The sequence below is a fragment of the Nomia melanderi genome, chromosome 8, assembly GCF_051020985.1.
Source record: "Nomia melanderi isolate GNS246 chromosome 8, iyNomMela1, whole genome shotgun sequence".
NCBI classification, from domain to species: domain Eukaryota; kingdom Metazoa; phylum Arthropoda; class Insecta; order Hymenoptera; family Halictidae; genus Nomia; species Nomia melanderi.
In genome coordinates, this window is record NC_135006.1 from 13351883 (window position 1) to 13928598 (window position 576716).

General features: G+C 51.2%; 1 protein-coding gene across 5 annotated transcripts; it reads left to right on the plus strand.

The window, feature by feature from the left end:
• The first annotated feature begins 3325 nt into the window (after window positions 1-3325).
• On the plus strand, window positions 3326-486290 carry hth (Meis homeobox homothorax). 5 transcript variants are annotated; one of them, XM_076370371.1, is made up of 14 exons: window positions 3326-5833; window positions 16514-16773; window positions 27359-27500; window positions 39512-39562; window positions 60613-60663; window positions 69321-69512; window positions 141514-141643; window positions 207753-207761; window positions 262121-262228; window positions 298732-298880; window positions 373382-373458; window positions 455980-456038; window positions 478096-478264; window positions 478984-486290. In XM_076370371.1, exons 1-13 carry the CDS (start codon window positions 5819-5821, stop codon window positions 478260-478262), a joined length of 1410 nt encoding a protein of 469 aa, XP_076226486.1. In that variant the 5' UTR covers window positions 3326-5818; the 3' UTR covers window positions 478263-478264; window positions 478984-486290. The 5 variants fall into 5 exon arrangements, with proteins under 5 accessions (XP_076226486.1, XP_076226487.1, XP_076226489.1 ...); XM_076370372.1 differs by having other exon boundaries at window positions 478987-486290; XM_076370374.1 differs by having other exon boundaries at window positions 478117-478264.
• Window positions 486291-576716: the final 90426 nt, after the last annotated feature.

Consider the following 576716-nt stretch of genomic DNA (forward strand, 5'->3'; position numbering starts at 1 on the left):
TTAGCTGGTCTTCGGGCGTGTTTCATTAAAAAAAAAAGGAAAAAAAAAGTGTGAGGCATTGCTTATTTATGCCCGTGGCAGGCATTAACATTGTTTAACGGTGTCTCTTTAAGGCGGTCTTATGAATCGCAAAACGCGGTGCGCGCCACCCCGCTCGCCAGACCGAATTAATATCTCACCTCCCCCCGCCGCGGGGATGTATAATCATTCTATTTTCATCGTCGTATCGGACACACTTGTTTAGATAATGAGTTATGCACCCATCGATGCAACGGTATCAATCCAACCGTGTATTTATGACCGTTATTCGAGCTTCTTGCACCTTCGGCCGCGGCGGAATTGCGCCGACGTGCGCACGGTTACATAATTAATATCGCCCAGTTATGGTAAATAAGTATTCCATCGGTCTGGCGCCTTGAAATTGTCTCGACAATGTTAATTGCCGCTACGACGACCACGTGACGCTGTCCCTCATCGCGTTGACTGTTAGATTAACGACCGTGTAAATTTCCTCGAACGGAGGATTATTATAATTCGACACTATAGAATTTCATTGATCCAGGGATTTATTTTATCGGAATTTTAATCTCGCAAGAATTTGCTTTTTACATCGTGACGCAAATGCAAGGCGGCGCGTTCGTTTAAGAGATTAAAACACCCAGACTACGACATGATAACGTTCGCACCGTTTCTAAAATAATTAATAACCGAAAAATCAAGGGTACTGCAGTACAGTATGTCGGAGATGTAAGGAAACTAGTCGTCTTCCGGTTCACCCTCAATGAAATTCCACTAGGATTTCTTTAAGATATTAACTAAAAATACGACAAGCTTAAAATAATTCAATTCAAGAATAGAGCACATTACGAAGACTGCGAAGGACTGCGAACCACAGCGATACAGCTATGTTCCGAAACATATAGCTTTCTTGTCCGATCCGTTAAGTCCTTCGGAATTATGTCTCTAAACTGTTGAACCGTCAAAGAATGTGAGGAAAATGTTTCATTTGTTTTATCCGACATAGTGGGAAGATGCTTAATCCTTGTGGACATTAGCCAGCATCATCCTTTTATGTCCCTCCAAGCTAGCGTGTCCTTCGATCTCCCGTGAACGGGGGAAACGAAAGAAACCAACGGGGATGAAGAACGAAGAGAAAGGGCCTACGCGGCGATTCGCGACATCGCATCGCGCGGAATCGAAAGGGAGACGACGCGTGTGCGGGCCGTGCAGCGGCTGCGTCGGCGGCGTCGGCGTCGGCGTCGGCGTCGGCGGCCATACGGGGGGTGAAAGTGCGCGGGGGCGAGGGATGAGAGAGTCATAAAATCGAGCGAAGTGAACGCCAGGAGGGAGACACTGAGTGATGTCGGTGACAGCCGCCTCCCTGCCCTCCTCCGCCTCCGCCGCCTCCTGTCGCTATTACTCACCCAACGCCGAATACCATTCAAAGTTCGAAACCGCACGTTCGCGACCCAATTCCTGCGTGGAGTCAGCTGTTCGTTCGGTTCATTCAAAGCTCGATCGACCACCGCCGCTGGCTGGCCGTCCCGCGGCCAGACGCGTTCAATTAATAACGGAAGGAAGGGTCAGTGAAGGGAAAAAAAGACAAAGAAGTCGGGAAGACGAGGAACGGAGGACGAAGAGATGGGAGAAGGGGAAAAGAAACTGGAAGAAAGGGGACGATATTTAGCGCGACGAGCTTTCCGTCAACCCCCCGCGGCGAGCAACGAAACACAGGGGTCGGAAACGATCGACGGCCCGCGATCCACTTTTTCCCGTTCCCGGCTTCTTTCCGCGCGCTCCCGGATGACGTACGGCGGATCGAAGGCGGCCAACGAGCCGTCCGACGGCCAGCATTTAGCGGAACGCCGTTATTTGTCAGGATCATCGGATGCATTATTTAAGAGTGGCCAGCGAGCGGCCAGCTCTTTGCCAAGATGTGTCCCTGCCTATTCTACTATTTCTGGGGTTTCTAGCTTGGCAAAGGCACGCGGAAAATTTCAGGGAGCAGACCGCGTCCGGCTACGCGGGGCGGAACGCACGCGGAAACTGACGTCCAACGGACAGTTAACACTGGAGGCGTCGAAGTTTGTGTCGTCAATGTTTGAACTGAACGCGATGCATTTTTATGTATATTTTTTCATTAGGATTGATAATTAAGAGATTCAAAGATTGTGATTATTGAAGGAGGGCAGATGGGAATTTTGATTATTTAGAGTAGAGGAGACGCGTGTTTCATTGTGGATTTGAGATTATAGATTTTGTGTTGATGTGTACAAAATTCATGTATATCGACATTTTTGGTATATTGAAATGCGATTTCTATAGTATCAAGGTTTGAAATGTCGAGTTCAGTTTTTGAAAATCGTGCGTATTTTTTAATTTGAATTTTAGTCTTCTATTGAGGAAAACGTGTAATGCGTAAACAATAGAATAATTTCGGGGCGGAATTGAAACAAACCCAATTATGGTACAATGCATCGGCGCCCAATTAATTTACCTAAATTTCGGTCTTTTATTGCTTTAGGCATACATAATTCGAAACTGCAGTGACCAATTAACAACAACAGGAAGAGCAACCAGAGTTTCCAATTTAAAAACTACTCATCTAGACAAATCAATATACAACTAAGAAAAGTAGAAAAACGTTGAAGTTGGATAAGATCCAACGACAATAAAATTCTCCCAAAATTGCACGTCTTTGTCAGGTGACACCAACAGCATCGCTCCGATTCAACAATAATTATGCAAGAAAAATCCACTGATAATAATATCAGTAAATCAACAACGAAACGCCGGTGTTACAGTAAATAACCACGATATCATATCTACATTTTTCCACCTTGATTTCGATCACAATTATTTCGATGCAATAAAAAGCGAAAGAAAACAGACACCGATACGACACCGGCACCCGTTATTACGATACAGGTTCCCAATCCCGTCGAGGATCGCCCGTGTCAGCCGCTACACGCGGCCAACATAGAAACTCCGATTCCGCCGTTTCCGTTTTCCTCTCGCGCAGAAACGGAAGGCGGTGTTCTCGAGCCCGCTACCGTCCGAAGGGTTCGTCGGTCTCTCGTCGCCGTCGTCGTCGTCGTCGTCGTCGTCGTCGTCGTCGTAGTCCGTCGACGGTCTCGTTGGTAGTGGTGTAGCGATGGCGGAGAATCCCGTGGTTCGCGGTCTCGCCGTAGGAGCGCTGCGTTCGCAGTTGTGTGGTGGGGATGTGGGCGGGGCCACGGGACGTATTGGCCGCGTTCGGTGGGCGTGACCGCGCGCCTCCCACTCCTTGGCGTAGCGCGGCGCTGATTGACAGTTGGCGAACGACTGCGGACGGCGCAGGATCTAAAACCGCGCTAGGCGCTGCTCTCCACGCTCGCTTCGGTCCGCTCTTCTCTTACCCGTGGAATATCTCTTGCCCGGTGCTTTTTCGTGGGGGAAGAACTTCGAAACACGCATATTCCCGTGGCTGCCTTTGCCCGCCGGCCCGCGCGCACACAGCACACACAACATATACACCGACCTTCCACCTTCTGTCCGCCGGAGTTACGAGTGGCACACGCAGTAGTAGTTACGGTCAGGGAGGAGGGTCGCCCGCCGTGTCTCGCGGACAGCTCTCTCGCGCGTCACCTCTTCTCTCTCCTCAGCGTGCGTGACCGGTCGGCTGGTTGGTTCGCTCGTTCGTTCGTCCGTTCCGTTCGTTCAGTAATCGCCGCGAGGAGGAACGCGCTTCTTCTTGTATACGGCCGTGACGCGACTGCTTTTCGGTGTCGTCGAACGACGCGCGCGGTGTGTGCCCGCCCGTTTTTTTTTTTCGCTTCGAGACCGATCGTGTTTTCCGCCGCGTCTATTACACCTCCGACGTTTTTATCGAAAGTGATTACATACATATAAATATATATAAATAATTATTTATATATATATATACACATATACATACATATATATACGTACACTTGTATATATATATGTACACACACATATATATACACACACATACAAACATACACATACATATATACGACGGGACCACCCACCCCGACACCCCCGCCTGCATCTCTCCCAATCGTGTGTGATCAATCGTGGCCACTAGTGGAAACTAGAACGGCAACCTCGGGGATCTATCGGAGCGCGGGACCCATCTGAGTGCTCGCTAGTGGCAACGCCGCATCACCGTCGCTCCGGCATACTCGCTACAGGCCGCGGTGCACGGACCAGCTCTCAGGGAGCGCATCCCCCATCGACAACGGATTTAACGGAGGCACAGTGTGGACAGAGCTTTGTTGTTTAACCGTGCCAGTGGAGCTCGACGGTGCGCCACGCCGCAAATCGGGACCACGCAGTCTGCGCGCAACAAGAAATCAATTGGCCGTCGTCGTCTTCGTCGTTTATCCCGGTGCACAGTGTTTACACGAGAGGATTCATACCTCCCTCGATCATCGTTGCAATTCCGGGCGCCGCGAATCGCACGCCGTGTGTCACCTCCGTTACAACCCCGCCGCGAGTGGAAACGGTAGGCAACACTGTTGACTTCGCGCCAATCACGAGAAGGATGTAAACCCCGTGCTACGTCAGTGACCGTCGCGCAGGCCGTCTGGTGTATTTCTTTTCTTCCTTCGGTTCACCGTTCCTTTCGTTCCCGTCGGGACACCCGGGGAGATCGAGCAACCGGCCCACCCCCGTGTCACCTTGCTCCGTGTGAAACAGTGCGATCGAGCGCGCTCAATTCGGTTAGTGGACAAACGAAACAGAAAGATCGAAGGGTAAAGAGAACAAGAAACAGACAGAGACAAAGAGAGTGAGAGAGAGAGAGAGAGAGAGAGAGAGGGAGAGAGAGCGAAGCCTAGATCCGTGATACACGAGGTACGTGGTTACGCAGTGATCGTCGTATCCGAGTACTGGGGTGAAGTCCGCGAGTCTCAGTCCGTCGGCTGGGTTTATCCGCGTCAACGTTTTCGAATTACGCGCGCAATCGTGCACCCCGCGGACCACCGGGTGCCGCGCGCTCCGATCACAATTTCTTCCTCGCCGAATCGGAACGCTTCGAGTGAAATAAGGAGCAACAGGGGCCAGATCCAGCCGCCTTTATGAGAGCCAGCCACGTGCTTCACTGAGAACCGAAAGGAAAGAGTGGACGCGTTTGATATAATGTCGCGGCGGTACTGACACCGAACCGCTCGTACAGTTGCTGGTCAGCAGGCTAACTTCCGGCGTGGTGCGACAACCGGTGTACGGTACGATGAGGAAGCACGTGTGTCCGGCCGTAGCCGTGGTCCTCCTGCAGCGCTCCAGCACGCGTCCCGAGCTCTGCTGACGCTCGCCTCCGATCTCATCGTCGTGTGTGACCAACGTCTTCGTCGCCACTCGACTCCGGATCCGGGGATCGTCGAGGGCCGACGGAACTACCACGCTCCACCCTCGCTCGAGCAGCAGGCAGTGGCCGGTCGTCGTCGTCGTCGTTCTCCAAGCCGTCGGCCGGTGAACCGTGTGCACCACTGGGCCCCGACAACATCGTCGTCGCAACGCGGCTCTCTGTCGTCCAGCCAAGGACAGTCTGACCGCCCGACGGCCCCGGGTTGCGTGTGCCGTTCCCCAACGCGCGCACTTCTTCGGTTCTCTATCCTCTTCCGGTCCCCCTGTGCCGTGTGTCTGTGGTTGCGGCGCGCAAGGGTGAATACCAACCACCGATCATCGTCGCGATCGGGCGAGACCAGTGAGGGAAACGGTGTGTGAGTGAAGTGTTACTTGCTTTATATTGTGGGAAAATACAGCCGCTACGGTGGCTCAGCACGCAGAGTTCCCCGGCGCGGCCAGGGCGTTCATGGCGCAGCCAAGGGTACGTTGGTTTCCTTATTTTTTTACCTTGTTCCGTCTTTCCGCCCGTTTCTCGCCGATTCTTTCGCCGCGAGCGATCGACGGACGCTGATAGTCTTCGGTGGATCGTGAGTATCTTCGCCGGATGTGTCGTCGCGAGACAGGGTTAGGGGATTTCTGATAGTGCATAGGAAGGCTCTTTTGTCTCGGCGCAGACGAGGGATTTTATTTGATTCTCTAATGTGACGGAGTGTCTTGTTGGGAGTACACGCTGGAGCTTACTTTGTGGTCGGTGGTTTAGTGAGTTCGAAACGATGCCGGGACGATAGGGGAAAATTGGTACCTGTTCTCTTGTAGCGTTTCGATTATGGAGGCACCTTCGGATAAATGGGAACATGATTTAGTGGAAACGATTGTATTAGTGTTGAAAAAGTGGATACATGATTCGGTCGGAGAACACTCGAGGAACGCATAATGGCAGGATTAATGTACACGGTGAACGTAGCCAAAAGAAAATTCTTCTCTGCTCTTGTAACGGAACCATTCGGACGTTCTGTGCTGCAACGTATTCTCGCGTCTTCAATTTTCAAATGATTGCTTCCTCCGAGAAGAGTGTGAATAATTCCCAGTGCTTCGTTGCAGTTTCATAGAAAATATTCAACTCGCAGAAATGGAATACGACGGTACAAGTGTTTCGTCTTGTTAACTCCGAAATTCGAGTCCGTCGGTCGACGCTGCTAGCTGTTCTGTATTGAGCAAAGGTTAAACAAATGATTACAATTATCCTACGAACGTTTACTCGCCTTACGGAAGTATTCTAAAAAGTTCCACGTTCATCCTCGAATTATACGAAAAGTTCTTCGCGCGAAATCAGTTTTTGTGCTTTGAATCCACGTGACGTCTAGCCGAGGCTGATTGGTTCACTCGACCGATTTGTACACAGCACCGTACGCAATGTCATGTCCAACCTGAAAAGGACTTTGTTATTTACGTGGAATTTCACCTTAATTGATGACCTGGTAGTAGCAATCCGTCGCACGCATCGATGTCCGATCGTTGTATCGGAGTACGATTCATAAGCACTGTATTCCATTCTGAACGCGGGTCGCACTCGATTTTCATCGAAGTCCGTGCGTCGACTACCAAACTCTTTCCTAGTGTCATGTAGTACTCCAAATCATTACGAGGAAGTTCACGAGCAGCGTGTCGAGGTGAACAACCCGAAACGATCGTCTGATCGGCGTTTCATTTACACGACGGTAGCTCGAAGTGTGAAACAAAATTGAAGCCCGAGGATTTTTCTTGAAACGATTCTTCGATTCCGAGCCACTGCTTAACGTTGTTTCGCTGGTTATCGTAGTTTTAATCCTCCCATGGAAAAACTTGGTGCACGGAACGAGTTTAACACTGGATCTCGACTGTCCGTCGGACGCCATCCAGAGGATCCGATACTTGTCCGTATCTCGTATTTGATCTGGTATCCACGATCAACGTTTCCCATTGGGAGCATACAAATTAAAAGCGATTACTTACTCGGTGATTAACGAAGAATAATTGTAATTAATTTTTCCACAGTTTAAATTCTATTCGACTTCGACGTTAAACAACCGAGATAAGCTAATCTATTCTTTCCGCATCGCTGGATGGTAATCCAACGAGATCTACAGCGGTTTAAACTGCATTTTACTCCGACTTTTAGTTTCCTTCGTGTGTCGCAAAGTTGAAGTGTCGTGTTCCTCGGGTTCCTCCGATCAATCCCGGCAAAGTGTTCGCGCGAGAATTCGTCTGGAGGAACCAGTGCTCCGACGAATTGAATATTCGAACGGACACGGTATGTATTTCGTTGAGCGCGCGCGACGCCCGTGAACAGTGGGGAAAGTCATTGTCACCGGTAAAAACTGGCTGATAGCTTATCAAAGTGAAATTCCGCGGCGCGCGTACAGTGAATATTCTGTCGATGATCGCGTTACAATTTCCGATCGGATACAATATTATCGGGTTTAATGCCGGCCCGGGTTTTCCGCTCGGTTTTTCGAATTCCAACGGTTCACGGTTTTATTGAGCCCCGGCCAAGTGAAAACGGTATCGCCGCCGATAAAGAGCTTTACGAGATCGCCGATAACCGGTGATCGCTCGCGTGCCCCGTCGATTTTCGACTGACGACGCGTCGAGACGCGTACCGACGGCCTTCTCTTCACCGGCGACGTCCATATCTCGACCGAATTGTTTACGTTTTCTTCGGTGAGCCGCTATTTGCCCCAAAAACTTCACTCTTGTCGCCGACGATTTCGCAGTTCTCCTTTTCCGAGGGTTTTCCTGGAAAATTTCGGTTCTTTACGATTCGTTAGAATGTTCTACGCATGGAATTAAAACAGATGCGATGAGATAAAAATGTCATAAATGCCCCATTGAAGAGTTATAAAATAAATTTGAAATGCGATACGGCAATACTCCGTTTGGTTCGGTCGAATAAGGATCGTGCTCCAAACGAACCAACTGGGAGAATCAGTGCAGCTAGAGAATAAACGAGGAAAATCGGGATATTTGATCTACAACAAATTGAACGTCACGTGGATATCAGACTCGCGTCGATAAAAGGCGGCGACGCATTGTAATGCGAAGATAAGTGCAACGTTCCCGTTGCGTTTCATATTTTCGTTGTAACTTGGTAATCGAACATTCGTACGTTGTTTGTTGCACGATACGTTAGCGTTAATTTTAGCCGTAGGACATTTGTGGACAACCGTCTGTGTATAATTCCCGATATACGTGTATCACGAGGAATTCGTCAGTGTTAAACAGTGCTCCGAAAATGACGTGCCATTTGAAAGACTAACGATTTCACCGACGATTCAAGCGTATCGTTGTAATGAGATATAAGTATCGTTTGAACACCGAATTCTATAATGTCGATTATTCTCTGTGCCATGCTCGTGAAAGTGAAAGTTCTTTTTCCCGGGTTTGATCCGCGTCGAATGTCAAGCGGCATTAGTGTGCGGTTCGGGAAGTGATCGTCTCGTTTTTTTTCGTCGAAAAAGTGATTGTGAAACGCCGTAGTCGCTGTTTTCTACTAGACAAGAGGTCTCGTTGTAGCGTCGTTAACGGAACACGTTTCGTGTGCGGAATCTCTCGAAACTACCGGACACCGCGAAAGTGTGATCCGCGCGACGCGTCCGGCACCGGCGAACATACTCTCGGCCATATTCGCCGTCTCGCCGGTAATTTAATGGTACACGCATCCTGATGACCCGCGCGCGGGACTCGGTCGGAACGAATGTTCCTCTCGAAGCCGAAAAAATTTGTTGGGCCCCTTTTTCGGCGGCCCCGCGAGCGTTCTTCGGAAACCGAGCTCGTTTTGTTCGATCCTCTCGAAGTGAATCGTTCGGAGCACGATCTTCTTCTCGACGATGACAAGTGGCGGCGAATAGTTTTTAGCTACTTCGCCTCTCCGTCGATTCCCATCAATGACAGTAATCCACTGTTCAGTTTCGAGCCGACTGAAAGTTCCGTGCTCTTGAGTTATTTCGATCATCGGCGGTCGCTTCGAATTAATCGCGTTAAAAAGAATCGCGGGCGATAACGGGAAGGTGCTTGAAACGACGATAGAATTGATCGTCGGTCATCCGGTTGTGCGATAAACTGACAAAATATTGCGCGATTGTTGCGGTTATTATACATTTCCGTGCTCCAGATCGTCGATGCGTCGCGCGTTCGAATAAGAAGGCTTGAACGTATCGATGGGAAACTGGAACGCGCGTCGTAATGAAAGGGGCCGTGAATCGTGAAGCAACGACAGGATAATTACACGAATTTTCGGAATGTTTCCCTCGTTCGTGTACTTTTTCGTGCCTCGAAGAAAAATGGTGAATAGGAGCGAGACGCGGTAGAAAAAAAATGAAAGTGTACGCGAGCCCGTTACCAGGATTAAAAATTCTTGGGCCGGTGAATAGCGTCGATTTTTGTCCACCGCTGTACCACGAACGAGCCGTGATTATGTATTTATGGGTATCCATCAATCACTTTCGCTCTCCCGATTGCCGCGGATATCGGCCTTTAGCCTGCCAGGATTAAAGTCGTATCGATTTCTCGTCGTTCTATTCGCCGTGTGCTCGATGAGACGGATTTTTACTCCCTTTTTTTTCTCTTATCCTCCTTTTCTTCTCCTTCCTTTCTCGCTCCTCTTTTTTCTTGTATTTCGGTCACCTTTCAGCGGGTCGGGGGATCTTCGGTAACGGTACATTAACGGGCCGAGGAAAACGGAATGTGGCTCATGTGTGATTCGTCGGGATCGAAAGTTGCGGGTCCGGAATTTCTGTTTGTCACTTTCCTCGCCGGGATTCTCGATCCGGCCGCAGAAAGTATCGGAATATTTCGCTATTTTAGTGTACCCGTGAATTATTGGCGAGGTGGTATTCGCGGCTTCGGGGTATATTTCGAGAGTCCTTGGAATTTTCTGTCGAAACGTGCACCGAGTTCTCGGAACGTCGCGTATCTTCGTTCGATCGAACGCTAGGACTCTGTCTTGCCCTCTTTGAAGCGCAATTACTCGTGGAACCGTTCCCAAAACTGAATTCGTAACGAACGAACCAGATGATTAAGTGCTATGGACGTTCAGATGGTATCGGGTATTAGTCTTCTAGAAATCTGCACGGAACACGTTTTCATATTTCTTTCTTCTGCCTCTATTAGCACGCATCGCACCCTGTTTACAAAATATTTGTATAATATAACAAAGATGCGAAGCGTTGACACGTTGACTGTTGGACACAGACGATTGACAAGATTTTCTGCGATCACATTTCCTCGACATCTGTCACTCGCAGAAACTCTCAAAGAATAATTACCACAACGAATCTATACATTCATTTTCCGCTTTAACTCCCGTACTACTTCAATTTCATAGAATTTTCGTGGCTTCTACTTTAACCATACAATATTCACTCTCTCCAAGTGATAATAGATTTCCACAGTAAAATCAATTTTCTATAAAAGCTGACAATGTACCTTACCAGCGTAAACTTACATAACCTAACATACCATGGTACATGTCGTCAACCGTGATTAACACGGAAACTCCATTATTTACCCGAATATTACAATTAAAACGTTACTTTCGTCATCGGAAGGCACTCCGAAAGCTTTCCTACAGTTACTACAATATCTTCGTCGATCCAAATGCATCGCTTATTAAAACGAACGAGAACAATGAAGCAAATTCCACAGGGACCATTCGCAGCGAAAATATAGCCGAACAGTTTAATTAATTGGAGCGAACCGCGCAAGTAGCCCGGAAGGCGGAACGTCCGGCTAGGTGGGTCCCCGGTATCGTCGAATCTTGGCGCGATTCGAGCCCTAAAATCGACGAGCCGTTCGAAAAAGAGCGTACGATAAAGCGGGGCCGGTGCACGATGCGTCCTCGAGATAGGCGAGGCACATGGCGCGGCCCCGGTGCATGCGTGTACGTCGCAATGTTTTCCAAATGTCGACATCAATCAGAAAGTAACGAACAGTCACCGGTGCTCTATCTTTCTCCCTCCACATCTCTCTGTCCATCCACTCTTTCTCCCCGTCTCTGTCGTTCTTTCCAGCTTCTTTCTCCCAGAATCCCAGCCATGTTTCTCCGCGATGCTAGCAGGGCTCGAAGAGAGGCCGACCGACCTTAGGCTCCATTCACAACTGGTTCTCCCCGTATAAATTCTCATGCCGTCGCGCGGAACGATTAATAATCAATTATCCGAGGAGCGCGTATTTACCCGATATTAATTCGAACAAATTGATCGGCCGCTTTCCCACCGAACCGAAATCCGCGCCGTTTCGCCGTAATGGGACCGTTTCGTGTCGTTCCGTTTCTTCGATTATCGTTCCTCCCGCTTCAGCGTCCTTTCGGCCGGCGAGCCACGTTTTTAGGACAAGATCGACGGACACGGTGGGAACCTTACGGATTTAATGAAGTAAACGGCATCGTTTCCTGTTCGGTTTCACCGAACCGAAACTAGTTTAGAGGACTGTGCGACCGCTTATACGTCCGCGATCTACTAATGATCTGATTTTCCGGAACCTTGGGGCCTATACAATACGTTATCCCGGCCGATGAATAAATTACGCGTTACTAAGTACATGAAATTGTAATGAAACCGCGATCGATTTTTTGCCCTTGAAAGAAACCGCGATTACAGTTCCTCGCGTAATCGATGCTTTTTAGGCATATAGAATTTATCTTGAAACGACGAATACGTTTGAATAATATAGAACGAATCGGGCCGTAAATATGGTAATTCACGAGGTACTCGCGCACAGTCCTCTCGACAGGTTATTCCTTCCTGAAAATGTTACTTGTTAATTGACGTACCGAGTCCCGAGGAATTTTAATAAGTTCAACATTGTGGACTACTTGGAGGTATTCATTTTCTCTATATATCATGCGCTGATCTACAATTGCTCATACAAAAACTCTGACACTATAATCAGTACATTTTCTCCGAAGGAATCGAACCCGCAGAAAAGTCTCGTAAAGCCTCTTCGCAACTACCACCTGTACTCCAAATTTCTTTTACCGATAATTCTCCCATACCAAAGCTGTCATTAGTGAAGTTTCACTCCGCAAGATTATTATTTTAATACCACACGTAATGTTGTTTTAATAATATATCATTTACGATTACGTTATTATGAAACATCTCAATTCTCGTACGCCAACCTTCTCTCTAATAACAACTTTCGAGGGTTAAACGCGACAAAAATGTCAGGATACATTTATTAAGCGAACAAACGCCGGTATCGCACGATGCTCATCAGGAATCCAATTCCCGCCGACGGCATCGCGTCGATCTTCGATTTATTTCTCCGCCATTTTGAGGTGCACGGTCGACGAATATTTGTCGATTTATACTTCCGCGTGATGGACGGCGGTATTGATCGGGAAAGGGAATCCACGTCTTCCAGAGCCCCCCTTTTCCGGCTTTCTTCGGCCAGTGATTTATATCGAGGGCGTTTAAGCGCACTCGCCTTGACCTATCCGCTTGTAAACGAGCAGCCCGCGTTCCTCGTTCCCGAGGATCCTCCGGATCGATGATTCGCGCGCCGCGACTTTCGCTCCGGCGGGAGAGCCGGCGAGGATCGCCCGTTCCGTCGTCGTCCGCCTTTAATTGCGTTATGAATATTTCATCGTGGCCGTGCAGCTGCACTTTGTTGAATTTATTCCGGCCGATTCGTCATCGGGGCAATTCTGGCAAATTTTTAACAAATTTTTCGCGTGATTTTTCTCTTCCCGCCGCCGGAATAGTCCTCTCCCTTCGCCGCGATCCGAGCACGTCGGACGCCATCGCTCCGCTGGGATCCGGCCTCAACGTCGCCGCGCGTCCTCCAGGCTTTTCCTGTTTCAGATATTCCGCTCGATCGGTGTGATATCTTAATAGATCCGCCGCGTAGAGTTATTGGTCGGGCGTTCGACGTTTCCTTGCCAATGGAATTCATTGTCTAACGAGTTCTCTTTTTTGCTCGCGCTGTTTCTTTCAAGAATTCTCGGTGTTTTCTTGGTTTCACCTGACAGACTAGTCCGGCGAGTTTCAGGAGCGTCGTTTTCCAACGGCCAAGCGAATCTTTCAGTCGTTCGGACGGGGTTTCGGGGTATTCGTCGGAAGATTGATAATTGAGAATACAAATGGACGCCGGGGTTCGTCGAGTACGTTCGCCTTCTGAGGATTAATCAACGAATACCATCGGTCCGGGCATTCGCGGTAACGATTGGAGTAGCCGGGTAGCTCGATACGAGTTACCCGGGGTAATGAGAATTATTAATCCCTCTCGGTTGTTTCTTTTCCCTTACTTTTTCTTTCCCCTCCCTTTTTCGTTTTTCGTTTCGTCGGGCATGTCCTATTTCGGTACATCTCGCAGACCGATCCCCCTTAAATTGAAGTTCCATTTAATCCGACTAATAGTGTACACACAATTATCGGTAATTGAATTTTAATTTAATCAAAACGGCGATTATTTCCTTTTCGCATTTAAAAGAAGGGATCAATCCACGTTATATGATCGATTAATATAATTCCACATACAAATGATGACATCCTTCCTTTCATTTATGTCACGAACCTCGTCGGATGCCCGAGGAATCGGTTCATTTGCGAAGTCGAACGGCGGACATCGTTTTTACGATGAAATCAGAGTTCCCTGGAAATGCTTATGCAAGTACGGTCATTGAAGCGCGTACAACGATTGAAATTGGAAGAGTCGGAGAAGGGGAGGCAGGGGCGAACGGTGCAGCTCTCTCGAAGCGTTTTCGCGATGTCACCTCGGCTAACGGTCGTAATTAAGGATTCTCGATTACCGTGCGCGTCGTGTCCCCCCCCTACTCGCTGTTTGCTTCGCGAAAGCCGCACGCGTGTCGCCTCGATAACCACGAATTTGTTTTTTCTTCTTGTTCCTTCTGCCTTTTTTTTCTCTCGCTCTGCCCCCTCTTTGCTCCATCTCGCTCCGTTTCGATCGTTTTCATTCGTCTCTCTACGCGCGCGTTGTTCCTCTTCTGTTTCGACGATAAAATTGCCGGCTATCCGAGTCTCCCGACGGCCGAGCCGCGTAATTAGCAGTAATAATCGGCGTGCTTTCGTTTCCGGGGTATTACCGCCGTGACAAGGTACAAGATGCGACAAGTCAGGAAAATCATTGGCTCCCCGATCGATCCGCGGCCGTCGCGATCTACCCGACACGGCCGGAGAGCCAGCCCTCAGTCTCGCCTGTCGATATACCGCAGGAATTTGTCCATTCGCATTCCGCGTCCACCTCGAATTTGCATTTCCTTTGTGCGCTCGCTTCGATGCCGAAGTTTCGACTAACGTTTCACCGCGACACCGTAATTAGCCTCAATCATCCGGTGCGATTTTACTTCCTCGATCCAGGGCCCCGAGCTCCTCTCGATAACGCGTTTAAAAGTCCCGCGAATTTGCATACGTACCCGCGCGACGCACGGAACCGCAATTATTTTCGGCATCGACGAAGGTGGTATTCCGTGTTCAAGCACTCCAATTTGTCTCGAATGCGTACTGATAGTTTTCGTTCCGGTATTTGGCACGAGAGATATAACTGCTGCGTGCCTTCGCCGCTAAAGCCCCTCGAAACTTGGATCGTACGTTCGATCGAATTCCCCAGATCGCGAGCGAAGATTCTCGGTGTTAATGTGGTCCAAAGGTGGATCGTTCAGTTTAGCGGCGTGTACCAATTTCTCTTTCTTCGCGAGGCGTCACTTGCTTCTTACGACCGGCCACGAAGGAAACAATTTCTAACGTCGAATCGACCCGGAGCCGAAGGGAATTAAACACCCCCGCAGTGTTCTTTATTTAAAATTCGTGTTCCGAACTGCGTCTCGTTTCGTTAGCCGAGAACATTTCAGAGGAATACGTTGGAAACGCTGGACCAGACAGGAGAATAAAAAAGAATCGAACCGTCGAAGGTGTTCACCGACGTTTCTGCCCATTGAATTACGTGGATTTCTCCGCGTTGACATCTACTGTCTCGTTCAGTGGAAATAAAGCACGCCTATTTTCGCGCGAACCGCACTATGCTCGAAGCAAGGACGGTGGTATCTATTTTTACTACCTAAATAACCGCGGAATCGATGGAGGCTAGGATAAACGGTGAGAACCGTACATCGGTCCTGCGGTGTATTTACGGAACCGGTGACATTCTCCCAGCGAAAGCGACGCGGGACAAAGGTGCACGTTTGCGGCCTTTGATATCGGACATTGTTCGTCCGGTGGGTGCCTTAATCAACAGTGCTGGGAGGGAGGGGGAGGGTAACTTACCGCGATTATCGCGCCGTACGAGCAGACTGAGCGATCCCCCGAACGAACACGAAATATTCAGGAGAATCGCGGCAACGGAACACCAACGAAATATTTCGTTGGGTTATCCGCGAACTGTCTATGACCATTTCCATAAATTGCACAGCTTCAAGCGTTAATTCATGAAAACGTAATCAGACGGAATCTTTATCGCACGATAGGCTTTTTGTCGCGTTCGTTCTGGTATTCAAGGAAAACGATCGCGGCATTTTCCTTACGCTTTTTCGTATAAACAGGCTAATAAATATGTAACAATGTGTAAAAGACCAACCATATTTTTTAATGTACTACGTCATGAATTTACGGTTGTCTTTATTTATTCTCCACTTTGAAATTCGAAAATTATCGGTTTCCAGGAACACTATCAAACGCGACATGCATCTTGTTATAGCATCGCGAGTACTTTCTCGTTGAATTTGTGCAGGATTTGGTTAGAAACGGATTTAGATACGCTCAGGATATATACGATTTTCTCGGCGGTTAAGCGTTGACAGAAATTTTCTTTATTTATCGGTCGGTTTCAAACGTATTCGTATAGTTTGTTGAGTTCGCGGTGCAGTTGATACGGAAACCGCGTTCGCGACGATCGGCGCAAGAACACGGAACTATCGTTATAAAGTCGCAAGCTGGCGTTCGTTTAATAACACGTTGCAGCTTCGAAACCGCTCGCCGTTCTAACGATCCAAGGACCAATTAGTCGATTTAGCTGGCACGATCATAAATTACCACCGTTCCGATGGCTACTCGCTGTTTCCTCGAGCAAACGGAACATCTGCCGGCCGAGGTCCCGCGTTAATAACCGCGCATTGATCGAGAATTCACACTAATTCCTATCCTTCTTTTTTGCTTTGTTTCCCTTGCAGTATGACGATGGCGGGCTGCACGGTGGTTACCTCGAGGGCGGAGGTGGCGGCGGCGGCGCAGGGCTGTACGATCCGCACGGGAGCGCCCGAGGGGTGCCAGGCCTCCATCACAGTCCACACCTCGGGGGTATGGGACCAGCACACCCCCAGTATCCACCACCCCCGCCGCAGCCACCCCAGCACGTTCTCGCGGCTGCGGCCGCGGCAGCTGCGTCCGCGGTGCCCGACGTACACAAACGCGACAAGGACGCGATCTACGGGTAAGTCTCGACTTCTTAATCAAATTACCGCCTCCATTGTCTTTAATTACGCAACATTCGCAGACGTACGTATAAACAAGGATATATAGATCGCGTTGAATTGTTATTGCGTAAGGACGAGATCGCCAAAGGCTGTTTCAACGTCAGCGAAGCAGAAAACATCTAGCCGTCATTGAAAATATCCGTACGGCTACGCGTTGGGAGCACCTTTGATTCGATATTTTCCTAGCCGCGGGTAAAGTGCTCAGTCGGCTCGAAATGTTAAAGTCTTTGCTTATTAGGCTCCGTTCTCTTCGCCTCTGTATAAAAAGAGATAATCGGTGTATTCAGCTAAAGGCACAAGAGTATTTCCTGCGATACTGTTACGATAGCCTGCGTTTTAGACATTAGCGCCTCCTTGCACGTGTTTTCGACGCGATAGCGGTCGATAATGAATCAGCTGGTAATCAACCGGCGAACGAAGAGGAGCGGAGGGGGGGTAGGAGCGATAATCGTGCGCCGGTGTAAGAAGGGAATCGCGAAGTTAGAATAATTCCATAAAAAGACGGCTTTACACGCGAAGGAACTCGGTCGGGCCGCCGTGTAGCCATCCCCATCGCAATAAAAGCCGGTCTCTAAAATCAAAACAAGATAAAACCGCGTTATCGCGGGCTACTCGGGCGGTCGGCGGCCGGGGGAGGGGGTCAATTACACACCGAACAATCCTTCAATGTTGCCGTTAATACGGCTGTTCTTCTATCTTCCTGTTAATCTGCCCGTAACTCCGGGCCGCGGAATGCGGCGTAACAATGGGGGTTTGATAAATCCTAATGGCCGCGTGATTTACATGAAAATTCATGACGCGTTACGCGCTCGTTTCTTCATTGCGATTCGTCGCGCTTCACTCGGCACCGCGGGATTAGCGAGTTTTTAAATATTCGTCGGGCCCCCGACCGGCTCTTTCGTGCGCCCGGAGTTTTCCCGTCGCCGGCGTCTCGAAGTTTTCCCTCGGCGCCGAACGAATCCCGCGGCTCGCCGCGATTCGTCGCGGCCGAATTCGGCTGATTTACCACCCGCGAACGTTCATTTCTCTCCGGTGAACGGCGGCGAACGACGCGACGCGACGCGACGCGTCGTCGTCCCAGCTTTCGATCTTTCGCCGCGCGCGCGGCGACCAGTTTTCTTTAGCGTCACGAAGCCGCTTTTTACTACGCGTCCAGCAGAATAACATTAACGCGAGGTTAACGTGGTCGATAATCGACACGTTTTCCAACGGCCGCGGTTTTGCATTCCATATGAATAAACGCGGCCTATACTTTACGACGCGAAATTCACTTTTAGAAAGACGCGCACCGCTGTGTTTCACTTCCTTGTCCTTTTTCTGCCAGCTTTTTCTCTCGTTCGGGGTTTTTCCCGCCATTCTTTTCTCGCCTCTTTTTCGTCTTCGCCCCGGGCGTTCCGATCGACGGTCGATTATGCGCAGCGACTTTTAATTAAAAAGAGTTTATTAAAAATTCCCGTATATCATGCCGCGGATATATTGCGTTACGCAATTCTCGTTTTCGATACCCGGACACGCCACTGTCGATCTCCATTACGGACCGGTGTACCTGACGCGATTGCAAAATTACGAGTAACGGTAATGCGCGCGATATTCCGCGATTAATAAACGCGCCGCGGGCAACTCGAAATTCGATAAGGACAGTCCTACGGTGCGCCCTTCGCGGTCGCGGGAGATTTCCTTATTTCACACGCGACAACGTACACAACGCGCGGCGATTAGAAAATTTTATGTCTCCCGGAATTCTAGCGTCGAGTCCGTTTTAATCATGCCATCCGGGTCGTAAACGTGTTAAGTTGTTTTTCAAGTTTCCGAACACTGGTGTACACTCGGTCACAAAAGTACACCTATTATCTATTTACCCGGCACTATTAAGTGATAATTGCATCACCCGAATGGCTCATAAAAATCTCGGATCAATTCCGTTTCGTTATTCCATTTCGTTTATTTCATTCGACTCCGTCGAACGAATACCCCAGGCGGCGACCGGGTTCTACAGGTTCCTCCATAACACGGTCCCCCTTCTAAGTCGACCAGCGAAACACTCGAAACGACCTCGATGGCCCCGGATAAATCTGCGCGTACCAGTCGCACTATCAAAACACTCTTCACCGGATTCTACTGTTTCGAGAAAGCAAGTTCTCCGCGCTGCACGGATAACGTCGCCGCCAGCGTACAAGCGCCTCCAATTATCGTGGCAGCGTTTCAAGTTCAACTCGTCCCGATAAGCCGGACATCGATTACGTTATCGCGGATCGATCTCCGTGACGTCGATCGGCGCGGACGCGGAAAAAGCGGGTCGGTTGCGTCGCAGAAACGACTCGAGGCAGAGCGAACGGGACGAGAAGGATCGTGGCACGCTTCCTCGTCGAGCGGGGCAGTGCGCTCGTCAATTGGCCGTTTTACGAAACGGCCGGGCCGTGTTCCGTGTGATTTATAACCGCGAGATGGCCCGATTTCTGGTACACATCCTAGAACGGGAGCCTCATTATTTCGCGCACCCTGTAATTTGTCCACTCGTCGTGTGCCCCGGTCCCGAACCCGGAGCGGATTCCAGCGCTTTCTCAGAATGGTCCCGGGAGGAGTCAGAGGAAGAAGAGGAAGACGAAGAGGACGAGGATGGAAGAAGGACGAAGACAGAGAGAGAGAGAGAGAGCGGAGAGACCGTTCCGTGGTGCAGCGTTTAGCCCCGTTCATTTCCTCCGCCGTTGATAAACTCGTGTTTACAGACCGATCGTGTACGCGCCGCGTTCTCGGCCGGGATTGAGTCGTCCAGGTGAAATCGAGACCCGTCGCCGTTTTCCTCGCGAGTCCGCCGTGTCGAACTGGGTCCCTCGCTCTCGCGGACCTCTCGCGTTGATTTATCCTGTTAGCCCGAGACGATTGATGGCCCGAGACCACGAATGGTAATGGGCTCGGTTTTATAGCTTTCGAGTTTGAAAACGGCTGGAATACTCTATCTAAAGTATCCGTGGCTCTCCGCGATCCGCTCGAGGATTAAGAGCGATCGTAACAGCGACGCGGAACGGGCTGCGTTACGTACGGGCTCTTTTTTATCCCCGGTAATTATCGTGTCCCGCGTCGGATAATTGAATGTAATTTTTAAGGGAAATTCGCTGTTCGAGAGATTCGTCGCGTGATCGCCGGCGAACGTGACTCCTTCCGATCGACCACGCACCGGCGTTACGTCGAGGATGTGACGTCGGCCGAGATCGACGGGACTCGGGGAGAACAGCTATTTCGAATATCTTCCGCATGTATTTCGTTAATCGGCCGTGTTAATCTTATCGGGCGAACGGGAACAGGCTTATCGGGGCGAGAAAGATATTTTCAGCTGTTGTTTAATATTCCCGAGGCTCCGTAATTAATTCATAGATCCGGAGGATAAACCGTATACTCGCGAGACGAAACATCGTGGATAATTGAAACGTTATTGGCAGTTTTAATTTAACCTCATCAATCTAAACGATGCCTCGGAGATCACCGTACATTCTATTTGTTCGCAACGTACGGTACAGTTTTCCGTTTTCTCGTGTCGGCGACTGCTCCACATTCTTCCCCGCGACGCGTCGAGCCGACTTCGAGACGGACGTAGCTCGTCGGGCGTGAACCACCGTCTCCTTGTTATCGATGCCGCTCGGCTAAAGTAAATCCAGACGTACCGTGACCGCGGAATTCGTTTTTTGTCTAGGAAATAATTAACGCCGAAGTGGATTTGTCCAGCGTGCTCGCGGTAAAAAGAGAATCACAGGGCGAGGGGTTAACGAAATCCATTAAAACCGTTGCGCGTTATCGTCGTAAGATCGATTCCACTCGGCTAGAACGCGAAGACGACGACGACGACGACGACGACGACAACGAAGACGAGAAAGAACACGAACAAGAAGACGACGAAGTGAAAAAGAGAGAGAAAAAAACGACATTGCTCGCAGCGATTCTTGCCGGTTCCACGATCATACCGCGCGGAAGGGTTTTACGTAAGTTCGCGGAGACGTAACGGGGCAGGCGAATCTGCCAATCACGGGGACCTCGGATCCTTATGCAAGGTATATGATTGGCCGAGTCACTTATGGATTAGACGTCTTACGCAAATCTGTCCGCGTGCGTCGGCCGTTCGCAGCGCGCGCGCCGAGCCCGAGCGCGTAGTGAACTTGCGCCGCGTCCGGATCCGCGTTTGATATTCTATTTTTCCGATCGACGATAATTAGTGCATTAGAGCGACGTTTCAGCAGATGAGCGGGTAATGAATATTAATGCGCTGTTTAATGGAATCGATTGGTGAGTGCCGGTTTGATTACATCACGCCAGTCGCTCGCTGCCGGACAGCCACCCGGAAAAACAGGATCCTGCGGCGCGTTTTATTTGGCCGACACGCTCGCGTTTTCCCTTCGCGGGTAATTGAGACGGTCCGAGAAAGCGGAGGAATTCTTTCCTTTTTTTCCTCCTTCTTCTTCTTCTTCCACCGCCGCCTCCTCCTCTTCCTCCCTCTCGCGGTCCGCCGAGGAAAGCCGCGATTGCGGAATAGCCGGCGGGTTCGTGGAAACGCACGCAGAATTTATTAGACTTCCCGATAACGCTTAACCCTTTCAGGCTCGCGGTGAAATGTGATCTCCGCGAACGGAGCGCGTCAGTTACCGATCGGTACAGATGTATGAACCGCGTCGTTGACAAATGTTGACGAAATTATTACCATTACGACGGTGCAACCTGCGTTGCCGAAAACACAACTTTTCATCGATTAGAATCTTTATTTTCACGGAGGCTAAAATTATTCGAGTATATACATATACGTTTTTTAAAGCGTTCAACGAGCCACTGATTATGGAACGAATGTGTTAAGATTCGTTGCATGAACGTCGATGATACGGAGGGATAGGTCTGATTCGGTTCTCGATAATTTCGATATCGCCGGTTGATACCCGGTCTGTCATCTTTATCGGCGATTATCTCCGCGACGCGTTCCGCTTGTTTTTACTTTCATCGCGACGAAATTACCATGCGAGACGGTCGCTTTCACCCGGAGACCGTGGTCCACGCGCATTCCGATGTTTTAATTCGACGATGTCAATCGATATCCGCCAATAAGAATTTTCTTCCGGCCATCGCGGGAATAGTCGAGAAACTATAGCGGAACGTGCGAATCGAACGCTTTCTCGTTTTTCGTTTATAGGTGTGCGATATTGGTAACCGGTATCGAACGGCGCGATTGTGCTTCCTTCGGAGGAGCCGATCGGCGATGCCTCCGCCGCGGACGCGCTCGCGTAATTTTTGTTTCGGTGGAAACGATTTCGATGATCCTCTCGTAACCGATTTGAACTCTTCGCTCGTTTAATATTCGTAAACTAATTACGCCGGAACTTTCGCTGGTCGGGAATGGTTCAATCGAGTTAACGACCCCGATCTTCGGATAACTATTCTAAGATACTCGCTATCGCGCATCGATCCGCCATTTGCACGTCAATTAATACAATTAGTCCGCGTGTTCACACATATGCGCGCATACGTTCACATTCGAAATTTATGACACCGTACGATCAATGCATTATACATTTGTACCGACGAGGTATCGGTTCGAGTGTTCTGATGAATGGCCGCGCGAATTATGTGCAATAATGAATTTTATTTTAAACTAAGTCTAAAGCCGCGCATCGTATTTGCATAGTCATTATTTCTGCGTAATAATGGGCCTGTTAATGAATATATAATTATTACCCGGATTCAGGGAAAACTTGCAAATTTCTCCTTGTTTTTAATATCGCTGCACGGTATCTCGGGGACTAATCTTGTTACACGAAGCATGAATACTATCGAACTCGATGAACGATTACCATCATTGACACGCATGAGAAAATATATCTTGCGGGTTAGAGTGATAAATATTTACGAGGATTAATTATTGATGATCCGAGGAACGTCGGAAATTGCATCGATCGCGGCGTTAAATCGTCGATGGCCACGAATAAAAAGGGTCGGCAAGGACAAAGGGGTTGGCGGGGCGGCGAGTCGAGGGCGGAAACCGCAAAACCGCAAACGTCCTCCGCGCCGCGTCCATCGAACAATCATATCATTACGCTCTGCGGTCTCGTCATTCTGACACCTCGTTTCGACCCGTCATTTGTCATCGACGTTGCACTTTGCTGCACCGCGACCGCTTAAGGAACGTGCACTTAAAGCGCGCACCATTCATTCCGGCCCCGTAATCTAGCGGTTTTCCTGATTGTGCGGGAAACCGGCCGCAACGGCTGCTCACGGGCCATTTTTGCCCTGAAATTCTTTCGAACAGCGACTCGGACACGTACACGGGAATTCTTTAGCCCGGGGTCTCGCGGAATTCCTTAGACGCGATATTAGAAAATGAATATTCCACGGGCTCTCTCGCAGTCCCCGACGTTTATCTCTTAATAAGTTTCCCGCGGGGACAAGTGACGAGACATTACCGTGGGGATAGCCGATGAACTTTTACAGAAAACTAGAAAACTGTCCATTAAATTCCTTCCGATTCCGCTCGAATAAAAATGTAACGTTTCGTGTTTCTAATTAGTAACTCGTACCATTGCGCACGGTTACTTCTCTCTTTTTTTTTCCGGCCGCCGCTTTGCATGCATGCGATCACACGGGAATTTAATACACCTTAAGACGCGCTGTGCTCGCCTCACCGCTCGCAATATTATCGCGGCCGATATCATCTGTCCACGAAGAAACCTGTCCAACATTGTTGATACTCCCGTCACGTTGAACGTACATTTCGCGCGGAATCAATAACGTCAGATAATCCGGTGCAACAAATTAACAGTCTCGCGTTATACGACTCCGGCGAGACGTCCGGGTGACGGGTTCACGCCGATTCCGCGGCGGCCAATTAATCGATCCAATTAAAAATTTTTCTAAATTTCACCAATTAACACGTCCCCCGGTCTTTTCTTTTTTTCTCTTTTTCGTATTCCGCTTTCTCCGGCGTTCCGCAATTACGACCGCAATTGCACGGCCCCGTTCTATAATTATCCTCGAGCGGGAAAGGGGGAGGAATCGGTGTAACGGGTCGAACGAAAAATCTCGGTGTCCCTCGGCCAAGATGGCGGCGGACGTGTGAACACATAAAATGTTCCGCAGAGAAAACCGAGTTCGAGAAAGGCCGCGGCATGGGCTGACGGAGCGAACGCTCCTCCGAGGGCGAGGGGAAGGGTTTTTTGTCGAGCCCGCTAGCTCGGCTCGGTTCGCAGGCCGCGTTGCTCGTGGCGGCCACGTCAATTTGTCGAAATTCGTTCCGAATCGTTTTATGTCTGCCACGCCGCGAGACGCGACCCGCTACCATGCGTACACAACGCCTCCTGCCCCCATAGCGCTACCACACATCCTCCCGAGTCCCGGTTCCCGAACCGTTTCTTCGATGATTCGTCTCGAGACCTCTAAGGACACATAAACATTTCTTTCGCGCCGCGGAGAACGATTTTCGAAGGCGGGGCCCCGGCCTCACCCTTCCCCCTCGCATCCCATCCCGGTGCACGGCCACCGAGAAATCGTCCGTTCCTCTTCGGGGAATTATTTTCGTTAATTTGACGATTATACGGGGCACCGGCGGTCGATTAATTAACGTTAGCCCCGGCGAACGGCCGGCGAACGGAAAAGGAAAGATTGTTGAAATATTCGGCCGTCTTTTTAATTCGATTCAATTTAATCCTATAGAAACGGCGCCCATTCTTTTTCGCATTTTTCGCCGACCGGTGCCCATTCATTTTCAATCTCTCGTATCGGCGCGATCGGCCCGTACGATTTACAAGGAAATTCGTGGATATTGAATTTCGCGTGTTATTGATTTCGTCCCGGTGCAAAAAACGAGAAAAAACGGAGGATAAAAAGGCAGACAGAAAAACACACGAAAAATGGTGAAAAAAGAAGTTCGGGCAGCGCGTATGCTTCATCATTCGGCTCGATGAACGCGGCATGAATGAGTCACGAGGAGACGCGATATTTTCGGCCTCGTATCTTTCGGAGATTTGTACCTCGTTCTTTTTGCTTTAATTAGGCGAGGCGGGTGTTCGGTCTCCGCCGATTAATTATCGGGCTCGTTCGATTAGCCGTACTGCGTAGCGTCCGCTGATTTCTTTCGGCTGCAATTACCGGGAAACGGTGCAACCGAAATTATACTTTTTCCCTAATGAGTCCGCCGATACCCATCGGACTGATCGAATGTTGAGTTATTACGTGTTTCGCTTTCGAGTGGCTCGGTCGAGGTACACTTTAAATCACAAGTGAGATCCCCCAGTTGCAACGTGGTTGCACCAGCACCGGCTAATCTTATCTTATCCGCTGATCCTCCTAATGCCGCGGCAGCCGCGGTCCGTGGGTAACAAGCGTTCGTTCGCCCGCGACGAAACCGTGAAAAATATTCCCCGTTTGTATTAAGAAAATTATTTGATACCCGTTAAATAACGTCGAATTAATTATCTAAACGCTCGAAGCGAAATCCGCTGTATCGTATCGTTGAATGGAATTCCGGAAAAATGTTTTCAAATCCATCGTTTTCTATAACAATTGCAGTATTACTAAATAATACGATCTATCGAGATGATAACAAGATTAACGAACGATTAACAAGATGTAGAATTTATTTACAAAAAGTTGTGCTTTAGAGAGATGATTAGTGACACGTTTGATTAATATGGAATATCAAATTAGTCCAAAAGGGAGAAGTTATTTCGTGCGGTTCAGGTGTTATAATTTTTGCAAGTTTCGTTGTTAGGAAAAATTGAACAAGGTACGACGAACGTAATATTGGATAGATAAATGGGCGGGCGCGAGACAGATTGGTTGCCGTCGGACAGTGAAAGGTCCGTTCTAAGGTACAGATGGCCAGAAATGAAATATTAATCGAACTGATTCATTCATTTTTCAGGTTCTTTCCTTTTTTCTTGATAATTCCCACTCCGATGTTTTTGCGGTAATTAAAAATTAATTACGCAGCTGATTCGATGAATCCCGTTCTTGTGGCAACAATAATTATGTCTCATTAGCCTGTCCCGATAATCAAGTTCGTCATACTTGCCCTGGAAGAAAGTTTCATCAACTTTACGATGTTTTACGTATAAATTGAAATAATTTGATGGCATAATAAATGAGCTCCGATGGAAGGACAAATATCGTACGCAGTAATCCCGCGAGCACTGTCATTCGGCGAAAGTATAACGCAAAAGAGGTCTTATAATGCGTTTTCGTTTTGTCCGCGATCATTTTGTTCTCGAGTTCGACGGATTCGTGGCGATCGTAGAAACGAGGTTAGCTCAGGCTGCACAGAACAGCGACAACCCAAAGGACTGCATCGCGCTCAGCTGTTCCAAATGACCTAGTAACCTATACCCGCCTAGAACTGCACATGGTTTCACGGCAAGGCCCCAATTGAGCCCTGACCCACTCATAAACCTGTCATAAAAAAAAAATGGCGCAGGTTTATCTGCCTTTGCACCGCGGGAGGAATCATTCGTCGTCAGCTGATGTTCTGGTATCGTCGGATAAAAAAAAAAAACCCGACTGGGTGATGATCTTATTCATTGATTAGTTAGAAACCAGTTGTCAGGGTCAGATCTAATAACAGCGTTGTTAAAACGCGATGAATCTCGTTCATTCAAACTATCATTATCCATGGTATCCTTATACCACAGTTCATTAGCATAAACAGTGCTCCTTGTATCCTTATTATTTCATAATTATTACGATCGCAAGAAAAAGCAGTTCCCATCCTTAGGAAAGGTTCGTAACTCGTAAGGTTACGAATTCACGTTAGTCCCATATCGTTTCTCGCCAGTCGCAAGGGTCGAGTAACTTCGCTGATCGTCGAACGAACAATTTTTCCGACAGTGCAGTATCTAACCTTGGCCAATATTCGAGTAAACCACTCTCCATTCCGATATCCATCGTTCTCCAATTAGAAGACACCGCTGCGAAACGTCGGAGCATCGGACACAGCGGAGCCCTTAAAATATTTCGAAGAACACGCGGTGGTACACCCTGTACACACGAATCGCGCAGATGTATCTCTTTATTTTCTCACGCGAGGTATCCCGAGGATCTCGCGTATCTTCTAATCGGCGTGCAATTAAAGCCTCAGAATCCACAGAATGCTGCTCGAAGGGGATAACGCCGAGCAATTTATTTCCCTCCCCGCGGGAGGACACGTTTCTTCCTCGAACACGCGTGTCCCGTCCGCGATGTCTCCCGCCGTTTCCCGGCGGTCGGTTCCCCGCGTGTTCCGTCTCTGATTGCGTTTTAATCAGTGATATCGTCGCTCGATAGCCGGACTAATTTATTACGCAAGACGCGCCGCGAGGATGGATCGCTCGAAAATGAAGCCTCCGCCTCCGAAGGACTTTACGCCGGAGCTAATTAACGCGCTCGCGGAAGCGCTGCGCTTGTTTATACGTACTTTGTAAGTGGCTGTTCCATTAAATTATCCGGGACCCCTATGTATTACTGTCATTACCGCTTTTAGGATCTACAGGATATACGGAAAGGATACGATCTCTTTATATCCGGCTTTTCTTTCTGTTCCAGACATCCCCTGTTCCCGCTTCTCGCGCTAATCTTCGAGAAGTGCGAGCTCGCGACGTGTACGCCGCGCGAACCCGGCGTCGCGGGCGGCGACGTCTGCTCGTCCGAGAGCTTCAACGAGGACATCGCTGTCTTCTCCAAACAGGTAAGCATCGCGACACAGTTCCGCTTCATTCCGCAGCGTCGATGATCCCGGATCAAGTTTGGAACACAATGGTTGTTCGATCTGCTAACTTGGTCAAGATAATTACGATCTCACTCGCGTTCCTGCGGATATTACGATTTCACACAGGAATCTCTAGACGAACGATTAAGAGAGCTAGAAATCAGTTAAGAATAAAGTAGAATACAAAGGTCGAAATCGCACCTATTCACAACGGAGTAAAAACGATGTTATCAAAACGTCTGCACCTTATTTTCTACGTTGGAACACTTAAACCGTGCATTACGCTTTGTATCCCATTTTTCTGATGTCAGCGTGTAATTTACGACTCTAGTTCCGTAGACTGTTAAAGTAACACTGCGTACAGACACCTCAGAGACTCGATAACAAAGTTGCTATTAAACATAAATCAGAGCACAAAGCAAGTAACATAATTGATCGCAAGGAACAATAGTAACGATCGGTATGAAGCGATTTCGAGTAATTCCAAAGGTGTCCAGCCGCTCCAATAATTCCTCCTCGGAACCAGTCGCCGCGAGTTCCTCTCGCGTCCACCTGTATCCAACGACGAACACCGTGATATTCGCTCGCGTAGAATCCCGATCGGTACACAGCGATCGTTTCGGAGCGCAGAGCCGGAAGAAGAGTCCACGGTTGCGTCGGGAGTAGTCCCCTTTCTTCTCTCGGCCGTCCTTTTCTTTTTCTTCTCACTTCTCACTCCGGCGACTCACCTGAGGCGAGTCCTCTCCCAAGGACACGCGTAGGTAACCGGAGAACCTATACGCGGGCCATGCGCCGCGAAACGATTCGGGGCCCTTTTAAAAACGCACCGTTTCGCCGTTCTGCCCTCCCCTAGCAGGAACCCTAGATCGTTTCGGGAGCACGTTCAGGTATATATACCCTCTTCTCTCGGTGCGACCGTGTTTCCCCGTACCTTCCAGGAACCGGATCGACTCGTCGCTCGAAAGAAATGATCGATTCCCAACGCGCGAGGCGCGACGTGGCGCAGCGCGGCGTATCGTTGCCACGGGCTGGTTTCCACGTGATCGCGGAACAACGCCGCCCGAGGAATATCCGGCGTGCACCAACGGCGTCAGAAACGAAGCCGGAGCCGACAGAACGGACGATAAAAATGTTGCCTTGGTGGCTCTTTGCGCGACTTAGTCGAATGCTAATGAATGCAGCACATTTAGATTGAGGGATATCTGCGTACGCGGGTATCGCGAGGGTAGATAGTCGGCCAGCCCGGTTCCCCCGGTTATCTTCGCATAAAATTGTACCGCGGCATCGTGGCCTCCCCTTTTCGGACGTCTAGTTGCTCGATTCTTATTGCCGAGTCTATTCGCTTCTGGGGAGCACGATTCGCTCTCCGGCGCTCGTGAAAAATCGGAGCTGCCCTCGAGAAGTTGTTCTTCTTGAACTTCTCGTCGCGGCGACACTGAACGTCGATGTATCGCCTCGAGTGGAATAGCCGGACGTCGAGCAGGGTCCAATGAAGCTTGCCGATAAAGGTAAAGATAATTAGAGGTCGAAGTGATCGAATTTTCGAAGTTAGACCGGCTGTGCTCCGACAGGTGAACTCGTTGTTTCGAAACTGCGAAAACTGGTTCGTTGATTCTTCGGCACGCATTCGACGCTACTCAGCTGTTCAAAAGAAGAGGCACGAGACTCGTAACTCAGAACAGTTGTCCACTCCACTCGAGTCTTGTCAGTTTGAAACGAACGCGTCGGGCAGTCTCTAAAATCCAACGATGCGCGTCGAACGGACATCACGGTCGCGAGGCGGCTCGAAAAAGCGTGAACCGAAATTTCCAAAAGTTCGCCGAAGTATCTCGCGAGCAGAAGTCCGGGAAGCATGACGAGCGTCGAGCGATAACCTGTTCTGGGCCTCCTGTCATCCTGCCAGCCGTTTCTTTCCTCGAAACCAGGTTGGAAAACCGAGAGCGTCCGGATCGTAACGTCTAAATATAGAGCATCGGTAACACAGTAGCAACTGCTCCCAGTACCGGTATGCCAAGATAACGATAAGAGTTAAGCCTCGGCGCGAGGTATCTACGATAACGTGCGTGAGGTTGGTGGACCGCGGTTTAATTCGAGCGCTCGTCGCGCGTTTGATGGATTCCAGCGGGAACGCCGCGAATGAAAGAAAGAAAGAAAGACAGACAGACAGACAGACAGACAGACGGATTCCTCCAGCTGGAAATTGGCCCCCGTGACTTTCGATACAGCGCGCCGCCGCGCCGCGGCGATCATTCTCGTTACGCCGCCTGCACGTTCTATTATTTATCTGCGCGGCATGTCGACATTATGCCGCGAGACAACTCCGCGAGCCGTTCACGGAGAGTCCGTTAGAATTGCGAAATTGACATGACATTTGCATCTTAATAAGGCGCATAGGATTACCAGGTACACACTGTGAACGGCGTGACGACGGTCGAGAGGAGGGGAGGGTGAGAGGATAAAGAAGGATAACCGAAGGCTCGTAGCCCCGACGATTTCTCTAGGCTGCGTATCGCTACGTAACCGCGCGTAGTAAATCGCGATGGCAGACAGAGCGTTGTCGTTCCCTTTGCCAGCTGCCTTTTTCCTTCGCGCGGACCCCGTATATCACCCGCATTATCGACGCGATTAATTTCCGTGGCCGCTAACGAGTCGCGCACCCGACGAACGAGGCGAATATCGTTCCCGCGGATCGTCCGCGGCGCGGGGATCCTCATCCGAGTCGCAGCCGTGAGGCGCGCGCGAGCGTTAATTCTCCGATTAAGTCGCGACCCTCCGGCCGGCTAAACAAATTGTCGAGGGGCACTCTACCCCCGTGGCGCGGCGAATCTTGATGTAGGGGACGCCGCGGAATTAACGGCGTTTTATCGTCCTTTGTGTCCGATTCGCGGGTTGTCGTCGCGGGCTCGCGCGCGCCGGGATTACATCGGAGATTATTGAAATCCTCTCCTCGCCTTATTCCGCGCGCGCTCAATTGAATGGAACGAACTTGCGTTTGTACGCCGGTTCCTTAATGGTTGTCGGAATACATTACGAGCGAGTCAAGAAAATTCCAATGTTTCAGATCGTTTTATCCATTCACTCGAGCAATCCGTCTTCCATAATCCAAGAAACCATGCAAATCTTTAACGAGCGTCTGCTCGATACAAATCCTCCGTGTAACCTACTATCAAAATCAGAATTTTATCCAATCTCGTGCTACGGCCTAGTGTGAAAACAAAGCAGCTAGATCATTCGGTGCTAACGCGATTCGAAAAGTAGAACAGGTGTGGATCTCGCGGTGATTCCCCATGCGTGTCTCCTGATCGGAACCCTTTCGCACCCCGTGGATACCGGGCGCTCCGTAGGGCCGTGATCGCGACAAAAGGGCCGCGGCGTGCGCGATCCGGTCGCTTTACTCCGCGTTTCATTTTCGGCGGCACGCATGCGCTACCTTGGCCACGACGCATGCGTGGCCCTATTCGCGGCACGACCACCGCCGCCGTCGAATCGTGAGAAGCGGCGAACCGTGTCCGGTAGAGGGGCGAGAAGGGGTGGCACTGCCGGAGCCGGTGGAGCGGTGCTCATTTTCTGCCATTGTAAATTGATCTATTCAATGGGGCCCGGCATTATCCCGTGCGGTCCACGCATCGTGTGCCCTATGGGGCCCCGATACATTCCACGCGAGCCCCGTCTCCGCTCCCTTTTTGCGCGCTGCCTCGACTCTTTCTCTCTCTATCTCTCTCTCTCCCTCTAGCTCTTTCTCTTTCTTTCTCTTCTCCTTCCCGTTTGCGCGTCTCTCTTTCTTCTCTCTCTCTGTTTCTCTCTCTCTCTCTCTCTCTCTCTCTCTCTCTCTCTCTTCTCTCTCTCTCTCTTCCACTTTCGACTGCTTGCGACGAAGCAGCGCGCACGCTGCGCCCCGCTGCGCCACGTTACGCGCGCATTGTTGTGCCCTTTTTTACCAGATGGATCGGCCGTCCCAGTTTTCGTGCCCATCGGCAGGCGCTCCGCTGCGAAAATTTCCCTTTCGTCGGCGTCCCGGCGAGCCGCGTTGCGCTCCGTCGAGCCTAAATTAATCGGCCTCCACGAAAAGAGCATCCACCGCTCTTTTGTCCCGATCCGGTGGTTTTCAAGGGCTCTCCGCCGGTTTACTCCGTCGACACGCGAGTCGTTGGAATCCTATCGTCGGATATTGCACGCTTCATGCAAATTGCTTCGGTCAAGGAGATCCTAGGGGTGCAATCCCTTTGGAGTATTTCTTGTGTGCCGAAGGGAACCAACCAAGGTGTAACTGTCAATGAGTCGATTATGTGTCGTGTTTATTACCCGAGGTAATCACCTGTAGAGGAACTGTCTATACCTATCAATATTGTGCCCTATTCTCGGAGTAATTAAAGCTTCACTAATGTCGGAGCGAGTTCTATAGATAGAGCAGGTAAAATTTCATGATTCGCTTCCTAATCCGACAAAAGAGAATTTCAGGCCGCATCATTTCCAAAGAAAATTATACGACGCTCATATCCGAGCGCACAAAGGCTCCGGTTCAACCGCGAATTTTGGTGCGTCCTGTATCCGACTCGAATGCTAGTTCCCAAGCGCATTCCGGTTACTAGAAAACCGTCCTCGTTACGAGTCCCCGAACGACCTGGCAGGGGTATCGTATAACGACGTAACTCTCTTTTCTTGGGCCGTTCGTATCCCCGTGCTCTTTGATTCGAAGTGGCCAATAGAATCCACGTGGACGGTTTACGGACGCTCGAAAGCCGGGAAACGTGGGCGTGCGGCGTGTAGCCCATTCGACGGAATTCCGCGTGTCCGTCCGTCCGTCCGTCCGTCCGCAGGTCGTGGTCGCGTCGAGGCCAGGCTGAAAGGAGACGAGCGTCGAAGGACCCGTTGGGATTTATTGGCGCAATTAGAATGCACCTCCGGGGGCATTAAACCCTTGTAAAACGTTGGCCCCCGCACTGACAGGCTGACTAATAGGACCGCGAGAGACGGCCGTGTCCTCCGCCGCACGCTACCTGCTTTTCCACCGCGCGGAGGTGCGGACACACTGTTGCCTATGAATTCATGCGCACGCCTTTTTGCGACCAAGAGGCTAAAAGCTCGCGCGCGGAAGAGAGAAGAGCGGTCCGCTCGTTCCGGTCGGTGGATAACACGTCGAAGAAGAGGAGGAGGAAGAAGAAGAAGAAGAAGAAGAAGAAGAAGGAGAGGAGGACGAAGAAGAAGAACAAGAAGAAGGAGAAGAAGAAGAAGAAGAAGAAGAAGGAGGAGGAGGAGGAGGAGGAGGAGAAGATCGCTTTCGTTAGCCGTAAAAGAAGCGTTTAGACGAACGATTTTTACCCGATAACGAGGAGAGACTAATCGCGCCTGATATTACTGTTAAAATTCGAACGCAATTGCCCAGATTATCGTAATCGCGATGCGATGCGCGTATTTCTCGTCGAATCGGCGCGCGGCGAGAAATATGATCGCCGGTTAGAGACGTCGACGCGTTTCGCAACGGTTTCGCAACGAGAAAGTCGATTCCGATTGTCCGACGACCGACGCGATTTCACGAATCTCGAACTGAGACCGGGAAAAATTTAATAGACCGTCGGTTTATTGGCCGCTTTATTGGTCGCTCGCGAATCGATGCAATTAAACGCGATTACAGGGAATTCCGCGGCAGGTTGAACGATCCAGAACCACGATACCGGGCTATCGATGCCTCGCGAGCCCCGCTCCGCTCGATTCGGAGCTAATTAACGAAACGGAACGAAACGAAGCGAAGCTCGCGCGAGCGATCCGTGTTTTACCCGGCGAGCCCCGTTCTGCTCGGGCTTATCCGCCGGCTGACCGAGGGACCACGGGATGGACCGGTTTTCTTCGTCGCGTTGCTCCTCGTTGTCGTCGACGAATTGTCTGTCCGCTGACCTGTCCGGCTGCCGACCGTTTTCTGCCGGCCTCATCTCTCTCTCTCTCTCTCTCTCTTTCTCTTTCTCTTTCTCTCTCTGTCACTCACCTGGTGTTACCTTCAGGCACAACTATTCGCTCTAATCGCGCGATCTTCTAGACGCTATCAGCTCCAACTACCGTCATTCTTGGCCGTTCAGCTAAATTTTTCTCGCCGGAGATTACTTCTGGTTTATAAGGCTTTGGATAGAAAAATTATACGAACAGAAAATAATGAATTTCTGATGATACAGCTTCGAGCAGTGTTGTGATTCGATATATTTGGAGGTGATAGGATCGATAATGGTCATGTGTCGTACTTCGAATGTTCGGTAAATCCATCGAATCTTAGTTCCTTCTTATCCTGGTCGATCCCCTGAATACACTCTTCGCTTAATTGTCGTGGCATTAGCCGTGTTACGGCCGCGTTACGCGTGTCTTTCGATGTGAATTCTATTTTAATATTGCAATATTGCGTTATTGCCAGTAGCGTTAACCGTAATCTTGATATACAATTTGAACATGGCTTTGTAAATGACCGTAATATTCCGTGCTGACACGATTCGAGCGTCTTCGAGCAAGGGAAGACCCATGGCTTCGGGTTTCACATAATCGAATCAAATAAACTTGATTAACATAAGAAAGTAAATGACGTAACAAGTTGCACTCACCGTAGCCACCGACCACGGTAATTCCAGGTTCATGGTCGCCCTTATACGTTCGCTCATTGAAATATTTGAAAAATGTCTGTTCACCTGGTCGATGGTACTAGTTAGATCGCAGTCCGTTATCAGGGTAACCGCACCGTAATTTATAGCAATATCAATCAGATCTATAAGGCGAGCCATCGCCGTGCCGAACCCGCATCCGTTTTATAAAAATCCGTATGCCCCGTTCCCAGCACCGGTGCACCGACACTCGTACCGCACCGTTCGTTCACGGAAAACCATCTGCAACAGGCATAATTTCTCCGCGCGGCAATTAAGCCACCCTTCACCGCCATAAAACGAATTTCCCTTTACAACCCTCAGGAATCGCGGGCCTCGTATTAACTCCGTCGATTTTCACGCCGTCCGGTTGGCAGGTTTCCGTTGGACTTTTACGACCGACCGACGGCGGGCCAGGTCACCTGGAGGAAAGGTACGCGGGAAGTCAAGGTTCGCTGGGGAAAGTCAACGTGCCCCGAGTCTCGGCTTTCGGAGACGCTATGGGCGATAGCCGCCGCGGCCACCGGCTCGACAGGCAGTCGCATTGTTTTACAGCGTGCTTTTCCACCCCGAAGAAAGCACCGTTTCCGCGCGCGAGCGGGACCGTCCTCCGCCTCCGGGTGGCAGCCGTAAAGTTTACGCGGGATGCAATTCGTTTTACTGCGCGCAGACGCTGGCAGGAGACAATCGTTCGGAGAGCGTTTTAAGCCCTGTACACATCGGTCGGCTCGAAATTCGTTCTTTGTCTTCTGCTTTCCATGAAACAGATAAAGCGAGATCGAACTGAAATTAGAGTAACCGAGAAATATAGTTCCTCTGTCTTACGAGGAAAGCTATCGAACCCGGAAACGGAATGATCAAACTTCGCGTTAAGTGGAGTAACTCAAGTCTAGCACTGGAATTTTCGTGCAGAACTTCATTCTAAAGGGGTGAAACAGTCCCTTGAAATGCAAATTTTCCTTTCCTCTGGATTACCTTGGTAACAAGAGAAAACAGTTAAAACGGAAGACACATTGTTCCGTCTTGTCTATAAAATCCCAGGATAAAATTGCTCGGAATGTTCAAATTTTTCAAAACACCCCGTCGCCGACCCTCTGTTCGTGTTGGAGTTTCAAAGTATAGTAGAACAAAAGATTGTGGCAGTCGACGCGGACAGCCACGAGCCTAATACAGCAGCGCGGACCGTGGAGAGAGTCGGTTGTCTGTTCGATCGTCAATTGTCTCCAGCGTGGATCCCAAAAAGTGTATAAAAGGACGGATCCTCGCTGGACGACACTAGAGTTGTGTAAACCTATAAGCACAGCATTACGGCCCCATTCCGTGTAAAATTGGGTGGTCCTTCGGCAATAAATTTAGACGGCACGAAGTGCAATAATTAGGGTCTAGTTCGTACCCCGACAGTTCGAAAATCGCGCAGTCGTCGCGCAGTGTCGTGTACAGCTGAAGCGACCGAAGAATGTTTGACCGAATCGTCGTCACCTTATTTTTCATTCGGCCGATCCTCGTCCTGACGAATTATATAATTTCCGCGAGCGAGCGCTCGAAGTCTGCGGATCGAGAGGTCAGTGGAGAGAGGGGTGGAGTGTGCGTTGGCTGAAGCAACACCGCCGGAAGCCAGCTGCTTCGTATATCTCTCGGCAGGATCGTCGCGCACCACGCGGTGGCCGGCACGACGCCTCGCGCCGGGGCGCCGCGGCCGCCTCACGACGGACGCTCCGTCCTAAACAGACGCTAGCAACCGCGTGCCGGAACCGAGAGGATTCTCTAAATATTATCGCACAATATTTTTATCTCGCGCCGGATAACTTACACGCGCCGTCCACTCGCTCTTCCAACCCCCTGGAATTTCGTAATTCCGCCGGTCGATATTTATTTTCCTCCGGAGCCCTCGCCGCCGCCCGCCCCTCGTCGATTTCCCTTTCTTTCGCGGACGGATCGCGCGCGGGGAACTTTTTTCCGGCGGATTTATTTTTACGCGGTTCGAGCGGAATTCGCGGTGCCCGGAAGAGAGAGCAGAGTCGACGCCGCGAAGCACCCTCGCGCGGGGATGTGCTCCCGGTCCATTCACGCCGAAGCCGCGCGATAAATATGGACGATCTGGAATATTTAATCGGGAATAGCGGAGCGTTAGTGGCGCCTCTATTGCTTTATACATATGCATGGGGCTCCATTAGCTGTCACTCGAGGTGAACCCCGGCCTGTTCAACATCTAATCGGCGTGATACAGCGTTCCGGACGCGAGTGGGGACTTTCACGCGTGCCCGTGTACCGTCGTTCCAGGAAAAGTCGGTGATTCGGCGTTGGGTTACTTCTTAATTATTTGGTCACCGTTTAATCAGTTAACCGTCCTTGACTCGTCCAGGGTCGACCTAAATATACTCATCTAGGAACAGCTGATTAGTCAGGGGAATATTCATTTTCGAAACGACCAATTTTATAGGTACGTTACTCGAATGAAGATTTCTTAAAAATTATTTGTAGATATGAACACGTACGCATACTAGAATAAGGTACACACTTTTCAAACAGATCAGCTAATTGAAGGTTAGATTCGATTTACCATTCTATCGAGATTTTGATAGTATTACCTTTTCTCCGATTTCTCTATACGAAAATCATTCTTATCGTTAGTTCCATTTCCTACTCTCGTAGACTCCGATCCTTTTCTACAACGTGACCTCAGAATCACTGCGACCGGTAGGAAGATCGCGTACAAGTGGAAAAGACACAACAGTTTGGCAGGGAGCGAAACGCAGAGACCAGGCCCGCTTACAATTTGTAATCGACGTGGCTACCTGCGCGCCGCTAGGCGGCCGCTCGGGGATCGTCGAAAAAGCACGGTGACAGGACACCGCAAGAACTAGTTCCCCCCTACGAAGAGTTGACAGTATTTTTGTGCGGCGTACGAGACGCCTTCATTACCTATACACCCGATGCGAGAGGAACTCCCATTCAGAATTCGGAGCTCATGAATACGCCGGCCGGGTACCGTTCCCAGAAATCTCGGCTCTGTTTCGTGCCGGAGTCGGAGCTGCAGCGGCAGCATCCTTTCCCCCGCCCGGCTCGGATCCGTAATTCGATTTTTGCTTTTGACTCGTTCTTTGGGGCTGGGATCCCTTTTTGCCGGCGCGGCCACCTTGAATATTCTAGCCGTCAACGGAGGAATTGAGACCAGAATGTTCTTCTATTCGTTAAAACTGGATTTCCAACGGATTCCTTTTTTCAGCCTTCGGGAAATGTATTCAGACGCTGATTGTCCTTTTGCTGGTGACAGAAAAAGTCGGGAACTGGTTATTTCTACCTATTCCGCGAGATCTCGAGCGGCGACGCGCTACAGTTCTGTCGTTTGCTCCTTTGTTTTGTCTCGCATCTGCTGCTGAGGCGTTAGTGGTCGTAACTCGTGTGTGTGTAAGGTATTTAGAGGTATTTATGTATTTAAAATATACTTCCTATGTGTAGGATTATATTTTATACGGACTGGTAGTCTTGACATAGATCTACTTTGAAAGTTCGAAGTGTTTTCGTAAATGTTATTTTGCTATGAGACAGTGATTGATCATTGGTAGACATTTCTGATTTCTTCTTTGCGTTTATATATTTGGAGCAGATATCAAGTTTGTGTTCTGTAATAATGCAGATAATATCACAGAGTTGTGGTTTCCCGGTTTTTCTTATACTAGCGTGCATTATGTTTCTGCGTCGAATCTCCAGTGGAATGTTCTGGTTGTAAATAAGATTTAATATTTATAATGTTCTTGTCTCGGGGTGGTCATTATCAGGATTATCCCTCAATTAGAACGGCGTGGTGGATAGACAAGAACTAAGTGAAACACGCACAGGCACGAACACGCGTACAGTTTGCGGCGATTCTTAATGCATTGCCACCTCCATTAATGATAATTCATGTAAATCGTCCCGTTATAGATGTATGATCTATGGAATCGATGCAAAAAGTCCCGTGCAAATAATGAGTTGACCATTCCGTGCTTCACCCGAAGTTCAAGAACGGACTGAAGATAAACTCCATAAAGCATTCTCAATTCCGCGCTGGGAGAATTACAATAATATTTATGACCGTTGAAAAAACCTTCGCCATGAATCTTTGAACACCGATCGAGCAGGTATTCATAAACCCGGGATCTCTAGCTCTCTAATCTCGGATGATTCCTGTTTGTCATTCGTGTTCGGTCCGCCTGAATTCCGGAAAACGATTGAACGTCCAACCGCGTCCGGCAATGAAGCACGACAGCCCGAGAACGCTAAGACTATCAATTAGCGAAAGCCAGGCAAAGTAATCTTAGTCGAGCATTGTGAACGGACCTTTACACACAATCCTCAAGAGAGGCCTTCTGGTCAACACGTGCGCATTTTTCGAGTAATATTTGACATTTCTTTCCAAACATTTCGACGAACCCGCACACTTGAGGTTCTTACACACTTCTACCTCTAAACCAGAAGACCCCAAGCTCCGAGCAGTATTTAACGTCGAAGCCGCCTCGTCTCTGGCTTCCCATAAAATCCACGAGACCGCGTCCGCCGAGATTCGACGCGATTTCATTACAGCATCCGCGGAAACGAACGAATCCACTTTTCCCCGTTTAAAACGAATCACGCCGATTCGCCTGGCGGCTCGAGCGTTAATCGTAGTCCCCGATTGGAACGGAACGAGAGTCCCGGTCACTCGCATCCGGCGGTTTCATCGACATTTGTCGTGCGTCTCGTTCTTCCCGGCGTTCGCGAGCGGCGCGCGCGTCCTTTCCAGTAAGAACTCGCGGGTCCAATTAAGAGCGAGGCAACCAGTCAGGCGGTGAGGCATCGTCTCCCTTTTGTTTCCATTCTGATCGGCACTACGCGGCGCCATGAAAATGCTTGGGAATCCCGTGGTTCGCCGCTCCTCGGCTCTCTCTCCCGCCGTCGGCCCTCTCGTTCTCTCGTTCGTTCTCCCTCGCATCATCTCCCCGTTGTTCCTGAGTTGGGTCCGCTCGCGGCCAACAGAGAATTCCATCGCGTTCGCCGACGCGTTTCCGTTTCTATACCGACGAATTGAACAGTGGGGGTCCAATTAAGAGGAAGCACGCGAAGGAAATCGCTTAGAGAAAGACTGTCTGGAACGGCGAATCGTGGGCAGCCGCTCGGCTACGGGGTAGAAATGAAAAGACGGAAAGCGAGAGAGGGACCACGAGCCGAGCGGAACAGAGACCGAGGAATATAGAGTACCGCGGGTAACACACACGCGCGGAACCCGAGCGCGCGCGCGTCTGTGTGCGCGCGTACGCAGGCATCCGAGATACGATCGTTCCCTATAGTTTTAATACCGCAATTACCACCGAGTCTAATTATCAAAGCTTTTAACCGTGTGCTCGTGTGTTACAGATCAGACAAGAGAAACCATACTACATCGCGGATCCGGAGGTGGACTCGCTGGTGAGTGTTTCCTTATTTGCACCGGCGCGGCTGTCGCGTCGGCGACGATCGGCCGATCCTCGAATAAACGACGAACCGCCCCCGGTTTTCGTACCGGCGGTCGTTCCCTCGATTTCTGCTTTCCCACCTCTTTTTCTTGTTACCCTCCGAAGCTTTTGCCCCCTCGTCCCTCTGCGCCCTCCGCCGCAGCGCCACGGCGAAATGCACGCTCGTCTCGTTTGCGCCTAATCATTCAATTTTATCTGACGATCGCGCGCCGGGATACGTACGGCCACCCGGCGTGAGCGAGCGAGCGCGCGCGTGTTCGTTTTCAAGAATGACGATGGAAAAGCCGACTCGGATCGCCGCGCCGAGACGGGAAGCCGTTTAATTGTCTGCAGAAATTGCGGGAATACGCGCTGGAAAATCGGGCCGCTGCCTTCGGCGAGTGCGCGAAACATTGTTTCCTCGGTACACGATATCCGTTGATTAAGGAGGGTTAATGGGGCTTGTGTTCATTCGGATGCGCGATATTTATATTATGCGCTGTGTTCGTTTGCGCGCTTCTCTGTGACTCGAGACGGAATGTTCTCTGCTGTTCTCTCTTTTTTTTTTTTTTTTTTTATAAGAAACTAGGATATTTCATGGTTGGGTTAGGATAGTCGTGGAAGAACGAATTAAAATAATTTTGAAAAATATTCTATTACGCATGAATATTTAAAGTTTCGCCGCGGCTCCACGGGGGAAATTGTATTGAGTTTCATAACGATGTTAATCGGGTAAATTTAATGCACAGTCTAACGTTTTAATGAACACGTATGAATTAGTATAACAGACCGCAATCGAGGTGTGGGTTCTTGGCTCTGTTCCCTTAATTAAATATCAATTTTCATCTAAATTAATTAAAAGAATACTGTTACATGTTTACGCATTGTCGTATATCTTCTCTTCCAGCCTGCATTTCCTGTCATTCCTTAAGTCAATATATCCTTTCGATTTAGCATACGCCGCGCAATACATAATTAATTCGGAATTTACAATTACCCTTATCTGCCTTCCGTGTAATCCAATACGGAGGGAATCGTTGATCGATCGGCGGTGATGATTCCCTTTCTAAGTTATAGTCAGTTATAGTCAGTAAGTTATAGTCTGCGGGACTGTAACCCGGTGATTTCAACGCTCGCGTGGAGGAGACATAGAAAACGATACGTCCCGGTAATTAGACGAAAGAAAACGTTCGGCACCAACGCGACTTTTGTTTCCTCCCGGCGGCCGTTCGAGCAGCAGACCTTCGAAACACCGCAGGAAGAAATATTTCAGGCGACTCTCCGCGCTCCCCGATCGAGATAACGAACGGTGGGCTTTTTAAATAACTCCCGGTGTATTGCTTGTCGGACGAGGACGCGCCCATCGATCCTGCTCCTCGTTTCGATGTCGATCTGCCATTACGGAGTCCTTCCTTAGAAGCTTTTGTCCTTGCCGGACCTTTGCCCTATCGCCGTCTCGCGTCCGCTGGAAGCAATTAGCGTGCTTGCACTAACCGCTGAATAACGTGGAAACGTTAAGCCTAATACGCAGTTTCAATGGTTTCAAGTTTTCTCAACGATGAGATCGACTCAGATTGCAAACGTACCTGAAAACCTCTCGGATCTTGATAACGAAATCAGTTACCTTTTGCCGTTTAGCTTCGCTGAGTGCACGGTACCATAACTCGCTTCAAATTCTATGGAATAAACCGGAAACGCCGATCGATTCCGCAATACGTTTCAAATTGGTCTCTACGAACATTGAAAACCGTTGAGTTTCGTATGCGTGTTAAATTTCCGAAATTTCCGATCTAATCGACTAATTCCTAAAAGAATTCGGCAGAATAACGCGTTTCCTATGCGTGTCGTTTAGCCGTCGTCGCCGAGTCCGGCGGAATTTCGCGCCCAGCCATAATTCAAAATTGGATACATCGAGGCGCGTTAATGGTGAACCGGTGTACAGTTACGCGACGGGCGTGTTGCCTTTTATTTTTGTTTTTCGTTCGGTTCGTGGGCCGCGGGCGGGACCGGCAGCGCGAAGGGAGAAGGAAAACGGACGACGGGGATGCATTTCGTTGACGTTGTTCGCATCGTTGCCCTCAATTTTTCAAAATGTCACGCCCGTTATCTGAGCTGTCATGACGGCATCGGTCCGCGCGCAAACATCCCGGCAAGGTGTATAACGGAGGCTCGCATCTCGCTGGCGCTGTTGTCACTATTGTCGACCGGTCTCGATCTGTCCGAACAGGAAACGAAAAAAATGTACACGTACATACAGGTGTGTAGAGAAAAATATATATAACAGAACTAAAAAGTACCTTTAAAATGTCAAAAAATTGCAACAAAAAAAAGAAAGAAACAGAGAAGGTGCACCGAGAGACGGAAATGCGAAAAACGCTGCGGACGGAAGACTGAAAGCGTCGCGTCGCGCCGTGTATACACGAGGACTATTACGCAATCACGATATCTCGGCCCGCAGAGACAATTATGCATCCGCGACATCGAATAAAAGCGTCGAGTTTCCACGCGACTCATCTGAATTTTAAAAGGAATCGACGCGTTCCGAGGGATTCCGTGCAGACGTCCGAGGTGAAAAATCGAACATTTTCGAGCGGTCTAATATCTCGCGAGGCATTCGAAGGTGCGCCGGTCGGTCGCGATGCAATCCGCCTCGATACGTAAACAGACGCGTCCACGAGGAAGATTCCAGAGAATATTGAACCCAACGGGTTCGCGATTACCAAGCTGCAACGGGAAAATCATCTTTTTATGTAACACCGTTTTAATTCCTCGCTGCATTAAGCGTGAATTCTAAAAGGCGCGCTCGTACACGCGGTTCGTAACGATCGTCGGGAAAAGAATATAGATTGCGTTTTTCACGGGCGAAATCCATTATCGCGGACATTTCTCGAATTCCTTGACGAGAGGATGAGCACGAATTTGTTAATCGTAAATTATCCGCTAATTGATGTTTTATTATTTTATAGTTTCAATTTCACGCGTTTGATGGTTACTTATTAACACCTCGATGATCGGCGTGACGCCGTTGTTCCCAGGTCTATCGCTTCGGATTCACTCGTTTATGTTTATTATTGTGTTCCTAATCGAATGAATTTCTGAATATTAAAACGAATCGGATAGTATATATATATATATATATATACTCGACAATGAACGTAAATGAATATTGTACGAAACAACGACACGGTAAATAGTTCACGAGCAACGAACGAACTCGAGAGTTTTCCGAGATTCGACGATTATTTTTGGACCGGTCGATGAGTAGCTTTCCTCGGCGAGGCGAGCAAATTTGCCGGTTTCGTGTCTCAGGTTCAATGATACGCGAGACAATTTCCTACCCGTCCGGTCCGAAACCACTTTGCACGACTCCAGAAACAAAACGACCGGTCTGTAAATGAGTTATTACGGGCGGCCATCATTGATCCAGTTACGCTCACTATCATTACACCTGTTGCTACGAGAGCGCGATAATTCAAAGCGTTTCGTGCTGGCGGTCGCTTTTAATAAACGTTTCCTCGCAATTCAAATTACGTCTGCATAAATATAGACTCCCGACAATATTCGAGCAATTACCGATAACGGACGGCCAGCTTCCCTTAGAAACTTTCCAAACCGACCATCTCGCATTTCTCGTCCTTCCCGTCGTTCGATTCTCCCGGCATTTTTCTCGGTCCGACTGACAATTGCTCCCTTCTCGCGGTACCGAGACAATCTCATCGTTCCCTTTTCAGCGTATCATCCGACAATTACAACTCCGCACCTCCCGGAATCCGAGAACTCGCGTTCCCTTCCTTCGAAGATAAAACACGACACCTTGGAAAGAATATTCCCGATCCGCGAGACACTTTCGGCACACCTCGCCGTTCGAAGGCTCGGAATCACCGGCGATAATCGCGGAGTTCCACGGGTTCGAAGCGAAGGCAAGAATAAATATCGTTCGCCGCCTCTTGTTTTTATTGGGTGCACGCGAAGGATTGTTCCTATCGCGTTATTGCCTCCCCGTCCGTTCCCCGTCTGTTTTTCTTCTCTAATTCATTCACCCCGAGCGGATTTACAGATCATCCGATTTTCCTGTTTGAAATTGTTTGATTGCATCCCGGGGGCTTTGAAGCGTTCGCCCGCTCCTTCGGTAATTACGCTTCCAATAATAAAATTCCCGTTAAGAAGGAGGAAAGGTATCGCGGCGAATGAGACGTGAAATAGTCTCGAACGATAACCCTAACACCCGGGGCATTGATTAATCATTTCAATTTTATCGTTTTTCTATACGCCCGTAGCGTGGCGTGGCGTCCATTTGAAATATTACATAAAACTTCGCGCCCGTTCGTTCGTTCGTTCGTTCGTTCGTTCGTTCACGCGCGCGCGCGCGAGAGCGCTCGATCGCGGACCGTTCTCTGCCCGCGAGAGACAGCGTATTTATAACTTCTCGCTGGCGAGGACGATATAATAGTAATAACGATATCGAGTGCAAACGTCGGCGTCTCTCGGTCGCTCCCGGGGATCGGTTAAAAGGGGCGACGGCGTGGAATCTAATCCGCCGGGAAATTTACGGACTTCCGTGAAAGCTATATACGGCGGGGGGTGCGCTCGCGCGGGGCATGCCGGCCCGGGGGGAGGCTTCTCGAATCAAAAATCGCAATCACGGGACCGCAGGAACCCCGGTGGTGCTCGCCTCGCCGCCAGAAGCTGGCGTGGCTTCATTACGTCCGTGGCAAATCGCAATCTACGAGCAATGAGCTTCTATCGTAAAGAACAGGCACGTAACGCTCGCGGTTTTTGCTCGGCCCGCCCTTCCCCCCGATTCTTTCTCCCTTCGCCGTCCTTTTTCTTCGCATCTCCTCCTCTCCTCTCTCTCTCTCTCTCACTCTTACACTCTCTTTCTCTGTCTCTCTCATCGCTGCTCTCCTCTCTCCCCCTGCCGCCGCGCGCTCACCCCGTTCGACGGAGAGCTCTTTCACTCACCGTTCGCCACCGCCGCGGCGGTTTCTTCTCCCGGCCGGCTCTATCTCTCGCATGGCCGTCGATCGAACCGAGCTTTTTGCCGATAATATCGCGGAATGGAAAAGTTGGAGATTGCCGGGCGTTCCGGAAGTCTTGGAAGGATACGATCGGACCGCCAGGTTCTCGGGTATTGCATAGGCGGAGTGCTTTCCGGGGGTTACACGAGAGAGAAGGAACTCTCGCGGCGCTCGAGAATTCGGAGCAGCTGGTCCCGGGGTTAGAGGGGCGGGAAAATTTTCGCGAAACAGGGGAGGCTTTTCGAAGGGACACACTGTTGCGTGTCGCGTTTCTAAACGGAATTTCTGACTCCTTACACTGGTCCGCATTGTGCGCGCGATTTTTCGCTCGGTTCGCTCGAGGATCGTGCGATTCCGGGGTTAACCGGTGGTCCCGATTGGCTTCGTTATTTCGAACGAATTTCCTGGTTCTTTGTGCGGTCTTCCGGGTTTTCCTGTTTGCGAGGTGAAAATGTCGAATGTGGTAATCGGTGCTGAAATGTTTTATTCGAAGAGACCGGTGGTAAAGTTTGAATTCCAGGGTCACGGTTTAAATCTGGCACTCCCATTTTTGGACGATTGTATTATTATAATAATATTTTAGACACTGTGTCGTGATGTTGAAAGGAACCTCTTTGATTACTATAATTATCGCTTTCAAATGGATGTATCTTCTTTCGAGATGTTCCCTTCCTGTATTTTCTTTCCAATAGAAAACCATAAGTATCCATCGTGTAGACTTCCACTATGATTTGAATTAAAATATTATGTTAAGCGTGGTTTACGGTATTCCGCGGCAGAACCATGGAAATAATAGTTGTGTTCTACCTGTATCTGTTAAGAACAGTCTTCTGCCGGTACCTTTAACCTCCGGTAACTACAAGCGGAACGGGGTCGGCGTTGTTCCACGCCGAAACAGGCACGTACAATGGCGGACGAGGTAAAACCGTGTAGCGAGAGCCTCCTTCTCTCAATTCACCGAAGGTCAAGGGTTTCCGTGGGGTTAAAAGCGAGGAGAATCCTCGTTCGCCGAGGGCGAAGTCTTTTCAGCGCGGTGAAAGCGCTCCATTCTTCGGTGGAATCCGTGTTTTCCGTTGGCGCGCGGATCTTATCTGGATCGTTCCGATGGAACGATAATATCCTGTTTTCTCGAGGACCGTTTTCGGTTCTTTCTTTCGGGCTGAACTTTATCGAACCACTCCGAGCACTCGTTCCCGAACGAACGCGCGCCGTTCCGTTCGCGAGCTTCGGTTCATTCGAAACAAATTTTCAACGGATACTCGAGTCTGTACAATCAGATTTGTTATCAATACTTCTAAAGTGCTTCAGCGACACGCTTTCCCTCTCCGCTACAATGCTCCACGAAGGAACAAAGCACGAGGAGAAAGGCATTAACCGATACTTTGGAATTCTCTGAAACCTGTTTCCATTTCTCGGCTTCGTACGGCATTGTGTCGGGCTTCGAACGTTCTACCAAATGAAAACGAAGTCACAGATAATTAGACATGAATACTCTCGCATTCAACGACGGTAAAAGTATCGCGGAGCTCGAGGGAATGTTTGGTGAGCGTCGCCGGGCGTTTCGATTTCAAATTTGACGCACAGCTTCAATTATTCGCGTCGCGAGTACCGGTGGAAGCGTCGGTGGCAGCTCGTAGGCGGACAAAACGGTGTCCCCGGTTTCTTCGGAGACGTCGTAAACGAAACGAGGGAAGGAAAGATGGCGCGCACGGCCGCTTTTGCCGCGGAAGACAGCGGAGGCAAGCACGCGATGCTTTACGGAGCCCGTTCAAGGGTCTCTCCGCAGCACACGCGGGGATTAGCCCTCGCACCACGCGCTTTCATAATATTCGCATTAGCATAACCGAGAAATGAGCCAATGAGATGCTAATTGCCGCTCTTGCGTTTCGAGAATAATTATTACCAGGGGGGGGCACTCGGCTGGCGGACGTTGGCCACGGCTCGGCGACGTTCATGTCATGCGGATCCTCTCCAAACCGAGAAGAAACCTTTCCTGCCGTGATTCGTCTCGACACGGACATTAGCATCCCCCAAATAAAATAATACTAAATAACGGAGGAAGAAGGGGCACTTCTTCAACCGAAAAGTACTAAGTTCTTCGTCTTCCTGTCTAGCTCGGTTTCCGCTTTGCATAAGTGTCTACAAAACATTTTAGGCTCAACGTTTCGTATTTCATATCCTTAACTCTTACCAACGATCGACGATTGTTCAGATTCAACTGACAAGTATTATATCGAGAAACATATACACACAGATCAATATATTAACGATTAAAATCTCTTCATACCGTACACCTCGATCCCGAGAATTAATATTCCACATTGTCCACCGAGACTGCCACGCAGACGGACCTAACAAGATTCGCATCACCCTACCTTTTCCATTTGCTCCACCATATTACACGAAAATAATGGTTCAAACTCGGATTACAGAAATCAACGGATCAGGGTTCAACGGAAATAACAATTACACCGCTAACGACCGTCCTCTCCCGCATTCCCGGCGCACACATTATAAGCGCATCGTCCGCGTTCTCCGAGCGAACTCCGCGCGCTCGTTACAAGCCGCCTCCCACCGTCTTCAATTTTCCACACGTGAACGGCCGAGGTTTATTTCCCTAGAATCGGTGGCCGCGCGAGTTACCCTTAAACCGGTCGTTCTGTCACGAAGCTCGTTACGCGTTAAACTCCTCCGCGTCCTCGTTAGGCCGCGCAATCGGAGAGGATTGACTTTCTTTCTCGGTACGCCGGGGACCGCGGCGGGGGAGGGGACACGTTCACGGAAACGGTTCGACGGACGGGAGAAAAAAAGGGGTGCTCCCGTGGCGTTCGACGAATCCCGGGGTCTCGGGGCCCGGGGAATTTGCAACAAAATTGCAATAATCGGCCGGATAATTCGCCGTGAAGGAGAGAGGTCGGGCCTGGGAACCGCGCGCGAACACGGTCGCGCTAATCGCGTGCCGAACGTGTACGAGAGGCGACACGCGTGCACCGAGTAGAACACGCGATGCAAAAAAGGGTACGTCGAAGGGGAGCGGGGGAGGTCAGAGGGACGGTTTCGTTCGGCGTGATCCTCGCGGCGCGCGGAGAGCAGCCTCTCTTCGGGTATCCTTGGCTTCCAGGGTACCGTTACCGGGTCTCCTCTCTTCGTGTACCGGCTCCGAGAGCGGGATGCGTTTTGTGGCTTTTATTGGGCTCTCGGTGTTCGGTCGGCGCAAGGTTGCAACGAGCTCTCCTCCACGCGGCCGTGGCTCGCCGGGACAACACGGAGTTTATTCATGGAAATGGAGCAGATACGAGACGAGAGGGTATAGCTTTACCCGCCGGCGAGAAAGAAGCTTCTAGTGTTTCCTGCCCTGCCGAGACCTTCTATCTTTCCTACGGATTAATTGAATCCTGCGATCGTTCTCGAAATCGGTTCGCACTGCAGCAATCGGAGTAGCAAGATGAAACTAGAGGATTCAGATGTCCGGGCACGGCCGATCGTTGAATAGCGTTTTGGACGCGAATGATTTGTTCTCTCGTTTATTCGTAATTCAACGCGCGAAGGTTGCAGAGCGCAATTGAAGAACGTGGAGCAAAACTCGTAGGAGCCGATCGTGGTTTCGTTTTCGTGACGCGAGGAATAATTGAGAGGGTCGTTGCAGACAACAAACTGCGCCCTTAATTGGCGAATGTTTGGATGTACGAACCTGTGGAAATGTTTCTTCGGTCCAAGATTGGTCCACCGCCTGGGCGACGCTTCCGGCACCGAATCCAGCGGAAGTTCCGCATGCAACTTTGATCCCCGACCGCGAGCGGGGGCCTGGATTAATAAATATGGCGTCGGAACAGCGCGCGACTAATTGATAAATGTGTCGGTGACGCGCGTATGAATGAAAGATGCGGGGCCGGAAATGATCGGCTCGTGTCCGACCGGTCGGCGAATAATTGAAGGAACGTCGAACGCGATCCGATCGAAAACCGCTCGATTTATTCCCGTGGGATTTACGCGACGTTCCTTCGGGCTCGCCGACGCGTCCGCGCGAACTTCCATTAACCGTCTTATTAACCGTATATCCCCGATCATTACCAGCGATCGGTAATCGACTTTCGTTTCCTCAATCTCCGCGATTTCACGCGATCATCCCCGCGATCCTCTGACCCGTGGCACCGCGCCGGTTACGATTAGACTGTGATCGTTCGCTCGGCAGCGGTGTCTATCTCGCGGAAGAAAAAAGATATTAAGGGAAGGATTTCAATGTATCGGATCGGTGGGAAAGCGACGGCACTAAGTTATCGGTAGTTAATTACGAAGCAAGAAGCTCGCCGGAGGATGTTACGCCTGCGTATGAAACAGTGCGCATTGTGCGGCCGATTAAACGAAACAATAACACCGTTGCAAATTCGTTCGCGCGGCCAGAAATCCGATATTATTTTCCCACCGGCGTAACAGCGCTCACCGTTTCACGTTCGAGTGATCGCGATGTAAGACCCTTGGCACAGGAAATCAAATTCTGCTCAGATTTTATATACGGATCAACGTCTGCGGCGATGATTCAGAGTGAATTCCTCGTATCCTGTTTCTCACGGACAAACAACAAAGTCGCGCTTCAGGGCTGTGTTCCCGATATTCGCCGGTTTCGAATTACTCATTCGAGATGCAACGTGTCCATTTCTCGTTCGATCGCGCGTCGCGTATATTTTATTGTTCGACGTTGCCCCGGCGCCGTCGCCAAAAATCCTCGCGCCCACGCGAGCGAGCGAGCGCGCGCGCGTCGCGACCGGCTACATTTTATCCGGTACTCTTTCGGGACACCTTTTCCCCGGTGAATTAGAAATAAAAAGCCGGCCGCTGGTTCGTAGGAGGCGGCCGGTTCCCGGGGCGCTCTTCGACAAGTCGGTAGAAAAAGAAGCGTATTCGGCGTCGAGGCGGGAGAAGCATGTGTAAAGTATAACGTAACCGGGGGACTGGCGAACGCTTCCACGCTGGTGGTCCATTATACCGGTCTTCTTGGCGACGAGGAACAGGGTTTCTCGCAACTTTGTGACGCAACATGCCTCCGTCCCCGTGCTCTGCCAAGATACTTGGACCGGAATCTTTAGATTCTCTGCTTCCCGCTTCCTTCGGGAACCCGCCCCGGGCTAATGTTGGCTCGCCGCGCGGTTTCATATTTTCCAAGGGAAACGAACAGCGGCGACGTCCACACCCACGCCCAGGATCTCTACCCGACGCGGCGTCGAGTAGCTACCCGTAAACTTCCGAACGTATTTTCGCGCGTAATCTATTGTGGCGAACGCTCCACGGTCCGCGAGCATCCCGTTGAATATTCCTCGGAGTATTGTGTATATTGTTTGTTTAATGGGGATGCGTCGAGACAGAGTTCTTTACATACATTTCACGCTAGGAGCCGAGCGAGCGAGCGGATCGTTAAAATTCTTGGAGATCAACCCGGCCGGAAAATATTATTTTCTGTTCATTAAAGGAGCTTCTGTATTTTAAATGCTTTTAATGGGAACAAATGTGGTATGCGCCTGCCAGATGATAATAATGAAATCATCGACGCTGGCCCGTTTAATTATTCCGTGGCCCAGCGTTTTCATCCTCGATCTCATTGACAGCGACGAGCCTTCTTCGCCGCGTTCAGCCTGGGTCCTCGTGTAATTCCGACGAGAACTTGGCTGCTACTGCTGCTGCTGTTGCTGCTGCTGCTGCTGCTGCTGCTGTTGCCGGCGTTGATTAAATTCCGGTCGATCGTGCACGCGCGCAGCCGCTTGATAACGGCAGATAAGCGATCGCGGGGCCGATTTGCTCGCCGACATATTTTTCTGTTCGTTGTTTACCTTCGTCCCGGCTGACGGTGAAAAATGGATCCCGCGCGGCGTGAAAAATGCGCTTCTTCGGCCTTAGACGCATGCAAATGACCCGGCTCGCTTCGCCGTTTTTCCGTAACGCGGACGCAACCGGGCGAAACAAAAAAAGGGACACGAGGTGAACGCTGATTCGAGCGAAACCGCTCGAATGTTTACGACGCGATGTGATTTCCTGGCGGCGAGCTATCGAACGTTTTGTTGTCTTTAAAATACTCAATGTTTTCCGACTGTTATCTTTTTTGCTTTCGTATTTACGTAATCAGGATTTTACTAACTCCCAGGTTGAATAGGAATTGATTAATTATATTATCGGTTTCTTCATTACGACAGCGACACGAGAATCAATTAAGTTTCCAGATAATCGTCTCCTTTTCGCAAATGCACCAGAGTTCTATCGGAGAAACCGAAATTCAACTCGAAACTTTCCTAAAATTCGGTGAATGTTATAAACGAGCCACGAATCTTCCCGCACATTGAAATCCTCCGGCAATCGGCGACTCGCGGCGATACGTTCTTCCCGTTGAGAATTAAATCCAGTCGCAAAAAAGGCAGAAAAAAGTGTACGAATCCTCGGCCACGTGCACGCTGTAAATGCACGTAATCTGCGATCAAGGTATAAATATATAAACACCGCGGTCGAACGATCAGTCATGAAGCGCACGACGAATACCGTAAGCCCCGGTGTCTCATATAAAATCAAAGAAAAAGAGAGATCGAATAAAAGGGGAGCGATTCCGGGGTCGAAAAAGGGCCCCATCGGCGTCCAGCGTTTCGTTTCGAGGCTTAAAAGAGCAATGCAATGGGACCGGAGAATAAAGAGCGCGAAGGCTCGACCCGTGGTACCTTTCCGATCGTGTTTCGTCGTTTTGGGCTTGTCGCGGGCCCTCGTTAAGCCCGTTAATGCGACGAAAAATATTTCGAAAAACGCGCAGGTGCCGGGCTCGAACCGAACATCGACCGCGCGTGGCTCGTTACACGTATTCCGGCGCGGTTATCGTAAATCAACCGCCGATTAACGTAATTGCCCGGCCGGACGAACATTCGCCGAGAGTCGCCGCCGCGTATCTCGGCGTCCTAATCTGTCCGAATGGGAAATTGAAAATTTGCGAAATCGATGAAAAAACGGCGCACAAACCGGACCGCGATTACCGGCGCACGGGGCAGAACGATTTGCCGCCTTCGGCGCGCGGCATTTCGATTTCTCTCCTCGACCTGTTACCCGGCCTACACGTGTCGCACCGCCATTTTTTTATGCGCCGCCAAATGTATTCACGGATCGACCCTCATCTTTCTATTCATTTATACACGACTATTGTCTCCGATTCATCGTCGCTCTACCCAATCCCTGTTAATTCGTAACCGATTCTGTCGCCAATAATTATTTCCTCTCGTACACCAACCGTCGGATAATATCTTTCATTCGCCGTCGATCTGCTCTAAATATAGATTCTTCAGAGTTAATCGATTGAAACGCGCGTTCTACCGTTTTGAATTCAAAATCGAAAGAAAGACGCGTTACGAGGCTCGTTGGACTATTTACCTGCTCCGTCCGATACAGGGTGCTCGACGAATGGTACCACTAAGGAGCTTGTTTTCAGTCAATGTTTGCACTAGCGAGTAGAATTCTGGTGGATTAAAGCAAACACCAGTGCCGAAGCGACGTTTCGAGTACGCCAAATTAAAATTCTTCCTCCGGTCAGGCTTTCGCCCGGACCACCCAAGGGTAGCAGCGATAACTTCGTTCCTCCCCCTTTCCTCGGTTTTTCTCCTTTTTCCTCGTCTCCGTTTTCTTCGGGCCGTTTCTGTTTGGGACCGTTGCGGTGGCGCAAGACCTTTCCCCGTCCTCGCCGGACCTCCTCGTGTTTCTTCCCCGCGTTTCGTCCCTATATATACACGCGCGTATATACCTACACCTCGCAGACGTTCTTTCTACGCGGACTCTCTCGGTTGGGTTAGGTTACGGCGAGGTTAGGGCTCTCTCGCTCCTTCTCTCTCTCTCTCTCTCTCTCTTTGTCTCGTTCTTTCTTTCGCTCGTTTTCTCTTTTCGTCTTCACCGGTGGTGACGTTGCGTCGACTCGTCGGGACTATAAATCTCCGGCTATTAAGCCGGCGGTCCGCCGTTTCGATGGCCCGTGCCAGGCCGCACTATCATCTTAATACTTCGTTACGCGCACGAATGCGGCAGCGAGCCCCCTGGAGCACTTAAAACCCGCGGGAACGTACGCCAAATTTCGTTCTACGGATTCCTTCCCGCTATTTGCTCCACTGAAGAATGGCTCTCCACTTTATTAATCTCGCCCGCGTCTTTGAAAATCACTGTCGCCGTAAATCCAGATGCAACGTGGAACTGAAACGTCGCCCGGCTTGTTCCAGAATTTTTGGTAATCCTTTTGATTCTTTCTTACATTTTGTTGTATACGTATCTATCCTTTCGACTGAATTCATTTTTCGGATACACCATTGCTGCTCTGAGTTTTGGGAAACGATTCGTACAAACGAGAATATGATACATGGGAGCAATGGTATGGTAAAGATTGAAGTTTGGAAACTGCACGCTTCGCTAGAGTTTCTCTCGTCCATGAGATCGGTGGTAAGAATAAAAAGGATAATTCACGATCCGAGTTTCCTTCCGATGTTCCATTCGTTTGCCTCTATTTGCCGAAGTTTGTTCGGTTTGTTTTGGGACACGTCGAGACGTCGTTCCACGTTCCGAAACCGCGTTCAAGTGCGGAACACGTCCTCGGTTGAGCGGAAACCACGCGTTCCGTGGCATCGATATTCGACACCGAGCCGCGCAGCGCCGTGAAATCGGCGAGGAGCAGCGCGTGTTTGCCGAGGCGCGGGTATCGCGCGGCTTAACAATATTTAAATATTGTCGCCTCGAGTGTCTTGGCGCGGCGAACGTGCCGGAGGGTCGTAGATAAACCGTCCCTTGCTTGCACAACGCTCTCAGCTACCGTGTACCGCAGGTTCTTCAACCTTTTTCTTCTGTGTACACAGAGGAAATCGTTTGTCTCTCCGTTCCATCGTGGCTCCGCACTCGAAACGGCCATTTGTTCCTCCGTCTGTTCCGCCCGCTTCCGTTGGAGCAATTGTTCACCTCGGTCTGAATTCCATTCGTCAGCTGTCTATGAAAATCAGTCGCGTCCTCGGAACTTCTTCAGAATCTCGTTTAAATTAATTCAATCCTCCGTGGAACAGAAATCGTTTCGTCTAACTCTGCGTTCACGTCAAACATCATACACTAAGTAACTTTGTTATCCATTCCAAGTGACTCTAAATACTCCACCGTCTCGTCATCAGATTACTCTCTCAGCAAATACCCCATCCCTTAAAAATCCCGTCCCAACAAAAACACCTGAGGACCTCTTTCTTCCTGAAACGCGAGACAGGACACCCTCCCGCCAATCAAGGGGACCGGAATACCGGCGAATCTCCCGAAGAATCTCGGATTAATGTAAAACGTTGAGGTGCGACGTGTCGTACGAGGAAGGGGCGCAGCAAATGGCCAATGAATAAGTCACACGCGATCGTGACAGTGGTCCCGGGGATCGGCGGTCGGAAATTAATTACCGCTGAGGCGAGGACGACGCCGGTGGCGAGGCGTCGCGCGGTATTTTCGACACGAGGCAGCGCCGATAATGAAGCGGTCGGTCGCGTCGTACGGGCCGCGCGATTCGGCGAGAGGAGTCTCGGGAAAAGGAGGACGAACCTGCCGGTTCGGCGGAGGGGGGGGAGCGGACGGTGCTCGGCTCGTAAATCACTGGACATCGATAAGAGTCGTCGCGGCGTCCGCGCGATGTCCCTCGTTAATAATTGATACAATTAACGACCATTCATTAGAGTCGCCGCTCGTGCACACGTCGCTGAAGGGCCAGGGGATAGGACGCGCTGCGATCCTCGTTGTCACGCGATTCGCCCCGGGAACCGAGTTTCGGGACTTCCAGCGGGGCCCCGATAACGCGGTATCTCGCGGCCTTACGACACCCGACCGTCCGTTCTCGTTGCCCCGGCGATGCGGAACGATGATTTCGGGCCCCGGCGATAATTAACCCCCGCGCGGACCGCTCGTATAATAGTCCCGTTCATGCGTCGTTGGCGTGTTAAAATTTAAATCGAATCAACGGGCCGCGATCGTTTGCAATCATATTCGGAATACTCGAGGATCGCGTCTCCTTGTTCGGTGTAATTATACGAGAGCGGCGTAGATTATTTTTACATTTAATCAGCGAAGATTCTAGTGATACTGTAGAGCGCGAATTCGTCTTAATGAATCGTGTGTGTAAGTATCGGTTCGCGGAGCGTTAATTGAGTTTATCGATTCGGCGCTGTTTTCGAAAGTTTAATGATTCCGACGTTACCGTAGGATCCCGGCGCGAGGTAAATCGGGACCGACCATTCTCGCTTTTGGATATGCACGTTTTCACGCGACGAGCATACGGAGGCAAGCTAATTCAATGCCAACTAATTTGTCCGAATTAAAGGGAGCGAGACGGCTCGCGGCCCGTCAGAATTGGACAAGTCGTTCGAGGTAATTAGCGGACCGCGTCGAACCGTCTTCCCCGATCGAGACTTCCCAATCAACGCGACGCGTCGCTCCGTCGTAAACACCGCGTTCAGTTGTTTTAATTGGTGGAGCAGTAAATTAGATTAATACCTAATCAGCGCTGAAAACGGCGTCGTTTAATTGCGAACGAGACCGTTCCCGCCGAAAATCTCGCGTCGAGTCCCGCGCAACCTCGCCGCTCTCGGTATCGCGCTACAAATTACCCGCGCGACGCGTCAATCTAATTAAAACAAGTCCCGCGAGACGGCCGTAAATTACATATAGCGACAACGACGCTCGTTAATCTGCGGCAACGAGGTTCGTCATCTTCGAGCTTGGCGGACGGAACACGCGAAACCGGCCGACGCGCGATTCGTTTCGTTTCGTTTCGTTTCGTTTTCGTCTGGTTTCATTCGTGTAGAAGAAGGCGGGCTCGAATCGGCGCGAATCGCCGCGGGAAAACGAGGCCGGGGAACGTGAATCGAGACGCCGCAGGAAGAGGAAAAGGATACCTATTATTCGGAGCGTGGCGATAATTAAGTTAATTAATTGATATATAAAACGTATCACACCTCAGACAATAAACGCGGTTCCCGCGGTAGCCGAGCTTCGGGGAGCACACGCGATCGCGAGCGAACGTCGAACGGAGAAAAGAAATCGACGACTCGTGCCGATATTCAGTTGAATTTCCGAGCCGGCCGAGGATCTACGACGTCGTAAATCTCCGGATGACGCGGCGCGGACCGATGTGATACTAAATAGAAATATGGATAACTGGCGCGCGAGGCGAAAGAAGCGAAATAAATTACGGCAACTGCCTCCTGTCGCGGCGGGCAACGGCGAAAGGAGCGCCGATGATTTAATAATTGTAACCGATAAACGAGTCATCGGGACGCCGCTAATTGAATCGCGTTCGCGCAGAAACGCGGCTCCGGGTGCCTCCCCGTTATCGTCCCCGTTCCGCGGGAAAATCGAAACCGTCGACGCACGGGGGGAACCGTGTATCGCCGGGGACAATCGGGACCCGGGACAGACACAACAACACAGAGTTTATTAACCTTGTATTATTGTTCAAGGATCTTTTTATCGTCGAGCGTGTTTCGTGCTCGAAGATTGATCGGTAGCGTGTCTTCTTACGAAACTACCGGCTGGGCGGAGGCCAAGTTTGTGTCTCGCGGGAACTTAGCGATAGTCATAAGCGATTCATCGCCTGATGCTGACGTTCCGCCGTTGAAATTTATGCGAGACAATGCTTTTCTTAAAGGGGACTATTATTCGTTGCTTTCCGCGTTTTCTTATACGTTCCGTATTTTACTATATCGTTTACCGAACAAGTTCCCTTCTCTCTCCTCCCAAAGAGTCTCACGTGCCCAGTCGCGACGATTACCCTGAAAATTCGATACAACCCTTTCGGATTCATCCTCCAAACCGCACGCTCCTTCGAAACAGTAGCGGTATCACTGTCAGAGGCTAGCGTAAACACAGAACACGCACCGCGTGCATGGTATCAAGATTTCCTACGGTGCATCTGCGAATATTCCCATACCGATCCCTACACCCTTGACAGACCATGCATAAAGTTGCACGAAACCGCATACACAAAGTGTTAAAGGGAATTCAATTACTCCAGTCGCCGATCCTAACGCGTACGATCTTGATCTCTCTAATTATCTCATCTCCCCCGATCAAAATTCAAAATTCCTTAAGGCGAACGCGCGAACGGCGATGCGAACGGTCGGTGGTGGACGGCGACGCGCGTGGAGGGGGCAGGGGTCGACGATGGCAGCGTCGGGAGACAGGGACGAGACAGGAAGGCGGGCAAAAACGCGAAATCAGTGCCCGTGAATCGCGGGGCCCCTCGACACGCCGCTCATTTACGCGCGTACGCGCGCATCCCCGTATCTAGAGCATGCATCGAATACGCGGGCGCAGCCGTGGATCGGGATCACGGCGCGATGGCGGTCGCGGGTCGGCGGGGCGAAGGAGCAGCGCGCTGCTGGATGGTTTCGCGGCCGGTGGGATGGCCGCGCGTCGCCGGGCGTCGCTTCCGAGCGCGTCGTCCCTGCCGCGCGTCGGCTTATAAATAACACCATCTCCCCGTTTCTTCGCGCGTTTCGCAGTTTTTCTCTCCGTCCGGCCGGCCGGCCGGCCGGCGAGGGTGAACCCGGCTGCCTCGCAAGCCTAATTAATATCACGTGATGAGCGATCGCGGCAAAACCTCCGAGCGCGAGCGCGAACGCGGCCGGCCGATAGAGAGGGCCGAGTGTGTGTTTTGCGCGCGCGGGAGATGCGTTCCGCGAGCAGCCTCGAGAGTTTCGTGAGAGCATAGAGGAGATATTGTTCCGTTCTCTTCGGCCGGGGAATGTTCACCAGGAGACTGCCGTCTACCGCTGTCCCTTGGTGGTCGTTGACGGGCCACCGAGGATCTTTGTTGTCCGTGGAACGACCTCCGTTCGGGGGTTGACGAAAAAATTGGATTCCCTAAACGTTCCCCGCCGGGGAACGGGATGGAGGATTTCGCAGGATATTACAGTGATAGTAATTTAATGTTGATGATTGATGGAGGTTTCTTTAGTTGATTTTACTTTAATGGTTGTCAGCTGCTCTCTTCTTCGCAGTCAATTAATATTCATTTCCGAGCGCCATTCGCCGGAATGATTTTATCGTCGGCAATTTATTAAAAGAGAAAGGAATTTTAATAGAATACCCGCCGAAATATTCATGGTTGTTAAATCGAGCTTGGAATCAGCGTTACGAGGGGTTAATTATGCGATCGTCTCGGTGCCGTCGGGAGTTTCGAGTCCATAGAGATAGAAACTGTAGAATTAATTTCACCGGGCCCCTAATTAACAAACGTTCAATTGAGAGAAAGGATCCGGGAATTTCGTCTTATAAAGTGTTAATGCCGAAGGCGGCGTCGAGGGGGCGGAAAGCGTCCGGGCGCAGGAGATTGCGAGCGTGTCGCGGCCGCATCCGCGATTGCATTCGATTAGCGATCCGCGGCAATAAAACTGAGAGGGAAATGCGGGAATCGAGTAGGCCGTAGTAGATAACGGAACGGGTCGGGGCAGAAGGGGCGAGAGAGGGGAACGGAGCAGCAGGCTGTGTGGAGCAACAAAACCGGCGGGATATAGAGGACACATTGTACGCGGAGGCCGGCGAACGAGAGCAGAGAAACACGTCGTGGCGAATCGACTCTCGCACCATCTCGTCAACGAGCACTCGGGGGCTGCGTGTTGTGTGTTCGTTACTGGCCCGATAGCATCTCCTCTTTTTCTCTTTCTTCTCGCTTCGCAGCGGCGTGCCTGTCTCCTTTTTTTCCCCTTGTTGCATCGGCATCGCCGGCCTTCTTTCGCCCGTCGACGACGTCGTCGGGCCCGTGAAGTGTCGAAAACTCGATACCAACGCATAGCTCGCTCCAATGATACTCGCAGAAACGACGAACTTGCCCCTATAATCGCTGGAAGAAAAATATCGCGTAAAGTACACATCGAAACGAACCGATGGAACGGTTATAATTGTCGATGAAAGGGAACCAAGCGGGTAGAATCATTGGGGCGGACGATCCCTGGGAAAATTAGCGTTACCAGTCATCGGAGACTATTCGTGGAAACGACCGAATCGAAGATTAATCGAGCAACGCCGACTGCTTGGCAGCCGAACCATAGATCGCGAGTTTAATTCCATCGATCTCGTTCGCAGATCACCGGGCGACAAACAGTTTAACCGGGCAGTTCAGCCGGGGCCAAATTGGCTCCCGATTTTATAACCCCATCGCGGCAGTTGAACCCGATATTTACGGGACGCGTAGCCGGGTAGCGCGAGCCGGGCACTTTTCACTTCGTTATCCGGCCCCTCCCCAGCCGGCGGCCCTCACCACACCCCCGCGACGGCCGGCCGCCGCGATCTCTTTATTGTCCAGTGGATCGCTTTTATCTCGCGCCTCGGACGATACACACGTCGAGCTTCCAGCCGCTTCTAATTATACCGTTCTCCTTTGTTTGCCTCGAAAAGCGTGCTGAAACCGTTTGATGTCGACCAACGTTGACATCCTCTTTGTAGCCGTCCGGTTATTCCGATAATAGGATCTTATAGCCTCCGCGTAGCCGGTTCTTCGCGGCGGCGACCAGAAATCCTTGCTTCGCGCGACGTAAATCTATTCTGAACACCGAAGCCGACTTTACAGAGAAACCAATGGTATTTCGCAAACCGTAGGGATGACCGTTCGCGCACCAACCGCGCCCCTAAAAATAAAGCGAACCGCAAGGATGATGGAACACGCCCTCGCGAGACGAGAACGCGCGTATCGAGAACGCACAACAGTCTGAGACGAACCGAAGATCCGTTCGCACGATCTCAAACGCGTCTCGGGTAGAATCGGCGTCGCCCGACGGTGCCAAGATGGCGCCGCCGCGGCCGTCCCATTAGACGCTGATTGCGAATTGTCCGTATCGCTGCGCGTCGTATCGAAAACGCGTTCGATTCCGTTGTCAGTCGTCCGCCGGCGACCTCCACAGTCCAGGCCCATGCGTGTTCACCTGGCCGTTGAAGGCAGCGGAAGGGGGAGGCAGGAGTGAAGACGGGAGGAGGCGGCGGCAGCGGCGGCAGAGAGAGGCGGGCTTTCGGGTTAGTCGCTATCTGAGGGAGCACTCATCGCGGTCGCTTCGTTATCGGCCGCGCGGAATCATAATGGACCATAATTGCATAAATATAATGTTAATTAACAATTAAGATTGCCGCTTTGCCTAATTGAATCGCCGCTTCTGCTACCATCGGGGGCCGGGCTGGGGGGCAGGTTTCCTCCGACTCGATCGCGGAGGGTTGGCCGAAGAACGAAAGGCGGGGGAAAGGGAAGGCGAGAGATTGCGGGGGCTTCCGAGGTGGGTTTAAGCGTTACGGCGTATCGGAAAATTATGCCGATGGCCCTGGCTCGAGTATGCACGTCCGATACCTGGCCTCGTCGAGAGCGAACGTGACTCTCGTTTAGAAAAACGCCGTATAATATAGCATTCGGAGAAATGAAGGGGGGTGGCGGCGGGTCCCGACCGCGTGGTCCCGAGACTCTTTCCATTTCGGATGCCGGGCCGAGATAGCGAGAAGGGGGGTCCGCGAAAAATACGTCCCGAGAAAATTACGAAGAGGTCGGCTCTCCGATCGACGCGACAGTTTTCTGGGATTCCTCGCCGGCTCCCGGTTGTAGATCCCGCGACCGACGACAGGGGAACGCCTTCGAGTCGTTGATCGGCGCGGTCATTGAACCGGTTCATCGATGCCGCGCGTCGATCGCGTTCCAGCCAGACCGCGGAAACCGTGGACGCAATTAGCGGCATGCAGATGCAATTACAATTAATTCCCGTTAATCCGCGCGGAGCGAATCGAGCCGCGCGGCGCGCGATGCCGGGCGAACGGGAAGAGAAGCGATGCACGGCGAGCGGTCGTGCTCCTTCGCCGAATCCTCGTCGTCCTTCGACGAGACGGCGCGACGCGCTCGCCCCAGACCAAATCCGCCTCGCGTTCCCTCCGCCGGTTCCCTCGCCCCCCTTTTGTATCCGTGTCCCCCCTGTCCCATGGCGAACGAATTTCATTCGATTTCTTTTTCTCGTTTCAGATGGTCCAGGCGATCCAGGTCCTCCGGTTTCACCTCCTCGAGCTCGAAAAGGTGAGTACGTTTCACGATTTCGAGGCTGCGGATACTCTGCGAGCGCGACGCCGCGAACGCCCGTGTCGGCCGACTCGCGCGTTCGCGGCGTCCGGCCGTGAATGTTTCGTTTATTGTCGAGTGACCGTTTTATTTCGGGATGCCCGGCAACGGTCGCGTCACTTACGAATTATGCAACGACGGAATTTATGCGCGAACGGAGGAAGGTTTGGACGCAACCTTTGATCGATGCGCGATCCATCGGCTCGTTTCAATTCCAGCAACGATGGACGGATAAGTGCCGTGGAAATCTTACGCGATCGAAGAGTTCGTTCGATGAATGGGAACACTTGAAGTTGGGATTCGTTGCGGTGATTATCTTTTCATCGCGAAAACTTTCAAATGTGTATTACTCACGGCTTAACAGAACGGCTGGAGTTCTTATCGTTGATGGCTCGTTCAGGCTTCCCAGTTATCGTCGGTATGTTTAAATTGAATGGCTGTTTCTGTGCCCCATTATCACGAACAAATTGGAGCAATTATCAGCGCGCAATTAAGAAGAGTAACGTCGAGCTTTTGAAATTCTTGGAAGTTCGCCGCGGCGGGGGGAAATTGATGAGGCCGATGAGCCGCGAACGTCGACTTCCGGCGTTCCGTCGTCGAGGCACCGAACGTCAACGGCTGGCATATTCCCGCGTCCGCTCCAATTGTTCGGGATTACCGGGCGTCGCGGTAGATAAGCCGTCCGTAACGCTTGAAAAACAAGTGTTACGAGCGGGGCCGCAATTTTCCGTAATTGTAGTGAAAGCTCGGCACCACCCGTCGCCGTTGTCGTCTACGGTTATACCTTGCCGGCCGACTCGAGTCGCGTTCTAGCGTAAGTGGCGTCATTTGGCTGTCCAATGGCCGGCCCCGGACAGACGCGTTGCCTCGCAGTTGTTTGCATCGGGTCGGCCATCTTTCTCGCCCGGTGTACTACACGGTTTTCTGCGTTGTTCCGCGCCGTCCGTGAGAAATTGATTCACCCACTTGTATCCTTTGGTTTTTATCGGTCACGGATGAATCTCTTAAACTCTGTGAACACTTAAGCTAGCTTAAACCCTTCTCGAATGCGATAATAACGGTTGTTTCCTTCAACGCGCACCGGATATCAACGACCATCCCTCCCTTCGAAGGAATTATCGAAACTGTGAAACTCGAATGCATCGGACACCATGACATTTGGTAAAAGCGGAGCGCACGAATTGGCACAGAAGAGAATTCACTCGAAGTTCGCCGGAGATAATGATCATTGAAGGATCGCCAGGTGGAAAGCACGTCGAGACGAACGCGTACCATAAGGCTTCGTCGGTTCGGGGTGCGGCAGCCAAGCTTTAATCGGCGACACGGCGAACAGTAGTCGCGATTAATTGAAGCCGGCGGCCGGTTAATATTCCGCACGCGTTCTCGCGGGTATTTCAGGAGCACGGGCGGATTAATATTGCATTAGAAGCCGGCCCGCTTCGGCTCGTTTTTCTCTCGGAGCTAACGATTGATAACCGTTCGACGAGTAAAGTGGAGGCATCGGAAGTTTTCGAGCGGGAGGCTCTTCTCTCTTTGCGCGGCCGCTGAATACCGGGGCGGGCCCGGCCGGCCAGGCAGTTTTTGCGGCGATATTTTATCATACAAAATAGCGGACATCCATCGCATTTCCATCGAAATGGCAGCTGACGTGGCGGCAGCCATTGGCTCCGACCGTGGAAGAGGCCGCTCTCACCCCCTCGCTCTGCTCCCTCTCCGACAGGCCCGCCTGGATCGCATCCTCGATCCTGCAATTTTATAGCAATTTTCCTCATTTGCCCCCCGATTACATTATTATAAAGGCCTACCGGCGAATTCGGGGGACCGGCCGCATGCGCGCCTTCCCTCCGAGGCTATCCGTCCACGTATCGGTCCTCTTCTTCGTCGATCCTCGAACGCGCCTCTGCGCACGGCTTCAAGGATCAGGACACGAGTTTAAATTAATTTTTAAACTCGGTGGAACTTGATTGTTGGGTTATATTCACATTTATTTGATATCCTGTTTGATGTCCCGTTTGTTTGGGAGATGGAATGCAGTCTGGTTAGAGAGAAATTGATTTTAATTCATTTACGGGGTAAGAAATATTCGGTTACTCGTTTTCGTGTATTGTAAATATAGCGAATTTTTGTTGTGTTCTCTTTAAGAAGTTTCCATAGGATAGTAGTGTGAAAAGGTTTTGGATAGTGACGCTTTGCGTGGAGAGAATATTTTTATTTCTTGCACAGGGGTGGAATAATTACGAACGAGAAGCGTGATTTTGTATCGATTAGAAATTACGCGCAGTAGGATTTAATTAGGTAATTATTAATTGGTTTCAATTAAAATGCACGTCTCTTTTACTGGCCATACGAGAGGATAATTTCGTCCGGCGTTAAATTCACCGGCGTCGTTGATGCGTTCAGTTTCTTGATTCAAACGGACTTGAAGTGTCTATACCAATTTACAATAAAAATCACGTCCAACCCTCGGCCTCGCGTTCGATCGACGTGTGATTTTATGGTAACATAAATTTCCGTTATAAAATAAACGATCTCGGAGATATTTACCTCCTCGAGTTAATCTCATTAGAATCAGTCCGGCCGTATGACAGGCCGAGTAATCTAAAATATTCATACTAATTGCACCTGTCACTGAATATAACGATCAACCCATAATAAGTGGTCCCGCAACAGAAATATGATAACCTGAATTGCTTGCCCGTATCCCGCAATAAGAAACGGAGCAAGCGGCCGATCGGCGAACGGGAACGTAGCCTCGAATAGCGACGTTCCGCCGACGAGGAATATTCAAAAAACAGTTACCAAACTGAACGTCGACGGCAAAAAAATGGCCTCGGTGCGCCGGCGAGCCTCCGTTCGCTAATTAACAAATACTTCTCCGCCGAATCGGAGCGGATATCGAACAGCCCCGGATTTCTTCTACCATCTTCCAGGGGCTCTCGCCTCCCGGGGGAGTCGGGTCAGCTCCGAATCGGAGCTCGCGCGTCCGCGTCGCCGTACAGCGTCGGGACGAAGATATTCCAGGCCGGCCGTGGGATTTCCAATTCGAGCGTGGATTTATTCCGGCGGGATCGCCGCGGCGATACGATCGGTGGGGCCGGCCCGAGCGAAAAGCCGCGACAAAACCTGGCCGCAATTTGGCACGGTGCGAGTCGCACTGGCATCGACGGTAATGAAGATTGAAACGTTCCCGGTCCCCGGGGCCCCCGGAGACGAGCCGTGCCGCGCCGTGCCGAGCCGGGACGGGATGGGACGAAACGAGACGAAACGAGACGAAACGAGACGAAACGCGTCGGGCACGGGACGAGACGGGAACGGGAACGGGACAAGACGCGAAGCGAGCAAAGCGGAATGCAGCGAACGCGCGATGAAGAAGATTCCATAAATATCTGCGCTCCGAGCGGGGCGAGACCGGCTGCGGGAAAGAGAGGGTTGCCGTCGAACGGCAAGGGCAGGAGGGGGATGGCGACGAGCAAAAGCAGCGAGAAACGACGGAAGAGAAGGAGGGACTGCTCGCGATGAACAGAGAGGGATGACCAATGGAGGGAGAGGCATGGTAGCCCGCGGTGCTGCGCTTCGTGCATTTAACATTTTCGAGCCAATCGCGTATTAGCATAATTACGTTTTGCCGGGGCCCGGTGCGCGGAAGGAAGGGCCACTTCTCTCTTTCCCTCTCTCGCTCTTTTCCTCTCTACCTCTTTACCACTACCTCTCACTTTCGCGAAGCCTCTTCTTCTCTCTTCTCTCTCTCTCTCTCTCTCGCGCTTGCTCCCTCTCTTTCTCCGTCTTTCTCCCTTTTTCGTTTACCTTCTGCCAACCTCTGCCTCACCCCGCCCCGTTCCCCTGTCCGTTTCTCTTTCCACGTCGGTCTTTTCTGAGTTGCAGCGCGCCTCCCGGCATCCTTGTCCCTCGCCGCGGCCCTTCCTCTCTCTCTCCCTGTCGCTCCTTCTCCCTTCGACCTGCGCTCTCGTGGCAGTATGTACACGCCATCACCGGTTAGAGAGCGGTAAATTTCTTATGGGGTATTATGGCGCACAGTGCATACCAACGGGATTCATACTGGCGCAACGCGCGGACAACCCTGCCTCCCCTCTCTACGCCGTTCACCGCTGTGCCTCCCTCCCCTGCCTCTTGCCCGCCCGACGTCCTACCCTCGCCGAGGAACTGGTTCTAACTTATATACCTAGGCATCCTTCTCAGCTAGGGACATCCGCGTGCTTCATCCTCGCCCTGTCGTGCCCGACGTTTGCGCGACGTTTTTGCGCGTGTCCCGAGGGACATCCGGGTTGCGACCGTTTCGAGCGCCGGGAGGAAGATCCGAGATCGACGAAAACGACGGTGATCGGTCGCGTTCTTGTCGCGGTCGAAAACAGTTCATTCTAGTTGCGGTTTTAGAGCTCGCGATCGCGACTCGATCTTACCTAGACTCGCGCGCCAGCTTTTGGTGTCGATCGTTCAGTTCTGGTACCCGTGGAAGCCATAAATAGAGCTTTCTTTGTTAAGAAGGAAGCGACAGCTTCAGTTTAATAATAAGGCTGTCGTGCTAGATTCTCTCTAGTACGAATAGATACGGTACAAACGCTTAGCGGAACTTCCACCCTTGACCTAACGGTCGTCCATCCGAAGTCAAAGCAACGAGACGAAGAGGGGATGGAAGCGTTTGGTCACACCCGGTATATTGGTATCCTGTCCGTGCGGTAAGGGATGGTCAGGTTGTGAATCGGGAGCACGTTAGAGGGACCGAGACGGACACCCCGAAACCTTCATTACCTTCGGCTTCAAAGGAGCCCATTGTGCCGTAAATGGGGTTCGCTCCGCGCTCCTTTTTTTCGTCGCTCGGCTCGTACGTACCCTGGATCCGTTCCATTCTTCGCCGTTTGCCTTTCCGAGAGCCCGTCAACAGAGGGAGGATGTCGGAAGGAGCGATTTAGTACGGGCGAGTGGCGGCAACGCGGTACGCCGAGGGGGCGGCCGACCAGCAGAGGAGGGAAGACACTTGTTCGCTGGTTCCTTCGTTTACGTAAATTCTCGAGTAATTTCGCGGCCGGGAGAATGAAAGGGAACCACGCGGCGGTATAATGTCGCCTCGTGCGGAACCTCCCTTGGCCCGATCGACGGGGAGGAGAGAAGAATAAAGAAGACGGGGGATGGAGCGGCGGGCGCGGTAGGGGAGGAAACAAGAGAGGAGCGAACCTTGGGCCGTTTAAGAAGTCTTTGAATCGAGAACTCGTTTCGAGGCCTTCGCTCCTCGGCGACAAGTTTCTTCGTCACCGTTTAATCGCGTCAACTCGAGATTTTGTTCCCTTCCTTTTGCTTCTTTCTTTCGGTTTTTTTCTCTCCCCGCCGCAACCCCCCCTCGTCTTTTCTTCTCTTACCACCGACGGCACGAAACACGAGGAATTTATCTTCGCACACGTGGGACGACGACCGGGCGCGGTACCCGGAGCTCGCGGGAGAGGAGCAGAAACGCGAAAGGAGGAGCGAGAAAGAGGGACTCAGAAACGAAGACAGAGGGAGAGAGAGAGAGAAAGAGATAACCGGAGAACGCGTATTCGAGGAAGAAACAAGTCCGCGGGCACCGGGTGAAATCCGGCCGACAATTTCTCTTCTGGCGCGCGTACAAACCGACACCCCTTGTCCGCGGAGCTTGTTAAATCGGCCATAAAATTGGAATAATCTCGAGTTACAGCGTCGCCGGTATCGCCCGGCCATTGAGTTTCTTCTGGCGCTTGTACACACATCGGGCGAGGCTACCTTCCGGTAATGGCGTTGCCTCTGGTGTCGCATGTACCCGCGGAGAACACGAGAAGCGTTCGCGGGGACGTAATGAAAGCGATACCCACCGTCGTGCACCGTCCCCTCGCCAGCTCGCACTTTTATTTCGGCTGTACGCTCGAGGAAATTTACGCCCGCCTCGCTCTTTCCACCCCGTGGAAATTAAATACCCGCCTCTCGGGATAATTCCGCCGATAGCCGCCGCGCGCCCAGAGGGGCTTTCACCGGGGCACCGGAGAAAGACCGATCGGAGAGGCTGGAAACGGCGATCCTTTGAGACACTCGATATTTTCCGTGGCAATCCTTCCCTCCTTCCACCTTGCCGTTCTATATCTCTTGTTCTTTCTACCGGCCGCGCGCTCGTATCAGAAAATCCGAGAAGCGCACCGGCCCCCGCTCCTCGGATGAATTAGATACCAAAGAAGTGCACCGCTTCGCTGCTCCGCCTAGCGTATCCTTGACTCTAGGACCCGGGGTATACAGTGTCAACCGTGCGGCCGTGCGAACGGTGAATGGATATGATATATCTGAAACACAGCGGTGCGCCGCGGGCCCTCGCCGCCGTTCGAATTCGTGCACGGGTCTACGCGCTTATTCTTCCTTCGCCCACCGCCTCTGGCTCCTTTTGGAGAACAGTTTCGCGCGGTGTCCGATTACCCGCCGATCGTAATCCCCCGGTCCTCTTCGTTTTCCTTTCTTTTGCATACTCTCGCGGGCCTGCGTATCGCGTGTCCTAGACCCAGGAAGGACTCGACGGTGCCGGATGATCGCGTGGGTCCTTTGCACCTCGCGGGAACGTCTCTGGCATCATTGAACCTCTCGATATAGCTGTACCTGTCATTCGTTCTATTCGGTTTAAACGTAACTTAGTATCGTTTTCGATTCATTGAGAACCTCTGACTTTCGCTTACTTAACAGGGAAATAAGAGAGCACTGTTAGAAGTTCTCAAGAATTATCGATAACCACCGGTGAACTTGCTCGCCAGCGCAGGGGACAGTTCGGTAAATAATGTTCTTTGACGTAGACTTTCTTTTTTCTCGGGCAAGGAAGGGTGTACAAGGTAGAAATGTATTCGCGCGCTAAAAAATGGCTCGATATCCGTGTTCCCGCGCGCAAGGGGTACACGGTGGTCCCGCGTCGGTGTAGGTGAACATTCTGCTAGCGGGTTCCTTTCGGCTCGAACGGGGGAGATAGAGAAGGAGAAAGAGAGAGAAAGAGGGAGCGAGACGGAGGAAGAGGGAGAGACAGAGAGGGCAACGATGGGCCCCGTTTCTTTTCTTCGGTGAGCATTGTCGGCCGGTTCGACTCGACTCCCGGCGGATCAAATTCTAACCAGTCCGGCATTATAGCCGCTGTCCTTCGGGGTCCTCCGCCTCCTCTCCCTGCGCCGTTTCGTCCCCGCGTTAAAGAGAGTCTAGTCATCTCGTGGCGGGCATTGTGTTACCTGGTGGCACGGAGAAAATTCTGGTGGAGTTTCGCATAGGCATGAGAACCTGCCCGACCGTCGATCGTCCGCGCCGCGTCGCCTCCGTTCCCGATTATCGGCTGTTCCCGGCGATTTTCCCATGGAACCAGCCGAGGGTGGAGAAAGGCACGCGAGATGGACTATGGGGTGGGGGGGGGGGGGCAGGCAGGTTCAGGTGGGAGTCGGATAACGTGAAATATCGTATGCGCCGGTCGAACGTCGCGCGCGGCGGCGATCTCTCGAAAGAGGATCGGGGTCCGTGCATCGGTTACCTCGCGCTCGATCAACGAGGAGCCTTCCTCCTCGCATACGCTTAACGCATGATAAACGCGTGCATTGTCTACAACGCGGTGTTAGCCGCGGCCTTCCACCATTGGACGGTGCCGCCTACGGCAAAGATGGCCGTCTTCTCTATTACATATAAATGCCTAATAAGAAGAACGCCGTAAGTATCTGGCTAGGTGGATAGGTTGCCAAGAGGCAGAGAAGAAGCCCCGGTAACAGGGATAGACGGAGAGAAAGCCGGAGAAAAAGAGACGCGGGGAGAGAGAGAGAGAGAGAGAGAGAGAGAGAGAAAGAAGCACGCTAGGAAGACAGCGCGTACGCGCTTGCAACGAGAGAAGACACGCCGCTTCGTAATGCGCCGGCCATCCCCGTCCCACCCTCTTTCCCTTCCTTCTCCACTGTCCGTCGATTTACATATAACAAGATAACCGTTTTTATTTGCTTTTGCTTATATAATACATTTTTTCTAAACCGAATCAAGCGGTAGACTCGGTCCGAGACTCTGTCGTGGGATGGAGTCGGAAAGAGGGAGAGAGAAAGAGAGAGAGAGAGTGGGAGAGGCCCTGCAAGCGGGGGGAGAAGGATGAACCGTGAGGAGGACGCTGGAGGACCGGGTATCCTATAGGCCTGTCAGACCTCATTTGCATACATAACATTCTGGTCGACTGGACACCGGTCAGACCTCCTCGCTCTGTCTCGCTTCGATCCGTGGTACGTGGACGCGGCCGGTCTCGTCTCTCTCGCTGCCGGACCCGCTTCCACGGCCTCGAGATGCAACGAACTCCTCAACGGCCCTCTCCTCCATCTTTGTGTATCGATACCAACGGCTCGTATCGGGCGGATCTTTTGGTACCTCGGTCCGCGATGGAAATACCGGGTGAACGGTTTATAGGGACGAGCGTGGTACCGCGGACTCGGTTTAGGGGATGCGAATCGTAACCTAAAGTTTTAACAGTGTCGCTCGAGAATTGCCGCGTGTATCTCTCTATGACAGTTAAAGTATTCGTTAATTAAGAAAGATGTTGCAAGGTATATATTCGTGTATTCCAATGGCGACGTAAATTAATGTAGGTGTTCCCGTTTGATTTCCAGGTGCACGAACTATGCGACAACTTCTGCCACCGGTATATCAGCTGCTTGAAAGGAAAGATGCCGATCGACCTGGTGATCGACGACAGGGAGAGCTCGAAACCACCGGAGATCGGTAACGGTCTAGACGGCGGCGGTCCCAGGAGCACCGCGGACAGCACCAGCCACACGGACGGAGCCAGCACGCCGGACGTCGTGAGTACCTCACCATCGTCAACGTCTTATTATCCGCACGACGCGATCACCCCCCATCACCACCATCACCACCACCACCACCACCACCATCACCACCAGAATAATAATAACAACAGTAATAATAATCACGCCGGTATCGGCAGTACCGCCACTACCACCCCCCTGCAACTGAGCCAAAACCAAAGCCAAAACCACCACCCCGCGCCGCAGTCGAACACCACCACTACTACTGCTATTACCCCAAGTAGCGCCGCCACAACTCCCAACTCCCTAAAGCGTACGCACCAACAGATGATGATGGCAGCCGCGGCGGCATCCGCGATGGCCACCTCGCCGCACGCAGCCGCATCCGCGCCCCCAGCGCACGCGCACGCCGCCCTCGCCGCCTACCACAGCATCAGCTCGGCCGTGTATCCGTGCTCGTAATAGACGCGACAATCCGTGCCGATACCGCGAGACCTTCTTTTCCGCTCTTTTCTCGTCGCCGTGACATGACAACACCCAACCGCTGCTATTCTCTTGTCCACCCAGAACCACCCCTGCATCTCGTCTCCGCGTTTCCTTCGTCGTCCGAACGAACCGACCGACCCTTCGGTACACGCGGTCCGTCTCGCGCCTCTTCGCTCGTCTGGTTCCGTTGAATATTCATCGGGAGGTGTATACTCTTCTCTTCTGCTTCCCGTCATTCTTCCCGCGACCACGAGACTCCGGTTTGTACGCGCGCCTGTTCGTTCTCCGTGGTTCGCCGCTCGATCTTCGTCGTATTCGTCTTTGACCGATGGTTTCCGTGTCCGCGAGAGGGGTCAGGTTGAGGAGATGGACATTCTGGAAGGACCGTGTGTATGCATGTGTGTGTGACCCGCTCGTCGCGACGGTTCGATCGCGACTGGCCAGCGGGGAGCACCGCTCGCGGACGCGCCAGGCGCCCTCTCGCACGCGTTCGTTCCCGCGGCCTCGCTCAGAGGTCACGCGTACACGAGGTGTTCTGTTCCGGGGAGAGAAGTGTCATCGTCGGACGCAGCGTGCCACTCGAGGACGCGTGTGCGTCTATGTACATTCGTGTGGCTCGCGCCCACCGGAACGGTGTCGGGGGTTGTTCGTTGTTGAGCGTCTCTTCAGGAGCTAGCACGGTTCCTTTTCCAACGGCGTGTCGAAGAGTCTGGAGGGTCGTTCGAGGGAGGGTGTCTCGATTGGGTCGTTGGTGACAGGCCGCGATATATTGTTGGACTGGCGCTACTTGTCGGCATTTCCAGTACGTTGCTAACGAGAGTGTCCTCGCGCCGCCTCGCGGGGTACGAGCGTTCGCTACTTTGTTCGGCACTTGGCTGGCTTTTGAGTTTCATTCACGATTCTCTTTCTCTGTTTATGTTACTCTGTTTTGTCTCTCTTCACTTCTCTATGTTACATATTATATATATATACATATCTGTCTGTCCATCTTATTATTCTCTCTTCGATGTTGCTCGTAGTTGTACGACAACAGATTCACGAGTCGTATTGTACATAACCGCACATCGTTCGAATCGTCGCTCGCGTTCCTTCGTTTGAACGCTACACAGGGGTGCGTGCACCCGTCTCGTTGGTAGCGGAGCGAACGTTTCGCGGGACCAGTCAGCCGGGCATAGTCGATTCGCTCGGTGATCACCTCTCGATTACATAAGAGTCGTGGCGCGCCCAGCGGAGAAGAATGCTTCTAAATTCGTCACGGTGCTAGACAAGGCTAGACTTTCGGCAAGCTTTCGAAACGCGTTCGATCCCCGGCCAGGGGGCTCAGAGGGACGGGCAGGGAGGTCGACTTCGCGCGGCACATGTCCGCCATGTTCTTTGGCCAACGGACGACGTTGCGCAATCGATTCTCATCGATGTCGTTCGGTAACGCACCCCCTTCCAACCCGTGGCTACCGGGCGTCGTGGTGAAACGGAGACGGTACACGTGGTCCTCGCGCCACGTGGTCGCGCGGCGACAACGCGCGCGACCCCTGCTGAAACCACCCCCCAATCCCCTTTTTTCTTCTCCACTCGCAAGGTCTCTCGCGGCGCGGCACAGAGCACAGCGCACGGATACGTGGGCGACCACCGGGCATTAGGGAAAAAGGCACGACGGCGGGCGGGCCCTTCCTCGCTGGGGCGAGACGGCGAGCTGAGGAATAGCGTTAGGCGAGACGCGTCGGCGTCGACGTCGACGGTGGAACGTTGTTCCGAGGGAACGGGCGCGGATCGCGCGTTAGGTTTTTCTTCTTCTCGCAGATTCGCGGCGGGGACGACGATCGTTCCCTGATCTTCTCATCGCTCGATCGAACGATTCCGTTTCACCGGTTCGTTCTCGGAGAATTCTCGCTTCGATTCGGGCAATCGAGGACGGACGGTCCTCGGTTCCTATTTCTTCTCGTAGAGCGTCGAACAGCTGGTCGGAACCACCGAGAACCGTCGGCGGGCATAGGGCAGGTAGATAGTCTTCTTCTTTCCCTCGTTTCCCAGGTCACGATATCATTGACGACGGATGTCGGGCGCATCGCGCGTTCCCGGATTTCGGCGCGAACGCGACTTCGAGGGGACACGGGTGACGTCGCATCCGTGTGCCGCCGGGCGATATACGATTCAATGCTGAACGAACTCTATTTACCGTGATCAGGATATACGTAATAGGATTAAGGCTTCTTCTAAGCGTGACAAGATGAATTTTGTGTCTATTTTTAAACGGAAACCACGGCTCGGATTATTAACTTAAGAATCGCGCGTGTGCGGATGCGAATGAGCGTATACGCGAGAGAACGCGTGAGAGAACGAGCGCGCGCGAGAGAGAGAGTGAGAGAGAGAGTGTGGGAGAGAGGTGTGCGAATGCAGCGTCGTTCGGATTCGTGAAATCGTAGCGGACGTAGACGTATAGTTTCTAATTTATTGAATAGTAGCTTCGACTAGTGGTTAACGAAACAGAGAATCGAAAGGACACGAAGGGAAAGGCGTGAAACGCGACACGGATCCTCGGCGAACGATCCCCTAGCATCTCAACAGAAGACTGTACTACTCTTATATCGAAACAACGAAACTTTCGTTTTTAATTCTCCTCTGACCGACAAAGATCGGTCGATGATCCGTCGAGCGTTTCGGGCAGGGCGTCAATTGACCGATCCCCGTTAAGTCGATCGCGCCATCGAGCGGTTTCATCGCGAGAGGTAAAACGCGTAGAGGACGAAGGGAGGAAACACGAGAAAAAAAGCACGGAAAGAGCCGAGCGAGATGCCCGCAGAAGTCGTACGCGATCGAACGATTACACGTCACCGCAACTAGGTCTCGGTACTCGTAACTAGGGAGTTGTGTGAGGTACAAGTCCTGGCCGGCAGGGCGCGCGAGGTCCACCCCCAATCCCCGTACTTAATAACCCTTGTACTCAACGATAAAACCTGTGCAGAAACGTGTATCTAGGAAGAGAGAGGGAGAAGGCAAAGTGAGATAGATAGAAAGAGAAAGAGAGAGAGAGAGAGAGAGTATGGCGAACGAGCCCCCCAGCTGGTGCCCTGACCGGAGAGAGCTCCTTGACCCTGGAATTAGCATTTCTTACACGCGAAACCAGCACACGCAACACTAACACACCCACACAAATGCAAACAAACACACGCACACATCCGTCATGAATCACGGTGCGCAAGAGTTCTTACACGCGCGAGCGTTCGAGCCTAATCGCGCGTACCGTGTACGCATATAATACGTGCACGCAGCCGTGTGTATACAGTATACGAACACTGGCTCGAACGATTCTTGCCGCTGCTCGCGGCTCCTCGGTACGACCGTTGCGGCAAGAATCATTCGAGCGAGTCGCGCAACACATCGACGGACCCGTGAAAATGTAGAGGGACACCGGTAACAGTATATATCACACAGGGAACAAATGTTGGCCCCCACACGACAGGTACGTAACACGGAAACAGGGTGAAGGGCGCGGGGCACCAGACCAGAGGAGATGTTCGCCGTGGTCTCTCCGCCGATCGTGAGATACGCTGCGCCGCGCCGCGCCGCGCCGCGCTGCGCTACGCTGCGACGGCGGCGGCGGTCGCGATCGCAATCAGAGAAATTGAACGAACGGAAAGAAAGCAACAAGGGTGTACGGAGGTCGGAAGGTGGGCTTCGGCACCAGCCGGTCGGAACCCTAGTTACGAGTGCCGAACCTAGGGGTCGAAGGGCCTCGCACGGAGGTCCCTCGGCTTTCTTATTTCACCCCACAGCCCCTGACCCTTTCCCGCAGTACGGTTAAGGGGCCCGGGGGACGACACAAGGTGGAGTGTCGAGCGGGCCGAACGACATGGAGCGACTAGAGAAAAAGTAAGACCGGAAGTGACCGGTACATTGGAGCCGGAGGACTCGCGCGAGCGTTCCCGAATCGTTCGACGTCCACGCGAAACGCATTTAAAGTAGACAGAGGCGTGAAAGCTCAATTTGTACTTATCCTCTACGAAACGAGTGAATTGTCTCGCGGACCGCGTTAATTGTACATTTGTATTTCTGATGAATCATTGAAATTCGTTCTTGTTTGTTGCGTCTTCCATATCGCGGATCCCGCGGGACCGGAACGACACGTATTTTCTACTACGTTTTTCCCCCACTTATTCTCTTTGTTTTTGTACGTTCGTCCCCTTATTCTGTTCATATCTTTTCATTCTTTCTTTTTTTCTTTTATACATATACATATATATATATATTTTTTTTTTAATACGATAGTTCGTTGTTCTATCGATGTTTTCGAGCCTGTATACTTAAAAATGCTCTCAACCGTCCGAAGATTCGGTTCAATTACGCTTAAAGGAAGAGAACGCAACGGCTCGACTGGACGCACCGCGGAGCGCGCGCTCCACGGGTTAGCGACGAGAGGTACGCACGCGACACGAGGCGGAGATACAAGAGACCTAACGTGAATACATAGTGCCATAGGTGCAGAGCAGGCGCTCGCGTGCGCCCAGACTGTGTACTTAATTAACGATAATCGAGGAACGAGATGGCTCGAAGCGGAAACAGCCTCGGAATACACGTATACATACGTATATATATATATACATATATACACACGCAGACACACACATATATATATATATGTATGTATGTATATTATATATGTCGTTACCAGATCGCGAAGGTTGCCGATGATTCTTTTATTATTTTTTTCTTTCCTTTCTTTCCCCTTTGCGTTTTGTAAACGAAATCGCTTCTTCGTCGCGCGGCACGAATCGCCCACGGTCGCCACGATCGACAATATTCCCTCGTAGCTCGGCTCCGATCGTACGAACAACTAACGGGGTTCCACCGTAGTTCCATTTTTTTTCTCCGTTTCGATTGATATCCGTCGGATATCGATAAATTACCCAATAACGATAGCTGTTAAATTGAATCGAGTTTCTATCAGGTTGACAAGTATCGAGGGAATACCGTGAACCCGTTATCGGTGTTCTTCGGATCGTCCGCGCGACTGTGGCCGAGTTGTCCCGCGTAAGATACTCGGTCGATGTAGTTTGCGTCTCGCGTACTCGTTACGATTATTACTATTATAATTATTATGACTATTATTATTAAATATTATCATCATACCGGCGGACAAGATCGCCGTCTCGACCGCGATCCTGTTCGGTGATCGATCAGCGCCGGACGAGAACGCGCACGATCGTGTTGTTGAGCATGTCGCGTTTTATTATTTTTTTTTTTTTTTCTTGTCGATAGTGTTACGTTTTTGTTTCGCATTGTTTCTACGGTTTGTTAACGTTTGACGTGAGGGCGGGGCGTTCCGTGCGCGATTCCCCGTAGTATAAATCAGTGGACAGACTTCTGACTCGCGTACGGACGCTCGGAGAGAGAAAGGAGGAGAGAAAGAGAGGGAGTGAGTGGCAGAGAACGTGCGCGAGAGGAAGAGTGAAAGTGAGACGGCGAGAAAGGAGGCACGAGAGAACGAAGGAGAGAGTACGCTAGCGCGCACACGCACACACACAGACACACGGACACAAACACAAACAAACTTAACTTGAAAACGTACGCAAACACACACGAACAGATACGCAGACGCGCGCGCGCGCGCGCGCTCGAATATATACCGACGAACCGACACGCACACGTTGTTTCAATTAACCGAGGTTGCGTAATTATAGACGCGGCGCGCCGGCCGAGACTACTAGTATCCCGTACACACCGACACGGACGATTTGTGCATGTATGTGTGTTTACGAATTACAAAGAACAGAAAAAAGAGAAAGAAAAAGAAAAAGAGAAGGGAACGTTTCGAACCTAGGCTTAAGCGTGCAGCCGTATGGATGAAAACGAACGAAAGAAAGAAAGGGAGAAGGAAGGATAATTAAACGATCACGACGCAAAAATTCAGCCGAACATTGTATACGACTAGCATTACATAGCGATAATATATTTACCGATAATGATACTTGTTTAAACTATTGTCTCAATCAACGTATTTTCATTATAAATAAATGTTAGCCTTGTTGAGTTAAAACAAAAAAAAAAAATGATACTGTGAATGAAATGAATGAAAATTCCACCACGACTCACTTTGGTAATTTCCACCGGAACCGATTGCAACGAGACCATCCGCTCGAGACAGCCTCCTTTCCCACTGCATGCGTAAACACCATTCGTGTCCTTTTGTTTACCATTTCTCTCTTATTTTTCAACTGAAACGTCGACGAGCCCGAACGTCGCCGCGCCGTCGACAGCGCGCCAGATAATTGCGATCGGATTCATTAAACATCGCTTATCCGTTGGTACGAGGAGCAGATGGAAGAGACGTCGGTGGCCGTCAACGTCGATCGAATCATTGGGAGCCGCGATGACAAGGCAAGTCCGTCGTGACCGTAGCGCGTCGCTCGCGTGTTGCTCTCGAAAATTAATTAAGACGAACGGGAAGCGATTCGGTCGCGATAAGAAGCCGATCCAGGTTCACCCTCGGACCGGCCGAAGGACGATCGCCGATCGGAAGGAGCCAACCGGATATCGATCATCGAGGGAGCGAGGCGAAGAAGCGAAACGATCGAAAGAGGGGGCGGCGTCGCGCGTTGAGGGAATATTAGCCGAAGAGCGGACCTAACCTGCCGGGAGCGCGGCCCATAAATCTCGGTTAACCCCTCCGCTAATAAATATTTAACCCTTTAAATTTGCAACAACCCTCAGCGTGTAGCCATTTGCATAAGACTTCTATTTCATTTACACATCGCATAATTGAATATTTAAATTCAATTGCCCGCCGTTACGCGCTCGCAATCCCGAGCCGCAAAACTGTAGTAAAACTTGTAACGGGGCCACTTTACTTCCTCCCCCCAAACCCCCGCCCGCGCGCCACCGTGTTTCCATCCGCTGGCTGGAAACCACCCCCGGTTCCAGGGGCGGCTGAGACGACCGCGGCCCTCCTCGACGGCGATCAACCCCTGCCTCGAGAATACTTCGCCGCCTCCGGGGGAACGTCGAGGGACAGATTCTTCGGACGAGCATCGTCTGGCGCATACTTCCGTCGACGATGGAACGCACGCCGGCTTTCCCGCAGTTCGAATTCTTCTTTGGTCTAGGGACACTCTTGCGAGCAATCAGAATATTCACGGTCGTCGGAGGTTCACTCGTTTGGCTCTTTCATGCGAATTTCCGTTCTGACGATGCGGATCGAGGGAAAAGGGAGCTTCGCTTTAGCTCCGTGAACACGAGGCATCTCGATTTGAAACGTAGTATTGTCGTCCACTTCTCGCTAGGCAGGCAATTCGAAAACCCGATTGTTCGAGGGAAGCATCTTTTCGATATCGAAAATAGAAAGAATCACCGATCACGGTGAGGGTACGGGTAAGTTTCCAATGAAATATCCGACGAATATCTCCGCGAGAGCGGGGCGTGATCGCGACGCTCCGGGTTTCGTGGCATCCGACGAGAGGATCGAAGCGTTGGCCGGGAGACGGGGCGAATCCGCGCGTTCCGATGGCCAAATTAAAACCGAGCCCGCCCGGGCCCTACGGTGTACGTCTCATTTCTTTTTTCCACGGCGTGCGCCCGCTCTCCGTGGCGTCGCTAAATATTTTTAGAAGCATTTCATCGGGTGACGAGCCACGTGTCGCGGCTCGTTCGCGTTCCGTGGTGAACGTCCTCGTCTCCTCCTCGTCCTCGCCTCCGCGTGCTGGTCTCCGATCTTCCTGCTCCTCGCGGAGCAGTCCCTCGGCTCTCCACCGCGCTCCCAGGACGACATCTGGCGTCGCGTCGCGTCGCGTCGCGTCGCGTCGCGTCTCGTGGCAAGCATATACGGCCGTTAGCACTTTCACGAAAGGGATTACCATTGTCACGTTATTCATGCTAACGATGATCGGCCGAGATCGGCCGCGACGATAATCGCCGTGTCACTAAAATCGAGGAGGCGGTCATTGTGAGCGACATACTGACAGCATAATAAATTATCTGGCTGTCCTGCTCGCTCCCGCCGCGCCGGACGACCCGGCTTCCCCGGCTCTCTCGCATCGGCCGGCTTTTTCCCACTGTCACCCCGGCCGGCGGCCCTTCCTCTTCGCCGTTTTGCCCACGAGAACCACGGCCGTCGCGTCGTGTACCGTCGTAACGCGATACAAGACGCTCCGGCACACCCGTCCCGGACGATAATCGCGGAGACAGCCGGCGATTACAACGCCGGGACCGTGTCGCTCCTTTGGACACTGTTTACCAAGACCTGCTCGACGATTCCGCGTGAAATCGAGCGGCGATGGCGAATCCGCTCGCTCCCTCGCGCGGTTCCCTGGACGCTCGACGTTCCTGCGTTCAGTCTCCGCTCCTCGAAACGTCGATTTCGGTTCTCGACGTTCCGCTTATTGTCTTTTAGAACGAGACTTTAGATGTTCAGGTTTCAGTTTTCAATTTTTCAGGTTTCTCACGATTCGAACGTTTCTTTAACGGTGTAAAGGAATTTGTGAAGTTGGCACTTCTACCGATCTTAACGCTTCCGTAGGGACTACTGAACTAATATTATATAATCTAGTACGGTATACCTTAATACATCAAGGTAAAATGGAATCAAACACCAAGCTATTAGCTAAAGTGTTCGCGTTTAAATGAATATTTAAACAAAAAGAACGTGTGAAATAATTATCTTATTTAATACCAACAGCATACACGTAACTCGCTATCAGCTTCATTCATTAAACTATTGAAATACTGATTGAAATCAGACCTCGGAGCATTGCCAACAAGAAAACACGAACTCATTCTGGTACCTAATAATATCGCTCTAAAACCATCTCTTAAACGACTCTGTTTCACATTTTACACATTTTCTTACAGAATCCGCTTATACATGTACTTTTAACTCTTTGCACTCGACAGGTGACTCTCGCCATTTGATTTGATACAATAAAGTTACAAAGTATTATATGCAGCGTTAAGTTCTGTATCATGCATCCATGTGTAATATATTCGTATAAAATAGCTTTGTTTCTTAATCTACTATGTCTCCACGTTAATTCGTTTCAAATAAAGTCGTCTATGTCATTGGTTTCTAGCGAAAGACTTGCGAGTGCAAAGGGTTAACGTTTCAATAAGTCCGCGCGATGCGAATCCGTGGATACCATTCTTGGTTCGCGTTCCTCGGCCAAAGGAAAGCCCGCGGTGGCCCTCGCACGAGCGTGATTCAGGTGCACGCCGGTGAGGAACGCGATAAGTGTAACGACTCCGTCGACCAATTGCGGCCGCCGATGTTGCTCGCCTCGGAACCGCCCATCCGTGCGGACAAACGACTCTGAACCGTCGACGACGAAGCCCGGCGACGTCGTTCCCCCGTGATTCGATGCGTCGACGTGTCGTGCCCGCCACCCCCGCGGCCTCCTTGCACGAAACGTGCGTGCACGATGAGCGGCGCCCGTCACGCGAGCCTCGTAATCTACCGGGCTCGTGGAAAATTACCGGCGACTGCTCGCGGAATTCGCGTACACGTGTCTCGGAGCATCTTGGACCGATGGTGTTTCGTCCGGCGAGCGATTTTCCGATGCAACCGTACGCAGAAGCGAACTTCAACTTAGGGCAGGTTTATAGTATAGCTGCGATGGAAGCAGGGAACGGCGAATCGCGACGCTCTGATCGATTAACTGAATGTATTTCGAAAAGAAGTACTGATTTCTTCTGATGACGAGTATCTCTTTGATGGTGAGGCTTTGATTGCTGTGGTGGCGGATTCTAATACATATTATCTAATACAGAAGTTTGATTGCAATTCTAATTACAATTGCGCTGCGATAATTTGATCGGTATAATAGTATTCTTGCTACGATAGCTCGATATTCACGAGTGCTTGTTCATATGGATTAAGAGAGGTTCATACTCGAAAAGATTTCAAGCATGTATTTAGAAATGATTAATTATCGATATTCTATTTGAAAGTTACCAAGAAATGACGAAGGGAAGCACCGGCGATGCAGTAGCAAAGTCGAGCGCCGGGAATCCACTTGTCAGTGGCGGGCCGATGTCATCCCCAAAGAGGCGCCGCTAATAACGGAACACCTCGTACAAGTGAATTACGACGATTCGCCGGAGAGGGTGGCAATTTTCTGGAAGCGGTGGCCGCGACGCGACGCGTCGCGGAGGCTGCGCCCCGGTAATCCCGTAGGAAAACTCATTCGATCCGATAACCCCGAAGAATTTGACGCGGGGGTCGCGCGCTCCCCCTCTGGCTTCCCTTTCCAGAGTTAATCCGAGCCATATACGCGAGCGATTACCGTTAATTATATTTTCCTAGCGGGCTCTCACGAGCACGCAACGCTCCCGCGTTGTGTTTGTGCTGTGTTCCTGCCACTCATCCGTGGTCCCGGCGCGGGAGCACGTGGCGTCCTGGTACACGTCCGTTGCGCGGGTGTGCGTGAGCTCCGAGCGCTGGCGCGCGTGTTTTCGTCGGCGGAATTGAGGGGTGGCTCGGCGCGGCGGTGGCGTGGGAAGGCGCGGACGAGCTCCAGCGGATCGGCCACCCTCGTCACCGGCACCCCGGTCCCTCCCTTAGCGTTAATACAGGCTACGCCGGGCGAAGGGCAGGATTAAATTGGCACCAATTACCAGCAAAACACCCTCCGACGCACTTTCCCTCTCCGCCGCCCCCTCTCGTCCTCTCGTCATATCCTGCCCCCGCGACGTCACGGCTGCTCCCCCTGTTGACGCCCGCTGTGCGTGGCATCCGCTTCACGACCACCCTACAGAAAAGAAAGTCCACCCCCGCCGCCGCCGCCGCCGCCGCCGCCGCCGCCTCGGTCCCTAAGTGGCGCAACGATATTACATTATGAAAATATACATCCCCAGCTGACGTAGCTGGTGGAGGCGATGTAATTATCGGATGTCTCTCGCGTTTCGGTGAACTGCGGATACCTAATCGAACCGCGGGGGCGGTTTTTACGGGACGATTCGATGGGGATTGATATCCATCTTCTAATGGAAGCGGAGGATCGTTTCTGGGGGAGCGGAATGAGTAGCTTTTGAGCTCGGAGTTTCGCTCGGGGACTTTGGAGTATTTGTTAATGGAGCGTTTGAGTTCCGCCTCGGGGTAATGGTTTTCAAAGTTAATTACGCGGGAAACGGATTACCTTTTGCGTCGACGCTCGGCACGGCTCTATGGTTATCGAGAAGCTTAACGAATGTTTCTTGAAGATTTGAAAAATTCTAATACCTTTTTGACGAACACAGTTTCCGACGAAACGAAAGAATACATTACACATTGTATTACCAACATACTCGATCGACGATTTCTACAAGTCGGAAATCGCACGACGCAGCCTCCGAATAATTCAACTTCGACTAAACTCCGTACGATCCGCCCTGAAAGCCCACGATGCTGATCCCCTATCCTCCGATCAAGGTCACGGTGGACCTTGAATCCGAGTCCTCACCATTGTTCCGTCGGTCGGATCGGTTTCTGGCGGAGGAGTCTGACAGACAAAGTTCCCCGCGAGTCCGAACCTGTAGGGATGAGCCGCGGTACGGGGAGGGAGCGAGACGGACGGAAACCGAAAGAGTCTCGAAGCGGGAATAGCAGCATAAGCGGGTCGCGATGGCGACGAGGAACGAGAGGGACGGACGGTGGCGATCGGAGGATCAACAGGGACAGGGAACGGGTTGGACGGGGGTGGCGGCCGCGGAGGCTGGTCGGGGAGCAGGGAAAAGGGGAGAAGATGCCAGAAGATCTTGTATGCAAATTCCCTCGGTGCATCTCCGTGGGATCCTGCCGGGATCCGTGGAGGATTAACGGGCCGGCTCGCATGAAAGGGAGAAGAAGAAGACGAAGAAGAAGCGGAGGAAGCAACAGAAGGGGAAGAAGAAGAAGAAGAAGAAGAAGAAGAAGAAGAAGCGACGGAGGACGAGGTAGAGCGATCCTCTCCGTCCGACACAGTGTTCCTCTCATAATCTCGTCTCCTTCCCACCCGATTCTTCCTCAAGCCTTTCGCGTTTCTCGTCCTTCGATCCGCTCGGCAGTTCGGCCGGACCGCCAAATAAGAGAAGCGAGCGGGCGCGTTTGCTCGCGCGCCGACCGGCCCGCGAAAAATAGAAGAAACGCTGCTGCGGTCGTCCTCCGCGGTTCGGTCCTCCGGCGAGCGAGCGGGAACCGGAGGCCGAAGAGAAGAGAGACGCATTCCGTCGCGGCGATGCCGCCGCCGATGTCCTCCGCCTTCCGATCGGAAACGAGAGAAACTACCGGGCGGCTTCGGGGCTCCTTTTCTTAGTCTCCTTCTTCTTCGTCTTCTTCTTCTTCCTCCTCCTCCTCCTCGACGCGGTACGTTGGTATCCCCCGCGCGGATCTCTCGCGCAGCCTGCATATAAACGGTCTACGCGGCCGCGGAGGCGCGAAACATTCACGCCGCGTCCCTCCGCCGCTAACCAGCCGCGCCGCGGAACGGGAACCGGGGAGGAGTGATCGCCGGGTCGGTAGGCGCGGCGAAAGAGGTGCGAAGAAAACTATTTGCCGAAGATTTTTGCTGGAGACGCGCCGTTAGATATACGATCGCGAAAGAACGACGCGGCTACGTGAGCGGATTACAAAGAGACGGCGAAACCTTCCTCCTCTCCGTGTTCTCTCCTCTCTCGCTCTCTCCCTCTCTCTCCTCGCCGCGCGCCACGACGGCCGCCGTTGGCGTCGCGGGATTTTATCGTTATTACCCGGCGAGAGGGGCGGACGGGGTGGCGGACAGGTTGAGGAGAGGCGCGCGCGCGATTTCCTTCCAAAAGAATCGTGTTCGGTGTTCCACGAACGCGCCGCGGCGTTTTTACCCGGAGAAGTAGATTCCGCGGTGGCCGGCTTCTCCTTGGGATTTTTCTGACGAGCTCTCTCCCCGCTCTCCCTCCCTTTCTCGGGCCCCTCGTCCCGCCGACTACGAGCGGTTTCACGCTCTCCGAGTACATTCCGTTCCTTTGCTCGTCCGCTTGTCCTTCGTGTCGTGTCCCCTTTTTGCCGCGCGCTAAATCGAAACTCGCCACCTCCTCGAGACCGCCCCTTCGTCACGTTCTCTCCGCATGGCTTCTACGCTCCGCGGATCCCGTGGAAGCCGCCGGGCACCTTTTCGCGTTACGTTTTTCCCCCGGTTGATTAATCGAACGTCGCGTCGCGAAATTAACGCGGCGGATGCCTCGGCCTCTCTACTGTACCCCTGACCGGTGCCCGGTAATCGAGACCTGCTCGCATAAATCCTATTAGAGGATCAGAGGGTCCAGCAGCCGACGCGTACGTGCGGACACGCGCGCCGAGGCAGAGAACCGCGACCGCGGGAAACCGTTTTCGGATCTTCGCGAGAGGGACCGAGCGCGCGACGGACGCGCCCGGGTAAATCGACCGCGAGAACGACCCCATCTGCCCGGATCCAGCCGCTACACGACTTCCGGAATGGAGACGGACGGCTTGGACACTCGATTTTCGGGGCTATCAAACTTGTGTCGTTGAACTTCCTTCGAGAGACCGTCCCCGTTCTCCCGGGGACTCGAAGTTTAGGTGCTCCCGGCTTCGTCCTCCATTTTGTACGCTTAGTTTGAACGGGGGACGCGTTTCGCGCGGTCGGAAAAGATTTAACTTGATGGGTCGTTGGTCGGGTCGACACTTGTTGCGTGAATCCGTTAGCTGATTTTTGTTTAGTAATTTGTCCGTTCGATCCGCAGCCTGCAGGTGGAAGTTGTTGAATATTTAGGAGCGATTGCCGTTCGTTGAAATTATTTCCTGCGATTTATATTCTATCGTTGTACAATTATGAATTGTGAAGTCACTTGGAATGTTCCAAGCAGTTCTTTCGTATAATAATAAATCCTTGAGACATTTAAGAGATCCAATTTACTCATGATTTCGGGACTGCTTTAAATCCATAAGCGACGCAAATCATTCGAACTGTTTCCCCGGAGCAGCATCGATTACCACGATGGTTTAATTACTCGCAGCGAAGCAATCTTCCGAGTTTACGTTCTAGCCACTTTCGAAGCCCGAGAAAGTGGCGTTTCTTTCGGCGACGTAGACAGATATTTCGGGAATCCGTGTCTTCCCTAAATTATTCTCGATCCGTCTGATGTTTTCCCCACGGCACGACGATAACCGTAACCGTGTTCCCTGAGTGACTACCAGTGGCTTCGAGAGTCACGATGAGTTCGTTTTTCGACCTCACCGGGCTAAATTTAACCGGGCCGGTGGTGCGGGCTTCAGAATTCGTTCGGCCTGAAAAAGGGAACGAACCGGGAGAATCTCGAAAACCTTGGCGCGCCTCTGACTCTGTGACTTTCCGAAAATCGTCGCTCGCCCCTCGCCTATCCCAGGATCTCCGCTCGCAGAGTCCCTGTTTACGAACGAAGAAGACACCGCCGTAAACAGTCGGCGGATCGCGTTCCCAGGCTTTCCTCGTTTCGTTTTCTCGTGCCCGTTTAATCGATCGGATTCCGCGCGAGTCGATCGCCGAGATAATCGGCGTGACTCGAGAGCCCGGCGACGTCCTGGTGTTAAGTGCTACGTGTGCCCTCTGCGTGGCGCTGTCTTGTAACACGTCAGCGCACCCTGATTTCACGGGTGGAGTTCAGGCGGGCGTCGCGACGGCCGTGTGTCAGCCGACGCGGCGTTCGACAGCGGCACTCGTCGATTTGCATTACGAGACACCGGGGCAAAAGGAAAACCCCGCCGATCCGCCGGGAACGATCCTGACCTTAGCCTTGAGCCCGGTTTCGCGAATAGACGCGCCTCGTTCGGCTCGTACCTCGGCGATCGCCTTCTTTCTACCGTTTGCTCCTGTTTTACATTCCCGCGATGCCTCGTAATCGGACGTTTCGGGGTTCGAAGGTCTCCTCTCCCCACCTTTTCGCGAGGGATCCTTTCAATTTCGTTGCTAGTTCCTTCGAGACGCACCGATCTCGAAGAGTATTCTATTTTTCGCGTGAACGAACCGTGTTCTTTCGAAAATATTCATCTTTCTCGTTAAGAGACGAAACGGATTGATATGTACAACCTTGTAAAAAACTTCTATACAAACGATTCTCAACACTGAACATCGAATTGCGTTAATCCGTGAAAAGTCTTATTCTTTCTGAAATTAATTCTTGAAACCGTTTTCCCCGATCAAAGTCTCGCGGAGCCTCGCATGCGTCCGACATCTTCCTCCCACGTCGGGGACAAGAAATTTCCTGCGGGAATCCCCGTCGAAACGTCGAAGAGAAAGCCTCGGTACCAATTGTCGATCATGTAATCGCGACAAGATCGCCGCAGGAGACGAAGAGTCAGACGTCGCCCCGTCGCGCGCGATTCGGCGACAAAAGAACGAGGCGAAACGCGGCGTCGCGCGATGGCAATCAGCGTTGGTCCTCGCGCGCATTGAAAGACGCGCCGCTGAGAGGATCAGTCACTCGGCGTGGTGCGAACCACGTCCACATCGCGACACAATCTTTTTCTTTCTCTCGGCGTCGCGTGTGGGCGTGGATCCCTTTTTCTTCCCCGCGCGGAACCCGTTTCTCGTCGAACCGACGTCGCGCGAAAGGACCTCCTACTCCTCCACGGCCCCTCTTATCTGCTCCCTTATCGCTTCCTCTATGATAGCCACGCCAGCTTCGTAATTCGATGTGATGGGACGCAGCGATTTCTTCTTTCCTCGAGACTCGCTCGGAATCTCGCTCGTCCGGTACCTCGCTTTGACATTCTCTGATAACTTTAACGTCGGCCCTTTTATATTACTCGCGAAACTTCGCTTCTCGAGAATGCCGAACTGGCTCGAATCTTTCTTTCGCTCGACGCTATGCGTACGTGTTTCGTTCATTGAAATTTGGTACAGTAAAACGGTTATTAAAGTCGAGTAAGATTTTTCCTCTGCTTCGAAACGTTGTACGAATGTTGGCAGAGTAATTATGTTCCCCGCTGTTCTCATTTTCGATCTAAGAAGTCCTCAAGAAGATAGATTTGCGCAAATATTAAGGATCCAACGATTTCACTCGATTTACGGAGGAACGAAAACGATCGCGGACTATCTAATTACGTTCCAGATTCCATTAGAAATTTCCATTATTTATCGAATCGCATATTTATGATATGATATTATTAAGAGAGCGAGGTGAGTAATCGGATAAGGCGGAAAGATTGATATGTTCTGACAGGAGTAATTTGTGTCGGGATCGAATATGAAAGGTGAAAATGAATACTTTATGAGGCTTTATAGATAGAGATTTAATACTTTATTAAAGTTGGGATTTTTAATGAACCACCGTCGGAGCTCACTTCCCACGGTACTTGCTTCCTCCGGGAAGAGAAGAAACGCGCTCCCGACGCGTCGCGCGGACGCATTTGTCATTCACGAATAGGCGCTAGATCCCCGGTGGTCATGAAAGTGAATGAAAGGGACGGACGCTCGTCGAAGCCTTTTACCTCCGCTTATCTCCTCCGACAATGGGTCGAAGATCTCCGATTAGGTCTTAACGGGTTGCACCGAGATTCAGGAATTTGTTTCGCGCTTAGCGGTCGCGAAACGTGCGCGACTCCCATAGAACAAACGCGGCAAATAAACTGAAAGAAGACCACGAACGATATATAACTTTAAAAAACATTCCCACAATATATACATTACCCCAACAAACCTAATCAATTCAACAGAAGTTACAAAACACAAGAAACGGAACGTTTACAAGAAAGCGAATCTCTCCACGATGTGAAACGAATCACTGACCCTGCGATGACAATTAATTATTGAAATCAAGCTCTCGCGTGCCAGGAATCACCGAAGCGTCAAGCTTATCCGATTATTCCCGGGAGGAGCACGAACTGCCGTGTTCTCCGCCCGAAGAAAAAGCGTGTTCGCCGCTTATTCACGGAGAACAAAGGACGGGTAATGAGGAAATGGGTCGACGGCTCGAAGAAAGGGATTTCTGTTCCCCGGCGAACAAGATAGCGGCGAGTCCGTCAGGTAAGGCTGCGCCGGGTACGCCGGCAGGTGTGTCACCGACTGTTGAACGCAACAACGTGTTTCCTCTTCCACGAGACGGCGCGTTTTGTTAACTGCTCGTTCGCGTGACACGAGCTTAGGATAAACTTAGCCGCAACTTAGAATGCCCGGCCGTCTTCTTAACTCCGAGAGAGCCGCGCGTGCATACGCGAGTCCAGCCTCTTCGTTCATCTTTATCCGACTCCTCTCCCGCCGTCCTCCCCGCGGCCCTCCGCTCCTCCCGCGACGCGGAGATCGGCCCCGCGATTTTCTCGGACCAGCACGCTTCCCTTTTTCCACGCCGCGTTCGCACGACGCCATCTGCTTACGAAGTTAGCGGCTCGTTTCATCGTCTGCGCGTCGCCTCCCGTGAATCATAAGTCCCTGTTAATTGAGGATTTATAAGCCTCCGCGGGAATCGTTGACCTCGCGGTTCAACCGGGAACCGCCGGATTCCTCGAGCGCTCCTTCGTCCTGGGAAACAGCTCCGTGCGGAGCCTGTCGGGCACCGCGACGCTTTACGAGCTCGCGTCGCCTCGATAGAGGATCGGCGCCATCCCCGCCTCGACGGATGCGTGAGGAGAAGTTCGATCAGTCGTATTAGTATTCCTAATTCTTCTTTTATTACTGTCCAATGAAACGATGTGTCCGTTGTCAGAAGTTCTTGGGTAATCCGTCTTCGTGCCTGCGCTAAACGCGTTTCGCCTTTGAGAAATATCTCAGAAATGTGCTGCGCGGGAGTTATTTGTTTCTTGGGTTTCGCGGCGCGCTTTACGACCGTGTAGGTGTTTAAGTTTATTTCAGTTACGATTTTGAATACGATTAAATAATTGAAAGTTTCGACACGGTCTCGTCGATACACGAATATCCGTGGACCTATATGCTTCAGGCTCTCGAGCGGAGACGTGATTCATTCTCGTTATAAGTGACTCATTGTCAGTGCTGGCGAGGCACGGCGAAAGAAATTCATAGTAACCTACGCTTCCCCGAGCAGTTCCGTGTACAGGGTTCAAGTGATTTTCGAGTGTCCAATCGATGATAAATCTCCAACGTCGAACGTTTTCGATGCCTCGGTGATTCTTGGTCAGCCGAGAATAATTTGGCAAGGAAATTGTTGTTCCATCGGCGCTTCGTTTACCTCGGCCTCGCTCGATAAACGATCCTGGTCCCGATGAAAATCGATTTCGCCTCCTCTAAGCTGCTTCGCGTTCGGGTTTGACTCCTGGCCTATTGAAGTGCAACAATGGGTCCAAGGAAAATATTAGCCGGTGACGAGATAAACACGACGGAGGATGTCAGCGGATACATAAATCTCGGATTCATTCAGAAGCTCGCGCTTCTCCATTCATCTTGGCCGGGTAGGTCGCCTCGCCGCGATGGCTCGCAGAAAGTTGCTGCCTCGGGAAGAATCCCAAACAGATCGACAACCCCTGTTATTCTTTGGGATCGGTACACTTGTACGATCACAGGGCTTCGGGCTATTTGATCAGACTTCCTGGATCTCGATCCCCTAACTTCCCGCAATAAACCCAGCCTGTCCTTTATACTCGAGAAACTTTACGATTATGTTTCTCTGCCCTTATAAAACGACAACCAAGACATCAAACACAAACAGCCTGGCAAGCTAATGCCATCGTCGACGGAACGATTAAAACGAACGTCTCATAGAAGATACAATGACACGTAGAATCAACGCATTAATCCGAGCTGTACGAGCGAACCGCACCTCGGCTCCTATCGGTCGGATTCAATTAGCCCGTCCCAGCGCTCGGAATAGTTTATAAAACACTCAGCCGTGGATCGGATCGTCGGCTCGGCGAGCGGTCGTGAGCCGCCGCGGCGCGGCGCACTGTCCGCGGGATATTCTCTCGGGACGATTTCGCGTCGCGCCGTCAACTTCCATTTTTATCGCGAGGCGCGAGGCGTGGCGCGCGCGCTGGCCAGAAGAAGAAAGACAGAGGAAGCCCCGAACGAGATCATCGAGCTCACCGGCGATGTCTATATGGAAGTGTGACATCCCGATGGTTATTCCTGGCCGCTTCGGCGTCTGCCCTCTATTAACGCGCGCGAGCGTTCTCTCGCGCGACTTTCCCCCCTTTTCTCCCCGGCTGCCGCCTCACTGCCATCGCCGCCGGGGGGACACCTTGGGACCGGGTCGCGGCGACGGGCGGGACGGCGGGGACGGCGACGCGGTTGATGGAGCGGGGGGCAAGACGCCTCTCGTCAGAAATAGTGGCAGTTCCCTGTCTCCGCGCCAGCCACCACCGATATCTATTCCGGCGCTGCAAAACAACATCTAGCCCCTGTCGGACTAGCCAGCCCGGTATCTAGCGAGACAGGAGACACATGGACGCGTATCGTCGACCCCCGAGATCTCTGGAATTCGCTGGATCGATCGGGAACTCGACGGTCCGTTTCCCTGTAGATCGTCGATCAGTCTCGAAGCCGGGATAGAAGTCTAGAAGCGATGCTTCCAGCATCGGACAAACCCTTCGCGCTCGGAAGACTCTCAATCACTTTGATACAGCAGGATGAAGTCTTGTGTATAATGTTAAGCTTCGTTTTCTAATCTACGGATCTTCCAGTAGAGAAGCTCATTGTAGAATTCTTTCTCGGTTGAATAACATCCGAATTGCATCCTTGACTATGAGACTTCGGTAAATATTCTCGCCATCGCAGAGAGTCTAGGCGATGAGTATTTTTAGGCCACCCAGTATATGATTCTCGAGTATTCGTGTTCGTCATACGCCGAAAGAGGCAAGATTAAGTGGATGAAATAGATTGAGCGATAGAGTACGTCGGAGCTGAGTTATTATTTGTAGTCGTTGAAATTTTTCGGTGCTCGGAAAGGGTTGGCGGCTCGTGTGTCTGGCCCTCCGTTGCGTCACTGTACAGTTTCCTTTCTTCGTCGACTTTTTCAGCGGCAGCGGGTACAGCTGCTCCCGCATACGGAAACAGAAAGGTGCATCAGCCGAACCGAGAGTAACCCTCGGCTGGGTTTCTCGGCTTTCAGCGCGGTTTTTTCGATGACACAAAGCCAGGTGCGTTCGCGGCGGTGACGGCGGCGGCGGCGGCGGCGGCGGCGGTGGTGGCCCGGGCCTCCTCGAAGCAGCCTCCTCGCGTATAAAGGAGAAATACCTTGGCAAATCGGACGCTACGAAACGACTGAATTACGACCGGTGTCGTCGTAAAAGAGGCCGCCGGTGTTGCAAACAACGACTTAATTGCTCGTGCCTGGCCGTTGTTTCCCGCATATTAGCCGCAATTAAGGGGTGTAGATTGTTAAGCGGAATGATCGAATCTCGGCTACCTTTAAATTTAAATGGGACCGGGCCCGTAATATTCCGCCGACTTATCTCCGGCCTATCGGTCAACTCTCCTCGCCGCTTTTTTCTTTTCCTCTTGTTGGACAATTATCAGTTCGCTGTCTCTCCCCTGGCGATCACCTTTTCGGCAGGAAACGAGATTAATCTGCCGGATCGCAGTGAAAGAAAGTGATTAAAAAGTCGCGGGAGAAGGTTCATAAACGTATCCGAGGGCCCTGTAATTAAGGAAAAAGGTTCTGATGGCTCATAAAACGGACGTAGACGCTGTAACTGCCAGTTATTGCAATACGTAATTAAGTGACGTTATGGCGGACCTATATAGATACATTTTAAATCTAGCTATCCGATACAAATGTTACTTACAAATCTCTCTCGCATAAAAACAGTGGAATCCAACAAACTGCAGATACTTAAAAAAAAAGCATACCCTCCGTCCAAACGAATGTACACTTATCTCGTTCGCATAAATATCCGAACGCGCTTCAATCTATATCCACGGAACATTGTTCCGAGAATAGCCGGCAATAAGGTAAGTCGGCATTAATTCGTTAATTCCCAGTAATAAAATAACATCTTAAAGAGGCGTGCACCTCATTTCCCAGGTCAATCGTTTTCACCTCTACGGCCCAGAATACACTCATAAATCGTGCACAGCTATTTCCGAGTCGCTCTACGCGTTAAATTATACCGCAGCGGAGTCGTTTCGGTCGAGCGCAAAATTCAGACAACACCTCTCGGAACCGTTCCTACTACCTGAATCGGCGACGCGCAGGTACTGGTAACAGCTAAGAGCGGTTTTTCCCGTTTCCACGGCGTCCGGCGGCGTTCGCAACGCCGTTTTCGATCGTTCGCCTGCACCCGGAGGACGGGTACCCCGTTAGGCGGTTGCTCGGGGTCGAGGCCGCTCGACGAGGAGGCACGAGAGCGTGCAAAGAGAAACCTAGCCGGCCGCGCGGGGGAAACAATGTAGGTAACGCGGCGAAGGTTAGGGGCGCCGTAAATCAAGGGAACGAGCATCGACGCCCGTAAAGTCATCGGGCACGATCACTTCTATCGACGGGGCTGGTGGGAGAAACGATTAGGCCTGGAGCGGGCACGGGCGCGAGGAGGAACACCCGGAGGCCCCCGAGCGTTCCCGTGTTCAAACATCCTCCTTTATTGCCCCTCTAAACTCGCCGGGTCGATCCCTGCGATCGGCCGGATGTAAATCTGATCGTCGCTTCTGCCCGACCCGGGGTTACGCCTCTAGGTGTCCCGGAATTTCTGGAAGCCCCGGCTCCCAAGGGGGATGCCGAACGGGGTGTGTTCCGCTAGTCGAGCTTGCCTTGCAAATTATAGATCGGCCGGCTGGTTGATACTCTTCACTCAAGGCCCTGTGATAGTCGCTAACTATAGACACTTCTCTAATGAACCCGTAACAGACGAAGCTTATCGAACATGGAAAACGTTGTAGAAGTCGGTGAGTCGTAGGAGTGGAATAAATACTGTAAGTGAATTTTTCAGTAGTACATTTCCAGACGTAAATAGATCGCACAGATCGTTTGATGGTATGTTATAGCAGGTCTTCGTGAGTTTTCCCTTGGAATTCTTTGAAGTCGGGAATCAGAATTGTTGAATACAGAGAGAGTAAATCTGAATACAGAGAAGTTTCCTTGATTTCTACATAAACAATTATTAAGATTGTCGTGTTGCGTCCAACAACGTTCGTTTCTTCTATTTCGCGTTCCGTCTGTAAGTGTCGCGCTAATTTTCATCTGGTTCGGAGACATCGACGATCCTCGCGTTTGTTACACGGAGATCTAATTCCTGGCCGCAAATTTCGCGCGATATCCGGTGGCAGCCGGTGGACGCGCGATATTAAGAGGCCTGGGCGGCCTGTCATCGTTCACGGGTGCCGGGAATCCACGTAAACAGCGTCGAATTAATCGAGGAACGTCATGAGCTGGACGGCGAGGGGCAAGCCAGCCGGCACGCGGCGCGAGACAGATACAAACGGGAACCTTGGTGCGCCAGAAAATCGGCTCGTTTAATTTTATCGCCGGAAAAAGGGAGTTCCGCGGCTAGAGAGATCTCTCTCGCTAGCGTCGCGGCTGGGCCGGGGAACGGTAGTAAGTATGTTAATGACTCGTAGGCGACAGGCCTTAGATCTAGACGTCTCTCTGTGTCCCAGTGGCTTTAAGCGCGTCGGTGGCCGCGCGCGATCTCTCCCCTTGCCAGCCCGTTGCTCTCGCTGCCAGCGAATAGTTCAGCATCAATCCCGACGTCTTATTATAACGTTATTAAAATAACCGGCCCTCGCCAACTCGGTCCCGCGATTCCTACCGCTCTCCATCCGGCTGACTCCTCGCGCTGGATTCGAAAACACTCGGCTTTGGAGCCCCTCTGTGGCCCGTTACTTCCGGACAGTTTGCTAATTGCTTTGTCCCTTGATTCGTTGCTTCACACCGGACTCGGTGGTTAATTGGAAGTCGGGCAAGAAAGAACGAAGGATTGTTAACGACTCGTCTAAACGCCTCTGTGAATTGGCAAATACTCGAGTACTCGTAAAAATGGATTGATTATGTTTGCGTTCTTCCAAATGGACTGTTTAGCGATACAAAGAGCGTTAGTTTATTCAACACCTTTTTCGTGTAGGTTCTTTTGTTCGATTCGTCTTTTAGTTGAAACATCCGTGAAAAGGTCGCTGTCAACGAACGTCCTTAGCTAAGGCTACGGCTAACTCACATTTAAGCTTCCGTTTCATTTCCTCTAAGAAGAAGTCTCGGAACACCTTTCAGCCTGTCCCATTATTTCAGCTTCGCAACGATGCTTCCGAGTAGGTGTTATAGTTGCTGCATCATTTTCATAGCGTATTTACAAAGGTTAATCATGTTCTTCGAGAGGTTGTCGAAGTAGCCTCGCGTTAGAATATTTTATACGAATCTCAGTCGACCGGTTCACGTGTTCCACGTAGCGCGAGGAACATTTTTACTCTTGAGGATCTATCAACCTTTCGTTCCAACGTTTATATTCGCTCGAATCCCGATTAAATCATCTTCGATACACGCGTTCGCGATAAAAAACGAATTACGTCGTAATTTACGCTTCGGTATTAGGCAAATAAACGATTTGTCGGTGCGCGCATCGCGCGCTGATGAACCTTTAAACGCGATGGCGGCACGGGTCGCGGCCGACTGGAGGGGAAGTTATCTTTTCGCGGTTGATTGCGTGTCGTGGCCGGGGCGTCGCACGAAAGGCCAGGAAATTTGCAATATTTTTCAATGGAAAAGCCGGAGCAGACGGCGGGGGCGAACACGGCGAATGAAAGGGAGGGATTTTCTGGAGGGTTGCAGCGGGCGGCCATTTACTCTTTCAATGCCGCTTTCCTCGGAAAATCTCGATCTTCCTTGCGAAATAGGCTTCCTTATCGATCACGTTCACAGTTGACGCTATCGATCCGAAAGGAGTCTGAAGATGTACTCGATGAATAAAATTTAGTACCCCTTACAAAGCTCGGTGCTTCGTATTTTCAAAAATACCTAAGAAACTCCTAAAAAATAAGTCTAGAAAATCTATTCCTTTCATTCGGATACTTCAAACATTTTCTCATTTCAACGTCAATCGAAAATAGAACTCTTCACCTACGACCCAACAGAACCTCTCCACATGTTCGTGCATTGTTTCCAAGCACGAATCCGAAAGTTGGAAGCATCAACTGAGAATCTCACGTTTCACTTACCATGTATCCGTCTTCCATCGATAGTCCCTTTACGTGACCGGTGTACCCGTAAACGTTCTCGCCGCACCAAAAACTGCTCGTTTCGGGGGTGGTTCCGTTCGGAGCCGCTCCTCGGTCCCCGCAAATCGTTTATCCCGTCGGTACCAGGGCCTTCTACACGTTGGATATTGTATTACGGGGTTGAATATTTAACGAGGCCGACGACACTTGCCACGAGGGGCAGAAAGAAGTTCCCGAGGCCTCCTTCCTCCCCCAATGTATATACCGCCGCCCCTAATTCTTTTCGCCTCGATTTTCCCGATAGCCTGGGGGCGTCCCCTCTCTCCGCCGGCGTTGCCCTCTATTTTCTTACGAGAACACCGCCCGCGATACTTGTCTTATCTTCTCGCTACGTGTCGCCAACTTTACACCGGTACTCGATGTTTCCCACGGAAGGTGGTTGGTAAAGCCGGTGAATTATTAACCGCGACCGTTTCCTCCCGACCAACCGTCGACGACGTCGCCGCCCCGTTTTCTACCTGTTTTATCAACATCCTTCCTGAAACATTTAACCGCCTGCCTCCCGCCCGGTCAACTATCAATGACGTGGGCGTGACATTCGCGTTGCGTACGCTACTACCTATAGAAACGCGATCGCAGCGATGCACGGTCGTACTTCCCGCAAAGTGTTTTCAACTCCTTGCCGGTTAGCGTCGAGTAACGTGGATTTCGTGCTCAACATCGCGAACGTTAATATACCTGAGTTTACGTTCATCAAAGAGACACTTCGTTTTACGAATAAGATAGACGAATGAACGCGTGAAAAATTACTTTAGAGTAATACTTAATCGATGACTTTATACAATCTAGACGTATAAACAATTATACGAACTGAAATTTTATCTTACGCATTCGTTCCTGAACTCCGTATCGAGGGTCTCGTCACAAGCGAACCGTTGCCACCGCAACAAAGGGGCGTTGACTGTTAACTCGGCCTCGATCTCGCGCCGCGGCGCAACCGTAAATAACTGGTAATTTTACTTTTCTCAAATTTATTCGATCCTCCCCGGCACAAAAGCGATCCGCCGTGTTTCCCCCCGACGCGTCCCGAACGCGCGTCACGGGCTTCACTTATTTCACCGTTTAAAAATAATTCGAGAAGGCCGCGGGCCAACGCGTCGGCAGGAAAAAAGACCGGCGGACCGTGTCAGCAACGAAAATACGTATAACCCGGCGACGGGAAATCGCGGTCGGATCGGTCGGAATTCGAGAGAAAAAACGCCGGCCGACCCCGCGAAAATTAACCCGCCGAGCGAACGGTTCGTCGTCGTTCCTCTCAAGTATTTTCGCCGTCGTTTCCCCCGGCCGGAATAATATTTCTCTTCCGTGTAATTTTCCGCAGCAGTAAAGTAAACCTTGCAAGTAATTTCGGTCCATCCTTCTTGCCTTTTTCGCTGCCGGGGAAAAGAACGGGCCGGCCGTGTCGCGTTCCGCGAGCAGCGCCGGCATATCTACACCCCCGCCGCCGGCTCCGCGTCCCCGAGCCCCTGCAACGCCATAAATCACCCCGACAAATTTAATTATCCTGCTGTCTGCGATAAAGCCCGGCTGCGCATCCTCCTTGTTGTCTAACTTCACCTATCTCGCAAGCCCTTTAAGCCTTCGGCTCCTTCCTTCGCCGCGGTTCCGTCTTGTTCTTTGCGGAAAATCCACGGGGAACGAGCGCGGATCCTGCGACCGGAACCCGCGAGATGTTTTCCGTAAATTGAAAGTCCGGTTCTCCTCCTTTTTCCCTTCTGCGCGGATGGAAAACAGTGCGGGTCAGTCGGTTCTGCGTTTCATAGGGCTCCGATGGTAGACGAAGGAAATCTGAGGAGGAATTAAATTCAAAATTGTTTTAGGACGAAAGAGAAAATTTGATCTCTCGGTATTGTTGTTTAGTTGCGAAGGTGGTGTTGGATACGCGAGTTACGTAGGTTGTTTTAACCCTTTGCACTCGGTGGTTTTACGTTAGAAATATTTTAACGTCTTCCGATGAGATGGAGAGGATATTTTGTGAAGCTAACTCGACGAGAAATCACACTTACATCGAGGGACAATGCTGTTTTGTTTGAATATTTCTCAAATTGATGCATTGTACGAAGTTTAATATTAAGTATCAAATTTTATAGGTTTACTACTTACTTTGCTACTCTCGAGCGCAAAGGGTTAATTGGTAGAAACGTTGCAGGATGTTGGAGGACGATGATGGTTTCACAAGAGCCCGTTGCGTTCTTGTTTCCCCTCTCCTTTATCTGTTTCAAATGACTTAATCTCTTATTACGGAAAGTGTAGTGCATAATTAAAAGGCCTTCCAACGAATCGTTAGCTAAATCCTCCGATATACTTCGTTAAGCCTTCACGGCCGCCCCGGCAGTTTAGCCTCGGACATTATTATTACAGTATTATTGTTTATAAGTTTCCTCGGTTAATGAAACGCTCACGGTGGAACGTGATTTCCGGTTTCATCCCCCAGATTACACGGGGTCCTCCGTTTATTCGGGTACGGCCGAGATTATAACAACTTGTTGTCCCTTCGATTAATCGAAATTCACGTTTATCCCTTTCTTGTTGTATCCGCCCTGCCTCCGTTTCTTACCCCGGGCTTATCTAGATCGTAGATACCGTAGTAGAACTTACCACGACTCGGCCTGATAGCAGCTTACGCCCAAAAAATCCGACGAAATCGAATCGAGGATTGGAATTCACATCGAATCGATTCCCCCTTATTCGATACCATCAATTACGAACGGAATGCATAAACTTCTATCAATTCCGTGGATCAACCCCTTACTTTTAACTTCACCTTCGATTCTGCAACGAAATATTCTTCAAACCTCGAATACTATCACCACCAACGCAATAAATAAAATAAATAAAATAAACAGATAAACTCTCAACAGATAAAAACTCCGGCAACCTTCTGTTCCGAGTAAATAGCAAGAATATCCCCCGCTCCCTCGCGAATCTCGGATTTTAATTTCCCGTTCGCCGAAAGTCGTAACGCTGGCGTCCCTAGCGGACCGAACCGAAGTTCCTCGGGTGTTCAGGTAATAGAACGACGGGGACGTGGCAACGTGTCCGGCAGCATCGCAGATAAGACACGCGCGATTCGTCCTGCGGCCGTGGCCACACAGGAGCGGCGCGCGTGTCCTTTAATCGCGTGTCCGCCGGACCGGCGTGGAAACGAGAGACGGCGGACGTACACACATGACGCGTGGCGGGACGCTCTCCCGCTGCAACGGCGCCGATAACGGAATGCACTATTTGCACGAACCTAATCCGCGGACCGGGCGAAATTTATCTGGCGGCGGGGCCAGATAAGAACCCGCCGTCCGTGGTTTATCCCGGCCCAGTTAATAGTGATCTCGGTAAGCTCTGCAACGAAAGGTAGGTTAAGCGTCTCGCGCTCGTGCATACGGATAAACGTGAATTTCGATTAATCGGACCGGTAAACAACACACGTGTAATCCCGTTTACCCGGCGCAGGGGAGGAGTTCCAGTCGAGCGGCGGATGGAATTTCAGCCGGGCCCGTCTTCCGAGACTTTCGTTCGCTAGCGAGGGGTTGTTTTTCGGTTTCTCGTTGCGGCCTTGTTCGCTGGGTTGATCCTTTAACGCACAACTTGTTTCGGTGTGTACGTGACACTCGGTTAGGGGTATATCGTTTAGAGTTGTTGGCTAACGGTGTGTTAGGTAATGGATATTTTCATAGGCTCAGTCGATGGTTGACAGAAATATGGAAACGTTCGGTATCAAATTTACAATTTCTTGATGAATAGATGTTTGAATTACTTTCCTCTAGTGTTTAATTAATACGTTAAGCGTCCATTACTGATGACCGACGCTCCTGAATTACTCGAAGACAATCGTATCGCGCAAAATAGCCGATGTCGAATGAAAACGTTTAATAACGTAACTAAGTTGATAATAGAGTGATGCAAGGATTGCAATTGATAATCACTGCTGTTCCCCTGTACTACACAAGAATCACTACGACGGGATGAAGATTTTTCGCTTGAACAGAGTAAAGACCCAAGATCAGCAGTACAACTGCCAGATCTTTCACCGCGAACCAATCGCGAGGAGAAGCAGAAACGCAGACCGTTCTCAAAGAGGATCGCGCGGTGTCGAAACGCGGTACGGTATCCGGCGAACTCTTTCACGGAGTTTTCTCTGCCCCTTCCCCCGAGCGGTTCAGCTCCTCATTGAAATCGTAACCGCCTCCGCGGCGAGATTGGCATAAGGCAACTTGACCGAGCCGCTCCCTCATTGTCGAACGGGCCCGGTCGCATTATAATACAATTTTCAGTAGTTGGACCCGCGGTCGGCGAGGCATACAACGCTTGCGCTGCTAAAAAGAAAAGACACGGGAAAGGGGATAGGGGAAGAGGAAGAGAGAGAGAGAGGGAGAGAAGGAAGAGGTGGAAGGGGAATGGCTGTTGTACACACTCGTGCACACACGGAGGTCGCGAGCGAGCGAGCGAACGCACGCGTACCTGTGTGCGACGGGGGTATAAAGTGAACCGGTGGCAGCGAGCACAATGCGCCGCATCAAACAAAGCTGCTGCGCGCACGGGGCCTCCATAGAAGTGTGGGTGGGTGCGCGAGGTGTAGTATTACTCATTCAAATGATCCTCTCCAGAGGCTCACTCTCTCTTTCTCCGTTTTCCCTCTCGTTTCGTGCCTCGATCCCCCGCGACACCATCTTTCTGTCTCTTTTCTCACTCCCTTCGATCTCTTTCTCTCTTTCTCTCCGTCCTCTCTTCTCCATGCTTTTAATCCACGGCCGGGCATTCATATCTTCTGTGCTCCGTTTAAATAAAGAGTCCTGGCTCCAGGCCTGTTGCATGTGCAAACGCGCACCGGACGACGGCGACGGCGACGAGAAGCACCGTGTGTGTTGCGCGCACGCACGCACGGACGGCGGAGCCGCGCAGGTACGAGGAGGGTAGCTAACAACCCCTTTTGCCTAGATTTCATTTCGGCGCTCGAGAGCTTCCTCTGGCGTCCATTGTACCGATCGTTCGGCTCCTCTGTCCGTTCACCTCTCTCTCCCGGCCCTTCTCTCGCTCGCTCGTCCCCGGAACACCCCTTTATTCGAGTCACATATCGAGGACGCGCCGCGGGACTGATTTTCGAGGCTCTGTTTTGTTGGGGAGACAGGGGCTGCTTTCAGGGAACGATCGCGCGGGCGTATTATAAAACGCAAGCTTCTTTTTGTGACGGGATTGAGATTCCAAGTGGGGGGAGGCGAATTTCTTTTTTCCTCTTTACAGTCGACGCATTCTTTGTTAATCGTGTATTAAACGGCTTGATTTGCGCGAGGGTTTCGTTAAACATTGCGGCGTCAGGATTGAATTGGGTATACAGATCGTTCTATTAATCCGTCGTTCCATTTATTCGCATATCATAATCTGCCAACCGTACAAACGAATGTTAACGATATAAAATAATCCAACACATGATTCCCAACTATTCAACGTTGGAAAATCTCATTCGTCGGAAGTTCCAACTATTCAGTCTCCTTAAATCGTCGAACGAGATTCTCCTCGGACGTAGATTCCAGGATGAAATCTCAGTCGGAAGAAGCACCGCTTCTCAGAAATCCTCCAGTTGCATAATTCCACCCCTTCCGTTGTTTCTTCGACTTCCGTCGCACCCCTGCAGGGCGCTCCGTTGACACGGTCAGCTCCGGACACCGACTCCGCTCGCCGTGGTTGATCGCTCGTCACAACACACGCCGCGGGAGATGAGGGACGCTGCCGTTGCTCAGCCGCGCCGCTCCTTCCGCGCTTTTGGTCCGTGCTCTACCGCGAAAAGCGACTCTAAACGGATTTCCCGGACCACCGTTCTAATGCCATTGTGCGGAATCGTTGCCTCTTTTCGGCCGGGTAAAGTGTTTCCCGATTCCCCGGCCGTCTCTCGTCTCCTTTTCACGGGATTGTCAACAGTTGCCGAGGGTCGGGGGGTGGGTCGAACGGGGTTCCCGGGTTTTGTCGTCGACGCGGGCCCCGACAACGTCTTTCCCCCGGCCATTGTGCACCGTGAAATTCTCGGAAGGATTCTCGGAAAATAGCTGGACGAAAACGGGCCCGGCCACACCCCCGCTGCGCGTCCCATTGTTCGAATCCGCATTTGCAACGGGGACCGGGCCTTCCGGAGCGGCTAAGCCGCGGCGACACGCCGCTTCCTCCCGGCCCAGCGATTTCGAATCTCGGGAAAGGATTTTCGGACCGGCGTGTCTCGAGGGCCGTTCATTGGGACCATTTTCTCCAAGGATTCTGGGCATTAGAACCCGATCCCCTGACCCGTCCTTGACTTCGGTCGGATACTCTGCATAAGAAAGGTCGGCTTATTAAGTCCTCAAGCTGGGAACGACGGTGTCCTGGTTCCGTCGAACGGAAAGGTTCCCGTAACCGAAAGCATTCTGGATAGTTCGAAAATGCGGATATTTCAGTGGTCATTTCTCTTTCTCGTGAGCTGATTCATTAGTGAAAGGAATTCTTGACAAAAACGGCACTGAATTTCGATCGCAATATTAATAACCCTCGTACTTCCTCCAACGAATTAAGAGCGAATCAAGTTGCAAATCTTCAAGAGTCTCCACAAGGAGAGGGGTGAAAAAATCTACCAACCACCGAAGATACTTCCAAAACGCTCTTAATCCCTTCCGAACGATTGGCTCGCGAAGAAGGGTGAATCAGCGCGCGAGAAACGTTTCGGTTCGACCCGCAATACACGCTCGGTTCGTGGGTTCCATAGCCGTGCGGATTATCCGGCGCGGCCGCACACGCGCGACGCGATTATGTACAGGGTGGTCCATTGTCAGGCGGAAATTACGGAAACGCAAATTGGCCGGTGTGACTGTGACGGGCGCAGACGTGAGCCACGTGCTGCCGCCGCCGCCACCGACGTCGCTGTTGCCGCTGCGGTTCTGTAATCAGTAATACCAGTATTCGGGCCTGAGGGGCGGAGGGCTGAAAGGGGGATGGCGAGATCGGGGCGGATTTCTAAGCCGTAAGCCCTGCTATTGAAACGATCAGGCCTGAAGGCTGTTCCTACGGGCGCGCACCGCATTTCGGCAATTACGCGTTAACGATGCGCGTCCCCTCCACCCCCCCCCGATATGAAATTGCCTTTCTACCCCGCGATCCCGGCGATAGATCACCGCCATTTTGAATCCTGTCTAGCGTTCGGTCGACTACGTTCCGTCGCTTATGCGTGCAGGCTGTTCTTGGGTCGGCGGGAACGAGTTCCGAGGAGTTAACGGATGATTGATTCCTCAATCGTGCCACGATTGGGGTAAGTCTCCCGAAAAGGTGATTTTCGACGGTGACCCTGAAATTACATAGTTTCGCTGAACCGGAGGTTCGAGGTTAGATGTCGAAGATCTCGATTGTTGCATGTTTTTCGTCCTCGGCGAAGATTTTTATCACGCGTGTAAATCAAGTTTATCTTGTTGTTGCTTACTGCGTTATGCATTTTTAATTAAAGAAGATTACCCGGGGCACATTTATCATGCGTATCACGGGTGCATCGCGTTCAGGTTGTTTTTCGGGAGGGATCATTTTATTTTTCGTCTTAGAGCGGTTGATACGTATCTGCGGAGGTAATTAATCCCTTCGGGTACTCGTTTAATACATACGCGGCACAGGTGTCTTTATACAAATGCGATATCAATCTTTTAGTCGTCGCTTGACATTTTCTTGTCGCACAAGTTTCTTTTATCTTATGCAATCCTTTTTTCAGCACTACGTTAAGTGACGTCTATTGACTATTATTAGCTGCATCCGATGAGTTAGAGGCGACTGAGTATCACAGGTAGAACTATGAAGAGTGTTCGTCGAACGCGTATCTCTTTCCGTCGGAGTCCCCAAAGGATGTTCCACGGTGCGAACGAGGAGAACGAAATAATGGCGCGACGGAATTCTTTTGTGTCCTCACTTTCGCCGTCGGTTCCGAAAAAGTGCGCGTTTACCGGTGTTTACGAAAGTCACCAGCAGATAACTGGGGCGGCGCGTGGAACAACGTCGCGAGCGTTTCTCTCACAGGGTGGCTCCATTGTCGTCGCCCTTCGATTTCCCCGGCGCATTTTTTTCCGACCTCGGGTCGCCGAACACATCCAGGCTCCCTCCTCGACGGATCGCAACCCCCTGCGAGCCCACCCCTGGTGTTTGCGGGGCCACCCGTAACGTGTATCGTCGATCGCATTAGCCGGCGCGACTATGAATTTGAGAATAGCCCGTAATTGTTATTGCGTCATTGTGGCGACGTCGCCGCACTTCTACGCTGTTGGCGCCGCAAACAAGCATCGAGCACCGCGGCGAATCGAGATCTCGAACGTGTCTGGCAGCGATTTATGCTTCGAGAATCTGACGTTTCATCTTTTAACGCGAACGTGCTCACGAAGTTGAATGAATCTTTATTCTATCGATTTATTTTGATTGATTCACCTTATTCCACTGATAACGATTACCTAGACAAAAGGAGAATTGTACGTTTATTCTTTATATTTACTCGAATGCTATCTGAATCGTTCACCGATTTCAGATTCGAAGGTGATACGTTATAAAAATAACTTCCGTTGTTGCTGGATCGATATCGAGATCTTTCGGGAAGCGATTAATCCCTTATCGCGACTGCACGTCACCGACAGCGAACGATCGGTCGATCCGCGATGAGATTTTCGCGAACTTAACCGTGACCGATAACCGGGGGAAGGTTACGCGATATCGGAGGCCCGGCTGTCGCGATCATTAAAATATCTAATCGCGATAATCGGGGAAGCTAACGTCGTATAACCGAGGATTCAAGGTCACGGGCGGAGCGATCAAATTAAATCGAATACGTCGATGAGCAAATCGCGCGGGAATATAATCCGCGCCAAGGTAGAGCGTTATCGATCCGCGTTTCATAGCGTCACACGATCGGCATAACAGCTAATCTATGCACGGCGTCCGAGAGGAAAGTAGTTATATCGAAAATGTGATTAACTCTGCAGATAATCGACCGAAATACTCAGGGGTTCGAATCGAGCGCCGTTCGTACTATCTTCGCGAGACTCTTCCTGGTTCGATTTCCATAGACACGTTGTTTCACCGTCGATCAAGCAGAAGATTGATCTCGTGGAACTCTAATACGAAGCGAAACATTTCTACCATTAATTCATCCGATTAACTCAATGCTGTACCAACTTTGCCAGCAACAGTTCCTTCGGCTGGCGATTCCCTAAACTACTCTAGACATTATTGCGGATTTATCCGAAATCAACAAGAGCTGCCCAATCCCCGCGTTTTACGGCTAATTACAGATTCCCTCTGTTTAACCGGGGAGCACCGCAAACGAGAAGGTTGTCATTGTCCCAGAGTCGGTCGGATCGCAGCTTGGCAGCGTCCGCGACCCGGTGATTTAGCGAATTGTAACAGTATCAAGCCGGCCGTGCATAAATCAGCCGAGCGACCGAAGAATCACCGCTCCCATAACTCACGCGACAAACGCGCGAGACGCTACCCCCCTTCCGGGCCGCTCGTCGCCCGTCGCGCGCCACTTTTCGAACGCCGCCGGGGACGCTCCGGGCCCCGGCTCCGTGTTATCAGGGATCCCTAAAGATAGCTCGAATAACGTATCGTCTTACGGTATACCCCAATTTACTTACCGGCTAATAACTCTTACATTATATTCGAAAGGAGACTCGCGGTACACGCGAAGAACGAGCGATACGGGCTCTCGCGTTCGCAGAAAATTTCGGTTGCTCGATTTACGAGGGGGTTGCGAAGCGAGGGCGGGGAGAATTGAAAGGAGAGAGGGGGAGAGAGAGAGAGAGAGAGAGAGAGTACATCTAACCGAGTGGCGGAGCGGAGAAGCTGATTCAATCATGATAATTCCTCGAATGAAATTTACCGTCGACCATCACGCACGTAGACCAGTAACGTAGCACGGGACCGGCTTCCGAGGGTGCTTGGTAACGAGGGATGTTCTCTCTCTCTCTCTCTCTCTGTCGGCCAACCCCCTCTACAGGCTGCCAATCTAATAATACCAATTGACTCGAGCGGCCGGCGAATGCTCGATTTGCGGTCGTCCCTCGTCTTCTTCGCGGTCTACGCTCTTATCCTGTTAGCCGCGACGCTTGAAAAGTGGACGGGCCGGCGCTCGAGTGCCGCCACTCGAAAGGGGTTTCATTCGATTTGAATGCGTTCTTCGGGAAAATACGATTTGCCCGGGGCGACGCCTCGAAATTGGATACGCGCGCGCGTATTCTCGTCGCCCGCGACGCTCGCGAGCGGAGCAGCCCCCCGGCCCGCGGTATTTCGCGCGGACCACCCGATTAACTCGTTCCGAGCGATTTTTCCTCCGCGGATCGCCGATAATGCCCGGCAAGTTTTTGCCCGGCTCCCGCTTACCGGCCGGCGCGTGCCCGCTTTTTATTGGATACATAATTGCCTTCGTTTATCGATTCGCGGGATTTATCGACTCCGGCGCGCGTTTATCGGCGCGGGATACGCAGCCGGGGGGCGATAGGAAATCCACCGTTGCGAATCGAGCATTCGTTGTTTCGACTGCCAGTTACACGGTTAATAATAACGCGACTTTATGTACCGCGGATATTTCGATGAAATTAATTAAGCGGAAACTGTTAGCCCCGCGGTTGAAAAATCGCGGGGCTCCCTCAATTATTTTCTGAGTTTTTACGCTCGTATATTCGCTGTTCGCGCTTAATTGGCTGATTATCGAAACGGTATTCGTTTCTGTAATGGGGCATTACTTCTTTCTCTTTTCGCTTTACCGTATATTATCGTGGAAATAAGACAGCGAGGGAGAATTACGTATCTACTTACGAGTAACGAGCTACTCGTGCCCGTTCGACGATAAGCCGCACTTTCGTCGCCACTGTCGCTCTTCGATGAACGATCACCCGTCATCGCGACCCTTCGGCGCATTACTGCCCTTTCGCGTATAAGCTGGAACGCTGCGTGCTATTACCCGATAACGACTGTAGCGGAATGTCTCCGGGAAAATCAAGGAAAATCTGGCATCGTTCGAGCCGATAAGAGAAACACATTTCGTAACGTTTAATATTGATTTAAACGATCCCGAAAGCTTCCTGTCCGTCTAGGTTGTTTTAATAGGCATCCGTAGATTTAATTAATATTTCACGCGGCATTGAACTGAATGTTCAGCGCTGAATGTATGCATCAGATCGGATTGTTCGTCAAATGGACCGGTAAATTGACGTTCCCGGGGCATCGGCGTTCGCAGCGTGTTAATTTCAGCCTCGAGGAGACACGATCTAGCCCAGAGATTTCTGGTCGCGCTTTCCCTCCTTCACCCCTGGAGATCACCCTGTTGGTCTCTTGGTTATGCACCCTCGGTGAGCGTCTCTCTCGACATGTTGCGCGCATTGTCGATAGTCAAATGCATAACAGGGTACGGTGTAAAAGCGGCACGCATGGATGGTCCAGGGTCCCAGGCATTGCCAGATGGGTGACTGATGCGACCAGTAACCCCGCGTCAACGTGAAACGACGAGTCGAGTGACAGGGCGGACCGCCCGGGACCGTAGCTAGGGTCAAGTCGACACGATATTACATTTCCTGCCGATTTATTCGAGACTAACGAAGTGCAGGCAACGACGCCTGCTCGCCTTCCTCTTCCTCCGGGGCCGTTCGCTTCCGTTCCGACTGGAGTGTCGGGTTCTTAATGGCCGGAACACTGACCACCGTTTTTAGGAATGACGTTTGTAAAACGGAAATTCGTGAGTTTAATACAAAATTCATATCTTCACGAGCTGACTTGCGATCAAACAGCAAACTGCGAAAGTAGCAGAGGCTCGGAGGTTATCGCTGTATTTAAGCACGTCGAATTTACAATTGCCTCCTAAATCTCCTATGAAATACACCTATATCCTCCGCGCAAGATCAAAAGCTCGTAAAACCCGGAGACTCCTCGACTCGGGAGACCGAAATTTACATATTCCTATCTGTCGCGTCGAAAGGTTGCGCACAAAGGCGAGGCGGATTTCTCGGCGTTCAAAGCGCAATCGAATCGAATTCTTCCCGATCGAAGGGGGGGTCGGGCCACTCGAGCGGTTCCGCTGGAAATCAGGGCGGCGCGCGTATCGCGAGCCGGGCCGCAGAGATCGAAACACGTTACACGCTCGCTTCCGTGGTTCGTTTCACGGGCGTTTTCGGGTACCCCTCGAGTGTCCGCAGCTGTCACGGAAAAGTCGGTTGCGCCGGCAAACATTCCTTTTTTCCGGGTGCCTCGTTCCCATTGTCCCGGCACGCCAGGGTCGGGTCGCGAGCCCGGGAAGAAACGATTCCGTTCTGGTCCGCGTACGATTCCCTTGCGCAGCGCAAAGGAAAAAAGGAGAAAGGAGAGAGATGATAGAAAGAGAACTAGAAAACCGGGCCCTCCGCTTTTCACTCGGCCCCCCCTCCCCACCGTGGTGTCCTTTTTTTACGTTCGACGAGGTAACACCTTCGTGCGTGCAAACACAGGGCCGCGCGCGCGCGCGCGCGCACGGGGTTGAAGGCACCCTCTTTCTCCCGGTCGAGGGGCAAGGCAGGTCTGCCTCGATTCACCGGTGGATCCCCGGCTATGGTCGCGCCGCGTTCTGCGGTGCCCCTGGCGCGGTACGCGAATAATGATGTAACAATGGCTGCCGTGAGCACACTACAAAAACAGCGGCCATTGTGAGGCCGGACGAGCAACAGCAGCGGCGGCGGCGTTGTACCGGCAGCTCCTCTCACCACGTAATGTGATTACACGAGCGTGTAGGTACCTCGCGTCGCTCCGGCGAGGTGCTCCAGGCGATTGACAGTCATCCTCGTTAATGGTGTTTTTAAAAACAATATCCACGTGCCGCGCGGCCCCCGGAGGAGTGAAGGGTGCTCCTGGTTACTTATTCGCGCCTCCCCGGCCCGCGCCCGCCGATTTTCGGCCCGTAACGACAGGGGATTCGGGTTTTATGGGATCTCCTCCTTTATATTTTCTTTTTCCACTCTCTCGCCTCGCGATCGCAGTGTTTGTTTCTTCGGCGGCTGACCGCGAGAGTCGTTGCCGCGTTCAAGAGCTTCGGTTCTCGATCGCTCGACGCGATCTTTTCGAAAGGGTCCCCTACGAGCGACTTGTATTTAGTACGAATTAACTTGTTTCGATTCAGTCGTTAATTCGATAGAGATAAGCGGGGCACTCTCGTTCCGTTCGACGGAGCTCCGAACGGGATAAGCAAATCTCCGTACGAGCGAATTAGCCTATGGCGATACGCATTTGCATGCGTGTCCGCGGTCTACTTAACGCCCGCTCGACACTTCGGACCGTTTAAACCACGCCAATATTCTTCGGCGCGATTAACGTCACGCCGCAATATCGTCGCGGGGTCCTCAGGTATTCCGCGGTTAATGAGACAGCGCGTATTCAGACCAGTTATATCACAGAAACTTTCACACCACTGCACGACCGAACCTACCGCGTCGCTTCCATCGCGCCGCGCGCCGACGCAATTATCCAATTATCACGGATTTTCTCCCGATTCGGCGGCATTATTTCTTTCGCCGCGGCCGCCTCTCTCGTTCCGCCCGCGGCCCTCATTAGAAATCTCGCCTCACAATGGCCCCGGATATTAATTTCTCTCCGGTTGTCGCGCTACACCTGGCGGAAAGGAAAGTCGCCAGGACCGGGAACGCGCCCGCGCGCTTTCCGAGATAATCGTGCCGGCCGGGTCGTAACGCGGCGACGAGCTGCATCGCGATTAATTACCTAACCGGCGGCCGGCACGCCCCTTACGTCTTCATTATGTAGGCCAATCCGTTGCAGGCGCCTTTCACGGCGAGCCGTTTTTCCCGCGAATGGAGAAAACGCCGCATTAGGGGACTCGCCGGTTCGCGCAGCCCGGTCACGTACGCCTCGGACGCTTAGGCTCGGCCGTGGAAAAAATTCCGATAAGCGGACACGCGGCCCGATCCTCCGCCTCCCTGCGTCGCGAAGTGTTTTAATTACGGCCGCGAAACGCGCGGTCGTTTAATTAACGTTCGCCTCCTTCTCCTTTCGTCGAGGTGAAATCGACGGGGAGCGCGACTCCCGTTTCAGGTAAACGACGCCTTCTACCCTCGTGGCACGGTTCTTTTTTCTCGAATCCGAACACTTCCTCCGCGAGGTTTTTGCTCGTTGTCCTTAGAGTATCGTCGGACACGGTGAACCGATTGCCCCACAATTCGAGCGATTTAAATATTCCCGCCTGCAAGCTTCGAGTCCGAGTCCCCCGCGTACAACGCACAAACGTAACCTGTAATTTCATCTGTAAGCGAAGACTGCAACATAAAGATGTAACGTTGACTTTTTGTTCTTCGCCGAGGCTGCGGTATCAAAGTAAAATTATTCCGCGATGATTACAAGGTAACGTGCCAGGCGTAAAAAATACGTAACGCTCGTTCCCTCGAAGTCTTTACGTCGGACGCACGAATGGTAAGGTACCGTTTACGTACGTTCGCGGCGTTCAATAAATTTTGCGAAAATTTTTCATGATTCCGAATGTAACCTCCGATACGAAGATTCCGTGATGCTCCCGGTCGAGATTCTATGTAAAATAAGAACTAATGAAATTCCAATTTCCCGCATGCGATGCAACTCAACCGTTTCCAATAACGATAGTTTTTCGCCGGGGCACCGACTAATTCGAAATTCTGAGTTATTTTATCTGGACGATAGGAGGCCAATTAACATCGAGAATCTACGGGTTTTCCACGGTTCCGTTCCGCGGCGATTTTTCTGCGGGGCCGAACCGAACCTATTCACGCTCCAGGAAGCCCGGCAGTCACGTCGGTGTAATTTCCCATGCCCCGTACCATAATCTTCGTTCTGGTTGCCGCTCCTTTCCTCCGAGATTCATATGGTTTGCGCGTCGCACACGCGTGTGATCGAACCGCCGCTGAACTCAGCCGTGTCCCGTTTCTTTCTGCTCGCGATTCCTGTGATTCCAGCCTTGGCACCGAGCAATTTAGAGCTGCGCGGAAACCAATGGCCGAACGCGGCGGTATACCTTTTTGCGGAATACCAGATTTCACCTCTATCTTCCTCGGCGCACCGTTCGAATGGCGGTTCTACGAATAAGTAAATAAACGCGGTGAACGATGGCGGGGAATCCTCGCGCAGAATGTGCTATAAATAATCGAGGTAAACGGAACAGCGAAGAATCGAGCTCGATTTGAATCCTTCTTAAGAACGCGGGAACAGTTACCGGTCTGTTCGATATTGTCCAATCGTTTGAAACGTTTCTTTTATTTCGGTAACACCGAGCGTGCACCGTTCGATCGAGGCAAGATATCGTTTAGAAAACTGCAGCTTGCCAGATGGAGCGACCGTTATCAAATTATTCATACAGAGGTATTCAGAGGACTCCGGCTACCAAGTGCGAATAAAAATTTCGAACTATGTTTTATTCATGTTTACTATTTTCAATGATCGTCCTTGACACTCTCCGCGGTTGATCTGATAAGTATCGCGGTTCGGTTCTGAAATCTAGGTCCCAGAAGGTAGGGTTAACCGGAATCATTTTCCGTCGATAAATTTCATTTTTTCTCTGCATATGTTATTCGATTAATAAATTCCCTTCTTTCACAATTGGGACAAACCTTCTTGCGTCTACGATTCTGTCGACGTGAAATATCGAGTACGCGACCGACAATATCGAAATGTGCGAGTTCGCTTCTTGAGCAATCCGACTCGGGACTCGTGCCCGACGTGTTTCGAAACGACGCATCCCCGATGCAACAGCGCATGCAGACTCGCGGGCAAGTTCAGTCACGTATTTACACGCGCTGTAAACTTCGGCGACGAACGGGGAAAGCTTTATTAAGACGAGCCTCCCTTCCACGTCGTCCGGGTATAAATCTCTCGTTAACGCTGCGCGTTTCTGCTCCTTGATTTGTGACCGTGGTTAGGTCATAATCGTTGCCTTCGTCGGGTTTTTAACTATTAAAGAGCTAATCCGAGGAATGAAGATTAAATTTCGTTCAGCGGAACCGTTCGAAGGAATCTTTCCAATTAATACATTCATATCCTCTTCTCCATTAATTAACTTAATCGGACGAAATTCAGGGAACACACAAAATTGCATCGTTAGTACCGACTATCTAACAAACTCTAATTACAAAGTTTACGAAGTTAGCTCCTTGCAATATAACTAATATAATACATATATTTTGGTGTCTTAATCCAAGAAACCGAATATTAATCGCGACGATTCCACAAAAGTTCAAATCACCAGAGGGTCAAATTAAAAAAAAAATTATTAACTTCGATCCGAAACTGCCGATCTATCAATAGCAAGTCGATCGAAAAATCCCAGGGGGTCTGGAAACGCGGCGACATCGGTCGTTTGTTGATCCAAGAGGGAAGAAGAAGAAGAAGCGGGAGCAGCCGATAAGCAGCGGCTTCCGCGAAGTGAACCGCTCCGTTCCTGGGTTATAAAAGTGAAAATTCCGGGCTCGTTTGTTTGCGGGCTGGCTGGTTGGCTGGTTGGCTGGTTGGCTGGTTGGCTGGCTGGCTGGCTGGCTGGCTGGCTGGCTGGCTGGCTGGCTGGCCGGCCGGCCTCGTGGAAACGTTCCTCTGCGCCCGATCGCTGGAATCCTTTTATTGTCCGGGTCGAAATGAAACGCGCGGCCCAGAACGATCTCGTTTCGGCTCGCTTTGCGGCCCAGGCGAAGACACTCGTCGCGCGTCGTGTGTGGCCGGTCGTTCGTGGCTCTTTATTGGGTTTACACGGCAATACGGACACCGAAGAAAAATATATCATCTGCCGCGCCACTATAATCTCCCATCGTGAAAACCGCGACGCGGCGATCGGTTTCCTCCGAAAACCGCCGGCCCTAGATCCGTCTAACCCTACGATTCCGACTACCGGACCATTCGCTTTTTACTCGAACGCGGATCTATTCTGGGAGATACTCCACCTTTTACAAGCAATTAACGGGCACGAACGAGCGTCTAAAATTTTTATTAGGATACTTTTTGTTCGGTTTTCTAGCTACCGCTGCGCTCGCTTTTTATTCCAACCGGAGTCTATTCCGATACCCTAGTTTCCGTGAAAAGATTGGAATTCTTATTAAGACGCGTATCGATTATTAGAATCACATTCCAATTCAGCAATTCTTTACGCTGGATTTACGGGCGTTTATTCTATACTTTACTCTATTGCTCCTAGAAACCTAGATCGTTTGTATAGATATAAAAAATGACAGCTTCAGAGTCAGCGTCCTGCGATACGTATTCGCACAGCTGCACGAATCAGAATCAACTTGCACTGTTACTAGACAACCCGTAAAAAATTCAACATCCAAAATTAACGCAACGTCCGTGAATCTAGCGTTAACGCAACAGAATTCTCGATTAAACAAGATCACCAGACTCATAACTCAAAGAAAGCCTCATCGTTTCTGGATCCACTGCGAAGATAAAATCCTCGGCAACTACGATACTCCTCGACCGCTAAACAAAACATCTCGTCGAACGAAACAAAAAGCCGGCAAAGCAAGTGGCGTTCCGGCAACCGCGGAATCTCCCCCGTCGATCACCGGCGATCGACCGATCGCGCAGCCGCTAGGAATCGCGCGGGCAACGGCCAATAAACACCGGCCGCGGAAATTAAATATCGAGATATCCATCTGGCGCGTTTAATATCGGCGGCGGGTGGCAGGAAACAAGAGTCATCCCGCGTCGCGTCTCCCCGTATCGGCGCCGAGATTAACAAAACGTGTAACAACCGGCCGATTTCACGCGCGTGCACCCCGCCAGATTAAACGTGTCCCGGCGGCGTTGCAGTGTCTCTCCGTCGCCGGATACGGGGCCTAGCCGGGGGCGTAATAGTACCGCGAGAAGTAACCCGTGGCGGATGGCCAACACGCGGCCAGCAACCGGTACACAGTGCACAATGGCCACCGGCGGCGGGAGGCCGGCTGTAAAATGCACAATATCGTCAAATTTCATTATCGTCGATAATAATGCCGCCCTTGATTCGCCTTAGACCCGGGCCTAGGCCCGCTTCCACCCCGCGTCGCGGTTCGCTGCTTCCGCTCCGCGCTCAATACCGCACCCTATGACGTCCCCTGGGTCCCACGTGGGTCGCATGCGAGAGCGTGCGCCTGGATCGAGTGTCGCGGACAGCTCTCTCTCGCCGTTGATCTTTTGCCAGCGCCTTCTTTCCGAGCAACCGAAGCGTTAAGGTGCAGCACTCCGATCCGGAGTCGCGTCCCAAATATCCTGCGAATATTCCGAATCGATCGGCACCGTTACGCCGGATCGCCGTGGAGCCGCCTGCAGGCGAGCATCCAGGCGGATTCCGTTTGTTAGAAATCACGAGGCCTGTTCCATCGCGCGCCGACTCGTTAGACGTTTCACGGAATCATTTAGCGGGTCGTGTATCTAGGTTAGAGGCGTCGAACGCCGGCCCGTTGCTCGGCGTCGGCTTAATTTCGCTCATCGCGGAGTTTCGCGTGGAGAAGCGTCGCCCCGCCGAGCATCCGACCGATCTTCGACGATCCGAGGGGTAGGAATCGGTGACCCTTGAGAGGCCTGATCCCGCGAGAACCCCAAGAGGGGCGAGAGTCTCCAGTCAGCTGCTTTCCTTGCAAATTCTAGAGCCCCGGGCAGCGGGTCGCAAAGGGAAACGGTCGTTCCGCCGTTTTAAATCGATTTAGCCGAGTTTTTCCGGGGGAGCCAGGTAAGCTAGTCCGTCTCGGTGGTGTTGGGTTTATCTAGCTGCCGGGAAACAGACTAAAACCGCCGTCCACGGATGAAAAGAGAGCTGTCGGAGGGAAAGAGAGAGCGAAAGAGAGGGGCAGCCGGCAGCCTCGTGTACTTCTGTGTACACAAACACGCTGGCCCGCGCTATCGGCAAGATGTTTAATGTTTCGAACTGTTTGAGAATAATATTTACACACGGGATGCGAGCGTGCGTGAGTGCGCGCGCGCGCTGGACCGCTCTCCGCTGTAGACCGCTTCCGGTTTACGGTGGCCGCGACCGTTCCGTTATCGGATCGAAACGTATTTTCCAAATAGTCATTGGTCGTGCACGTGCGTGCCTCGCCGACATGCTTTCATTATTAATTGTCTTCGCGGTCGACGACGCGGGCACGCTGTAACAGCGTCTCTCGTCGCACCGTCGACGTCCGTTTAATCTGCTTCGGATCCTGAGCGCGCCGCCTCCGCCGCCTCTCGATCGGGTGGATTAACGGTGCCCGGTATTCCAATGGATACGCGCCACTTCGGTATTAATTCGCAGATGAAAATTCTGACGGATTATGGAATTCCTCGGCTAAGCTGCCCGTTGGCGCCCGAGTCCGTGCTACGGGTCAAGGGAACTCACGCTTGATAAGTTGGGAATTGTTGGGCATTCGCGAGTGGAATGTCAGGGATGCTCGTTCGTCGAAGGATTTTTCTTGGTATCGCGCGTGCGCGGTGGTTCGAGTATTCGGGAACGGGGTAATTCACGGGGGAGGCGTGTTTCGATGGTTGGAAAATGTGTTCGGCTTTAAAAATGATCGTATTGTTATGACAGTTGGGAAATTGGCAATCCGCACTGTGAGGAATTCCTTATCGTACTCCGCGAGTGTTTATTAGGAATAAAATTTTAGTAATGCCGTTCGGTTTAGTGCGTTGGCCTGGATGGAAAGTGGTTTCGTCTTTGATCGAGCTTGGACAGGATTATTTTTTATCAATAGTTAATTGTACGGCGCGAGCGGTATGAATGACGTTGTGTAATTGATTCAATCACGGTAAATTCAGTTTTACGTCCGAAGACCCGCTGTTACTTTCTCGTCTACCCCGGACGTGCTCAATTTACTTAAATTGACTCCGAAAGCTCTCTTGAGAAATTTAAAGCTTGCGCAAGGAAATGTTCCCATCGCTGATTCACGCATCTATAAAAATCAGCTATTGATCTCTCAACCCTCGGCGAATGATAGAGTCTACAAAAATTTCATTCAATCCACGTGTCATCGCGGACATTCATAACCAATACAAATTATTATCACGTATCAATACTCAAACACTTAATAAAAAACTGAATACCCATAGCAATCAGTAACTCATCTCATCTAAAATAATCCAATAACTTCTCTCAGAATGACGCAGAAAACTATAATTATTACACTTTTGATACAACAAAATCATTGAGAAGCGTTCCCCTCGGAAGTGTCTGGATTGCATTCACCGGTTTTAATCGATAGTTTGTCAAGCGTCCTTCATTTACGCTGCCGTTCCCGTACTTTCGTTCCAACGACAGAGTATCGAGTTGTTCTAAACGAAAGCGACTCGAAAGAGCCCGTCGATCGAAACGTACGCACCTGGAATAGCAACGAACTCGTACGGCGACGTGTCGCCGGCCGGTAGGTACGCCACCTACGAGCAACCTTCACCTACGAAGTCGGGCCGCACGCGAAGTAATGATCGCGCGGCGCAATTACGCGGCATGACTTGCTCTCTACACCCTCTCCACACCACGGTGACCCGTTGCTCCCTTTCGCCGGCTCGGTCCTGCGAATTCGCAGCGGCCCTTCGCGAATTTTCGTACAGCCGCCCTTGCCGCGCCCGATTTCGATCGGACGCTCGCGAACGGCAACGCCGTTCCCGGATCGTTCGACGAATTCGCGTCACGCAGTTCGACCGTCTCGAATGGATTTTCCCTCGCCGTCGTTGCAGCCTGTTTTACGGCTACCGAGGGTTGCGTGGAGACGAAATTTTATAAATTGTCGCTTACCGATCTTCGCGATCTTTACGATCGTTCTATTAAAGACAAACTCCTAGATCCGCGTTTACCACGGAATCCCAGCCGAGACTCCTCGATTCCACGGTTTCCGAACCCCGCGGCGTTCTAGAAATAGAAGGTTTATTAGCACCGAAACAGGTCTATCCGGAAAACAGATCTCAGGCTGGTGTCTAAACGAAAGGAGCGACACAATTAAAAAGAGTCGCGGACTCCGCAACATCGCCGAGGAGCAATAGTCCCTTACCCGTCGGAATGTCCAACAGTTTTACGACGACGCTTGGCATCGGGCAGCTCTAAATCATCGCAGGTGTACTGTATCCCCCCGGCATTATCTCCGATGATGCCGAAGATCGGAAAACATCAGTGGTCCCACGCGGGCAACGGGCATAGGAAGATGGAAAAAAGTGCGCTTAAGAGGCGACACTTGGTGTTTACACCCGAGGAACGAGCCCTCATAAAGTTTATCGTCGTGACAGGGAGAGAAAGAGCACGGTAGCAAGAGAGAATCAGAGAGAGAAGGAGCGCGAGCGAGAGGGACACAAGGGGGGAGAGAAGAAGACAGATAGAGAAGAGAAGGAGGTCTCTCTTTCGCCGGAGGATTGTCAAAATAGCCGATCTTTATGTCGTTTTTATAGCCGCTCGCTCGTGGTCGTTACGAGCGTGAAATCCAAGCTCTTCCGGGGACATGCGGCTGCCGCTTCTTCTTCTGCTTCTTCCTCTTCTTCCTCCTCTTCTTCTGCTTCGTCGTCGTCGTCGTCGTCTTCGCGGAGACTTTTTCGAAAAGTCGTGGCCATGCCCACCGTAACCGCCCAAGGACCCTCGGGCGAAGGCCCAGCCAGCCTAAAGGGAGGGGGTGTTCTCGAACACATGGCACGCAAACGACCCGTCCCGGAGAAAGACTTTTACCCCACAGGGGGCCCACGTGGCTTTCCAGCGGCGTGTGCACCGTCCCGGTCGGGTTCGAGTTACGGGTCCTCCGGGAGAAAACTGGGAAAAAAGTGTTCGGGGGACCTCCTGGAACAATATACAGAAATTTGGAGGAACCCGGGAACACGGCCCCGGGGTTAATTAAAGCTGACACTCGCTCTCCCCGTCTCGTCCGGAGAGTCTGACCGAAACTGCGTCGCGTCGATACGCGGCCACGTTAACGGCCGAAAGTATAAAGCCACCCTCTTCGCAGCTGGACTTTCGCTTTTATGGGTGTTACAGTTAATTGCCCGGGATTAGGTCTCGGGCTTCGCAGCTACAACGCGCCTCCAGATTTGATTTTTATCTTCTTCGGGATTAGAGTTATATCATTATTAATGGTACCGTCGCGGACAAGATAGAAACCGGGGAGGACGGAATGTAGATTTCAAGGTTCCCTTCGAATAATTGCAACTGGATTCGTGAATGTCACTAGTTAATCCACGGGTGTTCAATGATGATTGAACCGTAGCTAAAGTGTTGATACTCTCCGCTTTCAGTCCTGTATGCTTCCAATATTTTTTGCCTCAATCGTTCGGAGTGAAGTATCAAGTGCTCCCTGGCAAGTACGCATCAGCCACGAAACCGCAGACAAGCGTCCAGGAGCGAACAATCCCGTTAAATTTCTCGCATCGCGTGTCTTTCGTACACGGTCCCTTTCGTACCTTTTCTTGGTACCCGGTAGATTGGTCCGGTCCACGGGTTGAAGGAGGGCGCGTGGCCAACCGGCAATTATTACGCGCGGCTCCTTTCAAGAGACCTCGGACTGGACCATAAAAAATCTTGTCTGCGGCGGACGCTATTGGAGAGGCCCCCGGAAGCGTTCTAATTTCCGTCGAACGGCGCACAATGCCACTCTTTCCCTGCCGTTTCCCTTTCCGCGTGACGCCCGCCGGTTTTTGTCGCACGCTGCGGACGACATACCTGTTATTATCGCGTGACGGTCCACCGGCGAGAACATAAAGCTGTCGGGAGACGTGAACACGAAAAATAGGGTAAGACCGGTGGAGCCTCGACGGAGTGTTCGAAATTTATTTACGTGTCCGCAGCGTGTAAACCGGAGATTCGGTTCGGAGATTAACGTAGAATAATGTCGATCCTCGATTCCGCCGATTTAGCGGCCGTCTAAAAACACGTTACCGGAGTCATCGAAGCGACACGTTGATCGATAAGAAGAATACAATTTTGTTTGTATTTATAATCCATATCTAACAGGCTGATTAAATTTTCTGTGCTATCCACCTTTCACAGCGATTTAGAAACGATTCCACGGTTCGAAATCAGATTACCGAGCAGCCCTCAGAAAATGCTTTCATTCGAGCGCTACCTAGAAGCCTCGTTACCTTATTTTCCCCGGAGATATCTTTGGTTTGCAATTCCAGCCGCAATCTTCGGCGGAAAATCGAATACTCGTAAATTTCATGCGTCGCCAACAGCAGAAGGTTCTACGGTTAATAGCTTCTCTCTCTCCGCGGCGTGCGCGCGCGCGTCCGCCGTTTCCGTCCGCCATGGTTTCTCCCCGCAAACGGCCGGAGGACACAAATTCGATGATCAACGCGGTCATCGGGCTGCGGCGATTCCGATAAGGGGAGCGTAACGTTTCGGTAAACATGTTTTCGTGTAGAAATGTCGTTCGAGATCAGGTGGATCGTGCACGGTGGCCGCGTATTTCCATCGTCACGGTGTAAACAGTAAACACAGGAGGCGTAGAAGGTCCGGGACCTATCGCGGACAGGCAGGTGTGCGCGAGTTTCATTAAATTCTGTTTCGCGTGCTCGCTCGGAGGAAATCATTCGTCGTTCGGGGACGCCGTTTACATTTTGGCTCGACGCGCTTCCGCTGTTGGCCGCTTCCCGAGGGAATAAAGAGGCCCTTGCCACGCAGTTTTTCAAACTTAATTCCACGGCTCACATGGTGAACCGCCATAAATTCCGTGTCTTATCTGCCTCTCTTGATTAATCACATTACCGTGGCGATTACAACCACCTAACTGCCATCGAGTTCCATATTTTATACATAACATAGGTAACTCCATAAAGATGTAACTTTCTCTTATTCAATCCCGAAACGATAACCCAGAAGCGGACGCCGGCACGCCATCCCCGTGGAATTCAACCGAGCGGCGAAGTTGCAGTATCGTCGATTATCGCGCGAGCGTGGGAGGCGTCGTTTCCGGCGCGATCCAGATTTTAATCGGCGCCGTAAACCGTCGGTGCGGGATCGTCGCGCCTTCGAAATTGACAAAGCGGTTTCCCTTTATAAATTGGACCGCGAGGCGGCCGGTGCCGCGGCACCGTTGCAACCTGTTGCACGTCAGCGGCGACGGTAGCGGCGGCGGGTCTCGCTCGGTTCGATTTTTCTAAATATTTCATCCGACTCGGAAAACGGCGGGCGCGGTGTCCTGCCCGCGGTCTTTGCTCGCGGTAGCTCGGCCAGTGGGAGAGAGGGGCGAGGCGGCGGACGGAGCAATAAACGAGTCTCTTTGGTCGGCACGCGACCGTCACCGGGGGGATAAAACACCTGTCCCCTCCCCCAAAGTTATAAACGTTTACAGCGCAACATAAACTTTAATTAATTCCCGATTAACGTAGTGTTGCGCCGAGCACGGGCCCACCTTTCCCTCCTCGCGGCCCCGGCGAGGCGGCTTAACGAGCCGGGGACACAAATATGGCCGGGGGATCAGGATCGCCGGTGACTGCCCCGACGAAAAAACCGACCCGGCTTCTCCTCTCCCCGTGTAAATTTCACCGATCCGCAAAAAACTGTCGCGCCTTTGATGCGGCCCCACCGTCCTCCCAGCGGATCCGGCCCGAACGATCGCCGCGGAACGCATAATTGCGTCGTTAAGGTACACCGCGCGCCTAGAAAAACCGAATCGGGGAAGCGCGCGGTCCCCGAATCCAGAGGTGACCGTCGTAACCGCGTTTCCACCCCCTGATCCGACGCCCACGAGCCTGGGATCGCCGGCCGGCGCACTAAACACGCCGCTCGTAAACGCGGAACGCCGCGTCCCTCCTAATTGAAGATTCATCGAAGTAATTGAGCCCCGGCCTTTCCGTCGAACGACCGCCGGGCCACCTTTTCTGCCCGTTCATGGGAGGAGGAAATCGAATACCATCCCTCGGGACTCTGCGATCCCTCGCGTCTTCGGTGACGCAGCCGTCAACCGTCCATAATGCTGCAAAAAATTCTTGCTCCTTCGTTTCTCTATTTCTTCATGCGAAATTGATATCTCCCGATGAACTGGTACTTGTACATTTTTTGTCGCGGATCGGTAATTAACAGTGTCAACCCCTTGGTTTCCAATCTTCATAATATACCGGATGATTCATACTTCGTTAATATCGCTAACGGAGATTCAACGCAGTTTCGACAAAAACGTTTTATTCGTCCACGATGAATTCAGCTCGGGAAAGTGCCCACTGGTCCCGTGGGACCGTCTTCCCGTCGAAGCCGGGAGCGCCGACGGGCGGAGGCAAATTGACATAATCTAGAAACCGTGTTTGCCCGCTGAAATCTCGATTATCTGGCGGCGTGGCGCTTTCAGGTAGCATCGACACGGTTTCTTCTCTCTCGGTCACACCCCCCATCCCCCGTCCACGGGTTTATTGGCGGCGCGGCGGTGTCGCGGGCAGGCGGGAGAGGGAAGACGGAACGGAACGCATTGCCCCCGACTATGTATCTTCGGATTATAAGCTGTTGCAACCGGTATTTACGGCGAGGATACGAGCCGGCCTGATAAGGGATTGTGCAAGTTTAGCGCGGTAGTCGAGTCCCGACTAATCCAGCGAGCGTATGTAAACGACCCACGTGGCTGGCCGCCGCGACTCGCGTCCCGCGTCCCGAAACTCTTTGGCCAGCCCTAAACGCTTTCGATTAAATATCGTTATCGGCGCTCGGGGAGACTCTGACGGACTCGGTTCGACGTCTCGGGGGTTGGAGGTGGAAAGTGGCGGATGGAGCGCCGCGTCGGACAAACAAGCGGTTCCGAGATCGGGCCGCACTTATCTCACGGAATTTAATATTTTATTGAGTGTGCCTACTATCATAACTCAATATTAGCCAGGGACGTTTATGGTCGCGCCGTAACATAGTCTCGGGTGTCTTGCACTCGCGCCGCGCTGCGCCGAACGGAACGGCCGTGTTTAAGTTACCCTGCCCGGGACTTGATCCGAAAGCGCCGCGGGAATCATTCGTTCGCCGCTTATCGAATTCACGCAGGTGCGCGCGGCCGGTTGTCGCGATACGCGTGCCGATCGGGAATATGGCCGTTCGCGGGATACAGACGACGCTTCGATAGTGAGTGCGATGTTAGATAGCTGATACTGCAACTGGTGCTTTGCTCGTACTACATCTAGATACTGGCGAGATTAAGACATTGGAATAATGTTGATTAACACTAGAATACGGAAGAGCAACGATGCACACAATATCTATTGAGCAGAAGTCGAAGCGAACCTTTTACAAGGATCATTTCTCAAAATCCACATCTCTGAATGTTTAATCAACCTATGTAGAAATCTTGACGCATAGTCCTATACACTCAAAGAGGAAGCTGAACGTCTCGAATCCAGTTGTAGGTATCGAGAGCGATCGGGAAAAGTCACGAGGACCGTAATAATCGGCAGGCTCGTAGGAGGAGGGCAAAGGAAGCGAGAGAAACGGGCTGGCGAGTCGCGAGAGCGTAACTGGTATTCTCGGTTAAGTGGGAATGGGCGATGGTTCGTTAGGCAGAGCAGTTTTTCAGGGCTCGCCCGAAGGAGTTTTTCGAGGCAGCTGCAGGGCGAGAAGGAGACCGCCCTCCTGCACGCCGATCCTCCGTGCCTCTTCCTCTCGCTCTTCCTGTTCTCCTATCGTCGAGAGGGTCGACATATGGACGCACACGAAGGACGCCTCCTCCGGTGCACGCGAAAAAGGCCTCGGGAGTCGTCTTCGAGATTCGCTTCCCTCGTTAAACCAACGAGAGAGACTTTGCATACCGCACACCGAGCCTTCTTTCTCCTCTTTTTGCTCGGGCTTCTTACTCGCGGGCTTCGCGCTCTGCCTCCTCCGCGTGCAGGTACCCATCTCCCCCTCCGCGCGCTGGAATCCCGCGATTAACGAGAATCGAACCGGAGTTTCTTGAAAACACGAAGTTACACGAGCCGCTCAGTTTATAGGCTACCCGATCGGACTTCTGTTCCCGGGGATTTTTAGATCGGGCTTGATTCTAGAGTTTCTTTATTCTGCGGGCCTCCGCTGATCCTGGGAGTTGGTTCGGTCGCCTGGGATCTGGACGGAGGATTCGAACGAGTATAACAATTGAGAAATATGCGTATGGTTGGAGTGTTGGCAGTCTGTGCGGTGGAAGGAAGATCGAGGGATTGTAATCGTATTACGGTGTAGTTTGTTTTAATTATTTAGGGATCGATCAACGCGGCGGTATAAGAGGAATTGGAAAGTTTGCGTAACGTAGGATCTATCGGAGGATGCTGTTTCACTCCGAAAATGAAGTTGAACGGAAGCGACGTTTATTACTTCATTATTGGACCGTGGATTCTTATGCAAATTCACGACTTTATAGCTAAGAATCGTTAACCAGAGGTAAAATAGATTTCTAATTTCTGTATTGACAGCTTTAGTGACTCGATAGTAAGATAAAGAAGAGTGAAATTCTTGGAAAGTTTGTATTTTAATGTTCCCTTTTTCGGATTTCTGTGAGCTATAAATGCGTAACGATCCGCCGATTTATTTATCGCTTAATTATCCTGTACGAACGGTTCGCTCGAATGTTCCCCGGCGATTTTTCCGTTTCGTGCCCGCGAATTCGTCGGACCATTGTTATTATAAACGCGTTCCAGCCTCTAAATCTCCGTTTCTATGCGTCCAGGACCGACGCCGGCGTGTGGTAACACGCTCTTCGAAAACACGACACAAATTTTAAGTGGCCATAACCTCGATATTTCCTTGGCGGAACTCGTAAAGTACGCAATGTCGTAAATGCACTTTTTTCCGCGGACATGTTTCCTGCACTATCGCCGCGGATAAATTAATTACAGCATTTTTAAAACTGTCAACTTTATATAGCGCAGAAAAAGATGAGATCGTTTAACAGCCGTTCGCTGCCTGCTTTCTATAGGTTTAACTACTGGAATCTCAGTAGATTAGAAAATGGCACTTCCCGCTAGGCCGAATATAGTATTGTAACTTAACGCGGATCAGGCGCGTTAATCGCTTATGATTGATATAAATATCGGTTGTCGTCGACGCCCGATACCTTAGGAAATACTGAAAATGGATTAACCGTTCAGCCGATCGCGTGAAATTACACGATGCTTAATTTTAACGGATTTATCGATACTCGGCATCGGTGTTTATAATATATAAATAAGACGTGTGGCGAACTGGTTTGCTATGATTCCTAACCTGTCTGATCTATCGACAGGCCATTTAGTAATTACTGCAATTTTCATAAATCGTCGCTAATGAAGCCCGCAGGCTGTAAATTATGATACATTGCCTGTTGACATATTGGAAAAATAATCGTATGCACATTCTTAATGGCCCGCGTGTATTTAAAACGGTATCAATGTCTAATTCCCGCTTACTCTTAATCACTTCTTTATCATAAATGTCTGCTACCTGCGCGCTCCGTTGTAATAAAAAATAGCTTGTAACATCGTAAATGCAATCTCGCTCGGACTGTCCTCTAAGAACTCACTCTCGTAAACAACTCAATCTTACAAAGGCGAACATCTTCCACTCTGCGTTTACACGTTTAATTCACCGATAAACTCCGTTCATCCTAATCCGATAAATGATACCAACGAATGATGAAGTGATTGCACCGGATATTAAAAAGAGAATTTTCATTGGCAATTTTATAGCTGATACTTGAAAATTCACCGAATCTGAGGTACGTTCAGGATCGCAGCTGAGCGACGAAATAAATGATTTTCCGAAGCATTTCGTCCGCGGACGCAACCGCCGCGACGGTGTCCCGAAGAAAATAGGAAGCCAACCGTGCTACGCGCTGTGACTCGACCGCGTTACCGATTTGCATAGGCTAATGAATATGTTAAATCAATTTCGCGAAACGAGCGGAGGCCGGGCGTAAGTGGGCAACGGTCGCGCGCTCGCGGAACGAGCCGCGGAGGCCTGTTATTATTGTAATTGCCGCGCGTGTAAAACCGCGTGTGGAAAATGAGCCTAATGTGACGTGTGCGGGCGGTTGCCGCGGCTTACGAGCAGCCCGGTTGGGTTTCTGCCCGCTTTGACGCGCTGCTCGCGATTCCCGATCCCTATCTCGCGCGATCCACGAGTTTCTGCGTCGGTCCGAGCGGCCGATCGATGGATTTCGACCTGTGAACGTTCAAATCCTTCGCGGAACGAGACGAGATCGGTTTAACCGGGATTCCAGGAGGGAATACGTTCGATCGGTGGAATTTCCGTTGTTGTTGTTTACCGGTTAGCTGCATAATTTGGAGCTTTAACGTCCGATAATGATTTCGGTGCAGATATTACGCTAAGATTGCACGGTCATCCGGTTTCGTCTTATTTTATTTATGCAGCGGGAGATTGGATTCGCTCCGCGATCATGTTTGGCCGCTGATAAGCAATCCGATTGCACGTTAATAATGCCGATCGTATCGTTAATATGATTACAAATCACTTTCTGCGATTGTTAATTACGACTCACCGTAAATACCTCAGTTTCCATTTACGCGTCAGTAGCGAGTAACGATAACAGAAAATTACTCGTGATCGAATTAACTATTACGTTTTAATCGTCGCCGGGTATCGTGTAATCGGATTACATTTCGCCCAACCCCGCACCGAACTGTAGATTACAATGGAATTCATTTTATTGACAGTGTGTTTTATCTCCGAACTGCAGTCGCAGCGAGACCATCGATTCCCGTAAGAGCAAATAAGAGTCCGACAACAAAACACGCTAACGTCGCTTCCACCGTTAACACGTTCGGCGCGGAGTAAATTTTCTTCTGTTTTTCATTCTTCTGTTTGTGTAACGGCGGAGAGCAATTGCACAGTACGAATACAATGTTCGTTCGAGCTATGGTTCTTCGCTTACAACGTTTTAATTAAACTTCATTAAAATCACATTTATTGTTTAACCTTGACACTGCCTGCCTCACGCACCGATGTCACCTAAACGAAATGTCCGCCGTCAGTCCCCGGGAACTGACATCAGGCTCAACGTGTTAAACCGTGCGACATCCGGTCAAACTGTACAAGCTTCTTGAACGACACGGTTTATAAATCCGTTGACACTGGCAGCTGACCAATTAAAATCTCTAGTCGACCATTAGCGAGTTTAATATGCAATCGTGTAATTCTCTGCAATGAGATCATCTGTACCCTTAATAAAACACTAAACAATCTTTCGAAAATTCCGAAATCCCAGAAGTGTATAAAATACAACCGTGAAAGTCCACGATCAGTTCAAGCGAAAGTTCGGATCTAATCACTGTTACGCGTCTCGAGAGTGTTGGTAAGACTATAGAGAAGACGAGTCTTTCACTGTTTATAATTTTCATCGCCCACTTGCAACCGTATTCGACGAATATCGAATTATCACCGAAAACGAGACGAACGACAGATGAAAACCGAGCGATTCGACCCGCATTCCATTCGCCGGCGTTCCCGACTGAGCCGCATCATACGTGTGTCGCGTAATAAACGCGGCATCCCAACGAAGTCAGCGGCCAAGGAGGGTAGTAACACGTGTTTCGTGAACGGAAAGTCGATTCGTGAGAGGCGAGTCGCAGGGCATCCGCGAGGAGCGGCGATTGCGTGATTCAGCCGGATCGATGGAAGGAACGCGGTTTAATCCGGCAACGATGGCCGCGCGTTTATTAAATCGCCCACGGCGGGAGAGGAGAATCGTAAACGATTCTTCGCCGCGGTTTACGAGACTTTCTAAGAAAAGGTACGGGGCATTAGAAACCGTCTGGCCGAGTTTACGAGCCCTTTACGAACGATCCGCGCGTTGCGAAATAAGAGATCGTTCGCCGGCCTCGCCGCGGCGGACAAGCCGTTTTCGATGGGACCGCGATTACGGCGGACTCGAACGCGTCCACCGTAACTATCCAGGACTTTTTCTCATCGCGTCCTTATTACGCGGGACAGAAGGCATGAGACTACGCCGGCAGAAGAACCGCCGCGCAACGCCGGCGAAAAATTCTTAATCGAGAGAGCCTCGGAATAGAATTTCCATCGTGGCCGAGGTAGGTATGTATCGCGGCGGCAACGCGGGATAGGCAACGAGCCCGCGGCTTGATGTACGTGTCGAAACCATTATGTCGGTCGACCGCGTCATTATATCGTCATTAAACGCCGGGTACCGACTTGATGCGTCTTTTCGGTAACGACCCGACTCGTTCACTGGCCGAGGGGAAAACCGGCGACGGTACGAAAGTCCGCGGAATCGCCGGAGTCGATTAAGGTTAATGGGATGAATTAAGGGAAACGGAGCCACGGCGGATTTCGCGGGTGGCTCCGGGCGGTGAATTTATTTTAATATTCCGCGGTTTCGCGTGCGCCCGCTTCCTTTATTCTGATTGATGGGAAACGAACGTCCGCAATAATTGTTTCGTCCCGAGCGCCGAACGCCGCTTGCCAACCCCGACATTATTGTTTCACACACCTCGCTCGACTTAATAACTCGGCGTGCCCTCTAAATACGACCGCGCACCTCCGTCGCGGATAAAGGAATTCGTTCTCGGACGTTCTCGCTTGTCACCGGTTCCCTGAATTCTTCAATTTTCTAGACTTTCTAGACGCATTCTCGCGGATATACCGATTATCTAATGAATAAAATGAATTTCGACGGGATTTTAAAGAATCCCTAGGTTTCCTAGTAGTTGCATCGTTGAACACGCGGAAATCTTGATTTATACATTCCTGGAAGAATGAATAGAAACAATTATTGATTATCTCGACGATCCTTATGTTACGCTTATCGTCTTAAGTTATTAAACATCTTTCGACATCGATCGTCTCGTTGGAATTCTTTCCAAGTGATTCAGAAGCGTCAGTAGTCGTCCGCCATGATAGCTGACGCGTAAATATTTTAGAGCGAGTCGTGATTCGCGCGAAGTAAGTGACCGAGAAGCGCAACGAATTATTTTATACGTGTAACCCAGTGACCGACAGCGATTCGGAGTGGGAATGGCACAGGGGGAGAGAGTTTGTGCCAACAACGACCGCCGAGACGGAATTGTGGGACGCGTAGACGGTTGGGCGGATGCGTCGAGTAATGTACTTCCGGTTATTGAGCGGCGTCTGAAGGCTGGCGGGAATTTCGGTGTTCCGCTGTGCTCGCAGCCTCCTCTCGCCGGCACCTGGACCCGGTTCGGACCTCTCGACGCCGGGAAACACGTTACCCGTGTTCTAGACGCGGTCCTGATTAAACAGAGCCTCGCCGGGGGAAACATCTGCCGGCTTGATTGTGGATTTTCATTCCATTATGGGGCAAATTCGGGGCAGACGTCAGCGACGGGGACTGTTTGTACATTTGTACTGAGCCAGTCTATCGTGCAGCTATTTTACATGTTCGGCGAGCGTAACAAACCCGTTTCTTTGGGACGCTCGATAAACGAAATCTTTTTGACTACAAGTATTTCCAAGCTGATTACACCGGATATTAAAAAGAGAATTTTCATTGGCAACTTTATAGCTGGTACTTCGTGAAATTCACCGAATCTGAGGTACGTTCAGGATCGCAGCTGAGCGACGAAATAAATGATTTTCCGAAGCATTTCGTTCCGGATTCAAGTAACTCGCGTTAGAATCACTCGAGCACTGTTAGGAGAATTTGTTCGCTTTTGAATTGCAATTTCTATATATATCTCGTTAGTGGTTTATACTATTGAAGATACATCAGCAAGTCCATCGCGAAACGCAGATTCCGGATTGCGATCCGCGAACGATTCGTGGAATGTCCGATGATCGGCGATGAATTAATTGATCTTATCATCTGTTTACTTATCATTACCCGCTATCGGCCGGCGTATTATCGCGCGCGCGTAGCAGCAGTAACGATCCGAATTAATAATTCGCGGCCGATATCGTCGTTGTACGAGCGCGGGAAAAATCATAAAACCCGGCGGACGCTTTAATCCACCTCCAAATTAAGAATACGGCTTAACGGACCCGCCGCGGTTTGACAGATCCGCCGAGAAGTGGCAATTAAAAAATCATCAAATTAATTGGTCCACTCGCGCGCGGGCGACAAAAAACGGGAGAAAATAGGCGGCCGAATCGCTCGCGTTCTGCCCACAATGCCGCAATTATAAACCATTCGGGGCCGGGGCGAGCGTGTCGGCGGCCAATTCGAGAGGGCCGGATCGGTGCGTGGTCGGGGCACACGCACGATATTATTAAGATAAAAATCGGCGGCCGTGGAACGGGCAACGGAGTGTGTGTCGCCGTTCGGCCGTCCGGCCGGACGGGCAATATCCATCCGACGTTTCGCGTTCTTCGTTTTCTCCGAGCGCGGCGCGGCGGCGGTCCGCGCGCTTCGACTTCCCTTTTTAATTGCGCGCTTGTCGCTCGATCGAGAGCGGCGAAATAACGTTTTCGGGGCGCCTTAATGAGTGGGAATGCTAAAAACGGCCGCGGATCCGGGGCCATTTAGCGGGCCAAAAATTGCGGAATACCGCGGCGAAGGGGGCCCACACTCGCGTGAATCCCGCTCGGAAAGATACGTTCGGACGCGTTAATGTTTGCCTCGTTCCCTTTCCCTCTTCTGCCTCGTTCCACCTCGACGGTTACCTTTCGCAACGACATTAAAGGAGTGCTGGGGGGGGGGGGGAGAAAAGGAAACACGGGAATACGGGTGATAAGCGTTTAAAGAAGTTCGAGAACCGCCGCTCTATCTGCCCGAAAGGGTATTAACGCTACGGTGACCGCCCACACTGCTGCGGCCACGGGGCTCCGGAGCCGCGCGATTCGGCGCGATTCATCGCGGGCCCGTTGCGGCCGGTGATTTTGCGAAAATTATAGAATCGATCGATCGAAAGTTACCACCGACGGTCGGCCGGGGAATTTTTATGGAGCCTCGCTCGTTCTTTTATTCAATGATATCCTGTTTTCGCTCGGTCTTTCGTATCGCTCTTCGAGTCCACGTGGTTCGTTGAGCTTCCAGAGGTCGATATCCAAGGATAAACATTCTAACGTCGTTTCGAAGATTTATGACGTTGCTATTGTCTACTGGAAAGTGGAAAGAAAAACTCATTATTAATCGCGTCGAGAAACTGCTTGTATATTGAATGTTTGGATCTCATTCGAAGTTATCCATCCGACCAGAGAAACTATTTTAGTTTCGTAAGCGATCGAAAAGAAATTTCGTAATTGTTAATTATTCCTGAAGTGTCGAGGATACTCCCAGTGACTTCGCGAGTCGGCTCGAAGGACAACGCGCGTCGGATGATATTCTTTCGTCACGACGAAGTTCAATCTTAACGGATTACCGGCTGGAATCGGCGGATTTGTAACAGCGGAGCGTTTCCACGGATACGCAGCAGCGATCGAGAGTTTAATCTCGCTACGGTCGAAGGGATGACGAATTTGAATCGGGCAGCGAACGGCAGCGAGCCGTCGCGCTCGAAGGAACGCCGAGACGGCAATAAAGCACCGCGGTTTATCAAACCGAGTGTGTTTGCTCAATAATAAAAGCCACCGGCTGCGGTGTTGTAACGCGGCGAACCGAATTATCGGCGTGTCGTAACAATTGCTGCGGGTCGATCCGTGGAATTTTACCGCGATGCATCTCCCTGTTGCCGTGCGGCTCTCCGTTCGCACGCGGATCCCCGGGCACCTTCCATCGATTCCGAATGCAACGGACGTAACGACTTCTCGAAAAAAGAAAGAAAGAGAGGAAACGGCGAACGTAAACGAAGAGAGGAGGAACGAGCGATTTTAAATCTCGAGTCGCGTGATACCGTTCGTTCCCTTTCCGATTTCTTCGAGCGCCTCGCGCGGAGGAACGTTTCTCTGGAAATGAACTGTAGGAAGTGTTTTCACCCAATAAAAGCGGCTCGGATCGTAATCCATAAAATCGAGGTTACATCGTTCCCGGGCCGGGTTAGTTCACCGATAGAAAGCCCCTCGTTCCGTGGCTTTACGTCGTTGTAAACACGGTCCGGCCGCTCCGCGCCGGCTCCGCAGATGGATACACATTTAATTAGAGCCGCGTCCGACCGTAAACATAATCGTAATATGATAATTATACGGCCGATCCGTGTCGCTACCGTAAACCACCGTGCGGGCATAAAACTGAAAACGGTCTCTGAATTCTCGTTCGCGTGAAAGACCTCTCGTTGGATAAGTTTGATGGCTCCTGACGGATCGGGCATCCGGCGTTTCTCCGTCGAACGTGCCTGTGGCCGTTCCTCGGTTCGCTCGGAAAGTCATTCTATATCGAGTCGAACTTTTACAGATTCCATTCGTTTTTGTCCGGATAGAACCCAAGAAGATGGCATACGAATCAGAGGGGAAGATGTCTTGTAACGTCTCTTTGATAAAGATTATTTGAAAATCGTCAAGAAGCTTATCGGTTCCTCGGGAAATATCGTACCCTTGTTCAAGATACTCTTGAATCTAAAGGATTGTTAGATCGCGGAGACCAAAGAGGGTTTTTCCAGTAGCGCGGATTCTCGAACGCCTGTTTCTTCGACTGACACTCCGGAAATCGGTTGTAAGCGACAGTAAGGTTACATCCCTCGAGCCGAAAAATAGGAGCTCGGTGGCGGCGATCGGGAGCGATATCGATCGCGGATCGAGACCCGTCCGTCAACCGGCCGCTCGGGAATCGTTCTTGCCGTTTCTTCTCGCCGCGGCCGCGGGACTCGCGTCGTTTTTAGTAACGACCAATCGACCTTTACATCCGCGCTGATATACGGCCACTTTCCTCGGGTTGACAGTTACGGTGGTCGGTACAGCGGCCGCGACCAGAAGCGCCTCGTCTCTTTCTCCTCGTTTACGCTTTTTCCGCCCCGAGCGGAGCACACGCTCAGCCCCGCGCGGCTGTTTCGCCCGCGGTGATTCACGCGCGCGATTAAGAAACGGGAAACGGCGGGGAGAGATCGGGACACGGCGGACCGATCGAATCGCGAGCGTTGTCCATCGTTTCCAATGGGACTCCTCAACGTTCGCTTATTACCAGTTTAACCCTCTAATTAAACTCCAATGAAATTCGGGAAAGAAATGCGTACTGCTATTGTGCAAGTTTCCCGCTCTGATTAGTCGACCGTGCGATTACTGAAACGTTTCTTCTCGATCCCAATAATGTACTAAGCCTAACACGAATTAACCCTAATCGGACCACGATGTGACTTTCGCATTTGAACTTTTTACTTAAATTTCTTGACTATTTCATATTGCGTTTCCAAAAGCTTCTTCGGGCTTTTAACATTTGGGCCCTGTAAACGAAAATAATAACATTTCAACCATTCCCTTTCTCATGAGTGACTGTTACAAAAACACGTGGTACGATTGGGTTTAATACAAGATCTTTCAGTTCGCGCGGCGGACTGCGAGTGTTGGAATATTATCCACCGTAACTGACGCGTCTTTACACCCATGACGAAAAACCGAAAGTGCCACGGTCCCCTTACAGTTTTCTCCGATCGCACCTCGACGCATCGATCTACGGCGCTCGGCGCGCGCGTAAGGGGCCGTTGACGCGGAATTACCGGCTGATTGAAATCTTCCCGGCGTGGGCACTAAATTGCGGCAATCCGAATGCCCGTATCTACCCCCGTCCCACGATCGCCGGCAGTTCGAGGTTCCGTTATCGAAATAAACGCGGACGATTGGCCGCGAGCGGAGAGCGAGTCAAGTCGTTAAGGGGAAATGCTTTTTAAAAAGGGGTGTGTCGGCACGGGCGGAGAAACGCCGAGCGAACGAGAGAGAACGGCATAGTGTCGGTGTTCTGTCCGCTTTCTCGCTTACCTCCTGTCCTTACGTCTGTCACTGGTGGCACGCAACACACTGTCTTGCATGCCACGCTGTTATTACCGACCACCGACCACGCCGGCCGCCCGCTCGCGTATCTTTCGCCAGCGGAGAAAGAAGATAGCCAGCGAGAGAGAGAGAGAGAGAGAGAGGGAGAGAGGGAACGCCGGCAAAGAAGCCACAGACCGGGTAAACACCGCGGGGCTAACAGGTGCATGGCCGCGGACATTTATTCAATTTCACGTGCCCGCGATCCACCGATTTACCGTGAAATACCGGCCCGCCTAATATTCGTCGTTCCGCGTCCGCTCGCGCCGTGATTCTATCTCCGCGCGGTCACCTCTGCCTCGGCGAGCTCCTCGCGGGAAAAGCTTCGACGATGCATCGGCGTGTCGCGGTTTTCCATGTTTGAGAAGCTAGGTTTGATGATAACGTGTTCTTATCGAATGAAACGTGTTTAGTTTGTAATGGATATTGTTTCTTTAGGAAATTAAGTAGACTATGCTATAGTAAATATCGTACTGTTTCTGTAACTGTTTTGCTATTCCGATATAAGATAGCTTAGACTGTATATTTTTATGTACGCATATAATAGCTTCCGCCATTGATTTTGATTTATACTCGATCGTTATCGGAGGAGAACACGCGAATTCTTGTATTAGAAATGCACCCGCGATATGCTCGGGAAGGCCGAGGCAGAACGCGTTCTCAATTACCGCGGCGAGACCGGAAATAGCGGTGGGCCTGTTACACGGCGACGGTCCATTCATTCGTCCCGTTGCGACGCGACGCGACGCGACGCGGACGAGGATCCCTCGGCCGGCTCGTTCTTCCTTCGACGCTCTCGCCTCGAACTCGACCGCTCAATTACCGCCTTTATTATTAGCGTGCTACTCCAGTCGACGCTCATTACGCGCCGCTCTTCACTGATAACGAAACGCATGGGCGAACAGTAACGACCGTTTATCTTGACACTCGCGTCCCGATCGGCTCGATCGCGGGATACATTGACTTTTTCGTCCGAGCGGGCCACTGGAAGCGCGCGCTGGCGCGAGCTAAGTGATTTTTAATTGTCGCGCCGTCGCGGTGGTGCTGCAGCTGCTCTCCGTGGATCGTCTGGCCACGTTAGAATTACCGAGAAGTCGATGTAACTGTTTTATAATTCGCCGCGATCGTTAAGAGAGCCCGTTGCTACGGTAAACTAATTTATTCAATCACGGAACAGGACACTTCGAATCGTTTTCGTTCGTTCGGTGATTCCCCGTTCTTTGGCGACGCTTATAAATTAGATTAGGGACGGTGCAATTCTCTTCTGTATTCCTCGGAATACTTTTGCCAGAGATTCCATTAATCGAACGATCGCTTGGAAGATTACTCGGATGATCGACCCTAATCGGACCACTATGTGACTTTGGGTCACATTTGAATTTTTTACTTATTTTGATTATGTCATATTGCACAAAAGCTTTCGTGGGCTTTTAACATTCGGGCTCTATAAACAAAAACAATAACATTTTAATCATTCCTTTTATTCCTTTAAGTCGCTGACAGTCACATCGTGGTATTCGTTATGAAAGCACGTGACACGATTAGGGCTGAAGCCATCGATCTTTGTTCACTGTGCGCTCGAGGATCTGGTTGTAATATCTTAATAGCGAAAGCGAAACCTCTTTCGCGGAAAATCATATTGTATTTCGTAATCCGACAGGTGAAAGCGCATCGCGCCGCAAGAAATCGTCCCATCCCCGCGAAAAAGCGTACCCACGTCAGAAGTTCTAGCGTGTTTTGATCCCACATGGGACCGGTGGCACGGTGACACGAGGCGGCGCGAGTACGTGCCTTGGCAGGCGGACTCGTAAGAATTTGCATCGCGAAGGTTCGCCCGGCCTCGTTAAATATGGATGCATTTTACGTATATGGATCCATATTCCGAGAAAGGGGAGCGCGATCAAGGGAGCACGTGACACGGGTGTGGCAACCGGTGAATATCCCGGACGTGGACGAAACCGAGTGACAGCCAGCGAACCGCATGTCACGGACTCTCTCTCTCCCTCTCTCTCTTTCTCTCTCGCACTCTCTCTCTCTCTCTCTGGTTCGCCTTATCGGTACTCTGTATCAGATCCACCCTCGCCAAGGGTTTCCCTGGCTTCGTCGTGGTTCCCGGAAAACGTCCCAGTTTGCCCCAGTTTAGTCGATACTCGACCGATAGAAGGCTCTTTGACAGGCTAATTAGTTTCTTAATAGTTTCTGCTGTCTTATAATGTGCTAAATTTTCTAAGAATAGATCGTTGTTCTTTCTATACAGTGTCTTCTTAAGGACACTAGTCTTTGTGGTTAAAATGGCTTCTAAGTTGATTATACGTGTAATACTCGTTTCCTCTATAGAATGTAGAACAATTGAAAATTCTAATGACATTTGTTTCATTTTTCCTATTAAAGTTGCATGGGTGTTTTCGATCTTGCACGAAGAACGTTATGAAATTGGAAAGTAACCGGTCGTTCGTTAATAAATGTAATACGATTCGATATCTACCTGGTTGTTGGGCGTTCTTAAATGTTTCTGTGCCGGCCATGGGAATTCGTTTTTCACCGCGTGCCGTAAGAACGATCGCAGTTGTTTAGTCTTCCAACTGATGCCAGCACGTCCGTCACACGAATCCAGATGGACGAAACGTTTCCCGGGTGACAATTTCCCGTCCCGAAAAGTGGTGTTTTCATGGTTCGCCGGATTTTGGGACGGTTTTGGCGTTTCCCTCGTTCGATCATGTGCTCGCCGTATGCGTGCGCTGGTATGCGTCACGCGACGCCTGTGTGAACGCGTTAACATATGTGGACAGAGTGGTCGCTATCAAGGCTTCGTCCGTCCGGTTCGTCTCTCTTCAGCCCTCTCTCTTTTTCGGTCCCTGTCAGTCAGTGGTTCTCACGGAAAACAATCTAACCGGCGACTCGCTCGGCCGGAACCTTCAAAAACAACGAACCGACGGATCAAACCGAATTGTCTATTAAATCGAGATTAGATAGCCGCGTCGATACTATAAACGCCATAACGTATTTATATAATTGACTCCGTTTCCGTTTCGTTAATTACCCGGCGAGTTTAGGAACCGTCGAATTAAGAAAGACACGCCTGCCACCGTCTCACGGTCCCGATTATCTATGATAATTGACGGGGCAACGCCCTGCCCGCGAAAGTAATGGGCCAAACGTTAAATAGAAGATAAATCGATTAAAATCTGTTATGGAATCGTATCGTAATACATTTTTAATAAGCGTCGCTCGGTAAGGCGCTCGTATTTCAATTGGAACGATTTTTTTCGGTGGAATAATTGGAAGCACAGAAACCGTTAGCCGGCAGTTTTATTGCGAGAGAGCTCGGCTCCTCCATCAGTGACGAACGAACTATCAAAGAACATCATCTCGTCTACCGGAATGGCCAAACAAGTGTCCCGGTTCTCCTCGTTCTCTATCGCGAGAGCGAGCCCCTTTAACGACTCGAAGACATTCGCTCGGCCGGCCGGCCGGCCGGTCGCTCGGTTGCTCGCGAGCACCGCTCGTGAGCCCTCGATTATTTTTCGCTAACGAACAGTATATAATAGCAGCCTGGGCTGGGTGTCACTGTCCACGCTTAATGCGATCGCCGTTCACGATAAGATGCCTGCCTCTTGGCAATCGTTAGCAGTCCGCTCGTCTCGTACGCACGCGCCTCGCTGCCAGGTTCGCGCGCGCGTGCGATAAAAATTCGCGGTCCCTTCTCGTTAAAGCCGCCTCGACGCGAACGATCCGTCGATCTTCGCCGGCCGGCCGGCTGCCCGATGAATATACAATTTGCATTGTAAATCCGCCACCCGGTATCGATTCAGTCGCTTCATTTCCCCATGGAAAGATTTCTCGGGTAGAAACTTCAACGTCGTCGGGCGATTCAATTGAAATTTCGATAGGAAGCGGCATTACCTCGAAATACTGTGCTCACGAAGGAAATTGCTTTGCTTTGGAAACGTTATATAGCTCATGATTGATCGTTAGAATTATCCGCTAGATACCGAGGTTGGATACGTTCATTAGAGTAGCCACGAGATACATAATATTCAGTGATTCCTCTCATTCCACCGAAATATAACGCGACGCTCGGTAAAAATCGGATTTCCACGTAATGGAGAATATTCGCACGCTTCGGCGCTGCGAGCGATTCGCGGAGGTTGCGAAAATTCCCGGCCGCCGAGAATCCCCGCGGCTGAACCGCACAAAATCATCAATAACGTCCTCATTACCGAGATCGGCTTTCCGTCGATTAAGAAAAAATAGAAGCCCGCGAACGACGGGAGGAAGGCAGCAGCAGCAGCACACACGATAGAACAAGAGGCGAGCCAGGCGAGGGGGGGAAGGAACCGTGGCCGTCTTATCCCGAGGGAGACGAGAGCAACACGGGAAACCAATTAGCCGAGGAACGCCGCCACCGTGCCACTAGATATGAGTCCGAGGCTTCGTACCGTATTTGCTGCCGGTTTGACCGCGTTGTTACCGGCGGTCTGGCTCCCGTTATCGTTACCTGCGAACCCCGTAGACGCAGCGTAGACCCGGCTCTCGATCGACGTCGCTTAAAATCCTCTTCCTTCTGCCAGGGCTCGAGATTACCGGCTTTATACGTCCTCTCCTTCTTCGACGATTCTACGTTTCTCACGGCGAGGTGTCCGGAGCCTTTGGTCTCTTCCAGTAACCGCAAATCCTGCCATTATTGCTGCTATTCAACACGCGTCTCGACTAACCTTCATCCCTTCGGTTCTCGAATTTTTTCGGACAAATGTTTCGCCTCGAATAAATCCTAGCTGAAGGATGCGTTGTTCGTTAAGATCTTTCCTCTTATAACAATTCCTCGGGTTTTCCGGTTCGAGAATTTCGTACTCGATACGAATGCGGAGTAAACGGTGTTGAAGTTCTTAACAGTCGATCGAGAAACTCGGACCGTTTAGTTTCTTAATGAACCCCATTACTCTCCCGTATCTTGATTATCGGTTAAACGACGTTTGTACGCTGTCGCATGCAAGATTAACGAGTTTTTGACACCGAACGGGAGTCGGCGGCGGACGATTATTGGAATTTCGTAAAAATAGCCGGCGCGCCGTGATTCACCGATCCTCCGCGCCGATTCCGTGTGCCCGCCGTCGGTGCCGTGCCGGCGGGAACGGATTGTCGCATTGCAAATCGTGGAATTCGATTTCGAAATCGGCGAAGGATCGTTCACCGTTGGATCCCGGTTTTTCGCCGCGGTTTTTTGAAGCTGCCTCGATCATTTGGAAGTCTAATTTATACGGCGGCCAAATTAAAACGAACACGTCGCCGGGGAACGCGTCTGCAAATCTCCGGCGGGACTCGAGGCTGGAGAAGGAACGGGAGACCCTGGCTCCTCGAGGTAAAGAGAATAGGGTATATTGTGATTAGGCAGGAATGTTGATTACATCCATCAGCTGGTCGAGTGTTGGGCCCACCCTACCAACCTTCTTGAAGCCTCCGTTTGACCCAGAGACTCGAGTCCTCTCCAGCGCTGCTCTCCAGGCTCCGCTTGAGTGGATCATGTCGACTTCTGTGCAATTAAGTTTCATGAAAATTGAATTCCCTTTCACGGAACGACGAAAGTGCAGACGAAGTTCCAGCCTTCCTCGTTCCATACCGGCGAACGAGGCCGGGACGCCAGTAACCGTCGAACCCGACGTAGCGGCGGCTGTCAATCCGTAATTGCCCTGGCATTCATCACTCTCGCTTCCTCGTAGCCCGCCGATGCAACGGCCGGCGATAAGAAAACGTCCCTAGACGTATCACGCTAACGAATCCCCCGATAATTCAAATGCCACGACTCCTATAGTCTCTTTTTTCGAGAGACGTTCGTTGACGGTCAGAATACACGTCCATCCTATACCGACCATCTAAACGTTACCAATCCGAAAGGATCGGAGCTAGATTATTCTAGTCGTCAACGTCCGAGTCTCTTCTTATCGGACTGCAACAGACATACCTCCAGAAACAAGAATCGTTCAGTGACACCGCGATGAACTCCCCAAAGCCTAGATAAATCCCTCAACCCCCGAGAATCCAGTGCTCGCGGAAGCTACGTGCCCGGAATTCCATTACCAAGGAAATGTAAATATAATTGTGCCGCGCTGACATAACGGTAAGATAATCCGTCGCGCGGAGGCGCTGCCTCCGCAATAAATCGTAATTTATGATCGGCGCACCGCGGCCGGGCAACATCGCCGAGAAATCCAAGACAGCGCCGGCCGGCCGGCCGGGACGGCTAGCCCCGGGTTTTCTCCTGCTCGCTCGTCCCTGCGTTCCTCCGGCCGAGGATTCCGCTTGCATTCGCTGCCCTCGACCCTCGGCTATCGCGGCCCGCCTCCTCTTCGGCGATCGGAGAAAACGAGCCGGGCGCAGACGGAGAAGAAGAGGAAAGAAACGGCTCGGCGATCGCGCGTCTCCGCCTCGATGGCCGCGCTTACGCTCTCTCCCGCTTCCATAATCTCAGCTACCCGGCAGCAGCGGCTCTCCTCTTCCTCTCGCTCGTCCGCCGTCCGCGACGCGACGCCTCTGCCATTCTTCGCGTGACGTTCCCTCCTTCCTTCTTCGTTCCTCTTCACGGGCATCGTTCGTCGATGTCCCGCCGCTTTCCTCTCCGGGGCGAGCACCAATAAATTAATTGCGGAGATTTACGTATCTCGCCCGTAAACCAGTCACCGAGACTAATGCCCGGCCGCTAATTACATAATTATACGGCATTATGTTACGACGACCAATTAATACGTGGGTACAATGACTCGGAGGCGAGAGAGAACGAGAGAGAACGAGAGGGAGGAAGAAAGAGAGAGCGAGAGAGAGGGCGGCCGTTCGGTGTAAGTCATCGGCTCGCGATCGCCGCGCGATACGCACCGGAGAGCGCATCGCGCGCGCGGCGCCACTCCGCCAACGGGATTATAATTTATTGTACGCGCCGGTTGACGCCGCTCGCGCGACCGACTATCATTCGTCTTCCTCCCGGGACGCGTGATCTACCATTCGGCCGCGACCACTTTCGAGGCTTCCTCGCGCGGTCGGGATCCAGGAAATTTTCGCTTCCCCGGGACACTCCACGGTCGGCCTTCCGTACGGTGGTAGTTGAAACGACTGCTGATGGGAATTCTCGCATCTTGATTCCGAAGTATGCGTTTAATGTACTCGCGCGCTTCTGGGAAATGTCCGAGTATCCCCGATGCTCTATGCATCGTCAATATTATGTAGGAGCTTCTTGCATATGACACTTGCATTTGCAATATACGATCGCACGTTTCGCTATTGCGAATCGAGTGGGAAAGGCAGGAAGCGAATAGTATGCGATCACCAGTCGCTAAGTGGAGAACGCCGGTTACTTAGTGGCACGCCCCGCATTAAGTAATCGTAGGATCAAATTTTATCGCTTCCGAACATGAACAGGTTTTGGTAACCGCTTGAAAGGGGAATCGGTTGTAAATATAATGAGTAACGAGCATAATTATGTCCGATCGATACGAACGATCAATCCGCGCGAGTGAACTCGCAGAACGTGCCAGAGGTTCGTTTCACCTACGCGGCGCCCTAATTCCATCGCCGATCACGTTTCTCTCGGAATCTACGGGCCACCAGCGGTGGTCACCGGGTACGTCGATTTTCTTCCGTCAGCGACGCTCCGATCCAGTGTTTTTCCTCGTGGACCGAGCGAACGGCGAGGGATGAGGGGGGAGGGGACGTGGCAGCGAGCAGGGGTGGAATATGAGATGCGGGCAACTGATTTATTTAAGGGGCAGACCAGACATCCGGTTTGTCGAATTACGCTTTAAGAGCGCCTGTAGACGGAGTGGCGGAGGCCAGCGACGAGGAGATGAGAGGAGAGCGAGAGAGGCAACGAGGTGGAACGAGAGCGCGTAGCCCGTCGACCCGTTAACCGTTTATCATTGCATCGACACAAGTCACGCAGTGGACCCTTGCTGTCCATTTAAAAAACGAAAAAGAGACGGGGCTTTAGTAGGAAGTGACGTCACCGGCGTCGATCTGCCGTGACCGGTGTCCTCGCGGCGCGGAATCTGGATCGTGGACTCCTCGCTGCCCGGTCTGCTTTTCTGTCCTCGTTCAAACGGTGGGAGACAATTTATTTTTAACGAGAATCATTGGTGGTTTAGAATTAAATTTCAACGAATGTCTAGGAACAACTTTTACGTTTAGATTTGGAAGCGTTGAATTCTATCGATGATAAACGAGCAATTTTATTTATTGTTTTTTTGGTATTTTATATCGTCTGGTGTAGTTTACAAGTTAGTCGATCGTCGAATGGAGTGTGGAGTGTGTGTTCCATGAGAGAGTATAGCGAAGCTTCTTAAAAGATGAAGAGAGATTTTGAGGCGGCACGGTCGCCGTTTATGGCTCTAATTTATGGCGTCCAATCGACGGTAAATCCGTTCACGTTTAGGTGACATAAGAACGTGTAATCGATTCATCAGTACGCTCGTGCCTTCCACGCAATTACTCGATTCAAACGATTGCGGCCGACAAGATGATCTTCACCTCGAAGGTGACAATGACAACCAGCGCCCTTTGTTTCGTACTTGGTGCTAGTAGGAAGCAATCCAGCGACAACCGATGCATTATTAATGTCCCCCCTTCGCTTGTTACCGCTCTTGTACTCGCTCGCTCGACGTATATCCTCTGCGTGTCCGGGACAAGTGATTGCCGAGCCGCCTAATGAAAATTAAGACGTTCGGTATGGGAATTATTTCAACATAATTGAACCGCGCGCAGCTGAATCATTTATCCCCGCGGAAATTGAATTTCATAACTTCCCCCGTATCCGCGTCGAACCATGTTAATCACGGATGATAGTCAAATATTTTTCAATTATACGAATTACCTTTGACACACCATCGAGTATCATCTCGAAAATCCATATTTCACAAGAACCAATCACGAGGATACCAATACGCCCAACGTCTTCACGAAATTCCATAAAAGCGTTCTTTCAAACCCCAAAGAATCATCGAAATTTTCAAACTATTCATATATTCAGACATAAAATTGATTTTTAACAAGATCCTTTAAAAACGTTACAATCCGGGTGTCGGATGGCCAGGACGGATAACGTTGAATTTCGATATTATATTATAGTTTCTGCATTTCAATTTCATCCCGGCGAAATGTTCGCGCAGGAGGAAATCTTGATATCGATCGCCGCTCGAGGTCATAGGATAAGAATCCCGGTGCCGGTATCACGAAGCGAAATGTCTGGATATATCACGTCTGCCGGAGCAACAATGAGTGACAGCTACTCCCACATGCTGTCATAGGCGTCATCTTCGCGATAATATACCGGCTCGCTCCCTCTCTCGATTGCCTGCTCTCGTATCTGGTTAAAATCGTTACACGGTCAAATCTATAGGACCTTCCTGCGCGGAGACGCATAACGAGGACGTTGGAACGTAGACGAGGAGACCGGTCGAGACTTCCCGACCCGGCTGCCTCTTTCTCTCTCTCCCTCTCTCTCTCTCTATCTGTCTATCTCTCTCTCCGTCTCTCTTTCTCTCTTCCTCTCTTCCTCTCTTCCTCTCTCCCTCTCTTCCTCTCTCTGCGACCGCTGTTATTCACCTTGGAGATGCGGCGACGAACATTGAAATTCCGCGCGGCACGGACATTTTCTGTCGAATGGAGATATCTGATTTAAACAGCTTCACTTCGGCCACGGGAATTCGCGATCCTTCTGTTGCACGGCGACTACTTCTGCCGGTCAGACAATTTTTGCGCTCCTGCCAACCAACAAACAGCCTCTTCTTTATTCATTCCGAATATTCGGGTTATGTAAAAGAACAACAATCGCGACAACAATGTCTTAATGTATTTACGGTCCAATCGATGTTTTCGTTCACCTCGACTCTATTTGGTCGGACCGGTGATCGTAGATCTTTATTTGCAGCGCGTTATTTAAATATTGTTTGTACGGAACCTCGAGGTTCAGGAATCTGCGCCGAGGAAGTTCATACGTTCTTATACCTTTATAATGGTGTACAAAATTTACAGTGTATAGAAACTAATAGTTCCATCGAACATAAAAACCCCGTCCAACCGATGACAAAACAACATTCATAAAAGCAACAATACACACGTCTACATTCCCACTAACCACGACATTCATCGAACCATCCGCGACAACGCGATCCCCGTGAACCTCGTTACGTATCTTTCGAATCTCTCGAGAAAAATCACGACGGCCCGCCGGCCAATTTGTCGAGTAAAGCCCACGCGGAGGGCGCGAAAGCGGCAGCTCGGCCGCGGAACAATTAGGCCCGTTCCCGAAACCGGGCGGGCATCGTCGATTCGCGGCACGGGTCCTTGCGGCAATTTGCTCGGCGTTTTTTCCCGAACGGCCGCGCGGGATCCCGTGATTATCACACGGCGTACACTCGCGGAATAACCGAGCATCGCCAGGGAATATTCACCGGTCGCCGTGTCGCGTCGCGCCGATTCGTAGGGCGCGCGCGTCGCCGAATCATTTATGCCGCGAGCATTTTCGAGGAGTGGTACGTGTGCTCCGCCTTTAATCGAGATCGAAATCGGCCGCCGCGGGCTCGTCAATGGTATTCCGTGTACGCGCAACGGGACCGTGTATACCGAGGATCGTCGTACGGCCGCGCATCGAACCAACCACCGAACGTGACGCGCCTCGCTCGTCGTGATCCGCTCCCCCCTTCTGCGCGCGTACGTACGTACGTACGTACGTACACGCTCGTTACGACCGCGCGAAACCGAAAGTGTTATGAAACAAGGGAGTGCGTCTTGTAACGTTCGCCGTTTCGCCTTTTCATTGCAGAGGCCACCCTCCTCGTCGCTCTCGTACCCCGGCGCGGGTGGCAACGACGATGCACGCAGCCCCGGCAGCGGGGGCACACCTGGACCCCTCAGTCAGCAAGCGCCCACCAGCCTGGACTCCTCGGATCCTGGTAAGTTCGATCCTCCTTTACCGACCGGGCGAAGCCAGCTCGCTTTTAGCCGTCCGTGTTAACTTGATCGCGGTGGGTCGTTGAAATATTTATTGTTCCGCGGATAAATATGGATTGGCCAGTAAATCAGCCGCGTCGTTTTATGCTTGCATTCGGCCGATGAAACATTTATTACTAGGCGGATAAGAATGCGCGGGGCGCGCCTCGTAAAACGGTTAATTATATTTTCTTATGGTAACCGCGCGAAAAATCTTTCGTGTACAGTAATCTCTTCCATATTGTCCCTACTGTCGTATTGTTCGTGTGCCGGAGCTAGTCGAGCGTGTCGCGCGATTCCTTTGATGAGAGCCGGCAAGTCGGTAGCTATTAATGCAACGATATAATTTGTTTAAGCGTAGTTTCATCGGAGAATTCTCTCGACGCACTGGCGAGATTTGTTCCGTTTAAATCATACCAAACACGATGCGTGTATTCTAACGGATTTTTTAGGAAGTTCAAGCGAAGCTACTTCGTCTCGTCGAAGGATGTAGCTCGATTCGAAGTAGTCCAATTCTGGATTAATTGACGTGCGATTTCGTTGACGCTATCGATTACCCGTGCTTATACTCGTGTCACTCATGCGATCAACACCCGAAAAACGTTGAAGCTTTACGTTTCGAACGGAATCTCGTTAGAGTGAACTTTTATAAATGACCGAGGTATTTCTCGATCATCGTATTCCGAATTACGTTTCCCGTTGAATCGAGCGAACGGTTCGCTCGCGCGTTCCTTCGCGAACGTTTCGATCGCGACGAGCCGTGAGAAGTCACCGAATCGATCCGCCGACACCGATCGATAGCGGCCTAAGTGGGTCTCCGCGTGCAAAAAGGCAACGCTCGTGGGCTAGTCAGGCTAATGACAATATCACGCGACGAGCAACGGGTTGAGGACAATCAAGACGCGACTCGCCGGGACCCCACGGAGCTTCTGCACGCCCTTCAAATTTTACGAACACCGACACGCGCGTCAACACCATCAAACCCGCGGCAACGCCAGCGTCGGGGCTAATGAGCAACCCGTCGCCATTGGCGTAGCGAATGCTCTATTTTTTCTAGCGCCTCGTAACGCTCGAGATGTCTCGTGGAAAATTTTCCCGGCGATTCGAACGCTCCGATATCGGATAAATATTTGATTACCGTAATATCGATTCGATTACTCGGTAGCCCGAGGAAGTAAATCGGAAACCAGTTTCCTGTAAACACTGATAATATCCCAGAACGGCGTGACAAACACGGAATAACAATTCGCAAAGTAAAAAATCGTTCATTCATACCGCTCTCTGTAACATGTACGGAAAAATGTTTATCGAACTGCTCTCCAGTATTCGGTGACCTTTCAGCAAGGAAATTATGTTGTACGAAGACCGTCGAATTCGTTTTTACAACCCTGCGCTCAATTTTAACTTTCACCTATCAATCGGCGCACGTGGAAAGTGCTGGAAATATATACAAGAGTGTCAGCGCGTGGAAAGAAACGTACTATAATCATGTTAACTCGCCGTAGGTTGTTTTAAAAATATTATGATAGACCTGTTAACTCTACAGTGTGAAATGAGTTTTTACCGCTGACAAGTGTAAAGACTGACACGGAGGAAATTTCTTTACGCGGGCCTTGATTCGATCGTTGGCAGAGGGTTCACGGTGGAACAAGGGGAACGGTTTCGCGGTGTAGAAATCGGCGGTGGAGTCGCGCCAATGGTTAGCGCGGTCGGGTTCAGTCAGTCACCGGAGGGTATACAAGTTCACGACACCATCCCATAAAGATTCATTAAGGTCCGCCGTCTCTATATTCGCTGTGTCGTGGCAGTGTTATAGAGCCGCGTGGCATGCCGGCTCGGCCGCCGTCGGCTGTGTGCGCGGACGTACGTGTCGCTCGTCCTCTTACTTTTCTGCGTGCGCGTGTGTACTCACGCAGCGGAGAGTCAAAACGGTTGATCAATAACAATCAAAAGCGTACGCTGACCTGGCGAAGGGGACGGGGCCGGGAAAAGGGATGAATGGCTTCGGAAACGGTGCCGCGGAACGTTTAAGCTGTCGTCGCGTCTCTTCTTCACTCGTGGCCGATGGTTAGAGCGATCTTGCGTTCTTCGGCACAACTTCTAGATTCACTGCTATTTCAAAATTCGATTAAATTTCCCATTTCGATGAAGTTAACCCCTTGGCCTACGATTTCTTTCTCAACTCTGATCGATACGGCTACTTTGTCGTTAATAATTTGTTGGAAAAAGAGAAAAAGTCTAGTATATGTTACGCCTATGTTTCCTTTTAAGTATAACAGTTGATTACAGAGGAATAATATTTACTTCGAATTCGAATGAACTGAGTAATACATATATTTGTCGAGTCACGTTGAAAATCTTCACCACGAGTGTCACTCGTTGTTGTAGGGCAAGGAGTTAATGCGCTCAAAATGCAATAATAAGAATCATTGATTTCTTTATTCCGTGAATCTTAATATTTTCTCCAAAGATTCCTATTAGGCAACGTTTATGTCCATTAAATTCAGTGAAAATCTTGAATCCCGCGGAGCGCGCAGCCGAATTCCCATACACGAAAATCGTAACCGAGCCGCGAAACTCACGCGAGCGAGGAACAATCGCAGGAACTAGGAGCACAAGGACAGAACGGTTTCATAAATCCGACCCCGGCGTAGGTATCATCAAGCTGTGAACAGCTGTGACCGCATATTTGTCGTTGGATTTAAAATTCATCGCATGAGAGACGTCGTGTTCGTGACGAGATTTCGATCAGCCTCGCGGCCGCCGCCGCCGCCGCGCGCCCGTCCGCTCGCTTGCGCGCGCGCCCGCGCGCGTCCGTATTAATTAAACTACGTTAAACAGTAACGCAACACCTCGGATCGGACGTCGTCGCGTTTTCATGCGATCAGCACGGAATCGGCCGCGCGCCGGCTTTATCCGCGGGAGTATCTAGCCGGGGCAGGCTGCGCCGCGAACTATCGCGATCGTTATCCCATTACAGCATCGGGCACAATGAAACGGTCGCGAGCGTAACATTGTTTCCCTCGTCCCACAGATCGGCCCGAGACACCCGCTTCGATCCGCGCCGGTTCGTGAGCAGATACCGATCTCCGGCCGGTGGATCTGTCGCGAGCCACCGCTCGACGGATACTCCTAGCGCGCCGCGGAATACGGGAAAATGGACGGCATGGATAACAGGAATTTTCGCGCGTGGAAAGTGACCGGGGAGCCGGCTAGAAACGTCCGTCGATCCCGCCGCCGCTTTCTCCTCCGATCGCTCGCGGAACGTTACTGCGCCGCGGAAAACGGGAGGGTTGACGAGACCCGATCCACCGCGTCGAGATTAGAGGGAACTGGTTAGAAAGTTGCTGCCAGTGACCAAATTTTCGCCGTAAAAGTGGCTCGGTCGTTCCGGAGATTCGAAAGCTTGATTTATCCCCGAGACATTTTTACGTTGCTCGCGTAATCGGCGTTGATCGTTCGCTCGCTCGTAGCTCCACTGGCCGGCAGGTTTATTCGTATTTCAGACCGGACTCATTAGGATAGGTTTTATTCGACTTTTTCGCCGGTTGCGTGGAAACGTTCAGGCTCGCCCACGCGCTCCGTAGGATGGTCACACCGGCGTCCCGGCTAGGTTACCGAACGACGAGATAGCATCTCATTGAAGTTGTCACCGTAGGACGAGACATTCGCCCGGAGGCCCTCGAAGGCTTTTCCCCGTTGTTTCGGCCGATCTATCGGCCCTTTTCGTCGTTTCCCCGGCGTTTCGAGCCTCGTTAACGTGCCGGCTTGTTTGCCGTCAGATATCATCTTCGATGGTAACCGTCGAACCTCGGAACCCTAATTTCTATCGTCGAAGAAACGCCGGGTTCGCCCTTTCGTTTATATACTCCGATCATTTCGCTTGTTTTGCGACAATTTCTCTTTGGCAGAAGACACCGCTATCTCGGTATAAGGCACGGACGAATTCTATAATTAAGGTTCGAGGTAAGAGTCTATTATCGTCCGCAGAACTCGGGATAACGAGTGAAATCGAATCAATTATGAAATGGTCCGAGGATTTACGAAAAATAGAAACATCGCCGGGAACGGGTTTAAAGAGCTTCTTCGTATTTTTTACCGCTGTCTGTTTATAGTTCTGTTTACCGCGTCGAGGAAGGAATCTTTCTGAAATTAATGTCATCGAAGAGCAGCATCCTTAAAACGTTAGCGCGTCTTGTGAGCGTCTGCGGAGCGATTTCTATTTTAGTTCTCCCGCCTTCTAGAGAAACCTTGGTAGAGAGTGAGGTAATTCCTTGACTTTGCCGCGTACATCCGATTGCCGAGTGGATGACGATTATTCTCTATTAATATTGTTGAAGCCCGCGATCCTCGGTGTTTGCGTATAATCCCCGGGCGTCGGGGCGGAATATCTTTCCGGGACAAGTTGCAAACGCGTGTTAGCGACACGTGGGAAGAGCTCGCCGCGGACATTAACATATCGTGTCGCAATCGCTCGCGGATAAACACGTACCTTCTCCCGTCGAGGCTAGAGGAGATTCTATCGCGGCTGATCGATCGCGATTCGACCTCGCCGAACAAAACGATCCGCGTTAGGAAACGTGTACCTGTTTTCCGTGAGAACTCGTCAATTTGCTGCGCGAAACTTTGAATCCGAGTACACGATCTTCCACGTTTCGACTTGGAGAACACGTGCGCCCCGCGACTGCACTGTAAAAGCTCAAACAGGTTTCGTGTCTCCTCAATATTCGAAAGTTTCGATTTCCAGCGAGGAATACGATCGGTTCCCTACATACAGATTTCTACGATCGAACGAGGTTAATTCATCAAAGCTGCAAACCGATCGATGTATTTTTCTTAGCCTTCGATCAACGTTTCGAGTTGTACCATCCACACGTTCGAGTACACGCATACTCGTTTAAACATCATTGCAAGCAGAGTCAACGGAACATTCACAACCCATTCGACTACTTTTAGATCCAAAGATCAAAGACTTTTCCCTCAGAATTCGGGACGCTGGGAGCATAGGCCGGCAGAAGTTCGATAGGTCCGGCTGAACCGTCTCCTCGGCTCGTTAGCTTAACAAGCCATCGATCTACGATCTAAGCAGCGGAACGGACGCGGTTCTCCAATGCTGGAAACAATCTCGGGGGCCTCTATCGATCCGTTTATCTCCTCTCGTGGGCGCGCGGGGGCAGCGCCGAGGAAAGGGGGTCCTCTCCGCCTCCGATCGTTTTTTCCCCCCGTAGCATCCTCTCGGGCTTTACGGAGTAGATCGACCCTCTCGATTCGGCGGGAACGAGTCCTGTCAACCGTGCCCCGTGTCCCTGCCCGCCGCCCCGCGTCGCGCGGCGAGAACCCCGCCGTAACAACCTTTCCAGTCGGTCGCAGTTTTCGTGCTCCTCGAGATCCTTAATCGACGGTTCGTCGAGCCTCGTCTCCGTCCACGGGTCCGTCTCCTCTGGTGTCCTCCCCCTCCTCCGCCGGCGTCCGCGGCCCCCTCGCTCCCCGCGACCCGCGCCCGTTCCAATCCGATCGCCGTCCGGCGAGGAAAAAGCCTCGGGGACCAGATATCCGCCGGTTTCTGACAACTATCTGCCCCGAACGGCTCGAAGAGGCCGGGAGGAAAGAAATAACTGAAGAGAGGATCGAGGAAGAACGATACCGCGGAGAGGGGTGGAGCGTGTTAAAGCGTGCACGGGGACCAAAGATCACGAGGGGAATTCCTGGAAATCGGCGCACGTGCGAGAGGGAGCCAGAGGGACAGAGCGAGATAGAAAGTAATGAGGCTGATTCTCTGTTTTCTGTGTTTTCAGCGAGCTGCGGTATCGGCCGGTTATCGGGCCGCGCCTTTTTTTCTCCGCGCCGTTCTTTCACCGCTCCTCGCGAGAGCGACGCTTTCTGCCCTCCCCGACCGAGTCCTCCTCTTTTCCCTCTCTCGCGCCGTACGTCTCCCTTTTTCACGGCGTCTCCCCGCCGCGCGCGAGCCATAATGAGGCCTTCGCGTTGCGAACTCCTGCGCCTTGTGACCCCTTTTTCTTGATTGCGTCCTGCGTGAAACCCCGCTGAACACGGCTCCCTTCCGTCGGCCACCTTCATTCCTTCCTCGGTCGGCTTTCGGGATCAACGCCAGTCGAGATCCGATCCTAGATTTAACGATCCTTGAACAGGACTCGTATCCGTCCGGGATCTTCGGGCTGGCTGACGGGAACTTAGCCTGCATTCGGATGTCACGAGCTTGCTTTCTGTTTTTGGTGTGTGGCTTGGAGTTAGGGATACGCGGTAGTCAATGATTGTTTGTATTTAGTCGAGGAAAGTATGAAGTTCGACGGTGGATCGTAAGAAGAGTTTGACCCATTTGGATCGTAGCGGTCTTTCGTCAAGCTCGGCCGTTATCAAGCGGGAGGTTTAATAACTCCGCCGTTTGCTCGGAATAACAAATCCCCGAAAGTTGTAATATTCAATATAACAAATAGCTCGTTGCGCAACCGCAGATTAGTCAACGTCCGCGTGGCTATCAGCCGGAGCGACTATCTCTAATAATCGTGTCCGAGGAACCCCTCCGACATGTGACGCGTACGACGGCCCGTTTTTCTGTGCGCGCCGGACGAACAGCCGAAAAACCGTCGGACGATAACACCACGTGCCGAAGAAGAAACGCGCGCGAAGTAAGCCGGAGCGATCGAGCTCGAGTGAACAAAGTGTCGGGCAAGCCACCACGACATTGAAGTTAATTGACACGTTAATGAATAATAAACTTGCGTCACTGGCGATCGAGCGAGCGAGCGAGCGAGCGGGCTATCGATGGTTGCTCGCGGGGCGGTTCGATAGCCGGACATGACAGCCGGTGGCACTCTCATTAATATTACTGTTTACTATGCCTTTAATCGCTGATTTTTCCTCTCGCCGCCGTTACTCTCGCTGCCGGCTGTCCAGGGTTCATTGATTTGAATAATTCGCGTTATCGCGCTTCCTCGCCGGTTTCTCGGTAAAGTCGTCGGTCTCTCGCGGACGCGGTGAAAAACTTCGCTTTATCGGACGCGAATCGGCAGCCGCGGGATTCTTCGGTAAGTGAATTCCGAGATTCCACGGCGGACTCGGCTGGCCAACGATCCCGGTGTTTCGAAACGCGATTATCCGTACCTTTTCCGCCGCCTCGGACGGCGGATCCGGCGGAATCGTTCGATTTTAATGCGCCGTAGAGAAGAGAGATCGACGAGCGGAATCAATTTCATGCTTTTCAATTCCGTTTAATCGATCGGAGCGTCGCTGCTTTTATTGCTATCGCTATTCCTCCCCGCTACAAAAGCGATATACGGTTTACTTAGAAGACGACAATGAAAAGTGAGATAACATCGTTAAAGAGAAAGGCGATGAACAGCTGGGACCGTTACCAGCCTGCCGCCTGGTGCTATTTGCAGATAGAAATACAGTTTCAGAACGATCACCGATCCGCGGACGTACGATCCGATATTAAAACAAAAGGATTCCGCCGGGGTCCGGCGAACAACGGAATCCGAAGCAAGTTCTAATCGTTATTACCGGCCGGCGTATAGAACTTACTCTCGGGCAGCTAGTTAGCAGTAAATCTCGTTACGCGGAAAACGCGTGGATCCAGCGGATCCGGATTCCCCGGAGCGCGGCCGGCGATCGTGCGCGCGAGATAAACACGCGGCCGGCAATAAAAACGCGACCGGCGAATGAAAAAGTGACGGGCGGCGCGCACGAGAGGATCGGCAGGTGAAACCTGCGATGGCGGCCGGCCGGCGTCCGGCAACGGCGGTCGCCGCCTGCCCGCTCGATAATGCGGCCATCGATACCCCGGCTAGATTTGGCAATCGCGCGTAATTGCGCCGATATTTCACATAAGCGGCTTAATTGATTTTTCTCCGGCCGCGCGGGATGCCCGCCGCGCGCGCGTGTGTAACGGAAATCCGTATTTACGACTATTTTTAAATCAGCCGGCCGGGATATACCGGACGTTTATTAGGACGCGAATGGAACGGCGCGAGGCGCAGGTAAATATTCTGAAATTTGCTCTTGGCAAACGGCCGATAAATAATGCAGCGCGCGCGTGTATTTAGTTTTGTTAATTATTGACGCGGTTATCTGCGCGCGGCGGGGACGCGTGCGCAACCTCGATAGCGGCCGAAACGCCGCGCGGATATCGGCTGCGGGAACGAGGAACACCGGATGCACCATTCTTCTTTTTTCTCTTTTTTTTGGTTTGGTTTCTTTTTTTGCCTCCCCCCGTTCGAACATCAACGCCTGCGAATCGCGTGAAAAATGATTCGCCGCCCGGCAATGAATGACGCCATTATTGGATTCTATTGCAAGACCCGTTTGGTTTGGGAATCGCTCGTTTTTGCGGCAGCTCGTTTCGGATTTCTGAAGGAATATCTCGTGACTTTTTCAACGGTGCATGCGCTTCTGCCGGTTAGGGTAATTACAGTTACGACTGATGCTTTCTCATTTGTAATTCTAATTCTTGTCGGTCGTGTCGTAAGGATGCGATTAAAGTTTATTTAGAATTAACATCTGGCGTTAGTCGGAATTATGTTGCAGGTTGTGTTTCAAGTTTAGTATAAAATGAAGTGAAAGTGTGAACGTAAATGGTGCTGAAGGAACGATCGTTTAAACTCCGGGCGCGCACTGTATTTGCTCAGAGGAGTCCCGTCTTTTACCCATAGGATAATAGTTCGCGTTTATAACTGTCTGAAACGATTAACTATCTTCCTCCAAAGTCCCTTAGAGATTTAATACTTTGTACAACGTGTGCACCCTATAATTTTCGTCTGCGAGGGCAGGCTCGCTCCTCGCAAATGTAACAGTGCATCCGCACGCATTAGTTTCGAAGGAATGAAAAAGAACGGAATGAATTCGTCGACATGGACTGGTAAGCATCGACGTCGCTGATGCAAAGTCGTTTAAAACGAAATCGCGCGGTAGCGAAAGGGTTGGATCGCATGCAGGAAATTTCCCCGCTTCAAAGTGCTCGCTCATCACGCGAGACCCGGCTCGTCCGTTTTGACGAAGCCGGGCACGGCCACGAGAATCGGCGGAATCGAGCCGGTATTTCGCAGAAATCTCATCGGTGAAAGGATTTCTCTTTTCTCCGTTGATACTTAACAACCGACCGTAACTATAGTTCATTCAACGAACCGAGTTACCACGGACAGACGACTCACCGGTTGGCAAACGTTCGTTAGGCCATTGACAGTATAGTTTCAGATGAATTTTACAGTATAAGAAATTCACATTTATATTAAAAATACTCGAATCAAATGGGTTTTATAGTTCAAGAAGAGTATCAGCTCGATTCATCCATTTCCGGAGTTTATTACGTACAATTCTACGTTCCATCTTTGGAGGTACCAGATGTATTCTTTTAAAGCGTTCATTTGTCTAAGATGAATCGCTGAAGCGTCAGAAACGTTGAATCCCATTTACACGATCGCTACGGTCTTGAAGTTGCAGAGATAATTTATTATTATCGCCGTCGTTGTTTCTCATTTCCAGTGTCAGTCGACAGATGTTAAGATCCGCTCGACAAGGTTTCTTTTTATGCGGAGATCCTGGACGGGACAGGGGCAGACGAAATGTCGAGCAAGGTCGCGGCCGTTTCGCGGAACGCCGTCCAATTTCGTCTCGCGATTTTTGTCCGCTTTGTTGCGGATCGTGCCTTCCGAGAAAGGAAGCCTCGTGTCCCTTGGCGCGTGTAGCGTTGATTAACACACAATGTGACAGCCGCGGGGAAAAAGAGCGGGGCGTCCCGAGGATCGCGGATCGCGCATGTGTTATCGATCCGTTGGGGAACATCCTCGACGACACTTGCACCTGTACCGGCCCGCGACACCGTCGGCGGCTTTGATCACGACCCGTGTCTGTCGCGATCGTTACGGTATCGTTGAAAGCACTGTTGTCGTTAGAAAGTATAATGCCGTAGCAAAGCGATACAAATAATGAGAACCAGTTGTTTCTTTCATTCGAGCGAGATCGGCACGGCCGATCTTGAGTTTCCGCCTCTGAAAAATGACTTCTACGATTGAGAGGCTTTCAGATGCTCGTCCTTTTCGACACCTTTCCGGATAGCTGCGCTCGTGCGGTGAGTCTTTCGAAATACCGTTTCTCCGCAGCCATTGTTCCTCATTTAAAAAGCTAATGTAGTAGGTTCAACAAATTGAAGAGATTAAACACTAAAATTTTGAAGCGAATCTTATATTGGAAACAATTTCATTTGCCCTATAAAATGAATACTTCCCAACATTCAAAGAAGCATTTCAGTCTTCATGAAACGCCAAATCATTACTATATTCTCATTCTACCTTGCTATCTTTTCCTTTAATCGCAGTATCTTAATATCTTATATACAAGAACACGTGAATCTCGAAGGGATAAAACGCGTCGTCCCCTGACCCAAGCGATCTCTCAAAAAAACCGCTTCAGTCCGCGCTAACGGTGCACTCTCCAGTATCGATACCGGACTATCTTGTCGCCGCAGAGGCTTATGAAACCGAGGAGAGTTCTCATGAGAAAGAATTACGCCCCGATATCTTCGGTTCGAGGGACACGGTCATGCTTCACCGGCGGGATTAAGGATCGATCCCATTTTTCACCGGGACAAAGCGTTTTCTAATGACCAGATTAGTCCCCGCGGTGGCGATAGCTCGATCACGCGATTCTCGCGCGGAAAGCCGTGCCACGTTGGCGGGAGCGAGGGCGAGCCGCGTCGTCCCCGCAGCCCCGGCAGAGCGCGATCTATCTCCATGATTTATCCCGTCGCGGTTGAGCACCTCTAACTGACAGCTGTTCCGAGCACATAAGATAACCTAAACTCGTCTCCGCTCACGCTGGCCGGCTCGCGTGCGTATTTGACGTAGTTTATATTTTTTAAGTCGTCATGCCGAAATGGCTGGGCTCGGGGCCGCCGCCGCCGCCGCCGCCGTCGTGGCCCAGCTCCTGTTGATTGTCTTCTCGGAAGCACCGAGATTCTTTCTTCCTGTCAGCCGGTTAGCAGATCGGTCACGAATTGCTGTGAAACACTTGCCAGGCCTTTGCTCGGGTTCCCCGAAGCATCGGGAATACGAGAACCGAGGGAATTGGTGGCCGTTCGTGAATCGGCTGTGTGCTGAATGGAGCCGCGTGTAGAATTTTGGGGATCGACCGGGCGAAATCGTGCATGTATTAGGCCCCATTGACCGGCGATTTGAAACTTTGAAGGAAACGGCGGGACGGTCGCTTTTGGAATATTCGGAGGAGGTTGAGAACGATGGTGCACGGTTCCGTAGGGTTTCTGGTGATCGCGGAAAGAGTTGATGTTACCGGTCATCGTGTCGAGTTCAGCGGCAGTTGTTTGAGAATCTAATGAGTTGGAACTTCTTTTCCTCGAGACGTTCATTCAGATAGTCGCCGATAGCTTCTAAATTCCTTTAATCGATCGTATCGATGCTCGTTTATCCTGAGGGAGTCGTAAGCCGCGTTTATGAAATTACAATTGTTTTTTGCTGGTCGATTCACGAACGCGGCGTATAGTTGTGTGTTTTGGAGCAAGAACCTGCGCATTCTCAGGAATAATTTATTATTATTCGCCGACACGTGGAGCGAGTTTCGCCGTAGCTAAACGGTGGGAATGTATCCTCAATTCGAACGGCTCCGGTGTTCCACTAATAAATAACTGTTTCTTCATTAATACATCTAACATCAACTCCCGGGAACAATTTCTCGGTATGAAGGCTCACTTTATGGAAAGAAATCTCCGGTTAGACGCTGGAACGCCGGTGCTCGGCAACGAGGCATAAGGCAAACAGTTAATTAACATCGATTTTCACAGAGAATCGAAACGTCTGTGGGTATATCCCTCGTATCCGCGGAGCATACGGGGGGGAATAGGAGCCGAGAACCGATAGAGGGAACGGTGAATTTTCCGATTTCGACTCTAATTAGCGTCGAGTGGCGGCAAAGCGTAAGGCAGCCGGTACGAGACCGCCGCCGCGATTGCAATCACGCTCGAACGTTGCAATCGATTCCCTAATTACCATATAAAACTCGGTGCATGCGAGCGTTTCGTTTCCTCGCGGATACAACGAAGGAAAAAATATTGCATAACCCCGGCGAGTACAACTCGAATGCTAATTATATTAATAGCGACCGCATCTGCGTCAGTGCGCTTGACTCATTAGCATTACGATAAAACGGACAAAACACATCCGTGCCCGATCGCCGGGCAGAAACGATACCAAACGGTCTTGGCGTGGAAATAGACGGTAGGAAGCGCGTGCCAAATGCAAAATTTTCAGGCGCGCGCGTCGCCGACCATTTTGTCCAGCGTGTCGCGCCCCCGAAATCGCTGGGCGCGCTTCAAATCATTAGCGAAATCACTTTAACCGTGCCCGCTGTATTCCGCGCATCGAGCGTGGCTGATGGATCAACTGTGAACGATTTTAATCTATTAACAACATGAAAATTGTTCCAATAACTCTCCACCTGTCCTGAACCTATTAGCTCAAAATATTTCTTAGAATATAAATCTTCGATCGGCGATAAAATCGTACGTTTCACTTTGATTCGGAAATAAAATATAAAATGCAATTCTAAATGTCTTTCCACGATTAAACAAACATTCGACGTTCCGATCGAACTCGGAAACCTTGGGGAGGGATTGAAATAAGTCAACACGCGTGTAATAAATAATTCACCGCACATTCCGTCGAGCCGTTCCCTCGTCTCTGGTTTTTCTTCTGTCCCTATCGATACTTATTTTTCGCTGGCGCAGCCGTAGCGTGAAACGCGGGTAACAATAGCGGATGTTGCAACAGGCCGACGATAACACCGGCTGAACCGTGTCAACGATCTCCCCGTCTTGTTACACAAGACGGGACAATCCGGCCGCGACTTTGATTTAACGATTTCTTGCGGGTAACCTTCTTCTGCACGCGTGTTCCCCGGCTAGGAATCGTCACGGATACTTAAGACGCCGCCCATAAATCGCCCGCCGGTCCTCCAGGGACCCCTCGCGACACCTCGTCGAAACGTATTCTTCTGGAGTTTATGTCCGCGGTGGCAGTAAAATCTTATCCGGCCGAGATACTGTCTGGCGAATTTCTCTGTACCCCGATAACCGGTGTCCCTCTCGCGAATATACGGCTCCACTTTCCATCCGGAACTGTCAATTTCGTCCGCGCCGCTTTTCCTCTCGTCCCCGCGCCAGACCGTCGCGTAATCTGTTCGTCAAATTAATATAGAAGACAGAAGTCGTCTTCGTTTTCGTGGAATAGACTAACGAAACACTCCAACATCGTCGTCCAACGAAAGTTTCTCATCGCTCCTTCAAAATTAAGAAAAACTACTGTCATCCCGATTCAGAGTTACAATATTCCTCACACATATTTCGACTATAATTCCTTATCTGCCGAAAACAGCCCTTATACTTAAATTTCACTTGATCAAAAACTTCTTTAATAATCCGAATATCATCCCAAAACGAAGTCGATATAAAATTTTTCCAACATCAGCGCTGCAACAAATATCCCCAGAACGGCTGCGCAGTCTCCATCGAATCTCCCAGCCATCCAAGTTACTTAACGCGATAATGAACTTCATTATCAAACTTCCCTTCCCCCAGAACCCGCGTCCTTCATCCATAGACATATTGCCCGGGTTTCGGCACGATCTTCGAAGGAGCAACCGCAAACAGCGTATCGTTCCGGCGGAGTCTGAGTCGCTGTAAGCTTTTCCGCAAGGATTCACCGAGCGGGTCGGTTGAGTGGCCCACCCCTTTTCCCGCCGTTCTTTCCCCGGCAGCCTCGCGCGTGTTCCTTCCTCTTCCACCGGGACGTTCCCTGATGCGGAAAGAGCAGCCCCTATCTATACTTCCATCTCCTCTGCATTCCTTGGGGTATTACTCGGACGGGCGTAGCACGATTTTCCTTGGGAAGCTTCTTCGCGGAGTCGACGGTTGTTCCCGCTCTCTCTCTCTCTCTTTCTCTCTCTCTCTTTCGGTCTTTCCACGGCTTTCCCGAGCCGCGGCTGGCGCGGAGCAGGCCTGGCGAACTCGTTCAAATCCCGATGCGGCCCCGGGAACAGCACAAACCCATTACGGATTCATCGTGCGCCATTAGCTAATTCTTCCCCGCTCCTAACGTCTTCCTTTCCGCGCTCCCTTTTACCGTTACCGTCCCGTTGCGGTTTCTCTCGCGTCTTACCCCCACCGCCTCTTTCTCATCGTCCATCCCTTTCTCTTTCTCCCGCCGATCCTGCCCAAGTCTCTCCCACAGGAGCACTCCGTCAGCTCCTAGGACCCCTTTCAGCGAGTCCTCCTCGGCTTCGCGCGGTCTCGGAAACGGGAGTAGTTGGACCGTTCCGAAAATGGCTTGTTTTTGGGGAATTGAAATTTACGAGCGTAAGGTGGACGCTTCGACTTCTGGGAACGCGTCGATGATTGCGGCGAGTGGCGAGCTACGTTGGTCGAGACGTTTCATTGTGACAGATGATGTCGGGTTTTGGCACGCTCTTTTAGATCCTGAAGATTCGAGAAGAATCTTCGCGCTTACTTTCTTGTTTGTAGTTTGAAAGTTGTTTGATTTCGTTTATCCTTCTTGAAGATCTTTTGTACGAAGTACAGAATTGTTGCTGCTTCTGTTATTATTCCACGAGAATCCGTTAGTCTACTTATGACACAGGAAACGATACACTCTAGTCTCTCGACGAATACAGCACACATTACCAGTGTAACGAAACAACGGGAGTTAAACAGACCAATCCACGAGAACTCGGGTCTCCAGAGAGCTTTAAGTATTCTTTCCTAGAGGAACACCGTGTCAGATTCATAATCAGTCGCGGAAAATTCGCCGCGCGAGCGTCGCAAAGACGCGCGGCGAGGTTCGAGAGAGCCCGACACGCTTTAGCATTCCCGGAACGACCGAAGACGTGCCAGATTTTCTATCGTGTGTACGGCCATCGAACAAAATTGCTTCGCCGGGAGAAAAGATCGTGGCCGCGGGAGGGGCGAGGCGGGGCGGTGCGGGCGAAAAGAAACAGGAACGGGGACGGCGGAGCAGCGAGCGCGCCGGTCGTAGAAGGGGGCGGACGCACCCCCGCGCGCTCGGTCGCTTCACGACGGAACGAAAGTGCAGTCACCCGGAATAAACGAGGAGGAGACCCGAAGTTGTTGGTCGAAGTTCAGTCAGAGGGGTTGGGAATGAGTTTGCGTCGTGGCGGTGATGAAACTTTGCCGTGATGAGAAAGAGGGGTTGTCACGCCGTTCGCCTCTAAACCCACCCCACACCAGCGCCGGCTCCGCCATTCCGCTTCCGCGAGCCGTTTCTGCCTTTAAACGAACGACAGCGCCGGTCTCCTCGCGATTTTTAGCCCCGCGATCGTGCGGGCTCCGAATTCCACCCCTCATTTCCACCCCTTATTTCCGTCGAGCGGTTGACGAATGTCCTTCGACGGTGCTTCCACGATTATAATTATCGATCGCCGAGAGGGTCTTGTCTTTTTGGCAATCGGAGTCCCAGTTCCGGAGGACGAGGAGTCTAGACTTCCAGAAGCCGACGGCGACGGTTCGACAACGGTGTTCGAGTCGTGTCGTCGAACGATTCGACTCGAACGTTGGGTTCGCGCGAGCGAAACGTTCGTTTGCCCACGGGGGAATAAATAATTGTAGGAGTTCGTGGATTTGTAACGAGGCGTGATCGTGGCTGGTCGGGTCCCAGGGAGCCAGGTGATCCCCAGCAAAGTTCTCGGTAAGCGTCGCCCGGCTCTGAGGGGTTTACGGCGGACCACACATCACGGCAGAAGGATAAAGGCACGCATCGCGGCGCGGATATAAAGACGAGTATGACATATTTTTGCGGGCTTGCGCGCGAGCACGGGCGAACGCGCGAGTACGCGTCTACGAGCGTCTAAATATAGAGTGTGAGTCACGGTGCCGCGCGGCTTCGGGAGGAGAGAAGAGGAAAGTAGCCGTGCAAAAATACAGAGAGCAGAGTGTCGTCCTCCTCGCCGCGTCATAAGGAACTCGTACGCGTAACCTCGGCTCGTCCTCCCTGCATTCCCGCCTCCACCGTCGCGGACGCTTTCTGCTCATGTGTAACCTTTTCACCGCGACCTGGCCGTGCCTCGATATCTCGCGCGGAATATCTCCTCGAGACGCGCATTTTATTCGACGGATAATCGACCGTCCCAATTCCGTGAAGCAGCACTGTGAAACAATCTCGCGATAGTAAGCTTTCATTTCGGGGACTACGCGTATCGAAACCAGAATGGTAAACGAGCTCTTAGAAAACTTCCTTCTTGAATCTTCTTGTCTTTAAACTTGTCTCCGAGGTTAAACTTCAAATGAAACATTCGCATAGAAATCATGAAACCTCCACGTAAACATCCGTCTACAATAATTCTACCACAGACTGCATACATCCATCATCTCATTGAACTACAACTATCTCCCATTCCTCGCGATCCAATTCTATTCCACCGAAACTTACGCGACGCGCTGCTCCGACATGCATTTCTCAAAGGAACATTGAATCTCAGAATGATCCAGTTCCTTCCGAACACGGATAATCGAGAACAATAGTGATACCGCTACAACCGACAGGCGCAGGAAGCTTGCGAAAAAAGGTCGACCGTATTGACTCCGTAGTCAAGATACCCGCTCGCAGCCTCCGAGGAGGGTATCAACCGCCCCCGTGGCGAAATTCGTAACCCAATTCGCGGGAGAGTCCTCGATTCCACTCGTCGATCTCGGGACGACACTCGTCGAGCCGGTGACGCGGGGAACCAGCCAGCGATACTCCGGCGGGTGTATCGTATGGCAGCCGAGCCGGCGGAGGGTGGAAGACGAGACCCGAGGGTCCATCGGGACTTCGACACTCGAAACGTCGGGCTCGCGAGGATCGGACGGCGGGTACCCCGTGGCGTGGAACGGCATCGAAACCGCAGAACGATTCGATTCTCCGAATAAAAACGCGACGCGGATGAATAAGGTGGGAAATAAAGCAAAACCGACCGTAGGTAAACGGCGGCCGGGGTGGCGCGGGGATTCTTTTTTCCCGCTGGCTGCGCCGGGAACAGACTTCATTCTTGGTTTACAAGCGTGCGGTCTACAAAGAGGTTGCCACGTTGTTAAAATAACCGCAAGAGCCTCGCCGCTCGCGGGCGTGCGCTCGCTCGTGGGCCAGCGTGTGCGTGCGGCTACGTGTGTGCGCCCGTGATTCCGCTCGCTCGGTACGCGCAAATAGACGGCCGCGTGTACGCGCGCTTGAGCACGCGCGGCGACCGGAGCCGCTCGCGAGATGGGATGAAGATGCCGGATTGTTCCTCTCCGGATGGGGATTTTTCTCTTGGCTCGACCGTTCGCGATTGCGAGGGTTTGCGAAACTGTTCCGCGTTTTCTGCCGAATTTTCTTTTATCTGACTCCCTTAACATCGTTAGCGTCTTAAGGAGATTCTATATTTAATTTCACGAATGTTAACCGTTTCAACTAAACACGACGAAGAGTCGCGAGCTTTCTTGGGATTGGAGAGTTGAAGCTTTTTATTTGAGAACTGTGCTCGTGAGTTTTTCTCAAGCAGATAGGGCAACAATTGATTTAAACATTTCGGGAATCTCATTTAATATTGTGATCTGATAATCTTGAGATAACCTTGTTATTTCCGTAGTAAGATTCTTTTCTTCGTTTCCTTCGTAATGGTCGTTTCAGGTGATCACGATTCGGTCGGTCATAATTCCCATTAAGCTGATAAATTTCCTAGTGTTAGTCGCTGTAGGAAATGTAATTTACGTTGTGGCTCACGGTTCGACCCCGGTAACATAGTATTACGGTCATAATGTTTTTTTAACGCCTTTAGTACGTGGCAATGCACCGAATTCCGATACCGTGGCCGTTAATAGATAAGAGCGCGGTCATTTCCCCGAGGGACGCGCTTACCGCGAGGCCGCGAAAACAAATTGCTCGGATTTCGAAATACGGAAGGCGGAAAGATAACCGAAAGACAAAGTTCACCTCCTCCAACGATAACTTCCAGCATCGACCCAAGATAAAGTCGAGTTCTCGTACCGCGACCATTCAGTACGAGCCGTCCCGTTGATTTTATCTCGCAAAAAATTCCAGCGAATACGAAAAAACACTCGGCGCGAGATAGATCCGTTGTCGGAAGTTTCCTGCACGCTTTCTATGATTCATTTTTAATTCGAGAAATCATTCAGCGCGACTGGAACCGTAAAGCCGCGTTATCTGCGAGATAAACTTTTCAATTACGTCTTTCCGAATATCTGCGGATTTGTTAAATTATGCTTTATTGCTGTAAACAAATGTAGCCGTGTTATCTTATTCTCGATAAGCTCTTCTACGTAAAAATATTAGAACGACTCAATGAAGCTATAATCAAAACTCATTCCGAATAAACTCGCGAGCTACTCGAAGTCGCTGAGACCGAATATCGAATACCCACGAACAACTTCGAACTTCTTTCAACCTCTTCTTCCCCAGGCTCCATTCGTGAATCAAGAAGTATCCAGCATTCAAAGAAAACGTCGATAAAAATCTCAACCGGGTTCACTCCGGCTTCTACATCATTTAGAACCAGTCTCCGCGAAACGGTCCACAAAACGTTCAATACGCGCCAACGTCCGCGGTCTATTCATAACATCTTGTCGAAAAGCGTTCCTCGGCGTTCCCCGTTCCACCGTCGATATCGAATTTTCCCGAATTTCGGAATTACCGTCACCGCGAGCTTCCGTCGCGGCGGGGATTCTCAAAAAAGACTCGGCCGAGAAAAAGTCGCTGGGAGACCGCCACCGTAACGTCGGGGTCTCGCGTCGGCGAGCGAGGCCATTCCTGCCGAGACTCGAACAATTCTCGGTTCGAGCACGATCGGTTTTCCGAGCGTGTGGCTGCGCGCCGCGGCGCTAGAAACTCCGAAAACCGCAAAGTACGGTCGTAAAAGGGTGCCGCGCGCGCGTTTTCGAGGGGATGCTCGGGGAGGAAGAGAGACGAATGGGGAACGCGGTATCCAGGATGTTCCTCGTCGTGGACCGATATTTTTTGCTGTCCCTCGTCGCTCGTCGGCGTCGTTCCCGGCGTGACTTTTATTGCGCGTACGACGTAAACGCGGCGTCGAGAGCAGGCCGCGGCTTTATCTCGTTAACGCCGCGCGGTTAAATTCGAACTGCGGGGGCTAACGAGCCGATACACCATCTGGAACCGTTGTTTCCCGAACGGAAACGCCGTCCGAAGGATTCCCGGGGATTCCTCGGCGACGCCCTTGCGGTCCGCAGTCTAATCAATGGCCGTTCGTGTAGAGCGTTCACGGTAATTCGTAAATGATACGGTGTTCATTGTCGCGGTCGTGAGTCGACGGTTCCATTCTGACCGACGAATCAATGGAAATTATAGACACTTGAAGGATCGGGTATACGAAACGTTGCAGTTGTGGAGGAATCGGGTTCCCTGTGGTTTCGGGGCGGGTAAATGACGGGCTCGTAGGAAAAAGAGTTCGGATGTTCGATCGTTGTTGTTAGAATTATTTCATAGCTCGGTTTTCTACTGGGATTAAACCTTCTCAAGCTAACTGAGAATAGATGTTTATATCCTTTATAAAGAATCGATTATCCTTTTATTCCAATCGGTCCCGATTAGTTAATCTGATTACGGTAGATTTGTATGAACAGTCAACCGCACATTTGGGCTTGAACGCTCGAAGCGTACACCGGGCAGAGAAAGTGACTCGTTTTTAACAGTTTCTAAAAACGACGATTTGTCGGGATTCGACGCGGTTTTTATCCCGACACGAGTGAACGAGTTCGTTTAGTAAATTCTTCGAAGAAACCTTCGCCGTTCCGATAACGTAAAATTAAGTGACCGATCGTTTTTGCCCGGCAACGTTGCCGCGGCCTCTTTGAGACGTGTGTATCTAAGACGTGTCGCAAAAAGTCAGCGATGACGAGTATACTCGTACAGAAATTCTCGCAATTCCTTCTTGACGAGTGTGCTCGTGAAAACCGGCTAACTGGTTAATGGACCCGTGTACCGGTAAACTCCTCGCAAAACTTACTCCTAACGCCGCCGTTAGACAATCAACTGGAAAGCCGTCGCCGCGTGCGCGCGCGAGGGGTGCGAAAGTCGATGGCAGAAGTTGGTGACGCGGCGCGGCCTTAATTTACTCGGACAGCGGTGGTTATACGTGGCGGGGGTGGACGTTTATCGATTGCGGAGGGGACTTATTACTCGTCGAACTGGCTGCGAGAGGAAACTGGCCCCGGTAAAAGGAGAGCGCGCGGCCGAAGAATGCCTCTAAACTCGGTAATAATGAAACTCACTGATGTGTATGATTGAAAACGCCGGGGTGTAGCCCGGTGAAATGGCTCGGGTAGAAGGGTCGATGGCGGAGAAGGGGCGCGCGCCATTACGTCCTGTAATGCCGTTACGTAATTGCGTTTTTTTTTCTCTCCTCTCTAGCGCGGAATTCACTGATAAATGGTGCTTCGAATATTCTAATGGAATACTTTATTCGAGTCGTATCGCGGCCAACGAAATCGTCGATCGAGCGAGTTCGAGCGGAGCGACCGTTATATCGCGGCCATTAAAGATCAACGGGAAGGATGTTAAAAATCGTAAAATTCTTCGGGTATGCGCTGTAACGTTCATCGCGCGGATTGGACTCTTACGAAATCATAGTCTTCCGAAGTATTATATTTACCTTTGTTTCAGAATTTATGTACACTTTCGCATTAGTCGCGTTTCAAAGGATATCGTCTGTTTCTTGTTGGGAAATATCGAACGCGTCTAGTGAAAAACCTTTCCAGTTGCAAAGGGATAAAACATTCTAGTATGCGATCGACTTCTATCAGCTTCCGTATGGAACTGACTACGAGAACCGCGCCAGTTTTATTTTCTCCGGTCTTAAATAAACAGAGCGGAATTTTATCCCGTTCTTCCCCACGCGAGGAAGCAAAATACATTCACGAGGCGTCTTCCATTCACCAGTGCGACGGGAGGGGCCAGGGGGGCGGAGGGGTCCGGTTAAAAATCGTTCCCGCGCGAATGAGAATTTCATTAGTCACCGGGCTTTTTCACCGGGACCTCCGGTTTCGTCGGGCGACTTAACGCGCGGAAAAAAGTGGAAACGTCGCCGGCGGTCACGGCTCGTTTCCCTCGATTGATTCGTGACAAGGCGCGAACAAACGGACTGCTAAACGTCATCCCCGCGGATCGCTTCGGCGATCGTGCGGGTAATCACCGGTTACACCGTTTCGTCGCGGTGTGACGTACCTCCGGCCGTTCCGCGCCGCTTCTCGCCGCGCGATAAGAATTTCTCCGGCTCGCAAGAACCATGTTCTTCGATCTGACCAACGACGATCACGAAATCCACGGGTTTTCTTGCTGCGTATCGGCCGAAGCCGAGCTCTCTGTGTTTACCATCCGCATGAAAAACACGTGTCGACGTAAATTCATATATTTATCTATCCTTACCCTGTCGCTTGTGTGTGTCTCCCCGTACACTTCGATAGAAAAATAACAACTGTTCTAAGAAGCAAATAAACTTGTCGCAAATTGCTTTTGAATACGGATAAACAGACAAGTTCAATGGTAAATCACGAGACAATAGAACTTGTCCCCGTATCAAGAAATTCGACTATTTAACTCGTCTTTCAGAAAATCCAAACACAACAATGCTCCGCGTTCAATGACAAATCGTTGATTGATGTCCAATTACTAATATGCTTGTTTTCTACTACTAATGCAGTCTTCCCCATGGACACGTATTTATTTTCTCATATAATCAGTCCATCCAAACGCAATCGCTTCCTTAAACCTTAAAAACACCAAAGCACCTCAGAAATCACAAAAGCGATCGCGTTTTCTATCGAAGCATCACCGGAATAGCCTCGAATTTACGTAAGCATCCACATTTTTCCCTTGTCGCGCTCCTAAACGCCACGAGCGGGTGCGTTCCTCTCGAGTACGTCGAACGTAAGCCGAAATTAAAATCGAACCTCGTGCGGAGGGTTCGTTCTGGTCCCGTGGGTGGCCGTGGCGGAAAAACAGGCGAATCCGGTGACTCCTGACGGATCCCCGCGATCCGTCACATGCAGATCCCTTTCTGTGCCAGGCCTCGACCCGCTCTTACACAGCGTCGGGGTCCCGATACAATGAAGGGGGAAACCGCCACCACCCAGCCTCGGTTCTGGCCACGCATCAGCGCTCTCTTTAAAGCGACCTGCTTCTTCTCTACGCTCTCTTGTCTGCCCTTTTTTGGCCATTCTTCCTCCCTTTTTCTCCGGCCGGAGGTGAATGGTACCGAGAGTCGAGGGTCCGAGACCCGTGGGCGAGGCGAGGAGGTTGCGGACGGGGGGCCGCGGCGGAACAGGGGGTTGGCGATAGGACGGGGCGCGCTAGGCTCCTGCGTCCGGGCCGCAAACGTTGCATTGTGTCACTTCTTCATTCATTTCTGATTTTGCGGTCGGCTTGCGTAGCGAATCCACAAAAACTGCGACCACCCCTCCCCCGTTTCAGCTCTTTCTCCTCTCTCCGGCTCGCCGAGTCCTTGTCAGCCCTGGAAATTCCTTCGTTCTCTATCCAGGATCCACCCTGTCTCCCCACGACGATCCTTTATTTTTGCTGCTGGATAGACTCCCTCCGCCAGAAACGCAGTTCTCTGTGAGAAAGTCGCGGCGGACGTTCCTCTTTAATTATTTATCGTCCGGACGGCGGGCATGGGCCGAAAATGCACTCGAGCTGTCGAGTGAGCGATAAAACGCGTCGCTCCGTGGGCGACGATGATTTAAGTGTTTTGATTGTTGCTCGGCAAATGGGGAAGAATGAGCGTCTCCGGCGACGATGTTCTTAATCCGTGAACTGCGTCTTGTTAATTGGTAAATAGTAATTCCGTGGTAAGTTTCATCTAGCGTCTTAGATTCAGTTGTAATTGAACATCGAACGTTGTTCGAACGTTCTGCGAGTCAAAGATGAATTAGAAAATCTGTCTGTCGAAACGCGAGAAGTCCTACTTTCACTATCGGCCGATCACCGTTTCTACCGGCGTCGTGTGCTTTTTTTTGCCTGAAAACGTTCCGGATCGCGTGGCGGTTGACGGTCGCTCATTCAGCGGAAACTGAAAACCGGAGATTTATTTCGAGTGGTGTAATTACGTAATTACCATCGGAACAGTTGCGTAAGCACGGGGCGTGGTCGATTTCGATCGTTCCTGGATGATCGGACTCAATAGAGTTCTAGAGTCCTCCGGTCTCGGGTGTTTCGAATGTTTCACCTGGACCGCTCGCTCCCGCGGCGAGACCGGTCGGTGTTTGTTGCTCTCGAGTGGATCTCGCCGGGTCGCCTTCGCTGAGAAAACAAACTCCGAATCTGGTCCGTGCACGCTGTTTCCCTTTCTCGATCGGAGCAGCGGCCCCCTCGGGTTCCGAAAGAGACAACGCCGGATCGTCGGGTCCACTCAGCGTTGTCGAGTGCGTGGACGATCCTATCCCTCTTCTGATCGTGGGAGAGCGAAGAGATCGAGAGATCCGCCGGAGAGATGGGAAATGTGGGGCAGGTCTTCGTCTCGCCGATTTTTTGCGAGCATCAGATCTGTATGGTAATTGCCGAGTTTTTAGGTAACTGCCGCGGGACACTCTTCTGTTTACACAACGATCCTACGATAATTGTTGTCCTCATGAATATTCTTTCACGCGTGTCGGTAAATCAACGCTACGATCGATTTGCATAGAGTCCAATGAGAAAAATGGGGCACGCTTTAACCGGCGATCCGCGCATTAGCAACGCTAATCGCGTTTTTACCGCGCGCCCATACGTCATAATGGACACAGCTGAGTTATCGTCTCGGACGCGATGATGAATACATCTGTCAGTGATGACATTTACGGCGTCCCGTGCCCACTCCCGTTGCCGATTCACACCTCGCGTGATTATCTTCGAATTAATTTACTACGCGTGCGTGTATCGTGAATTTTCCCGCGTCGAACCCGAGGAACATGTCCGATTTGCAAACGGAGAAATACGTTTTTAGGCGATACTCTAATGGCTCGCGTCTTTGCGAGACACTCACGCTAAAGCACTTGAAACGAGTTAAGTTCTTTTCATTCGAACGATGCTTATCTAAGTTTCCAACCGTTAAACCCTGAGACGTTCTAAGAACTTCATCTTCGGACCTTTCAGGATATTGATGTTCAGACATGTTCGGTCGCGAGTTTTCACAGTCCCAGATGCCCATGCTTTCTAGAGCAGAACTCGTTAGGAACGCACACCGAGTACCTGCGAACGTAGATCTAGGTTTTCTAAAACAATGGTCATTGAATATTCAAATCTCCTAGAAAATTCTCCGTCGGGCCTCTACACTTTTAAAAGTTCGCGCATAAAGCCTTCCAGATCTCTACATCGTCTCCCGATAAGTGTGCCAGTCGGGACCTAAAGTGGAACCAAAGGTTCAGATCCTCGGATCTCTAAGAACACTCTCTCCTTTCAAGACCTTCAAAACAAATCTATCCCGGCCTCAAACACTGAATCCCCAAAAACTGTGCCAAGCACCCTGAACTCCGGAATTCTTCGTTCTCGCCGGAACCGGCGAAGGTCCCGCTCGGATCCGCGCCCTCCATTCATGGTACGTCGACGTGGTCCAAGCTCGCAACCCTCTCTCGCCCCGGAACGGCGCGATAAGAATGAAACGGGCGGGTTCACAATGAAGGTGTCGTTGCAGGAAATTATACAGCAGTTAGAAGAGCTGTTTCTCTGTCTCTCTCTATCTTCGCGAGCAATTGTCTCTTAGGTGGGCATTGTCTTCGCCAGAACTCTGTTCCTCCACCTACCCTTTCTCTCTCTCTCTTTCTCTCTCTCTCTCTCTCTCTCTCTCTCTCTCTCTCTCTCTCTCTCTCTCGCTCTCTCGCTCTCCCTCTCTCTCTCTCTCTCTCTCTCTCTCTCTCGCTCTCTCTCTCTCTTTGGTTCACTGTCCCCGGGGGCCTAACGAACCGCTTGTCTGACACCGAGCGGCACAATGAGAGATCTAATCGCGGGTAAAGTACTTAATATCTTAAGGTCGGACGAGACCTGAGAGGGTCTAGGGTAGTCCGAGGGGATGTCGATGGAAAGAGGATCGTTCCGCGCGCTTGTACGCGGCGAGTTTCTCGCAGAGGAAGACACGAGGCGAGAGGATCGGAGAGGTGGAGGAGAAGGGAGATCCGTCTCGGTTACTGGGTTGCTTGAATCCCTCGTGTCGCGGTATCTGATGAAGAGGACGCCTTCGGATGACAGCCAGTCTCCAACAGGAATAAGACGCGGAACTACTTGCCTGGCGCCAGCCACTTGTCCCGATAACACCACCTCGTGACCTTGATCCGATGAGATACGAATTTTCACGCCGGAAGCCACCGCCGTGATAATTAGCGGGAGTTACGGGACCCGGAAACTACCTCCCGAATACCGTTCACTAGAATCCTCGCCGCTGAATGTATCCGAACGGTTGAAAACGTGTTTCGGACTTCGTATCAAACCTTTGTGTTATTCTTATTTGTTTCTGTACTCTTTATTCCGATTATTTGAATATTTTGTATGATGCTATGTCATAGAATGTTATTAGGAAAAAGGATCTAAATGAGGTCTGCATATTAAAACGTTTCCAAGTACTTCGAGAGTACGAAGGTTTGAAACTAAAGCTAGATCGAAGCATCGTCAACGAACAGATTGTCAAGACTAATCACCGATTCCTCCGCAATCGTTTCGCGCTCGCGTGTAACTCGCGTCCGTCGGACGTCCGTTTCCCGGAAGAAACGCGAGAGCGTGTCACGGGTGTCCAACGATTCGTCTCGTATCAGTCGCGCGAGCGAAACGAAGAAAAAGGTGGAGAAAAGCGAAAGAATTCCCCGACAAACGACCGGAGAGTTAATAAATACGGTCCCCGTCGGATGTCAATACGTTTTATCTCAATAAACCCGTATAGGCCTCCGGCCGTTGTGCGACGGCGGCGTCGAACCGTTCCGAAGCGGCGAGTCATCGACCACGACCTCACGCAAGATGATCCTCTATAGACTCCGCGGCGGTGCCGACCGTAAAAAGGCCGCGGATGATCCCGTGATTACTCTACGTAGATTGCAATCACGGGGCACCGCGAATTCATCGACAAAGAGCGCTTAATGATCGCGCAGTAAAAGGGGGCCTTTTTTCGCGCGGTTAATTACCCGCCCGGCTCCTTTTTCTCCTTCTCGCCATTCTCTCCGCGCCGGTCCGTTTCTCGCTCTCCCTCCCTTCTGCTACGGACAACCTCCGTCCCACACCCTCCTGCCCTGCCAATCCTCCGACGTCGAACTTCACCTTCCGGAAAGCAGATGCGTCTGTGCGTGGAACTCGGTCGCGGAGGTAAGAGTAAAGCGTTACCTCGGTGACTCGTAATAATCGTGGACCGTCGAACGAGTGGAGCCGGACGGTTAGAGGAAGGGGGACGCCGCGGAGCATGAGGCCGAAAGGGGTGGGGAGGAGGAAAGCAGTTTCGTCCTTCGCCTGGCGTACACCTGCCGCCCCGGCAAATGAACCCTTTGTCTCTACTCGGCAAGTCATTAGGTGTACGCCGGAGGCAGCCGCGGCTTTAACTAGTCGGCTAACTGAAAGTAATAAAAAGCGAAATAGCGGGCGTAAAACAAATCGCGGACGGTAACGATGATCTCGTAACTGACGCGCGAACCTAATCGAAATCGGCCGGGATGCCCCGCGGCTGGGATCAACCCCGAGGTCGCTGCCAGCTACCGAACGAACGGCTCGTCGTTCCGTGAGACCGCGGGAATTCGATCGGCGGATCGTGTGACCATACCTGGCGTGTTAGTTAGCCCCGCGTCCGCCTGTCGGGCTCCTTTACGATGTTTATTTAGCGCCGTCCCCGGTGAATGTCGTGAAAGAGGTTAAGGGGTTAAACAGTGCCCGGCGTTTCTCCGAGTGATTTTTAGTGGCGATCCGATCGGCACACGAAATACCCTGGCGCGTGCGGAAGGCAATTGAATAGCTCCGACGAACGTTTTCATTCCGCGCGTTTCGGTGGCGCTTTAAGGTAGTCGTTGGAACACCGATGTCAGCCGAGTACGCTTAATTTTTCATTCTCGATGTTATTCGTAGCTGATTCCAAACACCATTAAGAATTAAGACGATTATTCTCGGTTACTCGCGTTTAGAAACGTCGTTCCTAATTCCTTTTCAAACAATAAACACTTTCGTGTAAAAACATTCGATCGGATCGAAGCATTTCGAAGAGACGAATTAAAAATCGAAAGGACATTCACTCCGGGCGCGATAGACGGAAACCAGGTTTTCGGGGGAAGGAGAGGTAGACCGGTGTCGGGCCGTTAATAAAGTTAGTATTGTCCCGCTCAGTGGGGAAGGATGACTCGCGGCGAGGACGGCAATATAAAGTCGTCGTTCGTCCCCGTAACGATGCTTTATATAACTGTATCAAAAAGAGCTGAAGTGTCGTCGTGCACGGGGGCCGTGTCGTTCCCATCGTCGTCGCCGCTCCATAGAATATTTAAGCTTCAATTTCATACCTTCGCGGTGGGTGTCTCCTCTCGCGCATATTAAAAAAGGAAAGTAATAAAACCGGGTCGGCCTCTCGCGAAGGCGAAAGGTGAGGGCGGTTTCGGCCGTCCCGCCGAACGAACGAAAAAAGAAATTGCGCCGCGATGCCTACAATGGGTGTGCATCCCCCGCAGTGGCGGAGGGCTTCCACCGCGCGACATTATGTGCGATTATTATTCATTATGCGGTGTCTCGGGCCCGGGGGAGGAGGAGGTCTGGCGATATCGGCCGCGTGTTTCGAACGCGAGACGCCTCGCGCGCGGAACGCCGCCGCGCCGCGGCGTTGAATTGCAAATCGAGCGTCACCGCGCGCGCGGAAAAAAGGAGGGAACGTCAAAGGGGGTGGTTCCGCGGCGAACGGGCCGACGAAAGAGCAGCAGCCGAAAACCGGCCGGAATTTTGCATACACGCGAGCCCCCGACTCGCGCCGAGCCCTGCGCGCGACTTTGCATACGCGGATCCCACCCCCTTCGTCGTTTCCTACGCGAACCGCTCGTAGCTCTCCCGCTGGCGTATCGTTATGGTTATGATATTAGGCACACGAGGCAAACTACAAACGGTTATTCCATCGGAACGACCTCGCGACCGTTTTTACGGGAAACGCTTCTCACCCCCTGGTTCTCGCGGCGATAACGAAAAGTCGAGAGCGGGAGGCGTCGCTCGAATTTTCCGGAAGACGTTACGCGATCGTTCCCTGGGAAAGAGAGATTTCTCGGGGAAGACGCCTCGGCGTAGAGTTTGAAGGAATCGTCGTTGGATATTTTTCATGTTTCCTTGGGAAGTTGATTTCCGTAAGAGGAATTCGATTCCGTTGGCACTTCAATTGTCGACGGTGCATATCATTCTGTAACTGATTTTACAAGCGAGTTACGCGATGATCCGATCGAATCTACCAGCCGACGAATATGTAGGTTGTATTTACAACCCTCATACGAGACGTTGAAATGGGAACCGAAGAGCGAGCGTGCTCGGGAGGTTGTCCCGGGTCTGAATAATAAATGCAAGTCGCGGAAGCGCGCGAGAAAATAACGTAATCATGGGAAGCGGGACGTGCGACACACGTGCCATTTTTCCCTTCGTTCGCGCTTCCTCGCCGGGCGAAAGGCTTTTCCCGTAGTTTCTCCGAGACCAGCGTATCGACCTCCCCCAAGGACCAGGGTAGACCGCGTACGCTCTTTTCGCGGTGCCTCCGTAGGGATGGAATCCGGCGAGGAGACGGACAGCGACGCGTACTGGCAGGTGGCTGTTAACGTCCCCCGGGAGCCTCTGATAAAAACAAATGGTGGCGCGAAGGCAAGACGGAACGAAGAGGGTTCCACGCCCTTGCACTCTCGCCGGCGAAAGAAATAAAGAAATTACTCGCTGCCGCGCCCCCGTGTAAACAGACCCGATGAATGGGCGAGGAGAGCCCACGACCTGCTGGGGGAATTTTTTCCTCCTCTCCCGAGACCCGCTTTAGTCGCGAGACGCGAAATTGAGGTTCTCGCGGCTTACCCCGCCGCGCTTCCGCCCTTGCGAGAACGGTGTCGTTTTTACGGCGGTGATCGAGTCGCGACCGGATGTGAACTCTTTGATCGAATTGATGGGTACACGAGTTGAATAGGGGTCTCTCGAGTCTTGGATCAAAGTAATGGGGATGTTACCACCTAATCGGTGAAATGGAGAATGATATTTCTGTTGTTCTCTCTTGAGAATGATTCATTTGAACCATTGAATCGTTTGTTTGGTGTTCAAGATATTTGGTTCTGTCGGGGTATAGGTATATCGTTAGATAGATTTTAGATGTTTCAAGTGTAGCTTGAAGGAACACGATTAGGTTTCTCCAGAGCAGCGGAGGAAAGATTTCGTAACGTTACGAGGCACGCAAGATCGTTAGATTCGCTCGATTGAAAATCATTGAGCGCCGTTCGCCGGCGCAGGGAATCAATTATAAAGTAAGTCACAATGGATTAGAACCGGTCGAAATTACAAATAGATTCGCCAATAACGAGACAGTTTTCCATCGTCCGTCTTCGCCGGTTTCAATCGCAATGATTGAACGCAAGCCCCCGTCGGGCCGCATTTGGCGAGCTCCCAGGGCCAATTAAACTGCCGATCGCAGTTCCGTTCGTTAAGAGACTAAAACCGGTGGTTTGGCCGTCGAATTTACACGCTGGAAGGATGCCTGGGCGCAATTACAGCCGGCCAAAGCGTTCCTCGCGGACCGAGAAATTAAAATCCTCTCGCGCGCAGGATCCCCGACGCTTTACAGAGGTCTCGCTGCGGCAAACACTGGAAAGATGGCGGACGACGGAGTTACGAGAGGGGGCGGAAAGCGGCCGCCGCAGGGGGAGGGGGTGTACTCGAGGTCCATTAGGAAACCCCCAGGGCAACGAAGAAGACAGCGGTCGTGCTCTTTCGAGGAGAAAGAGAAAGGAGAGAGACTCGGCTCCCTCTATCTCGAGAAGTGTCACCCATGATGAATAGTTGGCATGAACAAAAAGAATGCTAACCGCGTCCCTCTGCCGTTGAAACCGTCCCCTCCTCCCCCTCCTCCTCCTCCTCCGGTCTCTTCTTTTTCGAGAAACGGAGGGAGGGAGAGAGAGAGATAGAGAGAAAGGGACTCTGTCTGTCGATTTCCCCGAAAAGAGAGCGGCTCGGGGCGACAAAGCGGGAACGATAGCATCTTAATTAAAAGTTGCCAATTCATTTCGCCCGCCGTTTCCACCCCGTGAACCCACGCTCGCCGCTAGGTGCTCCCTGGTCGCGGGGGTGAGCAAGACGGTTGCTCGCTCCTTTGTTTCGCGCGGCAGGAGGAATGGGAAAGGAAGGGGGAGGAGAGAAAAAAGAACTCGACACGCGGTAGAAGCGGGCACGATAATAAGAAGTTTTCGTCCGCGGAGGAAATTAAGTAACGGCGAGCCGCCGCCACCCTCTTTTTAAATGTTCCGCGGGTGGTACCGTCCCTTTGTCTTTCGTCGTCGTCGTCATCGTCGTCGTCGACTGTGCTGGAATCCCGAACGAAGGGTTTAATCGAGGGAGTTCGCTTGTATCGGAACGCGATAAAGGAGCACGAGCGGTTCGCCTGGTGGTTTAATGAGCTATCAGGCTGTTCTGGCTAGACTACGCTGCGTTGCGAGGGTGGCGAAGAATACACGTTGCGGCGAGGACCCTTGAACTGATCGGACTTTTGAAGAAGGGCTTGGTGAACAAATTGAGGCGAGGTTCGCAAAGAAAGATTGGTTCTCGGAGGGGTGGAAATATCAGGGGACATATTTATCGTATCCAATTCTGAATTATTGAAATTGAAGATTGTTGCAAAACAAGGAGATTACATTCTCATCGCTAGACGTCTACCAACTGCTCGCTTATAAATTCAAGAAAAAGGAATTGCGGGAGCAATGTAACAGGTCGTAGAAAGTCAGCGATAATAAACTGCGCGAGCGCGCAGCGCGGATTCCACTCATGATTTTAGCATTCCGAGTCAGTAGCCCGAGAGTCTCTCGTAACTTGAGCAGCATTCCGCGTTTCTAATTTCATTAAAGGGAACCAAGAGGAAGCAAAACGTCGAATACGCCGCCAAAGAGTTTCAGTGCCGCCGCGAGCCGCGCGGCAATCCAAACACTCCCGGGCGAAGTGTCTCAATCGAAAAAGCTGGTTCCGCCGGTGCGGAGGAGCGAATCCCGCCGGGGAAACGATCGGAATCATCGTAACGAATCGTACATGTCTGTTAATGCTTCGTCTCGCCCCCGACTGCTAATTAGTCCATTGACGCGGGGGCCCGGGGGCCGCGGGCCGAGAAACCGGGCGGGTAGCAAAGGGCAGCCGCGATTAGCCACGGTTCACGCGCAAGAAACGAACAATGCTGCCATACGGTGGCGCGTAAATAATTAAGAAATAGCTCCGACCCTCCGCCACCGCCCCTTCCTCTCGTTTCTTTTTCTCCTCTGTCTATTCTCCCTCCTCCCATCCCCGGAGCATTTTACCTGCTCTAATTACGAATTTTTCGGCGATCCCGGCCGCCAGGTAATTTAGTCCCCAATTTATATAAAATATCACGCGGCTAATGAAGCAATTTGAGGCTGTCTGCGCACGCTAACGTATGGAGTCCGCGGCTTTCTCCGTTGTAATGGAGAAGAGAGGCTGGATGGGTGCGGGCGGACGGCGAACGAGGAGGTCGGGGGCGGGAGAGAGCTTTACTCGCAGAGAGGTACCCCATTACCGCAGCGGGCATTAACTTTCCCCCCGCGGCGCCTTTCCTCGGGCGAGATGAAAATCTGAAGTCGACACTCGCGGTTATACGAGCCCGCCGCTCGCGATACAACACGCCCGCGCAACGAGGGGATCGATCCTCCTCGTCGACTTCTGGGAAAACTCCTTCGAATTTCTCTCGCGGCTCCTCGAAATTCGCGAATTAATTCGATCCGTTCGAAAAGTTCCCATTGGGGATAGTTTACCGAGATCATTGTTGCCGCGCAGTGTGACGCGAATTCGGTAATAATTAGATTGCGGATAAACACGCGGAGACTCGAACTTCTCTCCGAAGTAATTGGTCCTTTAATGGTCGGGATTAGCGTCAGTGGTTGTTACATCGGTAATTATAATTAGAAACGTGCAGTCGCATCGAGAATCGAGTTATCGCTCTCGCGGAACTACGCTCCGGGATAAATGTCCATTAAAGTTTAATTGTCTTCTGCGACCACCGGACAGTTCAGACGTTCGATGACAGCGGACGGACCGATCGGTTTCGAGAACCGTTCATTTCTTTTCGAACCTATCGCACAGCTTCCTCCGGAGATTTCTCGAAGCGAAATCATTTCAGCCCGCATAGAATTTTCATAAATATTTATCCGGCTAGCCGATTCAGCTCCTTCGCAGCCGGCTCGCGCGAACGCGGACGCTCTCGGGACAGGGGAAAAATGGACGGTCGTAAACGGACCGTCCGATTTCTCGGTCTCGCGGCGACTCGATTGGAATTTTTCAACGGCCGCTCGCCGTCGCGTTTTTTCCTACGGCGCGGCGCGATTCCGCCGGCCCGCGTAGACGGTACGGATCACTTAATTGAGAGCAAACCTCGGGAGCCAGTCGTGCGCGTGACAGCGTGAATTATTTATGCACGCGTGAACCACGTGCCGTCATTGACGCCGGCCGTCACGTCGACGGTGTGCAAGGAGCCGTTCAAAACGACGAGAGGTGCTCCGCGGCCTCCTGCCCGTGACGTTTTCATACCTTCGAGTGCGGCAAATAAAAATAGTCTTATGGCGAAAATCGCTGGCCGGCATTGCCGCTTCATTACGGCGCATCTGATCTGACTGCGGTCCGTTCCACCTTCGGCGCTCCCCTTCTCTTCGAGATTCACGTGAAATTCTTAGAGGAAGTTCAGATACAAGTCCCGACGAACGGCGGATCGATTATTCGTGTGATCCATATGTTACGTTTCGCTTAGAAATTTGATACATTTGCAATATGCAGGATACAGTTGGAGGATATGGGAGTTTCATTGAATTCGATTAAGTTCGTTCCTGATTTAATCTTTCGTCTTCCGTAGATTCCTGAAAGTATTTCGTTAAATTCCACCGAGTGCGCCTGAACGCTTGAATTTCGTTGAAAGTTCAATGCGATCGAAGCACCTTGAATTCTCCGGAGTAAAGACGACGACAAAAAGTGTCGGTGAAACGAGTGTAACGGGTAAGCATTTCATCGCGCGAGGCTGACCAGTTCTCGTTAGAATAATTGAATTTCGTGCGACGAAATCGCTCTCTCCGGCCGGCTCGAGCATCGTTGTACGCCGAGTCGAAGGTTCATGGCTCCTCAGTCGTTTCGTTCGTTTATTAAAGCGCCCCTTTGTCGCGGGCACGTCGCCTCGCTGGCACACCAGTTTACGCGGCGGGTCATCAAATCGAGATTAACGTCCGGAGACATTGGTTATTTGTATAGACCCGCGGCTAATGGAGTAGTTATGCCATTGACGCGGCGACGCGCGAGTAAATCGACAGCACGAGCCACAGTGTCTAACGAGACACCAATTCGCGTCGCGTTTATACAGCGTCCCGCGTGCCTCGTGGATCTTTACGACGCCCGGCGCTGTTGCATAATTCGCAATTTATAATCCGGCCGCACTTCCCTTGCGCCCTGGGAACGGCAACTCCTTTAACAACCAATATATTATTATTCTAATCCGCTTTTAATGAAGCGCAAAGAACAATTCCCCTCCGCGAAACATTAGCATGAACACTAAACAGCATCTCCCTTGGAAAAGTATTCATTATAACAAAATCAAACACGAGCTACGTGATTTCCAAACCAGAAAATCCTCCATCGAGCATCCTCAACTCGTAAATTATTTCAACACAGCAATCAGCTCCCGATGCATCAAATATTCCACGAAACAGTGCAAACCTATACTTCAAACAACTCCATAAACTACTAATATATTATTATTCTAATCGGCTTTTAATGAAGCGCAAAGGACAATTCCCCTCTATGAAACATTACCGTGAACACGAGGCAGTCTCCCTTAGAAAAGTATTCATTATAACAAAATCAAAGACACGCTACGATTTCCAAATCAGAAAATCCTCCATTGAGCATCCCCAACTCGCAAATTACTCCAACAAAGTGTCCAGCTTCGAATTCATCAAACATTCCACGAAACGGTACAAACCTATTCGAACAACTCCAAGAACTACCATCGAACGTCGCCCTGAACAAAATCAGTGGCCAGCTTCCGAAATCCCGGAGGCCAATACCCCGTCAGCTCGAGAATAGTCGACAGTTCGTAAAGTAGAGATCGTCCCCGGTACGCGGCGGATATCGTGGCCAGCTAAAGCGTCCGCTCGTAAACTTGATCCCTGTATAATTTTCAATCGGCCGACGGATTTGACGACCTCGTCACGGTCTCTCCCTTCGGGCGTTCCGGCAGCGTCGCGCTGCCTGCCACCGTCACCGCCGCCGCCGCCGCCGCCGCGAGTCCTCGTGATCCTTCTTCCCGGGCTGTTCGGTTCGTGGGGGGTCCCGAGATAAGGGAGGAATGACGAGGTCGCAACGACCGGTAAAAAGGTGATCTCAGCCGGATAATGCCAGCGCCCGGAGGCTGGGAAGGTGGGACGGGCCTCGACGGAAGAGAGAGAGCAACCCTGGCTCCCCCGGGCGTCGGGAAACGCCGCTGCCTGCGGAGGCCGTAAAAAGACAATACCGTTCTCGCGCCGCAAAAGAGTCTTGCCACCAAGTACCATTACCGTGCCCGCGCGAGCGTGTGCGCGAGGAAGACGCCTATCGTCTGCGGCCCCGGAAACATCCCCTCCGCAGACACGCCGAAACCGTGGAAGCTCGTAACGCTTCGTATCCTCTTCTCCGGCCGTGCTTCCCCTCCGCCCGCCGACGAATTGAATTTTATGCGCCGACGGTTTAGTTACCGAGCCTGTTCCGATCTGATCTGCTCGGCTCTCTCGGCTCCGAATGCCGGACGGCTCGAGCTGGTTTGGCGTTACGGGAACTTTTATTGGCTGAAATATGTCGTCGGGAGATGGAGCCCGAAGTTCGGGGGTTGAAGACGTAGGGGTAGATTTTCGACGGCCTCCGGCGGATACGTTACTGCTTGGCGGAAAATTCTGTCTGGGCGGAATAGTTGTTTGACGCGAATTGGCTTGTGGGTTTAATGGGGAATCGTTGAACGGTTTTGGTAGACGTCCGTTCCGTTGAGAATTCGAATAGAGTTTAATATAGGTTCAATGTGGACAGTGCGCGGGAGGGTTGAAAATGTTAGTGAGATTCGAGGTATGGTTGAGAAATGATATTTGAGGGTTTCGCGTGAATGTACGGTGATAGGTGTATTCGAGCAGCGTTTCAATTTGTATTCGCTGTAATTAACAGTTGATGCTTCCACTGTTTTCGAGTTGTTCAGAGACAGAGATCTGATCGGACACTTACCTTCGGGTCAAGTGGCGGGAACAAATAGGAAGTAGCGGAGCGTTTAAAAATTCGGTGCAATAATAACTGTAACTGCATAATTTCCGGGGAACGAAATTGCACGCCAATTAAGCTCGGTTCCGCCAGATCAAATCTCTCGGCGTCGAGCGGTATCTACGATCGCGCAGCTAACCAAGTAATTCTCTTTTGTTTCAGGTAAGTGTGAATGACTCTGTTCGAAGCTGGCGTGTCGTGACTCCTATGAATCGTGAGTACCTTGTTTCGGTGTTATTACAATTGACCGTAACACGCTGATCGCCGCACCCACTCTCGTGCGCCCGGCCGCCGCCGCAATCATATCGTTAGCCGGCCGCGATATCGAGCCAACTTTATAGAATTCCGCGGAATTGGATTGCGGCAATTGGTTAAGCGGTCCTTGTTCCGCGTTCGGTTCGCTCGCGAAGTCCGGAATAAACTAACAGAATCTAATTTGCAATCGCTCATTCGCGCTTTTCGCCGCGGGAACAAAAAAAGAAAAAAACGGGGACGCCGGATCAAAGACCAAACGAGCGTATCGATTTTACAGCGAATCTCGTCCCCTAAAAATACGCGTGTACACGATCCGAAACTAAAACACGAGGCTTCCGCCAACGCGGGGGTGGCAGTCGGCGCGTTAATCTACAAGTTTCATCAACTAATTCCCCCGTTCATCGTTCAAAGACGAAGCGGCGCGATCGACTTCCCGTCGAACCCCTAATGGCAGTCGGAAATTAAAATGCGATTCGAGCGTTTCCCTTCGCGCTCCTTCACGGGGCGGGCGCCCTCGTCTCCGGCGGGGGTGTGCGGGCAGGGCTGGTGGCCTGATCGCATTTAACTTGGCCGCTCATCCGTTGATTTCATTAACCGATAACCGGCGCGCAACTTTAAACCCGGCCGAGCGCGGACGCATACGAAATCACGGCGCGGGGGTTGCACAGCGGTAGAACGGCGCGGAACGAAGGGGCCCTCGGTTCCGAGCCGCGAAACGAGGGCGGTACTGAATACCAGAGGCGATACATTAACGACCCATAATGACTTCGGCGCGAGGGTGGCCAGATAAAAAAGACATTAGTCATTCGGTGTCGCCGGAGCCGCATCTAAACTTCACCGACAGCGATTTCGATTAATGCACGCGCGGGTTTTTAATGAAAACCGGTACCACGCTTTTTTTCCCTTATTTCCGATCGGCCGGTTCAACGGTCGGTATCGACCGTTTCAATTACGGCCCTTGTCTTCGTCGCTCGGGGACCCGCCGGATTATTTTCGACGATTTTTTACTTGGACCAGCGTCGATTGCTCTCCGACCGATACTTTGGATCGCGACATTTCAGGCATTGATGGATGTTTAATAGATTCAGTGAATTTCGTAGCCTATTTTCCATTCGATCCGATGTACCTGCAATGTTCGCACGATACCAGGCCGAGACGGTGGCAATTAAAACGAATGAAATCAACTGGAACTCGGCGTTTCATGAAAACGCATAAAATATGCCAATAATCCTCCCGAAGCCGCATCAAAATCACTCCGATTACCGAAGAGTTGCAGCTAGGTTATTTTCCTCGATCATTTTTACGCCTCGCCGGACTCCGCGGGAGCCGCTCGAATCGCGTCGGACCGACGCGCGGGAAAATAAAAGCTTGTATAATTGAAAGCCCGGAGCCGTCGATTTTAATTCGAACCGTAATATTTCATCGCCGGTATCTTATCGATCGGTATCTCGGCCGGCTATGATATCGAGCCGTCGTGAATCGTCGGAGAACGAAAACTCGCGGGCCGCGGCGGAGGTTTCGATTAACGCGCCCGTAATACGCGCGCACTTGCCCGCGATCTATCGATCAACCACTGGAAAGGGGGCGACCGGCGGCGAGTCGGCGCGTATTCCCCGGTCCGCCGGCTAACGACGTTGTTAGCGGTCCTGTTACCATTATTCCGTCACAATTCCGCGGAGATTTATCGAATTTCGCCCCGCGCGCGCCCAGCCCTCCGCCGTGGGTGTCCGCATTTAAATGTTAACGACGCAGACGCCGCGCTCGCGTCCAGGTGTCGTCGTCGGGACGAGTAATTGATTCAACCCACACAAGATTCTTCCGTTTCAGGGAGAATCCTCCCGGCGAGACTTTACTCCCGCGTACACGCTCCGTTCAGGTGTACCATCGCCATCGAGCAAATCGCCGATCTGTTCCCACGTTTTCTCGACGCGCGGTACCCGTCCTCCGCCATCCTCCTCCCTCTTCCCCTCCGCCGGTGTCGGACCGAGACGCGTGTAGGACGCTGTCGACGTGCAACGTCCTTTCGGGATTGTGGTTAATCGGTTCGTGCCATTTGCGATGCTTCGGGCTCGTCTGAAAGGACATTTTTGTTTCTAGAAACGGCGAGCGATCAGACGCTGCCGGATTCGCTATTGTCATGCTTGTAGTTTGTTTCTTGTCGGACTGCGGTTATGGCCGGGGCTGCCGTGGTAAGAAAAAGATGAGGTTCCTAATTGGTTACGCTATAGGATTGAACGCCGGTAGCGCCATTTTTTAGAGTGACTTTTATCACTCGTCGGGATGCAACGGCGACTTTTGATACACGAGGTGGGACTCAACTCGTTATAAGACAGATTCTATTAACCCTTTGCGGACGAGGATTCTTTAGAATGTACACAACAAATCGAGCTAAATTATGTATCGATTAATTAATAGAAAAGAGGATTATGCGCTGATTCAGTCTTCCGAATATGAACGTTGCATCTCGCTGAAATGACGTTCGTCCGCGAGGGGTTGAAGGCGTAAAATTATTATTAAGATTGAAACAATGCAAGGTCAAGAGTAATCGAGCGTTCGCTAGCCTAACAAATCAACAAGTTCCCGAAGGAGAACGATATTTCACCGTAATGGACCAAAACGGCTGTACACCGTTTCCATTCGTCATCTATTATTCGAAGAAAACCGTGGCCATCTCCGTTCGGATCGCGAGTGCGGTAGCGGGAGCGTCATGCTCGCCGAGGAAGAGCCGGAAAGCTGGCTAATAAATTATCCTACGCGCGCATAGATGGGCGGAGGAATCGGACCAGAGGCGCGTCTGCCTTCGAGGTTCTCCTTGAAACGTGACTACCGCCGATCGCGATGTAACGGAGCCCGATGTTAATTTAATTGGACGGCCGGCTCGCGTAAACAGTCATCGATTTACAGCTTTCGTCGTAGGCAGCGTAGTCGCGGTATTTACGCGCCAGCCGGTCTACCTGTCCGGGCCGTGTTCCCCTCGCTTTCCGGATTCGCTACCGCGCCTATAATGATTTATTATCGATTAAGAACCGCGTCGTTCCTGATACGCTTCTGTCGCGAATTACTCCATCGGACGAGTTGTTTATCGGGCCAATTACGCGCGCTGATAAACAGTGCTCCGCGGCTCGAAGGATCGATGAGTAACTATCTAGTCGCCTTGCATATCATTTCTTACTCGCTCGTTTAATCCCTTTTCCAATAATATCGAGTCGCTCTAGTTATGAAGACCTCGGGGAACTAGCAAATATTAATGACAGTCGTATTTCTAAATCCAAACGAGACGCCGCTTCTCTGAAACGTTTCAACTCAGGAATTAGCATAGAATCAACAGAGATTCCTGTTTCCCGATGAATCGATTTCCTTAAGTTTCTACCGACAAACTGACTCTAATGCAGTTGTAACAGGAATCGAAGCACAGGTTGAAAGTCCAAATACAGATCTATTTCATTGATTCCGTCCGAAATCGACGTGTCCAAAGTGTCGGTCCATCACCGATCCCGATTCACCTGTAGCACAATCGGAAAGGTGTTCAGGCGAGAAGGATCGGCGGTCCTCGCTCCACGCCGACACGAAACGGGCCGCAGGGTCCAAGTCGTATAAGCGACGTCAACCTGCTTCGCCCGGTGTTCGCGGGATTAGCCGGGCCCCGTAATTACGGCCGGGGATTCCATTGAATCGCGGCTGCGTGCCGGGCGCCGTGAAAAGAAGCATTACGAGGACCGACGATGCTTAGGAGTTACTTAGAGCCAGATCGATCTTAATCCAGAGAACAGAGGTGCCACTCCGCCGTATCAGGGTATTAGCTTCCATCATTCGTCGGCCGGGACGGGCGAAAAATAAAGAGAGACGCGGGCGTTCGCCGCGGCGCGGCGCGTTACCGCCGAGAGCACATACATCAGGCTCCTCGGGGCTAATCTGATTCCCCTAACAATGTGCACGCGTCGGAATCTTCTTACATCGCGGCCCCCCTCTTCTCTTCCTCGCCCGTTCGCCGTCTTTCTTCCGGCGACCTCTTTCTTTCTCTCCACGGCCCGGGAGGGTGAGTCCGACCGATGAGTCGACGCCACGACTCCGACTCCCCGGGTTGTATAGATTTTGGATTTGGCCCCAGCTCGGTCCCCGGTGCCAATCTGAGCGCAAACCCGCGTAATCTCGCGCTAATAACCGCGATTTATTCTTCCCTCCCTCGGTTCTCCTTCTCCTCGCTGTCTTCGTCGATCCTTCGATTACAGATGGCTGCGTTGGGGTATATACTGAATGACCGGGAACCTCGGAATTGTTTTCCTCGGCGATTACCGATGTTGATGAGGTGGCACTGCTACGAAAAATCTCCGCTTGCAACTGTACCGAGGTGGCTGAAGTCTTAGAGGTTTCACTTTATCGAACTATCGTTCATTCTTTAAAATTCCCTGTCAATGTCTCTTCTCTTATTCTTGCATTGAAACCCATAGCAAAGAAACTCGGAGATTGGAGAAACTGAGGGGCGAGGGTCGTAATCGTGCATTCAAAGATCAAACATCACCAAACTGCAACATCCTCCGCTAACTCACCCTCCCGATCCTCCAAGCGGAAGTTCATCCCTCCGAGACGCCTTCCGCTCGAGCTCCGACGTGGCCTGCGACCCATTCACAAGACCGGGATCATTCTCACGGAAACACAGCGCGAGATTACGTCCGTTCGCGGGTATCCCGGAGCGAAAACAACGACACCTTTCTGCTCTCGGGCTTGTGTGCTCGTACGTAGACGGTGCCCGTAAACGTAGATTAGATTATCGCGCGCCCGTGGCCCCGCTGGGAACAGGAAATCGCCGCTTCCACCGGTACGTGGAAAAACCGTGTGTGCGTGCGCGTGTTTTTTTGATTGTCTACGTTTTCGTGAAAGAGGGTCTTTCATTAATGGAGGAGCGAGACGACCGCGACGACGAGAACGTCGCGCGGGGTGAATCTCGGCGCAGGTTTCTCGCCGAGTTGTAGAAGCTGGGTGCTGTTCGAGATAACGCCGAGATTCGGGCCAGGTACAAATATTTGGCCGGTTAACTGGCCTCGCTGTTTGCCCTCTTCTCACGCGCCCCTCGTCGTTCCTTCCTCGGCGACGACTTCCTCCCGCGTATCAGAACGTAACAGAAACTTGAAAATTCTGGGACGAACGGTGGTTAGCTTCCAGATGTACCTCTCGGATTGTTGCGCCGAGTAATTCTATGAAATATTCAACTTCGTCCGTAGCCAGTGCATCGGTTTCGTCGATGACATATTGAAATCGTCTCGCGGTATCCTTAGAACAAAGGTATTAACGAGGTCTATGCTGTAGCGACAACATCCTCTTTCGATTATCTCGCGTTCGCTCTGTTTAATGATGACGCAAAGCGACGGTGGTCTGGGAATAGCAACGAGATCAGAGAACACGAAATACCGTCGACAAGTATCTACGTTTTTCCTGCGACGCGTGTTCGACGTGTCAAGAATGCAACGATGCGGCAACGCAAGAAGTGTATCGTGTAGGAGAGCGATCACGCAGGAGGGTCATTTGTACCTGTCACTGCATTATCCATCCCGTAATTTTCAATTCGCTGTTACTTTCCGAGGCGCCCCCGTGTTGCCCGCCGCGGTTCGAGCCACCGCCGTTAAGTGCACACGCGTTACACCGTCCGCAGTATCGCGTGGGACGCGCGGATGAACGCGAACGAACGGAACGGGTCGCGCCGTCTCTTTCCCCGTGTTAAAAAGCGAACCCCCGGGGGACCTGTTTATCGATCGCGCCTCTGTAATGCTTTTTTGTTGCGAGCGGATAGTCTGGATTGACCGGCGTGTTCCCGCGCCTCGAATCCCGTTTTTCGTATTTTCGGTACTCGTGGGACGGAGCCCGAATTAAAACGCTGTCGGGGACGTCCTTGACGATCCCGCCGCGATATTCGGCGAAAAAGAAGGACACGCATGGAACGGGAAGAAAAAAAGACCGAATAAAATAGAGTCGGACAGAGAGAGAGAGAGAGAGAAAGAGAGAGAAGAGAAACGGCGAGGCGAAAATTCGTAAAAATCGCGTCGCGCGATCGAGGTGTCCGCCCGTAGAGGGCCGGCCGCGTGTGCCCGCGGTTCCCGTTTGCTTCGAGCACCGAGTAAATATGTTCAAACACGCTCGAAACGACACTCGGCCGTGCGACGAACCTTCTACCCGCGTTATCCTAACCCAACAGAGACATGCAAAGTGCTCTTCATACACGGTCTCGTGCCTTGGCCCCGTAGCGAAACAGAAACGTGACTTCTTTCGATTCTCGTGAGCGCGTGGTCGTCGTGACACGCTCGGGGAACCCTCTCCGTACCTCGTTCTCCGTCTCTCTCTCTCTTATTTGTCTAACTGATGGAATACGTCGGGCGTATATGCACTGAAAACGATATAATCGACGGGGCGAGACACTTCGCCGTGCTCGAATCGTTACCAATCGTTAATCCCTTGTCTTATCATTTCTCTCGCTGTTTCGTCGATCAACTCCGCTTCATCGCTGACAGTTCGTTGATCGTTAAGAATCTTCGAGCGGAAAGTAACAGGAATGCTTGCGATTGTACTACGATCCTTTCCGTATCCTACGATAAGCAAACTTCTTCGATTACGAAGCGGAGAAGTCGAAAGATGGGAGAGTCAAGGTACAAACAGCTAAAATATGCAGGTACCCGGGTGCGCGACTTCAAAGTTACACGGCGTTGCGGAGGTTCAGGCGTTCGTTGGTTGCGCGAGCGATACCCGGCTCGCCTCGTCGCGGAAGCGCGGCGCCTTTCGCGCGAAACTTGTTCCCAAACGGTGAGAAAAAGGTCCGGAACTTCGACCGGGCCGTGTTCCGTGCGCGTCTTAACATGGAAACGTACTCTCACAGGCGCAAGGCAGATTTAATCAAAACGCAAATGCCGCGGCGCGCTCGGTCCCCGGCTCGTACGCGGCTCGAGAGAGGCCGCATGCCTCACCTCGGCCGTACCTGTCTTCGGGGCTGCGCACTCGACGAGGAAGTCTCATAAAGAGTCTCGCGCCGGGTCTCCGGGCGTCCCTGGTTATCGCGCGCGCTACATTCTCGCCGCTCCTCGTCGCGGAACGACGATAATAATTAAGGATTCCCGGTGAACCGGGACGTGCATACGCGCCGAGCTCGCCGAGGCGAGAATAATTTTCGTCGGACCGACGTGGACCGCTCTGCCAGCAGCGTAGCAACCTAAGGAACCTTCGGTTACCTCGGAAATTCATTATTTCGCTACCTTCGGCTAACTTTCGGGCAGCACGGCTGCCGTGAATTCTGCAGATTTCGCCTGGAACTCTTCCCTCGCGGGCTTTGAACTTGTTGAAAGGACCGTTTTTAAACCCTTTGTTCCCTGGTTCTGTCGTGTTCTTCGTTTCATCGTTTTCATACGAATTTTCTTTGTCTCGTGTTGATAGTACATTAAATAGAAAAAATGATCGTCGATCCTAAAGGTGTGATTGTTCGATTTAAACAAGACCTTAACGGAGTTGTAATACGAAGTAGGACGTCCGAGGCTCGTTAAGGACGGCGATCGATGCAGCGATGCAGAGTCATCATCGTAAATTAGGGACGATTTCTCGATCTTCCGCGAGGCGTTCGAAGCACGCGGAGTTCGCGTAAAGTGGGACGGAAAATTCTGAGCGTACCGTCGGTCGGCTGGCTAACTAATTTTGTGCTTCTAATTTTCATGCGAGCGAGACGATCGCCGTTAATACGAAATTACGACTATGCGGAGTGAAGTGGTCTAGCCAGTTAGATCATATACACGTTCCGAGAAGAAGTAAACACGTGACTCGTCGTTTACCTTCGAAGCATCGCGAGCGGCGAGCCTCGCGCTCGAGGATCCACTCCGGCCGAAATTTATGTAAACATCGTGCGTTATCTAGTAAATTAACAAAGAAGCGCTCGGCGGACGGTCCGGTACAGTCTTGCAAGAAACGGCAATCGCTCGGAACGGCACGATCATTTGACAATTTACTTGCAAATGACACCGTGAACGCTGAACGGCCCGCATGATTCAGGCGAAGCTTCAGGTTTAGCAGCTGCGCGGACAGCTAATTGATTCTTACACCATGTTGATTGCATTCTGCTAGAAGAGTCCGCAAATGGTTATTAGTCGCTAATTGCTATTATTGGATTCCCTTGATAGAAGCAATTTGCTGTGCGCTCGGAGACCAAGAAAACCTCTCTTGTTAAAGATCGGTTCTCCGTATTATAGCGTTAGAATGTCTTTGCAAATTCGAATTGAATTGCGTTATTCTCGGCGAAATTACAACGCGGTATCCTGTTACGTGTACCCTCGTTGAAAGATGAACGTCCGTCGCTTTGTCTATGTCAGAAAACCTACATTCCGCGTTTCCACGACGATTTCATTTTGTCAATTATCAGGCGAACAATTTCTGAATCGCAACAAACGTTGGTACAACCAAACGCAGATATAACGCACACGGAGAAGGAGAATATTTTTAATCGTTCGAACAATTCGTATTATAATTTCATTTATGCTAATATTCCATGTATCCTTCATCGAGTAGAAAAGTGCAAATCACGAGAAATAAGATAGATGAATGCGAAAAGATTTGTGAACCCGGAAGACCCGCCGTATGCTAATAGGAGGAATAATAATAATTACTATTAAGACGCTATTGGCTCTCCGGAACAAATGAAAACACGTCTCCAGTTACGCCAGTGGTGCGCGCACCGTCCTCGTACCGTTACGTTCACCTGGCCGTCCAGGGGAGGAGAAAGAAGACGAGGGAAGAGATCGCACCGGTGCTCCTGAGGCTCGTTATCGTTCGCAGGTTCATGCCAGCGGACAGTTAAGGTCCCTGCTCCGCTGGATGCTCGACGCAATAAATTCGGCTGATATAAACAGAGACAGGGATCAAGGGGGCAGAAAGAGAGAGAGAGAGGAGAAAGGTGTGAAATGATTCGAGACTGTTAAGCGGAGAGGTGTGCCAGAACCGGCCTACCTTTTAACGCTCTCTCGCATCCACCCCTGCGCTGTAACACGCACGCGGCCCATTACCGCGAACACTTCGGATCGCCGGCCCACTTCCTGTCGGAGATACACGTGACGCGGTCCTCTGAATATTCCGTACCCTCGTCAACGTAGAAATTTCAATCTGTAACATTGTCGGAAAGAGTTCCCGCTTCATCCGCTCGAGCCTTGTACTCGTCAAGATTATTCCCGCGGCTACAAAGTATACGGAGTATATATTAGGGGCGAACATTCTGTTCTCACGTTTCCGTCGGCGGCCCGTCGACACGTGAAACGGACGGTCCCCGCTTCGATTTCCGATTCGTCGCGATCCCTCGACCCACGCGGCTCCGGTCGGTTCCCACTCGGACATCGGCCGGGGTTATCTTATCTTCGGAGAACTACGATCGCCCCGAGAAATATTAGCCAGGCGGACGGTATCGATACACCGATAATCGACCCGCGAATGAAGTTCTCCGGCAAGACGGAGAGCGAAGGGACGCGCGATGCCTCCGAAGGTGTAACCGCAGCCACGCCCCAATTAGGCTCAGCAGACGGTTTACGGGTGTAGCGAGGCCGGTATTTATGATGAGAATGTCCGCACCTGTGGTGACACTCGCCACCGAGCAGCTAGCAACCCCTCCTGGAGCAGAGCGCGAGTGTTTTATGGCGCGCAGGTAGCCTCACGCACACCTTCCTTCTCCGGGCATTAGCTACAGCCAGGTGATATATGACACGTATATTGCTCTTGGTGAACGGCGAACCGCCGCGAGCCACTCTATCCCCATACGATCCCGTATCCGCCTCGCTTATTCTAGGATACTCTCCGCCATCTTTGCCTGAGAAGTTTTTCGCGTCTCCGAACGCGGGCGAAACGAATCGGGAGGAAAGAATAGGGACAGACGAACTAGGGGACGGGATCGAGCTTCAACGAAATTTCCTTAGAAGTCGCCATCCCCTTTTCAGAGATTTCGCGTTCGAGATTAAGTGTCCTCGTCGTTACTGTCCGCCTTTGGATCTTCTCGCTTGCCGGGGACACGAGAACTTGTTCGGCCCTTATTTCTTCGCGACAAACAGCTATTTAGGAGTCCCGGATCAACACGCGGGGAGCTGCGAAGTGCTTTCGCTTTCGAGATGGAACTTCCCGCGATGACGTCACGCGGGCCTGTCTATCACTGTCAGACCGGGAACATCCCCGATCTATTAGGGAAACGAAATCGCCCGTGCGCGGAAAGAAGGAATACACGTTGCACGAATTTAGCCTCTCATAGAATCTTCCCAGTTGAACGATGGTTGACGTTTAATTGTTCCGCCGACAAGCGTCTTCGGGTTAATTCGATTTCCTTGAGCTTCCAATTTCGACTCAACAACTGCATGAATAATTCAATACCTGTTTTAAAAAGCATTTCGGGGAATTCCTCTTTCGAAAGCAAAGCGTCGATTTAAATGGTACAACAGTATTCCATCGGTTATCCGCGGAGAGAGACACGGAATCGGCCGAAAGCTTCGCTCGAAGCACAGCGAGGCGTTCCACGTGACTCGCGCGATGAATCACGCGCGCGGTTCCGCTACAAGTTGCAATTCGATTTCGCCCGGTAGGGACGGCGCCGAGCGGAGAGGCGATCGTCGTTTTCCATCCGTTTCCACGGAGTATCAGCTCTCGGTGTACGCGCTTTAATCGCATTCGGGCGCAATGTCGTGGAAAATTTCATTGGAGCGCCGGAGGGCGGCGGAGGCGGAGGATGAGGCGGCCGGGCGCGCGCGACAGCGTCGAGAGGAGGAGACACGAGGATCGAAACAGAGTGGATCCCGCTGTGACTTTGTCTCGGCGTTGCGGGACCCCCAGCCGCGCTCCCCGAGGCATTTGCATATCCACCGCTGCTCGCCGTTCGCGAACTGCAATCGCGACGCTCGCTGCACCGCTGCACCGCGGCACGGATCTTTTTACGACGCCGCGAATTATGGCGTTACGATACCGTGCGCGCGTACATGCCACTGATAAATGGATATCGCGGCGCGCCGCTCCTTACGATATCTCCCGTTCCCGTTCTGCTTACCGGGCGCCATTTTTTCCCGCCGGGTAAGGATCCGCGCATCGGCTCCTTTCGAAACCGAACCTCTTGCGACACGCTCCCGCCGCGATTCATTTTTTCGCTCGGCAGATTAGAAATGCAGCGAACAACTCGGTTAAGGCTGGTTTCAAAATTTCGAATGTCACCGTTACGTTTTTACGAAGGATTCTTAACACTAACCAGCAGTTAAAGGAATTTTTGAAAATCTGTAGAAACTTCAAGAGTGCGTCTATTGAGATTTTAAAGTGCGCCTCGGTTTGTACGTTGGTAAATCAATTTCTTTAATAATTTCTCAGAGAAACGTCTGTTGTTTCTTTAATAATCGCAGAAGAAGAAATCAGGAATAGGTCATTTTGATCTACCGGTTTTAGTGTTGAGACGTGAGTTTTTTCTTTTTATTAAGTATCAGTGTTCTAACTGATTAAGTTAACAGTCCAACTGTTAACCGCTCTCCGAACCGATTAAAATCGAGCACAGGAAATCTCGGTCGCGAGGGCACACGCACCGTTCGCAAAAAATCGTCCGAAACTGGTAATTGCAGACGCGTCGCGATCAGTTGGAGGAGCGTTTCGTCGTTATTCGAACCGCGCACCGTTTGATGCCGTCGTTACACGTCAGAGCAATAAGACGCGAAGGTGTGGCCGGCTGCCGGTGGTGCGTGCACCGTCTATTTGCACACAGTGTTTCGTCTCGGTGCGACGCGACACACGCGTCTGGTGGTATTTCACGTTAACGGGGCATAATAGTCGCTCGTAAGTTCCGCCGCGGCTGAAAGGCGTGCGAATCCGCGTCGCGATGAACGAGCGGGCGACTCAGACCGCCCGGAGAACCGCCGCGGTCAGAAATGAAAAACGTTCGCCTCGAACCGAGGACGGTCGTTTCGCTAGAAGTATACGGTTCTTGAAACTTCAGCTAGGAATAACACGCGAACCTAAAGTACCAAGGGATGAATGTATTTTTAATAGAGGTGGAAGGTGAAACACCGAATTTTTTAGCTTGCAAGGAGACTGGGAACGAAACATTAATGTCACTGAACACGTTGAAGCCAAAAGTAAATTGCATGTAATTACTTTGTCTCTAAAATTTGACGAAGTATCAGAGTTCTATTATAATTTAAGGCACTTCCTTCGAAAGTGGTATCTGTTATTTGTGCAATGAAGGTTATCAATCTGTTATATATTTTCCAAATCTACTTTTTATATAATTCAAGGAAGAATAATTTTTTAAATGCAGTTCTGAATCATCCCCGCGACGGTAGAGGGTGTGGGCTGTTTCTCTTTCTTCGCGCCTCGGAGCAAATAAACTCGCAGTCCGAGGTCCGAACGGGGGAGAAAGGGGGATGTAACAGGCCTAGTGGGCTGGGCCGGGCACATTTACATTTACAACGAGACTGATTGAATCTTGATTGAAAATCCACTTAATTAACGACGCGAGCCATTATGTTTATCGCCGGCGAAACTGGCCATGCGTGGACGCCCCCGTGCTGCGCTCGGCCAGTCGAGGGGAACCAGCGAAATGTTTGGCAAATGCGTAACACGGCCAATCTTCGATCCACCGCCGCGTCATCCGGTTTCGCCGATCGCGCGGTTTCCTTGGAACGATATTTACGAGCGGCCTGTTCGCCGTTTGACGAGGTCCCGAGATAAACTCGTTATTTCGGGGACGGTTCCACGGTTCCTGTGCCCTCGCTGCAGCCGCTGGTCTCCTCGTCGCACGGACAACCACCCTCATTTGCCTAACAGTCTAGAGGAAAGCCGCGGAGAGTCTCACTTGAATCTAAACTCACTAAATATTCATAATATTCAAAATTTCGCTGACGATTCCTTCGCAGAATCCAACACCAGTCTCCTCGATGTAAAATATTCAAACCAAACGCAACTTCGCTACAGAACAATCCCCCCCTCTCCAGTAAATCCGAAACACAGTTCCGCGAATCGCGAAAGGAATCGCCGAGCAAAAACAGGAATATCCGCGCGGAACAATTTTTCAACCGAGAAATCTCGATCACTCCGATCATTCGAACGGCAGACTCGAAAGGCAATAAAAGTCTGCGCAGAATCTCGGGTACCGACGGCGTTGTCCTCTCCGCGAAGTAGCAAAACAGCGAGCAGAGATCGATGCTAACGATGCGACGATAAGATACCTCCGGTCAGCGTAAAAATCACGCGAACGCGATGGATAGAGTCGCAACGACCGGGTGAACAGGGAAGAAACAGCGCGTGCAGGTTCCGCGAGCGAAATCCGCTCGCGGACGCGTCCCGCCCGGCTATTGAAGAGAGAGGAGCCTCCCGGAGGAACGGGCGCGACGACGAATATCGATCGATCAATACCACCCAATGCGGTGAACGCGGCCCGCGGACCGACCGGCCAACCGACCGACCGATCGATCGATCGATCGTCGGCCAGAGGTTCGCTCGTCGCACAATTTGCAGGATCGATGCTCGTGCAACCCCCACCACCGGCGGACGGTGGCCAGCGGACTGGCCAGGGGCGCGCAAAAAATCGCTCGTTAATTGGGATCAAGACGTAACCCCTCGAGCACGCGGACGTATAGGGACATGCCGCGGTAGTTACACGTATCCCACAGGTACCGCGGGTGCCTTCTGTGGATCAGGCGCACACGCAAACACACGCGCACGCGCGCGCGCACGTATACACGATCCCCGTTGCCGCCGCGCTCTCTCGCGCCGCTACGTAAGCGCCGCTGCCACCAGAAATAACAAACGACGTGCGATCCTAATTAATTACTTGTCCGCTAATTACTGTAATTATATGTTGCCACACCCGCCCGGCCGTCTGTATACTCGCTTCCCATTCCCCCCAAGCCGCTCTCTCCACGGCAACCCCTACCCGGCTGCGCTGCCCGTTGACCAGGCCGCGGAGGGGAAGGATTCGTAGCGGTGCGATGTTTATTTTCAGCCTGCCACTCGCGGCAAATCTGCTCGTAATTTCTCTCGCGTGTCTTCGCGCGAGCACCGCGTCGCTTCACCTTTTCCTCGTGGCTGCGCCACCGGATTCGAGCGTGGCACCTTGGTTGCTGCCGATCGCGGTGAGGTTTCTTGTTATTCGTTCAAAAGATTCGGAAGTTGTATTGATTTAGGAGTACGTTGAAGAATCTGAATGGAGTTTGAACAATTCGTGGTAGTTGGAATTTGATCTTCTACGTGAGCAGTTGGTAATGATGTTTGTACAGTTCCCGAAATTTCAAGCGCTACGAGAATCGATTAACGTGATGTCATTAACTCGGTAGTTCGATCCGTTCGGGGATGAAGGTGATTTAGCCGGCCGGCGCGGGTGAACACGAAGAATTTCGGGGGTTCGGGTGCGGCTGGGGCCCGCTAAATTGGCCCGTCGTGCACCGCGCGCCGCAAGAAATATGACAGCGGATCGGGGCCGATGATCGGAATAAAGGATCGAGGGCGGTTGGCCGAGCGACAGGTGACACCGGCAAAAAGCCACCGTCTCCAGGATTACGAAAGAGGCGGTGCGTTTCATACTTGGCCTCATGAGAGCGCGTTCCGATCATGGAAGAGGCCGCGTCCCGTCGTCGTCCCGTACGCATCGCCGGGATCGGGTTCGACGCGCGGCTCTTACGTGAAAACAAGAAGACGAGCGCCGGAGAAAACGTGAGACGGCCGGATCGGATCGCGGGCGAGACCGCGCGGGAGAGGGACGCTACGGCGGGCAACAGCACGAAGAAAAAGAGTTGCCCGTGCTCTCGGCCTTTGTCTCCAATTAACCGACCTCCACGGACAAATTAGGTCGCGTCTGCTACGTGGGTATAACGATCGTCTGTACCTCGGTTTCGCCGCGGGATCGGCTTCTGCCGAACCATCCTTGGCGAGCCGAGATAAGAGGATGCTGAGGAGAGCGTGGCTTTCATCCTTCAGCCTCCCCCCGAGTAAAGATTATCCGTTCTTTCTTGAAGCATATGATCCCGACTGAAACTGTTTCGTTAGAGAATATTGTTGATTGGTGGTGAGAACGTTCGAATCGTTTGCGATTCGACGAAGTCCTGATTCATCGTTAGGTTCCAGTTCTTGATACTTTATCCTAGGAAACATCTAGGGGACGTTCTTTGAGAGAATTGAGAAATATCAAGGGTAACGTAGATAGTTCGTGAACATATTCAGATTTTCTGCGATTAACTGAATCTTGTTTCAGTACGTTACTTTCTCGATGTTCGCGGTACTGAACGAGTACCGAAGTTGCGTTTACGCAGCGTGTAATTGCGAGATTACGGCCAGATGAAGCGTAAAATGGTAAACTACGCTGTAATCGGCATAAAACGGGCTGTCCGAGTGGACATAGAGTCGCGAGGGGTTAACTCGAGCACCTTGGATATTAGAGGAATCTTAATATCGTACGCGTCGCCCGTTTAAACCTGTTGAGCTGTGTGTACCTAATAAGGACGATCCGAGTTTGTAATAGCAATTACGTCGGATAATCCGGCGCAGTTGTTTTAATTATCGCGAACGGTAATTCGAATCATCGCATAAAGATGAAGACCGCTCGAAGGAGGCGGAACTTTCATAGAATTGCAGAAGAAGCGCAGGTGGAACCTCGGATAGCCATCCGGCAGACAGTGTGGCACGCAGAACGGTATGCCCGCGATATTAACCTCTCGGTGGTGTGTATGATTGGACCAGCAGATGTCACTCGTTATGTAAATGGCCGAGTGTTTACGAGGGGACACCTTCGGTAACTAGCTGCTCCACTCGCTGCTTCGTCGTAATGATGCGCTAGAAATGTCTTTTCGTCTTTTTGTCTGCCCTTCTGTTCCTCGTATTGCGTCCTCCTCGTCTTCTTCTTCTTCTGCTTCTTCTTCCCCTTCTTCTTCTTCTTCCTCCATCTTCTTCTTCTCCTCCTTCTTCTTCTCCTTCCTTCATCATCTTCTTCTTCTTCTTCTTCTTCTTCTCTTATACTCCGCCATGTGTTCGTTGACTCGTTCGTCAATATTCTTTGGCGAATGGGTCTGGCTGGTTGCTTTTGCCGGGCTCCTCACGAGCAAAATAATCGTCTGTCCACTCGACAGTGTGCACTCCCGGAAGATTCATTTAGTTTCCTCGTCCCGGTGTTTACAACCCTCGACGCAACGACGCGACGGCAGAGTGATTCAATATCAGTTCCAGTTCCCTTCGCCGATTGAACAGTTCTATTTTTCAAACGCGACAACCGAGAACATGGAAACGTCGCCAATCCACGGGACGGAATCCTTCCTGCTCAAATAACTTGTCGAGATATTTTATTATTCTCTGTCATGGATCTCCCGTATTACTGTCTAGATCTATTAATCTCCTCAGACTAAGATTAACCCGCCGTCTAGATCACTCACCACCTATGATTCCCCATTTATGATTCACCAGCGTATTTCTATCCTCTAATACAGAAATACATAAGAGATCGATTTTCCGTGGTCGGCAAGGTCAGACAGAAGTCTCAGTCGAATCAGCTAATTATTATTAATACTCATTATACGCCGGTAAGCTGATAATTACGTAAGGCTGTCACGTAAAAATTTACAAGTCAATTACTGCCATTTAGGGTCGGCCCATCGATTAGCTTATAACTTCCAATCAACAAAGAAATTGAACGATATTATTACCAAACGATTCTCGGAAAAAGTTGACTTGAACTTTGAGGATGTACAAGCTGGCCATATAAAAGAGGCCACATAAATAATTCGTCTGCTTCTTGCGACACAAGGAAATTTAACCGGCCAATCTCGCTTGGTACCAAGGGACACATAACCTGGTGTCAATAATCTTTTTATCATCATAAACGTACTCCTCATCCGTGGTTATACCTCGTTCAAGGTCACCGAAGGTCATACACCCGAAAAAGTCTACTTTACTTCGAGTAATCAAATTATATCCCTTCGAAACTGAGCAAGATCAGTCGATATATTTCTTTCTTACTACCTCATTACGTATACAAGATCATTCCATCTACTCAAGGGATGAGAAAAGTCTGCTGCAACTTCTATGCCTATGTTTCAAAAGAAAGTTCGACATGTTTATCATTCGGACAACTTGTTTCTAACTGATTCTCGGTCGCAAGGGAATACCAAGAAAGTAAAATCTGTTCGTTTGACTTAAATTCGTTCGAACTTTTCCAAGCTTCGAATACTTTAATCTGTAGAATTGTTCTTTTTTCTAGAATCTCTTTTTTATTATCTTATTACGTATAGTAGATCATTCTAGTGAGTTTTTAATTATCTCACCCCATGTACCAATCGAAACGTTCATTGCCTCTCCGAGATACACCAAAAGATTCGCGGTCAGTTAAGTTTCGGGTGCCGTATAGAGACACTCCGAATGATCCCACGTTAATTACCCCTGGCCGAGGGGAATCGAGCGTTCGCCTCGCATCTTCGGCTCCGTCGGTGGCAAGGTCGCGGGTGTACGGCTCCTCGGAGTCGCGAGATCGTATCTGGCCGATGACGCGGGCAGCGATCATCGCTCCGTGCACGCTGTATCTTGATCTTCGCGGGACAAGGCTCCGGTTATTTGAAAGTTTTTCGCCTCGCCTCCTGCCCGGCTGGAACGGTGAACGGTCTGGGCCGCAAAAAATATTTGGTACCGCCGGGACCGGCTGAAACGTCGATTTTGCGCGAAGTCTGAACCACCTTATCGACTCCGATCGATTAATCCGCCGTGTAAAGTGTTTTAATTGCCGGCTTAAGTGCGCCCGCTTGCAAGAAAGTTTGCTTTACAGCGCGGCCAATTAAACGCGCGCAATCATTATTCAATGATTCGTGGAAACCGTCGCGTACGTTGGTGCTCGCTGAAAGTCTCGTTCGCACGCGCATGACGGATGCGCTCGACCGTTCGCGGGGAACGTTTGAAGCTTCAACGCGTTCGGGACGACGACGAATTTTGTGAAACGACGAGCGTCGTCGAGGCCCGTTATTGGTTACGAGCGGAAGGAAGATTTCGACGACGTAATACGCGCACTGGCCACAGCTGGCAATGCTTTGATTTCGGTTTCACGAAAGAATTACTTGATCCTCTAATTCAAATAAAATATTATTCCTGTTACCGACTATTATTTCAGAGCAAGTTGTAATAGATACAAAGCATGCCTATTTCTCTCTGGTTTCGATAAATTATGATGTATCGATCACAGTCGAGAAAGAAGTCGCAAGGGGTTAATCAGCGAATCCTCGGGCCGCCTAAATGGGTCGAAGGAATCGAGCGGGCAGTGACACGTCCGCGTAAGAAAGCCCGCGCAGCGCGCAATAAAATACGAATTTTCAGATAAACCGGTGGACCGGGAGACCTTTATTGCAGGTCGCGTCGGGCAGGACCATAAATAAAGTCGCATTGTGCGTGAACGGTGTCGCTCGTCGAGCCCGGGAATGAGTGGAAACGTGGCGGGGCGCGAAAGCGACGGCGAAGGGGGAGAGGAGGAACCGTTCGGCTTTATGGATATCTTCTCTCTTCTCGCGACGCGGTGCCACGTAACAAGACTCTGGACTCTGCGTCTAATTGCGTTAGATAGCGCCGGCCTTATTAATAACCCCCGCGGACGGAGGGATTATCCTGGCAGGAAGATATCCAGGAACGAAGGAAACGAGTCCTGGCCGCGGCGGGGACCACGTGAGAGGCGAGAGATAGTGGACACGGCATTTCACTTAATGATAACCCGTCTCCTTTCGCTCCTCCTCCGCTCGCAGCACCAACCTTCCCTCTCCCCCTCCCTCTCTTTTTCTCTCTCTCTTTTCCTTTCTCGTCCTCGACGGTGAAAAGGATCGAGAGGATCGCGGGAAGACCGGACTCTGCCTGCTCTTTTCTCGCTCCCTCGCGCGTCGTCCGCTTGTCCTTGCCTCTATCGTCCGGCCGATCTGAGCGACGGTACCGGTATCGAGGAACGACAGTCGCCACGAAAATTCTTTGTAACGTTCTCCAGCCGTTTGGTCCGGTACTCCTCTTAACGCGCAGCCGGAAACGTTCTCTCGCTTCACGAAAAATCTGCGGGCTCGACGGATCCGTGTTTCCCTTCGGGACCAATAGAGTACTTGGTTGATCAACAGTGCGAACGGGGCCTGTTTCTTTCGATGCTTTATCTGAAATGTTGGGAATCTTTAATTTCTGATCAGGGGATGGCGGATTAACTCAGGCATGTCCACCGGTATCTGCGATTTAAGCTTCGGCTTCTTATTTATAGACGGGTAGTAGAATCCCCAGCTTCGCGCTCGGAATTATTAGGATATCAACCGATGTACCAGCGGGACGTTACCGTGTATGCTAAACGTCAGATGAAATTCCGAGGATTGTCCTCGAGATACCAGTCTCGCGTTGAAGAACGACGTTTCCCACGCTCTGCTCGGATAATATCTATCCGAGCAGAAGGCGAGGCGTGTAGACAACTCGGTTCCTCCTTTCTCGCTCCGCTCCCGTCCCCTCTGTCCCTCTGACCCTCTCCTCTGGAAAGGATTCTTTCGTCCTGGCGCGCGGAGTCGACATAACTCGATGCTGGAAGGGGCATTTGCATGCTCGCGCGCGCGCGAAATCGCCGCGGTGTCTCGTTACAATCCCCGGCGTCATCGACGTCGTCATCGCCGGTGGTTGCTGACCGACGCCACGGTGACGCCATCCGCGCGGGCGCGGGGGAACCCGGGGCATCCTTAAAGATCGCCGATGCAACATTGACAAACTAGGTATGCAAATACCCTACTGCAAATACCCGGGGTAACGGCCGGCGATCAAAAGTCATGTAATGGTATGGCCACCATCAAGGCGAATGGCCGTGGCGTGGGTGTAGCGGAACGTTCGCGAAGATAAGACGGAGATAGCCGTGGACGGAGCGAGACCGCCTCAGCCCGGGTACCTCGAACACGTTCATTCGCCCGGGGATCGTTTCACGGACGCGTCAACGCCGCTCGATCTCCCTTTCGAAAGAGTGTACAGGATTGCCATTACAAGCCTTAACGAAATCGTTCCCGCGCGAACACGCATCCCGATGCTTTCTGCGGGCGAACCTTTACATTCAGCGAGATACTTACTCCAAGAACAGATGAACACAATTTTTCTACACGATCGTGATCTTATTTAATCCACGATTCCCAAACGCTTGCAAGAAGGAACCAGTTTAATATCGTCGCGCGTACCGATCTCAGTTTACTCGATTTTCAAGCAGTAGTTCTATGAGACGTTCCGACGTTCGCCATCCGCTACCCAGAGCCATCAGGGACACGGAAAGAGATAGGCCCCGGCGGAACGTCGTCGAGTCGCAGAAAAGATTCATCCCGGATCGTTACGTTCCTCCGGCTAATTGCCTCCCTCGATATCCCTCTCGATCCTCGTTCCCGGCGGATGGTCCCGTTCGTTACGCGGACAGGCTCGCGTGGCAAAGAAACTTTCTCGCCCCTCGTAAACCTCCCCGAATTGAAAAGAATCGTCCCCCGTAATCATTAGTATACAGGGGTACTCGTATGCCCGGCATAACTAAGCGGACGCGCACTCGCCGGTGCGTCGCCGCGCCACTTACCGGACACATGGCAGATAATAACGCGAGGAAGAAACTAGCCTGGCCTCCCCTCGTGTCCTCCGCCGACCCCGGTTACCCGCGGGTACACGCTCCGCGAGCCGGCGACCGCGGATTCCTCGCGCTGAGAGCGGGTTAGCGCACGCGGACGCGCCTGGAATGCTAGCAAAACAGCCGCGCGCGATGGAATCGTGCGCTCTAGGTGACCATTTGCCGCGTACACGGTCCCGCGAGAGGATTCCTGCCCGGTGCCCGGATCGCGGCAAATCCCAGCGCGGAAATTCGGAGTATGCGGCGATACTAGCGATCACCTCGGTATTTTCGCACTAACGCCGCTATAATTGATTTCTTATTTACCGCGGCGACCGTTCCCGGAAGACGGCCTCTTACCACGCGGCCGACCGGCAAACACGCCTTTCCCGCGAACCGCCGCCGCGGATCCGGGACCATTGTCGCTCGGGACTCGAAGTGCCACGGTATTCCCAGTATCTCTCGTCTCCGCGGTTCTTCAGCGATGCTCGAGTTTGAGAGGATTCTGTAGCGTGATTGAAGGAAATTAAAGGCTTGGGTCGTTAGGACTTCGATGCTTCCGTTGTGACTTTTAGTGTCAACTGGGATGAAGTCTGCTGTAAGCCCTATGCTTAGTATTTCAGAAGAAAGTTTGACGTGTTTATTATTCGGACAACTCGTTTGTAGCTGATCCTCGGACGTGTATCAAGAGTATATCAAGAGAAAGAGAAATCTGTTCGTTTAGTTTGAGTTAAATCCTTTAGACTTTTCCAAGCTTCGAATAGTTTAATCTGTAGAATTGTTCTGACTGGATGTTGCGTAAGTAGTATATTCGCAAGGGGTCGACGAACCTACAAAATTTCCGTCGAACGCTTACGGAAACAGGGATATCATCGAGCGAAATAGAAGCGGGCCTAGTGGAAGACAAAGAACGGTCGAGTGCGTCCAGAGGCGAACGGAATCACAAATTAGGCAGGAGGTCCTCGCGGGTCAAAAGATGTCCTGGTCCCGAGCCTGGCTCGCATACCGAGCCGCAGCCGCAGCCGCAGCCACCGCCGCCGAGCAAAAAGTACAAAACTGGTGACCCGGCTGCGGGGGCCCCGGTCCTTCTGCCGTTCAGCCTCGGAACCACCATACTTTTTGCCGACACTCCGCGTACGAGAACGAACTGTGTCCGGCGCGAACGTCAGCAGAATGTAAAATATGCAACACGCCGCCTCGCTCCTGTCTGCCGAAAGTTCACGCAGGAGCCACGGAACTGCGAATCGCGGCCGACATTAGGGTCTCCGTTGTTCCATCTTCTTCGCCGCCGGGAATATTCTGTCCTGCGACGTGATTTTTCGACGACCACTTTACGAACACGTTCTCGAAAATCATTGATCGTCAATTATTTATAGCTATGCTAATGGTCCTCTCGTTTTTCGGTAGTTCATTCATTTTCTCTGTCCTTTGTTTCGCATTGAATTCGACTTCAGGTGTACCTTCGGAGGGTAAATTTCCAAAGGAATTTTGATGGAATTCTTTTTTGCGTTATCGCGGCGTTTCAGCGTTTAATTAACTTCCGAGGAACTTTAATCTGGTGATCCTGAATGGAATAATTTGAAGACCGCGCGCCATAAGTTCAAAGTTAAGGTTCGCATGCCTTCGACGCGGTTCGTTCGAGCGCACCGTGTTCTTTTATGATCGACGTCCTTTCTCCTCATTAATATTTCCCACGCGTGTGTAACCACGATGGAATTACAACCGGGACAATTCCATTACTCATAATTTAGATTGAAATCTTTTCTTTGCGATGAGAAGACCGTCGATCGTAATCGGATATGGCTAAACAGTAATGCTTCACGGTTCACCCGGTACAACTCAGCGCATTTGTCTCGAATGATGAATATTTCATTCCGCGTAAGAAAGTGAAAACGGATCTCGAGTCTCCCCGATACCATAAGCGCGAGTTTTCATTAACCGGTGATTAGAGGCAGCTCTTTCTATGCGGGCTATTATTATAAAATTCTCCTTGCACACGATTACAATAATCAGCATTCCAATGAAGTACGTCGAGATCTCTATTCCTCCGTATATCCAGTAAAAAACGTTCCAATTAACGCGACTTCATATTTCTCGCCTACGGTCGCCCGTGTAACGATGCGAACATATCGTTATGATTCTAATTTATTTCCTTTCCCACCTTCTACTTTCAAACGTCCGCATACAATGTACAACTGTTCCATGCATATTGCAATAATCTACACGATTTCCATACGTATGGCACTAAAGATAAACTTCGGTGTAACCGATACTTCCTCGAACCAGTTTCTAAACTATCGAACTCGACGCATAAACAATTACGAGCTCGTTGCCAGAAAAACCAAAGAAACATCCCCGTTACGTACAATGTAACCTGCAAACGGGCTAATGGCCAATTCCGATCAAAGAAGAGGGAGAAAAAAACCCTTCGATCCGCGTTCTTTTCCGACGCATAAAGAAGAATCGGTCGACGATAAAAAAGACCGCGGTGCAGCTGGAAAGTCATTTATCCGGCGGCGCGAGGCGTATCAAGACATATCCATCCCGACCGGTCACGTTTCTCGATTGCGTCGATCCTCGGCGTCTGGCGTCCGGGCATTCGGCAAATGTCGGTGGCCGGGCCCGTCCGTTCCCCGTCGAAAATTTTATTTAATATGAAATAAAACGCATTCCCGCGTGCTGTGCGTGCCAACGACGGAGGAGAGGGCATCGACGCGGCCGCATCCTCTCGCGGCCATTGTGTTTCTCCTGTTCGCCGGCCACTCGGACGTAGGTATCCACGGATCGTCGCGGGTTCTCAACTCCGACCGGGTCGTACCGTGCCCGTTTGTCGCTGCGAACCATTTTTCCATGATTCCGCGACGACTCGCCGGCCCGGGACGCGGCTCCGTCACGGAACCGGCCGGAATTACGTGCACGCGAGCCGGTGCACCTGCCACGAAACTTTCCGTGGTGCGGGCTTTTGAAGCGGCGGGCCTCGTCGCGAGTTCCCCGATCGCCAGAACACGGACCGTTATTTCGGTAATGAAACATTCGACGGACAATTCGCGGGAAACGCATGTGCCACCGGCGGATGGCCGAGTGTTTCTTCAAGATAACTTCCGTTGGAAATTCAGTTGGCGTCGGCTGTGTTCGTGTTAGGCGTTTGTATTTCGGGGTTGGCTGAATTTTTAGTGTATCCACTTTCTGGAGAGATTATTTCCTCGCGTTCCAGAGGCGTATGTAGAATAATGTAAATGTTAAAGAATTCTTTCGACTACAAATGTGTCTACTCAAAGTTAAAACGATTAGGAGATTCATTCTAAGCGGATTCAATGCTCTTTTCTTTTCTAATAGGATTTCAAATGTCTGTCACTTGCAGCGACTGTAACGAAGTTTTAAGAAACTTGAAATTTCGGCGACAGACGCTTCCGATACAAATGGAAATGATTTTTCGAAGAAACGGTCATTCGGAGAACCACTGGCGAGCTGAGGTTTCTTCGCGAGAGTCGCACACCGGCGCAAAAGGTATACGCGTTGCGTATCTCCGAGAACACTGTCGCCACTGGCAAAAACACTATTGAGTTAATCAACTAATTTATAATTAAAATTCCACGGTGGGAGCCGTCGGGAGTCTCGGGGCCCCTTCTGTCTCGCGGCACGGCTCGGCTCGCCGCGACTCGCAAGAAGCGAGCGCATCCACTGTCTGGTCCCCGCCGTTTCGCCGTAATCGTCGTCAGATTCATAGAACACCAATTAACCGGTGATCGACGCCCTCCTCATCGCCAGCTCCCGTTCCCCTGACCGACGTGGCCGACCCGTCGAAAAAGTCGACCTAGTTTTACGCTCGAGTTTAGACTCGTTCCGGCTAGCGGTTCGTCCGGTTCCTTTTCGTCGCATTCCGAGGGCAACAATTCTCTCGTCGCGGTTTCTCGGGTCGAATATCGAGCGTTCCTCGAACTGAAACGGAACATAACGCCGGGATATAGCAGTAATAACTCGCTGACAGCATTTTTGCATAACTTGAAACGTACATCGAGGAACACTTCAGCTGCTGTCGGTCTGTACGTGTCGCAATTGCAATTAAATCGAAGTTACTAAACGAGATATTATCTGGTGTAATAAACAGCGTAATTTCTGTTATCGGGTGTCCTCGTTACTGTGTTTATCTAGAGTCTAAATTCTTCTATTCCCCGCATAGAAACGAGGTGCTGAAAGGCGATGGTAGAAATTAATGAATGGCAAACGCGGATGGTAATAATGTTTTTATTATTCGATAGGACCGGTTCTAATTTTTCTGTTAGACCGTTTTAACGTGGCGTCGCGTTTCTAACGAACGATAACCCTATTTTTTCTCGCACCTGCGTGCGCTTGAGATATTCATGGAGGATTAGGGACGTGTCGCCGGGTATTCGATTATAATTGTAAAAGAGATTGCGTCGGTCGCTCGATACGGCGGTAGGTACCACGGCCCGTCTCTGTAGCTCATTTTAATCCAACAGGACGGAGTTTGTAAGACCGGTCGATTTGAAAAATACGCGAAGCTGTTAGAGTGTCCGAGAGAAGGTAATGAAGCAGCAATACGAGGGACGCCGCTTATAGAGTCCTTGTCACTTGTCATGCTCCGTCGGCCACGCTCGCTAGATCGCATTAATTACACGTATTAGAGCCTCCCGTTTTCTTCTTGCCGGTGTCACGCCACCCACATTGCCGGAATATTTTTATTCCTTGCCGAGTATCAAGGTCCTTAACCTCCGATTGGTTTCAAGCCGTACGACTAAATATCCCTTCACCGTAAAACCGTTTTCTCCGGTTACTACGAATCAGCTTCTCACGCGTCCCGCACTGCCGTTCGAACTTCTATGTTATTGGAAAGATCGGAGCAGGCGATAATTTCTCTCGAACTAAGAACCAGGACTGTTTGTGACGACCAGATTCGGCTTCGAGTCTTTACCGCGTGTCCGTTTAACATCGCAAGGGACAACAGCAACGGTGTAATATCTCCGAGGATAAATATTTTCAAACGAGAAAGTCATTAGCTAAACAAATCTCGCGATTCAAATGCTACCAGTCGGAGGCACGCTGCCATAGCAAACGTTCAAGGTCAACAGAAGCATCGACGTTCCCCGAGCATCCCTCTACCACCTCTTACCGCCCTGACACAGCGTTTTCCTCAACGAACAGTCCACGCAACGCGAGCGTCGACGAAAAACCAGTCGCACGGTGGAAAAGCACAGAGGCGAAATTTCGTGGCGCAAAGGGGAGGGAGGTTCCCGCGCGGCCGCTCCTCGAGACGGCGGGTCCGTCCGTCCGGCCGGGGAGGCGTCGGGCCCCGAACGGGCATAACGAGTTTTTGCCGTTGGAAATTTGTTAAGGGGAATGTAAAGAGAATAAGTGGCGATTCCCTTTCTCCCGTCCCTTCGTGTCTGACCGGCCGGGTTCCCGTGGCGTATATAGGAGTCGCAGCCGGTCGCTTGTGACTCGGTTGATTGACTCCCGGGAATTGGAGGCACGGGATACCAGAAACGAGCGGCGCTAGCTTAGCGAGACTTAAAAAGGAACTGGAGCCCCGAGGTTCGTGGCTGTCTTTTTGCGATCGCGGCGAGACCCCCTTTAAGCGCGCGCGCGGGCGCGCTCTCGGATCGACGTGCCCCGTTCCCTTCGTTCGTTCGTTCGTTCGTTCGTTCGCTCGCTCGCTCGCTCGGTCGGTCATTCGCGTTTCACGGTGTCTTTCGGCCCTCAGAAACGATCCGATCGGGGGCCGCCTTCTCTTTCCTTTCCTTCGCCGACGGCGTCCCGCGGATATCTGGCTATACGTGACCGATCCAATAATCCATGGGAACCAACCTTAATAACGACCATTAACCATTTCAACGGTTATCCGAGCGTCCATCTCGCCTGAACGCCGCGGTCCAGCGAGCGGAGGGCAGCTTTCGAGGAATCGACGCGTTAATTAACCCGATTAATTGCCGGAGACTCTTTCGTCTCGGGGGATGGTGTGCGAGGCGTCGCCAGTCGGCCGCAGGTCGTATAGTAGATCGAAGTGAGACGTTAAGTGCGCCTCGTACGTTTTCGCCGGTCACCACAAATTCCCATTAGGCCGGGGCTGCTCCGCGACCGGCCGTCCACCCCCCCTCCCGACCGATTCTTCGGACGGTGTTAAAACGCTGCCCGAGTTTTTCTTGGGATCGGCCGCCACGGCGTGTTGAATTCGGCGGATTCCAGCGGTGCTACCGGCCATTGTCACCGTCCGTCCGTATTAGCGGCGGCTTCACGGTCGGGAGGGGCCGTGGAGATTAATTAGGGACGATGTTTTAGCGGCAAAAATGAGCCGAGGGGGAGAGCGAGAGAGTGGGAGGGAGGGTGGAGCAAGAAGCGGGCACCATCAGCAGCCGCCTGGGCTCTCGCGCTAACTAACCGGCCGACGCCGGCCGAACGATCGAGCGGGCCCTGCTCGTCACCACCGGCCGCAAGAACGTGCTACAAATTAAGCCCGGATAGGCAGGAACCATCTCGAAAATTCGGGCTCCTCTGCGAGCCCCTCTGTACCAAGTCACTTTGCACGCGGCCATGGAATTCCATCGGTCAGATCGTAACGGACGATTCGAACGTTTAATTGGCCCTTATCGGACGCGTATCCGCCATACTTGCCGCTGCCGGAATGTCGCGGGATTGTTTTCGGAATGTAGACTCTCGATCGGCGGAACTATCGTGGATTCGGCTGTCCCTTGCAATTTCTGTCCGATGCCAAGAAAGATACTGGGAGGTCTGTATGAAGAATTCTGTGGATTACGGTATGTTTAAACGACACGATTAGATGGATTAGATATTGAATCACTCTTGAATACCAAGTTGCGCAGGACAGTAACTTTTCATTTGTAATTGTAATCGATTATTGAAACGAGATCTTACTCGAATACTTGAAGAACCAACCGCTGTCACCCTTGATACGTGTACGTTCGAAAATATTCATTGGAATATTAACAGATTATTCGACCGAATTAGCTAAACCCATTTGATCCATCAAAAAACTTGAACCACGGCTGAACGATAATCGTTACGGATTTACCGAGTCGAATGTAGAGACCAATGACGTAAGATTCGAGGGACTCGATGGAAGCGAGACACCTGGATAAGTCCAGCAGCTCGGAGGCCTCCGTTCACTGTCGAAAATACGGAGCTCCCCGTTGCGCGTCAAGGCAACGATTCCCAAGGAAAGGCACGAGGCGGTCGAGGTGAATTCCGTGGATCGACCTCGTTCAATGATTTCGATGGAGGATTTCGAAACAGTCGGTCAGAGACGATCCGTGAATACGTCGGCGTGCGTCGTTGCGCTCAGACGGTGGGCCTCTCTTTTGGCAGCGGCAGAACGATTACCGTCGGATTTATCGCGCTCGTTCCGTGTCATCGTGTCATTCATCGCGAGGTCTACTGAGATCCGCGCGCCGTTTTATAGACCGACCGCCAATTTTCACCCCCGACCTGTCTCCATAATTCCCGTCTATATTTAAGACGTCGGGTCCCTCGCATTATATTTTACGTTCAGCCGGCGCCTAATACCGCCTACCGGCACTCGAAACAGCGGAATGTTCATTTATTCACCGAGCATCCAGACTTTCGGACATCTCTCCCGCGTATTAGTTTCCTTAATACAATTACCACGGTATTAGCGCTCATTTTCCCACCTCAAGTTATCTCTTAGCGTCAAGTGAACGCAACAACGGTACGAAGAAAACATTCAATTTAGAAGTTCCTTAATTAAACGGGGCACAATCGGACAGTACAAAGTTCCTCGATTACTAAGCTACCACTATAAACCACCGCAATAACAAATAATTCTGCTCCGGTTGAAATGGCTGGAAATGATTCGAATAAAGCAGAGATGATCGGGAACGCGGCTAAAGCTGGAATAAAAGCTGGAGATCACGGTTGCTCGGAAAGCGGCGTCGCGTCGTCAGGAAGCGGACCGCGGAGCGGTTTTATCGATCGATTTGCCGTGTCGATCGGCAGCCGAGGCGCTAATGGGTTAGTCAGCTTGAACACGACTCGAGGCACGGCGCACGGAGCCGTGCCGTGCCGTGCCGCGCGGGACGTTAGCGTGCGAAAAATCTGTCTCTCCTGCTCCCTCGGCCGGGCTTCGGCTCCGCGGCTGCAACATATGTAAATGGCCGGGTGTACGCGGCCCGGGGAACGCACACGGCACCGCTCTCGCGTGTTCCCTGGACCCGTTCCGAGCGGGCACGTTGCACGGCCCCGAGAGCTATCTCGCGCCCGGAGACACCGAGTCGCGCCTAGGAATAATAAATAGAGATAGACGAAAGCAGATAGCGGCCACGGGGACGGGGAGGCCGCGTGTCCTGCCCACGCAAAGATTATCTCGAGGAATTATGAGTGACCGCTCAGGCTTCTAGGTTATGCAAAGCCGCGGCTATCGACGCCGCTCGTCCGTGAAATGGACGGCTCGGAACGGCCCAGCCGGCTTCTGGTCACTCGGCTCTGATGTTGCACCAACGGTCGCCGGAAATTGGATTACGCTTTTTAGAAACACGACCGATCGCGAGGGCTTCAAGAAGCTTTCGAATTATTCTTAATACTGAGAAACTGTGGGAGCTCTTTCGTTTTTTTCTCTTACCGCTTGACACTGGGGAGGTGACTCACAGTTACCATTCGATTCACAGCGAAATTGTACGGTTCGATATTTACCGAACTTTGTGTATCGCTTTGCGAAGTATCGAACAGTTTCGTCCGTTCGTGTTATAAGTTTCAGGGAACATCGCGAGATTAGTTTTCTATGAGATTATACAACTCTATTTCGCTAAGATCTGTCTGGAAGAGAGACCTTTAGCGGTATACTCTCGGCAAATTCACCGTTCCACAGCAATAACAAGCCAATCCGTCTAGAGAATCGCTCGAGCGTTACACCGGGGCCCTTCGATCGCTCGATTGTCCCCCTGTATATTTTTAATTACCATAATTTATGGATCGCGGCGATCTCGCGCGTTGCCGGGCGCAGTCGCGACAATGGAAAGAAGCCGTGCACAGCCGTCCGTGAAATGCTCCGGCACGGTTTTCACGGGTGCGCGTCGCGCGGCGGTCACGCTCGCTCCTTCGTTATTCGCGGCGATCGGCTCGGCTCGCGCTTATTTTGTAATTGTCGGTGTCTCGCGGCCGTAATCGCGGCCCGGCGATCGCCGGCACGGCCGAGCGAGCGTTGGCTAATCGCCGGGAACGCGATCATTTCCGCGAGCCCCCTGCCGCGAATGGCTTCCAGTTTCCACGGATCGCTTCGTTCCGCAGTCTTACCAGCCGATTCCTTTCTCCGTCGCGCCGCGGAGGCCGAGAAAAAGATGAAGGGACGAGCGAATCGACGGCCGCTCGCACGTTTCAATTAGACGCGACAAAGGGTATCCGCGTGGGACCGCATTTTCCAATTTTTGCGACGATCGCGAGGAATGCCGTTCGCGCTCCCGATTCCGCTTTTGCGCCGATGGCAGCGGGAAGTGAGTTTTTCGCGAAACGCTCTTTAGCGCCGAGCGGCAATTAGCCCGGAATTAGCCGTGCATTCTGCCGGACAACGCTCGCTCCTCTTCTTGCGCGGCGGATGGCCGTTCCGCGGGCTTTTCTTCGCGGACCGAGAAAGAGAGAAGCGGACCGGGGAGACCGGAAGCGATCCTCGCGACCTCTCCTTCATTCCGATCGAAATTAGTTGATAGAAAATTACCGATGGAAATCTATTTGGCAAAAATTCGACTAAAGCTTCTCCCTTTCTTTTTGTTTCAGACGCCATGGGTAAGTGGACAAGAATTCTCCCCTTCTTCTGTTCCCTTTTCTTTCCCTTCTGCCTTCTTCTTCTTCTACTCTTCTTCTTTCGTTGCTGTTTTTTCTTCTTCTTCTGCTCCATCCTCTTCTTTCCGTTCTATCCCCTTTTCCTCCTTCTTCTTCTTCGTCTTCTGTTCGCCTCCTCTGCTCTGCGCAGGGCAACCGAGATCGTCGGCAAGCTCGACACGATCGAACCGATCCTTTCGGAAATCCCTGCCCGCCGATTGCCGCGCGCGCGCACTTTAATGATCGCAATTAACGGACCGGCTGTTCGTTACACTTGTAACTCCCGCGTTGCTCGCTCGGTTTCCAAGCCGCGTGCACGGACCCGTTCGAGAAAACTCGAACGATCCAATCGTGGCCGTCTTGGAATCTCTGACACCGGCGATACCAGCTGTACAGCTCGATTCGGTGCTTCCTGTGTTAGATGGAACGACTTCCCATCGTATGGCTCGATTATTCTCAGCTCGCTACAAACGAATTTGATCCCGAGTCCGTTAAAAACCGAAGATTGCCTCGAAGATTGAGATTAAAAATAGTTTAACCTCGCGAGGAACGATCGATGCAGGCGTAAAGCGCTCGTCGAATTCGTTTCGACACCGTCGAGGCCTACTCGGCGTTGCAAGGCGGCGGAGTTCAATAAATCGAGTTGACGCGAAACCTGTTGTTAATGAACCGGCAACACCTCATCGCGGTGGGTCAAGGAATCGATAACTCGCGGCCGCGCCACCGCGTTTTTCCACGTCGCCGATTATTATCCGGCTTTCCTATTTTTCTCCGAGATTGCCACGGCGCCGCTCGCTCGCTCGCGCGTCTCGTTAGCCGGGTCGTTTCGTCGGCTGAATAATACAATGTATTAATATTTATAGGCGGACGTGGCCGAGACACCGGTTTTCGCCCGTTTATATATTAATTACTTCGCGCGGCCGTGATACGAGGCCCGGCGGCACGGAGGGCCGGCCGAATTATCCGCGATAACTCGTGAACAGGACGTCGGAGGCGTACCGTAGCCGGCCCGTTTACCAAAAAAGTGCGAAACTGCGGTGAAATCGCAAATTGGCGGCCGCGGTTTGCACACGATGTATGCGGCGGCACGGTATTAATATTCATGGCGGCCGGGAATTTAAGACGTCGACGTTCATTTTGGAAAGAATCTCGCCCTGGGAAACTCGCGGTGGGGGGATGGTCGATCACGGGGCTAGTGGGTCGAGCCGAAAAAAAAGCGGCGACCGCCGCGCGCGGGAACGACGCCGGCCAACGAACCGCGATCTATAATGAAGAATGCGCCCCGGCCGATCTGTCGCATACATATTTATAGGAGCGGACTCTCCCGGACAGATTTTACAGTTTACATATTAATTACATCGTTAAGGATTCCACGGCGACCCGTGTACGGTAGATTACGGTTTTGATATACGATTTCGGGAAATTAGCATGCGACCGGCGAGCCCGCGATACCACGCTCCGAAAAACCGATTTGCGGACGGTCGGGCTGACGGGAAAAATGTTGCGATGAAATTGGGTCGATTAAAAACGTCGTGATCGAGGCGGCCGCCGAGGTGTGGGGAGATCGGATCGCGTCGCGGACGGAATCAATGGTTACCGTTACATTCTGGACCGACGCGGACGCTGCTGACCAATTTCCCTAATTCCAAAGGAACACGGCGATCGTGCTCGTTGAAACAAGTGTTTATCGTGTTCCATCGGATTTGGAGGAGGATGTATAACAATCGAAGCTTTGCATAGTTTCGATCTCCATGTTTAATCTTCTACGGTCTAATACGAAACGATTTTTTATTGAAATAAGCTGTCACGAGGAGAAACAGTTTGTTACACTTCAACGGAATGAATTACAGTTTGCGTTGCCTGTGTGCCTCAATTTGTATCGGGGGCGCAGAGATGAAAACGTAGCTTAGGCGCAGTCGATCCAGGATCACGACAGATCTCGGAAAGCGCGGTCCGCGTTGCCTGCAATCTAATTAATCTAATTAAGCCGCTGGAGCGGCTCGTTACTGCGGCGCGCGCCGTACGCGACAGAAACTGCGACGAAGGCGAAAGACCACTGACGCGAGTGACCACTGGCAGGAGAAACGGATTGGCAGCGAGATTGTTCGACGATCTTTCGAGTACAGCGCCGGCTGCCGCGGCAACTACGATCTGGATCAACGACAGTGCCTCTGACATTTATACCGCGAATCAATTTTTCATATCGAGCGCTCACTTCTCTCGACTTTACGAGCCGCTGCGTCTCAATGGGAGCTCTCATTCTTTCTCTTCGATCATTCACTCCGGTAGACGGCGCACAATTTCCCTTTAAGACAAATTAACGTCACCGGCCAAATTCTATGGTAAAATATTCGACGCGAGATCGGATCACGGTGAAAGAGCCACGGCGAGCTGGGCCGGGCTATGAGCGGACTATCAGGCGTCCTCTGCATCGCGGTAACGCGCTCGAAAATAAATAATGGATCTTCCCAATGTTGGAAATCATTGTCATGAATTCCGTCCAGCTGGTCGCATCGGTACGCCCCGACTGCACAATGAATAATTGATTTCTTATGGATATCGGCCGAAAAGTGAAGGGATAACGTCGCGGTAAGGATACTTTGTAGTCGGAAAATTGAACGCTTGATGCGAGAAGCTCTCGAGTTGAATCGTCTACAGCTATTCTAAATGCAGTGCGTTTCCGCGGAGATCGCTGAATTGAAATGGGAAAGTATAAAAGATATTAAGTAAAATTGTGTGACGCCTGGAGAAAGGATAGACTGGAAAGTACGAGGTTAAAGGCGAGAACGTCGCAGCAGTGCTTAGTTGCAATGCGTTTCCTTCCCGTCGATGCATCGAATGGAAAAAGGCAAATGAAGTGGGCTCGGTCTCGGAATCTGCGTGAACGTCCTAATAAATATCGGTCGCGGGTGAATTATTTTGATTGCGAGCGAATCGTGTTCGGAGTGCATTACGATGCGTCCGGGACGAAATAAAATTGGCCCCGATGAGGAACGATATATAGCGGCCGCCGGCTCGATATGCAAATTCCAGGCCGGCAATTATTCGGAGCTTCCTTTCCTCGCCGCTCGTAAAGCTTCAATGAAGTTATTTCGGGGGGTGGATGGCGCCGTGGCGCGATCCACGGATTTTTCGAATCTTATCTTCCACGGTCCGGGCCGGGAAGACTCATCCGTCTCGATCAGGTTTCCTGGCCGGTCCCGCGGGTCGAACGCGATTAAGACGAGCGGAGGGCAGAGCGTCCCGGGCAGATAAAAGAACGCTTGTTGCTCGCGCCGAGAAATTTTGCGTGGCCGATCGGGAGACGCGAGTCAGCTCTGAAAGCTCGGCTCGCTCGGTGCTACCCGGCCGAGTCCGAACGATGATCCTTCCCTCTCTATCCTCTCTTCTCGGCCCGCGCGCAAAAACCTTCCCCGTTCGGGCCGACTTTTTGGTCGTTAATTAGTTGCATTTTTTTACGATCCCTCACACACGCGCAGCGCGTAACAGCCCCGCCGCCGCAGGAACGAGGTACCGGCGAGAGAGGACGGGAAGGTAATGGAGGAAGGGAAAGAGGAAGAGAGTCGCGGCGGAGAGTTAATTTTTGAACAGGGACGCGTATAATGTTCGGCGCTGTGCGTTCCCGGGGCTTTTCACTCGTCGAGACTGCTCGTGCTTTCTTCGATGGACGCGCTACTAAGCGTTGCGCAGGAGTTGATCCTTGAAAGAAATGAGAGTGTAATTGGTCAGTTTTTAACTGGCGAGGTATAATTTTCGATTTTAATTCGTTGTTCGTCCGTTCGTACACGTTTAACAGTTCAAAACTATGGACATTCGTCTCTGTACGCAATAACACAGGATAATCGAGGTATCATAAAATATAATCGTGCCTCTAAGTGTTCATTAACATTGTCCCTATACTCGTGAGGTCGATAGATCGGATCGGTGACCGCGGCTTATTTGCACCGTGCTCGATTGCCGAGCCCGCCGTTGTTCAGGTTTTCAGGACTGTTTAGCGACGACTCTGACCGAGAGTATCATGGGAGAATGGAGTGAATAGATATGAGAACATGGAATCTTCGTCTGAATTACTTACTTAAGCGCGTAACGAGGTCTGTAAAGGAGATCGTGCGAAAGTTGAAGAGCGTGTAAATTGTCGGTAGAATAGAATTTCAATACGGTATCGCGTGTCTTCATTTGGAGTATTAATACGCTCCTTCATAACGCTGGATGAGTCAGACTCCGTACCAAGATCTTAGATTAGACACTAATAAATAGACTGAGGTTCTTTACCCGTTTATTGCATGAGAATGTTCGTGAAACGGAGGAAATCGAGGATATTAACAGAGTTAATAGTTTTGTTCTTTTTAAGTAGCGTTGATAGCTAAGTGCTAGTTGAAGCTAGATTTCTTGTAACATCTGTGTTTTAATCGATGTTCTAGTATAGGTAAAGTACCAAGAATAGTCAGTAATTATATTCGAAACTTCTCCATTGATCATTGAATTTATCGAAAACTATCGTGCCTTGAAAATGTCACATTTTCACCTTTCCCACTGATAATATTTACAACTCGTTCGCATCGGATAGATTAATTAAGTAGATAGCTCGTGTAACAGGTCGTTGCGCGATACAAAAATTGCCGTGGAACTTAAACGAAACAACTTCATTCCCAGCCTCACAGGACTCGTCCCGCAACCCTCCAATTACTTCCGAATTGCGTCGGAATCTATTCACGATCAGTATACACTTTTCCCGGTCGAAGCAGGTTCGAAACACCTGCGGATCCGATGTTAATACTAATACCACAGCCACCGTGTCACTCTCCTCCGGCAACAACCTGATACAGAGTATTACCTTAACGCGCCATAAAATCTGCATAACGGAAGGTTGGGCGGTCGAGAGGCAGCGAAGGGCGGGTTAATTAAAAAAAATTCAGTAGCCGCGGTAAATGAGGAAAATTAAATTTTATGGGGACGGTTTGCGGGCGGGGGACGACGGTTAATCCCGCGGTGCGCGTGCGTATTTATTGGAGAGCTGTCCCCCGATGGCATCTGACGTAATGAGAACGATTTTCGTGGAAGGATCATCGGCCCGATAAGATAAGCATCCGACGTCGTCGCTCCTGTTGCCTCTTTTACGAGCAGTTCAGCGTGCCCGTCTACGTTCACCGACACCTCGACACCACGTCCCGCGTCACCGTGCTTCCCCCGATTTCCGAGCGGTCCCGGTAATGGCCGCCTGGTTTGTCCGATCGCGCAACAATTAGAATGCAAATCTACTAGGTCCCCCGGCACGTGTAAAATTCTCGCTCCGTCTCTCCGTCGCTCCGTCCGCCGTTCCGCGAAAAGCCGTAAAATTCGGGGCTCCCTTATAAATCAGAGAGATGAAAATTAGTCGGCGACCGGATTTAATGAATTCGAGCGCGGTTATACGATACGGTAGCCGGCGCGAACGACGTCCCCGGTGTTAATAAGGCTGATTGTTTTTTGACGATAATTACGAATGGGATTTGAAGCCCGGGGGACGACGCCGGTAATGGACAGGCGTCGTTATGAATATTGTTATTGGGCTGTTTTGCGGATCGGCGGATTCTTCGGGTAATCTCGGCCGTACGAGCCGAAGGCGATTGGAGTTTTATGGTTGTTAAGTGTCAATTGCGGCGGGCGCTGGTATATCGCGAGCGGCGAGGACTAAATTGGCGAGTGATAAAACTTTTAAAAGGAAAATTTGTGGCAACGGTTATCTGTGAAAGTGATTTTAAGCTCGACCGGGTGACCGTGTTCCGCTGGAAGGGTTCCGCCAGGGATAATCGTAAAGAATCGCGTTCGAGCGGGCGCGCGCGAGGCCGGCGCGCCAGCGCGCACGCGAGCGGAGCCCGCTCGAGTACGAAACCGCAAAGCCTCGAAGAAACAGTCCGGAGATACAGAGATTTTTACGAGCGGAAATACGACAGTATTAAAGTCGGTTTTACATCGGCCAGGAATGGATACGGGCCGGTTAACGTCGATCGTAGCGGGGATTTTCTACGCGCGGGTATCACTCGACCCTCTCGGATCTGCCCCTAATAGCGATTCTTACGAGTTCCGAGACACCGCGGAGTTTTCCGATGCCGAACGGTCCCTTAAACGACTGTTTGGCCGGTTTACACGCGAGACTGCCACGAAGTTGCCTTTATTCCGCTCATAATATTTATTAGGCGATAAAGGGACGGATGAATTCATTTGAACCGAAAAGAAAGACTCCGTTCGGATTGACGTGGACCGATTTCTACGGTCGTTTAGCTTTCACAATCAATTCTCTGAGGACGGTTGTACGCTTTTCGTCTCGCCGAGTGTTTAATAGATTGTATTATATTATTCGTTCACCGTCGCTATTGTCCATTTTCTTATATACTTCGTTTCTCGATAATCCCATATTACACGGATTATATTAAATTTTCTCTTTCGATCCTCTAAAAACCAAGACGTCAACGTTTCTGTCGGTTGAATTTTCTTTCTTACCGCCGCAGACGTTCCAAGCGGTGCACACATCATCCCCCGCAGATGAAGTTGCGGTCGCTCAACAAATAGATTACGTGCCCGGCGAGGGTTTTCCGGCGGGGGTGGCTCGCACATGCCACTCACGTACTCATCCGCCGCGTCGGCCCTTCCGTTCCTCCTTCCCGGCGCTGCTCGCCTCTCCAAAAATTGCAACGCGTTAGCTCCGAGAGATCCGCTAACCATTCCATTATTAAATCTACGCCCGTGTTACCGTATGCCGCGCGAAAAAGGGGTGGCGCGGCGGTGGGACGGGGCGAGAGAGAGAGAGAGAGAGAGGGGCGAGGGGACGCGCTCCCACGAGAAAGGGGCCGACATTGAGATTCAGGCCGCGTCGCAGCCATCGAAACGGCGGAGACGGCGAACGACGCGATTCGTCTCGCAGAGGACAGAATAGATTAGCCGTAATAACTCGGCACGCATTGTGTGTATCGCGCGGTCGCCGCTTAATCGCGGGGCGATAACGCATCTTAATTAGGGTACCGTTTACCTCGTTCATTTTTCCGCCGGCGCGGCGCAATCTCGCCGACGCGACCCGTTTTAATTGTGCGCCGACAGAATTTTCCGGGAAATTTCAAGCGAGGCGGCGACCTCGCTATTAATTCCCCGAAATTGAGAATCATCCGCGGCTACTTCGTTCCACCATCGACTGTAATCTTAAATGTCACGGAACATGTTTGCAAACGTATCTCTCCATCGATGCGTTATGAAAGCGTGATACCGCCCCTGGGCAAGTTCCCATTAAAGAAGTTAATTACAAGGTGGAGCGTGGTCGGTAATCGTCGTGTCCCTCGCGGACGCTAACGTAAGCGTCCCGGTCCGATTTTACTTTCAAATGGCCGGGTACGTTCTCCTAAGATTTTAATTCGCGATGACACCCCTTTCCGGGCTTCATTATTCCACGGGGGACGATCTCGTTACCCGTCACCGAGATTCGCTGAACAAGAATTAGTCCGGTCGAGAATGCCGGAATCGTCGGATCCCTTGTTCCGCTGTCTACAAATCCTTGTAGCCACCGGTCTCCGGCAAACTACCCTCGATTCGAGCGCGTTCCACCTGTCGGCGATAAGGGCGAACGGGATCGCGGAGGAAGGACCGTTTGAAAAAACGCTGAACCCGTTCCCCGGTCTGGATAATCATCGTTCCGATCGGAGCTGAAATTTGACAGGGCACCGGTGGCGGCTCATCCCCGATAAATCTCCGGCCTTCCCTGCCTCCGCCGCGGCTCTCCTCGTGCCGGTCCGTGTCCGGCCCTCCGATCGGCATGCCCGGCCGCGGAGAAGAACAGTTCCAGCGGCACGATTTACCGGCAAAACGAGTGGAACCGTCGCGAAAAACCGGAACGTTCTTGACGGACGGGTGACTAAATCGACCCTAAAGTAGTACCGTCGCCCGGCACAAAGACGACACGAGGCGACCGGTATCGGCCGGATGAACCGGACAAGGAAAGAACCAGTAGGAAGCCGAGCTGGAGAACCGTGGAGGAGTCGGAGGGAGGCCAAGCGAGCGCGTTGGCCTTCTTCTTGTCGCGGCCCCCGGCTCCCCTCAGAAAAACTTCGCGCCTTGTGATCTCACCGCGCGAGAGGATTTAGAGTTGTTTATCTACTTATTATGTCAGCCCGGGCTAATTGGGCATATTTGAGGATCGGTCCCGAGCGGATGCTCGCACGTATACCCGCGTACAAAAGGGATCACAGGAGCTCCAGCCCTCCCCCCTCCTCCTTGCCAGCAAACCGTCCCGACACACGGTCGCTCACCGGCCGTGGCATTTCGCGGGGGCCACGATTACAAGAGGATAATATCTGGCCCACGGAAGAGAGAGCTGCGTCCTCTTTCTACGCGCCGCGGCAAGAACGGTCGCATAACTCTCGGCGATCATGACTCCGGCCCGCCATCCGTCTTTAGGGAACTATCGCGCCATCAAGTATCCCAGCCCTCCGTTCCCCTCTCCCCCCCTCTCCGCCTCGCCGTTTTTCTCTTTCCCCCGTTCTTTGTCGCTCCTCGTCTGGCTCCCGTTCTTTTTCCGCTCCCCGCCCTTTTTCTGTGCCACCCATTGCCGTTTCGGCCGGCATCAGCCTCGCCGAAAGATGCATCGCTTCATTCCGCGCCACCGGACGCAGATTCGCCGCTACCGAGGCCAGAACGAACGGAATGTCCCGCCGCCGGGCTGGCTTTATCGGTGATCGATCTTGAAGGGTGCACTCTTGCCCGAGAGATCCCCGGTGATTCTGGAATCGGCCGGGCTGATACCGTTCCGACGCGGCATTCCTGCCGGCCGTTCACGCGCGACTCCGTTTCGGACGATTCCGTTTTTCGGTCTCGACGACCAGCTCCCACGGGGAACACGAGAGCCGTGAGACGATTCCACGAGTGGACTCGGAGAACCCGTGATTCGTAAACGGTTCTTGCTATTTGGATAGCTTGGGATCGATGGACCGATTAATTCATGAATGTACAGTTCACCTGCGATTAACACCGAAAGCACCGGATCTTCATCTTCCTCTGATTTCTAAGTTTCTTATTTGCATAGAGGCTCCTGATAAGAAGTCGCTGGGTCAACAAGTTGATTCGATTCCAGAAAATCGCTTCGTTCATTCGTAATTAATCGAGCACCGTCACCGTGCATCGGCAGAACGGATTCGTTTACACTCCCAACAATACAGCCCACCGCAATCAGATTCCGCGGACGTGTACAAACATACTTCCCCGGTAAACAGCCGATCCGATAGCATTTACTCGCCGAAAGCCGAGTTTCGCCGGCAAAAAGAAAGCGACCGCGCAAACCGGCGTGTTTTGTCCGCAGGGTTCGCAGACCGGGAACGTCAGGAAAGGAACACGTAGCCGAGCCCGCGTGCGGCCGCAGCCGCGTTTCCCGTCTCGCCCGCTCTTTCTCCGGGCAATTTACAATAAGCCCCGCCGGGAACACGATAAATCGCGTGACGCCGGGCAATAACGGCGCCGAAATCTCGGCCCGACTCGCGGCGTCGCGTCGCGTCGCGTCCGCGTTCGCTAGCAGACCTCCCCGAGCCCACGGACTCGTTCAGCGCCTATCCGCGCAACCATGAAACGGCTGTTGCGCGCCGCTTATTGAGTCGCAAGACGCGTCCCGGCCGACGCGGCGGTACCACCACGATGGCGGTCCGGACCGATCCACGGGGACGCTGCGGTAAATGTCATTAAACCGGTCCGCCGGTTATACGCTACCTTTTCGGAGTTTATGTTCTGCCGCTCGGCCGGATAAACGGTGCTAATTGTACGATAAATTTGTCCGCGAAGTAGCAGTTTGCCCGCTCTCGATCACCATGGATCGACGAGCCGGGGACATTGCAGGACATTGTGGTGGGGAGGAGGCGGGCACTCGCGATAAGAAAGTCGTTAATTTCTTCACGGATAATGGGCTCCCCGATAATGCGTCGCGGGCTCGGTACCGTGGACCATTTTCGAGGGATGTTCGCGATTGGGGAAGTACCGCGCTGTCTCGGCTGGATACTTAGTCTCAGAATCCTCTCTCCTCCCTCATCCCTCCGCTCTCCGGCTCTACGTAGGTTTTTCTGCGTCCGATGCCCACGCGAGGGAGTCGTAAAGATCCGCCTGGTTTTATAAGAACAGCGGTTCGTGAGGATTTTACGAAATTTTTACGAGCTTTGTTGTACGCCGGCGTGGCGAGGCCGGGACCGGCCGGGTAGCGGTTGATATCTGAATGAGACGGGGTTACGCGGCTTGCGATGCATTCCACGGAGTACAGAGTTGTTAAATCTCAAGGTTACATAGTAGCCATCGAGAGAGAGAGAGAGAGAGCACGGTGGAAATAAAGGGGAACACCTGAATAAACGAGTACGCGCGAGGCAAGATTATTCAAGTCCTTTCGATGACGGAACGCTGACGGTGCCCGGGAGATCGCACGATATATCTGTCTCGCATTTGTCACGAGCGACTGCAGGAGTTAGGGTACTGTGTGCTTTGCTCTGAATTACGTCGTGACGAAATTGAAAGGCTACTAATGATAACCTTTAGAATATCTCCCTAGACGCTTAATCTTCCCCGTACGTTCTAAAACAACCTAATGCGTCATATTCAAACTGATTTCAATTCGTGATTCTAATTGATTCAATTCTCAATTTAAAAGTATCCTTTCATTTAAGACAAAAGGTTCAAGGAACCAACCGACAGTTAGCGGTCTAACGTTCGAACCTACTGTAGACTCCTATAAGAACCAAATTCAACGTCATTGGTCGATCTATTAGAGTCACATCGGTGCGGTATAAAATTTCGCGACGCGGTTCGTCACGGTGTCGAAGAAAGGGCACGCGAGTCCCGTTACAAAGGGCGCCGAATCAAGGTACGCCCGGTTTCGCGGGCCCGCTGTTTCAACCCACACGGGATCCCTTAAAACAAATGCTCTCGCGGTTAGGCAAAACAAGGATCGATCGATTCGACACGAGACGCGGGGCGCAGCGCGACGCCGAGGAAAAGGACCCCGAGCGACCGCGGCCAGAACGGCCGAGGGCATTCGCCTCCCCATAAATCATATTAATAAACTGCACCGCCTTGCTGCACACGTTCTATCCAGTGCCGGATAAGACTCTTTCTCCCACCTCCGCTTGCTGTTCCCGTTGAATACGCTTTATTCCCCCTTTCTCTCTATCTTTCTCTCTCTCTTTCTCTCTTTCTCCTGCGCCGCCGGTCCGCCTTCTTCGCGTCTCCCAACCTTTACTTCTGCTGTCGAGGCTCGCAACCCCGTCGATACTCGGACGACTCAATCAGCCTGCGATGTCTTAATTTCGATATTAACCCCCTTTACCTAGCGACGCCGAACCGGACTCGCGGCGAAGAATTTAAATTGAATTCAGCGGGCATGGATAGCGGTCGATTTACGTGCACCGGAAACGAATACCCTTTCACGGTTGCGAGTATTTAAAGTTCGTAGTAAAGATCTATGGCGAATGTGGAATTTATTATTTGGACGGATAGTTATTGGGAACGAACTCTTGCTCGGGTGATTTTTTTTTCGGGAAATCGCGAGGAGGATACGATTAATGGGTTACAAATGTTGGAATTATAATTTAGAGGTTATTATAGTTTTGTACGTCTTGGCGGATGGTCAGGTAATTGAGTGTTTGGTAGATTATTGAGTTTGGAAATGGCGGACATCGGGAGATGCAGAATGCTACGGAAATAGACGAACAAGTAGCTCCGGCGAAGGAAATTTATCGTGAGTTTCTTAACGTCGATATTGACAGCGCGGACGTTTTAATGGATGCCGATGTGGAAGCCGGGATTATTTAATATTCATATAACGTCTAGACAATTAATCGAGGACAGCACGATTTCTTTCGCCCGTCCCTATCCAAAAGCTTCATAATGAATCTACTAATTCCGAGTCAAATCGAATTCTTAAATAAACAAGCGATCAGGTGGCAGGAAAAATTTATAGCTACACCGGAGCGACTAGGAATCGGACGGGACGGTCGTAAACGTTTGAGTTACGATCGATTCGGCCGACCCGTTCAAATTCCTATAAATTATATTTATTGGCTCCGGGCAGATTTTATCTCGACACGATAACTGTAATTTCACTTAATGTTACTTATATAATAAATACGCATTTTTCGTAACGGGCACGACGCGCGGATTAATCGAACTCTTTTTCTACGTACAAGGGATGATCGAGCTAATCGAACCGCGAGAATATTAATCGCTGAACACTTAGCCGTTTTTGTCAGAAGAAATTACCTCGGAGATAAGAATTACAAAATCGTCCGATCGACTTCTCTAATTGTAATCTTCTCCGAACGGAATCGACCAGTCCGCTGGATTTTTCTCTCGAAATTATTCATTTATCCGGATGATAAAAGTTTTATAATCAACTTGCGTAACGCGAGAGTGGTTGTCAGCTACCGTGATAGCCGTGCATAAGAAACGCGATCAATAATCTTTTTCCTCTATTCATTATTTCATGAATGAAGTCAGCTGTTCCTAGAGAGAACGCTCCCGGGACGCGGCATCGCTAACGCATTAACACGTACGACTGGTACAGTTGAGGTGTTAATAAGATGAACAGGCCGAAGCAATACATCTTATGCTCGGTGATTCCAGATGACACATTATTTTCAAGTATAATTACTTCCCATCATTCATCACACGTACGATAAAAAGATATCATCCAATGTACCGAGCTCGACACTCTGGAAAATGATAAATCTCTCCGTCTCTCGTGACAAGCCGCGAAACAATTAAGCGATCACGCTTTTTAAGTACGCTAAAAAATAAAAACGAACTTCCCGCTGCCTTCCGAGTGCATTAGGCGCTAATTTCCAACATCTGTTACACGAATTGACTCCGAAAAGCGCGCCAACTTCGTTACGACATCTTCTATAGAAAAAACAACGCCCGAAAGATTCCCAATCCAAACGTACAGCAATTCACCGGGTCTCTCGCCACAAACGTCGCGCAGCGGAGTCGGGTCGGGTCGGGTCGAAGCGGAGTTCTCTCCCGGCGTGGACCACGTACGAGAAGCACGTATGTACACCGGGAGCCTGGGGGATGGGGGGTCAGATCCGCACGAAAGTGGCGAGTGGTCAGCATCGAATACGAAACGAACGACCGTCCGCCCTGCGGATGACGGTGGCGTGCCGTACATAAGGTATGATCGTCCGTCGACACGAAGAAACCGCGACAGAGACGGGACGCGTTTTTCGCGTGCGCGTCGAACGAAGAGAAAAAGAGACGAACAGAGAGAACCGAAAGAAGCCGGAGAGAGAAAGAGCGCATAGGGAAAGGGAGCACGCGACTATCGAGGAATAAAAAAAGGGCAGAACAGAGAGAGAGAGAGCGAGAGACAGAGAGAGAGACAGAGAGAGAGAGAGGTCGGAATCGATACAGCGTTGCATCGGGGTCCAGGTTCCCCTCGGGACCGAAACGGACGATTTCCTCGGGTTCTGATCAAAGGGAAGGCCGCGTGCACGCGTAAATTCTCACCGTGTAATATTTCATGAGTCGTTTCGCTTTGTCGATGGCCGTCCGCGCGAGGAATAGAGAACGCTTGTCCGGTCGTGGCGTATACCGTTCGCCACCGAGCCTCCCGATAGGTGCTCCTCCTAACCTCTCTGGAAACCAGGGGAACCCATAGGAGGGCACGCGGGGACGGACGACCGGGTCGGCGGCAGGGGAACGAGCACTCGAGGGGCGCGGGGGGATAATTGCACCGGACACGATCCGCTGTCTCGAGGTCTCTCACGCGAGACAGGAAGGCGAAGGAGGAGACGAAGGATGGAAAAAACAGGAACGTCGGCCATTCGCGAACGCCTGTCGCGGGCTCGTCCTACTCGGCTCTCGCGGGTCGCCGCGATCGGAACGAGAGGCCTGATTAAACGACGATTCTTACCGCGGCTGATCCAGTTTTCGCGCTTCGTTTGACACCGGCTCTGACATCGGACGTGAGATCATGCTGATTTCTCGATAACCTGGCTCATTAAATTCTGAACTTCTCGAATGTATATGGGGAGCAGTTATAAATATAGGACGTTCACTTGGAATAGAGAGTGTACCTTAAATTGTGATCAGTGGCGTGTTCCTGTCCTCGCTTACTGTGCTAGCTGAAATAATGTGAAGTACTTTGTTAGTTTATTTACCGTATTCCAGGGTAGATATACTTTCATTCTCGATAGCTCATCTTTCTAGATCAACTGAAAATAAATCTGGAACTGCACATCGTCACGTAGGTTGAGCTTCGTTAGTACCGATGAAAATTAATTGGGATGGATGAAGATTTTAGAAGATACAGAAATGTTCTCTTGGTCTTCAAGATAATCCAAAGTCACAGCAGTCTCAGAAACGCTTATCGTTGATATCAACGCCCCATAGATTCCACCCCATGAATTCACCCCGAAATTCCTCGATTTACAAATTACGGGCGGTCTGTTCGCTCCCTAATTACTCTGACGCGAGTGCTTTACATCAGAAAAACTAGCTGGTTAATGGGATCAAATTACCGTCGCTATCTTGGCGGAATGATCATGGGAAATCTGGTCGGCGGAGAGCTAAACGGGGATTTCAATCGCGCGGTGGCTCCCGACGCGCGAACAAACGGCGCATCACAATGGCGTTGCGTCGCCGCGCGCGGCACAGCCACGCCGGCGCGATAACAATATATTAGGCGTAGCAATAAACCGTAAATAATATAATAACCAGCCCCGGCGGTTCGCGCCGCGCCGGCTTCTAGTCATTCATCGGGCCCCCGTATAATGCGCGATTCATACGCGTGCAGCACACGTCGCCGGGTGACACGGCGGCGGCGGGCCGCCGCGGCTTAAAGGCGCTCGCGGATAATGAGCGCCGCCGCCGTCGCCTTCTCGCCATACCTTAACGAACCGAGCCGATCCTCGACAAAAGCGGCTCACCGTTCAACGAGATCATTAAGCGGCGGAAGACCGCGTTATTCTTGCCTCCGTCTTCCTCTCCGTTTTTTCTTTCCACTCCGGATCCCCGGCTCGGTTCGCTGAGAAAACGCTCGGCCCGACTTCTCGCCGCTGATTTTCAATCTGCCGCGATTAACGATCTTCGGATGTTACTGCCACTGATCATGCCTCGAGTAATACTGATACCGGAAACAGTTTAGAACCATTGTAGAATGCTACGAGCGTGGAATCGGGGAGAGAGAGAGAGAGAGAGAGAGAGTGAGAAAATTGTTTGGATCTCATGTGGCCTTATGATGGGAATGATATTTGTTAGAATCATACGATACACTGTATAATTCGATACTAATTCGATATCCGATATGTATCGTCGTAACTGACCGGTGTTTGCGTAAAGTAGATTAGCTCTGTATCGTAATCGGACATGACTACGTCTGTCTTGCAGAGAATCGCGAACACTAGTTCACGAAATTCGCGCGTCGCGTGATCGACTTTTGTCGCGTTTAATATCGGAATTAAGATTAAATTTCAATGTCTTACCGGTCGAGGATATTATGAATAAAGTAGATACATCACTCTTCCTTGGACACCTGCCGGTTAATGGTTAATCCAGTTATCCAGTACCAAAGAGAAAATTCCAAGGAACGAACCTTCGGTCCGCCGTGCGTCGATTCGAGAAAAAGCGCAACGAAGATGCGTTGCGAATTTTCTTCTCCATAGCAGAAAATCACCGGCAGTCCGTAACGGATAAACCGTCACGGGCAAGCACCGGAACCGAAGAACACGGCCTCTCGTCACCGGTTATCGTCAAGGTTCCCCGTGTACGCCGTGGATTTTTGCCTCCCCGCCGTCGGGATCGGTTCGCGTAACGCTCGATGCAAATCACCCAGTGACAGGTGAACGTGCACCGCGCGGCGGATGCAATTGCACGGGAGCTCAGCGTGACGCGCCTCGCTCCGATCTCTTCGTTACCGGATCGTCCGCGAAAGGGACGAGCGGAGGATGATGCACCGGTGGGACCCGCGGAAGAAGCGGGCGCGAGAAGGACCGGATCGAACAACGGGGGACGAGGAGGGAACGAGAGAAAGAGAAGGAAAGCGGATGGGAGAAGAAAACCGCCGTCGAAGAGGGAACAAGAAAGAGAGAGAGAGAGGGGGGGGGGAGAGAAAGGGATGAGAGATATAAGACCGAGCGGCGCGTCACTCGTTTATTTTTGCACGGGCACGTTGCGCAATTCGATGTACACGACGAGGTAAAAGGGAGTGCAGTGACGCACTCACGGAGTGCATCACGGAGTCGATGCATTGAATCGCGGCAGTTATCGGAGATAAATCACTTACGGCGTGCACCGAGTGCCAGGGATCCGCGCTTATTGCGAACAGGAAGTGGTGGCGATCTTAGGTAGCGGGTATAAGGGAGAAAGAGAGAAAGACAGGGGTTGCGACGGAGAAGAAGATAGACGGAGGGAGATAAAGTGAGAGAGAGAGAGAGAGAGAGAGAGAGGAGGCGGGGGGGCCGTAATCGATTCTTATCGTTACGTACGTGCGCAGCAGATACGAGTAATGGGGATTTATTATAATTCCGTTATTCCCCTTGCGCGCTGCCCGCTCTTTCTTCATCTCCGTCTCCGTCCCTCCTCGCGGCGTTTCTCTCGCCGGCCGATTCCTCCTCGGTTATCCGGGACTCGCTTTTACGGCGAACGAATTATCGCGCTCGATACCTTCAGCGAACCGATTTGCATCCGCTCGAGCGTTATTGCCGTATTAAAAGTTAACGATGACACGGCGTGTTATTATATTCCGTTTCAATAACGGCGCGCATTAACCGCGGGTAATTCCCCTCGAAATTAATTAATCCCCCGATAATCGTGCCCGCCGACTCGAGGAGCGTTCATCGACGGCACACCGAAACGAGCACCGGACCCCGAACACGGTTCCAGCAACATTGTGCCCGATCACGGGCAACCGATCGCGTTTAACGATCCATCGCATGTCCCCGCGATAAACGCTCGGGCCCCAATGGCTCCGAATGAAAATTAAATTGTGACAAGCCGCCGCTGCCGCCGCCGCTGCCGCCACCGCGTGTACCTTCTTCCCGTTTCTCGACTGGTTCCTCGCCGGCAGACGTACGGCCTCGAATCTCGCCGTGCATCGGCCGGTGACTCTTAGACGACAGTTGAACGTTCTGTCGTGGGATCTAAACTTAATGCCGCCAGATGCGTCGCGTTGTTAACGAGGATAGCGTGCCTGGGAAAACTGGAGTAACCGGAAATGCCTCGCGGTACCGCGCATCTATTTCTACGCGATCCTTGTCTATGATCGTGAGTTCGTGATCGCTCAAGCTGAAATATTTCGATTTTCTATGTTGAAACTTTAAATTGATGTCACAGCAGAGAAGAATAGGCATTCACAATAGAGTTATGCAATATTCGATCATTAATGAAGATATGAAAATAGCCGATTGATTGTACAAAGATTGAATAATTCATTCATTTCAATTTGATTATTGCTGTGATTCTATCTTTGACCGTACAGCAGACTGGAATTTCATCGAAACTAACACTACGTCACAAATATATTCCTACTTAGGGTAGAAGTTAGTAGACGTGGTCTTTAGCCTACAACTAAACGAACTTCTATTGAAACCGACTCGGTGCACGGTTCAAGCGAATTTCCCAAGACGCTACCGAGCGGACGAACCTCCGCGATCTATCTGGATCTCGGAGCGGTCACGCCCAAGGTATAGGCACCGGTGTCTACGTGCAGCGCGTCAACGCGCCGTTCGTAAATTCTCGGCAGACAAACTGGCAAGAATAGTTCGCATAATTCTTCAAGGCCTACCAGTTTTGACGGCGGCAGGCAGCCTATCTTGGCACAATCTTCTTCTCTCCTCGTCCCTCGGCTGCCCTCTCTCCAGCCCTCCTCCTCTCACCGACTTCATCCTTCTTGGCCTCAGTCTTTCCATCTTTCCCCGTCCTTCTTTTCTTTTCGCCGGTTCTCTCAGCCAGTACGTCGGCGAGGCTCGCGAGACGAGCGATGGAGGCTGTGGTCTCGGCGAGATCATCGGGGAAGAAAAGAGGAGAGGCCCCCGAAGAATGCGGGGCCCGGAATACGTGCACGCGGATATGAGTCGGCCCGGTGAAAGCGGATCGTTAGCGCGCGACGTCCGCGTTATCACCGCGGTTGTCGCGATAAAACGTCGCGGCAGCCCGCGGAATGCTGCCGCGTCTCGTCCCGACCCGCCGCCTAGGCAAATGAAGAAGTCACGACTTTCACTCGGCAATTAAATCGTTCCAGAAAATTAAGACGCCCGCGCGTTCCGTTTCGTGCCCGAGCGTCGCCCGATTCGACGACCACCGTCGGACCTTTTCGCTGGGTCTAAGCTATTGACGTCCGTTGCGGACGTTTCCAAGATTCGCCACGCTCCGTATCGCTACCGATCTATTAACATTCGATACGTTCGGGATGCACGCGGAGTTGATTATCGATTAGTCGCGGCTGCGTTCGAGAATTGGAGTAGTCCGTTCACGGGTGCCCCGCGTGTGTATCTTGTGAAATTCGAGAACCGGATACCCGAGGATCGTAATGTTTTCGTGTCTCGCTACCCGTTAGCGCTCGGGATCGGGATCGAAGGTTAGGTAACGAGTTGGGGAAGATCAAAGAAGGAACTCGTTTGTACGTGGGTGATTGCCGCCCCGGGCGGACGCCCGATCGGAGACTCATCCAACTGGGAGACACATAAAGGGAAGAGGCGTCTAACGTTTGCAGATTTCCGCGGACTGGTTCCCTTTTATCTTCTACTTTATCTTCGAACGGAATTGCGGCAACTGCGCCGCGTTCGATCCGCTGTGTCGCACGAATTTCCTGCGTTTCCCGTAAAGTATCGTTTCTCTTTTACTCGTAGCGGCGATGAGTAATGTTAGGAGCGGTTATTAATTATTGCTTCAGGTTTTTGCTTCGAGCTAGCGTCTAGGTTCTTGCGTGACTTAACAATTTTTATTCGATAGCTGCCGGTTTGTTGTGGTCGTTTTCAAGCAGTTCGAAAGTACTGGTTGGCGCACGTCATTCAATTAGACTTTAATTTCTTCTTTTCACCGAGCGGAAAAGTCTTTGGTGGTTTTAGCACTTACGTTTCTCCGTGGAACAATATTGCAGGATTAAAAGAATCTTTGTGAAATTCAGGCTTCCTTCGTTTTTTCCTCGTTTCGTTGCAAACGTGCGAACAAGTGATACGCGTTCGCGAAGCGTAACGATTGCCGTGTCTAGTGGAAAAAACCGTCGCGACGTTTATCCATGTTTGACACATAACTGCCCAATCCTTGGATTAACGTCAGCCGTCTCCGAGATCGAGCACGGAAAAAAGGAACAATTGTTGCTCCAGATCATTGACCGGATTCCCGTTAATTCCCGAGATTCGGGTCGCTTCGGCCACTGTCCCTCCGTCGATCGTGTATATTTCAATTATTTTATCCATTCAATTCATCCATTCCCTTTCACCCTAAAATTGCTTTGTCACCAGAGAAACATTATTCAAAATGGAAAAACCTTTTCGCGAGTCATTCTCCTTGCTGATATTTCTCATAGCTACCGAAACTTCGTCCGTCGTCACTTTTCATAAATTTTCGTGATTATTTATTTACGTTTGTCGACGCAATAAACTTCTTCTGTTTCCGTCGATTTATAGAATGATTATCAACCTTGAGCCAGCACTGTTCATTTATTGTTAAGCGTACCTGTTATCAAAATGTCCGTCCATAATTAAGCTTTACGTAATTAGCCATGGAGAGTAGACCGGAGGAAATGATTTCATTGGAACGATGATTACGCGGTGCTGTCGCGGACACGATCGGCACGGTAACGCACGAGAGCGGTGTGCATCGCCGCGAGCCGCGTGGAAGGCGAGTAGGCCGGCATTTGGAGGAAACGAAAAAAAATCTTGATAATCGCGTCTCACCTGGACGCTGATGAGTTATCAGGCCCGTTCGACGTTCTTCACGGAATCGGATTAAATGCGTCACGCGCCGCGGCCCGTGAAGAGAAACGCGAAGCCCTGGCGGATTTTAATTGCGCGACGCTTTTTGTCGTGGCTTTTCGTTACGTTTGAACGATTTCCATGCTAAAATTCTATTTCCCCGCTTGGCTCCTCGTAATCCTCTAACTATCCTTATCTACTCGAGACCGAGTGGTCCCTGAACACTTAAAGAGCGCATTCCATATAAATGAGTCCTCCGTGTGAAAGAGAAAAGTCTGCCCCTGTAACTATTTAACTGCCCCGTATCTATAATTACTCAAATTCATCCAGAACCTTGACGTGCTCGTACTTAATTCCCGAAAATTCAGACTGGAGAGATTATCAAGATCGATCCTTATACTTTTCGAAAAACTGTCTGCTCCCAACGTTTCGACATAGCATGCTTCATCGAAAGTTGGGGAGGATCTATGCCTAAAATCTCTTCCAAAAGATCGTCCCTCGAAGTTCAAGGACGAGCGACCATTCCGCACGAAGAACACTTTCTACACATGATGTCGTTGTCGCTGGATGAACACGAGAATGGCGGACGTAAACGTCAGACTGTGTATAGACTGAGCCCCGTTTGACCCTGCTCGGTTGAACTCTCGTCGCGTGACACGTTGTAAATCACCCGGGCCCACCGTAGTAGCGATACGTGCCTGACCAGTTTGATGGCCGCGGCTCATTGACGCGGTTCCTCGTCGCCCCTCCATTCACAGGATCCGCGGGAGCGTTGCAGATTCCGGTGCATCTGGCGATTTCGGCCGACATTCGGCCCCTAGCGTCGCGAACAGTCGTGAAATCGGTGAAAGTGCCGTTGAATCGAATATCCCTCATCTTGGATCAATTTCTCCCTTGTTCTCGTTATGAAAATTATCTCGCGACGAACTAGTTTTAGAATAAGAGTATACCGTAACGAGCTCCATACGAATGAAAATCATTATTTCAAACGCATCGGAGAGCAAACGTATAACACATAAAACTATAAATGTCACTGACCAAATCGATCGACCGAAAGGACATTTCCCCGCGAAAGCTACTTGAAATAAATTCAAATGCTTATCGAAGGTATGCGATCTTCCATACGAAACATTCGAAGAGGAAAAACTGCGCGCGATGCACCGCGCATGGTTACGCACGTAAGGAAGCCATTACGCCGACCATCGAAAGATTAGCATAGAACCTGGAAGGGGTAGGGGAGAAGGTTGGAACGATAGCGAAATCGCGAGCGCGAAACGGGCGCCGCGTCATCCGAGCCGGTCCGCTTTAAATAATTTCGCGGCAGAATAGGTAAGCAGTGTCTATAATGTATTCCAGCCGCGTGGCTTATCAACCGTTCGACCGAATGAACTTATCGAGGAACTGGCTCGCCTCGGTGCGCGCACCCGCAGCCGCACGGCACCGCGGATAATCCCGACCGGCCGTGAAATATGGCGTTAATTCCGATCTCGGCTACTGATTTAGACGGCACCGATTTGCACCGCTAATTCGTTCCACGGTGTGCGTTAACCTTACACCGGCAACGCCGGGAATCGCTCCCGCGCCCACCCCTGTCGACATCGACGCCGCCTCCTTCGCAGAGTTCAACCCCACCGCGGCCACCCCTCGCCGCCCCGCTGATTAAACTTCGCCGGAAGATTGCTGAACTTTCTCTCGTTTCGATAAACACGAGTTACGGGCACCTGGCCCTGCGAACAGGGACGATCGCGAGCCGAGATCCGCGGTTTTATGGGCTCCGCGAGCATATTACACACTTAAACGCTTTCATTCTTCAATCCCGGATAATACCCGCAATCTAGTTTAATAAATTAAAATGAATTCTTGCGCCGGGGCTATCTTCGTGCACGCTGTTCGCGTTCCGTATTTAATCGTACGGAAGTCGAGTAAATTCAGATTGGTTAGGATGCCGACGCGCCTAATCTGATCGACTTTTATGAACAACTGGGAGTCTTGTTTGTTACCGCCGGATCGCTCTTTAATTTTACTGCCGATGCTACGGGCAATTAACGGATCATGTAAACCTTTCATTAAAGATGCCCGTGAAATATGATTAATACCTTAATAAACAGCGCGGCGCGTATTTCTCGAAGGATCACGAAGCAACCGGGATAATGAATCTAGAGACAAGAACCTTGGATCCTAAGTTCGCCATTAAAAGATCAAACCAAAGCCATCCAATTGTTCAATCCAAACAATCAAGGAGAATAATCATCGCGATCGACGATATCTCCCATCATCTTCGTTTCCTTCGTATACCAAAAATTCCAGCGCGTCTACGAAAACGCGCGTTTCAAAATGAAAAGGGACCAGCGCGATCACCAAAAGAGGTTCTTCATTTGCGACAAACGTTGCCAAAGACGCACAATTTTTAGTGTCGTTGGTGGGATCGTCCCATCAGAATCTGCGCGTCTCGTGTCATCGAAGATCACATAGGCCAGCGAGATAACCGACGAAGCTAGCCGGCGATAAGAGCAGTTCGCCGACGGGTGCCGCTCTCGTCCCGTGAAATTCCTCTTTCCCGCATTCTTGGTGAACCCGGCCTAGCCGGCAACGAGCTGCTGAATCGCGCGCGACTCTTCTTTTTGACTCGTCGTCGGAACCATTACCTACCGTGGCCCGCCTACTAGAGTAGCGACTTCTACGCCGGGACGCTCTGGGCTCGGTACTCCCGCGGCCGGGGCCCCCAAGATCGTGGATAACAGTTATTAGGGGCTTTTTATAATGCGCGCGCGCGGTCTCTATCTCGCGCACGGGGTCTTGCTCTTCGTCGCTCCGCCGCGCGTTCGTTCGCGGCAACCACCTACCAGAAGAGCCGGCTAACCATCGTGGAAGCCTGACGCGCGGGAACGAGACGGACGGATCCCGTGCGAGCGGCGAGAGAGAAGGATGAGGGACGGAGGATCCTGCAACGTTTAACCGTGCAACCGCGGTAAGCGTATGCGTAGGACACTCCCAGCCGCTTGATTATATATAATTATCGGCATTTTAATAACTAATCATTTTCCCTGGCTGCTTCTTCCTTCCTCCGCAATTCCGAGGAGAAAGGAGCAGCTTCCGACGACGACGAACTCCGCTACCGTATCGCCGGCTCGGGCTCGCTCCTCCTTCGCCGGCGTATGCATAGTAATAACAGGGATACGTCTTTGTTGCTTCGAATAAAATGAGATACGACGCCGAGCAAACAGCTCGACGCGGTTCTCCTAGCCGGCGCGGTAAAATGGCGGAGCGGCTCGTTACGTTTGTCTCTCATTGAAATGGACGCCGGTATTTAAATGGTGCGCGGTCGGATACGCGATTCTTTCGATGTTCAAGGGGACTCCTTCGTTTCCCTCTCTGTTTCCGGTGATTCCTGTTTCTCTCGTATCTCGGGATTATTTACTACCGATTAGAGCGCGAACAGGTGTAGAGATTCATGTATTTCGGCGAGTAATGCGACAAAAACGCCGGATAAATATGAACTCGTCTGTTCCGGATGGAGTTATGAATATATTTTATCGCTCTAACTTCGCCAGACCGTTTTATCCCGGTATGCAGATTAACTGGTTCCGTAAATGCGTAACGTGATTCACCGATGAACGACGAATTGGGTGTTATTCGATGGGAAAATGGCTGCGATCGGGTAACTCGGCTCCGACTATTTGTGTCGCGTTCTTGTTCGAATACAGAGAATCTAAATAATTTACATGTACTTCGCAAAGTACTTCCTAAATATTCCGAAACAATCAAACGTATTCCCAATATTTTAGAATCTCTCTCCGATTTTCTGAGATCGCCACGCAGGGCCAGTAATCAACGGAAAAGGTAAACCATCGGCAAGAGCATCCGGCTGCGCGTCATTTTTCACGTCTCTCTTGGTATCTCTTCGAGAACGCGAGCGCTCGGCCATCGATCACCGGAAATACCGAAAAAAATCGCCGATTCGGCGGGGCCGCCTTCGATTATCCGGCGGGCGACGGGGGTTGGGCAAGAAGATCCGTTGGGGGCGCGCGATAGTCGGGTCGCTCGTAAATATCCCCGGGACGTAATTAAAAGCTATCGATTTGTCGTAAACCGCGTAATTGCACGAGTTACTACGCGCCCCGAATAATCGCCGCTCCCGGCCGGGAAACTTCGTAGGGCCGCGCCGACGGAGATAACGGAATATTTACATATTATCGCGGAGCCCGCACGATCCACCTACGGCCGCTCCGCGATGAACCCGTCAGCCTCCCGGCTAGGGGGGTGGGCGGCCGGGCCCCGGGGTATCGTGTCGCGGATCCGAAATCCGGCGCCACGTCGAGATCCGAAGAAATTGATGGCGCCGAATCCGTTCCGTTCGCTATCCGAAAATACGATTTCACCGGCGGATGACCGATAAACTTTTTAATTCCCCGCCGAACACGTCCTCCATCAAGCTTCGAGTTCACCAGAATGTTCTTTTATCTTGTGAAGTATCGTTCGCCAAGTAAGAAATTAAGGGAACGAGGAGAAAGAGGGATTGCGACATTTTATTAGGGTATTTTCGTAAAACCACGGTTACCTCAGATTAAATCTGTTGTCTTCAAACTATACTGTGAATTCTTGAGAGGCGCATCCATCGATACACAACGTTTAAAGTTGACACGTCGAACGGTTCTCCCGAAAAACCTCCCGAAGCTGGCTCGTTTTTTTACTATCACACTTGGCCGACCCTTTAACGGCGAGGCGGTTCGTCGCGAGTCGTAAAACACGAAGATCCCTTTCGCTGATTAAAAGCCCGTCGACAGTCGCGTCGTTCGTTAGGCCCCGGGTAGCCCGCGATCGTCTCGTTTCCTGTGACAGTTTCAGCGTTCCTGTTTTCGTTTCTCTCGGGGCCCGAGCGGCGCGGTACGGCTTCTACGAGACCGACCCGTGTAAAGCCACAGATTTCGCGTTTGATTCCGTTCCCGCTTTCTGCTCCCACTCCTGCAGACCCGGCTTTCACGCGAAAAAACCTGTGACCTGTCGTGCGAGCATGCTGTGAGCCGGCGAGGAAACGCGATACGAATGGAACGAGCTTAAGGGGGTGGGTCGGCGAAGGTCATATAGATTTCAGGACACCTGATACCTCCGAATCGACCGGCGGGGGGTGGAGCCGTATCGCTCGACATCTGAACTCCTCGAGTCACGGGCCTGATGATCGCAAAAAACACGTGTTGACATTTCGTTCTGCGAGCGGGGCGCGCACGAATCGCGCGGCCCTCTCGGTTCCTCGCTCGGTCGACGCGTGATTATAGGATCCGTTCGATCCCGGCGCTCGGAGGCAGGCAAAGTCAAGGTTCTTCAGCGCAAGCTTCTCGCGTCTTCCCTCGTTTTTGTCCGCGTCGTAAAGCGGTGTTACGAAAGCCGGTGTTCTGCATCCGCGGCTCCTCCTTTTCTTTCCCGAACGTGACGAGAACGAGTCGCCGACTGCGGAGCCCGGTCGTCGCGTGATACCGGTCAATCATCACCGTGCGAGGACGCGCCGGCCAAAAAGCGCGCTCGCCAGCTTCCCGCTTCTGCATACGCGGACGAGACTCGTCTCGGAAGTGAATGCTCTAATTAGTCCTTTCAGGGGCCCCAAATCTGCGCGCCGTTCTCGCGTTTTCGGCCACGCTCGCGTGACGCGCACGCTAATTGCCGAAATATTAATGGGTCCCTTCCTGCCCCCGGCCTCCTCCTCTCGACTCCATCTTCTTCGCCCCTTGGGTCGGCTGGTTAGACGATCGAACGCGGGAGACGTATAAATATTTTCGGTTAATATCTATAGATGTACAATTAACGGATAAACGAAGAAAGGAATATTATTTCGGCGTTGACACGTGAGCATAGACAAGAGGGTATTAAAGAAAATATAGCGGGGAATGATATTTAAACCGAAGGGAATCGAGAGAAAGATCGGAACCGATGAAAATCAGGATTACGATAAACTTCGTCGGTTCATCTCGACGTCGAGTTTCCTCGGAGGCAAAATTTCTTGGGAAAGAAAAGGAGGGCGCCGGAAAGTTTAAGGAGGGCAACGATCGACGCTCCGCTCGAGCGGCGGAGTGGCTGCAGCTTTATGAAGCACACACGGTAATGGTTACCTAAAGGACACGGGTGGCGGCGGGGGGAGGCGATCCGAAACGGTCGGCGTGTGCAGTTCCTCGCGCATTTGCGAATCCATGGATTCGTGAACGGCTGTAAGTGGACGCCCTTCTCGTAACGCGACGGTGAAGCCAACTCGAGTGAAGTTAAGGAGGGGCTTGGATGGCTCTTCCTGCGGGAATAGGAAGTCCAATCCACCCGGCCGCTTCCGTCCCCTTTTCCTTATACCCGAGGGCGCATAAATCACTCCTTCTGTACCACGGGAATGTTTCTCTCGGTGTCTGGCTGCGTGACGTTATTTTACGCGCTGCTAACGGTGTCCGAATCCAGTTTCGTCAGGATCACGGAAACGCTAATCCGATTGTCTGGATTGAACAGCCGAGATTCCTGACTGTATTTCACGCGCTTCTCCCTCCGTATCTGTTCCGTGCGCGCTGTTAATTTATGGAATATTTTCCTCTCCGCCGGTTTAATTCCAGGACCCGTCGGAATCGCAATACCGCCCAATAAAATTGCATCGAATTTACAAATTCGGCACATTCACTTGGAACCATTCAGTGATTCATCATCGATCACCGACGAATAATTCCATTTAATATTCTACGCGGAAGTAATAATACAATTTTAATGCTCTGCTCTCGAGAATCTACCCCTATTCGCTGGAATGAACGCTATGCCTGCACTATATTTACTTCAACTTCGATAATCACACGGGAATCCTGATGCATTTAATAACAACCCCACAGCAGTTAGACAAGTTCTCATTACCAACCACTTTTCCAGTGTCCTCGTATTAAAAGGAACGCCACCCCCAGCTGCATTCGCAGCGCATTAAATATGACACGTAATAATTAATAGTATTCGTTCGGAATTGTTATCGTCATCCACAAAAAATTTCTCTCTCGCACGCGATCAACGAGCGTCGTCGCATTGTGTACGTGCACCCTTGCATGTAGACACAGGGCGGCGAAGTCGGGGGCGGTAGGTAAATGTAAGCAGTAAGCCATTTTCCAGACGATGAGGCGCGAAGCCCCGCTCGGCCTCTTAGCGCTGGTAATCCCTGCTTTACCAACCGAACCGGCCGGGGGAAGAAGCCCGCCGCAGGTGCGACCCCGGGGCTTCTTCCCCCGAGGCGCAGTTCATATTTAATATCGCTCGTCCTTGTTAGACCACGGACGACCAGCTCCCGCGGAACCCGTTTCCTCCGTCGCACCGCGGCCGGACACGCACATACCGCGTGCGTCGTCGCTCGGTCTTCGCACGGCAGATATTCCACAGCGATCAACATTAATTACGCATTAAAACGGGCCCGATAAGCGAACGGTTTCGATTAAAATTAGCTTCGCGCCGCGGTGCATCGACGGGGCGAGAAATCTTAGCGACCGGAAACATCTCGCGCGAATTAATGTATCTAATTATTATATTATTTAATGTTCCCGGCGCGCCATAATCACCCGTCCCGATCTGTTAAGATTCGCGATCGTGTCTCCCTAGACCGGGTTTTCCCGCCGTTTCCGTGGAGCGTTCCGCCGGGACCGTTCGGCAAGGATCGGCGTCAACTTTCACGCGTTCCGCTGCTCCAAGGTTTGTACTTGACTGGGGCCAGACAGGCGGAGTCGCGTCCGTGACACGAATCCGCAGTCGGTTTCCTGTTTCCAAGTCAAGTTCACTCGTTTCCCGGCGATCTCGCCGGTTGCCCGCCTAAAGAGCCAGGGGCGGAACGCCGAGCAGAAGGGGTGGTGCCTGGGGAACCGTGTCCTTCTTTAGGCTCTCATTACTCATTGCTATCGCTGCTTACTGTTTACCCGGGGTCGAATGATTGATGGTCGCGCGGAACCGCGCGCCGCCATTTTTCAGCTCACGACCCGGTATCGGGTCGAACTGGAATTTTACTCGATCGGCTCGCGCCGTTTTATCGACCGGCGGATCGAATTAACGCCCGACTGGGAGGATAATCTTTTGGCGCCGTATTTTCCGTGCCCGGCGAGAATTTTGTTGTGAATGTGCCCGAGGAGAGAGTCGCGCGCGGTTTTCACGAACTCGTATGGCGTGTTTATTCAAGGTTGCTGCGTGTTTTTCATCGAATTATGCGCGCCGACTTTTCAATGTTAGAGGCCGACGAAATTAGCGATAAAAATGCACATCTAGCAATATGACCAGGTGACTCGGACACGATAACTTTTCCGATTCATCATCACCTTGGCGCGCTTATGACAGTCGTACGAAGGTCCGTATTTCCTTCACGGCTACGGAAAAAAGCGACTATTATTTCGTTGCGTAAAACAGCGCGATTAGAAGCGAAACGAAATTGGTGGCGCGGTTTCCTGCGAGGCGTGAATCTTGTACGCGGAGTTCCCGCGGGAATCTAGAGCCCTGTTGTCGTGGTAATTACGCGGGAGACGCAGGTGGAGACAAACGCGCGACTTCGTTAATAATATCGTTCCGGCGCAGAGCAGCGCCCAAGGAGGCTGCAGAAGAAGTTTCGCCGGCCAATTGGCCGCGACGCGCGATAAGAACTCAATTACCGTTTTATCCAATTCCGTGCACCTCTTCCTGGCGCCGTCCTTTTTTCTCCAGCAGCTGCAATGGGAAACAGGAAGCGTTCTCGCGGGCTCCCATCGCGCGGTTTCAGTCGGACGTCTCCTTTTTCTCGCACGGGCGCGTAGTCGCGTCGCAGAAACCGGGAAAACCGTGATCGCCGCGGAAGGATTCGAAAGTCGGTCGACAAGCGAGATCTCTCGACGAACGTCGAACGGCTTTTCTCCTCGTCGCGGATGGAAATTTAATTAAAACTCCGAACCGGCCCGCCCGGAAACGAGGAGTCGCCTTTGGTTATTTATTGTTTGGCCCGTGGTAATTTATGCGCATTCGCCGCGCGTTATTCAGTACCAATTATTCGAATCAGGAAATTCCGCGATAATGAATATTTACAAGCAACGCGGACGAAACGAACGAAACCGGGCTCCGTCCGATGGATGCAGAAATGCATCGCGCGCGGACAATGTCCGGGTAACGCCATCGGTCGCGGCGCGCGGCTACATAGTTCGTCGTGGCAGCCGAACAATACCATATCTTATTCAATCTCGCCGGCCGGTTAACGTTGCCGACGTTTCTAAGAGGCATTGTTCGGCATCAGCAGTTAGCCCGATTCTAAGCAGATGTTGCCCGGCCCGGCGAGCGGCGCGTTGCCACGTAAGTAATTAGCGGCGCATAATCTGGCCGCGAGCGGCGGCGCGGCAGCGGCAACGGCAACGACGCCATTACGGATCCGACGGCCGTGGACAATGAGAGATACGATGACAACGAGACGATTGTGAACGGCGAGAGGCTCGCGTATCGAATCAATGCGGTCCGTGAATCCCGTCGCGGAAGACGAGACCGGCGACAATGTGTCCTCGCCACGCCCTCGGACAGTTTTTGGTCTTCTTAGAGCAAACACGGACACGGCTGCGCCGCGCCACCTGCTCCCTAGAAGGAACAGCTGAATAGCAGGCTACCTTCGCAGTGATCTTTCTTTCGAATAGACGCCTCTTTTAAATAGAGACTTAACGATAGCTTTGTGTCCGCGGAACGAAGTCGCTCGTCATCAAATCATCCCGAGTATTCTTCCACGGAGGAGCAGAGAAACCTGAACTTTCTCATCCTCGTTACACGAATTTTCTTTACTGAAAGTCTCACGAGATTTCTCTTTCAGTTTTCCATACAGTCACCAAAACGTTGGAGGTACTAGAAATTAGTATGCCCATTTGTCGCGAAGTTAATGTGTCCGTTGAATTAAAGTAACATCGAACAGCCGTCATCCAACAGCCTATCCATTTCCAATGATTATCAGGACCCTCGTCGAAATCCGATACGATGTCCTAACAGACGGAGGCCCCAAATGCATATCCAAGCGCGAAGGGTTGCGGCGACGTATCCGCGCGAGGCATTAAAGTGACGCGCCGCTCAGGAAGATGCATCAAAATACGCTCAGGACTTTTGCAGTTCGATATTGACGCCCCCGACGCGGAAAGGCAATTTTTCGTCGAGGATACACGACTATCGCGTTAACGTTTCTCCCGCGGGATGCTCTTGTCGAAGGGGTGCGCCACTATCCGCGTATTTTACCCTCACCGAGCTGCCGGGGCGGTGGGAAGGGCGCGATGGGGATGGCTGAAAGCACCACGCTCCACTATCTCGCGGACAAACAGATTTTAATGAGTAAAACGGTGCGGCGGAATTGCATCATGGCGTTCCCGTGAATTTTACGGGCGTCAAACCTTTCGGTTCCACCCCCTCCACCCTATCGCCACCGGCAGACCCCGGTCCCCCCGGTCGCCGCCGACCATCCCGACCGTGTCTCTTCCGCCGGGCTCGACGTTACACCCGCCATAGTCATCCATAGTTTATATCGCACGAACACGCGGCCCTCGCGTAATGGCCGTCCGTAAAATATTTATCGCGGAAATTAGTCGCACGATGATGTATGCCGCCGCGTCCACGCACACACACGTACACACAGGGCCCCCTGGCTGTGCAGCGCGCGTGTGCGCACCTGCCGACACGCGTACGAAAGCGTGCAACTCCGCGCAGCGCAGATGGAAACGTATTTGCGCGAAATCGCCGCGACCGCACGCGCTGTGGCCGAGTCGCGCCACCCAACCAAACCCCCCCCTCGCGGGACAATAAGCGTCCCGGTGTCGCATCGGCGAAATATCGATCCGCCGGTTCGACGATCGATCTTTTCGCCCAGCCGCGGAGCCGCGCCGCGTCATTACACGAGCGGAACGAGTTATAGACTAAGCCGAAACAGCCAGTTAACGATCCGCCCCCTAATTCGCACTGTTTTTCTTTCTGTTACAGGTAAGTGTCGATGATCGCCGTCCGTTGGACTCCGTTGCGGAGCGTAAGTTCTAGGATTAAGTCCGGCGAATCTGTTACGAAAGAGATTTTCGAATGTCTGAGAAGTTTAAGAATTTCTTTGGGAAATTTCGGGGAAACTTGAATTGCAAAGTTGAACGTTTCGATGGTATTGTCGGAGCGTCCGGTGGTCGAGCGCGCGCGGCCAGGTGTGCTCGAAATCAGTTCGCAGACTGGCGGAAGAAATATGAGACTTTGGTTACGAGATACGACTGGCGAGGACATGGATGAATGTATAATAAAATCGTCACGCGACCAGATTATTAGATAGCCCGATTACTCCCCGGGGTGGATGATTCATTGACGAAGGTGTCCTAATTAACCCCTTGACGCATGACTTTTCCTGATCGGTATCGAACCCGGCGAACGTTTACGCGATTTTTCCTCGCCTCCGCGGCTGATCGAACAAATGAGAATCTATGTCGCGGCGTTCCTTCCCGACGAAGGAAAAATCCCGTGATATTACTTCGGAGAATGTAGCATTGATCTCCACCTGTCAGATACGCGTGTATAAATCATACGGTTCACACGATCGCATCAACGCCTCGCTTCATATATTTTTCACCCTCTTCGCTTGACTTATTGAACGCGCGCAGGAGCTTGGAACTTTTCAATAGCCAGAAACCATTCGAAAATTAATTCATGAATTACCGTTGTTTCCGATCAAGGGTCTCTATGAATATTTCAGACATTCGAATCGCTCGCGCCCTTCACACTGGATCTACTAGATGGATCAAAATAACACAAACGCTTCTTTGAGGAATTTTTAAAGTAGCTAATTGGGTAGCACGTAAATTAAAATACAAGTGGATGGAAATCTTAGTAAAAAGTACTCTTACCCTCTCTAGAAAAGAATTTATAAACATCAATTTAATAGCCCGGCAATTCTAGTGTCAGTGAATAGGGCGCAGACGAGTGTTAATTTGTGCCTCGGAGCCAAATCTTTTCCTTTCGCGTTTGGAATCGACTATAAATCCATTTTCCCACAGTGGCGTGACGTTCGATCCTCCACGTTGTTCCGCGGCATTGTGACCACTCGTAACACGCTGTTAAGTGTAATGACGTGTGTTTACGCTCCTGAAAAGATTCCTGCGATCCGAGTTATTCAGCGGCCGGGCCTGCGAGTCTGCCAGTCATTATCTAATGTAAGTGTTGTTATTACGAAGCGCACCGGAGATAGAGCCGTGGATGTGACCGCGGTAATGCCGGGTTGGTCGAACGTCGCAAATTACGACAGAAGACACACTATTAATTAACGATCGGACGTTGTTTACCAAGTCACGACGACGGGAGCAGTATTGTGGGCCCGAGCTTCTTGCGCTAGCCGACTTTTCCTATTACATGCCATTTAGCTAACGGTCGGCGTGCACCGACTTCCATTATTTTTACGACTGTGCCAATGCCAAAGCGTGCTGCGGGGAGATCGGGGACTGATTCCTCGTCCTTTTTCCTACCGCGCGCCGTCACGGTTCTCAACTCACTCTTCCCTTACTCGCGTTTTATTCCCTCATTCCGAGCAGACGAGGGTGGTTCGCAACAGAAATCACCACCATCTGAAAAATTATGAAGGGAGAAACAAATTTTCCAAGCGTATTGAAACTTTGACAAATTTTTTGGAGAAATTCGAAATTCGGGGTAGCAAAATGGAATGCAATTAGAACACCGTTGAGCATGAAAGAATATATCGTTGCGCTCAATAACTTCATACCGGCGACGTTGTCGAGGACCAACGAGAAAGATTGGTAATTATATTTTCGGATTTCCGTTCGTCGACGCTCGTTACGACCACTTTTCCGTTCACCCCGATTTTCCGGCATTCCTTCCACGGTTACGCGGTTCGAATTTATGTACGGCCAGCCCGATTAATTAGCATAGAGGTACTCGTCGAAACGCGGCCGAGCGATTTTTTCCGAATTGTCCACGTCGACGGGGATTTCGTTCATAACATGGCCGGAATGAAATTCGCGTCGTCGGATTTCCGTTAATCCGCGGCCGGGCGCGCGCGTTTCGTCCAGCCGCGGCGGAACGAAACGAAATTAAATCGTGCGTCGGCCCGCGTTAATTAATACGCATTGCCGGCGTGTCGATTCGCGCGCGGCGATAGGTAATACGCGCGCGGGGCTCGATTCCACAATATGTAGTAGTTTCTAATTAACGGGAGGCATTGCGATCGATCCAATAAAAGTAGGCAAATAAATCGTTGATACCCTGTCAGTACGGTCGACACGATAAATCAGTACTTTCGAGCAATTATACGGCCGGGCCGGCGTTCCGTTGCGGTACGAAAAACAAATTTTGAGTAACAAGCATCGATTTTAATCTCGAATTTATTCAACGTTGATTAAGCCGTATTGGGATGTATATCCGGCGTTTATATTCGTCCGGCATCGCGTTATAAATAACCGTTCCGCGCGGGTCACCCGGGGCGTTAATCCTGTTCGCCGTTAATGTCTGATTAAAAGAAACGCGGCAAACGCCGAGGGGATTAACGGACGAACGGAAAAAGGGTAACGCGATTCGGGACGCTTTCACGGGCGATCCAGACGGAACAGAGGAATACAATTTAAATAACTGAGAGCGAGGGGGGCGCAGACGCGGAATCCACGGGGGACATCAACTTTTCCCAACGTTCCCGGACGCCGAGCATTAGCATCGGGAAGTGGCATAAGTTACGCTCGCCGTGTCATTTCGGTGTCTCTTTAGTTCGATCCTCTCCGTTCCTCGCTTTCGTTTCTCCCTCCTTCGACTGGCCGTTCAGATGCATTCGAAAATGCAGCCGACCCAACCTTGCTAACGTTGACGCGCAAGATTCGATAAATTAACTCAGACTGCAATTTCGAAATATACCAAAAACCTCGAAAAATGAATGATGTAAAAGCTGAAGTCTAATACGAGTGTATCCTAATATTCGAAGCAATTCTACTCCGATTCCGCGACGCTGAATACAGCAACGGTCGGTCTGCTTTAAACCACCCCCTCCAAGTCGCCGCGATCTGCATCCACGTTGCTCCTCGCGCTGTTCACGGGAGAACACCTGTGCAACAATTTCCGCGGCGGAGTTGCAGCGTTCTTCGAGTCCCGTCTCGCGGGACAACGAAACGAATGTTGGAGGAATGGGAAACGGACGGAGGTGAAAGCTGGGACGGGAAGGTTGGCGCGCGGATGTGACTCGGGGGCGCAAAAGTTGGACGTACCTCGAGGAGGAAGAGAGGCTTCGGTCGTCGAGGTGCAATGACGTAGGGCGTCGGAGGCGTTGGTGGCGCTGGGCTCCCACCAGCGTATCGATTCCTCGATGCCAGGCAAGGAAACCAACCCCCACACTCCCTCCCTTCGGCTTCCACTGCCTTCAACCACCCCCGGGCAGCCGTGCCGGCTAACTCAGCCCTCTCTTTCCCTCTTTCCGCCCATCCAATCGGCCCGACCACTCACCCATCTACCTCCACCTCCGCCGCTACACCCCCGTCTTCTGCCCATCTACGACCACCCCGTCGAGCAGCCCTTCCTTCCTCCGCCGTTTCTCTTCCGTGCGACGGCCAACTTTCCAGATATGAATTAACAGAGTTACGGAGCTTCTGTGGCAACCGAGCCTCGAGTTACGCGGCTTACCAAGTCTCTAGGAAACGTCTTTGCAGAGCGAAGCATACCCCGCGACGCGACCCGATACGTCGATACTTTCGATCGACCGTTACGCGATTTACGAGCCGCAGAAGAACGCGCCGACCGGCTGACGGGAGGTTTTCTGCAAGCACGGCACGCGTGGGACTAATGGGGTAATTAAGTCGGACAGCGTGGGAGTGGTGGCTCGTCACGAATGCTGATTGTCGTCGATGCATAATCTGTCACGAGATCTGTATTCGATGGAATCCCGGTCGCGCGCGTTCACAGAACCTCGCATTACCTTCTTCCATTGTCTCATCGGCGAATCGCATCTGAACCGATCCCCTCTGTCCCGCGGACATTAGTTTCCGACGTTTCTGTCCGCCTACGTTGCGCTTTCGTCATCGGGACGTGGTCTTTTCAAGCGCTCGTTCATGCGACTCGCGGCGATCATTTCAACCTGTAACTTGAAATTAAAATTCTTCTCTTTATCGTCTGTATTGGATCTCCGCGGTAAACGTGGACTTCTAACGGGCACGGGGTTCATTTATCTTCTAGCCAAGTTATAACAGTAACGCGGCTCCAACGAGCGCATTCGACAAGGAAAATCAGAGGGCGAGGGGTTAATATTTGACGGTTGTAAATAAGGATAAAGCGTAGAAAGAAGTGTAACCCGAATAAGGAAAGCTAGAGATAAAGGGCTCATTTTTTCCTGGCTCTGAGACGCGAATTACTATCCTCTGTGTCGCATAAATTGCAAGAGGAAACTCCAGCTTAAGGACAGTGTATGTAGAAATAGACGAAAAACCAATCGAATCGAATAATAAAACAATCTGATGGCAAAATCATCTCAGAAGTTCTGCAATGACGAGGACAATAGGTGCCGCCGTAAATACGTTGTCCAACATCCCGACACAGTTCCCCATGTCCCGAACCGCAGTTGCCCATGAATCGTCACCGACGCGACGAAATTGATGCGTCCTTCAAACCCTTTCTCCCCGTGCCTCGTTTGACCCTTGCACGGTCATAGAAGCATCCGGCTGATAATGCCATTCCGCGGCACTGGGTTAGTGCAAGCACGCGGGTGCAACGCCGAGGAGGAGGGGTTTGGTGGCGGAGAAACGAGAGGCTGCGGAGAGGAGGAGGGGGCTGCCGGTAGTCGACCGAGGAGGGGGCGGTCGTAAGGGGTGCGCGGGCGGCGGCGGACAGGGAAGGGTTTGGGGTATTAAATCATAGAGCCGGAGCGCCTGCCGCCGGTTTACTGCCGGATAAAACGCAGTGACTGTTATGTTATGGACCACCTGTATGCCTCGACCCTGAACTCTCTCTCTCCCTCTCTCTTTACCCCTCTCTCACACTCCCTCTCTCTCTCTCTCTCTCTCTCTCTCTTTCCGTTGCTTTGCCGGCTGCTCTCGAGCCGACTGAAATCTATATAGGTCCTAAAACAGCCCCCTCGTCCCAGTGGAAACGGAACATTGCTCTAGATTAGTTTCTCGATTCTGTGAAAATTACCCAGCTCATCGGTGGTACATCGATTTCGGTGCTCTACCTACGACGGCACTACCCGCGCTCGCCGCTAGAGAGTTTCCGACGCAACACCTTGCTATAGCTTGTTTAACGTCGATGAATTTTCCATGATACTTTCGTAACTACCTCACGTATATAGTCCTTGAGTATCTCTCGCATTTCGTCACCGTCGCCGAAAGCGACGAATAGAAATCGAGCGCAAATCGAACTGGCGGGTGCGCCCCCTCGTCAACAGCTGTACCGCACGACAGATCCGTCCGTCCGATTCTCCGGTTCGATAAAAATTAGTAGCAGCGGCGTCGAGCGAGTGAAAAATAGCGCGGTATCACGCGAGGCCCGCGAGCGAACACCTCGTTCGACCGGCGAGCATTCTAACCGGGAGAGTAATTAACGCGTCGTCCTCGACAGGTCTGACGTGCGAGAGATCGAGCCGGCTCGCGCGTTCTTCGGAAAGGAATTCGCTACGGGAAGCAGCCGATTCGCACCTAGCCCGTTCGCAAAAACGATCATCGTGGAAAAGAGGGAACGAACGAGTTGCCCATAGAAAGAAAAGCGGCGCGCGCTCCGTCGCGTTCCGGCTTCCTTCGTTCCCATATCCCGACACCGTGCCTCTTTCTCTCTCCGCTAGCGTCTCAACCCCTTTCGTCCTTGGGGCCGAGTTTTTCGTTTCTCCGCGGAGATCGGTATCCACGATTATATTATAAATATACATGTAACTCGGAGCCGGCGAGGCACGGTCCCCTTCGTCGGACGAACGTACACGAGCATACACACGGCGGAGATACCTGCCGACGCAACTGCACCGGTGCATTCGGTGCCGGAGTCACGTGTATTGTATATGGCCAGCACCATATCTGCCTCGGTACGAAACCCCGGTGCTCGCAACCTTCGCCTTATCTCTCCTTCTCCTTCGTCCTTCCCCCACGCACTATCTCCAACCTGCGTCTCCCTCTCTCTTTCTCCCTCTCACTCTCTCTCTCTCTCTCTCTCTCTCTCTCCATCTCTCCCATCCTTTCTCTCTCTCACTCTCTTCTGCCGGTTCCCTCGTGCCAGTAGTATTAAATACAATAAAGACATTCAATGGGAATTAATCGGATATCTACGTATCTACCGTCCACTCCGGGTGCATTGTTGCGCCGGTGCCGTGACGGCGCGCGCGGCCGCCTCCTCTTTTCTTCCCCGTTCCTACTCGTTTTTCTTACCGCCGCGCCTTCCCCACCGCCACGCCGCTCTCGCTACCAACCCGTTCTTCGTATTTCACCGTTTTTGCCGGTTGGGGCGGCCGCGACCGCCGCCGCGCCGAGTCGAAATGGAGATATTCCGCGGCGGAATAATATCGGAGTCACGTTTTTAGCAGGCGCAACGCTCCGATGCGTCGCGGCCATGCCGCTACCCCACCCCGTGCCGGCCGCTCGCCGTTTTCTGCGCGCGGTCGCGTTCCCGATCGGCGATGGCTACCGACGCGAAGCCACCCTCGTTCGCATTCTCACGTGGCCGGGACCGGGCACCGCGCGCACCGGACGGATACTTAACGAACCTGTCCCGTGGTTTTCGAGGCGGCTCGGGGTCGGTTTTTCTACCGGCCGCGGCAGGAAAGAAGAGCGGTGCCGCGGCCACCGCCGATACGCAACGCCGACGGGGAGATTTTAATCTCGATCGGGAGAATTAATTTGGTGCCTTGTAGGGAATTGCGCTCGAGGAATCGTAACTGTCTTTAATTCGATTATCGGCCGGTCTCTATCTCTCCGGGGTTGCATTGAAATTCCTTAATGTTTTAATTATCCCCGGGTAACGAGGACGTTCTTGTTTACGCCGACCATTGTTCCTCGGCCTGCCCTACCCTCTTTCCATCCGCGCGAAGGGAGAACGATAATCGTTGCGGCGAAACGATGCGCTTATCGCGGAATTTATCGCGTCGCGTGTAATCTTGATCCCGGTGGACAGTTATTAATTGATTCGTACGCGGCGTGTTCGCCGAGCCGACCCACGCGTTCGGAAAGGTGAATATCGTATTAGGTGCCTCCGCGATCGGAATCTGAATAAGTCAGGCTGTTTACTTCGAGGGAAAACTCGGGGAAAAACTGCCACCGAACAAAGGGTTGAACTGAAAAGACGAGTACCATAAGTTACGCTTGTCCAGGGCCGAGTAATAGTAATCTCGGAAATGGAACTCGGTGTTCGGTATTGCAACTTTTCCGAGCGGGCGAGACGGTCGCGGGGGTAGCGAGGGGATTCGTCAAAACTGTCAAACCTTTCTCCCGGCAGCGAGTACTGTCCCGGCGTTAAACTTTTAGCCCGTTTCGATCCCCGCGAAGTGTTCGCAAGTCGGTGCTCGGTATCGATTGTTCATTACTGACGCGTGCACGGGAAACTTTGTTCAGTCAATCGACGTCACATCGCGAGCCGTGCGTACTGGAGAAGCGACGCGAGGAAAGGCAATGACGTCTAATGAAGCTATAGCCGGGGAATGGAGGATTCGCGGAAGTCGCGATGAATGATGAATGCCATTCGATCAGTGACTGCGTTTACGTTACGATGCAGCTACGAGCAAGACTATTCTTCGACTATTTTCACCATCAAATCACAACCGGTATGGGAACTTCGACGGGAACGACGGGGCATCGTGTCTAACTCGCGAACGCAATGTACTCGGTAACAGAATAACCGCTTCGCGAAGGAATTCAATTACACCTGTGTAACAGCTGACTATCTTCCTGCTGGCAGCAAACATTCTAACTGGGTTTAATTAAAATCCAGATCGATGTGTACGTCATTCCTGCGGTAATGTTAGAAACGCGGAAAGTTCTGTGTCTGCGTATGGGACTATAACATATTTCACTCCCAACATTCTTCGTTGCCACTATTCTTGCTCTTGTGTTAGTCGATTTTCATTGTACTCAAATTTAAATCAGCTATCGTCTCTTTTCCCCTGTGTAGCTTTGCCACTGCCGCCGTAACTGCCCGACGGTAATTGCAGGCCAGGCGAAAACAATGCCGGAGTGGAGGCGATCACGTGACCAGCTCGAAATAATTTGTGGTCATTTTCGCCGCGACGGCCAGGGCTAAGCGAATCACGTGGCACCTCGTGAGAGTTCCGCCGGAACGAGCCGAGAGATTCGATGCCTCTTTGTTCCCTGCACCGAGGATTGAACGATGGTTAATTAAACGAAGGGTAACGAGCGTTGTATGCGTACACGCGTACGCGAGCGCTTAATTCAAGCTTGTCGCGACACTTTCCGCGTTTTTGTGCCGTACCGAGGAAATCCATAGACGCTCCGTGGGAAAGTCCAACGGAATTCGTTTGTTTCCGTTGTTTCCAGGGGTCTCGAAGACTGTCGCTCAATCTACGAATATCACTCGGGTGTACTGTCTCCTCATCGACGTTCTCCGATCGACGTTCGATCCGGTAATATTCCGTAGCCCTCCGTCGGCAGGCATCCTCATAAACATATCGAGCCGGCGACTATCGTCCCGACCTGCCTCAACTGAAACGTTAGCGGCGAAACGGCGCCATAAATAACGTCTTAAGTGTAGCGTCACGGCGTCGACCCTCTGCCGGGAGCGTGACCGACCTACGGGAAGTCCTTGCACCTAGAGTAACGAGCAATAAAAAGAATTCGTAACAGCGTTCCCGACATTGTGATCGTAATTCCGGGCAACAAAGCGTCCAGACGCGCTCCGGGATGCCTCCCCTTCGCTTCCTCGCGCCTGCCCCTTTGCATATTCCTGTTCGCATTTTCGCGACCGATAACAAAACGAACCGCTCCGTCTCTCTTCGCCGGTCTCCTTTCCTCTCGGACTCAACCGATCGGAAAGCGTGTTATCGTTTCCTTCTGCCATTTAAAGGTAGCAAGAAGAAGTAAGAAGGTGGCGGAGAAGGGCGTCGGCGATAAAGGTGACGTAGGGCGTCGCGACGTCCGTCAAGCTGCGCCGGTTGGTCCACCGACCCGGCTCGTTCTCTCCTCTTCCCACTTCCTTTGCTCCCGTTCCCGCGTCAGGCCTTCTCTCTCCATCGCCTGCGCTCCGTGTCCCTTTCTCTCCGTCTGTTCACTTCGTCTCTGTGCGCCTCGCAGAGAGAATCTTCCACCACCCCCGCGTTTCCTCCGCGCCCCGTCCCCTTTCTCCTCGTGTCTCTCGGCTGAAACGAGCGAAACGCTTCTCGCAGGATCAAGGAAGAGCGCAGACTCCAAACGGCACCGCGGCGACCCCCGTGAATGGCGACCCTCACAAACCAATCGTATTCCCGTTTCCATCCCTCTTCGCTGCCGGAGGAGACTCCGACGGGAGTTTCCCTCCGCGCAACCCTGTCGACGTCGTTACTGTTACCCGGCCTGACCCCCTCTCCGTCTTCGCCCTTGCTCTCTCCCTCTGCCGCCTGCCCCGTGCAACCCCGGCTCGTCTCCACCCTTTTCAACCGGCTAGACGATCCGACGTTTCCACCTTAATGCTGGTATTTTCACGTTTTAATCGCGATCCAGATTATACGGATCAAAGGAAGGCTTTTCTTAGCTCTTCCACCGCCGGCGCGCTTTTTTTTCCCCCTTCACCGTGGAGCACGCGTGGCCCGCCGCGAGACGGTTTCGGATTTTCCGTCCGAGCGGCCGGAAGATAATTCGCCCCCGTTTATCGACGTTTCGAGTGCCGTCGAGACGGCACGTTACGCTCGGCCGTGGCGGGACGTCGAATTATACGATCGGTCAGCGTCTGCACGCGGGAAGAGCGATCCCGGGCCGCTTAACGCGATCGTTTATCGTCCGTTACGTAATGGGGAACGGTCGCCGCGCGCGCGAACGTCCGCCGGCCATATTATTCGGATCTTGATCGACGCGCGGCGCACGGTCACCGGCCGCGATTCGCAATTATTGTCGGCGCCGTTATCGGGCCGCGCCTGTCGCGTCGCGCTCGCTGATAGTAGACGCGCGACTTAACGCGCCGTGTCCGCCCACGTGACGTGCTCCGATCCCTGTTTTCACGGAACCACGCATCCCGTTTCACCGCGAATTCGACGGGGCAACATTGTCGCAAATTCCTTCTGCTGCCGCCAATCTGCTACCATTTTCTGACCCACATATTTCTCCGCCGATCGGGAATCCGCTGCCGCTGCGCCGCGCGATATAACTTTCTATCGATAATTGTGCGCCGCGCGGAATTTATTAGCCAGAAACGGCTGATCGTAAAGCGGTCGGAGGCGGTGTTGTATTTTCGAGCGGGATATTTCTCGGGGAAATCGGTCCGCCGCGTTTTTCTCTTCGCGCACTCGGGGGGGCTGCAGCATACGCTCGACGATCCGTGGCGTTCATCCCCTCCTCCTGGACATGTTCGACGATATATATATATATATAAATATATATATATATATATATACGTATATACGTGCCGCGTGTATAGCTATTCGGGTAGAAAACGGGCGCAAGCGGTGTATCGGGGGCGATATCGGGACGAGGCTTCCGGGCAAAGAAACATAAAGAAACGGCGGCGAGGGAAGGGGGAGAGCCCCCGGGACAAAACAGCTGACGCCATGGCTGCCGCCGGCCTCGTCCCTCCGCCACTCCTCCTCTTCTTCTTTCACTTACTCTCTCTCACTCTCTCTTTCTCTCTCTCTTTCTCTCTCTTTGTGCCGCTGTTTTCTTTCTCCTCCGCCGCCGCGCTTTCCTCTTCTTCCGCCGTCGTGCCGCCCGAGGGATTTAACAACAATTTGGTAAATTGCATCCCGGCCTCGGGAAAGAGAGAGTAACCGGAGAAATCGGACTGAAAGAAAGCAGATGGCGGCGGGAGGGAGGGAGATGTTGGAACAGCGGGCTGGCCGGATGGCGCGACCGGTATCGTCGTCGCGGCGATATCGTTCTGGATCCTTTCTGCCACGAAAGTAATTAATGCCGTGGTAGATACGCGGGGAAGTCTGAATTCCTTCTCTCTCTCTCTCTCTCTCTCTCTCTCTCTCTCTGTCTCTTCCCTTCTGTTTCTTTGCCTTTTTCGCCCGCCTGTAGCGGAAGAAAGAAGACCGGTAAAAATCCCGTGGCGCTTTTTAGATCGGAGGAAAATGGACGTGGAAGAATCCCCGTGAGTTCCGGTACACCAGGATCAAGACCGAAGATACCGCGCAACAGTGATAGAGCGGCCGAACTATTTGCAGTTGGCCCCGACCTGTCGGGAGTAAATAGCGTTCGAGGTTTTCTGGGCCGTGGAAAAAGTGGCGCGTAGTTAAAAATTGTCGCGTTGCAACGAAATGCTCGCGGTCCGACTTACCGTCCACGCGGCGCTGATAGACGTCGCGTGTAACTTGCTTCCGGTTGGTTCGTTAAGTTTGTTGCAGCAACGATAAACGATTCTTAGCTCTCCGGCTCGCTCGGCCCGGTATTACGGAACGCGAGAAACGTTTCGTTGGACAATCTATTTATGCCGGCTGACAGATTATACGTGATTATATTCGATCCCGTTCCGATAACGTCTGTATAAAGAAAACGCTCGGCGGGTTCGGGTCCGCGAAGCTTAAACGCTATTACGCGCGAATAAATACACGAGAGCGCACCGACCCAGGCGAATTGATTGGCGGGTGGGCCTAACGGGGTGAGCCGTAAGAATGCAGCGTCGGCGAGGCCTTTGTGTCTCGCGTTTTAACAAGCCACGGTGCATAAATTAATCCAGAAGCCCGATATCGTTTGATTCGCCGCTGCGCCGCCATGTCCGTCGTGGTGCACCCACCTCTCGCTCCGTCTCCCTTCTTCCACCCTGTTCCCCCTCTCTCCACCGTGTTTACCCTCCCCACCGGTTCTGGCCGCTTACCTGCCAATGCACGCTACACACACAGTGTGTAATACCTTGCGGACCGTGCATGCACCTTATGCACCCGCCTCGATATACACTTTTTATGGCCGACGGTGCTACCTTGAATGGTAGTCTTTCCCTTTGACGACGCGGCCGCTTTGAGCCGCATCCTCGACACAGGTCGACCGCTTTTTTCGTAATATCCGCTCTAGAACATTAGGCCGCTGCCTCGGATACTTGTGTCACGGGGACGCCCGAGCCGATTAAAAATTCATACGCAAATAGTTCAACGGGAATTGAATCGTCGGCAATTCAACGACGCATAAGACGCCTCGGAAACATCCTGTCAACCTTCCCTAGCGTCCAGCTATCGTTCACAATCCCTGGTAATCGATTTCTCCTCGAAACGATAAGCTGTCAATGTCCCAATGAGAACGTCTGCCGATAAAACGATCGGGTCACCATGCCGGAAATTGAGTACCGTCTTGCCCGGACCTCGTCCACGATTTCGAACAGACTTTTCCGCTAGATACTTATCCGTCCGCGACTTTGACCGTTGCATACTCATCCGGCCCGCCTGAACGCAGGGTAAATTCACCCGAACGGGAAACACGGTTCGAGATCTCGATCCACGGGAAATACCCTGGTCGCCTTTTTACCGGGCTTCTAGTTTCCGCATCTTTCTTTTTCGTTCCGTTCGCCTGTTCGTTCTTTTCTCTCTTCTGCCTTTTTCCTTAGACCACCCCACCTCTCCCCCCGGCCTAGCCCGACCGTTCCTTTCCGCCCGCAGCGTCGTGGATCAATACACCGTGGCAAAACGGCAGTCCCGTAAAGGTGATTGTTGCTTGATTTCTTGCGTCTTAATTGCCTCGCTCTTAACGACGCAATTACCTCGGCCAGCAGAAAAAACCGAGCGGGTTGCACGAGTTCGCCGCGATCTTACCGCGTCCCTTGTTTCTTTTCCCATCTATTCCAACCCCGTTCGATCGCGTTTTCCGAGATTTTTGCGGTTCGAACGATCCCGCCCTTCCTCGGACCCGTACCGCTATCATCGGCGATAGAATAATCGCCGGGAGGAAATATCGCGAGAGGACCGCGGTAGTTCGACATGTCGCCGGTACGCGGCGCTCCGGCTGGATCAGTCCATGGTTACCGCGTTGGCCAGCAGGGGGCAGCACGAGCAAGGCGCGTTTGAACCGCTGCTGGCTGCGAGGCGAAGTGGAAAGAAAAAATTATATTTTGTTCTGTGTTGATAATGTTCCTGCTGCTTCGTCCCACTGAAACTTTGCAAGCTAAAGCCACTCGTCCTGGTCCAGATTCTAGGTATATTATTTTGCTACTTGAATGTTCGTTACTTCAATTGTTTTGAAAAGAATGGAACCCGTACGTGAATGAAGTCTAGGAGACGCCATTCATCTCGAGGATAGTTAACCTTTGGTATCACTTGAATTGGAGAGAAATTTGTATTGTGGACCGTGATTAGATTTTTATTCTTGTATAGTGTACTGCAGATTTTATTTATTTGATCACTGCGATGAACGGGAATACAGGGGGTATATATTTTATTGAGTAATAAAATTATATAGGATTTATAGGTTACTCTAGCGTTAGTACCGAATACTTTAGTAACTAATTTTAAATATCTGATTGATATGTTTTTTAAATATAGGAGCTAATTTGTAGAACGGGGCGATTTGAATGTTTTCTGCGGAAGATATTTGCAATCAGCGTATACTGAACTCAGGTTTCATTAATAATGGAAATATTACTCACACGAGATCGGCCATCTTGGATATCTTCATAAAACAGAACGTAATCCTCGTGAATGGCGGAATTCTATGAAATTCGAGAGGAATTAAAACAAAATAGAATTATATTTGTTTTAATGGAGAGGTTCCAGTAAATTGGAAATACAATCGTGGACAAAATTAAGTGCACACTTTATATACACATAAACATTCAGTAATTAATATTTGGTATTGGAACCTTTGGCTTTTATAATCGCTAGCATTTGTTTTTCTTTCAGCAAGTTTTTCTAAGTAGTTCTTGTCAATTTATTGAATTTTCAACTGTAATTCTCTCAGAAAGATTTTTTTATTCTTACGTTTCTCTAAACGAATTTCTGTAGTCAATATATTCCAGAAATTTTTTACCGGATTCATGTCTGAATTCTTAGAGACCATTCGAGAACTTCTGTTTTACAGTTTTGAAACAATTGCTTTGTTTCCATGTTTTGAATCATTATCTTGTAACGTCCACTTAATGTTGTCGACGACTGTAAAATGAAGCGATTAACTCCATTAGATTCTTCATTTTGTAATTATTTGAAGACTTTTATGCGCCATAAACGTATCAAGTCGCACAATTCGCGCATAGATCACTAATTTCCTTCGGACGCGCTTTGCTGGTTGCCTACACACCGCGATCCTCGGCTCGTAAAAATATGATTAATTGATCATAATCGTGTTTTATGCATTTTTACGTGCAATTTGTAACCGATTCCCCGGGGCGGTTCGGTCCCTTTCGATCGGCGGCGCGCTGTCACCCCCCGCCGGCCTCGCCCCCTTTCGTCATCCCCGGTCGCGACCGATCGGTCGTCCCTTTGAAATATAAACACAGCGCATTTGCATGTTTTCCGGATTTAATTAGCTCCGATGCGATTATTAATTGCTCGTGGCCGCGGGAGTGGTCGCGCGTCGATACGCCCGCCGGCTCGCTCGTATTTACAATTTTCGTTCGTAAATAACAAACCGTGGCGACGCCGCGGGTCGGATTTTAACGAGGGAATTAATAATCCGGTAGGAGGGAGGGGGGAGGGAGGTTGGCTGCGCGGCAGGCAGTGGTGTGAGCAAATTCGAGCAGGCCATGCAGAGGAAAAGTAACGGGCGTGATTAGGACGAAAGTTAATAACGATCGCTTCAGCGCGCTCGAAACTGTCAACTTTGAAAAATTAAATTAATCGCGGCGGAATAAGTGTTCAGTTATCGCGCGGATAATTATGCGCGAGCTTAATAGGCACGTTAATCTCCGCGGTTGCCTAGAATTCCGAAAACTGGAAACGATCTCGAGCGCCGCGCGTCTTGGCCAGGTTGATGTGTTTTACTTGTTCGCGGGGCGGTTCGCGGTTTTATTTTTTTGGCTGTAATTCAAGCCAGCCGTGCAGGGTCAGCCTGCAGAGACGGGCGAGATAGTTTATCATCATTTAGTCCTCCCGACCTGCCGCAACATTTTAAAACTCCGCTATCTCGCCCGTGTGTCGCGCTGGCCGAGGACATATGCTCGCCTCAGCTCGCAGACCCGTCAGCCTGCGAGCGCCACGGTCGTTTGATGAGAAACCTCTGTCCTCTGAATCCGTCGCATCTCTCGACTATCGGGAATTAGTTTCTGCACTCTTCTTATCCGAATCCTGTCAATGATCGTATACGCCATCCAGGATACACCGTTCGATACGAAATCAAAATAAACCAAGAATATAAGATACAACCTACTATTAACTTCATAATTGAACAGGTCTACAGATAGTGCGAAATTACGAATTATTCTGATCGAAGCTTCTCTCCTCCTCGTTTCGCTAGTCCAAGGAACGATCGAGTTCCCGAAGGTTCAATCGGTTCTCGAAAAGATCAACATTCCCGGGTCGAGCTTGCACGCGCGTAAAAGCTTCGTAAAAGTATCGGGGGAGGTGTACTCCCGCGTTCGTCACAAATTATTCCCCGGCTCCGTTTCCACGTAACATTAATTCCAGGCCCCGGCCAGAGGAAAGCGCCTCGACGATCGGTACACGAGCAGGGATATAGACGCGATCCGGCTCTCGGTGGCCGCGCGTCGGCGGGAAGGAGAGAGAGAGAGAGAGTGAGAGAGGGCTGCATCGCTCGGTGGGGCAGAGAAATTGAGGGGTCTGGGAAAGGGGACGTCAAGCGCCGTCGATTCGCCCTGAATTTACGCTAAGTGCACCGGTGTTGCAGCGACGGGACCGGTAATTCGGAGAACGTGGTCCCGGGGACCGGGGGCGGGTCGTAGGTCGGCAGGCAGAATGCCAGAAAGAGAGGAGAGAATCGTGGCCAGGGAACAGGGAACACGGTGGTGGTTTGCTCGGGCTTTGCGTCCTCCACCGTCCGATTTCAACGTCCTCCGTTTCCACCTTCTGGTTGCACATGCACACGAATTCGGCATTGTAGCGCTAATTAAACCAGCGCGTGTCACGAGTCACGGGCTGACGTCACTCTGTGATTCCTGACCACCTCCCCCAAACCACCGCCTCCACCGTCCGCCTTCTATGTTCCGTTCGAACCACCGTCCCTGCTACAGTCTCGCGCGCCCCTAGCTACCATTTTCCTCGCCCTCCCCTTCCCGTCCCGCCCCACGCCGCCGACCGGCTTTTGGCTGCCATCGATCAAACGGCCTCCAGCACTCTCGGCCACGTTTATAACTCGACGAACAATCGGACTCGAATACGGGGATAGGATACGAAAGCGTCTCGCGGATTCCACGAGAATTTCCCTCGGCCTGTTTTCTTCCGTCGGCGCGACGATAACTCAACCGTTTCGTTTATTGTTACAATCGCGGCCGACCGCCGCGTACAACGCGATTCCTCCTTGCTGCGAGATACTGGAATAGTATCCGCGTGGTGTCTACCGGGTAGGTGGTCAGCCCGAGAGCAACCGAATTTAGGAACCGAAGGACGAGGTTTCTTGCACGAGATACATGGGATCAGACGTTCGCGTGGAACGTTTTTGTTTCAGAAATACCGTGAAATCTGGAGTACGCGTGTTAGTGCCTTTTCTTCGTTCGGGACGGCTTGAACGGAAGCGTATTATACTCGAAGGAACGATAATTTTCAAAATTGGCCATCTGTAATACACATCGTTACTTTAGCAGGATCAAACGAGTGTACATTTGTTTCTTCTACGAATGTTCGTTTAAAGAACTGACTAGCAGGTCTAATGTCTTCATCCACGGTTCGTCTACATTTCTCCTAACCGTAATCACTTCAATCCTTCATAAGATCAAACACATATCCATCGACGAAACTCGATCGATCAAGACACCTCTCATCGATTATTCCGCGTCAAATTCCGAAATGCAACGGAACATCGCGCAACGCCTATTCATTCCTATCGAGCCGTGCTCTCTCGTACACGCTCCAAGTCGCTCGAAAGTTCACGAAACGGGTCACCACCGCGATGTCCTGCTAAAACGCGGCCGAACGTATCGGGCCAGGATCGGTGCTAAGTGCCAATGTAAATTCGAGCGCCGCCGCTGGGAAGAGTGTTAATTGTGGATTTGCGTTTTATGGAGGAAGTCGCGGAAGCAGCGGCGTTGTAGCAGCCCGGGCAACATCGAAGCCCGGTGCTCTCACCTGTCGCCGTTGAGTTACGTTAACACCTCCGTTCGATCTTATCGGCATGGTGACCAGGTTCCTTCGGGCCCGTTTCCATTACGCGTTTAATGGTAATCGCGGGTTCGCGCGACACGCCGAGCCGTGGCCCGTTCCAGCGTTAGTCAGCCGCGCCTACGTGCGAGCGCGGCACCTAACGCGCCTACGTAGCCGAACCGAATCGGCCCAGCAAACCCGGCCCAACTCGGCCCGTTCCATCCCAGGGCTTATCTTTATTCCTCTTAATAACGTCCGTTTGGTTCGGCGCGCGTGTCGCGCCTATCGCCGTCCTATCGGCCGCGTTTGCGTTTTCATTTCGCGGCAGTTAACTGCCTCGTTTACGCCGTCCCCGTTCTCGGCTCGTCTCGACCCGTCCCGTCCCGTCCCGTCCCGCCCCAGCGCCGTTGTCTTTTTCGACGTTGCGTTTGCTCTAGATCCGGCGCGATTACAACTTTTACGAGCCGGCGAGAAGAGAACCGTGGCGGGATTCCGCACGGTTCCCTGGCTTCTCTACCGGCGGCGCGACTTACGCCGATCGTTTCGTGCCGAGAGGCTCACGCCTGCTAATTGAATTATCACCCGGCCACTGCGAGACCCGAGGAAAGAAGGAAGCGACGCGAACGATCGTTAACCCCCGGCGCGGTGCGGACACAGCGGACGGTCGTCCGCGAGGGTGTCTTCGTGCGATCACCACGGCCACGCGAGGAGGAACGCAAGATGAAGACCGTGCCCGGCGAGATAGCGAAAATCGCGCGGCGTGCTGCTTAAAATTAATTACTATGCCGGCCGGTCAGTGAAGTCGTCCGGCTCATCCGACAGCCGGCTGTCCCGTAACACCGCAACCCACCGGCCATTACAAACTGCGTCCTGTTTATCAATTTGAATGCGAAAGACGAGCCGGGAGACGACGAGTCCGCGGCCTGCAACAAATTACGTTTATCGGGCGTCATTAATCACCCGGCGTCTCGAACATCTGCGAACGGGCCGCAAGCCATCCTCCTTACCCCCCCGTCGAGAAAGACACCGCGAGCGGAAAATGGAAGCGATGTACGCCGAGATTCGCGCGGAACGTTGCGGCAATCTCTGTTCCCCATTTTTTCGTTGAGATTGCATCTTCAGGTGGGATACAATTTTATGACAACGCTTGGCTGCGTTTGCTACGTTGTTCGCGGTCTAGATATTCATTACCCACTTCGACTGGCTAGATAAAAACGGTTCTTTCTCGCTTGAGTATACATTCTCTTTCTAAAATATACATTTCTCAGTTTCCCGGTTAGTAAGAGTTGAGGACTCGAAGGAAATTCATCGGTAAGAAAATCTCTTCAGCGAAAATTTGCCGTTCTCCCGGCACGATTGAAACGAGCGCAGAAACGTTCGCGGCAAGAGTCACCGATGGAAATAATTTCAAGCACCGTAACGCTCCATACCCTCGGTCCATCCGTTGGCCTGCGGATTACTCTCGGAGAGGGGGACAGAAAGATCGAGGATACCCATCTCGAATAAATTTCCTGCCGGTGGGTGGTACCGGCTGAAAAGTTAAGGTTAGACGGAGGTTAGTAGAGAAAGGAGCAACGGAGAGACGAAACGGAGAAGCAGAGGAGGGCGGAAAGAAACGAACGGAGAGAGAGATACAAGCGACGGCAGAAGGAGAGCAGGTGCAAACTTGGCCTGTCAGGAAGTCGCTTACAGCTCGAGGACAAAAGCTTCCCGAGGGACTCGTGCGCGTCTGGAAGCGGGACTGGGGCCGGAGGTCGGTCTGGATAGAGAAGATGCCGGCGTGGAAGGAGGTTGAAGGTGCCGAGTAGGAGGGGTTGGAACGAGCCTAACTGTGAAATAACAGGGTGGCCTCCTCCAACCCCCGTGCCGAGGATACGAGTCTCATACGTCACTTTCTTACGGCGAAAGAGGGCGGCGTCTAAGGGTGGAAGCGGGTTATATTGATTTATTTATACCGAGGACGCAACCCTAATACGATGGGGTTATTGGGAATGTATCTATATCCGGGATGTAACCAGGTCTGCGTCATTTCACGCCGAAAATCTCTCGACTACGTCACGATCTTCCAGATCCTTATCGAAACTCGCGCACATTCGTCGAACGTTCACCTAGAATCCAACGAAGCTAACATCGAAATATCTTCGTCTTGGAATCCCTGATCCTCGGATCACTGGCCCGGAGGATTAAATCCAGGGTCAATTAACGGACGCGGAGTATCACCAGCGAATTCCAAAACCGATGGCTGCGAAACGAAGAGATTGAAGAGGTCGCGGCCGGCTATATGAAACCGCGGGGAATTGCAATTGAGAATATTCGAGGGACCAACTATGCGTAACGGTTCAACGAACCGTAACCAAGACGGCCGCTGATGCGAGTGAATCAGTCCGATACCGATCCGCCGCTCGAATTACGTGCCAATTTACAATCGTCGGGCCATGGTAATCCGTAAAAATAAACCGGCGGCCGGTACGGGGCACGGTCGCGTGCGTATCGAGCTCTCCGGGGTCTCGGGTTCGTCCACGGTTCGGATGACGCGGACGCCGAATCGTCCGGCGACCCGATTCCTCGCGCCCGATCCCAGATCCTTCTCGTCCTCCTCTCTGGTTTCATCTGCTACATGACTCGGCCGCGTGGCATGACTGTCGCTAACACACGAGCCCCGAAGTTAACCCGCAATTTAGCCGAGAGAGCGATCGTTCAAAAGAGACGTCTCACTTGATGCCACTTAACGAATCCTCCGCTCCCATCTCCCTCCACCTCCCGCCCCTTCCCCCCACCCCTTTATCGCGCTCCGTCTTTGTCTCCGGAGCAGCGGCGACGGCCGACTCGCGCTCGTTTCCAGATGCGACGATTGCTCTCCTCAGAACACGGAATCGGCCGTGATTAAAGTTTCAGGGGCGGAATAATTCATGACGCGGTTCGAGCGCCTCAATGAATTCGGATCGTCGCTCTCCTATCCTCTCCGCCAGGAGTTTCCTCGAATTCAATTACACGGCCGCGGCTCGCGCGGCGCGTTCGTTACCCGCCGAGCGTTCCGCGCAGCGTTCAATTAACGTCCGTACTCGCGGCTCGCGTCGTAATAATCGCGCTGGACGCGGAGCGAAAAAATGAACGTGGAAAAAAGAAACGGCGTGACAGGAGAGAGGGTCGGCGCGCGCGAGACGTTTCCTTCGCGGAAAGCAACGGGTCCGCCCGGGAATCCGCGGCATCCGAGCGTGGACATGAAAGGCATTCTTGGACGTCTTTCGAAATTCCCACGATAAATCACGGTTATGGGGTTGACGGGGTGACGCGTATGATTACACCCTGTCTCTTAGCGGCTATAAATTTCTTGCCGGCCGACTCCACCTCCGCTCCGAGATCCTACAGGTATCCGGAGGTCCCGTTTCGTCGTGGAACAGTTGTGACTCATGTCTAATGGCTCTGCCACGGAACCGAGCGACTTCGAATAATCCTGACGTATCGCTTGCTCTCGCCACCACTCGCTCCTGGATAGAATGGCACCGGGAACATCGAAACGATCATCGCTTCCTTGGAGCTTTGTGATCGTGCTCGCGATCGTCAGTGTCTGGTCTTCCTTTCATTTCCGTCCGTTATTCTGAAATATTACGCGAGTCGCGCTGTATCTTCAAAAATTCCTCGGGCAACTAATCTGCTCGCTTACGGAGTACTTCGGGCTAAGAACGATCTTGGACCATTTCAAGAATTAATCTGAAAAAGGATTTGTTCGCGTTTGTCAAGGATGCTTGAGACGATGGGAGTATTCTGAAGTTGTAAGATGTTAAAATTTCATCTCCTAGAAAGAACTGCGTATTCTTTATAATACGAATGTCACAGTTGAATCGATTAATGTATACGTTCAATGATTTCATAACATATAAAAGATTCGAAAAAACGTAAACAGAATTCGACGTTTTGAGAGCACCCGCTCGAAATCTATTCTCAATGCGCCTCCAGCTGTCCCTCGAAGCCGCGTACCTAACTATCGCCTTCGAATCGCTGGCCCAGCCCTGTCATTTGGTGGAACCACAAATTAACGCGACTAACCGTAACCGTGGAGTTAAACGTGCCCTTCGCGTCGTGCCTCGGAGCGTGATCAGCGTTTTCAAATCCATTAGCCTTGCATTAAATCTCCGTTCCGGCAACGTTCTTTGCCGACGAGCATCCTCTTTGACAACGGCATAGACGTTGAATTCCAATTTTCTAATTAATTAAGGACCACAGATCGCGGAACGTTGGACGTTTCTGGCTGCGTGTGCCGTTCCAACGGCGAACAGCCAATATGGCGACGCGTCTAGTCGCCACCGAGCGAGGAAGCAATCTTCCGCTTTTCAAGAATATAATTTTCGCCGGGGGGATGGTCGCCATAGTTCCAAGATAAGGCTATAGAGCTCCGGCGGATCCTCCGCCGCTAGACCGGCGAGACCCTACTCTCTCGTGTGAAATTACTTCGCTCCGCGGCTTACTCTTATCCCCCGGTGCCACCCTTTCTTACCGTGTATCCTCATTCAGCCGGGATCTTCCTGGAAATAAAGTAGATACCTTTCCTATTTTCGCATCCGGAAAATTGCAATACCTCGGCTACACGGGACTGCCTGTCGGTCTTATAAATCAGTCTCGTCGCTGCAGCGTTAATCGGGTCGCAGCTCATTTATTTTTTCCTTCCATTCGCTCCCTCTTCTCTCTATGCATTTGTACTTGTGCCGTTGGATTGTTACGCTGGTAGCGATATATTTCCATATTCGTTGTTTATATAGGGTGACGGATGAAAGAATGTTTCAGCGTCAAGCTATACAGGAATACGATAACTTTGCTACACTTCATTTTTGTACACAGTGAGAAATATTTTATTTTCTTAAGGATTCTTCGGTGAATGAGCATTCTAGAATAGATCATCGTTATCGTCACGATAGAAAGTACAGTGTACAATTAATAAATGAGAATACTTGTACACATAGAAACGCCAAATTAAAATCACCCTCCCTCCGTCGCTGTATATCATCCTTCTCGGCTCTCACCGAATTAGTCGCGAATGTTGCCAATGCCAATATTAATCACGTTTAATTGAGAAATATAATCCAAGCATCGTCGAGCCCGCTCCGGATCCGTATCCGCCGATAGGTTTCTATACGGTAGGCGGTGTACACGGTTGAACGAGTGCCGGCTCTTAACGCAACAAGCTCCTCGCACGTTTATCTAATTATTATAATTGCACGATTATTCTTGGTCGAACGAGCGCGGCGGCGCGCGGGGTGAGATCGCATGCTGGCCGTCGTCCGGCACGGCGAAAAAGAAGGAAAGAAGTAACGGGATATATATGGAGCAGCACGCGATAGGATCTCCCGGTCGAAGTCGTGATGCAAACGATCACGAATTCTTTGCTTCCTTTGTATCGGCCATTTCTGCATTCTTTCGGTGCATACACACACACACGCGCGCTCCTTCGGGCAGCGGCGTACTCGTAATAACTGTTCCGCGGCGGAATTTTCCGTGGAATCATTCATTTTTCCATCGGTGACCGGATCCGGGTTATTGGTGAGCTTATGGTTCCTCCTTTCCCTACGAATTTATACTTCCGCATTAGCCGACGATCCGACGAGTACTCCTTCAGCCGATCCATGTGATTAGATCGTTCCACTTTACTTTACATGTTAAGTTTTTGATGAATTCTGTTTACAAATTGTTGAATTATTGTGTTCGCCAACCATTGTTACACACTTCGGAGAAATGTATGCGCCGTTTATTGCACTGTATAGGGGTGAACATTAGCCTCGCATCGTATTTGCATGTTCACGATAAGTCAACTGCTATTTTCAATTAACTCAGGACGATAAACGGTCATCTGCATGCGGCGACACATTATTTTTAAACCATGACGCCACCGATTGTCCATAGTTAAAAAAAAATACCACTTGCTGTACTATCTTAACATGAAAAATTCTCGACCATGACATGAATCTTCGCAAACGAAAAGTTTCAAGAGTACACGTTTGCAACTTGACGCACGCAAACACGATCGTCTCGACTCGCTCGCCGCACGGCCAGCCGCGCATCACCACCGAACAATAATGACCATCGTTCGCGGGTTGCGCAACGTGTACGTACGATCGATTCGTGATTAACCGTGGTGAACCGATTTTTTTTCTTTTCTGCTTCAGGTAAATGGTGTCCGCGTAGGGAATGGAGTTCACCGCCGGACGCGCAGCGAGCGGCGAGCGAGGCGCGTCGTGGCGTTCTTTACTCTTCCGTCTTCCTCGGTAGCCCCGGTAAGTCTCAACTAGTAACTTTCCTCTCTCGCCCGAAAGCTACACTTTCGGAACTTTCGCCGCCCTTCCAAATTGAATATCTTCGGGAAATATGGCCGGCGAACCGCCACGGAAATTTCGCCCCGAGTCGTACGTTATCCTTAATTAAACGGGACGCCCCGGCTGTTTAACCGTGTCCCGGTGCTCGGAGTTCTCGCATTAATCGCGGCCGAAGTTCGCCGATTGTCGCGCCCCTTCGATCGCGCGGTTTAATCGATGCGAGGGCTCGATCGCGGTAGCCCGCGCGATCGAAGCGGGGAGCGGGGATAGGAAAGGAAAGGAACGAGCACGCACTTCTCGCGGTACGGACGTGCGTGCTCCCGGTGGGAGGAGCGCGATCGTTCGCGGCATAAACAAGTTTTAATCGTGCCTCGGGCATTCGTCGCGTTGAATAAATATTGATATCGGGTGACGCGACGGCCAATCAGAATCGGGGCTTATAAAACAAGCCGCTTACACCTCCGCCTGTCTATCGCGGCGCACTCGCGCCCCACCTATCCCGTCCTCGCAAGGTTATTCCGCGATTATTCGCGCGGCGGATGTCAAACTTGAAAAAAGAGGGAAAAATGGAGGACTAGCGTGGAAGGGTTGTATATCGGCGATATCCTCCTCGGAAACTAGCTTCGAATTTTCGAAGGTTCCTTCTTCGTTCCGCGGTTAGCACGTAGCATCGGCAAGGTCGCGCGTCGGTGATCATCTAATCGCGGAAACGATCCGCGGCGTCCTGTCTATCCTCGGTTTCTCCCTTAATTAAATTACGCGGCCGCCAAGGAGCTCGCCGATAAGAGGACGTAAATCACTTTCAGTCGATAACTAATCGAACGATTCTCCGAGAGACGTTCCCGTGCTTCGCTTCGCTTCTCTTCTCTTCGTTCCCTCTCTTTCTCGCGCAGCCGAAGACGCCGTACCGCCGCGCGCATGCGCTTCCTTCCGTCCCTCTTTCCTCCCTGTACGTGGCGCGCGTTCCTCTCGCGCTCTCCGTGCGCCCTCTTCCTCATCGCTCGAAGGAACGGAGGGAATATGAGCGAATGCCAGAGAGGCAGAGGAGAAGAGCTCGGGCCGTGTTGAAGCGCTAGAGGAGAAAACTCCGGGAGGGTGGGGGGACGGTTAGCCTCGCGAGTGCGAGCGAGAGAAAGGGGACGAGCGTGTGCACGCGAGAGGGAGTCGGCGGAACGCTCGGAGGAAAAGGGACGCGCGCGCGTGTGCGCCCGGGAGGACGAAGGAGACGAACGGAGGGCGAAGCAAGGTGAAAGAGCGAGAGGAGAGGAGCGGTCGCCATGGCAACGAGGCGAGGCGGGAATGCGACGGTAACCATGGCAGCCGCGGGTTACTCTCTCTCGGACCCGACCTGTCTGTCCCTCTCCCCGCTGCCACGTCCTCCTCGGCCCTCTCCTCTCCCGCGACCGACGGACCCTCTTCCTTCCGCCCACGGACCGTGAGCCGCCGCGAGACCACGCATCCGCAAAGAGAGAGAGGAAGGTGGAGCGCAGCTCTCCCGAGAAACGTTCTACTTCCTTTTCGGCTTTTTCTCTCCGCCCCGCGGCTTCCCTTTTAATAATAGTAATGCGTTTTCGGCGCGCTCTTTAAAACAAGGCACGCTCACTCGCAGGTAAATGCGCGCGTCTCTTCACCCCGCAGCGATGAGGGTGAGCGGAACGGGACTGTGAGTGAACGTACTTTTCTCCTGCCTGCTTGAATGACGTTCGTTCTTTGTTTTGTTTTTTTCGAGTTTCGAGCTGACCAATCGATTCTTAATGGCACTTATTGGCGTACGGCTTAAGTGAATTTAATGTAGCGATATCGTTTCGCTCGAGCCGACTTCGTTGTCTCGGTAGCATTCGCTTCTTCATCGGGAGAGGAAATGTTATCTCGCCTCGATTATCTTCCCGACGAGCGGGATGAAATTCTCGGTGGAAGCAGCGAATAAACGTCCGGCGAGTTTCGTTCGGATTCCATATGTGTGAGTAATAAACGAGTTTCTTCGTTGGACGCGGAATAATGGCCGTTGAACACTTTGTTTCCTTTCTCTTGCCTCTTCTCCTCGTTGCCGCTATTCTTTCCGCGATGGTAATCGATTTTAGACCGTTGTATTCGTGTAAACGGAATTAGATCGTAAACGGAAACTTCCATTCCTCGGGCGGCCGTAATTTTCTAAGGAAGCCCGGCCGCGGCGACGGGCGTGCAACACTTGTCCCAAGAACAAATAGATATTTAATTCGTTTGTTCAAGCTCGGCCTTCGAGGAATCGCCCGCGTCTCCCACTCCGCCGGCGTTCTCGATTCGAAATTTACTTTAAACGGACTAATGTTTATCCAGCTGAGGATCGATCCCGCCTCCTGCATTTCCTTTTCCGGCTCCCGGCCGTTCCTACAGTTTCCATTTGTTAAAGTGTCAGGCCGGTTCCGCGGCGGTGCGTTAATGCTGGTTTTAAAAAGGTCCCGGGGCCGCATTAATTAATCGGGAATACGGAAACGGGGGATAAATTTTATCTCGGCCGCGCAGCCCGACTGTTAATAATGAATCGTTAATGCTAATTTTTGATTTATGCGTTCATAATCTTTCCCCCTCGCCGGCGTACGCGTCCGCGTCCGCGTTCGCCGCTACCCTCTCCACGGCCGCGCGGACGTTTTTGAATGTGGACCGATATCGGTGACTGAATTAAACGATCGGCCGGATGCGCGGGATAAATTTTGTTGCTGGACACGGCCGGTTATTAATAACGACTATTTCCTAGCAGTTCGTTAATAGGACCCGCCGCGATCGACGATTCCGATCCGGAATTTATGCGCGTCCCTCCTCTGCCTCGTTCGAATTTTCCCGCCCATTGTTCCGTTTATCGGTGAACGTCCGCGCGCCCTTTCTACTTTTCCTTTTTTTTCTGCGCCAGCCTCGCGAGAACGGTAAAGAATCTCGGCGGTAACAGGCGTCGGCGCGAAACTAATGGCGAAGGTTCCTGGTAACCGTCGCTGAAAGTGCCGGCACTTTGAATTTTCACGGTTCGAGGCGAGCCGGGTAAACGTCGACGGTTGTTAGAAAAACCGTGACGGCGACGCACGCGCGCCTGTTTACCGCGCATGTAGTTTAAAAGCTATCGACGTTCCTCTATGCGGAAACGGCGGCGCGCCTGAACCCTCTCTGCGCGAGGAGATGTTGGGTCCTGGATGGAAGAGAGCTCGCGCCGCGTCGGCTGATTATGTACGAGCGTCGAGGAATCCTGGGATTCCGGGCGACGCTCAACTACCGATACGTCGGCTGTCGCGATGCCTAGAAATCGAGTTTCCGCGTCGGCGACGACATTAACGCGTCTGCATGCTGCTCGTCTATATATTTTCGTTGGGTCATCCATTACGCGCGGCCCGTTTCGGCCGCTCCTTCGTCCCTGTTATTTTCAGTTTCTCGCGGAGCCTCTCGAAATTGAAAGGAAATTTCTCCCTTGGTCTCGTTGACCCTTCGATTCCAATGAGGTCAGTTAGGGATACGTAAGATTCCATTCGCCGGTGGCATCAGACGCAGAAGTAGATTTCTGAAAAATTTATTTCAAAATTATAACGTATTGGATCGTCGAACTCGTCTTGACGTATCGCGACATACGTTTAAGGATATAATTATACTTGCGCGTCTCTCGCGATCGAAGGATCAAACAGAACTCCATGGGTCCAACGGATTCCAAGGTTTCCCAATCCAAGATTCCGTCGAAATCGACGCGCCGAAACACGGGCGAACTTGTTTCGCGACCTCGTTCTAATTCCCTCCCTCCCCGTCGCCGTTCAGACATTTTTCCCCGCCGCGAACGAGATTCTTGACGTCAGTCCCGATCGTTCTGTTTATCTTGACGACGATAGACGTTCCTCGATCCTCGCCGAGAAAATAGACTCGCTCCCGGGGGGTGGGGGGAGGCAAGCAGAAGGAACGAGGGCGGGAGGAAATTTCGACGGGTTGCCATTTCTCTTTTTCCCCGTGTTTATCGTAACGGACGTTTATCGCGTTGTCTGGGGATCCTGGAATTGGGTCAAGCGCCGTCGTCGAGGCTTAAGTATCGTTTAAACTTTTCCAACTGGTCCGAAATAAATTTGATGACGGCTGCGAAAACCCGCGACCTCGTCCCTCGCGTGCTCCCCTTCGCGCTGATCCCTGTCGCGGTGGAATTTCAGTGTCAACGAACGGGGCGCGACGAAATAAATTACCGCGCGGTCACCAGACAAATTCGTTGAAATTTCGTCGAAAAGCTACTTGACCGCTCACTCGCGGCAGATCTCGTTATGGTTCCGGCGGAACGAGGAGGTGGAGTGAGGGGGTGCGTGCGCGCGCGGAGGGTCGACCGGTCGAGAGAAGTATAAGGGACACGAGGGAGGAACGAAAGAGGGCCGAGAGTGGGAGCCGGCGAAATTCTCTCGGTTTGGTTTTTCGTGGGTCGCATATCACCTCCCATCCCCTCGGTGGCCGGTGGAACCGCTGCTCTAGGCTAACCCTCTCCTCCTTCGCCACCCTTTTCCCCACACAGCCCTGCAATGGCACACGGCATGGCTCCCTTTTCCGGCGAGTGTAGCGTAATGTAAGGGTTGCGCCCGCGTCGGCGGTGTTTTGGGGTGAGAGAGTTTAAAACCCCTCGGGGCTTGAGGTCCAGGCCCGGTTAGATTTATCGGATGTTTTGGTTGGCGGCCATTGTTAACCGCCCTCTCTTTCTCTTCCACCCTCTTTCCCTCTTTCAGTGTTCTCCACGGCCAGTGGCGTAGTCGTTTCCGTCCAATAGGAAAGCATTTTTTAGTCTTTTTTTAACACACACCCACACACGGGCGCAGAATCTCGCTCGCTCTTTCTCCTCCCCCCTTTCTCTTGTTCCTTCTCTTTCGTTTTCGAGAACGCCTGTCGGGGGAGCACGGATATCGAGATCGGAATTCTGCGAAGCAATAACGCTAAGAACGCGCCGCTGTTTCGTGCTGTCCCTCGCCACGAAATTTATCGTCATCGGGTTTCTGGCTTTGTTCGCTGATCTTCGGGGCTGCTTTCAACGAGGCCACCTGAACCTCGCGCCGCACTGGTCGGATGAAATTTTTCTATCGGGATCGAGCTACCCCCTCCACATCCTCCCTCGCCCGACCATCCGAAGATTTTTCCCGAACCGCGTTATTGCGACGGCTCTTTGTTTCGTTCGCGAACACTCGTCTCGCTTCCAAGAGGATCTCCTCGCAAAACCCCTGGCTCTCTCGCCCCCACCCGCCCGCCATTGTGCACGGCGGTTTGAACGATGTTCAAGCTCACGGGCCACGACCCTTCAGTTCAACCCTCCCGACCGCAGTTCTCTCTCCACCCGTTCTAACCGGTACATCGCGATTCGTCGAGGAAAATCCCGTGAAACGCTGTCTCGTTCCGCGATCGATCCCCGGAGGTAATTGGCTGCCCTTAAAAGGGGGACTTCCATCGTTTTAATTGCAAACTCGAAAACACTCTGGCGCGGTAATTATTCTTCGCCTACGTAGGAGGGACCGAAACGATTCTTTCGATGCTTTTTTTTTTCCTTTTTCTTTTTCTTTCTCGTGTCGAAAACTCTTCGACGTTCCGGAAGAGCATCGTTTGGGTATCGAATCTTGCGGTGGAAGGCCGGGTGTCCATGGGAAGAAGAAGAAACGAAAGGAGGCGAAGTCCTCTCCGGCGTGGCCGGTACAGGGCCACCTCGTGTTCTTCGATTAGCAGGAGACCGACCCGACCGTGACCTCTCTCCTCTCCTCTCCACGACCGTGCGCCGCACCATGCCATAGGTGGAGAAGATTCTCTCCCTCTTTCGTTCCCTTTCCGTTTCTCTCGTGCTCCATCTCGCGGCACTGATTGGACGATCCATCACCGTGGGCTCGACTCTCTCTCTCTCTCTCTCTCTCTCTTTCTTCCTCGCCTTCGGCCGCGCTCCCATGCGTCCCTTTCTTTCTCTCCCCCTGTCTCGCCTACCTCTCGTTTCCTAGCCAGCCACCTTTCGCGGAGGAACCGGACACACGTTTCGCGTGCGCACGTTCCACGTTTCCGATTATTTCGATGGCTGAATAACCGACGAAATTCTAATATCGAGCACGAGATTCTGAAAATCCATTTTGTCAACTCTTCCATTATTTTCTGCGATCCGTGCTCTGTGAAGACATTGCAACGATTCTTTGGTTCGTTGGCGAATGGTGTAACGACTTCCTTGTGTTTTCAAGTATTTTATATTTTAATCCTTCGAGGCAAGTGTGATCTTACTGAACTAATACTCGTCCACTGTGCTGGTTACCTTACTCAGGATAAGTCTGACTTTGTTCGTCTCGCAACAAGTTCCAGAGTAGTTTTATACAATTTCTGAAGAAGTCATTTGTTAATGGACTTCCGTTAATTGGATTTCGTTCATTCGGCTCGAATTTTATGTAGTTCTATATGGAAACTACGAATCTATTGCACGATCGGGCCACGAGGATTATATTACGGAGAATTATACATTGGATTATCTGTAACGTTCATTCGTAAATCTTAACGCGGACTGCAACAAAATGAAGACTTTTGGCTAACCCGAGCCGTTTCGCGGAAACTATTTAATTGATATTTAACATCGAGTACATTCTCGGTGGCCGTAAAATGCGTTTCATAGAAATTCAATCGCATAAAAAGAAAGAGCGCCTCGGACTGCGCTGGATATTCCTTTACCGTCTTTATGCTTTCATTTGAAATCTTTCGTTCCACGGCAAGATTGAAATTCCTTTTTTCCTGGATTTAATAGTGGATCGAAGTATCGCTCACCGGAGTAACTCCGATCGCGGACGCTCCGAGTATTCCCGACGGATGATTTAAGTAATTATACCCGAAGTATCCCAGAGAACGTCGACTCGATGCGCTGTGTCGATCGCGAGCGTCGCGGCGACGCGTGCACTCACGCACGAGACCGTGTTAACGCGTGCACGCAGTCACTCGGCAACAGGAACTCAGTCGGGTCGCATACCGACGACCATCGCCCAGAGGGGCGGCCATTCTCGCGAGAGGGGGTGGGAGAGTAATTGGTTCCCATGGAGGCAGAAAACGCCACGTTCGAAAAACTCTCGACGAAAGTGCACGACCTCGGCTGTGATGCATTGTCGAAGGTACAGGTAGAAACGCGAGTCCCGACCGTGTAAAGGAGAAACGAAGAAAATTCTTATCCGCTCGACGGTGCGAAGAACAATCATTTCCAACCGCGTTCGACATACACCAAAATTCCGTCATTGCGCGAATTATTTCCACGAAGATCATCGAGAACGGATGCGGAACGAAGGGATTAAACGCGGCGCGAGACGAGCTGATAGGAAGCAGCGGAAATGGAGGACGTCGAGAACAATCGAGGTGTCACGTGACGATACGGCGAGTTAAAAGGGAGGGAAAAGAACGGGCGGGAAAGGAAGCAAGGAGACGAAGAAGGAAGGCGACAGGCCGATAAACGTGATACACGTCGCGGGATATACTACACAGGCGTGCCGCCACCGCCGCCGCCGCTATCCACGGTCTGTATTCATTAGTTCCTTACTCAAAGGCACGGAAATAGTTCCGGAGTTGCGGGAGGCACAAAGCACAAAGCTCTGTCGCGGAACAATGAGAGATAGCGGGGGGAGCGAGAGAGGAGCGAGAGGTGGAGCCATACATAACAGTGATAGCCGTTGGAGGAACGAAAGAGAAGGAGAGACTGCAGATTTCATGAAGTCGAAGATAGGCACAATGGTTTAGCTCGCGAGAGCGCGATCTCACTTTCTCTCTTTCTCTGTTTCTCTCTCTCTCTCTCTCTCTTTCTCTCTCCTCGCCGTTTCCACCGTTCCTCTGTCCTTCCTTTCGGTATCTACCTTGTTTCTTCCGTTCCTCTCTGTAATATTCATATGTGTTGAATATATTAATGCGCCGAGAGATATGTAAAGCGTGTGTGACTGGGAGTCGCGCGACTACGCTCTTCGCGCCGGTAGCTGGCCCGGCTGCAATATTACTGAAATGTGTCTCGGAGCGTGCCCATGTGCGGCTCCGATATTAAACAGCAGACGTCGTTGCATCTGCGTTCCTCCGTCCCCTCGTCTCTCTTCTTCTCTCCGCTGGTACGTGTGTACCTACCTACTGCGCGACATCCTAGTACCCGCGGCCTCTCCGAATTTCAGGCTCTTCCTCTATCGGCTGTCTCCGTCCTGTCCCCATTCCGCCAGGCACCGAGGAACGCGACGAAACTATTGCCTCCCGCGCGGCGATATTTCCCGAAATATGAAAATCCGCGCGACGGTAGTTCGTCATGGCGATCGTAACACCGTTCCGCGCCAGGTGCGCCGAATTGCTTGGTTACCTTGCTACTCCGCGCGACACGCACTTCTGTCCTCGCGATCTTTTTCCTTGGAAATAATTTTCTCCGTGAACAGAATAATAACGGTTACGTAACCCCCATCCGCGTCGCTTTCGACTGCGTCTAGGAACAGTAATTTAGGTAGTATATCACAGTATAATAATCGTAGCGCAGACGGTAGCAGCGTGTGCAAGAGACGCGCATGAAACTTCTAATTAAATGAAGACGCGACAGACGTTATCGCGCGATCGTTGATCACGTTACACGGAAAAATCTTTCCACAAGGAAATCTTGATCTCGAGCTAGGAGAACACCTTCGAAGCAGAAACGCTTACACGCGTCGGAGATATTAAGGTCGCCGTAACGAGATGCACGGTTGCATAACACGAAACTACAAGCCGAAGTAGGAATACACGGGAGATTCGCATCTGGCGTGCAGCATGGTCGCCTCGTTGACGAACCGAACAACGCAGTCCCGGAATCCCCGTCGCGATCGTTCAGCATTTATCCCTGGCTGGCCACTTCGGCGTCCCGTCTTTCGCGCTGCCGGGGAACAAAGAAAACACGGCGGAATAATTAAAACGCTGAATTTACGAAGCGGTAGAGATCCACGGCCGCCTTGGTTATCGGAGGCGATGGACAAAGAAGAGAATAGAGGATGGAAGGGAAGAACGCCGGGGAAATATACGCGGAGAAGCGGAGAGACAAAAAAAAATTATGGAAGAGACGAATATAGCTTGAAAGTGTGCTAGAGGAGGGTTGGTCGGGGGCTATATGGAATAGAGGACGAGCGGCAGGGGTGGTTTCTCGATGTAGCACGGTACAGCACGGTACAATCGGCGGTACCGGCACATGGGTACACGCCAACTTCCTCTCTTTCTCTCTTCCACCCCTTCCTACTGATCCCCTTTCCACTGTGCCTGTCTCTGTCCCGTCTTCCCTCTATCCTTCCTCCCCTTTCTCTTTCTCTGCCTGGAACCTCCACATCCACATCCACCACCTCGAACGTGCCCCTGCACGAAGTTCTCCCAACCCCGGCAGCGGCGGCGGCGGCGGCAGCGGCGGCGGCAGCGGCAGCACACCGCCACCCAACCCAGACCCTGGGGCTGTCAAACGCAGGCCGAATCTTCTTCTGCTCGTGACAGCCTGGAAATGAAGAGAGTGCCCCCGCGTGGCGTATCCTACCCGCTTTCCTATGTACGTTAACGCGCGCGTCCTAGGAATGTACGTTCCCGTTCTCACACGCGTGTCCACGTTATCCCTTTAACGTGTACGTGGTCCGGCCTGTGTTACGAGCCTCACGGGTTCAACGGAGGTCGCCCCGGCTCCGATCCCCCCCCGCGTCTCTTTCATCCCGGCCGTTCTTTCATTACCCCCTCCTCTTCATTTTCGGCCGCGTCTGGATTGATTCATTTTTTTCGGTAATTCGTCTCTAATTGTTCTCCCTGTCGATCCGAAATTGATCGTCGAGTCCCGCGGAACGAGTTTTTCCATCCGCGATTCTTTTTTCCGTTTTCCTTTCCGTCCTCCCGCCTTTTCCTCCGCTTTCTCGTTTCCCCCGATATAATCCGCACGGTTTATGAATACTTTAACACCCGCCGACGACGGGGGTCGTTTGTTACCGATTGCAACTTGCACTTTTCGAGGGACGCCGGTACACGACACCGAAACTTCCACCGTTCCCGCGGGCCCGCTTTAAAGGATGACCGGGGCCGGCTGGAACGTCCCTGCCCGCCGATTACGAAGCGCTTTTCGAGCGCGATCATTAGCGCAATTATTATTGTGTCCGGGCACAATGCGCGCGCGGGCTTTCTGCGTGCACAATGCCCGGCGAGAGGTGGCCGAAGGACGGAGCCTCGGCGTTCTTCGGGCTAACTGGAAACGGAAAGCGACCGAGAGGGAAAGGGTCGTACACGGCCGGGACAAATAATCAAGTTTATTCTCCGCGGTTCCGTAAAAATCCCCTCGGATAAATTTCACCGGCGAGCGTACGCGAGGTATATTTACTCTGTTCTCCGGCGTTCCTCGACAGTCAGCTGCGGGGAGCCTGAAAGGGACTCCTCCGTCGCGTATTCTTCAAACGCGCTCGCCGGACAGCAACAACGTTTCCAAGGAGTGAGCACCTACGAGATCCTTTTAGCGTGTATACAACGGACTCGCCGCGCCGCGGCCGGAGCACAGCGGACCGCATCGAATAGTCATTCGAGTCCTGTTCGACGTTCGGCTAAAGTATGTTCGATGCTCATTGCCTTGGGGAATGCGGGGGCACGGGAGGAGGCTGGCGGGGAGAGGAGAAGAGTATATCTATTAGAACGTACCGCGGCACTTGATGCGTTTACATCGTCGTACAGCGGGACCCTCGCATATACCACAGCCGATATTACCGGGTACGTTCACCGTGTTATTACGGCGTTACATTCCGTCGTACACGGAATCCGTCGCGTTCGATTCACGGGTACAATGATCCCCGTTGTTCACCGGCCTTTTTCCTCCCTTTGTGCCGGTGGGGCCGTTAGAGTGTCGGCCGCGCTCCGCGCTTTCCTTTCTTCCACGTCACGGAAACCCGGGGACGGTACCCGTCGTCGTTGTACCTCAAACTGGACACTCCCTCGTCGGCGAAAGAATATAATCGACGATCGTCGTTCCCTTCGCGAGGTAACGGTTGCGCGCGTCTGTCCGCTTTCCGTCCGTTTTATTATTATTTTACTGCCACGCCGCCTGTCGTACACTCGGGCCTCGCCCATATCGATAAATCGAATTTCTTATTAGAAACGGTACCCGCGGTCGTAACTTGCAATTCGATACAGGTGACTCGATTCGCCCGGATTCGCTCTCGCCGCAGCTACATTGTTTCCGGCTTCCAGCGGCTGGATCTCTCGGTGATTAAGTGCAATTCTAGTTAATCGAGTTGTCGGTGGATCTTCCTCTTTCATTTCGAATGGGTCCTTCCCCTCCGTTGGGTCGCGTCGCGTGGAAGGCTCGTCGAAACTTACAACGGTAAAGGTATGAATAGAAACTGTGCTTCGTCTTTGTCTTTTCATTGATTCTAAGGGGGAACTTATTCTGCGCGACCTTACGGAGGGTGAACGTTGTTCCTCAGGTAACTTAGCTCCCAAGACTAATGCAACAGAGAATACTGGAACGATAGATTGAGAGAAACTATACACGTTGGTTCACCAATCAGCATAAGGTCTCGCTTTCGTCGCCTCGACACACCGTAAGCCGGCGCTCTCTGTCAGTTACAAATTGCAGCTTCCAGATCCGGAATCTCTTCTTTTTTATTGAGAGACCGTCGATCGACGATTAAGAAGCGACACGAAAATTATTACGGCCAGCCAGATGGGTCCTCTCCCTTATCTCTCGCCAGCTTGTTCCTCGCCTCGCCCTATTAGTTCCCCGTGTCCCGTGAATCTATACGGACTTGTCTGGCCGTGTATTTTTTTCCTTCGGCCGCGGAGACCGCGGCTGGTTACGGCGACACGCTCGTCGCGCGACCAAGGTTCACCGGGCCCAGGTGAAATACTGCGACTCGATTTCAACACCTCGCCGTCGTTAATTAGCCGAGCCACTCGACTTTTATTCCGGCAGCATCAGCGCCGTTTAATTACAACCGGCGTGCAGCTGAAACACGCAGGGGTGGGAAAAGGGGGATGGGAAGGGTTGGCGAGGGCAGCGCGTGTGCTACACGCCCGCCGCTACCTGCCGGACGTGACACACAGTGTCTCTCGCGACCAACACGCGCACTCGCCTCGTATCCGCCTAGTATCGGCCGCTATCAGCGCTACATACACGGCCGCAGGTAGACCAGTTCTGTTCCAGGTCGGCTCCCCGCCCGATCTCGCCGAAGATTCGGTAATGAGGTTGTGCCTTGTTGGAGCAAGGTGTCGGGTCTTGAAGAATTTAAGGGTGTAATTTGCTGTCCTCGTTCAACGCGACGCTCTTGATCCTTTTATTAACCGGCAATCTCGGTGATAAAACGCTCGCATTTAAACAATCCATTAAATCAGCTCGCTGGAATCCACCGGTACAGAAACGGTGCTAATGCCACGGAGATCATATCCACCAGGAATTCATACCTTTCCGCGGGCGCGCAGTAAGATTCCTGATAACTTTTTTTTAACCGGGAAAGAGTAAAGGAAACACTTGGAGTTTATTGGGCACGAAACCGTGAAAAATGCGTCGCTCCTCTTATCCGGTATATTCACAAGAAAATTATTTATTCTTCTCCTCAAACGTATATCGGTAAAATGATCGCGCACGTGGATAGGTTACTTAGTCTCCAGACACAGTCTTTCCAGGTTTAACGTACCGAATCGCTGCCATAAAACCGTGTTACGTGCGAATCGAACGCATAATGTGCACAAAATGTGACCGCATCGAACTCGTAAATAGAATTAGCAATTCCGTGAACCCTTACGGAACCGAGATTGATCATTTTTGGAATTCTTTTCTTCGGATTATAAAATACCGTACGCTGTCGGAGGATGTTAATTAGAAAAAAATCGTGTACCGAACGTTCGAGTATTCTTAACGAGCTCTATTTGCACGCCACTTTTAGAAGAATCCTGTACGAGTATTATTCGGACGCGTGGTAACGAAACGCGCAGCCTCTCACGCTTCCTCGCCGCCGTTCGCCCAAACACCGTTCCCCTTCGAGTAATCGGTCTTCTGTTTGTTTGTTGTTTTGGTTTAATTCTTCTGCGAGCGGTATCGTGAAGGGGTCCGCGGTATAGGTCAATGGGAAACTAATTGTCGGCGTTTCGAGGGTGCGTGCACGGCCGGTGGGGTTTCCGGCGGTGTTCCGAGGGTCGATTCGAGGGTGGTTGAGAAGTCCAAGCACTCGACGAGAGCCGACGTGGAGTAGCGGAGCTGGACGATGAGACCAGACGGAGTAGAAGGGCGAATGAGAACGCTCGAGTGGAGAGGCCCCCGACAACGTATTGCCGCGGCGAGCGAAACAATGCGATTCTTCCCTCTGCAGCCCCGTGACTCTCTCCGTCCCTACGACACGTTCCCGAGTGACGATCCATCGAGATCCTTCTTCCAAATGGGAACCACGATTCGGTGTCTCCGAAACAACGCGCGATCAAAACGAAACGCGTCGACGAAATACAATAGTGCCCGTTTAGTGGTCCTATTTTATCCCCGTTAGTTTTCAGAGTGGGCTTGGAAGATTTTTTTCAATTTTCAAATTTGGGAGAGCAATATGATTGAAACTTTATAATCTTTTAGTCCTTGTCAAGCAGTTTATCTTTTATTTGCACAATATTCAACGAATGCTACCCTTCAATCCTAGACAGAACATTAAAGGACAGAAATAGTTCACTGTACCTGCAATCGAAATTACTTAGAAAAATAGAACAGTAGGTCAATTTTGATAGTCCGCGAGCCGCATGGTAGCCGCAACGAGGTCCAAGACCAGCGACCGCAAAGCGAGCAGAACACTGCTTATCGCGGCGAACGCATCGGGGGGGGAATCCAGAAAATCGTGGGCGTGGTAATGGAAGTACGCTACCATCTGCGGCACCCCCGTGTTATTTATCTCCGCGGGAACGTAGGCGGCGTAGAAAAATTTTCAAAATTGCAGAGACCTCGCTCGGGGCCACCACTTACCGCGGTCCTCGAGCCTCTCTTCGGCCGTGCAACATGTAAAGTACCGATATTATGTATTTATTATAATGTGATCCAGGTTCTCCGACCGATCGAGGGATCGCGTTTTACGCGGCCCTTCCCCCGGCGAAGGGCGGCGGGGCGCGGGGGATAATCAATTTATCACTGCAGGTGCCTCCGCGCATTTACATACGCGCGGACGACCGACGGAGTCGTCGTGCGTCGCCGCAGCCGTCGCTCTTTTCGCATTCTCCGCGCGGTTATTCGCGCCTGGTACAAATTGCCGCGCTGAAACTCGATGCAAATTTCCCTCCGACCATGCTGCGCGCGCTCATGCTCGATCATCTCGTGTACGAAAGTAATTTTTCGACACGCCTGAATATTCATACGGACGTGGTGCGCGACGATCGATCCTCTCCTCGTGAACCGTCCGCTCGTCCCGCGGAACGTCGGCGCGGAGGATGACCTTGCCCCCGCGCGAAATCGGGATGCGCGTATAAATTCGTGGTCTTCATTAATCACTCGCCGGGACAGGGGTCGCGGCTCCGAAATAACTTTTACGTAACCTTTCCCGTACGGTGCGTCGACACGCCGAGGATCAACGTCCTGGACGGGCCGTCGCCGCGAGACCGCGGTTCCGATTACGTGGCGAGGTCCATTAATTCTTAACAACCGCGGGCAACGGCGGGGTCGCGGCAATCGAAGGTCGCCGGGCTCTACTTAATCTATACCGGCGACGAAGCGCGCCGTAAAACCGGCGCTAACGCGGCCGCAATCCGAGAACCGCATTGATTTACGAGGTCGTACGATCGTCTGTCCACGTGCTGCTATCACCCCGCTCAACCTACTTCGATGGTCCTTCTAACCCGTATTACGTGTCTCTCGGTGTCCCAGGGAACTCGAAACCCGTGTCGACGCTCGTTCACCGTGAAACACAATATAAGTATTATCCGTAACCGATTAGGTGCGCGTTGGCAATCGGAAAGTGTCGAGGTCGCTGGGAGTAAACGGTTACCAGTTGAGCCCATTAGAACCTACTGTTACCTATAATGGTACGCGTAAGAAAAGATGTTTCCTCAATTCTAATCGCTCAACTCTAATTGTCTAATGTCTTCGTTAAAATCGTTGGCGATGAAGAATCTTAGCTTTCGATCAATACTATTGAAACAAACGACATTGTAGTCGTGTCTGAAGAATTCTGTCCAGAATGAAAGCGACTCGACTGATTTGAAATTCATATGCGACAAATTGCGGACGGCCATACGCCGGAATAACGAGACGTTCGAGGCGGGTTTCGCCGTTACGAGAGAGCAAACGAATTAACGAGGAATTTATTCGGAATTTCGACGGGTGACCGTGGTCACGTTTAAGACAGACGAATCGTCGAGCGGTAGGTGACTGCGATCGGCTCGAGCAACAAGAGAGGGTTGAAGCAGGTAGTCATTCGGCTGGCCGGCGATGATGCGGGCCCGTCCTCGCCACGTCATGCCCTAATACGAGCAGGCGGAAACGCTGGCCGACAGTCGGCCGCCGGATCGTATAAGGACCCGGCGAACACCGCGATTCGAAAGCTAAGCTGGAATCCGCGACGAGCGTCTAATCAGCCGCGGCGCGATTATTATCTCCATTTGAAGCGGACGCGGAACGTTCGCCGCATAGAAGGGGCCCATATACGAGCGCCAAATATGGCGGCACGTCTCATTGGCTGCCTTAGGTGGATACCAGATCGTTCGAGAGCGGCGCGCCGGGTTCGAAAGCGCGAGGAGCCGTCTTAGCACACGGCCGCTCGCATACACGCGTTCCGCGCGATCGGCTTGGTGGGAGAGAGGTGCTGAGCATCGGAGGAGGAAGGGGCGTAAAGAAGTTAGGGGAGGGCTGCGCGCGGTCGGGATGGAGGCAGCATTCCATCAAACCAGACTCCATCTTATGTACGTCTAACCCCCAGGCTACGTATCTTCCTCTCGTCTCTTCTTTCTCTCCCTCCTCGGCCTCCTTTTCTTCTTGCTCGTCTCAATTCGATCGAACGTTTCGTTTTGCACTCGGTTCCCCCGTTTTTTTTTTGTTTTTTTTTTACGTTTTCACGAATAGTCGATCCTCGTTTTGTCTCTCGTCTTTTTTTCCCCGCGCGAGATCAAGGAACGCCGGTCGAGGGAAGACCGCGAGACGGGCGATCGAAGATGATCGCAGCCCCTCGCGTTCCCGGTCGGACGTAAAAAATTTATCGCGTGTCCATCGGGCAATTGAAAAGTGAAAGAAACGGAGGGAATGATTCTGCGAATCATAAATCCATAAGTCGTCGCCGGGATCGAGCCTGATCGAAACGGGCGGGAGGTTCGAACGTCGTGAGACGCGATTAAGTTGTTCCGAACGTTCGAGGTTGAACGCTAACGGCGCGGGGTATCGATTAAAATGGTCGAAAAGAGAAGAAAGTGGAGCGGAATGATGGTAGCCAGGTAGTACGAGCGCGGCGGAATTCCTCGTTGACAATGAGATCGTCACTCCTCGGGAAAGGTCGACGACGCGGCGGCGAATGGGCGCGTTGACGCGTCCCGATGGATGCATTTTTAACGGCACGAAAATAGCGGCAAAAACGCAGCGGACCGCGCGCGAGGGAGAGACAGAAAGAGAGAGAGAGAAAGAGAGAGAAAGACAGCCCTGTCGCAGACAAAACAGCAACAGCTGCGACAAAAACGAGGACGATGGAAACCGGCACGACGATAGGGAACCGGTACCAAATTTCGTTCCCTTCTTTCCTCGCTGTTTCATTTGCATCCCGCGGCTCTCTATACGCCGTTATGTCTATCCTCTCTGCGCGCCGCGGCCCTTCAAAGTGGCCTCCGCCTCGCGAAGATTCACCGGCGAACAATTCCGGACCCGTTGTAATGGCCGGCCCTTGTCTTCTAATGGACGCCGGCGATGAAAGTGAACGGCCATTCGTTACCGAGTACCATTTCGTCCGTCCTTATAATTTCTTATGTTTCGCCTCTGTTATCGTAGTCGAAATAGAACGGATCGCTCTTATAATTGTTCCCTTCCATAGTCGCATCCTATTTTCGTCGGCAACTATCCCCGAGGCTTTACGACGCAGCCGCGCATAATTTTATTCTGGTAATAGATTACGGATTAAAGGAACGACAGGACTTCAATTTAATTTCTCAGAATCTTATCCGTCCCTAGATGGAATATATATCTCCGACGCGGACGCTGAAAGAGAATAGCTGCCGATAAAGTATTTTTTACCGAACCGAATAATATTTATGTTTATTAAATTCAGTTTTCCATCGGCGACGTGGTCTAACACAATGTTACCGATAAACTGCGGATTTTATGCATTCGTACTATCGACGATTTTCTAAAGCTCCGTACGCAAAACCCGCCGCTCCGTAAAAACTCCGGGGAACTTGATTGAGGTTTTTCTCCCCGTCGAGACGCGATAGAATCTCTAATAAAGAACTTTTTCTTCAATTTCAATTTCTGTAAATTAGTCCATAAATATTTATGCTCGCATAAACACCCGCAGTCTACTTATAATTGCACTTTTTACGTACTAATTTATCGATATTGGAACCGGGAAAAAGTTGCCTCACCGCGTTATAGGTTCTATCGCATTCCGGGGACGATAAAAACCTCATTAAACTTAATTAAACATTTTACAACACCAGAGATTCAGGGGATCAAAAATGCTACAAGTGCATAAATTTCACAGTTTAATCGCGGCTGCGGAGGTGTTAATTTTATTTCGGGTGAACGCCGGCGTCCGCGTCCACCGCGAAAATGGCGGCGACGGCATCTTTGTCGCCGCGCGGCGATGGGACACCGCTCCTCGGCCCGTGAACGGGGAAAGATTCCTCGCGATCGCCTCTCCTCGTGGTCCCGAGTAAATACGCTCGCCGGCCGCGGAGAGGCCAGGGTACACGTCCGCGGATCTAGAAGTCCCGAGGCCAGGCGGACTCGGAGCGACACGACGACGATATCGACACCCGGCCCCGCTCGTAAACCTAACCCCTTATGGCGGTACGGCTCGGGCTCGCACGGCACGTCGCTATCTCACGAGAGGCCGAAACGAGCGAGCCGCGCGAAAGAAAGAGGGAAGAAACTCTCTCGTGCCGGCCGATATGCAGATAGAAGAAGTAGGTGGTAGGGTATGTAACGTCGCTCGAGAGGCCCGTTGCGTGGGCGAGTCCTTCCGTTACTTTACGATTATTTTACCGCGCTGCCTCGGCTTGATGTCGCTGAAATCGTGACGGGGGGAAAAAAGTGGAGGAGATCCGAGCGTACGCGCGGGAAACACGGGAAAGATGATCGTTTACGACGTATACGAGTGCTTGCGCGGGTAATCAATATCGTCGGAGAGGATTTTATTCGGGGCCCCGCGATGTACGGGGCTCTCGCAGTGAACGGATGGCGAATCGCCGGACAAATATCGCTCTAGGAGAGCCGGCCAGTTTCATACGTATCGCTAGACAGCAGATTTTTATGCAGATTTACGTTTTCATACGTGAGAAACGCGGAACCGACGTGAAATTTCATTTCCTCCACCTTTCGCCTGACTTTTTCCAACGGCCAGTTCGATTGTTAATATTTCCTCGGTGAATGAGAATGATACGAATCATTTTTATACTTGTCCAAGATATTCAACATTGAATTCCACAGTTTCCGACGGAATATTATTTATCTCATAAGATTGTACATCGTCGTCGGAGGTTCTCTTGCTGCCGTGTTCTCCGGTGATCGTCGCGGATCGCGTGCGCCGCAAAAATTTTAATGGCGCAAAACGCGTCGCGCTTACCGGCCGATCGGCTGCGATCTCCTGCGAGCAAGGCTATATCGTGCGTGGCATTGTTCGATGGCAAGCCGGGTCCAACGCGATACCAGATCCGGGAGTGATAAGCGCTCTCCGGATGATGTATCGCCGGCGATGCTCCGGTACGCCAGTTGATCGTAAGTACCGGCTCCGACGCGGTACCGTACTGTTTTCCGACGGAGGACCCTTGAGACTCGAGGACGCATTCGATACCGGTACAAACTGTTCTATAAAGCACCTCTTTCAGGCCTTGTTTCCACTGCCTGGGAACCCGTCCGCCTTCTTCCCTCGTCTTGGGCACCTTTGTTACGTAACTGCTTCGAAAATTCGAGACCCCACTCGTTCGGATTCGTTTAGAAACGGAATTACGATTTTCAATGGAAGTTCGTTTAATATCCGATCAACAAATAAGACATACCAGAGATCGTCCAATATTCAGTCTCCAATGAGTAACATCCACTTATTTATTCGGTACATTCTCACTCGAGAGGAACTTCTTCAGTCGACAACAGAAATTCTTCCGCCGCATTATACTTAACCAGATTATATCCTTTATTACCTACCAAATGAGAACATTAAAGTAATAGGTTGCCGAGGTTTTACCGTGACCAAGAAAATTTATTCGTTATTTTATGCGACGCCAGTCTCGCCGCCCTTTCTCGTTTTCGGCAAACTTTCCATTGTGCGTCCGATCCCTGACGGGACGGCACTCGGTCACGCCCCCTTAGCGCGCCCTTGCCCCAAAGGGATGTAAGTCAGCGGAGCACTTAAGCGAGCCGGGACGAGACTCGCCACTAAATAACGCGGCGCGTCCGAAAGTCCAGCGACCGGACTACAAACCGGCTTCTCGTATGATCTTCTTCCTGTCCCTCCGCGTATCCTTCGGCACGATCGATAAAATGGCACCTGAACGCCACGGCTCCGAAGTCAGGCAGCCGAATCGAGAAAACCAGCCGTCGACTCCCGTTCCGAAGCGTTCCTCGCGCTGGAAGGGGCCCCGGGAATGAAAACGCCGCGCGTAAATCATATTTGCAGCCGCGCGGAAGCCATCGACGGTTTTATGGGAAATTAAAGCCGGCGGCCGCGAAGTCGCATCATCATCCGGAACGCGAGCTTTCTGACCGCCGCGCGAGCTTTCGATCGTGATTGCCGCCCGGCGAATTTGTCGCCACGTGTTTTATTGTACGATGAAATTGGAGAACCGCGGCCGGTCGGGGGGGACCTCGGGGGGAGACGGTGGTGGTCCGGTAATAAAACGGACGCGCGCTAAACGTGTCACTCAACGTCAGAGATGGACGCGGCGCGCGGGGCTCGGGACTTGGCGCAATATCGAGCGCATCGCGTTCGACGGCCGCGAGCTTTGTCCCTGGCGAAAAGGGAAATTGTGTCGCGTCGCAGCCGCAGTCCGTAAGCTGCGACGCCGAGGCCTCGCGCGATTCGAAGACGCGTCCAATCGGGAGCGATAAATAACGCGGAGTCACGCGCGCGAAACTTATCCCCGTGTTTGGAGACTGTTATCCGCGGCGGATAAATAGAATCTGGGAGTGCTTCCTTCTGCCTGGGAAACGTTGCGAGGGTTTCCCTCATAATGTCCGTCGTTAGGGGATTCGTAAATGTTAATGGTTTGGTGGATGGCAGAGAGTGTCTTTGAACTGTGGTTTTATAACAAGATATTTGGTTTCATTGCTGTATCAGGGTTGTATACTTTTAACACTGACCGCGGAAAGCTGCATGGTACATGCAACAGCTGATTGCGCTTTAAGGGGACTCGGCGGGAATATAATAACGTCGAGTATAAATTTCGTTGCGCTTTTTATGGTGTACGGTCAGTACTTCACGATTATTTTTCTCTTGCCAAACCTTTACAGTGTACACACATTTCCGATGAACACAGAATTCCTTTTCAGAAGATCGTTAAGAATAATGTATCTTCTACGAGTACAATCGCGAAAGGAACAGCCGAGCAAGGTTTTAATATATCGAACAAACTATCAGCCGCCACTACTACGTTAACAATCTCCACGAAGCGATGGGAACGAAGTTTACGAATCATGTCCCTCCAGAGCTCGCAACGAAGTAGCAACGGACGAACGCAGAGAAGCAGTCGCGTACGTTTCAGAAATCGTTCCAGCAAGTCGCATCCTCGTGACCGCGTGACGTTACAGCGCCCCTTCCGTGCTCCCCGATAATTTACGATCGAGCGTACTCGCCGATACGGAAAGTCTCAGACGTCGCCTATCGACCAAACGCATCATAGTCCCCTAGCGCTGCGTTCCCGGTTGATTCCGGTTGATCCAGCCTAAGCGGCCGGCTAATATCGTCCGGCCGGCTTGCTCTTCGGGTGCCCCTAATGGCGACGCGCGTCGAAAACCCGCCGGCGACGGGCAAAAGGAGCCGGGCGAGCGCGCACGGTGGACCGGTCGAGCGACGCTGACGGTTCGGCATGAATAATGTCGACTCATTATTCTTTCGGGAAGAGAGGTTAAGAGGCGGGAGGGGATTTATCAGGTCGGAGCACCGATAACGCGGTCTTTTCGGTCGGCCGTTCCCCGTCGGGGAAGATGCGGCCGAAGATAGCTATGCATTTATGCGCGTTGGCGGAGGCAGAGGATCAGGAATAGGGGAAGAGGACGAGGGTTTCAACTCCTTCTTTCATCGGTCTCCCTCTGCGCTCCCGCTCTCCGTGGGATCTAACCCCGTTCTTTGTTGGCCGGCCTTTCCGCGTGTCTATTCCGATTCCTTTTTTCTTTCTCGTCCGTTCGGTTTCCTCGTCGTGGATCGTCCTTCCTACCGTGTATCGGCGGACCGGACGGTATCATAGTTAGGAGAGCGGTCCTCTCCCCGCTCGGTTTCTGCGGGGCGCTAACAAGACGGGCCTGCGGGCCAGCCTTGTGAGTTATGGGCCCGCGCGTGCACCGCACACAACCGGCCGTGGACGTGCGCGTTTGCTCGGATATCCGTGCGTGTAAGTACATGTGAACGAGAAAGAGACGGGGGCCGGGGGGGAGGGGAGAGTTAGATGCAGAGACGGTCGCATAATATCGCGCCTCGTCTCGTTGGGATAGAATATAGAGGGCATAGCGGAGCTGTCGCCAGTTTTCTGGCTCATTACTGGCCACCGGCGCCCATTTCTCTTGAGCCACCACGTTTCCCTCGCTCTTTCCCTCGCCGCGCGATCTGCCCGTCGTTCTCTCTCTGCTCCGAGGACCTCTATCGGTCTGGATTTCGCGTTTACGCGATGATACGGGCCGCCAAGCGAATACGTCGTGGCCGAATTTCTCGCCGGCTTGATAGATCGTCGATATTAAGACTCGCGGCTCCCGGTTTTACGCGATAATTAGTCGGCTAATGGTCCGAGCTGGACGATTGGCCGAGTTCCTGTGGATTTTCCGGGCGGGTCGTATTAGTTTTGCATGAACCACGGTGAAGATGTAGACGAATTTATTTTTGTTATTTGGAGTTGGAGTTTGGAGTTGGAATTTGGAGAGGAGTAGTATGCGAATAACGTAACGTTAACTAATTGTTATTCGAAAGCAATTCACTTGGAAGTGGATAGTCGTTAACGCGACGTTCACCGATGTCGACGTATCAATGGTAATCGAGTTTCTAATTTTACCCGCGACGATTATAGCCGTCATCCAGGCTGGAGTTTCGACGCGTTCGCACCCGATTAGGTTATAAATATGTGGCCAGAAGGACCACTGGAAATAAACGAGAGTTAACGCATCGTGATGCATGACGAAAAGTTGAAACGCGTCGCGACGCCGCACACGGTGACAAAAAGTAAAACGCGCCCCTTCCGTCGGCCTTGCTGCCTACGAGAGAGCCCTCTTTCGCTCACTCCGCCCTTCCTCACTCCTTCTCTCTCTCCGCTCAACTAATTCCAAGGCGAAAGCCGATATGTACCAGTTCGAGACACGTGCTCGTCACATGTACCCGAAAAGCCGTCGGACGAACGTCAAGCAGGACGAGCGGAGGAAGCGGATGAGTATGGCGAGGAAGAGAACGAAGGAGGAGGAGAAGAAGAAGATCACGAGTAGCGCCGCGACGTCGGCGAACGTATCCACCGGTGGCGCGTTGCCATTAACGCTTTTATTTCCATGATGCGTTAAGACGACAGCCGGTCGAACGACCGATTTTACTGTCGCTTCCGCGAATAAACGGTCGCAGTTGAGTGGATATCGTGCGAACGTTTACATGAACGTCGCCGAAATTAAGTACCGTACCTTCGCCGCGGCCTGATCAAACGGGAATGGACGGCCGAGGACACCGGGGAGCTACTCATTACTGTCTCGTTTAATTATCCGGTCGCTGTTGCCCGTGGCTTTCGGATCGCTAAAGTCATCGTACAAGCTTTCTTCTGATCGAAGTCGACGCGCCCAGCCCCCTCCGTTTCTCCCCCATTCCGTGCCTAACTTCCTTTTTCGTTTATGCAACGATACCCTGGATGCTCTTATTCTCCGAGACACGAATTCGAATATATACCCATTTATAAACCTATCTATTCGACGCAACGTTCGAGCAGTGATATCCGTGTTATTAATTCGAAACCGTCTCCACGAATTCAAGTGCACGCGAAATGCGCGATCGGGAAATTGAAATCGTATAAACATTGACGCAAACAGCTCCCATATCGTCGCGAGAAAAAGAAATCGTAGAGTACAACACGGAACGCGACTCCGTCCGTATCGGAGCGGAGAGTCTGGATCCGTATTCAATTTTTCCGGCGCGATCAAAGCGATCCCCGGTTAGCATAGAAATCCCATTCCCTTAATGAATGTCGAGTCCTCGGTTCGTGGCCGGGGCCGGCATCAACGAGGCGGATCGAAAGGGAGCACCAACGGCGCGGAGGTGTCGCGAAAGGGGTCATCGTTAGTGTCGCGTTATTAATTCGCCCCGGTAGTCCCAATTAAGACAGAGCCTCACGTTCTCCCGGTAATTATCATAGTAACAGCGTCGTTCCTAGCGGCAGCACATCAGCGAGAGCCCGTAGCGCCGGCCTCTCGGTCCCCGCGGCATTAATTAGTACAATCTCCGTACGTGCCTCGGTACCCGCTATCGCGTACCCCGCGTTCGGTATCTCGGCGCGCCGGTTTCTGCGTTTCTCGTCCCCGTCCCCCCCGACGCCTCTCGCCCGTTTGACGGACGCTGGCGAAGGCGTCGGACCGGTTATCGCCGTGAACGTCGGACGCGGTTCGAGTCGCGCGTCGGATTTGCATACCGGCGATCGTGTTCCATCATCGAACAGTCGAAACGGCCCAGGAATACCTCGTCCTCCTCCCTTATCCGCGCGATCGCGCGATTCCCAATGCGTACGCGTTGTTCCCAGGCCGTCCAACGTCCACAGGAACCGCGAGCGATGGCCGGGCAACGCGCGTTATACAGCTCCTCGTCGCTGACGAGGATTCTTACTAACCACGGGAAATCTTGTTTACGCGGCGCGTATAGATCTGCGCCACCGACATTTATTACGGGTGAGAAGGTAACGTCGTTCCTCAAATATACAGTTTATTTCAATTTTTTCAATTATACCTGATACGCTCGATCTTTGAGATGTGGGGCCGATTTCGTCTGTGCACCTATAAAAATCACCTTTTCATTAGAATACGCTTGCATTCGATTCTGGATATCTTTAAAATTGGAAATCTTGTTACTATCTAGAAAATGTGGAAATCGAAATATTTGAAAATTGAATGATAAATCGTGAGAGTACGGAGATGTAACGAAGTTTTCCACTTTTAGGCACTTAGGACTTCCAGATAAACATTATCAGTATTATTCGAGAGATTTCTTTACGAAATTCATACAGCATACAATGTCGCAAATACTCCTGCATCGTTTCGTCTGAACTCATTCGTTTTGAACGGTAATAAATCCACCAGAAAAATATTCAGCAGCTTCCATTAACACTGTTCAAGGTTACTTTGACGCCAATAGATCACCGATACGATTCACACGAAATTTGCAACATTTGCGTTATTTTCCGGTAGCCATTATATCTCGAAGTGGCTGGCTGCGACGGGGCTCGTCTTCGAAGGGGGAGGGAAGCACGCGAGCGTCGCGTCGCGCGGGGCATTCGTCAACGTTCAACTTTCTCCTCGGTAGCGCAGCCAGCGTCGAATCGCTTTCTCGTCCCGATGCGGCGACTTCCGCGTTCGTAATCGTAATCGCGTGCCGATCGAAGCCGTCGATTGGGGATCCAGCCGAGACGGCGCGGGTTTTAACGCGACGGCTTATCGTATCGGCGAGGAGCCGGGCGTCGATACAAATCGGCGATTTATCACGTAGATCGTTACCGGATAAGCATCGCCGCGGATCTTCGACAGAACTGGTACCCGATGGACGCCTGATGAATCGTAATGCGATGCGTCGTCCCCCCCGTCGCGAACGCGAGCGCGAGCTCGTCGCCGGTTCTAAGCCCCGCTCGCGTTACTTCTTCGCGTGGCCGTGTGTTACGTGTTGTGCCGCGCCGCCGAAGCGTGCGCACGTAATTGATATATCCATATACGAGGAGAGGGCACCTATGATCTCTTCGGGCCGGAGTTGCCGGTGTCCTCTCTCTCTGTGTCTCTCTCTCTCTCTCTCTCTCTCTATCTCTCTCTCTGTCTCTCGCTTGCACGGCGAGACGGTGCCGCCGACGCCGCCGCGGCGCACCGCTGTCCCGCGTCCGATCGATCTGTATTCATAGGTCGTACGGCATAAAATATACTCGGCATGTCCATGAATCAGATAACTGTCACAGCCGCTCCGTCGATGTCTCAATCAACCGTGCTACGTCGTTCCTCTCCTTTGCCGCGCGCGGCTCGCCGGCCCGCTTTCTTTCCTCCCGACCACTTCCGACCGGCTTCTCCTCGGTCGGACACTTCGTTGAGCTACTTTTGCGAAACGGTTCTTGCGGATTTGTTCCATTTTTTCGCGCTCCCTTCTCGAAATCCTCGCGGTCGTTGGACTAGGATATCGCGACGGCGTGTCCTTCGGTGTTACTCGTTTCGACGGCCGCATAGGCGGAGCGTTTTATTAAACGCGGCCTATCCTCGTTGCGAAAGGTTATAAAATATGTAACGGACCGTTGTCGTGTTGACTTCATGAATATCGAGCGGCTGCGCGGTTTTAAATAATAACTCGCGTAAGAGTATCTCCGCGGTTTCGAAACTCGTTTCTTCGTGTTCGCGTTCGAGAGTAGTTCGATAGCTGTTGATGCCTCGGCACACGGAACTTACTAGATCGGCCGTTCGTTAGAACGCGTCCGACGATCTCGCGTTCAAGACTCGCGCGCGCCGTCGCGATGAAATTGGAAAATGGCATGACGCTGGCGACGGATCATCGGGAGGCTCGGAAGCTGATGGCACTCGAAAAGAATTTCAGCGCAACCGCGTGACATCATACGCGAATTCCTGCTGCGAATTCCTTCTCCCCCCCTTTCAATGGAACATTCCAGACAGCTGTATATCGAATTAATCGCTCGCTCGAGTATCCCCCGCCGGTGACAAAAGAAAATAAGAATGCAATTCCGTTCAATCACGGGGAACGCGCACGTCGCGCGGTGGTCCACGGGGAAACGGGCGAATAATTTCAAGGATTGCAGATGCACTCCCTATTTTACGGGGTCTATTAATAGTTTATATTTTGACTTGGTAAATAAGTGGCGGGCGTCGGACGTTTATCGTTGACGAACAGCGTCAGGTGTCGAAATACGTGTTTCTCTTTCAACCACTTCGACGTTGGTTCGCGCTGCGTTCACCCGGGTTTGTGTAAACAATCAGCTTGAAATCACGGTGCCTCCAATCCACTCCTCCGTCTGAAACATTCCGAAAAGTCGAAAGGCAAAAAACAACGTCTCTTTCTCCTCCTCTCTCTCTGTCCGCCTCCTCTGTCTCCGTTCTCCTCTCTCTCTGTTCCTCGGCCGCGAGCGAAACGAGAGTTCGAGGAATCCGCCGTCTCCTCTCGTTAATCCGTACAAATTCGGCACCGCCGCCTCTTTTTTCGTCCCTTCGTATGCCTCCCGACTCATTTGACGATAGGTCGGTATTTTCGTCTGCTCTGTTGGTCCCGGCGAACTCGGGGACGCGTCTTGCGTCACCGCAGCCACGGGAATTTCACAAAAGCCCGGCCTCTACGAATCGACGACACGCGTCGTTCGGCTTTATACAGCCACGCCGTTGCGCAATCTTCGCTCGTAAACCAGCTACAAAGTTGTCGCTCGCCGGGGAAAAAAATCTTCATTTTATACCTGCCACCATCTCTAGTCGTCCCCCGGCCAGTCTTCATCTTCTAATCCTTGTAATCCGCGGCGCGGCTGCTCTTTTTTCCTGCCACTCGCGTCGCGGCTGAAATGAATCTTTCATTTCGTGTATTATGTCGTTAACGTGGTTAAGCTTTCCGCCTCGGGATATTCATTGAAATTTTTCCAATCGTTGCGACGGCTGGTCCCGCCGTCTCTCCGCCTCCCGAGACGGAAACTGCAGCTTCATTGGCTCCCGCGGATGAGACACTAAGTGGCAATCAGACGCACGCATTCTTTTTTACGAAGTCACGATCGCATGAAACATTCAAGGTATTCATTTTGTAATTAACCTTGCTACCGAAGGCCGCTGCATCGCGCGCGGTTCAGTTTTTCCCGGTACGATGCAGAGACGCGTGCAGTTCTATTGCCGGAAGAATAATGGCTTCATCGTTCGATCAACTTGTATCGCAGTCTTTCAACTGAAACTGGTATCCTTCCAGACAAATTGTCACAACATTTCTCCGCCTAATAGCCAGCTTCTGCGCCCAGCTTCATCATAATCTGTCCGGTATCAATGTATCATTCTCCGCTAAATCCAGCCACGAAGTTGACCGACGGTAATGGCGAATTTTCGAAAAAACCGGGAATCTCTGAAAGGCGGAAGCCGCGTGTATCCGTGTGGATACTTGGCACCGGTGTCCTCCATCGGCCAGATAGAAACGCGGCAGAACGAACGGGAAGGAATAGAAGTGACAGGGAGAAAATCCCGCATGAACAGAGGAGATAAGCAAAGCGTAACGAGCGCATCCAAGTGTCGCGCAGCGAAAGGTTAACGCGCGCGCGCGCGCGAGAGAGAGCTCGCGCGGCCGTAGCATACTAAATTATCCCCGTCGCTCGGCTCATTTGTAAGACAAACTCCTACAAAGTGTGCCCGACGCTGGCTGCCGGCCTCGTGCACGGCGATTCCGTTGCCACGGGGGACACACCGTCACGGCGACAGGACACACGGCTCCTCATCGCGCCTCATCTCTCCCACAATCGCCAATTAATCTTTCGGTTAAGCAGATTCTCGGATTAAGCGGGCCGCTTATGCGGCTGTCGCGCCGAGTCCCCGCGATCTCGAGATATACGCGCGCGCCACGGGAAATCGAGCGAGGCGATCTTCGCGCGCGCGACACACGACTCGCCGGAAGAGGGCCGGCCGCCGCGGAGAAAGGATAAGGAACGAAGAGGAAAAAGAAAAAGGAACGGGAGAGGGAAATGAAAAGGGGAGAGAAAAGACGGGAAAGGAGGCGGCAAAGGGTGGGGCGCGATCCGTCGAGCTGCATTTCATCGCCGAAAATAGTTTCGGAATCGCCGAAGAGCTGGCTCTGCCAGTGGCAACTGGTCGAGGCCGCCGCACCGAACGGACGCCAGAGCCGTGCGTGTTTTGGTGCGTTGACCCCTTCCCCCTGATTTTCAGTTACGCGAAAATATGTTTTTGCGGGATTCGTTTTGATAAATGAAACACACGTCGGCGCGGCGGCGCGTAATGTTTCGGGGGAAGATTGGTATCGGTGCTCGAGGATTCTTAATCCGTTAAAGGGGATTACGAGTACAGTTGTCGTTTGTATTCGGTTTTTCAGCTGGCTTTCCCGTTTCTTATTTATTCACGTGGGAATCTTGTGATTCGAATATACCGTAGTACTCGTCGATACGCGGAATCATTGAATTATTGGTACGAACGTAAGTCGGCGCAGATTTTCCCGATAGATTTCAGGTGATTCGTTTAATGAAAGTCGCTCACTGGCGACGATAATTTAGCGAAATAAAAAGTATTCGTTAGCAGCACTAAACTATCGTGTTATACGATTCCAATATAAAACACCGGGCTGAATGACTTTATTTTATAGTTTCTGTCGCTCGGGATATCGTGTAAAAACACAACGAACGCTCATTGCAAATATTACATCGTATATAAACACGGGACATTAAATTTTCCACTTAACGGCGTTCACGCTTTATCGTTTGTTATTGTGCGACGGTTACAGTGTGTTTTGAAAAATGAAATACATTTTAAGGGGCTTGATTTAACTCTGTTCATATGTCACGCAGTCTAATATCGATAAACAAATCCCGACTTTAACGAGCCAATATTTTGTCAAACTTTCGCGCGCGTCCTCGCAATTAACCCTCAAATAATGTGCAAACAGTGCTTCGATATTGACTAAATTATTGTTCCAAACAGCCGTTCGGCTCGACGGAAATTCTATTTTCACATTTATTTCGCGAAACTGGTTTAGTTGCTAGCAAAGGATCAGGGACAAACGTGTTTCCCTATTTCCTCGTTTAAATAAAATACTCCCCCGAGACGAATCTTACTACGAAAATAAGTTAAAAGTCTGGAAAGACAATTTTTATAGAGAGCTTTCTTTTCGACAGGATAAATGAAAAAATATTCATGGAGTCGCACATCGGTGCCTGTCCATTACCGACGTTTTCCACTTACTCTAGTGCCAACAGCTCGTGATTTGTTTCTCGCCGATCCCGCTATACGATTTTACAGCTGTCAACGTTTAAGATGATTAACCTACCCAAAACTAATAAACCATACAGCCAAACGCCGTATAATAATCAAATCTGACTTCCCGAGGAACGAGGAATGATAAAGGAAGCATCTTCCAATTATATCAACAAATACACCACAATACTGAATAGCCAGTTAAGCTTCGAAGATCGTTCAACCACCTCTAACATCACCGCGCCATATTTGTCCAAATATAAATTCCCACGACCGAGACTTTCCCAACCGACGTAAACTACAATTTCCCTCCCGACGTCGACACTCGTAATACACCGAGAGTAACCGAGCAAACGAATATCCTACGGAAACCTTCAGCCTTATTCTTCCCCATGAAATCGGGGACAACCCACACAAAAGTATTCACGGTCCAAGCTGAAAATTCCATTCGGCTCCGTGAACCGCGCATTTCCCAAGCAAAAGGTCCGAGACCACCACCCAGAAATAGAATCCCGAATTCGAGCACCCCGATCGCGAAGCCACCCCGGACGCGTAGGAGTCGTCCCATGAAACGTGATATCGGCGTGTAGGCCGATTCCGACGTTCTTTTTTCTCCCTCTCGTGACCCCTCGCGTGCCCCGGCACTCTCACCGCGCGTGGCAGCGAATAAATGTCTCTCCGTGCACGGTGAGCTCCTCTGCCTACACGCCGGAAGGTCGCGGAGCTGAGTTTTACGCTCGTGCGAACCCGTGTCGTCCCGTGTAACGGCAAGCGGATCCCGAAGCCTAGGGGCTGGCTGCGGCGAGGAGGAACCGCGGTGGCCCGCGAGGAGGAGCGAAGAAAGGGAAGAAGGTGGAGTGAACACGGTCCTCGGTTCGACGGGATGGGAATGAGGAGTTTATTTTCGGCGGCCATATGCGCGGTTTATTTCGACAGTCCCGCGCGGCCACCCTAAATAGAGGTAGAGGTCTCTCTCTCTCTCCTCTCTCTTCTTCGCTCGTTCCATCTGTTTCCCTCTTCGTTTCTCGTCTCCAACGAAGACGTTTTCGGTGGTCGTGGTGCTCTCTGTCCCGTCGGCCGTCCTCCGTCGTTCGACGATCGCTCGTAAAAACGACGCCAGCCAGCGCGTGACGTTAATTGCTACCTGTTCCCTTCGTTATTATCGCGTTATCGGGCCGATTAGGCCTGCGGAGATCTCCTCGTTGCTCCCAGTCAACCGGCGATGCGCTAATGATCACGTGCCTTCTCCTCCGCCCCCCACCTGTCTCTCTCTCTCTCTCTCTCTCTCTGTCCCCTCTTACTGCCTCTATTTCTCTATTTCTCTCTCGTTGTTGTACGATTATGATTATTATCGTTCTCGCCGGTGATTACGCTCGCCGATTCGAACGGACGTTACTTGCGTGTACGAGGATTCGAATTCCATCGGTGATTGCTTGATTGCATCCTATTGACTATCAACGGGACGGGACTTTGTACGTGTTTACGAGGACGGGGACGAATCGTTCTCTTTGTGCCGGGCGTTAACTATTCTTCCGCTGACAGAAATTGCCTGCCGACGCCGGACGCGCCGTTAAATAGGTTTCGAATAAATATGCGCTCGGTTATGAAGACGTATAACGTCGCGGAGTATCTATCGAACGGACGCGTAAGGTAAATGATCCCATTAGCCGATCGGCTGTTTGTTTTATTTCGTCCCGGAGTAACGGATGAGGAGCTATATTTTCGTCGGAACGTTGAACGCGTTCCGCGCCGACGTTCTGCGTTACCGGGATATTTATCGACGGGTCTAATTAATATAAAACCTCGAGATTGTAGTCCGCGAGCTGACGGATCGCTGTAACAATGCGCAGGATCGGTCTGTCCTGTGGTATCTGAAACTACTGCCCGCTAATGGGGACGTAAGATGGCCGGTGTGACGCACGAACGGGTCAATAAAGGGAACACTAGGGTGACTGTAATTTTCGTTGTAATTACCTAGGAAATGTTCGCGCTGCGCTCGAAAGCTGACTTCATTAGAGAAATAAAAATACCTTGGTTGGTAATGTTCTGCGAAAGCAGCGTTCAGATGATAAAAACTAAGTAGGATGTCGCTCATCGGAAACGTCGATCATCCAATCGAATGACCACGATACATAACATCCAAATTTTAAAATTACTTTCGATCGTCTCATCGGACGTTCGCAAATTTCATTCTTCCGAATGTATCTCGCGATCTAATGGCACGGTTTCCAAACGACGACGTTTTCAAACGACGCCGCCCCCTTACTTTTGAATCAGTTACCTGGTACACCATTGTTTTAATACTTCGTTAAACGATAAGCGTCGCCATTGAAAATTCGATTTTTCTGATCCCGGTGGATAAAGTGTTAACGGTTATCGAGGGATCCAGCCGTTTCCCAGCTCGGTTCGACGTGGGACCGCGTGTTTCGGTTGTCCGCTCGCCCTCTCGAAATAGCATATAGTCAGGCCGACGTGAGACTTCGCTTATTCTTGACCCATCGGCTAAGTATAGACCGCGACAACCCGAAAGAAAGAAGCTCGGAGAGGAACCAAGGAAAAGAGAGAGAGGGGGAGAGAGAGAGAGAGGGAGGAGAGAGAGAGAGAGAGAGAGAGAGAGAGCGAGGTGAAAGACGTGAAAGGGTGAGAAAGGGAGAAAGAGACGGCTGAGAGCGAGCGACGTCCGCGTTGGTCCGCGGAGTCCCGGCCGTCTCGGAGCGAGAAGGGCGCGGGTACCCGCGGTGTAAACGTATAATTGGCTGCACTTAAATCTCTATAACGCGGCAGTAAAAATGCGCGGTGCGCCGCGTAAATCAACACGAGGACGATATGGCTCCCACACCGGCTGCCCCTCGCACTCGTAAACGCGTCGTAGGGAAACGCGCGTGGTGTACACGCGCGAGAGCCGCCGACCCGTGCCCGGGACAATTTTCGCGACTTTCCGGCTGCGATTTATCGCCGCGGTAAATTCGAGCTTGATTCCGGGGACCGTTTAATTTTCGCCGCGACGCGAGCTCCGGACACTTGTTTCCGTTCGAGCGTGCACGCGTGTTCGGGGCGAGCCGACGCGACGAGCGGGTCGGTTTAAACTCCGTGCGACGGAGCCGCGTGCACGATCGGGAACCGTGTCGTTGATCTCGATCGGATCGGGTCCGGTGAAACGGCTTGGCCTTATCAGCGACAGGACGTGGGCTGTCGGTCACGCGCGAATGCCGATGCAGCCGGATTACCCGGCAACGCGTTCCTCCTCGAATGGCGCAGATCGTTGATCGCGCGTCAATATGGAACTCCTGGAATATACGCGTATTCGAGATCGCGTTGCGAAACCGAGGTGAAAAGCTCCGCGGCGCGCCGCGCCGCGCCGCGCGCACTGCTCTCGGGATTTCGTCCTTTTTTCTCTCCTCGCGTTCCTTTCTTTTTTATTCTTTTTTTTTCTCTTCTTCTTTCCCGTTTGCTCGCCGCGTGTAATCCCTGATTGTATTAGACCGCTGAACGGGCAACCCGGTTTCTGTCTTTGGATTTACTTTATAAATTCGCGAGCGGAACCTGAATGTTCCTCGTTGAATGAATGTAAGTCGATTTTATTAGGTCTCGGAGGAAATAATCCAGTATGAGTTTTTTATAATTTCGTAACCCGGTTTAAATTCGAAACGTGTTCCCCGGCATTTTTCTCCTCGCACGACTCCTTCGCCGCGGCTGTCGTTCGCGTAATGCTAGCTGATGGCCTATATATCAGGTTTCGTAGAAAAGTCTTTTCGTTTCGTTTTCGATATGGCGTCCCGTGCACGCGGAATAAACGTTGCGAACGGACGCGCGTATGGGTACGCCGAGAAGTGGCGGGAAGAAGCCGAGCGGAATCGACGGTATAAAGTTTAATGGGATTGAATGCCGTTTGAACCGCAGTTACGGTTTCCGTCAAAATAAGTATTGAATGTCGAGAACGGTATTACAGATCATTCATCGGTGCACGCTTCTTCGTACTCCATTAAAAATCCGCGCTATCGAGGCAGCAATCACCGAGATGGCCTCGGTAAGAATACCGCCGCGAGGACAGACGAATCGGTTCGGATACACGGGAAAAAAATTAATCGATACAAAGTTGGCACGCTACTAGACGGCCGTAGAATTTTTTCTCCCCCGTGTTTTGCTCCGGACGCGATCCAGTCATCGTCTATTTCTCAAGAGTCCCCTAATACGTCAGCACGGCGACGTTCATCTCGCGTTTCTTGCCAGCCGGCTACGGTTTTTCGGTGGGATTAGTTTCTCCCGCGGAAATGAGAAATTCTTGACGAGCGGAGGAGACCACGCTTCTTCGGCTGATACGTCGGGGCACGGTAACGGCGGCGCGCACGATCGGCACGCTACATTAACTCGATTCACCGAGTAAATTAACTGCAATCAGGGGGACGCTCCGCTGGCCATTCCGCTATTCCGCTAGCCGGCTGCCGGCCGTTCCGCGCGCCTCCAGACCGCTCTATTCGTCCGCGCGGACTCGCCATTACGCCCGCGGGAACACGAAACCTGAGGGAAGGGAGGACCTAACGTCGTTTTTGCTGGCCGTACAAGGACCACCGCAAACTGCTCTTGTCCGCCGGACGAAAACAAGGCTAGCCCCGGCGGGACCGGGAAACTGGGCGACGCCGAGACTCCCTGCTCCTTGTGAACCCAACCGTAAGGATTCACGCTGATGACGTGATTTCTTGGCCGTTATTGCGCGGTCGCATACATCTGGAGTGCCCGCGGAAGCTTTCTTGCGACCGGACAGTCGCGCGGCTTCCTTGTTACGACGGGTTTTTACGGTTCCCCTATTGTTGTGTGCGATGAACGATCTTCCGCAGTCTCTGATTCATCGGCCGAGGAACGGAACCTTTTCATTCATGGAGTCACTCCGGCGTGGTTATGAACCTTTTCCGGTCCGACGAGCTCGCGGTCTTTCATCCGCGTTGTTTAACGTAATCGCGTTTTAATAGTTCGCTTCACCGCTTTCCGTTGCTGTTCACCTTTAATTATGTATTTTTCTAATGGACAAGTCAACCGGCGAACGGATTAAACGATCGCGAGTAGCTAAAGCGTCAAGGTTCTACACTCGGTTTCACGCAATACACCATAGTGAACGTTCGAGAATTCCACCTCTAGTGCAACATTCCTCCCTCGGCCATTATCTTCGTGGCCCGAGGTACGTCAGTCCGCCGGCACGGAATCTCGACTGTGAATCGAATGGCAGGTGGTCAAGCTTGATCGAAGTCGGCCGTCCCGCCTCCCGGCTACCCCGAAATTCTTCGGGAAAGCGTGGAACGCGCTGGGATACGTCTAACGTGGCTCCGATTTCCATCGATCTCCCGTCGTTCCGGTCCGTTCGTTCCCGCGACGGACAAATTTTTCGTTCTCCGACGATCGAGCCCCGTCCCGCAGACCCGGGCGAATTCAAAGTTAATCTCGGCCACGAGACTGCTCCCTCGTCCTGCCGCGGGGGGACAAGGGTGCGCGATGGCGCCCCCGGGCGACCTGTCATCGTGAAACCCCTGGGAGCAGCCGGGCTCACCCTGATCTCTCTGTTACGATAGAACCTTGGGAACCGGAGCCTTGGGCAGCACGATAAGGCTCGGTCATTTATAATCCGTCGGCGTAAGTAGCCTGCCGTTCTCCTTCCGCGCTGATTGAGAGAGAAAGGAATAAAGGGAGCCTCGAACTTCCGGCCGTTCCAGCGAGATGGATCGGCGGGGACGCCAGGTGAATTTCTGATGATGATGTTTTCGCTGCCGGCCAACTCTGTTTTCACGCTTTAATTTTCTTCGACGAATGCGACGCGGTTTATTTTACGGCGATTACGGGATCGGGGGCGCTCTCTTGATTTTCGTTTTATTTCGGTTCTTATTGGATCCTGGATTTCTAGGGTAAATGTTGCTGGGATTTTCACAGAATTAATTTATTGATTTTTAATATTCTCCGGATTTGACCGGACATTCGTTTCATATTTTTCATCGATATTCCATGGATTTCGATTATAAGGAAGATCGAGTCATCCGTGGTTAAGGTATTTTCAGCGAGTTCATAGTTTCCGCGATTAATTTATGCGAAAAATGGTTTTGGCGCTGTAATGAGCACGGGGTGTACCAGGAGGTGGCGCCGTGCCGATAATTTATAAAAATGATATTTACCTTGGCGAAGCGTGACCGTAAGCCGTCTTAATATCTCTCATTACCGTCTCGCTCCTCGAGTCCCCGGTGACCGTGCAATTAAAAAGCTAAGATTGATAAATGACGGGGAATTAATGCTCCGGGGATGGAAAAGAAGGGATGAAAGTTGGGGATGGAATCGGGGCTGGAGCGTTTAGAGGCCAGCTAGCAGAAGAGGGACAGGGTGATTGCGGGTGGCTTAATGGTGTTTGTATGCATGGGAACCGGCTTTAGGGGTGAGGTGGTTATCGCCCGGTACAGTTTGCACCGAAAATCGGAAACGTGCTTCGAAACGCTGAAAACTTTTACCCTCGACATATGCGTATACAGATACATCTTCCACTCGTCAAATAAAAAATAACAAGAATCTGAAATTTCTTTTCGAATGATCGTTGTCTAGATAACTAACAGTATGTCAGTATAAACTCAACTTCTATGATATTTGCGAATTCACATCTATTACGAAGCACCGATACTCAAAAGTCTTAAAACAATAAGCATAGATTATATAAACAGAGTTTCGTCTGGTCGAGTTCACGATCTGCACTTCCGTCGTCATCGACAGAAACACAAATATCGTTCATACAGAACACAGTTCATACAGACTACAATGATCGGACATCTGGACGCACACACTGGCAGCAACGTGTTTATTATAACTATCGAATCTTCAAGTTCATCACCTAAACCTGTTACCAGCGCACGAACGTATTATACCCGACCAGTTCCACGCATTAATCTGTCAAGCGGCATTGCGTCTATCGCGAGTAGCAAGTCGATCAATTAAACAATACGAACGCGGAGCAGGCCGCAACAGTGATTAACGAATACCTCGAACAATCGTGTTACAGGTGACGCGAGTAACGCGAGTATCGGCAGCGGCGAGGGCACCGGCGAGGAAGACGACGATTCGTCGGGTAAGAAGAACCAGAAGAAGCGGGGTATCTTTCCCAAGGTCGCGACCAACATCCTCAGGGCGTGGCTGTTTCAACACCTCACGGTAAGTGTCTACAGTTGTCCATCGTCGTGTTCCGCGCGCGTCGACGTTCCACTCCGCGAGTCGTCGGCCGGCGTCGCCGAGCGACGAGCTCCCGTCCTCGTCATCGCTGGCGCGTCCACGGTCTTCAACAGTCTCTCTCCGCGTTCGCGCGTTCTTACGCCGCGCGCGAACAGAAGCAAAACAACCGGGGCGTCGTTCAACGGTAGCACGGTCGAGGACCGCGCGACCCGCGAGCCGGTCCACAATCAGCGACTTATCAAAGCACGCTTAACCTCCGGGAGCGAAGATAAACGAGCGGGGAGCGAAACCCGCCGGCAAAAAGAAACATTTCCCAAATTGCTTTTACTCCGAGGAAAGCCGTGCCGCCGTGACGCTGGGGTGGAAAACGAAGACGGAAAAACGCGCTCGCCGTCGGGGGGAGACACTAATCTCCTAATGCCAAGATAAGGAGGCCGGCCGCCTACCCTCCTCCCGCCCTGTACACCGCGATCTTTCTCGATCCTGCCGTAGCATCTAATGATTCACGGGTAATCTGAGCCGCAAAAAGCGCAACGCGATTAAAGGGACGTGGGAAGGAAGCGGCGCGTGGGGAGGAAGAGAGCGTGTTGCCGTGTTGGCCGACGGTAACCGCGGTTGCGTAACGTTGCGCAGCAATTCGGAGCACGGTACATTGTCCCTCATACTACGGACACCCCATAGATTTCGGGTGTGATCAGGTTACCTTGCGAGAGCGGTAATCATATTGCAGCTCGGTTAATGCCATTACCGCACCGGCGGAGGGAGGCTTGCCAGCCACCCTCGAAGCCACCCTGCAACCAGCCCGCTCGCCGCCCTTCCCTCTCCGTCCCGCGCCACGCTGTTCACGCAGCCGCCTCCTCGCTCCTCCGCCGCCCGGCTTCGGCAACCCCCCTAACAACGTGTATTGGATATGACGTCGGGGATAGTGGGTTCATGGTTTAATGCATATACGCTGTTTGCACGATGACGATATCGCGCTTGTGAAAAGACGAGCGCACGGAGCCTGGGCTCGTTCGCTAGCGCCGTTCCGCTCGCCGTCGATGTATAGCGACCAGCCGTCGTTCCTCTCGTTCGTTTAATCGCGTCCTCGAGAGGCCCCGACGACTTTCGCGCGCGATCCTAGGCTTGAGAGGATTTTAATGCGCGTCGGCTCTTGGGTAGCCTTCTTTTTTGCACTTCGAGCGACCTTACGCGGCGGAATTGACTGATGCGTGGTGAATTTCGATGTGATTCGTCTTTTCGGAGATTTTCTGCTGAATATAGGATATCTTCTAGCTGTAGGATAAAGGGTTCTTGTCGAGGATTTAGGTGTTTGACGTGTTGGCAACGGTTCTCGTTAGAACGCCAAGCGTTGACATTTCGATGTGTTAGATATCAGTCGGTTACAAATGACTCCTATTTAAACGAACCCCTAAAAGACACAGAGGCGAATGGAAAAAGGGACTTCCCTGATTTCTTGGGTGGAACGGCGCCCTTGACGATAAATTACGAATAATTACAAGGCAAAAATAAGCACGCATCAGCGGTTGGGATTCACGGATTCGCGGCCGGCGCTATTACGCGGCGTATCCACTGGCAGGGATCCACCGCGAGGGTTTTTCGCGACGGTCGTCTCGCGAGCATTCGCCTCGGCGTTATTACGAGCGATTAAGCGACTGCACCGTGAACCGGAATTCATTCGACGCGCTGGGTACATATTACGCCTTAAAAGAGTAAGTGACTCGACGCGACGCGACGCGGCGCGACGCAAAGCGTGTATTCACTCGGCTGGCAGCCTCTTTAAGAGACCCCCGGTAACCCTGCGTTCCCTGCCCCTCCCCCTTTTTCTCCGACCGAACGAATTACGGCCTCAACAGCCCTGATTTAGCGTCCCAATCTTTCTCCCGCGATGACTTACGGGCCGCAACAAGGTCTACGCGTTCAACTCGGCGCTCACCCCGCGCGCGACCGTGTTTCGCCCGGTAATTATTATAGAACAGATGTCGGTAACGGTGAATGTAGCGCAACTCGGCTGTAACGTGTTCTCCCCCTTTCACTGGAACTACAAACTTAATTGGTCGAGGATAAATTGATAATAATAATGTCACGTTTCCGCCAATTTGTACGGTTACTTGAATCGAATTTAACTACGCGCAACGCGATGAATAATTGGCCGGATCCTCGTGGAACGGAGCGGCGGCTTCAGGTAGCGCAGACGCCTTCCCGACGTTGTTTATTGAAAGGCTTTTGCTGCAAAGGCTGGCATCTTCTGAAGGCTCGAGCGGGACGCGCGAATAGCGTTATATTTTACTACTATGTAGTCGCGTTGCCATTATCAGTCTCGTAAACCACTTCGCGTCTCTTTAATTGGAGTTACAATCTTCAACAAGTTCAACGGCAACGCTCGTAAACTACACCCAGGCACATTCGACAAGACGGACGATTCGATCCTTCATAGACGCAACGGTACGTCGAGGAATTGTCGTCTGTTACGTCTGATAATTACCAACGATCCCATCCTACCGTTCCGTTCGTCAAAATTCCATCGGGATTCCCAGAAACCGGGACGTTATTAATCCAACGAAAACCGAGCGGCGATCCGCCTCGACGACTAATTCCCGAGCAAATCAGTGCGCGGGGTCGAACTTGAATTCCGGGCCGCGGCAGCGGTAAATTTATCAGCCTGAAGGCGCGCGCGTGCTCGTCGCCTCCGCCGCGCCGTTCCTCGGAGGCGGTCGGGTGTCGTCATCGGAGAATTCGGTAGCCGGCCACCGGCCGCGTCGTTTCACCCCGTCGGCGAAACATTTCGGAACCGCGACGGTCCGCGCCAAGGAATTCGTCGGGGCGCGCCAATAACCTGTCCCCGTTCGCCGCTGCAGACGCCAATCCGCGGGCCGCGTTCCGCATTGACGTAGGACGAACGGGGAAACGGGCGACGGGGCTCGTGACGGGCATAGTTTACATACGCTCATAGACGGATGGCCCCGGTCCGAGCGAGGCGAGCCCGCGAGCCCCGCGGTCGTAGACGGTGGAAAAGAGAAAAGGGACCGGCGCGGCGGTTCTCGGCTTGACGTTAGATCAAAGGAGACGAATACGCGAGAGAGCGACACGGCTCCGAGGAGACAGAGGGAGGAACGCGCGCGGACCTCGGCATCCCGGACGGCCGGGTATAAATTAAATTAATTTGATGGAGGCGGTGCCGGCCGGCTCGCATTCGTCCGCTCGCAGTTACATTTCTTTTCGGCCGAGAGCTCGGCACGCACGCGCGAATCTCGTGGAAATCGGTTTTTACTGCCGGGAAATATTTATCGGCCGTTGAAACGGTGCCGATCCGATCCGCGACTCGCCGCGGACGAAGATTTATATTTCGGACGTTTCGCCCGGTAATTCGGTATGAATTATGGAAACGATCGACCGCGCGCAGGAATCCGAAGTGCCGAGGTTTCGTTTTTCACTGTTGCGGAAACTATTTATTCGATCGTCCGGCCGCGAGTTAGACAATTATTTCGCACGGCCGGCGAATTATTTCCTCGTTGTTGTCGCTGGAACACATGTCACTTCGGGATCACTTGGCTGGGAAACATTGTCGATGCTCGCGTGACTCGGTATTTAGGTTTCACCCTGTCGCGAAGGGATTCGGGAATTTTGATCTTTCGACTATATGTGTTTTAACCCTTTGCATTTGGTCGGTTGATTTGACATAGGAAAATTGTAGAGTTTCATATTTTATGTTAAACTTTTGTAACGCATCGATATAGGAAATGTCGAAATAAAATAGTATTGTTCCTTGGTTTATTAGCGATGTCTTGTCAAGTTAGCTGCAGAAAATGTTGTCCGCATTTCATTAGAAGAGGTACTCGTTAATAATATCTTTCTTTAGCCAAAGAAGTTTCTTTAATGAACAGATCAACGCTATTTTGGTAAGAGATCGCAGTAACGCTGTCGGGAAATCGTTTCGAGTATACGCCGCTGGGTCGGCGTCTTTCTACTACCATTTGCGCCAGGTTTCCGTCGCTTTCGCCCTCGTTCTCTCTTGCCCTCCCGGTTGTCATTTTGAAAGCCATCCGACGACCGCCCCTCACCGTCCGTTCGTACGTCTGTCCGACCAGCCAGCGTACCAACCAACCAACTCTGTGACCCTCCCCAAGTTTAATTAGACGGAAGAGGAGCATACATCATGGTCGACTCCGTGTCCCGACCTTCCACGCCAGCCAACTTGGGCTTTCCAGAATTGTGGCCACCGACCTACTACCACTCCCGCCTCTGCCTTCCTTGTGCACACCTTCGGGAGCGATGTTTCAAACGCTGTCTCTCCGCTGGGATTGTTCCGCCAGGATTCTGCGAGAAAAGCCTTGGAAGACTTTGGACGTTTAAAATGTGGACCTTTCTTCTTTGTTGTACCAAACAGTTGCATTAGCGATGAAAAAGTTCAACTCCGAGTGGTTGTTCTTTGAAATCGACAATGAATTTCGAACTTGACGTCGCGGGGAGTCTTATATCCTTAAAGTTTCCACAGACATTTCAATGATAATACGACCAATATCATCTCGACGAGGCATATATCCCAACACCAAGTTTCCATGAAAGCTCAGCCAAGCGAAATCACGATCGGTCAGGATCACCGCGGGGATTCATTTCGAAAATTTCCCGTAGCTGGTAACAATTACGCGAGACGGCGCAATAATCCGAAGACGGGGGCGGTCGGTCGCTCGCCGGGGGAAAAAGAAGAAAGATTGAAGATGGAGTCGACATATATAATCCATTTTAATTTACTCTGGAAGATATATCCGTCTAGCTTGCAGTTTCCCGCGACTACGCTCCACCCCCCTGGGCGCCCGTCGTCCCCCTTCGTTCTTCCATTTTCTACCTCTGCCTTTTCCCCCTGGCTGCGCCGGTCTGCGCGGCGTCGTCCTTATCCCTAGATACCGTAGTCTTCTTATATCAATGGAAGCATTTCGCGAAATTACATTTGCCAGTTCCGCGCGGCGCGCCACTCCGTTTCACGTATCGAGTGGCGCCCGCGGAATCCCTCCTCCCCCTTTCGACGGCGAAATAAATTTCATCGTGCCAGCGGGGAACTAATTCCGTATCAAATCCTTTCTCCGCGGCCGCGCGTAACACGCTCCGCGCTCTTGGAGGCGGAGGGAAAAAATCTTAATTGAATGCGCCGGGGATATTCGGCTCGCGCTCTTTTCCGTGCTACTTCCCGAAATTATGGAAACGAATTTAACTCGAGCGAGACGGCCGAGCAGCCGCCGCCTCGGAAACGATTCCCATTCGATATTCCGTGTTGTAACACGAGCGCCGAGCGCCGGCGAGGCAATCAATAAGCCATCTAAGGCAGGTAACGCAGCTACGGTACAAACCGCAAACCGGCGATGCCATTATCCGCGCGCGTACACACACGCACGCGACGGACACGCACGCGCACAGGCGCGGATCGGCGGGCCGCAAGCTGAGATGCGAGCGGCGGCGCGGCGGTTTCATCGAGATCGATAATGAAACGCGTTTCATTTAGCGTATTGCGCGTTGCCGTTCCAATATATCTTGCCGCGATCTTTAATTCATCCGTATCGCGCGAGCCGATCGGGCCCCGGGACGCAGCGTGAAGCTGCGAACAAAAACTGGAGATCGATCTGACGCGTGGCCGGCATTCTTCCACGTTCCACTTCGCTGTAAACGCCATAATCCTTTTACTCGGATGGAATCGCGAATCCATTACGCGCGCGCAATTTTCATCGTTCCCCTGGCGGTTCTGCGGTTCTTTTCGACGATCGTCGGCTCGGTTCGGAATATGATTTGAAAGCAAACTCGGAATATTCTATTCCGTCAGACTTTGTTGTGTAACTTTTCTTATACTACGGATATTACAGCAATATCACAAATTAACAAAAATTCGGGGGATCTTAAGAAGAATATCGTTTGCAGTTAAACGGAGTTCGGAGCAGATAAAGGTTGAATAGGTATCGGTAGGGCTTTGGCTGCTTTTTGCAATTCCCTCTATGACACTCCTAGGATGATGGTATGGTGAATCGATGCGTTGTCATAGAACAGAAATTTAGGGTGAAACAGGAGATAAACTCGTGGTTAATGAAAGCATTCATTCAACGTTGAACGTTACTTACTTCTCATAGGAAACTCAAAATAGAGCCTACCGCATGATAACACCGCAAAACGTTAATCGGCCCGTTAAACGGTCCACCGACAAATGAATATGCAATGGGGTAAGCCGCGGGTGCGTTTGAAAGGGCGGCATCCCTTAAATCCATGGAACACCGATCGTCTACAGGATTCACCCCTCAGATATCCTTATTGGTAGTTCTCGAGCTGGCACCGTCGGGTCCCAGCGGCGAACGACGCCCGCAAAAGACAGGGAACGGCCTTAGCCCGGATATTTTAAACAATTTGCATAGACAATCATAGCGGCAGTTTTTCGACCGTAAAGGGGCTCTCGCCGGCACTCGAGTCGACTGCCACGACCCGAGCCAGCCCCGGCAGCTGGCTGGCTGACTGGTTGGCTCTGCCCGCACCGCCCTCTCCGCAGCCGACTGCTACTCCGACGGAGCGGAGCGGAGCGTTTTATGCCGCCATAACCGTAGCGCGGCATGGCCCACTTAGATCTGCTATCTCGGCCCCGGCGCGGTGTCCGCGTACCGGCTGATATCTATTGTCCCCTTTCGCCACCCCTGGACCAGCCGTTCAACCGCTCCGCTTCCGGTACCGCCTGGCTCGTCCTTGCCCATCGCTGGGTCAAGGTCTGCGAGCCGGCCCGTTCCCTCGACCCGCGACGTCCGACGACTGTTTGATGAGTCTGTTGCCCGGGACCGCCAACTCCGCCGCCGACTTGGACAATTGTTCCGCCGCGCGGCAGCGCGACACGACGCGCCCGTTGTCACCCTATCGGCTCGAAAGGACGTGGAAGGGACGTTTGCATACATCGACCGGCAGTTTTCCGCTCGAACAAATCCTCGCGCCGAGTTTCGCCCTTTCCGTTCTTCTCCTTATACCTCGGCTTTTTCTTTCTAACCCTCCCCCGGCAGAGTCAATGCTTTGCTCGATTCAAGACGACCCTCGCTCGTTCATCCCCGTCCCTGTTACTCACAATCTGCGACGCTGGTTTTATTCGACTGCGATTCAACATCTCGCGATCTGACTACGCGGTGATCCTAGCGGTTCCAGAGATACGATCTGGTCTTACGGAGGGATCTTGAATGTGGATCGAGTTGCTGGGGACTGATTGATTTCTGTTGTCTATTGAGAATTACACTTTTCTAATGCACTTCTCGAATTGTTTTTATGGTTATTTCTTTGTAATGTACAATTTTCGAATTTTCTGCGCGTGGATCAACAGTGGGTCTCCTCGTAAGTAAGGGAAAATGTTACGGAAGCGTCGGAGTGTTCAGTCCAGACGCCGTAATTTCCTCTCCGGGGGTTAATCCTCGCAGTACGACGTTTCTGCGTGCCAGCAGTTGTCCTGGCGGCGTCTCGCGAAAGGTAGTCGCATCCGAGGCACGTCCCTACGGTCAACCTACAACCTTCAACCTCCTCCGGCCGGGGCCCGGGGCAACCCCTTCTGCCTTTGGCCGGTGCTCACTGGCGCCGCCTCGGCTCGCATTTGAATATAATACTTGGCCCTCGTCGACCGGAGCGTCCCGGGAACCGAGGCGAACTGTAATTATGTTGATGCGCGGCCATTGTTGCGTCCATCCTGGACGCCCTGCTGAATGCCGAATCTCCTTCTTTCCCTCTTTGGAAAGGCCTCTCCTCTCTCGCCCACGCCGCCGCGATGGCGAGAGAAACCGGGACGATTATTCTTGTATCCTTGATGCGTTTTGCCGAAACCGGACAACGAACGGAGAACCTGGCGGTGGCTGCGACCGCGGCGGAGCTTTCAAATTATGCTGGCTTCAACCCGCTGCAATAACAGAGGTACGGACAACAAGAAAAGCGGGAGCTAGCAACCGGTGTTAACAATCGATCGTCCAATTTCCGGCTGCTAGCAAACAAATCCCCGTGTGAAATTAATAGCGAGAGCCCGGGAGATTAACCTTAGGCGGGAGAACGCGCCGGCCAGAGCGCGCCTCCGCCGGCGGATGATTAAAAAAAGGAAGAGGATTCTTAAGAGCCGCGGAGATAATTGCAAAAACTGCACGCGGTTACCTGGTGCGCGCGGGCAAGCCGCCGCGCGACGAGTAACAGCGTCGAGAGCCAGAAAGATAAAGAGAGGAGGAGACAGAGAGATGGAAAGAGGGACCACCCACACCCCCGTCGTCTACGCGAAGGGGGTGGCGCGCGGACCCAGGATTAGACTGTCGCCCCACGACAGAGTAAGCCCCTATTTTTGCGAAATTTATCGCCGTTAATCCCTCACCCCCGCAGCTCCCCTCCCGTTGTTCCCGTTGTCCTCTCTGGGTTTTGCTCTCTTTTCTCCTGTCTCTCCGTGCGACCCCTTCCCACTCCTCTCGGCCAACCCCGTTTCCCTTGTCGATATGAAAAATAATAAAATGCCGCGTCTTTATACTCACGTTGCGCGGCCAACCCCCTCTCTGCACGGTCTGTCTCTCTTCGTCGCGCAGCGGGCCACTCGTCGACGGTTAATCCTGCCGGGATTTAAAACATTCGTATCTTGAATATGCATTCATAGGTTTAAACCGGGGGCCGGGTCGCGTATATCCCCGCCTAGCCGGGAGGAAAGTCGTCTCCCGCGCGTATACTACATACGTGTTCGCGCCGTATCGTATCGCGTGCCTAGCGCTAAGCGTCGCGCCGGAGCCCTGGTATTAACCCGGCCACTCATTAGCCTCTCCGGTCCCACTTGTCGCTCGACGTAATCTCGCGTCCGTCCTGGACCCGGCCTCTGGCCGAGGCTTAACTTTGACGCCGGCGACGTCGCTACTTTCGGAGCTATCTCCTTCGTTCTTACAACGATAGTTGAATGAATCTTGGCGGATAGTCGAATAAACCTACACACGAGACGCAATTTCAATGTCAGATTATTCGAATAGCACACGATTCCGCAATACGAAAGGGTTCGAGACTCGAGGAGGACTATGTGGGAAGCAGTCGGTGTTACGAGAGTAGTATACGCAAGGTGTTTGATCTGCTAGTTGGTTTCGATCTGTTGGTCAACGGAATTCGGACCTTAAATAATACTTGGGATGTCGGACGACTCAGTTCTATTTTGGTACTTGGTTCCTGTATGATGAGGTCAATGGTCGAACGATCGAAAGTCGTTCTTTATCGTCACTGAATCTCTAATCAGAAACTAATCGTGCAGCAGTTTTAGGTTTTCTATTTCTCGCGACGCAGACTTCTGCGTTATCAGATCCTTAGCCGAAGCACGACGTCTACAAAAGATTTATGCTGCTAACTAAACGCGCGGCGTAATTCACGCGTTTGTGGCTTGTCGACGCACCCGTGCCCAACGGTCGGCGTAACCCGATACCGAGATACTCCGGGGCGAGGCTATCGCCGCGGATGTACGCAGGTGTGAAACGCATCGCGGATTCGTCAGGGACGGTGCTTTCGTTACAGTTTAAATTAATCCAATTATGCATGCCGGGCGAAGCGAAGGCTGGCCGAGTTCTACTCCCTCCCGCTCCCTCTGCTCCTGTCGGTCCTCTTTTCTCTTTCGCCGAGCCGCTGCCTCGGCCCCGGGACTTTAAAGGTTTAAGCCGAATAATGGACGTAAGGTCTGCGCCGTCATCCATATGCAAAGCGTCCTCGCGGCGGCTCGGATTAGTCACGGCGATTTCGAAAGGATCCGCGCCGGGAGAAATTCACCGAGCGCACACCACGAGCGAACACCTTGCGCACTGATTTCTTCTCTGTCTTCCATTTTCCATCGGGCCAATTACTTTCGTGCTGAAGGCGCCGCTGAAATCTGTCTTCGGGATTATTCATTGTTCCCCGGCGTTCTTTGTCCACGGTGACGCTCCGCCGGTGAGTGGAATTCTTGTTCCGCCGGATCGGGGTGAAGCTCCGGCGTTCTGTGACCCTTAACCCTTGCGCAGCAAATTATTTCCATGCTTCGTTCAACTGTTTTTTTGTGTTTTTAGGGATATCGCGATATCGCTTCGGATTCCGTCGACATGTTTATGTTGATTCATAACTGCAAACAGGAATGTCTGCGGGGAATTTGGAACTCTGCATCTTCGAAAATACACGGTCATGTGTTTATTAAATCACTTCGCAAATCTTGGTGAATCGAGATCTCTCTGAAATCTCGTAGAAAACGGAATGCATCATAGGCGTACAAACGAATAAGAGAAACGAGTAGCTCATTCTCCCTGATTAACAGATCGGATCGAAAGTTCGCGCGTGCGTTCCTTTAATGTTCGCCCGAAGCTCGACTGCACCCAAGACTCGGTTAATAACCGCTTAAAGTTCCGTAGTTATCGCAACTCGGCCGAGGCTCGTCCCACGGGAGAACCGGCCACGGATTTATGAGGCAGAAGCCAGGCTGAACAACGAACTAGGTTGCGTTCCGCGGACAAAACGCGGGCTCTACCTCGTCCGGCGGACTGTTCTCCCCCGTGGACGTTAATGATCGTTCCGCGAACGCTGATCCCATTAAGGCGCGTTATCCGCGATTCCCGGCAGACCTTCGAATTCCTTCTAGGCGTTCCGCGGCGGAACGCGAAGTCGGAGGAACCAAACGCCGTGGATGTTCTTGATCCGCGACCTTGCTCGCATCCAGGGCCGGGCGTGTGTGTGGGAACGTTTCAGCCGGGGAGTAAGGATATCCGTGGCACCCCATTAAGGAGAGTGCTGGACATCGAAGCAGGCGTGTGTGTACCTAGCGAGCATTAGAGACTCTCGCCGACCCGAAGGGACACGTTCGTGTACACAATCGTACACGTGTTGGTCAGATATCGGCGCGTACCTGGCGCGCACACCGGTCAAAGTAGCATCAATACTTGATGTCTCTCCGGTTCTTCCGGCTCTATCCGTCTTGCTCCTCGTTTTTGCCGTCTCCATCCAAGGACCGGGATACCGGTCAGCCATTACGACCAGGTGCGGAGAGAGATAAACAGAAAGAGAGAGAGAGAGAGCCAGAGAGAGGAGGAGAAATATAGCTGATCGATTATATTATTCACAACACACCGAACGCTTTCGAAGTTCGGTACACACTTTCCTCCCCGCGATAGGAGGATTCAAGCCCGTCCAACGATCGATAGCCCCGCTTCTACGTAATTGTTTTTCGCGATCCTTCCCTGCGCGTTCCGAGTTGTACAATGGCGTCACGGGCCAGCCACGGGTCGCGCATTAATTACCGAGCCGTTAACAAAATATCACCGAGTATTTTCGGTCGATGATAAAGGCGGGGCGCAAAACTCCGCGTAGCCCCGAACAAATTATTCACGGCCGACCGGACTCGCTGCGAATTATGCCGGAAGCCTGGACAATCGGCCGGTATACGCGACTCGCGAACGTCCATCCCGCGTAATTAACGAAACGTTAATTAATAATTGCTGCGTTCGCTGGCCTTAGACCCGGCGGTCCGCACCGCTCTGTGACCCGTGAACGCGAAATCGCCGGTCACGCCTCGTTAAAAGGTTTTCCGGTTCGCGTCATTTCTTTCGCGCTGCGCCGGGAACGATTTTTGCGGCGCCTTTCGCGGACTGTGCACGCCGAGCTGCGCCGTCACCGCGATCGCACGGTTAACGAACCGGCGAGGCGAGCCGAACGTGTGTGCAACGCGGCGATTCGCCACGCGGTTCTCGCGTCGCGGTTTCTCGCGCGCGGTCTTCCCTTTATCGGATTGGGCAGCCAGGGGACAGAGGGAAGAGAGTTGCTTTACCAGCTGAACAGGGCTTACGGCGGATCCGGATTTCACGGTCTTCAGCCGGTATCGTTCCTCCTCGTTCAACCCCTTCCTTTTTCTTCGGTCCGCGTTTCTTTCGGCGTTCCCGGCCGACCGGGCTTCGAGGTGCTCGGCCTTGCGCGGCCCGAGGATTTTACATGTTGCCATTTCGACGAGCTACTATTGGAACGCACGGAAAATAACAACGCTGCTCATTTTTCACTCTGATATGTCGTTTAAAAGATATTGAAGGATACAGAGATTCCGGTTACCCAAAGAGAATTGTTAGGTACTTGCATTTAACAAAGGTAATTTTGAATAGTTTCAAATTCTTCGGTTGTTAGAACAGTTACATCCAAAGGAAGGAAATCTTGTAACAACGAATAATCCAAGCTTAGAATTATACGACAGAAAGCATCGGGAAATTATCTAACACCATCGTTTAAGTACCTTAGGCTTTCAGCTCGTGATTCTAACTGATTTCTTCCGTATAGAGCTCCCTAATACTCCCTCCGATAGTTCCTTCTGAATCCCGTGAATGTTTGGTTACATGTAATGGTCGAGTTTGCCAAGGATTTGCCAGAAGCAGCGCGATAGAAGTCTCGAGGGTGGCCGGAACACCGGTATCCTCTCTACGGCTCCTCGGAATGGGAGTTAGCTGGTCCGCAAGACGCTTCAATTGCGAGAAACAAGCCCGCAGTGGGTCTCTCACACGCGTCCGACCCGGCCATCCTTTAATTCAGGCTGACAGGTGAATTCCTCCCCTCCCGAAGACCGCGCAGCCATCCCTCGGGGTAAGATAGATCCGTTCCCGGGATTTCCTACGGGATCCGGTGGATCTTATATCACCGACGGCCATCTCTATATAAGCAATCCCGCCCTTCGTCCTGGCTCATCCGAATTGCCGGTAGCGCTGGCATTCGATCTGCTGGGAATCCAGAAACATTTCCTCCCGGCTAATGTGCCGGAATTACGCAATTCGGGACCCGCGTCGCTCCTCTTTTATCGCGGCCACGAAATCCCCGCGATGGAAATTGGAATCGGTCGATCGTGCCGCTTGCCCTTCCGATCTCTTGTTCCTTCTTTCGCTCGAATTACTTCTATCTCGAATGCTTCGATAGTTGACAACCGACGCAGGATTCTTCTGAATCCACGTTACCCGTAGTGGGAGCTTTCTTGTCAGTAGTTACTGCTATCAGTGGCCAGACAAACTACACTATAGAGGAATAAGATCGAGCAATCCTGTTTAAAATTTCCCAAATACATCATTCCATACGTTACTCTTCTATCCTGCTGAATCCTATTTCCATTAAAAGCTACGTCAAAGAAACATAGAAAACTTCTCGAGAACGAAATCCCTAACATCCCGTCGCTCAAACAAATCACCGATTCACGATGACAACGCCCAACGATCTCCGTCTATTAACCAAACCCGATCGTCCCGTGAACGAGATTTTCGCTCCGGCGTCCCGCGTGTATCCCGGCCACGCTGGTTTTAGATCGCGAGAGATCGAACTGGGCCGTAGACTGAACAGCCTCCGCACGCTAGAGCGGAGCGGAGCGACGTCAAATTGCATTAATCGTAATATCGCGGCAGAGACGCGAGGGCCCCGGCTCGCCGGGAGATTGCATCGGTAAAAGATTCCGCAACGCGGTGCATGCTAATTGGACAAAAATCTCTGGGCCCCCCACTCCCGGCGGGGTCCTCTCCCCGCGGTCCCCTCCTCGCTGCCGACTTTCACGGGGCCCGCTGAACGATCGCGGGGATCGTCGGGCGTAGAGAGAACACGGCGAGATAGGGATCGGCTTTCGCTCCTCGTGAGCGTCACTGTAGGTAAGGTACGCGTATACAAGCCGTGGCTAACCGCCGGGGAAACGAGGAGTAACGATTTTACAAAGTGCCTATCTCGACGTCGTCCTCCAGCGTGTCCCCCCTGCCCCGCACCGAAACCATCCCCGGCAGCCCTACCGCGCCGTCTCATTCGCTTTTTCTCTTCGCACGCGCGATTATGCCGGCGCATTACCCGCGTACGTGCGCCTCGGATACGTACGGCCGAGCCGGGCTAGGTGTGCGTGCTGCCTCTCGCCGGCAGAATGTGCCGCCTCTCCTCTCGCAGCGCCGAGACGCGGCTAGACGAAAAAGCGGGAGAGGCGGAGAGCGCGGTGCGTGTGCGCGCGTACCCGGCGGAGAACCATTAGTCATGATTAGGCCGTTGACATTGACGCCGCGGCCGGACGCGGGCTTGTTGCCCCGGCCAGATGGAGTCCTTTGATACACGCGAGCGAAGCCGCGCCGCGGACCATCTTCCTACTCTTATCTTCCAGCTATCTGCCGGAGACGGTCGAAGCCCCTATGATTTAGCGTGGTGTTATTCGGTGTTGCTCTCCCGCGGAACCGTACTCCAGAACCGTGTCCGATGCCATCCAGGAAGAGCCGCTTCTAACGATATCGCGGATCGCTGATGCGATCTTCCTGGATAAATTACTGGAAACCGTCCGATCGCTTCGCGTGCAACGTCAGGCCGATTCGTTGGTTCCGTGATCGCGCATCCTCGGTCAACGCTAATTGTGAGTTCACGTGAGCTTCAGGGATACTGGATTTTGTAGACATTCTTTGGATCGATCGATTTTCATCGATGCTTTTTGGATCTTTGACTTTCGGGGTTTCAACGAACAACGATTTTCCCGGGAATCGTGAGGTACGGTGTACAACGGGTGTCCGTGAATCTAGCGTCGACGTTTGTTTCTCGATTACGTAACGCGGCTCGAAACGCCGGGGTGCCGCGGACTCCTCGTTTTTTCGGATCGTTTTTGCCGATGATCGTTGTCGCCGGTTCGAAGGAGGCCAGCTTCGCGTACGAGCGTAACCCTATACAGCCCGGCAAAACCGAGATAGCTCTCTGGCCCCTTATGCAGCCTCTCTACATTATATTACACGAACCGTGTCGGATTACGGCTGGAAGTGACTCCGGCGTGTCGCCTATCGTTCCATGTCGAAGGCCCGCGCGAATGCGCCGGCATCGATCGCGGTCAAACGCGTCGCGGATGCTCTCCGTCACGCGTCATCTTTTACCGGACGCACGGTACGATCTTCCTCGGTCTATTCGCCGTACGTCCGGTACCTCTCGGATCCTCCTTCGGTGAACTCTGATTACACGAGATATCGGCTGAACGACGGCAACGTGATTCAATTTTTCTAATTTTTCGAAGTCGCCGGAGGAATCTTCTCGGGCTTCTCGCGTTGACCGTGTCGTTGAAGAAGGCTCATTGGCTGCGCGACATCTAAATTTCAAGATCTCGAGAAAGAACTTCGTACAATTATTTCCGAGAACAACTACCAAAGACTCTACGAAAAGCTAGCAATGTTACCATTGATACGTTGAAGTGTTCGTTTCATTAGTTTGAGCCGACAATGAGCCAAACAATTCTGTCATTGCAATTAGCGTGCCGTTCGAAAAAATCGCTCGAACTTCCAGCGATCGAGACGTCCGTGACCGTTCCTCCGTAGTCTGAAACAAGAGAAGCGAAGCGTTCCCGGGCGAGAACCGAGCGTTGAAACGACGCGACGCCGAGGGCCGAGTTTTTGCGGTCGCGTATAGCGATAGTTGGGCCGGCGAGGACTCGGCGAATCGCATTCCGCTGTCTTTCACGGGCGAGAATGAGCAGCGGGCCACGAGGGCTCCGGAGAGCGCGAGACCGTAGAAAACATCCGTGGCCCGCGCCGGCTCATCAACGCCTCCGGCTCCGCCGCGAAACCCATTGGCGCCCCGGGACAATGCCATCTGCATTCCGATCCTGCGGGCGAGAAAGCGGACCGTCAGGGCTCACGATCATCGTGTGGCTTTCTTACTTCTTGTCCTCTCACGCTCCCCAAACTGTCGCGATTTTGTTGCCCGTCCCGGCCTCATCAACCACTCACGCACACCGGTCGAGAGCTTTTGTCGGTGATCTTGCGGTTCAGGAACTCTCCATTGGATTATATTTCCGAAAATTGTTAGTGTCTATTTCTGTATCATCGGATGCGATAAAAACGAGGAACGGTGAGCTGTAATTCTCGTAGGTTTCGGTTAAAAATAAATTTGAAGAGTTGCTAAGGAGTATAAGAAACGTTGTAGGTTTCATTTGAAATAAAGTTTGAAGTCTAGAACTGCCAAGGATCATGGGAAACATTGCTACATTCAATAGTGGCGCTCCAAAAATTCCTTCTATTAAAAGAACACTTACAGCCGCAATTAGTAGTTAAAACGTTGATTCTATTAGATCAGTGCTCAATATTGACACGACAACCGCTACAAGTCAGCCCGCCGCGACTCCATTCGCAGCTTATCGCTCGAAAGCAGGGTCGATGGATGTCTTCTCGCAAGACAATTCCCACCCCTTCCAGCCAGAGCGCAATTTGGCTCGGCGCGCGGCTGCGAGCGCGAAGGCGAGAAAGGAAAAAACGGGGAAAGCCGTTTACGCACGCGAGGAGCGTTTAAGCCGGTCCGCGTGATTTATCAGCTCGACGCCCGGTGTCGCAGCCAGTGAATTTTCTCGAGCGGGCGTAAATGAAGCGTCTAACGACAATCTCGCCCGCGAAGAAAGCTGCGACAAAAGACAGACGGGGCGAGAGGTCGCCGAGGGATCGCCGCATTCTCCCCGGCGTCGCCGCTTTTCTTTCCCGTCTCCGCGAGTTTACATCGTTCCGGCCGTTTTTCGTTCGCGCCAGGACACATCCTCCGTTCCCAGCTGCCGCCCTCCCACCGAGCTTCCACAATTTCCGCGAACAAGGAGGAGGATCACGGTTCCGGGAAGGAACGCGGGCGAGCGCGAAGGCGAGGAGGCGCGAGAGATACGGGTTCCCTGTTCATTTTTCCTTAAACAGTCGGGGCCGGTACAGAAATGGACGTTCCGTGTCCCGTTTTTCCGCGCGATCTCTTCCCGACCCGAACGTTCGTTCTTCCGGTGCTCGTTGACCTCCGGAGAGGAGACCGTTTCGCGGTACCGCCGCGGCGAACGCGCACGCAGGTAAAGGGAAAATAAGAAACGAGAAAGACAGAGGAGGGAACGTTGCTGGAGGACGCGGAGGGGAAGGGAAACGCAGAAAACACGTTGGAGTAATGAGGAAGGAAAGCCGCGGCGGGAGGAAAGGAGGGCTGGGGCTCGGTGAGGATCGAGGGGAGGGACTCGAGCGGGTGGTAGGTGGAAACGGCCGGCAAGGGGAAGCGGCGGGACGCGGAGGGTGCTCGCGGAGATTTATGACAGGCGTTAAGCAGTAATGAAATTGCTCGTTGCTCGTTCCTCGAGGGGTGTGGAAGGGGATGGGAGTCGAAAGCGGGACCCACACGGGGGTTCGACGTTGTCGGAGGCGCGCACGAAGGCTGCTCCGCCGGTGGTGCTGATGGAGAAAGGTGGGCACGGGGGCTGAAGCGGAGCCGAGGGGGCGACTGAAAGGGGGTTACAGCGGCCGAGTGGGTGGGTCGGTCGGCCGGTCGGTTGCTCGGCGCGGCGTGCAGGGGAACGGTCACGTGGCGCAATTACCTCTCGCCAGCTGTGTATCCACGCTATTCTCTGAAGGACTTTTAATCGCGCCACCCTTCCCGACTTCTTCCTTTCCGTTCCTGTCGTTTATCGCGTGTCGTAAAGATACGAAAATGCACTGTTCACAGGGCTAAATCCAACGCGGCGATCTACGCCGCGGCCGCGGCGGCGTGTAACGAAAGTTTTATGCCGTACCGCGCGGCGCGGAATCGAGACCGGCGCGCGACGGTGTGTTTCGGGCCGGTGTGCCACGGCGCGGAGATCATGCGCCGCGCTCTATCGTGCCGCCGAGCACTTGCCAACGATCGCGTGAAAACTCGCCCTCGCCGCGGAACTGCCTGTCGTATCTCAGACCGGATGAGGGAGTAATGTCATCCACTTTATTTCAACACTTTGATTTAGAAATCTTGCCGAACTTTTGTTCCCTCCGCACGCGAACCACTCGTCGTATCCTGCGACCGGTGATTCGACTCCGCGATCGGTTCCACGCGAAAAAATTAGCCGGGAAAGTGGAATAATATTCTCCCCATTGTCCACGAGTGAAATACGCGAAACAGTATTTTTTCAGCCGAAGCCTCGTTCTCGATGGAATCGGGTTCGCTCGGTTGGCGGCCGGCCAACGGACGTGCTCGGCGGATTTTCGAACTGGACAGTCTTGGACAGTTTTTCGAACGGGAACGTGTTAGTCTCTAAATTTAGAGAATTATATTGTTTCACTTACTCTTCGAGGAGACTTCGGATGAAATCTTACCTCGTGCTTTCGAATTGTTCTTCTTTATGGAATCATCCCCCTCGCTATAGGCGTACTCGGGAACGTTCTCGAATTTAATGGAGCAGTTGTCGCAGATTCCGAGCGTCTCGCTCACTCTCGCGCTGTTTCTCTCCTCGGATCCGTTTTCATCGACGGATCGAGAGTTCGGGTTACGGAAACGATCCGGGAGTATCCGAGCGGTGTTCTAGACGGAATTCGACACGGGGAACGGGTTGATCGATCAACGGGTACGCGCGGGCACACGCTCTCTCATAAAACAACGATCAAGTCGGCCGCCCTTCGTCGCCACTCGGCCGTCGAGCACCACCTGTTCCGTGATCCGCGTAGTGTCATGCGGCGTTGTCGGTTCCCCGGATCGTCTCACTTTTGTGCGTACGACACGAATTTTTGTTGGGACAACTGATCCTTTGTCCGACGTTGATCCGCGAAAGGGGAATCCTTTGTGCTACGCCACGCTTCAGCCGCGGGCGTACGTGGGTGTCGCAGACACACACCGCTAGAACACGTTCTCGAATGGTGCGCATCCGTCCCTCGAATCCACGCTTTCGCTTCGCTACGGGAGATTCCGTGTCGCTGACGAATGGTCAGTGCAACTGTAATAATTATTACACTGGGACTTTTACGCTTCGAAAGTATTCCCATCGTTTTGACGCACGGTACAAGGAAACGTTTAAGGAAGCTTAACACGTTCGCCACCAACGTAGCACGTTTGCGACGATCAATGTCTCATATCTTCTGCGAGGAAGAGTAAATTACACTTACGCGCGTTTCCATATAATTTTGTAACGCATGCTATAATGAGCAGGAAGTGGTGAAGATGTTTTTTCTTAATTATTATTTGTATTTTGTAAGGACGATATGTTTCGTGTAATCGAATATTGCGACTGCGGAGACAGTCGCTGAAAGAAGTGCTGGCAGCGAATGGGTTAAGACTTTCATTTTCTTCGGAATAGAACAGTCATTGTGAAGGAATTCCTTTGATATTCGAATTTCTATAAGTCAGACTATAAAATTCTATATCCGTGTGTGATCTATAGTCTAATAACCGCGGCGAAGGCTGTAGGAAGTAACGTAATGATCGCTGATTCTAATTTGTTTATCCGGTCCTCACCTCGGTCATCGAGAAGTGCATTTCACGCAAATTCAACTCGATATTTCGCGAGTCGTAAAAATGAAAAGCGGGAATATATTTCCTTCGTCAGATTATTGCCCCGTATGTGGAACGAAAGGTTTATTAAATCAGATTCGAGTATCCGTTTTATCGTGCGCGGAATATTCATGCCGGCTGTAATTTCCTTATTCTAATTGCCGCGGTGGATTCGCGCAAATCCTTCGTGCGTTTAGATTGCAATTTCATCGTTTCGTCGGCGAACGGTTCCAGCGGTGCGGCGAGAGTTGTCGAACAGTTTTCGGGAATTGTCGCGAGGACCGTCGATTTGGATCTCGGTCAGGAATTCCGGCGTGTAAGAGGGCCGAAACGAGCGTCACCCTCCGGATATCAAAAACTGTTATGAGGGCGGGAACGCTCGAAAAAATTCGCCGAGCCAAACGAAATACATATCCGCATCCGACCACAAGCTTCCATTTCCGGTCGCTGCCTCAAGCTGGCGCACTATATTTCCGCGACATTTATCCTGGTTTATCCTGAGCCCCGAGACGGTATCGAAAGGGGGTCGGCGAGGGGTGGGTCCTCGAGGGAGGTTCCCCGGCGATAGATCTTCGGCCGTAGATACGCTGTAAGACCTCGGAACCGGTCAACTCCTCCGGTAAATGATTCAGTTATTTCTCGGATGGATCCATTTCCATTACTAACGAATTAACACGAAAGTTTCGATACGAGAACTCGAATCGCAACGAAAGATGCTAAAAGTTTATGCACTCTTTGAAATCTCCGTGTAATTAATGAACTGGCCGAGACGCGTTTGCAATTAGAATAACAGGGGGTTTAAGATTCTAGATAGCGTGTCGATCCAGAGCCGCCGGTTGCCGCTCTCCTTATCAGGATTTAATGTTCCGGCCTATTGCGGGCACTCGATAAGAGCCAGGCGATACTTTCATTAGCATTTCTATTTTTGCGTCGTGAAATTTTCTTAACGATCGTGTCACGCACGTGCGTGCGCGTTAGAATGGAACAGCGAGAAAATGGAGGAACAGCGGTTAGAATGGTCGCGCGCGGGGACAGACAGCCGAGGGCCGAACGCAACGCTCGGCCAGCCAACTTCGCGATGCTTATGGCAAACGGCCAATCAAATTCCATTCGAAGAAGCCGCCGGTTGACGCTGAGCAAATACTTTCACGATTTCTGATTCTCTTTCGGCGGAGCGTGCGCTATATTTCGATGCAATATACGTTCGAGAAATACTCAACAAATCTCTTCGCTTGACATCATTTGTAATCCGTCTCCCGAAGATTTTACTCTCAAATTTTTCTGAACTCAATTTCCGGAACATCATTAACCCTTTATTGATCGCTTCGAAACAAAGTTCAAATGCAATATATAAACTCTAAATCGGAACAACTACGAAAGCCATTGAGTCTTATGCCTGAAAACATTACCATCGATTAAAAGTCTCAACGATTCCAAAGTACCATTAAGCGAAACTTTGCAACCCTCTGCTCGAGTGAATCGCAATCAACAAACCGTATCGCCACACACGCGGCGAGCCGATAGTCCCGATCCGGACAGAAGAATAATACCGCCAAAAGGTTCGAAGCGCTGCGCGCAGGGCAGGTGAACGAGTCCTCGGGTCCCGGAGTGTCCGCGTCGCCGGACAAGCCGAATCGGTGACATCCCCGGATCGTGTCGGGCCATTCGGTGCATCGGGAGCTTTTGCGGGAAATAAATTTTCGAAAGCGACGCGGCTCTCCCTCGCCGCGACAAGAGAAGTGGATGTTTTCGAGGGCGTCGCGCGGTGCATTGTTTGCCGTGAGAACCCGCCGCGGAGATGCGCAGAGAGATATTGCGAAGAGATAGAGAGACACGGAGAGAGCGAGAGCAAGATAGCGAGAAGCGGTGAGACAGCGGGGAGAGATAGAGAGACAGAGAGAGAGAGACGGAGAGAAAAGAGAGAGAGAGAGAGAGTGAGAGAGTGAGAGAGGATCGGAGCGGAGAGGAAGAGGAATGGAGAAGGGAGAACAGAGCTCTGGCATCGATCTAGTCGTCGGTTCGGCCGGGGGCGGAGCAGGGACACAGGTGCTTCTCCGCGTCTACAGGCTTAGTGTCTGAACCAGCCCCAGAACCACCTCTGCGAATCAGCCTTGATAGCGGCCACCGGCTGCTCCGAATAGTCAGGCTGCGGACTCACGCTGGAATTAGGCGATACCGTCCTCCCCTAAGAGACGTCACTCTCTGTATTCCACCCGTTATGCAATAATTCATTGCACAGCGTGCTCGTGCTACCTGCGACAACTTTCCACCGCGGGGATTCTTCGTCGTTCGATTGATCTTCTTATTTACTTTTATCGTGCTTTGTTCCATTGTTTCCGTACTCTCGCTTTGAAATTTGAGGAAGCTTCAACCCCTTAACAATGAAAATTTTCCGAGTGTACACGCTACGCGAAAAGACTCCGAAAGTTTTATTGATGTGTAGATTAACGTGAAAGAGGTGTGGACCATTTGGGAGGAACATGTTTTGATGGAAATTGCTGAGAATCCGTTAACATCGTCTTCCAGCTGTAAAGCTAGAAATCGCGAAGCTGTACCATCGGAGGCAGCAAAGCGGTAGATCGCGAGAGGCGATCGTCCCGCTGGTAGCAGCGTCTTAAAAATCTCTTTTTTCGCCGGGTCTGAGCCCCCTTCGAGCGAGGATCGCGACAATTACGGGACGCCCGGGAGATTTATAGGCACGGGATCCAGGGGGAAAAAGAGGGTAGAAACGCGGGGGGGAGTACGGTGGATCGAAGCGGACGGAACTTTCGTCCCGGAGAGTCGTCCCGTGAATAAATTAGAATTCGAGTATCCGCGGTGATGTATAATGTAATGGATACCGGGACAAGGAGGCGGGGGGCAGGGAAGGGGAACCGTGGATAAAAGAAAAGAAGCAAGCGAGCGGAGGAGAGGACGACGAGCCGGCGGCGAAATGGCCCCGGGACGAGCTGATTAATTATTTTTGTTTAAACCCGAAACTAACAGCCATCCGCGGAGACTAGCCGGTTTCTCGGAACAGACGGAACCACGTTCACGATATTTGATGCTCCGAGGTGAGGACCGTTTCTGGCGATCCCTGGCGGTACCCGAGGTCCCCGCAGTCCCACGATCCGTGTCTCCGATTGGTGATGGAACGATGATGAGATTTCGAATCGGGTTCCTCGCCGTTGCTTTCCGGGGATCCGATGGAGATCGTAGATCCCGGCCAGGGACGCGTGGAATCCTTTGTTCCTCGTTTTATCGAAGTTTGCGCGCTCGGCTTCCACGTCCCGAGCCGGCCAGAACCTGCACGGCCACTATCGAGCCGCGAAATCTAGCGAGATTTCAATCGAACGAACTCGAAAAGCTCTGGGCAGAGAGTTACGGGGAAATTGGAGCGAAGTATATATTCGCTGAACGTAGAGCTCCTGTTCTATTAGGTTGTTCAAGATTAAATGATCCCAGCGCGAATAAGTGGATACAACTTTAAGGAAGACGTCAGCTATTCTTGTCGCGAATTATTCAAATTCCGGTGTAAACAAGATGCTCTCCCGTTTCAGTGACCCACTTTAATCTTCGGGAGGAGTGGACTACGCCATCAAAGTTTAACCAGCCATTTTCCTGTCGGCTCGCGTACCTCCCGCGCATCGAGAAGTCCGCCTGAGACCTACAAATCCCCGTGGCAGGCGGTATTACATAATCGTCAGGGGTCTAGAACGTATTCGTGTATCTCTCACGAGCGAACGGATCGAATGAACCGATTGTCCTCGAGAGCCGATCTGGTGTTACGCGCGGTTCCAGTTCCTCGTTGATTTTTTCACGGCGACACCGGTCGGACGCTTCCTCCCGGGTTACAGCGGTTTTTCTGCGCGGCGAGGGCCGAGCGCGCCGGTTTTTTCCGTGCGCGTACACGGCGTACACGGCCGACGATATTATCCCTCGGAGGGGCACGAAAGTGGCGCGTTTTTACGATCAGATGGAGGCACGGAGCACGGGCCTCTGAGAAATGATGGAGTCGCCTCGGTCTCCGCCGCGCGGAGAAAATAAGGAGTCGAAATAAAAGGAACGTTCGGGCGGCGAGGACGAGCGGAGAAAACGGGTGGAAGAAGAAGAAGAGGAAGAGGATGAAGAAGAAGAAGATGAAGAAGAGGAGGACGAAGAGGATGAAGAAGAAGGGAAGAAGAAGAAGATTACGAAGATGACGGCGACGACGACGACGAAGGAGAAGAAGAAGAAGATGATGAAGAAGAAAGAAGAAGAGGTGGCGGAGCCAGCGGAGAAGGAAGAAGAGGGAGGGAGGGGTTGAGGAGAACTCGACTCGGAGATCATCTGCCGCTATAACAGGCTGCCAGCTGGCAAAAAAGTCAAACGCGAGGCTCCCTTCGCTATGCGATGCTATGTTGATGGCGTGTCGCTGCTTATTTTCAACCCGCTGCCTGCATACCTGGTTAGATCCGAGAGGGATCTCCGAAATGTTCTTGGCTCCGATCCGAAATCATATACTACTGCTTTCATCCCTCTCCCTCTCTTTCTCCCGTTTCCTTTCTCCCTGACTCTGTTTCTCCGTGTGTTCGTGCGTCTTTCTCTTACTCTTTGCTTGCCTCTCTCCGCCCACCCATCCTCACCGCCGTACGGTGTTCCCTCGCCACGTGTCGCGTTAGTCGTTCCCTCGACTCGTCGTTGACGCCGACGACAACGCGATCCGCGCTTTCTGCTCTTTTCTACGCGGTCAGCAAATTTGTCTCCGTTCTATTTCGTTTCTTTGCTTGGCGCGAGCATGTCGAACTGCACCCTTGTCGCTTGGGCTGCGATAATTAATCGTTAACCGAAGATCTTCGGTGCAACGGAAGAATTTCCATGATAGGTATGTTACAAATAGCTGATCAAATGTTATTTTAATTTACTTCTATCAATGTGCCACATGGTCGTGTCGAAGCAAGGGATGATGTGCTACAGATTCGTCAATCGATCGTATACAATGAAACGAGCAGTGCATTTAAAAAGTAAATGCAACGACAGCGTACCACAATTCGAACGCAAAGTAACATATGATAGAAATCGGGCAGCGATCAAACGCAGTCCTCGATCAGCGCAATTAATCGGCTGCCGCGGCAATTACAGGCCCGATCGCGTCACCGAATCCGCGAAACCGTGTCTCACCCGGATTTTTCCCAGCCGTCGATCGCACCGCCGGTTAATTAGCCCGGTTTCGAGCGACGAAGGCGGTAATTGCGTTATCGTCGCTGGCGGCCGTTTGTCAGCCGCGGCGAGCCAACCGCGCGAGCGCGCGGCATCATCGCGGACAATAACGCGCGGTATCTTCCCTTCGCGGGTTATCGGGAGCAGCGAGCGCGGGCATCGAACCGTTTGTGACGGTTCGGCACGGGACTGTCCAGCGGGAGGTGTCGTGACGCGTTCTCGTGCCGAGACCGCGGAACAGGTAGCCAGGCCGCGGCCGCTCCGCCACGATCAGAATGTAAAAACGTTTCCCGCGCGGGTTTCACGCTGAAATTCTAACCCCTTCGCTCAACGGCACAATCTTATCGCGGCTTTCCTCTTGTTCCCCGCGCGAGGAGGGGGAGGGTTTCGTTGCCTCGCGTTCAGAAAGAGAACCTAGTCGGAGAAATCGGGAGATGACGATAAAGAGAAAGGTGGAGGGAAAGCGAGGCAGTGAGGGTTGAATGAGAAAGGAGGTACGGCAGGCAGTCAGGCAACCCTCGGCTTGATCCACGTTGTACCCGCGCAGGGTGCACAGAGGGCTCTGGATAGAAAGGGGTGCGGGGCACCCCCTGGCTAGGTAGTAGAAGGGGTGTCGTGATAACGTCACGGTCTGACAGAGTGCCGCTGCTATCGCGCCGCCACACGCCGGCAGAGAAACAAAATGGAACCTCCGACCGACCGAGCGACCCTTCCCGCCGCCGCCGCCTCCGCCGCCGCCGCCCCGCGGCCCGCCCTTCGACTTCCCGTTTTCATCCCTGCCGACGTGCCACGATTCCGACCTCCGCGAACTTTTGCTCTCTCCTATTCGCAGAGGTGCGCGATCGCGCCGCTACGACCACGTCGAAGACGAAGCACGGAAAACAGCTCGAGAGAGGATGTACCGCTCCGCGTTCATAGCAGCCGTCGACGTAGAAAAAAGCTCGAACGTGAAAAAACCGTGCCGCGACCGACGTATCCACCTTTTCCAATCGTCCCGAGGCACTCGAGATTCGATTCGGGAGATTAATGATCGGACCGGAGGATCCGTGCGATCCTCTTCGAACGCCCTCGGGGCGACGAGACCGGGTCCGCCAGCTTCCCGTCCTTCCGACCACGGGGAACGAAGGACACGAGAGAGCTACGGAGATCTTGTCTCGGCCGGGAGTGCTGGGGATCGGGAATGCCGGTGATATACAGCCACCCCGCACGCTCACCCTCCCCCGCTACGCCTCTTTTCCGCCGCTCTCGCTCGATTTGATTCCCCGATCGCCAGAAAATGATAGTCTTTCGAAAAGATGCCGTTTAATCGATTACACCAGCCGACCCGGGCTCCGATACGAACTCGATCTCGCTCGGTCCGCTCTCCGGTTCCTGTCGATGCGGATCCGACGTTCGGAGCTCGCGTTACCACTCGAATTTACGAGGCTCGAGAAACCGTTTGAACAGGTGTCAGATAACGCGCCGGAGAAGAACGGTGATTCCTCGAGGCTGTCGACGCTCGGTACTCCTCGAGGATACCGGAGAACTTTCGTTTTTTGCTTGGATCGCTTCTTTTTTCCGTGCTTCTCCTGTTGTCCGCGGTTGCTCGTCAACTGCGCCCGAGCCCGGTGAATTCGGAGAACGCTGCTCGTGCTGATTGAATGTACAGTCTACAGTGGTTTTTGTTAGTTTGGAACTGCCGTGAGTACGTTACTGTTATTGGACACAGCTACTATTGTTAACATTCAGGCTTTCCAGTGTTTCGTAAGTTGCGAAGTTATTTAACGATGATCCTTGAACGTCGCTATCAATTCCATCTAATAACTCACAAACGCGAGTACGCGAGTTTCGCGCGATCCACCGCCGCGTTAATTCGTTAGGCGCTACAAATGCTCTTCGTTCTCAATTATCTCATCCCATAAAAATATGCTCCCGCTGCAGAGAGGAGATCCGGCTAAAAGTGGCTCTTTGAGCGAGAATTCGCGGTTGCTCTCGCAGCGAGCGTCGAAACGGGGAGTGAAATTCGCGGTGGCACGGCGACACGCGTTCGAACGCGCTTAATCGCGGCGCCACAAAGGAGCAGCGCCGCGGGGGCGCGGGATCGATATGACAGGAGCACACACGCGCGGTCAGCTGCGCGCAACAAGGTCGCGCGCGCGGAAATACGGAACGATCGCCGCGCGAGTCCCGATTTTTCTGGCTTCCGGCAACGCGTGGCTGTGGATCAAAAGGGGGTAATAAATAGAAAGTGGCCGATATTAATCCCGTTAATTGCGCGATCCGCGAGCAGCTCCGTCTGTGAACTTCCCCGGCAGAACCCGCGGGCTGTTTCGCTTGCGGTCGCGAACGAACAGGTGCGCGTGTCTATGAAAGGCTTGATTTTTCGAGGGCGACTACGCGAGCACGCCGGGTTCGCTAATGGCGGAGGAAGGGGCGGCGAAAATAAAGAGGGTGGCCGGGTCGGGGAGGCTGTAATTAAAACAGGAATGTTAATTACTCTTTGCATTACCGAAAAGCCTGTTATTGCCGGTGTGACCGTTACAAGCGGCTGCGGGGGTGTAGCTACGTCACGTGGAACGCTTTAGCCTTCCTCCTTCCTTTTCCTCCACCACCCTCCGCGCCGGTGGCCCCGATAATCGTTGTGTAATGCTCGGCTGTCAAATTAATTGCCCCTATCGAGAATTGATCGCATGGAAGGGGGAGGCCCTCGATGAATCCACGATAACGAGGAATACTTTATGCAATCGTAATTACCGCGTAATCCGATTGCCGATCGGAAACGTCTTATTTCCAACGATGGCAGACCGACAGCCGGGTTACGCGATCACCCTCAACGGTATCGTTCCGCGGGCCTCGGCTTCCATTCGTACGGGAAACAGAGGAACCGCCTCCCGCGCGCGCGGCGTCGAACGAGAAACGGTTTCTCGTTTTGGAATACTGAATGTGTCCCGTTCCAGGAACAGGTAGTAAAGCGGATTCTCGCGGTGCCGGGTAATTTATGTCGACGACAGCGGGTCCCCGGGTGCGCGGGCTGCTCACGAATGGAAACATAGTTGAAATTCGATGGAATACTTTGTCGTCCTTAAACGATTTCTCTCGCGTTCGGGTACAAAGGAGTCCTCGGGAACGGGCCGGCCTAGGTCAGCCGGCCCGGGAGAGCTCGGGGGTCGAAGGGTCGTAAATACGGGGCCGAGTTTCGAGAGACCGAGATGATTTATAGAAACTTAAATCCCCGGGGCTCTCGTCTCACCGAAGCAGAGCGGAGAGCCAGCTCGCTCGAATAGGGGGTTCTAGACGCGGGGAGCGGGCGGCCGCGCGAGTCTATCTATCTTTTCCCCATCAACGGGCGAGACCGAGTTCGCCGGATCTCGCGCCGCCGACCAAGAAGATGGAACCGCGAGAAGTTTCTTCGGGACCCGGGCATCCTTCTCCAGGAATATTTAATTACAGCCTTCGCTGAGTCGAGAGCGGGAAGAAAATAACGCGGCGGGGGCTCGAGCTCGAATGGCTCGGACTCGGTCCGAGGGCACGCTCCTCTGTGTTTACCTCGTACTTCTAATTGCTTCGGCCTGGTCCAAGTCTGCCATTACGGCCGGACGGAGATCCCGTATCTCTGTATGCAGCCGCCACGGATGCGGCCGCGTACGCGTACACCTTCCCGTTTATCGCCCAACGGACGAAACGAACCCGCGCTCTAACCAGCCCTCCAAGTAATAATTACTGAACCCGCGCGCGTCCCGGCGGAGTCGGTGTAGATTTCTTCTTCGGCTTTGCTAGCCTCCACCGAACGTTTCGTGAATTCCTCGAAGAGGATCGTCTCGTAAGGGTGACGGTTGACTTGGGCGCATCGGTTGCAACGTTCGACTCGCATACATCATCAGAATACCTCCGGCTGCTCGTGCAGCTTTAGGAACTTCGTTTGCCTCGCTTCGTTCTGTATTCGCCTTCGTGCAGAGATGAAAGGTATACACTCTCAGACTCCGAAGACAGTTTCAACTATCACTCGAACATCGGAGAACGCTCCTAATTGGAAACTTCGAGGAAGATACTGCGCAAGAGCTCTTCACGCTTTCTAGATCCTATAACCACCATCGTCATCGCTATCTCCGATGAAGATTGGAACAGGGTCCCAGCAGATCCCTGCGATTCCGGCCGGGAATAGAAAGCGTAAACGCATCTTCGACAATAACCGTGGCTTCGGCAAAGCCGTGTGCGGACACCTCGGTGGGTTGCGTTAACGCCGTGTACCTCGGGCCTCGGTGTTGGTGAGGAAAAGGGGTACGGCCATGTTGGTGAGGTGGCCAATGGCGCGCGGAGCACCTGCCTCCCGTCTCTCGCGTGTACCGCCGGACTTGTGTGCCGGCGCGCCGTGTGGGCGTGCGTGCCTTGGATCGGGCCGGGCACACGTACACGCACTGTAAACAACATTACCTACCCGCGCACTCCTTGATGGGCGCTCGGCTCGCGCTGTTGCCATTGCCCGGGACAATTGAATCGAAATCGCCGCGTCGTCGGGGCTGCTTCTTGCTCCTGTGAGGGTTACGAACCGACTCGACTCTAGATCGGCTCGGAAACAGCTCGAAAGTTCCATTCCCGGAGCCTCGTTCCAATACGGATCGCGTTTTCCATTCGAATCCCGGTGTACGAGTCCTTGTAACATTTCCCTCGCGATGCGTTCCGAGTAAGAGACAGTTGCGCAACGCTAAAGAAAATAGAATAGTGGCGCCTTTGCTATTGTTCCACGCAGCGCTGCGTAATTTATCGCAACGTCCGCTTTTTACGAATGCAAGGAGGCGAAGTGTCTTTTGTTTCAGCGGACATATATCGTTCTCTTTATTAGGATAACATTCCGCAACCTCCGCGCCGCGTATCGACAGAGCCGTACTTCTTCCGGATGTTTATTCGAATCTTAATACAGTGACATTCGCCGTGTAGCTTACCGACGAAAGCTTTAATCCCTGAAGTTTTTCTTTGTTCATAAATACCCGGTGATCGAGTGTCGTTATCGCGGACGGTCTTCTTAAGCAGTAGTTGATAGTAATAAAACACGCGCGGACGGTGCGATCCGCGCGGCGATAAGCGGCTAGCGACTATAATCGCATTCTAACCTGTCCGTCCCCGTCGCGGGGATTCCCGTGGATCGGCGCGCAGAAAAATTCAACGAAACCTCGTCGCTGGGAGCAACGGCAATCTCCGGCCCGCATCGCGGGACTCGTCTCCAATTTGTTCTGCCGAAGGCCAGGAAAAAAGAAGTCAGCCTTTAATCTGGAATTCGAAGGTGGTCGATAGGATCGCGAGCGGGACGCGTCCGTGTCCGTGGGGCCCCGTGACACCTGCAATTATCCGCGCGATTTCATTCGTACACGTGGATCGGGGAACCGCGACGGTATCCTCGAGAGGCCGGACGTTCGTCCGCCGGCCGTGTCGTCATCGCGATAATTATATGCGCGACCCTAAGGCGATGCCGCGGCGCAGATATCGTTACCTTCGGCGCGGCACAAAAGCCCGCCATCGCGGTGGAATTCCACGGGGAATAAAGCCGATTCGGGCAGCTTCGGCTCGTGGCGACCGAACGGCTTGACAAGGTCGACCTCCACGATGACAATCTTTCCTCCTCCTCCTCCTCCTGCTCCTCCCGGCGTCTCGATATCGGCCGGCGCCAATTACGCTCGCTGTTGCTGGAATTTATGCACAGGCATCCGCGGCGAGACGCGACAATCCCGGCTTGATTAGAAGGGCGACCGATACCCGGCGAAGATCGATCGGTTGTCTTTGACCCACTTTTTTGCCTCGGCGATGTCGGATGACGCTACCCGATCGACGTGGTCGATCGTTTTACCCTCGTGGTTTTCTTGTAACGTTTTGAGACAACTTCGAATCATGCTTTCCTCCGACGTGGAATCCACCATGCTGAATATGCGAATTGTTTTGAAAATATATTTACAAAATCTCCATTAGACACTAAAATTTTCTCCATAGTAGAGTACTCCTACCTCGATCCAATCGCAATTGCCTTTTCTCAGAAACGTTGCAAGTGGTCAGTTGGAAAATAATCGACGGTGTGTTGAACGCGTCGGAGTTATCGCAATTGCCAACGGTTAATCAGTCGAAAGTGGAGCGCATTCTTCTAGAGTCTTCGCTTATTACCTACTTCGGGTCCCGTGGCTGTCGCGATTACGCAACCATCGGACGGTACCTCGCGCACTCCTTTCGCCGCAATTTCCGTGAACGTTCTCCGGTGTACAAATAACGGCCGGCCGAACGCGGCTTCGCCGGAATGGCCTCGGTAAATCGTTTTCGAGGATGCGGGAGGCTTGAGGGCGGCGGCGTGGAGGGGAGGGGTGGAATGATAGAGAAAAGGGAACCAGAAAGAAACAATAACAAAAAGAGCGAGCCGGCCGGCGCGGCGCGGCGCGGCGGGCCGCGGGCCGGTCTCGCAGCCCGAAGAGGGTACCAGTTAAAATCTTCATTGCGGTCGGCCATTCTTCTCTCGGAGGGCCCTGTGCTCTCGTCTCGTCTCCACCTGGTGCTTTCGCGCGTCGCTTCTCTCTTTTCCCTTCCTCTTCCTCTTTCCCGCTTCGTTTCGCTCGTCCCGCCCCGCCGCCCCTCGGCCGCCACCATTCCCTGGGCCGGTCCTCCTCGATCATTCGACCGATACGACCTAAGGGCAACGATGCGTGTACGCGAAGGTCAAAACCTTCCCGTACACGCGGCCAGCCCAATCAGGACGCGGCTTCGACGCGGCCCGGACCCGGGATTTCCCACGGGGACGATGATTGCACGTTGGCGAAAACCTCGGCGGTCTTTTATTCCTCACCTTCGACACGGCCGCACGATCGTCTACTTGCGACACTTTGATGGGAGAACGCTCGAGAGTGGTGGAAATAATTATTCGACGGACGTTCAACGTTGGAGGAATGAATGCTTGGTAAAATTGTTTTCCACGGTGAAATCTTGTGTGTTTGAAGTGTATTACGGTATCAATCCTCTTACTACAGTTATCGTTTGAAGCGGTTGTCGTCGGGGATAGCTAAGAAATCGAAGCGCTCGCAACAACCGTGGCCATAACTTCGCAAAGAAACGTTCGCGTACGTCGCAACTCAAAGCCACTGAAAGGCTACTCCTACCGTATCCCCTTGACCGGCTCATTAATCAGCAAGCGAATATTATGACTCACACTCGAAGTTCCCGTGGCCAGCTTGCGCGCTCGCGACCGGGCGAGCAATTCGTCCGCGGTCTTTACCACGATCAATTTATTAAGCGTCTCCGGCGTGCCGCGGATCCGGCGGCGATCAACTTTTCCCGGATTCCATCATCGACGGCGCCCGCCCCGTCCATAAATAATCGGGTTTATTAATTCAGCCGGCGACTGACAAACAGCTCGCCAGTGTTCCAGCGTGAAATATTCTAATTGGGTTCTGCTCCATATAGCTAGTTAGACAGGGCGCGGGGGTTGGCGGGGGGCTTATCGTAAAATCGTGTCCGGCCGAACGCTTCCACGTATCGTAGGCAACAGTACGTAAAGAGCGTGCTCGTTAACGGGGCCCGCGGAGGAAGCGAGGCCGATTGTCGGACGTCGCCCATTAAAAATTAATAAGAAGAGCACGGCGAACGGTCCCGCGGATCGATCCGATTACGCTGGCATAATTGGATGCCGGTTCTCTCGTAAAATCGTCAGACTGGAAAAACTTCGCGGCGGCCGAGATCGGGAGAGAGAGAGGCCCGGCGCGGCGTGGCGCTGCCCGGGCGAAACTCGGCCGTGGCGCAGCTTCTTCGTGGCCGCGCGTTAGCGACCACCATAATAATTCCCCCGTGATTTTTATTTGGTCCCGTTTCATTGCACGGGATGGCCTATGGGCAGCCAGTACGGTCTGTTATTAGCGTCTGGTGCTCGGCGTTATTGCCGCTCGGCTATACGCGCGGCTCTCTCCTCCGGTGTCTCGCTCGCGCCCGCGCGACCGCCGCCGAGGCTGTCTCCCTCTGCCAGCCGCGTCCCTCTCGTTCTCCACCGTCGGAATGGTGGTGCGCGAGGCACGGACGAAGAAGAGGGATTGGTTGGATGGGAATCCTTCCGCTGGTATCGACGCCATATTGGACGTCCACGCGGATCCTCGGAGACCACGCTCCAATCGCAAAATTTTCTCGTCTGTTTTTAACCGTTCCTCCTGTTGATAGCGTGGAGACGCGTTTAGGTAGGTTCGATATGGCGTGAACTGTCGGAAGTTGATCAAATTGGGACACTAACTATGGAGGTGTGCGGTGGTCGATTGAAACGAGATGAAAGTTTGACGATCGATTGGCTGTGCGTACTTGGGTACTTCATTTTGCAGACAGTCCATAGTTTCTTTAGAATTACGGAGAATTATAGTCTGATCGGGTAAAATTGACAGATAGGTTCCTTGCTGTGGAATATATACTTTTGTCGGTTACGATACCGTAGGTTCAGTAGTTTCTAAGACATTGGATCGAGTATGTTCGCTCCAATTTCTCACGGTTTCCAGATAGACTACCATCCTTTCGACACGATCGATAACCAGTAAAAACAGTCGCTTCTCGAACGTACTGGCAAGAACCATTTCCCAGCGTAGTTGCATTAAAACCGTCGAGCGTCGCATCGCTGCACGTTCCCGCGACGGGGAACACCTGGAGCATCGTCCGCTGTCTCCATTTTGTTTTTCCCGTGGTTCTCCCCGACGGATTTGTAAATATTCGTGGAAGACGTGTTGCCGGGTGACGTGGACCGCGGCTGCTTTCCAGCAATTTACGACCGGCGAAATGAGAAATATGGATCATAAAAGAAAGCGCCGGGAATATATTATGCGAGTTCGGCCGGGACCCCGGGATCGGCGTCGGCGGTCGCGCGACCAAAAAGGAGATCGACTCCGGTGATCGAGAGCAAAGAGCTCTCGCGAGTCGTTTGGTAGCTACCGCGTTCCCTCTACGAAAGACATCAGGTTTGTTTTACGGCGCAGTTAAATACGATTTAGGTTTTAATTAAACCTAACTCGCAGCGAGCGAGGGGGCGGGCCCCGCCGACTCGGCCATACGAGACTGCCGGCGATAAAATATATACGTAGGTATACACGAACGTTTCACTGCCCGCGCCCGTCCCTCTGTTTCAGCTTCTCCTCTTTTTTTCTCTCTTTCTCTCTTCTCTTTCCCTGTGGCGTTCGATTAAAAAAAAAAGAAGAAAAAAACGCGCACAAACACACGTACACACGCGCGCGCACAAAGGAACAGTGGAGTAAGGGGAGGGAGGGGGAGAGAGAGAGAGAGAGAGAGAGAGAGAGAGAGAGAGAGAGAGAGAGAGAGAGAGGAAAGAAAAAGAAAGTGCTCTCTGCCGTGCCGGTAAACAGGCAGGAAAGCTCATAAAGACGGTTTACTGCCGGCGAGAGGCGGCAGCGCTGCGAGAGCTTCCATCGCTCGCTTAGTTCGCCTTAACGCGCTGCACCGATAAGCGTATCGGGTGATCGATGCCGTGACGTCGAACCATCATTGCCGATCGTAACTCGCCGGAATCGGTCATGGCGATCGCGTGGCCCATGCGAGGAACCACGAAATTACCACGCGAAACCGAAGGACCCGCGGGGGGCTCTTACGACTCTCGTGATCCGGATTTTAGGGTCCGGATCAAATTGGCATCGGAGAGCTAATGATCCGTGTAATTTTAATTGAACGATCGGACGTAAGTTTCCATGGAACTCGATTCTTCAACCCCTTAGCTTATCGCATAAATATCATCCATCGTGTTCGAATCGTATTCCGATCGGCTGTCAAGGGTACAGAATAGAGAATAGATTCGTTGAATCCGTGCAACGTAATAAGAACTTCGAACTTCTGAACGGTCCATTCAATTTCCACGAGTATCCGGCGTTCCCTTGTCCCAACCGCCGACGACAGGATTAATTATCGCGGGCAGGTTAGACGAATTTCGGGGTTAGCGGGCGGCGCGGTCTGTTGATAACAGAGGCGATCCGGCTTCCCTCGGCGGCGCGCGTGTTCCGGAAATGTTCTAATAACCGGGCCCGCGGTCGAAATAACGGCTGGTCTCGCGATCGGAACGCAGCCAAAGTCCTCCGACAGTTCGGCGTTTAAAATTATATCTCCGGGGGTGAACGGCGACCCAGAAGCGTCGGTTCGCGGGAGGAGGAGGAGAGGGCGACGCGGCCGACAGGGGTGGTCGGTTAGTCAGAGGCGCGAGGCGACCGCAGCCAGGGCGCGCTGGGTTTTGGCGTAATGCACGCGTATGACGTGTGCGGATAATTGCAGTAGTTGCAGCCACGACCGTGCAGCCGTGGTGGCGACGGCGCTGGCTGACTGGTCGGTTGGGGTTGCTGTGGCAAAGGGTGTCACCAGTCTCCCCCACGGTTCCCTGCCCTTGCCGGCCCCCCGCTCGCCGGCGTGCCCGCCCCGCGGCCCCTTTCGCACCACTAATCAAATTCAAATGCATATACCTAACAACCGCCGCGCGCACAGTCGTGCCGTTGATGAAATTATGGTCGACTGCACTCTGCACGCCGACGGTTCCCGTGCACCCCGTCACCGGCATCTCTTCGCGTCCCCTTCGGAAACACCTTGCGAAACCGTCGGAAGGACTCCGCGACCGGTTAGTTGATATTCCGCGCGCGGAGTTTCGTCGGACCCGCGATCATCCGTAGAGTGGTTCATCCGTGCGATCGTTGCTCGAGGTTTATCGGACGCGAAGGGTAGAAACGGAAGGGAGAAGGAAAAGATGGGACTCGCGTGTAGGGTAAACGGTGAAACGGTTTTATTCGCGCGCCGCGATGCGGAGAGGACCGCGCGCGACGATATGTGAAATAATGTAGCAAAAGCCGCGGATGAGAAAGGGGCCACGAGGTGGATCGGCGGGGAACGGGACAGGGAACAGGAGGGAAGTGCATCGTCGGCGATATTCTACCCGTCCATGGTCCGGCATGGCATTGCACGGTGCAGTGATGCACATAATGGGCGGGATGTGCACTTGCCGCAGGAGCCAATTATTCGATACGGCGGTCGGTCGCTATACGTGCCGCCGCTATCTCTCGCACGCATCGCGTATAGGCCTCTGGCTAACTCCTTCCTTTCCAGCCTGATTTCGCCCCCTCTCGCGTCCTCTCGTTCCTCGTTCGCTGTTCTCGTCCACCGTTTCGATCGCTCGCTCGCTCGCTCGCACGCTCGCCTTATTGACAACGGAGCGCGGAGCGAAGACAAAATGGGAACGGGTCGAATGATCGATCGCGACCGGGCGTTTAAGCGAACGCGAGAAAAAGACGGACTAGCCCGCGCGCGGAGTTAATTGAAGCGGCCGATATGGAAATCAAGCGAACGCGGGGAGAGGGTTGCTTCGCTCGCTCCCTCGTTCGCCTCTCAGGGTACTCTCCGTTCGTTGTACAATAAGTCAGCCGGAGCGAGCGTCGTTAATGGATATGAGAACCCGCGAAACGTGCGAATCCCGGCCCCGTCGGATCGCAAGAAATCCGGCCGGGCCTGATGCCCGATCGACGGGGACGAGCTGCCATTATAATACCAAATGCCGATTCTTCCATCTTGCTTCGCCCCCTACCCTGCGAATCCACGATTCGTTCCTCTCTCTTCCACTCTTCGCGTCGCCTCCCTTTCCCGTGGCGGTGGACGCGCCGCGACGACGTCTCGCCGCGGGGGCAACAATGGCGAAACCCCTTCAATTGTATTGAAATCCTGGCGAACAAATGTGCGGCCAAATTCGTCAATAAATCTACAAGTCAACCAGGCCGCCTCTTCCTACCCGGCTTTCGAGGCCGTCCCCCTGCGGCCTCCGCCGCGTCCAGACGCCCCCGTGTATATATTCACGTCCGCGCGTATATGCATATACGCGCGGAATCTTGACGTATACACGGACGTGCCTCAGGTGCACGCCCGAGAATAAGGAACACATTAAAATGCAGCCGCGTCTCTCGAACCCCGTCTCCCGCCCGACCCTTTTCCCAACGCCGCGCGGCGGGTTTCTCACGCGAACGGGCGGCGACGATAAGCGCCATTTTGGTTGACGTCGATGCGCCAATTCTTATCCCCCGCATCTGCTGCACCTCCGACGCATGTTTTATGCATACACCAGCTTTTTCGCGGAGTTTCGCGGGAAAATGAATTTCTTCGGGTCGCCGAGCTAAACGGGCATCGCGACGCACAGGGATTTCCAGGCGGGAATCTGTGACTGTCGAGAGAAAACATTAAAACAGTTACGAGCTAGGCGGAGTATTTTCTTTGAAACTTTCTCGTAATTATAATTCATATTTCCTTCATTTTACCCATTGGATGGATTTCACGGAGCAAGACACACGAAATGGAAAAAATAAAATATTAAATCAGTCGATTGAATTGCATTATTATACATCTAGCTGAATGTCACATTAGATAGCATTGTTTGGGACATAGAAATGTTTCCAAATAATCATCGTTTAATTGTGTGAACTATAGTAATTCTATTTAGGTCGATTTCCACCGGTGACCCCTATAGCACTCAACGTGTTAATAGCGAAACTGAATCATTCGAGTTTTTCATTTCCTTAAAGTCCATTGTTAATTGCTCTTCGACATCTGCTAGTCGGAGGCCGCTTGACCAGCAGGTTGCGCAATACGGTTACCCAATCCCGAATTCACAAACGAGCAAAGCCGAAAACCGATTTCCGCGGAAGCTCGAGAAGTGCTCCGCGCTAAACAGCTTACGCATCCTCGGGGGCGAGCGGTACCCGTCGGTCTCATGAGTCACGTTGAGCCACTTAACGTAACAACTTCGATCCGTCCCGCGTGCACGGCGATCTCTTCCCGTCGGTTTATAAGCGGCGCGTCCCATATCCCGTGGAAAAAGTGCGGCGACGCGTTCTGCAGGACACGCGCGTCACGGTTCCCGCGGGACACCGCGCTCGAGCGTTTCCTAAGAGATCCTTATGCAACTTTGATGACTCCACGCCGATTCCTGCCACCGTCCCGGCGCCTCGCCGCATCTATGAAGCAATATAAACGCGGCTGCGTGTACCTCCCGCCGGACCCCCATCTTTTTCCCACCGTTTTCGGGCGTCCCCGACACCGGCCGGGGAAGTTTCGCCTTCCGAAAGAATACGAGAAATTGAATTTTCCGCGTGCCCACTGGGAATTGCTTGCTTTCATTTCTTGCGGCGTCTGGTATCACTCTACTCGTGAAATATAGAACAAATATCGAAGCTCGAATTTCATTACGAACGTCAAGTTCCTCTCGCTGGACTAAACGTTTCATGTAGAATTTCAGTTTCTACAATCAGCAGATCTCGCCTTGCTCATTATAGGATGACGGAACACTTCATTAGTAGAAAACAATCGCAAGCCCAATGCATTCTGTAATTCCATAAATATTCATTTCTCACGATAAAAATGAGTTTCCTTTAATTACCTCGATGTTCCATAACATGAGTCATTTTCCCAGATCGCTCTTTCGACTTTATTTACATTTTTCCCACAGTTCGGAGGCATTTAAACTTGCATTGCTATCGATCGATATGAAAGTTTCTCAATCTACCAAGCCTGCTTAAAAAAGATGCACCTCCTTTTGGCTGTTCTTTCCTCATATTAGGCGCTGTAGCCCTATATCATTACATTTCAAACTTTCCATACAGAACACAGATCCTCTTTAATATCACATTAATCGAGAAAACAGGCATACAATTTGTTTCTCGGGGAGTCCGGCGTAAAACGAATCTCCTACCTCGAAAACTTCCAGTTACAAGGGTATAAAGATGAGCCCGTGGCGGGACAAAAGTTCCCCGTCGCGGCCGTGTATCTATTCGCGGAGTTTCCAATCATTGTAAAACCCCGACAGAAACGCCGGCCCATAAACCGATCGGGGAAACGATACGGGGCCGGTGCGTATTATAGCGAAGGAGGTCCCGCGTAGTTATAGATATGCATAATGTAAAACGTAAGAGCGCGCGTGCGTCGGTTGGGTATAGGCCGCCGTGGCTGGGCGTGCGGATGCCTGCGTCAGATCGTAATGGACGCGATGCGTTATCTGAAAATGGTTTTACAAGGGCGACGCATCGCCCCCGGCGTCCATAAACTTAGCATAGAGTAACTCGTTCCCCGGTAGCGAGCTGCGAAAGGGAGGCGAAACGGCAGAAGGAAGAGGTCCCGTCGCGGCCGAAACGAAATCTCCGAATATAATCTTCCGGCCGTTCCGCGAACCCCGCGATTCCACTTTCCCCGTCTGGCGGCCGTGCAATCGCCCCGCCAGGACGCGCCGACGACTCTCGAGACGCTCGTACGATCTCGCGAAATTGGTTTCCGCGACGAATCCGGAATCCTAAGGTTCCGGGGCGGCGGCTTCGTCCGGGACGAATCGGTCGCGATTTCCCTCTGACTAAGCGGAACGTTGGTCGTTCGATTATTCACGGGCAATAATTAAACTTGCCGAATCAGTCTCGAACAGTGTCCGTAAGTTTGAAACTTCGGGACGGCTGGATACGTTTCAAACAAATTTATTCGTACGGAAATCCCGTCGAAGCGTCGAAAGTATTATTCCAATTAACCTAACGGCGAGCCTCGGCGAGATCCCACGTTCGAAGCTCCACGTGACGAGCATATAAACCCGAGCAATGGCGGTCCCACCGACAGAAGCTTCTCGACGAGCGTAAAACAAAACGCGGCCTCGTATTAAATTCGTCCGAACAAATTCTCCGCGGGCCGGTAATTGCACGAACGCGGAAACGCGGCGCGCCGGTAATCACGCGCGATCACGCGCGCATTTGTCAATCGCGGCGTCGGTGCCGCGATAAGGAGCGTTTACAAGCGCGAGTCCGCGGGGTGTCTGGTAATCCAGCGGCCTCCCGAACGGCCGGACCGGACCGGGCGGCTGGGCAGCGCAGAAGAAACGTCGAAAAAAAGACGATTCCGTGGCGGAGCAACATGCCGATGTACCTGTTCCACGGTGGATATTAACGAACGTACGTGTACCTGGGACGATTGCCGCCAGCCCGGGAGTAACGCAGCACGCCTCCGAATCCTCCGCGTTCTCTTTTTGCGAGTTCGATCGATATCGCGCGCCCGGTCTCATCCCCTAGCTCGCCAGCCCCGTTTCACCTCCCGGTTCTCCTACGGCACCCTTTGTCTCAGATCTTAATTTACGGGCCGGGTTATCGACTTCGCTCGGATTCCCCGCGCCCGGCGATCGACTCGATCTCTGTCACCGAGCGCTATCGGTGTCGGTAATTATCTTCGTTTTTCAGGGGCAATCGCCGCCGCGTTTTTCATACCGCGGGCCCCGCGTCGACCGTTCGCGTGTGGTCCCGCGATACGGTGACCTAAACTGGCCCCGGTGACCGCTCTCGCGCCGCGTTTCTCTGCGCGCGTTTATCGCGCGACCGATAAAGGGACCGTTTCGGAACCAGTTATCCCGAGCCACGGCTCGGCTTCTCGCGCGGGAGTTTTTGACGCGATCGACTGGTCGGGGCGGTTCTCTGCGTAACTCAGTCGGCGGACTCGGTTTGCGAAACCCGAGAACTTGCTCGGACGCTTGCACACGAGGCGATCCTCGCGGAGGAATTTATGCGGAACGGTAGAGGAAGAATTCGATTCTTCTGGTCCGAGTTTACGTCTTATGACATTCTTTGGTTGATTGTTAGTAGGGCTTGGTGTACGATCTTACGGGGATTGTGCAAACTTTCACCCCTCGCTTTATGAGCCACTTATGTGCGAAAGTAGTCTCCATTGTGAAGGAAGATTGATTTATCTGTGAAAGATTATGCTGCAATAAAGCGCTTTGGCATTAAAATTTGGAAAGTTTCTGAAAGTGTATTATGTGACGTAGAATGTGAAAGACGTCTGTTCCGGCCTGAAATCTCAAGCTGAAAGGTCGGGCTACCTACTCCAAGTAGATCTTCGAAAAAAGACCGTCTACGTGACCTTTAGTTTTACGACCTTCGAAATCCACCGTCGATGAACGTAGTTTTAAACTTTCACATCCGCTACTCCTCAGTTTTTTTCTGTTTCTTCCGAACCATGCGTATCCACTCAATTCCCACTCCAGAAAGTTTCCTTTCCATTTCCACCATTTCCCGGACACACACTATAACCAATAATAGTCCACTTTTTTAGACCACAACCGAATTTTCCTTAACCATCTTCACGACTATCATCGACAGAACTGTTTCGACATCCATCGATATAGGTTCACCAGAATAGACGACTCTGTCCCTGGGAAGTTTAAACGTTTTTAAAAGTTACTGTAAACGAACTAGTTCTCTACTTCGCGTTAACTTCGTTACACCTAACCCGGTCGTGATTCAATTCCTGTACTTCGTGGAACCATGCGACAATGACTGTATTTACCCGAGACGTACATCCACTGGGACTATTAAGTATTAACCCTTTGCCCTGAAAAGGTAACTCCCAGTCACAATAGTACTAAACATTGATTAATACATCAACATATGAAATATTGAAGTGGAACATCTTCGTGTCTTAATCTATGTATGTCTTCTCATTAATCAGTTACAAAGTGTATCGTCTATGTCTCATTAGAAGATGTTGAATACTTCTATTAAAATGCTTCGCAAAGGCTTGATACAAGATAACGCATCATCTTATACGAATTCAATAGATGATATTAATATTCATGAAATACAGCTTCAAAACTTCATTACTAGTCGGACTTAACATTACTCAGCGATATATCTTACCTGTTTATCTACATATTCATCAGTCCCCTCAAATGTTCGAACACGAAGAATAAACTCAGACCAGTCGTTTATCAAATAAGATACTTACACGGATCAATACGCAAGTCTGGACGCACGTTTCCACCCCTAAAGTCGTAGCTCGCGAGCGTTTGCGTCGTCGTTGCGAGAACAGTAGGGTTAGCATTGAGCTGACGCGCAGCCGGGGACACGGGAGAAAACACGGGACGTCCTAAAATCGTGGAAGTTGCGGTTTAATCGTAACTTCGTCACATTTTGTTCGCCGCGTCCGGATCATCCCCGTTTCCCGAGCACTCGGACAGACTATATTCATTTTCCAGGAGGCCGGGACGTTATCGTCCGGACGAGCCGGTCCGTAAAAGCACCGACGTGTTTCGTGTCCTCCGTTTCCTTCGTTCGCCGCTTCCTGCGTATGAATAAGCCGGGGTTACACCCTCCGGCTGCCGTGAGACACCCTTTGCGGGAGCACAAAGCTCGGCCGGGCTCTCCTCGCCGCCGGAAAACTCGTCGTGTCCCCGACGTGTCCTTCTCTTTTCTCGTCTTCCTCTCCTCTTCCCGTGAATTCGTTCACCTCGCATCAGGAAGTCCTCCCCGCTTTTGATTTACCGGCGGACTAGCCGCGCTCGTTGTTCGCCGCGCGTCTACACGCCAAGCCCGCTCCATTTCGACCCACCCCAGGCCTCTCTCGCCGTTCGCCGCGTAAATGTTGCACCGGCAAATGGTCCAATGAGTCCGTCCTTTCAACTTCTTACCCTTCTCTCTTCTTTGTGAACCGAGATCGCGCTTGACAATCGTCGCGCACTCCGAAACTTTATACTATTACCCTTTGCTTTTTCAATAATTTCATTTTCTCCGTGAAGTACCGAGTCTAATCGTAATCATTATTACGAAACACAGTGTTTCTAAAAGGAAGATGATCAATCTTTCTCAGGTTGATAGCGTCTGATAAAGAAACACATGTTTCGCGTCTTAGGAATCTCCTAATGGACGAAATGTAATTACCGATATTATTCGTTGCTTAGTCTCCGGAATGAATGTAAACTCGCATTTATCGGTTGCCTTCTTTCATCCCCTGAATTATTAACTATGATGTGGCGACTGTAAAGCGAGGAGTGTTAATAGATTAATGGACGAAAGGCTACTCGTTCTTTCGTGTTTGCCTAAAAATGAAGGACTCCGCCGGTCCTCCGAGTCTCTCTCGTGTATTCTTACCGGAAGGACGCGAGCGGCCGCGTATTCGATTCCTTTTAATAATTTAATTACATGATCGGCCGGTTGTCGAGCGTGCAGGAGGTCGATATTGAAGCACCAAGTTTAACTCGCCGATACGATTTACATCGTTTTTGCCGATCGTCCGTGGACTTCGGCCAGCGTACAAGAGTACAACGAGCGCCCCTTACCAACAGAAAACACCGAGTTCTGTCCTCGCGAAATTAGCATACCGGTTTATTAATTACTCAGCCCCCCTCCGCCCCACCCGAACCCCCTCGCCGCGGCGGATCCTCTGCACTCGGACCAACCGGTACAAGATTTCGTTCTGAATTCCCGGTACAAGCGGCGACGCGCCTTTTTCCTCCTTTTCTCGTGACATAAATCTCTCTTCCTTCCCCGTTGAAGCGTCGACGTCTCCAGCGTCCTTCTTTTTCATCGTCGCGAGTACATGTACCCGCGTCCGCACCCGGTTATTACAGAGTAACAAGCCTGATAGCGAGTTATTATTTTCGAGGGCGACGCACGGGGGTTGGAAGCACGGGACGCAGGTGCGTATAAATAAGTTGAAGGAAAACGTCGCGCCAGGGCGAGGAATTTGCGACGGGCACACAACAGGGTGACTCGGTTGCCACTGCGGATTAGCGCTGAACGAGAAATGGTTCTACCCGAGACGAGTTTCGTCCCAGCGCAATGATTTCTAAGAGAAACGAGCTTCCTCAACGGAAATGATCGCGTCTGCGACCGTTTAATTTTCGTTTAAACTTCCTCCGTTCGTACTGCGACATTCTTATAAACTTTGTCAAGCGTGACAACTCGCGTAACTATGATCGTTTCGCTCGCTCCAGAATTTCACCTGAATTTTCATCTAAAAATTAGTTTCCGAGATTAGTCGTACATTCTGAACTGACTTTCCGAGTACAACAACGATTACAAAATTAACTATGGGAAACATTCAAAATTGGATCGAGGAGAAGTGATTGATCTATAAGAAAATAACTATAAGTCAAAGTTTCGAAATGTGTCTTTGAACACGTTCGGTAGAAGTAGTGTAACATTCGTCGGTTTCAAGAGCCTCCGCGGGAATCACAGAAATCCCGCGGCTGATTTACGTGGCAGCTTAAGGTGATTCGACCGAATGAAAAATCCCGCGGAAGTCGGGTGCATAAGTACGATTGGCAGGAAACCCATCAATTCCTGCGAGGTCCCCGCTTAAAAGCAGCTTACCCGCGTCCCGAAAAAATAAGAAACTTGCCCCGCGAGTGGTCGTTACGAGTAATCCCCTTTTCTTTCTGTTTCAGGTGAGTACCAAACATCCAATTTCTAAACTCCCGCGGGAGGCGGGATCGAATTCCGCGTGTACGGGGGAACGCACGTAAGTATGAGCGTACCGCGCGCGCGGTTCCGATCGGCGTCGTTCGATTCTGCGAATACGATCGAGTCACCGATGCGAAAAGTAATCGGGACGCCCTCGGCAAATCCCAGCTCGATCTTACCAGCAAGGATTGCCTGGCCTGCCTGCGTGTTCCACCCCGATCTCGCGCGCGTTTCCCGTTTCTTTCTGCGCCCGTGAATCTCCCTATATCCGAATGCAATCTAGAACGCATTTTGCGGCCGTCCTGCAGGACGTATACATCTCCGGACGTATTATGGAATAGAATGGAAGGAAAACGGGACCGTAGAAACCGAGTGGAAAGAGTAGGCCTCGGAGGCTCATAACCCCATCAGGGATCGTCCCATGGGTGGCATAACACCCCTAACCTTTTTCCACCCTCCGGTTGGTCCGTGTCTCGAAACCACCTTTTGCGGTCTCTCGCGAAACTCTCTCTCCTTCGTGGAGACACGGTCGACTTGGACGCGTCCTCGAGAAAAAGCCGTCCGCCCTCCGAAACTCGTTCGCGGGGATTGAAAAGGAGCCTTAGTTACCCACCAGAGACTCGATCGTTCGCGGATGGAATGAATTCTCGTATTTTCCGCGTCGCCTCCCCGTCGGGGGACTCGTTATTAATTTCCCGTTTCCCCGCGCGTCGCTGGGAACTTAATTTTTTACTCGATTGTCGGGGGCGGTTGCCGATCGGCGGAAGAAATTCGGAAGTCGCGCACAGCATTCGGCAGAGGACACGTTGTACCGTGGGGTTGATTTAAATTTTTATTTTATGAATATTTAAGCGCGCCGGAGAGCCTCCGGCGGGTTTCGTTCTGTCGCTCGGCCGCGATATCGCATGCAAGATGGCCGGCGGGACGATTTTCGCGCGGTAGCCGCGCGTCAAGCGACTCATAAATTTATTTAGAACGGGGCGAGGAAGCTGCTATCGATACTGGTCCGGGCCGGACGTCCTCCTGAAGTATTCACGAGCTACGAAGTGAGACAAAAGGCGGTCCGAGGGAACGGATAAAAGACGCGAGGACCACCGTTAACCCACGTAGCCCCGTCTTTTCTTTCCTCAGCCTTTGCTTCCCTTCTACTCCCTCTTTTTCACTCCTCGCGGCGCGCTTCTCTCTCCTGCTCTGTCTTCGCCGCTTCTCGGTAAGGCGATAGACGTACAGACGGCCGCCTTGGGACCGGCGAACTCCGATAATGGAGGCCGCTAATAAATTCACCCGTTAATATAAAATAATCGTTAAATGCACTTAGGACATACTTACGACGCCGCTGGCAATGGTGCCCGCCATCTTTTTTTATCGAGACCACTTCGTTCGGACGTGTTCGACCCTGCCCCCAACGCTCGCCGCGATGGGAACGGAATAAAAGCTCCGACGGAGGGTGTTCGTTTTTGGCGGAGAGTGTAGGATGAAAGTGTCGTACGTTATCAGAATTTATTATGATAGAACAATATTGAAGCGATCAGGAGAGCTTGGGTCCTGGAAGTTGGCCCTCTAGTCTGTGCTGCGCGAATCTATCTTACGCTAGCTCCTACTTTTGTTTCTTCATCTATCGAACGTCACGCGAAAATACTTTATCTTAGAAATCACGCGAAACAGACAATCTTGCAACCTTTTCGTACATTATTTTTCGATTCGGATGAAACGTCTCCTACGCTGTGATCGATGACCGTCGTGATCTTCTGATAACGATCTCATTTACGCGGAGACATAGTTGAGAATCTTAACAGGTCTACCTCGACGTCTAATATGCGGCGCGATAAACCACTGCGCGACACGGAGCTGAATTTCATACAAAATCAAGTTGTACGGAGGTCCATAAAGCGATCCGGCTCCGGGAACGGCTTAAATTACGGTTACACGGGGGTGTGACGAACTAACGCTCCCCGGGAAAGCAACTCGCCGATGCATGGGGACGTAATTCAACCGCGTCGTAGAATTCCCCGTACCCATAAGCGAAGTGGCCGTCTGCCTTCTTTTATTTCACGCGTCGCGCGTTAGCCGCGGAAGCGGACACGCGGCCCGTCTATTTCCGTTTCGGCGGCTCGGCCGTTGCCGCGCCCCGCTATCGTGCCGCCGACATGATTAGCGGTCGTGTAAACTGAAATGTTAAGACATGACGGGGCTCCACGGTGACACGCCGTGCTACCGAGTCGTCGCAATGTATCAAGCCGTACACGCATCGCTGGCATTAGACGCCGACGCGTTCTGCGCCCTGCGACCATTACCGGCCGGTTCCCGCTTCGTCTAGGGCGCTTCCTGTCTTCCTCTGCGTCCTCCACCTTCGAAATTTTGTTCTTTAAATTACTCTGGGTCTATGGAAAATATTTCCGGTTAAATTCTGTTCGAACCAATTCCAAAGGATTTATCTCAGTTGTCACTTATTAACGTAGATTATGCTCGATTTCTGTGATTGTTGCGTGTTACCTATTGCATTGTGTCTTAACGAATGACATTAAGTTTTGATTACAAATGTCATGTTTCTAATGTGACATTTCTATCATCCGAGTTCTTTCGAATGCAAGTTTAGAGATTTCGGTGTGAAACGTTTTTGCGAGAAAATGCACGGCGACGCCGCGTCGAGCTCATTGCTATATGTAGGCACGTTGAATCAGCTTCAGCTTTCCGGCATGGCAATTTCCTCGGGCGAGCAGTCCGCGCGGCAAAGTCGCGGTGGTCCGCGACGTCGACGCCGGTTCGACGGTGAAAAGGAAGCGTCGCCCCTCCGTCAAAGTTAATCCCCACCGTGTCTCGAATCGGCCGACGATGCTTCCAGCGCCGAGAGCATAATTCAGGGATTCGTAACTTTACCCCTTTCATGTGTTCCACCCTATCGCCGTGAAACTCCGTGGGGCAAGTAATTTCCGGATGACGGTGATATATAGGATGACTCCGGCACGGAAAGTTTCCGCGCGGGAAAAAGCGATCTCTCCTTAATTATGATCGAACGCGATTCCTAACAAACGGCGGCCACCGTTGCCCGAGATACCGGCGATTTAAACGAATCGTGGATCTCTTTTAATAGGTTCGGACTTTCGAGAACTTTTCCGGAACCGGCGAATCGAAATTTCGTCGGACATGCGTCGCGTTGCATTTACCGCGTTAACCGTTACCATTTGTATCTGTAACAGGCCTCCCGAGAACGTCACGAGTTTCCTATACACCGTAGATTTGAATACCAACTCAGAACGAATCCGTTAATTATCCCCCATCCACGCTCGCAACCATGGAATTACGCCTCTAAATGACTCCGAAGCTGTCACGACAACCGCCTATCAATCTTCCCGTACGCAAACTTTCACTCAACGACCGAGCAAAAAAAAGACCATTAACACTTTCTTCAGAATCCGTAGCTTTCGAACACTTCTTAAATCACGTCTGTCTTTCGTCTTATTCCCCCAGTCCGCGGCGCATCGATTACCGTCGTTCGTCGCAAGAAAACCCCACGCAAAAACAACGCGGGACTATTCCGCGAATAGGAAATTCCGCGAGCGCGCGCGCGCGCGCGCGAAGTGTAAAATATCGTCCCCGGGAGAAAGCAAGGAAATTGATACCAGGAAATTCCTCGCGCGCCGACGACTATCCCGTCTCTCTTATTCCCGTCACGTACGCGCGGTCCCACGCGTCGCGGAAAAATCCGGTCGCCCGCATCGCCGGAATCGAGAGCTCTTAATTAAACCTTGGCCGGCGATACAACGTGGAAGAGGTGTCTCCGGGCCGCTCATTATTCGCGGCTAATCAAACGGAACAAGTGCTCGCCCGGGTAATATACCAAAGGTCCCCTGCTCTCGGACAACGAACGGCGCGGCTTATATTATACTCTCCGCGAAAGTGAACCGTGGACGGGACCGCGTTGAACGAGGACGCCGCCGGTAACAGCGTGTAAAAGGGAGGCAGAAACACGTGGAGGAGAACGATGGAAAGAGGGAGAAGGTAAGAGGGTCTCGATTCGCGCCTCATTGCCGTCTAAGCGAGAGCCATATCTCTTTGTGGAAACACGAGCCCATGCATCTCCCGCCTTCACCCTGTTCATCTTCCGCGATCTCCTGGAAGGGGCCCTCTAACGAACTCGACGTCCACTTAGGGGCCCTGAAAGGAGTCCGGTAACGAGCCCCGGCGAACCCCACCCCCGCGGATCTCGAACTCTCGGCGGCCGGACTCGCAGCTCGCGCGTTCATCCGGCCGCTAGGCGAGCGCACGCGCGGGGGTCGGGCGTTCGCCACGGGCTGACCCAATATTTTAATAAAGCCGCCGCCACCCGTGACTAACTCGCGTCCAAAGGAGATACGACGAGAAGAGAGGCAGGATCGGCGTGGCGCATCGTGATGTACGGGCAATCAGCCGCATTAATGCACCGCGCGCGCTCCTATAAACCATATTTATAACACTTCGCGCCGTAATATATCCCGGTACGTATCGCGGGGTGGCTACTAAACGGGGGCCGGGGAGGGGCGAGGTGGCGCGAGAGGCCGCGGGGGTTCGGAGGGCGAGGTTTCAATGTTGACCGATCGGCGGGGTGTACTGATTATGTGAAAAGCACCGGGATCGCTACAAGGTAGATTCTGACCGGCCGATTATCGATGAACGCAGAACTGCGAGGAGCATAGGAGCGCGAGCGTATTCGTTAGCGTGGTCTTGTTCGCCCGTTTAAAAGTAATGAAATATTAGCGGTAATGTAAGCGCAGCCGTACGCCACCTTCTAGCATATTTATGAAGCGGTTATCGCCGTTACGAATCGACTAGTCGCGGGCCCCGCCGCCGTTGAGCTCTGTTTCTGCATCACGCGCCGATCCAATTACACCCGTTGGTAGCCCTGTTGAAAGGGGCTACCATGCGCGCCGCGAAAAAATTACCATTCCCTTCCTCGTTTCGTCTTGACGCTGTTCCTGGCTAACTATCGCGTGTATCGATAAGATCGAGCGTAACGATGCGCCCTCTTCCGATGAGCATGCTATTGGCTTTTGTAGCTAGACCTTCTGACGTGTAAAAATCCTCCGGTTCGCTTCGATGGAGATGCTAAATTACCCGGTTTGCACGTTTAGCCTCGAATTTTATATAACGTTCATCATTGGGAGTTTTTGGCGTTGGTGTTCCTCTAGAGTTACCTGTGACCAGGTTAGGAGATCGTGCAGAGAGGTCATTCCGGTTTAGCGATCATCAGAATATTTACCCCGGCCAGCTCGGCCACTGGCCGATTACAATAGGGACCATGGGCTGACCATCGCTACAGATACCGCTAATCAGAGCGAATCATGCCGTATCGCGGTCTCGCACTACATCATGCTCGCGGGTTCGCAGAGGGAACCGGGCTGCCGGGGGGTTGACGACTGCGGAACGACCGGCGGAGGTGGTGGGTTTCGCGTTACGGCCGAGCCATTATTATTCATATATTCCGTATCACGTCTGTTCGTACAAACCTACAGCGAGCGTCCGCGAGCCATAACAGCTCGTCGTGCCACCCCCGTAAATAGCCTCAGGTATACCCACATAGCAACCACTTTGCGTCGTTCCGCGAGATCGCGCGTTACGCTCGCCGTCTTGAATATCTCCCCGGAGTTGTTCACGCGCGACAACAGGGGGTTGATCGCCCTTTTTATAAACATTCCCGATCCTCGGCTCGCGAAGGGGTTGCTCGCACTCGTCTCACAAGCAGTTTCAGCCGGCGGTTTGGGGGAATTCGAATATTATGAGACACAGAATTAAAGCGACGGCCAAACGGAATTAATTCTGCAAATATCGCAGGACTTTGCACAGGAATAGAAGAATACAAACAAGTCGCCCTTAATTACGCTTGACAAACGTTTGCCAGCTTCGTGTTTGTCTTGACTGGTATGTACAATTCGCGAAGGGGTAGTTTATTCTTATAAACCGTTGTATTGCAGAAACTCAAAATTAAAATTCACTTAACCTTTTGCACTCCGAGCAATTTTTAATATGACCTTTCAGCGACTCCGAGTCGTTTTCACTGTAAACTATCAGGTATTCCAGGAGTATTTACAATAATACGAGCGCGTCTCCAAAAGATCGAAGATCCTGCTTTAACACTAGGACAATCGAACAGTCAAATTGACTTTTCGAATTTTTCTATAGAAACTCCGTCAGCACTATTGAAGTTTCTATAGATATACAATTCAGTTTGCCTACCGGTAAATCAATTTCTACAGTAACTCCTCCGAGAATGATCTGTCACCTTTGTAATAATTGCAAAAAGAAGGAATCAGGAATGGGTCACTTTGATTTCCGGTAGTTCTAGTGTTAAAAACACACGTATACAACTCAAAATTATGTTTCGCTGAAAACGGAGGTATCAACTTATCTTACGGTGTCGCAACAACGGAGTGCAAAGAGTTAAATCCATAACTTCCCAGCATTCGTACGCAAACTTCTGCAATATTCATAGAATCGTCAGCAATCTCCAGAGGCCTCCGCTCTCATCATCGTCATATTTATCCCAGGCACATTTCCCCGCGACAAGCTACCTTCCATATAGTGTTGCAAAAAAATGCCCGCCGTTCGTAGGTGGGCGTCGCATGTCCGCGACGGCAGGGATCGCGCGTGTACACGCCGCGTAGAGGCTAGCGTGCGCTCTTTTACAATAAATAAGATCGAATTACCATTCCGATTCAGCTACTTGTCTATTCAGCGCTCTCGTCGGCCGCGCGTGTCGCCATGCGAACCGATGTTCGCCGCGGTGTTCGTACGGCGGAGGCGCGCGCGTGTGTGTCGGTGCGGCGAGAGGTCGAATGTGCAGTTCAGGATGCAGGAGGAGGCCGTGCCCAGCGGTAATTGCCGTAGAGACCGGCCAGAGCCACGATTTGCCGAGTCCAGACCGCCCGCGCGACTCACCTTCTTCTCTTTTCTCTCGCTCGTCGCTCTCTCTTCCACCCCTTCCCTCTCCGTTCCTCCGTCCCCCTTCTACAACCGACCCGTGCCCCCTCCGCCGCCGATGCAGTTACTAATTACAGATCGTCGGGCCCGATCCCGACGGACGGCTGTCCAACTACCAAAATTGCGCTTCGCGTGCACACACGGCTTCCCTTGACGAACCGCTGCCCGTCGCACCCCCTCCGGCCGCGTAAGTGTTGGTTTTACTGTGCCTCGCGAACGATTACGATGACCCGAGTATTCTCGCTGTCGGATCCACGGTGATATAATTATTAATTATAAATTGCCGGTTTCATCTCGGCGGGCGGCGTCTCTCGGCCCTCCGGGCCGCGCGCTGCTTTCGCTCGGTTCCTCGTCGCCGTCCGACTCGGTCGCTCCAGGTGATTTCAATCTTCCGCTGTTCAACCCCTGCCCACTGTGATTATCGCTTTTACGTTTTCGAGTTTAGCGTCGTCTTTTTCGCTCGATCGTCGTGGCTCCTCGATCGGACGGGGTGGTTTCTGCGATTAAGCATTCAGATGTCGCTAGGACGTCCCGTCCGCGACGCGACGCCGCGCAAGCTCGAACGTGCACGGGCCGAGCACCTGCTCCTCACGAAATTCTTTATCCAGCCGCACGTCTATAAATCGAGGCGGTCGAGGCAACGGTGTATCTTAGATCACCGACAGAAGTCCGCGGTGTTCCGACTGAGTTACAGCCACCGGGACGGTGCCCGGTAGACTGCCGGTACAGTTTTAATAAATTCCAACCCCCGTTCCCGACTTAATTAAAATTACTTCCCGACGAAAGCCGGCGGAGAAGGAGACTCGGTTTTTAACTTGGTAAACGGCCGTGACGAGTATACTCGTGCTTCCCTTTTAATCAGTTACCTAAAAATTATGGAATTCTATTATGATGCGAGGACCATAATAATTTCAGCTAAATTACGACCTCGTTTATTTAGATATAAATCAACGTACATTGTTACCGTTATCATGCGACGCTCGCCAACTTTTTTGTAGCGGAAAATTTGACCTATATCCGCTGAAATTGCTCAACATGATTTTTCCTTTGATAATTATCGAAATTGCCGGTCACGTTACACTTTCAACTACTTTTCAAACGCATTGTCAATCGTTTTCAATGCCCAGAACGCGAATTTCGATCGCGACCACGAGTTTGTCCCACGGATCCAGCCTCCAGTTGTCCAGGGATGGCGTCCGTTCGAGGATAATTCCGTCCCGACGCCGTTTTCGTGCGTTCTCACGGCGTCGTCGGCGTCGTAAGTTACGCGACTCGAATCCGATCTTCATCAACCGAGACGCTCGTTCCCACAGGGGTGTAGGTACGCGCGTAAAACGTCTGCGGTGCCATGCAAATTTCTGCGTGGGGGTCTTTGTTGGCCGGAGGATACGTGTTAGGTGGATACCCTTCTTTCCGGCCCCGCAGGGAGATAAATAATGGTAACGCGACTCCGCGCGATTCTGTCTACCTTGCGTCCGTCTTGTTTGCATAACCAGCCATATTGGTGGAGCGAGGTGTGGGCCGGTCCGCGCGCGGCGGCTCGCTCCGACCAAATCAAACCGCCGCAGTCCGATTCCTCCCGATTCGTTCTTTGTTCCACGATTTTCGTCCGGTGTCTCGTTTATCGCGCGTCGAACCATTCGCCGCGCAATTTATTCCATCTTTGTGCATTGTTCCGATGGCGTCTGACTCGAATTGCTCGGATCTATGTAATTCGCATTACGCGGCGTACTTTAATTGCCCTTCTTGGAAACGGGTGGTTAAATAATGAAACAGTATATACTTTACAGTGTGACTTTATTGTAACTGCTTTGAAAAACACATCTAGCTCTTTCAAGGTCTCGAATGCGAATAACTCGGAACACTCAGAAGCAAGTTGGCTTTTCTTTACAAAATCGTTTATGGCCTTGCCTGGAGAAAAGTCTCTTGACTTCGAGTATCAAAATTCAGACGCATCTGGTTGCCTTTCTATCGCCTTTGTTTAGACTAAAGATACATGAACGTTGGGAATTTTGCTTTTGCTAGCTCAGCATTAGTAATAATTCAACAGCTCTCGATCAAAGAAGATACGGTTATCGTCAGAATAACAGATTCACTGTAAACGTATAACGAATACCAACGAATGCATTATTATATTATAAAGCAATGATTAATCGTTCAATTCGATACATAAGTATGTACACCTCGGCCCGTCCGCTAATAGAAGCAAATGTAACTCACGTTCGCAACAACCTTGCTCGAACTTGCCCGGCAGTTGGCGATTCCGCTTGAAAAAAATTAACACAAGCACGCCCGGTTTTTTGCCTCGATAATCCCCGGTCATCGCGATCCATATTTCATCTCAATCATTACGAGCCCATTAAATACCTGCGCTGATCACGCGAGGCCATTTTAAGAGAGCCATTGTTGGTGTTTATGACCGCGCCGCGGTAAACCGTCGAGAGGTCTGGAGCGTGTACCTCGATCGGGGGAAAAGCATCATCTGTCAATAACCGAGCCGCTAAAAAATGAGGAAACGAGCGGAGAGGGGCGGACAGAAATCGCGCGGCCGGCGAGCAGGGCGGGATGGAGGGGGACACGGCGGCGTGTTGCGGCCGGGAATGGCGGCCCGCGAAATTTCGCTAAAACCCGCGGCCACGATGATTCCCGGCGAATGGTCGACGAACCCGCGTGTGCACGCGTGCACGTGGCGGCGCGTTCCGTCATGAGATGGCGGGATCCGTGCGTTACGCGTGACGTCACCGCAGACCGCAGCCATAAAACAGCCCGCGGATTATCGAATGGGGCTTCGCATAAAAATATCCCGGCCGCCAATCCGCGACGTCGTTGCCTGCCTTCATCCTCTCCTTAACGCTTCCCCCCCATCGGCCGCGCGCGGTCGTTTCATGAATTTTTTTAATAATGATATTACGACCCGGAGGACCACGAAAATGTTCAATCGGATCCTGACAAATGAAGCGTATAAAAGTTTTCGCGTAATTGATAAGAGAATCGCGATAATCCCGGGAAGGATCAAGTGGGGTAGAGTTTATGTAACCGAACGCGAGGAATTGAATTTATCGTGGCTCAGTGGCTCGGCCTTTTACGTGAAACCGCTCGGTTAAGGACAGTGTTAAGTGTTATAGGATACTTCTGACGTGAAAGTGCTCAATGATTTTTTATGCCCGCCTGTATTACACACAGTGTTCGTGAAATCGAGTCGCACGGAGGTAACACGCTGATTCCGGAGGCTTTCTCGCGGTAATTCGTCCTCGAGATCAACGCATTCGTCGAACCTTATTGTCGAACCGCGGCTGTCCATCACTCGCCGGTTCTACTTGGAAATACGTGCGCGTTGCGCAACCGTTCGAAGGAACTATCTCGAAAGCTTCGTTCCCTACGAGGAACATTTATTCGTACTCGTTTTTCCATTTAGTCTCGTATCCCTGAAATTACATTGATTGCACAGAAAGACTCCCAAAGTCTCCAATGGTCATTGAGAAACGACCGATGTCACAATACCGAGCATCAACATCTCCATCGAAAAATACCGTGTAAATCCCAACCGATCGCCGCAAAGAGCAACAAGTTAGAGGCTCACGATCCTCACCGACACGAGGGAACGAGCACCAAGACAGCCCTCCTCGATCGAGGTACTAACTGACGTAATGGCTCGGAATTACCCGTGGCGAGCGCATAAATCCGCGCGGAGCGGTCGGTCATCGAAATAACAATGATTCAGTGGATCGCCGGACACGAAAAACCGCGTGGGAGCGGAGAGGATCGACTCGCGTCGTTCCCCGATGCGCGACGCCGCCTCGGTTCCGTTTCCCATCGTCGAGATGCGGAACGGCATCGCTTTTTCCGTCGCGGCGCGTTTTTGCCCGCTTAAATCGCTCGCCCGACGCCCACCGTTCTCCCGTGAGTCGCGGGTTTCTTCGCGATCGGCTTCTTCCCTAACGATTCCGACCGGCATGCCGGTAGTAGATATATAAATACATATATAACCGTTCATCGTGAAAGCATCCCTCGGCCCGGGCCAATCCCGGACGACGATAATTAAACCATCGTCCCGCCGGCTTCCCCGGACTCTGGCCTGTGGATCGCGGGCCGTATCGCGCTACGATGGTTAATCGGCGCAAAAGGTCGATCGTGTCGTCCGTTCCCGGCGCACGGCCGAAAGAGAGACTTCAAAGCTCCCTTCGCGAACGGGCCCCGGGGCACCGGGCAAAAAGCGCGGAAAGCAATCCGGCCGCGAGGCTGCGGCGCGGCCTGAAAGCCGGAATCAGTACATAAACAACACTCCCGAGTGGCACGGCGGGACGCGCTAATGACCGGGATATTAAATAACGATAATGACGCCGTCAACGGGCCGGTTTTTTGCTCGGGCCGAATCGCCCACGATGACGGGGCCCCGGGATCCGAGAGCGATCGCGCGCGCGTTCAACGTGGTCTCGCCTCATACCGGCGACGACCACGAACCGCCGATCGCGCGCGAGTTTGCACGGCGAAATTTCGCAAACTTAATTGACCGGAACATCGGGCCGCGGGTCGAGCGGCGCACCGCCAAATAATCGACTTCCTTTTGCGGCCACCGAGCCCCTCTTCCTCCCTATTGTTCTTGCGTGGATCCTCGACGCTCGGACCGTGTCGGAATCCGACGGTTATCTATTTTTCGTTTCGCTATTTCGGGCAATCGGGTTTCCAACTGTAACGCAGACGTTCGATTCGCCGGAGAATTTTAAATCCTTTGATGTACGGCTCGGCTGTCGAGTAATCGCGAGGAAACGCCTTTGATCTTTTAATACACGTGTAAAGACACGGCGGACGTTTAGTGTGTTTCCCTCGATTGTCCGGGAAACGGTTGACTCTTAATCCTTCCCCGGTAATTATGAGTAGGAAGTCTTAACCGGCAATTACAGCTGTAAAATTCCTTTTCCTCGGAGCTCTCAGCTACCGATACGCGCGCGCGCGCGCGTCGAAGCGACGTTTCGTTACACGCGAAGAGGGCCGTATTAGAGTCGAAACGGATTCGCCCACGGATTACAGGCGGCCCGTCATGCAACAGGAAGCGGCGTCTCGGCTGAGATTACCTCTTTCCTCCACGACCAAAACGAGCCACGGGGATAATCGAACGCGTCTCGGGCCGTTCGTCTGTTTTTAGTAATTATTCTGGCGTTCGAGCGCCGGGACAAGATGATCGATCGATCCCGAACGCGGCGTCAGCCGCTCGGACGACGATAATCATTACTCGCGAGGAGCGCGTCTCACCGGTACGCTGCTCCGAGTACGTTTGAATTATGGATCGCGTGTAATTAAGTCATCCCTCGGACGACGCGCCGCTACCCGCTTGTCCCGATGCTTTTATATGGACATCGGCCGCGAGAGGATATCGCGATCGGCCCACCGTCGCCGCTTATCGCCGGCGTTCCCCCCACTTCTACTACGGGTTTAACGCATCCTGGGAGCGTTTAATGCCGCGTCTCGTCTTGCGGTTAACACCCGACGCTTTCCACGAAATTACCGCGTAAACTTGCCACTTCCTGTCCTCTGAATTTACGGTTTCCTGGGATTCCGCGGGATCCTGCGAGCCCTCAGCAACTAAACTCGATGATCTTAACGTTGATTCTTTATAGGCGAACAAGGAAGATCTCTCTCGTTTCGATTCACGGAATTGTGGAGCATAAAGTTGCGGTGAAATGGCCGCCCGGGATCACTGATCGGGCCGCCTTCATTATTCAGCCGTTCCCGCTCGCTGTTTCGTCGTTTATAAACGTCTCATCGGGACGATCGCTGGAGATTGCCAATTATTTTGTAGCAAACGAATAACGGGAAGGGACTCCTTGGATTTCTATTTTTAAACCGGAATCTTAGGGCCGAGTGTTTTTCGTTTCCGACATTGTTCTCGTTTCACTTCTTTCCTTTGTGTAGACAATGTTAAATGTTACGAATGTAGTTGAAGCTACATTCACATTGGAGAAAAGTTACCTAAATGCGAATATTGAAAAGTATTATTTAATTAAACGAAAACGTTAGCTCCCGAAACGTCAGCAGAAAACGAATAGCGACGCCTTTAAAAATCAACGAACTGCTTCAGCACCGATGCTCAATCATTCCGAGGTTAATTACAAAAATAAAAGTTATGTAGAATGTTATTTCCCGTCTTGGGTATTCCACTTAAACGCGCGGACAGTGTTAAACTTTATTAAGTTCATTACGTCGGCGTGTAAAAAATCGAACGGAGCGCACCAGCGCCGATAATAACCGCTAAGTCTTAATGCTCAGTCGTTCCCGGATTAATATTCGCAATTTCCCCCCCGCGCCCTCGTTGATCTTCCGAAGATGGAGATTATTACCAAAATATACTGCGCCGTTAAAGGAGAAATCGACGCACCAAGTATCTGTTTCAGGTTCGAATGGTACCGAGGAATGTTTAAGTGCTAGATAATCAAGTTCGACATCTGTTGAGCGCGATATCCGGAAGATGCGATTTTAAAGTCGCTTAAATGGCGTCGGTATGATGCCGGCGGAGCGTTCGCATCGTAGTTACGATAAAAATTCATTTCCGCGCAGGTTCGTCGAGCTGTCCGCGAATCACGGCTCGGAATGCCGATAAACGCGCGATTACCGGGATGAAAACGAGCGGACGCAACGGGACGTTCGCGCAGCCGGTCGTGTAACGTGCCGGTGAAGCCAGTTCGTAAAATCCAATGGACTGTCGTTTTTATATCCGGCGCTACGCGCGCCGCTGAAAGCGTTTAATTTTCCGCGTTATGAAGTCCGCCCGACGGGCCCGGTACCCGCGTGATTGCGAAATCATCGTTCGATCCCTCTTTACGCGCCGTTTCTTAAATATTTTAATTCGACCACGATGATTATTGCCGCTGTTATACTTTAAATTATTGCCACTCGGCCGTTTATTATCATCGGTATGGCCGTAATATCCGTATCGGGCGATCCTCCCGCCGGCGCTTCTTGATCGTCGACGAACGGCTCCGTTAGTGTCTCAATCATATTGATTATTGAACACTTTGCCGTACTTTTCTGCCTTGGACTAACAGTAAATTCCACTCGTTAGGTCCTTCCCCTAATTATTCCTTAAATTATATATTCAATCTTTCCGTTGCCGCGCGGCTCCGCGGTGAGATATTTCTATTGCGATTTAATTCATGAAATTGTTAGGACGACGGATAATTAAAAACCGCCGGTCGAAGAGGCATGATTTTAGTGTCACAGTATCTTTGCCTCGCTTTTACGAGTACGAAAATATCGATGCATCGCGACTCGCGACTCCCCGCCTGCCACGTTTCGCATATATTAATGCATTCGTTTCAGTTCACCGTGCATTTGCGTCTCGTATAATAATACATTATCGATGTCCGCGCGGGATACGTCGGAAACTTCGTAATCTAACTCGTCAAATGTATCTCTTTTAAAATTCGATTCCTCCCGGTTTCATTGAATCTCGACCAACGAATTTCTATTCGAAACGACGCAACGATAATAATTGTTCGAATGATTTTGCACCTTGCTCCTCCTTAATTCACGCCACGGTGCTCGAATGTTATCCAACCGATCGCGCGTACCAGCAGCGGGATGCGATTCTTTTTTCCAAATTCGATCGCGTCGCCCCGGGGCAACAAACGGCCGCGCTCTCGTCACCGTCCAATTCTCATTGACAGCGAGTTTTCGTTGTTGCCGCGCGAAACCGCTGCTCCATGAAGATCTCGAGGCGTCGCCGGGAGCACTGACACTCACCTGTCCGTGGCGCAACCCGGCGTCGGCACGACCTTTGCACCGGCAAACCGAACAGGTGCACCGCCTCGTTCCTGGCCTGACGGATCAATTGTCCGGGGGCTCGTGTAACTTCGTTCGCCGGAAGTTGACATTCGTCACAAACTCCACGGACGCGCGGCTGCTGTCGACAATGGCCGGGGATCCGCGCGATGGCCGATCGCCGATAACGAAAAAACTATCGCGTGGAGAGAGCGGCGAGAGAGCGATCCCTCGCGAACGGACCGGCGCGTTTCCCGGCCCCGCGGATAACGGGGACACCGAATTTAATGCACCCTTTGAGCAATTGCTCCGAGGACGCAATGATTAATGGCGGCGACTTTAAACGATGCTCGGCTTGATGGAGTGTGACGGTTGTTGCGCGCGAATCGATTAGATACAAATTAACGATACAAATGTTGACGACTAATTATTATTAATATTCCAACCTCTTAGATCCTACTCGGGGGTGTTATTTCAATGATTTCAGCGGCTCGACTTCACTCTGAAACTTACACGTGGAAATTTCCATTGAACGCTTCCTGTTTAGTCTTCTTTTCTTATTTAGAAATTTTAATCAATGTCTTCCTTATTCGACTAACAACTCGAATTTTCAGTTCGGATGCTATTCATTGAAGAATTATATATTCTCTGATCAACGTCAACGAATACAGCTATCATTTAAGTAACGATTCCTCCAGAATTTCTTCAGACGCCCAAGGAAACCGTGAAAATATGTTCGCTGTCGTTAGCCCCGCGGAACACCTTCGAAAACCGTGCTCGGTTCGCGCACAGCCGGCCGTATTTACGATCGCGCGCGGCGTGAGTTTTAAAAAATGCATGCCGCTGGAAAGAGAACGAGCGGCGAAAGGGAGAGAGAAGAATTTGTTCCTATTTGTTTGAAAGCGTTATGCAGCTGTCAATGGGTCGACCGGGCCGCGTATGTTCGGCCGGAACGAGCGGTCAACACTTTTCTCCGCGCGCATCACGATCTGTTCCATCCGATCGCGTCAATCACTCAAACTCTTCGACGCGCGGGTTATCGATGCGCCGCCGCCCCCGCTCGCGCTGCAACCGCCCGGCCGCTATCTAAACCGCGCCGTTCCGATCCGCGACCCGAGCCCTCATTATGAATATTGCATTTTATGATCGCCGAGGCTCGCGCTCGCTGTCTTCCTCCGACCCGCTACCGAACAACAACCGCTTTCGCGAGCCGCAACATTCCGGTTGGTCGCGGACGAACGTTAATTCTTCATGGACACTCTCGTTTCGAACTTGAAACAGCCCGACATAACTCCAAATAGATCATTGCGATCGTACATCGCAATTATTTGTCGGAGTTCCCGCTGTTTAAGCTGAGCGACGTGGCAGCCGAGCGTTCGCCCACGTTCCGGTGTTTGTCACTTTAATTTTGCATTAGTTACCTAACTACTTTGCATCTGTGCGAGTTGTGAATTATTGCTGGTATCGGCTGGTCGCAAGGCGATACTCGAGTCAACGTTAGTCACGCTGATCCACTGAGGATTTAATTTCAACCAGTTGTCTTCCGATCGTCTTCGAAATCATTTACGTTGCGGTTCGGCATTGGAGCCTAGACACGTGAAACGGTATCCCCTCCGTTAATATCCGTATCCTGAAAATCATAAGGCACTCCGCAGGTGCTTCTATTTTATTCTTTGGAGGATCTACTTAACGCGTGAACGAGTAAAAATCGGCAGAGTAATAGTAAGAGTATTAATATATATGCAAATGGATTCTCGCTTTCATTACCGCGCGCATTAATCATTCCCTCGGTATTATCTCAATCTACCTAACAATTTAACCCCGAGATTGAACGCAGGAATCTCATCGACTCGCGTGGAGCCGGAGGCTAAAAAGAGTATTATCAAAGTTTGTCCGTCCGGGTAATTTATTCTTAAACATCGATAGATAGCGCCGGGGAATCGTTCCAACGTGAAAAACTGTCGGGATCGATTTCCTCGTTGCCCGGACTGTTTCTCACTGTCAACCGATAGAGACGTTTGTCCAGGAATTCCGTCCAGGGGAAACGACGGGCGCGGGAATTAAGACTGGGAGAGAGGAGAGGGAAAAAAAAGGAGGAAGAGGAGGATCGTTCGGCCGCGGTACGAAACGTTCGCGCGGCTAAATATTCAAATTAATACGGCACGCTCGCGATACGGGCCGATAGCGGGCCGTCCGACTTTAGCGATTCGGCTTATCGAGCCTCGGGCCGCTCCTCGCGATGGATACGAATGTTTGCGTGCTTATTCATGAAAGGAACGAGCGATAACGGCCGCCTCCTGTCATTCTTTATCGGCGGAGTCGCGCTGTTACCTCGGCTTCAATAATTCCGGCCGCTGTCGTGCACGACAGCATTAACATTGTCAGGTAGGTGTTTTCTCAAGTACGTTTTCAACGTTTCGCTACGTCATCTGGCCGGCTCTCGGCTCGAAGAAAAATTCTGCCCGCTCGACGTTCACCGTCGTCCCGATTTCGAAACGGGGGAAACCGCGATCCGTGTTCTCGCGTACCTTATCCGCGATCTAGGAAATTATCCCCTTCCTGGTTCCTTGATCTATTTGCTCAATCGGCTCAATGTTTCTCGCGCCGAGAAACAGCGTCCGAGCATGCTCGAAAATCCGAGGTTCGCCGGACTCTGTCGTGATTCGTTTGATATGCATCGGTGACGGTGGTTGGGACTTACTCGGGGGTAAATGGAATTGTTAGCGAGCGCTGGGGAAGTATTCCGATTAAGTGTACGCTTCGTTGAAAGGGATGGGAAGTTTCTTTAATAATTTATGCCTGTAACGTGTAGTCCGTGACACGAGGACAGGTATCTAGCTGTAGCTGAGCACTTCGCTTCGACTTTGACACATCAAATTTTCAATTTCAAATTTTAGATTAAACTCGTATATTTCAATGTTCGTTCGCCGCGCATCTATCCTCCCACGAGTCCACAATCGACAGAATACCTCGCACAAGATAAAACTGTAACAGGTTTCATTCCCTTTCGAAAACCCGTCAGGAACAGTCCAAGGAGCGTATCTCGTCGAAAATCCGACGGGATCACCGCGAAAATGAAAATCTGTCCCGCGATCGAGTATTACACGGGGCGAATTGCTCCCCCCCGAATGCTCGCTAATAAAAAAAGGTGGGGGATGTACACGGTCGAAGGGATGGGAGAAGAAGCGAGGCAGGGGACAAGGTCCGTGGATCCGCTTGTAACCCGTATAGCCCATTTTGGGCTCGCGTATATGACGCTATTCGCAGGATACCGACGACTAAACGAAGTCACCCCTTGGCTTGGGGTCGGCGAGGGGCTGCGGAAAGGGGTTTGGCCGCCCTGCGCGAGGTTACAAGACGAAATAAATACAATATTATGCAAACGGGCGGGACTGATCGCGCTCGGCAAAGCCTCGGGAATCTCGGGAATCCCGAATAAATTGACACTAAACGTGGAAGGGTGTGCCGCCCTACGTTGTCGCCGCGCGATTTCGTCCTAGACCGGGTCGGCTACGCGTTACGGAGCAGCCGGAAATATATATCGATGCCCCCTCCGCAACACGCCGTATCCCAATATCACCTAACAGCTATTTCGTTTATACAGGGTTCAGAGAGAGAGAGAGAGAGAGAGAGAGAGAGAGAGAAAGAGAGAGAGGTGGAGCAAGGGAACGGGGTGGTTTAGGCCGAGAAAGGGGAACCCGACCGAGAACGTGTTTTTCCGGAATCTATGCATTGCTCCCGCGGAATGACATAGGGCTGATCGCATCGTCATACTGCCGCCTTCTTCTTGTACCTTTTTCTTCCGAGATTCCCTTAACGATTATCTATAGGCTGCTGGTAATTCCGAATTTCCTGGTAATACCGTTTTCGAGCGCGATTCAAAGTAATAGCAGGAGTTGCGGCGATAACTTCAATATTAATTCAAGCGAAATGATACTCGGATAATATTCAAGATTACAATTCGAAGAATCGCAGTACGATTTTATTTCTTCTTCGTCGCGTACGCATTACTCGGAACACGTATCTCTTCCATATCCGCGACGGTCGTTACACATTCGAAACTTCAGCGGAGCATCTGCCGATTACTCGATAAAACTTTCATCATCCGCGCATCGATTTCTCTTTACAAGATCTCGCGCGAACCACGATACTCGGATCGTTATCGACGAATATCGATGTCCACGCTCCGGGCACTTTTTCCCTCGGAGTGTGTTCCTTTTTTCCAACGGAGGCAACAGCCGGAATGGTACCCGCCGGAACGGCGAGGGAATTTGTTTGCAGCGAAGGGACAGGACGACGCTGCTCGTTATCTGGCCAGATGGTAATTTGATAGAAAGTTCGGCCCGTGTTTGAATACGTCCCGGTAATTTATCGCCGCGCGGACGTTCCGTCGTCCGGGGTGGCTCCCACCTCGCACCGTAATTCCTCCCATTTTTCGCCCGTTCCCGCGCGGTGTAAATACCAGAGGTATCGTATAATCATCTAAATTACGATCTCAGCGCGGCGCGCGCGTCCGTTGCCGGACGTCCCGGCCTAGAAAGAGGAGGGAGCGGAGGGGCTGGCCGCGATCCTACGTCGATTCTAATCTCCCTCTCTCTTTATCGCGCCACCGCCGCGTCGAACCTTCGGCCGGACAGTAAACCTTCGAACGAAATGGCCCTACGCGCGAGCCGTATCCTTGTTACCGATACCGGTAACGACGAGGACGGCCATTCCCGGCGCTGCCAGCATCGACGCGTATATATACGCTCCACTCCCACGCTTCCCGCGCCCGTCTACATTCCGCCATCTCTCCTATGGTCCAATTACTCGTTGTTCTCCGGCCCTCCATTTTTCTCCATTTTTCTATTCCTCGTTTTTGATATTTACGTCGAACGGCCGACCAGAAAAATAAACGCGCCACGCTGAAATTCAATTTGGTTCGTTGGCTGCTGCCTTTCGAATTGTAGAATTTACTTCAATATTCGAATTTTTCTATTGTCTTCGATGTTTCGAGGAAAAACGCCGATGAATCAACACGATCTCATTGAAGTTCATCGTTCTGTGTACGAGTTCTTTACCCGTTACCGTCTTTTATTTCCATAAGTGTACTTATAATTTCAAAAACGCTACCAGGATCCGCCGAGCGAGGGATAAAGGTTGAAAGCCTCAGAAATGCCAAGAACAAACCCAGACACGTACTCGCAGTTGCAAAACGTGCGTCTGCTTCCAATCGGCTCCGAGCGAACCAGCCGTAAATCACCTTTACGAAAACAGTGACGTGTCACGTGTGCGAGCGTAACACCGCGACCTGGAAAACGGACGTTTCGCAACGGAATCCTTATCTACCGGTCGCGCGCGCGCGCGTGTTCGCCGATACCGCCGGTTACGGGCCGCGTAAATGCACTCGCGGTCCCACGTTCGGAGGCGGCCTGCTCTGAAATCGTCGGCCGCGGGACGCCGTTTTCCCCGTTCTGTCGCTGGAATCAGGCCGGCCGTCGATCGGGGCACGAGTGAGAATCGGTGCCCCGTAGCAGAAGATTATACGCTTTAAATGGATAATTAAATAGCAACGGAACTGACTGAAAGACTGACTGGGGATGATTGCCGGGTAGCGGCGCGAGCATGACCATGGAATTGCAGCCCGGGGGCCCCTTTGAAGAGGAGGAGGGTTTCGTTATTACGCCCTCCCTCCGCCTCGCCCAGCGTCCCCCCGCTCCGCCGTTCTGCCGTACCCCGTGTCTAAACTGAACGGAAACGTTATAATTATCTCGATTCCCACAAGTCACGAGCTCGGTTCCGATTGACGTGGCGAGGAAAAAGGGGGAGGAAGAGAAGTTTCGTCGGTGGCGCGGCGATGACGATAGCGGTTTCGAGACTTTGTTCGCCCGGAATCGGTTCACTTTTAGCTTCATTGTACCATGCATCGGCGGGGAAACGCGAGATTGAAATTCGGTGGTCCGGATGCAGTCCACTGATTCGCGGCGGGAATTCGCAATGAATCTCCTCTGGGTCCTCGAGGATCTTCTGCTTCGCACGATTAGAAAGCATCGATTAAAACCATTGGTACCTCGATGTACGAACCACTCGACATACTCTTCGACGTATTTCCTACTCCACTTTGATTCTTGTATACTAACTTAATTCTGACAAACCGCGATTTATACCAAGTTCTAATATAATAGAAAACTGGATACCAAGATACGCTTTTCGAGAATTTACCATAACTATAGACTGAGACGAATCAAGTTCGTATATTTCCAACGAATCGATTCATGATCCCGCGACTGCGGCACCGTGGATCGTTCCCGATCAACGTCGAACGATCGAAGACCTAGAACCGCAGCGCGGCAGTTTCCCGGGGTCATTAGCGGAGTCAGTTAATAGCGTCGTGGTATCCGCCAGTTTCTCCGGGTCCGCGAGATTAGTCCAGGGTGGCCGTCAGTCGTTTCATTAGCACGGTCCAATCAGCCGGATACGGGCCGACGACGATCCTTGGCGGCGCGGAGCAGTGAGGCCTAATCAATGAAATTGGGAGACAAAGCCGGGTCAGTAGCCGAGGTCACCGGTCATCGGTCCTGGCGACGATTGAGCCCAAGAACCTCCTCTTCGAGGGCGACGCCGCCTCGGACGACACAATGAGGTAGGTGTGTCGCCTCGCCACGCTCCCGGGGCCTCCTTACGCACCCTTCGGTGCCTTGTTCCCGGTGATCGGCCGACGGATCGCACGTCCGACCGTGGGAGACACCGGGAACACGCGCGGGTCCTCCCAGATACGACCGCCCCGCGGAACAGACATCGATGTTCCTCGGTGCACGGCCACGCGGGTAGGGACCCCGTGGCAGACAGGGTCGCGTGATAATGACAGGCTTGGGCGTCGCACGGTGATTGAGGTGGTCGTGTCACAGAGACCCGGTTCGACCACGCCCTGCAGGTCGCCGTACCAATTCGCATCGATTCCCTAAGTCACCCTCGCGGGATATCCTCTTGCGCTGCTTTTTGCTGCATTATTGCCCTCGGTTACACGATTCGTTCGATTGGCACTTTCGGCTCGTGAAAATGTTAGTAGAATTGTTCGAGTCTCGAAGGTTTTCATTATTCACATATTCGAATTCTATCGGTAAGGCGATCGTTGCTAGTTTATACGTTTCTAAGCGAAACATTCGATTGTCCGTTTAGAAGTTTGTAATTCGGAATGTTTGGAGTTACGGTCGCTAGGAGGGATATAATTAGAAACGACAGTATCATTTGCCAAGTCCGCAGTATGTAGGCTATACAAAATGGAGATATGTTTTCCCAAGGAGCCGCGCACAAGGGGAAAGCGACGTCCAAGAAAAGCGGCGACCCGATTTTTCCCGGTAGGAGCCGGGGAACGCAGTCCGGAATAACTGATTATCGAACGCGAGCGGTGCCGTCGCGGTGACGAGGCAGATTTCAGCGGCGATATCTATCTGGCAGATGGAGCCGCGCGTTCGCCCGATTCCCGTCCGTGTGGCTTGTATACCATTCGACGTCGTCCACCGCGAGCCGACATCGCCGCGGCATACCATCTTTGGGCTTGGCTTATCTCGTATCGTCCGAGGTTGGCACGAATAGCTGCCAGGCGCGTCCTCGCTCGCATACCTCCATACATTCCATTGTGTTTCGTCTGTAATTACGCCGAAAGGGACGCGGGGCCGACCGCGCCGCGCGGAGAATGCGTCCCCGGGACTGATTCTAATCAGCGCCGCGGATCCGTAAGACGTCGAACTGACAACCGTGTTCCGCGCGTCGTTCCCGGGATTCGGATCGAACGGGTTGATTTATTAACGGACGCGCATTGTGCGCCGATCGACGCGGCGAGCGACGGGTAATTGGATGCGGGTATTTCTTCGCGAATTTCTGCGCCGGGTACCGTTCCGATGTCACTTAAACCTCCGCGATACGACGTATTCTTGCTTTCCACTCGAGAAACTTTCATCGCTGTCAATGCCATCGAAAACGTAGCATTGGAACTGTCGGACGTGTCGAAAGGACCCGTTTAATGTTTCGTTCGCTGTAATGATGGAAAAATTCAAATGGTTTCCCTGGGTAATGATTAATACGTTGATTCTCTATGGTGATAAGAACGGGTCAACCTTCGGGTATATGATACATTCAACGCGTGCAGAATGCACATATTTTACCGTTTCTTTTTCCTTTCGTAACGCCTCGAACAAACAAGTACCTAAAATATTCTACCATTGTTTCTTACGACACCCGATGACTCACGTGTTCGTTCGCGGATAACTGTTACAATATTTATTCGCCGGGATTGTACACGGTGTCCCGTTGCGTGCGGAAAGCGCGGCAAGGGTGGCTCCGGCGCGTCGAGGCGAGAGGAGGAGGTGCACGCGATCGAGCCGCGCGACACGACCTTGTTTCGTCATCGGCGAAAGAGGGACACGCTTATTGCAAATTACCGATAATCGTAAATTCCCGGTGAAAATATTGAGTTACTCGGACAGCGAAATGGCCGATATGCATCGCATGCATAGACTCGCGGAGCGTAATGCCGCGAGTGCTAGAATGCCGCGGCGGAGAGCGGTGGGCAAGCGGACCGCTGCAACGGGAAACAAGCCCGCAGCTCGTAAACAAGGTCATATCGGGCGTACGTTTGCGCGCCGCTTTTTTCCCTCTTTTATTATGCTGAATCCACCCCTGCTGTTCTTCCATATCCGACGAGGTATCGCGCGCGTAAAACTTCAAATTTCATGTCGGAATTAAAAGAAATCTATTACCGGGCGGTGTTAAAACAATAGGCAATAGAGATAAACAAACGTCACGAATAAATTCGTGCGCTCGGAATGCGAGCGAACGGGCGCGCGTGAGTCACCGCAGTACGTCAAGGAAATTCGAACGGACGTGTATCGAGAGCAGTTAATAAAAATACGCGCATGAACGGCCGAACCGATAAATCCCGTCTAAAAGTCTCCTCTCCCGAAAGAAGTCCGACGGAAGTGCTCCGGAGCGGCGGCCATTACCGTGGAGCAAGGCCCACCGCCGCCCCGTCAGTCTGCAATAACGGCACATTAAAGGATTTTAACGCCGAAATTGAATAACCCCCGAGGCGGTAACGAAGTTCAGCTCGCTCGCCGGAGATATAGCTATCCGCCGATGGAAGGGAACAGTCGGAATGAAGGCATTAGAGATGACTGACGCGCTGACGTCGCCTATTTTGTCTTCTTCGCCGGTTTCCCCCCGCCGGCCCTCGCGTTTCTCCGCTCGGCGGGACCATCGTCGAATTGGCCGGCAATTTTACGATCTTTCCGTGGCCCCGATCGCGGCCGGCCGGAGACCTATCGGGCGGATTCTGAGTTACTGCGACTTTCGTAATATATTGCGGACGCGAATTCCACGCTGTCAGCTCGTTTCTCGCGCGCGCGGCAGTTAAGACGCGGCGGGGACCGGTTTCTTGGAAAGTCGCGGACCACTCATCGATGACAAATCCCCCGCGCCGCGATTAAATACAATTTCATTGGACCTGTCGGTTATTACACCTCCCGGAGATCTACGAGCGCTGTAAAATACGTCAGGTAGAGTCGACGTGTTTCTCGGCCCCGTCAAATTTCAATGGCCCCTGAATATACTCAGTGAAATCTCTGACACTCGGACGTTGGATTAGGCCGCTAGGAAAATGTCGTTTCATTTGAATATCTAACGTTTTACGCTGCGCCTGTAGGTGTCATTCTCCCGCGCGGAATAGACGAGTGTCTCTCGTTTCTTTCGCAGAGGTGATTCGGTGGAGTTGCCAGAAAAATCCTCGGCGTGATTTGTACCCGTGGCTTTCCTCGAATGATGAAACGCGCAGACGCATCGTTTAAATTCTGATCTTTAGAGTGCTCCTTAGTTCGACTGTAGTATCATCTTGGCCGAGGCAGCACGCCGCAACCAGAGCCAGTAAAATCCTTTAACAAATAAATACGCCAGGAAGGAAATCATGAATATCGTGTACTTATACCTACTTTCACGAATTTGTATTGCCAACTTTCCAATCAAATACCTATCCACTTTCTATCGCAGCGCATCTCCTTGATTAATTGCCTACAGATATTTACATCACTTTCAACTTATAAAACTGCGGTCCAGTAGGAAACTCTCTTAATTTCACTGGCACAACCGTCCCGCAAAAACCTCTTGAATATCAATGAAATCGTCGCGTCTTCTATAATTCTATGATCGTTCGTACATTCGTCGAAGTCCCAATCAATTAGTTTCTACGATCTCCGAAATCAAAGGAGTCCAATGAGTCCGGGTAGCGCCGCGCAGGGCGGAATCGTGGCTCGTGATGACGAGGCGCGATCCGTGGCGGCTCCCACGCCCCAAACGCCCCGCTCGTTAGTCGTAGTCAGCAGCGGTCGTCATCGACGTGTCATTCGGCACCGAGGAGCAGCCCAGTTATCGGGGGGATCCCGGAACGGGTCGGCGAAGGACACGAAGAGGTACAAACCGAGCCGGGTTCAGCGAGGTCCGACGCGCGGCAGACCGCCCATCCGACATCGACGGCCTGACGCAGCATCGAGACCGGCAAATTGTCGTGCGCGCGCGTTCACGTGGCGCGATTGTCGATCGTTTCGACGTGGGAAGTGTTGAGAGAGACGCCTTCCCCGTGACACCCGGTCTCTGTATCGTCTGGCCGGGCCGTAACGAGGGGTACGTGCGCAATTGGTCTGATCAGAGCGTCTCGCGGGTCGCTGGCTGGTTTAGGGGATGTCAACCGAAGGATGGCGGAGGTGGGACGCGCCGTTATCGTTCCGCGACTTCGGCAATTCCGCGGGAACGAGTCGGCCGCTTATCGACGTCGATTAATAATAGTCTTGCCGCATACCCCGTTGCCGGCTATGATTTATCGACTGAAGCCGGGCACTCGCGGTCCGAACAGGTTACAAGTTGAAACATTGCAAGATGCTAATGTCACTACATTGAATATTAATGGATATCAAAGTTGCTCAGTCGCATCTTGGCGTTTTACCGATCGCGCGGAATATTGGTACCGTTTGACTCTCGGCGTGCGAGGAGAGCGATCTTTTAATTGATGCAGCGAGGGGATCGGTTTCGGCGACGAGCTTTAACAGTTTTCTTAGTGTGTTACAAGGAGATTACGAATGATGAGATAAAAATGGAGTTTGATCGGGGCATTGTTCGATAGTTACGTTAGTTTCGTTCGCGTGCGAGGACCTGTGGATGCTAGGGCTTCCGTTTCAGTTGAAATGTTCGAAAGAAAATCCCATCCCAGGCAGCTGGCGCTGATTTGAATTTGGGTCACGGAGGATCTCATTGTCTCGAGAATTGTCTTAGGGAGCGGTTCGCTCCGGGAAAGGGCCACGGTTATTTCAGCTACGTCTCCGGTATCAAGGTAGCGGCTCGTGGATGAGGTTAGCGTACCACGAAAAGGGGTCGTCTCGAGGCAATCGGGCTAAACTACAGACTCATTTACACACTTAGCCCGGCTTCCGCCTGGCTCGTTTCTACCCCAGACGACGAGCCGGCCCAAATGGTTTTCATATTGTCTTTTTATCGCCCGTTTTCATTTTATCGCTTGTTTGGCCGCTGACTCGAGTCGTCCGCCTCGGCGGTCCCGCTTCTATTATACCGATTCGGCTCGTCGTACTCGTTTCTATCGATTTCTTCGTATTTGCTCGTTTCTTTCGGGTATCCAAAATACGAACTATCACAAGAAGATTCTTAGTCAGTTATAGATTCTTAAGAATTCTACTCGACGGATTGCATGGAACCAATCAATCTATCATTCCGAAGCTCGAGAGCGATTCGATTGAACGCAATTATTGTAAGTACCGTACGATGTTCGTTCATTTCCAGACAGCAATTACGGGTATATTAAGAGGCGTGTTCCCGTTATCGATTCGCGTTCCCGTTCTTATCGGGCGAGCAGAACGTTTCATCCCTTAATCGAGACACGGGAAAGGAGAGACGTCCGGGAGATTCATTCAATTCGCGAGAGTGTTACCTGCAACTTTCTCGCGATAATACTTTTACCGAGTCAAAGTTGCGCATCGTCACGAGCAGCCCGAGGGGGGTGGTCGACCCTAGGCGGAAAAGGCATCGGTCGCGACGGGGGTGGGGCGCAGCCCGGAACGGACCGCCGCGAGCACTTAAGACTATTGTTTTCAATGTAATTGGATAGCTGCTGCTTTCTCTCTTTCTCTCTTTGTCCCTTCCACTTCCGTCCGCCCGTTCCGGCGGCTACATCGAGCCGAGAAGAGGGTGGAAAGCAGTCAGCCAGCCGGTCCCCATGTAGCTTCAACAATTATCTTGATTGTTTTATGCATACACCAACGAGACCGAGCCGGGTCGTGGCAGGATGGGGGAGGATCCTTCGATTTCAGGACGAAACATGCCATTGCAACGTTTTATGCTACCTTTCGGCTAACTTTACGACGAGACCTCGATTAAGACCTAAATTATATGTTTCTATTAAAAAACGACCGCGTGAAGATACACTGGACAGCTCTATTCCATAATAATAAATGGATCATTTCATCGAAGGTTCATCTATCGCACGTTGCAATATCACAACTGACCTGTTAAACCTACAACAGTTACCACTGCCAACTTCACAATGCAAGCCTCACCGCTTCAAAAATATCTCTCCCATTCGTTCCCTCGTCTTAATCACATTCCCGATCATAGAAACCACGATCAACAGCCCACAAAGAACGATTCCCTCGAGGAATCACCGAATAATTCCACCGCAAAGCAATTTCGTCCATCGAGGTGAACGTTCACGCGCCGAGATAACGCTACCCGCTTCCAAGACGTAATCTCTCCAGGGTGGAAACCGCTGGCCGGTCGTCGCGCGAAATTACAGAAGCCCGAAATCACGAGGCTGTCGTCGCCGTTGGCATGACACGGCTGGTCCCGCGATCCAGAACGGCGATCGATCCCCGTCAAATCCGCTGCGCGGAGCTCGCTCCCTTTGCCAGCAGCCCCGTTCCCGATATGACGTTATACGCGGAGAGAGAGAGAGAGAGAGGGAGAGAGAGAACGGCAGGTAGCCGAGGCCGAGATCCGATAGAAACTCTACGCCCAGACAATGCTCTCGGCCGATTTAATTAGGATAAGAATCGCTTGGATCGCGTATACACGGCCGCACAATGGGCTTTCGCGCGCGGCGCGGCACGGGGAACAACGGGGCGGAAGGGTGGGACGCGGAGGCACGGTTCCGATGCGTGTGTACCGTGGCTCGCCTCCAAGAAACATGATATAGAAGGGCGAGGGGTATCCGCGGCTTACGGTGGTTTCCAAAAATACCGCAGGCTTCGGCAAAAAGTAACGAGCGCAGGAAGGGAGGGGCGTGGAACGTAACACCGCGAGAGCGCCACGTGCTAATTATGTAAAAATATGATGCGGTCCGGCCGCTTGCGGTGCTGCCGCGGGCTTTTACGCGCAGCCGGACCCGCTCCCGTGTCTGGCCGGCGATCGCGCGCCGCTTGGCATCGGTTCGGCCCGAACCCGCCTCGGATTTAATGCCCCCGGGTATCGGTCGCGCTGCCCTGAATTATCATCGAGCGTGTCGCCGCGGTCGCGTAACCGGCGGCGCCTGATTTAATCGACCGCCGCGGTCGCGAAAAGGCGGGCCATCGAGAGCGGGGCTCGAAGGAAATCCCCGATCGAATCGGGCGAGGGTTATGACGCGGCTGGATTAATTGAGATCCGCGCGCGCGCTCGACGGCACCGCGGGACGATTAATTGGCCGCGATCGGGGCCGCCGCCGGTAATGAACGCGTCTCGCAGGAACTTCGGGGAACGGAGATTTTCGCTCGGTCGATGCGCTCGGGGATTGCAATTAGGCGGCGGCGATGGTTTTCCTTTGTGCTGATGCGCTCCGGGTGTGCAATTAGCGCGCGAGCGCTTCTCTAACTAGAGTTAATTGTGAACGTAGATGCGCGGACCGCCTGAAATTGTAATTACGAATGTAGCACGGTTTTCTTTTTCGTTCGGTTTAATTAGCGCGTAAGATCGCTCGGTATGAAACGGTCGATTCCTTTTTTCGTGGTTCCAGCTTCTAATGGAGCGCCGACACGTTCGCGCTGTTGTTGGAAATAGTCTCTAGGTGTACACCGTACACGCATACATACCTCGCACGTTGGTTGGCTTTTGTTGAACGGCAAGCTTGTTACGCGGTGGTGTTTATCGCGGCCGGGAAATGAAGATTGATGGAGTCCAGTCGCGATTCTAATTAAAAAATTACGGATTCCAGCGCGAGCTGTCCACCGTAATTCACGTTGGATAACCGGCATTTATAAAAGAGCGGTCAAATGCGCGTATCAGCGGGATCGGACGTTTCACGCGCAACAGCCTAACATTTGCCGACGTCCCGGTTTCACGCATCCCCGAGCGACAGATAGCGCGTCCGCGATTTGTCCTGCTCAGGCGACGATTACGTGACTTTAATATCGCGACGCGGTCTAATAGGAGATGAAAATTAAGATGCGCGATGCATCGTCCCGGTGGGATCAGCGTTCGCGTACCTCGTAACGTAATTAACGAGATTATCCATGCATCGCGTGCGCCGTTTTTTCCTTTAACGTTCCACGAAGTCCGTCGTTTATCATTTGTAACACGGCGGAAGTTCACGGACGGTTCTCCGATGTTCGACGCGGTCGTCGAGGTAAATCGACGACGAAAATACGAGTTGTGGAAATTCCCGTTCGGACGAGTTTTTCGAAGTTTTCGAAAGGAAGACTGCACGGTTTTCATAGAAAAGTGACGCGGACGCAGCCACTGGCAACAGCTCAAAGGCTTCGCGGCCTCGAAACTGGAGCTAGATGCATAAATGATGCACTTCTCGGTTGTTCCATCGGTCTTGCCGAGCGAGTCCATAAATTCGTGTATAAATCTCATCGTTCTTCCAGGGAAGTTACGGCTCGCATTAATTTCGCACTCGCGGCGAGAACCCGGGATCCTTCGCGCCCTCCTCCCGCCCGCGCCTGATGGCTGCCAAGCAACAGGAAGACGAACGACACGCGTGCAAACCGTGCTCGCGCGAGCCGCCACGAGAGTGAAAACACGCGTATGAAACTTCTTTGCTCCCGGCTGACGTTAATCTACTTGTTGCGTCGCGACTAATCGCGATCGGGCTCTCATGAAACCCTGAAATAGACCCTCGCCGATCAGATTGATTTCCGTGATACGCCGATATAATTCGACCATTTATAGCTCGCTTCCACACACGTTTCGGAATTCAACAAGTAGAAAATTAGAAGAAACGTAAAATCTCACGATACAATACACGAATAATAATACTATAATCATATTCTTTCAAATATTGTATTTCTATGAAACTTACAAGATTCGTATAACAATGATCACAAAAATCGCAGGAAATTAATTTTTAAACGATGGATTGCGAACGATATTACACGCTTGTCGCGGTCCCTATGAACTACGCGGCGGCCATTTTGTTGCGCGCCAGCCGATTTCTTTCGATAATCCGCGGGACAGAGATTATCTTGTAAAACCGACGATTCGAGACCCGTTTCTTCGCCGCTGTCCACGACTGACCTTTCTCCCGTATATCTTGGATGGCCCCTCGTAAAGCCTGTCTTTCGTGAAAGCCAATACGAGCGTCGAGGACGGATCGTCGTCTCCGCAGAAGCGCATCTGCGCCGATGCGACAGCGCGATAAAACGCACTCGTCTCCGGCGTGCAGAAACGCTTTTTACCGCGCTCCTCGACCGAACTGTCCCCCTTCCCTTAGCCGGTTCTTCTTTTTATTGTTGTTGTTGCCCGGCAATAAATAATATTTCACAGGTGCGTCCGGACGAGCCTGCGCGGCGCCTGTAATGCGCCTGCCGTCGCGTAGATAAAACTTCCCCGTGCGTCTATGCGCACTGTGCACTTACCTGTTACGCGATAAATCATCCGATAAATTGTTTAAAAGCACGGACTGCGGCGAAACGTGAAGCACGACGGAGATTTTCCTCGTCGAGCGCCGCAGTAAATAATATAAAAATTGCTACCGTCGGATGTCCGTGGAATGCAACGTACAGATCTCTGACGCGTACCTTCGCATTCTCGACGACTGAATTTCGAGGTAGAAATTTATAAAAGGTGGACTCTTCGAAGGTTATCGAAGGTTAAATTGTGATTACCATGTTCATTAGAGTTTCGGTGTATAAATATTTATAAGCGTTTCCTTTGTTACAGCACCCGTACCCTTCGGAAGACCAGAAGAAGCAGTTGGCTCAAGACACGGGGTTGACGATCCTTCAAGTTAACAACTGGTGAGTGAATCGACGAGCATATCACGAACTTGTAACATATGAAATCCTCTTGCGTCGCCTACCGAATCAAGTACTTCGTACGCTTTATTTCATATGTTACAAGCGATTATCGAATGCATGCAATTTATGAATTTTCACTTTGACATTCTCCAAGATTCTCATAACAGCCTGAAACTATACAAAGTAACTCGCAATATTTCTCGAGTCACCGTCGAGCTTCGGAATAATTTCAAGGATTTTAAATTCCGCGGAAAGCCGGGATCTCCGTGGAAGCCATTAGCTTCTTGCGTCACAATCATTATCCTCCGTTGGCCATTACACGGCGACAGGAAATTCGACGTCGCGTTCGGCGTTCGCTCGGCGACAGGTCTCCTCGCGAGCTGCGTGCCCGGCTGGAACGGTCTTTCTGCCGCGGCCGGACACGGCGGGCGTGTGATACGCGGATTCCGGACACGCTGAAATTACTCTCGTCCGTCAAACGAAACGAACCGTGCCGGGGCCCGGCGCGACGGTGCCCGCGACAAGCTGATCAGTTCAACGAGTCTATCACGCGAGTACGAAGAACAACGGGTACGGCCGCCGCGAGGCACGCACCGGTGCGTCAGATTTCGAAATTCCCGCGTTCCCCGCGTCGCGCCGGATTGTCGGACACCGAGGCATTCTTGGCGTGCCCCCTGTCGAAGATAAAATTGCCGTTGCAATGGGTTTTCGCGCCGCGGAGGAAAGGGATATCTGTCGAGAGGAGAAGAATTTTACGTGCGGGGTAGCTGAGCGTGTGACGTAAGGATTGCCCGGATCGGCGACGGAGAATTTATTTGTCGGAAACATTGAATCGGGAGCTAGGCTATTATTTAACCCTTTGCACTCGGAAGTTTTTCACTAGGAATATTTCAACGTTTTCTGATGAGATAGACACGATATTCTTTGAAGCTAACTCGAAAGGAATTTAGATGAATATTGAGGGACAAAGCTATTTATTCCAATTGTTGACGTATCGGGGTATTATACAAAGTTCGACATTAAATATCAGATTGTTTCACTGCGTCAAATCAAGTAATGACTGAGTCACCCTCCGAGTGCAAAGGGTTAAGAATATATTCATGATACGACGAATAAAATGGCATTTGAGGCGGATAATTCTCTACAAACATTCTATCCACTGTAAACCCAATAGCGATTGAAAAGTGATTCGTCCCCCACCAGAAGCTCGAAACGGTATGGCAATAAGAAGGAGGTCGCCCACGTGCTTCCTAATTATCCCACTGTCGCTCGAGTTTTATCCTGGCAGCGTCGCGGCAAGAAGGCGTCCTCCATTTCCCCGAAATTGCAACGCTCGCGACCGCCCACTTCCGCGTCCACCTGCGAGATTGAATTTTTTCCCAGCCGCTTTCACTTTCAGCCGAGGAATCCCGCAGCCAGTCGTAAACACGGAAAAGTTACGGTTCATAACGTACGGAGCCCTCGGTGGTTTTTTACGTCTGGATAAAAAGCTTGTTAATGGCGTCGCTCGAGCGCCGTGTAGTCCGTTCTGCTCGGGCTCGATGTTTCTTAGAAACCCAGGACTATATTACGGATTCGTTGCGTCTAAACCGAAGCGAAGCCGGCCGCCGCACGCGCGCGCGCGCGCGCTCGCTCGCGCCGGCAGACCCAGATAGCTACGAGGAACATTGTGCGGACAAGCAGCGGCGATATTTACGAGCGGCCGCGGCGATTGTTACGGCCGCGCGCAACACCGCCCACGCGCGATTCCCTAATTTCGACGTTCCATTCGACTCGCGTTTCCCACGTTACGCAGGCCAATCATCGCCTATCCCCGGTCGAACTTTCTCCGTCGTAAACCTTAACGATTCGCCGGTCCGACTGCGCGCTCGACCCCTTCCTCACCGGATCGGGGGAACGTCGGCCGGGAAACGCGTCGCGGCCACACGCGCGGCCGATGTTGCCGTAACTCGCGCGGGGCGACGGAATAAAACCGTAACGCTGTCGAACCGCTTGCTGGCAGCGACGTAACGAGACGTTTAAAATAATATCTCCTTCGCGCTTGGCAGCCAGGTAGGCGAGCAGCTTGTAAAACGTTTATGCCAGCCCGCTTTATGCACCTTTAATCTCGGCGCGAAGTGCCGTACCGGATTATACTAGCCGCTATTATGTAGCGACTTTACGATTTTCGTATCTGGGCCGTCGCGGGACGGAGAAAGAGAGGAGACGACGGTTCTCCCGGTACGCGCGCGACCGCGATTTCCAGGGACCGGCAGAAAGCGGCACGCCTCCGTCCTCCTCCGGGCCTCGCCGCCTCGTCCCGGCCGCGGAGGAATGGGAACACCGTAAATTCCGCGGAAATTTTGACGCTACCGATAAACGCACTCAAGACCGCGTGTACCGCGCGAGATTTTCGGTTCCGCTCGCCGTAAACGCGATAACGGCCAATGCTCGATGCAATTTTTCTTCCTCTTCTTCTTCTTCTTCTTCTTCTTCTTCTTCTTTTCCCTGCTCTGTCGATCCCACTTCCTTCGACTGGATTCTCTCGATCGCCCGAACAGGTTAACCCGTAGGTGCTTGCATCCGCTTAGAACGCGGCTGCAGGTGCGGCCGATAAGCGGCGATACGGCCGCGCGTCTATTGCGCTGGCGAACGTTCCCGAGTGGGCACACGATGGAAACGACGCCGCCGCGCCGCAGAATCGCGTTTGATATACGCGTCCCGCCGCTCGTAACTATGTTTATGGCTCGCGAGTGCGTCCGCGGGAGGGGGCAGATGCCGTGCGTGAATGATGGCGATTCGCTAAACTATTTCTTTCTTGCGCGCGGCCACGTGTTAATGAGTTCGGTTAGTTATCCCGGTGAATTGATTGTAGCGAAGATGAAATAGCGCCGGGCGAATTATTAACCGAGTCTTTGGCTCCGCGGGAAACACGTCTGGTAGTTGAGCAATTTATCTGCGCGAAGCACCGTTTATTTCGAACGCTTTTCGCGGGAAATACTATCGCTTTGCTCGTGTCAAAATGATTCGATGGATGAAAGACAGTATAAGGATGGGCGACTGACGTTCCCTTTCGTCAGTGTTCTGTGGTGACAAACGTTAGATCGCTTTCTTAAGGATTCTAACAATTCAAACACAGCGGATGACGAAATTCGTTAAACGTTGATAACGATTTGATTACGATGCTCGAGGAAACGCGATGCTAATCCGGTGACCTGTGAAAATTAGGCACCCCAAGGCACTCTACATTCCGAAACAAGTTCACCGAAGGGGATTGATCCCCGGAACCGTCAGAAAACAACCCCTGACGAGCTCCTGGAAGACTCGCACGTCGTAGGGAAAAGTTAATTCCGTCCGATCCGGTGGCAGACGGAAAGGGTTAAGACGAAGAGAACGCCCTCGTGGAAGCTTAGTGCCTGCTGTCCCCTGAAATCCTCCGTTTCTTCGAGTTGATCCACCGTACCGGCTCACCCCGCCTCTCTTTGCAGAGGACGGAATGCTTCCCCCAGCCAACGTCCCGCTATCTTGATAGATGTTTCCGCGTAGCACCTGCGCCAGCATTCGAATTACAACAGCCCCTGTTTACCGTGACGCGCCAGCGCGGGGGTCGCGGCTTTTCCCTTTTATCAGTTTCGCCGTCGCGCGAATCGTCCCGAAATCGGCGTCGCTTTCGGCCCGCGGCGCGGTTCGAGCGTCAAAGGAAGGGACGCGAATACCCGTAACGAAACTTGCGGCCGAGCTACCCTTCGCCGAGCACAAAAGAATTCCTGACACCCTCGAGGCGTTCACTTGACTTCGCCGAGGATCGAAATAACCCTTACGGACACGCAAGTCCGGGGGTGTGAATCAGCGAAGAGCATCCGCGCGGTGCCGGATATAAAATGCGAAACGAACAGCCCGACGCTTCTGATTCGCCGCGTCTGACGCGTCGCGGTTGGTCTCCCGGCGTCCCCGTTGCATCGCGACGCCGCGGAGACGCGGGTGGTTTGCGACGCGTATAAATAAAATCGTCGCGCTCGTGCGCGTCCGTCCATCCGTCGGTCGCGACGTCTTATAATAAGAGGCAGGCGCGGGGATGGCCGCCGCGCGGGGTTAGCGCCGGAGGATCGCGGTAATTGAGCACAAATCAAGTTTAAGGAGGCCTCCGCCGCGTTGCCGCCACCTTTTTTTTCCCCCTTCGTTTCCCATCGCAACCGCGCAATATTTATTTCGCTCGCCGCGGAGAGGAGACGCCCACGCGGTGCCACGATAATTGCACGCCGGTGTCCCGGCCGTCCGCCGAACGGTGTTAATTGCGTCGTCGCGGTGCAACAGGGGAGACGTATGTATCTCCTCGCCGCGGAATTTTTGGCAAGCATCCGTGTTTACGCGCACGCCCCCCCCGGCCACCTCGCGGCCACAATATTTTCTCAGGCATCTGTCCATACCGCTGACGTCCGCCGCGCTTTCGGCCTCGTAATTAACCGGCCGTAACCTGTGCCCACGCGCAAATTAGTACCGCATAACTTTTCGCCGGTCGACCGATTCTTCCGAAATAACCTTCTTCCTCGTCCGCTGTCACGGCTAATTAGGCGCCGGAAGGGGTTTCATAGAGACCTGGAACGTCGAATGCCTCCAGAAATCACCCCGGATCGTTCTCCATTTAGACCGAGATAATTAGATTCGGATATGCTTTACATCGATCGCTATCTTTCGGCAATTTACACATGTTCAATTACTGAAGCGCTACTCTAGAAAGTATGCTTACACGAGGTGATTAAAGAACGGACGTAGCAATTGCGAATTAAGTAATGTAGGCCACCTTCGAAAGCATCAATCTTTCCGCACTTATCTATTAAGATTCTGTTCTTTAGAATTCCGAATACTTCCCTCGCCGTCCTATATCTAATTAGCGCACTCGAATTTCACGCCCAGCCCCCGGTACAGTGTCAAGGCGAATTTATATTTTCACGAAATTTCCTCGACGAGGCGCGGTTCTAGGGAAAAGAAGGCGTTCTTTTTTTTTTCCCGCGCGCGCCGAAAGTGCACCGTGTGATGTATGCTTCGCGTGGGTGGGCAGGTATAAGGGCGCACGTAGGCGGGCCCCGGAGCTTACGAGGCTTGCACTTGCGCCGAACTGCATGCGAGAGCCACGGCAATTTCTTCGTGGCGCGATAAGTTTCGTGATATATTTCGCCGGGGGAAACTCATGTTTCCGTAATGCAATTAGAGCGTGGCCGTAGCACTGCTCCGTAGAACGTTGCCTCGGGCGCGGGCTGCGTTCGGGGACGCCGGCGAAGACGACGTCGACAACGACGACGACGACGTCGGGAACGGTGTCGCGCTTAGAAGTAGCCGGTCTAATTAGAATACTTGAGACAAATGAAATAATTCGTAGATAAAATACTTTCCACCGCCTACGTGCTGGAAGAAGTCTCTCCGCCAACCCCTCCATTCTTTCTTCTCTCCATTTATCGTTTCCTCCGTTCGCCTCTCCCGTTCCGCTCTCCTTCCCTTTCTCTCGGTCTCACCCTTCGGCCACAATTTTCCGTCACATATATCAGCGTGGACAGTAGTTAGAACCGGTGCCAGCTTGTTACCGCGTGTAACCCTTCGCGGACCTCGCTGAACAGTGTACACCGCGTAACTTACGGCGGGGATGAAACCGCTGTCGAATGAGTTCAAGACGGAGCACACTTATTCAACAGATGGAGCCGGTCCAACCCTTCTGTAAATTCAATTAACTTGTCGCTCCGGCTACGATTTGATACATTGAATATTAATTCTTTCCGCGTTTGCTCTACGGATTCCATACTTCACGGGGAAATAATGCATCCACTCGCCCCCATTGTCTTGTTCGTTTCGCTCCGTACAATTCCATCGCTACTCTCGTCGCGAGCGTTCTCGAGCGAACGCGTACCTACTAATATTCCCGCTAATTTCACTTCCCCCCTCGGCACACTTAGTTTCTGGCTAATAAGCCGGAGGTTATTTATCGGATTGCCCGGGGAACGCCACTTAGGCCGTTTATTTCCACGCCGCGTTTTTCTTTCCGCGATCCGCTCTATTCGAGCCGCGCGCGAAATAATTTTATCGCGCGACCACGTTCATTCCGTCGACGCCTCGCCGCGCCGACGCCGTTTTTCACCGTCGACGTCGCGAGTCGCACGCCGTTCGAGCCGCGCTCGAAATAAGTTTATCAGTCCGCGCATTCCTGTCAGCGACCGTTGCGCAATTTCTTAAGGGTGCTCCGGGAATATTTAAGATCGCTATCTTGGCTCGGGAACTCGCGTCCATCATACGCCGAGTCTGCCATGAATTTCTAATACAAGTGCCGCGAAATTTATTGAAACTTACAGTATTAAATTTGTAGAATTGCTTCGGTAGCTTCGTTCGTAAAGATTCCGTTTCGCCTCGTATTACCCGAGCGAAGTGAAATTTGTCGATGGTTCGTAATTTTGATACGTTCGAACGCTCGAGCGATGCTTCGATGAATAGCAAGCAGATACGTACACGTGGAGGCGAATCGAATTCGAAATAACAATCCGAACCTACACGATGCACAGCATCGCCTTAATGAAAGCAATATTTCAAGGCGCCGTCAGCACGTGGACGGTTAAACCGAGCGAGATCCTCGCGAAGCCCATCCCACCACGGATTTTCCTTTCTTCGCGGCCGAGTCGAAATAATTTTATCGGCCGGGCCATTTATTCCCGCGACGGCACCCCGCGCGCCGAGTCGCGCCGTTTCCCGCGGCGTTTTTCTTCTTTCGCGCGGCACACCCTAGCGCGCTGCCCGATTTGCTCTATTTGAGCGGAGGTCGAAATAATTTTATCACTTACAGCTGCACCGCCGCCGCGGCGCACCGGTGTCTTAAGAGGATTTCGATGTTAACGGAGACGAAGAGCGATTTCGCTTAAGCCCCCCGAGACGATGCTTAATCACCGGACGAAATTCACCGTCTTACGGACAGGCTGGTTCGGCGAGAAGGAAAAGGAGGAGAGAGAGAGAGAAAAAGAGAGCTTGAAAATCGCGGCGATGTCTCGCTTTTCCTTTCCACCGTCAGATGCATCGTCGACGAACGAATTATCCAAACTACACCGAACCTTTTACGCGTCGAGGCGACGACGCATCGCGTACAATTTTCGCACAACGATTCCGTGGCTGGGTTCGACGGGGTGTACACAAGGCGCTGTCGTCGAGCGATATCAACGGCATTATTGATGACACTAATGAACCTAAAGCGATTACTATCGGTCGTTCGCGTCACCTACCTATCGCTCCACCCCGCATCCCCCTCCTTTATCCCGCCCCTTTCGCGCCGACTTCTCAAGCTTCCTCCCGAGAAAAGCACGGCGGACCTACGAACGTTACCGCGAAGTGACCACCGAAGTCACCCTCCCCCGTCCCTCCGTCCCGGCGACGTGGCTCCTCCGAGCGGATCGTTAACATCATAACTGCACGTCGCGCTGGTAATTTAGACCGCTGTAAAACCGCGGCGCAGTCCACGGGGTCCCCCGTGCCGTACGTTATAAACACGCGCGTACACGCGCGCATGTATGTATATACGCGTTCGGCTGTAACCGACTTGCTAACGAGACATTTCGTTTTACAAAATCGTCCGAGACCCGGGAGCCACGCGAATGGCGCCGTAAATCCACCGACCGGATGTTAATATCCCCCCGCCCGCCCCCGCCGCTCGCTGTCCGCCTCGTCCACCGGTCCATCCAGCCCCCCGCCCCTCGAGTCCGTTCGCAAATATTGTTGCGCCGCGCGGATGTCGCAGTTTTCGGCCTAATGGCCGTTAAACGTCATTTCTGCGGCCGCGGCCGAACTAATCTCTTTTACGCGTTCCGCGAAACCGTGTTCCGTGGCCTTCTCCTTGTCACCGCGACGGAATCATGGCGATGGTAAATCACCGCGGCTCCGCGCCAACCGAATCGAACAGAGCTCGCGAGATCCCAGATTCTCAGACGGTCTTGCTAGACCTTTCTTCTACTGCGGATTAGGGGGTGGGCCGTTTTCATTGGCTTCCCTTGTTTTTTGCCGGGGGGTAGGTCGAAGGTGATCGCACCGGGGTCGTTTGCATGGCAAGTAAGGAACGATTGGATACGAATCCGACGCAGATTAGGGCGTTCGATTAACCGTGAACAAGGGAACTCGAGTTGCCGCAAATGAGCTCGTTCGGGATCTTATGGGAATCTGGCCTCCTCGGTGCAGTTGGTCTTTCTGTGCTGGCGGTGGAACTATTAGTGATATATTCTTTTTCTGAAGTCGTTGAGCGGTTGCTTGGGCATCGATATATTTACTGGTTTTTGTGGATTATATCTTTCCTCCGTCACTTATTGTTTAAATACTATATCGGCGATAACAAGTGGGAACAATCGGAAAAAAGGTGACATTTTTGAAAATTTCGAAATAGAGATTGAGTTTCATGTAAATGGAAATGAACGAAAGTTGTTGTGGTGAAGATTAGAGAGCACGTGTAGCCAGAGTTCTACGAATCGCGTTCGAATTTCGTGGAGATCACGCGAAGATCTCGATCCGTGACGATGATACGGGGCCACGGGATCGTTGTACCCGTCGCTTCTGAAATTCTGGAGGGTAACCGAAGCCTCGAGCTCACGCTCGGCCGAGTCGAAAATCTTGGAACACCCGTATAAGGCGCAAGAAAGGGCCGCGAGAGGTGATGGAGTGACGCGATACGAGCAGCGCACCGGTGACACCGCACACCCGGCTGACTTACGGTCTTCGGCATCACCTGCTCACCCAACGTACAAACGAGCCTGCACACCGGCGAGCTTGATCCCCATCGGGACGCTTCGGACGCTCGCGAACTTTCACCTGGTGCGATATCAACCCTCCGACCGCGACTTCACTTCTCCGTATAAAATTACTGGATAATTTGATTCATTCCTCGGATTCGGCACACTGTAAGCATCATTCTAAACGAACAAGACAGAAGTTTCAACGAAATCTAATAGAATCACTGTCTCTTATACAATTCAGATGTTTCCGCGGTAACGCGTAGTCCAGACGTAAAAATTAACGAAACAGGAAAGAACACGGACATTTAGAAAGGCAAGAACCCGAATAATTATATTTATATATGTTCGACACGATAACGGCAGGATGTTACAACATAATCGAGACACGATTTCCACTTATCCCCCGAGAAGACTTGACGAAATCCGGCTTAATAAAATTTAATTAAACACTCCGCAACCTGTTTAGAACTCGTCACCTTCCCGTATCTGAAACGCGTAACCGGTTCCGCGCACTTTCTTCCGTCAAAGAATTCTTAAATCATTTAAGCAGATTATCCTTTATCACGCGTCGAGATTATTTAATCTAGGAATTCCGAGGCAACGTTTCCATTTCACTCGACGATACGCCGGCGCGCGGCCGCGATAAATCTGCGATTTCTTACGCCGCGAGAAGTCTCCACCCAGGCGCTCCATTAATCTCAACCGAACCCTTTTACCGAACCTAGTTATTGCCTCGCGGAGTCAGTCACGGATCAATTTTCTTCGCTCGGGCATAAACCAGTCCGCCGTTCGCCGATCGGCGAATTTGATTTAAACAACTCTGACCTGTTGGCACGTTCGGCGTGCACGCCAGCCGGAGGGGAAAGGGGGGCAGGTCGGCGGTCGCAATATTTCCGTCACATCGGAGTCAACGACCTCTTATTAATCGCTCGTCGAAATGATAAGGGCCGAGATTGTACGTCGGCCGGGGTGACAAACGACGGAACCGCTGGCTCTAAGAGTGGCTCGCTCGGTCTCCACGAAATCCGAAATCGTGTAGTACACGCCGGTGATTCGGACTCATTGGCTGGCTTCGTGTAACAATCTCATTTAGCCTTGCTCCACCCTGACGAGCATCTCTCTCTCTCTCTCTCTCCCCCCCCATTCTTCTCTCCGTTCCCCTCTTTCTCTGTCTCTCATCAACCCCGTCGGTCGCCTGGAAAGTCCCCTCGGCGCTACGACCACCATCGCCGCGTCCCGTTGCGAAACCGGGAAAGCCTCTGGGGGCCGTGGGTTGGGCAGGAGTCGGATATCTAATTAGCGGGGGCTGATCGGTAATTACTACGATTAATCAATCCGTTTTCCATTTGTGCGCGGCGTGCACGCTCGCTCGGGCGAAAGGGAGAAGAACACCGTGACCGACCGAAAGGGACGGCGAAATCGCGGCGAGAGGAGGTGTCGCTGGAAGGGGAGAACAGAGAACGCGAGAAGAATAGTCGTTCGTGTGACGATCGGGGGCAGGAGAGCGGTGTACGCGAGCGAAAGGGGTTAGGCGGCTCGAGTCGACGGAGAAAAGGGGGCTCGCGATGCCGGATCGACGTAATTCCATGATTCCGGGCCGCTCGTACTTTCGAGTTTGGGATTGTCAGGCTTCCGGTCAATTAAGCCCCCACAATGGGCCGGCGTAGACCTAGCCGGCCTCGCTGGAAACTCTTCCCGACGACTCTTGGGAACTGGATTCCCGGTCTCTTGACACATTTTCGGGGGTGTGAACCGAAGGGCCGCGCTCGTGAAGTTTCTTTGGCGACAGTAGTTTCGGCGAAGCTTTGTTTCGAGGGATGGCGCTTCTTAGCTTTCTTGTCGGTATATTTATTCTGGACACCTCGAGGCTGTTGAATTAGTGCAAGCTCGCGGTGTCGAGTGATATATATATCAGAGCATTGTGATCGAGTGTTATTGAACGAGACTATTCTTCTGATCGCGTCGATTGAAGCAAAGTGTTACAGATATTGGACTTCGCTAATATATAACTTCTTTATCTACGGGGAATTGATTAAGAACGATATAACTCCTGCGAGTCGAATCGCGAAAGAAATGATAAGATACGAGGTTAATGCGAGCGATACTGTAACATATTGACAGGATATAAACGATTAAAATCGACGTATAGCTATGGTGCCTCGGTTACGAAACATCCACGAGTTATCGCCTAGTTTCCAGCGATGCAAAGGAGATAGTCGAAACTGGTCCTGGAAATCGAGTTAAACGCGTTCCAATGATCGCACCTACGCGGCAGTGCGTCGAGGAAGTGGCGTCGGCGAGAGGGGAGGAAAGTGGAGGAGGAAGATCGGTAGCGTTACGAGATTGACCGGGTCAATATGCATACGTTTCGACCCACTCGACAAACTTTTATTGCGTTAGGCTCCACACGTGCGTTTGCCCCTCGCTCTAATCGGTCCGGCTCGCTTTATACTCGTTGAGTGGAGTATCGTCACTGGCGTAGGCAACGAAGACATTCTCACATCCGCACGAACCTCTGATCTCCTTACGAACCAGTAATCGAATAGCATCTAACGCAGTCGTATAGACTTTTCAAAAAATCTCTCTACCCTTCGCTTCCTATTTCCGAAATTCCTCATTCGTCGTCGATGCCGTTCTTCAAATTTCTCTTCTAATTGCTATATGTTCGAAGTATAATTACCTCAGCATTTATATTCGAGATAACGTGAAACGAATAGGTTCGATAAAATCGAAGGAATGTCAAGTGCAGGTGGAATCCAGAAGAGATCGTACGCCATTGTGATCGTAGTAGATCTGGTTAGGAGCAGCACGTTAATGTCGTATCGAGAGAAAGAGATCCGTGCTGCGAGACTCTCGGGACGTCCGGGAATACGGAGCGAAATCTCTTGATGCCATTAGCTTCGACTTTGTAAATAGTTTTCGCTCGAGGAATAACAACGCGGCCCGGCTGCGTAGGGGTTGTAACCCTAAACCCCAGCGAGTGCCTGCCTCCTATTCTCTGCGAGCGTCAGCATTGCAAAGAACGCCCCCGTGCCAAAGGAGCCGATTGTGATTGATCATCGGGGATTGCTTTCTCTTTTCGCGGACCCCTTCCGGCCCGAAAGGGTTCCGAGCTGCCGAGGGACGGGAGCCCCAGTTATTTGTTTTGCGCGAGAAGATTATCGCGTTATTACGCTGGCGAGTCAAGGGTCCTCGGGATCGGCCCTCGAAGACACGCAAACACTTCGCTCCTCGAATTACATTCCCGAATTGCCGCTCGTAATCTTCGTGGAACCTCGACCGGAACGGACACGTGTCCGACAGCGACCGCCGCGACGCGGATGGACTAATTACTCTTTCGACAATCCGGAAACCAATGTTCCCCGTACCGCTTACGATCGTCCATAATTAGGAACCTTCATTGCTAACATCTGGTTCCTTAAAATTCCGGAAGAACGTTTCTACCAAGAATATTCTAAATTACCCCTAACACCGTAAGCAAAGCGTGCTCCTACGACGTCGATCATGAAAGGTTAACACGGTATCACGATTGCCGAGAAGTCGCCGAAAAGAAATACCGATATTCATACGATCAGCCAGGTATAGAAGCGAACCAAAGAGGCCGCGACGATGACAATGTGAGTTCGACCGTAAAGTTCCTCGTTCCACTTGTAAGGATCGGAAGCTCTCGTAGCTGACATCCCGAGTCACCTCGTTGGCCGGCGTCCCAGTTGCCCGAGTATCAAAAGGACGAGTGAGAAGGAGAGAGAAAGGGAGACGCAGGGATGCTTAAATAATCTGAAACGTCATCTGAGCGGCAACGTAGAAACGAGAAATCGGATGTAAAGGAAGCAGAAGAAGAAGAAGAAGACGAAGAAGAAGAAGAAGAAGAAGAAGAAGAAGAAGCGCACACCGGTCGCCGGTCTGATGGCGAAGGTGGAGGAGACGGGCCGCGGCCGCCACGAAGGCTCGCAGAAGAGCCGTTGAACAGGGACAATGCTTTCATCATTGCCGCTCTTTCTTTCATTCCCCCGCGTTCGGAGGTGGACCGGCACTCTCTTCCCTGCCCTCTCTTTCTCTCCGCCTCCTCTTACCCCTTTCTTTTTACGCTTTTTTGCCCGCAAAGGATCCATTGTCGTCGGATTGTAGGTGGGTACCGTCAGCCGGTAGGTATCAGTGTCTCTACGCGGCCGGGGCTGGGGGAGCTGCGAGGGGGATGGATGAGTTTTGTAAAAGTCCCTTCTTCCTTTCCGTCCTTTGCCGGTTCCTCCTACCACCGGCTCCGGATTCTCGTCCCCCCGGTGCCGCGCTTTTAAAAGGCAGAAACGGTGTCCTCTTCCCTCTTTTCGGGGCCGGGACGAGCCGGGCCGAGGGGCCACGATTACGTGTGCTTCAGGTAGATGACGCGCACGAGCGACCGGCCGGGGAATGAGCGCCGGCCCTGCAGAAAGTCGGCGGACAAAGTCGTATCAGCTGAAAGGAAGAGGGTCGCTTTTCATTCTAATTCGTTGTCACAATACCGCCGTTTTCTGCCCGCCCGGCTCTCCTCCTTTTGGCTCACCTGCCGGCTCTGATCATCCGGTATCACTCGGAGATAGCAACTGAGAAGTTTAACGTCTGGTATTTCGAATCTCTTTGCTGCCTTCGCTGAGAAGGTACAGCGACGGTCGTAAATCCGGAAGGTAACAATAGCGGTTCGTTTGACATTTGGAATTATCTGCTATCTTAGAATACTCGAACGTTTAATGACACGCGCGTCAAAGGTTAACGCTTCGTAGACACTAAATGTGTACATCAGACGCGTAATTATATTTCGGTGAGAGCCAATTTGAAGTTGGGTAATAGGATTATTCTACTTGTCTATGTGTTCGCTACGAACGATAAAATCCAAGTCTGATATCAGTTACGCGTCCAGGGAAACATGTTTCTTGCGACCGCAACGTCTCGCCCATCCCAATTCCCCGTTCGCTTCCATCAAATCTCGGGAGCAGTCGCGCGTAAACCAACGCTAATCGACCGGGCTCGTTTATCACTCGCGGCGCCGCGTCTCGGCCCGAAACGAGTCCGCCGTTTCCATTCGGGCCACCCCTCAACGAATGAAGACATCTTTCGGCGTATTACCTCACGATTCTAGGATGATTGTCGTCGCGGAGCCCCGCGGGAGGCCGGCAGATGTTCCGCGGCGACCCAATCAGACGACCCCTGAAGCGCTGCGCGACAATCAACCATCAAACAATCTGCCACCCCACATGGAGCTGGTTGCTTGGATGGCGAACCAAAACACACGGAACCCCTCAGCCTTTTCGTGATCTGTCTCAAGTGAGCATATGCCTCCGCGGGTGGAGTGATTATTTTGCACGTGTTGCCCCGGCGCACGTGAATGGGTGCGCGACCGCCGCCACCCTGTGTTACGCGGGGGTGGCCCTCCGGGGAATGATGCATACATTCTAGGCCCGTCGGTTTCGTATCGGTAAAAAATTGTCGTGTCTCGCGTCTCGAAATTGTTATTAATCTTTCGGCACGAATTAGGCTTCGTGACGCGTATACTGTAATCTAACCATTAACCCTTTGCACTCGGAATCCTCTCACTAGAAATATCCAGGATTTTTTTTTTAACGAGAGAACACATAAGTGAAGAGACGAAATTATTATTTCAATATTTCACGTATTTATGAACCACTCGAATTGATATTCCGTGTAAGACAGAATTTTGGTACATCGAATCGACTGGTGAGAGTCACTTCTCGAGTGCAGAAGGTTAAATATATCGTATTGCTATCTTAGCTTCTACGATCTTAGCTTACAAGGTATTTTCAACTGAAGTATTTTCCGTTGGATCTATATTCTGTATCCTATATTTTCGTGAGTTGGTTATACTAATGTATCCGTTAATCGAGGCTTCGGTATATCTGCGGTGAGTTCCATGTCGAATTCGATGTCAATATTTCTGAGCTTCGCATTGGAACGCGAAAAAGTTTTTCAGCAGTATGACGCGTAGACATCTAGTCTAAGAAATTATTAATGATCCCGTGATGATTGTCGTCGGGATTCCGGAGCGTATCCGGGAAGTTCACGGGCAACGCCGTAATAACGCGCCCCCGGTGCGTAATAATACTCCTAGGCGGAGTCTTTAATATCGCGAGGATGACGGTAAACTAGGTAGACAAGCGTTAAGTCAGCGAAGTCTGGCCCCGGTACGCGAAGGCAATATGAAGTCCGAGCGGCGAAACTTCCGCAATATATACGGCCGCGGAGGCGGTCGGAAATTAGAATCACCTTTCTCCGAAGGAAATTAAAAGTTACTCCGCGGGAAAGGAAGAGTTACGAAGCAGCTTAGGCACCGAGGGGGGAACCGAAGTTCGCGTCTCCATCCGGCGAAATGGAGCCGGCCCGATAGAACTCGCCTGCGCCAATAAGAAAAGATTAAGGCGCGACGGGACGGCGGGGGTTTAACGGTGAAACGAGGAAATCGAAGGTAAACGCGTTTATCTTGCGCCCGGGGAACGTTAATAGAAGATTTAAAGGACAGTCTTTATCTTGACGCTGAAACCGTTTGAACTTTAAAATTCCAACGCTTCTGCTCTTTTGTTTTCAGTTAAATTACTTTGTTACCGAACGTATCAAAACACAGTCGTCGAAGTATAATTATCTAAACATTACATTGATTATCAAGACAGCTTGTCGCGATCTTCGAATTAAACTTAAAAGAATACAGCTTCCAACGAAATCACGAGTGCTTAAATTTCATTCAAATTTCTAATTCACCGACACGAGTACAGAAACTACCATAGTTTATCGATAAACGACGTATACTTCTCTCCCAAGCAATTACCGCAGTGAATCATTTTCATCTCGATGATCGGCGACACAGCGCAAAGCACCGATCTAAACGACGGAAAGGCAACTGTGGTCAGAAAGTTCTTGTACAGCGTTCGTCCCAGCAGAAGCTGAAAACAGAATAACCACCCCGACGTTTCGACCCCCATAAAGGACACCGGGACAAGAGTCTGGTTAAGGATACGCGTATCCGGCACGAGAGGATAGGAGATCCCGGTGTTACGGCGTCGCTGAAGTCTTTGCTAGGCCATTCGGAGGCTCGTTTGATGGCCCGTGCCGCCGTTATTGTCTCGAGACGACGTCTCGCGCCCGTTACCCGGGCTCCTTACAGCGCCGTTGACCACAGCTCCGATAACGACAGCCCGGGAAATTGTTAAAGAAAAAAGGACAGAGAATAAAGGACCCCCGCCCCCGCGGCCAGAGATTCCATTCAGTCTTACTCTCTTTCGATTTCATGCTCGTTCACCTGTCGGCCGCGCCGCGTCGCTTCCGCCCGAAGGGCCGTGCCTTCCATTTCCTAGCGAACGAGCGAGCCAGCCGCCGGAGAGATAGCTAAGTTTTTATTGGACCGTATATTACGCGGACTAGCGACGGCTTCCGTCTCGGCGGCGTCTCAGTTAAGCGGATAACAGTATATTTTCGTGGGAGGATCACGCACCTGCGTTCCCTGCCCGCGCTCACGGCCCCGTTTTTCCGGCAACTTTAACCTCCCGCTTGTTAACTTACACGACCGGGCGATTCCCGTGCAGCAATTGGCTTTTCGTACCCGAAATTAGGGATTGTCGGGGCCATCCCGGTAGAAGATGGCTTTGAATTCGTTAAGCTTCTTAAGGAATTATTCCAATTCCGTTGCGCCGACCGCGCGACGCCATGTTCCGGCGAGATTAATTACACCGAATACCGTTCCGCTTCGGAAACTGTTCGAACATGTTCAACGACGTGACGCTGTGATTACTCGTTTCTAGAACGTAGCAACAATTTCATTATCTTTTTTATACTCTCCTCAAACACTGTCGAACCTTCTGTTCCATTTCTTCATTTCCATCGCGCGAGAAAATCGTTTCTCCATGTTATTAAGTCTAATCGAGCAGTTTCTGTGTCGCGTTTCGAATCGAACAATCGGCTATCGTTTATAAATATCCCTCGCGCAGCGAACCATCCCCGATTACCGTGCTTCAATCTCTCTCCATTAAATTCTGAAAAGCTCGACGCGAAGAGTTCCCCGGGAAATAACCGCCGCGAAACCGTTCGACGCGGAGATCTTCGCACGGAGGTGTTGCGCCACGGTAAACCCCGACCTCGTCACCCCTTTCACTCCTCCGGTTTTATTAATTACCCCGCGCGGCCGGCTCCGGTCGGGCGTACCGTAACTGGATTGCGTTATATTAAATTTATCATAGTTTTCACCTCCCGCCTCGGTATTAGATCCTCGAGCCCTCTTACTGGGAAACAATTTACGCTAATTACAAACGCTGCCTAATTATACATCCGACCTATCCTTCCTTCAGCCCCAAATCTCTCGGCACCCCAGCGCCTCCCTCTCCTCGAAAGTTCGCGCGGAAAAGCCTTTCTCCCGCCCTGCCTCGTTCGCCGTTCGTTGCGGGAAGCGCAGAGGGACGCCATTTATAATGAACGTTCCGCGCGCGCGGGAGCGTGTACGTGCGGCTCGCGCGCGCGTGCACCTGGGTTTACCTAGGTCTTCCGGGTCTTGGCTGGAAGCTGAAATTGCTACGTACCCGCCGCGAACACCGCAGCCGGGCTGTAATGCCCCGGACAGCTCGACCCAGTTCCATCGATTCGATACCTTCGAGATTCCGTTCACTGCGCGATAAGGGTAAAAATGCGATAGAAACGAGGCGAACGAATTCTCTTCTCGGTACTGGCGGATTTCGGGGATTGTGTATTCGGAGAGTGTTATCAGGATTGTAGAGAGGCTATCATAGCCGCTGAGGACTGGCATTGAAACGACGCTCGAAAGCCGTGGAATAAATCACAAGGTAGTTTCCAAGTCGAGAAAGTATAACGTTCGAAATTGATTTTTATTCGCGAATTGTACAGCATTCGTGGCTGCTCAGCATGACCGGGGTTCTCGTTGGCCCGTGGATGACGAATTCGAGTGGGATTCGAACTTTCCCGGAAACTTTTTTAATGGATCAGCCCGGTGCCGCAGTCCTCGGGGCTTTTCTTGAACAGCGTGGCGAACAATTGCCGTGATTTATATTGCATCTGCTACCGAATAATATTCTTTCTTTTCTCCCTGTTCCCGTGAGCATTACTATTATTACTCCGCGGAAGTTTATGAAATCCGTATTCGAACAGGGAGAATTAGAAGTGAACTCGCGTCGAATTTGATCCGAGCGCTCGAGCCCGTTCGAATTTTATGTTACGTCATTCATTTTGAAGATTTACCTTCGCTGTAAACGCGCACGGCTCTCCTCCGTCGTTTTACAGTTCTCCGATTGTAAATCCACCGATAGAGCCGCTCTGCCAATAAAATAAGGGTTGAAAATCAGATTTCCACCGGCAATAATACTAAACTCGCAATTAACGAGAAGAGGTACACAATATTCTTCAGTGTTACGACCCGGCGGCCGCGCGCGTCCGTGCAATTCGACATTTTTGTCGATAAATTTAAAGAGACTGCAATTAAATAAAATTCAATTTCCTCCGCGAACCGTCCGGACGAATTAAAAATAATACGGGCCTGTATTAAAGTCGTGTAAAATATGCGTTTCATAATTAAACTCCGGATATTCGCGCACATATAGATTTTTATGGACTAATTGATAGAGACCGGAATCGAAGAAAATTTTCTGCGTTACGTTCAACGATCTTTCACGTTCTGAAGAAGAGGAACAGCTCGTTGAAGCTTTATTCAATATTTTACCGTACCGAGATTTCGCGAACGTTATACATTAACCCTTTGCGGACGAGGATTCTTCGAAACATAGAAAACCTTCAACGTATCAAGCTAAATTATATATCAATTACTTAATTGATAGAAAAAGAGAAAACTACGCGATCTCTTGCTGTTCGACCAATTAGATCACTTGTCCACGACTTAGTCTTCCAAATCTCAACTTTTCATCTCACCGAACGCTGACATCCGTCCGTAAAGGGTTAAAATACATAGAAAACGTGCCTCCGCTTATAATTCCTCTCGTCTATAGTCTAGTTACGACAACCCTTCATAGACGTTGGTCAAGCAGCGTCGCCGCGATCAACGTGGCGATTATTCATGGCAGCGTAACAGCGGCCGCGGATTATCTAGAGCTTATTTATGTAAATTGATTCCGCCGCGACATCCTCGAAAACGAGAGGCTTCGTAGTCAGGTACCCGGCGTACCTTACGGGAAGATATAGCCCCGGGTATCTCGGCTCCCGCGGGACTTTGCATGCGAATATTTTCAGATTCGGGAATATGCAAAATCTTGCCAATGCCGGGGGATTTTCGCAGAGGGCCGGGCGAGGAGAAAAGGAACGACGGGCCGGGGGAGGATGGGGGAAGCCCGTTTATAATAAAGCGCAATATCCGAGGATTTCCTTAAGTTGCATATTCAATGATTTCCTCGGAGACTTCGGTCTCCGTTCTCCGTTCCGAAGCGACGGCGGGGAAAAAACGGGGAACGGGAGCAGCGAAATTGGAATCGTTAAAACCGAATTATTCCCGGCCAAGTTCGCGAGTTGCTTCCTCGAACTAGTCAGTGCATTACAGTTGTTTCGAACTCTCCGCCTGAACCTCGTACTTAGGCGAGTCTTTATTACCATTATCACAGGTTGCTCGAACGTTACTCGCGGAACTTGTAAAAATGTAAATTCCCGAAAACCTTGGAAATCCCTTCTCGAAACTTCCTAAGATTCGAAGATAAAATATCAATCTTGACATCGATATCAAAAACTCCAGAATCTCATCGAAACCGAAGAACCGGAAACAATACGTGAATCCACGTCGATTCGCCGAGCAATTCCGATTATTCCCGTGAAAAACTTCGACGGAACGATTCGCGCAACAATCTCGGCGTCCCACAGCGACACGGCATAAACCAACATCGGAAGTCTTATCGCCGGGGCGATCTCGAGCGCGGGCATTAAAGATTAGCAAACAACGAGCCCACGCGATCGGAGCCCATAGATCATCGAAACGGGACGCGGCGATTCTTCCCAGAGCGATCGGCGGACGAATCGGCGCGGCTCGGATCTCGTTCAGGAATGATTATGCAGAGGCCGGTGGGCCGGGGGTGACCGGGCACGGTCTGCCGTGGGTGGCACCGGAACTCCAATTCACCGTTGGCCAGGGGCCCCACGCCGCATGATAAATATTGTTTAGCCTTGTCGGACGTGAAGCCGGTAAGTGAATCCCCGGGTTCGTCGTTTGCCTCTCCGATGCCACGTTGGTCCCGGGTGAGTGATGTCCAGGCGCGCGCCTCCCGTCAACGGGATAGGTCGGCGCGAAGGAGAATGATGATGACATAATGACGTCCCGGTGGGCGAGCAATAGCTGACATCCGCCACCGAATATTCTAAATCACTTGCTCTCGTCGTCGCCGTCTTCTTCGTCGGGGCCCCGTCGTTCGTTCCCGCTGTCGTCGGTGTCATGTTCGCGTCCTTGTTCCACGTCATTCCTTGTTTACGAGTTCACGACTGCCGGTCCCCCGGTCCACCCTCCCGCGCGCCCATTCTCCGCCGGCATTCGGCGGCCGCGCCGCGCCACGCTCTCTCCTCTGCCCCACCGCCGCTCCGTACCGAGTGAATATTTCATCGCGAATTCGTTGGATTGCTTCGAAAATATTTCATGGACCTGCCTCCCGTACTTTCGCGTCTTTCCGTTCGGGTTTCGAGGCGGCGCGCGATTCCGCAACCGCGGGGGAATGCGATATGCCGCTCTGATCCGGGATCGGTGCTTCGCGAGTTTCACGCAGCGAGTTCGAAGAGTTCTTTTCGTCGCGTTTCATGATCGCGGAGAGTTTAGGCTTGGAATGTTGAGTCCATTCGGACTTTAATTTTTGTAGGAAGGTTCTTAGTTTTTGAAAGATCGCGGATGTGTTTTATTTTATTAAATGATGGTTAGCTATTGAATCCTGTGAAATCATAGATTTCTCGAGTCCGATACAAAGACACGCCAAGTTCGATTGCAAATAATACACACTCGTAGATACGCTTAATGAAAAAGACTGTTCGCAGAAGGTACACCAGCAACCGTTCGTCCCATTGAACCGTGACGGCCGTTAGCGACGATGACGCGGCGTTATTGGTCGACTCGTTGAAAAGTGCCAATGCGGTTCACGCCGGTGCGGAATAAGGGCCCCACTCCAGCCATTTTCTCTCTCTTATCCCTTCCGTGGGGCGTAGGTTCGCCGGTGCGAAATGTGTCGAGGGTTCGGTATCGTGAAAACTCACCCTTATTCTTGAAGGAAGGGCTCCGAGGGGCTCCGAGGAGCGAGAGAGAAGGGAAACCGGCGGGGTCTATGAAAAATGATGACGCGGCGCTTGTAAAAGAAATGAAATCGGGCTGGCGAGGGATGAAAAACCGACGGATCCGCGGGGATGAGGCGATGTATTGCTCACGTTCGAAGGTAGAACAAAGGAATCGGGGGCTAATTCGAAGCGGCAGCGAAATAACGCTCGGCTGCTTTGAGAAATGATCCCGACCGTTCGTGGCCCGATGCTTCCACGATCGTTCCGATCGTTGCTTAATCGTCTTCCCCGTAGCTCGAACATTCCCTCCGCAGACCTGCGCCCTCGGACGAGAACCTTTTACATTTCCGGCACGTTCGGCCGGCGTGCACGGCGCGAGGACTTTAAGGGCGGGCCTGTTTCCCGTAAAACGATCACCTAACCGGACGAGCGGACTGTAATCGGCCTTCGTGGACTCGTAAACACCGCTAGCTACAGCCATAATCCAAACCCTTACAGCTGACCAGAAACCACCGGCGGGGCCGGGCGAGACCGAGTCACCCCTTAATGGGTCAGGTGGCCGACGTCTCGTTTCCCATGGGGGTTGTTCACCGTGTCCTCCGTGACGTCATCGAACTTCACTAACTTCCAGCCGAAATGTGGCTAAACCGTCCCTCCCTCCCTTATCACGGGGATTCCCGGCGTGGAGCATTGAAAATTTCAGGTCGCGCGGGAAGATTCGCTTTCCACGGACGCAGGAAAATTCTATTCCGCCCGGTGATTTTCTATTCATATCGCCGGCGAATTTCAGCTCCGTCGCTCATCCTCGTTATATCGAACGCCGCCGTCTACGATCGCGCTTAGCATAACAATGAGAGCAACGGAGAGAACTGGCTCCGCGGATGGGAAACCGGGGGCGAGAGAGGCGATGCACGTTTTGACAAATCGTCCCGTTCCTCGCCTTCGTTTCGGCCCTCCCTTTTTTTCGATCTCCTGCCGGGGCTCCGCGTCTAATTCCCCGGAATGTTTTCGGCCGATGTCTCGCTGCGCTCAGCTTGCCCCCGTCCATGCGAGACTTTTCTTCCTGCGTTTTTGTTGCGCCCCTCCCCTCCCCCCCAACCTCTCGGCCGCCTCCTCCCGTCGAATTTATCTGCGATTCCGCGGATAGATACGCGCGACGACGTTCCCGTTTGTCGGCGGAATTCATCGTGCTTCTCGGAATACCCGGGGCATTATAGTTCAGACAGATATTCGGGTTTACGAGTCGCGTTAATGATCAGGTGGTTTTCGTTAATTCAGCGGTTTCGGGTGCTTCGGGTGCTTCGTGCCTCGCTTCGTGAACGTTCGTGGTACGCAATCGTGCTCGCGACGAGTCTCCGAAGGAATTTACGCGGAACATTTCTAACCCAGTTTCGACGAATTCAGAGCAACCGGATACTTCGTAGAAAATGTTTCGTGAGATTATAAATTGTAGTAACTTTAGAATTGAAACGAATATAATGTTTCTAGAACAAAGCGTCGCGTTTAAGAAGTATTCACAGTCACTACAGTCTAATGTACTACAGAGTATAGTATTCTCAAGGAGTCCGGACGAAACTGTCCCCTCGAAGTTGTTCCATTGCCACGTTATCATGAAGCGAGCAACACGCTCAATTACAAAGAGAGATCGACCCGGCCAGCGGGTTTATCAGAAAAAGTTTCCAAGAGAGGAAAACTTGTCGTCTCCCCTATTTTCATTTCCCGTAGCAATAGTTCATTAAAAAGGTGTTTCAGGGGCAATTCCGTGAGCTATTAGGTAGCCTCTATCACTCCTCCGGGGGCCATTTCTTCCTTCCCTCGCTGGTGTGCTGCCCGCGTGCCCCCGCCTCCGCCCGCGGGACTACGGATTCAACACGAGCATTACCGCCAGTCCTGTTCTCGTCGGAAAAAGACGTCATATCGTGGGGACGTCTCGCGTGGCGTTTTCCGATTCGACATCGTCCTTTTTTTCTTTCTTCTTTTTCGATGGAGGGAAAAAGGGAGCGGATATTACACGACGTTATTGTCATATACAGCGATGCGTGTACGTCAGATTTACTGCGGGGGTGGATTTATCTCTTCCGAAACAGCAGATTTCGCTGTCTGGATATGTTCGCGATCGTCGAGCGTGAATGACCGTTCCTCGACATAAGCTTCCGGGCGCTTTATCATTGATCCGTATTAGTTTCTGCAAAAAGTCCTACGCCCTCGCGTACAAAACCTTAGTGTAATTAATTAAACATGAACTTCACTGGATAATCCATCCTCTTCCACACACCATAACTTGACAATCGTCGTTAATCGAGTCCATAGCTCAGAACTCCTTTCCCTCTCCAATCACTACCCTCTGAGAAACAAGTTCCATTATATAACATTCACCTACTCTTCGCGATACCAACCGAAACGCGCAATCAAATCTCCTCGGCCGCGTTCGGAGTTAGCGCAGGACTCGCGAGTGGATGTTGCGGACGTCGAAACAAACGAAGAGAACGCGATCGTGAGCGCCAGCGGGGAACGAGTTTCAGCCGATATTTGAGCCCGGGGTAGATGGAAGCGAATTTTCAGAGTGAAACGAGGCTGCCGGGGCGCGGGGCTCGGGGGATGAACGAGGAGAGTAGGTGCGCGTCCGAGTTGATAAGACCTTCTCGAAGGACGAAGGCGAGGGTGGATGGAACAAGGCCATTTATCACACGGTGTGGGACCAGGTGGTAGGCGGGAGGACGGGCGGGGCGCGGGGCCGGCATGAACGAACCAGCCGGAGCAATAAAGCCTGGAGGGACTCGTTCAAGGAACGGGCGTGGAGCGCGGCCCGGGGAATGTAGATCGGCCGCGAAACCGCCGGATGATTCGTTCGGATATTACTTTATACAAATCGCGCCGATTTAATACGCTCGCCGATGAAAGACGAGCCCGACATTAATTCTCCTCTGTCCCCCGGGTCAGCTATACCTCCGGAAGAATTTAATTACACCTCGCGGGTTGCGACTGCGGGTCGGAGCGAGCGCGTAACGTGATCCTTCGCGTGTATTCGTGCCGGGGATAACGTTCCGCCGGTAAATCTCGAATAATAAAACGTGACGATTGATTCGGATAGTTTTCTATAGTTTCCTTGTTCCCGCGCGGTTCATTGTAATCTTATATTCCAGCTGCAAGCGGATTTTTAGCGTGGTCGAGAGCGGCGTATCGTTGGCTTAATTGTTCGAACGTGCAGGATTATTCGAACGGGTGGTAATAGGGAAAGTGTTATGCGGGCGAAGACTTATAACTAAATCTTCGGTGGCAAGTGTCCAAAGTGTCTAGAATCAAAAGGCACTTTGTAGCTTTCAAACGTACATTTGAATTAAATGGGATTGTTAACTTGGCGTACTATTTACTTTCGTTACGTGTAACATTTTACTATCGACGATTTGTAAGAAATACAACAAAATCTTCCATTCCACTTCAGGTGGAAATTTCATTTGAAGAGACATTGATAATAGCAAAATAGTTGTTTGCTTTGATCCGTGGGTAAACAACGTTGTTTCTTGTTAAATTAGTTTAGAAATCTTCATCGCGAGTCTCGCTCGTCATTGTACGGCAAGGGGTTAAGAGACGAAAGCAACCGGAAGTATCCAGTTCTGTCGAAGACCGCGCGGTCGGGGCCAGGTGGCATGTTTCGCCCCAATTTTTCTATAAATCCTCGAAACGCGTCAAGAGCCGGCATAACAAGGCGATTACGCGATCCCCTCTGTCCCCTGTGGGTCCTCCTCCTCCAGGAAGGGTCCACCTGCGAGGATTTCGGGCTGGGCCGCACGAGGAAGTCGCCTCGGGGCAATAACGCGTCATCTCCGGAAGGGGCGTTCGTGTAATTATACGGTAGCTAGCGACTGCCCTCCTCTCTTTACCTCATCTCCTCGCCCTCCCGACTTCGCTAAACCGTAAACTCGTTGGTCCCACCGGCTACCGGTCTTCCCTATAATACGCCCTATCCCTCATAACGTAATAACGCCGCGGAGGGAGCGAACGAGTGCCCGTAACTTCGTCCTCGACCCGTGAATTTTGGTAATTACTCAAATTCGCCGGCCATTTTGTACCGGGCTCGATGGCGGCCCTCTGTTCGGCACCACTGCGCTTCGGGATCCGCTTTGTACCGTTTCGCTATTCTCGTTCTTAGCTCGCGTTCGGTATATACCTCGTCTCGAACGACCCGCGAGAGTGCTGGTAAGTTTATTAGTAGCTGCGCTATGTTTTTAACAGTTTAGTTTCACGATTTCATTCGAAATAGTAACTCCGGAGGACATTATCGCGTTACGTTATTCCTGACGATTTCCCCGGAATAATATATAAATGGGGCTTTTCTCGACGCCGGGAAAATTCCTCCGATCTCCCCGTTCACCGCGGAGGCGGGGGTTGACGCCGAAAGGCGTGCAATGCGGCTTCAATAAATTTCCGCGCGTATCAACCGTAGGATTAGACGACGAAGGACTAAGTACCGTCGAAAAAAGAGACCCTCCGGCGCAGACTAAACAGATGGTATAAATTTTAACTTCGGCCGAGAGCCCCGGGCGATGAATCAGACTAATCGTCCGCCTCTTAAACGCACTTTCGCGCGTTTCTATTTACGGCTGTCCCTTACCTCCTTCCCGCAACCCCTGTTGCTCGGCCGCCAGTTTTCAATTATTCGCCATTTATATAGAAACTCCTTCGCTTCCCTAAAAACAAGGCTACGCGAACCACTCTCGAATCGGCGCCGATCGAACTCTTCTCTCCCAAATTCATGAATAAATCTCGCTTCTTCCTAAGTAAGTGTCATTCAATCCGTAAATTCCAACTTTGAATGGTATAATTCTAGAAAGTCAACGGGACCACCGTTATCCGTGTATATCCTCTACGCTAAATCCAACAAGAACATTCACACTTTTATGCAACCACTAATCCACATGCCACAGTCAATATCTACTCCGAATCGACCATTGAAAGTTGATAACGACCCCAAAGTACTTCGCAATCTATCCCATTAAATTATTCTCTAAACCCGTTTATCCGGTAAATCATGGCCCCGAGTTACATAATTCAACAATTCCCCCGGTACCAATGGGAACGCGTCGAATTACTTACCGATACTTCGCAGCGTGACACTTGCGGCCCGATAACCGACAATTATACTCGTTTCGCGGAGGATAACCGGCGAAGCGTCGATCCAGGTATCGAGCACCTTCGCGAGGATCGTCTGACGGTGGTTCGTTAAATCGGCGGAGCCGGTGCGTCGCGTTCAGCCGCAACCACCGCCGGCTCCGTATTGTTGCAAACTATTTCGAGACCGTGTGATCTCGCGCGCAACAGCTGCGCTATCTATCACCAACAATGATTCAGTGATCGTGTAACGGCGCCGCTTCTGCTGCTCCGTTTATAGAGTGTAAACCGAGGAAGGGGCCGGGGGCCCGAGGACGGGGACATAGGAATGAGAGAATGGAGAGGCTCGTGCCAGGCCTGTGATCTTCAAAGTACAGGAGAGAACCTTTTATCCTGCGCGCTCCGGCTAACCTGTCGCGCTGACACCTCGTCGCGACGACGCGCCGTTTGAGAGACCGTATCCCGGATCCGATTTCGCGGGGCCGCGCGTAGAACTTTCCTCCCTTTTTGCCCATCCCCTTCGTCCCCGAAACTCTCAACTTCCCGCAAATCGTAAATAGAAACCGATGGGAGACCGATCCGGCCGTTTTCGTCTGTTGGACGCTGCGAAACGAGATCCGACAACTCCTATATTTGCCCCCAAAGAAAATCGTCGAAGTTCGGTCCGGTTATTCGGTAATTAGAGTTTGAATTTAAGCCTTCGGTATATCACTGTCGATGACGCGAGAGGCTGGGAATAAATACGCGGAACGTTTCGAATAATTTCCCTAGGCATATCAAGAAGGAAGTAGAAACGGCGAGCCACGATCAGACGCGATGCAGAGTATTCCGCTCGTGGATTCGGGAGAGGGGAATTCTCTAAAATAAAATCAGTTACAGCGCCCCGAACCGTCGAGCCTCATCGTGATCCGCGCCATGTTCGGAAACTATTATCAACGCAGCCAGCACGCCATTAACATACCGCCCCTACCCCCTGGCCTGGATTCGAGCAGCAACTCCGGGCTTCGTCGTATTTTCCTCTTTATTAACCTCCTCACGATCCGGCCCTCTTTTCTTCTTTCCCTGGAGGAGGCGGTCCTCCTCCGGCCTGAAATCTCTCCCCCGCAAGGGTTGAAATACCGTCGGATCGAGGCGTTTCCTCTTATCGAGTGGAACGGGACTCCGCGCCAGGAAAGAAAATGTAAATCAGACCCCGGGGGTTGGGGGAAAGGACGGCTCGCGTCGGTTCGCGCCCTCGGCTGGCTCGGCGGGACGGTGGTGAAGTGCCGATCGCTCGCCTACGAACGGACGGTTCCACGTGTGTTCGTGCGCGGCCGCGCGTCTGTCTGCCGGCCGCGTCGGTGTTGGAACCGTCGGTCCGTCGATGCAAATGCAACTCTCGTCGGGGGTTGGTTGTTTCGTCGCCCGGTGATATATCGCCCCTCTTGCGCACAAAACTCTCTCTTTCTCCTCTTTCCCGCTTCTTCCTCCGCGCCGGCGAGCGGAGAGCGAGGCGGACTCGACGTATTTTCGAGCCCCGGGGGCCGACGCTGCCGCCGGACTCGTCTATTTTTTTCCCCTCTCTCACCCTTCCTTTTTCCTTTTTATACGTCCCTCGCCGGGAGCAGGCTTTAGGCGGAGCCGGCTCCGACCGTCGCTCCTGTATTAGTTTTTACGAGGATAATACACAACGCTTAAAGGGATAAGGGATTAAACGGGCCGACCAGCTGACCACCAATCCCTTCGCGCGTATATATCGCGGACGACTCGGCGCGCCAACCCTCCGCGAGCCTCCGCGGACGCGCGTTCAGAAAGCGAGAGCTTTTCAGCCGGCCTCTTCTGCCTCTCTTTTATCCCGTTATCCTAGGATTGTAATTAAAGGAAGGAGTTCGAAGTGTTTATGAATCGTCGCCGTTGCTTAGTATATAGGTTTCCCTCGGGGGTGGTACCGTGGGTGTTAATTTCGTTTCATTCAGCTCCGATACGCTGGACATAGAAGATTCGTTTCAATTGACTGAAATTGAGCAATCAAAAGCATCGTTCCAACGAATACGGTATCCCTTATATTCGTGGACGCAAAGACAATACGAGAGTTCGAATTTTATATTGAAACTAAGAAAAACGCCCCGAAAAATATTCCAATTCACTCATGACCGATGCCCACCGCGACGAAGAAGCGGTGTAGGGATTCCGCGCAAGGGTGATCGCGTTTTCGCGAAAGCCGCGGTCGCTTGGCGCGGCCGGCCCCGCGTAGAAAGCGTCATAAATAACGCCCGGACTTCGAATCTTCTCCCGCTCTGTCTTTCAACGCTTTTCCCGGCTCCCCCCTGTCCCTTTTTGCTCGGTCGTGTTTCAGTCGGATATCAGCGGCGTTCCGAGGGCGTAGCTCGAGATGCTCCCGGGCGCCGCAGCCTCGCGGAATATGAGTAAAAACTACGGAATAAGAGGGTCGACGGTGTGTTACATTCATAAATAACGGGGAAACGTGACAACCGAGGCGAGGCGAGCGACGTCGCTCGTGTTACCGCCCGCCCGCTCGCTCGCTCGCTCAGCTCGGTCCGGTGTTTTCGCACGGATCGTCTGGGGGATGGAAACCGAGCCGCGGGAACGCGCAGGGTCTCCCTCGAGCGCGGGGAACCAGTGGGATGTTTCTGACAGAAAACCTTGTCCTCGTTTTGTCGGGAATTCGACGATGATATTTCAACTATCCGCCGCGTCGCGCCGCGTCGTTTTTTTGCGATACGTGAAATTACAGGACACGCCTCCGTACACGTGTCCCCCCGGTGTCAACGGGCGAAAATGTATGCGTGACTCTCCTTCGCGGTCGTGCTATTCGCGGATAAATGTATTCTATGATTGCGCGTTGTCGCAAAGGGTTGAAAGAAAATAACGGGTCGCGTAATCGACTGACAATCATCCTCCGAACGTTCGAACCTCGGTTATTTCGTGGAACATTATGTGGTACATCCTTTCAGAAGCTTTACATTGTATTCGCTTTACCATGTAACAACGTAACATTCCAAAGACGAACGAATTCGTAAGTTTCAACGGAAATTTATTTCCATTCAATTTCGATGGAAAAATACACCGTTGTTCCTATGAAACAACGATTACTCCTAGATAAAGGAAACCGTGAGATCGCAGCGAACACGTACGTTTCGCACGAAGGCGAGCGAAAGGGCCGATCGTCGAACAAACGGTTAATTACCTCACAAATTTCTGCGTCAAAGGATGACCGTAGTTCGCGGCGACTCGAACCGGAGCTAACACATACCAGCCGAAGTTCCTGTACTATCTGGTATTCGTACACATGTTCCGCACGGTATCACCTGAGAGTCCCGTACCTGCGCGTGCCACGTATTTCGGTGTCACGTGAGAGGCCGATGCACGAACAGCGCGAAACAACGCGGGCTTCGGATATGCGCAGCATGCACGCCAAGCCCGAACCGCTATGCCGCGAAATAATATATGCGGATGGTAATGCATAGACGTTAACTCGTGCCAGATAAAGGTGGCTTCGACTCCTCTCTCTGTCTCTCTCTCTCTCTCTCTCTCTCTCTCCCCCTCTCTCCTTGTCGTTCCACCTAGTTCCCTCTCACCTTCTCCCTTTCTCTCTGTGTACACTGTCTCCTCGCTGAGTGCATACTGCAATATTTACCCCCTCGGTTCGACTGCTTCTCGCGGAGAAACACGCTCCACGTGCACGGGAAACGATAAAGTAGCGGGCGAACTTGTCAGATTCCTTGACGTGGCTGCACCGCGCCCCGGGAATAATTTAACTCGCCTCTGGAAATGTTTCGCGAGATTGATTCCGTGCTCCCGCGGCGTCCGCGATCCTCTAACCGTATTTTTCACCTGGCCACGGTCTTCCGCGCTCGAGAGCCGGATACATCTCAATATCCATTTCTCTTGGAATTTCTTATTAGCGGCTCGTTAATTATACACGCCCGTCGCTTTCGCGATTAGGTACAGATAGACAGAAATAAATCGATATTTAACATGTAATCTGTATCTATCCGAATCCTCCTGGTCTCCGTTTTAGAAAGGAATCTACAATTCACACCCTGTCCATTAACACTAGATCTATCGACATTTACTGTACAGTTTGTTCTATTGTCTAGAAAAATACTTGTCTGTTCATTTAGGTTTTAGAAACTACAGGTTTAAGACTAGACAATTAGGATACATATTTGCAAAACTACGTTAAAAAAATCGATCCAAACATTTACTGAACAATGCTTATAGAATTCAGTATGAGTCAATCTGACTCGTTCCTTTAACTCTAAATATAGCTTTAAAACGCTGAGGCCAGTTTCCCCTAAATGTTCAATCTCGCTCCCCAAACTCGATAGCATTGTTCCATAATTTCGGTTGCCCGTGAAAGAATCCCCGGTTATAACGAGACACTCGGTGCAACTGACGCGTCAGTCAACGCGTTAAAAGCATATCCATCAGGCCGGCCGGCCGGCCGGCGTCGCGCAAAAAAATCGGCTCATCAAATCTCAGATAATTCGCTTGAAAGGCATTCCTCGTGGTTTTTCCCGCTCCGCAATCAAGCCGGGGTTCGCGGAACGGACTAAGGCCGTGGATCGGAACAATGAGGAAGGAATTCGTACGGAGAAATCTGCGCCGGACGGGTGATTAGTCTCGTCAGTTCGTTTGCGGCTGATCGTCGTCCCGATAAAGAGAGAGTCGCGGAACACATGCGCGATGCAAAACGCCAAGCCGCGCCGCGCTTCCACGTAGATCGCTATAAAGGCGCTCGCTAGCTAGCTAGCTAGCTCGCTCGCTTGGTCGCTGCTGGTACAGGTCCCGGGCTTGTATAATGCGAGCGTCGATGTAAGACAATGCCGCGATTATCTATCCGGCTGCCTTGTAAGGGGAATGTTGCCACGGAGAGAGTATCCGTGGCTTGTCGACACGGCCGCGGCCACCTAAGACATTATATTAACATGCGGGGTGGACCCGGGTGTCCCGTATTTGCGCCGTGTTCCCCGCAGGCCTGCCAACGGTGACGAAAAATCGAGATAGCCGAGGACAAGCGAGTACGCGAATCGTAACGATTCCGTGGCAGCCCCGTCGACTAGGAATCGATTGTCTTCGTGGCTCGTTACCGCGGGGTTAAAGGTCTCCGGGGGGTTCCGTTCGACGCTGATGAGTAAGCAGAGACTGGCATCCGCCGCTAAATGAACCTACCATTGTCGTGGTTGGGTAAACGCGAGACGTTTGACGGTGTATGAACCGTGGGCACGGTAATTGCGCTGAACGCTGGACTGTTTGCGTTTGCCTTGGTAGCACGGAATGGAATAGAGGATTATTGTATTTTTCTTGGGATGCTTCTGATACGTTACACTAGTAAGAATCGCGTTTACGTTGAATCGTTGTTCAGTCGTAAAATACGTATAATATTCGAATAGAATATTTATTGGAAAGTAATACACGGTAAGGTTATTTCCCGTAGGATAATTTTTTCAAATTCATCGGTTTAAGGAGAAATTTAAAGCATTGCTAATTTCGATCGGTTTAAAAGCGTTGTCCCGCATAGCAGGAGGGGAGGTATAAAGTGATCCACGAATTATTATCGGTCCTCCGTGAAATTGCATTCGTCGTGAAACCTTCTCCGCGACTGAAAGGGAAGGACCTTCGTTCCATGATTTGGGGGACAGACACTTCGATATCTAAATTGCGTCGGTCCGTCGCGTTATCGGATCAACAGTCAGGCCGTTTGAAATCCGGTTTTTCGAGCGACGTTCAACCGGCCGAATCAATTTCAATAAACGTTAGACTTCCGTCAATTCGTCGGAGGCCGGGCAGGAGGATGTCGCCGGTCGCGTCGTGGAAACGCGGCCTGGATCGGGGCGCCCGGTGAAATTACGCGAATGACAGGGCGAACAGAAGGCGACAGGGGTGGAAAGGAAACAGAAAGACACCCGGACGGCCGACCCCGGCATCCACTTTCGCGGCTTTCTTTGTCGGTCTTTTGTCAGCCCGTGAATTAGATCGCGTAATCCCGTTTGTATACGAAATGACACCGTCGCTTCGTACGGCTGACATTTAGGCAGCGCGCTAGTCCAGCCATTGTCAGCCTGTAATTGACTCCGATTGGAAGATTGGATTTGGATCGTCGCAGCCTACCGTGGGGTGAGCGCGCGCGACCGATTCGTTCCGACGACGAATTCGTTTCCACGCTGCCAGCCACTTCGTTAAGTCCAATTATCCCGGTAGGGGTTATCGATATGACTGGCATGCTCGAATTTCAATACGCCGTCGAAAAATTCGACGTTACGCGGCTCTCTGTACATCCTGTCCTGTTCGTTGCGTTTCGGCGTTCCATTAAATCACTGGCACTGATCAAGATAGTCTATATTAACGAAGAACTTCTGATACATTCGAACAAGTTTTATCTATGAAACGTGGTCGATTTGCCGATAAGAAAATCAATTGTTATCGATTCGAAGGAATACGTCACTCTCGTTAAGCATAGAAAATATTCACTTTGTCATCCACTAACACTGAAACTACCCAGCATTTATTCATTATAGTATTACATCATTCTTATATTATATTTATTCATTCATTATATTATTCATAGGAATCTATTTTCAACGTTTGGAATATTCAATGCTTTTAAGATACCAATAACTGCGAAACAAGATCGAAACCAGTCATTTTCGTAGTTCTATTAAAGTTACTCACCAAGAAGACTCTATCATTACCACACGACGTTTAGAATCCTTCGAGCTAACATTACGAAGTGGTGACGCAGCACGTGCAACTACGGAATAATTCTCATTTGCCAGTATCCGTCCGCGAAATGAAACGACGGGGATCGATAGTCTTTCGTCCCGTCCCGAAACGCGGCCGACTTCCTGCGCCTACACGTAACATCGTCCCCGTTAAATATTCACGATCCCTCTCGCGTAGCTTAGAATCCCGGCACGCAATTAGACAGTTTCGCGGAAAGCAACGAGGCCGAAGCGCCGAACGGGCGGAACGCCTGAGATTCCAGCGTTCCCGGCGTCGGCGCTCGTGTTTCATAAGATCCTCGAACGACCCGCCATTAAACGCGTACGCTACTTGCGGTCGCCGTTTCTTTTCCACTGCGGAACCGCCTCCCGAGCCGCGCGGCTTCCTCACAAAAGACTTTTTTCCCGTGTTTGCGGTTTTCCTCGTCGACTTTCGAGCGTTTTCGAGCGACCCACCGAAGGAGACCAACGGAGGACGCCGGACTCGATATCCCGTGGGGTCATCGGCGAGTACGTGCTGCGGTTTGCGGATTTTCGACGCGGTTTTTGCGATTTGCGAGTGCGGTTTCGGCCCTTTCAATTCTCGCACGTCCTTGCGATTTTTGATGGTGCCGTCCTCCCCTGCTGCGCGTTAGGGATCATCGAACAATGAGTGACAGCATCGATGAGATTAATTCGAGGACCGCTTTAAAGTTCGATCTATCGATTACAGCAATTTATCAGCGAAACTGACAATCTAGATTAACGTGAAATGACTTTAGAGTTCCTTCGTTATTGCTGGAAATGAACGATATATATAATGAATGCACTTATCAATATTTTTGTTGTACATTTTTATTCGAATACTTGCTAAAAACAGACGTATATCGACGAGACACCGTTTCAAATTGCAGCAGTCCGAATTCGTTTGAATAAAAAGATAGGAAATACCTTTCCCCCGTGGAACAGCAAATGATCGATCGGAAAACCGCCGATAATAGATTAGGAGAACGGCGAAACTGTTCGATACTTAATTCATTCGTTGCCGTAAAATGAAACTCTTTCGGTTCGCGAGGGCGATAATGAATATCCCGCCAATTTTCCCATACGTTCCGCGGAACGGGTTGCTCCGAGCGATCGCCATTAAATCACGCAAAAACGAACGCCATTAAAGAAACGACCGGCTAAAGAGTTCAGATAAGAAAGTAATTAAAGCCCCCGTGGCAGTGTCTTTAGCCGGCGGCCGGTCGGTTTCATAGCGCATTGTACGCCATCGAACGATTCTTTCGCCCCGGTTAATCGACCCGATCGAGCCGCCATTAGCGTTTCTTTCGCTGGTGCTCAGCCACGGAGTCGATTATGCACGGCACCTACGCGAAACGTTCCGGCATAATTAGCGTTCCACATAGAGGCGGACAATAACCGGGTCGCTTTTTCACCCCGCCAGCCGATCGGCCGCCTTTTGTGCCTGACTTACGCGACGGATTTCGTCGCGTCACGGTCCGGCCACTTCCGTCGCGTCACGGCCACCATAATGAAATCGATGCTGCGAAAATACTATGACCCAGTGACCGGTCTGTCCGTTCGTTACACTCGCGATTTGATTGAAACTCTTCGCGTCAGATACTTCAAAACATGCCACCGCTGTTATCAAAACGCTACTCGCTAAATACACTTCGGGCTTTCTATAATTCAATGTATTTCTATATTAAATGTTACCCTATTAATGATCCGAAGATATAGAATTGATTCCAAACACTCCAAGAATTCTCAAACGAAGCTTCGAAAGCTTAAACTTTGGAAGCTTAAAGCTTATGAAACTTTTATTGTACTCAATGAGTCGTGTTATATATATTGTTTAATTACTCTGTCACTTAACCCTATGTACTCGACAATGTTTTTCATTATTAACGTCCACTATTCCGGCGAAATATTAACGATACTATATAGAACTTATATAAAGTGTCCATACCTTATTCAACATTTAATATTGAATTCCCGATTTCATAATTTCGCTGAAACGATCGAGAGTCGCCTCTCGAGTGCAAAAGATTAAGAGACAAAAGCGTCACCGAAAGCTTCGAAGCGGCTGCCAAAAGTCTCGGAAATTCACATCGAGAAGATTCGAGTTCTTGCGGTTAATCGGCCAAAGAAAATCGGCTCGGGCCGATCCAATTAAATCCGCGCGGGACTCGCAAGCGGGGGTCCTGTTCCCATCGAAAAAGCCGGTTGCACGTTTTTCTAAAAACCGAGGGACGCGATTAGGCCGCGGGCTGGACGGAGGAGCAGAAGGATGATCGAGCGATTAATACGTCTCCGCGGAGTTCACGGAGCAGGCAGCCGGGGGAACGGGTCCCAGCGATTCCGCTGGCCGATAGGCGTTCCTTTCGGTTTCTTGCGGGGCCCGGTGCATTTTTATTGGGCTCGTGGATCGCCTATGAGATTGGGTCGGGCAAAAAGGAAGTCGCCGGCGCAACGAGGCTGCACCGAGCGTCAGTGGCTCCGCGGTGAATCAAGTTGTGTGTGTCGGCGTTCCGGCGGGGGGTCGGTGGCCGACAGTATCGCTCCTGGAGCATCGGCTCTTCCGTAACGCCGCGCGTTACCTTCCAGCGAACGCGAAAACTCGTGGGGGTGTGCTGCCTTCTGCTCCCTGCGCCGAGGCCGACCGCGAATCTATTTCGAAACGTTTCACTTCGGGATCTGGGCTCTTGAATTCGAGCTTGATCCGCGAGAATTTGCACCCTTGACAATTCTTCGTGGAGCAAATATTGAACATGTTTATATTCAATTATGAGCTATTTAACAAATGTAAGGACTACTTTCTATCGAAGTTCCTCTGGAATCTACTATCAATTCGGCTGCTGTATGATAAATTATGTGAAAGAACCTAATACGATACTCTTCAGAAACGCGCTAATTCCTATTGACACTCTAAATTCTACATTAACCCTAATCGTACCACGTGTTTCTATAACAAATCGCACCACTATGTGACTCTCAGACACTTATGAGGATAAAAGGAATAATTAGAATGTTATTGTCGTTTATAGGGCCCAGATTTTGAAAGCCTAAAGAATCTTTTGGGAATGCGATATGAAATAAAAAATATAAGTTCAAATGTGACTCGAAGTCGCATCGTGGTCCGATTAGGGTTAAACCAAACGAATGATTGAACAATTATGAATCTAAGCAAGAACAGCGAAGAAGTGCTGTACCTTAAACCCGGCCAGCTAAAGTGTCCCTAACAAGTTCGGGGGTGGGAGGATGACACGCGAGGACCGCCATCAATAACCATTAGCTTCCCGATGCAATTACATTGCGTTTCGGATGGGACAAAAATAATTGTCGCGAGGATTCGGCCGGCGGAAAGGGCCGCCGCTCTTAGGAGGGCGCGCGCAATCAATGCCGACGTATTAATAAAACGCGAACGTATCAAAGAAGGGGGGTGGGGGGCGGACATCGCAGCCGAGCGACCGGCCGGCCGGTTCTTCTCGGTTGTTATTGCGCCGGGCATATATCTTGTCGTAGGTGAGCACGGACGGGGACCCGCGCGGTCTCAAATGAAAATTTATGAAGCGCGGATTGCCGCGGAATGGAAGCGGGGCCGCGCGTCGCCGGCCGACAAGGGAGGCGATGCGTCCGCCGCGGAATTAAGTCGCTCGCGGCGTGAATTATGACATCTCGGACAGCCCGGCGATCTCTTGCGCGATAAACTAGACGCTTCTGCGGTTTCCGGGTTGATCGCGTTTCGACGATTCCGGCACGGGTACTCTGCAACCGACGCCTCTGTCGGTGGGAAACGAGGAATTAATCCTCGACGATCACGGTTCGCAACGAAATCGGTGATTCCTTTGCCATCCGAGAATCCTCTTTAATCTGCCTCCCTTTCGCGCGGTATATTTACACTCTTGCGAAACTGTGGCAAGTAAGATCGGCGGACTGATAAGTAGAGTATCTAAAATCTTTACGTAACAATTCCAAGGAACGAGAGGTTCGAAGATGTACATCTCTCAAGGATTATTCAAGCTGGTGCATTCTAGATTTTACTTCATTAACGAGTCGCACCGCTGTTTAGAATCCATCAGCGACAACATGCGAATTACGTTAATAACCCGCGGGAGTTCCACAAACAACGAACGCTACGAAGTCCATCCCATTCGGTCGCCGCTTCGATACTCGCGGAATAATCGTGCGAGTCACCGTGCATTGTCGGTGATTTTCATCGCAACGCATTTCCCCTGGACAATTAATCCGCTTATCATCGTCGTTCCTATACGGGGAGCGGTTCGCGTTACCGAGTCACCTGCACCCAAAGAAAGGATTATTCCGTCGAGTGCGCCCGGCAAGAAATTTCAATCCCTTTTTGCCGGCCGGCCGTTTCTGGACGGAACCGCGGCCGCCCCGGCCAGCCCGTCGAGTTCCATTCTAGCGATCGCCGGTGCCCGAGCGCGCTGGCGTCAGGTGGATTTTTTGGTAGGACGAGCCCATGGAACGGTGGATGCATCGTTAATAAAGAATACGCCTTGGGCACGCATACCATTGGCGCTCGCGAGCCCAGCATCTCGTTATTCGATATTAATAACGAGCGAGCGGAGGAGCGCCTTCTTCCTCCCACCCTTGCTGGGCCCTCCCGCCCCCCCCTCCCGACCGCTTCACCCGGTAGATTCGAATCATTATAATGATCCCGCTCGCTACCGGTTAAAACTTAAAACATTCCTGCCGGTTGATAGGCTGGAGAAGGAGAGAGCGAGGAGGGAGAGGGACACGGCGAGGAGACGTTCTTTCTCCGATCTCTGGCCTCGCTCGGGCTGCCGGTCATTTCGTACTTCTAATCACGTGCCTCTCCGGCCGGGGTTATAAATGACCCTTTGCTTTCGTCTCGTGCTCCATCTTGCGTCCCCTCGCCACTTTGTTTTTTCGAGCGGTTCGATTCGTACCGCTGTCTCCGGCCCGACGATCGCGGAGATGTATGATCGCGGCTGCTTCGATGTCTCGTTACGTGTTTGTTATTGTCGTGCCGGGCCCGACCGTTCGGCGAACGGAAAACGCGCTGGAATAATCGATCGGAGAGTTTCGAATACCGTGCGTCGATTTTAGAGAAGTGTATCGCTTTTCGAACTGAATGGAATTGAGTATCGTAGCTACTTTAACTCTTTAGTGTTCCAAGTTTATGTATTTAAAGTCAGAAGTTCCAATCGGAATTTAATTATGTAATTTCGTTTTCTATAGAAAAGATTTTGAAAAGATTCTCCGTAGATGATCAATATGAAGCTTGTTTCTCGCAAATGTTCCCGAAGAAGTCGCAAAACAATGGGTTAACGATGTACGTGTCCAGTCTTTCGCTAAAGACCCAACGACCACGTGAATCACAGGCGATTCCTAATGTTTATTCGAACAACAGGAAAGAGTGGGGACGATCGAGCCCCGCGTCCGAGTCAATCGAAATCAGTAACGGTGCGGCCTAGAGCATCGAGGCCGAAGCCTCGTCGATCCACACACACGCCGGGCGAGGTGCACGGGTCACATTCCACGGAGCATTATTTCCTCGCTCGCACCGTGGACCAACAAAAGGCAGCTCCTTTCAAAGGGAACTTACCCCGTGCCCCCTTGCCGCCCCCGTTCGCCGTCTTTTCTCTGCCTTCCCCGTTTCTTCTTACTCCTCGGCCTCGGACGGTGCCTCATTAATAGTATTCACCGGAGAAGATTCCAGCTTGATCGCGTTGTGTGCTCGGAGAACGAGACGATATCCTCGGCCCCCCCTCGGCCCCCTCCGCACCGCCATCCTTTCCACGTCTTCGGCCGACGCGTCGTTCGGATAGCATATTTAAAGTTTCTAACGAACTTCGGATGATACATGGGTTTGCCGGATTAGGCGGCCGCCCCGGGACACGCGGTCCTCGGGATACGCGTGCTCTTCGTCATCCGGATGCGTCGTTGAGTGTATTTTCGGCCTTGGTATTTTCTTTGTCGACTACGCGGTTGTCCCTCGCGCCGAGACCGGGATCTGCGCTCGCGTCGTGCAGCGGGTGTGTTTAAGAGAAAAATGAAGAATCAGTTTCTCCTTCGAGTGATTTTATTCATAGGGTCTCGCGACGTTCGAACTTCAAGGATAAGCAATGTTCTGAAATTTTCAATCAAGCTAGCGAATGAGTCACGTTAATAGATCTCCTCGCACGAATCGAGGCATCTCTGAATCTAAGCAGTCGTACGAAAACCGAGTAACACCGAGAAATCCCACCGAGAAACACGAAGCTCTAAGTATGTTCACCTCGCGCAGCCGTGTCACCGAAAGCGACACTACCAGCGCCGAACCATTCAGGGTCAAGAAAGCACGTTTCCCCGGTTTCATAGTCGGCCACAAATCAAGCGACACGAGCGCCGTTCCCTATTTCCATCACTAGCGAAACCCACCACCCAGCTCGCCGAAAGAATCTCTCAAATGTATACCCAATCAAACATTGACCCGAGCCAAGAAAACATCCTCGCGCGATCATCCACCAGCGCCGCCGCGCCACCACCATCGCCGCGCATTACCAACATCCTCTCGGTGTGCCCGGGAAGGTGCACTCTCGGGCTCGTTGCAGCGTGTATACCGGGGGTATACACCCACATGGTGCGCGGCGGGAAGCGACGGGGGGTCGCGTGATTTGTGGCTGCCCCGAGAAGTCACACAGCGGCTGATATATTTTACGGGCTGCCCTCCTCCACCTCCACTTCTTCGCCTCCTTCTTAGCCACCATCAGCACCGGCATATTCTTCCCTTCCTCCACCGCCTCCTCCGCCCCCCCCCCGCCGCCGACCCCGTCCAACGAGCGAGATTCACCGAGAGAAGTCGCCGTGGCCCGCGAGGAGGCCAGCAGCCCGACATTGTGCCACATACACGACCGGTCAGCCGCCTTTACACGCGGCTACATCGTATTTACATGAGAAAGGAGTCGCCTCCTCCCTCCTACCATTTCCACCCCGGCTCCGCGGCGGTACGGATCCCTGCCTGCGCATCCCTCCCGCCCCCGGCGAGCGCGCCTGACGAGGCGCCCCTCGATGCTCCCTCCAGTGTAAACACGGTTCATCATTATCGCCGGGGGAGCCTATATTTCAAAGGCCACGGCACTCGCCTCTTTACGCTTGTCCACCGTCACTTCGGACACGGCCCTCCTCTTCTGTCCTCCGACTACTTATAAGCCCCGCTGTCGCGACTAATTCCTATGCCCGGCCGATACTTCGTTGTGTAACCGTGCGCTGGCATTTTTGCGGCTCGAGAACGCCTGGAAGGCAGCTTTTGAAGTATAGCTCGCAAACTTGCCGTTTCTCCGGGGATTCGAATGGATAGATTTCTGATGGATGGTCTACGAGCGTTGATATAAATGATAGAATCAGTTTAATTGGAAGACAATTTAATCGATGAATCTATTCGAGAGGTTACATAGACTTTTTCGGGGGTACGTTAGTTCATAAGCTATGGGAGTTTCGATAATGTGCCTTAGATTTTAGTCACGCTAAACAATGCAACGAACTGGGGAAGTAGCTCATTGCTCGAAATTCGTAGTCCACAGCGAAGGTAGCCGGCGTTATCGTTGATCCCGAATAATACAATGAAATGCGTGCTCGGTCGTAATCTAACGCGAGTACGGACGGTTGCGGGTCCGGCCGGGGCTTCACGCTCGTCGATTATCGTTATCGCGGCCGATGCGTGCTCCCTCGCCGAGCGGGAGAGAGCTCGAGGGTTATAAAAGAATTTAGACGCGGCCGAGTATTATCGGGATATCCACGGCGAGATAGCGGGGGGAACGGTGTTGGAAAGACAGGTTGGTCGCCGCGGGGGTCTACCGCGAAGAACGCATGCAACCAACGAGCTGAGGAGGAAGAAGAGGAAGAAGAGGAAGAAGAAGAATAGGAAAAGAAGAAGACAGCAACAAAGAAGAGGAAGAGGACAGCGACGAAGAAGTAGAAGAAGTAGCGGAGGAAGAAGAAGAAGACGAAGCAGACGACGAAGAAGAAGACGAAGAAGCAAAGAAGAAGAAGAAAAAGAGGAAGACAAGCCAGCGCCAGTCTCGCGGCTCGGATATACCTATATAAGCTCACCCACACGCGTGCACCGCCGCGGCTTGTGTGTATGCACTCGCGTTTTTGCCTCGACGCTTTTTAATGCTTTTATGCCCACCGCGGACGAGCTATCGGGGATCTCGCATCGTAAGTCTGGAACTTTATGTTTGCGCCGGCTAACCTTCCTCCTTCGCCGTCCCACCTTAACTTACGATTCCCTCGCACGCCCGAGCTGCTTGCTTTCGCCTTTGCTTGAGACGTCTCGCGTCGTCGTCCACCTCTTCGTCGACGTCGTCGTCGCCGCCGCCGCCGCCGCCGCCGCTACGACCGCCTCATTCTCCTCGTCGATGCCCCTGTTGTCGTTCACGGCGACACCGGCGCCTTCGACTGCGCGCCCCGACTATTCGCCTTCGTACATTACACGTTCGGTTGGTCGCTGGGAAAATTGCTTTCGTTCGGAACGCTCACTCCGCGGACGATCACGGTAATTTATCTGCCTGGTCTATTTGGCTCGATGAAATTTCCGCGTCATCGAAGGGGTTAAGAGGATTCTAAGTGCAGTCGGAATTGGGAATTTCGGGATTTGATAGCGAGCGAGAGATTTTGAAACGAAGCGTGACGGAAGTTTCAATTGTCTCGATGCGTTCGGCTCCAAGAATATGTAGCCAAATGTGTTCTCTTTCGAACGATACTCTCATATTTCTAGAAAGTCTAGCTTTCTCCGGGATATCTCGAATATTCGACTAGCTTTCTTCAATGAAAAGATCATTCGTTTCCAACAAATCGATGGAAAAAGCTAGACGGAGGCAATTAAAGAGGTTCAGATTAAAGTCGACTTCGCAATGCCTCTGCGTAAACGCTACCTCGAGATATCGATAGACCGTCGCAACGAGGATGGTCACGGTTCGAAAGAGGACAGGGGAAAGCTTACAGACACCCTCAACCATCCGCGGACCCACTAATGTATGTAATTGATCTATTGTGCGATGCATTAGCCCTACGGGCACCAGATAGCTTATCCCGGGCCCCCGGAGGGTGGAGGTAGCCGAAGGTGGAGGGCGCAAGGAGTGGAAGGTCCTTGATGGAGCGAGGAGAACACGGAGGAAAGGGATCCCTGAATGGGAAACGGATTCAGCCGGCTCGCTTATTAGTTCTTTGCGTCATTAGATTAGGCTAATGCACCCTGGGTTCGGGTTCGAGCTATTTTCTCAGCCACCCCCGCTCCTCCATTTCCCTCACACCCATTTCCACCGCGGAGACGTTGAATGGCATTGTCAACAAGCCCTTTCGCGTAATCACGGACGAGACGGCGGGAACCGGGAAAACAGGGATCCTGAATTTTTCATTCCAAGTAATACGGGTTACCTTATCGCTCGGAGGGGCACAGTTCGACACTTCGTCGAGCTACTGCGAAGGGAATATTGAAATTGAGACCAGATACAGTCATATTATTCGTCGTACAAAGGATTGAAATCTTCACGGTTATACTAGTTTCTATTTCTAAAGATCTCCCGTTGAAAACGCAAAGCGACGTATGGAATCGATGAAAAATTGAATCGTTCTCGCGTCTCTTTGAGAGCGCGAAAAAGTTTCTAATGGAAGCGTGCATCGCACGTGTAAAACTGAAGAGGCGGTAATACGTTCTGGTAGCGAGACGATCTTGGATCGAGTTCAAGGAAAAGATGCGCTAAGTGGTTAATTCGTTGGCACACCCCCTGAGTGCCCTCGTCGTCTCGAGAACCGTTCTTTAGCCCACAAACTCTTGAATCATAAAAGTTTCATTCGCGTCCATCAGAGCGTATCGTTCGAATGCACATCGGGGAAACCGTCCAGCCGTTCCTCAGGAATCATCACGCATCGGGCAGACCGCAGTTCGTGGTTTCCCAGTTTCTTGCGTCCCCAATTGCTCTCATCCGGTAGTTTTCCACTTATCCGAGGAATCTCCGCCGGCCAGCGATTCCCTTTTCAATCAAGACGCCGCCGCGGCGTCACGGTTAGGCCTGTCGACACGTCATCTCGCATGACTCGAGCCAGCCCCCGAAGGGGGTTGAAGCTCCGCGTAACACTCGGTGCGGTTCACCGCAACCGGCCATTGACATATTTTGACTTCGTCTCTCGTTTTTCCGTGCCACCCTCCGCCGATCTTTAACGTTTCATTACGTTGCGGTTGCGACCGAGGCCGCGCACGTGAGCCTCCCGTGGCGAGTGTAGGAAGGAAATCGTGTGTAGCCGACAGATGCCCGTAATTGGAACAGGACATCGCAAATTGGGACTGTCTTAGGACGAATTAGCGGTATCTCGGGTCGATGGGATCGACGGTACGAAATCGCCGGAAGCTTTTTGTTTTCGGCCACGGTATTTAGATCCACCAGGAAGAACACTGACCCGGCAGATTCTAGGTCTCACGCTAGCGAGACCTATCGGTCTTTATCTCGAATCTCTGATTCGTCGATCTCGTACAATATAGCGACCAAGTGTATACGTCGAAGGGAACACGGAAAAAGAAACCGGTTCTCTCAGCGGAAAAATGGATACGAGGAAATCCTCGCGACCGGAAGTCCTCGGGAGTGGCGCAGTGCTATCGGGCCGGCCGAGAAAACTATTATCTCGAGTTGATTATGATTGCATGACTGTGAAATTGCTCGCGTCTAGGGCGGACGCGATGGAGGCAGAAGAAAAAGGGGAACAGGGCGGGGGCGTCGGAGGCAACGGCGCGGCAGGCTTGCATGACTCCGAGTTTCTCGGCAACAATCGTAACTAGCTTTCGGTAGCGGGCGTTCTGGGGTGGAACCACGCGGCGTCTTCCCACGTCAGCGTGACGGACAGACAGGCCTGACGGACTGACAGACAACGCGACCGGTAGCTTGTATTTTATTCAATGGCCCCGACGACCGAACAATTACGAGTGTTCCGCGTTTCGGCCGTCTACGTGGCACGCATCGCCACAGGATGCGGACGCACGGGACCAGCGGCAGGATACTTCGATTGTGTGCGACCGGTAATTATCGTCGGCCGATTCGAGAGACACGAATTCACCCGGCCGAGACACCGCGCATTCTTCGCGTCGGTTGCCCGTGGCTGCGGTTCGATCGACTTCTCGAACTTTCCGTTGTGAAGCTCATACTCGACGACGGCGATGACGTTTATCGTGTATTTCTGTAACTGTCAATTGTCCTGCGAATGTTGTTCCGTTGAATTTCAAGTAGCGTTTCACCTTTGAAATGACATTTTTTAATCCTCCATCTCCGTTTTCGAATGAAACGTGGTTTGGTTTCGAGTCTACTAGTTTCGATCCGTTTGATTATTCAGACTTTCATAAACGTGTATAAACGAGACACGAGTACAACGCGCGGCCGGCGGAAAAGTCGGGAGAAGTTCATTAGAGTGTTAACCTTATCTATCGCGTTCTACAAGAGTGTTTATCGCGTTCTACGAATACCGACGCGAACTTTTTCGTCGCAGCCACCGGCGTATCGTGTGTTTACCGTAACAATAGTTACGGCGCGCGCGTGATTTATAGAGTCGGTTCGAGAACGTCAAGCATTCGCTGCCCTATCAGACGGTAATTTATTTGTCTATCAGATCTTTCAATTGTGTCCGAAAGATTATGATCAACGTCCCATGCGCGATCATTCATCTCGGTGCGCGCCGGACGGATCTTTTCTTCAATACAATATATCTTTTTAATTGGATACCGGTGGTATGCAATAAAGAGGTTCAAGAGGTTGAGCCGCCTCGCTCGCAACGCACCGCCACTTCGTTTCCTGCGCGCGGCATAAAACCGCTGCTATCGCGCGTGTCAACTAATTCTTCCGACTCTCTAACCAGTGTGTAAATCTAACGGTTTATGACTCCCCTTTCACTTCGCCGTTCACACGATATACACGTTTCCTGCCGGCCGTCATCCGCCGAAAACCCATTCGCGTTCCCCACTGCGAGAACGAGAACCTTAGTCCTCTTAATTACGCCTCGCGCGCGGATAGGCGAGTAACATCGCGCGCGTCCGCGTGCATAACCTTCACCGTGCTGGCTAATTTTCTTCCGAGGAATCCCGCGTCAGCCGCGCCCATTGTGCACGCGTCGGACAGCCGTGAAAGAAGAAAAGAATTCGAACGGAGCCGTCGAGTCCGTGAATAACAATCGGGTCCGCTAAACGAATCCTCGAGGAAATTCGCTCGCTCGCGGGCTCCGCCGTCGCGTCGTCGTCGCGGGATTCACCGAGGCAGGGTCCTTTGTTCCCGAAAATTAGGATACGGAAGTGGATTCCGCGTCGCGACGCGTCTCTTAGCGGGCGTCGTCTACGCCGCCGTTGTCTTTTTCCGCGCGGCGCGCGTACAATGAGCCACTTTCCGGCCCGGCCCCGGCGACGATGAAATTTCCATGAATGGCGGAGGATCCGTTCGGCGACGTAAACCCGTCACCGGGCCGACGGTTTAATAAAACCCGCGAAAATCAGCCCCGCGGCAATTACTTTCGAGGCCGATGGACGAGCCCGCGCGCGCATCGCGAGCTACTTCTTTCCCTCCGCTTTTTCCCTTCCACTTCCGGGAAAGGCCTGATGGTCGCGAGCGCGCATCGCATTCTTCTATTTCACCGTCGAGAAAACCAATTTCCTGGTACCTAAATTACGCGCGCTTCCGCCGCTCTCTTCGCGGCGGGAAGGGACGGACGAAAGAAAGAGAGACGAAAAAAAGGCTGCCGTAATATCGCAAGTTTCTCTCCCGCTCTTTCTCTCTCGGCCGCTCGTCTAGCGGGCTCCGCGTTGAACGCCGCGGGGACGGGGCACTGCGGAGGGTGGTTCGAGTCCCGGCAAAAACGTTAATTTGAAAACGTCACAGTTTAATTTAAAATTACGTAAGTAGGGAGCTGCGAGCCCTTCGCCGCTCCAACCCTCGATCTCTCCCGGTTTCCACTCTTCGCAGTCTCTTTCTCGCCTCGCCTCGCCTCGCCTCTTTTTCCTCTTCTCCTCGGCTGCCTCGCGGGATACCCATCCACCCCGCCAGTCTCCCGGCATTCTTGCGATCGTGGTAATAATAGACGCGAAGTTCCGCCCGCGATTCCGCCTTCCGTCTACCGGCAGCTGCAATTATTCACGGAACGAGCGGAATTCTCCTCTCGCGAGCACCGTGAACATCGAACAGCTATTCGTCCGCTCGCGCTCGGGGGTTGGCTCGATGAAAGTCCTGTCCAATTGCGGGTTCTTCGCGATCGTCCATACAAATTTCGCCGGTTTGCTACTAGCTGATGTATTTAGTTGTATTCCCAAGTTTCTAGTTACTAAAAATGTACGCATGCTACTTTGAGAAATGAAACAAGTCGATTTAACCCTTAGCGAACGGGGATTCTTCGAAATATACAAAAACTTCAGCGGATGAAGCTGAATTATATATCGATTGCTCAAACAATGAAGAAAAGGAAACTACGTACTGATCTCTCGCTGTTTCAATAACTAAATCATTTGTTACTTAGTGCTCCAACTATGAAAATTCGATCTCTCCGTAATGTCGACGTCCATCCGCAAAATACCCAAAGTAAAACAAACCGATTGAAACCGAATCGAAGAAATTGTCGAGTTTAGTTTCTCACGGTAATAGGGGTAACAGACGAATGTCCAAGAATAATTTCTCAACGGTTTCCTTTCGAATCCTTATCTGTCATCTCCAAGTTCACCGGCAGCGAAGTAGAACCCTATAATCCACGATGATCGATTTTTCAAGCCGGTACACGTATCCGAGGAGCCTAGAAGTTACCTCCAGGCTGTTGTCTCAGCGACAGTGTTCGATCTACGAGCTCTCGAAACGCGTGCATAATGCAGGGGCAGGTGAAAGGTCCCGCCTTAGCCTCTCCACTATGATTCTATCGACGAATTCAAATGGAAGAACGATCGCGTTTCACAGCTGTCTCGCCTGGTACCGGCTCGACAAGCTGCCCTTCGTAGGCGAGGAATCCTCCGCGGCGAGGCCCCGTCCATCCGGCCAGAAATATTAATGCTCCGTAGAACGCGGAAAGGGCCCGGCCTCTCCGCCACGTGTGCACCTTCGAGATTATCAGGGGACAGCCGCAGCCTGCGTTCGACTAGAGTTATAATGCGAGCCGCGGGAATTTAATGCGGCCGGCGAGCACCGTAAATTCGTGCCGGCAGCATAGGCGAATCTATGAATCGCAGGAAACGCTTGTCGTTCCCTCGCTCGGCCGATACACGATCCCCAGTGTCGCTCGGGAGGGTGTGTAATAGATAAATAATGGTTGATTCGGGAATGACGGAGTTACAGCTCTTCTTCCGATACGTCCCAACGCCGTGGACTCACCTGTCGCGACGACGGCAATATAAATTGCCTAATTCGCTGATTAATTCCGAAACGTTGTTCGAATTTCCATGCCGGTTGCAAATACGCAAACGAACTGCGGGTGTTTAAGCAATTCAAAAGTCCTGCGATCGATGAAATGAAAGTCATAAATCTTCTATTGCACCAACGAATAAGGATATTCTTAATAACCGCTATCCTCCTTTTTACGTCTCGACAATGGCTTTTGTCTTCTTTGGAAACTCAACGACCAACGCAGCCCTTATCCTTTCACATATTTCCTCGGACTCGCTCATGAATATCCCCGGAGATGCAATATTGATAATCAAGAACGTCCACCTGTAATATCGCGAGAATTCGATCTACCTTCCTCGCGTCTTCCTCAATCGGCGAATATCGCGCAGGGTGTCGCCGCGACGCGGTAACAAGGCACCTCGCGTCAACGACAGGGGTTGCCGCGCAGGAACAAGCTCGCGATGGCGTGCCATTCGCGCGGCTCGCCGCGATTCCCGAATAATTCCGGAATAACGACGAGCCGGTCGGCCGCCGGTGTTTTCGAACGCGGCCCGGCTCGCTTCGTGGAAGACGAACACTTCGGCCGGGCCAGATGGAATGTCGAAGATCGCGATAGGCCGGCGTACCTACCGCGCCGTGGAACCTGATACGAGAATCCGGCGGAGGGGCCAGGCATCTCGCGAATTTGCCGAAGTACAACTCTCGAAACTCTTCCCCTCCCGCTCGCCCCTCACCGTTCGTTCTTTTGCTTTCCGTTTCTCGTCCCGCTCGTTCGCCCGGTGTCGTCTCTGGCCGCGCTCATTTCGGCCCGCTCGTCGCGTCGGGGAAGGCGACACGCTCAGCCGAGAGAGGCACTCGTAAAACTTAGCCCCGGCTCCGTCAAGGGAACGGTACGCGGATCGCGGGGCAGCCCTCGTGGCGTAGGATCGAGGACGAAGCCTTGCCGAGGATCACCGGTGTCCTTGACCTCGCTCCTACCTGCGAGGACTCTGATACGCGCGAGCAATCTCGTTCCTCGCGTCGCGACGTGGTAATCCGGCCTCGCATTCCCGCCGATCGGCTTCTCCTTTCTTGTTCCCTTCCTTTTTTCCCTTTTCCTACGGCGTACATCTTTCCCCCACCCCCTTCTGCGCCTTCTTGTCCCGCGTCTCTCGCCTCTCCGCGTTTCCACGGGAGAAAAAAGGAAAGATCCGATCTTGCGTCGACGGTGTTACAACGTACGCAATAATACTCGGCGCTCGTATCCTACGATGATCGTCCCCTTTCGCGGCCCCTTCCTCCTCTCGGTGTGTACCTTTTTTGCCGCGGGGTACAACTCTTTCGTTTCCGCGCCACGACCCGTACGTTCACGCTAAGAAAGTGTCTCCACGGCTGTCGTAAAAAGGGATCGAGATTTCATCTGACGACTTCGGGGACCAGTCGCCCGGTTTTATACTTCTCGGAATAGCACGCGCCCGCGCCCGCGCGGAACCCGCGACCCCGGCCCGGAAACACCGATAATCGGCCCTCGTTACGCCCGCTTCGGGCCCCGCGTCGGTTACGCTGATATCGGTCCGCCCACGACGAGTTAAGACGGCCGTTTAGATGATAAGAACGTTTGACGATGTCTCGCGACAGCGTCCTCGGACCTGTTAAACCGTCCACGAAGTATTTTTCTCAACGAGACGAAGATTATTTTCTGCGACATAGTGCACGATCGTCTGAAGCCGGTAGATTTGTGGGATCCTGGACTAAATGCAACTAAGAATCATTGGAACGAGCGTTATTGTGTCAGTTGGTCTAGTTATGCGAGAGAAACTGGAAGCTTATTGGATCGTTGTGAGATTGAGTATTTTTTGCGAATGCGAATGCTTCATTAGAGGTGCGAATCAACTCGAACGGAATTCAAGTTTCGTTTACGAGAAGTCTCACGGACGCTAATAGCAAGTTTGTGTAGCTGTTAGATAAATGAACAAATTATTTGAATATAAATTGGGTGTTACTGCTAACAAGATTGTAATAGGTAAACTGGAAGTTCACGCGATTGGCTGTAAAGAAAGTTCAGCGGACTGCCACCGCATAAAATTCTGTTTCTTTCACGCGCGATTTCTATGAATTAAAAGTGAAGCAACATTCTTAGCCTGATTGAAGTGTGTATTTTACCCACTTGTAAACATTTTTTTATTCATACAGAATATTTCACGGTCTAGTTGTTAGAAGCACATAAACCTGCACGGGATTCATTTGCATACTTAATAAAATCAAATCATTCGCGTTCACTTCTTCGATTATTTATGCGTTTTAAATTTCTCGATCGTCCAGTATTACGTTCCGGTGAAATTATTAGTTAAAAATTCTTCCGAGCCGAGTTAAGCAGTGCTCGTGCAAAAAATTACCTCTCTCGAGCAACGCGATCGAGCCTCCCCGTCCAATTCTATTCAAATTCCCGAGATTCGTGGCAAGCTGACCGGAAGCGTTCCTCCAGCGAAACGTGTTCACGATAATGGTTCTGGTCTCGTTGTGTTTCTTTTCGGTAGCGGTTGATGGACAGCGGCGTTATAGCACACTCGTCGTCGCTGTAATAGGGCCGAAGGAGGAGCAGGACGCGCGGGGTTGCGCGTGTTACACGCCGCTTCCGCGGGGGGTGAGAATAAACATGTCCGTGTCAAATAATATGTCAGGAGGCGGGAACCCGGACTGGTATCCCGTCCGTAGGAACGTTTTCCTGCATCGTGTTCCACCAGTGAGCCCTGTGTTACCTAAGCCATGAAATTTTTCGCGATGAATCGGCGTCTTTTGCTGGACGAAGGGGAACCGTTATTTACCTTTTCCGTAATTTAATAGACCGGACGAATAAACCACTCCAGTACTGCATTCAACGATAAATATCGATAATGAATTTCGTTAAAAATTCAACTGTCATCTAACTTATTAATTTTCAAGCATACTCTGTTTACGACACACGTCTACCAGCATTAAAATGGAATTTACTTTTCGAGTGATCTTTATTGAAGAAAGGAACATACGAGACTAATAATTTCCTATTAGATAATTCTAATACGCGATCCACGACACAGAAATTCGTAGAGTTCGTTGGAAACAAAGGGACGAAGCGGCGAAAGTGAAGCGACGTTGGTCGCCGGGTATATTCGGGCGAAACCGCGCGATTCTCGCGCGTGGAAACATAATATTCCGCGCGGGTTACTCGTCCACGGCATTACCGGTCCCGCGGAATCGTACAATGATCGTTTAATCGGGCGTGCAGCAAACAATCGGACCGACCGATTCCGTGAACGACTACGGGCCGACCCGCAACCGGCGCGTCCGCTCGTCTTCCGCGCAAACGAGCACCGCGCGAAACGGTCTGGCGAGCATTTGATTGCGCGTGCTGCCTGCCGCGTGTTCCGCAATACGCGACCCGTTCGCCGCTTCTATCGACAGGAAGCGGGAGATCGGGAAATCGGCACGAAACGCCGCGCACCCTGAAAACTGTACCGGCGCGCGGTCCGAGAGGGTCGGACAGGGACGATTGATCGCTCGTCGAAAGCTGGCCTATATTTCGCGCGCACGAAATTCTGCCGACACACGGCCTGAAATACGATATCGGGGAAGATCGCAGCGTTAATGCGCCAGTTTCGTTGGAATTTCACTGCGGACTTCGGTTAGACCGTACGGGAAGTTTCACGCGCTTCATGGCGACCGCATTGAGCGTGTTCCTCGTCGATCTCAATTTCTTCCGATTCGAACGAGACTTTGCTAAAAGTATCCGCTGCTGTTTCTTTATATTTGAAATATAGTAGCAATCGAATGTATCCTTCGTTCGATTAACCCTTTGCCCTCGGAAGCTTGTCACTAGAAATATTCGACAATTTCCAATGAGACATAGGCGACACTATTTGAAACTAATGAGAAAACATACGTAAATTAGAAAACAAAGCTTTATATAAATATTTCGCATATCGATGCATTATACGAAACTTAGTATTATATACAACACTTTGTAATTTTGTTATATCAAATCAAACAGTAAGAGTCACCTCTCGAATGCAAAGGGTTAATCCTTGAAAACTCTTCATTCGATTCTTCCCAGGATACAAGAACGCATTAACACCGATTAACCTGAATTCCACGATTAACTCCCAGCACAGTGTTCCCTCCGCGAAATCTGAATTCCCTCGCGGAACCGATACATTTCCCACGCCTCCTCGGGACACTAAATCCGCGGCGGCATAAGGTCGCGAGCAACGGTGCACGCGTTCCCGTCGACGTGTTCGAGCGTCGGAAGAACAACGAGGGGCACCGCGATGATTCAGAGATATTTATGGGGTGCGGAGGGTTTGCGCGCGAGTCGAGCCAGAAGAGGGCACATCCTCCGAGCAGAATTACACGATGTCGTCGATGATATAACGCGTTCGGTCGCCCTCGCGAAGGGCACGGCCGGAAACCGCGTCGGCTTCGACGAGCTTCACCTTAGCGGTGCGTCCGTTGAATCACGCGACGCGGCCAACACACCGCCGCCCACCTCCGGCGCAGGGCCGAAAGAAAATATTCCGGGGAAATCCGGAAAACATTTTCTTCGTGGGTCCACGGGAATAAATCTCTTCCGCCGGGTCAACGTCCGCTCGTCGCTCCGTGGAATGCTCGCCGGTACGCTCCGCCGGAGGAACTCCAATAACTTCGGCCCGAATTCCTGCCGACCCACCCCCGCCGACGCGGAGCGAGGCTTCTGTCGGTAGATTTGATCTAGGAAATTCGAACGGGCTGAAATGCGCTGAACCGCCGGATTAAATTAATCTCGGCCCGGAGCCGCGGTCTCGGCGATCCTTCGCGTTTCCACCCTCCGGGCAGCGACGACGCCGCGACGCAGCCGTGGGCCGCGACCGAGACCGGGGACAACAATAGCGAACTAATAAATGACTAATGGGCGTCTCCCCGGCCGCCTCGCCGCTCTATTTGAACGGCGAACAGCCGGCGAACGGTGATTAGCCGGCGTAGGCGGTCCCGCCGACCCGCGGCTTCGAAAAACTTCGGGCAAGGCTTCCGACTTTTACCTAAGAGGATCGCGCGGACGTGGGAGGGTTGTTTGAAGTCTAGCTTTATGGGTTGCAGTTCGCGGTGGGTTTAATAGATTCAGTGTTGGTTCACTCTGCACAGTGTTTCCGAAGAGTTGATATCGATTTCGTGCGTCTTCTCGAGATGTGGGAATCGTGTTCCGAATCTTTGACTACTGTTGTCTGAAGACGACTGGAAAACTTGTGATAGAAGAAAGGCTCTTAAAAATGTTAGATTATTAGATATACTGTGGGAAAACACGAATTAACGTTGAACTTCTAGCGTGTACAGTAACAATTCAATGCAGAGTACAAAGAAATAAATGATACTGTAATGAGCGGAATTCACAGTTTCGATTACTTGAATACACTTTCTCAGAACTGCACCCTAAAAGTCTCTCGGTGTCGCGACTGAATTCCTACGGTACAGCTGGTGCGTCTCAAAGTCTGCCGTAGCGAAAGGGTTAAGTTAGCAACAGCGCCGTTTCTCAGGAAGAAAGCGTACATCGAGGGGTCCGAAGATTTAGGAACAGAATTGCACTTAGCACGAACGTGGCCCCCGTAGTTCTCGGTATTACCAGATTCGCGATGAATGAACCTTCCACCGAGTATCCCCCGAAGTTCCATCGAGATTGTCCAGCGGAGCGGATAAAAAGCGTCCGAAAAATAACGTAACAATCCTCCGAGGACTCGGGCCGCGGAACAAGATGTATTTTTTTCGGGGACCCTCTCGGATATCCACCGACTGGCATCCCACGTCGCGGCGATTTGTCAAAACCGGCGTGGCGCCTGTCATTCGTCTCTTTACTGCGCGATCGTTAACGTTACGGGGATGGTGTGGCGCGGCGAGCGGGGAAGCGGAACGGAGAAAAAGAGAGAGCGAGCGAGCGAGAGAGAGAAAAAGTAGGAACGATGAACGGACTTGCTTCTCCCAAAAGAAAGACAAAGAGGCCGGGGATCCACCGCGATATTATCTCTTCCATACAGCGGCGCAAGTTCCCCGTGGCACGGCCACGGCCCCCCGGCGGGCGCTGCGTGTGTTAATTTGAATCGAGAGAGATTACGCGGGGACACCCCGCGGTGAGCAGCCATTTTGTATCAAAATGTCGATAAAGGAAGTCAGTGGTCGACGATCGCGGCCGTATAGTCGCCCCTAGGATACGTCGCTCGTCTTCTAAACGTCCACTTCTGTGTCCACTCAGTTTCGCTTGTCCGCCGGGAATTGAAAACGTTCAACGAATGGTAAAAATGATTCGTCGGTTGTTCGATCGTAATCTCGAGTGTTGGATGGAGTTTAACACTCGCAGGTGTTTATTAAACTGTCGGGAATGCACGTTGAGAAACCTCCGCGGGAATTCCGCTTAACGAGCAAAAGTTCTTAAAGGTTAAGTAAGATTTTACTTTTAATGAGGAAGATATATGAATATTGTACGCTTCGTTCGGTTTTCCATTTGAAACGCGGGAATCGATCTTCCTCGAGAATGTTCGTTGGGAATGATGTTGTTACAACCGTTGAATTGGACTTCGATCGGGGAATCCGTGGCGTCTTGTATTTTTAATCGGCCGAATGAAAAATCTTCCCTTAAATGAAATGATAGATAAAAGTCGGAGAGCTTTACGAGCAGTTCGCCCGATGAAAATCTCGGCGCTGCCAGGCGTTTTAATGGGCGCGCGGCAGGAAGAAGGGGCGGTCGGAGCGGGCGTTGTTTGCGCTCGCAAATCGCGTAAATAAGATCGACGCGGTAAGGATAAATCACGTTTCATAAACTGCACCTGCGATCGCCGCGCAGCCCGTGTACACGCCGGTGATAGATCGTTGCCGGGAAGAACTGTCCGGGAATAAACCGCGGCGTCAGCGTGATTCGGCTGATTTCAGTAAGCAAGTTTCCTCTGGCTGATTCCGATCTGATTCACGCTGTAAAGGATCTCCGCTGAATTGATTGCGACTGTCCGGACACCCCGTAAGTCAGCGCGGATTAATTTCCAATCCTAACCCCGTCGCAATTAATTCTTTTGCGCCTCCGTTTCGTTCCCTTCGATTAAATAAACTCCTTGTACGCTATCCGCCGCGAGCAGTATCTCATCTGAACATTGTCTCCTGTAACGGAACGGATATTTCATTTCGAAATTAATCAATTGATTGAACTTCTCGCGCTCGTAGCGCACGAGAATTGTTGACTCCTTAATGGAGAAGTAACTTTCTTAAAGTTCAGTATAGGTTTATTCTACTTATTACTCGTTGAATCCGATCGAGGAGGACATTGTATGTTATTTAATGCAACTTATTAAATAAACATTGTTATTACGAGAACGACGAAACGAATTACAGGAGTTTCATGCTTCGAAGAAAAGGGTGCGTTGGAAAGAGGCGACGGAGATTTCCGTGAACAATGGAATAGAACTGTTTTACATCCACGCAACAGATAACGGTTCCATGATATCTGTTTAATTATCTAAATTGTATTGTCCCTTATTCAAGAGCAGAAAGCACGCGAGTGCTTCACCCCCTGAAACTGTGCATCTTCCTCTTCAGGCAATAGGGAGTGCACGTCATTTCTTTTCTCTCATTATCTCTTTCCTTCCCAATTCTGGCTTATCAATTAACTCGCGTCCGTATCCTTCGTTACGTACACTTTCCTATATATTAACGCTTTCTCCGTGAATGATTATATCGCAGATACCACGTTCGCCAATACACAATGTCCCGACATGCTAATCATTCCCACATAATTCTATCCATAAAGGAAAACAAACATCAATTTCATCCCTATTCCGCGACGAACGAAGCATTCTAAACCTAATCAACCGGTCACCCTAAAAAATCCGATCCGCTCCACGGACGCCATTTCCCCGGTGTTTCCGAAGTTACGTGTCAAAGCCCAGAGGTCCACGGATTCCAGCAATTTTTCCGTGTCGGCAGCCGGGGCTCGCAGCAGAAAATCGGATCCGGCTACGGCTCGGTGTTCGCTAGATAAGAGAGAAGGGGTGGTTGCGCGGCGAGGAGACCGAGATCCTGCCCCGGCCGGTTATAGGACGCCGGGATTTGTAATAAGAATGTCGCCGTATAAAACTGTCAATAAGCGCGCTGACCCCAAACGTAATTTCGGAGCGTCTCCTGGTTGCAACGGCGGCAGCTGCTCGGGGGTGGCGAGCGGATCGAAATAGACGAGAACGCGAGCGCGAGGAGGGAACCGGGACGGGGCGGAGGGAGAAGGACAGAGGGAACGGAAGAAGATATAGATACAAAAATAAAGAGGACGAGCCGGAGTGAAAGGAAAGAATCCGGATGGAGGGCGAGAAGAGAGGGTTGACCGCGCTGGATGGAGGAAGGTGGTGTCAGGGCGAAAGGGTGGAACGAATCAGGGGGAGAAGAGGAAAACGAATCGAACAAATCGAAAGAGAGGAATCGCGGAGAGGAATGGCTGGCGGCTGGCAGGAGGGGGCGGGCGCAGGGAGGGCGGCAGGGAAAAAGAGAGGAAAAAGACGGGCAGACAAAAAGGGAAGAAATGGAACGGGAGGGAAAGGAAGGAGAAGAATCCGAGAGTAAGAGAGCGGAGTGATGCGCGAGAGCGCCTCTGCCGGGGTTATATGGAAATGTTGGTCAAATATATCATTCCGGCTTGACAGTGCAATTCTCTTATCTGCCTCGTGCCGCCTGCCGCTCTACCCCAAACCATCCCGAGCACCAGGGGCGGATGGAGCTGCCGGTGGAGGCGAAGCCGGGGCTACCGGGAATGGGGATGCTGGATCGGGAGCTGAAGCGGCCGATAGAGGATCTGCAAACACGCTGCGCTGCCCTCCTACCTCAACCCTCGCGCCACCGTCTCCCTCACCACCCCGTTCTCCCCGACTCGCTAGCCACCCTTCCACGTCCCGTCCGTTCAACCTACGCTATCCACGAATCTTCCCCACCTACAGAACCGTCACCCACCTTCTCCCTGTTCCTCCCTCTGTCCCTCTGGTCCTCCGACGTTTCCTGCTCGTCCCTTCGTCGACGTTCAGCCCGGCTCTCCTACGACCGACCGCGGACTCAACGAGATGACGAACTGCCCGCCGGAACGGAACGAAACCTGGAACGTCGAAAATACGCGGATTAAATCGCGACCAGAGGGCCCTGCGAGGCCTGTCTAGAGCTCCGCTCTCGATCCTCTTTCCCGGTTATTCCGATTTCGTTTTGCTTTGTTTCCCTCCGCGCGATTCTTTTCTCTTTTCGTTTCGAAGCTTGTTCCGAGAGTTGGTCCAGACAGCTCCGCCGGCTCGCGCGCACGGCTGTGTTTGATGTACGCGCGCGGAATTACCGGCTCGTCGCGTGTCTCGGGGAATTAATCCTCATTACGCGGAGACAGCCGCTGCCGCGAAATTAAACCGCGTTAATTTCCGGGCAAAGCCGCGGCGATATGCTTTTTCTTTTTTTTCTTGATTCCGCCGAGACAGGGAAGTAACCGTGCTTCTTTTATTTCGAGGATACCGTTGAAGCTTTTTGGCAGCAGTCCGCGCTTTAATGTTCAACGGAGATCTCCAGTTTCTGTGGATCTGGAAGTTCGTTTATTTTATTCGAGGAAGCTCCTTCGGTCGATCTTCTTTTTCTATTAGCGAAATAATCGAACCGTCCTCGCCCTTACGCGCTTTAAGGTCGAGGTTCTCGAAGGATTCTATAAAATCCCGGGATCGAAAGGAATCCATTCCTCAAGGATTTTCCGTCGATAACTCACGATCTCCTCGAGTATCTATCTAGCATAAAATTCTCCGCTCCGTGCTCCTTCTCGATTATAAAAATAATTCACGCCCCGCAACGCTCGTCGCTCTTCGACGCCGGCAGCGATAATCCAGCGGAACGCGAAAACCAATTCGACGCGCCGTCAGGCGTCGTCGTTCTCCCCGATTATTCCCTCGATTCCATCTTCCGTTCCGATTCGGAATTTCTGACCGAGAGTGGCCACACGCGACTTATACATAAACATGGCGAGGAGGGTCGCGCGGGCGCGCGCGCGCGCGCACGTGCTCCGTCGCTGATGTATCGCCGGCACTTCATCTCCTCGCGGGTAAACACGAAAAATCGGTCGGCGCCGATAAGGAGCGGGGTGAATTTCGCCGTTGCCTTTTCGCGTCTCTGCGACGGGGGTTGCCGGGCTAAAAGCCCGGGGCTCGTTTCGGGGCCGTGGAAATGTATGCACGTGGCCGTGTTTGCCGGGGCGGAACGTGACGGTGACGTGATCGATCACCGCGGCTCGTGAAAATTAGGCCCGAAATGCCGGCGAATTCGGGGATTCGCTGACGCGTTTCCCTGGAAGAACGAGGGAGCCGCTGTTGCACCCCGCAGCCGGAGCGCGGCGCAGGATCCGTAGACAAATAGAGCGACGGAAGGGAATGAATTTTGCCGGGACAGACGGTTCCGCTGCGTTACAGGCCAGATGCAACTGTTGTGCAGCCAGATCCTCGCTGCGCCGCGCCGGTTCGCTTCCGGTGATATTCCGAACGGTGTAACAGACGTTACGAGTTTCTCGCGTTTTGATGGATTCGCTGGGGATGTTAATTCCATTCGGGAGATGATTTATCCGTTCGAGTATCCTATTTTCTTTTGCATCGAATATTTAATACGCCATTCGGAAGATACCGAAAGCTAATTGGTGCGTGAATAAATTTGCGTATTCCTCTTTCGCTCAGAAACGTCCGCGAGTCAACGCGAAATTCTCGAGAACTCATTACCGCGAAGACATGAACGTGAACGTTATAGTCTTAACAGTTCCATGTAATATTAGAATAAAACATTACGATTTCGTGTGAAGCATTGACGACGCGTCGCGCGTGCGCCAGAGAGTCACGCACACCGTCGAAAAGCCGGTGCAACGAAGGGGACGCTGCACGGACAAATTTCATTGTTCGCCGAGCGGCACGCTTATAGACGAGTCGCTTGTTACTTTCGATTTCCCGCGTAATTACCTCCCGGGAATAGTTCCGCGACAGTCTTGTTATCTCGGCCGTGATAGATAGCGCAAATAAACATCTCACTGGGAAGCCAGAAGCGGCGCGGCCACCTAAGATGGCTAACGGCGGCCCGGCCAAGAATAGAAACGCCTATTATTGCGGAGCCGGGTGAACACCAAGAAAAGAGCTTTTGTCGTGGCTGCAACTTCCACTCGTCCCGTCCCGACGCACGAAATCGCGAGGAAAGTTCGCCGTTCCACCCGCTGCGCCGGAAGAAAAAAGACCTCCGGCATGCTTCCACCGCATCGGGGGTTGTTCCTATTTTCCAGCCGGAATAAACGGAAAAAATAAACGGAAGCACAGAGTATCGAGCAGGAGGAGGAGGAGGAAGAAGAGGAGGAGGGAAGAAAGCGGAAGCGTTCGAGCGGACGCAACGGAGTACAGAAGGAAAGCGATCAGTTTCCCTTATCGGGCTCTGTCGTATTTCCTTGTAGTCCGCTCTATAATTGCCTCTTTTAACTAAGATTACCGGATTTAACTTCTGAATGGATGCGTGAACGGAAGGGCGGACGGAAAGAGGCCGGGAGTAGCACGGCGGATTTTTAAATTGGTTCTTATAACTTTTGAATACGGGGACGAGACTCGCACGCTATCAAATCAGAGGCGTCTTAAAAGTTTCGCGTTATCTTGTTCCCCCGTTGTTTCTTTCGCTCGCGTTGATCGTCTTTTCGCAGCTTCGGGAGGGTGAGTTCGAGCCGAGCGCTCCTCGGGCGACTTAATTACCGCCGAGCGTTCGCTCGTTTCCATTGGAACCGACACGTTCGTATGGAGCAAGATTCGGTGTAATCAGGGAACAATTGATTACGAGGTCCTCGATGGTCCCGACGGTGCAAGGCACAACGAAACCAGTTCCACCGGCACCGCGAAGCATCTGACAGACCGTTGACGCTCACGAAAGGGTTCCGTGACAGCGGCGTTATCGCGATCCGATTCCACGAAATCGCGCCGGTCTGTTTCGAGAAATCCTTCGAGTCCGTCCGTGTCCGCTATCTACCCGGCAGGATGAATTACCTTCCTACCAATTTCCCGGCGGCGCTCCGAGCCGATCGAGTCGGAGGCGCAATTAGAGGGATGCACTCCTCGTGCATGGTAATTCGAGGGATCCCGCCGGAGGGGGGGCGCGGAGGAACGAGACGAACGAACGAGAGGAAGCGCGGAGAAAAGAGAATCGGTGAGAGAAGGGACGACGAGCGGCTCTCTCGGACGGGCGAAGGGGGAGAGGAGAATGAAGCGCGACGAACGAAGCGCCATCCTTTCACGGTCGAAGGTATATCGGGCCATTATTTTCTGCAGTATTTTAACGTAAAACCCTCCGGATTCCTGGAGCCATCGTATCGATTCCCGCAGAAGGAAGTACGGGCGGTGGTGGCGGGCGAGCGAGCGAGGCCAGGCGAGAGGGGGACGTAGCTTCGCGCGGAGCTTTTCCTGCGATGCAATCTTTGAAAGGAGAGCCGCGTCATTACGTCGTAGCGGTGGTTCACGGGCCATTGCCCCACCTCCCCTTTCGGCTAGCCTCTCCTCGCGACCCCTATCCCATCGAAGACAGGCTTTTCCTTTTCCCTCTTTCTTACTGATCTCTCCTCGTTCCTCGCCGATTCCGTCGAAACGTCGGGGAAACCGTACTTACCTCGGTTCCTCGATCCCGAGCGGCTCAATGACACATGACTCGACGCGCGACAACTCCATGCGTCAACCCGTTGCGCTGCCGTACCTCCCCTAACGCGTGACGCAGACCAACCCCTTCTTCGAGGCTGTTTCACGAAGAGTCAGTAGGCTTACGATTGTCTGAGAGATTATAATCGCTTGATTCGATACAAAGTTTGTTTCCTTTCTCTACAGAGAAGTCGTTGGTACTTAACTACCTTGATCATCATCATTATCTACTATATTATCCATATCTCTAAATTCTCAATGTTCACGTCAACGTACTCATCGCTACCACAGCAACGGGTCAGAATAGACCCGCGCCTCGTAGAAGCCTGAAACCGGAAGCCCGTGCTTCGAAGTTCCGTTCTAAAATTCAGCAAGCGACGGCGAGCCCCCTCGCTGATCCGATCCCCGGCGGAGGTATCACAATAGACTCGGGCAGCGTAGCCCGCCGGAGCCGCGGCTTTATCTCGATAATGAAGCCACAAAGGAGAGTCTCTATTTACCCGCGAGCCAGCTCCGTCCCTCCCGCCGCCCCGCCGCGTCCCTTGGCCGCGGCGTTCTCTCGTTACTCTACGCGTCGGTGTGCACGGCTCCTCCGGTTTCTGGGTGGTGCGTCGTCGTCGGGTATATTCGTGCTAACAAGGTCCACTTGGGTGGCGCGGGCACGGCTTTACCTGGTCGTTTGCTTCGGGTAATATTACCGCGAGACGTTTCGCAAGCCGACGGCGAGAGATGTTTAGCCGCGGTGGGTGGAACCGGGGGCCCGGCCGGCCGGCCGACCAGTCGCGGAACGCGCGTCGAGCCGCGCACAAAGTTGCGGCGCAGCTTTCAACCTGCGGCCCCGCTCGCCGTCGTCCTCGCCGCGGAATTTCCGTCTCGTCGTCGTGCGCCAGCCCCGACATGCCGCGCGACAAAAGATATTGCCGGGTATTAGCGGGTACGCGACGACGGCTCTCGAGAGCGAGAGCCTCTCGGCGCTCCTCGTCCGGGTTCGGCCAGCCCTTTCGTCGTTTTATTCCTCGCCGCCGCGCGGTCACCCCCGGGGCCGAGTAACGAGCGCATGCAAATCGGCCGGCCACGACCCTATCAGTTATTTTTTAATACCGGCTTGATGCCCGCGCGCCGGTCGGACCCGGATTTATTCGTCCACGACGCGCGGCCGACCCGACACGGATCGCCGTTCGCGAGAACTTTATGGAATAACCGTTGCCGATGTTAACGATTCCTATTGAAAAGGGGGCCCCCGGGGGCCGGCCGATTTATGGAACGCGGGCGAGCGCGGCGAGCGGACCTCGCCGAGCCGCGTCATTGTTGCCTCGCGACCCGCGCGATCCTCGAGGCACCGCGCCGCGCCGCGCGCATCGGCTATGATCTATGGAAATGCGCCCTTCGACGTCGTCACCGCGGATTATTCAGTCCGCGGACCGTTGTACCGGGAATTTTATTGTCGCGCGCTGGGGGCGGCCAAGGACTACGAATTTATCGGCGCGGTGTCAGCGAGCGCGGTGAATCTTCGATTCTTTCGAGAGTTCCCGTAGACTGATCGAGCGATGTTCTCGGGGAAGGACTCTTGGGAAGTCCGGCGCGTGGAAAATGGAATTATTTTATATACAAATTGATATAGTAGCAGCGACTTTTAAAAATACTTAGTGTCCAGCTTCTATAGAACAATATTTAACACGTTAAATGTGTAAATAAATAATAAATAATACTATTGACATTCGGCAAGCGTGCAGTGATAATAAAACGATTCAATGATATAATTTCATATTTCTTTCATTTTCTGTATTTTCCCACGTGAACTACATTCGATCCGTTAAAGTCAAGGGAACCCTTTATTCTTCCAGCTTCTTAACCGTATTTCCTCTTCAGTCTCTATTCACCTTATTAGATTCAAGGAACAACCGAGTAGAAATTTGGTCGTCACGCGAATACGGATCGCTCGTCGCGAGCATAGCGGAAGTATCGCGTTTAAAGCGCGCGGATCCCGCGGTTACCCGGGGTGACGGTCGCAGGAATCAAGGTCAGAGTCGTAAAACCGAACGACACCGCGGCGAGGAGGGTAAACCGGCGGCCGATCGATGCGATCGTTTGCGAAGACGTCAACTCTCCCCCGTCCGCCGCCGCCGCCGCCGCCGCCGCCGCGCCTGTTTCCCTCTCGCGCCGTTCGCATACCATAAACGCAGTAGTGGGCCCCGGGTGCAAGCTCCGGGGTTTATTATCAGGCTGGGCTCCCAATTAAGCGGCAGCAGCTGTGAAAATTAATGGAGCACAGCTTTTAAGATGTAATTGGGCACATTCATAACTCAGGGTGGGAAGGAGAACCACCGGGAGGAGAAAAAGCCGGGGGCCGGCCGACCTGGCGGGGGATGGGGCAGGGAAGAGAAACGGGAGAAGGCCAATCTCCCCCTGCGCGGGAATACACCGCTGTAATTGATACAGCTATATATACGTCGGCTTTTTTCGGCCGGGTAAAATGCGACCGTGGCCGGCCGAGGCGTTTCCAGTCGACAATTCATTCCCGCCGCGGAGCTTTTTAAATAGATACCGAGCGGCGGTAAGGGCCCTCCGATCGGTACGGCTAATACGCGGCCGAGGTGTGGAAAAGGGAACTATAAATTCGGGGATAACGCACCTCCGAGGGCCCGTGGGCGGGGTCCGCTGCGCGAGGGATTCATTTAAGAAACTGATAATTGTTAGGTGGACCGGTGAGTGATCCGCATACGCGTCCCGCAGTTCACGGACCTACCTTAACGCTTGAGTAACCGCTCGTTGATCCTCGCAGGTTTAACGCAACGCTGGAAACACTTCGGAAATGAACCACTGAAACACCAACGGAGATGCTAATGTTCGATAAAGTAATTACTCGGAGAGCGGAGTTGCTGAGTGAAATTATCCGAGGAACAAACTGAGCATTACTTAATCACGCCGCTTTGATAACCAGTCTCAAAGGGGTTATTTTAAAAGATTGCTTGTCGCGATTAAGGGGTAAGATAAGGGATCATTGTTAGACGCGGTCTACACTTCAAGGGAATCTTATCTGGAAAGAAGCGTGAATGTTTGAATAATAATCAGAATTCCAAGCACCGAACCACTCGGAGAAACGAAAAGTATCGAGCGTTAGCGGCTCGGCGGCAGCAGCGTGAAAAGATGGAGCGCGCGAGATAGAGGCGGAGAGAGAGTGGATTCGGTTGTCCCTGTTGCTTCCGCGGGATGGCGATAGCGACGATGTAATAATACCGAATGACGCGGCATTGTGCTCCCGAAGGGTACCATCCGGGGGCGGCGGCGCGGCGCACGGGGGCGGATGCCCCTTCAGACGCTCGTAAACATTTCGTAAATTTGCTCCACAGGTGTGCCATCGCGGCAACTAAGCCATCCACGCCCGACCGAATTCGCCTATTTACTTGCGCGACGTACACCCCACACACAGCCACCCCTTTCTGGAGCTCGTTATCCCTTCCGGCGCGCTGATCTTTGTTCTGTAATTGCGACGTCTGCCGCTTTTTCTTCCCCGCCGTCGGTCCCCGCCTTCTGGAATCCTTCGCGCGGAATACAATTGCGACCCCGCGATGTTTTTCCCCGCGAACAATAGCCGGCTGCGCGGTTTCTTGCGGAATCGACAGAGTGAATCCATTCGCGAGGCGTCCTTTATTTCATCGCAGAATGCAGTGACATTTGTATCTCCTATTTCGAATCGAACGAATCGAACTCTTCCTGCAAGACCTTTCTAGATCTCCCTATATCGGTTATACTCGTATTTAATAGGATTCCCTGTTACTTCCTCCGGAACTTTTACTCGAGTTTCGGAAAAGATCGTTCTAGTAAGAAGCCAACTCGATTATCAATTCAATAGCGCTATTTTCATTGAAGCGCGGCTCGCCGATTCAACGCGGCTGCAATTTTAACCGCGATTCGATTTTTCCACCGATCAATTAGTACAATCGGCATTGATGAATTTATAAGGAAAATTGATTTCCTGTCTTCTGGGGAGAGTGATCGTGTTGTAAGGCGGAATATAAGAGCGACCTTTCGATCAGTTTGCTTGGAGGGAATAAAATGAAGTATTCGTTGAAAGTTTGATGCTCTCTATCGTCGTAGGATGAAATCAATGGCCACCCAGGATCAACGGTTCGATAGGTCAAACGATCCGTGATACTTACGCGTGTCCCGAGCTCCCGTGGATTTCGTTATACGTGGACCATCGCCGATGGTCTGGGGGTGATCGTAGGAGGAGTGCCGCGATGGCGGAGGTGGTGGAAGAGGTGGAGAAGGACGCGGCGGAGGGCACCGTTCCGGAAACTGCGCGCGGATGTTTGCTACGTAGACGTCGTGCGAGCAATGGCGGCGTAACCCGCTCCGCGCAGAGTGATGGAGGAGCTTCGTGCTCGGGATACCGGTTTCCGGTTCGGTTCTTCGCCGATAATCTCGATCCAGCCCCACCTGGACCCCCTCTTCCCCGCTCGCGCTCTCCTTGCTCCGATTCTCGCGAGTGTTCCGCCGAAACCGCGTAAAACTGTCGCGAAGAAATATGTCGAACGCGAAAGCCAGCCTGGAGTTGCTTACATTTCCTCCATTTTGCCTGCCCCTTTTAATCCCGCGGATCGGACACTTCCGCAAATTATATCCTGAATGAAATTCGATTTCGGAGAGGTTGCAGGCGTGCTGGATTCTGTAATACCGAAATATCTGCAAGGTTATTCGTGAATTTTGCGAGGGCACGTTAGGAGCAGTCATGTATACATGAAGAATATTAGAGCGTTCTTTTTATTGAATACAATTTATAAGATTTAACGTATTTCTATAAATGCCAAATGTCAATTGTCTCGTGAAGAAGGGAGTTAATTTTACTCTACAGCTTAGACATAGACCTGCATTATCGCTTCATCATCATTGTCTTCCGCATTGTCCAGTTCTTAACCATGTACCTCGGCATCTTTGCAGGAGGTTTATATACTGATATCATTCTCACGCCTCCTCGTTCCCACCATCTTCCACGAGTCAACCGTTAAACGGAGGGACCGCGGATTCCCAAGTCGTCCAGGCATTTAAACAATCGCGGTCAGTTCCCGGGAGAGCATCTCGGCTGTCATCTCTATTATCAATGCGTGTCCCCCATTACGCCGTCCCGGATGCAGGTTCGTCGACGCACGTACACAACGCTGACGGAAATGTAACGTTGAAGCCGGCATAGAGGCCGCGTCCGAACAGCCATTCGACCGGCGTGTGTTCCCCCGTGGCCTCTATTAGGAAAGTGTGATGGAGTTTTGCGAGCGCGATTACACCCAAATGAGAATTACCCCCTTCGGCTCGTCTCTCTTCCTCCCTCATTCTCTCTTCGCCTCCCCGCCTCGGTCTCTGCCAACGTGGAAACGCAAGGGTCGAGTTCCAACCCTTTCGCAGCCGCGCCGTTACGCATCTCCGTTCGTGTGTGCGATAGGTGTCGGTCGCCGCGTCCTCGGATAATGGCTGCCGAAGGGGAACAATGGATAGAAAATTGCTTTATGCTTCGCTTCTTAATATGTCCGGGGCTGAGGGATGATTCCGCAGGAAATTGTGTCATCGCCGCTCCCTTCGCGGACTTCGCATTGTGTTTTGAGACATTAGACAGTCGGAGAATGGAGTTATACAAATTTGATCCGCGTTACTTTGAATAACCAATTTGAAAACTTGACAGATCGTTTCATCGCGTAAGTAGTATATCGCTGCATCAGCTTGTCAAGAGGTAAATTCAGTTGGAAGAATGAGCAATTCGTAGTTGATACTCTAACATATGAATTCCCATGTTCGTATCAATCTTCCGTTCAAATATTAATTCACCACGTCCGTAATCACAGGCGGAATCCTAAAATTCTGATACCGAACTCCATTGTTGTATATTCGAGTCGCTGCCGCGGGCATGTAGAAAATGGTATATTAGATTTATGGCTGGTCGATGCAAATACCAACCCCCGCAATTCTTTCTCCGCGTTCACCTAATCCCTTTACGACGCTGTTCTCTCCCGAAGGATTGTGAAACAGGGAGGAAGAAGCCGGTCATCGACGACTTCCAATCGCCTCCGTCGAATCTCAAAGGCTTTGGCCCGCATATTGGCCAACTCGTATCTCCCACGGAAGCTCCGGAGCTTTTGTTGTCTCACACTGCCTCGCAGGACCGTGCGTGTGCGCGTGTGTGCGCACGGATGTAGGCGTACACGTGTGTGCCATGTGGGATGGCACGTACGCGTCGAGTAGGAACGCTCGTCGAGGGCGCAAAGGGGGTGGCTCTCTCGCGCGTTATTTAGCGACAATGTGTCGCGCATAGAAACGGCCTTAAAGCAGCCAATAAACGCCGTTACGCGGCCGTCCTGGCCCACCCCCTCCGCCCGGCCACGGCCTTGGGGGCCAATTTCGTCAGATTTCAGGAAATTGTTGTTGCGTCCAGAAACGGCGTCTAACGTCGCGCGCGGAATCAACAAACGGGGATCGAAACCTCGGTATCTGACGTATCTGTCTTTGCGCTCCCCTCCCACTTCTACTTCCTTACATTGACTCTTTACTCTTGCACCTACTACCTTCACACTTTCAACACTACAGTCGATTTTGTAAAATATCAACAACTAAGCTGTTTGCATAGTACACCTAGTGAACATTGAAAAATGTTGTCACGACGTTTCTTAACACAAAAGCCATGTCAGTGACCGATGAGCAACGCTTCTGAATTACATGAAGACAATTGTAACAAGATTGATGTCGAATGAAAATGTTTAATAACTAAGTTGATAATACTGTACTGCAAGATAGTGACGCCATATAATCAATAATTGTTCCTTTTCTTTGCTACAGAAGAATAACTCTACACTTTTCGTGACGCTTAACGTGTTAAAATTATGTTCCTTAGGAAAATCTGCAGCAAATGCAATAACCGTATGTCTCGTTCATTGAACTCTGTAATACCACAAATGGTACATAACGGAGCTATAGCTGAATCATAAACTATATTATCGTCTAAAAATCCGTATCCGAATATTCTGCAGAACATCTAAACAAATGTACAATTCCACGAGTATTCGCAAATCCCGATTTCCCGAATACCGCGCAGTTAAGCTCGAAACTCCCGCATGCCGACGAGCAAGAACACGTTCTCCCGGAATCAGAGCGTCGCGGTGGAACCGATCGCGTTTCCCAAGGAGGGCGATGCATCACGCCCGGCCGAATTATCGAAACAGTGGACTATCGATCCTGCCCGCAGGAAGATGTATACCGAGCATCGGCTGGCGGCCGTGATTCCTGGCCCGCGTGCCGAATCACCTGGCGAGTCGGGGAAACGTGGGGAGTCGGTTGCCGGGTCCGAAAACGAAGCCGCACCCCCAAGGGCCGGTTCCCCTATTAACTCCCTACGTGCCGAGACGGCTAAATGTTCCCCTTTACGCGGAGATAATGAAAATTACAAATAGCCGGGCGGCGTACGTGCGTGCGAGGCGGATGTATGTATGTATGTATGTATGTACGTATGTATGTACGTACGTGTGTGCACGCGGCGTGTGGGCGTCGCGGCGGCCAGAGAATTCGACGTCGAAAGTTTCCCCGTCAAGCCGGACCGTAGCGGGCACCGCCGGACTTATAGGAAATTGTCGGCCGTTATATTCGCCGTGAAGGGCGGGGGTGGGATACACTGGGGGCAGGAAGCAAGCCATCGCGTGGAATACATTCGAAGTGCCGATAAGTAGATTGGCTGCGGACCGTCCCGCGATTCCGTGGAATTGCCGCCCGTTTTGTTGTTATCTCGAGACAAATGCCTGGCGTCGTGACGCTGCGGGGGCGGCGGCCGCGCTGGATGGAGCCGTGATGCGAACTTGATACGCGGACACGCCCTGTTTGATTATTTAGACAGTGAATAATATCGGATCGAGAATTGTCTTTTTATCGAGCGAACTGGTATCTTTCGGCGAAGCCTAGGGGGACGAAGGTTTACCGCTGACAGGCTCTTTTATATCGACGTTCGTTAAGAACTTTGGAAACGAGGGTGTAAGTTGCGCTTGTCTCCGATTATACTCGAATTCGGTTGTATAAGTCCGACTGTTTGGTTTCTTGTACACTGATTAGTTTCTCGTGGAACGTTGAAAAAGATAGAAAACACGACGCTTGAAGATAGAAACGTTCGGTCTGCAGCTAATAACTTCTTTCTCCAAGTGCAACGCAACACCTACAATGAAAGCGTTTACAAGAGCGGGGGGGTGGCAACAGCAATAACACGCGCGCGCGCGCATCGGTGAAATTAGTTTTCCAGATAATCATCTCACGGCATTGTGCGCCGCGTCTCGTAGTTTCCTGCACGGACGCGGGGGTGGTGGATGCGAAGGTGGCGTTGCTCCGGGGACGAGGCCGGTGTGCAGCTGGCTCGCAAACGCGGCCAGTGCACGCGGCTTAATATATAAACGCGGATTAATGCGAAGTTACGAGCTCGTGCTCGATAAGGAAGGCAATTTTCGCATACCGTACGGAGATCTCTTACTTTCCCCCTCGGCCCCTATCGTTTTTTACCGGCGTCCGCACAAACGCGGCATTCTTTTTGCGGTGCGCGCCGCGCCGCCGCGCTGCTCGATCAATTCTGCTTCGCATTTTTCGGATTCTGGTTTATTAAGTTGTCCAGCGGGCGGTCATTACTTATATAATTATATTCGACCGGAATGCAATTTCACGGAACACGCTCGCGCGCCGTACGGGCGCCCCTTACAACTGGATAATAATCTAATTAATTCGGGCGAATTTACCTAATTCGCAACTCACGATTACACCAATATATTGCGCGCATTTCGACCATTTTACGTACTACCGGAGATTTTCGTTCCCTCGCTGGAGATCGGACGCGCCGGTCGATTTTCACATTTTTTCAAGGTGCCTAATTCATTAGGCGACTCAATTAATTCGGCAGAATTCACGCAAATCGCGAATTATAATTATACGAGTATACTACTCGGATCGTTCCGCGTATCTGCGGCGATTCGAATTCCTACCGGGATTACGTGTACTCGAACGATCGAGGTTAGACCAATCGTAAATTCGACGGTACCGATGGAAAACAGAATCTTGAATAAGACACGCAGGATTTCGCCGCCGCGTGGGGGGGCGGGCGAATCGAATAATCGGCAATCCGTCCCCCGCTGCATTCTTCCACGGTAGAGCCGGGATAAAGGACAGGAAGCATGACGTCCTTCGTGCGTCGACCCTCGCCGCGCGACCCTTCTGCTTATTCCGTGGCGTTCCCGGTGATTAATGTTGCCGAACAAATTGTCTAGAAAAACATGTCGTAGCCGGGACATTTCCCGCGCGTGCACTGCACCCTTTATCTGGCCGGGACCGAGCCACCCTTACTCCTCTCAAGCATGGAGGAAGCGCACACCACTTGCCGCCTCGCCCGCCCCTCTGCCTTCTGACGCACCGCGCTCATGTATACATGCCTGCATACATACATTACGCAGATGATATCCGAGTAATCCGATTTACTTCGACTTCGCTATCAACGTCACCGTTCCGACCCCACCTCCGCCCGGTACACGTACACACGCAGGCGTGCGCACACACGCATCGCGTTTCGGGTAATTATACACCCGCCCGGTCGCCTCGAACACCCCAGCACCGTCGACTGACGCTTAACGAGAGATTAGATGATCCGATTTCATCGAGGTTCCCGGCGATCGATTGACTTTAGACGGGACGAACACGAGCGTCGAAGGGGAAACGACGGATGGCTATCGACGGTGAAATTTAACGGGGTGCGGAGCAGTTAGCGTCGGGGTTTTGTCTATGGAAATTAAGGCATCTTTGTGTTCAAGTGAAGAACCAGTTTTTGGGGATTCTGTTTTCTAGATGTATCCTTGAGAGTAAATGTAGCGTTTGATGCAGTTTTGGAAGTGATTAACGAGAATTATGGTTTTACGATCCCTTTTGTTGTAGAATTTAGGATTGTAAAGGTTCGAAGGGTGATTTGATAAAACGAGGGTTTTTTTAATTGCGTAATGTAGGATTGTGAAGGTTCAAACGGTGGTTTGATAAAACGAGGGTGATCACTTTCGTGTCACTGGAAATTTGAGTTAACGACAGACAACCGCAGCATAAGTTCCGAGCGAGGAAACCTCCAGGAAAAGCCAACCGGTGCATACTAAATGTCGTTTCGTTAAAGTCACGCACGACATCGGTACATCGTTTGCAAAAACCCCTCGACAAGCCACGGCGTGTCTGCTCGTTCTGCCGCGCTCCTCTCCACTAAATCTTCCCGGTATCTCGCATCTCTCCGCTTCCCACCTGCGAATTACAAATTACCGGAGGACTCGCAGAACTGCACCGGCCCCGTTCCTTCTTCCCGCCCGTCTCTCCGCCCCCGGAATCCTTCCGCCCCGTGCATTGCGGGCATACCGGGACCGAAACCGAATCGTGCGAAGAGAAGTGTTTTTCGTTCGGTCTCTGGCCAAGCGGTCCGCCTTGTCGAACTTTGACATCTCCAGAGAAACATAGCATTAAGCACGAACAATCTCCCACATAAAATATCAGTAACACCTATTTCATACTTTGACTTCTCCTTCTCGCCACGTATAACTCGATATCACTCCAAATTCAATCATCAAAACATAGAATTTCCAAACAAATCAATCCTCATTCCGCAATGAAAATGAAACTCTCAGAATTCCCAAGCTGACAGAAATGAACAAAGCCCAACGAACGAGTTTAGAAACCTGAGAGATAAAAACGAAAGCAACGATCTCTGATCTAAGGAAAGAAGGTACAACCGTCGAGTCCGAAAGAGTGACAAAGAAAGCCAGCAGTCTCGTAAAAACTGGACGACAGGGAATTGCGATCCGCTCGATATTAACGTGGACGACCGTCTCGATTAATCACAATTTCGTGCCGTCGCGTCGCGTCGGGGCTCAAGAATTAAAATGCAGAAGAAAAGGAGCGCAAACGAGGGATAGAACGCTACGGCGAAGAGAGAGTGAGAGTGAGAGAGAGAGGGGAGGTTGGGAGAGTGGTGGACGGAGGCTGGTAGCAATTTCGAGGTATTATTTACATCTGCCGTGCGGGACGCGGTTGGTCGGGCCGTGGTCACCGGCGCTTTATACCTGATCAGCGACACGGCTGTATAGGCGGAACGTACCTGTATACATTTCACCTTTTCGTAGGTAAATGCGCGGAGCCGCGCGAGACCGCGCGGGGTACCCGGCCCGTCGCATAAAGCCCGGATTTTATTACAAGGGGATTCAAATTCCGCGCACACGGCGAGCCCCCACGGCGCGGCCGGGTAGCCGTGCGCGCGGAGAAACGAGAGAAAAGGCCGTAGGAATATAAAAAATGCCGGCCGGGCCCCGTGAATCCTCCCGCGGCGTAAACCCATAAACCACTCGCGTATTCTATTTCTCGCGGATAAAAGTTTCGGTCCCCGTTCCCCGCTTTCGCCCGTGTGCTCTCCTTCTCTGTCCCACTCCTTCGACGCCGGCCATATCTTTTTTCGAACGGCCGAACGGCCGCGTCGGTTCCCGGAACGTTTAAACAGATTTCGAGCTCCGCACAAAGTGCTCTTCGGTTAACATTTTCGGCTTCTGCGCTGCGAAATCGGACGTTGTTTATGATGGGTCAATTTCGGTGTTGTTCAGGGAATAGCGTTCGGATTCTTTAGAATGTCGGGAACGGTACCCGATGATGAGTAATCGTTGGAAATGTTTAATAAGGAATAACGTCTATGATTTATCTCCTGGAAATGTTCTGTGGTTCTTCACTCCATGTTTCAGTATTCCGGTAGCTTGTTAGAAAGGAGTAACGCGTGAAGATCCGTGTATACGTAGTGTTCCATCGGTATTGATAAGCCTTTTGTTTCTCTGCGAGAATAAAACGGCGAATGTTCGGAGGCGAGCAATATAACCCGGGATTCCCGGTCTCGAGCGACGCGTTGCCCCGCGCGGACACTAAAGTCATGAAGATTAGGTCGGCACGGGGAACTGAAGGAGCAAGTTGTACGTAACGCTTCCACATGCGCGGCGGCCGGAGATGTAGGGAAGAGATTTGATGGCGCGGAGATGGTAAACGGGACGCTTTAGGGCCATCCCGAGGACGAGCGGTCAATCTAAACGACCCCTTATCTGGCCCGCGAGCAAGCCCCCTCGGACAGGCCCGCCTTTTTTCCGTCCGTGAAATCTGAATAAAAAGCGGTTACGCGGAGAGTGAAACGCTCGAGATCGCCGAGAGATCGCGAGTAATGGGTTCCTTTTCCTCGGGGCCACCGACGGGGACGAATGGCACGGCCGCGTTTTTAGAAGCCTAAACAGCCGCATTTGCCTCGGGAACGGCGTGGTTAGTGGCGCGCTGCTTTATCGCCGACGCGTAACTCTAGATTCGCGGGACCAGTGGTGCGAGTCAACGCGTGGGTCGGCCACCGTGCACCCATTTATTGAAATTCTTCGATACGCTGCTGACGAAGGGAATTCTGCTCTCTTACCGACTCGTTCTTTCATTTCCTTCGAGCGCTCGTGGGTGTTCTCTGGAACTTTGTTTGCTTGTCGTAAACCGACAGAACGAAGATATACTCTGCGGCAGTTCTAGCAGTTCTCCAACAGAGCTCCAGCACACTTAGTCTTTCCTAGCTAATTCCGAATCAATTCGTATATAAGAATCCGTGAAACACTCGTCCCGACGTAAGGCACGGGTCTACCAGATTGCCTTAGCGAGTTCACTGGTAGCTGACGAAACTCTTTACTCTCTCTCTCCCAAACTTCTCCAGTTCGTTCTTCTACGATACATTCCTAGGCCACTTCAACTGATTTTATTCTCGTATATTCAGCCGTTCAACATCTACAAACTTCGTACAACAGAGATCTCCGGTATCCTTCAAAGTAATCTCCTAACGCGAATCCTATTATCTTGTTTGCAACGAGGCATCCCGAAAACTCCTCTGCCCAGGCGTCCTCAACGAGCGAACACGCAAAAAGCCAGCTCCAACAGGTCAACGCTAAGCCCCGAAGAGATTCGGTCGCCAGCAATCCCCATATTTCAGCAGCGTCGTCGAAATGAAGTCGGCGTGACGCGTTGATGAAGCTCCCGGACACGGCGCCGCTCTTCCGCCGTGTCAGGAGCCGCGTTAACGCTCCCGCGCGAAATTCGGCGGATCGTTATTTTCCCGTTTGCCAAGGTGGTGCGTCTGGTCCCAGGATTGCCTGGGCCACGGCGGGAAGGGGGGGAGGGGTGAGAGAGAAAGAGAGAGAGAGAGAGAGAGGAGGTCGGGTGTCGGCAGTTTATAACGGCGTCAGCAGTTGCTACATATAGTGGCTCCGGTGCCCGGAGTTTAAGAGACTGTTACAAGCTGACGCCTTCGCCGGGGCCGACGGAGATGGGGTGAAAATCAGGCTATATAAAGGGGTGGAGGGCGAGGTGGCAGACGCGGAGCATAGAAAGGGGAGGAAAGTAGACGGCGGCGGGAGAGGTGCCGCGCAACGCCGGTATCAACCCTCGACCCGGCGACGAGATGAGTCTGACCCCGACGACGAGGTAGCCGGTGACAATCGGCTCGAGCGCCGGCTACCCCATTACGGGGGAGGGGTTGCGACAGCTGCGGACCCAATAACTTGCCTTCGCGAATCGAGCGGCTCGGCCTCGAAAGGGATCCCGGAATGGCGGCAGCGTGGCTCGGTGTCCGCGGCCGTTTCCCACCATTACGACGCCGATGTCTGCAGACGGTCCACTCTCTTGGAATTAGTTGACTGGGCGCAATCGGCGCCCGGCGGTGCGCTTTCCTTATTGGGATCGATATCGTCTCGCCCGCTTTCCTACGTATCGCGTCGATTCCCGGCGAGCATTGACTCGTAACGAAGCACTGATCGCGCGTAATCGCAAATGAAGCGATCATACGTTATTATATGTTACCTGCTCGAGGTTCACCGACGAATTGATCACGGTTAATCAGCGACGCTGCGCGTGCTCATTCCGCGCCGCTTGTTGGGCTAATGAAATCAAAGGCCTCACAGGGACTTAGCCGCGCAACCGTTGGAACACCGAAACTCGCGCGAAACAAAGAACGTTCTCGCTCATAACGCTCGATCATCCGCAGCGCCGGCAGCAAGTATGAATACCCATAAAGCGTAAATCGCCGAGAAGAGGGCATCGCGGCCGCATTTAGCGTTCCGCGCCGCGGTACGTCGGTATTCAACGAAATCTTTTCAATCTCCCCGGGGTCGAATCGCCTAGCCTCTGTCCGATCGGTCGGAGCGACAGAGAGGCAGCGGCGCGGGTTCCCTCTTCCGTCGCGGTGGCAAAAAAAAGAGAGAGCCGAAAATAGAAAAGCCGACGAAAATAAAAATACAAGCTGCGCGTGGTAAAAATCGGAAAAGAGCGTCGAAAATCGTGGAATTGGGCTGCATCGGACGTCGAACGTTTTTCCGGGATCCTTTTATTGGCGGGATCGCCGAACCGCCCATCAACATCAGCGCGAAACGACGCGCCGGCGCTATCGCGCCTCGGAACACGATTTAGTGGCGACCCCGGCAAAACAATTATATAAATTCCAGAGAGGGTTGCCGGGGGTGGCGTGCGACGGAGAGGATACCGGGAGGTTCGATGGCGGGAAAGAGTGGAAGAGAGAGGGAGAGAGAGGCGCGTACTCGCCGCGGAGGTCGGAATTTTCGGAAAAACCGTTTGCGCCGGGGCCATAGATTAAACGCAGCCGAGCTGCACACGTCGAGCGGGCCGCGTCGATGCGACGCAGCCGCGCGGCTGCGGCGGGAGCTATCAGTGACACGTCGCGTGTTAAATCGCTTTGTTGACACACATAACCTGTCTACGCGTATCCGATACGCGCGATCGCCGCGCTGCGCCTACAGCCTGGCCCTCGAGCCACGAGAAATTCACCGCGATCGAGCTGCGCATTTTTTTTCTTCCTTCCGCGCGCTCGTACGCGCCACGATATTTCTTTTTTCCCTCGTTTCCGACTCCACCCCTTCGCGCAGAACGGCCGGTGTTTATTCAATTTTTCGATATGCCCCTTCGGATCGGCGGAACGCTGCGTTGGCGGTCCGCTGGGTCCTTAAACTGATACGACTCGCAAGCATCTCGATAGATTTTACGGCATTTTGTTTTACGTACGCTGCACGAAGTTAATTGAGAATTAAAATACCGTTCGAAATCAATGTTTCACGTTTGATATGCGCGAATATAATGTTAAAGGTTAATTCGGTGTAGGTGTTTAAGAATATCTATTCACGATAAGAGTTCTAAGGAACAAGTAGTAAAGGACTAGAAAAAGACGCTTCACAGTTTCTAATTATTCGTTGATCGCAGTGAACCTGGAAATAATTTTCCCGATCGAAATGTCTGCTCGACATTCGAAAGCCATTCGATCCCATCCCATAAAAAATGAATGCCGCGTTTTTCATTATCCGGCGAGCGAGTGTCGCCGCTAAACAGATCATAAAGTATTGATAAAATCGAGGGCGGCGTCGGGCACGGATACAAATTTTCAATGTGGCCGAGCGCGATCCGGCCAACCCCTAAAATTCGCGTCACGCGGGGGTGGCGCAGCGATTTTGCCCGCAACGCCGCCAGGAAACCCGATTACACGCTGGAAGGATGCTCACGGTCTACAGTGCTCATCGAATTTGTCGAACTGGAATTATGTATCGCGGGTAGGAGGAACAACGGCCGCCGTAGAAGTGGCGCGGAGCGGGGGGGTGGGGCGGCGAGGGGTTGGGCCACAGAAGATTCGGGGTCCCGTTGCGAACCGATCGCTCGAATACATTACAATGAAATCACGATCGCGATCGAAACAAGGACGAAACGAGCCAGAAGATGATAAAGGAGGAAGAAAGGGAGCGTTGAAAGTGCGGAATAAAGAGGGTTGAACCGCTGGACGGAGAGCGAGAGAGAGAAAGAGAGGAGCCGCGCGCGAATCGAGCAAGCATTATATTCGGATAAAATGATTTTATCGATCGTGAATGCGGCGGCGGGCATCTACGGCTTATGAGCGTCTGAATTTATAACCGAGGCTTTGCTGTTCCCGGTGCACGCTGCTCTTCTGTGAACCTGCTCTCTTTCGCGCAATAATATTTACATGAAAACAAAGCTGACAATAAGTTTTGTAAATCTTTATTGCCCGGAGGAGCGATCATACGTGAGAAAGGCCGCGTTTTCACTCGGTAAACGAACGTTTCGAACGACCACATTTCACTTTAACCTTAAACGTTTCTTCATTGAATAATTCTCTTTGCACAGTGTAATTGATACATTTGTTATTTTCTTCAAAACTATCTAGAAATATTGGATACTTTATCGTTGTTCCTTTTACGAGGAGTCGTTCGTTCTGATAAATCGATACACCAACGATTAAATTCAATAACGAACGTAACGGTACCCGCGGCGAGGCGTTTTTGTTCGGACAATTGGAAAAATTTTGTAAGAGCGCGAGGTTCAGCGTGCACCGACACCCTATTCAATTCATTTTGTAATGGGCAATGATCACAGTGACGCCTCTTCGATCCCCGCTAATGCGAAAGCTCGCCGTTCGCGTCGCATTAGTCCGCGGTTCTCTGTACAGCGAGGAAATTGATTACCAATACCGAGCCGCGGCCCTGACTCCCGCGTTCTCGTGTCCGTGCAGTAATGATGTTTTGATGCGAGCACCCCGGTGCACCGCACGTATCGACTGCAGTTAACTAATGGAAGCTCTCCGATAATTGCGAGCGCCGACGGAGAGTAAATGTTGCCAGCGCGACAGTAATCATCGTTACTGGTGTTTCTGGTGCGCGGGAAACGAATCCGCCTCCGTGCCGCGCACCGCGGCGGTGTCGTTGGTTTGCTTCGACCGGGCAGTCGTACACTCTTATGAAAATGATTTTTTCGTGCCGCGGATACTTCAATACTTAACACTGAATCGCATTCCCTTAAATTCCCTAACAACTGTATTTTATAGAACCTGAACGGAATAATTCTGTAAACGTTTCGTAGATATTTTAATTATTGACGATACATTGCGAATTTCGTTTTCCTTAAGACACCTAATGAAGTTAAGTGTAAACTATTGAGTTTGATCAAGTTTCTATTTAATGCTTTGTCATTCCAAAAGAATAGAATATGTTTCCTACTGTTTTAATAGAAGAAATGCTGTTCATTCTAATATTTGGAGACTTAAAATGATTTGAAGATATTCATTATATTTCTCTGTAGAAATGTTTCTTTCGGTTCAGCGATCGCAATTAATATGCATCGCATTATTCTCATTGCACCGTTGCATTACGGCACCTTTATCATTCAGATAAACGCGAGATCCTCTATTTCACCGATTCAGCCGGAACGAGCCCATTTCTCGCCAGAATTCACCCCGCGAACGTTTCCCCGGTCATTCGATCTACACCCGGCTCGAAGCGTTTCCAAAAACCATATAAATCGGATCCGCGGGGCGTGTGTATAAGCAAATTCAAGCATTATTCATGTATGCACTCGGAGAGCACTAAATTTCGTCACGGCGCCGGAAGGTCATGCGGGAGACACCCCCGTCGTAACTCCGGCTTTTATGCCTTTTTTCGCGGCGGAACCGTGTCATATGTTCTTGCCCCCCGCCCCGGCCGCCATAAAAAGTAACGACGAGCTTCGAACCCGACCGCCATGAGTATCAGCGATTTGTCAATCGCGCCGGAACGTTTCCGGACCTGTTCTCCCGAATCGTGGACGCCGTAAGTAGGTTAACCGAGCGGACGACCGAATTTTCATCGACTTTCGACGAACGGAAATGATCATTTCACTCGGGGAAAACTGTATCTTTCAGATACTCAACACGCGCTTCAAACGCTAATAAACTCTCACTAAAAATCATTCCGAATTTTTCAAGAACTTTTAATTCCTTCCACGGACTTAGAAGTTCCACACGTGAATTTCACTTTATTAACCCTTTGCGCTCCAATGGCGCCAATTGATTTGACACAGCAAAACGGTGAAGCTTGATATTTACTATTAAACTTTGTGTGACGCATCAATACGTGAAATATTGGAAGAAAGTATTCTCATTGGGAAATATTGAGTATTTCCAGTGAAAAACGTCTGGAGCGTAGAGGGTTAAATGTTTCACATCGTTCCTCCAGTTGAAACGGAATTTCCAAAGACAATTCCACCGTGCGCTCACCCCTATCGGCAAAAATTGTTGCCGCCTTGCCGCGAAACGGGTGAGAGGGTTTATTAAATCCGTTTATTAAATCGTCCCCGCGCGGACAGAAAGCGTCGCGTCGCGTCGGGCTCGATGAAAAATTCAAATTCGGAATCGGCGCGATGACGAGGCGACGAGGGCCGCCGTTTGGCAGACCCTCGCGTGACGGGGCGCGTTTTGTCGGGTTTGTTTCACGCCGCGAAACCGAGATGTGCCCCCCCATCGGCTTCATAATCAAAACTGCATTAAAATCCTGAAAGCACGAGGAGGGCGCGGTGAAAAGTGTTTTGTCATCCAGGGGTGGTTCCCGCTCCACAATATGCTCCGGCCACCCCCGGCGAGAGGTGGGTGGGATGGGTGACGTTGGATCCCGGCGCTGCATCGTAAACCGATAATTTTAGTGGGCCATTACGATAGCGCGCGATAATAAAGCCGTAAAAAGCGCATCTCGCCGAGCGACGGGCTTTCCCGTGAAAATAGAGCCTCGCGTTTAATTGCAGCCCCGCGTAACCGGTCCCGCGATCTTTTTCTCCCATCGTCTCCTTTTTAATCACGATAATAACCGTAAAAACTAATTCCTCGATCGACGCAACGCCGGACCGCACCTGGAACTGTTCACGCCTGTCCGACGCTCACGAATGAAACTCGCAACCCTGAGGAAGGTGAAAAAGTTTGAAGATCGACGGTGCAAGGGAAAAACTCGTATGCAGTACATAACTTGTATCATTCCTGAAGACGTTAACTCTTAAACAATCCACTGGAATGTTTTCAACGCTCCGTTTCACGAAGTCTTGCGGATAACATTAAAATAACACGTTTCAGAAACGTGTTTCGAACACAGCATTTATTACGAATTTCATCCTGCATACTTGGTAGTGATTCCCCCCCCGATTACTGCATTACAACCAGCAACTCCAGACGAGCGAAAAAAATTGCCAAGGAAAGATATCATGTCATTCCGTAAAGAATTAACGCAGAAACCGAGCAACCAGTCTCGAAGAGGGTCGGCTAGGATCGCGGAGGGTCGATCGAGTCGTTTGCCAGCCGCCACCTCGACTGTAAAATTTTATCCTGTCCGTTTTCTGCGCGGCGAGCTTAAGTTTTCCGGTGGCGAAGATATTTGCCCGGTCCCTGGGAAAGAGAGGAAAGATTGGGCAGTTGCCACTGCCTATACCTCTCTCCCTTTCCCTCTCTCTCCTTCTCCCCGTTCTCCTTCGGCCAGGGGCTGCGCGCCATTGTTCGGGCGATATTTCAGCCACGGGGGTGGTTGCCAGGGCGAGCAGCGCGGGGGTGGGCCGACGGTAGTCAGCTGGCTGTGACACGCTGCCTACGCCGCCAAAGGGGAACCAGAGGCGTTTAGGAGTATCTGGGGGCTGGGAACGGGCCCTCGGTTTATACAAGCAGGGATACTCTTCCAACCAACGATAGCCGAGGCCTTGACTTTGAAGGGAGTCGGTTGCCGCGATCCTCCTGCCGTTTATGTACTCGTTCGACTCGTTTCTGGCTGGACAGGCTGCGATGCACGGTCCTCGGTGTTCCGTTCCGGGCATTCTAAAAGGGGTGTAAATTTGCAATTCGATGGCCACTGTTTATGTTCGACGACGCGCGCGCTGGAGTATGGGAAACTGGAGCTCGACGAAATACAACGCGGTTTGCTTGATATATCATTGCAATCTACTTCTCTTTGGACTACTAGCATACTTCCCTTTGCATTAGAGAGGTCAGATGATATCTCAGATCAATTAATAACAGAGATGGCGATTTCCAAAAATCTCTGCATTACTACCTCAACCCTTCGCATCAGAGAGGTCAGATGGCACCCCAGATCAATGATTAAAGGCGATTTGGAAAAACAAAGGAAATGTACAATGATCAACCACCTAAATCTCAAAGTCTCCAAACTGCATCAGTGTTTCTACACAATAATCCCCCTCCGTCAGCCGTCACGCAATAGGAACACGCTTCCAATCCTCCCCTGAAGAGCTCTCGTGCATCAGCATCGATACACCCGTCGAGCAGTGGCCGGTCGCGTTAATCGAACGCGAAGTCCTCTGTCGCAGCTCCTCCGGTTCCGACGGGGCTTCGTTCGCGTCCCGGGCTCCGTGCATCGAGAGTTCGGTAATTATTATTCATAAGGCTGAGCTGGGAGTCGTCCAGGAGACAAGAAAGATGCGCCGCGAAACAAGAGGGGCTGCAGCTGCCGCCGCTTCCTCTCGCCGGCTGCGCCCTCTTCATCCCCCGTTCGCCATGGTTCCCCGCGACGGGAAGGGGGTGTGCTCTCGAGTCAGTCGAGCAGAAACCCAATCACTTCCGGCGTCTGCGCCCATTAGGGCGCCGCGACGCTGACGTCGGCTGACGTACGCCCTTTCGCCTGTCTTCCTTTCTCTCCTCCTCGTTCCTTCCAGCCCGCCATCCCTCGCGATCTTCTCCGTTCTCCGACGGCCGCCCTCCCCTCCCCGCAGTCGGCGCTGCCACCCCCTCGGGGTTGGACCTCCACCAGCCTCGAAATAGACCGCAGATCTATTGTTTGGAAAGCGCTCGCACGGAAGCTCCTTCAGCGTGGCTAATGACGTATCGAGGATGCCGGGTCGCTTCTTGCCCCGTGTTACGCTCCTCCCGACAACACGCCGCCCCCTTTTTCCCCCGTTGTTAGCGAGATAATAGGTCGTGCTCGAGTTTCCGCGCGCGCGTTCGAGGGACGACGCCTGCCCTCCGGCTGCTTTTTCGAACATTTCCAGCGCGCGTTCACGCTTGCGAATTGAAACAGTTTACTCGGTTAGACTTTTCGAATGGTTCGCTGGGTTCGGCTGATGCTCTTTTTGTTTCCGGGCCTGTCGGTTCCGCTAGGCAGTCACTTTGCTGTAGGATGGACAGGAATGTATTTATTTTTGTCAATTCCTAGGTGGTTCGATTCTTTCGAGCGCAAGTCGGGTAATCTCGGGTTTAGACGTCGAGACGATAAACGCAATGCACCGCGAATAGGGTTAATGCCTGTAATAATTCATTTTCATATCTGGAAGCATGATCTTACTTCCATTTTTACGTAGCGTTCGGAGGTCGCTAGTTCAAATAATACTCGTATCACAGAGCAGACATCGGACGGCTGTGATGAAAGTGCAGAGTATAGCTTTCAGTAGTATGAGCTTGTCACTGGTCAGACTGAAGAGATATGCTTTTTACTCGATGAGTGAAACGGTAACAATTGGATATTCGTTAGAATGGAGAAATATACTTCTAGATGTACAAATAATAATTCAGTTGATTCTTCGCGGAAACTATGTACAGTTATTTTCTCTACTGTCACGAATCGAAATGCTTCTTATGCGATTAATGCATCGATTCCCTGAATGTCTTAGAAAAATAGCGCGGCGGTCCGAATGTTCGACGTTGCCAATGAACGACAGGGGATATGACTTTGACGTGTACACGAGTAGGATCGATAGGACGAGTTCTGATTGGGCGCAGCGGCGCGCACCTGTAGCCCTCTTTCTCCCGTGCATTTCGCTCGGCCACTTCGTCAAATTAACATACACGATTCGGCCGGAAATTACGTCCGACAATTACCGACCTTACGCCGATGAAATATCGACGGTGCCGCCCCGGCCGGCCAAATTGAGATGAACGATACATCGACGTACGTACGCGCATTCTGACCGAGCTTTCGACCTTATCGCGGCGATCGCCTAATGCCTGCTACCCGTGATCCACTGATCTACATAATGAGTCATGAATACGTCTGGCTACCTGACTGGAATCGTTATCTCTGATTACCCGAATAGATTCCTCGCTACTAACGTTGGACAGAGATTTACATAGTTCGTGGTACTAAATGACTGCGCTTCCATTTAGATTATCTGCTGACGTTAACCCTTCACCGTTCCGGCTTACTTCTTTCGAGCTGTCTATTCCCCGATCACCTGTGAACCTTAGAATCTCAAATACTTGCTAAAGATATGTATTTAATGCTTGGTTACGCTTCATAGAAATAACGACTCCTAATGAAACATCCCACAGTTAACCGAGGAGAAATTAATGTCTTGATGTCGACGAAATTTATAGTACAAAACTCGAGAGATTTTGGAACGCAACGTTCTCACTCAATTTTTTATTATTCCAATTTATTAAAAGCGTATGTCTTTTTCTGTAAATCTAAATTCGTACGAAGTCTCTAATATTGTATTGCTTTAAAATAAGAAAGAGTCTGTTACAATTATAGATTAACCTATAGAATACCAAGTAGTTTAACCGACGGAAAATTAATGTCCTCCTGTCGGTGAAATTTATAATAGAAAACTCGAGAGATATTGGAACGCGACGTTCTCATTCAGAATTCATTGTTCCAATTTATTAGAAACGTGGTAAGTCTTTTTCTGTAAATCTAAATCCGTACGAAGTCTCTAATATTGTATTACCTTAAAATAAGAAAGAATCCGTTACAATTATAGATTAATCGGCGGAATATCAAGTAATTTAAATGGGGTGAAAATTCTGATAGAAGATATTTTCGAAGTGAAACTTCGATTTATAAAGTGTACAATATTTTATTGAACCCCTCCGTTTTCTGTGTTCCAGGTTCATCAACGCGAGGCGTAGAATCGTCCAGCCAATGATCGACCAGAGCAATCGAGCCGGTAAGACGAGCCCCATTCTGTCAACAGATCCTTACACACACACATACAACACCGAAGACGCGTATAATTTCATGTCACCTGTGCCGGGCATGCATCACGGATACGTTTATCCGGCTTATCACGAGGGTTACACACCCGGTCCTTATCGCTTGACGTAGATCGATGCGCGCGTCGAAACGAAGGAACACCATCCGATAGGAGCGTTCGTCGAAACGGCATAATTATCCCTATTAAGCTTACTTTCTAATCCCCTTTTAATACTTCCTTTCTTTCTCATTTCTTTTTTTTAACTTTCGCGTTCACGTGTTATCGAACGCAGCCTCTCGTAGGTTTTTATACAATGATTTATCGTTTACTGCGTAGTTTTATAATCCTTTGTAACGTTCATACGGAAAAACACAACGATGTTTTATGTTCTCTCGTGCTTAATCATTTTAAGTATCTTCTACCTATAAACGGAAAACTTTTTATATTTTTAATGTAGTCCCCTTTCAATGATTGTACGAATACTTCCTTTCGCCAGGGGAATTACTCGATTTTTTTAGTTTAGTTGATTGTACTGTTTTAACCTTTCTATAGTTTAGGAGTTTATTGTTCGTTGATTCAGTTAGATAAACAGGAAAATAGTATAGTGCTCGGTTGAAGTTTCTCTTATTAGATGTAAGACGTTTATTTGAATGATAAACTTTTAGAAACTGGCAATCACGTCGCCCGTTAATTCGATTCGTCCCAGGCAATTGACCGTGACGTGTTGCCCGTTTGAATTCATGTAACGGGTGCTTAGGAAGTGATCGCGTTCCCAAGTGCCGCACCCATCTTGATCATTTATCAATAAAAGGTTCATCATATTAGCACCAAAACATTTCTAGCCTTGTTCCTTTGGCGAAAGCCGATTATCCCTAGACTCGTTTAGACTCGTCACTCATTCCATTAATATTTATACTATATAAACACTTTCTCCTATGAAATTTCGTTCTCGAGGTAATCGACAGAAACGTCAATACACATGCGTTAGCCCCTAAAAGTAGAAACAGTAAATCACGATCGGACACTTCATCCTACTCACCGTATCTAAAGCTTCCAAACACGATTACCTCGGGAATCAAATATCACAGGACAAAATTTCACTACAATTTTCCTACACAAATAAACAATGATTCAACAACTAGAACGCATAGAATTCTCCTAGAAAGAACACTATAAACACCACTAAAGTATACTCAAATCCAGAATCACTGGAAACTCCGCGTGAATCTCAAAACAATAACTTCCCCTGAAACCGGCTTCTGCCCAAAAACTGTCGCGGCAAGACGATCAGATACTCATCGAAACGAAACAAGGGTGGCCGCGTTACGATACGCCTAAAACCACCCGACCAATTTAACGCTACACGCCGGGTCCCCAGCGTCGCGCGAGCAAAAAAGCAAACAGGAGGGAAGAAAAGGCGACCCCCGGCGTATCCGGGCCGTGTAATCTGTAAAGACGTCGCGTTTACGAGGAGGGAATCACTTCGTTTGCAGTAAAAGGCGACAACAACGGTTACCTAGCCGGGGTGGGTTCCACGCCGGGAGTAGCGCCGCTCTCTGACGGCCGGCCCTCTCTTCGGGGGCTCAAGGGTTCGCTTGTGATTCGGATGATGGCGGCGGAGGGCTGTTCCGTGAAGGTCCCGGGTGGGCGAAGGTGGATAACGTTCCGGATAACGTTCGGATAACGGCGGGATAATTGGCGCCGGTGATCAGGCCGAGTTTTACGAGCCGGCAACATACAGCCGTCCCTCCCCTCACCCTTGGCCGGTGTCTTTTTCGGGGTTTCTTTGTTTCCACGGAACCGGAGGCTCGGCCGCGAACCGGTGGTCCGGTTAAACGGTCGAGACGGCCCGCGGATACTGCTCGCATTTTTACGAGCGGCTCCCTCATAAACACTCACTGAGTTACGGGTTGTTTGCCACGGCGAACGCCGGGGCTTTAGGGGCGATTTCCTCGGCGCTCGCCGCCCGCGTGCGAGTACACGGAATATTCCGCTACCCGGAACGAGGCATCACTTGTCCGCGCGCGGAAACGATGTACCGCGCCGTGGGAGATCTGATTACCAGGGTTGCCTGTTTAGGGGTCGCTTTTTGCGAATGCCGTCAGTGGAATCTGGGTTTTAGAGGGCACTTCGGACGCTTCTTCATTTTGGCTTTCACCTTCCTCTGCTTCGACGAGTCTCACTCGTCGCTGCTATGTCGGAATCAGCGAGACCAGGGTATTCTAGGCTGGAATATCAGTGAGATGTTACAGTTACTGCTCGGATTTTGGAAATGATAGGGGTTAATCTTTTTGTTTTCTAATACATCTTATATCCGAATGAAGCACACAAACGGAAACATTGCAACGATCGCAGAACGCGTTCGCGTATCGACACTCGCTCCTGAGAACGTCCCTCGATCAGCGATCACGTAGTCGCAAACACCATCAGTCGAAGGGGTAAGCGTGGTAATTCGGGAAAGAGAGCAAGCGACGGGGTCGAGGGGGAGCTAACGAGCCGAAATGTTGTCGTCCGCACCGCGAGTAAAGTGGAAACCCGTGTACGTTAGATTGTCATCCCGAGTCAATCCTGATCAGCGGCCACCGTCTCGCTCCCGTCCGCCCTTTCTCGGCCTTCTCGCCGGGGCTTTGCCTCTCGATTGAAATCGATGGGGTTACGTGAGAATTCCGTGGACTTTCCCGGTCCGTGAGGCGTTTCCCCGGCGCCGATAACCGAGCCGCGGCCGGAGGAAAAATTCGCGAGCGCTCACGGAGCCGGCCGAGCGCTACCCGGTGCCCGGCCATTTTTCCAATTCCTCCGAGACCGTGTCCCGGCGTCCGCCCTTTCCTCCTTCCTCCGACGATCAGCAGTCCATTAAAGCTTAATAGCCGAAGCATTAGGCCCCAGGGCAGATTTTGTTCGAACGGAAGCGAGATAAATGTGTCTCTCAAACGCTCACGGTCCCCCGTGGCCCGGCGAAACCGATGTTCACGTCTGGCTTCGTTGGCTTGAGGTGACACGGTTTATTCCGATGGAGATCGATAATTTAGCGTTTCGACTCGGCGACCGGTGTGTTGCTTAAAAATTGATTGGCCGGCTGTGGAGTTCCGTTTAAGGCTTTCAACTATTCCATCCGGCTCATCGCGGAGTCTTCTCGTTTGCTAATACGATTTTCAAACTTCATACGAAATATAGAATCCTCTTGCTGAATCTTTGAATATCAATGAAAATCTTTAACAAAACTCGCCTTCAATGTAGAAGAGATATAGTCTGTACTAGATTTTTGAAAACATTCGTCGTAATTACCTTCCGCTGTTATAAATCCATGAAATAGCCTGTGTCATCGTAAGAATGTAACGTCACGGCGATCCGTACACGTTGGACATCGAGTCCGGTATCTCTAGGACTCCAACTTTCAGAATCTAATTTCCTCCGCGACGCAAGCCGGCAATCACAAGTCGCTCCGGGTCGAGCCGGGTCCCGACTCGCAGCATTTAAATTATCCGCGCACGAGCTGCGTCATTGCTCATATTCTTTTATGCGGAAATATTACGTTCATGGGACGGGGCAGCTCATTCGAATTATATTAAGCGGCGCTGCCGCTAATTCAGAACACGTTCAGCGGCGACGTACGCTGCGACAGCGAGCGGCGCATCCTCCTTCGTCGCGCTTCTTCGCGCCGAGCTAATGACGCGCGTCGGCCCGATCATCAATCACACTTTCATTACGCGGGGATCGCAGCTGCTCCGCATTGACTCCGCGTGGCCCGCGGCCTATTGTTATTATTCCCAGGTTCCGCGTGGCCCGTTGACGAGCTTGTTCTTGCTGCGTTGATAACGACGGGCCACAATCAGTGATTTCATGCGCGACTTCTGGTACCGCTGATGATTCACGAGTCGACGCAGCCTGATCGCTGATTCTTCTAACTGTGTCTGGCGTGCGAAATGTCGTTAATATTTTCGAGCTCGTTTCCTTCGTCCGAGTGGGCTCCGCGTTGAGAAAAAAGAGTTCACCGGTTGTAATTGAAAAGGCGGTTGTTACAGTCAGTCGGATCTTACGGTCGTTGCTTAGTAGTAGTTTCCGGTGTCGTTTTTCGTTGCAATCGCATATGGTTCTTCAGAGCTTGTTTATATTCGTAACGCAAATTCGAAGCAATAGCAGAATATCCTTTAACGGAATGAAGAAGCGAAACCGCAAAGAACTTTAACCCTTCGCACTCCGAGTTCCTTTCACTTCTCCATAATTCTGTATTACTTTAACGGCTTAAAACGTATTTCGAAAGACAATTAGTTAACAACAAACAATGTAAACAATTCTGTTTCCGCTACTATTAAAAATAGTATAACGTGATACAATTAGGAAATGTCTCGACAGAGGATACTTCCTAATAAGTCTACTCTCGAGTATTCGGCATAGTAGCGTAAAGGGTTAAAGTATCGTTCAATAGATTTCCTTTGCCTTAATTGTTGGTTATCGATTGTCAGCGGCAGAATGAAGGTGTGAATTCAACGAGTTTCGTTCTTAAAATATCATTATTTTACCTATTCAGCGGCGCGCGGATATAGAATCTCCCTGAATATTCGAATTTAACGATCGGCTCTCTTCCCTGAAAAACTGTTGCACGGGCTTCCGGATGATTAAGCGAATCGTCGCGGTGTTTATCCGTCAGGCGAAAATTAGTGTAAAATTAGCTGAACGCGCTCACGGCGGGGCAGGCAGTAAAGGTATCGTGCACGGTTTTAGCGGTACCGCTCCTAATACCCGCCGTAAAACGGCGATCCCTTTTAAATCCTTCCCCCATTCAATCGCGCGTATGGTACACAGGCGGACATCCACTCGAACTATAAAGTATAAACCAGCGGAGTATCGTTTTATGACTTACAAGATGCTTTCGTGTCGTCCGGAGATTCTATTAGGTTCATGGCGTGTGGGGGATCCGAGCGCCCTTCTCGCCATCGAGCCGACTCACGCTGATCCTTCTCTTCCGGTTTAGAACGCGCCGACAGCGAAGCAAACTTTGAATCATTGTTTCAACCCTTGCACTCGACGATATTTTTCGTTACATTCATTATTCTCTGATAAAATATTAACAGTGTTATTTGCAACTTACATCAGGAAAAGTCTTGTACAAATTATGGGGCAGAATTGTTTTATTTCCGTTTCATGTGTTAATACTTTATTCAGCATTTTATGTTGAAAGTTTTTATAATTTTACTGATTGAGAGTCGCCTCTCGAGTGCAAAGGGTTAAAAATCATAAGAATTATTTCTACAATGATACACAGAATCTAACAGTGAATTCTCCGAACATCTAACATTGAACAAGTTATCTTTTAAATTGTATTCTCCATACAGTGTCTCGACTTCACTGTTTCCTTTCTTATGTATTTGAAGAATTATTCGATTATACGTATAATCAATTAAACCATACTTACCTAATTATTACAGTATATTTCGTTTCATATTTTTATTAGATGTTCACAAGCTATACTATATGAAACGAAACAATCCATTTGCTAGAACGTTGCTAGTCTCGTACACACGAACGAACGTCTGTCAGTATAGACGAATGTCTATACTACGATCGATGAAGAATATTCCGTTGTTCCTTAGCGTTGCTTGACGAATGCCTTTCTCCCAGGAACGTGACTCACGCGACCACAAGAACCGTGTCATCCCCGAGCGTTTCAATCAGCCGATTGCTGATTCCGTGGCGCGCAGCGATTTAATTTAATTTACACGGGCTGACCGTTCCATTTGAAAGTGTAATGTAATATTTTTAAGGGCGTCTGTTTTCGAACGGCGCCCCGCCAGGATCCCCGAGCCGGGACCGCCGGAGCGTTCCAAAAATACCAGGGCTAGATCATAAAGCAGCCGTCGAAACGCGGAAAACCCGGCGCATTGTGCCGCGCGCAAATTGGATGGGTTCCGAGAAAACGCGCGTGCGGCGGCCGCGGAATTGACGGAGGTGTATCGCGGGCACTAAATGCCGCGATACTAAACAGAAACCACCCCTCCGAGGGTTCCGCGGAAATCATATAACTTCGCCACTTACTATGTAAATATTTGACTGCCGCTCATTCGCGGATTCTAGAACGGACGGCGCGTCGGCCCGCGCGAAAGTAATCAGATGCAGCGGGATCCGATGCCTGTACCGCTCGCACGCGAGGTTTCATTGTTCGGGGAATTGCCGTTAGATTTTTTGAACTAGTTTCATATTGGGAGCTTTTACTCAAACACGAAAGCTTTGTTGGAACTTCGTTAAATATTCATTCCTTAGGTGTCGGAATATTTTACCGGAAAAGGTTCCTTGGCGTCGAAAGAAGTTGTTTGCCTTCGAATCGATTAGATTTACAGTAGCTCTGATTCTACGTTATTACGAAACATTATTTTTCAATTGCAAATTGAACGATGAAAATCGAGTGAGTATCCGATTTGTAGAACTCCGTATCCACGGTAGATTAATTAAAATCCCGAGAGATAGCGGAGTCTCCGACTCGAATCCCCGATAAAGTAGAAACTTAATTTCCGCAGCCGAGAGCGCGAAAAATTTCGCGGAGCCGGTGTTGCTGTTTCTGTTCCATAAATTCCGAACAATTCGAAGTCCCGGGGGGGGTGGGGATGGTCCGTTGCCGCCGGGGGATGGCGAATAGCAGCGTTCTTTATCAAAAGTTTCGCGTGTTCCCTTACCTTAAACCGGTGCCGGGCGTTCCGACGCCAAGACGCGCACTGTATACAGTTACTGCCGGCACCGGCAACGCCGGCGGAATCGTCGTCCCTTCGCGTGCTCGCGGAACGACGCAGTAAAAACGTAACAGCAGCCCCGAAGTACCGTAAAGCTGTGACCGTACGGTGCATTTCGTAACGATGCCGCGATAAAAGGCGTCAGCCAACCTCTACGGCCGGGCGCGCACCAACGGTCCCCGGCCTTCCTCGACTCCAATATTCACGGGGAACAAGTTGTTTTCGATAGCGCGCGACTCCGCCGGAATATTCCTCTGCTCCGCGACCGTGCGAACGGCCGGCAATTAATTCCTTTATCTTCCACGCGAATGCGATGGGACGAAAAAAAGGAATTAATCGATTCGAACAGTTCCCTGCGCTTCCTTAAAAACTGAAGAAATTTCACTTCGCTCTATCCAATTCTGTCAGACTTCTACGTACAATTTTTTAGATATAGAAGCTTGTCCTTTTTTGAATATTGTTCATTGCGTTGAGAATCCATTGAACGCTCTTTACCATATATTTCCGTTTAGAGATTCCGAGTCGCATGGAAGACTGAGATAATTAACAGTTCTCCTTCTATCGGAAATAGATTCTCATTTTAAAAAAGGATACCTGCGTTTTACAATGAAATTTAATTCGACGGTCCAAGAAGGAAATATTCAAAGGGAACGAAGATACATGAACAACTCTCAACGGTGCAATCGTCCCATTTGAAATCCTCGAGGAATTTAAGGAGTCCTTGCCATCGCTAGAGACGCATCAAAGAAGCAACGACACCATCAGTTACAATCGCGCTACCCGGCGCTACAAAGAAGGCGAGTAGATCGCGTGGATCGCGCGGGGCTCAGCGCCGATTGCGCCTAATGAACACCGCTGACCCGAGCGATCATCGATTCCTGGTACGGGGGCATGCCTCGATCGTGCAGCGGCGGCCCGGCGCAGTAAACGATTTACCGCGAAATCGTCGGCCGCGGCAGTCCCAACAAACACGCCGCGTTCCGCGCGTTTTACGAGACGCGCGGTCGTTCGATTTACGCGTACGGAGAATCGCCGGCCGGTGGAGGGGGCGAGGGAGCGAAAGTAGCCGGTCGAAGATATCTTAATTGCCGGTTTTGCTTATTATTCCCGGCATCCGCCGGTAGCCAGGGGGGTCAACGCGAAGCTATGAGAGTTCAGAGCCGTAGATCACCGGGGAAAGGTCGGCTCCGTGTCGGCCGAGCCTCCTTCCAGTGTCGTCTTCGTTCTCTTCCCTCTTTTCCCGTGCTCTGCCGCGACGCCCGCTTTCGCGGAAGCCCGACTGTCATTCGCTCGATCGTTTTCCCATGCGGTCGAAGATCCGTGACGCATCCGCCGATTAGCGTTCAATTAGCCGGCCCGTTTTTAATTCGATTCGATCCCCGAAGCGATCCCGATTGGATCGAGCGCGAGTGGCTCCGATGATTGATTCCTGCCTGAAGCGGCCGCGATCATTCCTCCCCCAGCTTCGGATTTTGGGAAACTCGTGGTTCGCTGTAGAATTTACCGAGTGACGGAGTTGATAGTTCCCGCGATAATTTCTTAATAGTAACTTACGGTTCATTCTTACGGTTCACTTTCTCTCAAGATTCCCTCTAGACCGTGGAACTCGATAATCTTCAGCCTGTCACCCCAAAGTTACCCGATCCGAAATTCCCAGCGAAAGTTCCTCGCGGGATCAAAGATCTCCGGACGGTCATCGACTATTCCAATTGGATGGCGGGAGCCGGACCCTTGCGGACCACCTCGCGGACCATTCGTCACGCACTTGCCGAGAGGTCTCGGTTGATAACGCGGCTCCCCGCGCCCCGTGTCACCCCTGGCTATCGTTTCCCATTATACAGAAGCACGCGGGACGACGTTCGAAGGTCCCTGGAAGCGCAGGGTCCAGTTCAGCCGGCGTACAGCGCGTCCACTCCATCTCACTTGGCCTCATCCCCTTGCTCTCTGGCCCCGCCGGTAACCTCCCTTGGTCTCCGATTCCCCTTTTCTCCTCGTTCTTCCCGGCCGATCCTTCGTCCTCTTCCATCGGATCGACCCGGGCGTCGTCCCTTCCGCGCTGGCCATCAATCAAGCTTGTCAATTTGTAATGGCGATTCTCTGTGTCCATCTCGGGAGAGGTCCAAACACTCCCCCGCGCCTCGTCCCCCTATCGTTCTCGGCCGGCTCGCCCTTCTTCCGTCTCCACCGCCCCGTGGCGCGGTTCGATCTCCGCCGCCACTCTATATCTGGCTAACTCGGCCCGGGCGATGAGAAACCCTCCCCCCCTCCGCCCCCGTGGCTGGAGGCAGGAGGCGGAGGAGGGAAGGAGATCCTCTCCCGGTAGCCTCGGACACCAGGCCACTGTAAACGTTCCTGCCGCCGCTGATGGGATATCGGTAGATGGAGAAAAAGAGAAAGCCCCTCGGCGCGGCTCGGTTTAACGTCCCCCGCGCGCTGCCCCTCGCGGTCCAACGGCGCGCTAAATAAAATGGATGTCCCGGGGAACGGGAATCGGTAGAAATTGCGAATGTCACCCCATACCCGTTGCACCCTGACCCGACGGAAACGTCATCGTCCCTGTCTACCGAGCGATACTCGCTTCGCCGCATCTCGGGCTCGCTTCTCGTGGACCGGGTTTTCTCGATGCTGCAGCGATACGCGGCTGTTGGGACTGTGGAACCTCGATTATCCGATTTAATGGGGTGACTGGTTGTTCAGATGAATGCCGAGTCGAGGAAGATTAAAGCTTTTTTGATATTCGTTCGAATCAGTAGCCTGCGGATTTTTATTTTTATGGGAAATATGGAATTGAAAATTGCATAGAATGCGTACGACATAAAATCATATAAAATGTCTGGTAGTTTTCGTGATGTTTGTTAGGAACATCCATTTTCCACTGTAGTTCTGATCTTCTGATTGCGTTCTTGAAAATTTGAATTTGCACATAGATCAGTTTAATCGTAAGATATCTAGACAGAAGTAATATATAGTCTAATGTTACTCTAGACCATACGATTCCTAAGAAAATTGTCGTTCAATCGTCCCACTGTCCGTTACAAATTGTTCCATCTCCCCTATACACCTGGCGTTTTAGCGTTTATTGTTTACCAGGTCCGACAGCGTATTGCCTGACAAATAAGAGTGATATTTCACCGAGTACTAGGGGACAGTCGAAAGAGACGATTCCTGCCCCTTGCCGTGCTCTTCGGCCTTGGAAGATTTTTTTTCCTCTGCGTTTCGTGTCACGTAGACGTGATATAGAGTTACTTAGAGAGCCGATCCCCCGCGCATTACGGCCCTATCGTTTGAAAGGTGCCTGGATACGGCTCCTTATACGACATAGATCATACGTTAATTGAAATGGGGTGCATGCGCGCCAGTCCTCGAATACAAACGACCGACTTATAGAAATGTTATTATTTGCCGGGGCCCTGGCGGACCAGACGACGGGCTTAACGGAGGAAATTGCATTCCGTCGTGTTAACGGTCCGATTGTCGACGTCTTCTGCTCAGTGGAATAACGCGAAATTCTGGAGACTGGACTGATCCGAGTTTTATTTTCGTTTCTGAAACAAAGTTACAACGCTGCTCCGGTTCTTTTGTCCCTCTGCACTCGAGAGGTGACTCTAAGTCACCACTTGATTTGATTTGCAAAATTATAAAGTCTTATATATAATACTAAACTTTGTATGATGCATCAATACATGGGATATTGAAATGAAATAACTTTCCTTGATTCATGCGTTTCATTAATTAATTTCAAAGGACATCGTCTCCATCTCGTCGGAGAATAAATATTTCCAGTGAAAAACTTCCGAGTGCCAAAGGTCAATAACACCCTGAATTCTTCTAATACAGATTTCTTGAAGTCAAATATTCTTTTTCAAACCGAAGCTTCATTCTCTATTTCTAACTTGTAGCTCCATATTTCATCAATCTCCTTTAAAAGTACCCAGTTACACACCTTTCCTAGTGCAATCATTTGACAATTAGAAACTAGAATTTTAAATCCGACCATTTGTACGGTCAGCGTTAAAGCAGGGGACAAATTCAATCCCAAGAATTTCGAGTCACCGTCAAGGAGACCCGCACGCAAAGGAGACGTTCGCAATGTTCCTATCGCCTGTGCGCGCCAACTAATTTCCCCGGCCGATAGCAGCGCACCGAAATCAGTTCCATGTAAACGAGCCACGAGGTCCATTCCGTAACCCGTGGTTACATATAAACTGACGTTGGGGTGGTTCCTCGAGCACGGAAATGAAGTCTTGGGCGGTCACGATCGGTATGAAAAGATAAGGTCCGAGTTCTCGAGGGCGCTGGACATCGGCCCGTCCCTCTCCGCCCCTCGACACGCTCGCCCTTCGCCCCCCCGCCCCCGTCGTTCCATTCTCGTCTCCTCGAACTAGATTTTTCATGCCGTGGATCGCGTCCGGTGTATCAAGCCGTACCCAGAAGGCCACGCCGTGGCTACCACGTATCACGGAGGGTGGACCTATCTTATCGGCGCGGCCATAATGGCCTGTTCTATCTCATCTCGGAGTCTCGTTGACCGTTTGCCCCCTAGACCACTTTCGCCATCAAGGCTTCGCCACGGTAATGGCGAGCAGGAAGAAACCTGGCTCAGGGGCTGAGACGCAGGTACCGGGGGAGGAGGTATCGCGGAAACGCACGGACGTTGGCTCGGCTGTTAAGCCGCTTTATCGGCGATCGAGGCTCTTCGATTTTGCGCGATCGACGCGTACTCCTCGCGAGAGGTCTCTGCGATAGTTTCTTCGCCAGTCCGATATCGTTCCGGTGCGCCCGTAGTAATTTATTGTTATTCGTTCGCTCGGTCGTTTGTAAACGTATAGCAGACTTTTTAGTCGAGCCACTATGTGAAGAGGTTCCTCCTAATGCGACTACCGAGGAACCTTCCTCCCGAAGAAGACTTTATGCAAATTGACATTTTGGTACGCAAATTCGGCGAGTTTAAATGGAACTCTGTTTGCCTCGCGAATGGTTCCTGTAAACGAGACAGCGTTTAATTCCGTTGCGTTTGTTTATTTCGCGAATCGTTCCGTTGAAGAATTCCTAGCTAATTAATCGGAGGTCGGAGCGCTCGGAAGAAGTCGTTCGATTCGTTCGTCCATGGCGGAGAAATTGAACGTTAAGTGATTGCTCGGGCGACGTCGATCGATCGCGACCGATGTAGGTGGGTACGCGAACTGCCGATATCGCAGAAGATTTCAAACGAACTACCATCGGCGGAATTATATTGCGCGGGAGGTCCAAACCCGGTTCACCCGGCGGAGTTAGTTCGCGACATTTAAACGACCAGCCAGCCGCGGCTCGGCTTATTTATGTCTGTCGTAAGGAGAGACACTTCCGACGTTTGTGGCTCTCATAACCTCCGTTTATTGACACTGTTAAGAATGCTTTCTGTAATCCATTGACGGGATCCTCCCGGGGGCTGTTGCATCCGCCTCGTTAAATTCGTAATTTCGCGTCCACCTTCAACAGGACATTATTGTTCGGGTGCCCACGCCTTGTCGCGTTTCATATTCGACGAAACCGTGCCCCTGGTTTCATTACGGCCGACGCTTTATTTAATTATTCACTTGTAATCCCGTCCAGCTATCTACTCCCGTATTTCTTTTAATTAGTTTCTATATTCTTCGATATTTCAATATTAAACCTTCACGACGATTCATCCGATTTTTAAACCGAAGTACAATTAGAATTTTTGTTGCAACGATTAAGTAGAAAAATTCGTTGACAACGCGAAGTGCAAAGCGTCTCGACACTTTCTATCGAGTATTAAACATCGCGGAAACGAATATCCGCAATAATAGCAGCTTCTATTCCCAAGGAACCACAAGGATTCACTTAACCCTCAGCACTCCAGGTTGTTTTGTAATCTATCAACTGCAACTAATTTTTACGGTATTCCTAGCGAAAATGAGAAATGCTATAACACTTCTTCGATCTTCTATTTTCCTTCTTAGTACGAAATTTCGATGCGTGGAAAATCTAATAATTTTACGGTAGATTCTTTAAGATTCATTGAAATATTTAATATTCTAACTGGTGTAATATCGGAGCCTACAGAGTTCGAAGGGTTAAACCTACGCGAACAGCTTCTTCAGTTTCTCAATAAACCTTTCGTAATTCGTACGCCGAAAAATCGAAACTTCCGAAAGGTCTTGAGCGTCAACCCTCGATTCTCCACCGACGGCCGATCCGTCGCGCACATGTCGCCGCTGGTCTCGTGGATCAGCAAAACAACGCGAAATGCGACGGCGTGGGCAGACGACTGCGCGAGCTCACCTCCGCTCAGCGCCACCTTAATTATCATAATTTATAGCCAATCGGTTAATTAAAATATCTAAATACCGTATAGGCCCGCATAAGATCCGACAATATATAATCCGAGCCGGCCGCGCTCTCCACCCTTCCCCTCTTCGTACCTTATAAATATTAAATGTTTTATGGCCTCGTCGATACTCACTCTCTCTCTCTCTCTTTCTCTGTCCCTCTCACCAGCGCTGTCCTTACCTCCGTCCTCGTCCCCCGATCATTAATTATTTATCGCGTCAACTAAGGAGCCAGTCAGCCGCGAGCGAGCTCCTTCGGGTTTTATCGAATCGCCGCGCCGGCCAGATTTAGCGAATCCCGCGCGTCTGTCCCGCCGGCAGAAATTTATGTGGACTCGCAGCGGCCGGGCCGGGGGTGAGGAATCGAGGGGTTGAAAGGGGAACGGAAAAAAAAGCGCCGTCCAGGCTGAAGAACTGGGTTAAAATATGCCAACCCCGCCGCGGCCCGCTGGAGGGGGGTAAATTAATTTCGGCTTGTCACGGATACGACATCCATAAATGCAGTAGCTTCTTTGCTGGCCCTTGTCCCTCCTCCGCCCCCGGCGCTCGCTCGTACCTTGCTCCCGTCGTCTTGTCTCTCTCGGTGCTCTGCATCTTGTACGACAAAAATCTGCCGTGTAATGCTCGCCGCTTATGCATTCGTAAATAAGCACTTCGATGAACGAGCTTCGGGAGAATCGATACGCCGCCGGTTCCCGACGTTGCGCGTTCGAGGCGCATCGTTTCGCTACGCGACACGAGTTCTTTGTAATAAAGGAAACTATCGTAGAGGATGTTTTGGCATAGTTCGAGCGGTTGTTATTCTATTGTCCTTCGATATCGAGTATCGTGAGCTACGACGGAGTTCTCAAACTGTTTCGGTAACACCTGACTCTTAAATATGCATTGTTACAGCTCGTACGTTATTGTTTCTTACTAATCGTTCACGAGTTCTCGTACACTTATATTCATGAAACTCTACTATTACTTTATTATTACCAAATTCCTAAAGAAGCACATTTACGTTCAGTTACCTGCGGAAGCGTTCAACACTAAAAAAGGTGGACGCTTGTTAAACGTTGGTACCGTTGCAAAAGCTAGAGCCCGGTAAGCGATCGATGTCCGCTCCTGGATATCCGAGGCCAGGAACGTAGGAAAGAACCGAAACGGCCGGGCGGGGTGCACGTTAGGAAAGGGAAGTTGCTTGCTGGAGACAGCGGAAGAAAAATAGCGGAAGTCATCGACCTCCAAGGGGCTATATATCAGAGGGTCGCAGGGGGAGAGCTTTGTGTGTGGCCGTTTCCATTTCGTGTACACGCTCCACGTTCCTCGCTTTCTCCTTTCCTCGCCTGTTACGCGGTGTACACACACGTACAAGCTGAAAAACTTATGGGAGAAGGAGCGCGAGCGGGGTCTCCGATTGAGAAAATGACCGAAGGAAAAGTGGAAGATGGGGGTGGGGGAGAGAACGGCGAATCTAGGATAGTAGTCCTACCGTTTCATCATCCGCGAGGACAACGACGGTGGTAGGTGGCCCTCCCCGTGGTCCACGCTGGGTTTATCTTAAATGAGACTCCCCGAGGGCTTAACTCGGCTTGGCGAGGTTAGCCGACTGCCTTGTACTCGCGCTAGGATATATCTCTGATTGATTAAATTCCTGCAATTACGTCGCGCCGTATATCACGTCGGCGGCCACCCCCGGAGAGATCGTTTTAAATCCTGCGGACCCGGGGCGTGTTGTTTCGTCACCGTGACCCCTTGAGGCGAAGGGTCTATCGCTTGGAAATTTTCTTCCACTGGGCAAACTTCGGTATCTTAACCTTCCGCACTCTGCAGGCTCCTCTCAATCGCCGGTCGATGTGGTACAGGAAAATTATGAAGTATAGTATTTAACCCTTTGCACTCGGAAGGCTCGACGAAGCTGAACTTTGTACGATGCCTCGATACGTGAAATATTGGAATAAAATGGCTCGATGTACTTGTGATTTCCAGTTAGTTTCAAGGAATATCGTCTTCGCCTCGAAAAATGTTAAACATTTCTAGTGAGAAATTTCCGAGTGCTAAGGGTTGATGTTAACGTGTGATGCATTAATATGTGGATTCAAATAAGACAGCTTCTTATGATTTATATATGATTTCTAATGAAGATAGCTTTAAGATGTCGACTGTGTTTCATTGGAAAGTGTGTTGGGTATTTTTGGTAGAGAACTATTGGAGTGCAGAGGGTTAATGAATGTACTGTAGTCGACGATTGAATTATTCCATCGAATGTTATTACATCGTTTCGTAGCTTCGAGTTTAATTCTATTTGACAGAGTTTATCTTTCGCCTGTCGACGGGAAGAAGATTTCGTTTAATCTCGGAGACAGTCTTCTGTCATTTAACGGAGAATCGACTATCAACGAAATTAGGACAAAAGAATTGAATATTCTCGGGATATTTTCGTCGCCTCGTTGACGGCGGCCGGAACTTCCCTCCCGCCGGAGTAAATCACCGAGCGTGTTCGTGTTTTGACAACGCGATATAAAGCCGGAGCAATCGACGCGCGACCATGTCAAACGGTTTCCGGAATTGTTTCCATTAGCCGTTTTAATCATCGCATTTGCGATCGGTTCGCGCGGACAATGGCAACGCCACCAAAATTCATTGTGGACGGGTCGCAATGCACGATCGTCGACGCGGTGTGCTCTAGCGTCTGTGCCCGACGACATTATCTGCGATCGCCGTCGAGACGAACAATGCTAGGAAACGGTGGTAGACGCGAGAAAAAAGCTTCTTGCGCGGCAACCAAATAGACGAGAGAAAAAATAGGATACGGGAGACTGTCGGATAAGATAGAGAGCCAGCGAGAGAGCGAGAAGAGTGGCAGCGTTAGGGGAGGCAGAGGAATGGCGGAGGAGAGCCAGGCAGCAGGCGGATGAGTTATTAGATCCGGCGTATCCGGTATTGCGTCGCGGATGACCAATAGTTTCATCGAGGGATTGTTGAAGGTTCCGGAACACATTTCCGGTTTCCGCTCGACGAATCACCCTTCCCTCCTCTTCTTCATCTTCCCCGTGTCTGGACGGCCTCTCGGAATTTGCTTGTCCGTGAACCATGGGGCAGAGAGAAATAGAAGAGGCCGAGGAAGGGGAAGATTCTGGCTCCCTCCGGTACCCACTAACCGTGACGATTCTCCGTCGACCTCTCTATGGCTCCTTCCCTCGGACTCGAGGGTAGTTTGGCTCTCGATGGATATTACCGTCATCCCGCAGCGCTTCTCGATCAGTTTCGCCGTGATCTTTGGTGAACTTGGGACTCGAACGTTCTTGACATGCTTGTGATCTGTGGAATTACTTAATAACCATAGAATCCTATTATCGCAGCAGCAGACCTTTGTATTTTAATGTACAAAATAAAACATATTCCTTCAATCTCATCATACACGGTAAAAGTTATTCAGTCCGGAAAATACGCGAATAATTCAAACCCGAAGAAGCCAAGACTCTCCGACCACCAATCGAGATATACCGTTCGCAAAGAACAACGGAAGGAAAATTGATTAACAAGCGGGATCGGTAATTTCGTCGGAATCAGGCACCGGAGCGTTCACAGTTCGCGGGCATCGCTAATTAAGTCGTCAATTCCGGCCGGGTCACGGGAGTTGGTCCCGGCGCTCGCCCGGCCCCGCTCCTTCCCCCTTAAATCTTGCCCGGAAGTTCGTTACTAGACTCGGCCACGCTGTGAACTCCGGGAACTGATGGTTGTTACTTAGACTGCTCATATTTATCACGTCCCTCGGTCTTTCTCCGGCTTCCTCGGCCTCCCGCGCTCCTTCTTCCGCGGTTTTCACACCGTTCCGCCGGTGAAAGCCCGCCCGGCCTCCCCAGCCACCGGCGAACTCGGCGACGCCTTAAGGGGATGGGTTCCGGGCGGGCGTGAGGGCTCGGAGAGGGACCAACTACGGGCGAACTCCGCTGGAACTCCCGGAGAAACTCGCGGCGAACGCGCGCCCGCCGTGTCGCCGGCAACTAACTTCAGAAGCCCTCTCGGCTCCTTTCCGCCGCCACCCCCGCAAAGGATTCCACGCTCGTCTAGGCTCCGCGCGGCCTTACACGCTTCCGTACCTCCAGATCTCCGTCTGAAACGCAGCCAGGCATCCAGCTAGGCCGCAACCATAAGTTACTAATGTTGTTCCCGTGTTGGCGCGCGGCACCGAACGACGAGGACGCTGCCGGGAGAGAGACGGCGGCGGAGAAGACACCCCAAACCCCCGTCGCAAAACGGATTTCGAAGTTTTACCTCGTTTCCGAGGGGATTATCTTCCTCGGTATAATAGATACGCTTTAGTGGCTGCTCGAAGGTGTCTTTCCGTGTTTTGCGGTCCGCACGAGCCCGCTGATTAAAGGTAATCGCGGACGCGGATGGAAACTCGGCCGGCATCCTTGGTAATCCGCGCGGTGTCTTCCGGAATCGGTTACGATGAGAGAAACGCGGCGATTTGATCGAAGTAAGTGGACTTTCTCGGTGTTTACTTTTGGAGATGTTTCTAATCTGGGTTTTTCTTCTTTGAATTATATTCCGGAAGATTGTGGTGACTACAGGGAAATATATCGATGAAGGTGTAAGGATATATAGGTAATTTTTGGATTTGGAATCTTTGAATGTATCTGTAATATTATTTCTAAATTTTGGTGTTTGTTACTGTGATCGATGGTGCTGGAATCTTTACATCGTTTTGATGGGATTGAAAGAAAGCATTTCCGATGAAGAGGTTCTTCTTTGTTATTCGTTAATATCTTGCGTTAAAACGCGGCGCGTATTTGTGCAACGAGGCTTTGTTTATTCAGCTTCCAATCGATCTGAAATTCGACTTCGTATTCTTTTTGTTCAATTTCACTGAGTCGGCGCTGCACCCGCAAACTCTGCCATAAATTTCTCCGGTGACCTTTGCGCGCGCGGTAGCCCGCATAATTCATCCTCGATTATAATGATGCGTTTAACGCTCCCTTATTAATCAATTTGCCGGCTATTTATCACCCGGTCGGCCAATTTGTAATCGTTGCTAAATCAACCATTATTCAATCGAATAAAATCCAGAGAGCGTACCAAGTGAATGCGGACACTCACACTTACTCCATCCTTCCGAACAACGCAACGTTGATCCGCCATGAACGCGCTTCTTGATTGGCAGACACCGTTACTGCCTCTGGCAGAAACTACTCGACCGAACGAGCCAAGAATCCGTCATAATAATTACTCTTACACCGTAACAAATATTTCCATCAGTGATAAAAGCAAATACGACGATAACACTCGCCTTTGAGTAAATGAAACTATTACTATAAAATATGTTCCTTATTTTAACAATATTTCCCATTTCCAATACCTATGCAGACCATTCTACCACCAAAACTACCCAACAATCGAATCGACTTTTCAAGATATTTTAATATAAACACCAAACGCATCTATCGAAGATTCAACTGATTCACAATTCAATTCGCTAACTCGATTTCTTCGATAATTCTCCAAAGAAGCATCTCAACGGTTGCAACAAGATATCAGGAATAGATAATTTCGACCTGTCCGATAGTTTCACCAACAAATTACACGCTCTTCGATCCAAAGAGGATCTCCCTTAGACGTTTTCCGCATTCTTCGATTCATCTTGAAGCCCCAAATAGCCGCATCAATGGACACGCTTGCCCGCAGCTCGCCGCGCCCGCAATTAACGAACCACCGCTGCTGGAAACGCTCCTAAATCACCGGGCGGGACGGTATTGCCGGTAGTTTTGGCGCCGGCTCGGGTAGAACTGCAAGGAACCGAGCAGCTTTGAGGATTTACACGGTACCTAGGCAAGCGGGCGAGCCTTCCGGCTCGGCTTTATTGCGTTACGCCGCGTTTTTCCCGCGGATCCTCGTTACATCGTGGCAACCGTCGTCGTTCCACCCTCCAGCCCAGTTCACGTGGAAAAGTAACCGTCGTTTCGTGATGAAGGAACCGGCTAACGAACTCCCCGTACGACTCTAAAGTGCTATCTCCACGAGACTCAAAGGCGCCGTAAGAAGTGCCATTAAGGCGGCGATCATATCTACACGGATGGTTCGTCTTCGTTTATTAAAGCGCGATGAGAGGGACGCACGGGCGCAGCGCGAGAGCGTCTTTTTGCCGGACCAGGCCGGGCAGACCCGGCCGATAGAGGATCGTTTCTCCTCGGGCTCGATAAGAATCTGACGACCCGGAGAGATACCATCGATTCTTTTGTTCTTGTCGATGGCGGTCGGACGGCCGGGGATGGGGATAGAGTCATGTAGGTTTAATCGGCTGCGGTATGATATCGGTCGCCGCGGTAGCTGCCCCGTCGGAATTAATTGGAGTCCAGTTTGTGGAAGGACCTCGTGCAGCTTAAATATTGTTCGGTGTCGTTAGCGCTGAACGTTGATTTATTTGGCCAACCTTCCGCACTTCCAGCCAGCCTGGCTACCTTCAAACGTCTGAACGTTGCGCGGTATTTAATCTGTAATTAGAATAATGAATCAACCAAGAGATAAGAGATATATAGAAAAGAAGTTAGATTACCCTATACCAATATATTCCTAACCGATCTCCCTTAAACAACGAAACACGCTCGCAACTTGCGTCATCGGTCCTCGAATTCGCATAAACACCGCACTCGAGTGACAAGTACTCCCCGTCGAACCATTAAATTCCCCGCTCGCTTCGAGATACATTCGATCTACAATAAGAATATCGATAAGCGCGGGCAGTTATCAACGCGATATTTCACGCATCCGCGCGACACTTTTCATACTTCCGCGCGACGCAAACGGGTTGAGAAATCACGCCCGGCCACGGTGGAAAACTCCGGATCGGGAGAGGCAACGACCGCTGGCCACGCGCATAACTTCGATTCGCGGACAATTTTACAGGGGGTAATCGCCGGGCCGGTCGATCGAGCGAGGTTTAACGAGGCAATTTGCACGTACAGAAGGAGACAAGTTCGCGACTCTCGTCTTGAAAGGATCGCCTCTGCCCCTTTCCCCCGGGGCTCGCGATTCCTTCGAGCGTCTCCCGCGCGGCCGATTCCTTAATTTCCGATATTGTGGCCCGTCCGAGCCATCCCGGGGCGCCCCGCTGCGTTATAGCGCGGTTTAATCACACTACAAGCGCGCGTCCCTCGTTAGTGGGATATCGCGGCGGCTATAATACGAGGCTACATTCCACGCGGCCACGGCGGATAGGCCGCGAGAGGGACGCTCCTTTCGCGAGCGCGCTCGCTGCATCGCAGCCTGCACGCGGCGGTTTTATTGGGTCCGCAATAATCGTTCGGGCTCCCGTGATTGGTGGAAAACGGCTCCGTTGATCCTTCACGCCGCGGGATCGTTCTCGTGCGCCGGAAAATGAATTGCGCGGCGACCCGATCATTTTTATCCGCCCCACTCCGCTCGGCTATCGCGGCCGTTCCGCCTTCCCTTCCGGTGTTTCGGAAGATTTAAGGAAATCTACGCGCTCATCGATATTCTATTGTTAGGTAAATGCTCCGGACATCGTCGGATCCAAGGATAACTTCTACCTTTTATATCCTCGCCGTATAGAACGACTGATTCCACGAGCTTGTGCTTCGGACTCCGAGGAACTCGTTCAATGAAGATTAGTTCGTCTTTGTCTCGACGAGTGATGGGTCGAATGTGTTTTCAACGATCCATTGGAATATAAATAATCGTATTATTTACTTATTCGTTAACTATATACTATTTTATTCGGGTAAACTTGTTCTTATTATTCGAACGAGTAAAATTTCTACTAAAAACGCAGGTCGACTGCGAGAATGTATTTCACTGGCAATAAACAGCGCAATATCTCTTCGAAGGAGATAGTTCATTCTGGTTTAGCATAAGAAAGGCTTCGAAGAGTGTTCTACAATGGCTGTTGTACGGGGTTTTCGCGTTCGAGATTTCGATGACGCCCGATCTGCCCCCCTCCCTCGCTCGTTTTTGTTCGCCGGTTGGCTCGCTTTGGTATTGGTGCCGGAGGGTAGGACGCAATCAGTGCCCTTGATTTATCGCGGCAATATACATTAAGATACCGACATTAAAACTAGGGGAGCCTCCCGTGGATCCCTGGCTCCATTACCGCTTACGAAAAGAGAGAGTAGCTGTCGTCGCGTTCCACCGGATCGCTCCGAGCCGACGAAGATTGAATCCCTCGGATCCTGACGCGTCCTCGTGGCCGAATTGCTGGCGCAGCGAGTCGCAGCTTTCCGGTCCACGTCTATTTACCGATATTACGGTCCTCGGGGTTTAATTCGCTGATTTATATACCGAAGAAACCTCATTTACAGCGAACGTAGGATAGAAAATTGGGTGACATGAACGCGTCAATTCGGTCGGTGTCACGATCGTGTTTGCTCCCATGTGTTCTCGAAGGATGGTAAAATTACTTCCAGACCCTTCTACTGTACAGTGGTAAATAAGATAGAATATTTATTAATTTCCTCTGTAACATATTAATTCACCGATTGTCCCTTTTGTTTACTATTTATTACTGTACAAGCTTTCAGTTCCTTTTACTACCACCTTACCACCCGTAAAATCGCGTCGAAGGTAAAAGGAAATTCGATGAATCGAAGAACTCGACGAAGCGAGTTAATAATCAATCGATCAGAAAGCTCCGAGGAAACTTTCACGCAACCGATCGCAGGCATACCGATAAGAGTGATAGTTTCAATTACTGTTCCTTCCATTTCGAGAGCACGAATTCCCCTCTCGATGAAAGATGAAGGGAAGGAAAAGCGGTGGCTTATAAGGAGCGATCGTGACGCCGGCCGATCACAAGTACACAGCTCGCCAGATCCCGACTCGCCCGTTCTTGAGGGGCATCGATCGCGCGTGTTCCCGTTGCCGTGCAGAGGAACACCGAAAGGGACCTCGAGGATGCTGTCGAGAGGACTGGCGAGCTTTTCCAATACCCGCTTGCCAATTACGGAACAGAGATCTAACCGTAGTAACGTGTAGTGTTTCCACCATTGTCCGCAGGTCCGAGCGGGGCATACAGTCCGGATGCGACGATGGGATACATGATGGACGGACAGGCGGCGAGCATGATGCACCGGCCGCCCGGTGATCCCACCTTCCACAATCAGTACCATTACCCGCCAGAGTACTATGGACATCACTTATAAAGGTACGTGGGAAAGTAGCCTTGTTTGTGTGACCCGTTGTTCCCTCTGCGCGCGGATTGATTCGATGAACATTGGCTCCGTGCGATGTTCAGGCTGATCCGGAGCAGAGTGGTCCGTTATCGCTACGATGAACAAGTTTACGGGACTTTGCGTATTACGTGAACACGTTGAAGGATAGATATTTGCGCTCGTATAACGAACACACGCGTTGAAGAAGGAATATATATAGAGAAGTACGCGAGTAGAGATTCTAGAACTCTTCGGAAAGGAACTACCGATGAATAAAGTTATCTATTGGCCTTTGCAGTGTTGAAATAGAATTTCTTTTGTAAAAAGAACGCACGTAGGAGAAGGAATGTGTATTACATAGTGAAGTACGCGAGTAGAGATCCTTGAACCCTTCGGAAAGGAAATATTGACGGTTAGTCACTTGACTATTGACCTTTGCGGTGTTGAAATAGAGTTTGTTTCGTAATTTAGTTCTCATTGGATTCGAAGAACGTATCCCGTCTCGTCGCGAAACGTTGAATATTTCTATTGGAAAACATTCGATGATAGAGTTAATTTCGAACAGCGAATTTCGATGAGTAAAATAGTAACGTTGAATTACGGGAACAAATGTATCTTCCGGTCAGTACGGACAAGTATAGCGGTGAAATAAATACGTCCAATGTTCCACGAGCAAACGCATTAACCGGCGCAACTCTTTCTCACGTTGCAGCAGTAGTCGCGAGTGAAGGTAGACGATGGAATGACGGTTCTTGCGGAACGGGAAACGTAGAAGCGTGACGGAAGCACCGTGCTCCGGTCGGCGAGCTGAAGGAGCGGTTCGTCGCCTCGCGGGCAATCGACGGCCCGGGGTACAAGAGGAAGCCTCTTCCCGCGTTGCACGTCGGGGACTCGCGCTGCCGGACACTCGAGCCCAGCGCGATGCGGAGGATCCAAGATGGCGCCGGTCCGGTCGACGGGCGGCGGAGGACGGACGGATTCGAGATCGGTGGATCGACGATTCAACGGCGAAGAACGCGAAGCGAGATCGTTGTGAAGGGGAAACGGAGAACGAGTTCCGAACGAAGAGAAGAGGAACCGGATGGCCGGCTGGTGCGTCGAACGCGAGAGACCGGAAGCGAGGCGGAAGGGTACAGAGCGCGGCTCGGCGAACGGGACGAGGAGCCGCCCGTGGAAATTCATGTGATTGTTCTGTGTACAAATGTCGCGGTGTAATATTGTAGTGATCGAAGGATTTAAATGTTAAATTTTAATACGGTCGCGATCGAGCTACGTTAACGATATATGGAAGACAGGGAGGCGGATTTAAACACGAGTGATATAGATAATTTAGCGCGGGTGTGTACATTAAACGGGAACGAGGAGGATGAAGAGGTCGATAGGCAATGGGACGAGGGGCGGGGGAGGGGGAGGGGGGAACGAAGGAAACGGCGAACCCGGTGCTCGCAGGGATGCGTGAAATAGATACGAAACGTCGACTCGAGGGTGACGAGGGAAGAAGGTACTAGAAGAATGAAGAAGAAGAAAGAAGAGGAAGAAGAAGAAGAAGAAGAAGAGGATGGAGTATGAGAGGAAGAGGTTGGAGAGTTACGAAGAAATGCGAGATCGAGTATGTATACGTACATACGCTCACCGGAACGTGTGTATCAGTACACACGGCTATATAAATAAAATATAAATAGAGAAAAGAATTTTAGCGGCGCGACCGGCCGCGTTCGCGGACCGAACGCGACACGAAGGAACGATTTTAACGCGCACGGGCGCACCTTCCGCGCGTACGAACGACGGATGCGAACGGTGCAGCGAGCGTCCGTTGCAGTGCGAAACGGCGGCGAGAGCGGGTGGTTCGAGCGGCGCAGCACGGGGGGAAATAGAAAACGTTTAGAAACGATGGGGGATGAAATCGACGCGTGTGCCGGACTCGAGCGTTGACCGCATTCACTTGCATATATATTATATAGGTGACATTGAAATTTGTACAGTTATTAATGATAAATGAGAATTTACTAATTAAAGGAGGAAGTAATTATATATATAAATATATACATAACTGAAGTAACACGTGGCCCCGGTTGTAATATATACATAAGCGAGCGTTTTAATTGGACTTGGGACGACGATTATATCTCGTGTGTGCATGTGTGTGTGTATGCGTGCATGTGTGACGTGTATGATACGGGCGGGTGAGTGCGTGGGCAGGTGTATGCGTGCGTGTGTTCCCGTATTTCTCGGCGATGTGTGTGTGTGTGGCGGAGGCCGCGTGGTGCCGGGAGGGAAAATAACGCGAATGAAAAATACGAGAGAGACGGCCGTGAAGAGAGAAATCTTCCCTTCCATCCTTATCCTGCTCCTCTTACCTCCACCTATTCCCTTTATCCCCTTTTGTCCACAAAAGCATGCGAGTGTGAAAGTGAGGAAGAGAGAGAGAGAGAGAGAGAGAGAGAGAGTGAGAGAGAGAGAGAGAGAGAGAGAGAGAGAGAGAGAGAGAGAGAGAGAGAGAGAGAGAGAGAGAGAGAGAGAGAGAAAGAGAGAGAGAGAGGATAATTAACACGCGAGCGATGGCGGTGAGGGACTATATATATAAAGAAAAAATATATATATATATATAAATATATATAAATATATAAATACAAAAGTATAGATACCTGCGAGAGGATCGGACGCTCTTCGTCGTCGGATCCCTCCGAAACCCACCTGAATCACCGATACACTATCACATCTACACTCACAAAGCGTGCATACACACGCGTGCACACGAGGTACACGAAGGAGGATACACAAACGTACACGGAAGCGCGCGTGAAGAAGAGCGTTATTATCCCAGCCCCGTCTCCCCACACCGTAACGATAATTAAAGGAACCTAAACACGGAGGAAGATGCGTACACTTGGACGACGGAGTACACGATTACAGTTTATTATATAATATATTGTGTATAAATAGTTAATTGAGCCGCGGCGAGCGTGGACAGGGGGAGGGCGGAATTCGATTGGGAGGGCTGCGCCGCGTACTCTCTCGCCTCTCGTCTTTCCCATTTTTCCCCCCGTCCCGTTCCTTGCCCTCTTTCCTGCGCCGCGACTCGACGCGACGCGCTCGGGGGAGGCGAAAGGGCTCGGTAATAAATGGAGAAACCGCGGACCAGTCAGAACCTCGACACGCCGGGGGGAGGGAAATCGGGAGAGGCGAACGTTAACGAGCACGATCGAGAGGGACCGATGTTCCTTTCTTGCTTTCTTCTATTTCGTTCGGCCACCTTCTTCCGCGACGAACCGCGCGATCGCGGTGTTAGCGAATCGTAAAATGAATTTGTTAATGCGGTCGGACCTTGTTTTGTCGCGCGAGAGGATGCCGGTTGGATCTTCACTGTTAATTTCAGCGTTCTCGCGCAAGGAAGTACAGAATACTCCTCTTCGTAGAACAATTGAGTTCGATACTCGTGCGTCGTAACTTTTATATTTGATTTTTATCCTGTAACCGGTTCACTGTCGCAACTTCGAAGCTGATATAGTGGTTCTTTCTGTAAGATGGAAATTTGCGCGGAAAGGCAAATTTTGATTCCGTGGGAGGTTCTATACGTTTAAAATTTCTACGAATATCCGACAATCAGAGTCGGATTCTACAGTCGAATTTTCTCTGAAGTGCTCATTCGAGCAGCTATCTCGGATCGCGATAGAATATCGGGAAAATCGCGATTCTACCGTGTCGCGAGCGAAACGATCGGAATCCGACGGAATTACGCTCGATCTTGACCATCTACGCGGAACCGACGGCGTCGTTGCCGAAGTTTCATCGGTTCCCGGGTAGAATCTCGGGAGCGAGATGAAATTTCGTCCAAGGATCTCTCGACGGAATGGTCGATCGATGTCAAGGACGCGCGGCGTCGCTCGTGAACGGGAAACCGGGCGTGCGTGATCGCTGGTGTGTACGGTTCGCGAAACGATTCGAAAACTCGCCGAAAGCGAAGCTCCAATTCTATTTTTATTCTCCGAAAGACACACTTCTCCTAGGGAAACGCGACTTCGACGATTTCCGACATCCTCGGTCCACTTTGTTTTTCCCGTTTCCATCGGAAGTAGTCTCTGAATCGCTGGGAAAGAGGTTCCTCGGAATTATTAGAAGAAAAGAAGAAAAGGAATAAAAAGAATCGATGAAGCAGGGAACCGACGCCATGTTCTTCGTGTCCACAAAATTCCCGCGAGCCCCTTCGTTACGATACTCCACAGAGCTGAGCGTGTCTATTCGAGAGGCTGGATGGGTGTGAGCGAGTAAGAGAGAAAGAGAGAGAGCGCGAGAGCGAGAGAGAAAAAGAGAGAGAGAGAGAGAGCGAGTCTGAGAAATTTAATTAAATTAAACGTCGATTAGATGTCAGAGTGGATTGACGAGTACGCAGCGGCGCGGGGCTCCCCCGTTGCGCGCGGGAAATTCGAAATCGCGTTTCTGCCGGCGTGTCCGGATCGACGGGACCGATAATCGATCATCGTTTCCGGACTATCGAGCGTTCGGATCGGTAAGTGGCAACGGGGCAGGGGTGTAGCTAGGTGAACTGAAAAAGAGAGAGCGAGAGAGAGAGAGAGAGAGAGAGAGAGAGAGAGAGAGAGAGAGAGAGAGAGAGAGAGAGAGAGAGAGAGAGAGAAAGAGAGAGAACGGGACACGACAGAACGAAAGAGAAAGAGAGAGAGAGAGAAAGAGACCGCGAGACTGCGAGAGAAATCCAGAGCGAGGCTGCGCGAGAGTGTACGATCGTGAGAAACGCAGAGCATACGAGACAAATTTTATCGATATTTTCAATACGCCCGCATACACGCAGATCTTGTATAAAAATTTTAAATGTAAACACATTGCTCTTGTCGCGCGACCTGCCGATCAGAACGGAACCGGACTGAGATCGTTTCTCGTCGAACGGGATCGGAGAGCGAGACCACGAAGTAATTCGCCGTGGCATGCGAAACAGCGACGAGCAACGATCTCGTTGCCGATTCCCTTCGGGCCGGCGCAGCGGCGTATTAGTATACTGAAACAAAAAAAAAAAAAGATAACCCACGTATACCGAAAGACTCAGGTGCGAGAGAAGTCAGCTTTAGGTCCCGGTTAAATTGGAGAGAAATTTCGGACACTCGTCGAGGTGTACGCGCGTGGCGCAAATCGATCGTGCGATCCTGCGCGCGGAACGATCGACAGGTTTTCAATTCCGTTCTACTTTTGTATATTGTCGCCGACCCGCCGTTGAAATTTCTCGACGACCAAGCCCCGCCAGGATACATGGTATACGCCGCGAGACACACGGCGAGCCGAGCCGGAGATCTGCCCGGGAGACGTCGCGCGCGGATCGTTCAAACGCTTTCGACGGACGAGTCGCTCGCTCGTCCATTCAAGCCGAAGCTTTTTAACAACGGGGACCCGGACGCGTTAATCCGCTCGGCGTTCCCCGGCAGCTAGGGAATTTTAAACCGTCTCCGTTCCGTCTGCGACGATCCCGGCCGGCGATCTCCGCGCCTCGGCTCGCCGCTCGAGAACAATCGTCTATTCGTAACAGAAAAAAAAGTACTAACGAACTGATTATCAAGTACGAGACAATCATGGACACGTACGACGGGCGTGCAGTCGCGACGGCGGTAGCGCGTCGTCGCCGACGGTCCGCCAACGGGGCGCACGGGTTTTTTACGAATTCTATTTGTTGAGCGATATATTGTTTAATTTTGTTGAGGTACGCCCCTTGGCCCCGCCGTCCGCGGCGACGCGCAGCGCTCGCCGACGCGTTCAAGAGAAATTTCAACGGGCGAACCGCGTTGTTTGAGGCCCGCGCGACGATGCAACCGATGAGACCGCCGATCGGCAGTGGCGAGGAACGAGGGGGAGGAACATGCGATTTGGAAACGGCGCGCCGGATCGTCGTTCCGTATAATTTTTCTATCGTATGATTTCAAGTCTCGCGCGATCGTTCGCGTATTGGGAATGCAGCGATCGGACCGATGATCGGTGATTAAATTATTTTTTCACTGGCGAGGAGCGACGATCCGCGGGCCGCGCTACCGTTCTCGCTCGGTCGAGGGTGCAACGCGCGCGAACGTGCTCTCCGTCTTTTTACCCCGGTCTCTCCGACGCGGCCAGCACCCCGTCACCGGCCACCCCCGCGGTGCCGGTCGGAGAACCGGCGATCAATATTTTCGTAGAAATGCCCGGCGACGCGTCCCCGCGTTTAGCCGAGTAACACCAGGATCGCACGAGCGATTAACGTCGGGCCGGCGCGGCCGGCCGCGAGGGTCACGCGGGGGCGGGTCGGCTCGGGTCGTGTCGGATCAGGGGCGGGGACGGGGTGTGCGGTAGAACCGCCGACGCTAGAGCGGCCGCCGGTGCCCGGCGGAAAAGGGATGTGAAGACGGCGGCGAACGGACGACGTTTATTGGCTGTTCGTTTTTCTAAATGAGTTCACCCGATTGAATCATCGCCTTAAAAATGTATACGAAGTAACAGTAAGGTATCTAAGTAATAATCATGTTAGAGGGTAAAGAAACTTAAAACAAAGATTTTATGAGCGAGCGGCGAGATAACGAGCGGTTATATATGTATAGGGGCGAGCGGAAGAAAATAGTATGTGCGTGCAAGTGTGCGAGGATGCGTGCGAGCAAGCGAGCGAGAGGGAAAGTAATGTATAATTATCGTGTAATTACGGTGGAAACGATGACGTCGGGAGCGACCACGGTCGCCGGGAAATGGCGGCGATGATCATAATGACGCGACACCGGCGCGTCCAACGGCGTCGCCGACCGTTCGCGAGAGACTCGCGCGTCGATCACCGTCGTTACGATCATCGGGCGGCGGGCGAAACGATTACGATTACGCCGGGAGAGTGACGAGACGCCGATGTATACCACGGTCATACGATTACGACGATGATACGATGATGATTATATAACGACGATTACGATGATACGATGCAGCCGATGATACGACGCAGATTATAATGATAACGATGATTATGATTATGATGATGATAATGATGATGATGATGATGATGATGATGATGATTATGATGATGATGACGGTGATGATGATTATAAGGATGATGATGATGATGATGATGATGATGATGATGATGATGATGACGATGAGGAGGAGGAGGAGGCGGAGGAGGAGGAGGAGGTGGTGGAGGTAGGGGATGAGGAGGAGAATGATGAGGGTGATTATAATGCTGAGGCGATGATTATGATTATAATGCTGGGGTGATGATAATGATTACGATGATGAGGTGATGATGATATGATGATGCTGATGATGATTATAATGATGATGGTGATGATGCAGATGATAATGATGATGATTACGATGATTATGATTATGCTGACGGTGACGATGATGTGTATAGTAAGCTAAAAATTTATTATATCGGTATGGAATCAGATTTTTTCAACTGTTTGCGTATTGACGACCTATTGACACCCTTAAGTAAAAAAAACAAGAGGAACGGCAAATAAATTAAAAAAGATAAAAAACGAATGAAATCGAACTGTGTTCTGTGTATATTCGATCACTCGTGACCGGTCTCCGATCCACGATTGTGATACGGCGACGCGTATATAGGATCGGTAGAGGGTAGGGAGGGAGATTTAATTTCCTTTCGTTTTCTTTCGGTCAAGATTGCGTCCTCGATGCCGAGGGTTCACGATCGTTCGTGTGTCTCCTTAATCGCGTGGATCCTTGCTTTCGCGCGGCTGAACGATCGAACGCAGCCGAGGAGAAAAATGATACCTGTCGATGTAAAAGTATTAGTATTACGGGGGATCGCGTCGTGAAAGAAAATCGGCGCACGAGACGCGTCTCGGGCACGGGAAATCATGGGAACAGCGTCGATCGTTTTCGCGTGATAATCGGCGCCGTGTTTCGCGCGCGCGAAACAACGAACCACGTTCGCAGCGTGATGACGATGAAAGGAAGGACGATGTCAAAGGTGGTCTATGTTAGAGAGTGTCCATTGTATAGTGTTTTTTTGAAACGTGAGCATTAAATGCTACATCTTGTGTACGCCTTCTGTGTCTGGAGAATTCATTTCATTTGGAACCGCTCGCGAGAAAATCTGCCGACGCGGGTGTGATGCTCGATCGTCTTCTTCTCTCTCTGTCCCCTTTAACGCACTCTCGGAGCGAAGATTGTCCGTCGTTTCTCTTTAATTTCGACAGTCCGTCTCGGTTTCTTCCGTTTGCCGAAACCGACAGAGGAATCGTCCTTCGATTTTCGGGAGCATCACGCGTGCATCGCGTTTTATCACGAGTGTTGCTGGCCCAGTTCCTTGCATCCCGTCTGCGCGAGCTACGAGAAACTCGACTAATCACTGTTATTCGAAAAATAACCACACTACAATTTGATAACTAGTAGACACAAATACAGACATTTACAAATGTTTAAAATAACCTGAAATTAGTCGAGTTCCCCGTTTGCAATTATACGAAGGGGAACATCGTGTCCCTCATTATTCAAGCCGACAAAATTCCAAGTCTCGACTTCCTGTGTTCCGAGAAAGGTAAGTAACACGTTTCAATTCTACTGTATCATTCACGTCTACAATCGTCACTACGTCACCGATATTTCATTCTTCAACACGTTAAGCGGAAATCTTGAACGTTGCATGATTTCCTTCGTAGCAGAAATACATAGAAACAATTATTAATTATCCGCCATAAGAATTCTTACATCACACTATCGTTAACTTCTTTATACCGTTAAATATGCTCAGTCGACAGCAGTCATCTCGCATAAGTTCTTTCTCAATTCAGAAGCATCGGTCACCGGCATTTAACACGATAAAAGTCTGGATTACGTTCATCCAGTGTGAAAATAATGTCTCCCTTCCACGAATAAAATAAATTATCCTCATACTACCTCGCTCAGAGCAATCCACGTAACTTCTATGAAAACCTTCGAACAGAGTCAACGGAAACAACGAGACGCCGGTTCTAAATCGAGGTAAGTACGCACTTTGCGCGTCAGGTCTTGGCGGGCTGAACGGAGGGTTGTTAGCGGAGCTGTCGATGGCTCTTCGTTATCCGAAAAGGTCACCCCTTCGGTCAGACTGAAAAGCGAAAGGGTGCCGTCGTTGTATAAAACACGCATTTGCGATCCGCGACGCATCCCCTGGACCGGAGTTCCTCTTCCTGCCTCCTTTCTCAACCCCTCCTCTCTTCCTCTCCCGCTGTCCCGGTCCGCCCCTCCCGGCAGCCTGGCCAGCGTCGTTCTGAAATATGATAGGGGCCGCGCGTATCTACTGTAGGTGCCAATTACCGTTGATGGTTATTCCATGGAAATGGACCTTGTTACGCGAGCGAGTCGGGAATCAAGGGGAAGGCACCAATTATTTTTGCTAGCGTCGATGCTTTCTGGACGGCCGTCCGCGGCGGAAAAACCGCCGAGTCGGCGCTGCCGTCGACGTTTTCCAGCTTCTAACGAGACAAATCGTGATCCCGGAGACCGCCGCGCTGCCGGGGATCTCCTGCATTTTTTTTCCCGCCTCTCTCCGGCGGGCTCACCCCGTCGCGCGACGGATCGTTTCGATTGTTTCCTTTTTCCCTTTTAGGGGTCGTGACGTTCCCTCGGCGCTCAACCATCGAGGCCAGAGCCGGCTTCGAATAATACGAAATACTTGCACGTTGAATACGGATCGTCGTTCACGGAAGTGGCATGTTAAACGCGTTAGATCGTTGAACGATTGATTCGCAGCTTGAATTGCTGATAGTGAATGTTTCCCTCCAATTTCGAAATATACGGTCTTAATGCTTCACATTTGAAAATTAATCAATGTTTCTACTAGACGTTGAAACTTAACCCTTTGCACTCGAGAGGTGACTCTCACTCGCTTGATTTCATGCAGTAAAACTATAAAATTTGACATTTAATATTGTATTTCCCATAATGCAGGTTGAGAGATATTGAAATAAAATAGCTTAGTCGACTTAGTTTCGCAAAACATCGATTTCATCTCATCAGAAAGTGTTAAAATATTTCTGAAAAACGTCCGAGTGCAAAGGGTTGATAATTTTCCATAGAATGACAGTTTCAATTGGTTAACTATATGAAACGATTCATCTCGGTGTTGAATAAGAAGGTTGAATGTTGACTTTGTACGATCGGGTCGGAACGAATCGTTGCGTCGTTCGGTTAATCTTGAACGGTTTCGAGAGCCCGTTACGAAGTTCGTCGAGCGTCCTCAAGTTCGTCGCGCTCGAACGCGCTAGGAAACTGGCAATACATTAGACGGAAGGCACCGTGAGCAAACAATCTCGTAATGGCAGCTTGGCACGGCTGACTGGTGGCGCGGTAATGAGATATTAGACTCGAGGCTGGCCTGCCAGAAGGGAGTGGCCACTTCGGGGTAGTAATGCGCGATAGGCGGCCGTTTATGCCGTACGAGCTCGAGGGTCATTATTAGGGAGCACTGCTAAGGGGCTGGTATCGTTTTCTCTCTTGGGACGCGATTAGGATGTTGTTCTCTTTGGTATTCCTCCTGGAACACGGGGCCACGGAAGTCAGGAAGCCGACACCACTTTCGATTTTTCTTTTCGCCGATAGAGGAGCGTCAACTTTGAACAGTTCGAATGAACGTATCCTTATCGTTACTGTGGTAACTTCTGTGACACGTTAACACGTTGACTGCCACGGCTTCCAAATTGCTTGAAAACAATTATAATAAGAAAATTGATATTGCATTGAAATATTTGGTAACATCAGAGGTTAGATGATAGTAATACCAAAACATTAATAATTCTAATACTAATTTCTATACTAATTACTATAACAAAACGCTTAAAATTCTCGTGACAGTCAACGTGTTAACACTAACCGTACCTGGAACCGGTCAAATGACAGGAAAAATCTGCGATTTCTATTGTTCATTTATGATTATATCAACCTCTATATTGTCCGATTAATTGGTTTTTCGATTTTCATTCTTCCTTTTGTTTCTGCTTCCGATAAAAAAAATTTATCATCCAATTAGCTGATCTTTATGTGAAGGTAGTTATTTGACTAGTTACGGTAGGAAAAGAATTTTAACTTCACATAACCTTCGGGACTATAACTAGCTTTTTTACAGCAAAACAAGGGAAACATTGATCCATAATATAAACCGACAACGACATATTCACGACTTACATTTCCATTCGATTCACCCGCACAATTTAGCGAACAGTATCAGTTATCAGAAGATTAATCTCCAAAGTGAAGCGCGACACTGTCACCGAGCTACTTTTCGCCCGCGGAATTTATAGAAAATCGAACTTCGTTTAGCGACGATGACAACGCTGTTAATCAGAAACTCATCGATACACGCGCCGCATAAAACGCGGACGAAAATATTCCGCGGTCCGCTTGATCCCGGCGCAAAATGCAACGTCAATATTTACATTCGCGCGTATCGACCCCATTTTATAAACACCGTTACGTTAAGCGCGCATCAGTGCCGTTACCGCATCGAACGAGTAAGACACCGCTACCATCAACGACACCATAAAACTTCGATTCTTCCGAAAACGTCCAACCAACGTCGTCGAAACGCCGCTCGTCTGGCGGAACTAATAGTAAACAAACCCGCCAGCCATTCCAAGATTAAACTCATCCCCTAATTCATTGCTCGTCGCATCATTTTTCGGTGGTATCAATTGCAAAAGATTAACCCTTTGCGGACGAACGTCGACATTTGGGCGAGAAACTTTCGTATTTCGAAGACTAAGTCCCAAACAGCCGATTCAATCATTTGAACAGCAAGAGAGCACATACTATTTCCTATTGTCTGAGCAATTGAAGTATAATTTAAAGTTTCGAATATTTCTAAGAACCTTCGTCCGCAAAGGGTTAACAGCGAACCGGCCAGCGTCGAGAGCCGCGATCGGCGTTTCACGGTCTCGGAGGTGGCATCGGAGTAGGCCAGAAGTGCGCGAAACGGCGAACGGTCGTAGGTGGCGGTCGTCGTTGATTCTTCCTTGTCCCCTTTCCACCCCCCACCCTCTGTCCCGGTGGTTCTGCCTAACCCCCGTCGCGCCACCCCCGCGCGGACAAATGGGTGTCCCTGCATATGTAAAAGCGGCGCTGTGTTCGGCTCACCCTCGGTCAGCCATTTGTCAATGTCAAGGCGCGAGCGCCGTATCCATGGAAACACCCCCGGCCAGTCGCCGGCGGTGCGAGCGAGCGGGCCGGGCGGCCACGAGCGAGCTAGCGAGCGCGCGACCGGAGCCGTGGGCGACCGGAGCCGTGGGCGACCCTCGGTTTTGCGCGACTACCACCCCGTCGGCGGAACGCAACCCCCGGGTTTCCACCACTACTCCGACACGCCGGGCTATACCACCCTTTCGTCGGTGCCGAGCCGTCCCTCTCTTCCTCCATCGCCGCGGAAGCGACTCGTCGCGCCACCAATCCTCGCGCATGCCCACCAACCACTCGCCGCGGTTCCGGGGTTGGCCACCATCGCCGTCGGCGGCGCCTCAGGACGCGGGGGCTGACTGGCGGTGATTTTAGTTTCGCGATGATGTTTGGAAAGGTAGGGGCTTGTTTTTGCGAGGACGTTCACGCCGGAGTTCCGATGATAATGGATGATTCCTTTGAAGTTCCTCGAGTATTGTGAACACGTTGCTTGGATCGTTGTGATACGAATGTATACGATCAGGTTCTAGAACTGGATTTGTGAGCGGTAGATTAGCTGGAACGGTACTAATTCTCGTTCGATGAAATTACCCTTCCTATGCTTTGAAACGGAAACATTACTAGTCTATTTCTTCGGTTTCCAAGAAGCCCGTGGAAACTTTGGTGAAGTCAGAACAATAGAGAACAGCGATTACTATTAACAGTTTATTCTAACGTTGAACGCTAGCGCAAATCGTTCATGTTCTCCTTCATGCGTCTCGCACCAAAGAGACTTCCCGGCTTTAAGGATACTCTTGCACCGCGCGGATCTCGCGGAACCATGCGATGAAGGACGCGCCGAGGAAAGAGGATCGGCGCGGGGTGGCTCGAATATTGGGTCGGCGATGGTGGAGGACGGTCGCGGAAGCGGTCTAGGTGGTGCGTCCCGTGCATAGCAAGACAGCTCGCTTAAATATGCAGGATGGGCGGCGGCGGCGGCGGTGGCGGGCAGCATTGTAGCGTGGTTGTGGCGCGGAGCAACGGGGTGAACTCGCTACTGAGGGAAATGAAGGGGATGAGCGAGCCGGAGAGAAAGCCGACGGAGAGGGACGCGGCAGAGAGAAGTAGCGGACGAGAGAACCGGAGCAAACGCAGAAAGGAAAGCGGTAGACGGGCAGCGGGAAGGGCGGACTAGCTGGAAAGAGACGGGCGGCGGGGGGGAATACGCGATGGCGGGGGTGAGGCGGTCGGGTTGAAGGGAGGTCGAAGGGTGGAGGAGAAGGAAGGTGGGTCGCAGGCGCTTGCGCAGCCCGTAATGATTGACTGGCTCGCTGGCAGCCAACAGACAGACGTTCGCCCACCAGACCGACCGACTCTCACCCCCGTTCGCCGCGGCGCTCGCACTCCACCCTTCTCCCGGTGCCCTCTCGCCCTCTTGAAACAGCCTCTGCCGGTGCTAGCGTGCCTTCGTCCCTGCAGCGGAGGCTCGCCTCAAAAAGCTCGCGATACAATGCGAATCCGTGCCAGCCCCGCTTCCCACCTGCCCTTCGTCCACCGCGAAGCCACCCCCGCCGGCCGGCGCTTCCTCTTTTCTTCCGCGGACCAGCCGCTCCGTCCGGCTATCCTCTCTTATCGCTGCCCTTTCAACCCTTTTTCCAGCGGCCCTCGCGTCGGTGTGCACGTACGTGTGAACGTTCCGTTCCGCGCGCACAGAAGCCGGCTAGATAGCTCGGACGCTGCATCCCTCGGAGGAGGAGTAACCGGACCAGCGTACCCACTGACGAGATCGGATCGGTCAAGGCATTACTTCTCGAAATTTTTCGATAGGTTGAAGAGGATCGTCGGGATTGCTCGACAACGCGGAAACATCAGGTTGCTCGGAATTCATTGCGCTTTCGGCGGACGCGCTGTTTGGAGACTCTTATCCGGTTAAATGGTCAGGTTTTCTTTTGGTTTAGCAGTAAACTGTATCAAGTACGGCTTCGAATGTTTATGGGAGAGTATGGTGGATAGTAAAAATAGGGGGAGGCTGGTAAATCCCCGGGTTCACTGTAGTTTGTACCGGAGAGCCGCGGGAACGCGATCTTCTCCCTGGATACCGTTTGCCGGTGTTCTTTACTGAACATCCCCGGCACGTTTTACCGTCCGCGTTCTTCGCGCTTGACACTATTTCAGGGCAATCAAATATATCGCGCGGTTCTGTCGCGGGGGAAATTAAGAATCGAAAAATACAGTGCGCGATAAAAGCGCGGTTTTTGCGGTCCGGCATTAAAGCCGGCGGTAAAGCTTAATGAAAAATCGCCCGGGATTTACTATGTACGATTTTCCCGGCGGGAAGAATGGCGGCGGGAAATTAAAATTTAAAATAACTCGAATGCACCGATGAGCCGGCGCGAAAGGTGCGGCGAATTTATCGCCGGATTACCATGTAAATATAAAAACGGTTATTCGCAAGTTTTCGACGCGCGCGACCGTCACGCTATCGTCCCGTCCGCCTCTCCGCCCCTTTGGTCCGGACCTTATCGTTGGTCAAACATTACGGGAATTTACGCGCGTTTAACTGTGCACGCGTCCACATAATAAAATCGATGCGCGCCGCACGACCACGCGGTTTGCGAAAAGAATTATCAACAGTTTATTTAAAAATCGTTCGCGCCGTACCGTGTTCCGGAGTTTCGTAGCCGACCCCTCCAATTCTCGCGGTGGATATACTTTTGCAATTATCCGGTCGTTGCGCGCGCAACGATTGACTTCACCGATTGCAATCTTTTTATGGGCGAACATGATAGAGAAGGAAAACTATTCGATCGTTACGTCAACTTTGAGTTTCGTTTCAATGATGGAATTAGTTGGAAATTGTTTAAACATAGTTAACGTGGACAATGAATGACCTCGTTAAAGGCTGTTAACTACTTATGGTTACGCCCCGATAATTAAATTTTATGAAACCTCGCTTACGTTTCTGGTAAAAAAAGAAGGATTTATTATGAAGATAGAAGTTAGAAGCGTACTCGGAGAAATTAGTTTCATTACGGTTCCCCGTGGCTGCGCCGGAGGGCAATCAGTATTATGAAAAATTCTAATTACACCGCATCACTCTCGACGCGTTTACTTGAAAATGTACCGATAAAAATCTCCACCAAAAAGTCCGGCGAATTATCTAAACATCCGCTACGAGAACGCGGCGACGTCGTTGCTCCGGTAAAAACGGGTGCAATTAAATGCGTTCAATCTTGAGCGGACGCAAATCGCCGCGAGGAAATAATACCGCAATGAACGCGGCGAGGTAATGCGTTGCCGATCCGGTCTGGTCACGGGGCGAAAAAGCGGCGCCGATAAAACATTTCGAGCGCTTTTATCTGCTCGGCCGCGGTCGCGCGAGCTCGCCTGCTCGGAAAGTCTTGCCCGGAACGGGAGAAAAAGCGGCTGGCTGCTCTCTCGCCGGCGCTCTCGTCGTTATTTCCTTTCCTCTTTTTTCGAGGCGTTTAATCCAATACCGGCCAGGCGTCCATCAAGCGTTCCGGTCGCAAAGGTTTTGTCCCCCCGGGCCGGTATACGCGGGTCCGGCCTCCCCGTAAATTCGCGCGGCCGCGCGCAATGTTCCGCGTGTCGCATAAAGCGTAAAACCAACGTGAATTACGGTAGGATCGCGTTACACCGGCCGCGCGGCGAGCCGCGTACACGGGCCCGCGCGTTCGACAATTCCCCGTGTCCTTTGCCCTTTAGAAATTCATGTAATTTTTTGCCGGCGCGGCCGGACCGGACCGGACCGGACCGGACCGGCCCCGACACGCCAATTTTCCCACGGACCACCGTCGCGACGATCGCGAAATTTAAAGCCGAACGGTACGCACGGTGTCGCGTTGTAAAACACACGGCTGTAATGCTGTAACGCGGACCGCGCGACGCGATCGTTACCGCGCGCGATACCCTCCTTTTTTCCCGTCTTCGTTTCTCCGTCGACTACCCTTTCCTTCGCACCGTACACGAGAAGCGGGATGATGCTTGAATTTTCGAGAAATCGATTGGGCTGCTGTTTTGCGCAGTCGATTGTGTATTTTATCGTCACTGCTTAGGGTTGCTCGGGTGTACTCGAGGTAAGTGAAAGCTTAGAATTCTACGGAATTATGTAGGAAATAGATTTTAAACGAGATTGTACGTCTGTATAGTTATATCTGAATCTACTTGAAGGAAACAGCATTCTCTATCGTTAGCTTCGCTCCTAGTCAACGATACGAAATTAAACTAAATCTTCCTGTTTCCTTCGTTCGGAAGCATGCTAAATAACTGCTTCACTAATTACCCTTCAAACACGTCGACGCAACTTCCCATAGCCCCGTAAATCTCCGTATTCCCAAGCACACCTAACGGCGCGCTGCAAAAAGACAACTACAGACGAAAACATCCGAAACTTCCAGCGAGGAAAATACTCGATTTTTATCCTTCTCCGTCGAGTCTCGCGCGAGCATAACCGGCGCTCAGTCACGACGTTCGCCGGTGCGCCGTTGCTCGCAAAGAATCGTCAGAACGATCCCCGGAGTTGTCCCATTTCATTACGGCGTCGCATCGAGACTGTTCGCCGGGATACGCCGGCCCGGAGCCCCTTTAATCCGACGCTTATACGCGGCCGGGGCAATTCCTTGCGTCGCCAGACACGGAATCAGGCAATGCTCTCACGAGTAAATGCAATTCAAATGCCGTTTCCGTGCCGGTTCTACGTGCTGGTTCGCGCTCCGCTCCGCGCCGACCCGGCCAGGCCAGACCGGGCCGGCTCGGTCTGCCCCGAGTCAAGGAGAGGTCGTTGCTAATTGCGCCGATCCTCCGAACACGGGCGGACGGAAATGGAGAAGAGTTGTCGCGGGTACGTTGCGCGCGTGTCCCCCGTGCTTCTGGGTCTCGGGTTACGTGGCCGTTCCGTGTCCGTGACGCGTCGACGATCGAGCCCGAACGGACGATCGAGCCGGATAACGCGCCGCGCGAAAACGCGGCCCGCCGTTTCCACGATTCCGTGGACGGAGGCCCAGGCCTGCACACGATAAATCCGTGCACGCGCGGCCGAGGCCAGGCCGATGGAATTTAAGTGCGAACGAATTTGTAGGGTCTCGCTTACACGGGCCCGAGCCCCGGCCGTAAATGGCCTTACAACCTCTCGGCAAGTAGCGGTCGGCAATTAATCGCGCGGCATTAAGCGCAAATGAACTTTCGCCCCCTCGCGGCGGCGACGGTCGACGCTCCGCGCCCGGTCGCCGCTGAAAATCGACGGGAAGATTGGCGGCGGCTCGCTGTAATCGACCGTGAAGCATCCTGGCTGAGGTTACTGCCGATTTTTCTGGCTCGCGCTGAGTAACGTCTTTCGATGGGTTTCGAGATGTTTCAATGGGATGTTTAAATATGGTTCTGGTAGTTTCGTATTGTTTGAAATCGTCTTGTGACGGTTTCGAATGAAGTTGATGAGTTGATTTTTGGAATTAGATGGCTTTTTCGAATATGCAGGATTTTGTACGTATGATGGGAATTTGGAGGTTTGTGTATTTCCGATCAGGCAATGGTCAGTAAAGAATGAAAATACTTGTATCAATATTTGATCGTTGCGGTTGATAATATTTGAATATCTTGTTATATACTCCGGTGAGTAGTGAACAGAATACAGGGAGCGCCAAGATATAAGGAGCTACAGCAATCAGACGTGCCACCAATAAGGATACGGCGGATCGAAATACGTTCACCTCAGACTCTTTCCTCGCTAATGACAAGCCCATGTTGCTCCTGTATTCCCGATGTAGGCGTTGTTCGACTCGGCCATGTAAACAGACAACAAATAGTCCAGGAAGCCCGGATAAGCCGCTAACATCGTGCGGTCTGTGTTCAATGTGGTAATTAACGGTACGATGTCACATAGGGCCCTTAATCTCTTGGTAACGATTCCCGTGGCCGCGAAGTTCCTTGAAAATTAGCATAATAATATATCGTCGTCTATCTCGGCCAATTAAACGGCCATAAAGCCGGGTCGGGCTTTGGCGACGGTCCGGACTGCCACGACGTCGTGCTAGGCTAACTCGAGGCGGAGCTATTAATGAATGCTGGTTCCGCGTCGGGGGTGACTGAGAACCATTAACTTGTCGTTCGGTGGCTGGACATGCCGTTCGACACTTCGATTCCTGTCCCAGGAAGAAATTATTTTAAATAAATAGTAGCAGTGAACAGGCGAAACCGTAACCGCGTAACATTAACACTTTCCACCGGGAGGAACATCATTCGCATTAACGTAAATTACGTTTCAATGATCTCCGATAACGGTTAATTATACACGAAGATTTTCAGCGCGCTCTAACGAGTAGCTTTCTTATTGCTCGACCGACGATGACGTGCTTCAAATGTAAAACGTTGTACCTCGCCTAGATACCGGCCGAGATCTCCGTGCGCAGCACCGGTACCTTAGCGGAGCGCAACATTCTCTTATTAAAGATCCATTTTCTTCGCCTTATCCTTATCCGTGACGGGACAAGATGACAAACTGGAGAGTCCTCTTTTTCGCATCTATCAAAGTAGCCGATAACCGTCGTGCCGGCGCTGTCCATACTCAGGGGACATTGCGGTTTTCCCGCTTGCCGCGGCAGAAACGCTGGAACATTTAGACCGAGGCATCGTTAAACGATCGTTAACCGGCCTTTCTCCAGCCGAAGACGGTAGAGATAGAACGATTTGTCAAGGGCCGTGATGGGGGTCCCGGGAGGATCGTTTTTAGACACTCGAAAGTATCGTGGATTGGGAAGAACGCTGTCGAACACACTTTCCACGCGTCGTTTAGGAAAATTGCAACTGTACGACTATTGAACATTTACGAGAAAACAACGGTATTATTTGAAATGTCAAAAATGTAGTATTCCAAACCTGACCATAGATTTACGCGAAGGTCCGTTCCACGTGGGTTCGTTTTACGCGAACGAAAGTCGCGTAAATAGAGCCTGTCGGTACGAGAGAAAACAAAATATCGAAGAGAAAAACTGGTATAAATTGTGGAAATACATATTTATTTCACATAGCTTAACAAGAGATATAATCACAATATTTTAGAAAACAGAAGTATAGTTTCTTCGCTGTTACTAAATTCAAATCGCGTAAAACCTACCGCGTAAATAGAGTTCCAATTTAGTAAACGAAAATTACTAAACGAAATTTGCAAAATCTGCATCTTCAAAATGCACCTGCAAGTTCGGAGACTTCTCAGCTGACTTTAAACCTACACAACGAGAAAAGGTAAATTTCAATTCGACTCCTATTAATTTAAATCAGTCCGCGAAAAGAGCCTTCGAACTTCCGACCTGATGAAGCTGACACTCTAACCCGACACATCACAAAAGAAGAAACGCGAGTAGAACGGTATAATCTTATTAATAGCATCGCCCGCAGCCAAAATTCCGCGTTCACCGTGCCCATCGTGCCACGGTTTTTCCGTTAAACGAGGCCGCGGGCCGGGGGCTCCGCCGCCATTAAATTACTATTAGTCCCGGGTAATGGTAATTTGTAAAAGCCACTTTTCTCCGGACCATTTTGCACTTACTCATAACCGGCGCTCTAACTTACAAGTCCGACGTGCGCGCGGCGCCATTATCGGTTTACCTTCGACCGGCTCGAGTGGAGGGCACGTTTACAGCAGAGCTGCGATAGAAGCTGCGAGAGCATTGATCAGACCGTCGGAATGTCCTTCTGTGATACGTCTATTTAAGCTGCGACGGTTTCAGTTCTCGAATCCCCTTAAGAACACTAATAAACACCTCAGCAAAAGGACAACCAGATCAAAAAAATAATGCTTATCGACGTTTCGATCAACGATAGTCGCTTCACTCGCTTCAACGTGAATGTTGATAAAGAAATGATTGAAACATACGTTCCGTTACTTATATCGTTAATTAATTACTAAACGCAACTGCACGCGTTGTTTCAAGCGAACGTTGAATCGAAGAAGCATTATGAAACCGAAGCGTGTAACCATGCTCTGATCGAGTATCGCAGCTCCGCTGTAAACGTACCTTAAGCCGGCCGCCACGGCAACGAACGATCGGTCTTATCGGGGTCAACGATTCCCCGTCGTTTCTCGCCGGCCAACAATCGTTTCCCGAAAGGAGATCTCGCCTCGGGGGCGATTGGTGGACATTTTTCGCGGCGTAGTACTGTCTCGCCATCTCCGCGGCGCGATTCCCCGTCCGGCGGTGTTCCGAAGTTGCTTTCCATCCGCGCCCGGTATTCCCGCAGGATCGCGGCGAAAAACTCCGGGCTAACTCGCATCTGTATCAATTTATGCCCGCCGACAGTGCGGCCGGCGATAGCGGAAGCACCTTGGCCACCGGTCGGAAGGGAGATAAACCGGTGGAGAAGTTCCAGCGCGTGATAGGGGATGTTTGCGCCGTTCGACACATTGCGTTTCCGAGTGAGACAGGGATTATTTACGGGGATGCGTGAGGAGAGCTGAACTCGGGATCTTGCGCCATTGTTATCGTCCCACGACGCTCTGTTCCGCGCGAAACTTTTAACGCCCCGAGAGGAGAATTTTGGAAATGAAACCGGACGCTTGATTCTCCGCTGGTTAGATAAGGGGAAATTATCGTAGGCATAAGTAGCTTATGAGAAGTGAGATTAAAAGCGTCTGGCTCCGTAACGAGTGCGGGTAGAATGTACGATTTCTTATCGCGATGCTGATAGTGTTAATATAACCCTTTGCACTCGGAAGTTTCTTACTAGAAATATTTAACGTTTTTTGACGAGGCGATATTCTTTGAGATTAACTCGAAGAGAAATCGCCGGTATATTGAGGAACGAAGCTGTTTTATTCTAATATTTCACGTATCAAGGGACTATACGAAGTTTAACATCAAATACCAGATTCTATAGTTTTACTGTATCAAATCAGGTGACTCAGTCACCGCGTGATTTGAAACTGTAAAATCTGATATTTAATGTTGAACTTTGTATAATGCTACGTGAAATATTGGAATAAAATAGCTTCGTTCCTCAACGTACCTGCGATTTCCCTTCGAGTTAGTTTCAAAGAATATCGTTTTTGTTTCGTCAGAAAACGTGAAATATTTCTAGTGAGAAACTTCCGAGTGCAAAGGGTTGAACGTAGTTTGACGGAATGAAATTATGCGAATTTCAGAAAGATTGCGAGTATTATGTTGCAATCAAGAAACGCGTCACGTGTCCCATGAAATTGAAACGCCACGTAACAGATTCGCAGACGAATCGCTAGCGAGCTCCGACATAAACACGAAATATAATTCCCTCGCGTGCACTTGAACGTTCGTGCAACGTTCGAATCGATTAAAATCTTCATACCGCTGCATTCTATAAATTAAGCCACGTTATTATGTAGTTCACAGGCCTCCGCAGTCAACTTATAACCTTTCGATAAAACATTCCCAAAATGGTATCTTACACATACGATCGTCTCCCGATTCATTCACGCGCATAACTAAAAATCATTCCGATCCGCTAATTACGTTGAACGCGGCATGATTTCATAAAGCAAGATACTCGAAATGAAATAACTATAACATTAAATCATTTGATTGAATTGCATTGTTACAGCAAGTTCATCTAGCTGAATGTCACTATTAACTATCATTATTTATAAAAATGTTTTCAAATAATCATTTAACACGTTGAATCCCATGGAGGTCATGACTCCCAAGTAAACCGAATTACTACAATTCACCCAATTAAACGATGATTCTTCACAAACATTTCTATATTATAAATAATACTCCCCATTGCGGTGGCATTAAGTTCGATGAACGTGCAATGATAATCCAATTCAGTCAAATTATTTAATATTGTATTTTTTCCATTTTGTGTATTTTGCTCTACGAAATCGTGCGGCGTTCAACGCGTTAATTGACTAAACTATAGTAATTCGATTTTGTTGTTCACCGGTGAGCCCCGCGGCATTCGACGCGTCAACGAAGCTCGCGAAGCAAGAAAAAATGAAGGAACGCAACGGATCGATCGCGCGACTCGCATTGAAATTCAGGGCCCAGAATCGGCGGTTACCGAAACGCGAAACGGCGGCGATTAATTCCGCGATTTCGTCGTCACTTCCGTGCGACTTGTAGCGACCGCCGCGAGATACCCGACCCCGAAACAAATTGTTTGCGCGGTCTAGGGTGGCGTGTATCCGCGTCCCTGGAATGAGTAATGGCGGGCCGGCGGCCGACCGACCGACTGAATCTACGACTCTAAAACCCTTTGGAAACGACCGTACTGGAACTGCCAACTGGAAACTGGCTGAGGGGCTTTAACGTAACAGAGTAACCGCGATTGGCGCAGATGGCGTGGGCGCCCTCCACACGCGACAACTCCGTGTGTCCTACGTACACACCGCGCCGCTTTGCCTCGCACGGCCACCCCTTTCGCCGTAACACCCTTCCGCGGGCTTACACCACTCCTGGCGAGCCGTCCTTCACGAAAACTGCGCCCCGGAGTAATTCACTTCGGACTCTTTCCCCGATCGGGAGCAGCAGGTGTTTCCCGTTGCTCCGCGGCCGCTATATATATATATTTTTCCTCTCGTTCCGATGAGCGGGATCAACGGGACCTTTTATTGCCGGATACGGAATTAGCATTCCAACCCCTCGCCGGGTTAAGACACTCTGCAATTACATTGAATAGACGGGCCGCCACGGCGGAGAGGATGCTCCGATGATTTATGGCGCCTCCCATTCGGCTTCGTTAAGAGATCCGAGGAGGACGAAGTTTGGACAAGTATCGAAGGCTGGGTAATTGGTCAGAACGCTATTTTATTTATATTATTGCGCTGTGATTACGCCGCCGTGAGTCGATAGAGTCGGAGAGCGAAGGGCCCCGCCTAATCAGGTTAACGGGAGCAGAAGGGACGGGAGAAGGACAGGTGATGCTCGCTGAAATTAATGGACGGGTATCATGTGTAATCCTGTATAGGACGGTAAACAGTGCCGGGACTCCCTTTCGCATTCTTATACAACCATAAATTATGATCAAAGCCCGTGGGGGTCGCGCAGTCCCCTATGGGATTACCGATGCTAGAGCGTAAACGGGCGTAGTTAGTTGTCGGTCAGGTATTTACCTAGCTTCTTCTATTAATATTCCCAGTCTTCGGATCTTCTAAATGAGACGTTAGTCAAATGCAACTGGAAAGAGTCGTCGAGCTTCTAAATATCTAAGTCCCTAATCAAACGACGATATCTATGACATTCGTTTCAATTTCTTTAAGGCTTTGGCTGCCACGTAAACACTCATCGAACCTCCTACGCAGTCGAAGCAGTTTTCTTAATCAAGCTGAATAAAAGGTCAATATTCTTCCTAACGATTGCATCTTTCTAGCATCTCGTACATCTAACAGAATTCAGTTCATTCGTCAGGCAACTGAGAAAATCAATGTTTAAGTTTATATAAATAACGGTGGCAGCCAAAGTGTTGAATGAACCATACAATATTAGCTATCACAAACACGTGACATTACGAAGAAACCTATTAAACATCCGAATACGATTACTCTGTTAACCCTTTGACCTACGATTTCTTTCTCAACTATGACACGCCTACTTTGTCATTAAAAATTCATTGGAAAAAGACAAAAATCCTAGGCATATCTATGTTTGCTCTAAGCTATAATAATTCGTAACAGAAGAGTACACAAAAATTAATATTTACGTTTGTTAGATCCTCTTTAAAATCTTCACGAGTCCGACACGTTGTCACAAGGCAAGGGGTTAAAACGCATCCTACCCCGAAATCCACCGTGACATTTCATCGTCGGTTCATTTGCGAATCCGATCCGCCGCGAAAGAAGCAGGCCTAATCGCTTCTGTAACAACGAGCCCATTCACCGCGGCATTATCCGGCCAGCCTGGCCAGTCAATTCCGCCGTCGAACCCGGGACCGATGACATTCACCGCTGAACAATAACCGGCTCGTATTAGCGCGTGCAAGTAGTTCCGTATCTTTCAGCCGCGACAGCCCGGTATCTCCCAGTTAATGAACGCTCGGCGACCGACGGCCGGGCCTTGATGGACAGAGACGACGATAGCGGGGGATTATTAAACGCCGGTACGTCATTGCGTGACGTCGGTCTCGTGCCACGGCGCTGCTCGGCGCTGCTCGGCGCCTCGGATGCGCGTTCACCTAGCCCCCACCCCCTAAAACCGATACCGCGCGCATTACGAACGGACGATTATGTCACTTCGATAACGAGGATGGAAGACGGGCCTCAGTCATTTGTAACGTGACTCTGCGGGAATCACGGGAACGAGAGGAACCGTGCCCGTTTCCCCTCTATCTCTCTCTTTCTCTCTCTCTCGTTCCCTCGTCCCTCGGTTTCCATCCCTCTCCCCCGCGTCGCGTCTTCGAACGACAAACACGATCCATCCGCGCGCTGCGTCAGGTCCCGGCTAATGGTATTAGTGTCATTGATAGTTGATGGCGGTGTGTGTCGAACAAATATGTATTTATTGATTTCGAGAGCCACGGCTAGGTCGAAAGGGTGAATCCGGGGAAAGAGCGCCGACGATCGCGAACGGGGTCGGAGACTTTCGGAGGAACGATCGCGTTCCGCCCGCGCGGGGGCGGCCGGGCGGCCTCGGTGTGGGAGGAAAGGGTTGGCTGTCTTGACTGTGAGCCCGGCCGGGGGCTTTCACGCGGCCCGGTATTAATGGCTTCCAACCGATTCGGGCCAAATGGAATGGCTAACGTGTAAATCGAGAATGTTTGCACTGTCCTACGTGAGAGAGTGCTCCCGCATGGGCATACCGTGCGAGTTGTCACCGGCGGAATGGGCGTTCGTCTTGCCGCTGTGTGCCCGCCGGTGGAACGGGTTTGATGGAATGTCGAATCGTGTCTTCTGCGGATTGCGGATACTGCGGTCCGCCGATTTGCTTTGCACGCTGAAGAGACCTGCCTTTGGAAATCGAGGTCGCCGAAGGTCGATTCGTGCTTTTTATTTGCATCGTTGCTTCTTGATGCATTGAACGATTCGTTCGCGAGGTCGTTGATTAGCAATTTTCCGGGGAATTTAATTCTTAGATGGAGCGTTCTATTACATCGAATGGATCCGAATAAAGTGAGAAAATGACGGTAGATATTGGTACTTTAACCGGAAGGGGTTAGTTTCGTGTTGTGTTTATACGGTGCGTTATATTTGATTTGAACGTTTGAAGTGTCTGTATGGATTTCAGAGATATTATAGGATAATTCATGATGTTCCTGGAATGTCGAACACGTTTGGTGTGGAAGGGGACAATTTTCGAAGAGAGCGTCGAGGAAGGGCGGACGGAAAGAAGAGGGAAAAGGTCGGGGCTGCATGAAGGAGCACTTTGTTGTTCCGGCTGCAGAGAGAGTATCAGAATGGTAAACGGGCTCGTGTCCATTAATCACGTTTATAGCAGCCCACTGTCGCAAGTCACTGTCGTACACTGTGTAAACGCACGCGTGTACGTCCTTCCTTCCCCCCCGTTCCTTCCGCCGACGATTTCTTTCCTCCTCGCTCACGCTTTTCGTACTCGAGGAGCTCTTCAATCGGCCGTTAATGGGAGTATCGGTTCGTGGATTCATTCAGAGAAGCGGAACACTTTAGGCGGGTCGGTCGATGACGCGGCAGGCAATGATTCTAGGCTTTTATTTTCGGTTATCGTGCGTTCTTTGATGTTCACGGACTGTCTATAGATAGCACGCGTCCCTTGAAAGATTCCCGACCGCCCAGGAACAATCAATTTCCTATAAATCTCTCACACGGACGAACTATTTCCAAATCCTCCGTGCTAAAGCTGTTCTCTTTAAAAAATTTAAAACTACTTCTACGGTTCCGAAAATGATCCGTTCGAGTTAAAAGCGATCCATCATTTAAAAATAATCAAACCCTAATTAAACTCCGATCCAGACAGGAATACTATACCCTATTATTCAGCCCGATAAACTAACCAACTCACTAAATCATACCGCGCAAATGAATATTCGATGAACTCCTGAACGAACACAAACTCCGCGTTACACCGACTGACGTAACAAAACGCTCACGCGCCGATAACAGCGAAACCATCGACGACGCACCTTGTTCTACCCTGAAATCCGCGAACTTGAAAAACCGAAAGCACCCTTATTGTACGGCAACCCTTACGCACGTCGACATCCCGAATGGATCACCTCGCGAACATTTCCCCGGCGATTAAAGCCGTCGCCTTCAGCGGGGCGCGCGAAGCTGTCGGTCGCGAGGCTCGCCCTCCTTCGTCCGGAAGAGGCCTTCCAACGGGCCGGCGGACGTCAGGCTGGTTTTCGGTGCCGGTTATTGGCGGCGCGTTGCCCGTGGCCCGTCGACAATGCGTTCTTGAAGTTGAAACACAAAGGTACGCCACCCTCGGCGGCGATAAGTAGCGTGTCGATGCCTTCGCGCGGGACGGGGCTTTAGAAAACCGTGATCCGACGCGGCGGGACGCGCTTCCTTTCTGCCGGAGGGGCGCGCGGAGGTGTCCGGGGTCGAGACGCGCGAATTTTCCACGCTCGTCGGCGTGCAGACACACGTAAGAGCGGCTACGGGCCTGTCAGTCGCCGCTTTGTCGGCGCTCCTCGCCGATGTTGTTTTATTAATAAAATTCATAGAGACCCAGCGGCGGCTGGTTTCACCCCCCCTGCCCCTGGACCGGCCGGCGTGGCAGCCGTGAAACGAACGAGTAACCGAGCTAGGTGGGGGACGCGGTGTGGGGGAGCGCGAAGCCAACAATAACAGTGACAACTCTGATTCAATAAAGCATAATATCTGGACGAGGGGCTGCGGGAAGCTAGGCGGACGGGACGACACCGAGGGGTTGCCATTGATATCAACATAAATCACAATAGGAATTTGTATTACAGTTACAGAGAGGCTGGTGGATAGGAAATAAGGAATGTAATAAAGAAAATGGGCGCCGGGGGTTGGAGCTGGCTGACTCGTGTCCGGATGCACGAGCGAGAACGGCCGGGCGGAGGGCTGGGGGAGGGAAAGAGGTCTAGCTTCGACTCGATTTTGCGTGAGATATTTTTCGGGGCGGGGAGAGCTCGCGGTGACAGGGGTCGGATTCGTGAATAAAGACACTGGGAGACGTCTCGGGTCGTTTCAGATTGATATCGGTAATTTCGAACACGCTGGAAACTCGGGACTGTCCTATCCCCGTATCGATCCCGCAATCCGGCCGTATCGATGATACAATTTTCGCTCGCGCGAAGTCGTCCGGTTAGGGGGCCGGGTGCAGGTTAGTTTTTATAGGACACTTATGCGGACAAGAACGCCGGGACGCGATCGATATATGCATAGTAGCCGCGGTGCCGCGCGTTTGATATATCTCCGCGGGATAAACGGGGATTTATCGGCCGCCCGTATATTTATAATTTACGGGGGTGTCAGCGATTGGCGTAACCTTTGGAATTTTCCGCCAATATTTGCCCACAATAAATTCCCGGTAACGTACTTACCGCCAAACATTATCTGTCACGCCGGACCCTCGATATCCAATTTCGAATTTTCTCGCGCCGACCGCCGCCCCCTCGCGAGCCACCCCCGCGACGCGGTCGTAGAAGGCTCCGGTCGCTTCCGCCGCGCAGCGACGCGGCGCGGGACAGGGACGAAGGACGATTAAGCGGACGATTAAGTATTAATATTTTTATTAGCCCGTTCTTCTTCCTCGCGGATGAGCTGCGAGGGTGAAATAGGTTGCGTTTGCGCACGGGACGAGCGACGGGAGGCGGAGGTGGGCGCGTAGGAAAAGACGAAGAGGGAGAACGAGGAAGCACAAACGCCAGAACCCTTCGTCGCTCCTGCTGCAGGGACGGGAGACGTTCGAGGGCGGCGGCAGCAAGCGCGCGGGAGGGGGGCAGTTCCAGAGGCGAGGAATGGGGAATTGTAATGAGCAGCCCGACAGTTACAAATGACAGGACGGAATTCGCGAACTGCGATAGAACCCAGCTTCTGCCTAAAGGCCGCTTTACACGCTCGGACGGAAATGTTTCGTCCGCTGCAGGGCAATTCGACCTTACCCAAGGTCGTAACTTCATCCTCTTCAGCACGTACCGTCGTTAATATTTCCTCCCACCGGCGCTGCACCGCCGCGACGGCCGCACGCCCCCCCCCCTTTTTTCAAGTTTTCATCCGGCTGACGTTAAAGGAAATTGAGAAGTCCGCGCCGCTTTTAATGCCGCGGGAATTCTACTTTTACGGTTGAACGAGGAAGAATTAGGTTCTACCGGAGTCTGAGCCTCCCCTCGCAGCCCCTCAAGTTCGCGACGGAATATTCTGCTTGCCCAACGTTCTTGGGAATCAATCTTTAGAAACGCCATTCTCTAATGCGATTGTCGAGCTGTTGTTTGAGCTTGAGTTAAGATGAATCGAGGGTCGGAGTTTTTAAATAATAACTATTGCATGAATATCAGCGAAATACATTTATAAAAGCAAATGCGGAAATATAGATGTTCGGTTTATCCCTTTGCACTCTAAATGTGACTCGGCATATTTGACATAAAATTATAAAGCCTTACAATATCAAACTTTATAGTCCATAAACATATGAAATAAAGGAACAATAACTGTCTCTTAAATTATGTATCTTCTATCATTCACTTCGTCTCAAAAAACCACCTACAACTCATTGGAAAATATGGAATATTCCCAGTCAAAGACTTTCAAAGGGTTGAATGAAGCCGGAGCATCTCACGTGTAACTGGCCTAACCTTCGAACCACCCTAAAAATCAAATTACTTCGAGAGCAATAACATCCCCGAAACAAATAGACGAAATAATCCCCCGGAAATTTCATCGTTCCGTTTAATCGCGGGGGCGGCGCGCGTTCCTAGGGCCGTTCCGGCAGTTTCGGAATGTCTCGGCCCCGCGGGAAGCGGTTCCCGGAGGTGGCAGCCGACGGAATCGCAAATTCCTCGTAGGTGCCGAGCACAGCGGCATTTTGGCGGGCCGAAGACCGGCGTCGCTCTCGTCGTCGGCATTAACTCGCGCGTCCACGGCATCGTTAGCGGCATACCTTATCGTTTCGGGCGGTTCGGGGGGGGGCGGGGCCGTTTGGAATGCGCAAACACGAGTCTGTTACTTCGGGGATGATTTTGCAGCGCACAGCCCCGCGCGCGTGTTACCGAAGCGGGAACGGTTGCCGTTAAGTCGAGTTTACACGAGGAGATTGACAATGGGGGAGCGCATGAATCATCCGCCGTTTGGACAGACCGATTCGTTCGACCGCAAATTATTCCGTATCGCGTATCTTGCCGTCTGATATGCATGAGGCCGCGCGATGTTTGCGATCGAGGAGCGTGATTCGGAAATTCGATGCCGAACCGACTAGTAACTTGACTACCGACGCCGGAACTGTTCGGAAGGATCTGCCAGAGGGAATTCGATCTATAATCTGACGTAATGTGATTCGTGTTTAATGTCTTTGCATAGCTTTTATGTAGTTTCATACAGTTTTACTTAGTTTTATGTATTGTATTGTATAGTTTTACGTAGTTTTATGTATTTCTGTATGGTTCTATATAGTTTCGTATAGTTTTGTATAGCTTTATATGGTTTTATATAGCTTTATATAGCTTTTTATAGTTTTATATAGCTTTATATAGCTTTATTTAGCTTAATATAGCTTTATATAGTTTTATATAGTCCTATATAGTTTTGTATCGTTCTACATAGCGATATATAGTTTAATTACATACACGGTCACCGTTGTCGCGATTGTTTAAGACGTTAATAATGAAAGACAAGTAGGAATCTCGTTCCACTTGGTCTCCACCGCCACCATCGTCCATATTTACATATCATCCCCTTCCATAAAGCTACACAACCAACTTACATAATTTTCGAATAATACTCACAAAGTCTTCTTTTCCTGTTGCATCGATCGATGCCTACGAGCTCAGCAGGTGCAATAAATGGGTATCCCAAATAATACCAACCCTTACGAGAGACGGGACTGCACCAAACTTTTCCTGCCATTAAAAATATATCCAACGCCTACATTCGACACCCTTCACCTCGCTATTCGCATCAATCCCAAACTCCGGAAACCTAACAGACTCCCCTGTTCCACTCTTCCGATTCACCAACATCGTAAGCGCGAAATCCTCCGCGACGGTGTACATCCACGAATAAACCGTTGATTTCATAGATTCCCGGGATTTGTTATTTACGAAGAGAGCAGGCCGCAGGTCGCTAAGTAAGTCACAGTTCATCACCGCCCTCGGACGTCCGGCCATTTCCCGAGCACAGTCGCGAAGCTTATCAGAGTCCAGCACACTTTACCGCCGGCGCCACCCTCACGAGATTACCGGGCCCTTGAAGCACCGATCACCGGGAAAAACCCCGAACGTGACCCCGGCCGTCGGCTTCTCATTTGTTTTCTATTTCTAGCGGCGACGTTGCTGCTCCGCGTAGCAACGTAGTGACTTTTCTTCGCCGGGTATAGGTCGGCCGGAGGTATAAGGGTAATCCCGTGGGGTGCTCCGGAGGGAGTTTCATATAGAGGGCCGCCACGGTGCGGCCTCATATATAAGGATTTATCACGGCTAAGTCTCCCGTATATTGCTACGTACCGAACCCACCCACCTTCGTTCGCAACCTTCGATCGTCACCTCTCTCTTCGTCGTCCTTGCTCCAACTATCCCGCTCCCTTCGGCCGATCCAGGCTTTTTGCACCCCTGGCCCGGTCTTCGAGCGCGCTCCAGCAGCGTGACGCTCTCCGCGTTTCTAGGCCGACGGTTTTATATCGCCGCCGCTATTTACTGTTTACTCGCAACCAATTAACGGTTTGAGCCTGATAACTCCATGAAGAATCACTCCCCGGGTGATTCGGATATTTGTCACGGACTTTTTCCACGGTGCTCCGTGAAAATAAGTCTGTAAGGCACTGAGGCGAATCTTGTTTTCCTTGGGGGGATATTTTGTTAACACTAGGTTTGCGGAACGCGTCAAATCGACGCATATTGGATTTTAGAAATATTTTGTAAATGTTCACGCCGATTTTGATTGATGCGGTCGCACTGATATGTACCCCAATTACCCACTATCGAATCTCCAGTTTCCACAATCTAAATAAACGAGCATCAATTCTTTTAGGAATAATAGAATGAAGTGTACAATAAATTCCCGTAAACCTAGTGTTAATACAAAGACTTTGCGGAATTTGTCTTCAACAGAGTGGAAGACTTTATTGGATCTCTTTAGAATTTTCTGTTAGCTCTAAAACTGTCTTTGAGAGTGCTTTAGGATAGACATCCATTCCTGTTCGTAATCTAGAATTTCTCTGCGTGTCTTTATCTGTTACCAAAGCGAAATGTATCTTCTAAAGACGGAGTCGACAAATTTAAGGTTTCGTGTTTAATATTAAACTGTGTGCATATATGTGAAATATTGGAAGAAAATAGTTTCCTTCCTCAATGCTGCGATTTCTTAAGTCAATTTTAAAGATATTATTTCCAGTGAAAAACTGGAGTGCAAAGGGTTAACAAGAAATATTGCTGGAGATTAGTGAAAACAGCCAGTCATGATCGGTCACTGGCGCACGAATGTCTTTTTCGAAATATTTGCGAACTACGCAGGAAGAATGCCTTGAAAAGACAAAGGTCAAAGGGGGGTAGCTTTCTGGTCGGGATTCTCCGGTCGGAGGGAAATACGGAATTGATTAGAGGGCGCGTGAACGTCGCGCGTAATTGACGTCGGACGGAGAGGAAAACGCTCTTTAGGGTGTTTGCTTCCGAGCGACGCAATAAAACAAAATACCGGCTCGCTTTTGTGCGCGCGATACTGCGGGGTTACGCAGCCGTTAAGAGTTAACGACGTAACGATTATGTCGCCATCCTGGATAATCACTATCGCCGCCGATACGAATCTTTATAACTTCAAACGCACCGGAAAACACGCTGCCCGGGGGCGTTTCACGGGGAAAATGCCGGGAAAGTCTGTCACCTCCCGCGGACGTTAAGCTGGAAATCAAACGGTAACGACCTCCCTGTTTCCAGTCGCGTGTTCCGCATCAAATATAACAGAAAACAATTAGATCACTGCTGAAACTTCTCAAACGACTAGATTCATTGAAAGCATCTCGGTATTTCGTCCTTATTCTTGTAAACCATGTCTCAAATTTTCAAGTTGTAAGCTATGTTTCGAATTTTCCATCGATTATTTAGTAAACTCAGTTTCCGTCAGTTCGTAGTTGGAAGAGCTTCTCGAATTAATCCACTGAATTAGGGAAAATAAATTAAAATCCAAGAAATATGAATGATAGCTACAGTTTCGGGTAAGCAGAGAATGATTGCGAATTTTCGCAATTTTCCGGAATTCAACGGTCTTCGAGGGAAACATACCTCGAATTCGCTGGCGTATAATAATGACGGCGTTATCTCGTTTTTATCGCGTATCGACACGCTCATCTTCAGCCAATAAAAAAGACCGGCGATTCGGTTCTATTAATCAACACGGTCACGCCCGGGTACGACCCGCTCGTTTTCCATAAAAACTTATCGCATGGCACGTAACGTTTGTTAAGTGATATCCGAGCAGCGTGCCGCACAATGCGCGCCATGTAATATTTCCGGGCTGTGCCAAACGCAATCCGCGCGCAGTAAACATTCATCGGACCGATGCCGTGAGCCCAGATAGAGGAGGCTGATAGAATTGATAGATCCCGGGCAGACCGGCCGCGCCATATCTGCGCCGCTTGGATCGCGAATTTCGTGATATAAGAGCTGCTGGATGTCGGCGTGACTCACCCGTCCCGTTATTTCAGCTTCTGTTGCATTTTATTCATCAACAAATATTTATTTTCGCGCTCGCCGTTGCGAGCTTTATCGGCACTGCATAATAAAACGATGAATGATCATTTCTTCCAAGCAGCAGATGAAACTGATTTACGAGTGCCTCTTCGATCGAGCCAACGAACAAAATAGAAGACAATTGTCATCCGAGGTAACAACATTCTAAGAGTATCATTCGTTATTACATGAATTCAACGATCGCAATCGTTAGATCGCGAATGATTATCCGTACTAAATACGAACGAGGCACGAAGTGCAATTGAATGTGCTTCTGACGTCGATATAATTATTTCAGTAACCGTTCCTCTACAGACTCCAATAAATCCAGGTCAACAAGAACCCGTAAATAACGAGTAAACAGGACATCCTCGTTATCAATCTTAAAAATCGTATTAAACCGCTTTAATGATCCGCGCACAGCTGCCGGCAACCCAATTCTCGTCACATTCCCTTCAACCGGGGTGTCTCGTAAAGTCCGCGGACGACGCGATTTATATAAAACCGCCGCGACCGGTCGACGACCAATAAAACCGATTTCACCCGAATTAAAGTGTTGCCGGCTATACGCCGGCCGAGGATCGGCCGCGTCCGACCGCGGACAGGTTTGAAATATTTATCAAGTCGTGAAATCGAAAAAACAATCTCGCAAGTGTCCGTCGGAAACGGGGCCGGCCGATCGTTTAGCCGGCCGCGATCCTGGCGGAGCGCGCGCGCTATCTGCGAGTAAGGTGATATCGATGGCAGCGGGGCGGCCGATGGCTCGTTATTCGCGCAGCAAATTTTGCATTTGTCCGAATCCCTTCCGGCCTTTTTACGGACCCGAGGCGGCGCAGGACGGGCGTATAACGGCACCCACAGGTACATACACGTCGCCGATTATACGGCGACGCCCCGAAATCGCGGGCCGGTCATTAATTTCGGCGCATAAAAATCAATGAACAGCCCATAAACAACGCCGGCCGGTGTACGCTCTCTCTCCCATTTTCCAATTTGCAATTGCGAATCGCGTTTTTAATTATAACGAACACAATGGCAGCCGGCCACCGTGCCGTCCACCCTCTGCTGCCCCCTCCGCCGTCGCCGCCACCGATTTTTCTCGCCCTCTCTCTCCGACCCGCGCGATTTTCATTTTTGTCCCTCTCCCTCGCTCCACCGCCCCACCACCGTACAACTCTCACTCTCTCTCTTTCTCTCTCCATTTCCCGCTGTCTCCCTTTTTCCCCGCGCGAACGATGCGACCGGGAATGACATCCGGCTGGGCTCTCCCGCCCCCTTCCGCCGACACCCCCGATGCATCCCGCCGTTGCCCAGCGAGATATTCCGTTTTCACGATAATTATTGTCGTTCGATTTCTCTCTGATTCCATCTATCCCCCTCCCGCCGCTCGTTCCGACCGCCGCGCTCTTTCGCCGTTCGCCGGTCCTCTTTCTCGCTCCGCCGCTGCCCCTTCTCCCTGGACGCGCTAACCCACCACCGCCGCATCGGTCCCCCGCCCACCCGTAGCGCGAGAGATCCGTGTACCAAAAATCGTAGCAACGCGCGATAACCGTTCGTCCGTCGCAACGGCAAACATTTTACGCGTTGATGTTCTCCACCCTTTTTCCGACTCCTTTTTTTTTGCTCCCCCTTCCCGCCACCACCCGCCCCCCCCCTTTTTGTTCGTTTCGTTTTGCTTCTGCTTGTTTCGTTTTGTTATTTTTTCCGGCGCGCTTTTTGCGTTTTTTGTCGTTCCGTTTCGTCTCGTTCCCGTTTCCGTTCGCCGGAGCACGCAGCTTTTCGGCTCCCCTTCCGCCGCGCGGCGACCCTCGCTGCCGCGCCCCGCCGTCGGCCGCCGCGCTCGCCCCCGCGGTTCGGTTTTTACGGGCCGTAAGTGTTTCGAACGCGGACGCAGAGTGAATTTTACAGCTCGGTAATTTTTCTGATAATGCCCGCCGATTAATTTCGCGTTCCCCCGCACGGTCGTTCGCTCGCGGGGAGACCGCGTTCCGTTTCCGACGCCGGAGCAACGCGGAGCACCGACACCCGCTCGTTTCTCTTCCCCTATCGAGCCGGTGGATGGACGATCGGCCGATCTCCTCGCGTTACGGTGAATCTCGTTGATCGGAGGAGACTTTCGAGGAAGCTTCTTGAAACGATCGCGGGACATTAATGGCTCGCGGTGACGTCTATTCGAACGTATTATCGGCTGGAAATTGTTCGGTAATACGTTGCGCATTTTATATTCTACATACGTCATACGCATCACCGAGCATGGAAATTTCACCGGGGTTATACAGGGGTTGCGATGCGGCGCGGGGGAGGGCGAGGGGCCCGCGACGGGGAAGCGAATCAGCTTACAAATAAAAACGTCGAATTCACACGCGCGGCCGCGTCGAACGCATCCTCTATAATTTAAAACGGCCATGCGAGCGTTGAAGCATCAAATAAAAACAATCGCGCCGCGGGATGATGTAATGAACGATATCGGATTTTCAGCTAATTTTTAATCGGCCCCGGCACTGCATCGCCGGCGCATTTTCGGGCTGGCAGCGGCAACGGCGGCCGCGTGGAAATGCGAACAATGCAATCCGCGCATCGGCGCGGTCGCGCAGCGCACGCCGCTCGGGTTTGTTTAAGTATTTATGAAATTCCTTCTTGCCCCGCGCCCCGCCCGGCGGCCTGTTAATCGCTCCGCTGCCGCCCGCTTATTATCGTGCAAATTTTTTAGTGTATATTTTTGCATTGTTCCCCCGGCGAGCCGGATCGCGCCGCCTCGAGTAATATATTCGTTCGGGACCGACCGATACGGTCCATTGTTTTTTGCGCGAATAATTCAGCGGTGATTTAATTAATTATTCCGATTCGTTTTATTGGACGATTTGTATTAATAAACGGCCGAGCGGGGAACGCGCCCGCGCGGAACTATCTTGTACACGATGTTCTAAGCGTACCGAGATTGCGCTGAAATACTCTGGAATCACCGGTTCAAAGGATTTCCGGTGAATTACGTGGAAAATGGTTCCGTGTTCAATCTCAGGGAGAACAAGATTCAAGATACTAAGGAAACTAATGAAAAATTAATGTAATCTTTGGAACTTGGAAACATCTAGAATATACTTATCATCTGTTAAGTATCACTATATCCGTCCATATCAATCACCCTCAGACTAGTGCGTTTCACTTCACACTTTCAATCCTCGATCACCGTCTTCATCTTCTTACCAAATCGAAAGTACAGTAAATACGATAACAATCCCAACTACATCCTTTCGTGTCCTAGATCAAACAATTACCAGCTGCACGGAAGCGGCGAACGAAATAAAACGGATAAATCGTAATCATTCTGCTAAATGCATCCCTGTAAATCGTAGCCGAGGCGTGGTTCGAGTCCTCCGGTACCGCAGACGGTCGGGCACGGTAGCTCTTCCTAAGTAAGTACAAATCCGGCTGATGCGCTCGTAAAAGAGCCCCGCGACGCGACGCGACGCTCCGTGGCCGGCCTAAAAATGTCCCGGTGGGACTCGGGGGCCATCTTCGTCGTCACCGAGGACGAACGCGGTCCGGCGTTCACGTGTCACGTTACACCGCGAACTTATGTCGCTCGGATGGCCGAGTTTTACGAGTCGCCGCGCGGTGCCCTTCCTTCCTCGCGTTCGAGCGCGTGTGTCCCCGTAAGTACGTGCACGCGGAATCACGTATAAATACGGTGCCACGGCGGTGTTCGGCCGTGGCCCGGTCGGATGGCTCGTTTTATTGTATCGTAACCCGTGGCGGCGACCTTACGGCTTTCTGATTGATAAGACTGCCGGCGGGGCCGGTCGTTCCGCTGCCTACGGCCCTCCTCGAGCCCTGCGTCATGCTACGCCGATGGTTTTCGAAGATGGACGCGCGTGCGGCTCACCTCTGCAGGAAGCGAACACGATTCGCGTGGGAAATCTTCGGGATGCGAATTCTTTTCCGATCGTGGGGCACCGATTAACCGGTTAAGCGTGAAGTTTAGTTTGAGAAATCTCTCATTGCGCGTGCAATAGAATCTAATGATGAAGTGTGTACTCGTTAAATGCAGGCCAAATGCGATTGAAACGTATTCTAATGAAAAACTAAAGCGAAACGAAGGAGAATTACATGTTTGTCTCGAAAAATAGATAATCCATCGTTGAAAAAGTTAGCGCTATTAAGAGTTTTATGACGTGTATACTCGTCAAACACAGTTAACTGGTTAAATGAACCATGGGATGCGCTGGAAATGAATTCCGAAGTTTGGCAAAGTCTCCTGCGACGAATTTTGTTTTTACCTATTTTACACTGATTTGTACGCTAATTTGGTTTGTCAATCATTCTGTATAGAGTGATACATTTCGAAGTAATCTAATAGGCGTAATGCAACGAGATTATCAATGTGTGAAAGACATCATTGAGAATTTTCGGATAGAAACGTCTCGACGTGCGTGGCACGTATTTCCGACGCAAGTGGCTTAAGTCCACGTGGAAAAGAAGAAAAGAATGTTAAAGGATAAAAAGATCATATCGTGATCATAAGAGAAATTAAAACACCGTTTCTCCAGCGCAGAATGAAGTGTCTTTTGACTGTTAAAATTTTCACTTAACACTAAAACTACCGAGCAGTTAAACCGACTTTTCGGAATTCTATAGAAACTTCAAGCGTGCATCTATTGGGACTTCAATTGATTTGTAATTCAGTTCGCGTGTTGCTAAATTTCTTCAATCACTTCTCCGAGAAATGTCTTGAATAATTGCAAAATCGGGAAGTCGATTCGGAATATACATCTAAACTTGGAAACTAATTTTGAGATAAAAACTCAGTTGTCTTTCGACACCTCCGATAGAAGTACTGTTAAAGTGACGTTAATTACGAACGAGCTCTTCGAGATTTATCAACCGAGTGTACCGAATATTCGCGACGCAGACATTGAAATAACGAATATCTGTTTCTCGAAGAAGCGTTCGAGCAAGTTTGGGTCCGTTTCAGTTGGTCGGATGAAAAATATCGCGGAATTATCTGCGGGGAAGGCGGACGGCTTCCCCCACCGGGCATGACGCTGCTGAAATTCAGGATCACCGGAAGTGAAAGGAAACCGAAGACGGTGGCCCCGGTGAAAGCACTTTTCGCGGCAAATGTTCCGTGACGGTGAACGGTCGCTACTCGTCCCTTAGATGTCCACCCCTAAACAAATTTACGTTCGACTGGCAAATAAATGTCCGCCAATAGCCAAGCCCTTGCGTATTCCATCGGCGGGAAGCTTGAAAGTCGCCTACGTTGTATTTTCCAGCGATACGGGGACATTATGCTTTCCGCTCGGTTAACTCCACCTGATCCCCGTCTCCTTCTGGCCGCGATTTTTCGCGGAGCAAACTCCTTGGCTAATAGCAGGCGATATTATGGGCGTTTTAATTGGATCGGCACCGTACGTGAATTATGACAGATCGGAATACTACGTCCGTTACGCGATAAATAAACTCGCAGAGCGGTTATGTAAGAAGATTAGAATCAAAGAAGAATTTATATTAGCCGGTAAACGACTTGACGAAGTCACAATAAACTAAGCTGTTGATTCGTCATTATCCATTTGTCCGCATTATTGTACGCTGACATATTAATGTCCACTATGAATTCGTAATTACCCGGGATATTGCTTTCTCGTTTTTCCGTTCGTTTCTAATTGAATTCGGTTTCTGTTCATTAACGTTTGAAAGTAAGTTATTAAACTTTCCGTTGCGACGAAGCAGCAGAGGCTGAGACTATAAATGTTACAGACTGAAAATGTACACTTTTGATGGCTATAAAATACGATAATATACGATAAAATTATGTAAGGTACGATTTGCTCGTAGCCATGTTAATTCAAGTATCAATTTGAATAAGATCTCTTTCGACGGGAACATTGCTGTTTTCAAAACGTTTCTCCAGAAATATGCAGACGTGGAACCCGGCAGGAATCCTATACCCGTGAGACAACGTCCTCGCAATCGATGGTGATTCATCTAATCTCAAATCTTGTCGTCCGTATAGAATTTCTCCGCGTGTATCGAGTAATTTCTACCTGTCCTCCGGAGGCCTTACATTTCTCTTTGTGTTCGTGCAACAGAATCTACGTCGCGTCGTCCCTCGTTCGGTATGAATCATGAACTTTTACAAATGACAGCTCATCGGGCTGTTTGTAATACTTGAAACACAAACTCATTTAAGATCTCGATGAATAAATGCTCGGAATAAAAAGGAAAGCGGGAAATTATTCATGGAAATTCTTAAGCACAGCTAACTCTATGATTTTTGTAATACCGATCGAATATTGATGATTTCAAACGCGAATTGTCATGTTCGCGTCGTTCATCATTGACGGAAACGGGAGAGTAAAGTATTATTAATACTTTTGATTAATACACGCTGCTTCGATGTAAAGAATGTCGGGCTAATTAGATAATCGTCTCGCCCTTATATTCCATCGGTTTCTATTTTCAACGAAACCTTGCAATATTTTTATCGACAACCTGACAGCTGGATTTAACAATTTGTCTGACTGAGGATTGGTACAACTTTAATTGTCTCGACGGAAATCTACCGTTCAATATAGCGTTTTCAGGTATGTATACACTCCAGCTTTAATAATCGATTACCTTTTTACCATGAATCTTTATGTAAATAACAGATGCTTTTTTTAATGTCCTTAATAACAGACGCTTTCCAAGGACATTAAAGTTTCACACATCCAAACAAATCCTTCTTTTAAATTCCCAATTCCTCGACAGAAATATTTCAATTCTGTAATCCTGCTCACAAAAAAAAATCTTCAGAGAATCAGTAAATTAAATAATTAAATATAATTCGCGACACATTATACATTACACATTACATTACTCCATATTACATCATCTAAGGCACATAAACATACACCGTTTCACAAATTTACATAAAATTACATACAACTACTATCGACAACCGTATCATTACCTACCCTCTCTAATTACACATCACTACCTATCACTACATCCCATTCTCACAATTTCCTTGCAAAACCCCGCTACAAGCCTGTCTTTAATCTTGCCCGGTCAGATCGCTCGAATACCCCACTGCGCGACGTCCGACTGAAAAACTGCACAAAGGACGGGGGGGGACAGGGTGACAACCAATCACAAGTGTCGTCGGTGTAATGCAATCGGCCGTTGAAATATTGGCGAAGCGCTGGGCCAATACCGATTTTAATTTGCAGCTGCCTACCTGGAACAGTGGGGGCACACACGTTGGTGCACGCATCGCGGCCGCGGCCGCGCCGGTGGCAGCGGCGGCGGCCGTTGCAAAGAATCGGCCGAACCGAACGGACGTGATAATTATTATCCTCGAGACAAAGGATACGGACGCCGATGCCAGAAACGGGTCCCCCATCGACACCGGGTCGCCGAGCGTTCGCCGCACAGCGCCGGATGCACGGGCATCCGGGCTCGTCCACTCGGCGTGGGCGGCTGCGGGCGCGGGCGCGGGGGAGGGGTGGCTTCTTTGATGTTACACCCAGCCACCCGAAGCCTCTCGTCCCTCCCCCTGCCGGCAAACTAATTTTCTGAAGCCTGTCCTCGGCTGTCCGCGGACCGTCGCGCCCGCCCGCGATTACGTATTTCCCGTTTACCAATCGGCCGGCCTTTTTTCTCCCTGTCTAGCGGCGCCGGTTGACGTACGTGTGCCGTTCAGTTACTTTATAACCGGGCAAAAACGATTCCCAGACACGAGGGTCCGAGTACAGAGCCGTAACGACGGGGACAGAGGGGCGGGGGGAGGACCGGCGCAGGGGGGAGGCGGCGGGCGACTCTCTTGTCAGGAACTAATTAACGGTAGAGCTCGACGTTCTCCATCGGCGGAAAAGGAAAACGTCACGGTTTATATTCGAACCGTTAACGGTCCAGCAGCCTCGCGGAAGATCTCTATCGCCGGTATAGATTTATCGGGCCAATTGTTGTGTCTCTCATAAGCGCTGACGCGCGGACCGAACTTTGCGGATTGCCTTTTCATTGGTGTCTTCGCTGCAGCGGGGATTCGACGAGCGTAAAGGGGTATTGAAATTCAAATGGGATGCTGCGCCGTTGGCGGACGAGTTTATAAAAGTAAATTAAGAACCAACGGCACGTTGCTCCGTTCCAGCTTCTATTTGTCCCGCAATTAGTCGGTATAAAGTAGGTACTCGATCTTAAGTACTATATTCGATTATCCAAAGAAAATCTAAGATGTGTTATTGAAAATTCTCTATTCCAATCCTCTAATCTTCCATAGATCGTGCAGCGATCCGCTTTGAAATGTTATGATTATAGTCGGTCGGCGAACAGTTAACGAGACGATCATCGAGCGATCCTGAATCACCCGTACGCAATCGCGGGCCCGGTAGCGCGGATATTCCCGCCGCGTCCGGCCGTTTTTCCCACCGCATCGATTAGCGCCTATTTATAGTAATTTGGCGCGGAGCCCGGCCGTTCCTGGAAAAGGAGCCACCAGAAGATAAGGGATCGTCCTTGCCTCGGCGCAGCCGGGCCGCCGCACGCATTCGCAATCGCCGGCGTGGATGTCGACCCCCGCCCCCGCGGCCCCGGCCACCCCCGTTCGCCGATCTCGTCCTCGTTGCACCGCGTGCACGCGGCTTCCGTCTCTCGCGCGCCCGCGGACGATCTTTCTCCGGTTCTGAGCACGCACAGACGCAAGCAGAACTTGCGGATTCCCGTCATGCGGCTACCGGGAAGCCAGGCGACGTCCTGCATTGCGATGCGACGTGGTGCATCGTCGTCCGTCAATCATCCAGAGACACGTCCCCGTCATCGCGCACTCTGCATGTAATATAACCAAACACCGCCGACTGCCCGATCGTGTAAACAATCCGTGTTCCGCTGCTCTTTCGGAGTTTCGCGTTTGAACGCGGGGAGGTCCGCGCGGCCAGTGGTTCGCAAACCGATCGGTACAGGTCCTTTTAGGGTGGTTTCTTATCACTGCTACGACGTTATTCGTATATTTACCTTTTCACTATAATATAAATCAAGCGCTCGCGTGGTTCGATATAATATACTTTAAGGTATAAAATAGAATAAACTAGAATTCTCTATAAGCCACTCTCGTTTGGATCAATTCACAAAAATCCAATAATTCACTCGTATACTTTCAGAAATCCACGATACTCCCTTCCTGAAAACGATCATCTTCGTGTACGCCGAATTTCCGGGTCCGCCATATTTCTGCGTGTTAATTAATTCCGCTCGATGCCCTGCTAAAATTCATTTCTCCCGAGCGTAACACGCCCAGACGATTCACGTCGAGCAGGGGGAAAAAAACGTGCACGAGGCGGAATTTTCGCAGGCAATGTTTTGAGAACACGCGAGTCTATTGGGCGCAGCGATCGGTCGACGCGGATGAAAAAGGACGACGTGGAGAGGAGCGAGGGGCTGGGGGGGAGGGAGGGAGTAGGTGACGTGCAACGCTCCAGGTAATTTTCCATCGCAACGGGAAACAACATTCGTCGAGCGACACGGGGCCATGTGTAACCAAATATTGTCATGAACGATCGAGCCGGCGGGGGGTTGGCCGCGCGTGTTTCACCCTTTTCATCATCCGCTCGTCTTTTTTCGCGTGCCCCGGGACACGTAACGCCGCTCGGAACGAAGACTGTCGGGCCGAGCGTACGGTGTGTCGGTCGGTCGGGGTGACATGAATCGCTACCGGCAACTTCACAGCGGATTCGTGCCGCCGCGGCTGCTTCGCGCGGACGTCGCGCCTGACACGATCGACGCGCATTTCATTCGGTACCTGTCGCATTTCCACGTGTAATCGGATATTAACCAGGCACTCGGTCAGCTTCCACAGCTTGCGCCGATTTGAATTCTTCGCAATTTAGAGAAGCGGGCAACCGGATGGCTCGCCCTCGAGGTGTTCGGACTCATTTGCGCGCGTTACGAAGAGGAGACTGCAAACGTTCGAAATCTAGAGTGAAAACAACAATCAAACTACGATTTCCCTTGTTACAGATTGAACAAACACGGATTAAAGCGTGATCTCAGCAAACGAAAAACTGTTCGCAACTCCCGCAACCCTTACTCTGCCCGAGGAATCATCCCTCTCACCGCCGGCGATCCCTTCGGTATCAAGAACTCCTTAGCGGCAGGATCATCGGTCCAGTAATGATACCCTTTGTCCAAGGATCCCAGCCGAGAAAAGGGACAACGCGGTCAGGGGAGGCGGGCATAGAAAGTTCCGTGGAAGGAGGCCGACACAGACGCGCGGGGGTTGCCGGGGCGAGGGGCCAGGACGGCCGGTAGATGGTATCGGGTTGCGGGCGAACGGAACGTTGTTACATTCAAATTAGAGTGGACGACGGTATGCGTGGCCGAGAGTCGCGTCGGGTCGTTGTCGTCTCCGGGCTGGACGGGACCCGGTGTGTATACGGGCGGTTCGCTTCCACACAGCGCGCGCGGCCCGAACACGAGGACTTACGGACGGTGGATCGTATTCAAAACAGCGGGAGGCTCCCAAGCCCTCGAGCCGTCATGCGATCTTGTCCTTCCACAACGACCGGGTCCCATCGCGCTCCGTCTCGAGGCGGAATTTCAATACACTCGTATATTTAACGAACGTCCCCCGTCCCCCGCCGCCTCGCGTTCCTCCCGCCGCTGTCCCCTTTGCGGATCGCCCCCTTCGGCCACCCCCCACCCCGGTGTGACCGCCACCTCGGCGTGTTCCTTTTTCCCGGGGCCCTCTTCGGGCTCCACCGATACCCGGAGAACTCGTCCGCTCCGGCCGCGGAATCGGCCGTTCCTTTTTTTATATTTCCCCGCCGCGAATCGGCCGCTCGAGGGCTGCTCGAGCAGAACACGGGAATTTATCGCCGGTTAAACGGCCCTGGCCCTCGACCACCTTATCCCCTGCTGAAGCTTTCGACGTCGACCGCTCTCGGGATCGGTGCCCGCCGACTTCCAGCCCGAACGGCTGACTAGCCCGCTGGAAGACGTATTGGCGGACGGGCGACTCGGGGAGGCTCCTTCGACGGGGTTGCTGCTTCCCCGTGCACGCTAAGATGCCTCCACGTCTCGCTTTGTGATTAGTCGACGGTATTTTAATGTCTGGTTACAGGGTGGCTGGATTCTTCTGGAACAACGTGAGAAATGTATTATCGTTGTATCATGGCGAAGGAATACTGTCCAGAGAACGTTGAACTCTGGTGAATACCTGTTTTATATAGATTTCTTAACGATATGAAATTGCGGATGGTATGTATCTAATAAAGTATAGATAGTAGCGTATATTTATATTGCAACGCAAATTATTATATAGTTGCGTACGTGCAACGAGGAAATTCCGTTGTCCATACCTTCACGCCTGAAACTGGAATATTCAACGCGTCGTCGACCGGATCCATCGTCCAACAATGAACATTCCTCCCGGACACCTGAACCTAATCAATCGCGGGAGAGGTGACATAAAAATAATAAGACGCGACGAGAAGAAGCCCGATGCGACGTGATCGCAATGGAAAGAGATGCCTCCCTCCGCAGGCGAGTCCGTCGCGTTGCCGTCCTGCTATTCGGCCATTACCCGTGCGTTGCCCTCCGCGACAATTAACCTGCGCGCGTTACATTGTCCGCCTCGTAAAATCCGTCTCCCCCGCGTGTCGCGAGTTTCCGCGAAAGGGAGGGACGCGGTTTGCATGTCGCCGATCGGCAAGGTCGTTCCCTACGATCGACGGGCTCGCCAGCTTCCCGAGGTGTCTCGACGTCGCCGCCGTCTGCGGAACTTCCGTTCCGTGCCGTATTTCTCGCTCAACGGCCACGTTTCCGCGCAGACTACATCAGCCGACGGCGCGTGCACCTCTCGCCGCGACCGCCGCGGAATTTCCACCGTTCATTGCGCCCTGCCCGCGGGAAGACCGTCTGCAACGAGAATGGAAAACCTAAGAAACCGGAGCCCGAGGGACGGAGGTTGGACGAGGCGCGCGACGCGCGGGTGAATTTATTCGAAACGGATGCGCAACGGCGGCTGGCTCCGTTTCGTGCGGTTTGACGCGATATCGATTAATCGAAATCTGCATTAGTCTGTCAGGAAGCATTATTCGATCAAGTCGATATTGTTGGTATTGTTTCGTTTGTCGTATAACGTTCATTGTGTTCCACGGTTGTATTCCATCGTAACTTTCAGTTTTTGTATTGACGAGTTGCGTTCTAGGAACAGGATAGTCTTCTTTCTATTTATCGTGTTGATCTTATTGAATTTATTCTGTTTGTAATAATCATCTTAACATCTTGCACTCGGAAGTCCTCTCTCAGGGGACATTTTGACGTTGAATGGTCCAAAGGGTTAAGCGCGGTTAAACGCGCACGAAGAAACGCGCTCGTGAAATAAACGTTCGGATACGGGGATGAAGGGGTGTTTGTCCGCGAATGATCGAGAGGATTTTTTGCGTCCGAACGCGAAAACGAACACCGCTGCCGCTCCGAACCCGAACGTATTTCTGACAGAGAACGTTACGAGTTCCGGGGGCAAAAAGGAGCGGAACCGCGTTGGAGGAAGAGTGACGCCCCTCGAATAAAGTATGGCTCTGTTTACCCGGAGCTAATGGCCGTCGGATCGACCATCGTCTACCACGTAACTCGGCTCGCTACTGCGGTTCCTGCACATTTTATACGTCTGCCCGGTAACGAACACCGAGGGAACAACGTGTTTCTCGAAAACAATAGGAAATTTCTACCAGAATCTCGGCGGACGATAACGACGGCGATTTAAAATAAAAGCGGAAGTTACCTGTCACGCTTCCCGGTGAACGGAAGCGACGGCACGGGGCTGTGAATAATGGCCGCTACAGCGAAAATATAATATTTTATTGAAAACCTGCATGGCAAATACTTTGCACGGTATTCTGGGTGTTTTATTTAATTCGCTGGGGACAAATTAGCTTGCTGCCGAACGATGTGCAAGAAATCTATTTAACAGGGGAATCTTGGATAGAAGATTATTTAAATATCAATCTCCTATTAATCTTCTATTTAAGATTATAATTATTTGAAGTTCAACTGGTGTACTTTCTAAACTATTTTAGAAATCAGGTTTTTAGCTAATAAGGAAATATGGAAGTTAATAGAAACATGTCTTCTTTCCTGAAAATAATCAATATTGGAAGAGGCGATGTTGATGCTTTCTATATATATTATTCAACCACGCATTTGATGTTGTTATAAAGACGAGTCACATCGAGCAGCGTTTCCCTCGGGGATAATAAATTCTGATTGGCAAAGGTATCTCCAGAAGCAGAATCCTCCGTAAAGGATACTCACGTTCTGGGCGTTGTGATGTCTCTGTCCAGCGGCGCCAGGGGCGTACATTGTCTTCGCCTTCATCTGGTCACCTCTTGACCCGCGTTTCCATACGATCACGTTCGTATTTTGCTGGTTGCCGGCTAGCGAGAGGTACGAACGGAAATACAAATTGTAGACATGATCATACAATGGTACTCCATCGTAGGGTATAAACGAAATCCTACAAGAATAGAAACTTTAATAATATTCCTTAAGCATCAATAAACCCTCAGTTTTAATGAAACTCAAAGTATCAAAGGAACCACCTTATATTTTAACATTTCAAACATGGTACCTTCGTGTTTTATCGTTTACAAAGTATGTTTTAAATGTAGCAACATTTATTATCTGAAATCTATGAATAATTTAACCTTTTACATTTGATTCATATCTATTTTTCTTCGTATCAGCTGTAAACGCTCCAGTGTCGACTTCCAAACAATATTTGATTAATTGCAAGCATTTCAATGGACATCTGTGAACAGATCGAAGGAATGAAATATTTTACGATACCCTCTTGACAGGCTACGACAGAATAAATTCGTCATCTTTCAGGGAACAGGAGGGTGAAAAATAACAGAGCGGAAGACGGAACGCGAGGAACGTCGGGATGCCGTTTGTTTATAACTTTCACTACCAACACGGGCCGAGTCACCGAATGGCAGAGGGCTCTTTGCATAACACCGGCTGCGAGGAGACAAATGGCGATCGTTTGGACGCGAAACGTCGGAAGTAATGGCTGCCCTTCTGGCCCTCTTTTTTCAGCTTTTCCAGGCCAGCATTATTGCGCGGGACGCGCGAGCTCGCGCTCGTCCTCCCCCGTTTCCCGTCGGCCACTCGCGCTTCCCAAGTACGAAATAACGAGCGTGCACGCGGCCCGCGCCGAAACCGGCCGACCACCAAACAAACCATTTGTTATCTATAATTGCGAAGGCAACGTTTTTTCTCGTCGCGGCGCCGGCGGAATTAAAAATATGGAAATACGGCGAACGAAACGCGACGTAATTCCCGTGTTCAACGGCACCGGCGACGTGTTCAGCGGTTATTAATTCCCTTCCGCTAAGTTCAAGCAAAAGAAACAATCGTCGCGATTCCAAGATTCATATGCGGTTTATTTATTATCCTAATTTGTCACGGTGGCAGTTGCGGTTATTGTCGGACTCGGAATTTCGGAAATTCAATTACTGCACCACTTTCGCGCGCATTTGAAACAAGAGAAGCGTCCTGATTCGGGAGCACCTTCGAAGGAGACACTGAAAATGTGAGTGTTTCGCGTCGAATGATCGACGCACGAGGGTTAACGCCAGGCGAAGCAAATATATTTTTAAAATTATTTTTCTATAGGTGGTTTGTAATAAATATTTGGATATTAAAAAACATGGATTAACATTTTAAGTTAATGTATTTTAAGTTAATGCAATAATAAGTATTTATAATAGCTCCTGATTGTAAAATAACACGGTACCTAGAGAAAAAAATAATGTCACATCGGCGACACCGATTTTAAGGACAAACGTTAAATGTCGCCCCTGCAATAACAACGATGTTGACATTTTGCCGAGATGAAACTTTCATGTTCGGAATACCAAGTTGCAAACAAACGATACAACTACTCAGACAACAAGAAATCAGTACATAGCTTCCTTTACATCTTCATCCGCAAAGGGTTAAACCATCGTCGCCATTACAGAAGAATCGCGAAGCTGAAATATTCGTTGCAAACCGCACAAGCGGAACCGCCCCGAATTAAATCTCCGACTCGTCAAACCGATTATCCAGCTGCTTCGGCAGGCAGGATGCGTAGGCGGTCCGATTGGAATCGAAATACGAGGTCCCCCGAAATCGCCGCGACCTGCCTGGAATCGCGATACCGGGGTGTCGATTTTCCGAGAAACGCCGGTTTCGGCGCGATGCGAACAAATCGTTATAATCGACGCGACGCGATAAGTACGTCGCGTCCGTGACAAGATGTGGCAGGATAAGGATGATACGTGTCTCATTGTGCTGCGACGCTGGCAAGGGGGCGGTCTGGGGGCGGGGGGGAGCTCGGAAGGGCCGAACGCGGCCGGATGAACGGGCGATCGGGTCCATCAAAATGCGCGCGGCGCCTCTTCGGGCCCGATTCCCGGCGCGGACAGCGCTGGGCCGTTTGAGGCGCTGTGATACCTGGCCGGGCCGTCGCGGACACCTGCACGTCGTTGCATTAAATCACGAGCGGAACACGTTTCGAGAGTTTCGCGCACGCCTCACGGTGGTCCTCATCTCCATGCGCTGCCTCCGCGCGGGCGAAAAAACGGGGGAGGGGACACGCGCAACCACCGGGCAAGATTTATCGCGATACAATGGAAGACCCTCGAGGGGTTGAATCCGCCGAGGCAATCGGCTTCGCGGCTGAACGGGGACGGAGAGTTTGTTGTTCGGACCGCGAGACTTTGGGGATGACTTTGTTTTCCGAGGGAGATTTATCGAAGCGTTTTGTTGTCCCTTCTGCGGTAAGCGGCAGTCTCCTATGCGTTTCTAAGTTTCTTCTTAGATCTCCTTAATTGCTCCTCGTGTATCTGGATTCAGCTTTCAGTGACTAGGCTCTGAAGAACTTGTTTATAATCCGATCAGCCGATCTTACGTATAGTTCGCAGAAAATAAGCGAACGTGTTTATTGAATTTGGAATATACGAGAGAACGTATTAGAACGAATTTATAGGAAATAACACTAGCACCTCGAAGCATCGCCAGCGGACAATTCCCGAGGTCTTCACACTGTCTCCCGCTTCGGTAGCCGAGCGATCAATCTCCAGGTACCCCGGTCGCAAAGTCCCTCGTCCGAATATTCATTCCCGGTCGGCGCAAGCCAGCGAGGTCCCAGTCAACTGTCAATGCGTGGACAGCGGCGAGGCGGGTAGGTGGACAGAACGGAGCCAGAGAAAGGAGGTTGCCCCCGGGGCACCTAAGATCCGCGGTGGCTGATGTATTTATAAGGAGGAGGATTTGCATACGATGCAGCAGATCGCCGATAGCGTGGAGAGCAGCGCGGCGAGGCTCTAAGATTCAAAGAAGCTTTGTGCCATTATATCCGGACCCTTCTCCCTTCCACTTTCGACAGCCGGGCGTCCTGCCAGTTCTCTTTTAGCGAGTGAAATAGCGGCTCGTACTATATTTCTTCTTGCGTTCACGATCCGCGGCTCGAAGACCGCTCGCCCCGGCCCGGCCCGGCCGGCCTCTGCCTATCCGCCGTGCCAAAGCGAAACGGCCGCGTTTCCCTGATTGGCGTTGACTTATGAAGCGATCGCTTTTCGCCGTTTGAATTCGACCGCGTGCCCCGAGGCTTCCCTGTCCCCTCGGCGCAAGATATTGCGCAGATTCTACTCATGGCTGCGGTCGCGCTACCCTCTCCATGCTGCCATTCATTTAATTATTAGATTCAGAAGACTTTCGTGGGTGCAGGTTTAAGCCAGAGATTAACTGAAATTGAATCTATTTCAATGGTCCTTTGCAGACGATTTTTCTTTGTTAATAAGTTTGCGGTAGAGCAAGTGTTTCTAGAATTCTAATCTTGCCGAGTCTATTTAGAATCGCGGCAGATTTACTTATAGTTTGACAAGGGAAAGGTATTGTTAATTGTTAAACGTATTAAACAAGGTGCAAGTTGGACGATCAAAGTACCGCTCGAGTCTAGGTTAGCAAAAGCTCCGTTTCGCAAGGATTGTACAAGAAAAACATTTGAAATCTGACTGAAGCTCCTCGGTCGGTTGGGGGGATCGGTAGCCGATCACAAAGTAGGGGTAGATATGGCCCCGACCTCGTCCGCCGACTAGTACGCGGCCGTGCACCGTCGGTGGCAATTAAGGGACGGCTAATTAATGGGTAATTAACGGTAACACTGCGAAAAGGAGACATCGACGGGAGTCTCGGCTCCCCTATAGCCGATCGGGCCGCTGCCTTGTGTCCCTTCTATCTCTTTGTGCCGGTATCTCCCGACTCGGTGGATCCCGTTGATCAAGGTGCACCTCCTGCGTGCCGGTCCTTCTTCCTTGCCGCTTCGCCTCTGCCGACTGGCATTGTTAATTGTTTGATCGACAAGATAACGGCCGCGTCTTACATGCACCGCATCTCCTTAACTCTTCCACGCTTCCCTTCGGCCGACGTTACCCCCACTCCCGCGCTCCTGCACGAGATCGGGGGCCCGCTCTGGAAGCCCGCCCCCGCGGTCCCGATATCTCGATCGTGCACATCCTATCGGGCGCAGATTAGAAAACTACCTGCTATTTATCTGCCAGCTGCGAGGGAAAGTTCCGCCGTACTCGCTGCTCCGCTCGCGTCCAGCTACTTTTATCCTCGTTACTTCAGGATCAACGTCTGTCGCGCTCCGTCACTGTAGATTTACAAGCATTCGTTGGTAACTCGTTGGTAACTCCACCGAACGTACACCGGACTACTTACCGAAACGATCGGAAGATCCTCAAATTTTTCTTCAACCTCAAATACAAATCGAGTTTACAATCTTCAAACCAGAATGTTTTTCGTTCGTTCCCCGTGAATTCTTACCGCGAGCTCGAAAAATTCACCGGAATCCCCTGTAACAAATTCCACTGCGCGCGCGAGGTCCGCGATAAACAACGCTCACACCCCATTACCCAAGGCACGTGTGCGCGTTCCCCGAGCTTCCCTATTTGCGCTTTGATCGCCGATGCTAACGCCGCGCGGCAACACGATCCCGTCCGTCTTCCCGCGTCGCGGCTCAATTTCTAGATCAATTAACGGCCGTTAATTACCCGCGCAATGGGCCACGGATCGTTTCGGTTTCCGCTTTCGCGGACAAAAAGGGTAGCCGCGCCGGCGGACGATAAGAGCGGCTCGCGCGGCCGGCGAAACGGCGGAAGATCGATCGGCCGGCGTTAATTGGCAGGATACCTCCGTCCGGCGGAGACGCGATCTTGCTGGTTCCGGCTACGTCAATCGGAGACCGATACCCCGCGGTGTAAATAGATCTGGCCGGTTAATTAGCCACGTGAAACGCACGGGAGCCGGCCAGGGCCGAGGCGACGCGCGGCGCGGCCCTCAAGGCTTCTCTACGGGCGACTCTCATTAAGATATTCGCCGGGCCGTTTCTTATCGGGCCGGTGACAGCGGTCAATCAAAGAATCAGGCCGGCCCCGGCCTGGCAGTCCTCGCTGTCAATCACTCCCGTGGACCTCTGTTCGACGTTCCCCGCCGCGAGGGACCCTCCCGTCCGCCACGATGGCCGGCGTCCTCCGACGGCAGCTCTGCGACGTTCCCTTTCTACGTATCTTCATCCATCTAATCGCAGAGTAATTGATATGGATGAAGATATCCCGGCGACGATCTACGTCCACCCCGTTCGCCGATCCGCTTTTGTTCGCGTGGACCGTCCGCGGAACGCGACGGATTAGCCACGACGTTTCCTTCTTTATGCGAGATCGCGGGAACCGGCCGCTCTGGATTGATAGGTTTCATGTGGTAATTAGGCGGCCGGGATTGATCGGCGAGCCGGCCGAGCGCGGCTTTATAACGCTCCGGAGCTACGGAATTCTGACGAATTGGAAGAATCCTGCGTTAGAAGGGAATTAATGGGGCGCCGCGGAACGCTTTAGCCTTTCTTCGGCTAGCAAAAAGATGGGAGGGTTTTAATGCGGTCTGCGGACCGGGAATTGCGAGTCGGGGAATGGGTTATAGCTGAATTATCAATTTTTCTCAATGATGCTAGTATCCGTCCTTGACGTTACCCAGTTTTTGTTAGCCCGAACAGACGATCGATCGCGCCGTTATCGAAACTGCCCTCCGAATCGAAATATTCACACACATACATCTGAAACTAAACAAACTACTCAAATTCAACGTGACGCAATCCTACTCCAAAGACAAACAATAATCACGACATTCCTTTCCGAAGCAATCCAATTCACCCAGTTCCCCGAAAACACGCGACCACCTCAGCATCCAGCCGGATATCCGACGGCCATTCTAATTCCACTACCCCATCCAGTCCACAGTAGCAACCGTGCTCGAAGTGAGATGTGCAACTCCGCCGCGGTCGGGATTCAAAGGGTAGGCGTGCGGGATAAGGATATGATAGGATAAGACAGGATCGGCGCAGCGGCGGCGCGGCAGGGGCGCGCGGGGAGCGGGCACATGTCTCCGCGGGGAAACTTACATGCATATCCTGAGGGAGGCCGCGCGGCGTCAGGTTGGCACAAGGGTGGCAGAAGTTACGGCGTCTCGACGACGCCACTTCCTAAGTCTGGCCCGGTATTACCTTACCGCCTCTAACCCGGCAGCATCCGAGCGCTCCGGGCTGCGCGCCGCAAGCTATCCCCTTTCAGTCAGCGGCATCCGGCGACGCTGTTCGAGGCCCAGGTGTTGCTACCCGACCGGTTAAAGCTACCCCCGTCGTTCCCGTCGCGTTCCCGCGTAGGCCTCCGTCGAGCCTACGACGCCGCACGGCCGAGACGACTTCTACGACTTCGGGGCTGACTTGCCCCGTACAGGCATCTGCACGCACCCCCGAGCACGACCCGCTTGATGTGCCCTCCGGGGGTGACGCGAGTTTCCAGCAAGTTTTCGCGCAGCCGGGGAAAATTCGAGCGCGAATACTGAATTTGTTTAACAAGACCCTCCGCCCGCCGCGCTAACTTCCTCCGAAGGGGGACTGCAAAGGCTGAAATGAAATTTCGCGTAATTAACGGCCGCCCCGGGCGCCCGAGCGCTGATCATCTAGGAGAGTTCTTATTGGGCAACTGGAAATGGCTGAAACTGCGGCTCGGTTATTTATTCTTGCGGCGCTTCGGTACTTTTCGACCTCCGATGCTTTGGTTTTTGTTATCTTGGAAGCTTCTTCTCTTCGCGATAATGAAACAATGATCTCAAATTTAACCACGTACACAATATATAACTTCACATACACCTGGAATATTCTGGATTCATTAAAACATCGTTAACATACAAGAACCAATATTAAATCTATTTGGTCTATAATATTCCAATGCCTTGGACGTTTATTCACGCGCCCAGTCGCGTCGTTCATCTATTACACGATTTATCATTCATCAATACATCCATTCTCGCACTCATACATCCATTCCCTCATATATATCGTTGTAATGGCTATCGAATATACCGTGCAGTCTACGATATTGCAGTCTATCCTTTGCAGTACCTGACTCCAGTGTACTAGATCATTTGCCAGTTAGCTGAAAGTCATTCGCTGTCTGAAAAATTCATTAACTCCATATATTTATTCGAACTAGGCAGATAATGGTCGCGATTGTCCGCACCTTTCTGGCCCGAGGGTTTAAGTTATAAGCGAGATAGCGCAGCCCTCGGAGAACCGCGTGGGTCGTGGGGTGACCGTATCGGTACCACCTCGCAACCGCCCCTACGTCAACACCGAGCAGTCGCCGTCTCGCGTACCAGGCCAGTTTTCGTCCGCTGGCAACGCGGCGGCGGCGGCGGCGGCGGCGGCGTCTTATCCACGAGGCATCGTCATCCGCGGGAACACCTCACTGCCACGCGGCACGCAATCATTACAAGCTGCCCCCGCGATGCCTTCGCCACGGCAACGGAATCGTTGCGCCATTGTGGAAGTTATGTGGGCGTGCACGATCGCAATTCGCCGCTTGCCAACTTTATTTACGAATTGGATCGCTCGACGGCACGGAAGCACGATCGCCGCGCCGCGAGAGGAACCTGTTTCTTTTGGCGCGGCTTCGCTCCCGCCGCGAGCTATATAAATTTCGGGGGCAACCTCCATCCCCCGCCGCGAGGAACAATTAATCGACGTTTACTTTGATCGTTCCGTAGAATTTCACGAGTTTTAACTCCTCGCCTGTAATCAGACTCGCGAAACGTTTCGTATTGAATGCGAGACACCTGAATATTGTTCGTATCGATCGAACGTTTCTTCCTTCGTTTAATCTCTGTAATACTTGTACAATACCCATGCGATTTCTCTGTTCCCTTGGAAATCTAAGAAACTTGATCCCGAAAATTCACAAGACAAGGGGTTCGTCGTGAAACAGTACGAATTACCATATTCCATATATCGAATAATCCATAAGTGCAATATTACAATTATATTATAACAGCTGCCAAAGCAATCATTAAACAAAAAAGTGAAACATCTATCACTCATCTACCAATAAGTAAAATAAGCTATTCAATCTCCATTTTCAATTCTTTCGCAACCGAAAGACTTAAATTCGCCCAATCTACTTCCGACGCGTCGCGAAAAGCTGCGTTAATGCGATCGCTCGCGCAAGCCTAACATCCGACAGGTGTCATCGGCGCCCCAACGACCGTTTACCCCGTAACCACTTTCGGGTCAATGAATTTCGTAAGCAGTAACGTGCGCCCAGTAGAAGAGCACTTAACTATGCCAGACTGTTGGCCATGTTCAGAATATCTGTATAGTAGGTCGGACTAGGTCTGACTATGCGAGGCACGCGAGAGGGCGGCTTGTAAATTCTCCCCGAAATGAGAGTGTCACCGCTCCCGCCCCGATCCTCTCGCTCTTCCTCTTTCCCTGCCGCCGCCGTCCTCCCCGCCGGGCTCTCTTCTTCTCTACGAGGATCTTTCCCCGACACGGCAGCCAACCAACCCCCATCCCGAGGCGGCCGATAGGAGGATCCTCTGTTCCTGGAGTCCTGGTCGTACGTACCGCATGAATTCTCAATGAGATTCCGCATCCTTGCCCGAGGTTCTTTCTCGTCCGCTCGTTTCGCACGGTCACCGCGAGGATCCTCCCTCCGTTTTCGGGCCGCAATAAATTCGTCAGTCGTCGGCCGTGCCGCCGCGACACCGGGAGCAGACACGTGGAAACCAGAAATCCGTCGATGAATGCTGAACGGATTGAGATACTTCGGCCCACGGCCGTCTGGAAATCCGCAGAATGCAAAGTCGCGAGAAACGTACCGTGAATCGGTAAGAATATCGCCGGAGCTCGGTCGAAGGGTTACAAACACCTGGAGATTGTGCGGAAAGTTTGATGATCTTTACCTTCTGGAAATTGTTTCCGATTGGACGACTGATATGTAGGTTGGACATTGTATACCGTTGGGTATGAATTGTGGAACATTTGTCGAGTCGGTGATAGCGTTAAAACAAGAATCGTATCGATTTTCTGTGATACGTTTCTCGAGTCTGTAATTTCTGAATTATATTTCTGTATCTATAATCTCTGAAGTCTAATTCTTAACCCTTTGCACTTCGAAAGTTTGTCACTAGAAATGTTCAATTTAATTTTATGAGATATAGATGACATTTTTGTAAACTAACTTAACGAGGGATCTATTCACAAAATAAGGGGAACAATGTTATTTTATTTCCACATTTCTCGTATCGACAGTTTACTCAAGACTTAATGTTTACATTAAAACAACTAAACAACTTTTGTGGACATTTACCAAAAATGTGGAAGTGACTGGGTGTGTATGCCAAAAGATTAATAAGAGAACTTATCTAATGAGATCGCAAATATTGTGTTATTACAAAAAAATATCAAGAAATACCATTTATTCAAACAAATTTACTTCGATTTATTTCTCGAAGAATATACCAAGAAAATTGTAACTGATACTGATAAACTCCGCGCTCTCCGCAATTTTGGCACAACACAAGAGCGCTACAGCGCTCCTCAGCACTCAAGTGGTTAAATCATTTCTATGAATTGCATTATTATTACACATTGACATAGCTAAATAGCACCGCTAAATAGCATTAGGTAGTATTATTTATAATACAGCACTCAAACGGTTAATTACAGAAACAAACGAGAACCTTCAACGATCAGCCGAACAGCCGGAATCCCAGTGACAAAGTTTCCCGAAGGAGCTCGTTTTAAGAGATGCGCCACGTCTGGACGCAATTCAGCGTTGTTTTGCGATCCCATATTCCTGTCGGGGAGCCGGACAACGCGGGTACGTGGCAAACAAATTCCCAAACCTATTTCCCCGCCGCCGTGCCCCTCCGGCCCCTTCCGCGGCTCTCCGAGGAGTCATGGATCACCGCGATGGCACCGGGCTACCGTATGATAAACGTCGCGCGACTCCTCTTTCCTCGGGAACGTCGTCCCGGCAGACGTTGGCTCGCTTGTTGACTCTTGACAACAGCGTCGGGCGGTGTCGTCGTCGTCGTCGTCCTCGTCGCCGTCGTCGCGCGCGCGCGCGATCGAGCGGCGTGCACGTTGCCACGCATAATTGTGTATCAACACGCTGCGTGTGCGCCCGACTTGATAACGTGATGAATGCCGGTACATTCTCTGGCCGCCGAACGAGCCGCCCCCGTCCCCCACCACCGTCGTTCGCCGCCGTTCTATCATCGGGGCTGACGATGAACGACGGTATCGAGTATCGAGTAACCGTGTCGCGACATTGACGAGATGATCGATTGCTGAATGGCGCAACGCCGGCGGGGCTGAAACCCGGCACGATGACATTGTGAACTGAAAACTTTTTCGAGGATCATCCGTTTTATGTAGGTTAGTGTGCTGGGGTGCGAATGCAGGGCATAATCGCTGGACGGAGGAACTGGAGGCTCGATACATGCGTTCCGTGGTTAACGCGTTAAGCGTCGGCTCCGAATTACTGGAGAACAATCGTAACGTAGAAGACAACCGATGTGAAATGAAGGTGTTTGATAACGTACCTAAGTTGGTAATAGTGTTAAGCAAACATTGCAACTCCAAGTAATTAATAACTGTTCCTTTTCTTCGCTACGAAAGAAAAACACGAGAAAAGACTTTCGCTTAACGCTTCGAAGAGAACAACGTTGGCAATCGAACGTGAAGAACAATGTTTAGATATTGCAAGTGAAATATACCTTAACAAACAAGGAAGCTTGTTGATCTAGTTCACCTCGATCTACCCTGCTACCTTCGAATAACACTTCAAACCACATTACCACTAATAACACGATCTTAATCACGTCTGTAATACTCCATTCACGACCGAACCTCGCACGAAGGCGATCCAAGATCCCCCGATTCACTCTCTGGAGATGAACCAGTTTCCACATTCCGGCAAAAAACCGATCATTACACGTGATCGTCGATGACCGATCAATCACGGCGAGGAGGAGGCAGACGGTGCCGTCGCGAGTCGTTTGTCCGATCGTCGCGGAGACACGTGAACGCGACCAGGCAGCCGGCAGTCAGTACCGAAATCGAATTTATCTCCCGCGACGATCCATTATCGAGCACGTCCCTCTTCCCAGGCTTTTTCTCGGGTCCTCTTACCAGCTGTGCGGCGCGGCGCGGCGCGGCGTCGGAAAAGCCCGGGCGCCGCCGCGCGCACGTATACACACAGGTAGCGGTGGTTGGGCGCGACCGGCCCCGGGATGGGCCATGCATTATGTATAATACATCACGTTATTGGTTCTCTCAGTGATTCCACCCTTGCCAGCCTTATCGTGTACCGCGGCACGGCCCGGCCTAGTAAAACATAAGCATCGGGAAACGATAAATAAGGGAAACGTGGGCCGCATGCCGCGCCACGTTCCCGCAGAAACCGTGCGCGGCTGGAACGTGCTCACCCCCGACGTGTACCCCTGCCCCTCGCCGCGTCCCGTCCCTCTTTTCGACTCGGTCCACGGCGTCGAGATGGTAACCACCCCCTGCGAAGAGGCGTCGTCGAGGCTTTCCTCGTGGCTCAGGCGATTCCCCGAAGGAACGAACGATCGGGAACGGCTCGATCACCAGCCCACCCTCCCGACCTATCACGTATGCGTAGGTCCCGGCCGCTCTCCTCGAATATCGCCGGCAAATTGTTTAGGTAATTCGTTCGGATTTATCGTGGGAATACCGGCTCGCCGTTCGCCGAGGGTAACGCGGGCCGGATTCGTTATCGTTTGACCGGGCGCCGTGAATTATCGCCGCGTTTTGTTATCGGGCCGTATCGTGTTATTAGCTAGTGTAATGTTAATGAGCCGGGGTTAAAATTATCGTCTCGCCGTGAGATATTCTAAATAATAGCCGGCCGCCGGATCGGTCGCATTGATAGAGAAAGATCGATGGTAATTCGCGTTTCTAAGTGATTTAATGGGGCCGACCTTTTGATCGGGTTTTGTTCGCCGATCGTGACCGAACCGTTGATATTTCGTTTCGCAGGGAAAGTAGGGATTTAATTGCTACTGATCCCGGTGTTCGGTAGAAGAGTTCCGTGTCTCGCCGGGAATCGGTGGAAAGGTTTCGACCGGTCCACCGCCGCGGGTCTTTGTTGAAAATCAAAACCGATAAGCGGCGCGTGGTTCCTTTGTTTCGATTCAGAAGTTGAATTATGCTTCGCCGTTCTCTCGGAAACATTCGGAATCGTTCGATTGTGCCGTTTTTCTAATCAAGTAACAATGAGAGCGAATAATTTGAAGGGAAACGAACGAGTAAACTTCACTTGATTCTGCTGATAGCGCTTTTAACTACAACCTCCTTCGTTATCTTCAATTGAACTCATTCAATTAATCCGATTAGAAACTGTTCCGTAAGAACAAGAACCGTATTCGATGAATTGCAAATAATCCCGCTTCAAGACTTACCGAATAGCAACAGAAAAGGTAAAAAGAATAAAAGGCAACACGTGAAAAGTGGGAAATCTCCTCGTTCGGTTGGCCAAGTGTTAAGTAATGCGGTCAAGTACGTATCGCGACGATGTTTCTCCGGCGTTATAAATCAGAATTCGTGGCTCGATCAATTCACGTTTTGGACCGATCGTCTCGCGGAGCGAATCATGCTCGGGATTGACGCGGCGTGAATCATTGATGTATCTCGTATCGATCACGCCGGTGCTCGATGCGTTAAAATTCCGGTAGGCAGCCGCTGAATGATTCAGCGACGGCCCAAAATTCGATCGTAAAATCCCCGGCGCACGCGGGCTTCGACGCTTCGGGTATCGCGGCGCAACGGCGAGATAGCTTAACCGCGGACGTTCCCGACGATCGAACGAGAAATCGTTTTCGAACAGTTCTCTTAGAGAGCCGGCCGGAGGGGCCGGATGCAGCGGCGCTAGGAGGGCAGCGCGGCGAAATAGCTTTGCATTCGAAATACTTTAATATTGGAGAACGCATAACTCAAAACCGTTCCCTAAATCATTGCCTCGGCCCGCCTCGAGGCGGTGGATGTTTCAATTTCCTTGAGGCGCAATCTGATGGTCCCTATAACGCGGGAAAACGGGCTCCGGGAACTGGGACTGGAGAAAAGGAGCCGGGAAGTCGCACGGGTAATTTTTATCTGGGCTCTTTTCGAGAATAAAATACGAAGGAAGATCTCTCGCGAATCGAAACGCGAATTCTCGGATTTACTGAGTCGTAATTAGTAAATTGGTATTACATTGTTTCTCGGAATATTCCGTTTGAACTATTAATATCGAAGAATTCTATTCTAGAATTTGGATCATGACTATATTCGTAGTCTTCCATGCGATATTCGAATGTAAATTTTTATAATATTACGCGCGTACTGTAACAGAGTTTGTATATTCGCGTTACGTTTGTTTTTTACATTTATCTGAAGTTAGCATAGTAACATTTCATCGTTCAACTGTAACGCGTAATCTGCACTGACACGTTCGACTGAAATTAAACAATCACTCCCGTAAATTAATTTGCGTTTAATTAATTGACGCTATAACTTTCACGCTGCAAATGCTCTTCAATATTCTATGATTCATTAAGCCAGGACGCTATGCGTACGCGTGACGTAAATAATTAGATTAAAACGGAAGCGCGTCTATAAAAAGGGAAATACAGTGACTCGTGATATCGACGACCGAATAAAACTTTCTCTGTTAAAAATACCGAACAAATGACACGTGAAGTGATTAGAATACCGACGATAGAAATTATCATTACCTTTACGATCCAATTCTCTCTTAACCCTAATCGGACCACGATGTGACTTCAAGTGACATTTGAACGTTTCACTTAAATTTTTGGATTATTTCATATTGCATTTCCAAAAGTTCGTTTGGACTTTTAAAATTTCGGCTCTATGAAAAAAAGCGATAACATTTCAATCGTTCCTTTTATTCTCACAAGTGATCGAGAGTCGCATCGCGGTACGATTCGTCGTAAAAACACGTGGTACGATCAGGGTTAAACTCGGTTCAACGGGGTCAAGCAAACGCGAAGGCGCAGCCGTTATCATCGAGACAGGCAAGTTTCATTTGCGTTATTTATTCGTAGCGAGGCGGCGGCCACGGTAGTCGGAGTCGCTGCGTAATTATGCTGGGTGATGGTGCTCGAACCGGGAACGGAGGGGGGCAACAGAAACAAAAAGAGTTCACCGTTGGAAACGGGGGAGAGCGAGCCCGAGCCTTCCATTAGCGCACCCTTGATTACTTTTTCTCATCTCGGCATCTAAATAAATAAAATATCGGGCGTCGCGGCGACGCGGCGACGTCGGCATCGCGACGCGACGGCCAGATAAGAGATAATGGAGAACGGAAGAAAGTGACTTTATTTAATTACACCCCTCCCGCCGCCGGCCGAGACGCGTTATCTCGCGTCCCTCCGTCATTATCATCGAACCCGACGACTCCATTTCGCGAGCGTCGACTCGAGGCTCACGGGAAATATGTATGAGGAGAACACCGCGGAGGGTGCAAACGTAATAAATATTAACTCGAGTTTTTCTATCAGCCCCGTAGCTCGCTGCCAATCGATAAAGCGAACGTCATCCGAACTCTGCCCCGTTTATATCGAAATCCCAATAATAAGTTGACGAAATGAGACGTTCAAAGCCCGCGACCGGGCTCGGTTAGCAAAATAGTCTGACATTTAACACGTTGAACGCTTTGTCACTCATTGATGACTGACGCTTCTGTATTACTCGGGAACAATCGTAACATGCAAGATAACGGATGCCCAGTAATATTTAATAACCCTATATAGATAATAGCTCGATGCAAGAATAGTAACGCCAAATAATTGATCACTGTTGATCATTGTCAATCATTGTCAATCTCTAATAAAATGGTCTAGATTCTCCTGGCGCTTAACGCGTTGAGAGGCGGTTGGAAATTATGACAGCATATCATCTAAATGTCCCATTATTTTTATACCTCGCACAAGTCCCCGGAATACAACAGCTAACCCAACAGATCTAAGAATCTCGAGCCGAACACCTTTCGAAAGGTGTAATTAGCAGCGGCGAAATAGTCAGCGATCACGTAATTTTTTGCACGTAACACATGAATCACCTCGGATCGTCCATCGCGTAATGGCCGGGCGCGATTTCGCCGATCGGTATGCAAAGTGGCGCTAGCCTACCTCCGTAAATCACAAGCGTGGCCATACGATTCAGCATTCTTTCGTTCTGCCCGCCGCGCCCCCGCGGCCGCCGCCCCAGCAGTCCAACCCCCATTATCACGCCCGGCAAAAATAAGGCTGCGAGAGCCTTTTCCTCTGCCCGGCTTTAACGAGGCCCGGGCGATCAGTGTAGACTCTTAAACACCCCGATTAGCTGGCTGTCACGAGCAGCCCACCCTCGGCCCCACCTCATTCTTTTCTTTAATTCGTTCTTTTTTTTTTATCGAGCCAGAGGTAATTAGGGTGGCATCCCTGCAGTCACCGCTCCCTCGGAGCGTCGTCAGATTCCCCGCGACCTCTCCGCCGACCTCCTCGCCGTCCCTTCTTCCCCGCCGAGCCACCCCCGAGCAGTCCCCCTCCCGCCCCAACGCGAGTTCCGTGTTTTAATGAGATTTAGGACTCTGTTGCCGGCTAAATTTTCATAAGGTCCCGCGGGAACGGCCGATCTCTTGCCTCCGTCACTCTTCGTTCCCCTCGCCGCGTATCAGCGTTAACCCGGTGTCCTTATAGCGAGGCGTTCGAGAGTTTCGAGTGCAGCGCAATCGACCCGTGAAACGCGGAGCAATAATGCTCAGCGCAATTTTCCTTCGGTAGCGGTCGAAGATTTCTTCCTCGAAGTTTCTTCAGCCGCCCGGTATTAGCTAACAGCATTAGTACCGTCTGCCACCGGGCAACAAACCGGCGGCAGAAAACACCAGGTTCATTCTCCGCAAACCGTCGCGAAAAACAAGATTAGATCCCCGAAGCCGGCGGACCAGAGCCATTCCCCCGCGCCGTATCTCCTCGTCGTAGCTACCCTCGCGGAAACTACGGGCGAGCCGGCGGGACCGGGCCGGCGCGGAAAATAAAGCGCGGAACGGCGAGCGAGGATCTGAAAGACAGAATTACGAGTCGCTGAAACAGCAGTAAGTGGCGCGGATACCGAGCGTCTACCCCATGCTAATGCACGGGAAGAGCTTTCCGTCGTACGGCGCTGAGCGGCGGCCAGACGAGCGAACGAGCGCCGAGCGGGCCCGGAACGGATGAAGGAAAGGCGAAAGGCAGATTAGGTGCGGCGTTGGCATTAGCAAGAAACGCTGCCGTCCAGGGGAATTCGTCTCGCGGCTTAACAACCGGGGGACTTAAGGCAGCGACGACCGCGGCGACAGAGTCGCTCCCTTCGGCGTGTCTCTCGCTCTGTTCCTCTCCTTCTCCGCCTCGCGGCGAACGTATCCAGCGGCGTGTCGCGTCGTCCTTCTCCCGCGGACGTTCGCCGAAACACGGAGCTGTGACAATCGGCTGCAAATGCATCCGCCTCTCCGTCAGGCTCTCTCCCCTGCGCGGCGCGCGGCGCGCGGCGGCGTTCAGCTCGATGCATCGGCGATGTGTCAGGCCGGATTACCGGAGGACCGAAGCTCCGCACGACTGCTTCGAGGACCGCAAGCATTACTCCGGTACCTAGCCGCGTGTTTATCCCAGAAAATCTCCCGATGAAAATGTCACGCCGCCCGTAGACGCCGCTAAGTGGCTCCGCCGCGCTTTAATGTCCATTAGGAAAATTAAGGGGCGGAAGATTCGACGCGTGCATCCCCGGCTTGATTGCCAGCCGTCTCGGGGTACCCGGATCCGATCCGATCGATCCTGTTTCGTTAAACGGGAAAGCGAGCTTCCATGTTCTTCCGCTCGCGGTGCGAGACGGGGATCCTCGGTGATTTTATGCGGACGAGGGGGTTGCTCGGAATCGTTACTTTCGCTCCGATCCGGCGGACCTGGGGGATATCGATACTTTGAGCGTCTCGTGTAGGCATAGATTGTCGTAAACTCGGGTTCCCGGCTATTCGGATATCATGTTCACGTGGATCCTGTCTTGGTATATTTATCACTCGTCCGCGGAGTTTCATGCGTTTATAATGTATAAAAGTCCGCGAGGAATTATTGCATAGTTCCAGCGACATTGAACGGGGAACGCGGGATTTAATTACTTCGCACGGATGAATAAGGAAGACGCTTTCGATTCGTAAATCACCGCGCAACTGTCGTGCTGCAACGAATAGATTTGAATCTTTCGTCGTGGATATTTCGAAGTGGCGCGAGGCTTCACGGTTCGCCGAAAGGTCTCGCGAATATCTTGCAACAGCCAGCCGAAGTTTTCGATTGCAAAATCCATCGTGGGTGGCGCAACGTTTGTTCGAACTACATTCTCGAACAGCGCGGCTATTTTCGGGTCGCAACACACGCCGTTCTCTCCCGTATCACCGTTAACCAATCCGAAGAACGTAACGCGGCGGCAACGTGAAACAATGCTCATCGATAGCCGATATCGAATCCGAAATGGAACAGGACAGCGGCGGCAGGCAGCAGCAGCGGCAGCAGCGGCGGCGGCAGCAGCAGCCAGGGCTTGAATTTACTGCGTCGAATTTCACGGTGCACCGGTTGCCGGAATCGTCGGGGAAAGCTTTTCCTCCTTGGCTCCGTTTCCCTCTCGCTTCTCTCCAACCCCTTCCGTGCTTCCCGGCACTACCCCCGCCCGGCCCGTGTACTCCTTTCTCGCAGGAAGAGTTTCGCAGGGCGACAGTTTAAAGTGCAAAGCAGAACCGTGCCGCCTGTACATTAGCATTCCGCAGCTGCGACGACGTTTTTCACCGGGGCCCTGGCAAAAAAGGAACGGCACGCTCGTCCGCAACGATCAGCCGCGCGAGACTGTTGCGGGAATGGGAAAAAAACGAGGGGATAACTGCGAGCATCGGCGGGGGCCGCGGAAATCATCCTCGAGGAATTCAGCAGCTACCGAGAGTGCGCGCGGATATCTGTTTCTTCTGTTACACCTTGACTGATAAGAAGAAGGAAAGTAGAAAGAAACAGATAACTTGATAAAGTGCGCATGTTTCTTCAGCCCAGCGCAACATGGACTCAAAGTGAGCCCTTCGAAGTTGAACTTCAAACATCATTCTCAAAGTTAACCCTTTGCTCTCCGAATTTCTTCTGCATTCTCTCGATATCTCAGTATTATTACGATATCTGAAATGCATCTGAAAAATAGATTGCAGATAGCGTAAACGATTCTTCTTACTAATAACATTGAAAATAACATAATATAATCTATCTGAAAAATATCTCACGAACAAGCACACTTGTGAATAAAAGTGATGTCTCACGCACGCAGAAGCCCAAACGTTAAAACGCGAGAGAAACAGTAAAATTCTAACCGTACACATTTCCTATACCCGCCGTTGTTACATCCGAACTCCGTTGGTTCGCTTATCCCGTCAGCCTTAAACTCAGCCGAGAATCCACAGCGATCCGGCGGATCGTGTTCCCCGAAACTTTCCCATTTTCCTCGCGGAACAGCAGGTGGGACAGGAGTGCGCGAGCCTCGGCCGGTTGGCGTCAAACTGTCGCAATGCGGTACGAAGGATCTCATACGTGTTTTATGGTCGTCGTTGTGCGAACCCTCGTATCGAGCATAACCGGCCGCCTTCCGCGGAACGGCGTTGCGGGGGTGGACGGAGCCGCATCTACGATGAAGTCCGTGTTTCCCGTGGCGCTACGGGACGAGCTGGAACGAGAAACACGACGGGTTGCTGGCGTGCGCACGGGGGGAGACGGGGGTCGAGGATCCGGGCGGCGGAGGAGGTCGCGGGGCGGGGTGGAAACGGGAGGGAACGGGATGATAGCGAGGTCTGATTACGTATTTACTAGGAACGGAGGCAGAAACGGAAGGGAAAATTCGCTCGGTTCCGCGGTTCCACGGACGGCTGTGCGACTATTTGAATTATGCATGGACACGGCTTGCCTACAACGTGTATTGTTTGCGGTACGCGATTCCGATTCTTGAGGCCGCCGGTGTACGTATGACGGCCCGGGGAAACCGTGGTCCCACGGTCGCCCGATCGTACATGAAATTCGAATTTTAATTTCGACCCGCCCACCTGTTTTCCCAGCAGCCGCGATCTCCGCCGGTTCAGCGTACGCTCGGAACTCGGAAGCGCTTTGCGCATAGATTCTTCCGATATTTTTATTGTTCTCCGTTCCGAGGCTGCTGAGCTCGCTAAGTAGCCATTGGCGTGAGCTCGTTGCGCATTGACATTAACGGACGTTAATGTCTCGATGAAGTAAGAGTCGTTTAATGCAATTAACACGTTGCATGTCGCAAGATGCGATACACCGAAATACACAAAATGGAGGAAACGTGGCATTGAATGATTAAACTGCAGTGTTATAATTACACTGGTCTACTCGAATGTCGTTAGATTTATTTATGAAACGTTTTCGTCGTAATTGAGTGAGCCATAGTAATTCGATTTGTCTGGTCACTTCAATGTTATTCAACCTGTTCGCATAGATCGCGCATTCGTCGGAGTATAAACAGAAGAATCAGATGTATTATTCTATAACACGACGCTTCGTAATTGAAGCGCCCAGATTCTCCGTTCCAGTATCCACAATCGCTCGAGCGATCTCCGGGTGTGATTTATTCATCGGAATAATTATATAATCCTCATCTTTTCCTCGCAATGGTGGCCGTTCCTGCGCGAATCGTCTCACCTGATTCTAATTCGCGACGCACGATCGCCGATATTTCCGTGGCCGTTAAATATCCCACGCGAATCAATTTGTAAGTGACTTTGTAAACGGAAACACTCTGAATATTTTATCGGGGAGTTAAATTTTCCCCGCGTCATAACTCCGAGCGTCGCGTCGCGCCACTAAAACTCATGGGGGAGCATTCCGCGCCTCGGCCAGACAATTTCGTTCGAAGCGCTCGTTAGTGGCGACTTCTCCGCTTCCTTATGCTGTCGTTACCGGGACGCCTGATCGTTTGAGGGATCGGCGAACACCGCGAGAGATCCGCGCGGCATGGCTACCGGATCCATAACTCCTGGCCCCGCATCGGGACGTTTATCCGGTCTGCCGGTTTCGATGCAGAAGTATTAAACTGCCGGTAGGTGGTCTCCCGGCACCCGGAGGATAAAAATGTAGACGGTCCGCGGGGTTATTGGCGAACGTATATCGGAACGAGCGGCCGTCTCCGGGCGTACCTTGCCTGGTGTTCCCGCTCGACGAATGGCGATACGGTGAACTCAATCTGCAACGGAACACTGTGTCCCATGGAATTACTCAGCGAGCGCATACACGCGAGACGTGTGTCCTGCACTTTGTACCATTGAATCGTTGATAGCTGAACGTCATTTCTCTTGGAGAACAAAAGCGAAAGACAGAGTACGTCGGGAAGGTACCGAAATCTGAAAGAATGTTTAGCTATCAACGATGCAATGGTATAATGTACGTGGAGTGAAAATCACGTCGACAGTTTTAACTATAGAACACGATAAACATACACTAATTCACAAGAAGAACAAAGCTAGAAGACAGAGAGCACGTCAGGAAGCTATCGACATGATTTTCACGTCATGTACATTGTACCATTGAATCGTTGATAGCTGAACGTAATTTCTTTCGAATTTTGGTGCCTTTTCTGGTGTATTCTCTATAGCATTTTACTTTTGTTCTCTGTCCCGTGCGTTGGTGTATATTTATTGTTCCCCGTGTTCTGTAATTTCTCTTTTATACACCAGAAAGCTATCAACGTGATTTTCACTTTACAAAATGTGTTCCACCGAAACGTTTCGCAGTGAAAGTTCACGAACGTCGTCTCCGCGTTTACAAGTCGGAAGAACATAAGTCACGGTTACAAAAAATGTTGAGCTCACTCCTTAATTCAACGCGTACCGCGCTGCTACGAAGGAAACGCATTAAGGAAATTCTTCCTCCTTAATACTTCAGACTTTAACCTGTAATACCTCGAAAGTGAAGGCACGTGAGCCGCGCCGTTCTTCTTTACAGCCATAAATACGCGCAACTTTTCAATCTGTAATTCTATTACGATACACGGATCCCTACTAAGCATAAATAAACGCGCCGCTAGTCGGCGGAAAATCGCCGCTGATATACAGTGCGTTGCACGCGTAATGTTCCCTCGCAGCGCGGCTGAAACGCGGCATCGAGCGAGCGAAAGTTACGCACGCGGTCCCGCTTGAAAGAAAAAAGAAGAAAAAGAAAAAACGCGAAATTCAATCGCGCCTTTTCAAGTAACCCCTGTAATTCCCGTGAAGTATTTATCCGCGCCTCCACCCGTATGCTAAAAGATACTCATTAGTTCCCCGCGAACTTGCTCGCGGTATAAATACCCGAGTTACGCCGCTGCCCAGCGAAAGCCGAAGAGGAACAGTCCTCGCACAATTACGATCAAAATAAACGGAATAAAGAGGAGGGATTGCCTGTAGCCGCTGGCTTATCACCCGGGGTTAATGGTACGTCGGGAAAAGGGGGGAAGGGTTGATGCCGCGGCGGGGACGGAGGAACGGGGGGGTAGCTCGCGTATTTCACGAGCACCTTTCGCGGCGCGCCAGGAAGGCTCCAGAAGGAAGGTTATCCCGATGTATATATGCGCCGCGAGTATCTGGACTTATGATGGAAACAATTTAGAGGCTTTGGCCGCGAGGAGGACGTGTGCGGCCGGGGCTTGTGCTCGCAGCTAGGCGACCGAGTCCTGGATGTGGCCAGGGTGCGAGTGGGTCGGCCGCAGGGACGAATACGACGCTGTGTGCCATCGGTGGAGGGAGTTAAGCCGCAATAAGTCGAGGGATGAGCGCGAGATGTGGCCGAATCGTAGCTCGCATACTGATACCGTTTCCCGTGGATACTGGCCGAGAGAGAAACGGATATCCAGGAGAACCTTTCGCCGCCCCGGCCCCGCCCGCGCCCCCGCTGTACCGCGGTCAGAATTTTCAAGTAATTCCAGGCCGGCCATCCCGAGTGTCAACGGGGTCCGGCTGCGCACGGTTCCACCGGAATCCTCGCTTTCGAGCGGTGTGTCTCCGCTCGAAACTGAACGCTTTAAACGCGCCGAGAGCTACGATGCACGCGCTCTTTTAAATCCTTTGCGGAGGTACGTTCCATGGGGTCCGGTAATTTACCGATCGACTATTTCGAATGGCGCGTTTATCCTGGTCGGGATCAGGTTGCTGGAATGAGGTGAAGCGGCTTCGCGAGCCTTTAATAACGCGGAGATGGGACCCCGCGTTCCTTGCTGGACCAGTAGTGTCACTGGGAGGCTATTTATGGTTCACGATGCGCGCAGATTATGGTATCTAGCTGTTATGACAGGGAGAATAGGGATCGTCGAACTAGGAACTCCATGCCGTCCGTGTGTCTAGCGCTGATGGAGGATCATTCAGGCGAAGGGATTGTTATTGGCCTAAGTTAGGTCTAGACTGTGGTATCGAAGTATCATAGAAAAATAGACTCCTCGGACGGTTGAGGCCTATGGGTCACTGATGGGATCTCGGGATCAACCTTATTCAAACAACGCCTCTATCCAGCAGAATCAGGTAATCATTCCTAGTACTAGACTAGTCTAACGACCTTCCATATTTTAACACCTTGAATGCCGCACGTTTAAAATACACGAAGCGCAGAAAATGAAATATTAAATCGTTCGATTGAATTATTATTGCACGTTCATCCAACTGAATGGCACCGTAGTATTATCTAGAATATACAGATATTTTCAGATAAACGTTTCATTGAGTGAACTATAGTAATTCGATTTGGTTCACCGTTGACCCCATGGCATTCACGTGTTAGAACAATCTTCAACGTCCTCGTCCGCTTCACGCGCAACGATACAATATTTGCGATTCCGAGGCGCGGTTCCGAAATTCGTTCGCAGTTCGACGATTCCCGAAAACCGAGTCACACGGCGGACCATTTACACGGTGTTTGCGGTGTTCTTCGAGGACACGTTATCCCCGTCGTAGAAGGGAAGAGGAGCCGAAGGAGAAAGACGTCGGTTCAACCGCTTCCCGTAGCGCTCTCGCCTTGGACTTTTCGAGTAGTGGAAGGGCGTCACGGCGAGTGAAGACGGACGTCGCGACGCTACCATAAATCCTGAGCTTACCCGCCGACGGAGAGCGTCCTTCGTTCTCCTCGGCGCTCCCTTTTCTCCCGCTGGCCGCTCTTCCATCTCCTCTTCCTCGTCACTCCGGCACGACTGCCGCTCTGTCTGCCGGTTTTCCCCGCGACGGCGAAACTACGACCGGCAACTCTCCGCTCGTCGCGGGAGGTTAACTCCTGGCCGGTCGGAAAGTTCGACCTCACTGTCGGGATTTTACGGGGCTGTGCTCGGCCGTCGATCTTGCGAACTTGATACCCTTTGTGCCGTTTGATGCTACACTTCTTTACGTTTGTCTCATTACACCGAGAGAGAATTTTTTTCGTGGAACGATCGCGGCGATACATTTCATTGTCTGCTGTTATATCCGCCGGATACGCGTTCCGCGGATTTATATTTTCAATTGTGCTCGGATATTTATCGAAATATTCGGTTTGTTTAACGCGGACCTCCCCTCTGATTAAACGGAGCACGCGATTATTTCACCGTTGTATTTAAAATAAAGGTTTTTAAGGATATTTTTGTAATAAAAGCAATTCCACGGTCATTTACGAGCCCATCAGTTCCCCGCAAGGCCATTATTACTCCGCAACAATAACGTCGTCGCAATTTTACATTATTCGCCGCGGGGAAACTTGATCGCGCGATTTCAATGGAAAATTTCCACCAAAAACGCAACCGATTTTTACGGCCGGTTGTTTCCCCCAATAAATATCGCATCTCCGCCAAGCGTTCATTTATGAAATTCGTTTCATTAACTTATTGCTGCTACGTACACGATTAAATCACGTTATTCCGTAGCGCGAGCGTTACATTTATCATTGATCCACGGAAGAATTTACAGCGAACCGCACAATGAAAAATCATTCTTTCGATCGCTCTGCCTCTACCGAGATTACCAAAATCAATAACCACATTTTTCCAAACAAAGTGTATTAACTCTAATCGTGCCGCGTGTAAAAGGAACTATCAAAACGTTACTGTTTTCGTTTATAGATGCCCAAATTCTAAAAGCCCAAGAAAACCTTTGCGATACGAAATAATCCAAAAATTTCAGTAAAAAGTCCGAATGTCGCTCAAAGTCACACCGTGGTCCGATTAGGGTTAATCCAATTCTCAATGAGGAATCTAATTACCGCAGTTTCCCTGGACACGTAAATAGGGATAACCAGAAACGATAATCCGAGCACGCCGACGGAACCGTGCTATCCTCAAAGCGGGTAAATTTAATCAGCCCCTTTTTTTTCGGCCACCGGGCAGAGATAAGTAGCCGGAGGGATGAATAGCGGTGGCAGTGCAGCGGATAAGGATGCGTTTTTAAGTGTAAAGTAATTCGCCGCGGTTAACAGCCGCCTCAGCGTGGCCTCTCCCGTTCCGCGGAAAGTTCCCTGTGATGTACACGTCCCCGGGGCCCCCAGCGACTGTTCACGGACTGAATATTATTCGGGGCTAACAGAGATACGCGGGCTATCCAGCGAAAAGGGGTGGACCGGCCTCCCGGTAAAAATACCTCGAATTATGACGGCACGCCCCGCTATTATCAAACAAATTAAAAACTAATTAAAACAAGTACACCGTCCCCCCATCCCCGCACCCTCCCGCCGGGAAGATGAGCGCGCAACGATTTTTCCTTCTTTCCGCCGCGAGACGGATAAATAACCGGAGAGCGCTGGAAGTCGGGATGAGGACTCGTGATATTCAATTCGGAACGGTGCGTAGCTAACGGCGTGTGGTAATGGTTTGAATGTTTATATTGTCGATTCACTCAGGGAATTTTCATGGATATTTTTGTTGAGGGAATGCTTTCGCATGTTAGAATTCTTTCCTTCCGAGGAAAGCGGTGATATTTTCCGTGGAGACTCGACGTTCAACGAATATCTTTGCACTCTGGATTTTCATTAGAAATACTGAACATTCTCCAATGAGATGTCAACGATTTTTAACCTGACTTGAGAAATGCACGTGAATCGAGGAACGAAGCTACTTATTGAATATCAGACTTTAAAATTCTCCTGTGTCGAATCAGTCGACAACTGAGGCGCCAACGAGTGCAAAGGTTTCACGATCAACGACGAATGATCTTTAACCTTCGAAGTAAACGTACATCTACGAAGATTACATACATTACCCAAGAAACCCTTTCAAGTCGCGAAGTAAACCGAAAGGCAAGGGGTTGAAAGTGCCCGGCGATGCGGCACCGAACGCGTAAAGGTTATTCCATCGGTGTTTAGCATATTACACGGCAAAACGCTTCCATTTGATCGTCCATAAATCCCACGCGAGCGTTTCATCCTCGTCCCACCGACGTTGCGAGCATCTCCGCGCGTCGACGGTCGTAACTGGCGACAACGCGCGGAGCGTCACCGGGTTGAAGAGTGACCGAGCAGAGAGAAAAAAAAAATAATATACACATTGTGCTATAACGGGCGTGTGTATCGAGCCGCATCCGTTGGATTTATAGGAGGGACGTCGGCGGAGGGCGAGGGATAAGAGGCGAGTTTTCCCTTCCGCGCGCAGTCTGCCGCGCGGGCGTTCCTCGCTCCGCTAGGGACGATTTAATAACGACACGGTAAATTAAAATGATAGACGTCATCCCCCCCGACTGGCGGCCACTGAGAGCCCATCAATTAATGGGAGCCTCTACTTCATTTGCCTATAAATAAATAATCGTCGAGTGCCTCCGCTCGTACGAGAGGTGTCACTCGGCGAACGGGGCTGCGGCGGAGAACGTTCGTGGCGGTTTCGGGCGGCGGAGGGGTGGCGGCCGGAGGACGCGCGGTAGGATGAGAAGCCACCAGCAAGATGGCTTTCAAATATTAACGTCGTCTCATGGACGTCACATACGTTACCCTTGCTCCGATGTTCGAGCAGATGCGTACCGCGTTTTTCCCGCGCCGGGAGAATCGCAGGCTGAAATTCTGATGTCGATTGAAATTGTCGCGAGAAAAATGCTTTCTCTACTGGAGCGCTGAGACGATGAATAAATTCGGAAATGAAATTTATATTCGCCGTGTGATCGCGTTTTAGGAGTTAACCCTTTGCAGTCGAGAGGTGATTCTCGGTCACCGCTTGATTTGATTTGCAAAATTATAGTCTTACATATAACATTAAGCTTTACATGATGCATCAATACGTGGAATATTGAAATAAAATCGTCTCTATCTCATCGGAGAATATTGAATATTTCCAGTGAAAAACTGGATCGAGTGCAAAGGGTTAACATTCGGAAGACTGAATATTTCGAGTTGGAATCAATATTAAATAATCAGACATCGTTCGAAGTAGCAGTAATCGAAAAAGGAGCTCTCGGAATGCTTATCTCGCAGTCTTCCGGGCCACCCCGATCTCGGCCGCGATAGGAGCAACCCCATCGAGCGTCGCGCCGACGAAGGAGCCCCCGAGTGTCACGGAATCGCAGAAATTCGAACTAATTCGCTAAATTCGTCAACGCCGGAGGAGTCGAAAGCGGCGTAACGAAAGGGGTGGGTCGGCGGATAGGTGGCGCGGGGGCGGGTAGGCGTCCAATGACATGCCGGAAATATTTGGCAGCTGATGGCGAGTAGTTGGCGCGAGGGAGGCCGGTACCTCCGGCTTGTAATTAAAAATGTCTCCCGACCCCTTCCGTCCGCCGCTCTTTTTTGCCATGCCCCTCCGCCGTCGACGCGCATCGCCGCCATCGTCGCCACCCTCGGCGATCGTTGCGTCGAGGCGGCCTGTCTAACAGGAATGCATCGCCGGGACTAATGAAAAACCTCATCGGCGTACGTGTGACGCTAATGAGAAAGACCGGCTGGGCGGCCGCGACAGCGGCGATTGAAATTCGCGAAGAAGCGCCTAGCTGCCGGATAAATATCGGCACGGGGACGGCCGCTTTTCACGTCCGCGGGACAGTTTTTATGGCGCGCTCGGACGGCGGAACGCTACGGAACGGTGTCTTTCTCTTCCCGCGGCTGACAACGATCCCGCCGCTCGATATATTTATCGGCGGCCGCGTCCGCGAACGGAGGACGCCGGGGAATTTGTAAGATCGAGAGGCCGGTGGCCGCGACGCGGCCATAAATCCCCATTCGTTTCGATGGCCCCGTGACAGCCGAGTTTTGTTCGCCCCGTGACCCGCGGCTTTGTTTTTAGGCGGCGCGCGCGTACAGTTCGGGACATTAATCTGTTAATTTCGGAATAGTTCGACGGCCGCCGCCGGGATTTATTGCGACGAACGGAACGGTGATCTTTGTCCCCGCCGTGACGGAAGAGTCTCGAATAAAGGAGCAAGTGTCCTTCTCTTTGACGATAATATAGGACGCGGCCGTGTGAATCCTAGGGCTCTTATTTTACAGGCGCCGCTGAAAGGAATATATTATTTGATTGAGTCGGGGCCGCGATATTGTACGTTCGCTACGAAATATACGCTCTCTACCGGTCGATTCTAAATCTACTGCAAATTACACCTGAAGATTCTATATTACAGACCAGTCATAACTGAACCATTCTCGCGTGATTTAAATTATACTTACGTTACAAATTATTCTATCACATTGTCAAACTATTAAAGTAAATAATGTAGTGTTTACTATATTATAGATAGTGAAAAGGTGGATCTTCAGTAATCGAGAATTAGGAATAAATATATGTATTTAATGAAATGACGTAAAAAGACAACTCAATGCCACGAAGGCCAACATACGACTCTCCTCGCCATTCGCTTACCATTTTTAAGGCATTCTCTCCCAAAAGTCATTTTCTCCCCCACAAGCATTCGTCTCACTCGCACTCATCGCAAACACTCAGATGCACCCCTGGAAAGCTGGCCCCGCAGTCTTAGCTCCGTGACGTTGCGCAGGCCACTTTCACTCGACCGTTTTACAACCTTCACTCACACTCATTCTTACATTCACTCTTCTTAAAGATACTTTAACCTACGCTAAATATTCTAAATACTACGATAACAATATAATAAACTCCATCCCATCCCTTAAAAGATGAACATCCTTACGGAACATCTTACAATTCCCTCCCCTACGTTTCTATATATCCCAAAGGATTCCCATTCTCGCGACTCAACAGTAACTAAACCGCAAGCGTCTATTCAGGACACGAGAAATCGAATAACCGGCAGATTATCCGCCGCTAATGAGCCAGTTTTCATTCCTAGAATCGAGATGCGGTCCCCTCGCCGCGCCGCCGCTGACGCCCGGAGCCATCGAGGCACAAAGAGGGTGTCCTCGGCGAAGTCAGGGCATCCTGGCAGCGTTCTGCGCTCCACGGTGAATGATGCGGAGGCGGTAGTGACGTCATTAGCAATTCCGATCTCGTCGGGCGGAAATTATGTCCAGCGCGATGCGAGCGAGCCGCTCTCAATATCCTCCCCACGGGGACCGCGGGCCTGCTCCCGCACACGTTCACGAGGACGCAGAACCGTGGCGAAACAGCCGCAGCAGCCGCATACGTACGCGTACGACCGCCACGTACACCGGCAGCCCGAGATTCCTTCGCTTCCGGTTTCCGGCACGGGAACGGCTCCGGTGTGATTGGCTTCCCTGACGAACCCTGAACGGCGAAGCAGCCCAGAACCGACGGCGATATCGTTGCCCCGATATAGAAGCGGCCGATTGTCACTCCTCGTCCCGTTCACTGCGAGTCGCTATCGACGGATAATTAGATCGACTCTAACGTCCCTCCCCTGTCGATCGATAGCTGCCGCTTCCGCGCCGTCGAAAGACACCGTTCACGTTGGGTCAAGATGCCACTCGCAGTTAGCGATTCTATGATTTTCTCGGGATGGACGATATATTTAACTTACTGTTTCTACTTGATGACAGTTTAATGTTTTAGATTTGAAACTTGCGATATGTCTTTTGTACTTTGCGGTGTTAACCGTTTGAGCGGCGTCGAAAGACACCGTTCACGTTCGGTCAAGATGCCACTCGTAGTTAGCGATTCTATGATTTTCTCGGGATGGATGATGTCTGTAACTTACTGTTTCTACTTGATGAGAGTTTGATGTTTTAGATTTGTAATGTCTATTGTACTTCGTGGTGTTAATCGTTTGAGCGGCAAGCGCGATCGCGTTTCTCTGTTGCACTATCTGAAAGTGTCTGTTGGTTTGTAGAATGAAATTAAGTTTGTTTATTTGTTCTGCTTTTAATTTATTTTTATTGCTGCTATTGCCTGATCAGAAATGGGAATTACGCGTTTATAATGTTTTATATGAAAATAGAAAGCGTCAATCAGTTTTTGAACTAATGAAAGCGTTGCTTGTCACTATTTTTAACGAGGGTTTTGCAAAGACCCCATTCGAACAGTTAATCGAATTTCTCGGTGTCAAAGAGAACTTTCGCAAATTTTCGGGATACGGTATTAACGATTCAATTGGCTGTTAGTTGTAGATTAGTTGCAATTTAAAGAAGTATCGTTGAATTTTCTAAATACGATGGAAAATTTTGTATTACGTTGAAGAGGAGTGTAGCGGGATTACATTAATGCAAATGCGGAAAGTACCTTATAGGATGTACTGCATACTGAACTATTTAATCTTGTACACGTTCTTTAATAAAGACGCGGAACGATTACCAGAAGCAGTGATGAAACGCAAACGATCTCGCGCCGTTACAACGTACAATGACCGCAACGCTTTAAGTACTTTCCTTTTCGAGCCGGACAATCACTCTTCTGAAAATTGCTAGAACGTCCCTCATCTTTCCCTCGTGACACACGAGGCGGGAACTAGCTCTTTTGTTGTGCCATTGTCCGGCTTGGAAGTGGCACGATGGCCACGATGCGCCGATCCAATTATCTAGCGACAATGTCTCGCGCCGCATTCTGTAGGCGGAACACGGGCTGACAATCACGTTTCTATCTGGGAATGTCGACGTGGACGTTGCCTTTGCGCTGCCTCATCGGTTCTGATCGAATCGTGCCGGCTTTCAATTTCGTGCCTTATTTGACCGCGTGTACACCGCCGTTCAAAAGTCTCGTGATCAATTTCCGAATCGAGTAAACTGATCTCCATAGAAACGAAATAAAAAAATAGAAGTATCGCTGAGAATATCGTCTTTAATTTAGGGAAGTTTGTTTTTTGCGAATCCATTTATTGTATTTCTATTTGACCTACGTGTTACAATGATGTGTATTAATTACTTTCAATGAAACCAAACCACAGAAAACTTCAATATTTAAGATTCTTTATTTTTCTAATTTCTCATCTAGCTTTCTGCTTCCATGTTTCCTATTACCTTTCACTAAAGAATTTTCCATTTCACAATATCTACTAATAACTTCCAATCAAACAAAATCACAGAAAACTTCAATATTTAAGATCCTTTATTTTTCTAATTTCTCATCTAGCTTTCTGCTTCCATGTTTCCCATTATCGTTCACTAAAGAATTTTCCGTTTCACTTGTGTCGGCACTGCGTCACGTCACCATCGCCGAACGTAACAAGATCCTATTACTATTACAAGTTACGCCGCGGAGATGAGTCGCGCGGCATAAATCGCGCGAAATTTGATACACGCGCGCGTGAATCCTCGTCGACGGCCCCGGGGCATCAGCGTCGAACTGTCGATCCCCCGTATAGCAATCGCGTATCCCACGGGATGGGGTCCAGGATTCCGCGGGAATATCTTTTTCTCCTCGCATCCTCGCGATTTTCGAGCGTCGGACATACATTACATTCGGCATTCATGTTTTCCCGCGAAAATATCACTCCTCCCTCGAGTCCAATACGATAACTCACCCTATCCCCGAACAACTCGCCACTCTTTCTTTAACAACCACGCACCGGGCACGCGACAAATCAAATATCCCGCGCGCGCGTGTGTATTTATCACCCTGGCGCGCCTACGAATTCTTCATCTGAAACAAATCCTCGACCTGTGAATATCAACTCCGAATATCGCAGAGGAAACGATCTCCGCGAGAAATATTGCCTCGAATCCAACCTAACCCCTCGAAACACGAACACCGGCATTCTATCGTACCGTCGAAACAAAGGAGACGATTACTGAAACATTCCCGTGCAAAAAATAATATCAACCACTATAAAAATCACTCGACAATATCAAAATCTTAACGATCGCACTTCGTACGCTATACCTAATATCGTACGGAATTCACTGGAAACGCTTCTCCGACGACAAAGAATTCAACAGTAATAAGATCGAACGATTCCCTGCAATTAGCAATCTTCCCTATCTCCTTCGGCTGCGTTCAGCCCATCAAATTTCCCTTACACAGCCGAGAAACACCCAGTACAGCCCACCGCCGGACCGCCCTCGGCCCGCTCGGAACTCGTTCAAACGCAAGAAAATGAGAACAGGGTCCGCAAAGGTGCGTCCACCGGTCCGCGATCCGGTCAGATAAGGAATCCAAGTTTTAACGACCCCGTGGCCACTCCTCGAAGGGCCGGCGCGGCCGTAGAACCCGCGCGACCCGCGTTTTCGCACCTTGCTCGGCCCGGGTTATTTCCGGTAATGACGTAAGAGGGAGAAAGTCGGCTCGTAGGGTGGCGGGGTAACGTTCGAAAGCAACGGAGCGGGGGGGACGAAAGGGGGGATGCCGGGACGCTGGCCGCGCGGGGCACGATGCTAATTTTCACGCGGCTCGAGCATTAATTCTAATTAAATATGTGCGCGCGAGGGGCCACGGCGAGATAAGCGGGACGAAAGGCAATTTGTACGGGGACGCGGTCGGTTTCCGAGATAAAAATAAAGGAGCCGGAGAGAAGAAAAAGTTTCTGGAGAGGAACACCCCGTACCTTTTCTGGCTGTCTCATCGTCCCCCCGCCCCGCTACGGCGGGACGCGTCGCTACCCGGCGTCTTGCTCCGTTCCGAGAGGTTCCCTCTTCCCTCCGGCGAACTCTCGGGGCTAATCCCAGGAGTGAGATGTTTAATCATTCGGTAGATTGAATCCACGGGTCTCTCGCTGAATATTTTTGCGCGAGGCGATAGGCGAAGTCGAGCGACGTTCGACGATGGCCGATATCTCTCGCCGCGAGAGAAGCGCGTGTTAACCTTTTGCGCTGCAAAGGCGCCTGTCGGTCGTTGATCGATTTGACAGAAATGTACAGTTCGATATTTAATATTATACTTTCTATAATACGGTAATGCAGGATGAATGGTTCGTTGCGTTTAGAAAATCTCGAGTGGCTGAAAGAATGCCAGGAAGAGTGTCTGGAACTGAGCGACTGGACCGTGGGAAAAGCGTATACGTGACTGCGTGAATTTTGACTACGGACGAGAGATGCGAGTGAGAAGGGTGCAAGGGTGAGACAGACAGAGCGAATGGAGGTGTGTTAAAAGCGAGTGGGAATGCGTGCGCGAGGAACATTTTGTGCGTGATAGCGGAGAGAGACATTGTGGAGCGTGATCTTTTGAGCGAGTAACAGTTAGCGAGTCAGCGAGTTATAATAGAATAAAGTATTTGTTGCTATTATCAAGTGAGTGTAATTGCTTCTTTTTTATTCTTCACCAACGCGTGGGATTTAAATAAAAATAACTCCTACATTAATACGTGAAACATTGGAATAGAATAGTTCTGTTCCTGAATGCGCAAATTTTCATGAAGCTTTGAGAAAATGTCTGGTCAACTGATGAAATGCTAAAGGCTGATAAGAGAATTGCGAGTGTCCTGTGTAGTTTTAATTGGTCGATGTTCCAGGTGGACGGTAGTAGGAATAATTAAGATCTGGAAATCTGGAAGTCTCCGTTATCGCCTTGGTAGTTAGTGTGTAAATACCTCGTATTTTCTCTTAGTATACAATTGTCAAGGGAAGAGTTACAGGTTGCTACATGACGGTATAAACAGCGAATGTAAGCGTTAAAAATGCAAGAAGCTACGCCGAGAACATTCATTAGCGATAATCACCCTTTGCTTAACATGCTACAAGCGAATTCTTGAAAATCCACTCCGTAGGAAGCTGATACGAAGCCAAGTTCACCGGAAAAGGAGATACAGACGAAAGAGACCAGACACAGAGAAGTTACATTCAACAGTGGTAAACCTGCGCTAATGTGTTCTCGTGTTTATGAGAAACAAAGTCAAATGTCCAGTGTACAGTGACTTCGTTACGTAATCGAGCAACGAATTCTGAAGCCACCGGAGATGAGAAATAAAGGAAGAGGTTCTTCGCGAATGCGGCTACCGGCGTCATCGATCCTCGCCGCGATGCGCTCGAACGAGCGCATTTAATCGAAACGGCCGGCTGCTAATTCGGGCCTTAAATTCGCGACGGGACGCGATTAAACGCGACAATTGGCAGCGACGAGAGAAGACCGCGGAGAGAGGCCCCTCCGCCGTTCGATTAACCGGGAACGGATCCGAAGAATGCGAATTAACGCTCTTAATAAATATTCAGACTCCATTAACGCGCGGTCGTCGCTCGCCCGAGGAACACGCGGAAATACTCGCCGCCCGGGTTCCTCGGCTCTCGAGCAGCTTTTCTTCAATTTCTCCGAGGCACTCGTAACTGCTGTTTAATCCATTTTATCAGGCACGCCATGATTTACGGTACGCCGCATTAATGTTCGCCACCTTTTCGAGTGGAATTCAAATTTTTACTCTCTTTCACTCGGCTCGCTAAACTGCCCACTTGAAGTTCGATCAGAGAACTCTTCTTTCGCGGAGGGATTTACATACAGACTGCTGATAACGCTTCTTGCACGCTTCGCAGGTTATCATTCTTCGAAACCAAGAACTGCTCGTTTTCGAAGCGAGCCATTACCAATGTCATTCTTGTTGATCTTGATCGATTGAATTCTTTCCAATGTTATGCTCGTTGATTTTAGACACTTTTCAAGCTTCTTGTATCTTTTTTCAATTTTTTATTTTAATTTCTTTTGTTACCGTTCTCAGCGAAGTCTTCGATTCATTCGATAATAGCTGGGTGAGTGGAATGCGAATATTTTCCCGGTAATGTCTCGTTAATCTTAGAAAAGTAGTATAATTTTCGCAAATGAATAGACGAATGGTAGTCAACACGATGACCACAGCACTGTCTCTTTGTTGTCGACGCTCGGTGCCGACTACGCGGCACCCGCGGGCGCAACGCGCTAGAAAAACAGGAGAGATATGATTTGGCACGTCTTTCTAGTTTCTTGAATCAGCAAGAAACTAGACCACGCTGAAGCACGAGACAAACCGAGTTAAGGGAAAAACCTTCCCGGAAATCCCGGTTCACGGACCCAGAACGCGGACTTCTACTTTCTTCTTCTTTTCCCAATTTCCCGGGGACGAAGGAAGTCAGCCGGAGCGCAAGAACTTCGACGAAGTATCGATCGGCCGGCGGGAAAGCAATATCCGACTGACTCGACGAGACGATATATTAATCCGTGACTCGTTATCGCGCGGATTTCATGGATTTCGTTTACACTGGCCGGTGCGCCGGGAAATCGGGTTATTTACTAGACTGCGGCATCAACGGAAACTCTAGAATAAATAAATAAATAAATGCTTCTCGCGAAGATTTATTCTGCGATCGTATGGATTTCCATCGTGCAAGAAGTTCATGTTTTTTAGAACGTTCTGTTACACGATTAATTTATTAGACGCTCAAACATGGAACTTTAACCCTTTGCACTCGAGAGACACCTCTCGGTCGTCACCTGATTCGATGCAGGAAATTTATAAAATTTCAAATTCAATATTAAATCTTGCGTAACGCATCGACACGTAATACATCGAAATAAAATAGTTGTCTCTTAATTCATATAAGATAATCAATCGTGTTATCGCAGAAAGTTAAATGAAACCATGTTTTATTCGTTCATTTCTCGAATAGTTCTGAGCATCTTCTGCAGACATATTTCCAGAGAAAACGCAAAGTTTCAAATTCAATATTAAATCTTCTGTAATGTATCAACACATAATACATCGAAATAAAATAATTATCTTTTACTTCATATGAGATAATCGTGTTGTGAGAAATATCGTTGATACTTAGAAAGTAATGGATATTTGTAATGAAAAATATTGTCGAGTGCAAAGGGTTAAATGGAACCATGTTTTATTCGTTCATTTCTCGAATAGTTCTGAGCATCTTCTGCAGACATATTTCCAGAGAAAACGCAAAGTTTCAAATTCAATATTAAATCTTCTGTAATGTATCAACACGTAAAACATCGAAATAAAATAGTTATCCTTTAATTCGTATAAGATAATCAATAGTGTTATCGCAAAAGGTTAAATGGAACCATGTTTTATTCGCCGTTCAGTTCTCAGGATGTTCTGCAGACATATTTCCACTGAAAACGCAACAAAGTCCGCTCGAATTGGGAGTATCGATGACGGGCCGGGTTATATATATATATATATATTTCGTGTATATTGTGGGCGTGGGGCACAGGAGAGGTTGGTTCACGGTCGGTAGGTCGAGAGAGCATTGAGTTACAACTTCGGCTTATACGGCCACCAGCGTCTCTGCGGAGCCAGCGACGTGCAGCAATAACAACCGGCGTAGTTACAGCTCGCAGATTGCACAGGCAGTCTGCTTCTACTTGGAAAAACCGCGAGCGACCGTCTGGACTATTCGTTTTGTACCAGCTTATGCGGACCTAATCGTAGAAAACAAAAGAATCGACAGTTTCTGCTTCCGCGGGGAATAAGATCGAGTTACCGGATCTAAGTACTCTAAAGCGAGCAATTCGTTTCGGAAGACATCTTTGTGGGCCCAGTTAATCTAAGGAAGTCTAACATTCTTTGAACGTCACTTACAGTATACAAGATCTACAACTATCTAATACAACATTTTCATTTTCGCTGGCAGATTATTAAGATCTACAACTATCTATAATATCTATCTATAAGATCTACAATTATCTAATACAACATTTTCATTTTCGCAAGCAGACAAACACTTCTCTTCCTACAAGTTCAATTCTCATAATTCAAACTACTCGACACTAGACACGTACATTCATCGTACTTCGTTCTATTGTTCCTAGAATAGACGTTCGTTTAGATTCGATGTATCAGAGATTCAAAACTAGACAATCAAGATGTCTAATTGCACCGATCAAACTGAAAGATAAACGTTCATCGTCGCTATCATTCGACGTACGTCAAACCGACGCGTTCCAGAAACCCAGCGTTAAGTGCCAGCGCGTCCGTCCTCGAGACCGTTTCCAAAATACTCCCTGGCAGACGCATCCTATTCCGCAACGGTCCGAGCGTCCCCGCTAAGAGACAGCCGAAACATTCTTCCGAACACGTTCGCGGCCCGGAATTCGAGTAATTCCGTAATTGAATCCCCCGGGAGCCGGTAATGGATTTAATCGGGGAACCCGGGCCGGTCGGGTGGCGCTCGCCGAATCATTAAATAGAAAATCGATAAATCACCGGCGAAATCACCGGCGCGGATCAAACTTAATCCCCGGGCCACTCCGGTCCGCTTCATTTCCGAGCGGCTGGTACACGATAAAGGACAAGATAAGGAGGCTAGATTTCGCCGCTCGGAAATTTATGGATCGCGGGCTTTATCGATCCCGTCGGCCCGTAATTTTTTCCGTTCGCCCGGGTTACCAAGCATTTCGAGTATTTACAGCGTTCTGTAATTACACAAATGGCCGGGACGGGAACGGGGAAACGAAAACGAGAGAATTCAGACGCGAAGGGAGCAGAGCGAAGCGACGGAGTTAATTTACCGGGATGTCGCGGATCCCTCCTCCTCCTCCTCCGCCGCCCCCCAACTGCCTCCCTCCCTCCCTCTTCCTTTTTATCTTTCTGCTACGTCGAACCGGCTGCGTTTCCCGCGATAAGATCTCCCGGGCTCTTTCTCTCCGGAGATCGAGTTGCAGGAGGTCGAGGCGAACGAATGCACCGAACTGCAGCGACAGGATGCAGGTTACTCTCTCGCGACATTGCAGCCGACTACGCCGGGCTACAACTCCTCCTGCGGTAGCCGGCGCGGTTCATTCCGGAGATGCTTCCCGCTCCCCCGGAGTGTCCCGGGGAGCATACCGTTCGATCTTGTTCGCCGCTACGCGAGGAAGCCTGTTCGTAAATATGTATGGAAATTATAACGTTCGATGCGGGATTGGGTAGTTTATGAGCGAATGCTGCTGGGGTAGTTGGAACTTGATCCTTCGGAGCGGTGCTCGCTTGCGCCTGCTTTTCAAGGTGATTTAGTTCTACGTACGGCGGACGAGGAAGATCTTTTAATAGATTCCCAGTCAGTTTCGAAGTCCGATTTATAATATTCTTATTACTGATGCGTATTAATGCTTCGCGGAACGCTCTTCGAGGCTCACGTTATTTCATTCGATTGTAGCTTAATATCACGCTCTAATCGTTTGCTACGCCCAAAAATGACGGGAAATATGCCGACTCTTTTTCCTTGAGCGTCAGTTAACAGGTCAGTAATCAACAACTACCCAGTCGCAGCGATACACGTAGAAACAAGCATCCAAAATCAACCTGTGTCGATGAAATTGTTAGAATCCCTGTATTACCTCGACATTGTACTTTTAAGCGTGAGACTATATTTTTCTGAAACTGAACAAGTTCAACAACATATTACCCTATCACTAAGAAGTCGTAGGGTCCGAGCGTGAATCGCGGACGCGCTCGCGAACATCGTTTATTCGAGAATACTTGGGAATCACTGGAATGGTAGAGTTGCACAAATAAATATAGAAAATATTGTTAAAATATGAATAAAATCGAAAGTCGACACAGCACTGCCATCTTTAGCAAGCTACTTGTTCGATCAGAAGTAACTCAGCTCAAATCCTTCACTGTCAAACTCCGCGTCGCGATTCGAAGGGTCGAGCGTCGTCGGTAAGCTTCGCGAGACGCACTCGCCGGGAACGTTCGTTATGAATTACATCGGCAAGATTCTCGGGAACGGCGAAAATCCTCGTTCCTCAGGATCCGAAGCTTTCAGCCCTCTTTCCTCGGAGCCGCGATCCGCTCGGCGCCTCTATTCGTTACCGAAGCTTCGGCGATTACCATTTAAATGTATTCACGTTTAGTTGGCGGCGAGCGAGGCCTGCCCGCGGCGTCAAGAGTTCGAAGGAGGAGCGAAACCCGGCGACTTTTGCGGGAGAAGTCCTCTCCACGGCCTCGCCAGGACGTTCTATCTCCTTACTTTATTTTTATCCGACCCTCCCCGCCGCCGCCGCCACCGCCGCCGCCGCCGCCAGCCCCCGTCTCTTTCTCATTCGGTCGGCATCGTTACGCTGACTTATGAAGACCGTGGAATACGATTCTTACCGGCTTTTATTTCTCCTCCTCGGCGACCGACCATCTTCTGCGGTCGCGTCTCCGCCCGGGCACGATGTGTACACGTCTCCTCGTCGATACACGCTTGTAATGCCGGGGATTTGTCGACGCGAACGCCGACCGACACTCGTGTCTCATGTACAGAATGTTTCCGATAATGCGGTCCGTCTAGCGCGGCCGTGTACGGGAAAACTTTTACCTGCGCGCCGCCGTCACACAAATCCCGGAAAATTTAGCTGGCCTCCACTCCGCGGCGCACTCGCGCGAAGACTTTGTCCCTTTCTTCGGACTTCCGAAGCGGCTCGATGTAACGTTGGGAATGATACGAATATAGTATGTAAATGAATTTTGTTTGTGGTCCTTTGTTAGTTACTTTGGTCGTGGACAGAGATTTATTCTTCTGCGAGTTGACCGTTACGAGAATTTTCAAAGGTTTGTGTTACTTGTGCTGTAGGGGAGATAATGGCACTGGAACTGGAAATGATTCGGTATCATTTATTGAATGAAGGGTTTGTGAATGTGCTCTGAATACTTGTACATCAGCTTTCTTGGAAGTGTTTCCGTGAATAAAGGTATATTCATTGGTGGAGTAGTATTAGTCAACGTGTTAGTTACAGAAGTAATGAGGGAATTATTACTTCACAGTACAAGCCTCGGTTCGTGAACAATCTATGATAACAGACGAGAATCAGGATTTCTAAAATAGGTGGTAATTGCAATTCCACGTGCGCCAAGAGAAATCGTCGTAAATGTACAGAGCAATACAGTTTCGGTTCTGAAACTCGACGGAAGAGTTTTAAAAGATCCAACCCGCTTCACGGTAGGCCTTTGTCTCGGTCTCCCCGCGGTTTCGAAACTCCAGAAATATTTCATCCCCCGAGAAGGCAGGAGAGCGGGGCCGCGCTGGAAGGAGGCATCAGGTTAGAAAGAAAATTCCGGAGGAACGGTATCCGGTATGAATAAAATTTACAAAAACGAATGCGGCGGTGCCGGAAACACGACGGATGTATTTTCACGCGGCAAGTTTCGCGCGGGGCTCGATGCTCCGGGATAAAAGTCGGCGAAGAACGCGGAATCCGCTTGGATATTTTACGAACCTACCTCACAATTAATTCGGCCGGTCGATACAATCTCTAGAAAAGAAAATCTGTAGCTATCAACCAACCAAGAACGACAAGGTACATTTTACCCATCAGTCACATTAGTTAATATGTATTTCGTTCGTTATCTCGGCCCGGGAGAGAAGGTATCGAACGGAATTACATCGCGATCACGCGAATAGGAAAATACAATCTCCCCTTCGCCGCGGTCTGAATTGCGACTATGTCGTAGGTAATATTGAAATTGAATTATAAGAAGAAACCGCAGTAACAAGACTGGTTAAGCTTCCTCGAAAGTAATTACCGTTCTTTTTTTCTTCCGCTTTTCCCCGGGTACACACAGCCAACGATCGTATCCACAATTCAGCCGCGCCGTGCACAGCCTGCCGTCCGGATCTCGCATTCCGAAACGAGAAATCCTGGAACCTCTTCTGATATCTTGAATTTCGCATTTTTCTGCCTTATTAATCTCTTTATAAGCGCGTTAATCGGGGGATAGCCAGATAAGTCTGGTAGAAATCCGCGCGGAAAGGTCGCCGCGAATGCCAATCGCGGTAAAACGAAGTAAACGCTAGCTTCCTCGCCCCCTCCCTGCCTCCCGCCGCGCCGTGCCCCCTCACGGCGAGAGCGCGCTACCGTAAATTCGAATCATCTCATCGCGGATCCGGCTGCTGCTTTATAATGAGGTGCACGCACCTCTCTCGAACGTCCACGGACTAGTTGGTATTTGTTTCTCGTCAGAACTTTGCATACGGCCGTGTGTGTCACCGGGCGACGTTGCAGTATGCAAATAGCCGCGCGGAGGCGCATCGGGAGTCACCGTGGTCCGTCGTCCTTCTGCCAAGATACCAAGGATTACCGATCCAAGGCGCGTCAACTTATAAGGATTTCTCCCTCCGTTGAATCGAAAATCCTTCTTTATACGACCGCCGTCCGAGCTTTTCATTCTTCAATGTCTTCTTTCCTCTTTGTGCCGGGACGCGCTCCGCTGCGGAATAAGACGGTTAATTATCGCGACCGCCTTTCTGCGGAGCGCCGTTCGACCGTCACGATCTTCGGCCGACTTGCGAAATACGCGCGGCTGTTTACGCGACGCGCCGGTGCGCTCGGGTTCGTTTCGGAAACGGTTTCTCCGCATTATCGGCCGAAAATCGTAGATTGATACGGCCGGGGGGATTAAGCGTTCTTTACGTCGCGTCTTGAAAGAATGTTCGAATTCACGGACATAGTAACCCTTTAGCATCGAAGCCTGACCCTCGGTCGCCATTTTACTTCAACAGTATTATAAAGCTCGATATTTACCGTCTTAACGCACACACTTTCTACGATATCTTGATTTATAAATTACCCGTGTCTCCGAAATTCCTGAATATACCCAATCGGAATCTCTCAGCTGCGAACGAAGAATGAAACGCGCACGAGAATCGAAACATTTCCGATCACCCCGTGAACCGATATAAATTTCCACGCGAAAATCAGATCCCTATGTTCCGTTTACGACCACAATGGTAAGGAGAGTCTCGATCTCCTTCGAATATTCGCAGGGGTAAGAATAAATAAGAGCAGTTCCGCCCGTTCGAACGGAACAATATATTTTTCCGGTCGGGGGCGGCGGCGCGAGGACGCGCGCGAGAGGTCCGCGTCTCTTTGCGTGCCGCCGCGACGGAGGCGTCTCCGCATTGGCGGAAGGGCTGTTTGAGATCCGAATGCGCGATACGTCCGCGATAACGTTTATGTAGCCGTGGTTGGTACGAGCGGTCTGGCGCGAGCAAACTTCCTTCCAGGTTGTACCGGAAACTCATTGTAAATCTCGGTAGTCAGCGAGGAGCGAGCGAGCGAGGACGGGACGGCCGCCCGGCCGGGAACGCGCGCGCGCGAGCGCTCGCTCGCTCGCCGGCGAGCTAGCGAACGGGGAGCCGCAAACGATTTCCGTGCGCCCCGTACCCGAACACGATAACGTGCGCCCGGGATTCCAGGCTTTCTCAAATATTGAAGTTGGCCCCGATCTTCTCCCGTGGCGACGAGCCACCGCCGCGCCAAAGGTGGCGTCAACGCGATCAGGAAACACAGCTGGCGTGCCTGAATTAATCGCTGTAAATCTCACGCGACACCGGCCTCTGTTCGCCACGGCCCCCTCTTTGCGCGCCGTTCCCAGCTCGGCCAGTTGCATCGCTGGATATTTAGCCGGTGATAGATGATGACCCGTGCACACCGGCCGACTCGAATTTTTGCTCTCGTTTCGCGCGAACCGTCGGCTCGGAAGTTTTCCCCGACGGATGTCCATCGTTCGATTTATTTTTACCGGGCACCGTGATCGTCCGTGGATTTTAACGAGACGCGGGATCTTTTGTAATCTTGTAATTGGATTTTGTTTTGCTTTGACTTCTCTGTTTCGTATTCGTCTTGTGGCTTATCGAGCGATGTAGGTTTTTTGGTTTGATAAGGTTGTTTTCTTGTATATTTTTCTCTGCGATTTTACTCGCGTTGTATATTCGCTGTTCGAGGGATCTGTTTTGCGAGAGTTTCCGGTTGGAAGGGTCACTTCGCGAAAAATCGAGCGTCGAGGGGCGGATTGATCTATATATTGAAGATTCAGTATCGCATCTTTCGATTGTACCATTCTCCCGATGCGAGAAGCGTGTAACCGCTGTGAAATTGTAAATCTGCCGAGTATACACTGCAAACGTCTCAATGCTCGCGAGGAGCTGTATAACCAGTTGTTGCAATTTGTTCGCCGGCAAGCGGGTTCGGAATGTTCTTAGAATTTTCGCTGCCATAGAAACTGGCCACTTCATCTGCTGAATATAAAGTAACGCCGCGTCTATTAACTCCGCACGCCATTCTTCTCTTTCAACGGGCCTCCACCGAAAAGAACGAACGCCACTCGTGAGAAGCCGAGGAGAAAGCGTCTACCGTGCGACTGCACGAACGCTGGAACGGCGCTGCCTGTGCTTTTGCACGTTTCAACGCGACGTACGTAATCTTCGGCCGCATCAAACGCTACTTACGATTCCAATAAACGTCGCCGGAGGTTGAGCGAAATGTCAGATAGGAGAAGGTTAAACGTGGATGTCATTAAGAATGTAGCGTCGGATGGCCGCGCTTCCATCGCGCGAAAGGTCCGCGGCGAGCAACGGTCTTGTACCAGTCTGTCCCTTTACCGAGTACCCCGTTAATTCAACGCGACAACCGTTCCGATAATTCTTTGCTTATAGGGAAACTTTGATTGAGTTGCTCGACTTTTAATGACGGTGTAGTTTCTGTCGATGATAACATTTGCATAACGTGCCATTACCGCGTCGTGATCGATCAAGTAGCACGGGGGCAGCTTAATACATCTAGACTACTCTCCATTACTGTCTATTACGCCTGAGATTAATTAGCATTCGGTTTCTAATAATCATAAAGATATCATTGATCTGCGAACTCTAGCGATCTCGCAAGTAATGCTTCTTCATCTTAACAAGACAGTGGATCGCAGTGTTGTACAATTCGGTGATCTACTCGTTGTACAATTCAAAGTGTTGTACAATTCGATGATCCATTCGTCGTACAATTCGTCTATTACGTCTGAGATTAATTAGCATTCGGTTTCTAATAATCATAAAGACATCATTGATCTGCGAACTCTAGCAATCTCGCAAGCAATGCTTCTTCATCTTAACAAGAAACTGGATCGCAAAGTGTTGTACAATTCGATGATCCATTCGTCGTACAATTCGAAGTGTTGTACAATTCGATGATCCATTCGTCGTACAATTCAAAGTATCGTACAACTCGATGATGAATTCATAGCTCCACACTGGAGCGATCATTCTTTCGTGACAAGGATCCGTGAAAACGAAGGAAGAGATGATCCAGATTAAAGCGAACGGTTCCGTCGAGGAGGAGGAGCGGACCGAGCGTTAAGCGCCGCGGTGTCGCGTGAAATATTAGGGCAAAAAATGAATGGCGAAACAAGAAAGAACAGGGCTTCCGACAAGAAGTCAAATTCAGAAAACAGATCCGGCCGTGTTTACAAGTATGAATTTATTACGACAAGGGGACAATGATCACGCCGAAGGAATAAATCTCCGCGGGCTGTCCACCGGCTAGTCAACGTTTGTCATTGACACAGCACTTATGCTCCGCGGTCCGATATCCTTGCCTGTTTTATTTATCGTTCCAGTGAAAGCGACCGTTGACGTCTCGGTCCGAGTAAGTGAATTATGAATTCTGGAAATAAGGCGGCCGCCCAGGAAATCTATCGATCGATCACTGTCGGATCCCTCAGGGTCAATGCTCATGCCGCGTCTGTTAACACGCGTTTCCACTTCGAGCCGATCTAATCCTGTCCCCTTTCGCGTTACCGCGGCATGTACTCTCGTTCCGTTATCAATCTCTGGAAATTAGCGTCGTGGGAACCGGATACCCGTTTCGATTTGTGGAAATCATGGACTGCTGATTGATCTACAAGTTTAAATACACGGCCGTTCTGTTTCGCCTCGATGCTATCGTTCCGTAGATAATCCTAATAGGATTTATATTCTTATATTCATCGCAGGAATGTGTATCCTCGATGGAAATCACGCGAGGGAAAAATGTATGCAACTAAGTCCTAAAGGACTTAGGATTAGCCTGTCGGAAATAAATTCAACGGGAAATCAAGAGTCGTTCGAGGCTTAATAATTGAATAGTTAAACTGGTGTACACTGATCTCGTGAAACCAACGAGTCGTTAATTATAAATAGTAACCGGATTCATCGGCGAGGCGCTGTGTAACTGGACGTGCCACCGTAATCTGAAGAGGATATAAACTCGAATAGAAATAACGTATCGGTTCGCAAAGAGCCATAGTGTCTTGAATTTACAAATCCAAACTGGAGACTCTTGATTATATTTCAAACAATTCGTATCATTCGAAACGATTCATTCTAAGTTCCTCATTCCGCGTTTCCCGATATCAAAGGCATGAAATATCCGAAATGATTCTACACGTAAACAGTTTCCGCGCGAACGCTGTACAGATTATCCGAGAAAAATCAGCGACATCCATACAATTTCTAAAAGCATCGCATATCAATCCTATTACACACTCTAGCGGTTCCATCGTTGATTCCAACGGCAATAAAGCCGTATTCACGATCCGACCGGATGAAGAGAGAAAGGGGGAAGACGAATCGCCGACGTTCCGTCTTCTAAACACTGGCCCGATCGGTCCGCGGACGATAAAACACGAAAGTCCCGTCGCGCGGGCCGTTCGGTTGTCAAACGGAGCCCGGCTGCGCGACGTTTCGCGAGTAATAAACTGGTTCTCCGTCCTCGTCCCGGTAACGAGGCAGCCGCGGGGCCGCTCCGCCCGGAGCTTCTTCATTTCCATTTTCCTCGTCGCGCGACATTCTTCACGAACTTCACGATCCCGCGCGGTTGAATTTATTCAGCAATAGAGTTCGCAGAAATACGATCCGGCCGGAGCGTGTGCCCGCGCTGGCGCGCAAACGCTCGCGCGCGGACGCGAGCGAGCGCACGATCCGAGGGCGCTGCGCGCTCGAAATCGCGGAAGAGTTAATTAAAGCCTGCCACGCGGTGAGACGTATCCAGCGATCTCCTCCGGGCCGCGTATCTAATCTAGAAATCTCGAAATAAGCCTCGAGACGAAACCACGGGATTAGCGACGAGGCAGGCCCGGGTCGACAGTAAAGAAGAATAACGATCCGGTCGATGTCCACCGGTCTCTCTCCGTCCTTCGCCCTCTCTCCGTCTGGCCCCGGCCGCCGGATCGGTGTATCGGCCGAACCAGTTTCCGAGCGGAACAGAAATTACACTCGAATTTCACGGTGCCGAGTAAACGAAGGGCGCGTGTCGCCGATGAACAGAAGAAGGAACGGCGGCCAGAGCTTTTTACGAGTCATAAAGCCACTCGTGCTTCTCACGAGAGTCGCTTCCGAGGAGCTGGAACTCCCCGACCCTCTTCGCTGTTCTTTCCTTCCCTGGCCCTCGACCTTACGCCGGCTAACTGATAGTAATGCCACTTTTATTGTACAATAACCCTTAAACGCGCCGATAAAACGTCCCTTTATGACGCCAAAAATGAGCCGGTTCGATATGCGTTGATTTCCAGGGAATCAAACGGCTGTTCGGCAAGATGGCGGGGGCCATTGACGGTTTTTTTTGGGGCGGTCGTTCTCCATTCACCGCGCGACCGGGAGGTGGAATATTTTACCGTGATCGATTTTAGATGGGATTTCGGGCGAACCGTTTTAGAAGCGATTCGATTTACCGTGATAACGTTAAATGATCGTTGTTCTCCCGATGAATTACCGTCGGACGCAAGTATGTAACCACTATGTATGGAACCGTGACTAGCCGAGCAACGTTGTTTACGATTTCCTCCGCTCGAGTGCTACTTCGTTGCTACGTGCAAGTAATACGTGTATCATACTCATTGATAATTAAATAGAACCGACACTGCGCCCAGCAGTTCTTCACAGAAAGACGAAACACTTGAAACAGCTAATAAACGTCCATCGAGAACATTCACCTGAAATCATCAATACTCAATTTACTCACGAATCATCAACACTACATCCTCTTTTACCTACGATTAATCTAGAACACAAATCTCCAACCAAACTGAATATTAACTCATTTCGACTCACCTTGAAACCGGCGATGGAATATCAATTCTTTTTCGTTAATCACTTGATCCTTGTCGAGTTCGAACAAGATTCCCTACTTCCAGAATAAAATGATTTCATTCACAATACCAGGAATATAGACCATCCATTGCCGTCATTCGCACATTCACGAGCATCGAACGACCACAGACGGCGTTTACGTCAACGTATGAATTCGAAGTGCGCCTCGTGCATAGCCTCACGATTCCTCGAAACGCGCGTCGACGAAGACGCTTATTAGCAACATTTTAATGGACTATCGAGTCGATTCGCAGCGTTATTGACTCGATCGCGACGCGAACGGCCGCCGAAGCGATACCGCTCGCTACATCTCCCGGCACGCGGCGGAACTATGTCCCGTTCTCCGTCGGAGCCGCTCCGCTCGCCCGCTATCCGCGGGCACCATTTTTGCCGCTGGTCCCGCGATTTATGCGATAGCTTCGTTAATACGTAATGAATATTAATTATTTGCCAACGGAGGCGACGGTGACGACGACAAGGGGAGAGCCGGCTACGCGACCGGTATCGTAATTTGTAATCTGCCGACGTGAAGCCGCGTATCCACGCGGCCCGCCGCCGCGCCGCGTGTTCCACGCGTCGATACGAGCCATCGCTTCGTTACGCGTAATGAACCGACGCGAGGGAGCACGCTCAGTGACAATGAAAAATTCCAAGCGAATCGGGGTCCCCGACTCATTATTTTATTCCTCGACCAGACAACGCGATTGCAGCAACACCTTGATCCTCGAAACGATCCCTCCGCGCGCGAGATTATTTTTTACCGAGGCGCGGGCCATCTTTTAAAATACCCCGCGTTCTTAATCTCCCGAGAGAGGAGAAACGCGTCTGACGCAAGTCTCCGCGAGGAATGAAACGTGGAGCGCGATTACGCGAACGTGATCTTGAATCGCTGATCTCCCGTTTGCTCGCTGGAAGACAGATAAGATATTAACAACAAATATCCAATGTCGAAATATTAACCGTCTCGAACGAACGAGCGCGCCGCGGCTCGACTGTGTACACACAACTGTTCCCGAGTTCGAAACGTTTCCACGAAGCCGAACGATCGCGCGGTAAGAGAGCGAAAGGCGGTTGGAAACGATTAATTAAATCCGAGCCGAGGAGTCGATCATTTCCCTTCGTCCGCGCTCGAAAACTCAGCGCCTATCGTTCCCCGGCATCGAGAAAACAGTCGCGGCGGGAGGCTGGAATGATTCAACGCCGGTATCCGACTGAAATCTAATAATTGATCCGCAGATAAAGAAGAGACGCACGAAAGCGGACGGCGCGAGGAAGGTACGAGGAAAATGAAGCCGGTGGGTCAGAGTGGACCGCCGAGGGGCGAGGCGGGGGAACGCCGGATGATGGAAGAGGAGAGGAGAAGGCAGCAACAACAGCAGCAGCACGGGCCGGCAGTTGGTGCTCGGCTGTATTTTAATTATACCGCAGGCTGCGCGAGAGCCTCGTCCAATCTCGCTGGCCCTCTCTCTCTCCTTCCTCTCTCGCCTTTCCGTTCCTCATCTCCGTGCCTCTTCTAGTTTCGCAGGCCGGCGCGGCCGTGGCGCACCACCGAAACGCGAAGGAAACAAGACCAGACCGACCGGGGACGGCCCACCGCTTCAGCCCCTGAACCCTGGGCTCGTCTTACCGCCTCCGTTCGTTTCCTAGCGTTCCCCAGTTTCTCCGTTCCTCGCGGAATTTATCTCTCTGGGAAGGAGGGGAACGCATCCCCGCGGATTACGCCGAAAGCCGGAGGAAACCGGGAACTCGCCGACGACTGCAGAGGGATCTAAGAAGGAACTGCGAAGGGACGTCGCGGGATCCGTTGATTCGCGCTTTATTCTGGAGTAATTGCAAGAGAACGCGAACGTTCGTTATTCGATGAAATTCCTCGTTGCGATACAAGTTATAATTAATTCGCAGGTATCGGCGCGGGAACAAAGTGAGCCGCGTATGGTTTTATAACGTCGGAGGACTGTAACGAATTTACGCGGCCGAACACCTGTCACCGGCAGAGATCGCGATTATTAAAGTGCGAGCTAACAACTTCGCGGTTCAACTGCGAGAACGCTCGAAAATGTAACTATTGTTTCCTTTCGATGTCGGCTATGTAGGAGCATCCGACTTGATTCCGAAACCTCTGCGAGTATCGCACTCGAATGGAAAACCGATGGAAGATTCAAGCGACGCGGAGGACAGAGTCGGGATGATTTCATTAGGATGTATCAGACGTCAGTCTCGCTGGAATTTCTGGAATTGACATTCGCGAGTAAAAGTCGCCCAGCCGAAAGGACGAGGATTTCATTCGGTATTCGTTGTTAACACTAGATTTACAGACGTTTATTCTACATTTTATTCTATTGTTCCCAGAGAACTACGTGTTCGTTTCTATAGATCGCGAAAATTGTAGCTTCAAAACTGGAATATTGCTAAATAGTGTTTAAAGAATTCAATGTCCGTCAAACTGGCGGGTTCCGTAAACCGAGCGTTAAGGGAGGAAACGAAAAATGGGAACGGTGTCCGAGGCGATAGTAAATCAGACAAATTAGAAACGCGCCGGGAGAGCGCGTCTATCTCCATAATCGCGTTGCGTTCGTCTCGCGGCTGTAATCGTCGATCGAGACGCGGATCGGATATAAATGAAGACTGGCCGAGCAAACCGATCGATTTCGAACCGCGTCGGATAATTAGGCCGATCGAATGAATGATCCAGTCACCGCGACGGTATTCCGCGATGAATCCGCGTCTATTTCCGTGCCCGCGGAAGATGCGACCTCCATTAGCGGCCATTAGCTTCCACCATGTTTGAATTTGTCCCGGCTGTCATTTGCGGCCTTGGCTTCGGTCGGGTCACCTCGGTCCGCACATGTCACGATCGTCTTTTCTCGCGGAGGACGTTAGACGGTCCAAGTTCGAACGTTCGCTGACGAGTAACGCGAATCCCCGATTTCCTTATACTTTTTGATGGACTTCCCTTGTACAGACATCCACGTCGTCCGACCGGGGAAACGGGAAACTGTTTCAGAGCTGAACGAATCCGCTGAAATATGCATGCTGCTCTAAGTAACACGCGAAACCTGCATGACCTCAAAGAGTTCGAGAAAGTGTTAAATCTAATGAAGTGTATTATTACCTTCGCTGCGATTTTAATGTAATGGAACTCCTCGTGTCCTCGATGAGGTAAAATTCTTCCTACCGACTCAGCTTTTAAACTCAGCTAATTTTATACTGAATGATTTCGAAAACTCATTCCACTCGTATAATGTTCAACTTATTCAATTCGAGTTTTTAACACGTTTAGCGCCGCGTGTACCGCGTATGGTACACGCTTATTTTTGTAGGAAAATAGTTTTAAGGTCACGGATAGCGGTATGCATTACAAAACAGCGAAAACATAAAGAAACAATATCAGAATATATAAAAATTGCCGAGAAGTTGAACAATCGACATCAGTTTCGTTCACAGGTGCGATTCTTTGTCAAGATATTTTTCAAACACAATGTATCATTATGTTGTTCTCAGTATTATTAATAAAAAGAATCGTTTACACTATCTGCAAACTATTCTTCACCGTGCATTACAAATGGAACGCTTCTAATAATACAGAGTTACCAATCGCCAAATAATTTAATACCTTAACCATTAACCGTTAACCTTCGTGCACTGCGTCAATACGTGAAACGTTGAAAGAAAACAGCTTTGTTCCCTAATTTATATGTCATTGCTGAACCCCTTGACGTACTATTTATTTTCGGCACTGAGCTCGTGTAACATTTTACTAGCTGCAACTTAGAAGAAAAGTAGCAAAATTTTCCATTCTACTGTAAGCGGAAATTTCATTTGAAGATAATACACTGATAATAGCGAAATAGTTGTGTTTGGTCCGTAGGTAATGAACAACATTGATTGTTCTCAAATTAATCTAGAAATCTTCATCACGAATCTCACTCGTCATTGTACGACAAATTAAGGTACGTTAATAAATTCATTCCAAAGCGTCTTATCGACAACTACCTAGAAAGTATAGAATATTTCAAGCGAAAAACTTTCGAGGGTTTGCGGACAAATGTCGGTTCGAAATGAAATGTTCACGTTTCGAATACTAAATCGCAAACAGATTCAATTACTCAAACAGTAAGAGATTAACACGTAGTTTATTTTCTATTATGTTGATAAAGAATTCAGCTCCATCTAAAGATTTCGTACGTTTCGAAGTATCTTCGTCGGCGGAGGGTTAATAATATTCGCGCGATCGAAGCGTCAACCAGCGGCAAGCGCAGAGACGCGTTTCCCCGATGCGCTGTCCCGGAGCAAGATTCAGAAACGAGCGAGGCCCCCTTTTCGCGCGAGTTTACAGGTCCGTCCGACCCGTGATTTATCGTTTTTTCATGAGCCGGACCGCGCGCGCCGTTTGATACGACGTACCGATCGAAATATCTGGACCGAGATATTCTTGCCTACGTCGGCCGCGCGGGCATTCACGAGCGTCGGGCATAAATCTTCGTTGAATTACGGTACACGAACACGGGCGACGCGTCCCCGCCGCGTAAAAGCCCGGCGACAGCGCGGCTCGCGAGGAAACGCCGCGCCGCGTTCCGCGCGTGTGTGGCGGGGCTTATTATTTCACGGTCCGTGCATACTCATTATACGCGCTTTACATGGCGGCCCGTTACGTTTACTGGGCAATTTGGTGGCGAGTGGCCTCGTCTTCTGCCATCTGTTCGCCTCAGCCCGCGCGCAGACAGCCTCGTCCGCGGCGCGCGATGCTTTAATCCGCGGAACGAGCTCGTTTCGGATAAACTCCTCGTTTAAGTGAAACTCTACCCGAGTACCGCCTTAAGTACTTTGCCACGGCTTTCTCTGAAACGCTCTAATACGATCCTGCCCCGCCGCGGATCGGAGATTTACATTGATCGTCCCGCTCGTCTCGACTCCGGGATTAGCCTGTCGATCCTCCAACGATGTCGCGGCGATTCCGCTCGCGGTTCGATTCGACTGCTCTACGATTCTATCGTGGAACTGTTCCCGAGCGTTTCTGCTCAGCGGAATTCGGCGTGATCAGATTTCGGAGGGAGGTGTAACGGGAATTTTGATATTTCGCGGAAAAGTGTTTTATCAGCTTGGAAATTGCGGAGTTGTATCTAGTGAGGATATTTAGTTGATAAGATAAAAGATATTTAGTTTAACCCTTTGACGAAGATTACGAAACCTCCAGCAGATGAAGTTAAATTATACATCGATTGCTTAGATAATAGAAAGAAAGGAAATTATACACCGATTGCTGTATGTGTAATTGAATCATTTGCTTGCGATTTATTTTTCCAAATATGGAATTTGATCTCGCCGAAACGTCGACATTCGTTAAGGGTTAATGAGTCGATGGGAATTATGTAACGATATTAATATAACGTACGCTCTGTTATAATTTCATATTTTCTTCCGGGTGATTGCGTAATATTTAATTATGCCCCGCGATTCAGGCGCATTTCAGTGATCGATTGCAGCCGGGCGCGTCATACCGCTGATAATCCTGTTCTCAAAAGGTGCGCGTCGAAATCCGCGAAAGAAAGGATACTTTCTACCCGCGGAGATGAATCCACCGGTTGAAAATGATATACAGTGGTTCGGCGAGGTGATACGTGGGATCCTTTTCAAGCATGTCGTCGTGAGTTGTCGTCGCGCTCTCTTTACAACGCTTCTACAACGCGGTCGACATCAATCTCGTCATTAGTCTTCCTTTTCCACGGTCCCTTCCCGCTGGAGTGTCTTGCTAGACTCACGCTCAAGTTATTGATAATTTGTCACTGAATCTCCGACTGCGAGCCATCCATCCTTCATCCGCGGCGGCCACGGACGGACCGTTATGCCGCGATAACTTCTGCCAGATCGTTGAGCGGCGTTTACTTTTCGGTGACCTATTATGATGGACGATCGACCGATTCGCGGATGATCGATCCGTACGGCGGTAGTCGGACTGTAACTTTTTGCTCGTTCTCCTTGTCATCGCGAAAATCTTTGAGC

Coding starts and splice junctions, on each gene's coding strand:
- hth (XM_076370371.1), top strand. Junction 69,513..141,513: donor GAGCCAGCACGCCGGACGTC/GTGAGTACCTCA, acceptor TTTTCATTGCAG/AGGCCACCCTCCTCGTCGCT. Junction 373,459..455,979: donor ATCCTTCAAGTTAACAACTG/GTGAGTGAATCG, acceptor TCTGTGTTCCAG/GTTCATCAACGCGAGGCGTA.